This window comes from Myxocyprinus asiaticus, chromosome 44, assembly GCF_019703515.2.
Source record: "Myxocyprinus asiaticus isolate MX2 ecotype Aquarium Trade chromosome 44, UBuf_Myxa_2, whole genome shotgun sequence".
Taxonomy (NCBI): Eukaryota; Metazoa; Chordata; class Actinopteri; order Cypriniformes; family Catostomidae; genus Myxocyprinus; species Myxocyprinus asiaticus.
Genome location: NC_059387.1, coordinates 11473974 through 11930910, shown reverse-complemented (window position 1 = coordinate 11930910; position 456937 = coordinate 11473974). Strand labels below are relative to the sequence as shown.

General features: G+C 38.4%; 8 protein-coding genes and 2 pseudogenes across 12 annotated transcripts; 5 read left to right on the top strand and 5 right to left on the bottom strand.

Annotated features, from left to right (window-relative positions):
• The first annotated feature begins 702 nt into the window (after positions 1-702).
• On the top strand, positions 703-59888 carry LOC127434739 (serine/threonine-protein kinase 17A-like). Its single transcript, XM_051687684.1, has 7 exons — positions 703-1133; positions 29713-29925; positions 54264-54408; positions 55920-56046; positions 56183-56231; positions 56652-56831; positions 58714-59888. The coding sequence occupies exons 1-7, from the start codon at positions 976-978 to the stop codon at positions 59030-59032; spliced, it is 1191 nt and encodes a 396-aa protein (XP_051543644.1). The 5' UTR covers positions 703-975; the 3' UTR covers positions 59033-59888.
• Positions 59889-61624: 1736 nt separating this feature from the next.
• LOC127434745 (inositol monophosphatase 2-like) lies at positions 61625-87207 on the top strand. The gene is made up of 9 exons (XM_051687698.1): positions 61625-61713; positions 61804-62111; positions 66924-67057; positions 74314-74418; positions 74513-74558; positions 74732-74840; positions 82179-82287; positions 82495-82646; positions 85276-87207. Exons 2-9 carry the CDS (start codon positions 62052-62054, stop codon positions 85404-85406), a joined length of 846 nt encoding a protein of 281 aa, XP_051543658.1. The 5' UTR covers positions 61625-61713; positions 61804-62051; the 3' UTR covers positions 85407-87207.
• Positions 87208-90440: 3233 nt separating this feature from the next.
• LOC127434712 (piezo-type mechanosensitive ion channel component 2-like) lies at positions 90441-275893 on the top strand. 5 transcript variants are annotated; one of them, XM_051687610.1, is made up of 53 exons: positions 90441-91142; positions 122271-122366; positions 144991-145116; positions 161738-161780; positions 184272-184431; positions 200229-200511; positions 200729-200942; positions 213912-214080; positions 214489-214620; positions 214854-214889; positions 215048-215174; positions 217088-217245; positions 217986-218216; positions 218348-218462; positions 218626-218819; positions 219657-219805; positions 219946-220119; positions 220896-221116; positions 227667-227827; positions 229603-229779; positions 229880-230002; positions 231670-231870; positions 232905-233109; positions 233395-233496; positions 233633-233798; positions 234219-234462; positions 234907-235003; positions 237720-237885; positions 239580-239669; positions 240231-240352; positions 247105-247176; positions 247967-248070; positions 250763-250883; positions 253387-253455; positions 253570-253736; positions 254254-254441; positions 256084-256254; positions 259780-260199; positions 260574-260832; positions 261356-261538; positions 262228-262477; positions 263335-263467; positions 264849-264996; positions 265151-265365; positions 265609-265767; positions 269759-269906; positions 270074-270262; positions 270757-270849; positions 271538-271707; positions 271838-271954; positions 272049-272128; positions 272301-272514; positions 274951-275893. In XM_051687610.1, the coding sequence occupies exons 1-53, from the start codon at positions 91079-91081 to the stop codon at positions 275201-275203; spliced, it is 8469 nt and encodes a 2822-aa protein (XP_051543570.1). In that variant the 5' UTR covers positions 90441-91078; the 3' UTR covers positions 275204-275893. The 5 variants fall into 5 exon arrangements, with proteins under 5 accessions (XP_051543570.1, XP_051543569.1, XP_051543574.1 ...); XM_051687609.1 differs by having other exon boundaries at positions 214486-214620; XM_051687614.1 differs by lacking the exons at positions 90441-91142; positions 122271-122366; positions 144991-145116; ... (2 more) ...; positions 200229-200511; positions 200729-200942 and having other exon boundaries at positions 213948-214080; positions 215014-215174.
• Positions 208022-211147, bottom strand: LOC127434749 (uncharacterized). Its single transcript, XM_051687702.1, has one exon. The coding sequence runs from the start codon at positions 209353-209355 to the stop codon at positions 208654-208656; it is 702 nt and encodes a 233-aa protein (XP_051543662.1). The 5' UTR covers positions 209356-211147; the 3' UTR covers positions 208022-208653.
• A 165-nt stretch (positions 275894-276058) lies between the features above and the next one.
• LOC127434757 (gamma-soluble NSF attachment protein-like) lies at positions 276059-281333 on the bottom strand (annotated as a pseudogene).
• A 2163-nt stretch (positions 281334-283496) lies between these two features.
• LOC127434718 (cyclin-dependent kinase 13-like) lies at positions 283497-310237 on the bottom strand. Its single transcript, XM_051687639.1, is given in 15 exon segments — positions 283497-284933; positions 289082-289400; positions 289402-289604; positions 290581-290780; positions 292456-292587; positions 292793-292909; positions 292989-293066; positions 293178-293279; positions 293399-293455; positions 293611-293800; positions 293926-294096; positions 294293-294432; positions 296916-297083; positions 298105-298668; positions 308695-310237. Coding segments are annotated over 15 exon segments (4056 nt in total). The 5' UTR covers positions 309729-310237; the 3' UTR covers positions 283497-284352.
• Positions 310238-314812: 4575 nt separating this feature from the next.
• On the bottom strand, positions 314813-328519 carry LOC127434752 (ras-related protein Ral-A). The gene is made up of 5 exons (XM_051687705.1): positions 328287-328519; positions 323519-323806; positions 322099-322307; positions 321667-321841; positions 314813-318225 (listed from the first exon to the last, which is right to left on the bottom strand). The coding sequence occupies exons 2-5, from the start codon at positions 323630-323632 to the stop codon at positions 318103-318105; spliced, it is 621 nt and encodes a 206-aa protein (XP_051543665.1). The 5' UTR covers positions 323633-323806; positions 328287-328519; the 3' UTR covers positions 314813-318102.
• LOC127434218 (mediator of RNA polymerase II transcription subunit 1-like) lies at positions 327969-343517 on the top strand (annotated as a pseudogene).
• Positions 343518-347944: 4427 nt separating this feature from the next.
• On the top strand, positions 347945-396946 carry LOC127434735 (F-box/LRR-repeat protein 7-like). The gene is made up of 4 exons (XM_051687680.1): positions 347945-348221; positions 360846-360935; positions 390817-391413; positions 394452-396946. The coding sequence occupies exons 1-4, from the start codon at positions 348185-348187 to the stop codon at positions 395186-395188; spliced, it is 1461 nt and encodes a 486-aa protein (XP_051543640.1). The 5' UTR covers positions 347945-348184; the 3' UTR covers positions 395189-396946.
• Positions 396947-399260: 2314 nt separating this feature from the next.
• itgb1a (integrin, beta 1a) lies at positions 399261-447177 on the bottom strand. Its single transcript, XM_051687671.1, has 16 exons — positions 446898-447177; positions 417146-417212; positions 416657-416742; positions 415500-415719; positions 415188-415358; positions 411393-411631; positions 410922-411077; positions 410715-410810; positions 410073-410162; positions 409844-409984; positions 408497-408699; positions 407824-408062; positions 407434-407656; positions 406014-406246; positions 404509-404675; positions 399261-400562 (listed from the first exon to the last, which is right to left on the bottom strand). The coding sequence occupies exons 2-16, from the start codon at positions 417210-417212 to the stop codon at positions 400497-400499; spliced, it is 2397 nt and encodes a 798-aa protein (XP_051543631.1). The 5' UTR covers positions 446898-447177; the 3' UTR covers positions 399261-400496.
• Positions 447178-456937: the final 9760 nt, after the last annotated feature.

Below are 456937 nucleotides of genomic sequence, written 5' to 3'. Positions count from 1 at the left end.
GCTCTTCAGCTTCAGTATGTGTGCATATATGTTTTACATACATACATATAAGAATGTATTTTTAACATTTGTATTTTGTCTTACTGTACTGGCAGAGTTTTTATGGTCAAAAGAAGTGAAAACATCTACTAGTGCTGAAGAAGTAATCCAAAGTATTTAGAACATGTTACTGACCTTGAATAATCTAACGGAATTTTAAAAGTAACCCTCCCAACCCTTATATATATATATATATATATATATATATATATATATATATATATATATATATATATGGTAAGGGTGCTGAAATTCAAATGACCCTATACTGAGAACAATGGAGTAAATTTAGGGGATAGGTTGTAATAATTATAATCTGCCTAATTAACAACAAATGTCATTGGAAGTTCCACACTGTTTAAAACATTTAGGCTCTGCAGAGAGCGCAGGATCCCGTGGACATTCAGTGGTTTCAGTATCCTCAAGCCTCGAAATAAACGCATTGTCGTCAGTCTGTTTGTATCGCTTCAGAGTTATTTTAATTAATTAATTAATTGATCAGCTCCTATTGGCCCGATGTCATGCAAGAGACACCTTCTTCCGCCCACCGGGTAAATGCACGATCGTTATTGGTGAAGTGGCCTGTCAATCACATCCCTCACCACGGCAACCGAAGTCCGAGCAGCAGCTTGGCTTCGGTTGAGTCATTTGAGCAAAGTAGTTGTTGAGGAGAGCAGTCATCATCATAGCCTGGAGCTTAAACTGAAGCATTTCTGGTCACTTTGGATTCATTTTAATCGAAGATGAAAGTATCAGTAATTTCCATTTTAGACACGTTTCCATGTTCTTATTTTTAGGTGAAAATACAATCAGGGAGACCGTTTTATTAAGTAAGGGTAGACTGATAGTATTCGTTTGTCACCTGTTGGACTTGGCTTGCGCGTAAATAGAGGAATAAGTACAATAATTAAACGGAGTAACGTTTAAAAAGCCGTTATGATTCCTGAATGTCCACGAACGACCGCGTCCAGAAGCCGAATTCGGTGTGAATCCGTTCAGAACCGCTCCGGGTTACTGCTCGAGACGAGAACCGCCATCAGGAGCGAGCAGTTCACCGAGCACTATGACATCATCCCGGGCAAAGAGCTGGGCAGGTATGATACACACTCATGCACTTCATCATAACTTTCAGTCTGTCTGTGTGTGTTTGTGTCACTTGTCATAAGTTATCATCTCATTTTTCATTTCATTTGCCTAGTGACTGTACTTATCAACCAGTCAGGTCAATAGTATCTGTCTTTAAATAAGTGATGCGGTCAGTAAATACCAAGTAGCCTAAATGTGTATTTCAAGTGTATTACAACCAGTCTGAAATATGTGCCCATTTCAATTTGTTACATTCTTGATGCAACTTATGAGAAATCCTGAGCATTTTCTTAATTAATCTATGCCAATGCATGCATTTATTTGCCTATACTAAAAGTACTGCACTTTGCACAATGATCAAGTTCATTTCAGAACCATATGAAGGCTTGCATTTTTAATGCATGATTTGAGTTTGAGTTTGTGGTGTTAAACACAAATGTTCACTTTGAGATCTGCAATATCTCAACTCACTCAGAATTATCTGATAGCCTACTTTCTTATATTAATCACAAGCATGATTCAACATGAAATATCAGCTGGCTATCTGATCCATTTGTTTGCAAAACACATCAAGAGCAATGGACTGAGATTTAAAAGTGCAACTGTTTGGAGACCAGCCACCACCAAGCCTGCATTTGAAGCCAAGCCATTTCACCAGAGTATAATCCATCAAGATGAATGTTTTATGTCCAGGAGTGAACTCTTTAAGTCTATTTCCCAAAAGGTAAACTTGAATAGCTCAGGATCCCAGTGAATGTGATTGGATGCTCCAGCTGTTTTTATTTTGATGGCTGTGTATATGTGGAGACAAGCCATTTTCATAGGCCAACATTTCTTCCAGGGTATGCAAACTTTTGAGCACAACTGTATGTCCATGCGCTTATTGTTAGTGTTTCGTTTCAGTTTCTTCAGCGATCTGCATGGAATAAATGCAGAAAACAACGAACATTCTCTTACAACGAACATTCGTTTCTTATTTTGTTCTAATTTATTGTGCAATTCGAGCCCTATGCAAATACTCCGTAGCAGCTGTTATGTTTCACATTTTCCCTAGCTTAGCGCTATTTGGGCAGAGAAAATTCACATGTGTGGCTTGAACAGCCAGATGCAGGGCCGTTTCTAGGCATAGGCGAACTAGGTGGTCGCCTAGGGCACCACCTGCTGGGGGGGGCCCCAAAGAGGAGGCCGTCGCAACGCACCCCAAACACCCCATTTTTCCTTATCGGATAGCAATCTGATCAGTTAAAGTGCATGAAGTGACCAAGTGTAAATACTAGGGGTGTGCGAGACTAGTCGACCAAACAATAATGATGCTGTTAGTTTACACTGGAATTACCAGTCGGTCAAAACTTTTTCCAATTAAACTAACATTTTTACACATTTATGTTTGGCTTTATATATTTTTTATTTATTTATTTTTTTTTTTACAAAGGATGCCCTTAAGTTACTTTCATGATAATGTTACATAATGTTAAATATAATTAATAATACAATTAAATGATTAAAAAAGAGGATATCTGTAGCAGATGTATACAGACTTTAATTTCAAGTTTCATTCCTCCCTCACTCGCGGCACACAAATGTCCTCTCGCATGATGAGCCAACTCAAACTATGGAAATCACTTCAGTGGTGGTGCGGGAAGCAGATTTCTGAAACACTGACATTCAGGTTGTTATAGATGTTTTCACATTTGTGTCGTCTTTAGGTGCGTGCTTGCAAGTTATTTTCCCGCCAAGTGTGCTCTTTCATGTCTCTGGTGAGTCAGGTCCCGTTTTTCACTGGACCATGTTTACAGTGTAGGCCTATGCTCTAAGTAGCCTAGAAAATCACTATATTAGGCTAGGTATGCCAATTTTTATTATTATTTTTACCTTGCTGATCAAGAACGCTATTTTCAACGATGTGCCGACTGCATAACTGGTTAAACTACCTTTTATTCTGTGTGCACGTCATGTTTAGAATTAGGTTTAGTGTACATTTCTCGCAGGCCTTTTTTTAAAAAAATCATTACCTTTATAGGTTAAGGTTCAGCTATCACATTAGATCATTGGCTAATGCACGTTGTGAATTACATGCAACTTTTCAGCGCTTTTTTCTCTCTCATAGATTTAGCTGACCTGTTAATTATTTTCTACAATGTCCTGCCTGATTTATGTTGTAACTTTCACTTGATGAGTTCAATTTTAGAACAGGCTATTAGGGTTTCTCTATTGTAGTGTTGGGTTCAAGTCCACCTTAGTTGAGTCTGAGTCAAGTCCGAGTCTTTAAACAATCGAGTCAGACTCGACCGAGTCCAAATGAATCCATTCCTGAATCTGAATTGAAATGTAACTGTAAACTCAACATCAATATTTTAAGCTTATTTTAAACTTCACAACTAAGAAAAACAGTTTGACAATATAAATGCAACAAAAACATCTCTGTTGCATTTCATATATACATTTTATGATTAGTATCCTGCTGAACAGACTTCAAAGTGGTTTCAGAATGAAAGCATTTGATTTAGGTGTATGAAGACAAAACTGTCCTTCAACACAATTCTTATTGCGTTCTGTTGACATTTCAATGATATATCGCTTTTCCCCCTCCACTCAAACATAGATTAAAGAAAGTGAAAGCTGCGTTAGTCATTACAACCAAGGTAATTATATTTCGAATTTTATACTACATTTTCAATTTGTCAATTTAATTTAGTTTTATTTAACATTATCCCTATCTAAAGAAATAAGTCTATACTGAGATTTCTTTCTGAATCCTTTTTCTCTATCTGCCAACTGATTTGGGAAAATACAGTACATACAAATGAGTCAACACAGTAGTAATTAGCACTCACTGAGAAGTTATGTCTCACGATTTGACTGCAAATGCTACATCCAAAAACACTGGATAAGCCCACTGATAATATAAGGGCCATGTCGTCATGGACATGATTTTCAATCAAATCAAATCACTTTGTCACACAGCCATATACACAAGTGCAATGGTGTGTGAAATTCTTGGGTGCAGTTCCGATCAACATAGCAGTCGTGACAGTGATGAGACATATACCAATTTACAATAACATCAAATTAACACAGCACAATTAAACATCTGTTATACACATACACTCAACAGTATACAAATAATAACATACACTGTACAGTATACAATACGCACTATATAGATACACATTAATCAATCAATAAAAATAAAAAATAAAAATATATAAAAAAGTGTGTGTATGTATGTGTATGTATGTATATATATATAATGTGTGTGTGTGTGTGTGTGTATATGTGTGTGTGTGTGTGTGTATATATATATATATATATATATATATATATATATATATATATATATATATATTAGAATGTACAGTATTGTACTGTATTGACATTCAGGCTGTCGGTTGATAGTCAGTTGTTAAGAGAGAATATAATAATATAATTTATGACAGTCCGGTGTGAGATATAAGAGTAAGGGTAATAAAGTGCAGTGCTGATGTATTTGATTGTGGGAGATCAAGAGTTCAGAAGTCTGATTGCTTGGGGGAAGAAGCTATCATGGAGTCAGCTGGTGTGGGTCCTGATGCTGTGATACCGCCTACCTGATGGTAGCAGTGAGAACAGCCCATGGCTCGGGTGGCTTGAGTCTCTGATCCTCCGAGCTTTTTTCACACACCGCCTTGTATATATTTCCTGGAGGGAGGGAAGCTCACCTCCGATGATGTGTCTGGCAGTTCGCACCACCCTTTGCAGTGCTTTGCGGTTGTGGGCGGTGCTATTGCCGTACCAGGCGGAGATGCAGCCAGTCAGGATGCTCTCCACAGTGCAGGTGTAGAACCGTGTGAGGATGTGGCGGTTCATTCCAAACTTCCTTAGCCGTCTCAGGAAGAAGAGGCGCTGATGAGCCTTCTTCACAACGACTTCAGTGTGGATGGACCATGTGAGTTCCTCAGTGATGTGGACACCCAGGAACTTGAAGCTGCTGACTCTCTCCACTGGTGCTCCATTGATGGTGATGGGGCTGTGTTCTCTGTCATTTCTTCTGAAGTCCACCACAAGCTCCTTTGTCTTACTGACGTTGAGGGAGAGGTTGTGCTCCTGACACCAGTGTGTCAGAGTGTGCACCTCCTCTCTGTGGGCTGTTTCATCATTGTCAGTGATCAGACCTACCACCGTTGTATCATCAGCAAACTTAATGATGGCATTGGAGCTATGTGTTGCCACACAGTCATGTGTGTACAGGGAATACAGGAGTGGGCTGAGAACACAGCCCTGCGGGGCTCCAGTGTTGAGGGTCAGTGATGAGGAAATGTTGCTGCCTATTTTAACCACCTGGCGTCTGCTTGACAGGAAGTCCAGGATCCAGCTGCACAGCGAGCTGTTTAAGCCCAGAGCCCGGAGTTTCTCATCTAGCTTGGAGGGCACTATGGTGTTGAATGCTGAGCTGTAGTCTACAAACAGCATTCTCACATAAGTGTTCCTTTTTTCCAGGTGGGAGAGAGAGCAGTGTGTATTGTAGATGCAATGGCATCATCAGTGGAGCGGTTGTTGCGGTAAGCAAACTGCAGCGGGTCAAGAGAGAGTGGCAATACAGAGCAGATGTAATCTCTGATTAGTCTCTCAAAGCATTTGCTGATGATGGGGGTCAGAGCAACAGGACGCCAGTCATTTAAGCAAGTTATTTTTGATTGTTTTGGAACAGGCACAATGGTGGATGTTTTAAAGCATGTGGGGACTACAGACAAAGCGAGGGAAAGGTTGAAAATGTCCGTAAAAACACCAGCCAGCTGGTTCGTGCACGCTCTGATGACACGGCCCAGAATGCCGTCTGGGCACGTGGCTTTTCGGATATTCACCTGTCGGAAGGATCGGGTTACATCCGCTACAGAGACGGAGAGTGAACTAACCTCTATAGCTTCAGCCGTGAGAGCTCTCTCCGCGAGGGTGGTGTTATTTCCCTCGAAACGAGCATAAGTATTTAGCTCATCCGGTAGAGAGGCAGCGGTGTTCATGGCGGAGTTTTTATTCCCTTTAAAGTCCGTGATGATGTTAATTCCCTGCCACATGCTTCTAGAGTTGGTGGTGTTAAACTGTCCTTCAATCTTGCTCCTGTACTGGCGTTTTGCAGAGGGCATAACTGGCTTGTTTATGCTGCTCCGCGTTCCCGGAATTAAAAGCGGAGGTCCGCACATTAAGTGCCGCGCGAACATCGCTATTAATCCATGGTTTCTGATTCGGATAGATCCGTGTTGTTCTGGTCGGAACGACGTCCTCTACGCACGTTCTGATGAAACATATTGCGCTATCAGCGTAAAGCTCGATGTCGTCATCAGAGGCGGACCGGAACATCTACCAGTCCGTGTGATCAAAACAGTCTTGTAGCGTAGAATCTGATTGGTCCGACCAGCACTGGATCGTTCTGAGGGTGAGTGCTTCCTGTTTCAATTTCTGCCTGTAAGTGGGCAGAAGCAGAATGGAAGAGAACCCCGCGGGTTCAATGGCTGAGTCTGGAATCTCCGCAGACATCCAAGTTTCCGTAAGGCAGATAATGCAGCAGTCCCTTGTATCTCGTTGGAAAGAGATCCGCGCTTTCAGCTCGCAGAGCTTGTTATCCAGAGACTGAAAATTTGCCAGTAGAATAGTGGGTAGCGGGGGTCGATTTGCGCGGCGTCTTGCTCTGATGAGAACGCCGGCTCTGTTTCCCCTTTTCCTCCTGCGTTTCCGCTTCCGTGTTTGTAAACAGCGGGTTGGCATTGAGGAATGTGAAGTCCGGTTTACGGTGTGAGATTGCTGAACCAATGTCCAAAAGTGTTTGTCTGTCGTAGACAATAAGGCAGACAACATCCAAGACAAAAAACATAAGAATTGTGAACAAAACAAACAAAACACTACTATGTTGTGTCGGAGCTCGCAACGCAGCAGCCATACTCAGCACCACTTTGAGTCCCACTCAAGATTTTCTAGTTAATTTGCGGGAAACCGCACAATGTAGGGCAGTTCTGCGCACTGCTTGTGTACCTGAATCCCTGATGCATCCGTGTGCATCTCGCAGCTGCTGCCGCAGAAGATAAAAAAATAAAAATAATAATAATTGATATTTAATGTCCGTGACAAGTCCAAGTACAGTCTGCAATCAGTCTGAAAACATGCAGACTAAGTTACTCTGGTGGTTCTGCACTAAAAATTCATTCAACTGTTTACAATAAATATGTCTATAACCAACTAACATTGATCTCGTAACATGACGTTTAGCTTCATACGTAAAACTCTGTCTTTGAATGATGCATTTATTTTATAGTCTATAATTAAACTATAAGCAAGACATGTCGCTGCCCATAAATACTCCTAATTTCAGTGGACATGGTTGAATGTTGTGAATTGTGGACAAATGCTGTAGAAGAATAGTATTTTAAGTAGCTCGTCAATGCTTTGAAAATGGGTCGGTCAATAATACACATAGGTGTTTTTTCATCTGTTTGGAGTTGCTGTCTACTTTAGCAATAACACTTTAAATAGTCAGGGGAAAAAAAGTTACACAGTTAATTCATCAAGCTGTTATGGACCAATTCAAGCTGACAACACTGCGTGAACCACAAGAGACCACAAGCCTACATGTGTAGATAAATTATGCCTAAAATGACTTAATATTAATACTATTTTTATGTATTTTTGTTTCAATATGCTGTTTTTAGTAAACTGTGAGAGACATGATGTGGGTGATTTGACTCAATGAAGTTCTTGATTTTAAGTTTTTAACCATGATGAAACCGCAATGCGAGCACCGTCTTGGCTGCACAAATGCCACATGCAATTTTACCAGTTGTCAGGTCCAGCGTCAGGTGAAACTGCCTTGTTTAGTTTCTATTACACTGGATACATAACCATCTTTATGTTTTTGTCGTGCCAGCCACCTCGGTAGTCAATGTTATACAGTAGTCCCTGTAGTAACATTCAAGAGTATTTGTTGACTGATGAGTGTGCCTGTGCACGTGCATATGTGTGTGCATGTGTTTGCTTAGACACAGTGAAACAACTCTGGCTACATCTACGACTTCAGGGGCTAATACAGCTGCATGCAGACAGAGATGTGTTCATTAATTTAATGTCCGTGACAAGTCCAAGTACATTAAAATTGTCTGAGTCCCAACTCTACTCTGTTGGTCCTGCACTATTCATTCAACTGTTTACAATAAATATGCCTGTATTCGCTAACACTGATTGTGAATGTGTGTCATGTTCTGTATTTAATGTACAATGATCATAATGCAAAGCAAGCATGTGTCAGATAAATGCTCCTTTTCAGTGGAATTTAGTGTCAGATTTGGCTGTTGGAATAGATTAAGTAGCCTATTTTAAATGGGTGGCATAAACACACAATGTTTTTTCACTGTTTTCTGACAGTTATTTTTTTTACTTTTTAGACTAGTTGACTCAAATTTGTTTAAACGTCAGTGAAAGTCATTTCGCACATCCCTAAATACCCCCATAGTCACTTATCAGGCCATGATGGCACTGATTCTTGTTTTTGAAAAGCTCCTGCTCTGTCATGATGGGTCTCAGTACTGATCATGAAGTGAAATTTTAGCAGTCCTGTGGTTTCTAGATGCTCTAACGTGGATAATTGCAGGGCCGCCACACTGCATTCCTTTGCCACTGTGCTTTGGGAACCAGTCTTGACGGATCAGAACCAGTACTTTGCTATTGTGTGTGGACACAGGTCAAGCTCTTTAGATCAACAAATGGCTTTGCTTTGCGTGTATGAGATATTTGATGGGAAGAGTTCCATGTAAAATGAGAAGTGTAGTTTTGTGTTCAAACATTTGGACGACACTTTAACTCTTTCGCATCTAACATGCAAAGTTTTTTTTAACACTGTGTAACAGATTTGTATATGGCAGCGTGCTATTTACAGTTTGTTGCTGTTTGAAATTAAACTATGTTGGCTAATTTAAGATCCTATGTATTTGACCTTTACATTGTGCTTTACAACAAGGTTTTTAAAAGCTAGAAGCAGTGCAACTAATCTAACATAATCGAGGTGTCTCGAAGCGTTTTTAAAAGTTGACGTTTTTTTCAACTTGATACGCAGTCTAAAAATGCCTTGCTCTTGCACGAGATGCTGAAGAACAGCAAAACACAGTGCGACAGTCAATGGCGTCTGGCTAGTACGTTTACATAGTGAAACAATTAAAAGAAAGTTCAGACAGAACCAAAAAATACATTATTTTAAATCGTAAATGCAGCTACTGGGATTTTTTTTTTTGATGATCGCCTAGGTGGTTTTAAATGTTTTTCACTTTTATTTTTATTTTTTTTTATTTATTTTCTTATGGCTTTAAAGATGCAGAAAGCTGACAGCTGTGCCAAAAAAATCCTCTACACATTTTGCCTTAGGTCAGCTTATTCAGTATTGAACTTTGAGTCTGTTATCTTTTAATTAAGGTGGTACACTCCAAGTACATTTGGGAGAGATGGATGACACCACAATCTCACTAATGTCTAAAACAGCATGTCATCAGCTGAAAATTTCTCACCCTTCTCTCATAATTCTCGGGGCCTTTCAGTGGTGTTTCATCTCCAGTTCAGTTCTGCTTGATTGCCGGATATGTGCAGTGTGATTTCTCTCCCCCCCAGTCTTTCCCATCGCTTCTTTTAGTAAGCCCAGTCTTTCCCAAAGAATCTCTGTACCAGTACTGACAGCTGAGTGGGACACCATGACATCATCGCTGTGCCATTCATGTTGTATAGGTCTGAGGTCCCAGTGGCAACATCTGCTGTGCACCATGGAAACAGGGCGAGGGTGGCGGTGGGGGGTGGCGGCAATGTCATGTGAAAGCCAAGTTTGGTAATGAACCCCTGTTTGTGCTTGAGTGTCAATGCTGATCTGGGGCATAGTGCCAGTGCAAATTTCCTGTTCCTCAATCTCAATGTTGGTTTAGCCAACCACAGCCATTACACACATCAAAAAGACTTTAAACATTTCATTCAAAATTCACATTTCATGCCATAATTTTGATTACAATAAAAAAATAATTTAGACTCATTCCTCTTTTTTTTTTGTTCTTTTTTTAAGAAAAGCAGTTAACGAGGCACTTGCATTGAAAGAGAATGGGGCTAATTTTGGAGGGTTTAAAGGCAGAAACGTTCTGCTCATAATTTTATAAAAGCACTTGTGTGAATTCTTCTGTTTAAACTTGTGAATTATTTGAGTTGTAAAGTTTTTTTTAAATTGTCGTTTTTATGGTCAGTGTACAGTGTTAAATAGTCATGGCAATGAAGTTGTAAAATTTTATATAACTTTACAGAGAAAAGGTTAGTAAGCAATTTAAACATGTTAACATGTATATTGTTTGTCTTGTGGCTATACTTTTGAAACAGTGTGTATTTAAAGTTTATGGATTGGCCCCATTTCCATTGTAAGTGCCTCACTGTAACCCAGATTTTTGCTTTTTTAAGAGAGGGACGAGTTAAAATGAATTTTTGTGGTGATCAGCACATTATGAAGGGATCCAGACTGCTACTAAATGGTCGCATTTTATGACCATTTTTCCTAACAGTGCGATTGAAACTTTGCAAGAGGTCACACTGGTGTGACTACAAAGTTGACTGACTTATTTCATGTTGTTAAAAAAAAAACACTTATGTATCTTGTATTTTCTTTAAAATGTATATGTAAAGCACTTTGCATTGCCATTGTGTATAAAATGTGCTATATAAATAAACTTGCCTTAAAAACTTAATCAAGAACTTCATTCAGTCTTTTTTTTTGTTGCGCATGAGAAATATCAAACAGCAAATGTTTAAATCGCGAAGGAAACGGCTCTACCCGGATCAGCACGGCTCAAGGCTCAATGGACGGAAATTGCATTTACACGTGGATCGGTCACTAACGCTCTGCCGCGCAGATCATCATAAACAGCGCTGTGAGAAGCGTGGGCTGGGTTGCGGATTCGGCATGAATTGTTTAAAACCTCTATAAAAACCCATAATGTGTTGTTGATTAAACTAGTTTAAAATTGTATTAAATGTCCCCAACATTCTAAACGGCATTGAAAAGGAATAAAGAAGAAATCTGTACCATGAACAGACGGAAATTGTAGCTTAGGCTTTCAATCCACACATCACAGATATTAAAAAATATTTACCATGAGCTTATATCAATATATCGGGGTAGTGAGAGAATACAATATAATTTCAGGATGAGTTTTTCTTATGAAAAATGGCATAATTTGTTTTATGGTTACTGTCCATGTTATCATGGTTTTACTTTTACCTTTGGTTACTATGATCTTATAGGAATTACCACATCCTGAAGAAAAGAAATCGTTAAAGAATACGTCCTAATCAGACGTGACGTGACGCGACGCTGTGACACGCAATCCTTCTCAGTACAGTGTATTAAAGCCAGGGTGACACTAGCCGGTTCAAAACAACTTTTTCACAGAAGATGTCACAGACATTCGGAATGTTGTGTTGAGCCCCCCCCCCCCCCCACCATCTGTAGAACTTGGAGGCACCAGTGCTACCATTCTCAAATGTTAGTCTGGAGCCCTGTTATGCCACAAATGTTGTCGATTGAGCTTAACTTGTATTGAACCCTGAATAGTCATTTTACAGCCTAGCATGTTGCATTGTGTTTTGCGCAGAATCAAGTTATCTTAATTTTAAGAATCGTTTTGCATATCTTCACTCTGTCAACCCATTGAATTTTCCATGTTTTTAAACTACAGCTCAAAAGGGAATAAAGTTTGTCAGAGTACGTCATTGATTTGTCTCCATGAAGGCATGTCAAGCAAACCAGATCAGTTTTCTGCATAATTACCGCTGTGTAACAAAGATCGAGGTGCTGAAAGAATGCAGTCAGGTCTGAAAAGCGTAGAGGCTTACAGATGAGGTAATGCCCTTTCCCAAGATGTACAGAAATTATGTTGCTCTACACGCAGACCATGTGAACAGGTGCCCCTCGCTCTGTGCTGAGGTCACGCCGGAGTTCATTATTTCCCCATGTCACAGACACAAAGTAAACAGGCCTCGCTTTCAATCAAGGAGATTTTTCACCCTACCGTGAATGTGTGTGTGCTGATGGGAGTTTTTAGTCATACCTTGTTTTTGTTCCCCACCTTTAAGAGCTTTTGCTCTTGGCAAATGGGCTGCAGCTAACTAATTGACCAGTGCTCTTTCTAGATGCTTGTTGCTGATTAATGCTATCGACAGAAAACCAGCAAATTTCCCTGAGATGCCTGAGTAACAGTGAAACCCTAATTAGGGCTAGACAATATGGCAAAATGTACTTTTAAATGGACACCAACATGTTTCACATTGTATGTTCTTTATTAGAATGCAAGGCAACCTGGTTAGATCAATCCAAGTTCTTTTCATTATAGGAAACAAAGGTGTGCAAGAAAAATTTACAAATGCACCACAGGAGGAAGTTGTCAACAGAGTGTTAATGTAAAATAAATTACAATCTAATAAACCCAGATGTTCAGAAATAATATAATAAAATATGAAAACTGCAAAATACTTCTTAGCCAGTGTTGGTATTCATTTTATTTAAACCAAGCCTATCTAAAAAGTTATTTGGAAATCAATATCTATAAATTATCAAGTTTATCTAAGAAAGTGCTCATTGTATATAAAACAAATTGTATGTACAGTTGAAGTCAGAAGTTTACATATACCTTAGCCAAATACATTTAAACTCAGTTTTTCAGAATTCCTGACATTTAATCATACAAAACTGTTGAAAACTGATCCTAACTGTCTTAGGTCAGTTAGGATCACTTTTTTTTTTTTTTTTTAAGAATGTGAAATGTCAGAATAATAGTAGAGATAATTATTTCTTTCATCACATTCCCAGTGGGTCAGAAGTTTACATACACTTTGTTAGTATTTGGTACCATTGCCTTTTAAATTGTTTAACTTGGGTCAAATGTTTTGGGTAGCCTTCCACAAGCTTCTCACAATAAGTTGCTGGAATTTTGGCCCATTCGTCCTGACAGAACTGGTGTAACTGAGTCCGGTTTGTAAGCCTCCTTGCTCGCACACGCTTTTTCAGTTGTGCCCACAAATTTCCTATCAGATTGAGGTCAGGGCTTTGTGATGGCCACTCCAAAACCTTGACTTTGTTGTCCTTAAGCCATTTTGCCACAAATTTGAAGGTATGCTTGGGGTCATTGTCCATTTGGAAGGCCCATTTGCAGCCGAGCTTTAACTTCCTGGCTGATGTCTTGAGATGTTGCTTCAATATATCCACATAATTTTCCTTTTTCATGATGCCATCTATTTTGTGAAGTGCACCAGTCCCTCCTGCAGCAAAGCACCCCCACAACATGATGCTGCCGCCACCTTGCTTCACGGTTGGTATGGTGATCTTTTGGCTTGCAAGCCTAACCCTTTTTCCTCCATACATAACGATGGTCATTATGGCCAAATGGTCATCAGACCAGAGGACATTTCTCAAAAAAGATGTCCCCATGTGCACTTGCAAACTGTAGTCTGGCTTTTTTATGGCAGTTTTGGAGCATTGGCTTGTCCTTGCTGAGCAGCCTTTCAGGTTATGTCGATATAGGACTTGTTTTACTGTGGATATAGATACTTGTCTACCTGTTTCCTCCATCTTCACAAGGTCCTTTGCTGCTGTTCTGGGATTGATTTGCACTTTTCGCACCAAACTATGTTCATCTCTAGGAGACAGAATGTGTCTCTTTCCTGAGTGGTATGATGGCTGCATGGTCCCATGGTGTTTATACTTGCGTACTGTTGTTTGTACAGATGAATGTGGTACCTTCAGGTGTTTGGAAATTGCTCCCAAGGATGAACCAGACTTGTGGAGGTCCACATTTTGTTTTCTGAGGTCTTTGCTGATTTTTTCCCATGATGTCAAGCAAAGAGGCACTGAGTTTGAAGGTAGACCTTAAAATACATCCACAGGTACACCTCCAATTCAGTACTCCTCCTGTCAGAAGCTAATTGCCTAAAAGCTTGACATCATTTTCTGGAATTTTCCAAGCTGCTTAAAGGCACAGTTAACTTAGTGTATGTAAACTTCTGACCCACCTGAATTGTGATAGTCAATTAAAATTGAAACAATCTGTCTGTAAACAATTGTAGGAAAAAAATACTAGTCATACACAAATTAGATGTCCTAAATGACTTGCCAAATCTATAGTTTGCTAATATAATGCTGTGATATGTTACCCCACTCTTCCAACAAGGCACTTGCAAGTTCCCGGACATTTCTCGGGGGAATAGCCCTTGTCCTCACCCTCCGATCCAACAGGTCCCAGACGTGTTCAATGGGATTGCCATCCGGGCTCTTCGCTGGCCATGGCAGAACACTGACATTCCTGTCTTGCAGGTAATCACGCTCAGAACGAGCAGTATGGCTGGTGGCATTGTCATGCTGGAGGGTCATGTCAGGATGAGCCTGCAGGAAGGGTACCACGTGAGGGAGGAGGATATCTTCCCTGTAATGCACAGTGTTGAGATTGCCTGCAATGACAACAAGCTCAGTCCAATGATGCTGTGACACACCACCCCAGACCATGATGGTCCCTCCACCTCCAAATCGATCCCACTCCAGAGTGCAGGCCTCGGTGTAATACTCATTCCTTCGCTGATAAACGCGAGTCCGACCATCACCTCTGGTGAGACAAAACCTTGACTCGTCAGTGAAGAGCACTTTTTGCCAGTCCTGTCTGGTCCAGCGAAGGTGGGTTTGTGCCCATAGGCGACGTTGTTGCCGGTGATGTCTGGTAAGGACCTGCCTTACAACAGGCCTACAAGCCCTCAGTCCAGCCTCTCTCAGCCTATTGCAGACAGTCCGAGCACTGATGGAGGGATTGTGTGTTCCTGGTGTAACTCGGGCAGTTGTTGTTGCCATCTTGTACCTGTCCCGCAGGTGTAATATTCGGATGTACCGATCCTGTGCAGGTGTTGTGAAACATGGTCTGCCACTGCGAGGATGATCAGCTGTCCTTCCTGTCTCCCTGTAGGGCTGTCTTAGGCGTCTCGCAGTACGGACATTGCAATTTATTGCCCTGGCCACATCTTCAGTCCTCATGCCTCCATGCAGCATGCCCAAGGCACGATCACGCAGATGAGCAGGGACCCTGGGCATCTTTCTTTTGGTGTTTTTCAGTGTCAGTAGAAAGGTCTCTTTAGTGTCCTAAGTTTTTATAACTGTGACCTTAATTGCCTGCTGTCTGTAAGCTGTTAGTGTCTTTAATGACCGTTCCACAGGTGCATGTTCATTAATAGTTTATGGTTCATTGAACAAGCATGGAAAACTTTGTTTAAACCCTTTACAATAAAGATCTGTAAAGTTATTTGGATTTTTACAAAATTCTTTAAATACAGTCTCCTGAAAAAGGGAAATTTCTTTTAATATATATTACACACACACCGATCAGCCACAACATTAAAACCACCTGCCTTATATTGTGTAGGTCCCCTTCGTTTGCCAAAACAGCGCCAACCCGCATTCTGAGATTCTTCTCACCACACTTGTACAGAGTGTTTAACGCAGACCTTTCCAGTTCGAACCAGTCTGGCCATTCTCTTTTGATGTCTCTCATCAATAAGGCATTTCCGTCCACAGAACTACCGCTCATTGGATGTTTTTTTGTTTTTGGCACCATTCGGAGTAAATTCTAAAGACTGTTGTGTGTGAAAACAGTCCACAGTCCAACAAAAATGTCAACACATTTTTGTCGTCGAATATTTGTTTGATGTAATTTAACGTAACATGAGATCATATGAAACTCTAATGATGGCACGTGAGTGCAGCACTGCAGCTCGCGCCTGACTGAGGAGTGGAAGAAAACACAGCTCACAGTCCAGAGGCACTCAACTTCAGCTTCAGGTGGTGTAGATCGCAAAGTATGAGGGAGTTATAAAAAAATGCCAAATAAGTAAATACGGAAGCACTCTCGTTGTGGAATAAGCGGAGCCGGAGCTGCTGCTCCGCTTAAGCAAAACTTGCGTGTCGAGTAAGGCTGCAACTAACTATTATATTGGTGATCAACTAATTTAAGGATTAATAGAATGATTTTTTTTGTCTATTGGGGTGAAAAAAATACACTTTTACATGCAAATTACACTTATATTTAAGATGCATTCTCTTAAAGCAAGTCTAAATATCTTATGTTACTTCTCAAGTAAATGTATCTTGTTTTAAGGATTTTTAGACAATTTTAAATGGGGAAAACAAGACAAAAGCACTTGATGATAAATGGATTTTTTTCCTTTTCAATGAATGTCATTTAGAGGTATCTTTCCAAACACCTGAAGCTGTTTGGAAAGTTTAGAGTGCCTCTGGACTGTGAGCTGTTTTCTTCCACTCCTCAGTCAGGCGCGAGCTGCAGTGCTGCTCTCGCTTGCCATCATTATAGTTTCATATGATCTCATGTTATGTTAAATGACATCAAACGACTATCCGACAAAAAAATTTGTCTACATTTTTTTTTTTGTTGTCGATAACGTCGACTAATCGTTTCAGCCCTACCTACAAGATGATGAACTCAGGATAAAGACTATTATTATTGTCAGAATGGGCATGATAAATCACATTCACAGATCTTGTTTGTCAAGTCCAAGTATTATTTTAGCTCTACAGTCCTTTATGTTTTTGTCCTTTACTGTTAGCAAGCATGTTTAATACAACCTTTTAAGTTGGAGCACAAGCTGAATAGTTGTTTAAGAGCTAATGATTAATCATTGCAATTATTGCCTGAAAAGTCAAATAATCGTTATAATATTTAGATTTAGTCGATTATCAAAATAATCGTTAGTTGCAGCCCTACTGGTAGGTTTAAAAAGGGAGTGGTTTGGACCATACTTGTTGCATCTAGAAAAGTGGTTCCCAAACTTTTTTAAACTACAGCAAAATAAAACTACTTAAATTATTGACTATCTTTACTGTGTAATTATAAGATATACTTTAATACTGATTAATTTCATTCAGAGTTTGACTGAGGCAGACCTGTCATTGAAATGTATTGGGCATACAGCTACTGAAGTTTTTTTCTTGATAGTATTGTTGTTTGAGTAATATCAAAGTCTATGTAGCTGCATTTACACATCAGAAAGATTGAATATTTTAAGATTTTTATCCTGTCTGCTTACACTCACAAATACATTAACAGCTGTTTTTACATTAATAATATTCCCTCAAGTGGGGCATTTTGACCAAGAAGCGCATTTCACTGTTGATTCTGTTGCAAATTGCAACTTGAGACAAACGATTTAAAATAGTCTCCCTGATGAAAAAATATTTAAAAAAAAATTAAATTACGCGTTTATCAGAATGCTAATACAATGATTGATAGGTAAATATAGGAAGCTACAGTATATTTGTGCAGAATTCCACATGAGCAGGTTTTCTCTGAGGAGTTTCGTCTTTTTAATTCTTTACATTTAGTCCTTTTAATGCCCTGCTGCTACAGCCATCAAAGCGGTGCTTGTTAACTGTTGTACATCAAATCCTCTGCTGTGGGTAATGTCCCTGTTATTATGCATAATCCACAGGCTTATTTTTTGAGGAGTCAGGAGCAATTCTGCAGATTCTGTGTGACACTGCTTTAAATGATAGTTTAGCTTTAAAAAAGCTTATCAATCTGTTGGATGCCGGTGAACTACATGTCGCACCCCACAATATTTATAATCTGTGCACTTCTGAATGCGGAGCCAATGACTTAACGGTTACTTGAAGTGCATCATCTGTGTCCAGGATAGGCAAAAGCGCGTTGAAGGCAAGGTAATGTATTTATAAAGCACAATTAAAAACAACAGTTAGTTGACCAATGTGCTGTACAATTCTTATATGCAAAAAGCAAAACATACTGTACACACCAAAATTATACAACACAGACATCTAACTACTCAACATAAAACAACAAGATTTCAACATGTCATTAAAAAAGCCAGGGAAAAAAGATGAGTTTTTAATAGAGATTTAAATGACACCAGTGTGGAGGCAATTCTAATGTGCAAAGGCAAACTGTTCCAGAGCTTCGGGGCCAACAGTGCAAAGACGCGTTGCCCCCATAATTTACGTCTAGACCTAGGAACAATCAAGAGTTTCTGGTCAGAGGACCTAAGTGATCTGGACGGTGAGTCAGTAAGCGACCTTGGACGGTAAAATTGTAGCAAATCTGAAATATAAGATGGTGCAAAGCCATTTAAAGATTTAAAAACAATCAATAAAATCTTAAACAATCCTATAAAGGACTAATGTAAAGAAAACAAAATGGGAGTAATATGGTCTCAATTCCACAAACCTGTCAACAATCTAGCAGCAGCGTTCTGGACAATTTGCAGTTGTGATAACTTGGATTGACTAATCCCTACATACGGGGAATTACAGGAGTCCAGGCATGAAGACACAATGGCATGCATCACTCTCTCAAAATCAGAAAAGGACAAAAATGGCTTGACCTTTGCAAGTGTTCTTAACTGAAAAAAGCCTGATCTGACAACGGCATTAATCTGTTTGTCAAATTTTAATGAGTCATCAAAAAATACCCCTACATTTTTTACCATGGATTTACAATAAATAGATAAAGGGCCTAAATCAATATTAGGGGACCCAGATGCATTAGAGGGTGCAAACACAATAGTCTCTGTTTTACATTCATTTTGATGCAAGAAGTTCACGGCCAGTCATGTTTCCAATTCCTTCAAACATGCAAGAAGAGGTCCTAAAGAGTTACTTTCCTTCCTTACAGGCACATATATTTGAGTATCGTCAGCATAGCAGTGAAATGATACTCCTTGTTTTTTAAAAATAGTCCCATTTGGAAGCATACATAATGAAAGCAAAATGGGTCCCAAAATGGATCCTTGTGGAATCCCACATGTAAGAGGGGCCAAAGATGTGAACTCACCTAAGGAAACTGAAAAACGTCTATTAGTTAAATAGGACTTAAACCAGTTTAAAACAGTACCTCGAATCCCTACCAATTGCTCAAGCCGTGCAATAAGAATTTCATGGTCTATGGTGTCAAATGCTGCACTAAGGTCTATTAACACCAGAATTGCAGCATCCCCTGTGTCCAGAGTTACCAAAACATCATTAAGAACCTTTAAAAGTGCAGATTCTGTACTATGATGCTCCCTAAACCCAGACTGAAATACCTCAAAGAGAGAATTACTAGTCAAATAAGACCACAGCTGAATAAAAACAGCTTTCTCCAACACTTTTGAGAGAAAAGGTAATTTTGAAATAGGTCTATAGTTCGAATAAACTGCAGGATCCAATTGAATATTTTTAATTAAAGGCTGCACCATAGCATGTTTAAAAAAAAATGCTGGAGCAGACCCTGATACAAGGCAGCTATTTATTATAGCTAAAACACTAGGCCCAACTGTATCAAAAGCCTGTTTTTATCAGTTTTGACGGGACACTATTAAGTGGGGATTCCGATGGCCTCAGCCGGTCTACTATTATAGCCAAACTAGAGAGATGGAGAAGTTCAAAGTGATCAAACACCACAGGGCAACACGGAGGGACAGACAGATCACAAACAGCAGGTGTTATTTGAGATCTAATATTTTCAATAAATAAAATGTTCAAGTATCTACTGAGATATCAGGCCCAATCACATTAGGTGGATTGATAACAGATTTTATTTTAAATATTACTCTAGGTTTGTGACAGTTTTTCTCAATAATATCAGAGAAATACTTTGCCTTAGCTGCTTTAATAGCACTTTGATAGGTATGCAAGGAGTCCCTTAAAATTTCATAAGACACCTGGAGCCTGTCCTTCTGCCATTTACGCTCTGCTATTCTGCAACTCTAAGTGCTCGCATAGTATCATTTAATCCAAGGCTCTGCCTTGGTTTTTACATGCCTCACCTTCAAGGGTGCAATGGAATCTAATATGGTTGAACATACAGCATTAAAAGAACAAAGCAGAGACTTCTGGGTTCAAATATGATGAAGGGATTTCAAAACCAGAAACACTGATTATTCACAAATGCGGTAGAAAACTCACGAATAATACTTGAATTCATCATACGACACAGACGTGAAGGTGGATGAGATTTAGCAGTCTGACAAGCCCCAAAAATGACTGGTTTGTGGTCAGAGAAAGTTGCATCACAAACATCAGCATAACACAGAGAAATGCCATAAGATAAAATTAAACCCAAAGTATGTCCATGATCATGTGTTGGACCCTTTACAGATTGCACCATATTAAAAGGGTCGGCTGGACAGCAAACCTGAATATTAAAATCCCCCACAATTAAAAACTTGTCAAATTTCAATAAAATTCCCCCTAAGAATTCAGAAAAATCCTGAATAAAGTCTTTATTAAATTTGGGTGGCCGATATACCACAACACAGGCTCAGCTAAATCTAGTTGAAAGACTTGCAGTTCAAAACTAGAGAAGAATTCAGTCTCTACAAGTCGACAGCGAAAACGACTGTTTTTAAAAACAGAAGCCAAACCTCCACCTCTGCCAGAAGCTCGAGGAGAGTTAACAAATTTACAGTCCGAGGGAGCGAGGTCAGCAAAAGGGCTTAAATCACCGGTAGATAGCCAAGTCTCAGTCACAAATAGAACATCCAATAATTTAGAGGTGAAGAAATCCCTCAGGATAAACATTTTGTTACAAAGTGATCTTGCATTAACCAGTGCCATATTGATTAACGGAGTCGCCTAGTAACAGTGATGCACGACACAGCGGTCGAAGATTTTGTAGATTTACATCCCCACCTTTACGGAGATATGGCATCCGACGTATGGGATGTTCTATGAAGATTTCCGAAGTAATCGGACGAATCCACGTATATGCTGGCTCCAGAGAGCGCCGATAAACTAATCGATGACATTTCCAGTTATAATTGAAACCACGATGGTTAAAATTGGTCCTAGACGGCAGCCACAATTTAGCCTTGAGTTTGACAGGATACCCGCCTCGTTTCCCACGTCGTCTTCGCTTATTTGGCTGAAGGGTGCAGGGAAGCCAGCACAGGGCCGGCGGCACACCAGACAGGAATGGAGGAAAGTATGAACGTAGTCCTCCAAATTCTTGCTCAAACAGTATATTAACAGTGTTTCTGATGTTAATGAGCATAAGATCATCATAAACCAAAATAGCAGTGACATCCTGGACTGGGAGTGAGACAAACAAAATAAAAACGAACAGACCAGATAGCAGACGGCCAGCCCCACACACAGGCGCCATCTTGCCATTTTAAAGTTGAAGCGCATCATTCAGCGTCCGAGATGTGCATAAGCGGTTTTGTGGTCCTCTGTATTTGAGCTTTCCGTTGTCTTTTCTTTAATAGTTTTGTGGGATAAGAAGTTATGGTTATTTGTTGAATATCCGTTATTTACCCTGTTAAAGGGCTGTGCTTATCGTCCATAAATCCCTATGAAACCCATCTGATTGAGTAACATGGACGTAATGCAGTCTAATTAGACATCTTTAACAGACTAGTTGATTAGTAGCTCAGACAATACACGAACTGGTTGAGGTAGTTTTGCACAACATTAACTTTTACATACAAATTCTCTATTAGAGAGTGAAACAATTGTCATTTCAGACACAACTGTTCTTTTAATACACATTTCTTTCTGAGAAAAGGGAGCAAACAGCTAAATACAGGTGCATCTCAATAAATTAGAATGTTGTGGAAAAGTTCATTTATTTCAGTAATTCAACTCAAATTGTGAAACTCGTGTATTAAGTAAATTCAATGCACACAGACTGAAGTAGTTTAAGTCTTTGGTTCTTTTAATTGTGATGATTTTTGCTCACATTTAACAAAAACCCACCAATTCACTATCTCAAAAAATTAGAATACATCATAAGACCAATAAAAAAAACATTTTTGTGAAATGTTGGCCTTCTGGAAAGTATGTTCATTTACTGTATATGTACTCAATACTTGGTAGGGGCTCCTTTTGCTTTAATTACTGCCTCAATTTGGCGTGGCATGGAGGTGATCAGTTTGTGGCACTGCTGAGGTGGTATGGAAGCCCAGGTTTCTTTGACAGTGGCCTTCAGCTCATCTGCATTTTTTGGTCTCTTTCTCATTTTCCTCTTGACAATACCCCATAGATTCTCTATGGGGTTCAGGTCTGGTGAGTTTGCTGGACAGTCAAGCACACCAACACCATGGTCATTTAACCAACTTTTGGTGCTTTTGGCAGTGTGGGCAGGTGCCAAATCCTGCTGGAAAATGAAATCAGCATCTTTAAAAAGCTGGTCAGCAGAAGGAAGCCTGAAATGCTCCAAAATTTCTTGGTAAACAGGTGCAGTGACTTTGGTTTTCAAAAAACACAATGGACCAACACCAGCAGATGACATTGCACCCCAAATCATCACAGACTGTGGAAACTTAACACTGGACTTCAAGCATCTTGGGCTATGAGCTTCTCCACCCTTCCTCCAGACTCTAGGACCTTGGTTTCCAAATGAAATACAAAACTTGCTCTCATCTGAAAAGAGGACTTTGGAACACTGGGCAACAGTCCAGTTCTTCTTCTCCTTAGCCCAGGTAAGACGCCTCTGACGTTGTCTGTGGTTCAGGAGTGGCTTAACAAGAGGAATACGACAACTGTAGCCAAAATCCTTGACATGTCTGTGTGTGGTGGCTCTTGATGCCTTGACCCCAGCCTCAGTCCATTCCTTGTGAAGTTCACCCAAATTCTTGAATCGATTTTGCTTGACAATCCTCATAAGGCTGCGGTTCTCTCGGTTGGTTGTGCATCTTTTTCTTCCACACTTTTTCCTTCCACTCAACTTTCTGTTAACATGCTTGGATACAGCACTCTGTGAACAGCCAGCTTCTTTGGCAATGAATGTTTGTGGCTTACCCTCCTTGTGAAGGGTGTCAATGATTGTCTTCTGGACAACTGTCAGATCAGCAGTCTTCCCCATGATTGTGTAGCCTAGTGAACCAAACTGAGAGACCATTTTGAAGGCTCAGGAAACCTTTGCAGGTGTTTTGAGTTGATTAGCTGATTGGCATGTCACCATATTCTAATTTTTTGAGATAGTGAATTGGTGGGTTTTTGTTAAATGTGAGCCAAAATCATCACAATTAAAAGAACCAAAGACTTAAACTACTTCAGTCTGTGTGCATTGAATTTATTTAATACACGAGTTTCACAATTTGAGTTGAATTACTGAAATAAATGAACTTTTCCATGACATTCTAATTTATTGAGATGCACCTGTATATCAAAACACCAAAGTTCAGTACTTTAAAAATCACAATGCATATCGAATCGGCAAGTAAATATTGTTGTAAAATCAAATCGGGAGGTCTGTGGCAATTCCCAGCCCTACTTCATGTGTTCAGCTGCATTCACCATGAGATACGAAACAGCGTGCGGGTACCGAATTGAGTCAGTACTCAGTACTGCCGGTACTTTTAGCATTGGTGGGTTTTAAAATATTGATCTGAGCAGAGAATCCGAGGCAACCCTAGCCAGTCATGGCGGCACCCAGTTTGGGAACCACTGATCTAGATCCAGCCTGGACTATCTCAAATGTTCAGAATAACTTTTTAACTAACCTGCAAGTTGGCCAATTTCTAACCAAACACTTAACCCAAACAGAGAGACCATCTGCTCGAGATATATGGCTGGTATTTCACATAAACTGTAAACCTACCATCAACCCTAGTCTTGCACTCATGAAAGCCATTGCACTCAGGGTGTTATCTGTATGAGGCCACAGGCTCTAGAAATGTGCTGACATGGCTGCAGAGAAAGCCTGCAGCTCGTTTTTATAAGGCACCAAAGTCCACGGTACCAAATCACAGTCTGTCTTTCCAGCTGCTTCAGAGCTCAGTCAAAGGCCCTCAAAGTTGGTTAACCACAGATAACTGAGTTATATTTGACAAAACATCTGCACCACATCATGGCATATGTGAACTACAAGTTGATCGTTAGTAACTTCATGTGAAAATCATGTGATCTCATTGTCAACTGTTGTCACGATTCATTATGGGCTCTTGTGACATCCGTTGATGTTCACAAAAACAGAAGTATTTAAAGCATTCCACCTCAAAATGGCATTACTCCCAGTGGGGGAATGATAGACTCTCCAAAGCTGCTGCCATGCTTTGATTGGATGACCGTAGACCTCTGGAGTGGCAGGTATTATGTGAAGAGATTAGAGCTACTCCTTCCATCGCATTCCCTCGTGGCATTTGTGTTTTCAAGAAGCCAGTCTTGAGCAGCGGGAACCAGATTAACGCAACACTATGGAAATGAAGGTATGCCAAAGCCGTGCAGTCAAGAGCAGTAAAAGCCTATTAGGTTTTCAAAGGAGCGGAAGGTTCTTTAGTGTTTCTGAATCAGTCTCAATCAGAATGATTACGAACTGTTGGGATTTTATGAATGCTGGCTTTTATTGAGTCACGAGGCGCACCCACCAGCAATTTCACTGTCATGCATTGTTTGAGAGTTGCATTCTTAGTTCAAATACTTAACTGCATGTCCAAGTTCTTACTTCTAACATTAGGAGTCATCTATATTCCTCAAAATGATGAACTGTTTTCTTGAGAACTTGGAAGTGATACTAGTGCTTTTCTTCATTTTCTCTTCACCAAAAAAACAAAACATTTCACTTTAGATTCTGAGATTCATTATGATTGGATTTTGGGTGGTACTTTGTGGTCTGATTGGCTAGATTTGGACCAAGCAAGTGGCGGCTTTAAACATATTCAAACATGTTCAAAAATGGCTGGATTGAACATGATTGATGCAGTGAAATGGAATAAAATGGCAGGATCTTGAATATAGAGAAATTGCATAATAAACATTCTATCTGTGATGTGGCATGGCGCTTCTTGTCCGGTGTGCAACCAGCTTGATATTCGATGCAATGGTCAGACATTATCTGTCTGATGCATACGTGTACAAACCAACAATTTAAAAATAGTGTAAACAGACATCACCTCCAGTTCCACCCCACTAATAGGCTACTCTAGTAATTGAGCCATGTAACACCCTGTCTACACCAGATGCGAGCGGCACGTTGCATCGTATCAAAAGCAATAGAACCCCATTATAATCAATGATGCTGTCTACACTGGAAGCATCCGTTGCAGTGTGTCCCTCGCGCCGACATTAAATGGGTGTCACATTCCATTTTACGCTGCATGTGCTGGTGCTACTACACAAATTAAATGGTTTAGAATGTTTGTATCGACGTGTCCAGTTTAGACAGCCTCAAGCCGCTGTGGCGCGTCGCGTCAGTGGACGTGCCCGGTGTAGACAGTGTGTTGGTGCGCAAGGTGAAGGTTTCTACATCCAATGGAAGTTAGGCAAGTTACATCTCAGTTAGATTCTGCATTTGAAGTTGAATCAATCACTGGTCCCTCTCTGCACCTTCACATGGCTAACTGGCATGAAAGCAACTTCACTGAATTTCCGTGGGTCATGTATTTAATGGCTCCGTTTAGCCACATCATATGATCAAATAAAATCCAATTCAAAGGCAAAGAATTTTGTTCCTGTCTTGAAGAAAACCCTTACAAAGATGTTTAACTTTACACCCACATTTTAATGGGCCAGCTCAAAATGAGAATTTTTTTTCTGTTCACCCCCGTTAATCTCCACATTTTTTGAAGAAAGGAGGAAGGCAGTCCCAGCTGTGTGTAGTAAATCTGTGGAGTTCTGGACAGAATGGGGTTGGAAATAAGGGAAGTTTCCTTTTTGATGCTTGAAACCCATTCCAAGCCCATGACTTTCACATGAGCTCTGTCTGCACAGCAACTATGACCTGTAGGTATACCTACAGACCCGAGTTTAGGTTTGAGTTTAGCTAAATACAAACAAAAGAACTCAGTTTTTCCCGCTAGGATTTTTTTCAGCAGCGGTGCTGTTGTGCGCGTGTATCCACAAGCCCGCAATGCCGGACCCGTATTAATGTGTTGGTCAAAGAATAGATTAAAACGGGTGTCAAACACAATTTCAGCCTGGGCTACATCAGGGTTTATTTGTGCCCTCAAAGGGCCCTTTGAAAATGTGGCACCAGAACCTGCTTTGGTAGCACCCATGCAAATAGAGTGTGTGTGTGTGTGTGTGTGTGTGGTGGGGTCCTTCGCAGTCTAGATAGTGCACAGCTGACTGGGGCTGGCCAGCGTTATGTTGCGTCAAGAATATTAAATTAACCATGTGAAATCCCAACAGCGGTGCCCATAATTCAGCAGTGGCGCAGCTGCAAAATGCATATAAGGGAAATAGTGGAACTGATATTTTGGCCCATCTACTTCAACTATCCATTGAGATTTTTTTCTTCAGTTGCCTTGCTTCAGACAACTAAACCAACCATGAACTTTTATGCAAGATTCTTTTTCCCTTGATCTGCTTTCTCAAAGATTACAGGAAGTCTTCTACCAAATTTCATTTTCCTGCATGGATTCATGACCATTTAAATGACCACAAATGCTTTAAGCAGATGACAGGTGAGCTAGTTCCACCTTGCCTTCACTGAGGGGTAGAATCAAAACATGCAACTAATCTTGTCACTGCTCCAGTGTCATTCAATGAGGATATGCTGGAATGCACTTCAATTGTTTCTTGTCTGAGGCACTTCTAGTCAGACATCTTATAGTTTTAACCTTCCAGACAGTTTGAGCTGTAAAACAAGACATTTTCCAAACGCCTACAAGCATCTCTAAGGAAGTGCATCAATCATTATACCCTGAGAATGTAACAAATATGTGTAACACTGCAAATTATTTGAAACATACGTGTGGGTGTCTGTGGTCCAGGGCCAGAGAGAGCAGATGGACTGAGAAGGCTAGTTCAGGATATCATGGCTTGATTCGGGATGCCCCCTCACAGTAACGTTTATGTAAATTTCACATGGTGCAAGGCTCAGGCGTTGTTAATAGCACGTTTGGGACCATCTGCATTTTAAATCACTCATGGTCCTGTAACCAAGGATTTGTCTGGTGCCTGCTTGCGTCAGAGCCACTTTTCAGTTCAAATGAAGTCTTTTTGTGGAACAAAACTTTCAGATTATCACCCAGGAAGAAAAGGATGACCTTTTTCAATGTTTCATGAGTGGTTTGATAGACTGTGCATCAGACTGTGACTCCCAAAAGGTTGTGCTTAAAGGAATAGTTTACTCAAAAATGACCTGAAATCCAAGTTATTTTTCTTTAAAATCTTTGTCTATTGCACATTCATGAGTGCTATGTCATGGGTTTGAAACAACATTAGTCAGTTAAAAGCCTAACCAATGTTGCAGGATTTAATTCTATGGATTTACATTTAAAGGAACCATATGTAAGAACCAGAATATCATAGAGACTGGGGTGGGCTCTTTTGAGTCAGTAAGCAACCACCTAGCAATAATCTAGCAACCACCCAGAACACCCTAGAAAATGCATGGGCAGGCACCACTCAGATTTTCTTCAGAAAGTGTAAATCTGTGCAAGACATTTAACAGCTGCACCTGAAATTGAAACGGACATGAATGAGGACAACACTGCCTGTGTGGCACAAATCTTATCTCACTGGGCTGTAGGGAATGTGGGAGATGGCTCAGCAGGAGGTTGTCATCTCAATAAACCACTTTCCTCAAGAATTCTCCCAGGCGACATGCGTCCTTTCTTTCTGTGTGTATTTTTGTCGCCCCCCCCCCCCATTTGTGTGCCCCTGCATCTTCAAGTTCAGTGCTAAAAGTGGGCCACCGACCATGAAGCGGCCACTTGTATGGGTGAAAAGAAGGACAGTTTGGGATGATTTCATCCTGCAAATATGCCACGGGGACAAAGACACGTTCAGCCCTGGTGATAAGTGTGCCATCTTTAGACACACAACACCCCCTTCCCTGCTGCACCTTTTCTCCACCCTCCAATATCCCAGCTTTATGCCTTTCACTGAACCAAATGAAAAGGGGCCCTGAACAAAGTTTTTTTTTTTTTTTTTTTTTTGTTTGTGTGCATATGTGACCCACACTTTTTAATGAGATGCATAGAAATGCGAGCCCTATTACTGTGTCTAAGACAGATTGGTGGTGTAAAACCAAAGATATGAGGAGATCTCCTTACTTTTATTGTTGTTTATGCATGTTTTTTACCACCGTGATTGTAGTCTCATTCTCAGACGGCATTCAGAAAGACCAGTTCTGGACAGTCTGGTACCTATGTCCCACAAAAATGGCTAGAGCTTTCTCAAATGGCAAGCCACAATCTGATTGACTGGCTTTACACAATTTCCCAGAGTCATGCTGCTTGGGTTTCTATCATTTCACTGTGAAACAAGGTCATGTTTAGAAGTTCCTTGGCTGCTGTATTGACTACCATTCCAGGTTGGTTCGCTGATTTGGCCAAAGTTTGTATGGTGCATGTTATCCAATTTTTGAAAGATATTCAAAAGTTTTGGTTGAGTAGCAAGTAAAAGAGATCCTTGGTCAAGTAAACAAGATTCTGCCTTGCTCTCAGATGGCTTGTTCCTGTGTAAGTGGGTGCTTGGCCAGAATTACAGTGTCCTAACCAGACACGATCCAATAAGAATTGTTTATGTTCACATAGTACTCCTGTTGGCAAGCTCCATGTGACTGAATCTGAGAGAAAATTGGAGGCAGTCAGCATGTCTGTTACCTCTCCTCCATTCTGAATCGGTTTGTGACCGAAGATGGAGATTTCAGCACAACAGTCGGTAGGTGTGACACCCCTGTTCTTTTAGCACGTTATAACTCCGGCTCTGAATATCTCCAGTCATGATCACACACAGGCAAAGCTGTTGTTGCGGTCAGGGAAACGCTTCCGCTCCCTGATGACCAAAACGGAGAGAATGAGAAGGAGCTTCTTTCCCCAGGCCATCCGTGTCCTGAATCAAGGACAACACCAGGACTAGGTTCATTATTCAACACCACACACTTGAAGCAATATTACACTCTGCATTATCATATTATTATTATTATTATTATTATTATTATTATTATTATACATGTACAACATCACCTCTATAACATTAGCCTGTTGCAGGTCAGCATTACTGCACAATTGCACTTTACCTTGCACAATGTACATATTGCCAGTCAAACTGTTGCTGCTACCACCTCTACATCTGTCATTATGCACTATTTCATATTCATATGCATACTTTGTACATACAGTACATTCTATTTTATTGTTTTAAATTGTGTTTTTTAATTGTTTTTTACTTCTATTTCTACTCCTTATCTATCTATAATTTTATCGTAAACTGTGGGGAGAAAAGTTGTACCAAGAATTTCACTACGTGTCGTACTGTGTATGGTTATGTATGTGACCAATAAAACTTGAAACTTCAAACTCAAATCATGAGATTCATCCACCAGAAGAGCAGTTCTGAAACATGAAACATGTTTAGTGTTTTTCTGCAAATTGCTTGCAATTTTAAGTTTCAACCACAGATGTTGCTAGAGAGCACATCGTTACGTATTGCAGCTTTAACATAGAAAAGATACCTTTTGTTTCGCAGTGTTATGCTGCATCTGATATGGACACGGCATTAGGCTGCAATGTGAAGCAGACATTATACTGATGGAAAAAGTCTGGCCATGCAAGACTTCAATGAAACACTAACAACATACAAACCAACAAACATTCTTCTCATTCTCTGTCTTTCAGAGGCAAGTTTGCTGTGGTGAGAAAATGCGTGGAGAAAAGCACAGGGAAAGAATATGCAGCAAAGTACATGAGGAAGAGGAGGAAGGGCCAAGACTGCAGAACAGAGATCATTCATGAGATTGCAGTGCTGGAGCTGGCAGCAGCCTGTCCACGAGTGGTCAACCTCCATGAGGTCTACGAGATGGCGAGCGAGATGGTGCTTGTTCTGGAATAGTGAGTATCACACATTCAGTCTTCACATTTATTAATTTCCCTGCCTAGCACAAACATTTATGTCAATGTCTATATACACTCACTGGCCACTTTATTAGGTACACCTGTACATCTACTTATTCATTTGAGTATCTAATCAGCCAATCATGTGGCAGCAGTGTAATGTGTAAATCAGACAGATATGGGTCAGGAGCTTCAGTTAATGTTCACATCCACCATTAGAACGCGTTACAACAGTGCTATGCAGAAAAGCATTTCTGAACATGCAACATGTCGAACATTGAGGCGGATGGGCTACAGCAGCAAAAGACCCCTCCGGGCACCACTACTGTCAGTTTAGACAGGAAACTGAGGCTGCAGTGGGCACAGGCTCACCAAATCTGGATGGTAGATGATTGAAAATACATCGCCTGGTCTGACAAATCTGGATTTCTGCTGAGGTACACAAATGGTAGTCCCACTGCAGCCTCAGTTTTCTGTTCATGGCTGACAGAAGTGGAACCCAACGTGGTCTTCTACTGTTGTAGCCCATCCGCGTCAAGGTTCAACATGTGCATTCGAAGATGCTATTCTGCTCACTGCAATTGTACAGAGGGGTTACCTGAGTTACTGTAGCCTTCCTGTCAGCTTGAACCAGTTTGGCCATTCTCCGTTGAACTTTGTCATTAACAATGCATTTTCGTCCTCAGAACTGCCGCTCATTGGTGGTTTTTTTTTTTTTTTTTTTCGCACCAATCTCTATACACTAGAGACTGTTGCATGTGAAAATCCCAGGAGATCAGCAGTTACAGAAATAGTATAACCAGCCCATCTGGAACCAACATTCATGCCACGGTCTAAATCACTGAGGTTTTTTCCCCATTCTGATGGTAGAGGTGAACATTTAACTGAAGCTCCTGACCCATATCTGCATGATTTTATACATTACACTGCTGCCACATGATTGGCTGATTAGATAATCACATGAATAAAAATGTACAGGTGTACCTAATAAAGTGGCCGTTGAGTGTGTATATATTGCACTTAAAAGGTCAGTTCACCTACATTTTTTAATTCTGCCATTATTTACTAATCATCATTTATGCTGTTCCAAACAGACATTTTTTTTCTACCCGGTAAACACTGGAGATATTTAGCAAAATATCTGAGCTGACAAGTATCTCCCCTTTCAATGTAGCTCTCAAATTTCTTTTGTGCATATGCACATTTAAACATGATGCCTTTAAGTGTTGCATCAGGTTTGACATCAGTGACATCATACATCATTGTTTCTTATGTGTGTAGTGACTGATCGTGATGTGATGCGTATGCTTGTTCTGAATTTTACAAGTAAGAATGAGATTTGCGAGCTGTGGCAGAGCTTATATGGAGAAGATAATTAACATAATGGTAAATAACTTAAATTTCGGTCTGTTTCACACACAAAGCTATTGTATTACCTCAAAACAACTTGGAATATAGGGAACAGGTTGTATGGACTGCTTTTTCTTTGGGGGGTTTGAAACTTTGAATAAGTTTAGTTTAGTTTATTTGTCCTCAAGGATTAAATTCTTTCCACAGTGAGTGCAAACATAACACAAGCAAATAAGACATACAGACTTATACAGAGTTGCACAAAAATACAAGGTTTTCAGGGAGACTTGATTACAGGGATCACGCAACAGAGATAAGGACCTGGATTGACACTTCCACATCGCAGGCTGGATTTCTTATAGTTTAAGAGGGGGTTACTTATTTAACCCTCTGGGGTCCAAGGGTGTTTTGGGCCCTGGAGAAGTTTTGACATGCCTTGACATTTGTGTTTTTTGCAGTTGCTTAAAAACATATTAATGGCTAAAGTCTGATAACACTGTATTCAGCACAAACTGGGCTACAATAATATGTGAACAACATGTATGTACATGTTTGTATTTTTGATGAAATAATGTTTATGTGTGGATCATGAATATTGATATGACTCGCACCTGAGGAGACAAAGACCCCTCCCCTGAGAGAGAATGAATGTGAGACTTAATGATTGAATGTATTGTTTGTAGCTTATTCACAAAATCAAGTTTAAGTTAAAAGTAATCTGACTATACATTTTCTTTACATAAAGACTACTTAAAAACTTTAGGCCTACACTACCGTTTAAAAGTTTTAGATCTGTAAGATTTTTTTTGTTTTTAAAAGAAGTCTCTTCTGCTCACCAAGGCTGCATTTATTTGATCCAAAATAAAGCAAAAACAGTGATATTGTGAAATATTTTTACAATTTAAAATAACTTTTCTATTTGAATATATTGTAAAACGCTATTTATTCCTGTGATCAAAGCTGAATTTTCAGCATCATTACTGCAGTCTTCAGTGTCACATGATCCTTCAGAAATCATTCTAATATGCTGATTTTCTAATATGGGCATATTTACAGCACATTTTACACATTTACACCCAAACAGATATTTGCAAGCACAAGCTTTGTTGATGATAGAGGCAGCATAAACACTAGTTAAAATATAATCTAAACATTCATATTATTTTATCATATTACATATCATATTTATATCATACAGCATACAATTTAAATACCTCTTTAGCCAAAACATTTAAATGTAACTAAAACTTGCCTATTAGGACATATTTCAAATTTCAGTACTCTGAATCCTGGCTGGCAGGTCTGGAAATAGTCCAACTAGTAAAATATGTACATGTTTATATAAAATAGCATGCCAACTAATATAAGTAAAGACTTACTCATCCGAAATTGTATCCTCGGCTGGATCAAGTCGCTCTTCAAAATGCAAACGTTCGTCGGATTCCCGCTCTTCTTCTGAGGAAAATGTGAACTCTTCGTCACTATCCAGGAGCTTCCTCACCTGTGTAGCATGCCATCTTCCAAACGCACAGAAAAGTGAATTAACTTGATGTTTTTTAAGGCACTGTTGGGGGCGTTTACTATTTGCATTGATCGCCTCAGAACATTACCGTATGAATAGCGCTCTCTGCTGGTGGGTGTGATCACATTAGCGATAATTAGCTGAGCCAGGAGAAACTGTAAATCGCTGTGTTTCATACAGATTACATTGCAGGGGAATATTTGTTTTAAATTTGAATAGTTTTATTTAAAAGTAGACATTTTAAGCTTTCTTTAGACATATGTTTCATGTTTGTGTGATAAGAATTCGCTGGGTTTCATTTTTGTGATGTGTTTCAGAAAGATGCTCGCGGAGACAGAGGCGGCTGAAAGCGCATCCTGTTTATGTTCTTTATTTTACATAAGCACAAGGTTTTGTTGTTATTGTGAGTGTACACAAATTAAAGTAGACCCTTTTATAGTTTCTGATGATGTCTTATCTATGCCCAAAAATGACAGAGTATTTTAAGTTGTTTCCACTGTTATGAGGTAAAAATCCAGCAGGATGCGCTGGGGCGTCCGTCGACCCCAGAGGGTTAAAGCTTGTATGGCTGTAGGAACAAAACTCTTGCTAAAACTGGCCTTTCTGCACATGGGTAGTCTATACCTATGGCCAGGAGGAAGGGGGATGAAGTGCTGGTAGAGTGGGTGGTGTGGGTCATGTATGATTGAGAGTGCTTTGCGAATCAGAGATGAGGTGACACAATCAGATAAGTTGGGTGTGGGAATACCAATGAGTTTGCTAGCTAAATGTGTTATCTTTAAGAGTTTGTTCTTATTGGTGACTGTAAACATATGGAAAAAAACAGCTGGCACCATACAGAAGAACTGGCTTAATAATGCTACGGTACAGGAGAAGATGATGCGGTTGAACAGACAGGTGCTTTAGTTTACGGATGGCTGTAAGTCTCTTTTGACAATGCTTGTAAATGTCCATTGTGTGCTGACTGAACCTGAGTTTATTGTCCAGTGTAATGCCAAGATATATGAAGTACTCCCACTTCTACCTTCTCTCCTTTTGATGGTGAGACTGTGGGAATGAATCAGTGTTTTGGGGGGGCTAAAGAGCAGTTCTTTAGTTTGAGATGTTAAGGTGGAGAAAGTTATCGTCGTACCATGTGCTAAAATGGGATATGGAGTGTTGATAGGCAGAGAGAGAATGATTGTTGTTATTGAGCAGTGCAAGGATGGCTGTGTCATCTGCATATTTAAAGTAGAGGGTGGTGTTGGATGGACTTTGACAGTCGTTTGTATAGCGGGTGTAGAGAAATAGACTGAGTACGCACCCCTGTGGGGTGCTGGTGTTGAGAATTATGGTAGGTGACAGTGTCAACCCTTACTGCTTGTGGTCTGTTGGAGAGGAAGTTATGGGTCCAGTGGATTAGTGGTGATGAAACTTGTAGTTGCTGTAGTTTCTTTATTACCTGATGGCGCTGGATTGTGTTTAAAGCGGAACTAAAGTCAATAAAAGAGAAGTCTGGCATAGTTTCCGGGGGTGTCCAGGTTTTGTAGCAGACAGTGCAGGAAACAGGACACTGCATCATCTGTACCTCTCCTCTGCTTATATGCAAATTGGAGGGGATCCAAAAATGGTAAGACATATGGAAGGATGATGTTTTGAACCAGTTTCTCAAAGCATTTCATTATAACAGAGGTTAGCGATACAGGCCTGTAGTGGTGTAGATCTGATGGGGTTTTTTTTTTTTTTTTTTTTTAGGAACAGGGATGACAATTGATGTTTTCCATATAACTGGGATTGTTGAAATACAGAATGATCTAAGGAAGAGAGAGTGAAGGATGGGTGTTAGTTCCAGGGCGCAGTTTTTCAGGATCCGACCTGAGAGTCCGTCTGGCCCGGGAGCCTTATTTGGTTTACACCTGATAAGTTGGAGATAGACATCCTGCCTGGTTAGGAGGGACTCATAATCCAACTCATAGAAGGGCAAAGAGTCCAAGAGGCTCTCACACTCTACTGAGAAATCAGAGGTTTCAAATCAGGAGTAGAAATTGTTGAGATCATTGGCAAAGGTGATTGGGTCTGATGCACAGGTGGTCTGCTTGGTGGCTTGTCCAGTGAGAGTCCTGAGTGTTCATATTTGCAAATTCCTGTTCCGGTTTATTTTTATAGTTCATTTTGGCCTTAATTTCATTTTTTAATGTCCCAGTTTAGTTTTAAGACCTGCAAAGTCCTTCTGCCTAAAGGCATGTTTTTCTTGTTAAAAAGATGTTTAATTTGTCGGTGATGCAGGGTTTTAAGTTTGGATCTGTTCTAATAGTCCTTACTGGTATCAAAGTATCCATACAGAATTTGATGTAGTCAGTGATGACCAAGATCTGCTCATCCAGCTCTCCATGAAAGACTTCCCAGTCCGTGCACGCACTGCAGCCTTGAAGGCATGCAGTAGCATCCTCCGACCATTGGGGGCGCTATTGTTTCAGCTGTTGCTTGTAAACAGGAAGCAGGTTGATGACGTTGTGGTCTGCTAGTCCTAGCGGTGGAAGAGATCTGGCTGTGTAGGCTCCAGAAATATTGCCGTAGCACTAATCTATTGTTTTGTTAAATCTTGTTGGTACATCTACATATTGGCTGAAGGCTGGCAGAGCATGATCAAGCCGACAGCTGTTAAAATCACCAAGAAGGAATTTGCATAACCTGTGTGTTGTACGCTATATGCTCAGCAGCTGCCTTGACATTGGTGCTTGGTAGAATATATATACACAGCTGAGCACAACAGTCGAGAACTCCCTCGGGAGGTATAAGACTCGGGCGGACAGGGTGAGCAACTCCAGGTCCGGATTACAGATCTTCCCGTGTACCTTGATGTTAGTACACCAGTGGGAGTTGATGTACATGCACACCCCACCACCACGCACTTTCCCCGAGTTGTTGGTTCTCTCTGCCTGTATGATCCTAAAGCCATCAAGGCTAACCTCAGTGTCTGGGACAGACTCATCCAGCCAAAACTCAGTTAAAGCAAAAACACATGCCTCCCTGAATGATGCATCCATAAGACATTTAGCACGTAGCAAGTCCAGTTTATTTTTCAATAGAATAATTGAGGGTAGTGGAGGTTTAAAAGGAGGCTGTCTGATTCTACAATGCACTCTCCCTCGCCTACCTCTTTTCCTCTTTGGACTGGGTTTTATATCAGATGGGATATGGATGGATGGATTCAGTTGACAGTGGATGGAGTTCCGTAGGAGTAGAAGGTTATCCCGGGAATAGGCGAGTCCATGCTCCGCCTTAGTTTGAGTACTTCAAACAGCAAAATCACTGACAATCCATATGATGATGAAAATAACCCGTCCAGTTTCTCATGATGTTAAGTGTACCACGGCTGAAACTTTACAGAAAAAAAAAAGAGAAGTTTCACACACACACACACGCACACAACCACACCGACCGTGACGTCGCAGCTAGCGCTTGCGCTGTATACCAAACAGATAGCTAATAACAGAAGCACAGGCATTCTGAAAAATGTTATTTTGTGTTCCACAGAAGAAATTCATGCTGCATGAGGGTGAGTAGACAGTTTTTGCAGGATTGTCCATATAAACTGTGCAGTAGCATCAATTAATAAGTAATCAACAACCAGAATCATGATGGGCTGTATATTAAATATTAAAAATATACAGATGAAATCCCATCCTATCCAATTAAGTACAGAGAGACTGAGTGAGCTCAGACTGCAGACTGAAGGATCAGGGGTTGTAAATGAGCAGTAGACTGAAATAAGAGATGGAATTGAGTACATGGAGAGAAAGAATGAGTGAAAATGAGAGAGCTCTAAGCCAACGCTAAACCCTAAAAGTGATTCTGAGCATGCCTCAGTAAGCAGTCGCTATTCCAGCAACGTTCAACATCCTCCCCTAACACACACACACACACCAGCGCTCTCCTATGCTACTGCTCTGCCCTTTCAGTGTGGTAATGTATGCGTGATGAGTGGTGTGTTTTCCCTTGCAGCCAAATGCTGACATTGACATTGAACTTCAGGCTGTGGGACAAAGCATTTCTGGGCTTGTCGGATCTCGAGTGGTGCTCATCGTCTTTACTGTACAGCTGTTGTTGTAATGTCAAGTCCTTCACTTTATTGTACTCGGGAGAATTCACTCAATATCTGTTTGTGAGCTCCAGTCCTCCATTTAGCTCATTTTTTTTATCCCTTTGGTGATCATATGAATCAAATTTGATGTTCTTGAAAGTTCACATCGAGAATTTATTTCATTTGGCATGAAGTGGGTCACACATTTCTGGCATCCTGTCAACCATATCTTTGTCCCCAGCCCTGAATGCCCTAGACAAAAAGTGCAGATTGGATTTAGCTGTGAAATCACATCAATTTGTCTCAATTGACATTTGTTGTGGTTTGGAGTTTGATGGATTCATCGACTAATAAAATTTGAGCTCACAAAGAGCAGATGATTTGCATTATTTCATTACTGCACTTCACTCATATCTTTCAAAAGACTAAGCAACAACTAATGCTTGGGATTTATTGTGAATGCGAATAAAATCACAAAGTATGTCAAAGCATTTGTCCTTTGGCATCCGGATATAATGCAAATCCTCCAACATAAAGCGAGTGGTTGATCAGCCCATGGTCACCATTGACCATGTTGGTCTGTTAGCGTGCAGCTGCCTCTGTCCTGGTTGACCTGGTTCCCAGTGTCCGGTGCGAATGGACTGACCCTTGCAGTGGGGGGACGTGTCAGCACAGAAATTTTAATCTGCCCCTCCAAACACACAGAGCCCATAGATTCTTCCCAACCATGGAAACTGATGAGACTCCACTGTTTACAAAGAAACATTTTGGGGAAAGAAAGAGTCTAAAATGAGCAAGAGAGGAAAGAGTTACAACACAGGAGCAGTGGATTATTTTGCAGCACGTGTGACCATATTGACTGGTTCGTTGGTGTAAACGGATTCCATTTTCTCGCATGACTCTGTACAGTCACATCTCCCCATCCCTGCTCTTTTGAGTGATGGGCTCTCTGCACTCAGAGCAAGGTCAATCTCATTTCCTCTCACCCACCAGTGAATGGCATGTACTCAGCTGGATTGAGTCCAAATCACTCATCATCTGCCCACACGGCGGTCCTTCACAAGCAGCTGTCTCCTGTGAGTGCTGTGTCCAAACATACAATCCATAATCTAATTGAAAGAGAAGGGGAATTTTCTGAATGCTTCCTAGCGTTGACAAAAGTTTCAACAGAGTGTCTGTATAGATGACTTTTTTTTTCTTTTATCATTTCTGCTTCAGGAAACAAGACAGATGTTTTTCTACTTAATAAAATGGACAAAACATCTGTGATAATCGTAATTCTTTTGTTGACGTTTCTCTGCATAATAACGCATAGCCCACTAGGTAGTGAGGGCACACAGCACTCCACACATAAATGATTCCCTTTACACTGCTTTAAAATTTAATTAGACCTGGTTGCATTTAAACCGTAAAAGATCTTTGTATGTAAAAACTGTATGCTAAGTGCAGATGTTGCTCATGCTGTCACGTGATTTATTTGAAGTTTCTACTAGGGTTGTCACAATACAAAAATTTCAGTAGTCAAAACCACCAGTGAAATTGCATGATTATCATGATAAATTTTTGATAAAAACAAATTTGTTGTTAAATTTAATTTAGCATGCTCCTTTATTTACTTGTGTATTTATTTTTCGGCGCACAGACACAAATACATACAGTATGTGAGCTAAAGATGTGCAAAACTACATATTTTCAAAATCGACTGGTCTGTAGGTTGCCAAAAGGGTTTTACTGCGCTGTCTATCTCTTTAACCCGTTAAAAGCATTTGCGCTAAAATATATTAAAACGTTTATAGGATTTGTGATTTTCAAAACCTGTTTTTGACCAAAAACAAATTGAGCATGCACCTTTATCTATTCATTTTATTGATTTTTAGGAGCACACACTGAAATACATATGTGAGCTAAAGATACTACATACTTTCAAAATTGACTGGCCTGTAGATTCCCAAAGGGTTTTAATGTGCAAACTGTCTAACAGCTATTTTGGTCTCGTCACTCCAAATTACAGTGTGCCAGAAGCTGTGAGGCGTGTCGAGGTGTTGTCAGGCATATTGTAACCGGGCTTTTTTGTGGCATTGGCGCCGTAAAAGCTTCTTTCTGGCAACTCGATCGTGCAGCTCATTTTTGTTCAAGTATCGTCGTATTGTGCTCCTTGAAACAACCACACCGTCTTTTTCCAGAACAGCCTGTATTTCTCCTAAGGTTACCTGTGGGTTTTTCTTTGTATCCTGAACAATTCTTCTGGCAGTTGTGGCTGAAATCTTTCTTGGTCTACCTGACCTTGGCTTGGTATCAAGAGATCCCTGAATTTTCCACTTCTTAATAAGTGATTGAACAATACTGACTGGCATTTTCAAGGCTTTGGATATCTTTTTATATCCTTTTCCATTTTTATAAAGTTCCATTACCTTGTTTCACAGGTCTTTTGACAGTTCTTTTCTGCTCCCCATGGCTCAGTATCTAGCCTGCCAGTGCATCCATGTGAGAGCTAACAAACTCATTGACTATTTATACACAGACATTAATTGTAATTTAAAAAGCCACAGGTGTGGGAAATTAATCTTTAATTGCCATTTAAACCTGTGTGTGTCAACCTTGTGTGTCTGTAACAAGGCCAAACATTCAAGGGTATGTAAAATTTTGATCAGGGCCATTTGGGTGATTTCTGTTATGATTTAAAAAGGAGCCAAACTACTATGTGATTAATAAATGGCTTCATTTGATAACTATCCTTAAAAGACAGGTTTTTTTTTTTTTTTTTTTTTTTTGCATGATCAGTCCTGTTTTCAAAATCAATTAAAACATTTCTGCCAGGGTATGCAAACTTTTGAGCACAACTATATATATAGATTCTTGTGATTTCAAAACCAATCGGCCTCAATCATGAAACTTTCGTAAATATGTGTAAAATGGTCCTTCCTGAAAACTTTCTGCCAGATTCACAAACGCTTCGTACTCAGATTTGTTTGTAAAATGTGCGTATGTTAGTGAATGTTAGTCCAAACATTCGTAAATTTGGGGCATGTGCACGTTCATTCACAATTATCGTAATCCACGCCCATGGAAACACCATATAAGGAAGGCACCAGACTCACTAGTAAATGCTGTTAACATCTATGCGGAACAGTAATGAAATCGTTTTTTATGAATGAAGGGCGTTCACATCGTAAAATGTTGATTTTGCAAGCACAATAGCTTCTCAAAGAATGTTTGGACTTACTGTCATTGCATGTTTTTGCTGACAGTTCAAGAAGTAAAAAAAAATAATGGTTTGACGTGTAAAAAAATTTCCGTTCAGGATGGATATCCACCACAATTAACCTTCTCTGGTTCAGTTTGCAGTGCATCACCAGGATCATTCGTGAACTTCGTAGAAACCATGATTGTTGCAACTGGACGAATCTTCAGAGAATTAATAGAATGCCTAAAAACTTTGACCGAAACGCTGTAAGATATTACAGATTTGCAAGCTCTACTATAGTGTGCGGGCTTTTTCAGTTTTATTTTTTTTCCCCTGTTGCACTTTTGTGTACACACCTTCCCGCAATGTGTTAATTTATGGGTTTAACAGCATTGACATTGACCATACATTAATAACTGAATGCAATTTACCGATGCCTATACTTATGAAACCTATATTATAGCGCTTGTATCAAATAATAATTAACTGTCCAGCCAGTCACGTTAGAGGGCATTAATTTTTTGGAGAAAATCAAATCAAATATTATTTTTTTTTACCAATTTAAGTCATTTTTAAAGGTTAATTTTACTCAATTTAATTAGTTAAATTTTTCATTACTTAATTGTACTTATCAAAAATATAGTCATGTCAGTTTGCCTAAAAGAACACAACACGTTTGGATATCTTACGCACAATTTACATGTGGTCGGGAGCAGGTGTAAATTTTGTTCGTACCAACAAACCATTTGAAAATACATCAGTTTTCATGAATCCAAAAATTTACATCAGAACGGCTTTGCGAACGATTAACACAATTAATTCTGCTCATGTTTCATGAATGAGGCCCAATTTCACTGAAAGCTATTTTTTTTTCCGACCAAAAGCAAATATGCTGTTGAGCACATCCTTTTTATTTATAAAATTCTTCACAGAGCACACATATGTTTGTAAGCTAGAGATGTCCAAGACTACATACACTCTATTGTCAAAAGTATTCGCTCACCCATCCAAATAATTGAATTCAGGTGTTCCAATCACTTCCATGGCCACAAGTGTATAAAATGAAGCACCTAGGCATGCAGACTGCTTCTACAAACATTTGTGAAAGAATGGGCCGCTCTCAGGAGCTCAATGAATTCCAGCGTGGTACTGTGATAGGATGCCACCTGTGCAACAAGTCCAGTTGTGAAATTTCCTCGCTACTAAATATTCCACAGTCAACTGTCAGTGGTATTATAACAAAGTGGAAGTGATTGGGAATGACAGCAACTCAGCCACGAAGTGGTAGGCCACGTAAAATGACAGCGGATGCTGAGGCGCATAGTGCGCAGAGGTCGCCAACTTTCTGCAGAGTCAATCGCTACAGACCTCCAAAGTTCATGTGGCCTTCAGATTAGCTCAAGAACCGTGCGTAGAGAGCTTCATGGAATGGGTTTCCATGGCCGAGCAGCTGCATCCAAGCCATACATCACCAAGTGCAATGCAAAGCGTCAGATGCAGTGGTGTAAAGCATGCCGCCACTGGACTCTAGAGCAGTAGAGACGCGTTCTCTGGAGTGACGAATCGTGCTTCTCCATCTGACATTCTGATGGACGAGTCTGGGTTTGGCGGTTGCCAGGAGAACGGTACTTGTCTGACTGCATTGTGCCAACTGTGAAGTTTGGTGGAGGGGGGGATTATGGTGTGGGGTTGTTTTTCAGGAGCTGGGCTTGGCCCCTTAGTTCCAGTGAAAGGAACTCTGAATGCTTCAGCATACCAAGAGATTTTGGACAATTCCATGCTCCCAACTTTGTGGGAACAGTTTGGGGATGGCCCCTTCCTGTTCCAACATGACTGCGCACCAGTGCACAAAGCAAGGTCCATAAAGACATGGATGAGCGAGTTTGGTGTGGAAGAACTTGACTGGCCTGCACAGAGTCCTGACCTCAACCTGATAGAGCACCTTTGGGATGAATTAGAGCGAAGACTGCGAGCCAGGCCTTCTCGTCCAACATCAGTGTCTGACCTCACAAATGCGCTTCTGGAAGAATGGTCAAAAATTCCCATAAACACACTCCTAAACCTTGTGGAAAGCCTTCCCAGAAGAGTTGAAGCTGTTATAGCTGCAAAGGGTGGGCTGACGTCATATTAAACCCTATGGATTAAGAATGGGATGTCACTTAAGTTCATATGCGTCTAAAGGCAGATGAGCGAATACTTTTGGCAATATAGTGTATTTTCAAAATCTATTAAGTTTTTGCTATGCAAACTAACAGCTACAGCACAGCACATGGTCATCATGCTAGTTAAAGCATGTGCACTAAAATAATTGTGGCCAATTTCACAATTTTTTTTCAACCACAGATGATTATGCTGTTGAGCACACTTTTGTAAATTCTTCAGAGCATGAACTCAAACACTGTACATTAGGAATGTGCGCTACGACTAATTTGACTGTCGTTTAAACGGAAGTTTTGTAACCGACTAGTCTAAAGAGAACCCAACCTTCAGAAAACGGTAATAAAAAAGTGTTTATGCAACCCATTTAAAATACTTAATCTATTCCAAATCCGATGCTAAATTCCACTGAAAAGGGGCATTTATCTGCGACGTCCTCGCCTTGAATTATGATCATTGTACTTTAAATATAGAACATGACACGCATTCACTGAATCAACATTAGTGAATATTTAATAGACATATTTATTGAAAACAATTGAATGAATAGCGCAGGATCAATGGAACAACCATTAAAAGCCTGTTCTAAACGGAAATCACCAAGTAAAAGTTACTTTACAGTAACTAAAACAGTCAGGACATTGTTGAAAATAATTAACAGTTAGACTAAGCCAAATCTATGAGAGAGAAAAAATGTGCTGAAAAGTCACGCGTATTTCACGACGTGCAGTCGTGCATTAACCATTGATCTAATATGACAGCTGTTCGGTAAATGTCAAACAACAGTTACGATGTAAAAAAAAAAAAAAGTAGCTATAGGATAGAAAACAAATAGGCCTGTGATGTAGCCTACAATAAACCTAATGACTTGTACACAGAATAAAATATAGTTTAACCCATTCAGCAGTCGGCTCCTTGTTGAAAATAGCCGCCTTAATCAGCAGATTAAAAAATGGCATACCTAGCCTAAAACAGTTATTTTCTAGGCTACTTAAAACATAATATTTTGGATGAGCAAAATTAACCCGTCGAATTGGTCCGGTGAAAGACGGGACTTGACTCACCTGAGGCGTCTGTCCTGCGCTTGAAAAAGCCTGCTCAGTGGAAAAATAACGTACAAGCATGCACAGATTTAAAGAAGACTCAAATGTGAAAACATCAATAGGGACTTTCAAACATTTGGAAAGCCGATTCCCGCACCACCGAAGTGATTTCATAACCACTTTGCTGAGTTTGCTTGTCTAGCGAGAGGACATTTTCCTGCGCGTGCCGCGAGTGAGAGAGGGAAGAAGCAGACATAACTACTTTGTTAATCAACAGCCATTAATATGTTTCAGATGTGTTGGTCAGCTGAGACCACACACTTTAAATGGCTTTGATTTGCTGGGTGGTAAAGTAGTACAGGTGTCTTGGACTACTCTTCAATTCTGTGATTTATAGCTGTTCACCATAGTGCATGAAAAGTCTGAAAGTACAAGGTTGGTGGTGCTTGGTCTGCTCTTGCTAAAGACTCTGTTTCAAAGCCACACGATGTCATGATTGTACACTGCAATGAAAGATTATCAGCCATCAATGTTATTTAATAACTTTGTCAGGCTAGCACAGCCACGTTCGGGACAACTCTTCACTCTCAGTCATTCTGATTGTCTTCGTATGGTGCAGTAAATCTGTTTTTGACTGAGGCTTTGCAAGACTCTAGGGTGGTCGGAGGGGCCATTAGACAGATAATAGATTACATTGGCAGATTAGCATTCTAAGACTTTGACCCCATTAACAAGGAAAACAATTGTTTCCAAATGAATTCACCTGGACCCTATAAACCTGTCCGAATCGGGCAGATAAAGACATCTTGAGCAAGGCAAGATGGATACAGAATTAAAGATTGGTGTTAAAGCTAACAGAGATAATACAAAAGGTCCAGTTATAAAAGTAATATACATCTAGAAAGGCTAAAAGGGCAGTCACAAGATTCAAAGGATGCAAAATTAGTTCAGACCCTGCAACAAATATGGGCTACAGGAAGTAGTCACACTGCAGGGTTTTTGATTTGAAGAAATTATAAATAAAAAAAACTCAATGTTAATACATTCCATATATTTCAGTTTACTGCAGTGCTTTGAGCGTTCTTTTACACTTGTATTAATGCTAAACCGCCAAAATGAGCTACCTTCATATTTGATTTTCAGACAAAAAAGTCGATCTGTGGCACCTTCATCTGTTCGTCTAACTTGAACACACTGAGAGGTGAAAATGTTTGGCATATGCTTGTGCACCCCCTCTCCCGTGTTTTATGGGTATGTATGGAAGTAAATGGAACACAAAATAGTGTAGCTACCTCTTTAGTCTGCAGTTCCAGTAACTATACAGTGGATCAGCAATGTAGAAAGAGATCTGTTGTGTTTGTGTTGGATGGATTGGATTGTGTTTAGGTCATGCATTTGTTTTTATCTCTTTTAAAATGCCCCATAATAGCTGTTTGCTTCCCTAGTCTTATCTCCAAGCCCATTGTTGAGCTGCTTTTTTGGAGTCAGATTTGCAAGACATGATATGAAATGCAACAAAAGTAGAGGCTGATCCGAGTAAAATGCTTGAAATTATCCTTATTTCCCGGTCAGCCATTTATAATAGTATTTATTTTTATTTTATTTTTTAAACCTCTATCGCAGGGAAGTAGAGCGAGAACTCTTTCATGAACATCCACAACGGGAAATCCTGAAAGCCTGTTGTAACCGACAGATTTTTCCTTTCTTTCGATCTTCCCTTTTTTCCCTCGGGTGATTGATATTTTGGGGCACTGGGACAGTTTCAAGGAGGGAATGTGGCTTTGGAAAGGGGTCAGGCTTAAACGATAGAGACCTATTCATGCTTTGCAATGTCCTGCCGGCTGTTTGCGGCGAGTCTGCGGGCTCCCATGTGCTTCATCAGGCTGGGCTCAGAAATGTGGCCTCATTGCTCTGTGAGCTCCGCTGGGAGTTCATTCTGTCAGTGCACTCGGAACCAGCACGTGAGCAGCCGGACCATGGCCGGCAGCCCAGAGAGAGAGGGAGCGATCGAGCAAGCTAAGAGGTGGAGAGAGGGAGGGGTGGTCGGCTACTCTATGGATTTAATCTCCAGAGCGATGGTTGGGATAGCCCTGCCTTGCAGTGCCTGTTTTTGTTTTTTGTTTTTTTTTTTCTTGCCGTTTACATATTCGTCAGTGAACACAAATCAGCCCTGTAGCATTACAGGGATTGACAGCTCACTGCACCTGCTACTGGACAACGTATTTTTGGCATCCATTTTGGACATTTCCCAAATATGTTTTTAGAGAACAGATCCAACACTGACTTTATTCACCAATACATGAAAGTGAGTGGTTTTTGTTTGAGCCTGTTTTCATATTGAAATGAGGTCACTCACTCTTTGCAAGTCCCTCATTCTTTTCTGGTGGGTGAAAATGGGCAACAAATCAAAGACCAATCAATTCTGTAATTTCACTGCCATTGATTTATGAAGATATGGCATGATGGGACCTATATTTTATCTTCTTGCTTGGAAATGCCATAGGTTTTACTGCCGACTTCTTCTGTAAAGTTCTACAGTTAAAGAACCAGTAAACAAGGTTATTAGTGGTGCTTGCCAATGCAAATATCATTATTAATGTTGCTCATACTTGGGGCCCTATTTTAAAAGCGCTAAGCGCAGCACTATGCCATAAGTCATACACGTAAAGTCAGTTGTCATGGCCATGAAGTTTTGGTATTTTCATGCAAGCATGCGTTAAGTCTAGGAGCAAGTGGGTTTGGCGAAATTGCCCGCGCAACCCGCTAATGGGCTAGGTAATCATAGAGAATGTAGGTCATAGTTAAATCATGGAGAATGTAAGCATTATTAATTGTTGTCATCTACTGACACAAGTCATGGCTAGTATTAAAAGTGATTGTATTGGCATGCACTTAACTTGTACCAGTCAATTTTGAAGTTGAAAAATTTAATTCATTTATTGAAACATGAAAAAATTAAACCAAACATATTTCTAAATTCAAATTACACTTCAAATGAAACGAAAATATAATCCAAATAATGAAGTGGTCAAAACAATCATACCAAATCCAAACATTTTACCCTCTCCAACTTCTTCCACCAGCTCCTTTTGCGGTGCCTTAAAAATCACTCTAAAAATAAAAGATATCCACATTTGATATGTTATTAATTTATGAATGCAATAAAATAATTATTATTGTTGCAGTAATTAACCACCCAATAGAAATCAGCTTGGAACCATGAAGCAACACCCTAGCAACCACCCTCAACACCCTTGCATCATGGCATTGAAGTTAACATGGGCAAACACCTCAAATGTTGGCCATGGGAAAAACAACATCTGAAGAAATTCAGTTTAATAAATTCCATGGCTTCCACCTACCCTAAAAATTAAAATGTGTCTGCGGTGACTTATTTTTACACAGACCATAACCAAAATCTTCTACCAGCACATGGTGAAGGTATTGGTAGTCAGGTACACAGAGTTCTGTTGATATTTGTTAGTTGTCACACATTTCAGCAGTTTCTTCCTACAACAGTGGGAAAATTCAGCGACTGCAGTTCTCATCATGTGATATCTGAGCCTAAATGGAGACTGATGCCTTGCCTTAAGAATGTTGTGGGTGCGTAGTGAAGTACTTTCAGCTGTGTGGGGAATACCCAACCATGGACCCCAACCAGAAACTGCTATTCTTTGTTTAGATTCAGCTGAATACATTTTGTTCTGGGCTTTAAAGTTTACTAGCTTTCCCATCACCATAAAAGTGATCTATGATTTTAAGTATTAGTCTTGACCACACGGTGTGTCCATACTGATGTTGAAGCATTATGTTGCTCTTGCTGTAATCTGCATCCATGTTTTTATATTATTATTATTATTTGTCATTATGTCGCTGAATTTGTAACCCTTTCTGTATTGCACTATTCAATTTATTAACAGCTTTGGGTGGTATTTGTCTTTCCACTGCTGTACATGGAAAGACAAATACAGTATCAGTCTTTCCATGGCCTTTTTATACAAATGAGAAGCTCAATAATACAGAGTAATTTATTATTAAAATTTTTTCTGGAATAGTTGATTCAGATTAATACATTACTCTGTATTATTGATCAAATGCAGCATGCTGTGGTCAAATATTTTTGTATATTGACCACTAAACTGTTTGTTTGACTGTTACCACAGCCAGGTGACAGTTTTCTCTCGAAGTCACTTTGTAACTTCCTGATTTCAGTAGATGTAAGTGCGATAATGTACAGTCAGCCAGTCCTTATCCATTCTGGCTAGGGTATACTACTTTTTGCCGTGCGTCGTTCCATCTCTTGCATGGTCGAGCATTCAGCCTTCCAAAGTAAACTGTACTCTATTAAACCACAAGCCCAAACGGACACGTTTGACGCATGGGTTAATGGCATGCAAAGATGTGGGCTTTTCGCATGTCTAGAAAAACTAGGCTGCACTCACTGCCACATGCACTGTGCAAGTCGTACCGGCATTCGGAAAACTGAAGTATATTTTGGCCTTATACATAGCGTTGTTAAATTCTTGATTCTGATTGGTTGACTTGTGTTCCAAGGAAAATGTAAAATTTTCAATAACTGCACAGTTATGAATTAGCTATGAAACTCAATGTTATTTGATCTCAGTATAGTTGCATATTAATGTGCCACAATATTTCTAAATGAACACTTCTAAACCAGTAAAGGCAGCTTGGTCTGTTTCTAAGCAAGATGCATAATCGGTGATGTAAGAAAGCAGTTCTTAGAGAAAAAAAGGCTGAAAATTGTCTTGAGATAAATGTGGCATAAGTGGAAACATTTACTTTGGGCTGCAATCACTGAAAATGAATGCACACCCAAGCTGTACTAGATTTAAAACAACCCTCAATTAAACCACTTAATATCCTATAATAACGTATTTCCAATTTTCCAGCTGTACACATTTTAGTCCTTCATTCTTTCTCCTGCATATTCTGCCAGAGAGGCCTTTCATGGAAGCCAAATTAATTACTCTGACCAGCTCAGTGTGCTTTTGTCATTTGACAGTAAAAAAGCTTCTGGAAATAGATGGTTAAAGGCTCATCCCTCTGTTTGATCTCTAATGGGAAGTCCATCTCCGAGGAACAGAGCTGACATTTAAAGGAAAACAGTGAGGCCTCAGAGGAAGTATAAGTGTGTGTGTTTGCTTGTGTCTGGTATCTGTGTGTGCCCGTGGATTAGTGCAGGCTAACCTTACACTGCATTAGTGATGTGACCGCCCCAACGTACCCTCATCCAGCCCGAAAAACATGACCTAGTTATAAATTGTCTAGATGTCAGTTTTTCCTCTCCCTCCCTTACACTCTCTCTCTCTCTCTCTCTCTCCGTATATTTCTGTTTAGACTATAAGAACAGGGTTTGGCACGGGTGGACGTTAATTACAGCAGCCACACAGAGGAGCCTTTGGCTTTTCCACATCTTTAGAGGGCGGGACACAGGAGTGCCTCTAAAAGCCGTCACAAACTACAGAGATGTTTTACAGTTGTGCGGGTGTTAAAGACTTTGCCCTGCCAGACAGTCTCGTCCAGGTTATGAGGGTTCATAATGGGGTCCTGCTATAGTGTTTTAAAAAATATACCCTGCAAGGCAGCTTTGATTGCACATGTAAATGCTTGGTGCACACATAATTGAGTTTGATTCTGAGAGTGAATATTTATATATGTTTAATTTACTGCTTTGGAAACTTTTCAACATGATCGCAAGGAAAGTTGGAATGTTGTTTCCGAGAGTTCCAGTATCCTACCATCGCCTACATTATGCCGACTCGCTGACGTGTCATCTCCCATCAGACATTTTTGCATCAGCTCATGAGTTTACCTTCATTTAAGGCACGACCAGAAGCACATTGTGTTAGACCTGGGAGACCTGGGTTCAGATCCTGTGTGAATACCAGGAAGTAATTGCGTTTGCAAAATCGGTGACGAGCACGATTCAGAGGTTGCATTTTTCCCTCTAACATTACATTTTTACTCCACTGATGTTTAGGTTTGAGGTTTGGATTGGGGAGTGCAGTTGAAAAAATATGCGTTCCTCACCGTATTACAGCCTGTACAGCTGAAAACAACTCGCTTCACAACTCTATTTTTGTGCCCCTCCGTGGACATTTCACCTGGAAAATGGAGCTCACACGTGCCCATTCACTCAACAACACTTATCGCTTTGGCCACTGGGGGCAGTGTTTAGAATTTCGGTCAGCACAGACCGATTTCAGAGCCCTTCTAAGGGGAGCCTACAAGCTTGGCATCAAATAGCGTAACACGGCGCTCCCATAGACATTCTATGGCGGTGCACTGGCAAGGAGACAAGAGGCCGTTCTTTTTGAATGGATGTCTATGGAGGAGATGCTTCAGTGTGCTGAATAAACCGCTTTTGTAAGGAAACAGCTCATCACTTAATGAACTGACCACCTGCCTGCTAATCTTCAACATGTTTTACACTAAATCCTTTTAAAGTGAACTGTGTAGAGTTTACTACATTAAAATTTGTTTGATAAGAGAAAACGCGGACAATTTTGCGACCGGTAGGTCTCAGTTTACGGCTCTCCCCATTGGTTTGTATGGTATCCGCAATCCATGACATTACTGTCATAGTGCGCTAGTTGACCGTTACACTCTCTCCTATGATAGAACTGCAGAGGTTGTTATCTCAGTAATTAAAAGAATCTCTGCCGATTTTAGCTAAAGTAAATTCAACCTACTGTTTCTGATTTTACTGTGAGATCAGTCTGAACTGGTCTGTATTTTTTTCTTAAAAAAATTGGTTGTAATTTGGCCACAGCTTCACTGTGACACCCATTGGTAGAAATTGCATAAAACCCCAAAAAAGATGCTACTCTTTTAGCAAACTGCAACTGCTTAATAAAATCCAGTCTTGACTGTTTAACAAAAAATAATAATAGTTTATGTAATATAGTTCATTATGTTTATGGTAGCCAAGCAGCATAGCAAAAAATTTGCCTGCCAGATTTTTCAGCCATCTTGGTTCTGGAAGTACTTTTTTTTTTTTTTTTTTTTCATATGGATTTCATAAATCCTGAACTAAACCAACCAGCTGAGATAAGTCGCATCAGAACATTATAAACATTGATTCGAACCAAAAAAGCATTCACATTGTGAATGGCATAATTGAATTAAAACTAAGGGGAAAAAAACTATTGATTTAATGTTGTTGAGAATCAGTAAAGAAACAATGTAAAAGTTTATTGTAAAATATTCCAAAATATACAAATATAAGTTGTTTTACAGTGTAGGAACATCGACTTGATTACTTTCACAATATGTCATGGAATTGGTTGATCCATGCAGAGATCTTTTGCTGCAGTTTGTTTGCCGTGACTAATTGGTGGATTTATATATTTATTTATTTTATTTTTTTATTTTATGAAGTTGAAATAATGCAAACTGATGGCTTCAGCATAAGCATATACCATCTTTTAACGAACTCCGAGCTCACAGTAGGCTTGAATTTAAAGGTTTATAAGATATCGTTAAAAATACATTGGTCTACGGGATTTTTACTTCACTGTATTTACTGTGTTTTTACTTCCTTAGCTGGACTGTTGCGCTCTATTGGTGCCTTATCAGAATGTAGAGTCAGAACTTTCCATATTATAACGTGGACTTTGATAAGTTAAAGTGAACTGTAGGTTTTCTCATTTGGTACATAATGGCCTGACACAACCTTATTGTATGTGCACTGCAGTATAATATATTATTCTTGGCTTTTTTCTAACAGAAGTGAAGTTGATCATCATCTGCAAAATCAGATTTTAACTGTCAAAATCATCCTATAAAAATAATCCCAGATACAGTTTCTACTCTATTCTGTTTGTTGTGGCAGAGTGAGTCCACTAATCACCACTCTCTCGAACTGAGAGCCTCAGACTACAGAATAGGATTACAGACAGCACAGGGAGACATCACGCACACAGGCTTATCGTTCGGATGCTTGAGGACATACAGTAAGTTGCTTAATCCCACATAAATGCATATATACAGTCAAACACAGTGCTGTCAAAAGTTCCATCAGTCACTTAAGCACTACAGCTAGTGTCCATTGTTGCTGACAGTATGAATATAGGTTTTGAAAAATTATATTAATCTCTTGAAGTGATAACAGCCAGTTAAACCTCATATTTAGTCCTGTGGGCGAAGCAACCATGTTTTCGGGCCAGTAAGCAACCACCGAGCAATCACTCAGAACACCCTAGCAACCACTTAGTGCACCTTAGCAACCACACAGCAGCACCTTGGCAATGAAAATGGTGGTGAGGTGTTTTTTTTTTTTTTTTTTTTTGCATAGGCAAGCACCACATTACACCTACATTTTTTTTTTTCTTCTGAAAAATCAAATGTAATTTGACTGTTTCTATTTTGGTTGCTCTTATCCTGTCCTTGAAAGCCAAATTGCATCCTCACATTAACTCGGTCTGTCCAGAACACATGCAGCCCTCGGCCTGCAGGCACTGTCTTTTCCCCTGTCTGTATCTAATCGAATTCATCACGCTGTCTGATCCGGAATGCAGGAAATTGGGAATCATCTGCCAACATGTGAAAGGGTGCATGTTGAGGACATGTGTCTATGTTATTAGCCAGTGCCACTACCTGTGCCGAAATTAAGTGAAGCTTAAGGCTCTTGGATTAAGGTTTTTTCCAGCCCTGTGGGACTTTGACCTCTCCCCTATTTAAAACGCTCTACCCCACTGGAAAAAAACAAAAAACAATCTTAAACCAAAGCTGGTTTGCTGGTCTTACTTAGGTGGTCTGTTGACTGGTTTTAGAGGGTTTTGGGGCACTTTTCAGCTGGTCAGGCTGAAGGACCAGCTGGCTGATCAACTAAACCAGCCAAGACCAGCAAACCAGTTAAGGCTGCACACTGTTCGGTGGGTGAATTTGAGAGGAAATGTATTACTTTTAATGAAGACAAAGTAGATATGGATTTGATTTGGATTATGGGTTATTAAATTTAAACATAATTTGGAAGTTATGTTTAGCAAATATCAAGTTTATCATGCTCTTACGTTTTATTTTGGTTCAAGGCATGTTCTGTACACAAGCACACCGTCCATAGCTGGGACAAGAGAGAGTGCTTCCATTGTTCTAAATGTGCTGTAGTTAAAATCACATGGTTGTACAAACATTAATTTGGTCAGCTCTTTGCCTTATTGTCGCATGGGTAAACCAGCTCTGCTCTGTTTAAAATATCCCATTGGAAGATGGACAGATACACAGTCATGTCCAACATTGCCTTGGCTGGAACATGCAATGATTTCTCCTGATTAAACTTATTATAATTAAAGCTGAAGATGATATTTACAAGGGTGTGTCACTGAACAACATGCATATTTATAGGCAAAAGCATGAGGTCAAAGAAGGAAAATTGGCCAGTGTTATTTGTAAAGGTGTCACTGAAGTCTGTTACCATACACTGTGTGCCCAATTATTAGGCAAGTGAGTATTCTGGTCTTATTATTTCCATGCACATTTTCCAACTCCAAACCATATAAACTTGAACGCTTATTGGATTCAGTCATTTTCAGGTGGTATGTATTTGTGTAATGAGGGAGGGTGTGGTGAAAGTGACTAACACCTTATATCAAGGTGTGCATAATTATTTGGCAGCTTCATTATCACAGGTAAAATGGGCCAAAAAAGAGATTTAACTGACACTGAAAAGTCAAATATTGTAAAATGCCTTTCAAATGGATGCAACACTCTTGAAATGGCTAAACTATTGAGGCATGACCACCGGACAATCAAACGTTTTGTTGCAAATAGTCAACTGGGGCGCAAAAAACGCATGGAGAAGGCGCAAATTAACTGCAAAAGACTTGAAGAATTAAACTTGAAGCTACCAGAAACCCATTATCCTCCAATGCTACCATATTCCAGAACTGCAACCTACCTGGAGTGTCCAGAAGTACAAGGTGTCAAGTGCTCAGAGACATGGCCACGGTCAGTTAGGCTGAAACACGACCACCACTGAATATATTCACAAGTTGAAGCCTCAAGATTGGGCAAAGAAATATCTGAAGACAGATTTTTCAAAGGTTTTATGGACCGATAAAATGAGTGACTCTTGATGGACCAGATGGATGGGCCCTTGGCTGGATCACTAATGGACACAGGGCACCACTTCGAGTCAGGTGCCAGCGAGGTGGAGGAGGGGTACTGGTATGGGCTGCTATCATTAAGGATGAGGTAGTTGGACCTTTTCGAGTTGAAGATGGACTGAAACTCAATTCTCAAACCTACTGCCAGTTTCTGGAAAGTACTTTCTTCAAGCAGTGGTACAGGAAGAAGTCCTCAGCATTCAAGAAGGCCATGATCTTTATGCAGGACAATGCTCCATCACATGCATCCAAGTACTCCACTGCTTGGCTAGCCATCAAGATGCCCAAATAATGACTTGGCCCCCTTCCTCACCTGACTTAAATCCTACTGAGAACTTGTGGGCCCTTCTCAAACGTGAGATTTACAGTGAGGGAAGACAATACACCTCTTTGAACAGGTGGGAGGCTTTGGTTGCTGCTCCACGAAAGTTGATCGTGAACAGATCAAGAAACTGACAGACTCCATGGATGGAAGGCTCAATAGAAGGGTGGCTATATTGGTCACTGAATATTTTTGAAAGGTCAAAAATGTTATTTAATTGTCATTTTGTGTTACTTATTTGTTGCATCTACTCTAAAAATTGAGAATAAACAATTGAGTTGGGAGAAATTCTTTTTCAATTTAGTTGCCTAATAATTGTGCAAACTAATAGTTGCCTAATAATTGTGCACACTTATGTATTCCCCTGAGAAAGACAAAACTAACTTTTTCTTTGTTAAACAGGTTTGAGGTTCAATAACATTTTAGATTGACTGAGAGCATTGTTTGTTCAACAATAAAATTAATCCTGAGGAATACAGTTTGCCTAATAATTGGGCACGCAGTGTATATATTTGAAGATCTGAGTTGTACATCTTAACGAGCATTTGTTATTATGTGCTTGTCCAGTGCCGCAGGTGGGGAGCTTTTTAACCAGTGTGTGGCTGAGCGAGACGAGGCCTTCAAAGATGAGGATGTGAAGAGACTGATGAGACAGATTCTGGAGGGCGTGGCCTTTTTTCACAGAAACAATGTGGTACACCTGGACCTCAAAGTAAGTCGAGCTAAAGGGACGTTAAGGTGCACAATCATTAAAGTTTGGTAAACTCTGACCTATGAATCTGTATAGCGATAAGGCATTTGACCAATATAGGCTATAAACATAACAGATTGACCTCTTGGCTTAAAATCCAGAAATGTCTGAATTTAGCAGTTTTGTATTTAATACAAGTAAAAACATTGCAAACTTCAATTAATAAGAGCATGGTTTGCTCATTTTTAGCAGTGCCAAAAAGCAGTAAATGGTTTTATTTGAATATTTTGTATTTATTATTATTTATGAATATTTGTTCAAAACAAAAGCTGTGGAGTGCAACATCATATGCTGTTACATGTTCATTATGAAGTCCGAAGTACTTTCACATTCAAATCTAGTGTGACCACCCCTTATTCAGCATGTCACGACACTGGTATCGGAATAGGGTCCGATACCGCGTTCATGTATAGTACTTGTACTCATGCTTATAAAAATGTTTTGATACCAAAAACCATTCAATCTGTCATACGAATTTCATTATGTAAACATTTAGTGCACAAATTAAAATCATGTTATGTCCTAGTGTAAATATTTAACCGCAAAGGCTGCGATTTAATGAGATGAAAAATAGTTTGCATGTGCTGCGTGCTTCAACTGTGAGCGCTCATGAATGTGTGGAGCCAGTTTTGTGCCGACGCCAACTGCTGCTCATCCTTTTAGAGCTCCTTGACTCATACATGGAAAACACCATCATGAGCATTGCACGCTCTGTTTGTAGCAGATGACAGCGAGCAGAGCACTAATTCACTTTGTAGCACAAGGCACATAGAGACCACGTATTTATTTAATTAAATAGCAGCCTTTTGTGGTTTAATAATTACACTGGGTCAGGTAGAGGCCTGCTTTTCCGGTGGTGAGAAGCCACCCTCAAAAACGCACAGAAACGGAAAGGGCTTCACTCCAAAATAAAAGCTTCCACCAAAATAAAAGCTAAATTTCAATGGAAAAAAGTATGACAGAAGTATATCACTACTGTATAGTTATGTAATATTCACTGTAATACTGCTACTACTATTAATAATACTACTACTGTACATCAATACTAATTGTATTATATTTAAGCAGTATCTCACAAATGTTATGCTCTGTTATGCAGTATTTTATTTGACATAACTCCTAATGTTGTATTTTGGACTGTGCTTTGAGGTTCTTTTAAAAAAAAAAAAAAAACTTCATTTGATAAATATAATACAATATTATGTTGAAGATTAATTGTTCTATTTTCAGTTGATTCAAGTTTAAATGAATTCATTTATTAAGATACCATTTTAATAGCTGAACATATAAAGGTATCAGAGAAGTGTCTAGTGAAATGAGCAAAGTTCCTGTGGGCAAAATAGATTTGCTTTATACGTCTAATCTACAATTAAATGGTTAAACCACCATTAAAATTATATACTTTTAAGTATATTCTTTAACCAATATACTGTTTTGTTTGGCAGTTTTACTTAGGTATTTTTATGTTTCAGCCTCAGAATATCCTCCTCACCAGCGTGTCTCCTCTCGGGGACATAAAGATTGTGGATTTTGGCCTGTCAAGGTTGGTAAGCAGCAGTCAGGAGATCAGAGAGATCATGGGCACACCTGAGTATGTGGGTAAGCACCAGTCCCTTACTATATATATTTACATCAATATGTACTTGGCTAGTTGATGCATCAGTACATGCATCATAAAAAGGCTTCTGCAGGACCTTCTATGTTATAGATAATTGATTTGTTTTTATCATTGTAGCACCAGAAGTCCTGAATTATGAGCCCATAACCACAGCGACTGATATGTGGTGAGTTGTTTTTCCTCATCACCAGATTCACAAGCCTGAACAATTCATGTGATGAACCTCAAATGTTCTCTTGGAAGCTGTTCTCTACATAAATACTTTTTCTGGTGTTTTCTGATCAGTTTTATCATGTTTATGATCGAGCCCCTAAACAAACACTTCATTCACAGTTGACTCTAACACCAACACTGGTTCACTGTGTTGATTGTTTTTCCCCTGCTGTTTAGCTCTAGGATATATAATGCAAGAAAATTTGTACCATTCTCTTGTAACTCTAAAGTCCTTTATTAACAATATTGCTTGGACAAAAGTCCCTTTTTATTACCCAAAAATAGTCATGTTGCATAAGCTGCAATAGTGGCTTATCCTCAAGGAAGCGGTATCGGTACATGATCCACTCTCGTTCTACTTTCTTTCTGATAGGAGTATCGGTGTCCTCGCCTATGTGATGCTGACAGGCATCTCTCCGTTCCTAGGCGATGATAAGCAGGAGACCTTCCTCAACATCTCTCAGATCAATGTGAGCTACACAGAGGAAGAGCTTGAGCACCTGGACAGAGCTGCCATCCACTTCATAAAGTCCCTGCTCATCAAAGAACCAGAGTAAGAGAAACACAACGCCACATCCTCCTCTCTAAACGGCCTGGGTCATGCCTGTTATTCTGTACCTGCTTCAGTATATGGTTGTGTTTTAATTTAGCCCTGGTGTTGTGTTTGTTTTGTGCTAACATGCTCCAACAAATGTACAGATTTACTTTATCCTCGTCACAGACCTTCAATTTCAAACTTTCAAAAAATCCTTAAATACATGTCTAAACCTATGATAACACTATGTAACACAATTTTTGTTCCTGGGTAGTAAGTGTTATTTCCTAATTGCATATGCCTCAAAAGTATAGAAAATGGCTATTATTCCCCACAAACTTTGCTTTTGTGACCAGGACAGTGATATTTTGAAATGTACCTATTTCCAATGAGAAAACGGGCGAATTTGTGTCTTTTCATTCACATAAAGTCAGAAAAAAACAATGTATGAATCCAAAATTCTTCTTTATCTGTGGTATGACGAAGACACCAGCTTTGACCTTTGCCTCAGACAGCTTAGGGAAGAAGTCTTGAAGCTACTTGAAGGCTGCCGACTCCTTATCTAGAGCTCTGACAAATTGTTTCATGAGGCTCAATTTGATGGGCATTGGTGGCATCAGCACCTTCCGAGGGTCCACCAGTGGCTCCCACTTGATGTTTTTCCTCTCCAAAGAGAACTCTGTCCGCTGTGGCCAGTCCTGCCTGTGGTAGTGCGCCTTGGTGTCCCTGCTGTCCCAAAGGCAAAGATAGCAGGGAAACTTGGTAAAACCACCTTGGAGACCCATCAGGAATGCCACCATTTTGAAGTCTCCTATGACCTCCCAGCTGTACTCATCATACTTCAAGGCGTCCAGCAAGGTCTTGATGCTGTTGTAATCCTCTTTGAGGTGCACCCAGGGGAAGAGCCGGGTACTTGTTACCATTATGGACCAGCACGGCTTTGAATATTACTTTAGTATAAATACATGTTAATTTGGATTCATATGTTGTTTTTTTCTGACTTTATGTAAACTAAAAGAGACACATTTGCCCGTTTTCTCACTGGAAATAGGTACATTTCAAAATATCACTGTCCTGGTCACAAAAGCAAAGTTTGTGGCGAATAATAGCCATTTTCTATACTTTTGAGGCATAAGCAATTAGGAAATAACACTTACTACCCAGGAACAAAAAAACAATAATTTGTTACACAGTGTAATATAAAAACAAAGAGTTAAATAAACACAAACCACTTCAATAAGTATTGTGTGAATTATATCCATTTTTTAAAATTACTACTGTCCCACAGTTGTGCTGTCATTTCTATTTCGCCAAACAATTTGGCCCTAAACTTTTTTTTTTTCTTCAAAAGTCAACAAAAGTGTCAGTGAAGAGCATGCTTGAGACAAGTGATGTTTGAGAAAGAAAAAAAAAGAAGGAAAAATCAAGGGTAATATGCAAAATTTTGCCACGCTCTCTGCTTTTGACTGACCTGCTCTCTACTTGCCATCTCACTGGGCAGAGCTACAGAAGTGATGAGATAAGTGCTGATGTGTTGTCGGTCAGATGAAAATGAATACCACAGTGTGACATCACAATGTGGAGGAAGTAAGAGAACGAGTTGTTTTGGCAGCTTGGTTTCAACAAATGCTGTTTTTACAGTGATGAGGAAGTTTTGAGTTCTGAAACTTACAGAATGTTTTTTATAGTACAATGAACTCTTACATGTGAAAAGATCAAGGGAAATGTATTTCCTTATATCATGACCCCTTCAACAACACTTTGCTGTCCAGAACTCCACAGTGCTTAAAGTGCCCAAAGTTGAAGAAACATCCAAATATTGTGAACATGAAAATGTACTGCATTGTAAGAATTACCCATCTAACTAAAGACATTCATTATATTGACTTTGTGTCCACAGGAACCGTGCCACTGCAGAAAACTGCCTCAAACACCATTGGCTGCAGATGAAAGAGGAGGAAGTCAAGGAGGAGAACACTTCCGAGTGCGTCTTGGAGCCTGTTAGCCCCGGGACCTCCAGCCACGATGAAGATGCAGAGGAGGAAAACGGTCAGGTGACGGAGGAGCTCATTGTAATGGCAGCCTACACCCTGGGTCAGTGCCGCCAGTCCTCTGATAAAGAGAGCCTGACTCCAGATCAGAAGGCCATCTCCAAACGCTTCAAGTTTGAGGAACCATTCTCAGCCCTCCAGGAAGTTCCTGGAGAATTCATCTACTGATATAAAACCCAGCCAGCTTGCTGCTACGCTCCAACTAATGTCACACTTCAGACAAAAACCTTTGTTTTGGTCTTTTCACCCACCTCATGATTTGAACTTGTAAGCCAAACAATTTTTATTTGTTTTGTTGTCTCACTGGTTGCTCTTGTTTATTTGTTATTTCTCTAATGTTTGTGCTGCTTTATATTTACATGGTTAAGTTCCTCTTAATTTCCTTTGGTGCCATGATTAAATCTTTGACTATATGGGTCATAAATTAAACTGCATCATATTATTTTATTCTTTTGATTATAACAATTCCTTTTGTTTTCTTCTGGATGCGTTTGCCATCTTTGTACAAAAGAATGTTTGTTTTTGTCTTTATGGGTTGCGGGGGGAAATAGAATTACATGTAAATGAATCAAATTTTGTTTTAAGAGTATTTCAATGTAATGTTTAAAAAGCCATTTTGTATGTTCGGCTCCTGACTGGCCCTTTCAGGTCAACAATTCCAGAGTAATAACACTTCCATTTACACATACAGTATGTGTCTTTATATATATATATAAAGAAAAAGAAAATGTGTCCGTTTATTTTTTAACTCATGTTAGAGTTATAACTGTAAATTGATTTGTCACTATAAACAATATTTTTAATGGTAACACATTTCAAAGTGACTGTCTCAATGCTGTAAATAAAAGTTTGTCTTGATGGCCAGTCTCTGTCTGATCATTATTTTGGCATCTAATCATTGAATGCTCAGTTTAAATGTCAGTTCACTGCAGTAACAACACATGGGAATTGTCAGTAAAAGTGGGTTTTGTATTTGTAAGCCAATGATGATTTTTTGTCATACAACAGTGTTATTCAGGAGTAATTTTGGTTTAAGAATCACACACTATTTTCCTGTCACTTATACTTTAATAGTTTTGGGTGTTAATGATTGGCATGCAAAAGTTTGGGCACCCCTGGTCAAAATGTATGTTGCTGTGAATAGTTTGAGTAGAAGACGAACTGATCTCCAAAAGGAATAAAGATGAAACATTCTTTTCAACATTTTAAGCAATATTAGTGTATTTTTATTTTGTACAATGTTAGAGTTTAAAAAAGGAAAGGAGCACCATGCAAAAGTTTGGGCACCCCAAGAGATTTGAACTCTCAGATAAGTTTTACCAAGGTCTCGGACCATAATTGGCTTGTTAGGGCTATGGCTTGTTCACAGTCATCGTTTGGAAAGGCCATGTGATGCAAATTTCAAAGCTTTATACATACTCTGATTCCTCAAATCTTGTCCCAACAATCAGCAGCCATGGGCTCCTCTAAGCAGCTGCCTACACTCTGAAAATTTAAATAATTGATGCCCACAAAGCAGGAGAAGACTATAAGAAGATAGCAAAGCGTTTTCAGGTAGCCGTTTCTGTAGTTCGTAATGTAATTAAGAAATGGCAGTTAACAGGAATGGTGGAGTTCAAGTTGAGGTCTGGAAGACCAAGAAATCTTTCAGAGAGAACTGCTTGTAGGACTGCTAGAAAGCCAAATCAAAACCCCTGTTTGACTGCAAAAGACCTTAAGGAAGATTTAGCAGACTCTGGAGTAGTGGTGCACTGTTCTAGTGTGCAGTGACACCTGCACAAATATGACCTCTATGGAAGAGTCATGAGAAGAAAACCTTTTCCTGCATCCTCACCACAAATTTCAGTGTCAAAAGTCTGCAAATGAACATCCTGATGCATTTTGGAAACAAGTCCTGCGGACTGATGAAGTTAAAATATAACTTTCTGGCTGCAATGAGCAAAGGTATGTTTGGAGAAAAAAGGGTCCAGAATTTCATGAAAAGAACACCTCTCCAACTATTAAGCACGGGGGTGGATCGATCATACTTTGGGCTTGTGTTGATGCCAGTGGCACAGGGGAACATTTCACTGGTAGAGGAAAGAATGGATTAAATTTAATACCAGCAAATTCTGGAAGCAAACATCACACCATCTGTAAAAAAGCTGAAGATGAAAAGAGGATTGCTTCACAACAGGATAATGATCCTAAATACACCTCAAAATCCACAATGGATGACCTCAAGAGGCGCAAGCTGAAGGTTTTGCCAAGGCCCTCACAGTCCCCTGACCTAAACATCATTGAAAATCTGTGGATAGACCTCAGAAGAGCAGTGCATTCAAGACGGCCCAAGAATCTCACAAAACTAGAAGCCTTTTGCAAGGAAGAATGGCCAAAAATCCCCCAAACAAAAATTGAAAGACACTTAGCTGGCTACAAAAAGCTTTTACAAGCTGTGATACTTGCCAGGGGGTGCTACTAAGTACTGACCATGCAGAGTGCCCAAACCTTTGGAAATCAGGCCATCTTTTGCTCGCTTAGTTATTCACAGCAACAGAAATTTTTATCAGGGGTGCCCAAATTTTGCATGCCACTGTGTGTGTGTGTGTGTGTATCACCTCGGACAACCTTATTTGTCAGTAACCCAGATGCATATTAGATACATAAAAATAAACAAGCGCTCAACATAGAAATGTCTTTTGCTTTGGCGCCCTCTGCTGGATGACTATGTAATTGTTTAGGTAGCGTGCATTGCGAACTGATCTTATTTGTTGACACACAACATATCTGATATAACGTGGTGACAAAACAACAACAATACTATCTGAACATCAGAAAACTAAGATACAAAAAACAAACAAACAAAAAAGGTATTTGTATTCAGTTACCATATCTGCTAAATTAAGTGCATAAGGGTACTGCTTGTGTTGTTGTTTCATGCAGTTCTATTATAATGTCAGGGTGCCCTTTGGAGCCCTTGGGAGATCGCTGGACGGGTTCACTCGTTCATCGATTTGATTGGTTTGATCAATCACGGGTCATCATGTGTGGTGTAGGCCGCGGCTGTCGGCTCCGCTCACCGTAAACAAGCACCGGCCATTACACGAGGACTGAACGGAAAACCGGACATCACACAGCAGGCGAGACAGAATGAGCGTATCCGACGTTTGTGCATCAAACGCGCTTTAAGAGTGGCGCGAGTCTCGTGATGGAGGACTGGAGCGAGTGTTTGGATGTGGCTGTGCAGATCGCGCGCAGAGCCGGACAGGTAACGCAATGACACGCTATGATTGCAACATGTTATTCATTCATAACCTCCAGCATACTAATATATAACAGGATGAGCTGAACTGCAGATTGATGCACAGAGAGATTATAAATAAACATATATGATGATCTATTTTACATCCTTCATAGACAGTGTCATCACTTTATGTTGTATCTACATGTTGACATCAGACACACCACAGTTAATCTTAAAGTGCATGTCTGGACGGTGTTACTCTACAGGGGGATATATATGAAGCAGTATTGATATTGACATGAGATGAAGTTGTACCATTGACATTTTCCATGTTGCCACTGTTATAAATAGATTGTCCTGATAAAAGCCACATATCTAGACCAGGATTGGCTACACTGGAGCCTGTGAATAAGTATTAAGAGTAAATACATTCATTTGAAAGGCTCAGATTGTTTTGTTGAAACATTGTTATGATTATTTAAAGACAAAAGGGCTATAATAAAGCTACATTATGCTTCAGTTAATAGCATTATACACTATTTCATTTAAAGTTTAATGTTTCTTTTTATAATACAATTTCAATGCCACACTAACAAACTGTGCCAAAATATTACCATATTTTTGGACATGTATCATGGTATTCTTTGAAGTGGAATACTTCTACTATGGGATATAACTCCTTATCTAAGAGTTGTACAGTGATGTTTTCAGTTGGGAATACCATGGTACTTTGGTATACACTCAAAAAATAATTTGAAGATTTAAATACACTTCAGTTTTAAAACAAAATTCAATCCAGTTGTACAGATTTTGCTCTTATGGAAAGAAATTGGTACTTTTATTTACCAAAGTGGTATTCAACTGATCACAATGTATAGTCAGCACATTAATAATGTGAAACATTACTATTATAATTTGAAAAAAAAAAAAAAATCAGAACTTCTAAAACTACTTCAAAGAGTTCTCATCAAAAAATCCTCCACATGCAGCAATGACAGCTTTGCAGATCCTTGACATTCTAGCTGTCAGTTTGTCCAGATACTCAGGTGACATTTCACCCCACACTTCCTGTAGCACTTGCCATAGATGTGGCTGTCTTGTCGGGCACTTCTCACACACCTTACAGTCTAGCTGATCCTACAAAAGCTCAATGGGGTTAAGATCCATAACACTCTTTTCCAATTATCTGTTGTCCAATGTCTGTGTTTCTTTGCCCAATCTAACCTTTTCTTTTTGTTTTTCTGTTTCAAAAGTGGCTTTTTCTTTGCAATTCTCCCCATAATGCCTGCACCCCTGAGTCTTCTCTTTACTGTTGTACATGAAACTGGTGTTGAGCGGGTAGAATTCAATGAAGCTGTCAGCTGAGGACATGTGAGGTGTCTATTTCTCAAACTAGAGACTCTGATGTACTTATCCTCTTGTTTAGTTTTACATCTGGCCTTCCACAACTCTTTCTGTCCTTGTTAGAGCCAGTTGTCCTTTGTCTTTGAAGACTGTAGTGTACACCTTTGTATGAAATCTTCAGTTTTTTGGCAATTTCAAGCATTGTATAGCCTTCATTCCTCAAAATAATGATTGACTGATGAATTTCTAGAGCAGGTGCCAGCACTGGCACGCAGAGGGGTAATCACTGGCACACCAGCAATGGCGAGAGAGGAGTAGACTATTTTATTTATATCAATTCGCACCTGCATTCCAATCTACATCTTAATGTAATCCTTCCTCTTGATCACACAGCGTGTTTTCATGAGCTGAATGGGAGACTAAACAAAAAGTTAAAATGTGGCGAGACTGCAGTATACCCAACAGACTCGTGCAGCGTGTGCAAGCCATTCGCGCATCACAAGCCGGCAGAGGTTAATCACGCGAGTAAATGTGCCTGCTTTGCTTCGATCAGGCTGCGCGGATGACAGCCTACATTCTATGTTTCATTTATTTCTTTTTGCTTTCAGAACAACACGTGATGTAATAGGGAAAACACCACTATTAATCCTTGAGATTTCTAACCCAACATGCAGGTACACCCTCTTTAAACCATGGTCACACTCATAATTACATTAAATGATAAAAGAGAAAACATAAAGGCGGGGTGTTGGCACAGCCATTGACCAGGAAAATAAAAAATGTCAAAAAGGTTGCCGACCCCTGTTCTAGAGAAAGCTGTTTCTTTTTTGCCATTTTTGACCTAATATTGACCTTAAGACATGCCAGTCTATTGCATACTGTGGCAACTCAAAAACAAACACAAAGACAATGTTAATCTTCATTTAACAAACCAAATAGCTTTCAACTGTGTTTGATATAATGGCAAGTGATTTTTCTAGTACCAAATTAGCAATTTAGCATGATTACTCAAGGATAAGGTGTTGGAGTGATGGCTGCTAGAAATGGGGCCTGTCTAGATTTGATCAACAATGACTGTTTTCAAATAGTGATTGTGCTGTTTTTTTACATCAGTAATGTCCTGACTATACTTTGTGATCAGTTGAATGCCACTTTGGTGAATTAAAGTACCAATTTCCTTCCGAAACCGCAAAATCTGTTCATTATTCCAAACTTTTAGCTGCCTGTGTGTGTGTGTGTGTGTGTGTGTGTGTGTGTGTGTGTGTGTGTGTGTGTATATATATATATATATATATATGTTATTTTTTATTTTTATTTTTTTAAAGCACTTTGATGTCACCATGGTACAGTGATGGTTTCAAGATAGTAGTACCATGGTACTTTGATATACACTCAAAAACATAATTGAAAGATTTATGCCCTGAATTATTTTTTTTAAATTATATTTTATATATTGTTTATATATTATTTTAGAATATTATAATAATTTATAATTATATTTTTATAATTTTATATTATAACATGTTAAATCTATTATTTCTGTTATTAAAATGAATTTTATTTTATTTAACATTTATTACACAATTCAATTTGTTATGAAATTGAAATGTGTAAATTTTTAAAATAGGCAAAAATATTTTTTGGAGGGTATAATGTTTAATATTTATGTAATGTTTGATAATGCAATTCCTATGCCACTCACCTAAGCCAAATTATTACCATTTATTACAATAATTTTGGACATGTATTATGGTATTCTTTGAAGTAACTTGCAATACTTCTACTATAGAATATAAACCCTTTTAAAAAGTGCTTTGTTGTAATGGCACAGTAATGGTTTCATATGTTAATACCATGGTACTTTCATATATAATGTTTTACCATGTGTTATCATACAGTATATTGATGGACATGTAGCATGGTAATTCCATGATATCCCTTACTTTTATTGTGGGATGTTAACCCTAAGAAAAAAGGCCTGTGGTGGTACCATATAGAAATACCATTCTGAATGATTAACATATTCATATACCATTGTATTTACATGGTAACAAAGGTGATGAATATCATGGTATATCATTTAAAAAAAAAAAATATATATATATATATATATATATATACACTATATTGCCAAAAGTATTCGCTCATCTGCCTTTAGACGCATATGAACTTAAGTGACATCCCATTCTTAATCCATAGGGTTTAATATGACGTAGGCCCACTCTTTGCAGCTATAACAGCTTCAACTCTTCTGGGAAGGCTTTCCACAAGGTTTAGGAGTGTGTTTATGGGAATTTCTGACCATTCTTCCAGAAGCGCATCTGTGAGGTCAGACACTGATGTTGGACGAGAAGGCCTGGCTCGCAGTCTTCGCTCTAATTCATCCCAAAGGTGCTCTATCAGGTTGAGGTCAGGACTCTGTTCAGGCCAGTCAAGTTCTTCCACACCAAACTCGCTCATCCATGTCTTTATGGACCTTGCTTTGTGCACTGGTGCGCAGTCATGTTGGAACAGGAAGGGGCCATCCCCAAACTGTTCCCACAAAGTTGGGAGCATGGAATTGTCCAAAATCTCTTGGTATGCTGAAGCATTCAGAGTTCCTTTCACTGAAACTAAGGGGCCAAGCCCAGCTCCTGAAAAACAACCCCACACCATAATCCCCCCTCCACCAAACTTCACAGTTGGCACAATGCAGTCAGACAAGTACCGTTCTCCTGGCAACTGCCAAACCCAGACTCGTCCATCAGATTGCCAGATGGAGAAGCATGATTCGTCACTCCAGAGAACGCGTCTCCACTGCTCTAGAGTCCAGTGGCGGCATGCTTTACACCACTGCATCTGACGCTTTGCATTGCACCTGGTGATGTATGGCTTGGATGCAGCTGCTCGGCCATGGAAACCCATTCCATGAAGCTCTCTATGCACTGTTCTTGAGCTAATCTGAAGGCCACATGAACTTTGGAGGTCTGTAGCAATTGACTCTGCAGAAAGTTGGCGACCTCTGCGCACTATGCGCCTCAGCATCCGCTGACCCCGCTCTGTCATTTTATGTGGCCTACCACTTCGTGGCTGAGTTGCTGTCATTCCCAATCGCTTCCAGTTTGTTATAATACCACTGACAGTTGACTGTGGAATATTTAGTAGCGAGGAAATTTCACAACTGGACTTGTTGCACAGGTGGCATCCTATCACAGTACCATGCTGGAATTCACTGAGCTCCTGAGAGCGGCCCATTCTTTCATAAATGTTTGTAGAAGCAGTCTGCATGCCTAGGTGCTTCATTTTATACACCTGTGGCCATGGAAGTGATTGGAACACCTGAATTCAATTATTTAGATGGGTGAGCGAATACTTTTGGCAATATAGTGTATATATATGATATCACCATGGTGCCACGTCCAAGAAACCACAGTCCTTTTTTTGCTGGTGTAAATATAGATTTTTCATTGTTGTGTAGAGAACGGTGGATCTGTATTGTGGTGTTTCTGTTAGGTAGTTCAGGCAGCAGTGAAGCAGGAGAAGCGTGTGAGCAGCAAGAGCACGCCCACAGACCTGGTGACAGAAACAGACCATCAGGTGGAAGAGCTCATAATCTCCACACTCAGGGAGAGATACCCCTCACACAGGTACACCTGCTGCTCTTTCACCCAAACACACCTGAGTATGCTTACTGGTCTGTACCAGTAATCTTGTCTGTACAAGATTAGTGCCTTCAGAATATCTGCTTTACTTGTTTGTAAACAACTCTTACCCCGTCCAACCCACTACGTCTCCTTCAGTCAGGCTATCCTCTTGTGACCGAGTAGACCTCTGAATGTTTGAAAGCACTGGTCACTAACAAAAAAGTATTGTGGCAGTATCATGGTACAGTGATGGTATCAGGTAGTAATACAATATTACTTATATACCCTGGTACTGAAATTGATGTGCAAATGTATTTACATGGTATTTCATGGAACTTCCAAGAATACAATGGTACTTTTTGGTGCTTTTTTGTAATTGATTGTAATACCATGTTTTTGGACATGTACCATAGTCATACTATGATTTTTCAGACTGTACTGTGCAGGGTCAGGAATTAAAGGGGGCTTGGGCAAAAATGCCACCAAAAAATGAAAAGATAAAATGAATGAATAAAAGCCCCAGAAATTCAGAATGTAGGGGCAAAAGATGTCCTAATAATGAATTATTCTGTTTTATATTTGTAACATCTGATCCAGTTCTTGTTATTCTCTTATAATCCTAGTTACACATATTATGGTAAAAAAAAAAAAATGAAATTATGTTGAATTTTGATTGAATTTTTTAAATGATTGAGAATGTATTAAAGATTTAACTTGAAGTCAACAGATGAGACACAGTTTGTTTTAAATGGTTAGAAAGAAAAAATGCCATCATAAAAGTAAAAAACAAAAGCCCCTGAAAATCAAATCTAGGGGCAAATATTGGGAATGTTTGACACTGGTACTATGGTAATATCATGGTATTGTTTGAAATGCCTTGGGAGTACATGTAAATACCATGGTACATTAATTTCAGTACTATGCAGTGTTGGGTGTAATTTGATCACAAAGTAATTAGTTACTGTAATCTAATTACTCTTTACTGAAAAAAGTGCAGTGCATCACATTTTATTATCTTGTAATCAGATTACAGTTACTGACTTTCAGTGAAATTACTGTAATTACTTGGTAACACTGCAAAAAAATAAAGGAGCTCGCTTTGCGCCATCGAGTTATATTTTCTGCATGAAGGAACGAGCCTATGCAGCTGCTTGAGAGTACGGCCAGTTTACGCAGCATCTCGTTCCCACTCAGGGACCCTGGGTTACACTTCACATAACCAAGACGTTCCCCTTCGTAGGAATTCGAGCTGTGTAGTCATATACATTCACGCCATGTGAACAGTAGCTGCCAACTGTCTAAGCCTATGTGGCAAGCATATAGCGGCGCACAAGCGAGCTAAAGCGTCTGAATAAAACAAGGAATTATGAGTTTATTCCTGTTCCAACAGCAAGAACCTGGGAAGCAGGAGCAAACCCTTGTCCAGATTATAAAATCTAACAAATGTATGCGAAAAGGACCATCCTGCCGCCATACAAATGTCCTCCAAGGACGCATCTCCAGCCAAAGTCCATGAAGATGCCATGCTCCTCGTAGAATGAGCTCGAATACCCAAAGGAGAAGGTAAACCGTGCGCTTCACTAGCACTTGAAATTGCATCAACTAGCCAATGAGACACCAAAATACCCCTATTGTGGCCCCCAAAGCACACAAACAACTGCTCTGACTTATGCCACTGGCTAGTACGGTCAACATAAACTTGCAGCGCCCAAACTGGGCAAAGCATATGCAGTCTTTCATGCTCCTCCGTCTCAAATGGGGAAGATAGAAAGCCTGAAAATGAATAGTCTGCAAGCGAAATTATGTAGAAATGACCTTGGACAATTAGCCCAAACGAGGTCTTAACACCATCATTGAACACCCTGGCAAAAGATCCATGCATAAGGGATTAACCGACAGGGCATATAAATCACTTACCCTTTTAAACGACGCCAGTGCCACCAGCAGGGCCATTTTAAGAGTCAGAAACGTATCAGCGACTGTTGCCAAGGGCTTAATCGGAACACCCGAGAGCGCATCCAAAACAACAGATAAATCCCATAAAGGAACGTGGGCATGACGAAAGGTCTAATCCTGCATACCCCACACATAAAATGGGAGACAAGAGAATGTCTACCGACAGTCTGCGAGACTTGATAATTGATAAGTGCTTGCTCAGCCGCTATAGCGGCGACATAGACTTTAAGTGTTGCCAGGGCAACCCTGGCCCCAAAACGCTCTTGCAAAATCCAGCACTGAACCGACAAGGCAGTGAACTGGATCTTCACCTCGCGCTGTACACCAAGAAGCAAAAATACGTCACTTGAACGTATAAAGCCTCCTAGTTGATGGAGCTCTATCATTCAGAATGGTATCAACCACATAAAGGGATAACCCATCATTCAAAAGAGCGCCCCGTTGAGGGGCCATACCCATAACTTCCACAAGTCTGGCCGGGGGTGCCAAATGCTGCCCCAAGCCTAAGACAACATGTCTGTTCTGACTGGAATCTCCCAAGGCACTTTCTCCAGGAGAGAGACCATAGTCGAAAACCATACTTGAGATGGCTAAAACGGTGCCATTAACAGAAGCTGAACCCGATCCCCCAGAACTCTCTGCAGAACTGCATGCTGCAGACTGATCGGTGGAAACAAGTAAAGATGCGTTGTCGGCCACTGATGCACCAACGCATAGAAGCCCAGCAGTGCCGGGGGCAAGAGGGAAAACCAGAGGGGACAGTGTGACATTTCGTTCAAAGCGAATAGTTCCACTTCCGCTCTGCCGAACCATCTCCAGATTTTTTCTTAATCTGAGGATGTAATGTCCACGGGCATCAAGCCATGTCTGGACAGGAGATCCGCCCCCAAATTCAACTGGCCCGGAACATGCACAGCTCGTAGAGACTGCACATTGTCCCGTGCCCACAGAAGAATGCACCATGCTAGCCTCAGCATGGTATGAGAATGCACTCCTCCCTGGCAATTGATATAGGACACCACCGTCCTGTTGTCTGGCCGGAAAAGGACATGGCTGCCCTGAATCTCCAGGAGGAAAAATTTTAAAACCAACAACACTGTGAACATCCAGACAGTTTATGTGCCAATATTTCGGCTGGCCCGTCCAGACCACATAGGCCTCGTATGACCCTCGTATACATCGCCCCAACCCGTGGAGGAGGCGTCTGTCATTATAACTTTGCGGAGACACACCTGTCCCAACGGAATGGCCGACATCAGAAGGCGGCTCATTTCCATGGTTACAGAGTTCGGTAGCACCCACGTGTCACTTTGAAAAGATGGAAAACCTGCGTCAGTGGTTGAAGTCCCTTTGTGGATTTTCATCCAGCAATGAAAAGGTCTCATATGCAACATGTCCAGGGGAATGACAGCGGAAGTCATGATCATGAGCCCCAAAAGCCTGTGAAATGTTCTCGCAGAGGGAATACTTCCCACTCTGAACATCACTAGACACCAGTGGAATGACAGAACGCGAGCTGGAGACAGACACGCCTGCATCACCCGCGAATCTAGCTCCACCCCGAGAGTCTGCTCCCTTGGCAACAGGACACTCTTGTCTCGGTTACACACAGCCCTAGATTGCTCAGATGGCTGAGAATAACATCTTGATGTTGGGCAGCCAAAGTCTCTGAGTGGGCTAGCACCAACCAATCGTCAAGATAATTCAAAACGCGGATGCCCTGAAGCCTCAAGGGTGTCAAAGCTGCATCCATGCATTTTGTGAAAATGCGTGGTGCCATTGCAAGTCCGAACGGACACAAAATTGATACCCTTTGCCCCCAACAGTGAATCTGAGAAAGCATCTGTGCTTTGGCTCAATCTGAATATGGAAATAAGCGTCCTTCAAATCTTTTGTCACAAACCAGTCCCCCGGCTGCACTTGTGATATTACTTGCTTCTGCATCAGCATTCTGAATTGACATTTCATTCGTTTGAAATTCAGACATCTCAAATCCAGAATGGGATGCAAGCCGGCATCTTTTTTTGGGACCAGAAATTAATGGGTGTAAAAACTGCACTATCTCTGAGAAGGGGGAATCTCCTATCTTGCCCCTTTTTCTAAGAGAGAATAAATTTCCTGAATCAAAAATGGGGCTTCTTGAACAGAAACATCTGTTGGAAAGACCCCGTTGAACACTGAGAGAGTTCGCCTGAATTGAATTACATAACCATGCTTTATCATTCGAAGTACCAGTTCGAAATGCCCTTCAGCTGCTGCCAAGTTGGCAGGCAAAAAAGAGGGATTAATGCATGGCTTTTGCTTGCAGCGTGACCTGTAACCACTAGATGGTGGCACAGCGGAGGGAAGCCTTCGCTCCTCTACTACTGAGGCTGATTTAAGGGAAGTTGATAACGTTTTTACCTTTATTGTATTTAGGCATAAAAGATGAGCGCCCTGAGATGCCTTTGCAGCAGGGATGCTGACAGAATAAACCTTTTCCCTGGTATTTTGAACTGGGGAAAATGTACGAACATTGGGGAAATGTTTATTGGGGAAATGTTTATTTGGGAAAACTGGTTCGCCATAATGGCCCCAGCATTCTTTATGGGGGGACAACTTGTGGTGCTTATGTTCACTGTGTGGCTTGTGTACACTTGTGTTTGATGAACATTGAATTGTGTTATGCATGACTTGAGACCCTTGGTCATGGAGACAGAGGCTGAATTTGGAATGTGAGTTTCTAATGTTCACTTCCTAGCGCAAGCTGCAGGGGGAAACTGAACTATTATTTGGCATGTTCGAAGCGTGAACAACGGCGAACTCATCTCAATACTGTCCGAAGGTCAAACAGGAACGACACCGATGCGTTTGTACGGTCCGGTTTCGTTCACCGAATGGGGGCTCACCCTTTAACTGCAAGTCCGTCAGGCTCTCTTCTGGTGTCCTGCTGGCTGTTTAAAAGAGGCCGGTCCAAAATCCAAACGCCTATACGGACACACCCATGATGGCAGGAATGAACGAGGACCCCAGTCCTTCTGAAGGGGTGCAAAACCCGTGGCCGGTGCCTTATGCGGCTCTCTGGTGGGACGTTGTGAAGATACTGAGCGTGAACACACCGGAGCTTTGGTGGGCTTATTTCTCTCTCTACGAGGAAGCATCTGAAGGAACACGGTAGTGTGCTGTTTCACAGCGCTGAATTTTTCCACCACTGACTGGACTGCTTTACTGAACAGTCCGAATTGTGACACAGGGGCATTCATTAGAAAGTCCTTGACACAAATATCTGTGAGCATAAGCCACAGATGGCATTCCACTGCCACGAGGCCCACCATATTCTGACCGACATTTCAAGCAATATTGGTTTGGTAGCCCTTAGCTCCAAATCAGAAGCTCTGTGCAGTTCGACTGCTAGGAGGCAAGATTTCAGCCTGGCCACTGGCGAGATCCTCAGAATCCGATGTCGCCATAGATATAGCGTCCTCAACGCCGAAGGAAACCGCAGTGCGGGTCTCAGGGCTAGGACGCAAATTCCCACATGTAAATTCCGTGGGAGAATGTCAAGCTGAATCCGGGGAGAGTGACAGAGAGAACCGTAGGTCGGCCTGTTGCTCAACTCCCATCTACTCGCCGTACGTGCCGGCCTCCCACGAGTCAAATGGCCGCTTGGCTCTGGCAGACATGCGGTCTGCATCAGCACGCAGCTTGTCCAAATTTCCAAAGGAAGCAAGCCTCTCAAGGAGCATCCTGACATACATTAAATCACACTGTGGGAAATCCGAACCCTCCAACGCAGGGTTGGAGGGAATGTTCACCGACGATGAACCGTGTGCACGGAGGTAAGCACTTCCTAAATTCCATCCTGTGTTATCACTCAAAAGGGAGAATAGTAATGATCCTCACTTCGATGTGAGTCGTTGGTACAACACAGGCCAGATGAGATTGTGCACTGAAGAACAGAAAATTAAACGCTTTAGCTCGCTTGTGCGCAGCTATATGCTTGCCACACGGTCGTAGACAGTTGAAGCATAACCCAGGTTCCCTGTGTGGAAATGAGATTCTGTGTAAGCTGGCCATACTCTCTAGCAGCTGCACAGGCTCGTGCCTTCATGCCTTCGATGGCATGAAGCAAGCGCCTTTATGGAGCCCGTGACGTAGCTCCCTATGGGTGTTGCTTAAGCTGATTGTATAAGGACTTCAGATAATGTGACTACGCAGCTTCAGTTCCTATAAAGGGGAAATACTATTGTTCATTGTTAGTTCATGTTTGTTCATAGTGCATTAACTGATGTTAACAAATGCAACTTTTGATATTAAAAATGTATATGTTAATTTCAACATTAACTAAGGTTAATAAATGCTTAAGTATTATTCATTGTCAGTTCATGTTAACTAATGTTGTTCACTAATGTTAACAAATACAACCTTATTGTAAAGTGTTTACAATTACTTTTAAGTAGATTACTTGGGTCACAAATGTTTCTAAAATAATATTACTTATGTAGAATACATATACAACGTATGAATTATGTTCATGTTCCAGGGGCAGTGCTAGGATACAATCTTACAGACGTACTGCATATAGACATTATTATATTAATATAGACATAATTTTTTATTATTTGGGTGAAAAAACAAAAACTTTTCTGCGTGTTTGTTATTTCTAAAATCTGTTTTTGAAAGTAACTTAAAATAAGTAATATAATTGCTATTTCCATTAAATAATCAGTAAAGTATTCTGATTACAAATTTAGAGACATAATTAGTCATTTGTTGTGAATTACAGTTAATAACTTCCCTAACACTGGTACTATGGTATCTATAAAAGCACCATTGTATTATTATCTGGATTGCACTTTATTTTACAGTATGTGTACTTTCAGTATACTTACACTGTACTTACCCAAGAAGGTATTGAGTAATATCAGGTAACTGCATGTGCTTAATATGGGTTAGGGTTGGGGTTAGGTTTACAGTTAGTACCTAGTAATTAATGTAGTTGTTGTAATTATATAGTACATAAATGTAGAAGTCTTTTTACCATCAATGTATACATTGTATTCAGTTAGTAAAATGGTACATAAAGTACCATGAAATTACCATCTGTTACTTTTATTGTATCATGGTATCAAGCCATAGTATGCTTTTGTAAGTGTTGATATCCCAAAGTAGATTTTTTAGATTTCCATAAAAGGGCACTGCAAAAAACTTGTTTAAAGTTTTAACATTCTTTTGTAATAACAGTTGTTATTATCAGTATTTAACATTCTTTTGCACCATTTTGACATAATGTTAATAAAAGGAAATGATCCATTTTGTGTTAGGTTTATCGGAGAGGAGTCATCTGCAGCCGGGGAGAAGTGTGAACTAACACTCAGCCCAACATGGATAATAGATCCCATTGATGGGACATGTAACTTTGTGCACAGGTACGTTAAGCATCTTTGCTTAATTACATATGTTGTGTTTTAATCATCCAGGAATATATTCTTCCATTCCCAACACACAATGCTTCATTTTCAGTTTCCCAATGGTGGCAGTAAGCATTGGCTTTGCAGTGAGGAAAGAGGTAAAGCACTAACAAGTCTCTACAAGAATCTAATAACTGGCAAAAAAAATAAAAATCAGAGGTGATAAACTGATAAACATTGTAATCAGTCTGTTGGTCATGACTTTTATCAGGTCTCACAGTGTGTTCTCTTGATGTAATGTTAAATTAATGACAATAATTGTTGCCCTCAGCTTGAGTTTGGGGTCATCTTCCACTGCTTTGATGGGACACTGTATACAGGCAGGAAAGGTCATGAAGCGTATTGTAATGGGGTTCGGCTACAGGTTTCAAAAGAAAAAGGTCAGTTTTATTTTAGTGTTTAAGAATAATTATTTTTATGCACATATTCCTTTCTTTTTTCAATGGATACCAATCAACTTGTGGCAAAACTATGACTGATTTGTATTATAAAATGGATAGTTCCGGTTAGGGCTGTCAAATTAAAATTTGAATATTCATCGAATGTAAGATAAAAAATGCACATTTGAATGCGAAAATGATCATTCGAATATTGGATGTGTGCCAAGCAATGACAATGACTTACATTCTTGGACTAAAACAGATGCAGTGCAACAAATAGATCCGAACACGGGTGTCTCACGACACGTTTTAAATGCTGAATTTCCTTTTAAATTGACACAGTATCTGAAAAAATGCATTGTTTCTTTATGAGATGCTGTAAAAACAGCGAGACATGGCACAACTGTCAAAGACGTCCATCTAGCACATGCGTACAAAGACGGACACGTTTGGAGTGAATGGCCCCCCTGAGAAGGTCTTTGGCGATTGTTTGTTGACTATGCCTTGCTCTCTTATCAGTGTCTCGCTGCATAAGCATTAGGTACATACTGTACATTCAACTGTATTTAATGAAAAACACTCTGGTACTGCAGGTATTATAAGGCTTGAGTCTGTGGTGTAAATCGGGGGTAAAAAAAACAAACTATTTGTTCTGATGTCAGACTCCAATAGAATGGCCCCTTGAAGGTCTCTGCTTTGTTCTGTCTTTTCTGAGTGCTGAAGTAAAGCAATTATTGTTAATTTACACTTTACAAATTGATTCCGTTATTCATTTTATCTGACTCCAATTTTATATTAATCTGACTCCAATTTAAGTTGACCTCTAATTTAGATTACAGCTCTAATTAACTTCTGATCATTCTTTTAATTTGATCTTTTTAAGTTTTGATTACTCTGAATCATCCTAAATTTCATTATCCTTTCATCCGGGTCCCGATTGTCGCTTAGAGTCATATGCCAGCCGATTAATTGCATAGATCTCATGGACACAAAATCGCCAGCCCGTTCATAGTCATAGTGGTTCGGCCGCCTACTGCTTGCTCATAACCAGATGATAGTTTTATTTAGTCACATTTCATACAACTTGCTAAGATGGTGATAAGCAGTGACTGGTAGTCTTACGTGGTTTCCTCCTATTCATAAGCTCCAGTAATGATCATTATCCTGGACATGAGTTTGCGGTAACAAAAGGCGTCCCTCGAATGTACCGGTGATACATTCGGTGGTACCGGTGATTTAAATTATTACTTGGGGAATCTGCTTACAGATTCCCCAAGCTTCTTGCCAACTTTCCTTAAACACCCAGCCAGAATAAACATTGTGTACCAAATGGTATTATCCTTTGAACAATGAGAATTTGGGGGTGAATGTGTTCTTGACTTTCTGGGGTTTAACCTTGTTAACATACAGGAGATCATTTAAATTGTAGGTCAAGGAGGGGGATAGACCTCCAGAATTATGCAGTGTTTGGCAAAGACCTTATAACTTTGTTACCATTAGTTTTATCAACATGGGAAAGAGACCACTATACCAGTCGCACAGAGACCTCTTAAATGATATCAAACACATACAGTTGCATTCTTTGTTTTCATGGTATTTGTTATATTTTTACATATAAATCTTGTGTCTTTGTATTGGTCCTGAGCTGTTGAAGGGGAGAAGGGGGAGAGAGAAGAGGTGGCAGCAAGGTGATTTGCAATTTATCACACTGTGGTGATATTCAGGTGAAGATTTCAGCTTTGTAAAACAATGCAAAGGCGATTTGCAATTTATCACACGTGGTGATATTCAGGTGTAGATTTCAGCTTTTTTGAGAGAGTTCTATGACGTTGATTCTCGCAGAGTTCTTTGACTTTTACCGGAAATGGCACCTTTTGGGTGTAGACATCCTGGTGCCAGCCTTACAGTGGTAATACTTTGGCACTGGTATAGGTACTGCGTGCAACACTCGTCTTTTGAAACATTTCTTTTCTTATTTTATATTTGTAGAATACAAATTATAATTGTAGTATTATTATTACTTTAAAGGCATTTGCCAAACAGTTCCATTCCTTTCAAATTTTGCTAAATTTAATGTTATTAAAAGTGCTAAATGATCCATCAGAGATGTTATGGGAATAAATCAGCCCAGAACATTGCAGTGGTGACACCAAATGAAAATATTAGCTAATAATTCTGCTTACTGAAAATCCGGAATTATGTTAGAAACAACGTCACTGATTGCATACATTTAAAATATTTAAATTAACATTTTATTTTTCTAAAATAATATTGTCTCTGATTACATCTAAATATTATTTTCAAAAATACACACAATATTTAATGGAAGTGCATGCTTATCCAGTTATACATGGCTTATCCACTTAAAGGGATTGTTCACCCAAAAATGATAAATTCTCATCATTATTTACTCACCCTCATAATATCCCAGGTGTGTATGACTTTCTTTCTTTACCAGAACACATTTGAAGAAAAATAGAAAAATTTCTCAGCTCAGTAGGTCCTTAAAATACAAGTGAATGGAGATTTCTCTTTTGAAGCTCCAAAAATCACAGACAGTCAGCATAAACGTCATCGATACGACTCCAGTGGTTAAATTAAAGGTGCAATATGTAACATTTTTCATGTAATATGCCAATATTTTGCCAATGTGTGAACGGCTTGTAACGCAACTTAAAAAATGAGCCCTTCCCGGACTTCCTAGGTTGCCTATTAAAGCCTGTAGACTGATTTTCATGTGAAGGGAGCGGGTCGGTTTTACCGGGAAAATCCAAAGGATGTGACGTTTATGCGCGCTCCCGAGAGCCTGGCCTCAGTGCTTCTCTTCCGCTATTCAACAGCGACAACAGTCTGCAACACTAGGTAATGTTATCTTAGAGGTGGAATCCAGCAAACGTCCGGCTCCCAGCACAACATCGACTCCTACACAAACTCAGAGTAAGCCAAAAAAAAAAAAAAAAAACATTTATCTACTGAATCCCATCTGGCAAAGCGGGAACTTGATCGTGGTCGAGTGAAAACAAGAGTGGACATCGGCAGGGCATTTGATTTCTGGAGGGACCTTCGTTCGGTTTTGGGAATCAAAACTGACCCTGAATTGGCGTTCTTCTTATTGGACAGGTAAGCTTACATAACTGCAAAGCATGTGAAATATAGTGCCATAAGGATTGATCTGTGTCATTTTAGCTAACTTGATCTTGCCTGCTAACGCTGATGAATTGCAAGCTACCTTACTTCGTAACTTTCAAATAATTTCAATGATCTTCTCTTTATACTAAAAGTCAGATTAATGTCAATGTTAATCTGTAATTATTCAGCAAGGTAAACTACAATAATACATGAAATGAATGCTAGACAATGTTCAAGATAATGCAAAAAGCTCCATTCATTAGTGTAACATAACTTGGGTATACAGAAAATATATACAATCTATTATTATAAAACAATAGCACATGGATATATCAAAATGACAGTTGTGATGGAATCACATCAATACTGAATTGTGTCAACATATTTGTAATGTACAGTCTATTTTATAAACCGCTACTGTCATCATCCACCAAATTTAGCTAACAGCTATTGATAAAGCTGGCTAGCTAGCTAACGCCGACATTGGCTGTCGTATAAATGCAGTCAACGTGTCATGCAAAGAAAAGTGATTAATTCAAACTGCAGTCTCGCATAGCCAGACCTATATCTACACTTTGTTTTAGCCCTGTTCCAGCACTGGAGAGTCAAATATAATATACAGTCTCAAAGTTTATAGTAAAACAATCATAACTGTGTAATTTTAATTATGCTACCTCATCTGTCAGCATGATGCCGGTGAATCACGTTCAGCCTCTTTGTACGTTATGTCATTGTTTTGGTCGATGCTCGCTTCCCTGTGGAGTGTGTGCGCGCGGTCACGAGCAACAGGTAGATTGCTGCAGTTCACTTAACGGCCACAGGTGTCATTAATAACAAGGGTTTCTGAATCTTACATACTGCACCTTTAATGTCTTCTAAAGCGATATGATGGCTTTTGGTGCAAAAAAAGATCTATATTTGAGTACTGTTTTTAACTGTAAATCATGCTTTCGTTCTGCAGCGGTATGCGCATGATATAATCGCATTGGCATTTAAAACACGCGAGAACTGATGCATGTGCATCACAGCCGGAAGAGCAGCGCTGTTTACAAGTGAAAAGGAGGAACGCTGTACAGTATCTTGGTTGGTTTTGGTTTAGAAATGTCATTATCTGTTTCTTTACTCACAATGGTGCATTTGTGTGCTTATCCTGGATGTATCAACCGAGTGGAGAACGTGAAATTACGTCGGCATCATGGCAATGCGAATACGTCACACGAGAGACCGCTTGGACTCCACCCTCTTGTGAGCTTTACCCTCACGTTGGATTATAGTTAAAAAGTATTTAAATAATTGTCTTTTTTCACACCAAAATGATCGAATCGCTTTAGAAGACATTAATTTAACCGCTGGAGTCATATCTGTGATTTTTAGAGCTTCAGAAATCACCATCCACTTGCATTTTAAGGACCTACTGAGTTAAGATAGTTTTCTATTTTTCTTCAAATGTGTTCTGGTGAAGAAAGAAAGTCATACACACCTGTCATATCATGAGGGTGAGTAAATAATGAGAACATTTTCATTTTTGGGTGAACTATCCCTTAAAATGGTTTTGGTTTCAGTTTTCGCAGTTTCAGCAGAACTCATTGTACAACACCTGTGGCTGCTAGTGTGCAATCGTATTTTAGAGCTCCTTGTGTGCTATGAAGCGATTTCCATTTGTATGCCCGCATTACGTAGGCGTAGGACAGGGGTATTCAATTAAAGTTCCAAAAGTTCCAGCCTCAACATTTCCATCCCACCAAAGGTCCGGAAAATAATAACTTGTATCATTTCGTAGCCATTCTGATGTGTAAGAAATGCACATTTTTTGGAATAGTTACTGTAAAGTTGGCAGCAAAAGTACTTTGTAAAATAAGATAGAAGTAAGGTAAAAAAATATATATAAATCATAACAGTCAAAAAGTCTATTGTCACGTTTAAATGTGTTTTGTGTTCATGCCTTTTATTTTTGAAGTTTAGTTCCTGTTTTGTTGTCATGTGATTTCTTGTTCGCTCATGTAATCTTGTCATGTGTTTCCCCTGTTCATGTGTCTTGTTTTCATTGGTTCATTGTTTGAGTATCTTGTTTATTAGTATTGCCTTTTCATTGGTTTTAGTTTATTAGTCGTTATCTCGTTTACAGTTCTGTCTGTTGATTAGTTGTCATGTTACCCTTGTCCATGTATTTAAACCCTCATGTTTGCCATTGTCTTTTGTCAGGTATTGTTGGTGTAATGTCGTGTCTTTGTTCTTTCAAGTCAAGTCGTTTAAGTTTGTTTTTGTTCTAGTTTATGTTGGATATTCACTTTGTAAATAAACTGCACTTGGGTTCTCACTTCATCATCGTCTTCGTCTGCTCCTGTGTCCTGCCTGTCATTGCTAACAACGTTACATCTATTAACTGTGCAAGAATGAGGACACCGTGGCCCAAAGACAACCAAAGTAGTGGACTATGGGGAATCTTCTACCGTTTATGTATACATAGGAAAGATACTGTATGAGGGTTCAGGGGTAACTCCTTAGAGAAAATGTAGGTAAAGTAAAAGTCTTAATGAACCATTTTTATATTTTCCTTAAAATGTGTATTTACCAAAAACAACCAAACAATGTACATTTAAATAGTGCAGTTTGAGTTTTGGGGCCTGGGTAGCTCAGCGAGTAAAGACGCTGACTACCACCCCTTGAGTCGCAAGTTCGAAGCCAGGGCATGCTGAGTTTTGCCCGGTTGCTAGGAAGGGTAGAGTTACATGAGGTAACCTCCTCCTGGTCGCTATAATGTGGTTCTCGCTCTCGGTGGGGCGCGTAGTGAGTTGTGCGTGGATGCTGCGGAGAATAGCGTGAAGCTTCCACATGCACTATGTCTCCGTGGTAACGCAGTCAAAAAGCCACGTGACAAGATGCGCAGATTGACGGTCTCAGACGCAGAGGCAACTGAGAATCGTCCTCCGCCACCCGGATTGAGGCGAGTCACTAAGCCACCACGAGGACTTAGAGCACATTGGGAATTCCAAATTGGGGAGAAGAAAAAATAGAATAAATAAAATAAAATAAAATAGTGCAGTTTTAAAATATTGTTTCCTATAGTTAAGTATAAATGGTCTGACTATCAAATAATGGACATTTTTTAAATTATAAGCAGAGAACTTGTAATTTCAAAGTTTGGTTGTCTTTTTTGCCATAGATGATGTTATTGGCTCGAAACATGTTGATTAATAAAGCTAATTTTAGATGAAAAAAAAAATAGTTTCTAGTCTAAGGCCTTCTGGAACCACAATAAATTGTCCTGTCACAAACCTTGTTTAGCTGAATCGTTGGAGTCACATCAGACACATGAAGATTGTTTCATTTTGCTTCATTTTCATTTTCTGCTGTGTGTTTTAGCGAAAGATGCCAGTATCCATCTATATTGCTGCTCACTGCATTTCTACCTAAACCTGAAGTGTAGAAACTGTGAGATTGGGCAACCGTTGTCATGATGTTTCACGGGCCATATTAAACTAATCCAGACCTGGACCGCAGTCCGCTAATTGGTGACTACTGGCGTAGGATGTCACGCATATTGGATCGAATAAAAGCTAAAAAAATTTAAATAAAAAAGGCCAATCTCCACGATGCGCTTAGTCACATTTTTGAACCATGATGTATCGTGCCACAGTAAACCATTACACCCCTAGTGTTCACATAAACAGTGTTGAGCGTGATTTGTAAGTTGTATTTTCACCTAGGTTTAGGGTTGGGTTTTGGGTTAGGAGGTGGAGTAAAAAAAAGATGCATTCCTGTTGACTGTATTACATCATTTACAACTAAAAGTACAGCTAGCTTTCGGCGCCACTCTGTGGACTTTTCACCAGGAAACTCGAGCTCACACTTACGTTCAACAACACTTCCAACTTTGACCACCGGGGGCAATGGTTTAAATTTCGGTATGCACAGACCGATTTCAGCAGCCGAAATTTTGACCTACTGTCGCCAAATTTACAGTACGATCAGTCTGCATGTTCAGCATCTCACTGCACAGAAGATTTTTGTCTTTAATATTTTTTATAGTGTAGTAATTGTTTTATTAAAGCAATACAGCACTCAGTGCTACTGCTAAAGGCGTTACAGGCACTCTACTGTGCATCGTGTCTAACAGCACCCTTTAGCTGTGCACGTATTCCCAATATAGCACTGCCTATCATACCATATTGATTAAATAATGTGATGCATTTTCTTTTTTGGTGTCAGATGTGTCCAAGGCCCTCATTTTGACAGAGATTGGGGCAAAGAGAGATCCTGCCACACTGGATATCTTTTTAGGAAATATGAAGAAACTATTAAGTGCACCTACTCATGGGTAAGACGAGCACAATCGTGGCTTCATTAGGGAGAACGCGATTGTATTCCTATTCAGAACATGTTACTTTGTGTGTAGCAGTGAATATGGTGTGATAAACAGCACTTGTGACATTCTTATTGTCAGGACGTCCTAGAGAAGTGTACTATTTTAATTCTAATATCCAAACTGTGATATAAAGGTCATGAATTCACCCTTCACCCACAGAGTGCGGATCATTGGCAGCTCTACACTAGCACTTTGTCATATAGCCAGTGGGGCGGCAGAGGCCTATTACCAGTACGGCCTGCACTGCTGGGACATTGCAGCGGCCGCAATCATCATCAGGGAGGCAGGAGGCTGTGTCATCGACACCACAGGTCAGTCCCATGCTAACCATTTACAGCTAAATATGTGTATGGATGTCCAGAATACGTCTCTGGATCATGGTAAAATGCTCTAAGAACCATATTTGGTCGCTATTGATATGATTGTTATCAGGAATGTATGTAATTGTTAATCTAGGATTTTAAACAATGAGGCCTTTGTTTAGTTTATGGGAGTTGATGCTTGATAAACAAGAAGACAACAAATCTTTATTATTTGAACTAATCATAAATAAAAATTATTAGAGGGGTGCATGGCGAAAATCTAAATATTGACACAATATTTCATGGATAGTTTAGTAATTTTATGAAGTGTTACTAAAATCCCAGTCACATAAAGGTTTTGTATATGTTTGGTAACAAAATCGCTATGGTTACCTTTTATAGTAACATTGACTGTATTATGTTAATATAGCAGAGCACATGCTCAATGCTTGGATGCCAAAAAATATCTTATATTACAAATATATTACCATTTTTTGTAATTATTGGTTGGAAAATATGACCTAAATATCTTAATTCATGTCAATAGGACAAAGATCTGTAAGTTAGAAACACTAGGGCATTGCTAGGTGGTTGCTAGGGTGTTCGATAGACATGAATGATGTTCTCTAAAAAGAGCCCACCCCGAAGTCTCTTCAATTTGCCTGTTTAATAAAAAATCACAAGTTCAATCACTTTCATGTACCATTCATTTCCAGTCATAATCATTCATTCAAGTTTACTACGAAGAATTAGAGGCTTGTTCAGATCCCTAACTGTAATCATATTAGATCAGTGTGTTATCTTATTTTCTAATACTCTTTATTTCTGATCTAAATATCTCAGGTTGGTGCTGAATTTTTTTGTGAAGCATATGTCAATAAGTGTTTGTGCAAAAGTGTGAGTTTTGTGGTGGGACAGTTTTATGGCATGCCTGTGAGTGAGTCTACATAAAGAGGCTTTGTTGGGGAGGCCAGTGAGGTCATGATCATGTGGTCAGACAGAGGGAGATGTAGTGTTGATGAGGGGACCCAGCCTGGGAGAAATATCAGTGCCAGGTAAAAACTGTTAATAAAGCCAAAGACTTCCTCATTGCCTTGGATTTTTTGTGTTATCCAACTCATCTAGTGTCGTACACAGTGGTGTTATTGTAATCATGCCCAGATTGTCATCATACATGCGTTTGAGGATTGTACTGGCTCAAACAATATAATTATGACATAAACAACCTGGATATACAGGAAGCTTTGCCAGAAAGAAAAGTCAAATAAAAGTGATTTGAATTAGAAATGGAGGAATAGGGCAATATCTCACAAACATTGTCATTGCTGGATGGCTGAACCTTTTAACTGTTATTAAATAATACATGATGAAATTAAAGTTCATTTTGACCAGTAGGAAGAAATGAATGTCACAGGGCAGGGAACCCAGTCGTACTCAGGATATGGTGACATTTGTGTGCTGTGTTTGTCCCCATTACTTACTACTGAAATAATTAACAGGATACTGAACTTAGGGACATTATTTGATAGATTTAACTCTGTTTAATGTGTATTGATAACCCTAACTCTAACTGTAATTTATTTATTTATTTAGTTTTATTATTATTGATTTATTGTCTTATTTATTTATTATTATTGTTTTTCATTGGAATACTAGCCAGTTTGTATGTTGCCATTCCCTCTTTAAAAAATAATGTTTTATATTGTTGTATTATGTTTCCACTTATGTTGTACTGTATATAGTATATACTGTATGTATGTGTATATATATATATATATATATATATATATATATATATATATATATATATATATATATATATATATATATACACACACACACACACACACACACACACACACACACACACATATAGATAGATAGATAGATAGATATACACACACACACATACACATTCTGTGGAAACAAACAAGTAAAGCACTTTAAAGCGGCTTTAAAGGAATAGTTCTCCCAAAACTTTACTCGCTCTCAGGCCATCCCAGATGTGACTTTCTCTATTCTTCTGGACACAAAGATTTTTAGAAGAATATCTCTGCTCTGTAGGTCCATACAATGCAAGTAAATGGTAACCAGAACTCTGAATCTCAAAAAGCACATAAATGCAGCATAAAAGTAATCCATATGACTCCAGTGGTTAAATCCATATCTTCAGATGTGATATGAAAGGTGTGGGTGAGAAACAGATCAATATTTAAGTAGGTAGGGATATGCATGAAGAATGCAAATCGCCTAAAACAAAAGAAGAATGTGAAAGTGGAGATTTAGAGTAAAAAAGGACTTAAATATTAATCTGTTTCTCACCCACACTTATCATATCACTTCTGAAGACATGTCAAAATATTGTTTGTTTTATTCTCATATTATTGAAAATAACCCTATTATTAGCCTACTTCCATCTGTGCTATTTTGAATATTTTGTTGGTCTATGTCAGATGGACACTTTCTTAACATCTCACTTTGTTTACAAATATATATATATATATATATATATATATATATATATATATATATATATATATATATATTTGATCACACATTTTTCAATATGTATCAGTACGTGTACAGTATCTGTGTATTTTGCCTTCCAAAAATGTTAATAGCTTCTTTTGTGCCCTAGGGGGCCCCCTCGATCTCATGTCCAGACGAGTTGTGGCTGCTGGGACCAGAGAGATAGCAGACTATGTCATAAAGCAGCTGCAGCCTATAAACTACGGCCGTGATGACAGTGACCCAAATGCCCTGGCCTGATCACTCCCTTGACCTCTGACCCCATCCTAAGCCTTTTACCTCAGAACACAGAATCCTGCCATGTTACATCTGCAGCATCTTTTTAATGCAACATTCACATATTTATAGTTTTTCTTTTATGGTTTAGCATGAAACAGTTTGTATGTTTTCCAGTCACTGGACACATCCAAAACTCATGGCATCCTTTTGAGTAATTAATTTTTGGGTAAACATAAAAATAAGTTGTAATCACTGTATCCACAACCATATATTTATATATTTTAATTGTAGTTTATTAAACATAGAAGGCAGATTTTCATCATGTTAAATGGATTTTCAATATGCTATTCATAATTTATGTTTTAAGGTGCCTTGAAATGGCAGGATACTGATAATGCCAAATAATAATAAAATAAATAAACAAATCCATACGAATATAACAAACAACTTGGATTTCACACTACAACAAGGGAGAAACATAAATTTAATGTATATCAATTTATGGTCTAAGAAAAGCAGCAGGTTATGGACTGAAACAGGTCTTTAAATAGCGTATATTTAATTTAGGTTATCAATTTAAAGAAGTGGTTGCTAAGTATGCCGTATGGTCAGTGAATTAAAATAACGTAGGAATATTATGGTAGTGAAATACATGTAGCTAATTAGATCATTACTCTGGAAGTTCACCAAACAATTTACTCACCCTTATATTGTTCCAAACCATATGACTTTCTTTCTAAATGCTAGTCAGGCCATGTGTTGCTCTCAGTCACCATTCTCTTTCATTGTTTCTTTTTTCATACTATGAATGTGAATGGTGACTAAGGCTAAAATTCTGCTTAACATCTCATTTTGTGCTCCACAGAAGTAAGTCAGATGGGTTTGGAACAACACGAGGGTGAGTAAATGATGACAGAATTTTCATTTTTGTGTGAACTATCCTATAGTTGTAAACACTTCGTTTTAAAAATTGATGCTTTAGTTAAGATACTATTGGCCATTAACTAGCTAAAGAAGAAAAAAAAAAAAGATACAAAACCATACAGCAGTAGGCATATTCAATGTTACTTTGGTAAGTTCTCAGTGAATAACTACATCTGACCAAATGCACTTAATCAACTAATATATATATGTGTGTATATATATATATATATATATATATATATATATATACACACACACACACACAGTTCTAATAATTACAGGCACACACTGCAGTTTTAACATGTTTTCCTTTATGTTTTTCTAATAATGGATGATTACAGTACAAACCACAGTACAGTACAACAGCTGAAATACAAATACATGAAGATTTGACTATATATATATATATATATATATTATTAGTTTTACTGATGTGAAATTCTCTGTGTATCAGGGCAACATTTATCAGTCTGGTATGAAAAATTAAAAGCACACATCAAAATGAATGATGTCCTGTAATTATTTAGTCATTCATAACTAACCATGATCAGTCATCTATTGATTGTCTTTGGATAAAATATTACTATGCATAAATAATAAATTGTGCATTATTTAGTTGCAAGCTTTCCAAATTTGGGAGCAAAATAAAAGGGAACAGTTTCTCCGAAAACAATCTTACATTTTAAAGCAATTCTGACTAATAAATCTGATTTCTCCATTATTTGTTATGAGTATCTCAAATTAAACTAATAGTTGGATACACATTTTTTCTTTGCTTCAGCATTTGCCTTAAACTTGATATTTGGTTTCCAATGGATAAAACTGAATTCAGTAGGCCTATTTCTTTCAAGTCTTAAAGGTTTATACTAAAACTGTTAGGTTATTTAATTAACACAAAACAAAGACGTTCTTACATTGAAGCATACTGACACACTAGCATAAATAATAGTGCAGTGCATTAGAAGAAACGTAAGTAATCAAATTAAAAACCAATAGAAGAGTTAATCTTATATGCTGAAATATAGTCTTTGCTACTCGACTGTTTAACGGGCAGCAGGTGGCGCTGCAGCCACTAAATATATATTAATAAACTAGTATTCAATAAAAAATGCTTGCTACCATAAAACGTGCTTGTTTTATATATATTATATATATATAAAAAGACAAATTGATCTCACACACACACACACACAAATCCATCCAGGGATAACATGTTTTCAACTTTAGTTTTAGAACATTTTAAATATTTAAGAATAGGCTGTAATATAATACTATTATTGAAAATTACTTTCATCACTACCTGATATTCTGAATGACCAGATTTACAGTCCTGGATGCTAATTGGACAATCCTCTTCACCGAGCACATTTTGTTACTGTTAAATGTGTACTTGCCAGAGAGGTCTTCTGAACATTTTATATAACTCTTTATATATATACAGTACTGTGCAAAAGTCTTAGGCACATAAGATGTTTCATAAAAGCATTTGTCTTAAGATGGTTATTTCTTTCTTCAATTTTAGTGTGTCAATAGGAAATATAAATTTTAGACTCTCAACCATTCCTTTTGCTAATTCATTACAGTGCATCCGGAAAGTATTCACAGCGCTTCACTTTTTCCGCATTTTGTTATGTTACAGCCTTATTCCAAAATGGATTAAATTCATTATTTTCCTCAAAATTCTACAAACAATACCCCATAATGACAACGTGAAAGAAGTTTTTGAAATCTTTGCAAATGTATAAAAAAAAAAAAAAAATCAAATAAAAAAAAAAAAATCAAATGTACATAAGTATTCACAGCCTTTGCTCAATACTTTGTTGAAGCACCTTTGGCACCAATTACAGCCTCAAGTCTTTTTGAGTATGATGCTACAAGCTTGGCACACCTATTTTTGGGCAGTTTCTCCCATTCTTCTTTGCAGGACCTCTCAAGCTCCATCAGGTTGGATGGGGAGCGTCGGTGCACAGCCATTTTCAGATCTCTCCAGAGATGCTCAATCGGGTTCAAGTCTGGGCTCTGGCTGGAACACTCAAGGACATTCACAGAGTTGTCCCGGAGCCACTCCTTTGTTATCTTGGCTGTGTGCTTAGGGTCGTTGTCCTGTTGGAAGATGAACCTTCACCCCAGTCTGAGGTCCAGAGTGCTCTGGAGCAGATTTTCATCAAGGATGTCTCTGTACATTGCTGCATTCATCTTTCCCTCGATCCTGACTAGTCTCCCAGTTCCTGCCGCTGAAAAACATCCCCACAGCATGATGCTGCCACCACCATGCTTCACTGTAGGGATGGTATTGGCCAGGTGATGAGCGGTGCCTGGTTTCCTCCAGACATGACGCTTGCCATTCAGGCCAAAGAGTTCAATCTTTGTTTCTCATGGTCTGAGAGTCCTTCAGGTGCCTTTTGGCAAACTCCAGGCGGGCTGTCATGTGCCTTTTACTGAGGAGTGGCTTCCGTCTGGCCACTCTACCATACAGGCCTGATTGGTGGAGTGCTGCAGAGATGGTTGTTCTTCTGGAAGTTTCTCCTCTTTCCACAGAGAAATGCTGGAGCTCTGTCAGAGTGACCATCGGGTTCTTGGTCACCTCCCTGACTAAGGCCCTTCTTCCCCGTTCGCTCACTTTGGCCGTGTGGCCAGCTCTAGGAAGAGTCCTAGTGGTTCCAAACTTCTTCCATTTACAGATGATGGAGGCCACTGTGCTCACTGGGACCTTCAGTGCTGCAGAAATTTTTCTGTACCCTTCCCCAGATCTGTGCCTCAATACAATCCTGTCTCGGAGGTCTACAGACAATTCCTTGGACTTCATGGCTTGGTTTGTGCTCTGACATGCACTGTTAACTGTGGGACCTTATATAGACAGGTGTGTGCCTTTCCAAATCATGTCCAATCAACTGAATTTACCACAGGTGGACTCCAATCAAGTTGTAGAAACATCTCAAGGATGATCAGTGGAAACAGGATGCACCTGAGCTCAATTTTGAGTGTCATGGCAAAGGCTGTGAATACTTATGTACATGTGATTTTCTTTCTTTTTTTTTTTTTTTTCATTTTTTACATTTAATACATTTGCAAGATTTCAAACAAACTTCTTTCACATTGTCATTATGGGGTATTGTTTGTAGAATTTTGAGGAAAATAATTAATTTAATCCATTTTGGAATAAGGCTGTAACATAACAAAATGTGGAAAAAGTGAAGCGCTGTGAATACTTTCCGGATGCACTGTAGATCAGAAGAACAGGGAGCCCTGCAACAGGTGTCATGGCCCCCACAAAGCCCCCACTGAACATCGTGTCAGTCTGGGATTACATGAAGAGACAGAAGCAATTGAGACAGCCTAAATAGATAGAAGAACTGTGGTGAATTCTCCACGAAGCTTGGAACATCCTTTCTGCCAACAACCAAGAAAAACTGTGTCCAGGTGTACCTAGGAGAATTGGGGCTGTTTTAAAGGCAAAGGTGGTCACACCAAATATTGATTTTTTTATTATTATTTTTTTTTTTTTTATGTTTACTGGACTTTGTATGATGTTAATTGATAAATGAAAACTATTTATGGCATTATTTTTGAAAACATCCTCACTATGCAACATTTTTCACAAGTGCCTAAAACTTTTGCACAGTACTGTATGTGTGTGTATATATATATATATATATATATATATATATATGATGGAATTTTATTACATCTAAATGCGTTTATCTTAAATATAGGCTCAAATATTTTTGAGTGAAAGATGACATTTAGGATTTTAATTAGAAATATCATTTTAAAAAATGTGGTTACATTTTTAGAAAAGCAATAACGCACTGGAGGCCGTGCCATATTTGAGAATAGCCACGACTTTTTGACGGGTTGCAGGCACTCTGGGAAAGGATATTATGAAACGGCAAGTATCATGTTATATCAAAAAAAACATTTCTAGTTTAATTTCTTACATTGATAACAACACAAGGGTTGTTCAAGTTGCTCAGAGAGTTCCTCCTTTCATTCCCAGCCCCTGTATGTTCATATGAGAGAGATATTTCATTTTGACTTTATGGAGAGCAGCACCTGACCCAGAAGAGCACACCGTACGCGGCCGGAGGAGGTGCAGCTTCCGCCCCTTTCTCCTCCTCACCGTGACCAAACACCAGCCCTCCATGTGCGCTAGACACCGGAATGGTGGAGTCATTTGGCAGTTTTGCAGGGTGGTCCTTCAGCCTGTTCATTGTGGAGGAGAAAATGTGAGTCCAGATGCGAGTACGCTCACAGCTGGCGCGGTGTAAAAGTGTGAGTAAACTGACCCAAAACGGAGAAAAACACCATCTGCTTTCTGTCTGCGCAACTATTCCTGGACTTTGCGAAAGATAAGGATTGAGATATGTCTTTCCACACCGTTTTGAGGAATTTCAGCAAACTTGGGACGCGTGAATTTGCAGCTTGTTGATGTTATGTAGCTGTTAACTTCTCCAAGCAGCAGCATGATCTCTCCTGTCAACAGGTAAGAAGAGGAACCTGGCACGCAAATTCCTTCTTGGCATGAAACTTTACCAGGACGTGTGAGAGAGGAACCGAGGAACCTGTGCAACAGATCACTGGGATTATCTGGACTTTAAAGTTCTCCTTATCATGAGGACTCAGGACTGAACTTTCCCCCTGAAATAAAGATCTGTAGGGCCGGAGAGGACCATGCCCTGTGCTCACACTCTCGGGAAAGACTGGACTTGAAGAGCATTGACAGCATATATCTGAATTCAGCGGTCTGATCTCAGTTCTAGTGTGATATAATGGCCTCGGAGGTGGTGTGCGGACTCGTATTCAGATTGCTTCTGCCAGTTTGTCTTGCTGCAGGTAAGTGTTGGTTTCTTCGAGCATGACATTAAATAGACATAACTGTAAAATGTTAAAGTAGGCCTAATATATGCAAAAGTTATCGTTATATAATATTAAATAAAAACAACAATAACCAAATAATAATAAAAATAATATTCATTATTATTATTATTATTATTATTGTTTAAACATAATATAATACAATATTTATTTACAATGAATATGTGAATAATACAATATTTATTTTATATTATATCAATAATAATAATAATAATATAATTATTATTATTATTAAACAGTAATGCTGATTATTATAATTAATATTAATAATAATACAATATTTTATATTATATAAATGTTAATAATAATAATAATAATGATACTCAAGAATTAATTTTAATAGCATACTTTTTAATAATAATAATAATAATCAAGAATTATTGTGTCATTCTCTATAATGGGTTGATGTGTTCACTGATAAATGAACACATCAAGTGGAATGAGGTGAAACGATCCTAAATCATTTGGGAACTGATTTAGTGGTTTTTGTCTTATGACAGTAATTTAGTCTATTTAGTTGAATTTATTATTATTATATATATATATAAATAATAATAATAACCAAATGTTTTTATCTAAATCATTCCCTTGACAACAGCTTCTACAACTTTTAAAGCTTAAAAATGCAGTCACCATTAGTTTTACTCAACACATGATCCTGCACTTTTTGGGCTGTAAATGACTGAATATATTAGCATCACAGAACAGAATAATTTACAGTGAGAGCAGTAAGAAATGTATACACAGAAAAAAATTGTGCTTCATGTTGTAGTTTTTGTTTTAATAAAAAAATGGATTAAACGCCACTGAATCAACCTTAAGTTACACCAACAAAACTAATGCTTTAAGGGTTGATCGAGTAGTAATAGCTCCTTAAGGTAACAATTTCAGTGCAAGTCGCCACTTTTTACAGTGTAGCAGTCTTGCGGTATGACTTGCAGACTGTTGTATAATCACTAAATAAAAGCACTTAACACCTTCAGATCAGTTATACAGAGCTTATGGTGAAGGACGATCTTAGGAAAACCTGAGAGGTTCATAGAGGTTTTAATGGTGTACAAAATGTAGTTCAATGCTCCATTCATATTTGGAGTGATAAATGAGCTAAGTAATCAGGTCTTGAGTTAAGGTCTTAAGGTTAAGAAGTCTGTTAGAGTCTTGAGAAAGACATACCACAGTACAGGCCATAAACAGCCCCCTGTTGTTGTTCTTTTAATTATGATTGATTGATTGATTGATTTATTGGTTGATTTATGGTGCATGTTTGCAAAGCCTTCTTGCCAAGGAGCCCCTTATCCAAATGGCTGCAAATGGTGCAGAAATGGCCCATCCTCATTATTACTTGAAATGTACATGTTAAAAGTACAATGATAGATCTTTAAACTTCATGCAAATTGAACACACTAAAAGAGCATATTTATAGATTATTTAATTTTACGTCCACACATAAAACTTAAGTTTCACAAGTGAAGTTTGCTTTTACACGAACATCGGGTCAAAATATTATTATTTAATTGTTTGTAATTTTTTATATTTGGGTGAAATTGTGGATGCAGTCAGACATTTTTTTGTTGTTTTTGTAGTTGCAAGGAAAAGCTAGTTTCTCAACAAGTGTGTGAGCATATAAAACGTGTAAAATACTGTAGAGTGGATTCATACAGGTATTCAATATTTTGTTGCTTTTCACCCAATATTTTAAATTCAGCAGTCCTTCCATCAATAATTCAAACTCTTTTGAGAGTTTTAGTTTGAATTAGTTACGATGATCTCTGTTTGTTTGCTTCCTCTGAAAATTAATTTGACGTCAAAACAGCCTTTCTGGTTAACACAAGCTTGTGCTATGTGTGCAGTATCAGAGACAGACAACAGAGCTTCTGTCTATCACCACCGACCAACTCTTCCTGTCTCTCCCTCTCTCCACTCTGGTTTTCCCCTCCACTGTGTTGTTCTCAGTAAGATCAAATGCAGAATCTTTTTATGTGCATTCCCAGTTGTCTTTTCTCTTCTTCTTTTTTCCCCTTCTTTTGGAACTTGAATCTTCTCTGCTCCTCTGTGTCCAGATAGTGTTAATTGTCTTTCAGACATCAGTCACATATGACTCATGCACTATCTGTAAGTCTTGTTTTTACAGATAGTGAAGACTTGAACTCCTTAAACCTCCTCACAGATCTCTAACAATCAAGATCTCTAATTTCCCACAACCCAAACCCAATGGTACACCCAATTCTCCAATAACAGAGTGTTTATTTTTGATAAAACGCCCAGTATGGACAACTTTATTTCATTCTCAAGGATGTTAGTTGTCAAATAAAATCAACCTGCTCATTGTTGAACACTAATTTTAAAAGAAGCTCACATAGTCCAAAGTAAGCACTGTTTCCCCTCCTTTTTCTAATCTAAAGGATGATTTTTTTTTAATGTCAGTATCCGGTCAAGAACGTATGCATCATAAACATGACTTTAAGTGATTTCTGTAAACACTTGACCTTCTACACTGTTAAGCAGTAATTATTCACTTTTAGGGGGCTGTGTCATACATGAAAGCATGATTCTACAGTGAGCACCAAATTTGGTACTTGAGGTGAAATTACCAAGTAACTTCAGTTTGGGCAAATATTTGTGTCTGTTGCCTTAAACCATGCTTGTTTGCTTGATGCATTGTAAGCGTCTGGTCCAATTGTACACTCTTAATATGCGTTTTTGCATTACTGTAAAAAACCTCAGTACTCAATGTGGCAATAGAGTTACCTTCAAATGTAGTGCCATTTACAAACTGTGAATTTGGTGACAGTAGGTCGAAAGTTTTGCTGCTGAAATCAGTCTGTGCTTATCGAAATTCAAATCACTGCACCCTGAAGCTGGAAGTGTTGTTCGTGCATATGGGCACATGAGAGCTCTATTTACTGGATGAAATGTCCACAGTGTGGTGCCAAAAGTGAATTTAGTTGTAAATGATGAAATGTAAAGGATGTAAAGTCAACAGGAATGCATATTTTATTAACTCAACCCCCAAACTCATGTACTGGTACTCGTACTCGTAAAACTGCTCTGATACCAAAAACCGATACCATCTGACGTACGAATGTCATTACATACACATTCAGCCCACAAATTAAAATCACGTTATGTCCTAGTGAGAGTATTTACCTGCAAAAGCTGCGATTTAATTAGATAAATATATAGTTTGCATGTAATTCAAATGTGAGTGCTTGTGAATGTGTGGAGACAGTGTTTTGCTGACGCCGGCTGCTCATACCTTTTAAGGCTCCTCCTGGCAGCGAGTATTGACACTGACTACCACCCCTGGAGTCACGAGTTCGACTCCAGGGTGTGCTGAGTGACTCCAGCCAGGTCTGCTAAGCAACCAAATTGGCCCGGTTGCTAGGGACGATAGAGTCACATGGGGTAACCTTCTCGTGGTCGCGATTAGTGGTTCTTGCTCTCAATGGGGCACGTGGTAAGTTGTGCGTGGATCGCGGAGAGTAGCATGAGCCTCCACATGCTGTGAGTCTTCACGGTGTCATGCACAGTGAGCCACGTGATAAGATGCGCGGATTGACGGTCTCAGAAGAGGAGGCAACTGAGACTTGTCCTCAGCCACCTGGATTGAGGTGAGTAACCGCGCCACCAAGAGGACCTACTAAGTAGAGGGAATTGGGCATTCCAAATTGGGGAGAAAAGGGGATGTAAAAAAAAAAAAAGGCTCCTCCTGGCTCATACAGTGAAAATACCGTCATGAGCATCGTGCACTCTGTTTGTAGCAGATGACAGTAAACAGAGTGCAAATTCAAATTTTAGTGCGAGGCACATACAGACTACATATTTATTTAATTAAATAGTAGCCTTTTGCGGTTTAATAATCACATTGATTTACGTAGCGGCCGGTTTTTCCAGAGTGGGAAGCTGGCGTCATGACATCAGAGCTCCTTGGTTGTCAAAATTAAAGGTAAATTTATTGGAAAAAAGTATGACAGAAATATATCACTACTGTAAAGTTATGTAATATTTACTACTGCTACTACTACCAGGGAAGCATTAACACATGGGCTTATATGGGTTGAAGCCCAGGGGCCTACAACTCCCATGGGGCCCAGCGGGAGGAGTGCATTTATACGCTTTCAGCAGGAGACGCAGTTGTTGACACGGTAACAGTGTGCAACAGTTAAAGGCGTTCGTGTAGTGCTTGTTCAATCAGGCAGCGTCTTTCTTCTTCTTCTTTTGTAACGGCAGATCACAAACTAAAATACTGTATTACTGCCATCTACTGTTTAATCAGACACTTCAGGGCTCACTTGGATAAGAAGAGGCTGTCTGATGGAGATGTAGAGTGACCAACCACACTTTGTTTACTTTTGGATGACATACAGGGGAGGGTAAATCTGAAAATGATGAAAGGAACACCAAGAAGCTTACCTTTTAATTTTTTAAATAAACTAATATAAGTTATTATTGCCTTTTGAGTGATTTATTTTCTGTTCTGAATATGTTTATTTCCTTTCTCATTATCTGTACATTATTAGGAGCAGTGAGATAAATAATTCCTATAATGCAACTATTTGATAACACATTTTCTCTGTATCTTAGCATTTAATTAACTATTATTTTTATGTCAAATAAATAAAATGTCTGGTGAAATAAATTATTTATTATGCCATATATTATTATGCTACTATCTATTACAGGGTGACTATGTGTAATTTCTTTCCCAGAAATGTCCTCTTTTTTTTGGACCTGAAAAAAGCGTCCAGCCGCGATTTTAAAATTGCCCCAAAACAAGCTCCGAGTCTCTATTCATATATTGTCCATACTAAATATTATGTGATGAGCACAAAACGTCAGGCCAAGGAGAGTTTGTAAAAAAAAATTGATCTTTAGGGATCTGGGCACAGCAGGAGGACTGAAAATTGTGAAGTAGCCTATACCTGTAGAATATATATATATACATATATATGTTTTAATGATTTTGTTCTGTTTTTATTTTATGTTGTTGTATTTTATTTTATGGCCATTATTAAATGTATTAATGTTTCTATTCATTAAATGTATTAAATACATTAAATTCATTAAAAACATTGAATGTATTTCATTAAATACATTTTATTTTATTAAAACATTTATTAATTCATAAATGTTATAAGTGTACATTTTGTTGTTGTTGTTATTATTATTGGTTTGATAGTAACATTGTAAAAAAAAAAAGCCTTATTAAGTAGCTTCAATGTAGCTAGCTACTTTTTGAAAATAGCTAGTAGTGTAGCTTGCTACTTTTTCAAAAGAGCAGCTTGACTGTAGTTTAACTACTTTAAATTATGAGTAGCTTGTAGCTTGTCAAACTACAGTTTCAAAGTAGCTTCCCCAACACTGGACGCTTGTCAGTAATTCAGTTGAATGCAGTTAATTAGAGGGTACTTGAACTTACAGAAGTTGGCCATTTTACCAGATGTGTTATTTTTCATGTAGTGAGCTATCAACATGTTGACAATTTAACTTGAAAGTGTAATTGACCCTATTTATTTTCTTTCATGCACACTGTCTTTCATCAAAATATAATAAAGTGTTCTGCCTCTGAAACAACTTTAGTAGAATATGTGGACAATGTAGATGCTCTTATACGTACGTTCTTAAACAAGTCCATGGGTCTATTCCAAAACCTTTCGAGCTCCCTCCATAGGAAGCACTTTAAGGTATCATAGACGTGCTCCCAATGTGAAGGCTGTTCCAAAAGGTAGGGATCTTAATTATGCTGCCTCCTAAGATATCTCCTTTTGGCTAAATTCTGAAGGAGCATCATATGTATCCTTCCATGTGTAGGCAGTCCCAGAATGCACTGTGACAAGCTTAAAAAAAATAAATCCAATATGGAAGACAAAGCCAGATACATTTTTATTATATACTTATAATTAATTCTAGAAAGTATATATATATATATATATATATATATTTAAATGATAGCAAACTGAGTACCACGTATATTTATGCTCTTTAGACTATTGCATCTTTCCTCTATTGAAATCAGTTGCGAGTCGAGTCTCCAGAGCGTTCCAAATTGGTCTCTTATGAGGCTCTATTACTGTAGAAGCTGACTATGAAGGCAGGAGACAGCATGGCAGCTCACTATGTTCTGGAACAGACCTCATATCTTCTCTTTTTGTACTTGATTTAAACTGAAACATTGGATGTGGTTGAACTTCACATAGTGTTTTGTTGGACAGCTGCTTCATCGAGTGGCTTTGTAGAGTCAAAAAGGCTTTTGATATAGTTTGGAACATCAAGGATGTTGTTCATGTATACAACTGACAAACTGCAGAGAGTCACGCTCTTATTGCATGAGTTCCTTTTTCCTTTAAACGGCCCACTATGAAGTCGCAGAAGGCTTGTACACTCACCTGACCCAGTGCCCTTTACTGTAGTTCAACTGCAACTTTAGTAAATCTAAAGCATCTACTTTTAGGGGTTTTGACCCAAATGCCTGGTTTGAGTTGGTTTAAAGGAAACCACATTTGCTTTTTAAAAGTATGCCAACCTCAGACAACAAAAAAGTACTTAAGTGGTGTACTCCGGCGCACAAGAAAACACTCACTGATTCCATCTTCAACACCTCCGCTACAGTGTACTGCAATCTGTCAGTCACCAACTTTTAAGGTGCTATAGTTGCTGATGATGACACAAAATTTTTGAGTCATGCTCCATTTAGTCAGGGCTTATTCAGACTCTACGGCTACACTGGCGCTTTGTCTTGTGTCTCCGTGGCCCTTTGTGTCTCATTCTAGGCAGGGTGCCACCCTAGACTGCATACAAAAGCTCTCTAGATTAGAGAAACCAGTGGATGAACACAAGAAGCCATGAAGAATTCTCAAAATGTCATATCTGGCATGATTTTTGCAGCTAAAATTGAATTGATATGTAGTACAGTTGGAACACTACTTAATCTTCCATTGAGATGTTTTAGTTCTGCTCGAACTAGCCCTGATAGTTAAAAGAATGGTTCACTCAACATTTAAATTATATCTCTATTTACTCACCCACTTGTCGTGAATGAGGACTAGGGCTGTCAAGCAAAAAAAAATTACAACAAAACCACTGTAAAATTATTACAAAATGCTCCATCATATGGAAAGCTACTTTATATTCCAAGTCTTCTGAAGACAAACAATAGTTATTCTGTGATTAACAGACCAAAATTAGTTGTAATTAATTGATAATTCACTAAAATGTCACATATGAAAATGGAGCCAGGCAGTTCAAATAACACAAATTGATAAATCACACGCACTAAGACAAGGAACACGTATTCAGAAAGTAAATAGGGTTCGTTTTGATTTCATGTTGACTTAAATGATGTCTCTGAGTTCGAAAAAGACAGTGAAAATTAGAATTGACATCCTGCATTTAACAGATTTACTCTTTATGTTGTGATGTGTTTAGTGGTTCGTATGTCACAATGATCTACAGTATAATATATGATCACATATCAAAGCAGTTGATAGAGTAATTGTTTTAAAGCTTTCCACATTACAGTCAAGACTGGATCGCTCACATGGTTGCATTTATTCAGGTTCTACATCATATTTACGATGCCATATTTAATTTCCAAAGAGAGTCATCATATACAGGGTGGTTTGAAATGGTCCGAAGCCAGTTTTATATTAAATAAGTTTTGATCACCCATGTGTTCCTTGTGGGTGTTGCTTTTTTCTTCTCATGCTATAGTACGACTATTCATACAGTTTTATCTGAACCTTTTCCTGTCTGTAATCTGACAGCTCAACTTTTGAAATACATTAGGCTACTTGAAAGGACCCTTTGTGCACCACAGGCCAACCAAAAACTAAGTTCAGAGTTTTTCTCAGTCCGGCAATTAAAGAGAGGCTGCCAGAAACAGTCTTGCAGTACATCACATCTCAAAGTGCTGCTGTTCATGAAGTATAAAGAGGACACCATCATTGCTCAAGCCAAGTTCATTCATATATTTCTCATTTAATTTGAAGCTGGGACTATTTTTAATTTTTGATGGCTAAACAGTTCTGGACACAAAATTATTATATTATATATTTTGATACAGTTCTATATTGACAAAGTTTCTTTTTTAATGCAACATATTTATTATGTATTGGGGATTCCTTTTAAATAATGCATGATGTAACTAATAATTCATCTAATGACATTTGTACATGGACAGTGAGACATGATATACTTCATCTAAAGGGATTTCATGAGCTGACTGGTTCAATATATTCCTGGAGAGCATAAAGGTAAACGGATTTGGCGTGCTGTACATAACGGAGGGGCTTGAGCACAGGTATGGGCTTGAGCTTTGAGATCCCCCAAACCCCTGGACTATCTGACTAAATTGAGAAATAGAAAGACAATTTTTATATAATATTTGGTATAGGCATTATAAATATAAAGGCGGAGATAGGGAGGTACAGGGATGCCGGAAGAATCGTCACCAGTGTGAGGGAAGCATCTGCCTATATATCCTCGGGATATGACTGGCAGGCCTAGATGAACAAGCTCCTCACAAATTTACATTCAGAACTTCATTTTAAAAATGAAATGAAGGGGGATTAGAAGAATTGGTGAAAAGTTAACATATCTAAAAATACATATATATATATATATATGTATACACTGTATATACCTACTTATTCATGCGATTATCTAATCAGCCAATCGGCAGCAGTGTAATGTATAAAATCATGCAGATACGGGTCAGGAGCTTCAGTTAATGTTCACATCAACCATCAGAATAGGGAAAAAATGTGATCTCAGCGATTTCGACCGTGGCATAATTTTTGGTGCCAAATGGGCTGGTTTGAGTGTTTCTGTAACTGCTGATCTCCTGGAATTTTTACCCACAAAAGTCTCTAGAATTTACACTTAATCACATGAATAAGTAAGTATACAGGTGTACCTTATTAAATGGTCAGGGTGTAACGATTCACTCATCTTACGATTCGGTTCGGTTCATGACAATGTATTCATGATTTGGTTCTGTTCACAATACTTTAAACAAAGCCTGAATCAAAAAAGTTAAGAGTGATTTTTTATTATTAATATTACTTTTAAGACTTTTGCAAAACAGTTCCTTCCTTCACTGTAAAATGTAACTAAAAGTACTGTTCAGCCAAGCACAGGGCAATGGTGACACAAAATGAACATATTAATAATTCTGCTCAGCTGAAAATACAGTATTATGTTAGATATACAGTGCATCTGGAAAGTATTCACAGCGCTTCACTTTTTTCACATTTTGTTATGTTACAGCCTTATTCCAAAATGGATTAAATTAATTATTTTCCTCAAAATTCTACAAACAATACCCCATAATGACAACATGAAAGAAGTTTGTTTGAAATATTTGCAAATTTATTTAAAAAAAAAAAATGAAAAAAAAAAAAACACATGTACATAAGTATTCACAGCCTTTGCCATGACACTCAAAATTGAGCTCAGGTGCATACTGTTTCCACTGATCATCCTTGAGATGTTTCTACAACTTGATTGGAGTCCACCAGTGGTAAATTCAGTTGATTGGACATGATTTGGAAAGGCACACACCTGTCTATATAAGGTCCCACAGTTAACAGTGCATGTCAGAGCACAAACCAAGCCATGAAGTCCAAGGAATTGTCTGTAGACCTCCGAGACAGGATTGTATTGAGGCACAGATCTGGGGAAGGGTACAGAAAAATTTCTGCAGGATTGAAGGTCCCAATGAGCACAGTGGCCTCCATCATCCGTAAATGGAAGAAGTTTGGAACCACCAGGACTCTTCCTAGAGCTGGCTGCCTGGCCAAACTGAGCGATCGGGAGAGAAGGGCCTTAGTCAGGGAGGTGACCAAGAACCTGATGGTCACTCTGACAGAGCTCCAGCGTGTCTCTGTGGAGAGAGGAGAACCTTCCAGAAGAACAACCATCTCTGCAGCGCGCCACCAATCAGGCTTGTATGGTAGAGTGGCCAGACAGAAGCCACTCCTCAGTAAAAGGCACATGACAGCCCACCTGGAGTTTTCCAAAAGGCACCTGAAGGACTCTCAGACCATGAGAAACAAAATTCTCTGGTCTGATGAAACAAAGATTGAACTCTTTGGCCTGAATGGCTAGCGTCATGTCTGGAGGAAACCAGGCACCGCTCATCACCTGGCCAATACCATCCCTACAGTGAAGCATGGTGGTGGCAGCATCGTGCTGTGGGGATGTTTTTCAGCGGCAGGAACTGGGAGACTAGTCAGGATCGAGGGAAAGATGAATGCAGCAATGTACAGAGACATCCTTGATGAAAACCTGCTCCAGAGCACTCTGGACCTCAGACTGGGGTGAAGGTTCAACAGGACAACGACCCTAAGCACACAGCCAAGATAACAAAGGAGTGGCTCCGGGACAACTCTGTGAATGTCCTTGAGTCACCCAGCCAGAGCCCAGACTTGAACCCGATTGAACATCTCTGGAGAGATCTGAAAATGGCTGTGCACCGACGCTTCCCATCCAACCTGATGGAGCTTGAGAGGTCCTGCAAAGAAGAATGGGAGAAACTGCCCAAAAATAGGTGTGCCAAGCTTGTAGCATCATACTCAAAAAGACTTGAGGCTGTAATTGGTGCCAAAGGTGCTTCAACAAAGTATTGAGCAAAGGCTGTGAATACTTATGTACATTTGATATTTTTTTGTTATTTGATTTTTTTTTTTTTTTTATACATTTGCAAAGATTTCAAAAACTTCTTTCACGTTGTCATTATGGGGTATTGTTTGTAGAATTTTGAGGAAAATAATTAATTTAATCCATTTTGGAATAAGGCTGTAACGTAACAAAATATGGAAAAAGTGAAGCGCTGTGAATACTTTCCGGATGCACTGTATGCTTTCACATGATTACATGCTTTTAAAATATTCAGAATTAATATTGTATTTTTTTTAAATAGTGCTGTCACTGGTTTCACCTTAAATATTCTGATGTACGCTCTAAAATATAATCAGTTCAGACATCAAATTTGATATTAGGATTAGGCTACACTTAAAGGAATGTTCTGGGTTCATTACAAGTTAGGCTCAGTCGACAGCATTTGTGGCATAATGTTGATTACCACAATTTATTTGGTCCTTCGTTTTCTTAAAAAAAAAAATAAAAAAAGCAAAAATTGAGGTTACAGTGAGGCACTTACAAATGGAAGTGAATGGGGCCAATTTTTGGAGGGTTTAAACACAGAAATGTAATGCTTATAATATTACAAAAGCACTTACATTAATTTTTCTGTTAAAACTCTTTTTACAGTCAGTGTAGGATTTTAGGTTTGTTGACATTACATCGTCATGGCAACGACGATGTAAAATTGGCTTTACACAGAAAAAGTTAGTAAGTGATTTTATCTCACTAAAATCATGTTTACATGCATATTCATTATGTCTTCTGGCTATAATTTTGAAACAGTGAGTATTTTAACGTAAAAAAAATTGGCCACATTCACTTCCATAGTAAGTGCTTCACCCTCGATTTTTGCATTTTTTAAAGAAAAGGAGGGACAAGTCAAAATTATGTTTTGTGGTAATCAACATTATGCTACAAATGCTGTCAACTGAGCTAAACTTATATTGAACCCGGAATATTACTTTAAGTTTCTCTTGACAATAAAGTTTGATATGAATTGAACCTGCCCATTTGATCCTATTATTTTGCCCAAATTGTAAATACAACATATAAAATATAAAAGTAATTCTCTCAACAAATTTCATGTCAATAATATTCAACCCCCAAAGTCAATCATTTGTGGAGCATCCTTTATCTTTAATAACAGCAAATAAATGTTTCAGGTAAGTGTTCTCAGGCTTAGGACACCTCTCTATTAGAATTTGTACACATTTCTCATGAGCAAAGGCTTCCAGCTCATTGACATTCTTTGGTTTCTGTGCTGCCACTGCTTCCTTGAAATCCCAACAAAGGTTTGCAATGGGATTTTAATGATGGACTGAAAGGGCCATTTAAGGTCATTTCACGACCTATCCCTGAAACAGATATTGGACAACTTGGATGTATCCTTGGTGTTATTGTCTTGCTGGAAAGTCCAGTGATCACCGAGCTTCAATTTACACACTGAAGGCATCACATTTTTCATGCCAAAATGGCCTGATACCTGAAAGAATCCATGGTGTCAGTCACATAGTCAGGATAGCCGTTTCCTGCAGCCACAAAACATCCCCATAACAGGACTGACCCACCTCCATGCTTGACTGTGGGGATGGTGTCGTTCTTGTCATCACCTTGTCATCTTACTCCAGACGTACTGCTGACCCATGGGTCTAAAACTCATTTTCAGTTTAGTGTCATACATCTATAAACCCTTCTTCCAGGACTCCATAGGTCTTTCCTACTTCTTTCCTATTACTTCTTGAATATTCAAGTCAACATTTCCCTTGGTGAAGTTCTTCCACACCCCAAGAAGGTTGCTGTTGTACCATATTTAAAAAATGTATGAATGGTGCTGTCAACTTTGTCTATTGGAAACTGAAGTGCTTTGGAAATGTACTTTTAGCCATGACCTTTCTTATGTAATGAAATAATCTCCTCTATTAGCTTTTGAGACAGCTTATTTTTAAATTGCATTTTTTGCATAGAAATAAATTTTTACTTACAATGTTAAACTTCAATTTTAAAACTTAAATAAGTGCCAATAAGTTGCAGATTAATGACTTAATTTTGTTTTAAAACAATTACTTGTGTAGCCTTACATATTTAAGTAACAGCTACATGCAATAGGGGTTGAATAATTATGACATGGCTGTATTTTTTAAAAATCCTGCTATTTACATATATTAGGTTATATATTCACACTATGACTTTGAATGTGTCACTCAACTGATATAGAATTCTGGGTCATCAGAAAAGCTTACCTTTGTACATCCTTACTGTCTTGGGGTGGTTGAATAATTTCGATCGCAACTGTATATATGTGTGTTTGTATGTGTGTGTATGTATTAAATACTGCTGGAACTTAAGAAACGGAATACATCAGATGCTCATTTCACCTAGTTTACCTGACCGATATGTCATCCGCTCTGTTGGTTGGAGGAGGTGGGACAGCTGACAGCAGCTGTGTACCTGCTTTGTTTGTGGGTGGTGTGAAGTGACAAGTGGACACTGAAGGTTAACAGTTCAGCTCTCTGCAGCCTGACCTGTACTGAATGATGCGTGAAACCTTTGGTTGCAGAGTGTTCGTTTGCAGACTAAACAAACATTCCTGATGGAACCTTCGCTGTTCTTGTGAATGCTGTTGTTTTATGAATGGTAGAGCCCCTTTAAAAGATGGAGACAACTGTTGCTAAATTGTAGCTGTTGCAATTACTTCTAAGAGTTTTCATTATACATACTGAATTTTTAAACATGCCAAGATATTTTTTTAGCATAAAATGCAACTAACTATTTAGATTAAATTATTATATTCCAATTTTAAAATCTCATTAAATTAAAATTACTCCATGTCTATTAGCTATTTTTTAAGGCTATTTATATGCCATTTAAAATATCTCAACCAAACAAAATCCATCAATGCGGGAAAGCCCTTTCATGGGGTCTTTAAATGCACAATTATTTTTATTTAAGTGTTTTTATTATTTTTGTCTGAACATACGCCCTGATATTTTTGGCCTAAAATCCAAAAGTTAACTACTTAGGCAACTATTTAGAGTCAGTTACCTTCAAATCGGATGCTAATTCACTGTCAGTATGCTTAAATGTTATTCTGAGAGTTCTTGAATCGGTGGTTATAATCTACTCACACTCTCATTATGGTTTCTCATAAATATGCTGAGTCAGGCTATTAAATTAGCCTTTTGCACTGTTCTGACTCATACGCAGAATGATATGAAATTACAAGCGAGACCTATCCTGCATTGCCAGTAAGTTTCAAAAGCGATTGAGCTTCCAGTGAGCGACTGGCCAAGAAAGTGACAGATATGTTATTTGTGGCAGGATAGCAAAGAGAGTTTACTTAACATATCAAAAGGCTTTAAGATTTTAGTTGTACACCACACTATATGCCCTACTGAATCACCTTCAATAAAGATGGAACCAATGTTACTTGACCCAGTACTGGTAAAACATTATATCCAGATTACTCAAAAGTAATTAGGCTAGTGCAATAGAGATGTGGTATTGGCTTTAGTGTATTAGAATTAGGTTAATGTAACATAACCTATGATAAAGGACATTATTTCAAAAGTGAAACTGCATATGCATTACACTCTTACACTAAATATCACAATATAAGATGTTAAAGAGTTATAAGATGACGTATATGGGTCATGACCAGGCCCATATGAATCCGTATCCACAGAACTCCTCAGAACATTTCTCAGCAAATATTGGTATGATTCATTTTATTAATTAATCGTCATATTTTGATTGACATCCCTAAATCCATTCTGCAGAATTACAGAGTTCCCCCCAAATTCAGTGTAGAATGTGCAGGAAAAAGTTCACAGATTCTGTCTAGTTCTACTCGTGACTCAATTGTCTCACAGAGCAGTTTAACACATTATGAAAGCAGTGGCCTTAAACTGTAAATGTAATTTGTTGAGGCTGGACTTTGTTGAAACATACAGATTGGCTGAAGTAAATACTAGGTCTGACTAAACAGATTTTTAAAAACTTTTTTGAGCGATACACTCAAGGTTTTCAGGCCGATGAGTGAAAAGTGGACATCTTTTACTTTTGCAGTCCAAGTGTAAACAGAGCTTAAAAAACAACATATTCAGTTACTGGTGTAAAAGGAGCCAAGAAAGTGTGTGAGAGGATGTGTGTACATGTGTGTAGTAAAGAGAACCAACAAGGGAACATGGATTCAATACGCACACAAACACTTGCACTGTTTTGCCTGTGGTTTCTGTCTGCTCAGTCTCCTATAAATTCCTCAGCATCAATGAACTGACACATTTACGTTTGACATTAAGGTTTAGTTCTTATATAAAATTTGGTATTTTGGGTATTTTAAATGTTTGGTATTATTTCAATGTCAACATCAGTGTCATTTAGGTTGGGTGTAAAAGTCCTTGCCAGGAATGCTGGGACCTTTAATTCAAAAAGCTAACCAAATAAAAACTTTTGCCTTTGGGCCAAATCTCAGTATGTATTCACATTTTCAGTACGCCAATTTCAGTGTCTTACTTACAAAATGCATAGTAACATTTGACGTAAAGCCTGTATACTGTATATACTGCATTTTTAACATGCTCTTCAAGCATTATAAAGGTTTTCATAATGCATTATAATGCAGAATGCATAATTCATTACACAAATAAAAAAAATGTATGTGTTTTCCGAATGAATACCTTTACAAAGCATTATATATACAGTAGATACTTTCAGTAAAGTTATATTTTTTCCTCATTAAATAAAAAAAATAAAAAAAATTAAAACAAAAGTACATTTTCTGATGCCTTTTTATTGCCACATCAAATAGTCATTGCAGTTAATTAAATAAAAAAAATAACAACAACAAAACTGTACATTTATTCCCTGATCTGCAGAGTTTTCATTAAAGGTTCTGTTAGCGTTGTTAGTCATTGAATATGACGCGCCCCTTCTTCCCAAAACCCTACCCTCCAAAGATAATGTTGCGTAGTTGAGACCGTTGTTATCACTTGGAGCAGAAATGAAACATCATGTTATCTCATAGTGTTGTCAAAGCTTTCAAAAGCAACACTAGTGTCCACACACTGCTCATGAAGGTGAATAACCACTTCAACTATCATGCTCACAGCTTCCTGCTTCCCATATATGGGCTACCCTGTGACCACGCAAGGACAGACTGGAAAGAAATGCATAAAAGTATTCTGATTGGCTAAACAATCAGCCCGCAGTCCCATTTTATTTTATTTTATATAATTTTTTGCTGTTTTCTGGACTGTCACAGAGACAGGTGTTATATTTCAGGAAACCTACAGTATTTCAGTGATATCTGTCTTTTAAAAGGGACATGTTCTCAGTGCAACAAACTCTTATTACCATACGTTCCTATAGGGACTTTTTGCCTGCATCACCAAAACGTCACCCTTTGTCCGTACTTTAAATGTCACTCTTATACTGTTGTGGTGGAACGACCCGTCCCTCCCACTCGTTATCATTGCCCTGCCTCTGAGGGTTCACGATGGGAGTTGGGCAGGAGAAGAGAAGAGGCGCATAATTAATATGCCACGTTTGGGCAGTGGGGGAATGAGACACACCAGATTTGTGTTTAGCATCATCATGCTGCCAAATAAACGCAGAGAGCACCTCTTCTCAGGGAGCCGGCTTCTATTTTCCATGTGTGCACACATTGGCATCCTCGCAGGCCCAAAAGCAGTGCAGGGAGGGTTCGGCCGAGTTAGATACATCGCCTGGGAGGACAGCAGGCGTTGCATCCGACGGGCCAGAGGCCGGGCTGCCTTCCCCTCTCACCTGCCGCGGGCCTGGGAAGACAGGCCACCAAGGACGCCAGCACCCCATGTGCCTCGGACCAAGGAGGGGAACGCGTGCAGCCGTCGGACTCCGCTCACGACTGTGCCATTCCATGGGCACTTCCCCAACCTTCACAGAGCCTCATTTCACAGCGAGAATACCAGATTCCTGTTTTGTAGTATTTGAGATCGGTCTTGGTCTCGAGATCGGACTTGAGACCACTTTTTGAAGGTCTCATCTCGGAATCGACCGCGTCTTGTCTTGGTCTCAGACAAAGAGGTCTCTGGATTTTATTTCAAGACCGGTCAAGACCACAACTGCGGGGATATCACTAAATTGCCTGTGCATTGTCTGATTTATTTGTTAACATCATTACTGTGATTGGATGTAAAACTTCCTGCTTCAAATGCAAGCAATAACTTGACTCATTTCTAATTTGAAATTTTTGTTACTGCTGACGGCTGTCACCCCCTCCCCGCCCCCCTTCACACACACTCCAAGAAAGTGAATGTGGGAGACAGGAGAAGAAACTGTGGCTGTCTGAGAGATGTCAGCCAAATCTTCTGTAATATAATTTGGCTACCTAAACCAGTGTTTCCCAACCACTGTGCCCACTAGTGTGCCATAAAAGATTGTCAGGTGTGCCATGGAAAATTATCAAATTCCTCCAAATAAATAAATACAGTTTTTTTCTCTGGTATTTTAGTGAAGGCATAGAGACCGTAGAAGAGTTTTAAAGTTGACAATTCAGTACATTTTCCATTACAAAGTATTTTATGCAACCAGTTTAAATATTTTGTCCATCATAACATTATTGTTCTAACAAACTCTAGTCTGCTGTCAAACGCAACTCCTCACATGCACACAAAATGATGCTACATCATCACACTTGTAGTAAAATCATTCAGTCAGTGAACCAAATGAATGAATAGAATACAGCAGGTGTATTGTTTTACTCAAAGACTAAAAGCTGTTTATTTGTGCACAGCATAGTTACAGATGTTATGAACAGATGTGGCTTACTTGTCGCGTTTCTCTCATGAAACAAAAAGAATATGAGAAACTGTTACATACGATTACTAAAAGCAAATTCTCCTGTTTTAAACGAGTCTAAAAACACTGTGACATGATGTGTAGATTCTGAGGTACTGTAATCTTCACGGAGCAATTTTGACATCTGAACCGGTGAATGGAGGCTGAGCGGCTGCTCCCAGGACCTAGTGCCTGCCAGATCCAACATCTGTCAGTGCGACTTATGTATTTTTTTTTCTCTCAATCAACAACGCGATTTTGAGCCAGTGCGACTTATAGTCAGGTGTGACTTTATTTCTGGAAAATACAGTAAATAAATACAAATTTACAAAAATTCTTTGCTGTGCCGTTGCAAGAATTAATTTGCAAGAATAAATCTACAAATTTGAAAAGACACAAATTTGTTGGTTTTTCATTATCCAGTTAGCGCTCTTGGCACCTGTGACCTCATTATACAGCGCACCTATGTTACTTGAATTTTTTGCATAGCTGAATTTCAAACATTACGAGTTCACGCTACTAAGACAGACAGAAAACATGGACAAGATCTTGAAAAGGAAAACTATCGAAGGTGGTTATGTGGGATAGTAGTGTGCCATGGGATTTTTTAATCGTAAAAAGTGTGCTGTGGCAGAAAAAAGGTTTGGAAACACTGACCTAAACCACAAAGAGTTCATCTGCAAAAAAGCATCCAAAAGAAAACACACAGCAGTATGTAAATACTGCAAAGCAACGCTTACCGAGACGGCTGGGACCAGGTCAAACTTTTATCGGCACTTAGAAAGGAAGCATAAAGAAGTGTAAGTGATGCTAGCAAAGCTAGCTAGCTAACATTAGCAATCTGCCTCTTGCTGCATTCCATTCAACTTGGAAAGTCAGATTTTCCAGCTTCCTACTGGGAAAAGTGCAATGAAAAATGCCACTTGAAGTCTTAATTACAACTTGAAAAGTCATGCGGAAATTTTAAACTCAGATTTCGCCGAGATGCAGGTGCGTGACGTCACACAATCTTGTCGGCACCCAGGAAGATGTACAAAATAAGTGATAAACATTAGTCAATTTATCAATATTTTTGGTAAAATTAGTAAATTAGATAAATTAAGTAGTTCCTACATTACATGATATTAAAGCTTGTTTAACAAACATTAGCAGAGTGGCAGGTGTTCAAAACATGGTAAATTATACTCTCTTTGGATATTCGTACACCTGTTGCACAAATGCTAGCATTGCAGACTGGTTCTTAATTGGGTTGCTAGGAGACGTCTCTGGAAACAGTCAAACACCTGCTAAGCTAACCATAGCTAATGTCAGCTCTGACATAATCGCTACACGCCGTGGTAATGCTCCTCACTTGGGTGAGAGAGCTAGAGATGTGACAGCAGAGAGTGGAGACAGAGTAATACTTTGTTCTATTTTCTAGATTTAGCTATGTGGTTAACAAATTGCACACAATTATACAAGACTTGTTGTTTCAAAAACAACAAAAAACGTACTATATTGTTTAAGAAAAGACAAAGAAAAGTGAAGACAGAAGTATTTAAAAATTGTTTGATATATTCTGTACTTAATGATGGTTTCAAGGGGAAGAGTCATCCAGAAAACCTGATGCGATGCTTGCACACAAATGTATTGTTTTAGGTGGATGGTAAAACTTGGAAAAGGAGTGTTGAATAAATATGGTTAAGTTGATTTCAGCTCCTTGGTGCTTGTTTGTATTTGTTTGCTCATAGAAAACAAAAGAAAATTCACACATAAAATTCACCTCTGCAATGCTTTTTGATTATTTTATCAAGACATTTCTCATGGTACACTGATACACACACACACACACACACACACACACATATATATATATATATATATGTGTGTGTGTGTGTGTGTGTGTGTGTGGCAATAAAAGACGTGAATGAAGAGGAATCTTCATTTGTTTTCTGTGGGTGTTTTTATGGGAATGTGGATCTTTCAGATCAATTTGAAAAGTGCCTATGGTTTGCATGTTCCACATTTTATCGTAAGTGTGTCATGCACTGTGGGACTCGCACTGGTCTGGTCTTGGTCTTGAATTGGTCTCAACCCCTCAAAGTCTTGGTGTTGTCTCGGTCTCGATACACTCTAGTCTTGATCTTGACTTGGTCTCGGTGGTCTTGATTACAACACTGCCAGATTCCCCTTTATTTTGATCACCATTCCCCCTGGACAATATTTTCCCCATTTTTGGAAATGTTATGGTTTTTTATTTTATTTAATTTTTTTATTTATTTATCCCCTTTTCTCACCAATTGGACGTGCCCAATTCCCACTACTTACTAGGTCCTCGTGGTGACGCGGTTACTCACCTCAGTCCGGGTGGTGGAGGACAAGACTCAGTTGCCTCCTCTTCTGAGACAGTCAATCCACGCATCTTATCACGTGGCTCGCTGTGCATGACACCGCAGAGACTCATAGCATGTGGAGGCTCATGCTATTCTCCGTGATCCACGCACAGCTTACCACGTGCCCCATTGAGAGCGAGAACCACTAATCACGACCACGAGGAGGTTACCCCATGTGACTCTACCCTCCCTAGCAACCGGGCCAATTTGGTTGCTTAGCAGACCTGGCTGGAGTCACTCAGCACACCCTGGATTCGAACTCGCGACTCCAGGTGTGGTAGTCAGCATTAATACTCGCTGAGCTACCCAGGCCCCAATTTTATGTTTTTTATTATTTTCAATAAACACCTCTCCGAGGCTTGACGCCACTCCCACTGTGTCTGTCTCTTGCTCACCCCGCCACAGTGGTGGAGAATGCGGGTACCTAATGTTAGCAGGACATATTGCAGTTGGGCACCATCGATAACATCATGCACTCTCCCACTCGCCGGTCTACTGAGAAATCAAGATTGGGACAGAGAATTCACAGGGACACCCACGACTGCCTAAGGGTAAGTTTTGCATCTATATTTGCAAATTTACCCTGCAGTTGGTTGAGGCTATCATCTTTAACCTGTGTTTCTCTGTCCCTATCCTGGTGCGATTGGGAGAGCTGGCACAGTGAGGCATCCCGACACACCCACCTCGACCGTAGGGCCTAGTTGAGGAAGTAGAATTCCTGGGTGGACGGCAGAAGAGGGAGCATCTCTGGCTCTGTACGCAGGCATGGAGGAGCGTGGGAGAAGGTGCCGCTAAGGGGAGGAGGAAATGTGATGAACACGCCCTTCCCGTGGATCATCGTTGCCCTGCCTCTTCAGAGTGCACCTTTCTTCGGGAGACCGGTTTCTAACTGTTGGCATCTTCGTAGGTCCAGTGGGGAGGGTTCGGTGCGAATTAGAGGCTCTTCATTATGTTCAGGTGAACCCCATAATGCACCGCCAAATGGGGAAATGTCACTGCGCCACTCCTCCCTCTCCTCTGCCCACTCCAATTGTAAGCCTGGCTGAAGAACGGCCCTCTGAATAGGAGGGGCGATGATGATCTACGGGAGGAGCTTGTCATTCCGTCACTGTTTTTATATAATTTCAGATGATTTCTAGCCTGTACTGTACCAAAGTCTACATTTTAAAATTAAATGAATTGAAAATTCTATCATCATTTACTCATTGCTTTATTTATGAAATGCTTATTTGCTCATTTTGCAAATTTAGTTTACTGTTGGATACAAAGGGATTTTTTTAAATGTTTTTCTCAGTTGTGACTCAAAGAAATGAGAAAAGCACCATAAAAATGATCATTAAAATAATCCATTCTGTTTTTGAACTGTACTCCTAATACTTCTGATGCCGTGTGATTGTTTTGTGTGAGGAACAGATCCAAATTTGAGCCTTTATGCAACATTGTCCCTATCCGCCGTAACAGTAAAATCTCGCTCTCCTCTTATTGAAACATTCAAAATTGCTGCCTCAACAAGCGTTACGACAGCATTAATGTCAGTGATGTCAATTATTATTATTTATTTTTTTTAATCTTCATTTTCACACACAAAGTATCTCATGAAAATTAGGTGACTGTGGTAGCATTTTTGCAAAAGGAAACTAAAAGAAAGTGAAATGTTCTCCTAAAAAAGATAAGGTTTTTAAGGTTAAAAACAAAACCTATTTTCTTTGCCTAAACCTTTAAACTAAAACCTAATAGTGTCAGAAAAAGCAAATGTGAGATGATAGAGTATTAACCTTAAAAACTCGATCTGTTTTTCTAGTTTTATTTGTTAATGGGATAAATTTGGGTGGAACTGTCTGATACAACATTTTGGCATCTAGGCACAGTGTTCTGGCACCTCTGATTTATACAAAAAAAAAAAAAAAAAAAAAGGTCTGTGTCATTCAGTCAAAGTCCAGTCTGTGTCGCTTCAGAAACCTTTTCCACTATAATTCGCCTCGCTCTGCTTCCTGCTTAAAGCCCCCCCGACACCCCGACACCACTCAGAGGGTTCCACCTCCTCACAAATCCCAATTCAACCCCTGCCTGTAAATCAACAAAGCCTACCTCCCTACCCTACACCTTAAACCTTAAAATGACCGATAGTGTCATAAAAGCAAACGGGAGATGAAAAATGCATAACTGAAGCAACCACGTTATTTTGTGGCGCTTATATGAAACTTTCGGCTCACGTGTCGACTTTGCCGTTTTACTCATGATTTGCATGAAAGTGAATAAAAACATACTGTTGTTGAATCACCTCTAGTATTTATTTCACCAGACCAAACTGCTGTGTTACATAGAACGAGGTACGTAAAAGTCATTTTGCAAAAAATTTGTTGTAGTAATGTGATTTTATGAGACCAGGTTGCTATCGTCTGACTTCAGAGGACTTTGAATGCAGCATGAGTTGTTTGGAATACTTGTATAGTGCTTTTTCTTGTCATTTGTTGGAATAAATTATTGTGACTGTACTTGTTTCTACTTGTTATGTCTTTTATAGGTTTAGGCGTAGGGATGGGGTTAGGTGTTCTAAATATATATTTTACAGTGTAGTGTAAAGAAAATGATTGTGGCTTCATTTGTCTGATTGCTACATGTTTTATATTGTTTATAAGTGGATTAGTTTAGTGATGGGGTTGGGTTAGGGAATCTAAAATATCGATATGATTGCATAATGTAATGAAACTAATATATTTCTAAGTATAATGAAAAATATTTGTGGTTAAATGCCCAATAAATCTGACTCGGTTTCGAGACCATATTTTAATGTCTTGTCATGGACTCGACCCACTCCGTTCTTGCTATCTTGACTCAGACTCAAACTAGAGTGAAATCAGATTTGCATCACCAATTTGCACTAGGTGTTAATAGCACCTGCCACACAGCACAGCTATTTGGACTCCAATAGTCTGGTGTTAACAAAGACATTAAAGACAATCTTAGTGCAAATAGCTTCTGCCTAGAAATAATTGTCACTCTCAACCGATTTTTTTTTTTTTAAGTCTACAGTCATCATAGCTTGCACTTGTATATCTCGTGATATTTGCATCCTACATGAACTGAACGTTCCAAACAAAAAGATCTAAACTTGGACAGGCCTGGACCCCATTATCAAATGGTTTGTGGTTTGTCTGCTGTTCGTGATTTTTTTCATTTCTGGCTTTAACCTTGGGTGAGTGACTCATTAAATCAAAGGTCTTAGTGGTCTGTTTGGCTGCCAGAGGTTTGAGATTTTCTCAAACATTGTTTAAACACAGAACCCCACAGCATACGAGCGCCATGGCGACTCTGACTCACACATTCACTAAAGGGCACTATTGAAAACTGAAAGCAGAGACCAAAAATCAGTCAGCTGGCTTCAAAAGTGTCTGCAACACCATTTGAGTATGTCTGACATCCAAAACATTTGAAAGGATTTATTAGGATATTTTTTGGCCAATAATTTGATGAATTTGACGCATTTAAAATCAAATGCACGTGTTCCTCATGATGACTCACTTGCATAGTAACTGGCATAGTCACTCTGTTATTTTAACCCCTAACCCAAACATAAACCTACTTTTTGTAATATTGCTGTATTGTGTCAAATAAGTCAAATAAATCAAATAAGTGGAACCAAATAATCCCTTAATGACAAATCACCTACAGAAGTATACATTTTTGCCATTCTATCTATCTATTTTTTTTAGAGGATTTTATTTTTGTTTTACCTTGAGAGGAAGATTAAGCTATAGTAATACCTATTGTTTGCTTTACTTATAATACAGGTGTAGTTTAGATATTCACATCTAAATTATGGGTTGTTAGTTAAACTAACAAGACAAGTGCACTTGGAGATAAAATAATGGAACTTGATTAGAGGCATTTGCTTGAAGAGAATTTCCAAAAATTATGTGCAGTTTATTTGAAGTGCAGTCAAACATTTTCTGAAAAGTTCCATCAAACCCAACACGTAAAAGATGAAAGTGTTGCTCAGTTTAACAGGCATGATTTGTACATTTGAACAGTCACAGTTTTAAGTTGCAAATTTGATGAAATTTCTGTTCTATTATGATTAAGCAGTTTTCCCAAATTATTGCTACATCAGCAGTGCTAAAACAAACAGTTTTTTAGTGTTTTGCAATTTAATTGTGATGTATTGGTTCAGTAATTGTCATGTGCATAATATTTTTAGATATTTTAGATTCTATTGCCTGAGATTGCAGTTGTTTGCAAGGATCAAAAGGCAAAACTTATAGTATTTTACATGCATAACTGTTGTTTGTTTATTTTTTAATTAATTCTGTTTTATCCATAATATCTCAATGACAGTTTTGATGAAAATCCTCAAACAAGCCTTATTTTCAGTAGTGTTACACACTTTGGATAAAGCCAAAGTAACAGGTATGTATACTGTGTGTGTGTGTGTGTGTGTGTGTGTTATATATATATATATATATATATATATATATATATATATATATATATATATATATATATATATATATATATATATACATATATTAATCAAAATTATGCTACGTTCTTAAATAACTTTTTTGCAGATTAAAAAAAATAGTTCTGTCTGATTTAAAATGTACTATTTTTAATAATTGTACAGTAAGTTTATCTTTATATAATGTTGAATGTTTACAGTATATTTACCATTACTTGCGCTTTGCTGAATTTAGTCAATCAGCGGTGCTCATTTATGTATTCCTAAATGGTTATCCAGTTAATGAAACCCAGAGAATATTACAGCTGTAGCACATGTGATATTGTCCTAATACTTTTATAAATAAGGTTTAATTATCTGTCAGAAATTATCAACCTAAAATCCTGTTCACAAACAAACTGTACTAGTCTTAGCATTGTTTCAATCCCAGAATGCCCCTGTGAGATACTTACAAGGCTTAACCTCAACCCCATCAGGCAGGTGGCGGCCCACATAAGCGTGCACCCAAAAATACGCCTAACCCCAGATTTCATACAATAGCGCCGCTCATGCTAGCTTAAACCTGCATAACATGTACACAGCTAATGAGTGGCAGTTTTTGCAGGGCGGCAAGGAAAATAAACCGAAGATAATTCAGGGGTGGTGTATTTGTAATGGCTAGCAGCTCATCGGTTTCGCTCTAAACACTCAGTGTGTCCCAAAGACACAGTTGATTAAATGGTCTGCACCTCGCGTCGCTGCCAATATCAAGTTGCCATATGTTAATGGACAGCTAATCCTGTTAATACCACAAACAGTCTCCCTTATGAGACTCCTATTCAAAATCCCTGCGATGAAACAATAGGGCAATGGCCGATAATATGAAACTGACTAAATATTTTTGCCCAAAATGCCCCACCCTTGAAACACAAGCAGCATGCTGAGAGGATGTTAGCTTACCCACAAACAGTCCAGCTTTAAAAACAGTTCCCTTTCGTGGAACTCGAGCTGCATATGATCGCTATGGGACACCATCCGATTGTCACGTGGTCTGAAGCCCTTACACAATCACGGCAATTTATTGGCTGATGGCATTTAAGCAATGCCTCCTAGGGAGCTACGTCACAGGCTCCATAAATGTGCTTGCTTTTGCACCATCGTGTCAGATTTTCTGTTCTTCAGTGCATGAATTGTCTAAGCTCGCGTTTGTTTCTAGCAAATCACGTCGAAGCAAGGAGTATTTTGCTCCCTTTTGAGTGGCAAACACATAAGGACGACGTTGCCACAGCGTAAATTTCAGAGCAATTTCAATGTGTTTTTTTTTTCCAAACACTTTTTGGAACAATGGCGCTTCGTTGGGACTCGCAATTTCTCACCACAAGGCGTTATCCCCACTTATTCCAGTTCTATGGCCTCCAGATTTGGGATTTTGGCTTTGTGTCTGAGAAGACAGCAGTGTGAACGGACACCGGAATCCTCCTCGAGATTGTCGCCCTACCCCTGAGCAAAAGCTTGAGTCTCGTCGGACATGCTCTAAGGCCTAGCTCGGCGGCCATTTTCTGATGAACAACACGTGTGAGAGACCATGTACGTCATGAGCCGTCGCCATTAAAAAACGCTGTATGAGAGAATTCGTCGTTGGACGGTAAGGAAACAAAATGGGCCCCTTTGGTCACTATGGTCTTTTTCTGTGTCATTCTGGGAGAATGCACATGAATAAGGCAATGGAGGAGCGGCCTCGGCCTCTCTCTCCCCTCCCCGTTCGAAGCGCTGCTCGTGGTGGAGCCCGGGTGCAGAAACACACAGTGAACGTAAGCACCACACACTGTCCCCCCATAATGAATGCTGGGGCCATTGTGGCGAACCAGTTTTCTCAAATAAGCATTCCCCCCCAATATTCACACACTCTTCCCCATTTAAAATACCAGGGAAAACGTTTGCTGTAAATGCATTTCAGGGCATTCACCATTTATGCCTGAATACAATAAAGGCAGAAACATAATTAAATCCCATTCAACCAACCATAGTAGTAGAGTGCAAAGGTCCCCCTCTGCTGTGCAGCTGTGCAGCCAAGCGTGCCATCTAGTGGATACAAGTCACGCTACAGGCGAGAGTCATGCATTAATTCTTTTGTCTGCCCACCTAGCGGCTTGGCAGCAGTTGCAGGGCGTTTCGAACTGGTTGCTTCGAATGATAGAGCATGGTTATTTCATTCAATTCAGGCGGGCTCTGCTAGTATTCAATGGTGTTGTTCCAACAGACGTCTCTGTTTGGGAAGCCTCGTTTTTAATTCAGGAAATTCGCTCTCTCTTAGAAAAAGGGACAATAGAGGAGATTCCCCCTTCTCAGAGAGAATGTGGCTTTTCAACTATTATTTTCTGGTCCTGAAAAAAGTTGGTCACTTGCATCCCATTCTGGATTTGAGATGTTTGAATTTCACCCTAATGAAATGTCAATTCAGAATGCTGATGCAGAAACAAATCATGTCACAAGTACAACCGGGGGAGTGGTTTGTGACAATAAATTTGAAGGACACTTATTTCCATATTCAGATTATGCCGAAACAAAATAGGTGTTTTCTCAGATTCACTTTTGGGGGCAAAGCATATCAATTTGGACTTGCACTGGCACCACGCATTTTCACAAACTGCATGAAGGCAGCTCTGACACCCTTGAGGCTTCAAGGCATCCGTGTTTTGAATTATCTTGATGATTGGTTGGTGTTAGCTCACTCAGTGACTTTGGCTGCCTAACATCGAGATTTCACAGGCTTTTGGGGCTCATGATCGTGGCGTCCGCTGTCATTCCCCTGAGCATGTTATATTTCGAGACCTTTTCAGTGCTGGATGAACTCCACAAAGGGACTTCAACAACTGAACGCATATGCTTCATCCCTTCAGAGTGATGCGTGGGTGCTACCAAACTCTGCTGCCATGGAAATGGACCCATCTACTGATGTCGGGCGTTCCGTTGGGACAGGTGTGTCGCCGCAAGGTGATAACGACAGATGCCTCCTCCACGGGTTGGGGCGCTGTACACGAAGGTTGTCCAGCCTATGGAATCTGGATGGGCCAGCGGCAATATTGGCACATAAACTGACTGGAGATGCTCATGGTGCTGCTGGCGTTAAAGTTTTTCCTTCCGGAGATTCAGGACAATCATGCCCTCATCTGGTCAGACAACAGGACGGTGGTGTCCTACATCAATTGCCAGAGAGGGGTGCGCTCTCATGCCATGCTAAGGCTGGCACGTCGCATTCTTCTATGGGCATGGGACAATGTACTGTCTCTACGATCCATACATGTTCCCGGCTGGTTGAACTTGGGGGCAGATCTCCTGTCCAGACAGGGTCTGACACCTGGAGAATGGATATTACATCCTCAGATAATGGAACAAATCTGGAGGAGGTTCGGCAGAGCGGAAGTGGACCTGTTCGCTTCAAACGAGATATCGCACTGTCCCCTCTGGTTTTCTCTCTCGCCCCCCGGCACCAGGAGCATTTTTGCAGGAGCATTTCGGGGCCGGGGTTGCCCCGGCAATGCTTAAAGTATATGTTGCCGCTAAAGCACTTATCTATGGAGTCTCTATTGGTAGACATTCTCTTGTCTCTCACTTTATGCGCAGGGTATGCTGGCTTAGACATTTTCGTCCCGTCCGTGTTTCTTTATGGGATTTATCTGTTGTTTTAGAGGTGCTTTAGGGTGCTCCGTACAAGCCCTTGACAACAATTACTGATAAGTTTTTGACACTCAAAACAGCACTGCTAGTGAAACGGAACGTCTCGGTTACGTACATAACCTTGGTTCCCTGAGGAGAACGAGATGATGCATAGCTGGACATACTCTCTGGCAGCTGCATAGGCTCGTGCCTTTTGCAGAAAATTTGACACGATGAAGAGGAAGCGAGTGCCTTTATGGAGCCTGTGGTATGGCACCGTAGGGGGCATCTCTTAAGCGGCATCAGCCAATAAATTGCTGTGATTGTATAAGGGCTTCAGACCATGTGACACACAAACGGTGTCCCATATCGATCATACGCATCATCTCGTTCCCCTCAGGGAACCAAGGTTATGTACCTAACCGAGACACAAAATTGGCCTTAGCCAAAATTTATGGTTTTCATTTCTGCAAGCAGTCTGATTGTAATGTTCAGAAACAATGTGGGTTTTTTTTTTTTTTTTAATATGCATAAGTCATACACATACAGGATGTAGATATGTGAACATATCATACCCATATTTAACCCCAAAATGGAATAAGACATTTTATGTTTGGAAAAGAAAGATTTTTTACATGAAATGTTTCATCATGGTGTGTTTGTCATACTGCCTTTAATTAATTAACCTATTTATTTATTTATTTAAATAAAGTCATTGTATTATGATAACTGTATTACAGAATGAATTGGAACTACCAATGAACAAATTAAGAAAAAACTGCTATATGCGCTTAAATAATGCATTGTAAAGAAAAATGTGCTTTATTGTCTTAAAATAGTAGTCACAAGGCAAAAAACAAACAAAATGGCATCATTTTCTTTATCCTTTATTTTCCCTTTGAATTTTGGACCCAGACATGTTTTCAATAAATTCACCCAGTTATTTGGGTTTTATAAGTATTTTGATAATTTCTATCAAATGTTTATATCATGCAGCCTTAAAAAAATATTATGAATCCTCAAAGTGCTGAATCCCTTATTTTTTTTTATTTTTTTTTTTTATGCTGGAGACACAACATTTTTCTTGTGGTCAGGTTTAGTCCACAAAGAGAATGTTGCCCTTTACAGTTAAACCATATTTAATTTCCAGATTTGGAAAAGCCAGGATGTGGCTTCAAATGAGTCAAACCAAAGCAAAATCTCCTTTCCTTGCTTCTCTTTGCACAGAGTTAACATTGCACAATTTGTCAGGGAAAACAAGGCTTATGTCTTCATCTTTGAAGAAACTCAATGGTTCACAACGCACAGTCCTTCAAAGAGACCAAAAAATCTCATGTTTTTGCTCCTTCGGACCAGTCCAATGCTCCCTCATTTCCTGTTTGTGCTCTTGTGGTCGTACTCACAAGAAATGGCGCCATAAAGGCACATAAACGGCCTCACCGTTAAGCGATAAGTTTCAATGAATTAAGATTCATTTAGAGTTTCTACTGTGCCAGCCCTACACAGTTAATAAGTCAAGGACAAGTTTGGCTCTTTCAGTCTACTCTTTCTTCAAAAACAAGCCTTGTACATTGAACATTTCCCAGTAATGCTATTTATCACTAATCTGAAGTTTAATCCTCTTGCTTTGCCATAAACTAAACCTCAACAATAGCTGACAGAAGAGCTTAGTGTCGATTGACCTGACAAACTCTCAAGAGCATAAAGGAGCCTCTGCTTCTTCAGACGTAAACATTTCCTTTTCTTTCTGCACATAATTATTATATGGTGTCACGTTAAATAGGTGTATTGTTCTCGAAAATGAGTGTTACAAAGGTGGTTTGGTTGGGTAAACACTAAAGCCCCATTCATACCGCCAGCAACTTTGAAGTTGCTAGTGTGCGTTCCTACTGCTGTTGCTTTGTTAATTGTGGACTGCACATCTGGCCATAGCTTTAGAAAATCTCATCACAAATGTACTGCTGGGCAAACTAAGATTCCATTCTAATTTGAACGAAACAATCTATCAATTCATGAATTATACTCACTCTGCCATTGGTAGTTGATCCCAAATGTTGCTCGTCATTTGCATGAAGTTAAACTTTTCTTAACTTTGTTGCAGCTTGCCACACCCACATCTTGTCGCTAACGGTCTCTGTTGTTCATGTCGCCGGAAGTCCCTGTGCTTTCATTGAAAATTAATGAGATCCTCTCGCTTTGTCGCTGTGTGTCGCTGGCATGTGAACGGGGCTTTAAACCACACTTGTAAAGGTTATTTAGACAGTATCAATATATCTGCAAACAAAAGATGCTTGACCTTTTCTCAGAACTAACAGGGATGTGTCACAAAGTTTGTCGTTCCTAAATTTGACTCACCTGAGAATATGGAACAGCCAATTAATTCATCTCAAATGGGACAAATTACATATATGTAGACATTTTATGCTGGCTAGATTGTAAGACCCATAGGTATGTTTATAGAGATAATTGATTGATGGGTGCTTGGGATAAATTCCTGACTAAAATTGCTTCACTCAAGATTATCTTAACATGATCTGTACAATTTCTGGCACAGGCAGAAAGGTGATGCTCTGCTTTTGGCGAAGCCACAAGTCTGCATTTCTGTTGGAATGTAGAATGTGTGGCGGAATGATCCGCCCCTCCGGCTCGTCATCGACGCCCCGCCTCTTAGGGCCACCCTTCAGCCATCTCCATGGAGATTTGAAGCCGGATCCCTGAGAAGAGGTGCGCTCTATGTTTTAAAGACAGCGGTGATGAAGCATTACTCACATCAGGTGTGCTTCATCCACCGCTGTCAGAACGACGCTTATCAATTATGTACCTCTTCCTGACTGAAGGGCGGCCCTAAGAGGCGGGGTGACGATGACGAGCCGGAGGGGCGGATCGTGCCAAAAATGCCACGAGTTTGGATTAAAAAGCCAGTGACTGAAAGCTTTTGATATTCATTCACACTCATACACCCAAAAACCCTGTGGGAATTTTGATATACAGTACTCTGCCTGTGCGTTAACTCAGTCCTATAAGGTATGACGAGTAGCCCCTCTAATTAAAGACTTTACTATAACAAGCGTCTGATTTATTGTGGTGTTATCACAATCTAGAGGAAAAGACAAACATATTGTACTCATCAATTTTTTCCTTTTTTTATTTATTTTGCAGCATGTTTGTTCCGGTACAACTGCCTATCCTTCATCTACCTCATCTACCTCTTACTCATTCCACTCTTTGCCGAGCCGACAAAGACAACAATGCAAGGTGAGGCTAATGCTCCCATGTTCAGCCTTTTACAGTGTTTTGGTGCTCTGTGGTCTAAATTCCACCTAGACTTTAATATTGCCCATGTGATGATTTGAATTGCACTTTTCATGAGCTCCAAATGGAACTGCACAAATAATAGCTGTTTTCTAACATCTGACATTATTCAGACAAACAGTACAGATAGTACCCAAAGTCATGGCACTGATTGAGACAGAAGTTGACATGTCGGACCACTCAAACAAACAGCGATGTTTTGAAAGTGCCACAGAGGCACAGTGTTTACACTCTAGTCTATGGGAAGTCAGTGCACTCTACAAATGGCAGTCTTTGGGTTATACTCAGTAAATGGTGCCATTTATGCTAATGCTATGCAAAAAATTTGTAGTTTCTGATTATTTATTTTTTTTTATCCTTAAGTAGAGTACTGCTGAACTATATATATATATATATATAAATTCTGATAGTGGCACTAGAACCCTTTTTTTTTTTTTCTCAACTCAGGCCCAAAGGGCCATAACCACCATAGCTATTAGGGCACCACTGTGGGGAATGTGGTCTGTAGAGTGTACTTTGTCAATAAAAGCAAAACTATAAATAAAAAAAATAAAAAAATAAAAATACGTAAATAAATAAAATAAAATACTGTATTTAAAATAAGCTAATATTTTTCTTTATTATACATTACAAAAATAAATATTATATAAATTAATATTTAGTAATATTTAAAAATATTTGTATTCATTAAAAAACATGAAAACTAATTATATTTGCATTTTATTTCATATATACTGTATGTATACACACACACACACACACACACACACACAAACTCATTATTATGTAATGTGATTAATGGGAACATGAAAATTGGCTTATATTCAAATGAAAAAAATAAAGTTTAGTAATAACCTTAAAATTTTACACACTATAAAGGGAAAACATAACAAGTTCACTAATTACATCAATAGAGATTCACGGGGACACAAATGTCACAGTTGTCTTAGAACTACATCAAACGTAGATGGGAAAAAATATTTTAACATTGACAAAATATTTTAAAGTACTTGCCAATCTTTTGATTATGTGACTCCCAGTGATTATAATACACCTTCAAGGCTTAAGGCTGATTGTCTTCAGTAATATATGATGTGTTTCAAGGCAAGTGATTGTGCAGCACATGGTCGTGACATCTGTGTGTCATTCTGACCTGTGATTCTTCTAAAATGAGTCCTCCCATAACCAAAATAACCAGAATCTTCTAGTTCAACTCCCTACATCAAGTACATTGTGCATTTATAACAATGTACCGTTACTATGTTTCTAATAATATCAGCGGTACAACACGTTCGGCCTAAAAACAAGAAACTAGACTGTTAAAGAGTTTGTTTTTGGTTCATGCAGAAACTTGGTGGAGTTTGAAGGTCTGGATAGATTGGGAGATTAAGGAATGCTGTCTCCTCTCTTTTCCCAGCATTCCTCAATGTGTCATCAGTTCACAAGTTCAGCTATTACCTCATCACATTCACCGTATTACCCTCTAACTTGACAAGTAGGCTGTGAACTAGATTAACTGTGAGCAAAGCTCACATTTTACCACTTTTTTCTTCAAATTAGACACATGACCCTCCTGTTGCACAAGTCAGCCCATTTGAAAGACAAATCAAAATCAGATCTAGACAGCAAATGGAGGGCAGTTCTCATGTTTCTGACATTTCTCTCCTGAGGGAAAAACCCCAGTAATCTCAAAATGTGTCTCTGAGTTTAAGAAGCGATCTCAAAAATGTCACAAACTGTGCTCAGATTTGCATAAGCACCAAAGTTTCCTCTGAGCAATAAACATCCTCTGGGAAGAGTGTTTCACTGTTTGGTTAAAGAGTGTTGCTCAAAAAGCAAAACACTAAATCACTGGATCATTGTGCTCAAAATGTCTTATCCCAAGTATGAAAGCAGAAGTCAGGGGCTGTGATGTTGAAAGACATACAATCTTCACAATCAAAACATGTTAAATGTCAGAGCTTATGCTCATCTCAGTGACAGTCCTTGCACATATAGTGGAAGACTTATATGACAACCCAAGGTTTATTCTCAGTATTCTAAACATGAAAACGATGCAAGATTGAAGATTTGTTCCCACAAAGTCCTGCTTTTGGATAAATCATCCTGAGCATTCCTTCCGGGGTACTGTGTCCACCTAAACCAGGGAATGAGATCATGTCTAAGTCTAGTCTGATCACCTTCACGAACAGCCAATGGCACAGACTGACTAATGGACAGATGATAATGCCATGGAATTATCCATTTACAGATGTTCTTTCGTCGTAATACTCAATCACATGCCATAAAAAGGGATACTTTTGTGACAGGCCTTTAGAAAACTCATAAACATGATATATGATGTTTGTTTATACAGAGGCAGTGACTAAAACACCACCGGAGGTGCTAGTGAATACACTGGGTGTTTCTACCCTATTATGTATTTATTTTATATTTTTATCTATGAGACCCATTTTTAAGGCTCGCAGGGACTTGTAGCATGTGCTCATCTGCTCTGTCTAAATGAGGAGATTCCAGCCTTAGGCAATGAGGTTTAACAGCTGTAAAAAAGTGGGCTCTTCACTTCAACTCTGAGACTGATGGCAGGCTGACCTGTGTGATCTTTGCAGACTACTTTGTTTTTTTATTAGTGATGCTTGCTAAGGAAGGCTATTGCCTGTGTGTTTTATTCTTCTGCACCAAAATACAATTCTGCATAGTGATACCTCAAATACCTCAAACCCACCTTGTGCAGGTTCAACCCACTAAAACTGAAAAAAGTATAATTCCTGCCTTCAATTAATTTTTAAGTAAAATAAAAGTCATGCCAAAGTTACAACCTGTAGTGATAAGTTCATTAACTTGTTCATTTACAAGGCTTGTTTGCACAGAATATAGTATCTTGAATTAAGTAATTTTTCTTACCCCACTGGCAGTTTTGTTCTTTTTTTAATTATAAACCTCACAATATATACAGTATATACAGCTCTGGAAAAAAATTTCTCTGGATTTACTATGTATAGGTATGTGTTTGAGTAAAATGAACATTTTTGTTTTATTCTATAAAGTACTGACAACATTTCTCCCAAATTCCAAATAAAAATATGGTCATTTAGAGCATTTATTTGCAGAAAATGACAACTGGTGGAGGATCGGTGAAATCAATATTTGGTGGAATAACCCTGATTTTCAATCACAGCTTTCATGCTTGTTTTGTTATGCTCTCTACCATTCTTTCACATAGCTATTGGGTGAGTTTATGCCACTCCTGGTGCAAAAATTCAAGCAGCTCTGTTTCTTGGCTTGTAACCATCCATCTTCCACTTGATCACATTCTAGAGGTTTTCAGTGGGGTTCAGGTCTGGAGATTGGGCTGGCCATGATTCATACGTCCTTCACAAAGACAAATCTGCCCTATTCCAGCTTTGCTGAAGCAACCCCAGATCATCACTGATCCTCCACCTGGTCATCTAATGGTTAGATGAAGACCTGGTGAGGCCTTCAAGCCACAGTGTCTCACACTCACTGTGAAATTTGGTGGAGGATCGGTGATGATCTGGGGGTGCTTCAGCAAGGCTGGAATCGGGCAGATTAGTCTTTAAGAATGCATGAATCAAGCCATGTACAAAGTTATCCTGGAAGAAAACTTGCTTCCTTCTGCTCTGACAATCTTCCCCAACTCTGAGGATTGTTTTTTTTCCAGCAGGACAATGCTCCATGCCACACAGCCAGGTCAATCATGGTGTGGATGGAGGACCACTGGATCAAGACCCTGTCATGGCCAGCCCAATCTCCAGACCTGAACCCCATTAAAAACCTCTGGAATGTGATCAAGAGGAAGATGAATGGCCACAAGCCATCAAACAAAGACGAGCTGCTTGAATTTGTGTGCCAGGAGTGGCATAAAGTCACTCAACAGCAATGTGAAAGACGCATGAAATCAGGATTATTCCACCAAATATTGATTTCTGAACTCTTCCTAAGTTAAAACATTAGTTTTGTGTTGTTTAAAAACGAATATGAACTTGTTTTCTTTGCATTATTCGAGGTCTAAAACACTGCATCTTTTTTGTAATTTTGACCATTTGTCATTTTCTGCAAATAAATGCTCTAAATGACAATAATTTTATTTGGAATTTGGGAGAAATGTTGTCAGTACTTTATAGAATAAAACAAAAATGTTCATTTTACTCAAACACATACCTATAAATAGTAAATCCAGAGAAACTGATAATTTTGCAGTGGTCTCTTAATTTTTTCCAGAGCTGTATATATATATATATCTTAAACCATACAATAAATCAATAATACGGGTTTGCCGAAGGGGTGAGAAAAATAAACTTAAAGGTTTACCCAGAAATGAAAATTCTCATGCCATTCCAGATGTTTATGACTTTCTTCTGCTGAACACAAATGAAAATTGTTAGAAGAATATTTCAGCTCTGTAGGTCCATACAATGTAAGTGAATGGTGACCAGAACTTTGAATCCATACAACTCCGGTGGTTAAATCCATGTCTTCTATAGGTGTGGGTGAGAAACAGTTAAATATTTAAGTCTTTTTTTAATTTATTTTTTTACTATAAATCTCCACTTTCACTTCCACATTTTTCTTCTTTTGCTCTTTGGCAATTCACATTCTTCATGCATATCGCCACTTACTGGTCGAGGCTGGTCAAAAGTAGAGATTTATAGTAAAAAACAGAGCCACCGCTGGTGCCCTATGCAGAGTTCAGCAATAATCTTACATGGTGCACGCTGCGAGGCAATTGTCTGTGCAATCAGGTCCTTGAATAATGTTTAACGTGCGAGGAAGGGCAGCCAGTGGAGTTTCTGGTGCCTCCCTGGGGTAAGATGGTGGCCCTCTAGGGAGTTAGTGCCATACGCAGACTGCCTATAGGGAGCAGCGGTACTGGTAAAAAAGGACTTATATTTATATTAATATTGATGTGTTTCTCACCCACACTCATCATATTGCTTTAGAAGACAAGAATTAAACCACTGGATTATGGATTACTTTTATGCTGACTTTATGTGATTTTTGGAGTTTCAAAGTTCTGACCACCATTCACTTGCATTGTATGGACCTACAGAGCTGAGATATTTTGGGTGAACTATCTCTTTAATATATTCTCTGAAAAAAAGTCTTAATATTGAATGCAATTTTGCTTTGCAAAAATGTATCTTGTTTTAAGGGTGTTTAGATATTTTTAATGATAAACAGACATAAATACTTATTAGGAATAGTATTATATACAAAACATCATTTATTCTAAAAATAGATAACGAGAGAATGCATTATTTAATGAGTGAACAGCTGTGTTAAAGGAAAACATTTTCAGATTCACACTAAATTGAAATGAGATCTGTGAGTATCATATGACATTAAAAGTTTCACAGAATTTCAAGTTTGCCATTTTACTTATTTTCTGCTTAAAGTCTCACAAAAAGTCTGTAGGCGGAGCATTTGAGCCATCACCTTGTCACACATGGATCTCATTCAAAGACAGCTGTTTACTGGGAATAGCAGTGATCTTTTACACAAGTTGCTCAGTGGCTGCAGAATCAGCCTACACTGAGAGAGGCCAGTGACTGAAGGTCAAGAGTTCACCCTGTAAACTGACTGCCCCGCGGCTGCACAGATTAAGACATTTCTGTCTCTGCAGCTGCTTTCCTGTCACTAACCCCCTTTACTCCTCGGCACATCTCCAGCATAGGACGTCATAGTGTTCTTTTAAAATTATTCAAAATATAGGGTTAGATTAGGCCTGGGCGATATGATTGTATATCGTCACTGTCTCATGAAAGGCAGGTATCCAAAAAAACGTTTTTTTTCAAGAGCATGGAAAAACTCTTTTTCTCAAAAACAATCTTACAAAATCAATTGAAAATACCATAATTAGTCACCTTTAGCACCATAAATAGAATTCTATCATTACACATCTGTTAGTGAACTGTTCAATATTTTAATTGAACGTGGACATACACGGTTTTCTTATCATGGGTTCTAGTGGCACTTGTTTAGTTACTGACTCGAGTCTTAACTGTTCGTGTTCCCAGAACTCAGTTTGTAGATTATCGATTGCTTTCATTTTTGAATATAACCTGAGCTTTCACTTAATATTTTAGATCAAAATCAGTTTTATGACTAGGGTTTCTACTCTGGTTGTTGAGTGGACAGTTTTGTTTCGAGACGCATTTTCCGGTTCCAACACATAAAGAATTAGCTTTTACTCGCAGTTTCGCGAAGATGGTAATTTGGCAACCATATATGGCTGGTAAAGTCTACTTTTTAAAGCCACCTGACATTGTGCGTGCATGAATGGCTTTGGTTGTCAGGGAAATCACAGAGCCAGCGCAATGTAGGCAATCTCTTCACTACACTTCAGCCGGACAGCTGAGGTAAATTAGTTGTCACTCTTCAAAACATAAGGGTGGGACATACACGGTTTTGATGAACACTTCTCATGGCCAATGGAGATAATTGTTAAACAGATAGCCCGATTAAACATCTTTACGTTGGTCATTTCAATGCACAAGTCAAACAGTAGGAAGAGGTCATTCCGCGCATTCCGTCTATGGTAAGTCAAAATTGCCAAAAGTGGAGATACCTATTTTTCATCGGACAGTGACGATATAGAGATTGTGTGACAGTAGAAATGTGTAAACTGTTTGAGATTTTGTTATACCGTTATAATACATATATTACATATATTAATATAGTAGAGACAGTGGGCTCTTGAAGTCAGAGACTACATTGAAAAAATTGTGATTCAAAATATATTAACAGAAAGTTTGAGGATTTTGAAAAAAAGTTAAATAAAGAAACAAATGGGAAATATTTAAAATGTGCACTATTTCTAGGTCACTAATGAAATGACATTGACCATGTTTAAAGGGATAGTTCACCCAAAAATGAAGGTTCTATCATCATTTACTCAATTGAAAGCTTGAAAGTGGAGTAACTACAGACATTGCATTGAAAAAGGGACTGGGACCGGGAAATAACCACATGGTTATTTAATATGCAATCATTTTTTCACAATGTATATTTTTGTCTAATTTGCAGCCAAAATAACTATATAGTGATATACAGTATATCGTGACCATGATATAAAATTACTCATACAGTGATAGAAGATTTTTTATTATTATTATTAGATACCCTATTAGATAGTTTATTCAGGAAAATGACACTTGCAAACCTTTCATGCTTTTACAAACTACAACATTCAGACTTTCATGACATCATATACTCCTCCAAATTGTACTTCTCAGTGAAGTTGAGTATATAACGTTTCACAACTCTTGATCCTATATTTGAATAGTTCAAGCTATCCACTAAGATCCCTACAACCTGAATGGTGTGGGGCTTTGCGGGACTGTAGAACGAAAGAGTCCTTGTCTTTGTTCAGTTCATAGTCTTGCAGTGAGCATGTTTGTTTTGTTTAGGCCATCCACATAAGGGGTGAGTCAGACCCTGCCAGAGTACCTCAGTTGGCCTTTGCGTCATCACAACCAGATGTGGCCTATTAATTACAGCGCCTTTACTTCTCTTTAGCCAGGATTGTTCTAGGTGTTGATATGCAATTGGGTTGATCTCAGCTGTGGATTATCAAGGGAGATATGAAGCTGAAGTTGGATTTCGAAATATCTGACAGCTTTAATAGCACATCAGGTGTTTTATTACAGCTCACATATTGTCTACAGTTCTTGATTTAGGCTACACATTATAATCAGGCCATGCTGGGATCGTAATAAATTGAGTTACAAAGCAAATAGAGTCTTAAAAAATTTTTTTTTTTTTTTGAGTTCACCCAAAAATTATGTAATAATTTAGCCACCCTTATCTTTTTCCAAACTCTATGAATTTCTTTGTTCTGGGAATGGTGACTGAGGCGGTTATTCTGCTTAACATTTCCTTTTATGTTCCGTAAGGGGGGTGGGGATTCATACATGTATTATAACATCGAAAAAATGACACCTCGGCTTTAAGTTCTGATTATGAGTTAAACATGGTTAAGGATTGAGAACATAGCAACCCGATTTATCCCAAGAGAAAGAGAAGTATAAGTTCAGTCCCGCAGGACAAAGTACAAACGGACAATTTGTCCTCTTGATGGGACGCAGGAGGCGAGATGGTTTCCTGAGGAAACAGAGCTGAATGGAGAGGTCATCAGAGCGGGACCCCGACCCACACGGCCCTCCGAAGCCCAGCCTCACCTCGCTTCCTCAGGAAGTTTGGTGGTCATTGACTCACAGTTTCTTACAAGGGGCAGTTACAGTAAATACCAACGAAATTTGGATTTTGAAACTAGTTGACTTTTTGTATCAGTGTCGATGATCTACTAGGCATTTTTAAATTGGATAGTTCCGATTTGAAATTCTGACTGGATAAGTCATGTTTGAAGCTTTTGTAAAATAGATGATGTAGGCATGTGACCACACATCAGTTGAATTCTATATTATTGCGCAAAGCTGCAACATTGCAGATGGATCACACTGTGAATTCAGCAACAGTAGGTTGAAAGTTCTGAAGCTGAAATCGTCTTGTGCTTACCAAAATTCAAAACACTTCCCCAGTGGCCGAAGCTGGAACTGTTGTTAATGCAAAGCGACTAGTATGTTTAGCTGTAAATTATGAAATGCAGTCAACAGGAACTAACATTTTATTAACTCTACCCCTTAACTTAAACCCCAACCCTAACCATCATTGTAGTAAAAATTTAATTTTAAAGTGAAAATGCAGCCTCTGAATGACACTCACCATTGTTTATGTAAGCCTAGTTTTAATGGGACCAAAACCTGTGACTGTGATTTGAAGCACCACATGGAAATGTTAGCATGTTTGAATTGATGCAAAAATGTCTGCTGGGGTATGGCGCTTGTCAGTTATTTGGCAGAATGGGGTTGATTTCAGGGTACATGAACAATCGGAAGCAGTGGTGGATTTAGACATGGGCGACATGGGCAGTTGCCCAGGGCGGCATCTTGTGGGGTGGGGTGCCTATCCCCCCCGGTCAACAACTTCGAGGGCGTTCTCATTTACAATCACCGCCACCACTTAATTTTTCAAATTAAGTAACCTTATAAAAAAACATTTTATTCTTCATGGAGAGGGTCCGCACATGGGGGCTGCCATGTTAGAATCACTTGACCAGCCGAATACTACTCGCTTAATCTCAGTAACCATCCTCTTATTTGACACGTTCACTCGTTGATTAAAGTAATCATGGCTGACTGTGAATACTTAATTTCTGCAATGGCATCTGAAACTGAAAACTATTGATTTTAAATGATGCATCATCCAAGCCACTAGGTGTCAGTGTAAGTCCAAGATGACACAAAGACAAAAGTTACTGAGTGCACCTTTAATGCTTTTATAAAGTGGCAACAATAATTTAATAAAAAACACCAATGTCTTATTTTTAATTTTTTTAAAAAATTTTTTTTTACACATTATATAAAACTCAAAACAGGTTTAAGCACCGCAATAAGAAATTCCTTTAGGGAAATGTAAATAAAATGTAGAAAAATGTTTGGAAGCTCAAGAATGTTAAGCATCCACCATATCTCTACTACTTTCAAATGTCCCTCCAGGCAACAGTCCCGCTAGTTCTGGCACTGTGAACATCTTTGTTCATTGATGACCAAGTGAGTTTAAGACCCGTTCTATCTCACAAACTCACTCTCTGACTGAACAAACTTTCTCTGTTGGGAGTCTTTCAATCCCACTCATAAACACAGCTGTACTGCAACACAAATCTCAGTTGTGACATGATTCTAAATTGTTAATGACAAGCTGTTTTTTTCTCTCTCTCTCTTTCTTTTGCTGGCTAAAGCTTCTGTATAAAAATCACCTTAAAATGACATCATAAATGAGTGATTGGAATCCTAGGACAAGAGGAAGAACAGCTGTTTTTGATGTAGAATTGATGTACTTATAAGATTACCTGCTGTCCTTTTCATTTCGGCTGTGCTAGTTCCACATTTTTGCAATCTTTCCACCTGTGGCCAAAAAGTGAGCTGTAGTACACTGTTGTAAAACAGAGCTTGATAAGTTCATGGCACCAAACCGGAGTATATGTAACCTTGAAGAACTGACAGTGTAATATATCTAGCATGTTTTAAGAAGGAAATGTTCATGCATTAGACATGTAGTCCAATTAATGGCTCTTACACTACTACAGGAAATTGAGTCTGCAGTCTATACAGAGTTGATTAGTTTTTAATTCTTTTTACATTGTTTTATGTTTTCTTATTTCTTTTTTTCTTTTTTTTTTCAGTCTCATTTATATAAATGGCAGCCGTTTGTATTCAGCATTCATAATGACTCCCATCAAAAATGGGTTGGATCCTGATTGTGTATGCCAGTAAAAGGTCAGACTAGAGTTTTGTAATTTTGTAAAAATAAATCACAATTCAGTCTCTCGATATGTAAACTTGGAAACCAAATGCTGAACTAAACAGTAACTGATACATCCGGGAAAAATAAACATCTTTTATAAAAATATATTTTGTTTTAAATTATTCTAAGTGTCGAATAAATCTCTCAGAATTGTTTTGTCTAAATGTAGACTTTTGTAAGAGGATTGTTGTCTTTGCCTTCAGTCTTAAAATAGTTCTGAAATGCCAGTTTTGGTTGGTGAAATTAAAGATCTCACACTCAAATGACACTATGCACAGATTAAACACATATTTAGTGGTGTTTGTTAAGTGTCATTGTTACTATTCCTTATACATATGGTTAGGGATTTGAACAAACCCATGCACTGTAAACCCTTATATGACATCCAGTCATTTCCATTACTGGAAAAATCAAGTTCTCACATCTTTGATCTTATTTTTCTTAAAAATTTATAGACTTAAGATTTTAAGTGTTTACAACTCAAACTATTGAGTACAAAACTGAGGCTATGGGGAACACCCACAATGCCTTGTGCTTGAATTATTTAATTATTTCCTTGGTCAAAGGGGACATATGGGGGCATTTAAATAGTTGTTATTAAGAATTCATAGTGGCTGTAGCTTTTTTGTTGTATTATTTATGTTGCTTTGTTGCAAATAGTTGTTTCGTGTGATGTCACCATTAAGTTGATCTGTGTCCCCTTTGGGCAAGTTGGAAAACGTTTAGCTCAATTTTAGTTCTCCTTATACATGTACAACTTAAGTACATGTATGTATGCATTTCTGTTGAGAAATAAGTCTGGTGATAGACCTAGAAGCAGTTATAATCTTCATTATTTAAGCTGTTATTGTATAAGCTAAATTTGAGTCCATTCAATTAAGATGATTAAGTTGAAATAACATTTAAATATCAAATCTGAACTAAGTCTACATGCATCTAGTTATGTTAACTTGAAAAGTTAAATTCATCCTATGTGAACCTCAAGCTAAGTGTACTTAATAACACAAGTTTTAGAGATGTCATTACTCAATTTAATTGGTAGATTGATTTTACTCAATCAGTTGAGTAGAGTCAACTTATTAGGGTTTTCAGGTTAACGCTAAGTATTAAACTAAATGTGTAACTCGTCCCTCACTGTTTGTGCTACAGACAAAAATTATACATAAAATCAGGCTTGTTTTTCTAACGTATGATTTACGTATGATGGACTATAAAATGAGCTCTAGTGCTTTAGAACCTTGAAATCAATACACTGATGTAAAGAACCTCTAATGTAACATCAATAACTTTTTTATCCTCCAAAGAACCGACTCAAAAGCCATCAAATGATTCTTCATAAGAAGAGAGTTATTTGCTGTACCAAAGAACCAATGAAGAACCTTTATTTTTAAGAGAACACTGAACGAATAATAGACATTAAATTATACCTTTAGAATCTAGACTGGTTTATTTGCTTCCTGACTTAAAGTAATTGCAGTCTAAGAATGAATCGATTCAAATCAATTATGTCAATTACAACAGGAGATGAACTCCCATAGGAGTAACATTTTATATCTCATCTGATTGAGGCTCTGTCCTGCTCAGTGTTCTCTGTCCTGAATATCAGATATATTTTTTTCTATCTGTCTTAGTCTCTAAAAGCTTTTTGGGGATATGATAGGATTACCAGGCAACTGACTGAGGTTCCATTGCCGTCATTGCTGATGCATTGTCTGTAAGCTGTGGTTAAAAGATCAATGATCATATCGATGGATAGTTCCTTTGTAAATGCTTTTAAAACCTTCCTAACTTATGTTCACAAAAAGGAGCCAACTTGCAATTCTAATATCTCTCATCCTATGGAGCCAAGGGGCTTTTTGAATGAGCAAACCAGCTCAACCTTTCAATTTGGCAGACAAGACTGCCTTCAAATACAATTAAGGTGATGAAATTTAAGAATTCAGGACAACAGCAAGCATTTGGGATCTGGCTCGAGCAATGGTCTGAGTTGGATATGGATTCTCTTTTTTCGGACCTTTCAAATAATAAAGATCCGCCCAATGTTTTTGCTATTAAATACCGCATACAAACTCTAAAACCCATTCAGTCTGTCTGAAATGGATGAAGTGGCTCATTGGGGAAAAGAAAATAATAAGAAACTGTTGCCCAAACGGCATGCTGACGCGACCATGCCAACAGAACAGCCTTCCGTCCTCCACCACTAAATAACAAACACATCTGGTCCATATTTGCATCAGGGTTGTGAAGGGAAGAGGCGAGAGAGTGAGGATCCAAACGCAAAACTTTAATTATAAACAAAATAAGGGGATACAAAGATGAAGGAATCGTATGAAGAAGACAGTAACACAAACACAACAGCAGTATGCTGGCTAATAAGGCATTACATACAAACAAGAACCAACCAAGGTACAAAGAACATGAGGGTACATATATACACAGACTAACAGGGTAAACGAGACACACCTGGGAAGCAGTCAGGGAAGGAATCAGGAACAGAGACACAAGGAAGGAAAACGCAGATCTTCAAAATAAGAGTCCATGGGAGGAAAACACAAAAATGACTTGACAATTTGCGCTTCCTGTGCCAGTATTGCCTTACTCAGAGCTTATACTCAGTTCTGCTTAAAAAAATTCCTGCTACACGTCATAATGGTTTCAAAGCATGGCCGTTTCTTCAACTATGGGCACTGTTGATCATGTGTAGAAATTAAACTCCCTTAAATCGCACTTTACAAACTTACAAATTCTGTTATCTTTGTTTTTCCCCCTGAACTGTCATAAATAATTGTCATTTCCGCCACATCTCAAATCACCTTTCATTCTGTGGTGGAAATGACATTTTGAAAAAAAATTTAATAAAATGCTGGCTCCTTTGTCTTGCTAAGGCTAGTTTTTTGCTAAGGCATTTTTGCATACTTTTGCTGCCTTCATGTGCTATCCGAATTATCCTATTTCCCACTTCTGAAGTGGTAATTACAAGTATGTCGTATTCAAGTGCTTTGTTGTCAGAAAGAACAGGAAACATGGACAACGCCAAGTTCATTCATATATGTTTCTTGAGGAACTTTTATTTTGACACCATAATACATATTACTCAACTCTGTTAGCTTGCTGACGATAATGGAATTTGGTCAAATACAAGATATTTTCATGGTGTAAAATGTACAACATGCATAGAATGGTTGCTGAAATACATAAATGAATATGACCAAAACGGTAAGCGCTAACAATTAGCTGTATTTAGAAAAATTAACAAGACCTGTCATGCAAATCAGAAACTGTATTATCCTCCGCCATGTTGAAAGTTTAGAACTCCTCCCATCTCGGAAACTCGGGTATCAAAATTATCTCAGAGTTTCCCAGTCGTAATGACGACTTGAGGGGTCATTCATGAGCAAATTCCAATAATTTACAATGATTCCGATAGCACATGAAGGCAGCATTAATACACACAATTACAGCTTGATTAAAAAATGACACAAAATAAAAATATTCTATTAACAAGTGATATTTACCTTGACTTTTCCTTATTTACTTTACATATTACATGTCTGGTATTTCATGTCTTGGAATTTTTGAAAAAATGAAATAATTAGAAGGTTTATAATGGATTTTCATATTGTAAGATTGAAAGTCTTGGTAACTGACAATGAGCCAGGTTCAGAAATTAAGGGGGGCTCGAATTTTGCCACCAAAAGGGACAAAAATGTCCCTGAAGTTAAAAAATGTGATATATAGTTCTTAATATTCTATTCTAACCTAGGTTACATATTATTACGTAAAATATGATTTGATGTTGATTTAATTTTATGGGTAGGAGGTAATATTGAGAACAATGTTTACGAAGTGATTAGTTAAAGTATTTCAATAAAATGATGACAGTATACTTTAGATGAAAATGCCCTCATAAAAAAAAAAAAAAAAACATGTAAAAAAAAAACGCTCCTGAAAATCAAATCCACAGTGTAATTATTGCACCCCTATGGAAAAGTTAATTTATGACACTGCAATGAGCCCATTTACATGTGCAGCAATTCGCTGATTACTCAGAAAAATCTGCTTATTTAAAAAAATCAGACAAAGCAAGAAATTCACATTTGTATGGCATTTCAAATAATCGCGTCATTCTCTGTTTTTGACTCTCTGATTATCTGTTTAAACCATAAAGAGGCATGCACACAACATGTGTGCACATTGGATAAGCCGGTAAGAATGCTGGTTAAGGTTTTTTCATGCAACACGAAATCGGGGTAATGGGCAAAAATCAACTTGTGTCGATCGGTTTATTTTTAAGCTGTTTATGGCAATAAACCGATAAAGGAAAGCTGTTTAATGCATTTACATGACCACACACGTTGTCTGCTTATTAAGCATAATTGGTGTAATAATGTGCATGTAAACATGTTTAATGGTAAACCAATAAAAATATATTCATAAAAGGTATTGGAAAAGTAGCAAAAATAAAAGATTTCAAGATTTTTGAGTATTCATGTGACCTTCATATAACAAAAAGAAAAGGTTAAAATCTATTAATTTTTATAAAAATCAACTCCTGGGATATTAAAGTTCCTGAAGTTGAAAAAAAAATAATAAAAATGATCCCAGGCCTCCATTTGCTTAAACTCACCTACCAAATTATTAAGCAATGTGATTTTTCTTCACTCTACACTAATATGGGAATAGATAACTTAAATTATTAAAAAAATAAATAAATAAATAAATTATTTTTGTTGAAGATTTGGAACCAAATGTCATTTGATTTGCCCATTTGGGTGCTGCTAGAACGTCCTCTATATAGGCTAACTGCCTGAACACAGTAAAAATAGTGTGGCATGAGCAGACCTGTAAAACATTTTCATAACAGTAAACCATTGTAATGATCATAAAACCCTGGCAGACTTTGCTTGGCAGCAACAGCTGTTTAGAGTTTAGATTTCTCAGGTGATTTGGTTATGATTATCAGTAGGTGTTAATGCATTAATGGAGGCAAGTGATCCAATGGTGTGAAATTAATGTTTAGTCTTCACAATATATCTTTCTTCACAGCATTTTATATGGGTGATTATGGATGATCTCTTTCTTACCTTTAAAAACACAACGAAAGGGTTTTTACTAATGCAGGAAGTTGGGGTGGAACATTACCAAATCTTGTCCGTATGATTTGTTAGATGCTATTGCTTGTTGAAGGCAGGTTTTTGGACAGGTAATTGGACATTTTATACACCCATATGATCAATATTTTGGGTAATTTTTGCCAGGAAGAGAAAGACTAAATTTAAAGGAAGGGATCATGTACAGTCAGCCAGATGTTATCGCATGCAATAAACCCTGACAGAGTGATCAGGACTCCGACTCATAGCAGAAAGGGTCTTATATTAGCCTGAAGGGGTTTATTTTGCCACAACAACCAGCTGACTGTACATTATCCCACTTATTACACAGCTACTAACCAAATTAATAAATAAATGGACATAAAATATTGATTTGCATTAAAATTATGTAGTAATGTGACAAGAAATCACTGAACAGTTTACAGTGGTGTGAAAAAGTGTTTGCCCCCTTCCTGATTTCTTATTTTTTTGCATGTTTGTCACACTTAAATGTTTCAGATCATCAAACAAGTTTAAATATTAGTCAAAGATAACACAAGTAAACACAAAATGCAGTTTTTAAATGAAGGGTGTTATTATTAAGTGAAAACAAAATCCAAACTTACATGGCCCTGTGTGAAAAAGTGTTTGCCCCACCTGTTAAAACATAACTTAACTGTGGTTTATCACACCTGAGTTCAGTTTCTCTAACCACACCCAGGCCTGATTACTGCCACACCTGTTCTCAATCATGAAATCACTTAAATAGGACCTGCCTGACAAAGTGAAGTAGACCAAAAGATCTTCAAAAGCTAGACATCATGCAGAGATCCAAAGAAATTCAGCAACAAATGAGAAAGAAAGTAATTGAGATCTATCAGTCTGGAAAAGGTTATAAAGCCATTTCTAAAGCTTTGGGACTCCAGAGAACCACAGTGAGAGCCATTATCCACAAATGGCAAAAACATGGAACAGTGGTGAACCTTCCCAGGAGTGGCCGGCCGACCAAAATTACCCCAAGAGCGCAGCGACGACTCATCCAAGAGGTCACAAAAGACCCCACAACAACATCCAAAGAACTGCAGGCCTCACTTGCCTCAGTTACGGTCAGTGTTCATGACTCCACCATAAGAAAGAGACTGGGCAAAAATGGCCTGCATGGCAGAGTTCCAAGACGAAAACCACTGCTGAGCAAAAAGAACATTAAGGCTCGTCTCATTTTTGCCAGAAAACATCTTGATGATCCCCAAGACTTTTGGGAAAATACTCTGTGGACTGACGAGACAAAAGTTTAACTTTTTGGAAGGTGTGTGTCCCATTACATCTGGCGTAAAAGTAACACCGCATTTCAGAAAAAGAACATCATACCAACAGTAAAATATGGTGGTGGTAGTGTGATGGTCTGGGGCTGTTTTGCTGCTTCAGGACCTGGAAGACTTGCTGTGATAAATGGAACCATGAATTCTGCTGTCTACCAAAAAATCCTGAAGGAGAATGTCCGGCCATCTGTTCGTGACCTCAAGCTGAAGCGAACTTGGGTTCTGCAGCAGGACAATGATCCAAAACACACCAGCAAGTCCACCTCTGAATGGCTGAAGAAAAACAAAATGAAGACTTTGGAGTGGCCTAGTCAAAGTCCTGACCTGAATCCTATTGAGATGCTGTGGCATGACCTTAAAAAGGCAGTTCATGCTCAAAAACCCTCCAATGTGGCTGAATTACAACAATTCTGCAAAGATGAGTGGGCCAAAATTCCTCCACAGTGCTGTAAAAGACCCACTGCAAGTTATTGTAAACGCTTGATTGCAGTTGTTGCTGCTAAGGGTGGCCCAACCAGTTATTAGGTTTAGGGGGCAATCATTTTTTCACACAGGGCCATGTAGGTTTGGATTTTGTTTTCCCTTAATAATAACAACCTTCATTTAAAAACTGCATTTTGTGTTTACTTGTGTTATCTTTGACTAATATTTAAACTTGTTTGATGATCTGAAACATTTAAGTGTGACAAACATGCAAAAAAATAAGAAATCAGGAAGGGGGCAAAAACTTTTTCACACCACTGTACATCTTTGTGTTTATTTTGTAGTTAATAAACGTCTGACTCTTCATTATCCATCTTATTACAAGACTACTTGCCAACTAAATAAATAAATGCACATGAAGCATGTGTTGACATTATGTAAATAAGTGAGTTTAAATAATTTGCTGAACAGCTGAAATTCACCTCCGCTTTGTGTTTGAGTTCTGTTGGTGTTTATTTTGTTATTAATGACTGTCTGGCTGCTTACTGTGTATCTTATTACAAGACTACTTGCCAAATAAACAAATAAATAAATACACATGAAACATTGATTTGCATTGAAATTATTTTATAAGCTGATATGTAAGGATTGCACAGTGATCCGAGAAGCAGGAGAGATGGCTCGCAGAACCCAGATGAGTGGTCTGATACGTGGATGTGCGGTTGCTACTGAGCAATACCAGACTGCTAGATGGCGCCATTAACCAATCATAATGGAGTATTCCAGAGAGCCGTATAATAAATGTGTATAACTGATAAATGTATTCATATATCATCCATTTGTCATAATAACGATTGCTTAAAGAAGGGGTATTGTAACTAACCATACTTTACATTCTATAAGGAAGACTCGCAGACTTGAGTGAAATTTAAGATGACATTTATTTGATGAATATAAAACAGAGATGTAATGTCACTCTTTGGCGTAAGCCCCGTCTGGCGGTCCGAAGAAGTTGTACTCAGAACTGTCATATCCTGCCGGAGATAGGAGGCAGGGGCGAGGAGCCTACACCCGTGCAGGACGGTACTCAACTGGTGGTGGTGGGGTGGTGGAGGTTGCCGTGTTAGCACACTGAAACAGCAATGTGATAGATTGTGAGCAGACTTATAAAGCAATGGCTTACATGTGATTGGCTAGGAGTTACCTAGCTAATGGTGTGATGATGTACAGCTGCTAGTCTTCCCACTAGAACTACGCTGCGCTTACATTTCTCACAAAAAACAATGATGTAGATTTAACATGACATTTAATGTTCTGTTTGAACACATGCTCATTAATCTCCTTACCACTTTAGCTTGTTTGGTACACATCAAGGGTCTCCTTGAATTGCAGTGCTTGATGTATGAGTCATGGTACTATTATTTATGAGCCTGCGGTCTTAATAGTCATCGTGAATGTGTTTTGTGTGACTGCATGTTAACCTTAAGAACATAACAGTGGCAGATAAATGGACGTGTTCACTTGAGTGTTTAGAGGCCTGCTAGCCTGTGCTGTGTTTGTGGTGGTCTGACATCTCATTTCACCGTGCTCTACGTAAACTCTTACGTTTGTACAACGTTCACCCTTCTGAAAAACGTCTTTTCATTTATTTTTGTTCATTTACTAATTTACAGCAACTACGAGGTGAAAATTCATGTTAGTTGTGACATGTTTTTCTCCGTTGACAATGGAGGGTCATGTATTCATTGCTCACCCTGCTTACAACATATTAGGGTTAAGTGTCAATTCATAATTAAATTGAGAATGCTTTTTAAATTACAATTCAATTCATAAATTGCATTTTAATTTAGGGAGCAAACCAGTATTATAATAAAAACATTTATTTGTACGAAGTAAGATTAAAATGATAACAACATATGGTTACAACATATTTTTTAGAATAAATAGATGATATAAAAAATAAATGTTTGAAGTGCCACCTGTACTATATAGCCTACTTACTATGTACTTATGCTGTTTATTACTTAAAGGAATATTCCAGGTCCAATGTGAATTAAGCTCAGTCGACAGCATTTGTGGTATAAGATTGATTACCACAAAAATTTAGTTTGACTCGTCCCTCCTTTTCTTTAAAAAAAGCTAAAATCTGGGTTACAGTGAGGCACTTACAATGGAAGTGAATGAGGCAAATCTGTAAACGTTAAAATACTCACTGTTTCAAAAGAATAGCCACAAGACATAAACAATATACATGTTAACGTGATTTTAGTGTCGCTTATTAAGCTTTTCTGTTTAAAGTTATATACAAGTTTACGAATTTGTTGCCATGAATATAATGCCGTAAATCCTAAAACCCTAAAATGACTGTAAAAACAACAATTTAAACAACTTTACAGTTCAAATAACATGCAAGTTTTAACAGAAAAATTAATGTAAGTGCTTTTGTAAAATTATAAGCTTCACATTTCTGCCTTTAAACCCTCTGAAAAAAAATGGGTCCATAAGTGACTCACTGTAACCCAGATTTTTGCATTTTTTAAAGAAAAGGAGGGACTGTTTTTCTTGTCCATTCTAAATGGTTTGTTCTGCAAAGCTTTTAGCCTTGATTCTGTTCCCTAACATTTTAAGAAATTGAGTTATAGTGTGCTACAGAAACAGCCTGTGTGCGAGGACTGATACATAATATTTCATTGAAATCCAGGGGGAGCTGAAATGATCCACTCTCATTACCTCTGATATTTTGAATATGACTGTAGATCTGCTCTTGTGAATTAATGAGGTCTGCGTTTAATCAAAAAGAGACGTGACTCATTTGAAAAGAGACTCATTTGACTGTGATTTTAGACTTGCTCTTGTTATGGACACAATTTTCTGTATTGTTTTAGACCTCATTTTCTACTTCAGTCATTTCCACAGTCACTTTAAACAGGGGGCATTTTTTCCAAAGTTAGCAAAAGTGAACTTCTAACAAATTCATTTTTTGTGTCTTTACCCATGTGACTTAACTTTAAAAGTAATGCTTATCATTTTTGCCTGTGTTAAAATCTGTTGTAATATCTCAGTTTAATATGCAGAAATAGCATAACTAAGCCTAACCGATCTTAGACTCTTCTCACTTTCCAACTGTACCATAATGCCGTTGTGTCTTTAATAAAGAACCAACATCCTTCATCCACTCCTGAATCCTTCCTCTTTAAAAAAATAAAAAATAAAAATGTTTATGCAGCATTATAAATAAATCAAAAACCTTTTCGACCCCTTTATGGCCTATAACTTGCATTACTAACAGAGCTGTTTCATTTGGAGTTTTCTGAAAATGGCCATGCTTCTGAACTCACACTGAGCCCAGTGATCCTAAATGATGAAGGGCCCATACGCTGCCAAAAATATCAATGGTAAATGACTGGAGAGAGAGAGAGAGAGAGAGAGAGAGAGAGAGAGAGAGAGAGAGAGAGAGAGAGAGAGAGAGAGAGAGAGAGAGAGAGAGAGAGAGAGAGAGAGCGAGAGAGAGAGAGAGAGAGAGAGACTTGTAATACAAGGGTGTATTTCCTCTAAAAGCACTGGATTATGGCAGCCCTTTCCTATTAACGGTAGACACACAGGTTCAACTCAATAAACTTTCACCCTGACACGAGGAGTGCTTGAAGTCTCCATGGTCGCTGCTGGACTCAACTGTAAAAATCTGGAGTTACTGAGGTCTTATTGCTCCATAACAACTTTATTGACACAACGGATTAAAAACGGTTCAAGGAACGAAAACCAAAAACAGACAATTTGTTTTGCTGAATGTAACCGAAAACTGGAACAAATTGATTTTCAATCATTCTGGAGTGAAAACGTTTTTTTTTTTAATGCTGGTAACCGCGGTTAATTTTGTTCCAATAATTATTTCATGAAACTAAAGGCCAAAGGGTTTATCAAAGTAAATGTTTAGAACTACACCACTTCATGTTACCCGAAAAATGAAACATGTTCTTTGATACTGAAGGAAACTGCTACGTCACACATTTCTTTGCCTAATTTCCCATTGTGGATGTCGCATTCTGTGAATGAAGACCTTTTTAACAACTGTGTATAATTATTACATATACATGCACATCTAATCTAGATACAAGGAAAACATTATTATTATTCTCAGTTGTTTCCAAGTCTTCACTGAATTATTGTTTGATATGATGCATTAATACAGATTTGATGCTGCCAGGTTTTGACTGAGAAGCAGATCTGTAAATAAAATTATACTTAACTGTTAATTAATTGCTTGTTATGATTTCTATGCTGATAAATCCACCACACAGGAAAAAATGTAATTGTTTATTTTCACTTATTTTGGTAAGGCAAGGGGCTTATTTTGGGCTTGTTTTTCCAGACCAGGTGTCTTGTTTCTCTTGTGAGATCTGGCAACACTGCAATTGGTATTTCACCCACCCCTTAGTGCAAAGTACTGTCATTTTTAAAAGAACATTATTAACCTTTCTTTTATTTTGTAGGGTTAGGGCTAGGGTTTATTTTGTTCTAACCAGTTACCATTTGGAAAGGAGGCTGCAGAACTTCTGAACTAGTAAAAAAATAAGTTTGAGTTTTTGCTCAGAATGAACCAAAATGAAAAACATTAAGTTTTTCTAACCCTGATTGACACAATATTTGTTATGACCAGACCTGAACCGAATCTGCGCCAGAATTCTGCAAAAAGCTCTATAGATTTACTCAGAATTTGAAATTATGCCTTATTGCAGACACATACCTGTTTTACAGATTTTTACAGAGCTTTTCCCTAACCCTAAGTATTACATTTCTGAAATTAATTTAGTTTGAACCATTTAACAAACAGCAACTTTATACAACCTCACACACACACAAATAAAATATTTTTTATTTAAATTTTGACAGTGATCGTGTAACTGTGATATTCGCATACTGAATTTTGATTGGTTTTCTTTCTCACATTTATTTTCATACTGAATTTTGATTGTATTTTTTTCTTTCTTGTATCTATTTAAAATGCTGTCTTGACACTGCAGTGTCGCCAATGAAAGTCAAAGATTCTGTCATCATTTACTCACCTTCATATTATTTTAAACCCATATGACTTTCTTCAGTGGAACACAAAAAGAAATATTATGCAATATATAAGTCTCTTGTCACCCTTCTCTTTCATTGCATTTATTTTCCATACGGTGAAAGTGAATGGTGATTGAGGTTTTAATTCTGCCTAACATCTTTTGGGTTCCATGCAGTAAAAAAAAAAAGTCTTATGGTGAGTAAATGAAGAAAGAATTTTCATTTTTAGGGTGAATTATCCCTTTAAGTCTTCATTTGGTAAATCTAAAAACACTTCTGTTTCTACAGGCCACACAGGGCGCTTGCTGAAATCCCTGTGTTTCACCAGTATGACCTTCCTGCTGCTGCATATCATCTACCAAATCACAATCAACAGTCTATTAGCAGGAGACAACAATTTGTCCAACTTTACCTGTGAGTATCAACTGGATCAAACTTTTAATTATACTTCTTTAAAACCAGACCATTACATTGCTGTCATACAAATACCACAAATAAAAGAAAACCTATATAAATGTTTTTAAAAAATGCATCATGTGCAACATTTAATGGTTGATTTCAATCCTGGACTTTACTCATATGGTGTGTGTGCCAAGCAAAGGAAAAAAAGAACTCTATGTTATCAAATAATTGCCTAATATATGCAGAATCCACAGTATTTATGAAGCATTAAGCGAGTAATGACCTACTATTTCCGGCGAGATTCTGAAGTGCGGATTGACTGGACACTTAATGATCCAATAATCCCTCAGGAGTTGAGGCGACGTCATGTTCAAAATGCTGGATTTACAAAAACGGCTGTGCACCGCGATTCGGATGGCTCTTCTCAACTGTATATGATATATATAATAAGATAATTGTTCCTTGTGCTTAAATGGTGCTTGTTTAACAGAACCAGAGCAGATAATTTTCGTGGCTGTTGTTCTTACGTCATATATTTGGGTCATGTGACAATGCCTATGTCCCCGAATTAAGCATGTCCGAATTCTATTCATACTACTCGCATGCATACCTAAAGGATCGTAATGTTTTGGCGGCAGATAAGTGCATCCCTCATCTAATATGGTACATACTCAGACAGTATGCGGTTTTGTATGCAGCACATAAATGAATTAACGTTAAGTTATTAGCTTTAATTTACCTTGAAGCAAATGTAGGTGCGCTTGCTGTTACACATTTTCATTTAGGAATGAGGGCTGACACAGTTTAATCCATAGCCTGCTCTTCTTGAGATTTATTGAAAGATTTAATAAAAATAAAAAAAAGCGTGTATTCTCTTTAGGCACCTCATGTCACTATTACAAGTGACCCAGCAACAAAGTTTTTAATTTATTTGAGGTCATTTCTATAACATTCCGCCAAACAAACTTTATTCCCTTAGACTCTCATTGGAAAAAAAGCAAGCACTTGTCAGAAACATGGTGGACGACAACAGTTGCAGCATAAGGAAACTATCCTAATTGCATCAGCATTAAACATAGTGTTGGAAGGTCATTGGTGCGCTCAGGGTTGAGGGTAGGTGGTAGAAGAAACTAATTTTATTTTCAAAGGAATTATCTGAAAGTTCAAACAATGACATTGAGCATTTAACATGCTATTTGCCTGTTCTGTCATCATCCATATGTTGCAATATTTAGGTGCATACCAAACCACGCACTTCTGCACTATTCTATGTAATTTTTTAGTGTAAGTAGTGTGACTAGTATGTTTACATTGAAAATGCAACAAAATGTAGTGTACTATGAGTACCCGGATGATGCACTTTGCCGTCAAAACGAAGTCTGGAATGTTGGACACTTCATGCACTCAGCGCTCGTGGCTTGCCCTATGTAGCGGAAGGGGCGGAGTTACCTGGCTACATTGCTGGTCTGACAATCACTTGTAAATAATGGAGAATGTGGCAACTTCAGTAAACACAGCACCTTACAAATGTAAGCTGAATGCGTTACCATCACCCCACGCTGTGTGAATATGTTATTTGAGTCTTTTTAGCAAGCTTCCACTCGGCAGCCATCTTTGGAACACTCTCGGGCAGGCTGGGCAGCTATTTTTCTGTGTAAACAAGTACTGCTCCTATCTACTTGAATGGGAAAAGACCGAAATCTCCAAAATGGTTGGTCAAGATTACGATCAAAGAACATATTTCAAATCAGCAGTAAAATCTGACAACAGTGGTATCATAAATTGTGCTTCTTTACCTCAGATTATGCAACAAAAAAAACCCCGCAATTTTCTTGGCTTGTCTAGCTAATGTGCATGCGCGTTCTCGAGTTGATTGACAGGAGATGTCTCTATCTAAAAGGAGATTGGCTCTTTTACTTGTAAAGCGGGACTTCCTTTTCTACATCTGTTAACCTTTGGGCATTCCAGTTTCTCCCATTCATTCTAACAGAAGTGGCCCATCTCTGCTAAATAGTCTCTGGATATACTTAAATGTCAGGGGGTGAGGGGAGGCAAAGGACCCAAAGGCAGAGGGAAACAATCAATGAGTTTATTAACAACAATGTTTGTAAACAAGGATAGGCACACTCGGCACTGGCTGCAGTGATGAGCAGAGTCAAAAGCTATAGCTGCTCAGCGGGCTAAGAAATGAGTGTGTTAGTATGATGAGTGCATGTGTTGTGGAAGTCAGGAGCAATCCGAAGAGAGTCTTTGAAGCTGGTGTGGTGTGAAGCAATGCCCAGGCAAGTTTCTCCCCCAACTCGCAGTCAGAGACTGAGGAATCCTCGTCCAAGGGAACTGGGCGACAATACAGGCGAAGGCAACTGCGAACAGGAAGGTAACCACACCTCTAGAGACAGGCAACCAACAGACACACGAGCAATCTCCAACTAAACAAGAGAGCACGGTTAAAACTTGACAGCAAAGAAAGAGGGAAAACACAAGGAATAAGTAGGGAGTGCAATCAGTGAGAAACAGGTGGAACGGGAGAGTAAATCATTGCCATGATCAGTGCCTCCCGGGAACGATCAGCCAGCTCCACCTGTGAGACATAAGGGAGAGAGAAAAATAAACAACAGTATGAGCCGGCACAAATTCCGGAACCGTGACACTTAAGTGTTGAACTGAGATTGGCTAATGTGCTAAATTGGTGCCAATGGTCTCTACGATCTACTCAGGCTTACGATGCTTTTGGAAAACGCATCCCAGGCCACTTTGCAACTATGTTTGGTAGTGGCATTTACTCATCACAGATTAGTTGCAGATTTAGGATGAAAGCTTTCTCTGTTCACAAAATTCATTAGCCACTTAAGCTGCTAAAATGCAAAACCAGTAAAAAATGTGTGTACACATGGCCGAAAGTTTGTGATTGTACACACATTCTCAAGTATGTATTTTATTAATATCATCGTGAGTGCAGGAAATTTTGTGCATTTTAAGGCTGCTGAGCTGAACAAAGGTGACCTGAGGTCAAAATACATGTCTGGATCATGTTTCCACCAACACAAAAGCACTAACAGAACCCCAGACTATAACTGGGCCTTGGCCCAGCCAGGCCTGCACAAAACTGGCACACAGCGTTAGCCACTTTCTGCAAGCGTGTAAGCCACAACATCTGTGTTCAAGATGGAGATAAACTTATTAGGAACAGTGAAGGACCAATGCCTGATGAGCATGCTCGTCTTTCTTGTACCTCTTCGCAATTAGGGATGGGTCACAAAGGTTGACTAGTCGTCCAACACCCGACTAGCTGATTAGTGAGTACAAGTAGATATTTACCTGAAGGATTTTTTTATATAAAATTTTCAGCAAAGGCGCTTGAGTTAGCGTGTTGACAGTGTGCTGTGCTTTAGCTGTTAGATAGTTTTTAAAGTAAATTCCTCTCAGAAAAGTTGCATCTTTAAAGTCATTTACGTTCAGATATACCACTACAGCCATACACATTCAGATTGTATGTGTCTTTGGCCATTGCATCGTTCTCTCACACACTTTTTTGAGCATTCTGTCAAAAATTGGAAGAGTTGCATTTTTAAAATGTTGTGTCGAGTCAAAAATAGCCCAGCTTTTTAAAATGTGTCTTTAGACCAGCATTCTGTTCAATTTTTTTGCACACTGACTAGCTGTTTTTGAATGCAAGTGCTTGTTTTATGTCAACACATTTGCAGCTCTTGCCTGGTTGCCCACTAAAGCTAAGCAGGGTTGAGCCTGGTCAGTACCTGGATGGGAGACCTCCTGGGGAAAACAAGGTTGCTGCTGGAAGAGGCCAGCAGGGGCTGCTCACCCTATGGTATGTGTGGGTCCTAATACCCCAGTATAGTGATGGGGACACTATACTGTAAAAAGGCACCATCCTTCAGATGAGACTTTAAACTGAGGTCTTGACTCTCTGTGGTCATTAAAAATCCCAGGGCACTTCTTGTAAAGGGGTAGTGGTGTACCCTGGTGTCCTGGCCAAATTCCCCCCATTGGCCCTTATCTATCATGGCCTCCTAATAATCCCCATTCCTGAATTGGCTACATTACTCTACTCTTCTCTCCATCAATAGCTGGTGTGTGGTGAGTGTACTGGTGCTCTTTGGCTGCTGTTGCATCATCCAGGTGGATGCTGCATACTGGTAGTGGTTGAGGAGATTCCCCCTATACTATGTAAAGCGCTTTGAGTGTCTATATAAATGTAAGGAATTATTATTACTAACACACTCTTTGCAATAAGTCACCAGCTTAATAAGAAACCAGCTTAATTATACAAGGCTTCCTTAAGACCGATTTATCAACAAGTCTTTCGGGCAACTCACGACTAGCTGGTTTTGAAAGTAGTTTTTCACATCCCTATTTGCAATCATAAAACATATTGACAGATAGAAACAGCGAAACAAGACATTCAAAAAAAAATAAAAATAATAATTGGATTGGATTGTAAAAAGTGGATGTTATGTACTAGAATGGGTGGATTTGGTGATGGTAACCTAAAAAAGAAAGAGTATTCAGAGACAGGGCAAGTTATGACATTTTGATGAAAGATTACGAAGCCAGACCTTGTCTTCTTTGGAATGAAGTGCACCAGTGAATTGTGCACAATAAGTTCAGGAATGTGTATTAAGCAAATAAAGTTTAGACTACTAAATATTAATACTGCTGGACTGATTCTGTCTCGATTGTTTTAAGGAAACACCAGACCATTTCATTAAAATAATCTAAGTAAAATATCTGAGAAAAAGTGCGCAAAACAGATAAACAGATAGTCCCACCCCAAACTCAAACCACTAGTTGACCCACACCATGTTACTTGGTCAGGCTGGACGGGACTGCTCAAACAAACAGAGCAATGATTTTGATAATGTCACAGAGGCACAGTGTTTACATTTTTGTGGAAATCAACTTGGGATTGGGTTACTTATATGTATAGTTGTCTGCTTATTAAACTTGGAATAGGAGAAAGTTTTTTAAAATTGAAAAAAAAAAAAAACAACATACTTCACCTTTTAAAGGATGTGAAAGTTTTTGTCCCATTTTGGGAGTACAGAAGTAAAGGTAATTTAATGGCTTACTCTCTGCTTTTAAACAAAGGACCCCAATGGGCTAGTAGATATGGTTTTAATAAACTGAATATCTGCTATTCATTATTCCTACCAAGAAACTTTATTTTATCTTCTCCAGCTTTTTTTTAAAAAAGTATTTAGGGTAAAAAGAAAATAATTGCCTTTTCTTTCTGGGTTAGCACATTTTCACTGAAGCCCACCCTCTTGGCTTTCAAGTGCCAAAAACAACAGTTGGAACAGCTTTTTTGACATAAGCTTGCGAAAGTATATAATTACTTAATAATTTGATATTAAATAACTCTTGGCTGATTTATATCAGACACCAGGAGCTGCAGAGGGAACAATGATTAAGTGCTGAAGAATATGAAAACCGATCTCAAGTTTTTCTGTTAAAACAAGTTTATATGTGTTTAGATGTTTGGCAGTGCCTTAAATGTGCATCTCTTTTGGTCAGCTTAGAGTTCTAGCCTTAGATACTATTTAATTTTTGTAATTTTTAACTTTAATGATTTTTAAGAAATTCCCATTGAATTAACTGATTGAACACTAATAAAAAGTTAACCTAAAAATATGCTTCATGCGGCAACATCTAAATTAGCTGATTTGGTTCAAGTCTAAAATATTATTTAACAACACTGAACCAACCTGAATACATTAGATCACATCAACAAAACTCATTTTAAGGGTTATCAGGTAGAAATAGCATCTTAATGTAGCAGGTTACCATTTTTTAAAGTTAATGTTCAGCTTATAAAATGTAATTGACAGTGATTATATTTGTAATATTTGCAGACTGAATTCTGAATGGTTGGCAAAGCAGTTCTGAGGCAGCATTTCATTTACACAAAACCAAATCATAAAACGAAACTTGCTGAAAATGTTAACACTATTCTGTTGCGGCCTTGCACGCACTTATATTACAGGAAATACAATTCTAGTTAGTAATCAAATTCTTTCATTTCAGTCGCATTTGATACAAACTTTAAGGGATTTTTTTCCTCAAATGTGCGAAGGTTAAGCAATTAAATGTGGTATATTACATACCCATACTTTTTCCCCCCTCAAATGCACTGAGCAATTGAATGTGGTATATCACATACATATGTTTTCCCACAGTATTTTCCCCATAAATCTATGCCATTAGAATTACACTTTACAGTATTGTAATGTGGTAATTTGTAAAATTGCATTGGCAACAGTGCAGTAAAATCATAAAACCTTAATATGTCTAATTGGTAACACTTTGCAATAAAGTTACTGTGTTAGCATTTGTTGAACTTACAAGAAGTAGTAAATTTTCAGCAATTATTAATCTTGGTTAATGTTAATATTAATACATTTTTAACATTAAATGTACACAGTATGTTAACATTAGTTATTGCATTATGAACTAACATGAACAAGCAAAGAGCAATTGTATGTTTAGAAATTAACTTTAACCAAGATTAATAATATGATTGTTTATTTTTTAGTTCATGGTACCTAACGTGTTAACAAATGTTAACAAATACAACCTTGTTGTGAAGTGTTACTGTTTAATTACATTGCTTTAAATGTATATTCTAGCAGCATTTACCATCATATGAACCAAACATGAGTTCACCACATTACAATAAAAACACATAAGACATATTCAGAGTTTTATAACAAGCCACATTATTTTACATTATAGTTTCATCTCTGGTGGCAGAGCTGTTTTAAATCAAGCTAAGACATGTGGCCAGAGCAGTGACATACAAGCATGATCTTTACGTATTTTCTTTACAACCCTGTAATAAGAACCGGCAACTAGTGCAAGTTGCATTCCAACATGTCTGTTGTTGGTGAATCTTTTGCAGAACTGTTTCTAATGTCATGCATAGACATTATGTAATTTTTACATATTTGTTGCATGTTTGCAGAGAGCTAATTCTTCCCCTTGTGAAGCCAAATGGTTTGATCCTCCTCCATGTATTTCTCACCAGCACTTTACTATTTAAAAGTCAACATTCTTCCTTTATGTCTTTATGATGCAACTTTATTATTCTATAGTAAATATTAGTATTTTTGTCCCTTAGTTACCTAAGTCATAATCCCCTCTGTCTTGAAAGGAACTGTTGACCTCAAAATACAAATTATGTCATTACATAATCACCCTCATGTAGTTTTATACTCATATGCTGCTAGTTTTTCCTAGGAACACTGAAGTAGAAATTTTGAAGAATATTTACACAGCTCTTGGAATATGACAACAGTTCATAGTAACCATGGCTGTCAAGCCCCCAAAAATACTAATGAATTAATTTGTATTTTTGGGGGGCATGACAGTCATGGTTACTTTGAACTATTGTCGTATTCCTAGATTCCTAATTAATAAATTAATTAATTAATTAAAAGAATAAAAGTAATAAAAAAGAACATTTAAATAACTAAAATAACATAACATAACATAAAATAACAAATGTAAAACATTTAAAAATTTTAATGCGTGCTTTTATGGATTCTATTACACTGGTGATGATTCAAACATTATATAGTGGAAATTACTTTCCAATCTTTGCTGGTCTATTGCCATAGTGCTTCAGGAAGCTAACACACAAATATGTCCTCATTCATGCACTCATGCTTTTATATGATCATTCAACGTTCAACACCTTTTCCAGTGCTTTTTATATCAGTCACCCAAGGCTTCAGTTTGGTGTTCATATAGAAGTCTGCTGTTGTCAGCATGGCCATTGCCTGACCTATGTCCTTAAAATATGCATTGTTTAGTAACATCTGATCTGAGATTTCACTGTAAAGTCAGCAGGGGAGTGAGAAGTCTTGCTGTTGAGTTGAGTTTAAAGATGAAAGAACTTGATAAATGACAAAAAGTGTCTTAAGACTTCTATGAAAGAGCTTCAAATTGATCAATGAGCAAAATGTTTATTTTTTTTTATATTTAGGTTCCGCACACAAACAATGGCATAGATACAGTCGATGCAGCATGAAGCACTTACATGTTTCCATTGATAATGGTATAAATATTGGGGGGTTGTACTTGCTTGTTTTGATTATTAGGGGGGTTACCTCCCCCCATCCCCCTGGAATCTACGCCCCTGAGTAAATGGGATTTCTGGTAAAGTTGCTGTGAATTGTCAAATTTGAGATATTTTAAGTGTACAGTCATTTCATTAATCATCAATCGAATTACAGGGAAGAAATAAAAATGTGTTAAGATACAAATCGAATGACAAAATAATAACGTGACAGTCATAAACGTAAACCTCTGTCTTGGGGTGGCCTGGCGCTGCTAAGACACTACTTTATGGCTCAACAGCTTGCAGCCGCATTGCTCTTCTTTGGGCTTATATTTCTGTAAGCTGGCGGGCAATAAAAAAATCAGTTCGTTTTTTTTTTTTTTTTTTTTTTTTGGCATTGTTTGAAGTGCAAAAAATGACACAACAGCTTTTCATCATGTTTGTCGTTGTTGAAATCTATCGGATATTTCTCCCCGTTTTCCTCATAGGAATGTATGAGTAACTACGGTAACAGCACTTTGCTTTCCCTCACGAGTGGGTGAGGCCTCCTTGCCGACTGGGTCTATTGGTTTCATTTGAATTAAGAAAGCAACACATTATGGCTCCAAAGCAGGAAATAATCATTAGAAGGTTGTCACTTTCTAACCTGAAGTCTCCATTTAAAGGAATATTGCCAAGACACGATTAGCTGTTAACTAATTGGTGCGTTCCTCAGCATAATTAAATCACTCAATAGCTGAAACCAATGGCAGCAGCATAGCTATCCAATCAGTCACTTTACAGACTGGGCGATGATAGAAATGTGTCAACTGATTTTGCTATACTGTTAATACTGCTGTAAATACTGTATGTTTGTATGGCTATCAGTGGGATTGTACATTGGGGAACTGTACACTAAATATCACTATACTAGAAAAAAAATGGGTAAAGCGTTTTGATCAGTTCCAGACTGATGGTTAGTTTTCCCAAACATTCCTCTACCTTATTCATTTATTTTAAACTTGAATGCCAGTTACATGAGCCCAACTATTAGTCATAATTACCGCGGTAAAGATAGTTTACGGTTTGAAATTTAGACTTTGATTGGCTATAAACCCGCTATGTGCTGTCGTAGACATGTAAATAATGTGGCATTTTATTCTTCATGATTTGTGAATTCAGATGACATCATCCTCCAACTGGTTGTTTAAATTTTATGTCTCTTCATTTTCTGATGCAAATAGCTCCAAAATTTGAACATTTAGAAGACTGAATCTTTACCAGCCTGATTTGTGGATCAGCAATTTTTTTTTCACAGCAGTTTGTTTACCTATCAACCCTTTTTAAGTCCTTGAGTCAGGACGGTGCAAATAAGCGTTCTTCACTTTTCACTCTTCACTTTCAAATTTCCAGCAAACATGCAGTCTGGGTTCATGCAAATTTACTTGTTTTATATTGAGCCTGATTTGTGAAAACTTTCACAATCACATTTGTTTGCGTTTGATTGCGTCTTACTGCTCTATCCACATTGCCTTGAGTAATAATAGGAAATCAGCTTATAATTCTAAAAACTGGCCATCTTCACAGGTCACAGTATGCTCAAAAAGACCTTGATGATTTGTGAAATTTTTCACAGATCAGTTTTTGTCTCTTAACCATTTTCTGAGTTCTGGAGTCAACAGTTTACCTAAAAAAATTGTGTTATAGGATTTGAGAGGTCTCATTCTTGAAGCATGATAATTATGGTGGAAAAACACTAGTTTCACACAAAACTGGATCACAGATTGATTGTAGTCATTTTGATGGCTTTGGTTTGTTGTTGACAAATTAAAATTTGATATGGATGATACGTCAACTAGCTAGTCATTTTATTTAACCATTGTGCGGGGTTAGGGTCATTTTTGACCTATTTTGATTTAGTTTCTTTATCACATTTTTGGGGGCCAAGGCTTGGTTACATATGCCATCTGAACACACAAAAAATTGGACTGTATTCAATGAGCTTAGGCCATGTGACAAAAAAAGTAACAGTCGTGGTGTTCCAGGTCATTTTTGACCCACCATAGGAAATGAATGGGAAAGACTAAAACACAGTGCAATTATAACACTAAGCCTGTAACTCTGATTTTTCAGGTAAACTGTTGACTCAAGGATTCAAAAAAGGGTTAAATGACAATAACTGATCTGTGAAAAAAATGCACAAATTAGGATGGTCTATTTAAGCCTAGTGTGACCCGTCTAGGTGGTCATTTTGTAGAATTGTGAGAAGTTTATTGGTTTTATGGCTTAGTTTATGAATGATTCAAAATGCCAATATGCATGAAGCCATCAAACTGGTTAAAAAAAACAAAAAAACATTGGTTAAATGACAAAAACTGATCTGTGAAAAAATTCACAAATCACGATGGTCTGTTTAAGCAAGTGACACGTCAAGTTGCTCATTCTGTAAAATTATAAGACGTTTATTGGTTTTATGGCATAGAAAATTCCTTTTTCATAATGCCACTATGCATGAAGCCATCAAACTGAGTAAAATCAATCTATGAAAGTTTTCACAAATCCAGTTTTGTGTGAAACTAGTGTTTTTCTATCATAATTATCACGTGTTTCAAGAATGTGACTTCTCAAAGACTATAACACAGATTTTTCAGGTAAACTGTTGACTCCAGAACTCAAAAAAATGGTTGAGACAAAAACTGATCTGTGAAAAAATTCACAAATCATGAAGGTCAATTTGAGCCTACTATGATCCATCTAGATTGTCAGTTTTTAGATTTTTAGACCTTTTATTATTTTTATGGCATATATCCTTAATTTTCACAATGCCAATATGCATGAAGCCATTAAAATGACAAAAAACAATCTGTGAAAGTTTTCGTGAAACTAGTGTTTTTCCACCATAATTATAGTTTCAAGAATGAGACCTCTCAAATCCTATAACACAATTTATTTAGGTAAACTGTTGACTCCAGAATTAAAAAAATGGTTAAGAGACAAAAACTGATCTGTGAAAAAATTCACAAATCATCAAGGTCTTTTTGAGCATACTGTGACCTGTGAAGATGGCCAGTTTTTAGAATTATAAGCTGATTTCCTATTATTATTCAAGGCAATGTGGATAGAGCAGTAAGACGCAATCAAACACAAACAAATGTGATTGTGAAAGTTTTCACAAATCAGGCTCAATATAAAACAAGTAAATTTGCATGAACCCAGACTGCGTGTTTGCTGGAAATGTGAAAGTGAAGAGTGAAAAGTGAAGAGCGCTTATTTGTCACCATCCCAACTCATGGACTTAAAAAGGGTTGATAGGAAAACAAACTGCTGTGAAAAAATTCACAAATCAGACTGGTCAAGATGAGAGTGGTTTCAGTCTTCTAGGTGTTCAAATTTTGGAGCTATTTGCATCAGATAATGAAGAGTCGTAAAATTTAAAACGACCAATTGCAGAGCGGAGGATGATGTCATCTGAATTCACAAATCATGAAGAATAAAATGCCACATTATTTACATGTCGACGACAGTGCATAAAGGGTTTATAGCCAATCAAAGTCTGAATTTCAAACTGTAAACTATCTTTAAAGCGGTGGCATAATTCTCTTTCCACTTCCCGCTGTGGCCTCATTGTGAGAATTAATAAGCCATTGTTTTCCTCAATGCCATATGCATGAGCTCTAGCAACCCTGTGTGAGTGCCAGCCTTTTCATCTGTCACCATACTGTACAGCTGCCAGCAATAAGAACAAACGGCTGAACACACTTCGTTGTGTATGTGCGTCAATATTTTTTGGCCGATAACAATCAACTTCCTCAGGACGTGTAGCTCGCTGCTTTCTAAAAATACTCACATTTGTCCCACATTTACCTTCTAACAAAGGCTAGATGTAACTCTCTGTTTCCTTAAGGTCACTGACAATGAATTTGTTGGATTTTATGGGAGGTGGGGGGGGGGGGGGGTGCAGTGAACTTAAAGTCAACATGAAACAGCATTCACATTTTACTTCTGCAAATGTGATGTACTTCAGAGTGAAACAGGATTTCAATGAAAACAAATGTAGGGCAGGACTTGATTTTATTCATTTGGAATGAACTGGTTTGTGAAAAGTGGGCGTTCCATTAAAAAAAATGGAGCCTCAACGTTTGCCAATGAAAACGCATTGCATTTTCAAAACTAAAGTTCTGTGCTATCATTGTTGTAACCTTTACTACATTAAAGTTAACCAACATTAAAGGGATAGCTCACCAGAAAATGAAAATTCTCTCATCATTTACTGTATAAAGAGGTGTGGCTGAAAACAGATCAAAATTTAATCCTTTTTAACTCTAAATCTCCACTTTCACTTTCACTTTTATATCTGAAAGTGAAAGTTAAAGTGGAAATTTATAGTAAAACACGGACTTAAATATTTATCTGTTTCTCACCCAAACCTATAATATCGCTTCAGAAGATATGGATTTAAAATCTGCATATGGATTATTTTTGGAGCTACAAAGGTCTGATCACCATTCACTTGCATTGCATGGACCTACAGAGCTGAGATATTCTTCTAAAAATCTTTGTTTGTGTTCTTCTGAATAAAGAAAGACAGACATATCTGGGTTGGCATGAGAGAGAGAGAGTAAATGATGAGAGAATTTTCATTTTTGGATGAACCATCCCTATAAATTACAATTGGCAAGATTTTAGAAAAGAATTACCTACAGCAGTAGACTAAAACAATACCTTTTATATGCCTATATACTTCTTTGTCAGAGCAAGTTGTCACATTTTTAAGCAAGACTATATTATCAGTCTATATTAAATGTGTGATGCTATTTGAAGTAATGAAAAAAGAAAATATGAAAGATAATTTGCAATTAATATAAATTGCTGTTGCATTCCTTTAATGAGAGTTACTGTCCTCCTTCACATGCTTTGAAGAAATTAATTATTCTGGATCTTCTCTGCATAAGCTAGCCTTTTCCCCTTTAACGGTATGAAAAAAATTGTGCTTTTTTTTTTTTTTTTTTTTTAACCATGCAGTAAAACTACATATGGACACCCTTGAGGATGACTGCATTTAAAATAAATAAATAAATAAAATAAAAAGTATTTGATGGATGGCTTTTTTTTTTTTTTTTGAATGAATTTTTTTAGCCTCAGGTTCTTTTGTGAAAATAATTTGGCAATTAAAATGACAACCACATCTAAAAACATCTAAATCTAATCTAGCCATGTAAACAGATTTCCCACAGATTTATTTTGCATTCTTCATTTATGTCACTTCGCATGGAGTTTTAGAACACCAGAAGCTCTTTTATTTCCCTGCTGAGTTGCTAAATTTTCAGATAGTCTGAAATGAATACTAGCTGTTTCAGCAGGATCTACATCTGAATGTATCTTTTGTGTTCCCACAAAGAAATATTAAGAAGTCAAACTTTCAGTTGAGCAGTCTTTGTTTAGAAGACCACCCCTCTACCTCATCCTGAATGGTTTCCTGAGTGCATTGGCAGTTATTCATTATGAAGGCCTTGAGATGTCCACCTGTGGCAACAGGAGCCAGTCTGGGGAAGAAATTGATTATAAAGGCACTTTCCAACTCTTGGAAAAAGTAGCATTTATGTTCTTTTTCAACAATATGTTAGTGAAAGGAGGTGCTTTCCTTCAGGAAAAGTTGTTCGTCCACCTCATGGAGTCAAACAAATCAATCAAACAAAAGTTTTTCAACCCTGTGACCAAAATTTGAGACATGTCTGAATACAGTTAAAACTGAGTTGTGTGATTTTGCTAGCAATATATATAGATATAGATATAGATATAAATTAAAAATAAAAATAATAATAATAGTAATGAAATCCTAATTTAAAGGTTGCATTAAAAAATGGGTAATAGAGTGTGGCAGAACAACCCGTCCCTCCCTCATGTCATCGTCGCCCCGCCTCTTCTTAAGGCCATCATTCAGCCATGTTCAAAACAGGAGTGGGTAGGAAGGAGGAGAGGCGCAATTTAATAAGCCTCGTTTGGCAGCAGATGATGAGGTGAATAGAGCCTCAGTACCGCTGCCTTTAAAATGCAGAGCACACCTTTCCTCAGGGGACCCGTCTCTAACTCCCATGCATGCACCCTGGTATCCTTGCAAGTCCAGGAGCGGAGCAGGGATGGTACCCCGGCACGGGTTATGTGTGTCGCCAGGGATGAGAGCACATGCCACACCCGATGGGCCAGGATGCTATTCCCCTTAAGTGCCGTGGCACAGGTAAGATTAGGCTGATTTAGATGCTGACGCCCCTTGACCCCGGACCCAAGAGGGGGGTGCGTGCAACCACCGGACCCCGCACCTTATTCCTGGGCCAGACCTCCACTAAGCCACTTTTCACCACGAAGACTCCAGATGTCCCCTTTGTTTTGGACACTTTTCCCCAATAAACACTTTAATTCCCTTTTTTGTTTGTTATTTAAAATAAACGCCTCTCTGAGGCCTGACATTACACCCATTGTGTCTGTCTCTTGTTCACCCCGCCACAGTTGCAAGTTAAAAGGTTGCAGATTTAGCCAAAATTAAGCAAAAAATCTCTCAAATTTGGCCTAAATTAGGCCTGAATCACTCAAGGGTTAGTTTGTAGTTATAGAGACTTTAGTAACAGGGCTGATCCTGATGAATTCAGTCAACACAAATCACTAATTCTGTATGTGCAAAATGGAAGGAGAGTATTAACTTTTCTTCCCAACTTGCTGTAAATGGGGGGGAATGCTGAATCTTTTTTTTTTTTAATTTTTTTAATTATTTTTTTTATATATATAGGGGCTCTGTGCCAAAGGTACTGTACATATGGCCTCAGTAGAAAAAAATACTGCCTGTATGGCACTCTGACATTTTCCCATCCGCTCACATAAAGCTATACTGGTAACTTTGTATTAATTATGAGGGAAAACTGGTGGCATCACAGTTAGATGTAGCATGTAGCGGCATTTATATTTTATATGTTGTCATAAGAAACTGCATGGTGTAAATCTTGAAGACATATTTAAAAAATCACTGAGTAGAGTTACATATCATGTGCTTGCATGTGTGTGAGATGAGTGTACCTAAGTTAAACTGTCTGTGAACTTCAGGTACTACATGTGTGCTTTCTACAGTAGATATTATTACAGTGAAGGTAACAGCCAAAGGACAATATACAATAGAAATTCAGGAGATGTCTTTCTGGCCAACATCAACAAATCACAGTGTGTGTTGCAATGTCATAGGTGTCCACAATAAGAGAATAAAGTAAATTCAGCCTGACATGTTGTTCTTGGCATGCACTGATGGTGAACTAAGAACGGATGCCCTGAAATACAAAACCAGTGGTCTGAAAATGTACTTGTAAACACATTATAGCCCCAAAAAGGATGCAGAATCTAATTCGGTTTCAAATACATGTTGGAGGTTGTCACATGACATCATAGCGGGTAGCAGTAATATACGAGTGGTTTGGTTCCCAGCATTTTCCTGGTTGGTATGAAGGTTTAGTGGTTTGCCAGATGCTCCTAATAATCACTTACAATGTTTCAGGTGAGGGGGATATGCTACATTTGCCAAGCAATCCACAGCCTAGTTGCATCACTTATAATTTGTCAAAAGCTTAGATCTCGGAGAATCAACCGAAAAAGGCGGTGTATTGCGCTTGGCAAGCACTCGAAATTCCCCTTCCTTGCCCTTGGAATGGCTGAGAATACCTGGAAGTGTCCCTGTAAATAGACGTCCATGAGTACAAATCTGACTGAAGTTTAGGACTCTGGAGGGACATCGTATGAATCACCGATCCAAGCGAACATGTTGTTTTGTTTGCACTTTATCTGAAATATGGCTACAATGATTATTTAGCCCTTGCCAAATGTTCTTTGTAAGGTTTGTGCATCAAGGCTTGTGCAATGAGTGGGACTGCTTCTGTGGTCGCTATGTGTGGTTTTACAACATATGGTTTAAATCTATGGCGCAATGTCAATGAGGTGTCTATAGCATGCGAGCACACCAGGTTCAGCATATGTCATGTTGCCTTTTCTAGAAGTCATTTCCTGGCTCTGATGACGTAAATGGTTAATATGTTTTGTTCTCTGTTCAACACATCATCTCTCTGAATCTAATAAAAGACAGACTAACAAACAAACAGTGCCACGTGCATTAAGCTAGACTGATCACACTGTGAATTCAGCAAAAGTAGGTCAAAAGTCCTGCTGAAATTGGTCTGTGCTTTCTGGAATTTGAACTACTGCCCCCAGTGGCTGAAGCTGGAAGTGTTGTTGAACGTATGAGCACTTGTGAGCTCCAGTTTCTGGGTAAAATGTCCACAGATTGGCACTAAAAGCAAGCTGTATTTTTAGTTGTAAATGATGGAATACAGTTAACCAAAATTTACTATATTCTATTAACCATACTCCCAAACCCTAACCCTAAACCTAACGTCAGTGGGGTGAAAATGTAATTTTAGAGTGAAAATGCAACTTAAAGCGCTACACCGACTATATATCTGATTTTATGCTTTGGAAGCATCCTCTCTGATGCCACTTCCTCCTTGTGTACTAGGTTTTTAGTCCCTTTCTTGTGTTGTTTTTCAGGTTCATCATGGAAGAGATCAATGCAGCAGTTGGGCTTTGAAAGGTAAGAGAAATCTTTCAAATTAGAGATCTGGAAGCTTCAGTGTGAATGCTGGAAACAGAGAAAGAATTGTATGCTTGCAGAGTGTGCAGTGTTTTGGTTGGACGCTTGAAACGCCAGCCTGGGCGTGGGTCAGACGGATGATCCATCAGAACTTAGGGAAAACTGAATATTACAAATACAGTGCAATTGAATCTAGCCTAATATAAATTATAACATGATCACGGCAGGTCCATCTGTTATGGCTCACATATTATATTATGACAGAAAGATGAAAGATACAGATAAATATTTTTTATGAAAGGTTTAAAGAAGGAAAACAAAATCTTGGTATTGTCATCCAACTGTAAAGTAATGATGCAATTTATCAACTGAACTGTCAAAGTATCCCTTTGAGAGTTTGGAGATTCAAAACAACACAAACTGCAGCATCTGAATTCAGCTCATTGTTTAGTTTTGCACACAAACGACTGCCACAGAGGATTAACTTAATAGACCTCCTTTGAAGCTAAAATGCTTATTTTTAAAGCATGATGAGATGGGGTTTAGTAGAATACTTTTCTCTTTCTAAATGTTGGGCCTTTTTTGCCATTTATGGACAGAGAAAGTCAGAGAGGAGATAGAAAATGTTAGGGAGCAGGGTGGGGGTGGAATCGGGACTAGGGTTAGGGTTAGGTTATGGTGGCACAAGTCGTATTTGCCCAGGTCGCCCACAAAAGCACCACCATGCAGTGTTTTTTGTCATGAGTCCAAATCATGTCTCAAGTCTTTCAAGGCCAAGTCTAAATCAAGTCTCATGTCTTAAGCCCAAAGTATACTTCGGTCAGACAAGGATGGACAGGACAGGATGCGTGATGCTAATCTAGTCATCAGTAGAGTGCTCAAGCACTGAACACTCGCAGCCTGATTTTTCTAACCGCGCGTCTTTGAACGTGCAGAATGCGCATGCGCCTGGAAATATTTGCACAAATTAGTGTGTACAATAGGTGACAATGCTCACATTTGAGCCTTTGCTGTCACAAAGAAATGTTAGAAGAAGATGTAATTGCCGGTAAATAACAGGAGATGAAGGTAAAAACAACAACAGTGGATGTGCACATCAAGAACATGTGTGTGAGGAGGTCTAGAGATACCTGCATTTGTATAACTCGATTCTGAAGGACTATAAAGACATCTTTATGTGCCAACCGTCTGTGTATGCATGCACATCAAATGGAGTATACTTTGACAGGCTCATGTTCACCTGTACGCAGACACTGAGCATTCGCATCAAAATCGAAGTGTACTTTGGGCTTTAGTCTTTCATCGTGAGTCCAAATAAAGTCTAATATAGGATTTTTTTTTTTTTTACATCAATCAAAAGATGATTTCATCTTCAATACCATTATTTTGCCATTAAACTCACTAGAATTGTTTGGCTGTCGATTGGCATTATCAAGTTGTTTGGACTAACCACATGGTTCCTGTTGTTGAGAGTTCTTCGCAGTGTTGGTCAAATGACTAGATGTTGACTCTTCTTTCACCAGCAATAATTACATACAGACTCTGTGTGATTGGCTTGTTGATGGTTTGTTGTTTCATTTTAACCATTCACACACCTAAAAGTGAGTATCTTTGCCCTTTGTGATCAGTCTTTTTGCTGGTATAAATCAAACCACTGGATCAAGTTAATGTTGTACTTCAAATCCAAAATCACTTCTTGAACAATAAATCAATCTTACCCCTAGATGCATTGGGTAATTTGTATAGACCCATTGACAGGTTGGCACTGAACCAAGGCACCAGCCTAAATTTGACTTGTTTGATTGAGTTAGTCATTAGGCAGTAGTGGGTGGCACCATTTTTACAAGTCCCTCTTTTCTTTTTCATCTTTATAATCGTATTTACAGTACTTGTATACACATTTTGTCTTCTTTGTAAGCAACTGTTATCACTGGGCCGCAATGGCTGGTGTCGCTCCCTGAGGTCTCTTGGCTGTAAACCCTGCTGTCTGGGTGCTTCCTGTTGAGTGGTTGGAGTCTGGAAAGCAGGTGGCTGACACTGATGAATGCTAATCAGACAGCAGCGACAGCGCTGCACGAATAAAGATGGCGTCAGTTTGCATGTAGCGCACTACAGGTCAGACTCTGGCAGTGGTCCAGCCGAAGACAGGCTGTAAACAAACTGTGAAAGGAAGGCATTTGGTTATGATCTCTCATGCATGTGTGCATGTAGACATGCTAATGTGTGGTGAACCTGGCAGACTGTGTAATGGCTTTTTTTTTTTTTTTTACTGCGGGCACTAGTACAGTATGTACTAGGGGTTGATTTTTATTAAAAATAACAGATATAAACAACTTTTTTAGTTGTATAGTGGTTGCATTAAAATGTCTTGGAAACTTTTTGACCATGTCTTCAGGATTTTGAAAGTTGCAATTGTTTACAAAGAAGACAAGACTGTTATTGAAGACCATGCTTAAGATAAAATGTGAGACGTGTAACATGCTAAAAAAAAAATCAAGTCTAGGCAAATATTACTTACCTTGACTTACCCAGAACAAAATCTTTAGTAACACTTTACACAAGTTAACGCAATAGTTTACATGAACTAACAATGAATAAATTGTTTGCACTATTTATAAATGTTGGTTAATGTTTATTTCTACACATACTGTACTATCAAATGTTTTTTAAGATTAAAATAATAATAATAATATATATATATATATATACACACACACACACACACACACACACACACACACACACATAAAAATCATTTTAAAATTTACACATTTTAATTTTGTTTCAAAATTCCATTAAATTGAATTGAGTAATATTTAATAAAAAATAAAAAATAAAGAAATATATTACATTTAATTTTGTGAAACATTACACAAATCAGTTTGATGGATTTTTTTTTAATGAAATGTAAATGCATACATCTTAAAAATAGATTAAAATATTGTTTTGAGTGTATAAAACTAAGATTTATTAATTCTGTGAATTATCATTGTTTATTGCTAGTTTATGATAAATTTATTAATGTTGACAAATAGAATCTCATTGTAAAGTTTTTGAATATTTTTATAGTGACATTGTGAATTTAGGATAATTAAAATGCTAGCTATTAAATTAGCCTTAGCCAGTAAAATAAGTCTGACATTTTATTTTAAAAATGTTTAAAATGTCCAAATTTCCACCACAAAATGATATTGAAAACAATACCTAATCTGAGATATGAGAGAAATTACATTTGGATGAAAATGTTCATGATGTTACCGAAAAAAGATATAAAAAGTCCCTGTGATGCATGTATTTACTGTCAGAAATTGTTGGTGGATGAATTAATTAAAACAGAAATTGTAAAAAGTGTTTAAGGGAGTTCAATTTTGTGCACATTGAAGTTGAAGAAACACCCGTACATGCATGCAGACATGCATGTGTGGTAAGACTGTTTGGCTATCTATTAGGAACAGTAAGTCTTTTAAATACAAAGTGATTGTTTTAGGCCCTGCAGTTGCATTTCATTGGCAGAAGTGAGGAGGCTTGTGACAGAAAACACATCTCATTTGTGAAGACAGCTGGAAATGGTAACAACATGCGTGTCAGATCTGTATGATGTTAGTGAAAAACATGTGTAATTTACCTGACTGTAGAGGAAAAGCAGTGTCTGGAAGTCTAGCACAAACCATATGTGTGATGATGAAATACCCAGAGCAAGATTACATAATAATTCCTTATGCAGCTCTTGTGATGTATGCATTGCAATTCGATAATGTCTGCAAATGGTTTTGCCTAAACAACTGATGGTTTAGCAGATTGTGTGTGTTTCGAGAGCCTGGTCAACTTTTAATTTACCTATCAAAACGGTCTGTATAAGCTCATGTTGACCTAAGTATGAAGCGTCAGTGTGTATGTCGCCCCGCACACTTGTGCTATGGATATAAATTATACCTCATATTGTGTGGATAGGAGAGGTGTGGTTCTACTTTTCTAACTGATCTGACTTACGGTACGTTATTCACCTGGTGGATGATAAAACAGGTAAAAAACAATTCCATAGACTGACATTGAAAGATGGACCCGAGCCTTATTTAGAGACCAGAATATCATAGAGACTTGGGGAGGGCTCTTTTGATGTGGGCCAGTAAACCCACCTAACAACCACCCAGAACCTCCTAGTAACCACCTAGCATTGCCATGGCAACTTATCCATAATACTGTCCTGAGACACAAATTTAAAATCCTGGCACCCTCAATAGAAAAAATCTTTAATTTGGCTCCTATAATAAAACTTACAAATAAAAATCAGGGCTTGACATTAAGCATTGTCACATGCTTGTCCTTAAAAAACATTACTTGTTCGGAGAGAAAAATAAGTTAAAAAAAAAAGTCAATTGTTGTGTAAATGTAATTTATGCAGAAGCAATATTCTCATCAATATTCTCGTTCAGTCACTCATTTCCCAGCAAGACATGATGCAATTGTGTTACATTTATATTGTTGTTCTTGGCAAATATCTTTAACAAATACTTAAACAGTTAAAATGATAGTTCACCCAAAAATTTACATTTTGTCATGATTACCCAACCTCATGTAGTTCCAAGCCCATAGATGAGAGAAATTAAAATGAAACGCAGTGTTAGGCAGAATGTTAGTCCCAGTCACCATTCCCTTTCATTCACCTTTTTCCCCATTAAATGAAAGTGAATGGTAACATCTCCTTTTGTGGTCCACGGATGAAAGAAAGTCATAAGGGCTTGCAAAACATTAGGTGAGTAATTTTTGGGGATTTTGGGGTCAACTGTCCCTTTAAGAGTTCAAGTCAACGCTCACTAGATTAGAAGTTGATAAAATGCACTGAAAATTAACAGATGAAATCCTAAAAGAGGGGACTTTTCTGCTAAATCAATTATGATGTTTATGTAAAAAAAAAAAAAAAAGTTATTAAAGAAATAATAGGATGATATTTTAAACATGTATAGTATGTACATTATTAACATATTATTTATATTACATAAATCGGTACATATGCCTACTTATATTATTAAAGTAGACTGATTCACAAGGCAGAGAAACCTGTATACGTCAGATGGAGCGTTAGAGAGATGGAGATGAGAAATGTAACAGGTGTATATAAGGATGATGAAATTGTCTGTTTTAAGCATTTCTCTTCACCTATGCAACGTTTTACACAAAGCATTTTTGCTATTTCTGCCTTTCTTGTCAAAGGCGTTGTAATATGAGCTGCACGATGTGATGCAGCAAAACTAGACTGCTCCAAAATCATGCGCATGCACTATTGTCTGCATCGTTGTTCGTAAACTGAAGCGAAAGTTTCACAGCGTTGCTCGCTAGCAGAGACGCAGTATAACGCCATTTGTATGTCAAATCAACAGATTTATACATAAGTTCAGTAAATATACGACAGCTCGCTGCTCACTGTGCGATTACACTAAACTCGACACGTGTCCAGTGAGCTGCGGAATACTGAGAGAAAGAGAGACAGAGAGAGAGAGAGAGAGAGAAAGAGAGACAGAGAGAGCGAGAGAGAAAGAGAGAAAGAGAGAGAGAGAGAAAGAAAGAGAGACAGAGAGAAAGAGAAAGAGAGACAGAGAGAGACTCAGTAGCACTAATTATTTGCACTGATTGTTTTGATCTATGTTGTTTCGTTTACAAATTCTTAACTACTGTACTTGTTAACGTGAATAAATGTGTGTGGGAATTGCATTATGAACATGGAACTTAAAATTGTGTGCAACACCCGCAATCCCATGGCGAATGTCATGCTCTGCTTGTAATAAGTGGCACAAGACAAGGCTATATCACAAAAATAGCCGGTTATTTATCCGTTCTTGACGTTTTAATCAGGCTACTTGTCTGATCGGGTAAGTTTCATTAGCCCCTTCAAAAATCCAAGCCCTGAGAATTCTGGAATATACCCAAATATTTAAAAATGAAAGGTTTGTAGACCACACTACTGTAATAGCTACTTCTATACAAGATTTTGACTCAAACCCTAAGGAATGTTTAATGAATTTTTCATGGAGATTTAATAAAATTACATTATTTCCATTTTTATGTGCGTTTAAGTTGGCCATGCTTTTATGAAAGTCATTTCTGAGCATTTGTTTTCTTTATCATATCAACATTTCATGTCGTGTACCGTAGTCTGTATTTTTTAAATTTGATCAGTTTCAATTTTAAAGTCATATTTTTGCAAACAGGTTTTCTCACCCAAACAAAGTTTTATTTAGTCTAGCATTTGCGATTTCTGAGAAACACTCACAAATTATAGCATAACCAACACACTCTCATGGCGAAATCGTCAGGATTCGTACGACTTTTCTAAATTTGGCTAATTCGTATGATATCGTGCCACTGCACTCGTTTGAATTCCTATGACTTTCACTACAGCCAATGACGTCGCTGGACAACGTTTCCATCTAATACGCGACAATTTCTGTCACACACAACAGCTTCCTTTCATAAAGGGTTTGGGTAAGGGCATAATATTGATAAGTATGTCCTTAACGCCTCGTGCGCAGAACTCTCGCTTCCGCATTAGACATCCGGGAATTTCTAATGGAGTCGTACGAGTTTATGCGAACAACATCGTGCGAGACCATACGAAATAGCCAACTTGTAAATTATTTAAGAATTTTCATGAGATCGGGTTGACATAACTGAGGCTTCGACAAAGGTTTCCTCATTTAGGAATGCCTGATCTGATTAATTATTTATCAATATGAAATACCGCAAGCATTCTTCAAATCATTGTTAATGTGACATGTTCTGTTACGCTATATCAAAATGTACTTCCTACATCACTTGCTAAAATAATTGGTCACAAATGGGGCCTATGAGCCGAAAAATGTACAGTACGAACTTACAGTAGACATGTCAAAATAACCCTTTTTGTGTTTCTGTTTAAATTGGGCTCAAACAGAATAAATCATAAGTGTTCATCTTGAATCTGTGATTAAACCAGACCATTAAAACACAAGGGAGATTGCAACAGGCAGTTCCTTATAAGCAATGCCATGTGAACCCTGAATCGCGCCACTGTACACCGTGTTGCTCTTGGATAGAAGTGAGTCAAACGCATCTTTGGATGCTGCCCTCTCAGCATGCACTGTACATTTGGACTCACTGTTATTTTCTGTACAAATAATTAGGGTATAATTACTCTCTGCGATGTGTAGAGATGTTAATTTGGGTTTGTTTGTGCTGAAATCCAAACTTGCAGTCACTAAAGTGTGATTTAGCAAAAGGCTAGTTATCAAAGAAGGAAGCCCCTTTATTCGTCATGTAGACTAAACTTGCTTGAATCTTATTAGCCAACAACAAGTCATTTATAGGAACAAATTAGCATGTCTCAGACAGGTTGAGAATGAAGTGTACACATGATTCGTGGCATCCACTCAACTTGTGGCTGGCCGTTGTGTAGGCCTGTAGAGTGGAGTTTTTCATTGACTCACTTTGCAAACATTAAGGTTCAATGATTCATCCTCACAGCCAGCTGGTCCTCCATTTTGAAAGGGGCTAAACAGGCAGCTCCAAAATTATACTCATGAGTCCTGATGAGCATGCGAGTCTGACTAAAGGAGTTTTGCATGTTTTAATATTTACTCAGTAATACTGATTAAGTACAATCTTTTAAGTTTCTAATAACTACAGCTTATTTAAATGAAAAAAAAAAAAAAACATTTAAAAGTAAAATTGAAAGTCAGTAAATGATGATCATCAAAGTCTGAGGCTGTGATTTTTCAACCCTTTGTTTAATTGTGTTTTAAATGAATAACTCAAAGAAATACACAAAACAGAAGCTGTAGGCTTTAATATTTACATTGGTTTTCTCGATATGCAAAAACGTAATTAATCTTAATTCACAGCTAGAAAAAGTTAAGAAAAGCTAAAAGTTAATGTGGAAGCTGATGTTTCTAGGTTGCTTTTTATTGAGCAATTCATACAATAAATAGCAGCGTTATTTTGAAATTCAATACAGTGTTGTTACCTCCATTGTTATGTAACAGTGGCCAGCTGGTACGTGCTGTGCAGTGTGTGTAAACCTTACTACCCTGGCCTCAAGAGGCGCACTAGCTATTGATGCTAGAGGCTATAGCCTTTAGCCTCCTCATTAGCACGCCTGCCTCCCATGCTAGAGTTGTTGGTTCAAATCCCGTGTGGAGCGGGTTGAGCAGGACCGGTTACAGTTACTAATGACTTACTTTAATTACTTAATGTTTTTGTTGCCCACATAGGATGATCTACCTCACAAACAAAGGAAAAGTGTATAAAAATAGCATAAAAATGTAAATACTGTCGTCATTGAGCATGTTTACATGCACGTTCTTACACCAGTTATGCTTAATAAGCCAGGGATGTGATTCTTCCAGATTAATCCGGAATTCTGTTTTTTTTTCCAACCTAAAAATGTGACCCGCATGAATTGTGTAAATCTATTAAGAAAATTAACAATTAAAATGTATATGTTATCGTTTATATGTTTATATGTTATCGACAATGTCCTGTCCGGTGCATTCTCGATAAGCATTTTTCACCCAAAAAAGTGTCATTCAATCTTCCCTCGGAACTTCATTCAAATTTCACAGCTGCTTCTGCGTCACGCACACACTTTGATGAAAAAGCGCAAGACGGAGGCTCCTGATTCTCGCTGCCAGGACTTCGTTCAAGTAAGACAGGTTTATTTTAATTCATCAAGACAAGTAAAATGGTTGGATATAAAACAGGTTTGAACCATTGCCACTGTTGCTGACAGGTTAAAAATCGCTAGCTGCAATTCCAGCTTTACTGACGTGATATTTGCAGTGAAATCATGAAATGTATCTTCACATATAAGTGGTCATTGCCAGTATATCAAACCATTGCATGTATAATCATAAAACCCTGCAGATACAGTGCAGATATTTGAAAATGTTCTGTCTAAAGTAATTTTGGACACGAGCTTTTGAGAGAACGCTCTCTGTAAAAACGTTGTGAATTTAAATGTACAATTCAGAAGTAATACTAGCCACACAATAAAGAGGGGTCGACACTCCTAATAACATGTAATATTAAATTTTTATTTATTGCCATTTTCACATTGATGTGGAAAAATCAGCGTGACCGTTGTAAAAGCAGCAAAGGAACAGTACATGTTGAGGGACATCTCTTTAAATTCTGCAAACATTGACCTCTGAGACATTGGCTAATGACGCTATAGCGGCTGTGTGCGGGAAAACACTGAGATGACAGCATCAATATGAGACGACCCAATGTTTATCATATTTCAAGCTTGTGATATGATCCCTTCCCAAATGTTGGCTATAGATTTATAACTTCTGCACTCTGTTTGGGTGGTTTTGTGCTGATCAACAATAGCTATGTGTTTGTCAAGAATTACTGGTAACACTTTACAATAAGGTTTTTTTGTTAATGCATTAGGTATCATGAACTAACAATTAACAACATTTTACAGCATTTATTAATCTTTGTTAACGTTGGTTAATAAATATACAAATTTTCATTGTTAGTTCTTAGTGCATTAACTAATGTTAACATACATTATGTTAACAGTGACCCTGCACTCTGACCCCAGCCTAGCTGGGATATGTGAAAAAGAAGAATTTCACTGTATATGTACAAATGTATAATGTGTGATAAATAAAGAAAATTATTATTATTATTATATTAATTATAATTATTATTAATTATTGATTTAAAACATTTTTTTATTATGTACGTATGTTGAAATTAACATTAACCAAGATTAATAATTACTGTAGAAGTGGTTTTAATTGTTAGTTCATGTTAACTAATGTTGATAACTGATGATGGCCGTCTTCGCTGTCCCCCACTTTGCTTGGTACATTTTCCTGCTTTTTTGTGCTAAGCCGATCACATGTCTGTAAACCGACAATGTGTGTGGTCATGTAAACGTCTTAAATGGCTTTCCTTTATTGTTGTAAAGTCATAAACTCCTTATGATATAAAATAAATATACAGAAAAAACAATCAACACTGGTAGATTTTTGCCTGATTTTGCTTTGCATGTAAACACCTTTATCTTTACTTCTTACCGACTTATCTAATGTACGCAAGTGTTGTGTGCGTGCCTCTTCACGGTATGACGTTAAAGCAGAGAATAACTTGATTATTTCAAATGCGGTTTTCTTGCTTTGTCTTTGTCTTACTTTGTTTATATATATATATATATATATATATATATATATACACACCAATCAGCCACAACATTAAAACCACCTGCCTGATATTGTATAGGTCCCCCTCTTGCCGCCAAAACAGCGCAAACCCGCATCTCAGAATAGCATTCTGAGATGCTATTCTTCTCACCACAGTTGTACAGAGCGGTTATCTGAGTTACCATAGATTTTGTCAGTTCGAACCAGTCTGGCTATTTACCACTGACCCCTCTCATTAACAAGGCGTTTCCATCCACAGAACTGCCCCTCACTGGATGTTTTTTGTTTTTGGCGACATTCTGAGTAAATTCTAGGGACTGTTGTGTGTGAAAATCCCAGGAGATCAGCAGTTACAGAAATACTCAAACCAGCCTGTCTGGCACCAATAATCATCCATGCGATTATCTAATCAGCCAATCATGTGGCAGCAGTGTAGTGCATAAAATCATGCAGGTACAGGTCAGGAGCTTCAGTTAATGTTCACATCAACCATCAGAATGGTGGAAAAATGTGATCTCAGTTACAGTTTGGACCGTGGCATGATTGCTGGTGCCAGATGGGCTGGTTTGAGTATTTCAGTAACTGCTGATCTCCTGGGATTTTCACGCACAACAGATTCTCTAGAATTTACTCAGAATGGTGCCAAAAATTAAAACCTCCAGTGAGTGGCAGTTCTGTGGATGGAAAAGCCTTGTTGATGAGAGAGGTCAATGGTGAATTGCCAGACTGGTTCGAACTGACAAAGTCTATGATAACTCAGATAACCACTCTGTATAATTGTGGCAGAATGCTATTCTGAGATGCAGGTTTGCACGGTTTTGGCGGCACGAGGGGGACCTACACAATATTAGGCAGGTGGTTTAATGTTGTGGCTGATCGGTGTGTGTAAATATATATATATATATATATATATATATATATATATATATATATATATATATATATATATATATATATATATAGCTTGCAACCTTAAGGTTGCAAAGTAGCTTGCAACCTTAAGCCCTGAAATCAAAGACTTATTGCAGTTTAATTTTGTATCAATATTTGCACACACCATTTGCCATATCTAATGCATCAAAAAGAAGTCTCGTCTCAGCAGGAATTTTCTTGAATCACTGATGGCTCTGTTTAGTTTGTTTTCTAAAGGCTCCTTTGCCTCAGTTTGTTTGGACAGTTTCTTTTTGGCTGCAGTATAAGCAGCTGATCTTTGCTCCATTTCACTGGTATTTAAGCATTGGAGTCTTGCCGCTCACCCTGGGAAGGCGAAGGTAACGTCTACCATTTGGCTTCGTTGCGGTCTCTCGGATCCATCAGCCTGCTTGCTGACTCCCACTGAGACACCTGGTGTAACACCAGCAAGCATCAACTCACATTCCTTTTCTGTGTTCACTGACGGTCATTAAAACAAAACTCTATTTTTCCCCAAGCAAAAATATTCTTTGCTTCTCTAGACTTACCACTAATCCATGAATATCAACATCTCAGTATGTTTTTGAATCTAACTCAATCACTTAATTGCTGATTCAGTGTCCAAATTTATAAGTAGAAGTTTAGTGCTTCCCATAATTCATTGCTTTTACCCAAATCAGTGCCATCTGTCAACCTCCTTTTTCTAGTTGCGTCTGCTCACAGTTTTCGCGTGGTGAGCGTGGTGAGATGAAAAGCGACTCTTTTCGAACACTGTAAACTGTTTAGATACAGTGAGATGTCATTACAAAGTGCATCTGTGTTGTGAGCCAATCGTATTGCACACATTTGTTTTTTTTAGCATGTTAAGCATAACGTCTGCCACTTCTTAAGTTTTATTAATCAAATATTGCACACTTCAAAGCAATTACATTGAAGCTAGTCAAAGACTCTTTGCTTTGAACGCAGGGATTGCGCCCCAATCGTACTGAAACATTTGTTCAACAATCAACAATGAGGCAAAAGAAGCTTGCGAAATCTCAGTTTCCTACTGACATTTTGGCAGTCAATCGTAAGGATACAACATTGGTTATATTCTCCACTTACTCTCAGTAGATAATATTGAAGAGCATGCAATGTTTTTTAGTGAACATTGGTGCCAACATTGTTAGGCCACCTACACTTGAGAGGTGAAACTGCATTACATTTCACAATTTGAACTTTTGCTGCAACACACTCTAGCGTATGAAATACGAATTTCAGAAAAAAAAAGGTTCCAGTTATACTTTTAGAAATTCAATTGGCTGTATTCCCAACATGAACACATGGGAAATTACTATTGATTAATGTTCCGATATTCTGAAATCGACGCCATTCTGCCGAGTTACTTGCAAATGGCATCTCCCATCAGACATTTTTGCATCAATTCAAATAAAATTTATATTTTCCTCTGGTGCTTTTGATAGTGTTGCATGAGCAGGCTCAGAGACACAGGTTCTGTTCCCATGGAAACCAGGAAGTGTTTTTTTTTTAACTCTAAATCATGCTTCCAGTCAGCAGCAGTGTGCGCGTCTTATGTAATTGCATTGGCATTTGAAACACACGAGAACTGATGCACTTGAGACACAGCCAGAAGAGCACCATTGTTTAGTGAGGAGGAATGTTGTACAGTAGCTTGGTTGATTTTGGTTTAGATATGTTATTATCTGTTCCCTATCTGTCACTCACTCGAAGTTGTGTCGATGTTGTGACACTAGGGGTCGCCCTTGGGAGCCCCGAACACCTCTGATCTTTGAAAAAGGCCAATGAGAATTGGCGAGTGGAATTTGCATGCCACTCCTCCGGACATACTGGTATAAAAGGAGCTGGCTCGCAACCACTCATTCAGATTTTCTCTTTGGAGCCGAGCGGTTGTGTTCAGCGAGCTGAATTACTCTGCCGATCCATTCACCTTTAAAAGCTGTTGGATTTACGGCGCATTACAGTGGCTTCTCCCCATCTTGCACTGGTGAAGTGCAGAGTATGCCCCTGGGCGCTTCAGCAGCTAAAAGAGTATATTCTTCCTTCTGAAAGAGTATATTTTCCCTTCTAAAAGAGTGGCATTAACGGAGAGCGTCTTTTTAAAGATGCCTCTCCATTTGTGTGTATTTCCTGGTTGCGGTCGTTACCTCTCCGCTTCCGATGGCCACGATCACGGTCTTATGTGCTTGGGCGCTGCCCACGCGGAGACAGCATTCGTGGACGGGTCACGTTCTCACTGCGAGAGTGTGACCATGGCAACGTTGCGGTTGCGGTTTTTCCTTCGTTGGAGGGAAAGACCACCCTAGCGGCTCCCCGCCTCGGTCCTTCTACCTACAGGTTTGAGGCCACGTCGGTTAGCACTGGGGGCGATTTGGGGATCCCAATGGGAGCCACTCCGCCGGGTAACTCCCCACGGACCTCCCATTCCCCAGTACGCTCATTTGCCCCGCTGGGATGAGACCGCCGACTCATCTCAGCGTGAGTTTGCGATCTCGTATCGCCGCTTGCGAAGTGGATGATTGCAGCATCGGAGAGCGGGCTGTCCAGTCTGACGCTGAGGACTCGACTCGACTCAGTCGCCCAGTCGCAGCCTGACGTGCAGCTGGTAGCCATGCTTGCCCTGGCGGCTGCGTGTGTCGGGCTGGAGTGGAACCCTCCACCCCCCCGAACCCTCGCAGCCTGATGATTGGTTCCTGGGCCCGGAGCTCCGCTCACGGCCGCGCCCTGCCCCGGTCCCTTTTTTCCCGGAGGTGCATGAGGAGCTCACGAGGTCGTGGTGGGCACCTTTCACTGCCCGGACCCGGTCTCTGAGCTCTTCTGCTCTCACTATCCTCGATGGTGGGGCTGCCAGGGGGTACTTGGTGATTCCCCAGGTGGATAAGGCAGTTGCAGTGCACCTGTGCCCACGGCACACACCACGTGCTCATCACGCCAGTCTGCCGCCATCTGTTCAGCCCTTGGACCGACCTGGCGTTTCTACGGGCAGGGGTTCCCCTAGGTCTCCAGGCACGTCGTGGTTACAATGGATGCCTCCAAGTGTTGCTGGGGCGCCATGTACAATGTGCACGCAGTTGCCGGTCCTTGGACTGGCCCGCGACTGCGTTGGCACATCAACTGCCTCGAGTTGCTAGCAGTATTGCTTGCCCTGCGGAGGCTTTTGCCATTGATCCAGGGCAAGCACGTGTTGGTCTGGACGGACAACACGGCAATGGTAGCATACATCAACCGCCAAGGCGGTGTGTGCTCTCATCGCCCGCCGTCTCCTCCTCTGGATTCACCAGCGACTCAAGTCATTGCAAGTCACTCACATTCCAGGCAACCTCAACAGCACAGCGGACACGCTGTCGTGGCAGGTCACGCTCGGGGGAGAGTGGAGACTCCACCCTCAGGTGGTCCAGCTGCTCTGGAGTCGATTCGGTCAAGCGCAGGTGGACCTGTTTGCTTCCCGGGAATCCTCCCACTGCCCGCTCTGGTATTTCCTGACCGAGGCTCCCCTCGGCACAAATGCGCTGGCACACAGCTGGCCCCTGGGGCAATGCAAGTATGCGTTACCCCCAGTGAGCCTACTTGCACAGACGTTGTGCAAGGTCAGTGAGGACAAGGAGCAGGTCGACCTAGTAGCGCCCTACTGGCTTATCCAGACCAGCTCCTCGCGACAGCCCCCCCCCTGGCAAATTGCCCTGAGGAAGGACCTTCTTTCTCAGGGACAGGGCATCATCTGGCACCCGCGACCACGTCTGGCCCTTGGACGGGACGCGGAAGACCTAAGTCGCCTATCACTGGCGGTGGTAGACACGATCACTCAGGCCAGGGCTCCCTCTACGAGGGAGGCTTGAAGGTGTATGTAGCCACTATATCGGCACATCACGATGCAGTAGACGGTAAGTATTTGGGAAGCACGAATTGATCATCAGGTTCCTGAGAGGCGCTAGGAGGTTAAACCCCCCCAGATCGCATCTCATCCCCTCGTGGGACCTCTCCGTGGTCCTTCGGGGCCTATGGAGAGCTCCATTTGAGCCCCTAGAGTCAGCTTAGCTAAAGGCATTCTCTTTGAAAACTGCCCTCCTGATGGCGCTCACCTCCATCAAGAGGGTAGGGGACCTGCAGGCGTTCTCTGTTAGTGAAATGTGCCTTAATGTTCTTATGCGATCCTGAGACCCCGACCGGGCTATGTGCCCAAGGTTCCCAAGACACCGTTTAAGGATCAGGTGGTGAACCTGCAAGCGAATCTGCCTTGGGAGGAGGCAGAACCAGCCTTATCATTGCTGTGTCCGATGCATGCTTTGCACATCTATTGGGATCGCACGCAGAGCTTTAGATGCTCTGAGCAGCTCTTTGTCTGCTTTGGCGGACAGTGGAAAGGGAGCGCTGTCTCCAAACAGAGGATCGCCCACTGGGTCAGTGACACCAACGATATGGCATATCAAGCCCAGGACGTGCTGCCCCCCTTGGGGCTACGAGCCCACTGTACTAGGAGTGTGGCGGCCTCCTGAGCTCTGACCAATGGCGCCTCTTTAGTAGACATCTGCAGAGCGGCGGGCTGGGCAACACCCAACACCTTTGCCCCGTGTGTTTTCAGGTACAAACAAGTAAGTTCTGGAACAGCTGGCCGGGTGTACCGCCTGCGCATAGCGCCTTTCCCCTCCCCCAGGTGAAGACGTGACATACTTCTGACAAAACTCGGTAAGACCATGTGACGTATTTCCACTCATATACTCCCCCCCCCCCCCCGGGCGGGGTGTGGTCTCCACGGTGTCTTCCCCTTGGGAGTGACACCCCCCTGATGCGGACACTTATGGCCCCCAGTCGGTAAACAATTTCCACTCTTTTTGGGGAGGAAAAAAGAGGAGAAGAGGCCACGGCTGGGCTAGCCTGTCACCATTTTTTGGGCAGTTGACTTATCCCCGAAGTACAGGGGACTGTTAGATGCTCGTAGGTGCATCGAGGGAGGTTATGTGACGGTCTGGTGCACTGGCCACGAGGCACACAGTGGTCTGCCCGTCTCGCACTGCCAGTCCACATAACACAGTTCAGTCGTTGTGGTATTTTGTATAGGTACCCCTAGTGTCACTACATCGACACAATATCGAGTGAGTGACAGATAGGGAATGTCCTGGTTACTTTCGTAACCTCTGTACCCTGATGGAGGGGACGAGACGTTGTGTCCCTCTTGTCAAAACACTGAACTACCCACTGAAATGGCTGGGTCCTTGTCTCGGCTCCTCAGCACAAAACCTGAATGAGTGGTTGCGAGCCAGCTCCTTTTATACCTGTATGTCCGGGGGAGTGGCATGCAAATTCCACTCACCAATTCCCATTGGCCTTTTTTCAAAGATCAGAGGTGTTCGGGGCTCCCATGGGTGACCCCTAGTGTCAATAGGGTGGAACAATAGGGTTCAAAAGAGTGTTACAATGAATGCAAACTTTAATGCAGTGAAAAAGACACTCTATTAGCATAACATAAATATATATAAATAAATAAATATGTCCAACATTCATTCGAATGTCCATGTACTAAAATAAAATATTTGATGCCATGAGTGTACCTTCATTTAATATTACTATTATTTTGAATGGCCATGGAAAATGAAGCAATGTGATAGATTTACTTGGGCGCAAAAAGTAGTCCGTTAATTTACCTGATGAACTTTCAGCTTTTGCTGACCCTTTATGCTTCGCAGAGCTAATGTGTGCTTCTAAATCACTTGCACCTTTATTAGCAACTGACACATAAGTGCCAGCTTTACATGTCATACATTCTGCTTCCCACGGATCTCGACCTGGACGAAAGCTTGGGAATTTTTTGTGAAAATCTTCTGTAAATCTGCACTTTCATTTTGGCATTATTTCCACTCAGCTGTCATTTGCTGCTACTGTCAAGCAACTGTTTAATGCCGAACACAACAGCGCTTTGCGCGTTCGCGGAGAGATTGACAGGCAGGAATTTAGCCAATAGTTGCTGCAAGCCTCTTGTAATCGACCAATTGATATGCGAGAAAGTAGGACTTACAAAGAGGGGTTAAAGCAATGCAAATATGCGCGCACACACAATGAAGTATTAGACCAGATGCTCATCATAATGCAACTAAAGCCGAATCCCGGACATTTTTGCAAATGTAGAAATCCTGGCTGGACGCTTTTTTAAGGTCCAAAAAAGAGGACATGTCCGGTAAAAGAGGACGTATGGTCACCCTAGTTTGTGTGCTTATCCTGGATGTTTCAGCCGAGTGACATTACCTCTGTATCCATGACAATGCGAATACATCACACGAGAGACTGCTTGGACTCCACCCTCTCGTGAAGCGTTGGATTATAGTTAAAAAGTACTTAAATATTGATCTTTTTCACAGCAAATGTGATCGTGTCGCTTTAGAAGACATGAATTCAACAGCTGGAGTCGTGTCAATGATGTTTATGCTGACTGTCTGTGATTTTTGGAGCTTCAAAAGAGAAATCTCCATTCACTTGCATTTTAAGGACCTACTGAGCTAAGATAATTTTTTTATTTTTCTTCAAATGTGTTCTGGTGAAGAAAGAAAGTCATACACACCTGGGATATCATAAGGGTGAGTATATAATGAGAGAATTTTCGTTTTGGGGTGAACTATCCTTTTAATGAAATGCATTTCTTTTCCAACTGTATTATATCAATTACAACTAAAAACTGCTTGCTTTACTTTTTAGCGCCACTCTGTGGACATTTCACATGGAAAATGGAGCTCATATGTGCCTGTATGTTTATCAACACTTCTAGCTTTGAACATTGGGAGCACTGGTTCAAATTTCAATAAGCATAGACAGATTTCCGCTATAGAGCTATAGACCTACTGTCATTGAATTCATTGTGTGACCAGTCTGGAGATCCTGCTTGATTTCAAACTGACCTGGCTATTTCCACACCCTAAACATGTCTTTAAAGGAATAGTTCACCCAAAAATGACAATGTGCTGATAATTTACTCACCCTCAGGCCATCCATGAGTATCTTTCTTCATCAAAACAAAATTTAAGATTTTTAGGATTTCATTTCAGGCCTCCTCCTTTAAATAATGCAAGTGAATGTACTCACTTTTTTATGACGGTCCAAAATTCATATTTAGGGTGCATCAAAATCATCCACACGACTCCAGTCGACAAATAAAGTTCTTCTGAACCCAAACGATGTTGTAGATTTGTATTTGTATAAGTGTATTGTTCAAAATGGTCGTTTTGTGTGTGTATCCTGGATGCTTCAACCTTCAGAGACCCCAAAGAAAATGCATGCTGGGAAAAATGTGAACTTTTCATCGATTGCCTATACATGATCATGATCGACTGAAGCTCTGGCTTATCGCACTGAACCTGGATATCAGTACACCCCTACATTCTCTCAAATATTGGAGGGTGTGCAGTGAACATTTTACCCCTGAGGATTTCAGACCATCAAAAGAAACAAAGGGTCGATATCTGAATTCATCGGCTGTGCCCGTGCTGTTTTTCCATGAGCTCAGGTATGTGTGAAAACTTTGTCATTGTCACGCCTCCCTCGGGTTCTGCACCTCCCTCAGCGCTCTGCTCCTCATCACCTGATTTCTAATTCACCGCACCTACGCTCAATTCACTCGCTCATCTTTGCCTGCATAAATAAGTTTGTGAAGCTTCTCTTCTGTGTGATATCACCTGTACCACTGATCTCACTGTGTAAACACTGTAAATCCTGTGAATCTCAGTAAACGCTCTTGCACTTGGTTTCACTAACTACAACTTGTGTGGCTTGAATTCCTGACAGTCATATAACCAATATATTTCTGCTAAAGAAAAAGCACAAGTAGATAACGCAATGGCATTGCTTCGAAAAAAAGGATAGTTATTACTGCAGTAATGTTTTTTATTATTATTTGGAAATTATTTTTTACATTTATTTTATATTGTTTTGAAATTGTTTTGGACTGTCTTGGTTTGTGAATGGCGCTTGGTCTGTTGTCTGTGCAAGTTTCTCTTGTAAACAATGACGCGCTTCCTGCCTCCTCCTCCATGTGACGCGTGACCTTACAAACGAGCTTACGTCATCCCTCTCATGAGCGCGTGTCACAGAGATGTGTCGAAGCGAACATTTGTAGTTAAAAAGTATATAAATATTGTTTTGTTTCTAAAAATAGTCAATCATTTGGGTTCAGAAGAACTTTATTTGTCGACTGGAGTCATGCAGATTATTTTGATGCACCCCAAATATGCATTTTGGACTGTCAAAAAATGGAGGACATTCACTTGCATTGTTTAAAGGAGGAGGCCTGAAATGAAATCCTAAAAGTCTTAAATTCTTTTTTGATGAAGAAAGAAACTCAGATACATCTTGGATGGCCTGATGGTGAGTAAAATATCAGCAAATTTTCATTTTGGGGGGAACTATTCCTTTAAGTTTCTTATCTGATGTGGTGAAGGTTTGAATGGTTATCATTGAGCAGTGAGTCCCTATTAGTATTTAGGTAGCTCTTAGAAGAACTGAGCAGGGTTGGATTAGGACACTACAATTTAAAGGGAATTTCAGGACTCAGGGTTCACTGGACATAGTTTTTATCATAGATATCTATTATATTTTATAATTTTATATTTTTTGTTTATTTAATTGTAATTTTTTATTTATTATTATTATTTATTATTATTGATTTATAAATGGTTTTCATAGGCCACGTTGTGCATAAATAGAACAGATTAGTCTGTGCACCATGACACAGTGATTGATGCAATTGACGACTCATTGAAATTGGAAAGTTACACAATACACAACACAACCTAATTTACTCTCGGGTGTTTATTTTTATGTTAGAGTTGGATGGCTTTAGGCTAATAGCAACAACGAAAATGCATTTATTTAGTAAACAAAAATGTATATGATTGGCAACATTGTAAAAAAAAAAAAAATTTACTTCAGTTGTGAAAAACGCATCTCGAGACACCTGCGTTTTGGTCTATTCATTGCACTGCATCTAGCTTTTATTTTTAAAGAAAGGATGTGTTTAGGGGGCCTGGGTAGCTCAGTGAGTATTGACGCTGACTGCCACTCCTGGAGTCACGAGGTCAAATCCAGGGTGTGCTGAGTGACTCCAGCCAGGTCTCCTAAGCAACCAAATTGACCCGGTTGCTAGGGAGGGTAGAGTCACATGGGGTAACCTCCTCGTGGTCATGATTAGGGGTTCTCGCTCTCAATGGGGCATGTAGTAAGTTGTGCGTGGATCGTGGAGAGTAGCATGAGCCTCCACATGCTATGAGTCTCTGCGGTGTCATGCACAGCAAGCCACATGGTAAGATGCGCGGATCGACTGTCTCAGAAGCGGAGGCAACTGAGACTTGTCCTCCACCACCCGGATTGAGGTGAGTAAACTTACCACCACGAGGACCTACTAAGTAGTGGGAATTGGGCATTCCAAATTGGACGAAAAGGGGATCAAATAAAAATTTTAAAAAAGAAAGAAAGGATGTGTTTGTTTTGAACGGCCCCTATGTCTATGACGACACAGCTGGGCGTGTGAAACATTCAGAAATAAATTCGCGTGGGGGACAATGTTGTTTTTTCAAAATTAAATATATTAGTAGTACCATATATTAAATGGGTTATATTCGTTTAATTGCCTATTTTGTATTTTATTTTAAATCATTGTAATTATTTATCATATTTTATATCACAATGTTAGCAGCCCACCGGCCCGCCAGGAAAAGTTCCACCTCTTCCAATGGCCAGTCTGACCCTGAATCTGAGGACAAAAAACATTCAAAAGGAGCCGTGTATTTAAATATATATATATATATATATATATATATATATATATATATATATGTGTGTGTTTTTTGCAAACAACAAATGAAATACAAGTTTGCCATTATATTATAATAGATGCTTTTCAATTCCTGATTTTTGCACCAGCTGGGCAACTGCCATTGAGATGAATGAGAATTCTAATGGATAGTTTTCTTCAAGTAATATAGACCTTGTTCCTTTCAGTCAAATACTGCATCAAAGCATTCTCTAGTGTGTGGGCACCCTTACTCTGCTTCTGTTCCATCAGCCTTTAAACTCTCTCATTTAGATCACCTTTGCACAACTGGGACAGGATGCAAATCATAATAATAATTATAATTTATAATTCTATTTATCACACATTATACATTTGCACATATACAGTGAAATTCTTTTTTTTCACATATCCCAGCTAAGCTGGTGTCAGAGTGCAGGGTCAGCCATGATACAGTGCCCCTGGAGCAGTTAGGGTCAAGGGCCTTGCTCAGGGGCCCAACAGTGGCATCTTGGTGGTGCTGGGGCTTGAACCCCCAACCTTCTGATTAGTAACCCAGAGCCTTAACCGCTGAGCCACCACTGCCCTGTGGCTTGGATATAACTGTCTAGCTGTGACCCAAACACCGTGCATGCAGTTTGCAGGGCATCAGCTTTCATGCTTATTTTAATACTTAGCACAGCTAACACAAGGCTTGCTTTAGGTTTTTATGATTGTCCTGGCCTACCCTGCTATTTGTGTTCTGAGATGAACTCTGTTACAGCTATCATCCTTTGTTAGTCCAATCGGACACAGCTGAACCATATCAACAGTTCACTGATGCACACTCCAGTTTTTAAAAAGAGTTTCCAAACTCGCGCAAATGTAAATTAACCTCTGCTGTGTAAACCTTTAAAGATCTGAAAATGAGGGTTTTTACAGCCAAAAAGTGTCGTTATGGATGTGCAAGTATGAAAAACTTCGCGTTTCAGTTTTCAGTTGGGAAAACCGCTCTCTGAAGTGATATTGTCGTGAGGACTGAATTGGTTGGTTTCATTAAAAGTCACCCTAGAGTCTAGACTGAGCTCTCAACTCAGGCTGACTGCAAAGAGCTGCGGCTCGTTGGAGCACAGAAATTAGATCCAGACACCCTCGCACATTAAGTGAGGACACTGGGAATCGCAGGCTTTATTGCAGAACAGCGTGCAGAACAGGGCTTTATTGCCATTTTATCTTAAATATTAGTTTTGCTCAAGGAGTTGTGCAGTTCTAAATCTGTAAATCTGTTTATAATTTTCTCTTTGTCTTAAAGGTGAAGTAATTTTGATGTAAGAACAGTTTGTACCCTATATGAATATGCAGAGACAACTAAGTAAGGCATTCATTGGTTGACTTCCCGAACAGAGTAAACACTGTGGCTCTGTGGCCCTTACAAAACATTTCTCTGTTTGTTTGAGCAGTCCAACATGTCAACTTCTGGCTTAGCCAATAGTGTGAGTTAGTGTTGCATACAGGAAAGATACATATTTTTGGATATATATATTTTTTTTTTTTTTTTTTTTTTTGGAAACTATTCCATAGATTGATCAGCATATGCATTTAGAATTACATGTGTTTATTTTGTTGCAGTGTCCGAGGTGCCGATGCCGGCAACGGCATCCGAGTGTTCATACCAGATATCGGCATGTTTGTGGTGGGTCTGGTAACATGGCTCCTGTGTCGCAGTCTGGAGAAGCCACCGCTGAAGGATGTGTCCCAACACAACAGTGACTTTGACGTGGACAATCAGGTGAGACTGAATACATCCTTTTATACCAAAGCAACTTAATAAACAGTACATAAATTATATTACTGGCAAATAACTGGACAAGCAGCTGAGAACACAAGGCTTGCGAAGTATAATAAATAATAATAATAATAATAATAATAATAATAATAATTAAAAAAATACAAGGGCTGTCAATTTAATGTGTTAATTCAGTGTCATTAATTTTATATAAAGTAATTCATCATGCCCCCTGACCATAATAAGGAAGGTTCACCTAGTTTTTACAAATCTCTGTCTGCAAGGGGCAGTAAGCGCAACTCCAGCTGAACAGAGAACAGGCATCAGTAAAGACAACAAACTGACAGCAGACAGCACAAGGTGAGGACACGTTCTTACATTTAATTACAGCTGAACAGACAGCAACTCCAAATGCAGAGTTCTCAAGATGCATTTTTCTAAATTTCAAACTACGCTTACTTGACAAAGCGTCCTAAAAATGCTTTGATTTCGATGTGACACAACCAAATAGAAATACTCCAAAAGTGTCCGTATGACTTGTGCACATTGACTCCTACCTAGAAAAGCCCTCGGACAGATTAATGAGTTTCATTGCAAAATGGATTGCTGTGAACCTTAGGCCAATGATAAGCTTATGTTCAATAATAAAAAAAATTATTGTATTTTAAAGCCATTTTTTATTGCCGTATCATTGCTTCACTTTACTGTCACAATAATGTAATTTATTTTAATTATCTAAATTATTATATTTATTATATATTGTATTTAAAATAATGTAAATATAATTATCATTATTTGATCATTTCTTGAATTATTTTTTATTTGGGGGCCTTTCTCTGCAAATATTAATAAATGCAATTTAATGTGATTAATTTGATTTGATTAATTAATCAGCACATGATGTAATTAATTCCTTAATTAAAATCCTTAATCGATTGACAGCCTTAAAAAAAACAACAACAAAAAACAGGTTTGGTTTGATAAAGAATGAAAACTGAAACCATAAATGTGCACTATAATACAAATGAAAACTAAATAAACAAAAATAATAATAATAAATTTCAAAAGATACAAAAGTTGTAAAAAAAAATGTTTAATTATTTATTTATTTTTTTTACTAAGACAAGTACAGCTGTGTTCCTGTAGCTCAACAGTGACTTTAGATCATTGAACTACTAGGTCAATTTAGATAAAAGTGTCTTCCAAATGCATTAAAGTAAATGTTCTTGTTTAATATAGTGAAATTATATTATTTTGTGGAGGACAACCTGATGACTATTTTGAGCCTTGAAGCTTAAATTTCATTGAGAGTTCTTTCACATTTTGCAACCCAATCACTCAAATGTTGGCTCTATTATTCACACACCATGTAACTTTCATTGAGCAGCTCTCTACCTGAACACACAGCCAGCAACTCGTTGTCCGTCTTCCTCCTTCGCTGCAGGAGACTTTTCCCTTCCAGGTGAACCTAACGACTGTTTCGGCTGTAAAAGCACTGTGGTTTTAAGGAGGATAATAATGCAAACCCATTACTGTCTGGACAAATACCAGCCAGAGATCATTTGTGCAAGTGTGATATCTCCCAAGACTGTCGTACTTTCCCATGTGATGGTGGGAACATACCAGAGTTTTATTGCGTAGGAAATCTTCCTTGGTGAAAAGAGTCAGATGCTAAGCTTGATTAATAAATGCACTGATGTAATGATCGGTTCTTTAACAAAGAGCTTTTGTATCAATGGGATTCTGTGAGTGAATCAGTGGTGACCCATGAATGAATGTCTTTGCATTAAATAACAAAATATCAAACCAAGTGGCATCTGTACACAAATGATGCTAGACCTTTTCTCAAAAGTAATGACACTTTTATGAACCAATTTTGTAACCAACTGGTGTCAAGGTAATTTTAGTGGATATATAATGTCAGTTCCCCTCAAGTTCATACAGGTGTCCTAGCAGAGGAACCACAGGTGTAGTTCATCATATGGATATGTTACCCTAAGTTTGCCATCCAGAAAGTGTCTAAAGTCCTAAATATGTATTTAAGTCCACAAGTATCCTTAGCCCCCCTGCCCATTTAAATCCATGGATTTGATGAGCTATCGAGAAGTGTCAATAAGTCAATCCTATTGGATGTTTCTCAAAGCAAAAACGTTATTCATTCTCAAGAGAAATAATCATTTCCTCACTTGCTTTGTCTAAAAAAAAGATGAAATGTATTTTTTATATAATTTTTGTGACCAGTAAACTGATGCAGAAAGAATGAACATATTTAAGAGTATTGATTCCCACTAAGTGCTTGCTTTGAATTTGATCTTCTGGAATATAAGATCCTCTATTTCCTATGAAAACATCTTTGAAAAAACATCTCCATCTCCGCTCCAACTGCTATTGTCTTTTGCAACATATTTAGCTATATAATTTGTGCTTATAGACAATAAGTGTAAAAAAAAAAAAAAAAAAAGATGCATAACATAGCTAAACACTAGCTAAAAATGCAAACAAAAATGAAAAGCCACACACAAAAATAAATGACCAAACCATCAACAACAAGATGCCCCATTTTCTCATCATTTCCACTTCTCATAATTTCCTTATGGAATTAAAATGTGCCATTGCTCTTTTGGGTTTTAAGGAAAGGCCTGAACATCACATATGTGCCCAGTACACACAGCTCATAACCTGCCAACAAAGTCACATAGAGACATCTGTGTTGTTCTGGTTAATTTGCCCGCTTCTTCTTGCCTCACACTGGCATCTTCACCTCTCCAAGCAACAACGGCAGCATTTTCCTGTTCTACTTTCCCTTTCCACTTGGCACGAAAGCTGTTTATTTTCGATGGCTCCTCTCAACTTACTTTGTAATCAGGGTCATTGTTTACCCTGGTAAATATTCCTGTTTGATGTGAGGTCTGATGTATGGGCAACTCAAAGGCCACATAGGTCCTGACAAATGGCACTTGCAGATTTAAATACTTTTTTGAGCTGGAGGCTTAAATGATGTCAGGACCATGTTCAATTTCTTTAGTAGGTTTAATATTCTTCCTAGACCCTATTTGTGGGTTATTTTGACTCCTATTTCTTTTAAAGGTGCGCTCACAAATTTTTTCCTTGTTTAAAATGTTTCACTCCCAAAGAAATGAATAGTAATTCCAAAATAAATGTATAAAATCATGACCATTCACAGTTATATCAGTAACCTTATAAAAGCTTCTTTATTCTACATGGAAATGGTCCCCTCATGGGGGCGGCCATGTTAGAATCGCATGACCAGCCAAATCCTGGCTTACTCTCAGTATCCGCCCTGTTGCTCTTTTTCATGCAAAAAGTATCTCATATTTTCCAACAAAAGCATCTCAAATGTAATTTGCAGTTTCCCGTATTACAACTTGTACATATTAGTTTCAAAATACATGAGAAACAATGACTATTGGTGTCACTGACGCCAAACCTGTACATAATGCAAATTAATTTAAGTTACAGTGGAGAATTTTAGTGGATAACAACTCAAATTGTAGTCTGTTCCTCTATCAATGTTATTATATGATTTCAGAAACTAATTTATATAGTCTTGTTTTCAGTGGCGGGCCGTGCATTAAAAGTCTAGGCCTTCAGTGTGATTCATGCCATTAAGAAAACACAGTTTCACAATGAATAAGACACCCTATGCCTTTGGACATCATACATTATGTCACAGCTAATTAATAGTACCAATTGACATTTTGAAATGACACTTAATGCTCAAGCAAGCCTAATTTTAACTGCAGCATGACTGTTTTGTGAAATGAATGCCTCCCAAACAGACATTCAAAAATCATAATTTTTCATATGAATCTACCAAGGAGATCTGTAATACCTGGAAAAATCTATCTAATAATATTTGCAATTTAAATGTTGCTTGCAATAAATTTCGTTTCGTCAGGGTACACGGTTATGCTGCATTCCATTGAAGTTGGATATGGAATGTTCCTACTTGATATCTCCGACCATAAATGCATTCCATTCCCCGATATTCGGAAGATGACGTTTAAGGAAACAAAACTGCAACACTCCCGTTAGCTTAGCAGGGGTTTGAATCTCATTAGAGATGTCTCCTAGCAACCCAACTGATAAACAATGCAGCAGCGCTAGCATTTGTGCTTCAGGGTAGTGTTGCACCAGCTGTGCGTAAGTTCTCATGTAAGTTTGGACATAAAGTTCACACTAAGGGCTTAGTAACTACTAGTTAGTTTGTAACTAAGTCAGTGCTTAATTTGGTTGCACCACCTGTTCTTAAGGCAAGACTTAACTAGTAGGTTGTAAGCTCTCCTTAAAGTAATGCGTAGTTGCATATTATGACGTTTACCTTAATTGATCCAATAAGCAGCCTTCAAATTTGTTCACAGATGTATTAAAAAGTCGTGAATTTCAGTTTTATATTGTTACGGTTGATGTTCAAACCTTGTTTGCTCACATAACTGTCAGCTGTAATAATTTATATCCCCATTAAAATACGATATGTAATAAAAGTTGATTTGATAAATAGTATATTTGTCCTGTGTAAATAACAATAAATAGGAACTGTATCTAAAATAAATAAGGGGTGATAAATAAATATTAATACAACAGGCTGGAAAAATAGACATTTATTCATTTTAATATCATATATATATTTTGAATGTGTTGAAACTTGACACCGGGCAACACACCCTGAAAACAGCACCGTTAGATCAGTTTCATGCTGAAGAGCCACTTAAAAGTAAGTTTTTTTCTCTCTGGTAAATGTAAATGAGTGTAAATGTCAACATCATGTATGTCGAAATGATTGATGCCAAACATGAGCTCATTGATGTCATAAAATATCAGTCTGCTTTGTTATTCGAACCATTATTTCTGGTCAGAGGCTTTCGTAAATATTTAGTTTATACGTAGGGTTAGGTTCTACCTAAGTTTAATGGTGCAATGCTCAAATATTTAGTAGTGCGTAAATTGTGACTTAGTGCCCATTTACACCACAACTATGCTGAGTTGTAACTTACGTATAGCTGGTGCAACCGGCCCCTGGTGTACGATTATCATAAGAGATTATAATGTTTTTTACACCTGTTTCTGCTTTAATATCATGTAATGTGGAAACGAACTCATTTATCGATATTACTTAATAAAGTGAATGTTTATCACTTTGTATATCTCCCTGTGTGTCGACATGTTTGTGTGACATCATGCCCCTGCATCTCGGCGAAATCGGAGTAGGCACAAGCCTACAAGTTGTAATTCTGATTTAAAGATGCATTAAATTGCACTTTTCCTAGTAGGAAGTTGTAAAATCCGACTTTCCGAGTTGAATGTTCCAAGCACTACTTTTCAAAACTGACACTGAATGCTCAAGCAGCTTAATTTACACTTAGAAAACTCCTGATGTTGCTATAACAATGCAAAAAAGCACTTACCAATTTGCTTGAAGTGAAAATCAGTCCTCCTTTCCTGATTAATAAATGAAGCAATCACACGGTCATGCAGAACAGCTTGTGTTTTTAAATCCATAAGGATGTTTCTCAATGGTGATAGCGGCAGTAACAGCCGACTCGTCAGCAAGATCTCGCGCTCTTCGCTTTCAAATTACGTATATCACTTAAAGCGTGATTGCGTCACTCAAGGTCAGCTAGAAGGCCTCGACCGGGACATATCCTAAAGATTACACCCACCAAGAACAAATAAATCAATCTGATTTGCTGTTGAATCTGACAATCTGACTTTAGTTGCTCATTCATTTGCACTGTTGAGGGATTCTGTGGAAATTCTGAAGGCCTGACGGGGTTGAGCTCAGACTCATGCGCTGCTTCGGGCATGCGATTTGTGAAACAGTTGTCACGCTTCACTTGTAAGCATCATGGAATAAATTCTGACTGGATAAACTTTTCGTTTTCCCTATTTGTTTGTAGATTAATTAAGAGTGGAAAGTGATTAAAAACACAAAGGCAAAAAGGTGATTGAGAATGAAAGGATGAAACATATTTATTTATTTGGCATGTTAGACCAGCAGAGAAGGCTTTGCTGGCCCTGAGAATTCGCCACTGCTTGTTTTATTATACTTTTGTGGTGTTTTTTTTATTTATTTTTTTATTTTTATTTGTGGAGCTTGACTTAGAAGAGCATCTTAGAAAATGTCTTGTGAAATATCTCCTTTGATGGTGAATAAATGATAGCAGGCTTTTCATTTGGGGTAAACTATCCCTTTAATACATTATCCTGATATATCTTAGTTTCTCCATACATTGTTGTAACATATACAAGCCAGACTCACGTCACCCTACATGAGTGCCAATGCACAACATGTTGAAGCATGTGCTCTAACCACTAGTCTACATCTTCAGCAGTCTTGCTCTACAATCATGCAATGCTGTGATTTATATGATGTCAGCTTAGATGTGAAAAAAGGGGTCTATCAGGAAGGAGTGTGATATGTTTTGAATATAATATTGTATAGCTTGAATTTGTATAATAAAGCATGGCAGACAATAAAACTGACTTTGCATAAACCAGGCATATATTTAGCACATGAAACATTAATCGTTAGTTCAATATTTGCATTGCAACTTTGCATAAAGCATATACATTTCCTGATCTCACACTTTTTTTACTGCCATTAACAATGCATTTACATTCCAACAATTAAGGTGGGTGGAAGTATTGTGTGTGTGTCTGTGTACAGAAGTTTCACATCTGGAATACATTTGCTGGTGTTGTTTTTTCGGTGGCGGTGCTTAAATTACCAACCCCAACCTTCCTCTTTCCTTCGTTCTCCGTTACCTTTTTTTTTCCCTCTCTCTCTGCTCTACAGTATATTCTCACAAGTCTCATCCTTTGCTGAACAGATACCCAGCTGGACAGCATGGGCCAGGTGATGGTTCCGCATTGATATGTAAACAAGCACATATGGTTAGATGGGGCAGGAGGTGTTCTGGTGAAGTTTGCTGGCAGTTTAAGGGTGATAAAACATTGGAATGCTCTCCCACATGCTCAGAACTTTATGGTTCGTGACACACAGATAATTAAGACCATGTTGGAAGTGTTTAAAGGTGTGTATATCAAGTCTAGTAGTTTTGTCTTTATTCTTATTACAAAATCCAAGAAAAACAAAAAGAAATAGTTCTAAGAAAAAGCTTGCATGAAATACAAGGACAGTGGCAGCTGATAACATTGGAAGCTGATCATAAGACACCACAGTAAGCAAAACCTAAAATAAAAGGAGAATGACCAATGCTTGACCAATATGGTTTTGCAATGGCCAGTGCTGAAATCTTAAGAGCAGGGTGGCTGATTCAATGCAAACATTATGTATATACACATACTATATGCATTAATGTATGTGTATTAGTTTGCATATAATGTCTTCAGATGAGAAATTTGCTGACATTAAATTTAGTTTATGCAATATTTAATATGAATACTACTAAGAAGAATAGCAATAAATTAATAAACAGTGCATATGTTGCTATTATTACCATTGCGTTTATTAACATTAATAATGAAAATAAGAAATTAACAAATCTGCTGGTAGATTATAGAACTGACAAAAGGGGAACTATAACTTTGAGCCCGTAATCTCAAAATGACCAAATGTTGGCCTGATCGATAAATTTGTCACCAAGTATTATACAAATCTATACACTAACATACAAAGTAGGTGTTTAGTCTTATAAAGGTTGGAATATTACATTACTGGGAAGGACAAGACGAGGGAGGATCCAATTGCAAGAACTATTTATTAAAGAACTAAGATGAAACTTAAACACTGGAGCAAATGGGAAAACAAACAGACTGCTGGCTAAAATAAAACTAACAAGAACCAACAAAGACTAAAGGGAAACATGAGGGCTAATTTTTATTTTATATATATATATATATATATATATATATATATATATATATATATATATATATATATATATATATATATAAAAAAATGCACGCACCACCTGTGAACAAAGATGGGGAACAGACAAATGTTATCAAACAGGTGCATCATGGGAAGTGTGGTCAAACTAGATAAGTCCAAACATAAAGGGAAGGTGATGGGACAAACACCTTATCCCCTCCCTTAAATGGGTGGCTCCTGACACCTAAAGATGGATGGGAAGGGAGGCAGGGCCAAGCAGACCAGGAAGGATCCAGAAGATGATTCTGAGGCAAAGGAGGAGTTGGTGGACAATCAGGAGGCAGCCACAGGGCCGGGACTGGGTCAGGAGGAGCAGAGAATGGTGTTCCAGGAGGGGGATCCTGAGGTGGAGCGGGTGGAAATGCAGGGATTTGAATCCCAAATAGAGTGGGAGGAGACCCTTTAGGTGTCGATGGAACCACTGGAGGGGTCTCGGGCAGAGCCACCATGGTCAGGGACGCTGGCAGTGATAGGGGAACAACCTCCGTTATTGTGAGAACTGGCAGTGACTGGGGAGTAGGAGACCTTCTCTTCCGGACGGCCGTGAGCACAGCTGTGGGAGACTCAGAAGGCAGAGCCGTGGGAGGCTCAAGGGGCGGAGCCGGGATCACCGGGGCTGGAGCAGGCTTGCAACGCTGGCTCTGGGACAGGCGAGGCTTGCAATGCTGACATGGACATGGAAATTACCTTAAAGGAATGTTCCGGGTTTAATACAGGTAAAGCTCAATCGACAGCATTTGTGGCATAATGTTGATTACCACAAAAAAATATGTTTTAATCGTTCCTCCTTTAAAAACAAAGCACAAATCAAGGTTACAGTGAGACACTTACGATAGAAGTGAATGGGGTCAATTTTTGGAGGGTTTAAACACAGAAATGTAAAGCTTATAATTTTATAAAAGCACTTGCATTAATTATTCTGTTAAAACTCATGCATTATTTGAGCTGTAAAGTTGTTTAAAACATCATTTTTACAGTCATTTTAGAGTTTGTTGACATTACATCGTCATGGCAGTGAAGTTGTAAAATTGGGTATAACTTTACACTGAAAAGGTTAGTAAGTAATTTTATCTCACTAAAATCATGTTTACACACATGTCCTTTATGTCGTGTGGCTATACATTTGAAACAGTGAGTATTTTAACATTTAAAAATTGGCCCTGTTCACTTTCATTGTAAGTGCCTCACTGTAACCAAGATTTTTGCTTTTTTAAAGAAAAGGAGGGACAAGTCAAAATGTGGTTTTGTGGTAATCAGTATTATGCCACAAATGCTGTCGATTGACTTTTATTGAACCTGGAATATTCCTTTAATTGAGAAATTGGATGAATATGAATTAAATCAATAATTATTTCCAACAATTGATTTCAGCATCACAAACAGCATATTTGATCACCTTTAACATCTGGAACCTTAATAAGTCCTTAGTTAATCACTTCGATGGCCTTATACTTTGGCATTCCTGAAATGAATGCAGTGTTTTCATGTAGTTTTCCAGGGATTGTTCTTGTCTACATTTTGATTACCATTCTGCTTACCAATAAATTACAAATTGCACCAAATTACACCAGTATCCCAGTCTTTTCATTGCCTCTTATTCATGTTTAAGGTTATCAACATTTCTGTGAATAGAACTTTTAATTAATATGCCCTGTGCTGGACTTGATAGTAATTAAGTAATTATTGGCTTAATAGTAAATGTCATTATGTAAATTGCCATTAAGTGTTTATTTCACACAGCAATACATTTGATTGCCATAGTTTTAGCTTTCAGTAATGTCCTGGGTTGAATACTTCAGTTAAAATGTAATGCTTGGCATTGGTTACAAGTCAGGTGAGAGAGACAATGTAAGTTGTTATTCAAATTTAGTTCAAGTGACTATATCTGACTATGCATCAATACTGTAATTAGTGGTGTCTTCAAAATGATCAGATGTTTTGCCTGGTGAACAACTAAATGTGAAAAATCTTATAGACTTACACTGAAGGAGGAACCCGATCCATATCTAGGGACCAAAATATCATAGAGACATGGGGATGGACTCTTTTGACTTGAGTTAGTAATCAAACCCTAGCAACCACACAGAAACACATTAAAACCACTCTGAACATCTTGGGAATCTTAGAAAATTTAAAAATCTACTGTTGATTTTAATGCAAAACAAACTCTGGAAGGAAAAACAAACTATGTGAAGTCTTTTAGTTTGACGAATGGAACATTTGATCCCGTTTCGGAAACCAGACGTGGGAACATGAATTAACAGTCTTCATGTCATCACTTGTTCTATCAGTTAGGACGCTCAGATATTGAACAGGTCACATGGTTTTTGTCCTACCTGAAGCTTTATCAAAGGTTTTTTTGTGAGACTTGCCCATTAAGATGACCTCTTTGACAGAACTGCACAGAGCTCTCATTCATTGTGGCAATACGGTAAATATAGTTGAGGGGAACAGTGTCAATTTTCATTTTTCACAGAGAAGCAAGGTTCATGCAAATAAACAACTGATTTAGCCCAACAGTGCTCATATTATTTTAATCTGGGTATATTTAACATAGCACAGAGGGCAGCCCAGTGTTTAGAGAATTTGACTGTTTCTAAGACACTCAAAATCATGCAAAGTAAAACCTTCCTACCTTCCTAAAAAAAATCCTACCTTTGCGAGCTCTAGAGATCAACAAGTAAATCTCTTTGTGATCTGTTGGCTGGCCGGTTACGTATCAGTGTGAAAGACTACAGAATGTCCATTTGAGGAAATAACACTTAATAACTTTAAGATTGAATTCCTCTTATGCAGCCAACTTTAGATTATGTGAAGTTATGTTAATCCTTCACCACTCAAGCCTGAGGCTGTTTATTTTTTTCTGTGATGGAAATCTTCAGGAGGCATCACTTTGAATGCCAATCTTTCGCCATCTTTTCTTCACATTTTGCGTAGCTTTCAGTATCCAAAACAAGGCCCCACTGAATTTTTGGTTTTGTCGGGTATCGCTCACCAAACTGACCTAAGAAAAATGTTTTTCTGAATCTGACGGATGTTGCCTTTGTAATAGAAGTTTATTCTATTCTAGGTCTATTATACAGTAAAAATTCAGTTTTGATTTTGATTAAATAATCTGTTTTGGAAGACTGGAGGCTTACTTTAGCTCTGCTTACCTTCCACAGGGAGACTAGATTTGCCTTTGAAGAGATTAATTTTCACAAAAAGCAGGACTGTGCATTGTTTGGTAGTACACGGAACAGTGTTTTTAAAAATATGTATCCTGTCATCAGTCTCCTTTCTGTAGAGAAGAAAGTTAAACTTCTTTAAATCGTAACACATTTGACTTTGGCAGCACATCTTTCAGCGTTTGTGGTACAAAGGTGTATAATATCTCAAATAGTTTGGCCTTTTGTGTTAAAAATAATCAAAGGACTGAGCAACCATTCACAACATCACATTGTAGCAACAGGTTTTGCACAGGCACATGCCACTCACATTTTCTTCAGAAAATGACATTATTCTGTATTGTGCAGAAGCACATAGCATTCTTCTGAAGGACAATAGAAAAGACCTTTCACTCATATTTGCTTTCATATTCACATTTTACATTCAACAGTGATTCTTAGACAGTGTTGCCTCTCCAAGCCAACAGGATTTATTCAAGCCAGCAGATGCTCATCCTGTTATAGTCCTTGTGGGCTCATTTGTCTTAACTTCATTATGAAGGGATAAAAAGTCATACTCTAATAGTTTTTTAGAGTAGTTTGATGCTTAATGTATCTAACTGTGACAAAATAAAGAGATTGCTCCCCCAATAATGAGGATTCTCTCGTTATTTACTCACCCTTATGCCATCTGAAACTTAGATTACTTGCTTTCTTCTGCAGAACACAAATAGAGATATTTTGAAGGATGTGTGATGTGTTTTTGTCCATACAATGTAAGTCAATGTGGTTCAAAACTTCCAAACTTTAAAAAGGACATAAAGGCAGCATAAAGGTAAGCCATATGACTCGAGTGGTTTAATCCATGTCTTCTAAAGTGATATGATTGGCTTGAGTGTGAAAGAGACCAAAAATGAAGTCCTTATTTACTATAAATCTTGTCATTAGGCCAGAATGGAACACAGTGCAAGCTTCAAGACGGTGATTCTTTGACGCTGCATGCGGTTTCAAGGTACTCAATCCTGGTATCATTATACATCAATAAGACGTTGCATTGTGCTTTTCTAGAGTTTATTATCAAACTTTTGGTGACCATGGTACATTTATAAAATAATAAAAAAAATAATTAAAAAAATAGAAAAACCCAATCCGCGACGCTCCTTTTTTCAACTGGTTGTGAAAAACAGAAACGTGGCAACACTGTGTCTGGTTTGTGTACAGCATTCTGTGCATGTGTCAAACATGTGGAAGTCTGTGAACAAGCCTCTCTCATGAATGCACCAAGGAGACTGTGAATGTCAATATTTATAGTAAATTTATTGTGCAGGACTTGAATTTGGTCAATTTCTCACCCAAACCGATCGTATCGCTTCAGACGACATGAATTAAACCTTGAGTCATTTTAATTACCTTTATGCTGTCTTTATGTCCTTTCTGGAGATTGAAAGTTTTGGATCCCATTGACTTTATTGTATGGACAAAAACACCTCATACATCTTTCAAACTATTTTTGTGTTCCGCAGAGAGAAAGTCATACAAGACGGAATGAGGGTAAGTAAATGATTATAGAATTAAATTTTTTGGGTGAACTATCCTTTTCATACTTATGAACTTGTTATATTTGTGTATTTGGTAGACACTTTTATTTTAAGCCACTTACAGTGCATCTAAGCTATACATTTTACTATTATGAGCTTTCCCTGAGAATTGAAACTTTGACCTTTCTGATGCTCTACCAGTTCAGTTACAGGAATATTTTTTCCTTGTTTTCTTTTCCTTACACATACTACAACAACATTGTGAATGGAGTGGTGATGTAATATTAAATCACTAGAGAGATAACAGTGGAAATCTGGGTAAACCGAGGAATGGTATTCTCAGTGGACTGGTCCATATCACAGACTGGTACAACAATATCTTGTACAATCCCAATTCCGAAAAAGTTGGGACAGTATGAAAAATGCTAATAAAAACAAAAAGGAGTGATTTGTAAATTATATTCACCCTTTTCTATATTGAAAGCACTACAATTACACATTATATGATGTTTTTCCTTGTGAATTTCATTGTTTTTTGGAAATGTACAGTAACTTCAAATCAGATGATTGCAACACGCTCCAAAAAATTTGGAACAGTCGAGTGTTTACCACTGTGAAACATCACCATTTCTTCTAATAACACTTATTAAGTATTTGGGCACTGAAGACACAAGTTTGTTAAGTTTAGAAAGTGGAAATTTCCCCCATTCATCCATTATGTAAGTCTTTAGCTGCACAGTTGTACAGGGTCTTCGTTGCCGTATGGTGTGCTTCATAATGCGCCACACATTCTCAATTGGAGATGGTCAGGACTGCAGGCAAGCCAGTCTAGCACCCACGCTCTCTGCTTACACTGCCATGCACTTGTAATCCAGGCAGTATGTGATTTGAAGTTGTCCTGCTGGAAAATGCAAGGATGTCCCTGGAAAAGACAGTGCTGGATGGCAGTATATGTTGCTCCAAAATTTTTACATATCTGTCTGCATCATGGTGTTCTCACAGATGTGCGAGTTACCCATGCCATGGGCACTGACACACACCCCTGGCCCATATAGACACTGGCTTTTGGACCTGATGCTGATAACAGCTTGGATTGTCCTTTTCCTCTTTGGCCCGATAACATGACAGCTTTGTTTTTCAAAAACTTTTTGAAATGTGAACTCTTCGGACCACAAAACACAGTTCCACTGTTCTATTTCCATCTAAGATGAGACCGAGTCCAGAGAAGTCGGCAGCGCTTCTGGACAGTGTTGATGTATGGCTTCTGCTTTGCATAGTAAAGTCTTAACTTGCATCTGTGGATGCAGCAGCGAGTGGTGTTGACTAGCAAAGGTTTACTAAAGTAATCCCAAGCCCATGTTCATGGTATCCATTACAGACGAATGACATTTTTTAAGACAGCGACGTCTGAGGGATCAGAGATCACGCGCATTCAGAAGTGATTTTCGTCTTGCCCTTTACTCACCGAGATTTGACAAGATTCCTTGAATCTTTTAACTATATTGCACACTGTAGAGGGTGAAATGCCCAAAATTCTTCCAATTAGCCTTTGGGGAATATTGTTCTCAAAGTGCTGGATTATTTGCTGAAGCATCTGTTGGCAAATTGACAAATCTCGAATGATCCTTGCTCTTGAAGGACTAGGCTGTTTTTGGAGGCTCCTTATACAGTATACAGTATTATGACACGATTGCCTGACCTGTTTAACATCTGTTTCACATCACCTTGTTATTTCAACTTGTCAAATTGTTATTAGTCTTAAATTGCCCCGTCTCAACTTTTTTGGAGCGTATTGCAATCCTCTGATTTGAAATTACTGTACATAAAAAAACCAATGACATTCACAAGGTAAAACATCATATAATGTGCAGTTGTGGTGCTTTCTATATATAAAAGGGTGAATATAATTTACAAATCACTCCATTTTGTTTTTATTAGCATTTTTCATACTGTCCCAACTTTTTCGGAATTGGGGTTGTATTAATATGGCACTTGAACTGTTCAGACTGATACCAGGAATTAATTTTTGTTTATCACACTGTAGATATGAATGCTAAAATGCATAAAGGCCAAAACATATTATGTAACCAGGTCTAAGAGCACCAGAAGAATTTCTGTATGGAACAATATCTTACTTTCAAACTTACAAAAATATGTGACATTAATAAGATATCCATATCTACATTATATCTGTCATAATATCACCATTATTATCTATAATAATAACTTTCATTTACATACCTCATATATGTTTTATAACTTATAAAGTGAGTCAGTTAGTCAGACAGGCATGCAGGCACTTTTATTCAAAGCAACTTATAGGCCCTGATTTACTAAAGGTTTGCATGTATAAAAACATGTGCAAACTTGATAGCAGGCACAAAAAAGGTCTGAGCTGATCTACTAAAGTAGTCTTTAATGTAGTCGTTTAAGGATTGGATCTTTCTGATCCGCAAAAGAGCACTTCTTGGCAATTTTTGTATGTTTCCCCGAAATGAATATGCAAGTTAGAGGCGTGCCTCCAAATGCGCATAATAAAGGTCGGTGTCGATGTAAATGAATCAAACTGCACCTGCAAAATGATATCAAGCCTGAAAGTCAGTTCAGAAATGGAAACTGCAAGAGAAAATTAATACGAATGAAATGCAGGTATTAATCTTATTCGTGTTTTGCATCATGTTGTCACTGCAGCAAAAAAACAAAAAACAGAGAATACATAGAACACCCAATGATGACACACATTAATGTAAAATGAAATTATTTTTCATGGAAAACTGTTTTAATCGGTTATTTTAAAACTCATTATCATTACTGAATGCATACTGATGATCATATAACTCCTACTGAAAAGGGCTACTAACAATTTATTCCTTAAATTATGTAATCATTTAATGTTTTAAACATTGTGAATTATTGTGCAATATTTTAAGTGGATTCTATCCAGTGCTAAATCACCCGCAATATGCCCACGATGTGCACATACAAATATATAGATTGCACAAGCAAATTAGCACTCATTATTTGGGCTCTTAGTAAATCAGGACCATAGTGCATTCAGTGTATGCATTTTATCTGGGAATTAGTTGGTTAGGTAGTTAGTTAGGTAATCAGATGTTTAGTTAACTTAATTTGGCACATTTTTAAATTATAGTGCATTTAATTTATACATTTTATGAATATGTATGTCTTCTGTCTTTTCAGGAAAAAGAGGATGAAGAGGAAGAGAAAAAAGTTGAAAAACTGGAGCTGGAGGATGAGCTGCTGTTTGATGACTTTGAGCTGGGCAATGAAGACTGTGAACTTCCTGAAGAGGAGGAAGTGGACGTGGAGGAGGGAGAACTTGAGGAGGCTGACGTTGAAGAAAGCACCAAAATGAAGATCCTACGGCAAATAGCAGACGTGGCGTCCAAACTCAAAGAGATCGTTGGCAATCTGATTACCACTGCAGGAAAAGTAGTCGTAACCACATTATTGGGCCTCACAGGTTGGTAGTGTTGAGATAGACATCATTCACCACATAGAATCGATTGCTGTAATAGCATTCATTTACAAGCTGAAGTTGAAAGGGACAAGCTTATATGTATTGTTATATTTAAATAGAAAATACAGAGATGTTTGGCAATGTTAAAAACAGCACTAACAGCACCTTTTTTGGAGGCTGACATTTCCTTTAACCTCTCTCAATACATTTCTTGTTCCAGGTATAATGTTGCCCTCTCTGACCTCCACTGTGTATTTCTTCACCTTCCTGGGCCTGTGCACCTGGTGGTCTTTCTGTCGTACCTTCGACCCTCTCCTCTTTAGCTGTCTGTGCGTTCTCATGGCCATCTTCAGTGCTGGTCATATCATCATGCTGTACCTCTACCAGTTCCAATTCTTCCAGGAAGCCGTTCCACCAGGAAACAGTTATGCCAGGTGGGGATGGGCCATAATAGTTGGCTACAGATGGATGTATGGATGGGGGGGTGGGTGGGGATGGATGGATGGATGGATGGATGGATAGATAGATAGATAGATAATATATACATATTGAATTTATTCATTTTTTTCTCACTTAAGTTTTTTGGATAAAAAAAAAAACATCTTTTCAAGGCCACTTTACTGGGCAACAATGCTTAAATTGTTCGGATTTGCTGGAATATGTAGAACTTTGTTTCATGCCAAGCTGACGTTGAGCCAGGTTAATGCCATGATTTATGCTGCTGCTCATTTTTCACATAAAAGGTTTACATCACAACCACAAGCTTAAACCAATCCAGTGCGAGCCGCCCGCACATGGGCACTGCCCGAATCCAGCCGGATCCCCTTACTGTGACCAGTGAGATTACAGTGCTGTTTGAAAATGGAAAAGAATAGGAGAATTCAATTAGAATGATCAGGCGAACGGGAATCGTACATGTGAATGCGGGTGTCTGGTGACCGATGGACTAGCCAAGTTTGTTATGTGGCATTACAAGAGGCATTTTGAGAACATGTGTACTGATCTGTTGTCAATATGTCATGATTAAAGGCTGAAAACAAATACCGGTTCTGGATGCTGTTTGGTTAATACAGCACTCAAGCCATGCAAAATTACACAATATACTAATAGCTAGGATGCGAAACAACAGTTCAAGGTCTTTTTATGTAGTAACTGTTTTATAAAAGCAAAAAGTTGCTTGAGGCTGTGCTATACTGTGAATATAAACAGGGCTCAAGGATTTGCAGGTCCTAACAGTGGTGGTTATTCTTAAAAGTGGAGAAAAGTTGTTCTGAACAATGGAGAGATTCCTGTCTATTTTATTTATATTGCAAGTCTATTTGACATGTTTAGAGTTTGTGTCTGAATTGGCCATTTAAAAACTCTGAGGCCTGTTTAGCTCATCATTTAAATAATTTCTGAACTTGGCAGTGTTGCCCTGTTTGATTTCTGGGAGTCTCAAACCTACAAGCAGACACTGTCAGGCTCTGTTTTGAGAAGTTTGATTTGAAGAGTCGATATATTTACGTTGCTTCAAGCAATCTCTTTTTAGTTATTTGCATCTGCCCAACTTTAAACTCCAGGAAGGTCCTTGCAATTGGGTAAAGTGCAAGGGGCATCAAATCTCAAAAGTTTTTGGGATAGTATAGTAAGCTGTAAATTCTTGCATGAGGATGCAGATGACTGTATGCTGTTAGATCTTCTGGAGGAGGTTTGCTTACACTCAATGTTCAAGCCATTCAAGGTTCTCTGAATTGAGATAGAGATTGTATATATATATAATGTATTTAAAAAAAGCAACTAATATAGTCATGACTATATGGTGGACATCCTCATCTTTAATAAACATTTTAGAAATCAATATGATGGCTCATGGGCCTTTAATATCACCATCCCAGAGTAGATTTGGACTATGATGCTCTGTAAAGACTGCCAGTATCAATAATCAATTCCCCCACCACCTGATTCTTTAAGTTAGATGGTGAAATAGACAAAGAGAGAAGCCACTAAGATGCTGATTTTGGTGGTGACGGCAGCCTCATAGTCCAGGTGGTTCTCATTTGGGCAGGACCGCTCTTGGCCTCTGCTTAAATTACACAGCTGGTTTCAGGGAGCACTACACGAATTGCTGAGCTGAGAGATGGAGAGAAAGAGAAAAAAAATATCAAAGGTGAATCAAAAGAGCCTGTGAGTAACGTAGAAGCAATTCTTCTAAATTAAGTCTCAATTAGAGTCTCTTGTGTACCGCTCAGTGGCTGGCCTGTATTACGCTGACAGTTCGCAAGGCCTATGTAACGCCAGCAGCAAGGTTTCAAAAGGGCCCATTATTGACAGATGCAAGACTAATTGAGCAAATGTTGTGTCTTGTTAAAATGTGTTGCGAACGTCACCCCGAAATCTGTAGCTGACAACAAAACACAAACACTACAGAACAGCTGTCTCAAAAGTTCTAAAAACCTGTTTCTGGTATTTTTTGAGTTTTCTCTATTACACTAGATTAGTAACTGCGCACCAAGACTTCAAAATGCCAAAACCATACCATGACCTAACACTGCAAATTAACATGGCTATGTTAGAAATGGAATATTAGGTTACTATTTACTGAATGCTGCCCTTATTGGATGTTTTTATTGGAACTTCAATCTTTTATGTTAAAATTAATATGAATGTGAGAAATTGTACATCTTAGGTCTTGCAACTTTAATCGCTTTTTTCCTTTTACTAGATTATTATAAATTGTTTGGTGGTGTGATTAATGAATTCTTTAAAGTTTAAATATTCAATCCAATATAATATTGAGGCATTAGTCTACAAACATTTCAAACAGTAGTATGCTACTATGTCATGTTTCATGTGAGTAGCGTCCAGTTATCATCTCAGAAAATAAAACAGTTATTTTGCCTTTAATTTAATTTTGTGTAAATTATTTTTAACTTTTAGCAGTCAGATCAAATCAGTGGTGTAGCCAAGGATGGGCTGGGGTGGACCCACCCATCCAAATTAGACCCAGGCCCACCTAGAATATTACTTAAAACATATATTTTTTTAAATAGTATAAAAAAATGCATAAATTCTGATTTCTGAAGGTGTGAAAGAACTGTTTGAATGCGCCGCCTTTCTGTTGTTAAGGAGAAATTAGTAAAAAAAAAAAAAAAAAACATTTGGGCGAAAATTTGGCCCATGCATTTTTATTGAGGCCCACCCAAAAGTAATTTCCTGGCTACACCCTTGGATCAGATAATGATTAATGAAAGAAATGTTAAAAATCAAGGCTGTTATTACCAACATAATTGAACAGGAAATCGGCATGTTGCTTCCAAATGTTCATGTACCCTGAAATCGACCCCATTCTGCCAAATTACTGACGCATGAATCCCGTATCAGACATTTTTTGCATAATTCAAATATGTTAAAATTTTCCTTTGGCACTGAAAGTGAGTTGCGCAAACAATCTCGATGCAGTTTCTGGTCCCATGGAAACCAGGTAGTAATTGAGTTCACATAAACAATGGTAAACGTGATTTAGAGATTGCATTTTCGCTACAAAATTACAGTACATTTTTGACGATTTGGTTTAGGGATTGGGGGTATGGTTAATAAAATATGCATTCCTGTTGACTGTATTTCATCTGTATTACAACTCACTTCTGGTGCCACTTTGTGGACATATTACTCAGAAATTGGTCAACAACATTTCCAGCTTTGGCCACTGGGGACAGTGGTTTGAATTTCGTTAAGCCCAAACCGATTTCAGCAGCAGAATTTTCAACCTACTGATTCGCATCACAGTGCGATTAGTCTGTAATTACTTCCAGTTCATTTGTGACACTGGAGTTGGATGGTCAAGTTATGCACACATCATGACATTCATTCCATGCATATACTATACTGTATATACTGCAGGAATAGTAAGATTGTTATAGTAGTATGCTATTACAAACAGAGTAATCATTTTAACCTTTCAGTGAGTCCAATTTTAACATCGTCGCTTCACTCACTTGGGTTGCAATCCACATCCTGAAACCTCATATGCATTCAAAGACTTCATAAAAGACACAGATACTTCACATAGACTCCATAAAAAACACAGATACTTCACATATGTGAGATGAGGTTTGAACCAATCTCAGAAAATGCAGTGTAGTGAATATGAAACAGGCCAAGCAAATTTAACACACATGCAAAGAAATTCTGTTACCTTTAAGAAATACAATGTGTGGCAGAGGAATAATAGAGTGAAACGTGCAAAGAAAGTGATAACTGGGCATTATAAGGAAATAAATATGCTTAACTAAACCCTTTATTCAGCCACATATAATTAAGTGGTTTTTACAGGGTTTAGCAGTTTCTTTTTCAAACAAAACCTGAGAAACATCTTAGACTACGCTCTTGCCACTATTAGAAAAAAAAAAAAAAAACATTAGGCAATTTTGCTAGCTGGTGCCTCTGGGACTAAAACAAAGAACCTCTCTCTGCCAGTCACAAAAACAGCACAATCAGTACCAGCTTTGTAATGTAGCATTTGTGGCAAGGACACAGTTTTGATTACACCCTAACTAAAATGCCAGAGACAAGTCTATTTTGGGTAGAAAAAAAAGGTAATTTAGAAAACCCAGAGATTAGAACCAAATGGTTGTATGCTGGTTGTCTGTTCTGTGCAACCAATATAGAAAGAACCATGTGTGTTTATGTGAATGTCATTTTCTTTGTACTAAACATTCATGCAGTTCAAACAGAGGTGTGCCCATTAGAAAAATGTATTGCTCAGAGGTTGCTCTTTCAAAGCTTATATAACTTCATGGAGATCTTCGTTATGTTTAATTTAAGTATTAACTTTGTCTCTTAGGAGGAATAAAAATAGACACAATATGTCAATTGTTGACATACAGTAGGAGTACGGAGTGCAACAGTAGATGTCCAAAAGTAAAAATCCCATTTATTTTCTCCACAGAAAAAAATATTTTTTATAACCATGTAAAAATATACTATATACCTATATATTCTGTATATACCTATAAACCTTTCAAAACAGACCTAAGCTCGGAGGTAGATAAAAATGCTACTGAAAAAGTGATCTAGGAAGAATTTGAGTTCATATTGAGATCTCTGATGTTTGATTGCAGACTTTGGCATCTTGGCAATTCTGAGCACAATGTATGTCTGCATTCTTAACTTAATCCCATTGCAGTGAGAAACAATTTTAGATATTAAAGAGATCTCTGTGATTTTTGTTTTCTGTGGTTTTGTGTGTACTTATTGCACCTTTTTCTACTTTATCTGTTTATTATGACTTGGCCACATAATAATAGCAACTCTATTCAGCGATATTTCTGCATGCAGACTCGTTATTTTCAGATGGTATTAGGACTTGGATGTCACGCTTTGGCATTAGATGATAGGGCGAAATATTCCCACTTCATATTTTCTCAGTTTCGCTACAGATGCCTTGAGGTAGCTGCAAAATTAACCTTTGGCGAACCACAATTTTACTTACAGTACAAAAACGATAAAAATCGAGAAGCACGTGTTGGTCACCTAATCCATTCTCAGTAGGGTTTTGGCGGTGAGAAGTTTGATTTTTTTTATCAGACAACATGAAAATACCTCTAGTCATGATACAATTTTCTTTTTTTTTTTTACTTGTATCTCTTTTACACTTTTAGTTTTATACACTGTTAAATAGGCATCTGCTGTGTTATTTTCAGGCATCCAATTCTGGCTTCAACAAATGAGAAAAAAATAAGGAAAAATAAACACAAGCAAATGTAATTTTTTTTTCTGGATTTTTCCCCTTTTTCTCCCAATTTGGAATGCCCAATTCCCAATGTGCTTTTAAGTCCTCGTGGTCACGTAGTGATTCGCCTCAATCCGGGTGGCGGAGGACGAATCTCAGCTGCCTCCACGTCTGAGACCATCAACCCGCGCATCTTATCACGTGGCTTGTTGAGCTCGTTGCCACGGAGACATAGACATAGGCTTCACGCCATTCACCGTGGCATCCACACTCAACTCACCACACGCCCCACCGAGAACGAACCATATTATAGCGACCACGAGGAGGTTACTCCATGTGACTCTACCCTCCCTAGCAACCGGGCCAATTTGGTTTCTAGGAGACCTGGCTGGAGTCACTCAGCACGCCCTGGGATTCGAACTAGCGAACTCCAGGGTGTTACGAAGCCGAGACAAGGAGTTGAACCCAGATGCAGTTTATTACAAACTCAGGAGTAAACAGAGAGAAAACAGGGAAAACCACAGATTAAATCAGGATATAAAGTAACTAGGCAGACCGAAGACTAACTGGTAAATTACTCACGAAAACTAGGATTCAAGAGAGAGTTGTACACACTAGTAGCAGGTCCAAACGAGACTAGACAATGACTGAGGGAAAGTGGTGAGACTTTATACTGTTCTGGTTGATTGTTTGATGGGGAGCAGGTGGAAGTAATTTATAATTAGGGGAGTGAGAGGAGTTTGGAGGAGCAGAGGCTGATGAGGATATTACAGTACCCCCACCCCCCCCCACGGGCAGCTCCCGCGATCCGGAACACTCGACGTCTTGGGCGGCCTCGACCACGAGCAGCTGGACGATTAGGATGCTGACTGTGGAAGTGGGTGAGAAGTGATGGGTCCAGGATGTCATGACGGGGATCCCAGGATCGCTCCTCTGGACCGTAGCCCTCCCAGTCAACGAGGTATTCCAGTTGACCCAAGTGACGCCGAGAGTCCAAGATGGCCCTGACCATGTAAGCTGGGCCATCTTCCAGGAGCAGCGGCAGAGGTGGGTCACCCTCATCAGGCTCTGTGGAGGGAGAATGGGGAGAACATATGTGAGGTTTTAGAAGGGATACATGAAAAGGAGAGATAAGGGAATGTGAAGGCAGTGCTAGATGATATGTGACAGGGTTAACTTGTTTTATGATGGTGAATGGGCCAATGAAACGAGGACTTAACTTTCAACAGGGGAGTTTGAGATGAATGTCCCTGGTGGAAAGCCAGACTTTCTGCCCTGGATGGTACTTTGGTGTCATAGAGCGTCTGGTGTCATCTTGGATCTTCTGGCGGCGAACAGCACGCTGAAGGTGGACGTGAGCAGCATTCCAGATCCGTTCACTGTTGCGGAACCTGTGATCCACAGCTGGCACTTCGGAGGGTTCTCCTGACCAGGGAAACAGGGGTGGTTGGTAACCAAGGACACATTGAAATGAAGTGAGACCAGTGGAAGGGTGACGGAGTTCTATGCATATTCCGCCCAGGGCAGGTAGCGGCTCCACTCCTGCTGGTTGGTATGGCAGTAGGTACGGAGGAACCGTCCTATCTCCTGGATCTTTCTCTCCGTCTGACCATTGGACTGAGGATGATAACCTGAGGAGAAGACTAATTGAGACACCCAGATGGTTCAAGGAGGCCTTCCATACCCTTGAGATGAACTGAGGTCCCCTGTCTGATACTATATCCTCAGGCAGTCCAAAGTTCCAGAATACATGTTGGAAAAGTACCTCAGAGCTTTCCATGGCCGTGGGTAGACCTTTGAGGGGCACCAGCCGGCAAGATTTAGAAAACCGGTCTACTGCCACAAGGATATAAGTAAACCCTTGGGAAGGAGGAAGGTCAGTAACAAAGTTTACACCAATGTGGGACCAATGACAGTGTGGAATGGGGAGAGGTACGAGCTTACACACCGGGAGATGTCGAGGTGCCTTAGCCATGGCACAGTCAGAGCAGGAGCGGACAAAATTGGTAACGTCCCAGACTAGATGAGGCCACCAGTACTTGTTTCTGAGTAGGTTAAGAGTATGGGAGATTCCAAGGTGTCCAGATCCAGGAGAAGAGTGGAGCCACTTAAGGAGTGCTGTGCAGAGGGAACGTAGGTTAACCCGGGTGGACAGGCTGCTTGTACTGGTTCCGAGGAAGCTGCCTGGGTGATTTGTTGGTCCATGTCCCACTGTAGAGGGTTGACAAAGAGTGAAGGAGGTAGTATGGGTTCTGGTGATGATGTGGACTAGTCAGAGGAGTGCAACCAGGAAAGGGCGTCGGCTTTAATATGTTTGGAACCAGGGTGATAGGTAACTGTAAAGTGAAAACGTGTGAAGAACAGTACCCATCTTGCTTGGCGTGGGTTTAGGCGTTTAGCGGATTGAAGATATTCAAGGTTACGGTGGTCGGTTATAACAGTAAAAGGGTGCTAAGCGCCTCCAGCCAATGGCGCCATTCCTCGAGCGCCAGTTTAATGGCCAGTAGTTCTCGGTTCCCAACATCATAGTTTGTCTCGGCTGGAGAAAGTTTCTTGGAATAGAAGGCGCAAGGGAACAGTTTGGGAGGGTTACCTTGACGCTGGGAGAGTATGGCCCCCACCCCTGAGATTGAAGCGTCTACCTCGACGACAAAGGGAAGGTCTGGGTTTGGATGTCTGAGAATGAGCGCTATAGTAAAGGAAGTCTTTAACAGCTGGAAGGCTTTAGTGGCTTGTGGGGACCAAGAGAGAGTTTTGGGTTTACCTCTTAGAAGACTGGTGAGAGGGGCGACCACAGTGTTGAAGTTCCGGATAAATCTCCGGTAAAAGTTGGCAAAACCAAGGAACCTCTGTAACTCCTTAACGGTTGTAGGTTGGGGCCAGGTAGTTACGGCCTGCACCTTGGACGTGTCCATCTGAACTCCGCTGGAACTGATGATGTAACCCAGAAATTGAATGGAAGACTGGTGGAAGAGGCATTTTTCGGCCTTCAGGTACAAATTGTGCTCCTGTAGACATTGAAGCACCAGTCTTACATAGTGGATGTGTTCACTTAGAGAGGTAGAATAGATGAGTATATCATCAATATAAACCAGGACAAAATGGTGGAGCATGTCACGGAAGATCTCATTCATGTAAGACTGGAAAACGGATAGGGATTCCTACTTGGATGGTGAGTGGCATAGTTTGGTGAGTGATTAAGTCTGAGCCAATAGGTTTGCCAACGACAGAGTGGATGGATAAGTGCTTAGTTACAGGTTCTGTCTGGAGGTTGAGTTGTTTGACTAGTGAGGGGGCAATGAAGTTGCCTGCCGACCCGGAGTCTAGAAGGGCATGTACAAGAATTGAGGAAGTGGAAGTTGAAACCGTGATGTCTATACAAAAGGGTTTCCCACATACAGGCTCACAGGAAACAGAGCTTACCAGCAGTCTGGGAGGATGAATAGGACAGGAGGATATGTGATGATAGGCAGCTCCACGATAGAGGCAGAGGTTGTTGATATTCCACCTCCTATGCTCAGCCGGTGTCAGGTGGGTTGTGCCTAGTTGCATTGGCTCCTCCTCCTCAGACTTGGTCTTGGGAAGTGGCAGGGCTGAATAGTCGCGGTCAGTCGAGCTCTGTTTTAGTCGACGATCCACACAAAGCGAGAATTGAATGAGGAATTCCAATCCTCGGGAGTCATCCACACCAGCTAGGTGCATTTGAAGGGACTTGTTTAGACCCTGTCGTTAATGAGTAATCAGCGCTGGCTCATTCCAATGACTGGTGGATGCCATCGAGCGGAAGCGCAGGGCGTATTCAGCGACCGATAGCTTGCCTTGATGGAAACGGCTTAATTGTTCACTGGCAAAGGAGGTTCCAGTAGTGGACTCAAAAACCTCACGGAAATGGGTTGTGAATGCATTGATGGACTGCATCACGGGACCTCCCTGATTCCAGATGGCATTTCCCCATTGTAGTGCCTTCCCAGAGAGGTGAATATAATGTACATTATCTTGGAGCAATCTGTGGAGAAGTGTTGGAGTTGTAACTCAAAAGCCAGTGAACAGTGAAGGAAGCCGCTGCACATCTCCGCATTGCCAGAGAAACTCTTAGGTGGAGCCAGAGGGCAGAAGTTTCCAGGAAACAGAACGAACGGAGGAGGAGAGTCAGAGACTGGCGCTGCCAGAGTAGAAGCGAAGTCTGGGGCAGAAGGACATGCTGCAGCAGTTGGGGTAAGTGATAGCTTCTCTAGTCGACGTTGCATATCATGAAGCGCCTCTTCGTGTTGGATTAGTTGTTGCTCATGCTCAAGAAAATGCTCCATGGCTGACGCCGTTCCTGCTGGGTTCATGTTTAGTGGTCTAGTCTTCTGTTACGAAGCCGAGACAAGGAGTTGAACCCAGATGCAGTTTATTACAAACTCAGGAGTAAACAGAGAGAAAACAGGGAAAACCACAGATTAAATCAGGATATAAAGTAACTAGGCAGACCGAAGACTAACTGGTAAATTACTCACGAAAACTAGGATTCAAGAGAGAGTTGTACACACTAGTAGTAGGTCCAAACGAGACTAGACAATGACTGAGGGAAAGTGGTGAGACTTTATACTGTTCTGGTTGATTGTTTGATGGGGAGCAGGTGGAAGTAACTAATAATCAGGGGAGTAAGAGGAGTTTGGAGGAGCAGAGGCTGACGAGGATATGACACAAAGGTGGTAGCCAGCATCTTTTACCACTGAGCTACCCAGGCCCCAAACGAACTTAATCTTGAGAAATCTGCAGTGAATTAGCAGCTGCTCTCTTTAAACTGTAGGCTGTGTAGTAGAATATTTAGTCAGGTCTTTTTTGATTGGGTGATAATCTTATTTCTGCTTTGTTTTGTATTTTTATTATTTTTATTATCGGTAAGGTTTGTACTGAAGAAGGACAGAAATTAATCGGGTTTCAGGGCAAAAATACTTCCAAAAGTGACAGAAATTCCAAGGGGACAATGTTGCTGAAATACTTTTATTTTTATGTTTTAGGTTATAACATCTGATATACTGTATATATATATATATATATATATATATATATATATATGAATTCTGAGGTTTTCTCTGGTTATTATTCCACCATATGTGTCCTATTATATAGTTCATTCCCTCAAGCATCAGCGATATAAACCAAGACAGCACATTCTTAAGACGTTGGTAGTGTAAGTGGACTGTATGCAATAAATTAGAAGAGTTGAAAATTACTTTCTTTTGTGCATAAATTGCAGCCTTGATGATTGTCGGGCATATTTCTGGTAACACACTCCTTTTTTACGCATGGAAAATGTGATTCTCGTCAGAATTTGGATGTAGGCTCCATTAAATTACAGAGAATGTAAGTATTATTATTCCTTTTCATCTACTGACACATAAATTATGGCTAGTGTTAACAGTGATTGTCAGCATGCACTTCACTTCTACCAATCGATTTTGAAAAATTAAATACATTTATTGAAACACGAAAAAATGAATCATATTTCTAAACTGAAATTACACTTTAAATTAAACCAAAATATAATCAAAATAATGAAGTCGTCAAAAAATCATAGCCTACAAATTTCAAACATTTTCCTTTCTCCAACTTCTTCCACCGGCCCGTATGACAACAGGTGGAAAATACCTTTAGGCCTACAAATTAGACCATAAGATGGCTACAGCTCTGATTGTCAGGGACATAATTTGATGTTCCACTATATTTTCAGAGTTTGGACATGAAATTTAATTACCACCTGCTGGTGGAATCTCCAAACTGCAAATGCAGGAACTGAGTTTAAACTTTGCACTGAGTTAAGATGTGGTTTTCAACCATGTCTTAGCGGAACTAACTATTTCTCAGGAAAATAGCAAATTGCACTTTGCACCACTTCATTTACATACAATACACCCACAGTTTGCGCATACACCCACAATAGTGCAAACACTCCCACCCACGCCCAATTGCTCTTTGCACTGGCATGAAAATAGAGCCCAAAAAATTATAGTATTTTTAATGTTAATGTAGATTAACATTAACCAAGATTAATAAATGCTGTTTCATTGTAAGTTTATGATACCTAATGCATTAAGTAATGTTAACAAATACAACTTATAGTAAAGTGTTACAATATACACTATATTGCCAAAAGTATTCGCTCACCCATCCAAATAATTGAATTCAGGTGTTCCAATCACTTCCATGGCCACAGGTGTATAAAATGAAGCACCTAGGCATGCAGACTGCTTCTACAAACATTTGTGAAAGAATGGGCCGCTCTCAGGAGCTCAGTGAATTCCAGCGTGGTACTGTGATAGGATGCCACCTGTGCAACAAGTCCAGTCGTGAAATTTCCTCGCTACTAAATATTCCACAGTCAACTGTCAGTGGTATTATAACAAAGTGGAAGCGATTGGGAATGACAGCAACTCAGCCATGAAGTGGTAGGCCACGTAAAATGACAGAGCGGGGTCAGCGGATGCTGAGGTGCATAGTGCGCAGAGGTCGCCAACTTTCTGCAGAGTCAATCACTACAGACCTCCAAAGTTCATGTGGCCTTCAGATTAGCTCAAGAACAGTGCGTAGAGAGCTTCATGGAATGGGTTTCCATGGCCAAGCAGCTGCATCCAAGCCATACATCACCAAGTGCAATGCAAAGCGTCGGATGCAGTGGTGTAAAGCACGCCGCCACTGGACTCTAGAGCAGTGGAGACGCGTTCTCTGGAGTGACGAATCACGCTTCTCCATCTGGCAATCTGATGGACGACTCTGGGTTTGGCGGTTGCCAGGAGAACGGTACTTGTCTGACTGCACTGTGCCAACTGTGAAGTTTGGTGGAGGGGGGATTATGGTGTGGGGTTGTTTTTCAGGAGCTGGGCTTGGCCCCTTAGTTCCAGTGAAAGGAACTCTGAATGCTTCAGCATACCAAGAGATTTTGGACAATTCCATGCTCCCAACTTTGTGGGAACAGTTTGGGGATGGCCCCTTCCTGTTCCAACATAACTGCGCACCAGTGCACAAAGCAAGGTCCATAAAGACATGGATGAGCGAGTTTGGTGTGGAAGAACTTGACTGGCCTGCACAGAGTCCTGACCTCAACCCGATAGAGCACCTTTAGAGCGAATTAGAGCAAAGACTGCGAGCCAGGCCTTCTCGTCCAACATCAGTGTCTGACCTCACAAATGCGCTTCTGGAAGAATGGTCAAAAATTCCCATAAACACACTCCTAAACCTTGTGGAAAGCCTTCCCAGAAGAGTTGAAGCTGTTATAGCTGCAAAGGATGGGCCGACGTCATATTAAACCCTATGGATTAAGAATGGGATGTCACTTAAGTTCATATGCGTCTAAAGGCAGATGAGCGAATACTTTTGGCAATATAGTGTATATTAAACTAAATTCCAGGGGAAATTAATTTCTGACACTTGCATTGGCCTTTACAAAAAGTACCATGGTATTAACATTTTCCTGTATCATCGTGATATCTTCATTGAATAATTTTACCATGTAAATACCATGACATATCAATACTTCAATATGACAACCATGCAGGTCCAGGGCATACAGTATATATTAAAATACCATGGTATTACAAGCTGATACTTTCACTTCACCATGGGACTGTCACAGGATGTTTTCTCAAATGTCCAGTGTACCTGATGAAATAATAATTTCCCCCTCTTGTTCTTTTCTTCTCCACAGTCTGTTTGGCATATCTCCAGTGGTCCAGACTGACTGTTTACACACATGGATGTTCAAAGTGAATCCTGATCTGGAGTGGCACCACTTTGTCAATCCCATCATGTTGTTAGTTCTGTATTACACTCTGGCCACACTCATCCGCCTTTGGCTGCAGGAATCAGAGGACGTGGTCAGATTGCAGTTTAATTTATGACCATTATCACAAAATCAAACCCTGACAGCTAAATATTGTTAATGTTGCTGTGTGAAACTTCTGTGCAACTAGTGGCACCAAACGGAACTGCAATCAGTTTGTTTCAGCAGTGCGACTTTGGCTCAACCAATAGCATGAGTTGTGGTGGGACATCCAGTTTCATCGAACAATGGCAGATGGGGGAGTATTTGAGAAACATTTATGGAATTATAATTTTTGCAATTTTGTATGGTGTGACTAGTGCCACAGAAATACATTGTCATACAAGATCTATTCTGTTTGAGGCAATCTTCTTCTCAAGTAGCCAAATTATGAAATATCGAATTTATAGTTGCTAATGTATCATGGGTCATTCATGTAACAAGTCTTTTAACTGGTCAGCAGGTAAAAGAGAATGAGGGAGAAGGAGAGGGAAAAGAGGAACCAGAATCTCCTGAAAGCAATTTTGGCTTATATACCGCAGAAAAGAAAAGACAGCTGTGGAGAATGGCTCACTACCGCACAGATGAGAGAAATGTAGGAGTCTGACAAACATTCATAGTCTCTTATAATCATTTAATTTCCATGATCACAGACAGTACTTCTGTTTATATTAATATTACTCTTTTAAAATCATTTTTCACGTTCACTATTAAGTTCTGCCAGCATTTACACTTTTTGGAGTAGATGTTTGTGTAGCAAAACACATGTATATCAAGTATAGTGAAGTATAGATATATTCCTCATGAGATGAACATGATATTTTTCAGCTGCTCTCCAAACAAGATGGCTACAGCACACCAGAGGTTTGTGTTTCAGTTTGACTTTAATTAATGAGCGTCATTCACTGAATTTAGCGAATTGAATAACCATAGATAAATTCTTGAGCCTGTCACTATTGAACTCAATATAAACTCTGTTATGTTACAGTGCTTCTGATGAATCAGTGAACTCTCTCACTCAGGTATTGATTGTAACATCCAATGGAGCTTCACTGGACTTCACATCAGTTCCTCTTGAAAATGGCCCAAAGTCTCTGGAGCTTTACTCAACCTCTCAATATAAACCAGACCAGGCAGAGACTGATCCACGTAAGTCAGCCTCTTCCCCGATCCTATGACTAAACAGATTCTCTGAAGTCCAAAATAGTTGGCTAAGAGTTTATGGGATGAAAGTTCAGCCAACTGGTTTGTAATAAATGGTATAGTCTTATTTACTGACAATGACTATTTTCCTTTTTAGTATTCCAAGTATGAAGATTCAATACCCTGTAAAACTATTCTAAGCAGAATTCCTTTTTAATTATTATGCATGCCACTTTTATGACCTCAAATGGAATATTTTTACTTTTAAAACTCATTTGTCACACTGCAGGATCATTTAAAATGAACTAGTAAAGTCAAAAGGCTGTTAGAAATTGTGAAATTCTTAAAGGGTTAGTTCACCCAAAAATGAAAATTCTCTCATCATTTACTCACCCTCATTCCATCCCAGATGTGTATGACTTTCTTTCTTCAGCAGATCACAAACCGAGATTTTTAGAAAAATATCTGAGCTCTGTAGGTCCATACAATGCAATTGAAAGGTGATCAGACCTCTGTAACTCCAAAAATCACATAGAGTAAACATAAAAGTAATCCATCAGACTCCGGTGTTTAAATCCATATATTCAGAATTGTTATGATGGTATGGGTGAGAAACAGAACAATATTTAAGTCCTTTTTTACACCAAATCTCCACTTTAACTTTCACTTTCAGATGTAAAAGTGAAACTAAACAGGCACCACATGAGACTTTCAGATGTAAAAGTGAGAGTGAAAGTGGAGGTTTAGAGTAAAAAAAGGACTTAAATTTTTATCTGTTTCTCACCCACACATATCATATAGCTTCTGAAGATATGGATTTAAACACTGGATTCTGATGGATTACTTTTATGCTGCCTTTATGTGATTTTTGGACCTACAAAGGTCTGATCACCATTCACTTGCATTGTATGGACCTACTGAGCTGAAATATTCTTCTAAAAATCTTTGTTTGTGTTCTGCTGAAGAAAGAAAGCCATACACATCTGGGATGGCATGAGGGTGAGTATATGATGAGAGAATTTTTATTTTTGGGTGAACTATCCCTTTAATATTTCCTTTAATATTACTTATAGTAATAAATACAAAATAATATAAAGGTTGATTTCCTTGCAGTGATTTGGTCACATTGAAGGTCGAGGAGTTGAGAGAAAGGTTTGATCCGGGTAAAACTAACCATGGTTTTACTGTAGTAATATTGTAAATATTAAAATAGTAAATATTTTATAATAATATTGTACTATAGTAATATTATAATAATATTGTAATATAAAAAACAATAGTTTTTTGGCAGAAGCCATAGTTTAATGAAATTTACCATGGTGTTACTACAGTAATATGGTGTTCATTTAGTAACCATGTTTTAATTTTGTGGTTACCATGATTTTACAACAAAATAGCATGATGTTACTATGGTTACTGTAGTAAAACCATGGTTAATATTTGTAAGGAAAGGTTAGGGTAAGGTTTAGGGGTTAATGTAGTGTGTCTTTAGGACTTTAAACATGCTGCAGTGATGCCCCTATACTGTGTGTTAATATTTAATTAGGGGTGCAAATAGTATCTGACACTATTTACACTTTGTGCAAAGAAGAGGCTTTTGGTTGCTATTTACAACCTCTGCCTTTTAAAATAATAGTAGACGGTATACAGTGTATACTGTGCAGTATTCACAAAGTAGTAAGCTAGTATTTGAAGCCTCATCCTTTTCCCACAAATAACTGCACCATATTCCCAAATATTTCCATTCGTTTTTTCAGTTCTTGGAAATGCAGTTCCTGAAATGTTCAGGTTTACGGAAACAGCTCAGGCCTCCATTCATTTTCAAGGGCAAAGACATTAGATGATTCACAGGATCCAACAGCAGCGTTTGTGGACTTCCATCCCATTTGTCTTTCTTGAAAAAAAAAATTCTTTTTCAGAGAAAATGGACGGCAGCGTGTATCAGATGGACTCTGCGTATGTGGAGCTTTCCGATGGTCCCCACTCATTTGTGAAGGTGGTTCGTGTGAACTCTGCGGTGAAGGCCTTCAGGTTTATTATGAAACAGAGCTACATCTGCGCTCTCATTGCAATGATGGTGAGTCCAGTATGACAGTAGCCCCTTTCAGAAGTCACTTCAGACCCCCTTTTGCAGGGGTCGTCCACCTGCGCCTGATTTCCTTAGGTGGCCAATTTAGTCATTACCCATGACAGATCAATATGGACAAGGAAAAATGTGTACCATGTGCAGAAACTTTCTGGTTGGGTTCATGCTGAATGGAGGTCACCCATTGGTGACCCACAATCCATGTGATGTACCAACAAGCATGTGACATAGTGAGTGAAGTCTCTGCTAAGGCCAGTTTTGATTGCCATAATGAGGGCTTTTTTGACATGTTCCTTTAGTAATTTGTGAGGAACAATACTGCAAGGGTTTGGATTTTGAAATTTGCAGTTTGGTTCAAAGTGAGACCTGAGTTGTCAGTTGAACTTGGAAGCTTGATAAATACCCTTACAGAGATTACTTTTGCTGTACCATGGTTCAGTGATGGCATAAGATGCTAATACAATGGTATATTAATATATATTGTGGTAATGAATGATTATCAAATTCATATACCATGGTATTTACAAGGGATTTCAAGGAACAATAAAGAATACCATGGTATTAGAATGGTACATGTCCACAAAACTATGGTGTTACCTTGGTACTTTTTTGTTTGTGTACGCACAACTTTGAACATCCAAGCATAATGTTAACAAAAAAGACTGTATGTATTTTTCTCTGTATGAATCCTTTAGTCATTCTGGCTCCATTTCTTCTGCTCTTCCTTTAAGGCGTGGAGTATTACTTATGTGAGTTGGCTAACCTTTGTCTTCCTCATCTGGTCGTGCACTCTGTGGATGGTGAGGGACCGAAGGAAGTACTCAATGATCACCTCTCCATTCATGGTGTTCTATGGGAATTTGCTCATCATCCTGCAATACATCTGGAGCTTTGAGTCACTGGAACCAGTGCCTGGACTCTTCCTGAAGAAAGATGTGCCCTTCCGGGAACTGGGCTCTAAAGTAAGACCAGTATATGCATCCGGATTGTGTGTATCAGAGTATTGTGTAATTTAGATAAAGTTTACAGTATGTTCTGATTGCAAGATCTGTTTTTTTTATGTATGTTTGTTTGTGTGTGTGTGTGTGTGTAGATCCTGTGCCTCCTCAGTTTCTGGCTGTTGCTGAGACAGGCTTTGACAGAGAGAAGAGAGAGACAGACCGATGAATCCCACCTGTCTGATATCAAAGTGGAGAGACACATACACGGTGAGAGAAACAGTCTTAACACATGATCCATGTACAGAAACATGACATTTTCCTCTTTTTGCTAATTGCTGCCACAGAAAGTCCCAATTTTTACTGTTTCTTAAAAGTCCTTTCTTACCTGCCAATGTGTTTCTACACACGTGTGTGTGTGTGTGTGTTATAGAGGAGTTGGATGGTGAGGCAGGGGGACACAGAGAGATGATGGACATTCTGGCCAGTACAGTCATGGCCATGCTCAACAAGTACTGGATCTACATCTGTGGTGGCATGTTCTTTTTCGTGAGCTTCGAGGGACAGATTGTCATGTACAAGATCATTTACATGATGATGTTTCTTTTTTGCGTGGCACTTTATCAGGTTTGTGCTGATCTCTTGTTGACTTAGCATGTGGCATTACATCTAAACTAAACTAAACTTGCTTGAACTTTGACAAATAAAACATTTAAATTAGTTTAAATATTGTATTCATAGGTTTAGTATTAAAGTAAGAAACAGTGACATTTGACCTATTATTTATTATAAAGAAATATTTAGACTGTAATAAGTTTAGAATTTCTTTGACTGTTTTATTGGTTTGTCTACTGTTGTTTGTTTTTTGTTTAACTACCATCTGATTGTTTGTGTTTTTGTTTGTTTATTTTATTGTGTTTTTTTGTGTCTACTATGTTGTTTTTGTTTTCTCTGCCATTTGTCTGTTTGTTTGTTTGTTTTTCTACTCTGTTTGTTTGTTTGTTTGTTTTTATTATTGTTTTTTGTTTCTCTATCATTTTGTTTGTTACTTGTTTGTCATCTTTATGTTTGTTTTTGGTTTGTCGATTGTCTATTTACTTGTTTGTTTGTTTTTTTATTTGTCTACCATCTCTTTGTTTGTTTGCTCTGTCTACTCTGTTTGTTTTTTTTTTCATAATTTTGTTTGTCTGTTTTTTGGTTTGTCTGTCATCTGGTTTTTGCTTTTGGTTTGTCGACTGTCTGTTTGTTTGTTTTTCTTATGTCTATTATCTCTTTGTATGTTTTTTGTCTTGTCTTGTTTTGTTTGATTTTTTTTATTTGGTTTGTCTGTCATATGTCTTTTTTTTTTGTCTCTTTATTTGTTTCTGTTTTTGGGTTGTCTGCTGTTTGATTTGTGAGTGAGCAGATATCATAATGCTTTGGCTTCTTTTTCGTAATTTATGTGAGGTATGACTCTTGTTTCAGTTGCACTATGAGAGGTGGCGGTGGATGTTGAAGTATTTCTGGATGTCAGTGGTGGTGTACACCATGCTGGTACTTATTCTGGTCTACACCTTTCAGTTTGAGTCCTCCATACACGTGTGGTCCAACATGACTGGAATGAGCAGAGAGAAGTAAGAATACATTTCAGATATCCTTGATCATAAATTGAAGCATGTTGTAATATTTATGTATAGTTTGGTTGTCTGTGCATTCCTGTGTATTTACAATATTCAAGATTGTGCCATCACTATCTGAACTATCATTTGTGCAGGCTGGTTGATCTTGGTCTGGAGAAGTTCTCAGTTCCTGCTCTGTTTACACGGATCTTTATTCCCACTTCTTTCCTGCTAGTCTGTATCCTGCACCTGCACTACTTTCATGAGCGCTTCCTACAGCTCACCGACATCAAGTCTGTGGCTGACAAACAGAAAAGCACTATCTCCAGGTACAGTGAATGTTTTGGTCACAATCTCATGATGTCAAACTTTCACTACATTGAATGATTTTTTCCCATTTTTTTCACCGTTAGCTTGTTATCGCTTTGGTATCATTATTTTGTTGGTTGATTGTGACTTAAGCTACTGTATTTTCAGTAATGTTATAAGTCTCTATTACTAGTTTCTATTCTTCTATGACAATAATGGGATTTGTTAACATTACTGTAGGGGCCATTGGTCTTATGATAGATAAAGAATGACTCTTACACTTTGTGATTGCAGTTAACCATAAATTATCAATACATAATTGACTAAAGGAACTTCTTAATTACAGTATAGATTTTCTAAGAAAGGCTTTCTATCCAACGCACAATAGATGTATCAAATACAGTGGCTTCAAAACATATTTGGGCACTTATGCAACACTCAAAAGTAGGAAATGAATTGCATTAGATAACAAAAGTGGCATCTTGAAATAAATTATGCTAAATCTTTTCTCAAGTCTAACTAATTTCAGTCTTCTTATCCATTTAAGCAGTTCCTTTGTATTGCTTAGTAGTTACTAAGTAAATTAACATTAGCCCAATATCAACCAATTATATACTCTTTATTAACAAAAACAATTTCATGTTCCTTGAAATATAAAGATATGACTACTTTTTCTGTTTTTGTTTGAACTTTTATTTTAGACTGATTTTATTGTGAAATATAAATGTTCTATTTTCTAAAACATCAGTAATGTCATCGTTAATATCCACTTCACGTGTTTTCCTTGTTTTGTCAGGCTTGTACATCTTGATGGCAGTTTGGTGGATATCTCCATGGTCAAACCCACATTCAACTCCACCATGAACGAGGAGGAGGTGGAGGAGAGAACAGACCTGGGGAAAGAGGAGGAGGATGTGAAACAAAGGGAGAAGACGTTGCCTGAATTTGAGCCTCACTTCATGTCTGAAAGCTACATCAGCCAGATGGCACCAGAACCAGTACCAGACCAGGGATCAGGTGCTTTTGACTTTCAGATTTCTCCCATTTCTCTCTTTCTTCATTTTCCTTGCAGTTCCAATCATCCTTCCTTGACTGGCACTGCAAAACAATGTGAGGTTTTCCATCAAACACAAATGAAATGTGTCATATTGGTACCACAGATTTGGTATTCAGTTACCGATCTCTGCTAAGATGTGAACTAAGAGGGAAATGTAACCATATTTTTCCCATTTTTTCCAGTTAACATTTTTTATTGACTCAAACATATAACATATATACACTGAGTCAACATTTAACCCCCACTCTTACTCCTCCCCAATCACAAACCCCACCCCAACGAACACCCCTGTGGTCACAAGTAGAATACACACAAAAAAATAAAGGCATATGCTTGAGGCAACATTTAAATACATGTCCGAACTAAACACTCTGGACACTTTTGTCCATACCGAGTGCAAATGCGAGATAACGGAGTGTAACTTAACCTTTCCGTTTAGTTTGATAGAAAGGCTTTGCAATGGCGAAATATGGGCAAGAACTTCCTGTTCACTACAAAACCAGGGAAGGGGCTCTCTCAGGTGGAAGCGATCAATGAGCCAAATGTCTGAGACAGAATGCATAATAATAAAACAAAATCTTGGGAAGGCCTAGCCCACCTTTGTCAATTGGCCTATGTAATTTACTGAAGTGTAATCTGTGATGTTTACCATTCCAAATGAAGGACTTCGCTATGCTATCAAATTGCTTGAAATAAGAGAGGGGAACATCTACAGGGAGAGATTGTAGCAGTTAATTAAATTCATTTTAATAACATTAACCTTCCCAATCATAGATAAATGTAATGAAGCCCACATGTCCACATCACTCGAAAATCTTTTTATTAAGGGGTCAAAATTAACTCTAACTAAATCAGACAAATTAGCTGGGAATAAAATGCCCAAATACTTAATGCTGTTTGGGCCACTGGAAGGTGCCCATCTGGAAAGCCGTTACTGGGCAGTATGCTGTCAGAGCCAAAGCTTTGAATTTACACCAATTACTTTGTATCCTGAGAACTTAGAAAAGGAATTAATAATTCTGTGGAGGCAAGGCATAGATCTAGTAGGGTCGGAGACAAATAATAAAATATAATCTGCGTGAAACAAAAGCTTATGCGCCATACCTCCCGCCACCACCTCTGGAAAATCAACCTCCTTTCTTATCGCAGCTGCTAATGGTTCCAGGGCCAGACAGAGCAATAAGGGGCAAAGAGGGCTGCCGGGTGCCCCTATCCAGAGTAAAATAGTCTGAAATTAATCAATTTGTTTGTACCGCCACTACCGGGTGTCTATAAAGTAACTTAATCCATCCAATAAAAGTTTTCCCGAACCCGTATATTTCCAAAATCTTAAAAAGATAATCCCATTCTACCATATCAAACACCTTTTCAGCATCAAGTGAGATGGCAGTGACCGGAGTCTGATCATTCGCCACTGACCACGTGATATTGATGAAACGCCTAATGTTATCAGAAGAGCTGCTGCCCCGAATAAACCCCACCTGATCTGTATGTATAAGAGATGTCATAACTTTACTTAATCGGTTAGCCAGAATTTTTGACAATATTTTTATGTCTAGCTGGATCAGGGAAATTGGACAGTAACTCTTACACTCGCTTGGATCTTTTTCCTTTTTAAGAATCAGACTGATCCAGGCTTGTGTTTTGGTTGGTGGAAGCTTTCCATTCTTTAATGCTTCCATATAAACTTCTAACAAAAGTGGAGCCAGTTCTGTAGCATAAGATCTAAACAATTCAGCGGCAAAGTCATCTGGCCCGGGAGTCTTTCCTGTAGGCAAGGCCTTAATTACCTCTCCAAGCTCCTCCAAGGTTATTTCAGAATCAAGAGCATTTTTTTTTAGGGACTGAAAAGTTTAGGGAGTTCTAATGGTTCCACAAAGTTCCTAATATCTTCATCAGTAGACAAAGACGTGGAACTATAAAGATCAAGATAAAATTCTTTAAAAGCATTATTAATATAAATGGCCATGGTAAATATTTCCCCACCAGCAGATTTCACTGAGGGAATGGTAGAAAAAGACTCTCTCTGCTTTATGTATCTAGCCAAAAGCTTCCCTGCTTTGTCCCCCAACTCAAAGTATGACTGTCTTTCCCTGAATTGCCAAAACTCCACCTTCCGTGACAAAATAGTATTATATCTGGATTTCAATATGGTCAATTCTCTGAGGCCATCAGACGACATTCGGCGCTTCAGCTCTGCCTCGGCACTTTTAATATTCCCTTCCAACTCCACGAGTTCTCGTGCTTTGGATTTTTTGGTGAATGATGCGTACTGTATGATCCGGCCCCTAAGAACCTCCTTAAGTGCCTCCCAAGCCACGCCCACAGAGGATACTGAGGACCAGTTGGTCTCCATACAAACATTAATTTCAGCCTTTAACATTTGTTGAAATTCAGGATTTTGCAAAAGGGATACATTAAAGCACCAACTATATGATTTCTTTTTCTCCGTATGTGGCAACACCTCTAAACTCACCAGGGCATGATCTGAGACTAAGACGTTTCCAATTAAGCAGTCAACAACAGATGAAATAAGGGACTTAGATATAAAAAACAAAACAAAAAATCTATTCTATAATAAATCTTGTGAACTGATGGAAAAATGTATAGTCCTTACCAGCTGGGTTCAAAAGTCTCCAAATATCTGTAAGGCCAAGATTTTGACACATCCTGAGAAGCGTCAATGTTGCTCTAGGGGGCTTGCACAGTTTTGCTTCACTATGATCAAGGACTGAGTCCATCAAAAGTCTCCTCCCAATATTATATCTCGAGGGGTGCCAGTGGCTTGCAACATCTCTTCAAGATCTATTAAAAAGCCCTAATCAGAGTTAGGTGTGTAAATATTAGCCAAAATCAATCTTTGCCCCTGAATTTCTGCTAAAACAATAATGACACTTCCTAATTTATCTTTAATCTGAGACATTTGAATTGTAGATGTTTACTTATCAGTGTAATGACTCCCCTGCTTTTACTCGAGCCAGCACTAAAGAAAATATGCTCACCCCATATCTTCCCAAATTTTTCAGCTTCCTGCGGGGAAAGATGCGTTTCTTGAAGAAACACTATATTATATTTCTTACGTCTAAAAAAATAAATAACCTTCCTTCTTTTAATGGGGTGCCCCAGCCCATTCACATTCCACGTGGAGAGAGATAATCCACTCATATTAACATTTGTCATTTGACATATTAGAAAAAATAGACTGTGTGTTAAAAACAATATTATAAATACCACATTCCAACATTAGTGTAAAAATCAAACCCCAAACTTCCCCCCGGACCAAACAAACAAAAATAAGAAAAACATGCGCATTAACCCCACGCACGACAACGCCAACCGGCATCCATCCCTCTAAACTCAAACAGTCCATGTACGCCTACGAGAGTCCCCGCAACAACTTTGCCGTCGGATTGCTCAAGTCCAGTGCTTCTATACAAATTTTGTGAGACAGAATTACACAGCAAAAAATAGTCTATAAAACAAACTCCAGCCAATAAGCGGAATAAACACAAAAAACGTGTAGATTCATCCACATAACTGTCCTGAAGGTGTGTTCCTCCACAGAACAAGCTCCAGCCACTAGCAGCACCAGCACCAAAAAAAAAGTGACGTTCTTTGGGAAGTCAAACAAATGTTCAGTAAGCCGGCCCATTCGGCCGATACATGAGTGCAACAAAAGACCCAATCACTCCAATGTCCTGCAAGAGATATTCCACAAAACAAACTCCAGGCCACAGGAGGCATAAGCACCACAAACGTGCAGATTCATCCACAAGCTGTCCCGAAAGAATGATATTACACAAAACAAACTCCAGCCGCTAGGCGGTATCAGCACAAAAAGAAACGAAAATGTACCCAGCTTCCTCGGGCAGTCAAGTGTATGTTCAGTGAGTCAGGTCCACTAGGCAGCAACATGAAAATCACCAAATGGCTTACTCACTCCAATGTCTTTATAAAGGATAATACTTGCTGTGGTTATGTAAATTCTCTACGGCCATCCTTAGTATCTATTCTCAATTTAGCCAGGAACATCAGTGCAAAAGCGAACTTCCGTTGATGAAAGAGATTCTTGCATTCCTTGAATCGATCAAGTTTCACTCTTGTCAAATTCACAAAGTCTGGGAACTAGAAAATGCTGTGGTTCTTCCAAGAAAGCTTTCCTTTACTCCTCGCGTAACATGAGATCTTTATCGAATGATCTCAGAAATTTGGCCAGAATTGATTGGGGCCTGTCTCCCTCAGCGGATCTCCGAACCGGGACCCTGTGAGCTCGCTCGATTTCCAGCTTATGGCCTGTTATGTCAAGCAGACTCGGGAAGAGCTCGTCTAGGAATTTTACCATATCTGTGCCTTCCTCATGCTTAGGAATTCCAACAATTCAGACGTTGTTTCGTCGATTACGATTCTCCAAATTCTCCAGTTTTTCCCAAATGCTCTGCAAGTCTGTCTTGGTCGCTAGCAGGTTAGCAGCTAATTCCCTCTCCGATGACTCCAGATAATCGATCCATTTTTCGACGTCCCCAATTCTTGTAACAAACTCAGTGAATTTCGTCTCCATGGAAGTGATCAATCGACGTATTACAGCCAGATCCTCCAAGTCCGCCACAAACTTCACCAGCATTGCAGACATACTCGACAGCTGATGTTGAATTTCTCCCGCCACACCATCCAAACTGAGTCCCCGGTCTGCGGCCCTGTCTGGGGTATCAGATTGAGCACGTAAGTGTTTTTAATTTCTCCAGAGCCCGAGGATTTTGAATTCTTTGACATATTGTCTTCATAAAACAGTTAAGAATCAGGGTGTATCTAATCTCACCGGTTTATGACATAAAAAGTATTAAAAACTAGCAATGTGCGCAGAGCTCGCCGTTCACACATCCAAACCTCACATGGCATCACGTGACCTTTATTTTTCCCATTTTTAACATCCTAAAGAAAAGAAAACACCTGGTTCCTACCCTTATTCAGAGTAATAAAGTAAAGCCAGACCAGATCACTGTACATGGTACATAGGATAATTGCATTGATTTGAATTAAAAACAGACTAGGTAAAAAATAGAAGAATTTCTGAATTCATATCAGTTACTCTCATTGGAGCAATACAACTGGAAGAGGCATTTATTGGCCTCATGGGGCAGAACAGGGCCAGCAAGGTAAACAGACCAGAATAAAACTGTCTAGACTTGTTTAATGTGTAAACACTTTTACAGGCAGACCTGGGGAAGAGCAAGTATTCTGTCTTTAACACTGTTGTATTGAATCGCTAAATAAACTGCAGAAAGACATTATAATTTTAACATCACACTGTCTTTTAGGAAAGGAAAGGGGCAGCTTCTTTTTGTTTGATATTATAAAGTGCTTTTTACTGCAGAAAGTGGGAATCTGCAATTGTTAAAGTACCTTAAGGAGCTATTTCTACCTCATATAACCCTTAAAATTTGTTTTGTTGGTGAAACCTAATGTATTCAGGTTCATTCAGGGTTGTTCAGTGATATTTTTGTTCATTTAGATGTCTCTGCATGAAGCATAAGTTACATTTTTTTTTTAGCTTATAGCGTGTGAGAGAACAGCTGTGATTTGGTCTTCAGAGTTACCATAACAGATCAGACTTTGGTTTTCTAAACTGACGTTACACAACCATTTGTACTTTATGAATATCATAAAAATTTAACAAACATGTCACTTTGTTTCATCTGTGACTGTCAGTATTTTATGACTATTTATGAATATTTTAACCATTATTGGCTGGTTTTGTAGAGCACCTCAGAAGATGTTTTGACACTGTTCCTGAATCGTAAATGTGACAAATGGGTTTTTAAGTGTCGTTGTGTACAGTGCCCTTTTGCTGTTAGTCCTATTTCTGGCAACTGTTTCAAAACCTCCATTGCATTCTCTGGTTTGCCAAACTTTAGTGGTGAATGTGATGTTTTCGGCATGTATTGTAGAGATGACTCATTGGTTGTGTACAGACAGGGGCTGTGGTGTGTTAGTTTCAGACAATGAAGGCTCAGTGTTAAGGGAAGAGATTTTGAATCTTAATCTTTGTGAGAGTCACTCCTGTTAACTACATGTCAATTTACAGCACTGTTGCATTGTAATTACAAAACTCCTGCTATCTCTGTTACACACAAGATTTATCGTCCCATAACAAGCATACATGCATACTATTACAATTTGGCAAATTCTATTGACAGATTTAGAGGACTTGACTGTGCCATTGTTACACCTCACAAAAATGGTACAGTGATGGTTCAGTAATACCATATTACTTTAATATGTACCATATACCATGAATGATTGCCATATTCATGTACCGTGGTATTTACATGGTGTTCCAAGGCACTTCAAAGAATACTTTGGTATTGCCATGGTACATGCCCATAAAACTTTTTATTACCATGATATGACATGATATGACCAACATGATAATGAAACATGTTTTAAAAGGTGCTTATTTTGTCTCGTACTATGCATAATCTTCTGAAACATTGTATTTTATTTCTTCTGAAGAGCTGAAGAATAAATGGCACCTGGTGGTGGAGCGTCTGACAGTGCTGTTCCTGAAGTTCTTGGAGTACATACAGAAGCTGCAACTCCTTATCTGGTGGCTGCTGGAGCTTCACATTATCAAGATCATCTCCTCCTACATCATCTGGGTCTCAGTCAAAGAGGTGAGAGAGGAAGAAAAGACGTGATCTTCTAAGGTGATCTTCTGGGATGAAAGTTAACATATGCTCTGCTGGAAAATCCAACTAAAACCAGCTAAAGAAATAAGCTGGTTTTACATGGTTTCTAGCTGGTCATTCATGGACATTGGCTGGTCTAGACGGTCAATCTGCTGGACTATCAGCCGTTAGACCTGATTTCAGCCTGGTAGATCATACTGGACCATTAAAAAACCTGCTACCATAAAGCCTTTGCATTCCAAAAGCCAAAAGCCCAACCATAAACTGATATGACCTGTTTTGTTCCCACCAATAGAAAGTTCTAGATTAACGTCCGTAGTCACACCATAGAGAGATGCTTTTTGTGTTGAAGACTTGCATACTTGGCATCACAATTGTTTTTGTTGGATTGTGGCATTTTCACCTGTTTCTAACAGGCTATAGTGTGATCCCTCAATTTTGGAACCACCCAATTTACCAAATGTGGGTAACACTTTATAATAACTACACGCCAGTATAAAGTATTTGTAAAGCATTAGTTTATTGTTAATTCATTATTTATAACGCATTGTTCTTAGTTTGTTAATACAGTAGTAGAGTACATATAAATTGCGTTATTCATTTACATTTACTGTAGCAAACAATTTATTATTAATACAGTTAAAATAAGTTAATACACTGTACAGTCAGACTGATAGGGCTTTTTCATGATTAATAAACAACTTTTAAGAGTAATGAATCATAGAATGTATTCATTTCAATATAATTACTGTATAATTATTATACAGCATAATATTTCCAGTTTGGAATTATAAAAAAAAAAGAAAAAAAAAAAAGTAGTAAAGATTGAAAGCGGAAGGCATTAAATTTGCATGTTTAGTGAACAATTTAGGCATACATAGTTCTTGCTTTAGATTAGGACATGCAAAGTACTTAGCTAGCAATTAGTTAGTGCTTTATAACAACCTTTATTAAGAATTAATATTGTAATAGTAAGTGTTCCTACAGCAGTAAGTAATGCATTAAGCATAAATGTATATCCGTTTCATAACATATATTTATGTATGTATATCAGATTTTCTTTATTAACTACTGTATGAATTTATGCCTTCTTAATGTTCTCATAAACACATCTTTCCCACTGGGTTGCATCAACTGAAATACACAAGCTAGCTATGGCTAATAAGCTGTTTACTAAGGATGAATAAACATTGTCAAACTGCATCTATATTAACTTATTAAACAATAATCAATTGTTTTCTACAGTGAATATTAATGAATAACAAACATTTATAAGTAGCTTATTAATGCATTACCAGTTTCAGAACAATAATTTGTAAATGATCAATTAACAATAAACGGATGCTATACAAATACTGTGGTAGCATTTTACAATAATTGTCTATTCAGTAACATTAGTAAATGCATTAGGTATCATGAACAAACAATTAACAATACTTTTTTACAGCATTTATTAATCTTTGTTAATGTTAGTTAATAAAAATACAATTGTTCATGTTAGTTCATAGTGCATTCATTAATGTTAACAAATACAACTTTATATTTTAAAAATGTAGTATAAATGTTGAAATTAACATTAAGATTAATAAATTCTGTAAAAGTATTGTTCATTGTTAATTCATGTTAACTAATATTGTTAACTAAAATTCATAAATGAAACTTTATTGTAAAGTGTTACCAATACTGTATGCTGTGAAGTTATTAGACAGTGTTACCAAGATGTTTCCCGTCCTCAGAAACATGTTCTCTGTCATTCTCAGGTGTCTCTGTTTAATTATGTCTTCCTGGTGAGCTGGGCGTTCGCTCTGCCATTCAGTCAGTTCAGACCGCTGGCGTCCAGTGTGTGCACAGTCTGGACCTGTGTTATCATCATCTGCAAAATGCTCTACCAGCTCACCTCCATTAACCCTGCCACATACTCCAAAACCTGCACGATGGTGAGACACTTGGCCATCCAACAAGTGGTCATCCGAACACACGAAGACATGATTAAATGGTAATTTCCATTCACACTATATCTTTCTTTGTCATCTCCAGCCCGATAACTACACAGATGCTCAGAGGTTGGAGATGGAAAAGTCTCTGCTGTACAGTGGCCCAGTGGATCCAGCTAACTGGGTCGGTCTCAGGAAGTTCTCTCCTTTACTGGAGAACCTGAGGGTGAGATATGCTTTTGTATACACTCACAAATACACAAACACATATGAGCCAGTCTCTGTCGCTTTATCAAACTGCGCTTGTCACAAATACGTGATTTTATTGCTCATGTTTTGTTCACAGTTGTGTGGTCATGTAGAGTGGCTAAATTTCCAGAAGATACTCCAGTCACAATATTAATTTTCTTTAGTAGATGGTTTGATTTGAATTGACACATCACTTACACTGGTGGCCAAAAGTTTGGAATAATGTACAGATTTTGCTCTTATGGAAAGAAATTGGTACTTTTATTCACCAAAGTGGATTTAAACTGATCACAATGTGTAGTCAGGACATTAATAACATGAAAAATTATTATTACAATTAAAAATAAAAAAAAATAAAAAAAACAATTAAAAACTACTTCAAAGAGTTCTCATCCAAAAATCCTCCACATGCAGCAATGACAGCTTTGCAGATCCTTGACATTCTAGCTGTCAGTTTGTCCAGATACTCAGGTGACATTTCACCCCACACTTCCTGTAGCACTTGCCATAGATGTGGCTGTCTTGTCGGGCACTTCTCACGCACCTTACAGTCTAGCTGATCCCACAAAAGCTCAATGGGGTTAAGATCCATAACACTCTTTTCCAATTATCTGTTGTCCAATGTCTGTGTTTCTTTGCCCACTCTAACCTTTTCTTTTTGTTTTTCTGTTTCAAAAGTGGCTTTTTCTTTGCAATTCTCCCCATAATGCCTGCACCCCTGAGTCTTCTCTTTACTGTTGTACATGAAACTGGTGTTGAGCGGGTAGAATTCAATGAAGCTGTCAGCTGAGGACATGTGAGGTGTCTATTTCTCAAACTAGAGACTGTGATGTACTTATCCTCTTGTTTAGTTGTACATCTGGCCTTCCACATCTCTTTCTGTCCTTGTTAGAGCCAGTTGTCCTTTGTCTTTGAAGACTGTAATGTACAACTTTGTATGAAATCTTACATTTTTTGGCAATTTCAAGCATTGTATAGCCTTCATTCCTCAAAATAATGACTGACTGACGAGTTTCTAGAGAAAGCTGTTTCTTTTTTGCCATTTTTGACCTAATATTGACCTTATGACATGCCAGTCTATTGCATACTGTGGCAACTCAAAAACAAACACAAAGACAATGTTAAGCTTCATTTAATGAACCAAATAGTTTTCAACTGTGTTTGATATAATGGCAAGTGATTTTCTAGGATCAAATTAGCAATTTAACATGATTACTCAAGGATAAGGTGTTGGAGTGATGGCTGCTGGAAATGGGGCCTGTCTAGATTTGATCAAAAATGACTTATTTCAAATAGTGATGGTGCTGTTTATTTTACATCAGTAATGTCCTGACTATACTTTTTGATCAGTTGAATGCCACTTTGGTGAATTAAAGTACCAATTTCCTTCCGAAACAGCAAAATCTGAACATTATTCCAAACATTTGGCCACCAGTGTATATCAGCAAAGATCAGACAATCATTCTTACAATGGGATTTGAACCATAGGCTATTATGTTCATTTTGTAATAAAGTTACTGTCCAACTTTAATTTACCCACCAAAGCCAGTTTTTCCTCACATGTGGTGCTTCGTGGTAATTTTGGACCCTACAGATGCTCTTTATTCGAATTTCATGCATATCTATTTTCTTTTTTCTCCACAGAATAACTTGGTGATGCTGGCCCTCTTGGCCTTTGAAGTGACAATTTACCGTCACCAGGATTTCTACCGTATGAAAAACAACCTTACTCCTCCAGTTACAAGAACGATTTTTCACAATATCACACGCCAGCATCTGGACGATGGCATGCTCAACTGTGGCAAATATTTCATCAACTACTTTTTCTACAAGTTTGGCCTTGAGGTAACACCTTTAATATCCATCAAATGTATTCCTGGATCAACATTCTTGTTGGTCGTGCAGCAACATACCTACCAACCAATCAGATTTTAGGGTTAGGGGTTGTACATTAGTCTTAACGTATTTCACTCTGATTTTAAGGGGTTTTATGGTTCGGTTAAGGCTACAGTATGTTTTTAGACTGAAAAGTTCCAGCACTAACAAAAGATGTTGATATGGAACACTTTCTATCATTTTTAAAGGAATAGTTTACCCACAAATGAAAATTCTCTCATCATTTACTCACCCTCATGTCATCTCAGATGTGTATGACTTTCTTTCTTCTGCAGAACACAAATGAAGATTTTTAGAAGAATATTTTAGCTCTGTATGTCCATACAATGCAAGGGAATGGTGACCAGAACTTTGAAGCTCCAAAAAGCACATAAAGGCAGCATAAAAGTAAAGCATATAATTCCAGTGGGACATCCATGTTTTAATAAGCGATATGATAGGTGTGGGTGATTAACAGATCAATATTTAAGTCCTTTTTTACTATAAATCTCCACTTTCACTCACTTTAATTCTTCGTCTTTTGTTTTTGGTGATTCACATTCTATATGTGCATATCGACACCTACTGGGCAGGGCAGAGAATTTATAGTAAAAAAGGACATAAATATTGATCTGTTTCTTACCCACACCTATAATATTGCTTCTGAAGACATGGATTAAAACACTGGAGTCTTATGGATTACTTTTATGCTGCCTTTGTGTGATTTCAGAGCTTCAAAATGTTGGTAGCCTTTCACTTGCATAGTAGTTAGATAATTGTATTGCAATGCATTATCTGTCACTGAGACCAGTCCCACTTAGCTCAGATTGCAAACACATAGTAATAAGGCATATAAACTACAAGTGTGTATAGTGAATTATAAGGTAAAAAATCAGGGTTGGGTGATGGATATTGAATTGTATTTATTTTGTAGTGATTAGATCAAATGCAGCCGTCATCATCCTTATTGGAAGTTCATGTCTGTGTGTCGCTCTCTCCTCTAGACGTGTTTTCTGTTATCGGTGAACGTGATTGGCCAGCGGATGGATTTCTATGCCATGCTGCATGCATTCGGTCTAGTTGCAGTGATGTATCAGCGCAGGAGAAAAGCCATCGCCCACATCTGGCCCAAATACTGCTGTTTTCTGGCATGCATGCTCGCCTTCCAGTACCTAATGTGCATTGGCATCCCACCTGCAGCCTGTACAGGTGAGTGTTCAATAACAGTCTACAAAATGCTGTAGGCCAGACGCCATAGCCTACCAACAGACAGAACTAGCCTAAATGACAGAACACTAGTGAGATGAACATCAAATATTAAAGCACAGAAAAGGACCTTATACAGTAGAGATAAAATTATTGAAGAGGCTAAATTGCCCAAACAGTCACCTTCAAGATGGCTGTTGTTATGGGACTGTAAACATAAACTTCTTAACAGTGCAAGATGCATCGCCAAATGCAAAAGTAAAGTTATTCTCTGTCCCTGTGGTCCAGACTATCCTTGGAGACACCCTTCCTCCAGCATGGACTCCAACGTCATCAAGTGGCTCTACTTTCCCGACTTCCACACCAGACCAAACCCCCTCTTCCTCCTGTGTGAGTAACGATGTTCACAGAACCTGCACAGCATGTTGTCAGAGCTCTAGCGAACAGTCAAATAGGTGTTAATCAAATGCAAACACAAAAGTGTTTTGAATTCATCAACTCTCCTTCCATGTCTCTCTCCCTGTAGATGACTTCATGTTGTTGCTGTGCGCGTCACTGCAGAGGCGTGTGTTTGAGGAGGAGAATGTGGCAGCCATACAGCTGTTGGCGGGTGATAACGTGGAGATCTGTAGAGATCTGGACGCCGCCTCCTTCAGCCAGCACAACCCTGTTCCTGACTTTATCCACTGCAGGTCAGCCCTGGACATATGACCTTTATCTTATAAATACAATCCAAACTAGTGTATATAGAATTTTGATGGGCCAATATGCTATCCAGGCTAGTTAATCAGAAGATATTTGGCCTTTTTTTAGATTTTGTGCAAACCCTGTTACATTCAAAAGCCTTATTCATGAATAGCAGAACAAATGTGTGTGTTAATAGTTCATCAATCTATTAATACATCAGTTGTCCCATTAAATTTAATGTGTCGAGTTACATAAGAATGATTTTATGTAATTTACCCTGAATTTTTTTTTTTTTTTTTTTTTTTTTTGCTCTTTCTTGGTTCAATAAATAAGTTCCAAAATGTTTTGGCGTTGAAGGTAAAAGCAAAACATAATATTGAATTAGAAGAGGAAACCTAGTCTTATTTTTCTGTGTCATTCTACAGGTCATATCTGGATATATTAAAGGTGATCATGTTCAGCTATCTCTTCTGGTTCGTCCTCACCATCATCTTCATCACGGGTACCACACGCATTAGCATCTTCTGTATGGGCTACCTGGTCGCCTGTTTCTACTTCCTGCTTTTTGGGGGCGAACTGTTACTGAAGCCAATTAAAAGCATCCTCCACTTCTGGGACTTCCTGATAGCATACAACATTTTTGTAATCACCATGAAAAATATCCTCTCAGTAAGTATCTCCTAAAACAGCACAGTAGTTCAGAAATAATATAAATATAAATAATGATACAAAAAACTCATTTCAAACTTTTAATTTAAAAGTGTTGCCTGTGTGGGTAAATTAGCCTCTTAAATATTGCCAAGACAGCCACAGGCTGACATGAATGAAAACATCTGGGGCCCTTCTGTGTTTAGAGAACTTTGCATTTTTGTGGGTCTGAATTCAGAGAGTGTGAAGTGAAGTGAAGTGAGTGTGTGTGAGTTTAGGATCTCACTCACATACGCACAAACACAAACATATACTCTACATCACCTGTATTGAAATATGTCTATATGACAAAGATATTCTTATAAATTTTAAAGAGGTTAATCCAAAAAATGAGATATCTAAGAAATGGGAATGAGAATTTTTTGTTCTGAATGTCATTGTGGTTTCTGTTTTCTTGCCTCTCAGATAGCTGCCTGTGGATATATAAAAGCATTGGTGATCAATCACTGCTGGCTGATCCAGTTGTTCAGTCTGGCTTGCACTATAAAGGGATATTCAAAACGTAAGTACTGGTTCAAAGAATTGGAAGAAGAAAAAAAAGTAATTTGACAATTGGGTCCAAATGTCTGAGACCACATTGGAAATCTAGCATTCAAAATTGAATTTAAACTTGGAAAAAACAACATTTTGGGATTTTGAAAAATGTAAAACAGAAGACATGTTTTGATGTAAAATAAATAAGATTCTACACTATTCCAAAGAAACCAATCAAGCAAAATTGTGACATCGACCACGTTAAAGGAATAGTTCCCCCCAAAAATAATAATTCTCATCACGATTTACTCACCCTCATGCCATCTCAGATGTGTATGCCTTTTTTCTTTTGCAGAACACAAATGAAGATTTTTAGAGGAATATTTCAGTTCTGTATGTCCTTACTTGCATTGTATGGACCTACAGAGCTGAGATATTTTTCTAAAGATCTTTATTTGTGTTCTGCAGAAGAAAGAAAGTCAGACACATCTGGGATGGCATGAGGGTGAGTTAATGATTGAAATTTCATTTTCGGCTGAACTATCTTTTCCTATCACCTTTATACAAAAGGTAAAATTTTCTTGCTTCCACTAATGCACGCAGGATGCCCTTTGAAACATTCTCAAATCCAGTGGCGGGTCGTGCATTTTAAGTCTAGGCTTTCAGTGTGATTCATGCCATTAAGAAAACACAGTTTCACAATGAATAAGACACCCTGTGCCTTTGGGCATTAGTAATACCAATTGACATTTTAAAAACACATCCACACATGAAAGCCATAACTTGAAATGACACTTAATGCTCAAGCAAGCCTAATTTTAACTGCAGCATGACTGTTTTGTGAAATGAACGTATTCTGAAAAAACATTCAAAAATCATAATTTTTCATATGAATCTACCAAGGAGGTCTATAATACCTGGAAAAATCGATCTAATAATATTTGCGATTTAAATGTTGCTTGCAATAAATTTCGTTTCGTCAGGGTACACATTTATGCTGCGTTCCATTCAAGTTGGATATGGGATGTTCCTACTTGATATCTCCGACCATAAATGCATTCCATTCCCCGATATTCGGAAGATGACGTTTAAGGAAACAAAACTGCAACACTCCCGTTAGCTTAGCAGGGGTTTGACTCTCATTAGAGATGTCTCCTAGCAACACAACTGATAAACAATGCTGCAGCACTAGCATTTGTGCTTCAGGTGTACGATTATCAAAAGAGATTATAATGTTTTATACACCTGTTTCTTCAAGCATTTGTTAAACTAGCTTTAAAATCATGTAATGTGGAAATGAACTCATTTATCGATATTACTTAATAAAAGTAAATGTTTATCACTTTGTATATCTCCCTGAATGTCGACATGTTTGTGTGACATCATGCCCCTGCATCTCGGCGACATCGGAGTAGGCACAAGCCTACAGGTATTAATTCTGATTTAAAGATGCATTCAGTTGCACTTTTCCTAGTAGGAAGTTGTAAAATCCGACTTTCCGAGTTGAATGGAACGCAGCACTACTTTTCAAAACTGACACTGAATGCTCAAGCAGCTTAATTTACACTTAGAAAACTTCTGATGTTGCTATAACAATGCAAAAAGCACTTTACCAATTTGCTTGAAGTGAAAATCAGTCCTCCTTCCGTGATTAATAAATGAAGCAATCACACGGTCATGCAGAACAGCTTGTGTTTTTAAATCCATAAGGATGTTTCTCAATGGTGATAGCGGCAGTAACAGCCGACTCATCAGCAAGATCTCATGCTCTTCGCTTTCAAATTACGTATATCACTTAAAGCGTGATTGCGTCACTCAAGGTCAGCTAGAAGGCCTCGACCGGGACATATCCTAAAGATCACACCCACCAAGAACAAATAAATCAATCTGATAGGCTGATGAATCTGACAATATGACTTTAGTTGCTCATTCATTTGCACTGTTGAGGGATTCTGTGGAAATTCTGAAGGACTGAGGGGGTGGAGCTCAGACTCATGCGCTGCTTCAGGCATGCGATTTGTGAAACAGTTGTCACACAGTCGTTTTTCTCTATTTGTTTGTAGATGAATTAGGAGTGGAAAACAATTAAAAACATGTAGGCAAAAAGGTGATTGAGAATGAAAGGATGAAAAATATGTATTTATTTGGCATGTTAGGCCAGCAGAGAAGGCTTTGCTGGCCCTGAGAAATCACCACTGCTCAAATCATGCTGGATAACATGGATCATCAGGTTTTGCATTAACTTGTGTGAAGTTTAAGTACAAGAAATATGCTGATAATACAACTTGTTATGAAAAAAAAATTAATAAATTGTCATTGAATTAGACTAATGCTAAATAAAAACTTTTTAACAAGTGGTCTCAGTCTTTTGGCCCCCAAAGTTGCACTAAATATCTGTTTCTCCACCTAAAGATATGTTTTACACCTATAAAATTAATTCATTTCTGACAAGTACAGTAAGTACCCCTGTAAATAAAGTATTTTTATAACATCATTAGTAGCTAAAACTTACATTTGTGTGTTGCTGCATCTTCGCCAACTGTCAGTATAAAGCCCAAGGCCACTGTTTAACACAATACACATATATTACTTGTGCATCATTAACTTCTTGCTGAGGCTAATATAACTCCTGTATTTTTACAGTGTATGAATGTAGAAATCTATCATATATGTTTACTTCAATAGATCTGGATTAGCGTGTGAATTCTTTTAATGTCTCTCACCTCCTGTATGTGTGTGAGCAGCGGAGCAGCAAGCGAACAAACAGTGTGAGCTGCCGAGTGATGAGGCAGGTATAATCTGGGACAGCATCTGTTTCGCCTCTCTCCTGCTGCAAAGGCGAGTCTTCATGAGCTACTACTTCCTACACGTTGTAGCTGACATCCGCTCTTCACAGGTCCTTGCCTCCAGGTACTCACACACACACACACACACACGCGCACACACACACATTATCTGTGTAATTAGTGTTTGTCTGTGGATATAGTCACTTACTGTAACGGAATATTCAGGGTTATTTTCATCTTACTTTCTGTTGACAGCATCTGGACATACACGATTACCACACGGACAATGATTTCAAGAATCTGTTATTGTACTATAATACACTTACTGGAAGAATAGTATGCATGTTGACCAGATAATATAAAAGCTGTAATATTGAGCTTTAGGAAAAATAAAAAATAGAAAATAATAAAGCATTTAAATTAATTCTTCAGTTAAAGGATTGTTTTAGTGTGAAAGTTGTGTAAAGTTGTCTAAATCATCTGCAATACTGCAATATTTGTCTACTACCAATGCCCAACATTGTATTTACATGCATCACAAGGAATTTGTGTAAAAAAAAAAAAAAAAAATCCTGAAAGTCTTAAAAATTCCCACCACAGTGTGATTTCCAGCATATCTTAAATTCTGTAATGTGTTTAATAGAATTCTGTGCTGGAAATGGCGCTGATGGAAATGACACTTGTAACATTTCTAAATATATGGCAGACTCCTTTGTTATGTTAAGAATAATTTAATAGCAAACATTTCATGTATCCTAAATAGACAATTAAATATTTCACTTTTCTTTTTCTTTTTTTTTTTTTTTGCATTACTTGGCAAAATTACAGCTTGATTGGAAATGACGGCCAGTAAAAATATTCTGCTCGGAGGTGATTTTACCTTGATTTTTTTCAGTTTTTTCAGTTTTGTCTCATATTTCCTCTCTTTTCTGACACTTTTGTCACCTTGGTTAACAAGTACACACATTTTTGAGAGAACTTTTTCAGGTGCAAAACTGTTTCTAAAAAACAGAAATAATTTTCGTAAATATATTGAAATAATAACAGATATTGAAGTAATTTGTTTATTTCACTCTTTGATTAGATTATTATTGTTTTAAAGTTGTAATAATGTGTATTTTTATAATGGATTTTCACAGTTTGATATTAAAAGTCTTTTTTTCTTTTTTTTTTGGCAAGGCTACAACAATAAAATCTGTACATAAAAGGCATTTGAAAGTACCAAAAATAAACAATTACGGCATGGTAAAAAGTTTCCAAGCATTTTCATGTGACCTTTATATAACAAAAAGAAAGAAGTTGAAATCTGTTCGTTATGATTGAAATCAACCAATGGGACATGAATTTGCCCGAAGTTGAGGAAAACACCTTTATTATTAAACAAATAAAAAAACAATAAATAAATAAATATAATAATAATAAATAAATTAAAAAAAACTGTTGCAAATTATTGTCTGTGGTAATCAACATCATGCAACAGATCCATAAGCAAATAAATAGACATTGAGAAAATATTCATTTAACTTAGCTCTGAATCATTTAGCAAATTGCAGTTCACAAAATATTATAACCCATTTGCTTTTCAGAGGCGTTACAGCATTCATACTCACAAATTCACTCATATTCATACAAATTTTAATCTCGATTTGAATCTGTAGTATTTTGTTTGTGCAGGCGTTGCTACCAAACAGCTAAGTTTGAGCTCAACTCGTTCTGGCGTGCCCATTTTACAAAACGTAATAATTTTATTGTGAGAGGATCCCAGACGTATCAATCAGAACTTGGGTTGTTTGTTCCCTTTCTCTGTTTATCTGTCAGAGGAGCTGAGTTGTTCCAGGCGACAATTGTGAAGGCAGTTAAAGCCAGAATAGAAGAGGAGAAGAAGTCCATGGACCTACTGAAGAGACAGTGAGTTCATTAAACACAATGAGAACAGTGTGGGACTCACAATGTTTCATTGTTTGCTGCCAGCTACAGTGCTCCCTTTTCATACAGTCTCATAAAATCATGTGATGCATAAATACAAAAAATCAAAACACATACAGTAGATTTACATACAGCTGCTTATTGGTTCCAATTGGAAAAGTCACTCTTATTCCTGGTCAAGTTTTTCAATGATAAAATACTTTCTCCTTTCCCAGCTCCTTTACCATTCACAGAGACACTTAGTTTAAACAGTAGTTGTCTTAAGTGCTGTACTGCGGTAACAGTGTGTTAGTAGGTCAAATCGGTGGTGTGTGTGTGTGAGAGAAAGGCAGGATGTCTCAGCATTGCCAAGCTCTAGCCTGTTTTCCTCTTAATCTGCACACACACACGTCACAACATGAAGATCACGCAAAAGCTCCCCCTCATTATCTACAATTGTACTTGAATTGTGCTCATGCAAGAACCCAAATTAGCTCAGCTCAACCATAGTTTTAAATCATGTCTCCCCTTCTCTCTTTCTGTCTCTTTCTCTGCTTCTCTCAGGATGGACTGCATCAAAAGCCGACAGAAGAAGTTTAAGAGAGGTAAAGAGAGGATGTTGTCTTTGGCTCAGGAAAGCGGGGAGAGCCACTCAGTGGTTAAGGAAGAAGAGGATGATGATGAAGGTATGTTTAGATGAGAGATTATATACAGCCCATTCAGAAGAGACTGTACCATTTGTGCCTGAAAATTTCAGGATTTAAATATTTTGTTTTTAATAGTTTCAATTCTTAAAGGAATAGTTCACCCAAAAATGAAGATTCTCTCATCATTTACTCTCTCTTATGCCATCCCAGATGTGTATGACTTTCTATCTTCTGCAGAACACATATTAAGATATTTAGAAGAATATTTCAGCTCTGTTGGTCCTCACAATGCAAGTGAATGGTGACCAAAACTTTGAAACTCCAAAAATCACAGAAAGACAGCATAAAAGTAATCCATGAGAATCCAGTGGTTAAATCCATGTCTTCTGAAGCAATATGATAGGTGTGAGTGAGAAACAGATCAATATTTAAGTCCTTTTTTACTATTAATCTCCACTTTCACATTCTTCTTTTGTTTTTGGTGAATCAAATTGTCATGCATATCGGCTCCTACTGGGCAGGGAGGGGAATTTGTATAAAAAAAGGACTTAAATATTGAACATTTTCTCATCCATACTTATAATACTGCTTGGAAGACATGGATTAACGACTGAAATGGTATGGATTACTTTTATACTGTCTTTATGTGCATTTTGGAGCTTCGAATGTTTGGTAACCATTCGCTTGCATTGTATGGACCTCCAGAGCTGAGATATTCTTCTAAAAATCTCTGTTTGTGTTCTGCTGAAGAAAGAAATCATATACATCTGGGATGGCATGAGGGTGAGTAAATGATGAGAGAATTGTCATTTTTGGGTGAACTATCCCTTTAAAGTACAAGCCATTGACACACACACACACACACACACACACACACAGTATGTGTGTGTATATACAGTGGTGTGAAAAAGTGTTTGCCCCCTTCCTGATTTCTTATTTTTTTGCATGTTTGTCACACTTAAATGTTTCAGATCATCAAACAAGTTTAAATATTAGTCAAAGATAACACAAGTAAACACAAAATGCAGTTTTTTAAATGAAGGTTGTTATTATTAAGGGAAAACAAAATCCAAACCTACATGGCCCTGTGTGAAAAAGTGTTTGCCCCACCTGTTAAAACATAACTTAACTGTGGTTTATCACACCTGAGTTCAATTTCTCTAGCCACACCCAGGCCTGATTACTGCCATACCTGTTCTCAATCAAGAAATCACTTAAATAGGACAAAGTGAAGTAGACCAAAAGATCTTCAAAAGCTAGACATCATGCCGAGATCCAAAGAAATTCAGGAACAAATGAGAAAGAAAGTAATTGAGATCTATCAGTCTGGAAAAGGTTATAAAGCCATTTCTAAAGCTTTGGGACTCCAGAGAACCACAGTGAGAGCCATTATCCACAAATGGCGAAAACATGGAACAGTGGTGAACCTTCCCAGGAGTGGCTGGCCGACCAAAATTACCCCAAGAGCGCAGCGACGACTCATCCAAGAGGTCACAAAAGACCCCACAACAACATCCAAAGAACTGCAGGCCTCACTTGCCTCAGTTAAGGTCAGTGTTCATGACTCCACCATAAGAAAGAGACTGGGCAAAAATGGACTCCAAGACGAAAACCACTGCTGAGCAAAAAGAACATTAAGGCTCGTCTCATTTTTGCCAGAAAACATCTTGATGATCCCCAAGACTTTTGGGAAAATACTCTGTGGACTGACGAGACAAAAGTTGAACTTTTTGGAAGGTGTGTGTCCCATTACATCTGGTGTAAAAGTAACACTGCATTTCAGAAAAAGAACATCATACCAACAGTAAAATATGGTGGTGGTAGTGTGATGGTCTGGGGCTGTTTTGCTGCTTCAGGACCTGGAAGACTTGCTGTGATAAATGGAACCATGAACTCTGCTGTCTACCAAAAATCCTGAAGGAGAATGTCCGGCCATCTGTTCGTGACCTCAAGCTGAAGCGAACTTGGGTTCTGCAGCAGGACAATGATCCAAAACACACCAGCAAGTCCACCTCTGGCTGAAGAAAAACAAAATGAAGACTTTGGAGTGGCCTAGTCAAAGTCCTGACCTGAATCCTATTGAGATGCTGTGGCATGACCTTAAAAAGGCAGTTCATGCTCGAAAACCCTCCAATGTGGCTGAATTACAACAATTCTGCAAAGATGAGTGGGCCAAAATTCCTCCACAGCGCCGTAAAAGACTCATTGCAAGTTATCGCAAACGCTTGATTGCAGTTGTTGCTGCTAAGGGTGGCCCAACCAGTTATTAGGTTTAGGGGGCAATCACTTTTTCACACAGGGCCATGTAGGTTTGGATTTTGTTTTCCCTTAATAATAACAACCTTCATTTAAAAACTGCATTTTGTGTTTACTTGTGTTGTCTTTGACTAATATTTAAACTTGTTTGATGATCTGAAACATTTAAGTGTGACAAACATGCAAAATATAAGAAATCAGGAAGGGGGCAAACACTTTTTCACACCACTGTATATATATATATATATATATATATATATATATATATAATACATTTGAAGTCAAAAGTCTACATACACTTTAGCCAATTACATTTAAATACATTTAAACTCGGTTTTTCACAATTCCTGAAATTTTATCTTAAAAAGCATTCCCTGTCTTAAATCAGTTAGGATCACTACTTTATTTTAAGAATGTGAAATGTCAGAATAATAGTAGAGAGAATTCTTTTTTCAGCTTTTATTTCTTTCATCACATTCCCAGTGGGTCAGAAGTTTACATACACTTTGTTAGTTTGGTAGCATTGCCTTTAATTTTTTTTTACTTGGGTCAAATGTTTTGGGTAGCCTTCTACAAGCTTCTCACAATAAATTGCTGGAATTTTGGCCCGTTCCTCCAGACAGAACTGGTGTAACTGAGTCAAGTTTGTAGGCCTACTTGCTCGCACATGCTTTTTCAGTTCTGCCCACAAATGTTCTATCGGATTGATGTCAGGGCTTTGTGATGTCCACTCCAATACCTTGACTTTGTTGTCCTTAAGACATTTTGCCTCAACTAATGCTGGGGTGTTTCTCCTGAAGTCCACAATCATCTCCACTGTTTTGAGCGTGTTCAGCTCCAGGTTGTTTTGGCTGCACCAGACAGCCAGCTGTTCAACCTCCCTTCAGTATGCAGACCCATCGGCATCTTGGATGAGGCCGATGACAGTAGTGTCGTCTGCAAACTTCAGGAACTTGACTGAGGGGTTCTTGGCAATGCAATCATTGGTGAACAGGGAGAAGAGTAGTGGGGAGAGCAAACATCCCTGGGGGGCGCCAGTGCAGATCATACAGGTGCTGGAAATTAATTTTCCCAGTCTCACTAGCTGCTGCTTGTCCATCAGAAAGCTGGTGGTCCACTGACAGATAGAGGTAGGGACAGAGAGTTGGTTTGATTTAGTCCGTAGAATAGCTGTGATGATGGTGTTGAAAGCCGAACTAAAGTCCACAAAAAGGATCCTTGGCTATGTCCCTGGTCTGTCCAGATGTTGCAGGATATGATGCAATCCCATGTTGACTGCATCATCCACAGACCTGTTTGCTCGATAATCAAATTGAAAGGGGTCCAGAAAGGGTCCATTGATGTTCTTCAGGTGGGCCAACACCAGTGTCTCAAATGACTTCATGACCATAGATGTCAGATCGACGGGTCTGTAGTCATTATGTCCTTTGATCTTGGATTTCTTTGGGACGGGGATGATGGTGGAGCATTTGAAGCAGCAGGGAACTTCACACTGCTCTAGTGATCTGTGTGAAGATGGGGGCCAGCTGGTCAGCACAGGCTTTTAAACAGATGGGTGAAACGGCATCGGGGCCTGATGCTTTCTTGGTCTTCTGTTTCCGGAAGACCCAGCACACATCCTCTTCATAGATCTTAAGTCTAGGTTGAGTAGCAAGAGGGGGAGGAGGGGGGTCGCAGGGGGTGTTGATGTTTGTGTGAAGGTCAGATTGGGTGTTGGGTGTGAATTTTCAAATCTACAGTAAAACGCATTCAGGTCATCAGCCAGTTGTTGTCCCTACAGAGTTGGGGGGTGGTGTCTTGTAGTTAGTAATGTCCTTTAGGACTCTCCACACTGACTTCTCAGAGTAGCTTCTCTTAGCCACTCTAATCTCCTTTGTCAGTGTGTTTTTGGCCTGATTGCACAAGATTTTATCCCCACTTCTGTAAGCATCCTCTTTGGCCTGATGAAGCTGCCTGAGTTTTGCTGTAACCATGGATTTTCATTGTTGAACGTTAAATAAGTCCTAGTAGAAATGCACATATCCTCACAGAAACTGATATATGATGTCACAGTATCTCTGAGCTCATCCAGATTGGTGTCTGCAGCCTCAAAAACACTCCAATCAGTGCAGTCAAAGCAGGCTTGTAGTTCCAGCTCTGCTTCATTGGTCCATCTCTTTACAGTCCTTACTACAAGTTTAGCTGATTTTAGATTCTGCTTGTAGGTTGGAAGAAGATAAACCAGACAGTGATCATAGTGTCCCAAAGCTGCTCTATGGACAGAGCAATATGCATCTTTTAATGTTGTGTGGCAGTGATCCATTATATTTCTGTCTCTGGTGGGGCATGTAATGTGCTGTCTGTATTTTGGCAGTTCACGGGTGAGTCCGGGTATTGTTGTTCTGTGTGATCTGATCAGCAAGCTGTTGCAGTGCTGCACTCACACACGCTTGTGGAGGAACATAAACACTCACCAGAATAAACAAGTCAAACTCCCGCGATAGAAAGGCTTACAGTTAATAAAGAGTGTTTCCAAATTAGGACACCACATCTTCTTTAACGTTGTTACATTTGTACACCAACTTTCATTGATGTAAAAGCATGTTCCACCGCCTCTCGTTTTCCGCGATGCAATCCGCTCTGAACAGCTGAAAGCCCGGCAGATGTAATGCGTTGTTCAGAATGGCTTCACTCAGCCAGGTTTCTGTGAAGCACAAGGTAGCAGAGTTTGAAAATACCTTGTTTGTACGGGTGAGGAGAAGTAGATTGTCCGTTTTGTTAGGAAGAGAGTGGAGATTTGATAGATGAATACTCGGCAGTGCTGTTCGAAATCCGCACTGTCGGAGCTTGACCAACGCGCCGGCTCGCTTCCCTCGCTTGCATCTCTTAGCGCACTTGAACAACACCGCTGCTCCTCCAACTAAAATCCAAAATGTCTGAATAGTCAAAAAATGAGAAAAGATTGTCTGGTATGTGCTGCCAAATGTTCAGCAGTTCGTCCCTGGTAAAACTGATTGAAAAAAAAGACTAAACACAGGACAAACGAACAAAAACAGCAAAAGAATTGGAGAGCTCCACACCGAGGCGGCCATTCGTGGCGGGTACATAAAGCAGGTTATAGAGTTGTCAAAAGTTATTATGAGCATTTTAAAGTATTCAGGGGATGTCATAGCAACGGAAAGCAGAGCAGGGAGAATTTAAAACAAGAGTAATGAATTCATAAATACACAAGATCCTACCTTTACGCTGTGAAAATACTGATATGCCTTTGTGCACATGAAACTCCAAGAGTCAACACAGAGTCATTACAAATATTCTGTATGACACCTGTGGCCATCTTCTCATGTCATTCACCCATCTTGTTATAGTTCAGGTGAGCAAAGTTTTTGCGTGTTAATCCGGGACGGGGTGATACTATATTTTTACACACACACACACATACACACACACACACACACACACACACACACACACATATATGTAAAGTGTCATTTTATTTTATATTGCATTTACGACTATTTTAATCACATTTAAGCCTCGTAAAAAAGTGGGGTGAAAATAAATTTTTAAAAGTACAAATAATTTCCTTTAGTGTCATGTTCTGTTTGAAATTTCATGTCAACTACACATTTTAACACAAAATATTAACAAGTTGAAACCTAAAAATTAAGCAGAATTACATGTATAACAATTAAATGCTTGTATCATTAAAAAGTACAGTGTGTCATAGCTGTCTGAATGTGATCTGCCAGGTCAAATTTACCTCCCCGGGTGTTGGAAAAAACAAACATTTTCAGTGACAGAAAAAACACCTCACGAGCATTTTCACGTAGTAAAGAGGTTGTAATTGTCACACCATCAACTCTTGGTGAAAAATACTTTCTGTGCTCCCACACACTATCCATTTTGATCGACTCTTCTCAGTAGCTTCAATACAAATGTAAGAGTGGAGCGCGGAAAAGGGGCGGGGCTGAATAAGGTGAATATAATGTGTACAAATATTTTACTAACCCTAAAGCAAGCTCTAAAGCACTACATTATTTCAACCCTGTCACAAGAAGTTTGGAATTCATATATTCAGTTCTGGTAGTATGATTCAGTTTGGGTGTGTCTTGTAATGAATCACATATTATAACTGACAAAAGAATAATAATCCAAGACTTTTCTCTCCCAAAAATGTTTTTTTTTTTACACTGTTTTAAACACTGCTACGTTCAAATTGTTTCGGTGTTGAATGTTGCTGTGTTTTAGGTCATTGCACAAATGGCTTAATAACAGATTTTACCAGGCAAATATCTTGTTTGAGTGTTTTTTTTTTCTTTCTTTAAATAACACACTTTATTCCAGCATCATTGTCAGAATATTTAAAGTTGAACAACAGTTCGTAAATTCCATGAGTGCCTGCGCTTAACAGCAGCATTAAATGCATTGCAATCAAATCTAAAACACATGAAAGGTGCATACCAGGTCTCACAGTAAATGTCTGATCTTTGAAATGGTTTTAATGTTTCTTAGAGCCTTTGTGTGTTCATGAAACAATGTTTTCTACTTTACAGAGGAGGCCAGCAAAGAGAAGAAAAATAGCAAAAGGAAACAGTGGTGGAAGCCTTGGGTTGATCATGCATCCAGTTAGTGTCATCTTTTGATCTTTGAATGTTCATGATTTCATTTCACACTGATTTCATTACTGTTTAAGCATTGCTTTATTATAATATTGAAAGTTTAAAATAATTCATTCAACAAGACAATATTCTTACAAATTGCACATTTATGGTAATGTCAGAAGACCGATTGCCTTCCTTCACTCAGCTTTTTTCACATTTTGTTTTTAGCACATTTCTTTTTGCCACAGTTGCCTTTTCTTGCTTACTGAAGGCATGTTTTGCAGCTGCTTTGAAACAATATGTATTGTGAAAAGCGCTAAACATGTCAAATTGACTTGACATAAAGTTAAAGTTGTGACAAAATCCCAGTGTTAATGAAAAGGGAAAAAAAAGATCAATTAGATTTCACAAGTTCACTTGTTCATATCATCCTAGAGCACATTAAGGTAAATGGATTTGGCATGTTGTCCATGACAGAGGGGTTCGAGTACAGGACTGGGCTTGAGCTCTGAGATCCCCCTGGACTGTCTGACTAAAGCAAGAAATAGAAAGACAATTTTGAAATGATAATTCTTAAAGGCATAAAATAGAAATGTGGAGATGAGGAGGTGGAGGGATGAATCGTCACCGGTGTGAGGGAGGCAGCCGCCTATATTTCCTTTTGAAATGATAACATCCATTTCTTTGTATTCCAAAAATTCTACCAAAAATACATTATAATTTTTCTTGTTAATCTCAAGAAATATATTTTTGTGTATTTTTGTCTATTTTAATGTAAGTTGTGCATACAGATACAGTATGATGTTTCTTTTAGTGGTCCGAAGTGGGAATTATTACTTATTTGAGACGGACAGTGAGGAAGAGGAGGAAGATGATGACAAAAAGGATGAGGAACCTCCCAAGAAATCAGCATTCCAGGTAAATAGTCTGGACACTTCCATGCTGTACTGCATGTGCACCAATAACCACCCTTTTTTAAGTTACGTCTTGTAACATTTTGCTCAAGTGCATTGTTCACAAACCAAAACCTGTGTAACCTCAATTGATGGTGGTATGAAAGTGTCTCACTGTATTTTTTTGTTCCCCCAGCATTTAACAATGTTTCGTTATTTGCCAGACCACTAACTGCTAGCTTCCTGCATGGAAGAGCGGTAACAGCAATAGCACAGACCCTCACTCGCTGACTAACTCCATCTCATCTTTTGTAGAGAGCTATCCAAAAGTTTGCCTCTGCTTTGCTGGCTTTACCAAAGTCTGTCATTAAACTGCCCAAAACTATACTGCAGTATGTAATCAGGGCAGCCAAGGTACTTTACAATGCCTGATATATCTCTCTCTCTCTCTCTCTCTCTCTCTCTCTCTGTATGCTATAGTATGTGTCAGCTCTATCCTATTTGAGCACTGCATTACTTGCCCCCCAGTTGCACAATATATGTATGTGTAGCACTGACTTTAACTTCTATCCACGCATCTTATGCATTTGTGAAACTGGAGAGCCACTTGAGCCAAAATGGCTTAATGTTACTGAACAGTTGTACGTCAGTCAGCGTGCTGCTAAGTAAACAGAGCCGGTATGGTGCATGCCAAGTAAATGCAGTGTATTATGCAGTACTGCAATAGATGCATGCAAGAGAGCTTTTTCTTTCCTGGGAGATTTTTCATGGGTTTGGTTGTGCCAGTTAAAAAAAGGCTGTGTTTTTCTCCTTTGTGAACAGTGGAATCATTCCTTTCTTTCTTTCTTTCTTTCTTTCTCTTTCTTTCTTTCTTTCTTTCTTTCCATTTCTGTTACTTGTTGTAAAACATCCCCTAAAGCTCATTTTCTGTGTTGATTGACAGGGATTGCTTTTACAAATGTCCTATTTTGCTATCTTAGCTAAAAGCTACAGTAGTTTTAATTTTGTTTTGTAATGTTTTACAAATGTATACCCTGCATGCACAGTGAGATAAAAATTCTGAGACCACACTGAAAATCTGAGATTTTAACCTGCTAGTAAACAAAATTTCTGGAATTTTATGTGTCTCGTACATATCGCGGCAGTTTCCCGGTGAAATTAACACTAGAGACGCAACAACAGCAATTAGTTTTGATTCCCTTTCACACTTATCATAAGTAAAACAGCAGATGATCTGTTTATAAACACTTTTTCACTCTTTATCTCGCACAGTGCTATCTTATGACATCAAAACACTATTACTGTAGAACATGACTCGTAAAACCCAAAGTACACTTCGATTTTGACCTGAATGCTTAGTGTCTACGTACAGTGGAACGCTCACCTTTCAAAGTATACTTCATTTGACTGTGTGTACATACTTGGCGCATGTGCGCTACAACTGCTATGAGATACTGGACTATTTCTCTTCAGGAGTTTAGACCCATAAAGATGTCTTTTGTGCTCAATTGTGAGTGTTGCCACCTTGTGAACACACTAATTAGTGCAAATAATTGCAGGCTTGTGCACATACTGTGAGTTCAGAGTATGTGCGATTAAAAAAATTGGGCCGCACTCGTTAGATTAAGAGAGGGATAAGTGATTTCTACCAGGAATAAGAGAAAATGATCTGCTGATGATGAAATTTGCATCACGCGCCCTGTGTGCAAGTATACTTTGGGCTTAAGGCGATACAGTTTAAAGTTTGCATTACATAATCAACTACATTTACAAGCTTGTTCATGTATGATCAAATTGCACGTTAAGTGCATAGAGCATTTCAATTGCATTTTTCGTGTCGCATTTGCTTTTTATGACTATCTGTTAGGTTTAGGTGTAAGGTTTAGGGTAGGTTGATTTGTTGATATAAAACTCGATAGAGCATTACCCTTAAAAACCTCATCTGTTTGAGAGACATTTTAACTCGCTTTTATCGCCACACAGTGGACATTTCACCTTAGAGCTGCCATGATACGTGTAAGGAGCCATATTACATAATTTTGCAAAAATGTTGCCACACTTGCATAATTTTCATGAGTTTAGGCTGAAGAAAAGTTATGTTGAAAATTAATAAAAGATTCTGCATTCTGATTGGAACATTCTAAAGTCATGCTGGATAACATGAATCATACATTTTTGTACAAAATCTGAGGTCATGCCAGAGAATGACCTAATGAGAAGTATGTATATGGACATACCAAATACTACAATATTCTGAAATTCATGTCAGCTTTTCACTAGAATTGTCAAAAATGCAAAATATAAGCATTTTCATTAGTGGTATCAGACTTTTGCACCCCACTGTTTGTAAGAGTCTTTGCTTTTTAGTATATGAGAAATGAAAGTTGATTCAAAATACACTGTAAAAAAAAAAATAAAAAAAATAATGGTTAACTAGTTTTATTCAAGTCAAAATACTCAATCAACCTGACTATAGGCCTATTAGGTTACACCAACGAAAGTCATTTTTAAATGTTAAATGAAGTAGAAATAGATCCTTATTATTATTTAGAAATAATTGCACGTTACCACATTTTACAGTGTACCCATTTCATTAGAAATACCACTCTGTAGAATCAAAACAAATTACTTATAGAATAAAAAATAAAAAAATCACTGTACAATGTAAATTCCTACATTGTCCCTATTTTTGAATGATGTAACCCTTTGCTTCTCAGTTTGTGTACCATGCCTGGATAACTGACTCTAAAACTGCCATGAAAGAGCGGAGTAAGGAAAGACGTCGCATCTGGCAAAGATACACAGAATGTCGCACGAGCAGGAAAGACCCGAAAGAAGGTATGCTCAAATATCTCAATGTTTCACCAACATGGACTTTGTCCATGACCGTAGTTTCAACGTTGATAATGTTTTCATTTGTCTCGCCTGCCGTGTTCTTACGTCTCTCCGCTCTGTAGCTCTCTGTTGGGATGGCATGCATGGGTCATTAATAGGCACGTTGTGCGTGCGAACACGACTCGGGGAACTTCAAGCACTTAATTAAAGCCCCTTTGCTGCAGCCTGTAAAGAAGCCTTGCAGTGTCCACTCGGAAACTCTGCCAGCTCCCTCCTGGTGGGCGGCTTCCAGGCCTCTGCATTCTTGAGACTGTGAGATGAAGAGTGCCGTGTTGCATTCGCTACGGTCAATTCATCCCATATGATGGCTAGACGGGGTTTCAACATCTCACCAGCAAACAGACTCAGATCCAGCCCTGAGGCCGCCAGCTAGAGCCAATAAAACATTCAGTTAACATACTGAAAATACTTCATCCAGCAGAAGTATATTCACATTTTTCAAATTTATCCCACTGAAAAAGTAATACATTACTGTAATGAGTCAAAGGGAAACCATGTAGCTGATACTGAACAAGGGAAATTCTTTTGCAGCTGGGTAAAGAAATTTTTTTTTATTTTCCCTGTTACATGGGATCAGGCCCTTTTGCTGTATTTTCAGAAGTATGCCATCTTGTTATTGTGGACTAGTTTTATGTATTTTTATTCTAGGAAATTGCCTTTTTTCTCCAAGTACTACTTTAAAAAAATGTACCATGAAATTACCATGATTTGTTGGGTGGTATATGAATTTGGTCATCATTCAGTATCATGGTATATATCAAAGTACGATGATATTACCATCTGATATGATCACTGTACAAGGATACAACAACAGTGCTAAATGAAATGTAACATTCAGTGATTCGGCCAATAAAACTGTAATTAATACTATAACATACATTAGTACAACATGCATACAGTATATTTGACATTGCAGACAATGCAAAAGAGTGAAGAAGTGTAATCCTAATTGTTAAAGTGGGGTTGTTATTATTATTGTATTGTTATTTGAAAAATATGTTGCCTCTTGCTCATACAGTAATTGCTGTCATTTTAAATTGTAGTAATTTTAATTGCTATATGTTTAAATTAGATTTTGAATCCTAGCTATACACTCACCGACCATTTTATTAGCAACATCTGTACACCTACTTATTCATGCGATTATCTAATCAACCAATCGTGTGGCAGCAGTGTAATGTATAAAATCATGCAGATATGGGTCAGGATCTTCAGTTAATGTTCACATCAACCATCAGAATGGGAAAAAAATTTGATCTCAGTGATTTAGACCGTGGCATGATTGTTGGTGCCAGATGGGCTGGTTTGAGTATTTCTGTAACTGCTGATCTCCTGGGATTTTCATGCACAACAGTCACTAGAGTGTAAAGAGAATGGTGCGAAAAACGAAAAACATCCAGTGAGTGGCAGTTCTGTGGACAAAAATGCTTTGTTTATGTCAGAGGTCAACAGAGAATGGCCAGACTGGTTCAATCTGACAGGAAGGCTACAGTAACTCAGATAACCCCTTTGTACAATTGTAGTGAGCAGAATAGCATCTCAGAATGCACAACATGTTGAACCTTGAGGCGGATGGACTACAACAGCAGAAGACCACGTCGGATTCCACTTCTGTCAGCCAACAAAATAAAGCTGAGGCTGCAGTGGGCACAGGCTCACCAAAACTGGACAGTTAAAGACTTGAAAAACAGCCTGGTCTGATGAAACTTTTTTGCTGTGATACACAGATAGTTGACCCAGTGTGGCCTCAGCTTTCTGTTCTTGGTTGACAGAAGTGGAACCCAACATGGTCTTCTATTTTTGTAGCCCATCCGCTTCAAGGTTGGATGTGTTGGGCATTCTGAGATGCTATTCTTCTCACTACAATTGTTCAGAGCAGTTATCTGAGTTACCGCAGCCTTTCTGTCAGCTCGAACCAGTCTGGCCATTCTCCTCTGACCTCTGTCATCAACAAGGCATTTCCGTCCACAGAAATTTCCGTCCACGTTTGGCACCATTCTGAGTAAACTTTAGAGACTGTTGTACGTGAAAATCCCAGGAGATCAGCAGTTACAGAAATACTCAAACCATCCCATCTGGCACCAACAATCATGCCACGGTCAAAATCACTAAGTCACATTTTTTCTCATTCTGATGGTTGATGTGAACATTAACTGAAGCTTCTGACCTGTATCTGCATGATTTTATGCATTGCACTGCTGCCACATGATTGACTGGTTAGATAATCGTTATAGTAGGTAATAATGAATAAGTAGCTGTACATGTGTTTCTAATAAAGTTCTCGATGAGTGTATATACTGTACGTATAACATTGAATGCACTTGGTACTCTTGTTTGAATTCCTTGTAACAGTCTCACTAAATTACATTATTTAAGAATGACTTACCATATTGACTTGTATGCATATATTATTTTGTTGATGTTGTTGGTTTTTTATTATTTACAGTGCACATTTCCATTGAGGATGGAGACCAGGAGGACGGTGTTAAGGAGGAGGACATGTCTGATGGTCCTGGTAAGACCCCACACTTCAATCATTAACTCATTAAAATCTCACAAAGACATATATTGTCGCCATATCCATTCTTCCAGCTCTACTGAAGCTCTACAACTGCTCTCTCTGCTCTAGATAACATCCTGAAAAGAGTGTTTAACATAGTGAAGTTCTCCTGGGTGCTCTTCCTGGCCCTGTTGGACAGTTTCACCGCCTGGCTCAACTCTATCTGCCAGGAACACATTGATATCTCCACTGTCCTGCGCATTGAACGCTGCATGCTCACTCATGAGGTCAAAAAGGTAGTAATGTCATGATGATTCTTTGCTTCCATATGACAGAGCAATCAAAGTGGCACTGCGCATTATTAGGGATCGGTCTGCATATATATTTTATCAATTGATATTGCACATTGCAGATATTAATCTTTATTTCTGAGTGAAAGTGTATATATTATTTTTCAATATATTTTAATCTGAATATCTGTATTATTATATTTATTTGATGCCCTGCATATTAAATTAGTTAATTGGCATGTCATGTATTTTAATCGATTGAAAGCCTTAGGTTTTTGTTCTGTATTCACAAATGACTTGAAAAGTCAAATGAAGGTGTGGGAGCCCTGTATATACATATTTAGGAAGGTTATAACAAAGCATAACCAAATATTTAGGCTCAAAATATGATTTATTACTTGCAGAAGCTTACACGATCAATATTACCATCACTGCTGCGATGAAAGCACAAATTAATGAGCAACATAAACAGAATAGACAGACTGTAAATATTGAGGTTAACACCTCATCCGTTTTCCTGTAGGGGAACATTCCATCAAGAGAGAGCATCCACATATACTACCAGAGGCAGATGTGCAAGCCAGCATCCACTGAATCCAGTCAGGACAGAACTGAAGATGTGTATTCAGACTTCAGCCTTCAACAGACCCATCTTCCTCGGCAAGGTTACAGGATGAATGAGTCTGATCTCTCTAGAGACAATCTGTCCAGGTGAAAAAAACAAAACATGAACACTAATAAAAACATTAATGGAACATGTCCATAGTTAATGTGAAGAACTACACTTGTGATTACTCTGCTGTGGGAACTTGAGCAAAACTTTCCTTTTTTTAAAACTAAAAAAATCATCAAGAAAACGGATATCTAATGCAATGAAATTCATACATTGTTAATGGCTTAAGTGTCCAAATACTTTTCGGGGCCATTGTATATTCTTATAAAATCCACAAGAAACTAAATCAAGTTTAAATTATATTTAAAAATAAATGTAAACATAGCTGTATGTCTTCTTGATATATTTGGGACTTTTCTGAAAATGTTTGCTGGAAAAAGACATTTATGCTCATGTTATTCAATTATATCTGAAAGTATTATTTTCATTGTTTTGAAATGTATATACAGTACGCCAATACTCTGTATGTCTACTGACAAACTATTCCAAAAAGTCCCACTTATTTTAGTGTTGATTTTCCTCCAAGGAAACCACTCAAATATTTTCTTAAACAAGAAGAAAAGGCCTTCACACAAAAGCTTTCTGTAGAAATGAAACATATCGAGTGATAAAGTGGAGCAGAGATTTTTGCTTTTAAAGGCTCAGCAGTCTATATTAGTCTAAGTGTTTGAAGATCAGGAGTGGCTTGAAGAAGATTCTCAGAACAAAGACGGTTTGCATAAGAACAAGTCAAGGCAAGATGTCTACCAGTAAAAAAAAAAAAAAAAAAAAGTATATACTGTATACTTTTGGAACTAGGTAACACGTAAGGCACTTTTAAAACGTACCATTTTTTGTCCACTTTAAGTCAAATGTATGGACATGCCTACTGATTCTTGACTATTACTGTTTTCCACATTTTAGAACAATACTAAAGTCATTTTTTCAAAATTTTGAAATAACACAAATGGAAGGATGGGAACTGTCGAGTGAATAAAAAGAGTACACTACAAATCAAAACTCCTGGGATGCTTCTCTGTCACTATCTGCTCCATTTAAAAAAATATGTTATTTTGTAGTATGACTTACGGTATGTTAATCATTGCATATTTACTCCCGTTGCACCCTGTGTAGGGTACACACTCCAGATAAGGTATTTGCTAAGAGTCTAGCGTGCCAAATTTCAACAACAACCTTCTGTCTCACTGAGATTTCGCTGTAGCCATGGACATGCTATTCCCTTTACCTCACCATGACAGTAATGCCAAATTATCACTGCTAATACATTCCTCTACCAATGTACAAATATGTTGACTAAATATTGATTGGAAAATGGTTTATTTTTGTATTCTCTGCCAGACCAGCAATAGAACAACAGTTGCTACAGATTATAAGCCATGATTTTATACATTGGTAATGATAACTTTCACATCTTGTACTGCTTAACAAACAGAGCAATGTTTTAATGTTTTGAAAGGCCACAAAACAGGAAAATATATTTTATCAAAATGAAATAACTTGATGTTCCTCTGAAATTAATTTTCTTTTCAGATGACATCTAATTGCAATGACGTGATTGATCCCTGTTTTAAAGAACTCATTTTGTATGTGTGTGTTTGTGTGTAAAATCAAATTAAATGCTGATCTATAGTGAAAGTGTTAATATTTTTTGTTAACCTATCTCTGTTTTGTTTTATTTAGTGCATACACAGAATCCACTTTGCAATATAATGAGTCAACCCTTGAACAGCCTGAGGAGGCAACCGACTGTGTACTCAAAACAAGCCAGCGAACCCGACCCAAACTCTGGCGACTACCTAGTGTAGATCTACAGTCCTCATCTGCAGACAGTGCAGCCACTGCCACCTCAAGGTATGTATGTATGTATGTATGTATGTATGTATCCCCTTCCCCCTCTTTCTTTCTTTCTTTCTTTCTTTCTTTCTTTTTGTTTTCAAATTGTTACCAATACATCTAAGGAGCATTGTATGTTTCTGTGTAATTACTGCGGTACTGCTTGGGGGGGGGGGTTCTGTCATTACCACTTATGAGGCAGGTGACTCTATTATGCTTGTAAGCTAATCTGTCCAGGATGTTAAAACACATACATACACAGCTGTGGGTGGTTACTGTAACCCTGTGGTGACAGACAGATGGTCTTTTCCAGAGCCTTCTGCTCAGTGCAAATCACACACAGGCAAAGCACCATCAACAGCAAATGCAACGCTTCAAAGACCATTCCTTTTTGTCTCTTTACCCAAATAGTCAGACTGAATTTAGTCGTAACACCATACAAATTACTTTAGTAGTATATGGTGGATCAGTCATTTGTTATTTGCTAAGGCAAGCATCTCTGTTACAGTTGCTCATACAAAGGGTTATGGATTAAAAAAAAACCTTAACCTTAAGTATTAAACTTCGGCGCATAACTCATCCTGCACCACTGCTATGGATATGAATGACACTTCTAATCCTCGCACTTGGAGGTGTGCCATTAGTTTTCTAAGCAGTCAGACTTAAAGTGTTCTCCCAAAAATGACCATTCTCTCATCATTAACTCACCCTCATGCCATCCCTATTGTGTATGACTTTCTTTCCTCAACAGATTACAAACAAAGATTTTTAGAAGAATATTTCAGCCCTGTTGGTCCATACAATGCAAGTGAATGGTGACCAAAATTTTGATGCTCCAAAGATCACATAAAGGCAGCATAAAGCTAATCCATACAACTCCAGTGGTTTAATCCATGTCTTCAGAAAATATATGATAGGTGTGGGTGAGAAACAGATTCATATTTAAGTATTTTTTTTTACTATAAATCTCCACATTCACTTCCACATTCTTCTTCTTTAGTTTTTTGGTGATTCGCATTCTTTGTGCATATTGCCACCTACTGGTCGAGGCTGGTCAAAAGTGGGGATTCATAGTGAAATAGGACTTTGAATACTGATCTGTTTCTCACCCACACGATCATAACACTTCAGAAGATATGGATTTAACCACTGGAGTCATATGGATTACTTTTGTGCTTGCTTTATGTGATTTTTGGAGCTTCAAAGGTCTGATCAACAATCATTTGCATTGTATGGACATACAGAGCTGAATTATTCTTCTAAAAATCTTCATTTGTGTTCTGCAGAAGAAAGAAAGTCATACACATCTGGGATGGCATGAGGGTGAGTAAATGATGAGAGAATTTTCATTTTTGGATAAACTATTCCTTTTACATGGCAGACAATGAAACAGGTGAAAAGATCTGTTACTCTTATAATGGAGGGACCTGAGCCATATCTAATTTATTTGGATATGGTTGGAATTACATCCTACCATACTACTCAAACTATTTTTTGTAGTATGTAGTATGCCATCATTTCATGTATGCATGGAACATTCGAATGACCTACAGCATTTTGCCAATGTGCAGTAAACAACAGGGCACACTTCACGCAATACGATATCCCAAAATGCAGTTTATTCAAGATTGCCTTTCAGTTCCAGTGTGATGAATGAACAAAGTAATTTCAGCCAATTTTGAGCTATTTCAGTTCAAATTAAATTTCGAAGTTCTTTATTGGCAAAAATTGGTTATGTTTAAATACTATATTTCCAAAGTGTCCATACTCACAATAAAAGCTAATAAGAAAAATAAATAATATTAATAGTGATAAGTAATAAGTAATAGCGATAAAGATAAAATAATAGTAGTAATAACAATACACAATATAAAATTTAATAAACAGTCAACAAGATATTAATGAACATAAAGAAGATTTTTACAAATGTACATAGACAACACTTTATTAAATTGAGCATCTATTTTTTAACTCATTATGTGTTAGTATTAACAAATTGAGTAGCAAGTTTTAATTTGAATTTTTAAATCATTTTTTAAATAAAAATACATAAAAATGCAATTTAACCATATTTATTTCTGAAATGATAATTGGAAACCATTTGCTGGATTAAAGATGCAACTTATGAGGTCATGTGACAACAATGTAGCATACTACTATGTGAAATGTGTATTGTTGCATATAGCTTACTGTTTCACATACAGTGTTTATAGTGTTATGTATTTCAAACATTTGTAACTATGTACAGTATATTGTGCATAGAATGAAGTGAGCAGTTTCCTAGCATTCCATTCTTAACATACCATTGGACTGGGAACATTTTGTATTAATACATTTATAATGTAATGTATTAGTGCATATAAATAAACAGCAAGGCACAATAGCAAACTGAAAAAAAAAAAAAAAAAAAAAAACACAAAGAGTGTTCTTTTTATTAATCTTCTTCAAGGATGAAAGATAGTTCAAATTAAACCTCTGGTTTGAAATAAAAAAATCTTAGTGACTATTTGCTTTAGGTGTAATTAGCACTTGCCACACAGTGAGGCTATTTGCACTCTAATAGTCTGGTGGAAAATAATAATAATTAAGACAAACTTCATGCCTTGTGTCACTTTCATGCTGTCGAACCGGGTTCAGTTCCGCCTTTTGTCCCACTTTTTCCCATTCTGTTTCCTGCCTCCACTATTAATATTTCCTTTAATACATCTTATAATACATTAAAATGAATACAATTAAAATCAATACAAAGGTTGATTTCCTCGCAGTGATTTGGTCACAGTGAAGGTCATGAGTTTAGAGAAAGGATAAAACTAACCATAGTTTTACTATAGTAATATTGTAGTAACCATGTTTTTTGGTGGAGGCCATTGTTTTAATGCAATTAATCATGGTGTTACTACAGTAATGTGGTGTTAATATAGTAACCATGTTTTAATTTTGTGGTTGCTATAATTTTACTACAAAATACCATGGTGATGCTATGGTTACTGTAGTAAAACCATGGCTAATTTTTGTAAGGGAAGGTTAGGGATAGGTTTAGGGAAAGGGTTTGGTGTAGGGTGTTTGTGTTCTAAATAAACACAATAAACAAACTGCAGTGATGCCCCTATACTGTATGTTAGTATTTAATTAGGAGAGCAAATAGTATCTGACACTATTTGCACCTAGTGCAAAAAAAATGCTTTTTGTTGCAATTTACACTTAGTGCAAATAGCATCTATTCCCGAGAACCAACATTACATTATTGAACAATTCTGCCTTCTTGTCATCCAACAACATTCCAAATACAATATGGTTTCTAGAAAATGTAGGTAGTGATTGGACCTTTTGTTTCCAGCCAATAAAGCATATCTTCCCAGATAATATTTGAGTGCATACAGTTAAAGAAAAGGATAAGGAACTTTACAGCACTTTTTGATATTAGTAAAGGAGACTTGCGGAAAGTGGGATGACAGTTCTCTCTTGTGGTTAAACACATAAATTACAACCATCTGTCTTCTTCGGTATCTATTCATTAACCTCATCTGTTTCCTCTTCTGCCAGTGAGCACACCCAGTGCACTGAGCTCTACTCCCGACAGGGCACCAATGACACCATCGAGGAGGGTGTGAGTGAACGGGAGCAAAGAGACCGTCCTGACAAACTCTGGACCACCACTTCAGATCTACACTCAGCAGACTGCCACTTTGCCAGCGAGGGCCAGACGCCTCAGGGAGCCACAGCCAGTGCAGACTGGGACAGTGTACTCGCTGCCGAGCAAGCGGGGTTGCTTCAGGGAGGTGCAGATATTCCCCCATCGTACAGTAAAGCCACAGGGCTGGATTCAGTGTGTGAAGCGACAGGTAGCACTGAGGAGAGGAGATTGAGGATCGCCACACCTGACGAGAGGTCAGGCTGTCACAGCACTGGAACTCTGCTCTCAATGAGCCAACAACTGACAGCCAGCGAGCTGCTGCGGAGCAGGTAAGGTCATGGTCATGTGTAAATGGCAAGGTATACCAAATACTGAAATCCATGCAAATTTTCCAATTCAAACTTACACTCAAATTGTTATGCTGAGTATATAATTTTTAATGAAAGTAATGGCCTTAGTCTTTTGAACCCCACTGTAAATCAAAGTTTATGACAAAATACTTAACCGCAGAATGCCACATTTGACCAATCAGAATCAAGCATTCCAAAAAGTCATATAATAATGAAAGTTATTAGAAATTGTTAACAAAATTGATTAATAAATCATGAGTAAGGATAATATGCATTAGCGTATTTCACAGAACCAAATGCCAACTTGCGTTCTTTCATAATGCTGTTATGTTCTTTCATAATCTCTACATCAGGATGTTCTATGACGAGGAGCTTGAGGAATCAGAACATTTCTACAGGTCTCAACCGCAGTTCCTCCAGCTCTGCTATGCCCTCTATAATATGTTGGTGGCTCATTCTGAGATGGTGTGCTATCTGGTCATCATCCTCAATCATATGATCTCAGCGTCTGTGGCCACGTTGGTGCTGCCCATCCTCATATTCCTCTGGGCCATGCTGTCTGTGCCTCGACCCAGCAAACGCTTTTGGATGACGGCCATTGTCTATACCGAGGTATCACATCTGTGATCCAGTCTACTATGAGCTAAAAAGAAAAACTTTATTATATTTTATAATTAAACTGGCTGCTTTTGCTACTTGACCTTTAAGACTTTGGTTTGTGAATGACTTTCTGTTATGATGGGCTAACGTCTGCATACAAGCAAAGTTCACACCATTGTTTATCAGAAAGCAAAGTCTCTAAATACTGAATAGGCATTGATGTATAAAAATTGTTAGTCATATGTTGCTGCACTCATTGTTGTGAAGTCTGTTTTTGTTAATGTGACCTTTAACATGTTGATTATTAAGTACTCAGTTGATTAGATCACATTCACCACCTACAAATATCCTATAACGATTAATCTAAATAAAATGCCACTGAGTGAAAAAAGTGGTTAGCTGCTTCAGTCTACAATAAAGTCACTCATATTTGATTTGCAGTGTTGATACATTTTCCACCAATATAATGTGTGCTAAAGGAAGTCACTTTGTTCTTACTCAAAACAATCTGTTTATAATTTTTTACTACATACAGGTCACCATTGTGATCAAATACTTCTTCCAGTTTGGCTTCTTCCCATTCAACCAGAACATAGAACTAGACAAAACCAAACCGTTCCACCCACCCAACATAATCGGTGTGGAGAAGAAAGAGGGCTACGTCCATTACGATCTGGTTCAGCTCCTCGCTCTGTTCTTCCATCGATCCATTCTGAAGGTAGATGATACAGAGTGAATAGCTTATTGTGTCTTCAAAAATATGAATGTATATTTGAGTAGTGACAGCAATGTCCTGCAGTGTGACATGCTATACTTTAACTCAAACTATTTGAACATTTACTATTTCTCTATTTCTTTGTTAATTGTTATACAGTATATGCAGTTAATATAACTTCATGTTACTTGAGAGACCGCGTAGAGTATTATATATACAGTACGTATATGGAATATATAATGGTACTTTAAAAAAATAAATATTTGTCACACTGCAGCAGTATTTTACTAAAGTGTAATATGTGATTAAAACTGCTGGAATATGGAATCTAAAATATTTGCTTCCCCTTATATAGGAAATATAAGATTTTTTTTTCTTCATAATTTGTCAACTCATATCCCATAGCCATATCTCACTAAATGTTGTGTATCTTATTGTGGATTCCTTATTACTAAAAATTGTATTGCAGCTGAAAGACTTCTATATTATTATAACGAATATTTATAGCAAATATTCAGTTTTTATTCAGTGAATATTTCGTTTTCATGCGAAAAAAGAAAACATGCACAACACTAAACTACACTGACTATGGGTTCTATAACGTCCTGCAGTTGTATTATACCTTGTGTATTAATCAATTATAATTTTAGTCACATTCTTTTCCTTGTCTTACTTATCCACTTCCTCCTCAGTGCTACGGTCTGTGGGATGATGACCAGCCCAGGTCAGGTGGTAAAACCGCAAGCTCTCCCCACATTGATTCAGACAATGAAGAAAAAGCACATCCCCACTCGGAGAAGAGTCCTGTTGTCCCTGATTCATCACCTGTGTCCCCACACGTACGGCTGCTCAGAAAACACCTGAACACAAACTCTGCTGTCAGACGTCACAGCTCCAGTGCAGGATCCAACGTTTCTCAACGCTCTGGCTGCTCTAAAGCAGGTAAAATACCACACAACACCTTCCAAACATGCAAAGTAAGTTCTGTTTCTCACTTAATAACAAAACTGGTCCAAGTCTAAACCCCTAATAGAACCATCTTGCTTGTACGCTAAAGCCTCATACACACATGCATTGACTTTATTGCTTGATGTTTCTAGTCTCTGTACTGTGAAGTCTCCAGTGGGCGTTTCTACTGCTGTCGCTCTAACGTTATTGGTAGGCTGCATGTCTGGCCATGTCTTTTGAAAATATGATCACAGATGAGATGTAATGTCACTAAAACTAAGATTTATTTCTAATTTGACAATGAATCAGTTTTCTTTTCCCTAAAATGCACATTCTGCAGGGGAGAGTGTTTTATATGAACTGAAGCAGTGCTCATTACATCATATCATTAATAAAAGATGAACGGTCTATCAATGTACAAATCAAACTCACTCAGACTGCCTACAGTTTCTTTCCCATACTTCATTTTTTATTATATCTATGTATGTGGTTACAGATGAATCATATAGAACAGTAAAATCGCTCACAAAACCATCCCAATGCTGCTTCGTCTAGTCTGCACATCTCAAAGGAGACGGTGACGTGAGCTCCGACACAGTCTTCCCTCCTATTGGTTGTTATTCCCGAAATTCGCTCTTCATTTGCATGAAGTTAAACTTTTCTCAACTTTGTCAGGTCGCTCTCCAGGCCCACATCTAGTCGCCAGAGGTCGCTGTCGCTCTTGTCGCCAGAAGTCACCAGCTGTCATTGACAATGAATGAGAGGAGGTCGCTTTGTCACTGGAAGTCACTGCATGTGTGTACGCTGCTTTAGATGTTTAACTGTTTGTCTGTGCTCATGTCTCTCCACAGGCGGTACGGGCACCAGGGCGAGTGTGCGTTGTGGCAGCAGCTCACTGAGTGTTCAACAGAAAAGTCGCAAGGAACTTGTTTTGGAAAAGTTGATAGAACAGCTCATCAAAGCGAAGCGATTTGCTGTCAGAATGTAAGACTCCTGTTGAGGCCACTCAAGTATAACAACCTTTCTCTTTTCATATCATTTACTCACCCTCATGTTGTTGGAAACCTGTATGATTTTCTTTATTTCGTGGAACACTAAAAAATATATTCTTTTAAAAATGTCTTGGCTGCTTTTTCCCATCCTCAATAAAGGAAACTCCAAACAGAACATAACAAGCACCACAAAAGTATTCCATACCTCTTGTTAGCTATATTCTTGCTTGCTCTATGAGTTTGCTCAAATATGCAGACCTGGCGGCTTTTAGAGCCTGTCTGTAGCTACGTAGAGACACTATCCTTTCATGCACTGCGAAACACCTCTAATTTTGTACTCTTCCACTTGTGCACCATTTTCTGAGCTGCTCTCTTAAGAACATGAGTGTGATCATTGTACCATGGTGTGGGGCTTTTCTCTCTAACTTTCTTTAATCAAAGGGGAGCGACACTATCTAGAGTGCTAGAGAAGACTATATCCATATTTTATGTGACTACATCAAGTTCTTCTGAACTTTGAGTATGGAGTGCCACAGGGATCAGTTTTAGGGCCTCTGCTTTTCTTCTTACATATCAGGTATTAGATCACAAAATTAATCATTTTAATAATACCTAGAATAGTATTAATAATACCAAGATAATGCCTGTCCACAAATGTCAACATAATTCTCAAGCCTATCCAAGAGAATGTCGTGATCTATGGATACCAGAGCCTGCTAGATCCAGCTCCAGTCCTGCCCGATGTCCTACTCCCACCCCTATATGATGTGTTGCTGAGTGATGACTAATTACTGCAGCCTATGCCAGCCAGACATCACTTCAGTCTACTACAGTGGACTTCACAGTGGATTAACTGCTACTAACTGCAACCAGAAGACATGAGATACTTCATTGGCCACTGCCTGTACCTTGGACTAAGGATAGACTTCACCAGAAATTATCTGCCACAAGCTTCCAGCCAGACTGCGATGCACCTCACGGACCTCTGCCTGCATCACCTTGGTCATAGGCTACACTCTCTTAAAATGGAATACATAAACAACAGATTAATGCAAACTAAAGCCTTCATCAGCCAAATAAAAATGGACACTGCATATTTGTGCACTTGCGCAGTTATTTTAGGATGGACTTCAAAGACATTTAGTCATTAATCTAACAGTTCACAGAAAATGCTGAGTTTAAACATTGTCCACTAACATCTACTCAGTTTACTGATTTAAATCATGACTAGTATTACACATAGATAACTAATAATGGCATTATATTCTTGCTGTTTAGCCAGAGGGAAACTTAGATCAGGATATCAGGGGGAAAAAACAAAACATGTCAGCAGATGCTGGATAGTTTGATCACGTGTTTTTCTATTTTTACAGGATTCTAGAGATCTACATTCCGATTCGCCAGTTCTTCTACAACCTGATCCATCCAGAGTACAGTGCTGTGACTGACGTCTACGTGCTCATGTTTCTGGCCGACACTGTCGACTTCATCATCATTGTCTTCGGATTCTGGGCCTTTGGGGTTTGTCGTTTTTTAGTTTGTTATGTCTCAAGCACATGGCAGATTGCAACATTGTTTGTTTTGAAATAAGAAGCAGTTAAAATCATTTGTAGAACCTAAATATAATAATACAATTTTATGTATTTAATTTTTGTTTTGTGCTCTTTCCATATAGAAACACTCTGCTGCTGCTGACATCACTTCCTCCCTGTCAGAAGACCAGGTGCCTGAGGCATTTCTAGTGATGGTATTGATCCAGTTTGGTACCATGGTAGTAGACCGTGCACTCTACCTGAGGAAAACAGTTATGGGAAAAGTCATCTTTCAGGTCATCCTGGTCTTCGGCATTCACTTTTGGATGTTCTTCATTCTACCAGGGGTTACTGAGAGGTATAAACTCTATATAACAACATTATGTGAATAAGTCTACTGTTATTTATCTGATTATATACAGTGGGGTCCAAACAGTCTGAGACCACTGGTAAAACAGCTTCTTGTGTGCTACAATGAAGGCAAGGAATCTCAAAACTTTGGACACCATTGTATCTAATGACTTTCTGAAAAGTTTGTCATCTGACTTTTTCTTTTTTTATTATTATTATTATTATTATTCTTTTTCACTTTCTTTACAAGGCGTTTCAGCCAGAACACTGTTGCCCAGCTCTGGTATTTTGTGAAGTGTATCTACTTCGGCCTGTCAGCCTATCAGATCCGCTGTGGCTACCCCACCCGTGTGCTTGGCAACTTCCTGACCAAAAGCTATAATTACGTAAATCTCTTCCTCTTCCAAGGGTAAGGAACAAAGCTAAATTCCACATTAAAATCTGTTCCCCCACATTACATCTGAACAGCTATCATCACAGAGCTTTTAGAAGATATTAAAATCACACTTCCAATAAATAGTAACAATTACAGACCACAAATCCTTAATTTTCATTTCTGTGATTCAGAGAGGGATATCAAGGATCGTTGTGTATCTAAAATGCTAAGTCGTGATAATGTGTGTAATCAGTGATTACTGGAATAGCTCCACTTGATCCAGAGAAAATAGCTTTGTGTTGGTAAAATTTGACTAGTTGATCTAACGAAAATGGCTGTTAGCTGTGGTGTGCTTTTATTAAACAAAGAACTTCTGGATCTAAAATCTGATTGGATGAACCACATCCTGTTTTACAAGCTGTTGTGAAAATAGATGATATATCAATTGTACATTGCACAATGTTGCTAAACAGCCTGTAGTTAGGCTAATTAGGCCAGCATACTGTTATACTACAGACTTTGTTTAGTGTTTTTTCAAAATCCCTCAATCAAGACCATAATTATCAATTGTAACTCCTCCTACAGCTTTCAAACTACATCCACCAAACTTGGTACAGAAATTCAGACTGTTCTGACTTAATGTGCTATGCCTTTTGTAACTGATTGACTTAGTGTTCCTGTAGTGGACAATCCAAAATTCCATGAGTTTTGTTGAAATGTTCAAACAGGCAGTCTAGCTAGAATACCATAGCAATGCCTAGCAACAAGACAGAAAAGCCAAGCAACCAGCCAGAAACCCTACCAACAAGCCAAAACAGCCTAGGAACCAACCAGAACACCCTAGCCATAGCTAGTAATCAGCAAGAACACACTATAAATGCCAAGAGACCTGCCAAAATACCCTAGCAATGCCTTTCAGCAAGCTAACACAGCCTAGCAATGCCTAGCAACAAGCTAACACAGCCTAGCAACAAGCCAGAACACCTTAGTAATAGAAACCATCTAAAAGACCCTAGCAATGACCTAGCAACCACTTAGTAATGCACTGTCTGTCTGTCTAAAGCCTTTATAACCTTCAAACTTTTAAAACTATTTAAAACTTTCAGACAAGGCTTTGTCAAGCCAACATCAAACTTTGTCATGACAAACTTTACCTATCTAGTTAATTATTTATTGTGATTATTAATAAACATATTTATTGAACATAGGTATCTTTTATCATATTGTAGTTGCCTCCATTTATAAAAGCATTTTGCTAATTGTACCACTGTTAAGCGGTAAATGTCACTTTTAACCTTCTTAGGCTGTTCGGTCATTTTTGGCCGATTTCATGTTTATATACACTGCCGGCCAAAAGTTTGGAATAATGTACAGATTTTGCTGTTTCGGAAGGAAATTGGTACTTTAATTCACCAAAGTGGCATTCAGTTGATCACAAAGTATAATCAGGACATTACTGATGTAAAAAACAGCACCATCACTATTGGAAAAAAGTCATTTTTGATCAAATCTAGACAAGCCCCATTTCCAGCAGCCATCACTCCAACACCTTATACTTGAGTAATCATGCTAAATTGCTAATTTGGTACTAGAAAATCACTAGCCATTATATCAAACACAGTTGAAAGCTATTTGGTTCGTTAAATGAAGCTTAACATTGTCTTTGTGTTTGTTTTTGAGTTGCCACAGTGTGTAATAGTCTGGCATGTCTTAAGGACAATATTAGGTCAAAAATTGCAAAAAAGAAACAGCCTTCTCTAGAAACTCGTCAGTCAATCATTGTTTGAGGAATGAAGGCTATACAATGCTTGAAATTGCCAAAAAAAATAAAAACTGAAGATTTTATACAAAGGTGTACACTACAGTCTTAAAAGACAAAGGACAACTGGCTCTAACAAGGACAGAAAAAGATGTGGAAGGCCAGATGTACAACTAAACAAGAGGATAAGTACATCAGAGTCTCTAGTTTGAGAAATAGACAACTCACATGTCCTCAGCTGACAGCTTCATTGAATTCTACCCGCTCAACACCAGTTTCATGTACAACAGTAAGGAGAAGACTCAGGGGTGCAGGCATTATGGGAAGAATTGCAAAGAAAAAGCCACTTCTGAAACAGAAAAACAAAAAGAAAAGGTTAGAGTGGGCAAAGAAACACAGACATTGGACAACAGATAACTGGAAAAGAGTGTTATGGATCTTAACCCCATTGAGCTTTTGTGGGATCAGCTAGACTGTAAGGTGTGTGAGAAGTGCCCGACAAGACACATCTATGGCAAGTGCTACAGGAAGCGTGGGGTGAATTGTCACCTGAGTATCTGGACAAACTGACAGTTAGAATGCCAATGATCTGCAAAGCTGTCATTGCTGCATGTGGAGGATTTTTTTATGAAAACTCTTTGAAGTAGTTTGAGAAGTTCAGAACATTTTTTTCAAATTATAATAGTAATTTTTCACGTTATTAATGTCCTGACTATACATTATGATCAGTTGAATGCCACTTTGGTGAATAAAAGTACCAATTTCTTTCCATAAGAGCAAAATCAGTACATTATTCCAAACTTTTGGTGCCAGTGTATATATACTGTATGGTTTACTTAATCTGAGCTGTACAAGACTTTGTAACTTTTTCTACTGTAGGTTTGCAATCTGAACATACAAAAAATATTAATTTGGACTTGATTTAATGAGTCTAATTGGTTGTAAAAAAAAAAAAAAACACCTTTGCTGTTCGTGGTCAAAAATTGACCGAACATAGGAAATGAATATGAGAAACCCTGACACAGAGCATTTTTTTTTATTATTATTTGTAGAATACAATTAATAAATAAGCCGCCATGCAGAACACACACACGCAGAAATGAAGAGGTGGGACTATGAAACATCCAGAGTACAAAACATATACTGTATATACACACATACACACACACACAATTTAATTGATGAGACTATAACACAGAGCAACTTTGTCAGTTAAAATCACTAAATCAGCCACAATGCAAAACACACACACACACACACACACACACAGAAATGACGGGGTGAGACCATAATACACCTACAATGCAAAACACGACCACACAAACCCACACATACAAATGAGTGAGATCAAAGAATGAAAAAACAAAGTCTGAGTCTGACCCCAAAGAATATGCTTAGATGTGGGAACCGCACCTTCCAGACAAAACACTGCATATTTATGTTATGGAAACAAAGAAACTTACATTTATTTATTTTGAGATATTGTATTTTGATATTTGAAATAAATTATTGATAACTAAATGCTTATTCTATGTCTTCTCTTTGTAACACCATGGTCAGGTTTGACTGTAAACATAATTTTACATTACAAGGGGAAAAAAAGGTAAACTTTGACAAATAATAGTTTGATGGCTAAATGTATATCCAAATGCATAACTTTTGATGATCTAATGTAAATTTAAAATAAGATAATCTAAAATTAAGTTACAACAGGAAATCAGAACACACAGTCTCTGCAGCCATCTACTGGTTATTTTTGTTATGACATGATTTTCAAGTCATGTAATTGTTTTTTTGTTTCCAACTTATGTCAGCAATCTGCCCCAAAACATGACAAATTCTCATATTTTTTTTTTTTTTTTTTTCATGTTTAAACTTATAGAAGTGTTGGTTTTTACTGAAGTGAAGTTAACATAAATTTGCTTATTTGCATATGCCAATGAATGGAGTAATTGAGAAAATGTATAGGTAAATAAGAAAAGTGCATAATTTTATTGTTATTAATTCAGGAAAGAAGGAACGTTATAATGTCTTTTAAAAAAAAATAAAAGATTACACCTTTACTGTTTCAGGTCAAAAATTGCTGCAAACAGCCATAGTGTCAACCTTTATTAAACAGCCCTGGAGGGTTAAATCAGTGAATGTCTGATTGTTTTGTTCTGGTTCTGGTAATAGCGAAATGCATATTGGTAATTAACAGAATGAATTTGTTCTGGTTTCTCAGAAGTACTCAACTGAATGTTGCATTTTTTAATCATTTTGCAGATTCCGGTTGGTTCCATTCCTGACAGAGCTGCGAGCGGTGATGGACTGGGTGTGGACAGACACGACCCTCAGTCTGTCCAGCTGGATCTGTGTGGAGGACATCTACGCTCACATCTTTGTGCTCAAGTGCTGGAGGGAGTCTGAGAAAGTGAGACTTCTTTCTCCTCTTTATTAGTTTACTGTATGATAACTCAGCACTTTATACAAATCTAATTTTAGAGTTATTATTTTGGAAAACGTTGCTTATAGCATGGTGAGTCTTAAATTTGAGGGAATAATAAAATATGTTTGATTGTTCTGTGTATGTGTTATCAGAGGTATCCTCAGCCACGAGGGCAGAAGAAGAAGAAGGTTGTGAAGTACGGAATGGGTGGTATGATCGTGATGCTTCTCATCTGTATCGTCTGGTTCCCTCTGCTCTTCATGTCTCTGGTCAAATCGGTGGCTGGTGTCATCAACAAACCCCTGGACGTGTCTGTTACCATCACACTGGGCGGCTTTCAGGTAATGTTAATATTAACCCTTGGGGGCCTGGGTAGCTCAGCGAATAAAGACGCTGAATGAGTGACTCCAGCCAGGTCTCCTAAGCAACCAAATTGGCCCGGTTGCTAGGGAGGGTAGAGTCACATGGGGTAACCTCCTCGTGGTTGCTATAATGTGGTTCTCGCTCTCGGTGGGGCGTGTGGTGAGTTGTGTGTGGATGCCGCGGAGAATAGTGTGAAGCCTCCACACTCGCTATGTCTCTGCGGTAATGCGCTCAACAAGCCATGTGATAAGACGCAGAGGTAACTGAGATTCGTCCTCCACCACCCGGATAGAGGCGAGTCACTACACCACCACGAGGACTTAGAGCGCATTGAGAATTGGGCATTCCAAATTGGGGAGAAAAGGGGAGAAAAACAAAATATATATATTAACCCTTAAGTGTAAAGTGAAAAGTGTGGTTGATCTGTGTTTCAGTTCAGATGTTTCTAATTGTCATATCGTTTGCTTTTCAGCCCATCTTCACTATGAGTGCACAGCAGAATCAATTGCAAGACATCACTGAAGCAGATTTCCTGGCGTTTATGAATTCATACAATTACATACCTGTGAGTCCCATCTCAATATAGATATAACCATATGTACAGTGGTATTGATATTGTATTGATATATTCATATCCATATCTAGTATCAGGGATCCACTTTATATTGTATAGGTGTATTTAATTACTATGTACTTAACATTTAATACAATGTTTTTATTATGTACTTATGTGTTGTTGCATTGTACTTACATTTATTGTACCTGCATTTAATTACATTTGTAGTTACACTGTTAACCTTAACCCTTACCCTAAAACCTAACTCAAACCCCTAACCTTAACCCTTACCCTACCCCTACTCCTACACTTACCTGTACTTCAACCTCAGTAGCAGCAAATGTGAATATTGTGAGAATTGTTCTGAACAACATATAGTTAGACAATAAATACATTTTATTGTATGTATTTTAATGTTAGTACACAGTAGTTAAAGACACCTAATATAAAGTGGGACCAGGTATATCAATGTTTTTGTAATTTTTTGCTGCTATTTTTTACCATGGTTAAGGTGGTTTCAGTACCATTACAGTAAAATCACTGTAACACACAGCCTATCATGGCTTATTGCTGTATTACATTTAACCTATGGGTCTTCCAATTTCAACATGGTTTACTTGTAGGAACATCTTATTTACGAGACAGCACACTTTATAGTTGTTTTGCGGTGTAAAGCATAGTACAATCTCTCTCACAGAGTGCAATGCAGTTTCTGGAGGCGTACACAGCAGAAGATGTGACTATGGCAGTGCTAGAAGGCAGCTCAAACTCTCTATGGACAATTAGCCCTCCCAGCAGAAAAAATCTAATGAATGTTCTGAGCAAAGAGGACCAGTTTCCTGTAACTATGTCCTGGAGCATCCAAAGGTACAGTTATGGCATATAGCACCCATTACCAGTTACCTGGACTTGGGACATTTCACATCTATTTATTGAATTCAAAACATTGAATCACCAAAGATTGTTATTATACCTAATATTTTTCTCCCTTCTGTAGGAATCTGAGTCTAGGGGCAAAGGCTGAATTTGCAATGGACAAACATGTCACATATCTGGACATGAATACTAGACAAGAGCTAATAGCATTGCTCAATGGAACCAGAAATAAAGCTGTGTAAGTAAATAGTAGAAATTATGGTTTAAATAATACATTTTGGATACTTCAGTAACTACATATTTATTGTCTTTGGCTCTTTTCCCATTTACAGGATAATAGAGCAAGTATTTCCCTGCTTCATTCGAGCACCAAGTGACTCAAATGCCAAACCAATAGATCAGCTTTACAGAGGTAATGTAGAATCAAGATGGTTTTTCTTCCACGATATTGCTAATCATATCACATTAAACCTAAAAACCATAAATATAAGCAAAAATATAAGCATACATAATCAAGTTGCGCCAAAAAAAACAAAAAACAAATACTGAACATGTTAAAAGTCCAACTCTGTCCTTCATTACAGTGGACGGCTACAAGAGCATTTTGCTTGATTTGGAGAGGTCTCAAAACGGCAGTGAGGAGATCCAGGAGTGGTGGATTGTGGACCAGCCATCGGCAGGGAAGATCCAGATGAGATCAGTGGCAAAGTCAGAGAAGAAGAGAGAAGCTGGACTGCAGCTTTATGTATTCAGTGATAAAGTCAGTCCTCCCAGTCTGGGCTTCCTGGCAGGTTATGGGTAAGTAACAAGAATTTTGGCAGCTGTAGGTGGAGAACTACCATAAATTGGTAGCCAGAAAGCACTGAGCCCCTTAGAGAACAGGGAAGGATTATTTTATTCTGAAATAGTTTTGCTAACTCCCACAATGAGTTTTACATTCCTTTGCAATAATATTATCCATCCCTTACCAGATTAACCATGGTTTTACTACAGTAACCATAGTTGAACTGTGTTTTAGGCCAGCACAAAGTGGTGTAACATTTTACATTTATATATATATATATATATTTATTTTTATCGGCAACTACCGCCATAGATTTTGGCTGATAGATTTATTTTGAATTCTCCTCAACTTTGTTGCATCAGCCGTGGTCTTTGTCACTCATGTCACTTCAAATAACCAACTCTCATTAACTACGTTTCCATCCAAGGATTTTTTTCGAAAAAGGTTTTATCGCATCAAAATAAAGCTGATGGAAACGCAAATTATCGCTAAAATTTCACAAATGTCGACATAATATTTTTCCCTTTTAACTCTAGCGCATAAACTCTATGTCGATACTTCAAATGTCGCGGAAAACGGGTTTGGAAACACTTTTTGTCGAGAAAATTGGCATTAACGCACAAATGTAGTGTCAAATGATGGAATTTACCCCAATCTTTAGCCTGAAAACAATTTATTGTACGTGATTATGGATTGATCTTAACGTCATACAGATCCGATCTGCAAACATGACACTTCCAGGAGTGCTAACACAAACATCTCGTATCATGCACATCGACAAGTGCACGGAGATCAAATGAATGGCCACTGATTTTGATTAATTTAATCACGGTAGCCATCCGTTTATTCATTAAAGTTGCTTTTCCACACCATTCAAAATAATAGACGGCAGTCATGGAATTAGCCCACAATACAAAAAACATATCATTTCTGTGCACAAAGATGTTTTAAATTAAAAATAAACACACAATGCTAGGAGAAAAGCATCAGTGTGCTTTTTTGGAACACTATCAGCCCAATTCTGTAAAATTATTCTTTAGCTTACTTTTCAAAAAATGCCAGCAACATTCCCTGTATTAAATTAAATAAATTACCAAATGAAAAAAGCATTAAATTAAAAAAATAAATTACCAAATGAAAAAATACATATTTTTAGACCTACATATGCCTTTTCTTTACACAAACTTAAATTGGCCTTACCCTGTTCTGTAGAAGAAACAAGTCAGCTGAATGACATTCAGAATGTTCTACAAGACTATAAACTATCAGAACTATTTGTCCAGTGCGGAGTTCACTTTCATGAAACGAGCTTTTGAACATTTTAAAACTTTTAAATATTTTAAATCTAACCCTCTTTACCTCGGATCGCATTTGCTGAGCTTCTTCAGAAAATGTAAATTGCATTATGACACTAAAATTTATTTTAGATGACAATCAAGTTCAGTTATCATTAAAAGTTGTTGAAAAATAGCGGGACATAATGCAGTTGTGATGGCAATGCTTTAGATAAGATGATTGTTCAAAATAGCCTATTGAATATCAGGAATGTATCGTATGTAAACCCTGATATTTACACCGCATCGATTTTTCTTTAATATCTGTGCACACAGCATATACACATCGATGGATGGTCCTTATTCTAAGACTGAAAGTTTGCCCCATTGCTTGGTGCAGGTTGCCAGCTTGAACAGGGCCATGACGATTCACTTTCGGGTCAGAACCGGTGGCAAACTGCGATAGGTGCAACATCAGGACCAATATTACAGTCCTATCAGAAGGGCAACTGCTCCCTTTTGATTGCAATTCCTCCTCTTCTGATTACATTTATTTGTGAAATTAAAATGACAGTAAGCTGGCTAATTTCAATTAATTGTCTCAATACTCTCCCCATTTTACCAAAACTTTGGAGGAAATTTTTTTAGGGACATCTGGGAGGCGAAAGGTGCACAATTAGCGATAAACACACATTTCTGTATGGAAACGGCTTAAGGGCAGATTTATTTCTTATGCGACAAAATGTTTTTTTAGGCATGACGTCATCACGCACACCATTTTTATCGATAAAAGGCCATTTGAATGGAAACAGGCAGAAGACAAATTTCCCAAACTTTTTTTTTTACGCATTTTCACTTTGTCGATAACAAAATAGTGCGAAAAGTGGATGGAAACTAGGTTACTGACAATAAATGACTGACTGCAAGGTTTAAATTAACATGCTTTCGGTTACAAGCTAATATCTTTCACCACTATGCCACACTACCATCAGTTTGAGATCCTCTATTGAGCCATTGAGCAAGGCACTGAACCTCAACTTACCCTAGAAGAACCAGTCTGTCAGTTTATCTACTTGTTGGATACTTAACATTAAGTTTTCAAAACTGTTTACCAGACTGGACCACATGAGTGGATGTAGATGTAAGTTTTACATCATATTGTTGTTTCTTTTGCAGAATAATGGGCCTATATGCATCTGTGGTTCTGGTAATTGGAAAATTCGTCCGGGAGTTCTTCAGCGGCATTTCGCACTCCATAATGTTCGAAGAACTTCCTTGCGTGGACCGCATCCTCAAACTCTGCACCGACATCTTTCTTGTGCGGGAGACAGGCGAGCTGGAGCTTGAAGAAGACCTGTATGCCAAACTGATTTTCCTTTACCGTTCACCAGAGACCATGATCAAATGGACGAGGGAAAAGACCAAATGAGCTTCTTGAGATTGCTGGAAAACCAGTGTAAGAGATCCTAATGAAGGACACTCCTCATGTAGTGCTTCCAGGAGGGAGTGTCCACAACATTAGTGCTCTTTTAAGACTGTGACAACAACCTCATTGCAAGAGGACCTACTGCCTACTACAATGTGACCTACAGGAGAACTAGCTGTTGTACAGTACCAAAGTGTCCTGTTCTTACCTGAATCTGATGTTGAGAAGCTGCCAGGAAGATGCAACTGATGGGATTAGCTAACAAGGCTTTAATGTGCTTTAGCACCACCTATCTGTTGGGAGGCTCAAATGGGAGATTTGTTAATCATGCGTTGTGCAATATACTGTCCTTGTAGCTGGCCGTAAACTTGAACAAAGAAGACAGTGACTGAAAGACACTTGCTACTTTTTCTTTAGAGAAAACTGGACCCAGTGCTTGGGTTCTATAAGACTATATAACATTAAAATTGGAGTTATGATCTAATCTAGCCTGATTTTTTGCTTGAGGACTAAAGGAATCTCAGAAAAAAGACTATACTCGTATCTGGACATTTAAAGTTGCCTCTCGCTCATGGGGTAAAGAGCAGCTCAGCAGAGTAAATCTTTACTGTTAAGTCAATTCTCTGTGTTGAGGGCTATGTGGTGTAATTGTGGATCAATATCATGAGCATAAAGCACATTTTGGAAACCTCCTCTCTTTGTTGTCTTTGTGTGTAAAGACATATATTGAACTTTATATAAACTTAAAAAACATTTAAACTCTTTTGGAAAATACCACTTTTAAAAACAGAAAAATAATAGAATAATTGTCTAGTATGCATATTTAGAAATACATCTAAGTCCAAAGAAGTTGATTTTTATATCCAAATTATTTTCAGTACAAAAGTATTTTAAATATTTAGTGCACACCATCAAGTCAACTCCGAGCATAAAATTAATTTACAAAATCAAAACTGACCCCTTATATTCAGTCTTGTTTGAAATTCTCAGCCAATGCAATCACAAACATAATTTCAAGATTCCCATCCATAACATGGGAATTGTTCCCTGCAATTTCAAAGCACACTTTCTAAACTTCAAGTAAACTAAGATGACATAAAATTATTTAATTATTCAGACAATATTAATGCAAAGTCAAACAATACTGATATTACAAACAAAATGTATTAACACATTGCCTTTTTTTTAAGGTTGGGCAGGCACTGTTTTTCAATTTCCAGCATAAAGAAATAAATTACCACCATATATTTAAAAATTATAACTAGTAGTGTAATTATAACTAGTTTTTTCTTTTTTTTTCTTAGTTTGACATTTTTCTCTCCTTAATGGTTCTGAAAACATCCGAAAACACAAGTATCTCCAGTCCAGGAATATAATATTTCGAGATCATGAGCATACAACAGAACCATGGTTACACCTTCATGAAAGAGTCACAGGCATTAGATATATGGAATACGTTTAAGATGCAAAGTATTTGGTAGAGCAGCTCTGAGCTTCAGAATCGGTCCTCCTGTAAGCGTCCTGGATTCGACATTTAACAAAGTCCTCCAGCGTACTCATCCTCCTCTTCCTCTGGCTGAGCGGCTCCAGCATTCACAGCTGCGTCTCCACTGGCGGCAGCAGCAGCAGATTTCTTCTTCCCTCCTCCAGGCACTTTCAGGCTGATTGCGAGCTTTGCATACTGAAGAACAGGTGAGAAAAACAAATGGGAAATGGTCATGCAAAACTATATTACAACAGTTTATGGTAAAAAAAATAAATAAATAAAAAATAAAAACAATTAAACAAATTTTCTTTATAGAATTTTCATCCCTATAAACACTGAGGGATGGACAACCAGCAAAGGTCCTGGAGGTGACTGGAGGTCTCTGCACTACTGCAATATGGAAATGGTTTTGTTGGTAATGTCATACCTGCCACATTCTTAAAAGTGTGAGTGAAAGAAATGGGATACAAATAAAAGGTTAGACAGACAGACCTAAACTCTGACAAAATATCTAATCTAACTGAAGCCAGCTAAGGTGAAAGCGAAAAATGACACTTTCCATGTCTGAATACATTTTAAACATGAATTAAACATTTAAAACTAAATGCCAGAATGGCTGACAGGTTTAAAGTAGGGATGTCCCTGTCCATTTTTTGAGAACGAGTACGAATACCGATACTTCCTTTTTGGTACTCACCAGTATCAGGTTTTTTTGTTTTACTCTTTCTGAATTCCATTTCAGTTTATTTCAATTTTATCATCAAAATTGTGTTTAAATAAATTATTTCATTAAAACTTTAATCAACTAAAAATAGAACAACTAATTTTCAACATAATATTGTATTATATTCATCAAATTAAGTACTTTTATACAGAGCCTCACAGCACAGTCCAAAATACAATATTGGACTTATATTTTGTCAAATAAAGTGCTGCATAACAGAGCATCACAGATGTGAGATATCTATGAGATTATTATTACAGTGAATATTACATAATTATAAAGTAGTGATCTATTTCTGTCCAACTTTTTTCCATTTAAATTTCCATTTTGGCAGAAGCTTTTATTTTGAAGTCTTTCTGTGTTGTTATGAAGGTAGCTTATTTTTATTTTTATTTTTTTTCTAATTTGGAATGCCCAATTCCCAATGCACTTTTAAGTCCTTGTGGTGGTGTAGTGATTCACCTCAATCCGGGTGGCGGAGGACAAATCCCAGCTGCCTCTGCGTCTGAGACCCATGCATCTTATCACGTGGCCTGTAAACGCATTGCCATGGAGACATAGAGCATGTGGAGGCTTCACGCCATCCACCGCAGCATCCGTGCTCAACTCACCACACGCCCCACCGAGAACTAACCACATTATAGCGACCACAAGGAGGTTACCCATGTGACTTTACCCTCCCTAGCAACCGGGCCAATTTGATTGCTTAGGAGACCTGGCTGGAGACACACAGCACGCCCTGGGATTCGAACTAGCGAACTAGCAAACTCCAGGGGTGGTAGCCAGTGTCTTTACCACTGAGCTACCCAGGCCCCATGAAGGTAGCTTCTTAATCCGGAAAAGCCGGTCGATATGTGACTCAATGATTTTTAAAACGCAAAAGGCTGCATGATCCTATGAAAATTATGTGACTATGGCAACAATTTAGCAAAATGATATTAAGTGTTTCCTTTCACTTACTGCGGCAGTTCCAAGGTGAAATGTCCACTTTGTGGCGCTAAAAGCGTATTACATTTTCTCTGAAACAGATGAGGTTTTTAAGGTTAATAATGCTCTGAGTTTTAAATCAACAAAACTGACCTCCGAACCCTAAACCTTAAACTTAACAGATAGCCTCATGAAAGCAAATGTGAGATGAAAAACATGATTGCTTTTGACTCGCATATCGATTCACATACTCTTCAGGACTCGTACCCCTGTTGTTTACATCACAAGTGCAACGCTCTATCAGTTGAGCTACCGAGCAATTTGATTGGGCTTAAATAAGCTTGTAAATGTAGTTGGTTATGCAATACAAATGTTAAACTTTATCGCCTTACAAGTTATGCACTATTGTAAAAGTGTTTAGATGTCATAAGATATCATTGCGTAAGAAAACAGGGCAAAAAGTAAGCATTTCTGAACTTTATAGATTATATAGTTTATCTAACATTTCTAATAGTTCTTACCCCAAAGTATATGGTATCTGTGCCATTATTGCTGTAAAAAAACAAAGTAACAGAACACACATTTGTACCGATCTGTGGAACATTTCACATTCAATGGAAGACTCACATTACTGTCCATATACTTCATCAGTGGTGAATTACACACACGAAACACTTGATCTTCATGCTCATCGTAACCCTGCAGAAGCTGCTCCATCGCAACAGTCTTCACTTCCACTGAAGCCTGGGATACTGTAGCTCTCTCGCACACATTTCTCTGCCGCCACATAGTCTCCTCTGTGCAGATGGACCAGCACATGTGCGATTGTTTTCTGACAGCAAAAAGAGGACGCAATTGCAACACATCTGTCATTGTGAATGCTTTAAAGCTCAATATGTTAAATAATCTGCAATACTGTGACACACCTTAAAACAAGTTGGATAATTGTTTATTTCTTTATACATGTTGTTCTCCTTTTGAAGTGATACTGCTGCTTCGTCAAACCTGAAATCAGTAAAAGCCATGAGGAAAGCACCGACTCAGAGAAATATAGAAATTGAAACATAAATTCAATATAATGTACGTATCTAAACAATTAACAATCAACAATTAATTCTGTTGTCTAACAAGAAGTCTCGATGCTTTGCCCACAAGTTCCACCGCTTGCCTTAGTCGTTCCTCATTCTGAGAAAAGAAAAATGTGACAAATTTCAAATTGCTAGCCTGATTAAATTTAAGCTGCATTTGGTCAAAATGACTATGTTCCTTTAAATGAAGTTTCTGATGGAACTCCTACTGGATGCAACAGATTATTTGTAAACATCAGCTCACCTCAGACACTGATGCAGATTTTTGGTACAAGTGAACTGCTATAGATAAATCCAGCGGTTCTATCAACCTGCAAATGAGAGAACATATTAGAAGTGCACGATCTATCGGTCTTACTGATTAATCAGTGCCGATAGTTGCTTTTTGGAACTATCGTTATTGGCAAAAATCTATGGCGTTAGTTGCCGATAGTTTTTACGTCATTTAAAAATAAGAGTCCCCAGTGTGTTTCAGGCTTGTATATATATAAAAGTCCCAAGTTATGCACCAAATCTTAATGTTTTCTGGTTACTTTTGGGATTTTGGTTGAACAATAAACTGCATCTAGGATTTTATTTATTCAGGATTCTTTGCCTATGCCCATCATAGTAAGTAAAAATAAGAATGTTTTTTGACATTCTATGAATTAATCTTTAAAACTATCAGCCGATTAATTGGTTATCACCTTTCCCACCACCTTAGTTATCATATCGGCAAAATCCACTATCGGTCGACCTCTAATAAAAACAATCACTGACACCTTGTGGGTATTTGCTGTACTTAAATCTTTCAGTATTGACAAAATTCATCCATATTTTTAAACTCACTTCAATGCATATTTTATTATTTTGATTAGATAAACCATGTGTTTTAAATTAAAGCGCGAGAATGCAAAGAAAAATACGACTATACGGAAACGAGCCTGTCATCATATGCATCATGTCTCCAACTTCATATCCTGAGAATAATAATAAACCTTATTACTCATTAAACCTCATCTAGTGATATATATATATATATATACACACACACAAAACCCTTAATCTGGTAAATATGTAGGCTATTAAAAGCTTAACATGGCAAATAGTTATACAGTATTGTAACAAAGCCAAGTCTCCATCATTTCAAAATAAGAGTCCCCGGTTTGAGGCTTGTTTATATTTAAAAGACTCGTTTTACGCACCATATCATAATTTTTTCTGGTAATTATTGGGATTTTGAATGCACAATAAACTGCATTGGTGATTTTATATATTTTGGGCTCTTGTAGCCTCCGTGTCTGTGTCTGTCATTAAAAGGAAAGAATAATAATTTTTAAATAAAATAATCTGTAAATTTAAATAAATTAAAATTAAATTAGTCAATTATCGGCCTTTACAACCACCTTAGTTATCGTATCGACAAAATCCACTTGACCCCTATGAATATATGTCAGGTTTTGTTGCTAATCACAGCCTAATTGGTGCTGAGCACGATTTACAGGAACCTTAGTGCCAAAATGACTCTTAAAATACCTGAAAATCTTGTCTAAAGAAAAAACAAATACTGTATAAACAAATAAAAAAACTGGCTGTAGATAGAAGTTTCAAGCACGTACTTTCCTGCTCTGTCGAGGGCCATGGCTGCAGTATCTGATGTGCCGTTTTCAACATACATCATACTTGCTTTCTCTATGTACTGCACTCCCTCAGGTAGTCTCTGCATATCCTGTAAAACATAAAAAGGCAAAAATAACGATAATGATTTTAATGTTGACCTGTTTCTTACACAAAGCTATCAGCTTTAGAAAAATTTAAATATATTACATATTACCGTAGTCATATGGACTACATTTATGGCATTTTTGGAGCTTGACAGGCCTAGGTGCCATTCACTAATTGTATGAAAAAGAGCAGCTTGGGCATTCTGTCTAACATCTGCTTTATTGGTTTATAAAAATACAAAAAAAATACAAAAAAAACGATATAAAGGTTAGTAAATGATAACAGAATTTACATTTCTTTTATTGTTTAAAAAAAAAAAAAAAAAGAAAAGAAATTACAATTTTAAATAATAAAAATCAGTCATAGCATTTTGCCCAGTTCTTTCCCTGGTAAAGCCAAAGTTCCTTATGTGAGGAAAACGTTCGAAAAACCATTCACAAGCATATAAAAAGAAGCTTTCCAGCAAATTATCACTAACGACTGTGATTGGCCCATTCTACCCAGCGCAGAGAAAAGTATCAGGTACCATGTGACTCCACAGTCTGCGTTGTTGCAGCAGCGGTCCGGGCAATATATTTTACACCTGAATAATGACACTAAGAAACTCCATTAGCCACTGAATTGAAAGAACACTACAGAATGTAAACTAGAATTATTATTTAGACCCACTGGAACTCACCAACTGAGCTACGATGGTTGGGAACAAATATCTCCGCGTTTTTACCATAGGAAAGAGCGTAACGGTCAACTAGCGTGTTACGACAGTAAGCCACCGTTTGCGGATACCATACAAATGAATGGGGAAACACACATAAGCTGTGTGCAAAATGACACACTATACACTGTGCACTTACAAAATATACTATGCACTTATCCGTGTAGTGTATGAATTTTCAAAGTGTAGTATTGTCCCAAATGGAACACTTGACGGTTTGATACTAAACGGAAGCGTTCGCCGCTTAACAGCTGACGGAAGTGACGTTTCAAGCGCACGTGAGGTGTTGGTGCTAGCTTTAACGCATTAGCGGACCTCAGTTTAACACTTATGTATCTCAAACAACATACATACTCGCACAGCATGGTGTGATCATAAAACATTCAGCCTGCATATGCAAGGTGCTGCATCCACTGAAGTCTTGCTATCTGCTACATTCTTCATTATTTACAACTGTTTTGTCAGACCAGCAACGCAGCCAGGTAACCGCTATGTACGGCAAGCCACGAGCTCTGAGCGCACGAAGTGTCCAACATTCCACACTCCATTTTGACGGTTGAAAAAGTGCATCATCAGGGTACTTAATGTACACTTCTTTTTGTTGCATTTTTCAGTGTTAACATACTACTCACACTACAAAATGATGCAGAATAGTGCAGAAATGTGTGGTTTGGAACACCTATAATTCACTCTAAAAGGATTGTTTAGTGTAAAACGTTGAAAATTAGCAGACAGGTGGTCAGTTAATTAAAGTGATGAGCTGTTTTCTCTTTGTGTGCCCCTCGTACTTATTGTGTGTTGCTATATGCAAACAGTTAATAAATAAAATAAATAAAAAGAGCTGTTTCCTCACAAAAGCAGTTTATTTAGCACACTGTAGCATCAAAAAATGTCTGCTCATCTGCTCGTCAGTGTATCGCACATAGAACAGTGGTAGCCAAGGATGGGCTGTGGCATCCAAATTAGAATCAGGCACACCCAGAATATTAGAGATTATTCTTTGACTTCAAATATATATTTATAAAATAGTAAAAAAATAACAACAAAAAAATGCATAAACTCCACTTCTCTGTTAAGAAAAATTTGGTTAAAAGTTTGGCAAAATGTTGGCCCATCCATTTTTATTGAAGCCCACCCAAAAGTAATTTCCAGGCTACGCCCTTGCCATAAAATGTCTATGGGACCACCACGTTATGCTACTTTATGCTAAACTTGGTGGCTCCTCTTGATAGAAGGTTTCTGGGTGTAGCATACAAAGCTTTTTAATAATAAGAGGAAATCATGGAGAAATAAATATCCTGAGGTAAACCAACCTTACAAATTTAGTGAAATTTCCTCTATACTTTAGTAATGACAAAGGGAGTTAATGTATACATCACTGAAAAGCTTGCTTGGATTCAATCTTCAAATGAATTAATTTGTCTAAGAATTACAGAAAAACTGATCTTACAATTTTCTCCCATGAATTATTTTAAATATTAATGGTGTTAATACACCTTTTGGATAGCACTGTTTCTTAAAAGCCAGTGATGATTGTTTACTTCCAAAGTTTGACATTTGTAAACATTCCCTAAACAAAAGGTGGTGCACATGTGTATTGATTATATGTACATGTTTAAATATTAATGCACAATTAAAAATACCAGTACATATTACATTGGCTTTTCTTTAATAAACATTTGCCAAAGGGGGGTTGGGCATCTTGATACAAAAAAAAAAAAAAGAAAAGTTGCTTATCTCCTGGAAACTGGTTAAATGTCTCTTTCCTTTCATTTTACAATGGCTATAGACAAGAACTGGTGGGGAACTGAAGAGAAAACATCTTTGATCCGATCACTTATTCAGTAGATACACCAGCTCAAACAAGGCTAATCACACAAGTGCTATAAGTCTCTCTATAGTCCTTTAAGAGCCCCTCCAGTGAATTTAAACCTTGTGACAAGAGCCCATAATCGTTGAATCATTAGGAGAAAAGAAAATGACCAAAAACAGGAAAAAAAGAGGAAAAAAACACCTTACATTACTGGTCATTTGTAATGTGTGCAGATACAGCACATTATTTCACACCTTTGTTTGTTTCCACCTACTTTATTCAGTAGTGCAAAACATTGTAATACTAGTCTGTCCTTAGGCAATTAAAGGAAACACTAAGGTACAGGTAATAAAAACACTTACCCTGGCATGGTAAATGCACACTCAAAAAAGGTACAATTTTAATTTAAAAGACAGCAGTAGAATAGATTACAAAATCATTTGGAGGGAAAACTAAAAACATTTCTCGAAATGGTATGAGCGGGAAGCGCAAAATTCCCCTCCTAAACAGTTCGTCCCTCCAGTTGTAACCTGAAGCTGTTACTCGAGTGCCCTCGGATACCTTATTATTAGAAATATTACAAATCAAGTGAGTTTTTAGTCCACTTAGTGCTGGCTTGAGGGCAACTGCATCTGTCTTTTAAAGTCTTCCTTCTCTGAGGCATTAGTAAGTTCATTGTGTATCTTCTGAGCCAGTCAAAAAGGGAGTCCTCTGCCCCTCAGTGCCGCTGTGTTCACATGGGAAACGTACCCGAGCGGGAGGGGTGGCGCCCCTGACTGGGATGGTGAAGTCCAGGCTTGGCCTGGAGGGGGCGGGAGTATGGAAGGAGGTGGGGGCCTGGGGCCCACAGGAAGCGGGCTGTGGTTGTACTCAAAGCGATGGTCCTTGTCTCCGCTGAACACCATACAGCCACCTCCAGCGCCTCCGCCGGCACCAGCCGCACCTCCATGAGGAAAGGTCTCTGGGGCGAGAGGTGTGTGGGGCGGCATTCCTCCCCCCATCATGTGGCCGAGGTAGCTATCTGTAAAGCCGGAAAAGGGCGGAGGTGGCCGGCTGTAGTCTGTGGGTCGAGGTGGGGGTGGATAGTCAGGTTCTGGAGGTCTAGGAGCTTCTCCTGGGGCAGTGGAAGAAGGCAGACTTGGCTTGGGCTCAGGGGCCTGTCTGTAGTCCAGGTCTGCACAAGGAGGGGGTTCTGGGGGTTCGGGTGGTCTCTGGTCTGGTGGGAGAATGGACATTGGCTCCAGACCTCTGGAGGACAAGCTGCCACCTTCAGTCACTGCAAAACAGCAGACATGCTTTTAACTTATGTACACTGCAGAGATCTGTCATATAGGAGTAGTTCACTCAAAGAAAATGTTGTCATTATTAAAGTGATTGACTTTATTGAATTATTGAAGTTTCTTTTGTGGAACACAAAGGGAGAGGCTTGTCAGAATATTCAGAAAATCCTACAGTACTTCAGGACTGCAATGCTCCAAAAAGGAAACAAAAACACTAGTGGCCGAACAATATATCGGCGAGAAAGATAAATCGGCTGATATGTGCTATTTCTCAATTATCAGCATTAGCCGATTAGTTTTGCAAGCAGCAACGGCACTGAGAAAAGCCTGTTTGCTTGTGTAGGAGCTGTCTGAGACATGTAAACGAACAATCACAGTGCGTTTTGTTGTTACATGTGATGGTGTTACCATATTCGTAGTTCGGCATGCATTTCAGTCTCTTTAAACAGTACCACAGATGTGCATGATGTGTAATGATGTGCACGGTTACCGTTTCACAAATGGTTAATAGTGTTCTCGTATGGACACAGGAGTAAAGAATGTTTATTGCAATGCAGTTTCCTCAAAAACGTATTAAAATAGCAGCAAATAAAGTCCACAGTGAGCAATGAGCCTAAATAGCACAATACATAGAGTTGAAGTCAGAAGTTTATATAGACCTTAGCCAAATACATTTAAAATCAGTTTTTCACAATTCCTGACATTTAATCATAGAAAACGTTCTTTGTCTTAGGTCAGTTAGAATCACTACTTTATTTTAAGAATGTGAAATGTCAGAATAATAGTAGAGAGAATGATTTATTTCAGCTTTTATTTCTTTCATCACATTCCCAGTGGGTCAGAAGTTTAAATACACTTTGTTAGTATTTGGTAGCATTGCATTTAAATTGTTTAACTTGGGTCAAACGTTTTGGGTAGCCTTCCACAAGCTTCTCACAATAAGTTGCTGGAATTTTGGCCCATTCCTCCAGACAGAACTGGTGTAACTGTTTCAGGTTTGTAGGTGTCCTTGCTCGCACATGCTTTTTCAGTTCTGCCCGCAAATTTCTATCATATTGAGGGCTTTGTGATGGCCACTCCAACACCTTAACTTTGTTGTCCTTAAGCCATTTTGCCACAACTTTGAAGGTATGCTTGGGGTCATTGTCCATTTGGAAGACCCATTTGCAACTGAGCTTTAACTTCCTGGCTGATGTCTTGAGATAATGCTTTAATATAGCCACATCATTTTCCTTCCTCATGATGCCATCTATTTTGTGAAGTGCACCAGTCCCTCCTGCAGTAAAGCACCCACACAACATGATGCTGCCACCCCCATGCGTCACAGCTGGGATGGTGTTCTTCGGCTTGCAAGCCTCACCCTTTTTCCTCCAAACATAACGATGGTCATTATGGTCAAACAGTTCAATTTTTGTTTCATCAGACCAGAGAACATTTCTCCAAAAAGTAAGATCTTTGTCCCCATGTTCACTTGCAAACTGTAGTCTGGCTTTTTTATGGCGGTTCTGGAGCAGTGGCTTCTTCCTTGCTGAGCAGCCTTTCAGGTTATGTCGATATAGGACTCGTTTTACTGTGGATATAGATATTTGCCTACCTGTTTCACAAGGTCCTTTGCTGTTGTTCTGGGATTGATTTGCTCTTTTCGCACCAAACTACGTTCATCTCTTGAACACAGAATGTGTCTCTTTCCTGAGCGGTATGATGGCTAAGTGGTCCCATGGTGTTTATACTTGCGTACTATTGTTTGTACAGATGAATGTGGTTCCTTGAGGCATTTGGAAATTGCTCTCAAGGATGAACCAGACATGTGGAGGTCCATATTTTTTTGTTCTGAGGTCTTGGCTGATTTATTTCGATTTTCCCATGATGTCAAGCAAAGAGGCACTGAGTTTGAAGGTAGGCCTTAAAATACGTCCACAGGTACACCTCCAATTGACTCCAATTAGCCTATCAGAAGCTAATTGGCTAATTGCCTCAAGGCTTGACATCATTTTCTGGAATTTTCCAAGCTGCTTAAAGGCACAGTTAACTTAGTGTATGTAAACTTCTGACCCATTGTGATAGTCAATTAAAATTGAAACAATCTGTCTGTAAACAATTGTTGGAAAAATTACTCATCATGCTCAAAGTAGATGTCCTAAATGACTGGCCAAAACTATAGTTTGCTAATATGAAATCAGTGGAGTGGTTATATAAAAAAAAAAAAAGTTTTAATGACTTCAACCTAAGTGTATGTAAACCTCTGACTTCAACTGTAGATCTTCAAATGATAAAATCTCACTTTAAAGTCAAACAAAAATAAACGGTCATTGCCTGTATGCGCTTTGACCGGGCAAGTTCACATTTCCGTGAGGCAGCAAATGCAAGTATTGTCATGTGAGTGGAGTTTCACTGTTGCGGTTAAATAGCCTCTTCGGGGTGCTTTGATTTTTAAATGGTTTAAAATTAAATGACATTGAACTTGTCTAATTATTGTACATAAATATGCACACCAGAGCAAAAGGGACAAAACACTCTTACCATTTATCAAGTGCTGAAACTTTGCTCAGTGAAAAACCACCAGGAATCATGTTTAATGGTGAAGCATTCACATGAAGTCTCTTATTGAAACCTGAACTTTTTCAGAATGCAGCACAACAAATCAAACCACGCACGTTATAAAAAGTAAAGTTCTTTTTAACTTTACTTGGTGTTTAAAAATGCAGCGATCCTGCATGTGACGCTGAAAGAAAAAAACAGTAGTAATTTTTTTTGTATAGCGCTTTTCACATCACACATCTTTTCAAAGCAGCTTTAAAGACATCCGTCCAGCACATGTTAGAAGTATATAGAAAAACAGCGCAGATGCACACAAAAGCATGTTTAAACAGGCTCTAACTTTGCCCTATACTTGAAAAACTGACCCAAATCCATCCGAAAAACCAGACAGTTTGTCGGAACTTGACAAGTTTGGGTCAGGTAGAAGATGTCTATTGCACATCTAGAATAACCGAATAGTGATTTTGGTATTTCAAAAAGTGGCGTGTCGAACGGTTAAACAAATGTCAACTATCCTTGCACATCCTTAGTTTAAAGCACTCTCTTGTTTCATTCTCTCCCTCTCTCTCTCTCTCTCTCAAAAGTTGCCTTTAACTTTTAACTGACTTGTCTAGTGATAAATAGGCTAATAGTAATAAAACGTAATCATATATCATCTCCAAATATGCAGATTGTAAATCTTTTAAAGATTTAATTCACAAGCCTCACAAAACTTGCACAATTCCAGCGATTTCTTCCAGTGACACACATATTTCTGTGGAGCACTTACAGATCTTCCTCTGAAGCCTGTATTACATCAGCCTATATCAAAACTGTGTCCCTCTGACTCACGAATTTAGCGAGACAGTCAGTCCAAGACTAAAGCAGGCGGTGACCCTGAGGTCAGGAGATTGCTGCTCTCACTGGATCCGCACAAGAGGGTGACTTTAAACCAAAGTGCATCAAGTGTACTATATGTAATCAGCCGCTATTTATGGCATAATTACTGTATAGTGTACAATTTATATATATATATATATATATATATAGGCTACCCTTCTCTCTAGTTATCGGCATCAGCCAGTAAAAAAAAAAAAAAAAAAAAACACCTTTCGGTCGTTCACTAAAAGTCACCATGACAGTACTGCCTAAGACTTGTGTGTTATATTAAGTCTTACGTATATTCAAATTTGGCGCGCTGCAAGCAGTCGCGAAACACGTAAACCAAACTTGTAACTTTTCAATCTGAACATAAATGAGATTTGAGAGCTCAAACGGATTATTGTAAATAATGACTTAATATCGGTTACGTTTTCATACAAAGCGTTAGCATATGGCTTCAGAATACTTGGAATATGGCGCACGAGTCGTATGGATTTTTATGGTGTTTTTTACCTGTATGGAGTTTGACAGCCCACAAGTCACTGTTAGCTTACGTTATATGGAAAACAGCACCTGAGCACACCATCCTGCTGACATTATCCTTTTGTGCTCCATAGAACAAAGTTATATGGCTTTGGCATGACATGAGGGTGAGTAAATGATACATTGCTTTTTGTTTGTTTGTTTTTTTGTCATGTTTGGCTGAACTATACCTTTAAGGAGAAAAGATGGAATCATTGGTTACCTGGAGATACAGGGCTGGGCTCAGGTGGTGGTTTTACCTCCGGTGGCAATGGGGGTGCAGTGCTCCCACCCGCCGTCTTTGCGGTGGTGCTCTCTCCCCCCTCGAACCCGATGACCTCTCCTGCCGCGCCTTGTTGGACTTTGAGAAGTTGTGCGAGGAGCATGGTGACAGCGGTCTGCGTGGCTGCAGCCGAAGCCTCTCCATCAGTCTTGCCTTGCTGCTGAGGGATTGGTGGTGAAGGGGGCTTCAGCATGGGTGGGGTACGGGGTGCTCCGCCCCCTGATGGAGGCGGCTGAGGTGGTTTGGAGACTTTCATGAAGTGGAGGTGGTTCCGGGGGTCTTTCAGACTCTAATGGACCAGGGGGCAAAGCCTTGGTAAGCTGCTGTAGCGTCTCTGGGTTCATTTTAGAGCCCATTGTCTGGGCAAACTGGGCTGATCCCACTGGAGCGCTCTTGGACTGGAAGAGGTTCAAAAGCACAGCCAGCTGTTCTTGAGTCAGTTGTGAGTTGGGACCTTTAGGGTCTAGAGGGTAAAAGGAGAGTGAAACTTTACATGAATACAAGATACTTAATACGGAGTTGGTTTAGTTTTACATTTATATTTTCAACTTGTCCTTTCAATTTGGACACACACTCCAAGAAATGTTAGGAAGGAAGGTTGTAAAAATTTCACATTTTTTAATATACTGTGCATCAAAAACTAAAACTAATTTGTGATCATTATAACATTAGTTTAGTTAGTTGTGAAGTTATGGAAATTGATTGTAGTTTCAGTTTTTCCAGTTATTTTATTCATGAATCTTTATTGTTTGTTTTCATAAATGGTAATAAGTTTCTTGTTCCAAAAGGACACTTGATATTTTGTTCCAAGACTTGTTGCTTCAGCTTTGAAGCAAAGAGAAATAGGTGGGGGTGCCATTAACCAATCAATAAACAATTTACTGCAACAAGTTAAGTCCAAGGGTCCATTTCTGTGTCAGCAAACTTTGTCAAATACTAGCTACTGAATGCTATGAGACATCATGGCTTTATGCATGCTTTTTTAGAAGAAAATGTGAGTGGTGCTTGCCTTTGCATTGCCATGTGGTTGCTAAGGTGTTCTTAGTGTTTTAGTGCATTGCTATGTGGTTGCTAATCTTTGTTAGGTGGCTGCTTACTAGCACAAGACAAAAGAGCCTACATTTCTATTAAATTCTGGTCCCTTAATAAATATGGCTTGATAATAGCACAACTTAATTTTAATACTTACATTTAGGGGTTAGGAAAAATCCCTATTCCCCATTATAAACAAATAATATTAGTGATGCTTGAAGCAAGAATGTCAAACTAACCCAAGACATGTTAAACAGAAGGGTTATAAAAATAAAACCAGGATACATTCTGGTTGAAAACAACTGGTGTATGTCTAGGGTATGTGTGCATAAGGTTAAACTGAAACACAATGATTGACAATAGGTGGATTTCTAGCAGATTATGCAGGTTCCTCGACTGTAACTTACCCAACAGGGCTGCAGTGGCAGCAGCACTTTGCCCTTTGTGTCCTCCAGCAGCAGGGAAGCCCTGTGGGGTGTTGCTGCGGCTGTCGTCCAGACCCAGCTCTTTCCGCGGGGCTTTGGGTGCAGTTAGCTCTTCGGGCATCTGCTTTTGTCGGCGCCGTTTCTTACTCCACAATTCATGGCAGTCCTGCCACAAAGGGAGACTAAAAACAGAGAGAGAAATTGAAACAGGAACAGTACCAGATTAAGCCACAGAAACAGTGTAGTGATCGACTGATATAAGGTTTATTTTCAAAGAACAATGCTGATATCTACACTAAGCGTTTTTAAACTGCAGGTCCCCAAAAAAGGTTTTGAAGATTTTTTACATTTTTATTACTGATTTTTTGTTTTTGTTTACTAAATTTTTTTTTTTTATGTTTGTTGGTTATATGTTTTCATGTCTAAAGACCTATTTATACTGTGAGAAAAGCATGACAGTATAAAGACATATTATTTAAAAATATATGTAATTGAATTTAATATTGTCACTGTCCTAAAAGCAAAAGTAATTATTGAAATATTTTCTTGATTATTTTTTACTTTGTATTAACTTGACAACTTAGAAAGCAGAATAAAACCATAATAATTGTCAAATCTGGATAATGTTTACATTGTTTTTCCTTTTTTTTTCACTTTTTTTTTTTTTCCTTCTCTAAACTTTTCCCCAGACCTCAAGTTTAAAAAAACCTGGTTGTAGGCTAGTTGTCGGATGCATTTTTGCGCCCCCTTAAGCGGTCTTGACCATTGGCTGTTCTAAATTATCAGTCTTTGGCCAATATTCATCTGTGCATCTCTGATATTTACAAACATTTACTCAAAGAAGGTGTTTTCCATTAAAGGGGTCATGTCACGAGTTATTAAATTTTCCTTGATATTTGGATATACAAGAGGTCATTCTACTTTAAAAACACACTGTAAATTTCAGAACTCAAAACTTAATCCTCAAATGCAATAAAAGCATTTTTTTAAACTAAGCAGCAAAAACACCCCATTCTCTACTTCCACGACTTCCCTACATCACTAGGGGGCTCATTCATTCATGATCTCCTCTACAGCAACAACATCAACACCTACTTTAAATCATCACACCCTTGGCCTTGCCCGCTGGCGCTCAGTTCTAAACAGAGAGAGAGCAGGATGAACAGGCCTATTGTGGCCTACTAACTATTCCTGAACACCAAAGGGTCTATACTACTCTGAAATATTTTTGTATATAAACATGCACTAGACAGACATCTTTGACCGATGTCATGTATTTCACACTGCTTTTAAAAGACGCAGTGTCAACTCTGAAAATGAGACTCCATTCTGTTTCATCAGCTGCTCTGCATCTTGCTGTTTTGAGCACAAATGCATCCAGGATGTGCTCTTACCCCCATTTGCGCCATTTTATAATTGTTGGTGTATGTAAACATGCACTAGATGGACATCTTTCAGCGCTTTGATGCGTTTCTGGCGACGTACGCTTCTGTGCAGTGCGTATTTCAGAGTGGATTGTGTTTTTTCGGCTCATATTAACATGGATTGCTTGTGAACTAGTCATAATACGATTCAAGCTTTGCAAAGAACTGTTATTGAAGGATGGGGAAGTTAAAAACACTATTGGACCCGATCACAAAACCGTGAGTAAACGGTTTCATACATGAATATTTCAAATGTTATGACTGTTTGATAGTTTATGGTGCGGCTCTGCTTGAGTGAACAGTTTAATATATTCAGATGAAATGTGTTGGATGTGAGTTGTGTGAAAACCCTGAAATTTAGTTTTATAATGTTGTGGAGCTGGTTCATTCTCTTCTGATTAAGTTTCAAATATATATGGCAAAAAGCTCATACTCCGGTGGGGGCATCTTTTCTGGATCTACATCTTTGAGGAAGTCACTGTTGAGAGCTTGTTCTGCAGTACAGCGCTTGCTCGGGTCCAGCGCCAACATGTGGTCAAACAAATCCAGGGCCATGAGAGGAATACTGAAACATACAAATCAATAGTCACTGTAACATTGGAAGTGATCTCTCAAAATGTCAAACACCCCACACAAAAGCATCTACATATATACCCTGTATTAGTTTCACCCTTGAAGTCATCATCTATCACCTTCCAGAAAGATTTAACTAGAAACTTCAAGCCTTTTAAAACAGACTAAACAGGTTTCATTCATTTCTGAATACTCACAAAGCAAACTCTTCTCTTAGCCTCCGCCGATACTGTTTCTTTGGTTTCATGGTGTTGAAGTAGGGAAGCTTGATGACATCTGGCCACACGGCGGGGCATGGGCTGCCACAAATACGGCTGGATTGCACAGTCATACAGTATCAGTATGCAACATTTTGTCTAAATATGAATGCAGAAAACTCTGTAAGTGTGTTACCTTATCAGTTCTAGTTGCGCTAGCTCCTGGTTGGCCTGAAAAATTGGCTTCTTTGTGAAGAGCTCTCCCAGAATGCATCTGTGTGACATGAAGGGTTTAAAACCTTCAACCACACCTTAACCATCTCAACCACAACCAAACCGCACCTTACACTTTGAATAGAACTGCATTTTTAAACTGCTTTCTTACCCACAGCTCCACACGTCGATGGCGGGCGTGTACCTCTCTTCTCCTAGTAGCAGCTCAGGTGGGCGGTACCACAGTGTTATCACTTTATTGGTGTAGGGCCGGCTGGTGAATGCACAAGACAAGTCAGAGTTTGCTCAGTTTACACAACTCATAACAGCTGGTTAACTTGCAGAATCAAGTAAGATGTTCCTCATGGTGACTTGTTAAATCAGGGTACGTACCTCTCTTCAGAGTTGTAGAGTCTAGCCAATCCAAAATCTGCCAGCTTTATCTGACCCCTGGTGGGTGGCACAAATGGTGAAACAAATCCGATGTTAGATTTAGTAAAGTATAAAGTTATGACTAAAAGTTTCGATTTAGAGTTATGGCCTGTTAATGCTTGTGAAATGCTTAAACATGTCCTCATTTGTATCTAAATATATTGTGCACTAACTTGTTATTGAGCAGGATGTTAGAGCACTTGATGTCCCTGTGCAGGAAGTTCTTCTTGTGGCAGTAATCCAGTCCCTCAAGCAGCTGCCTCATAAAAGATTTGATGTGGCTTTCGTTAAAGTGGACAAGACCAGACTCCAGGAGCCCCATCAGGTCATGGTCCATGTACTCAAACACCAGGTAAAATGCCCCTTTTAGATTAAAATTCAATCATTAGGGAATGGAATAACCTTCAAGAGCTCATATCAACAATAACTTGCCTCCAGACATAACATTTGTTTTTTTTAAACCACACAAAAGGCCATTTCTGTGATACCTTTGTCATTCTTGAAGTCCAAAGCGTCCTCTTTATCTGTGACTATCTCCTTCATGTTGATGATGCTCTTGTGGTTGAGCTGCCGCAAGATCTTGATCTCCCTGATGGCTGTGATGGGAAAGCCTTCCTTCTCGTTGTCCAAACGGACCTTCTTTAGGGCGACCAACTCGGCTGAATAAGCAAGATGAAAAAGACGTATAAGCATTGCTATGGAATCAATAGTCTCAAAATGGATTGGCATACATAAGCATTACTTAGAATTGTAATAATACAATATGAAACTGGTTAACGTCTGTAACCTTGAGTAAAGACAGATGAAACTGCAATATCAGTCATGCTATTAAGAAAGAATTGTGAACAATCTTACCAGTATCTTTGTCCTTGGCTTTGTACACCTGTCCGTAAGTACCTTCTCCTGTGATTCCAATGATTTCAAACTTGTCAACACACCGTTTGCCCCAGTCTATCTCTGTCTCCTTGATCTCCCCAAAGCGTGGACCACAAATTCTGAAATGCAACCATAAACTACATTTGAATATTTAATACTATAATATTAACTAGATAGGTAACATTTTTCCAAGACAAACTTTGATGTTGGCTTGACAAAGCCGTGCCTGAAAGTTTAAACTAGTTTTAAAAGTTTGAAGATTGATAATTTTTCGCACATTACAGTAAGCTAGTTATTTAGCTAGATAGTCAGACAGATCATCACATAGATAGTCACATAAACCATCAGATAGGCCTTTTCACATTTCTGCGTTTCTCGCTTCCAGTGGTGGCCCGCGCAGGGTAAACTTACATCCAGTATCAACAACGGCCACTGAAACATGTCTGCTGAAATCAAGTCTTAATACAAATTAAACAGCGTGTAAATGTTTGATCTAACTTTATGCTTTGTTGGCTAGTTTGGCTACTCTACAGAGCTCTTAAGATCTTAATTATGGGACAAGAACATTCTGACAACTTTGAGGAAGGAATACCGTGACTAAATCCAGCACAATCACTGAGATATTCGAGCTGCTACTAGTCCTAGACTACACCGGTAATAAATAACTTGTAAATTCTCTGTCATTTCATTGTCTGTTTGGGTCGGCTTTGCATTATCGCAAGTGAAAACAGCACGTTGTGTGATGTGAAGAAAATAATCGACAGCCAGCTCCCCTCCCTCACATACCTGCACAGCTCCAGTCCATAATGAGAAGCGGGATAGGGAAAATCATGTCTGATTGCTCGCACCATGGACACTTTCATAAACACGGACACTTCTGTCTTCTCTCCGATATTTTCTCATTCACATGCTTCTGATATCATCATAACACGGAGTGTGGTAAAGTTTCACATTCTGGATAATATTGATTAAACTGTATTTTTAATGTATTTTACACCATGAAGCCAAACCAACTCAGATTTACATCTATCTTTTACATAGAACACGGCTTAAATTTAACTATAAATATTTCATAGTAATTTTAATATCCCAATAAATAAAAGGAACCATGGCTGTGAAATCTTTAGAAAAACATCCCTTTCGTAAGACAAGACTGTTTTGTGAGAAAGAAATTTATTTCGCTAATATTATCACTCTGTTAAAATGTAACAGTCATCTGCTCATAATCAACTTAAAGTCTGTAAATCTGCGCTGGAAGATCTAATGTAGTGCCAACGCCATTTTACACGTGAATATTGTTATGATTGGTATTAAATGCCTTGTTTATTGCACAGTTCCTTATTGCTTTCTGCTGCTCTGTTACGGTGATAGTGGGGTACATTGTGACAATGTAAATAATTTATGAAAATTGATATTTACACGAGGCATGACGACTTGGTTTAATTAATTTGATTATCCATTTAAAGTGCATTTAACAGTTTTGGGAGTTTCATACGAGGTTCAGTGAAACATACTAAAACTAATGAACCTAAATGTATCTAAAACTAATTTAAGATTCTTGTGAAAAAGGCTAAGAGAGAGATTTTTTTTTTTTTTTTTTTTTTTTTTTTAATAATGGTCATTGCTTTGGCAATATTGTACAACAGTTCAATAAAGCTTGTTTGAATTTGAATTTGAGAGAGAGAGAGAGAGAGAGAGCAACTTAAAGCAGATCAAAGGCCTGTTGTGGGTTTGTTTATATTAGAATTTTTGACAGTTGGAGTTTGAATTAACGAGCATTCCGTTAGCCTGTTTGAATATTCTGTCAATGTAAACTGATGGTATTTTTCCACTGATATATATATATAACTGGATCACTGACGCATCGGTAAACTGTCAGTAGAAAGTGAAGCCACTGGAAGTGTTCCAGCGGCCATCTTGTATAAAATATACATAACTCGTTCAGGCTTTCAAGAAACAGGAAAAATTCCCGACTTTATATAAATAATTACATGTGTAGGACATTTGCGTTGTAGGGATATACAGGCAGATTTCAGACATAAAATCTGTGATTGATTAATGTTTACTCACTGAAATTAGATGATTTTCTATTAAATCAATAGGGACATTGGAATGTTTGGGCATAGCAATATGGTGGTGCAGTGGCTTCACTGTTATGACAGCAATACAGTTCTATATTATATCAGTGGATTTTTCCCATTTTTGATCGTTTGCTGTGCGGAAACCATAAGTCCAATCAGTTAGAAAAGACAAAGCACAATATTCCAGAACAGTCTGAAGTCTGTGCCGAGTTTGGTGGTTGTAGCTTGAAAGTTCTAAGAGGAGTTATTGTTTGAATGTTTAGTCTTGGTTTAGGGAATTTGGTAAGACCCTAAACCACATCTGTAGAATATCAGTTATTAGGAGTGATGCTTTCCTCACCAAACACCACTAATAATTCTTTGGTGATTCAATCATGTAGTACTGTGTGTATGTGTGTATATATATATATATATATATATATATATATATATATATATATAAAGGTTGGGAAATGCATCAAATTTTTTGGAAAATTTAGAAATTAAGATGGTTTAACAGAAGAGATTTTTTGACAACATACTTTGGTCTCTTGCGTGGGGTGTGGACCTTTTTTTCATCTGGCGGGCTGGGGGGTGAACACGATGTGATGCCAGGGAGCTCTGGAGGAAGAGGGAGGTCAGTGAGAAGGTGACGGGCTTTCCTCTCTGGTTTCTTCTTTCCTGTGAGAGCTGGTGAAGAGTTCTTCAAGCTTCTGATAAAAATGTAAAAAAAAATAAAAAAAATAAAAAAAAAAAGGCAGACAAAGAAACATCAGTGGGATTATCAAAATATGTAAGATCCAACAAAATGTTCAAGTAGAAAAAACACACGACGTTACAAAGAAGGGTTTCAGAATGAACCGTTTTTGAAGCTTAGTTTCTATAAATTATCTTTTTGGACTGGTGAGAGAGTTCTGAAAGTATATTTTTATAGTACATAAACTGTCATCACAAAGAATGCAAGAAAATGTTATTCCTTATGATACGATCCCTTTAAATAAATATTCAGATGCACTCTTCACTACATGTCTAAACTAGGGATGCACGGATACTCAATTTGTGTGCCAATACACAGATATCCGATTTTTTAATCTGCCAATACTACAGATAATTCTGCTGATACTGATATTTTGGTGGTTTAGCTTTTATGTGCTACCTTGTTTCAAATCACTGATAATTACAGAAATGTTTTTTATTCTGTATGTCTCTACATGTCTTCCATGTTTCAGAGTAACTGGTCTCAGTTATAAACAAAACACTGAAACATTAACATTCTTAACTCATATTAACTGAATTCTGAATGATGAAGCTCATCCCTTTTTAGCTGAAGCAGCCTGCACTTTAGCATTAAAAAACTCATTATATTCCTTCTTGTGTTAAGCTTTAGGATGGGTAATCAAATTAGTTTTGTTAAAAGTTTTAACGATAGTTCCACCTCAGGAAATTCTAGCAATGCAAATTGCAACTCTGCTGCCATTGTCACCCAATTCAAAGTAATTCCACACAAGAGACATTTCCTTTCACACAGCATTAGTTGAAGATTAATTGTCTGACAAGTTTTTCCACCCCCTTCTGACAGGAAATAATCAGCCTTGATCATTGGCTGTTTTTAAACAATCAGCCAATGTCCAAAAGTGCAGATAATTGCTTATTTCAGCCGATACCAATGACTGGCTGATACATTTTTGCATCTCTAGTCAGAACCTCTCTTTTAAAAACAATGAGCCTCACCTGTCGCTTCCATCCAGATGATCCAGGTTGTTGGGTGCCGGAGGGAGAGAGCTCAGGGAGGTGACCGCAGGACCAGCTGCTTTCTCCTTGTCCTTCTCTTTTACCTGTGTGGACTGGCCTCCTTTCTTCTTCTCCTCCTTTACCTTGCTTTCTCTACTGGACTGCGAGGTGTCCAAGATCCTTTTGGCAGGTCTATCCACAGGGGATTGTGGCTGACTAGTCACAGGAGTTCTAGGGCCTTTCTCAGACACAGGTGGTGGTGAGGGAGGTCTAGTGTTCTTGGCTGAGTGGTTTGTGATGGGGCTGGGCTGTGGGGCGCTGGAGGTGGATGAGGAGCACTTTGTGGGGGTTGAGGCGTTGCTGGAGTTTTTGACGCGGGCAGCCTCAGCGGCTTTAGCTTTCTTCTGCTTGCTGAGTTCAGCGGCCAGGCTGCTCTTCAGGGTCAGTGTGCTGGGGGAGAGGCTGGATGGGCGGCTGCGGGAACGCGAGTGGCGGTGGCGACTGCGTGAGCGAGAACGACGCGACGACTGGTATGGGCTCCGGCTACGTGATTTTCCTGTCCGTCTAAGAGAGAGATACGACATCAGATGAGATAAATATCAGAACATATGAATTTGTGTGCATGACTTTCTCTCTTCCATGCCACACAATACAATAAAAGCAGCAGACTTGTGCTGATATGACCATATATTGCAAAATATTGTGAGCAAAGGTATCAATACTTTAGATCTCTGTATCGATATTTTATTGATCTACTTGTGTATTCATATCATGACCAAGACTATAATAATGAGGTTGTCTAAAAAGCGCAAACTCTGAGATTGGTGATTCTCAGTGTGGTCAAATCCGCTTCTATGGGACATGGGAGATTGAAAAAAAAAAAAAAAAATCTTGTTTCAACTTAGTATTCATGCTGCCTTCAAATTTTAAGCAATGTCAATTTAAGAGGGAAAGTTGTTAAAACAGAACAAAGTTGAAAAAATATTACTTGTTAAATGAGCTTAAAGTAGTAAACTTGACTTTCTTAAGCTGGCTCTACACTAGCTGATTTTTCCAATGATTTTCAGCTGTTAGCTTCATTAACAATCAGTGGCCAGGCAGAGGGAGACAGAGCACCAATTAGCACCTCTCAGTGGGAGGTGTTAATCACTTGACTGTCTGGACTCCCAGCTGAGTTAATAGTTTGAAACACTGAAAATACACATCCGGCTTGCTTGAAATTATCACTGGCTGTGGGGTGGGTGGAAACACACCACCAAGACAGTGACCAATGAGTGCAATTCATGTATACAGTGTTTTTTTTACCGGAGGACAGAAGCGATTTTAAACTGCAGAAAAAGCATGCCATCTGGATAACGTCCGTGGACAGAGCATTTGGAGAAGTTTATTGCTCTTTGGAGTCAGCATGTATGTTTGTATGTCATATCTCATGTCATATCATGATAAATAAAATAAATAAAAGTGGTCGGAGATTGCTGCCGAACTCAACGTACATGGTAAGGAACCGTTTAAATATACAATAACGATTATGAGTAGCCAGGTTGTAATTAATATTTATACTACTGCTGTAGTGATGAGGCACAGAACAAAGTCAAAGGCAGTCGTTAAGTGTGACACCTTCCCTCTGTTTTTAATCTGTAAATGTGATGGGCTCACTGACTAGGAGGGCAAGATTAGTGAAAACCACCATTAAGTGTGACACCCCCCACCCAATTTGAGTTGTTCCAAGTCTGCTAGTGTAGAGCCAGCTTTAGTGCAATCTACTTTATTCTAATTTAATTCAAATTGAATACAGAAGTTAAATTACTTATATTAACATTTAATACAATTGATAATCATAGAAGTACTTAGGCCCATTCCAGTGTCCGAGGTAAAATAAACTGCCATTTGATGCTAAATGGCCAGTTAATGTTTAGAGACTAACATCCGATCACTCTATATCACTTTTCACCTATCAGGCCAGTGCGAGCCAGGGCTATCAACTGGCTAGCCGGAGCCAATAGCCTCAGACATCGAGCCCAAAATCGATCTGCGTTCCCACCATCGGGTCAAAAGCCCCACAGCGCTTCACTAAAACCCGCCCTCAATACGCCACCCTTTTGTCAAACACCCCACCTATTCCACAAGCAAAAGGGAAGCTCAAGCTGAGGTATCATGTTATCTTGAATATTGGGTTTATATCTTTTGTAAACATTAGCTAGCTAGCAAGATAAGTTAGCGCAAACAACTCACCGAGTGTAACTGCCATAGTGTCCCGAGTGGTCTCTCCACTAACAGCGGGACAATGTCCCAGCACCCCGTCCATGATCTTGAACCATGGAAAGTTCTTTCTTTGGGCACCGCTTTGTCCATAGTGCATTTTGACAGATTTGTACTGTGCCACAATTTTTTTTATTTTTCCAGAATCTGTTATGTTGCGCACGGTGTACGCAATCTGGAAAGTTCGGCGAAACACACCTTTGACATTGAAGGCGCCTCAATCCCCAATTGGCCATGTTTGACCTAAGGGTTATCAGTGAGCCAAAGGCCATTGGCAGTGAGAACGCAACTGGCCCTGGCACGGACTAGCACGCCCTCATTTGGCCCGATAGTGGAAACGTGGCTTATCATATTCAGACTTAAGTCCCCAGCACACTTACGGAGAAGTTATTCGTTTAGAGGTAAAAAGAAGTTCTAAAAAGCTGAGCAACTACATAGTGTTTGCGAAAATTCAGACACCCACCAAACCACTGGGGGAGGCGTTTAGAGTAGCATTTAAATACGAGGAAGCTTAAGACCACATTTAAAACAAACTTATATGACATTAAAATGTGTTAATGACTTCATGCCTAATTGTATTAGGAATGCACAGTATATCATGGACAATATATTATATAACCATGAAAATCAAAATATGATTAATTATCGCCCCATCAATGGAATTACCACTGATATTTTGACCGATAATTAATTACGGTTTATTTGCTTGTGGCTGAGATTCTCTGACTGCCCGTGGCTTCTTTCCTTCAGGCAGAGTCTCAAGCTACAGTGCCCATGTGCACGCGTGTGCATGTGCAAGTGAGAACCAAAACTCATGTCATTCTGTGAGGATTATTTCAACATCTCTGCACCTTGTTACATTGTTATGGGGCTGGTTTTAGTCATCTGCTGTTAGTAACGACATGCTATTTCCCATATTCTGTTTGTTTCATGAGGCGATAAATGAGAAACATTATTTGGGGCAATCATTTTCGTGAATTAATTAATAAAACAAACAGAATGTGGGAAATACCATATCGTTATTTACAGCACAGCATTGTGATTAAAACAAGTCCAAACACAACCTAACACAGTTCATTTATCTTGAAATAATTCTCACAGAGTGACTCGAGATGGCTAACACACTAGTTTGTGAGTGAAATGAAAGTGCTTGTATTTTATGAGTTTAGACTTTTCAAACGTTATGACTCATGACTGTTACCTATTCCCCTTATGATTGTTGCGTTCACATTTCATAAGTTATACAGTGGAACTGTCAAAGATGAGCTCTGTACTAAGCGTCTGTGAATGACACGTGCATAAGAGCAATGCCACACACACACCTAACACAAACACAATCACCGCTGTTCTCGCAGTCTGGCTGCTGTCTTAAATATCACACTATGTATCCAGAGATTAGGGTTTGTATTGTGTGTTTTGTTGTATGTTCGTTACATGCTGTCTATCGTCTCATTTTTGTTTAAAGCATTATTGCAGCTGTTTGAAGTTCATTATTCTCTCCGTTAGTGAGTCATCAGGATTACCGTAAACACTCATATAAATGGGCACCATATAATTTATGCAATTGTGTTGTCATTTATTTGTCATTTAAATCAGCATACATCTGTAATATAGGCACATTTCTGGTTCATGTTACATCCGCAAAACTTTAAATAGCAGCAAGTCCAAATTCCACGCTTTTAAATAACACATTTTTGAATGAGAAGCTTTTAATGAATTAGCTAGCAGTTCCAGGTTAAAGGATTAAAAAAAAAAAAAAAAAAACATATATATATATAATTATCGGTATCTGCAACAATGAGCTGCAAATTAACGGTTATTGTATCGGTCCAGAAATTCCATATCGGTGCATCCCTAAATTCTATGAGTAGAATTCACACAAGATCAGTGAAAGAAGCTGATTTAACACTTTATGATGAAGTAATATAAAGTATATGCAGGGTTTTTTCTGCATTGAAAATTTTTCGGAGGTCGCCAAAGTTACATTTCCGAAGTTTCGGTCTCTGCAGAACAATAATGGCCGTTTCTCAATCTGTGGGTGTTTTCAAATTGGGAAGGGCATTTTTCAGCTATCCATTACAAGTAGGAAATCTCAATGTAGTAATCAGTGGGCGTTTCCAAACCAGGATGGGCATTTCTGAACTATCCAATGAAATTAGGTAATCTCAATATAGTAGGCAAATCGTGTAAAGCGGTTGAAAAACACCCATGCCTTTTTGAAAATGCCCACTGATTGGAAAATGCCTATTTTTGTTCTGCAGAGCCACAAGTCTCAAATTTTGGACCGCCGAAGCAAATTTTATTATATGCATCTTGCTTTCTGAGGTTTATAAGCACTAAATATGCTTCTCATGTGGAATGCGATTGCGCACGGGGTGATTTAGGACTGGTTTCACACACGTGTTGCGAAATCAACCCGAGAATCACTCGTGCAGGTGATGCACACTGCTCTATCCTCATGTATCTCTGGAGCACGCAGATGCGTGCAAGCGTGTCAACCAGGCTTCCCTCACTATGCGGGCTCCAGTGACAGGATAGCACAGAGTGGATCACATGGCTTCCCTCGATATGCGAGCTCCGGTGACAGGATGGCACAGAGCGGATCACACACGATTAAACTGGGCTTCCATCGATATCATGGCGCAGACAACAAAACGTAGGTGACCCATTTGAATTTTACATGAAAATTCCCTATTTTAAAGCGCTGTGGAGCAATTCAACCATTTAAAATGCCTTGACTGCTCCGACCTTCTGAACAGCACTTACGAGGGAAAGAGAAAACAACTGCCCTGCACCAGCATCAATTACAAGACTTTTCACATCTACACTAACATTTTTCAGTAAACTGTAACAGAATTTTTCATTACAACTGTGTCAGTTGTATTAGAAAAAAAATACATTTTTAAATGTGTTTAGGCCATTATTGTTTTCATACCAAATAAACTGTTTCTACCTAACCACTGTAATGAGGAGCCAGCCATGGTCTTTCCTGTGATTATGGAGCTACAAATGCAACTGTTAAACAATGAAAGAACTATGGTAAACATAAGGGCAAGTACAATGTAGAATAAAATTCTGGATCTTTCTACATTTTGAACAAAGTCATGTGTAATATTGTAATATATTTCTTGATTATGTTTGAGATTAGGAAACAAACTGGTCTGGTTTTGGCTTCAGATGTTCCCAGAATCAAAATTATTCCCAACTCATTAAGAGTCTGAAAAGAGGAAAACAATATCTGTTATGGAGTAGGAAACAAACATTTCCTGTATAGAAGAACAATCCCAAATCAGTAAAGTGGTTTACTCATGAATATTATATTTAGGCCTAGGTGTTAAGTTAGTTTGATTTCCCGCAGCACACTGAATTACAAAAGCAGTATGTAAATGTAATCTAGATGCTCAAATGATCAAAAATAAATAATATTCATTACAAACATGGAATGCAACTAAATATCTTATATGCCAGATGGGCTGGTTTGAGTATTTCTGTAACTGCTGATCTCCTGGGATTTTCACGCACAACAGTCTCTAGAATTTACTCAGAATGGTGCCAAAAACAAAAAACATCCAGTGAGTGGCAGTTCTGCAGATAGAAATGCCTTGTTGATGAGAGAGATCAACAGAGAATGGCCAGACTGGTTTGAACTGACAGAGTCTACGATAACTCAGATAACCGCTCTGTACAATTGTGGTGAGAAGAATATCATCTCAGAATGCTATTCTGAGATGCGGGTTGGCGCTGTTTTGGCACGAGGGGGACCTACACAATATTCGGCAGGTGGTTTTAATGTTGTGGTGTATATCATTACTGTGACATAAAATTATTAATATCCTTCAATAAATTTCAACAAATTATCACAAGTTCAGCCAACAAACACTTGGATAATCGAGTTCTCAACATGATTCACCCAGGGCAGTTATTCTAACTCTACATTTTACGTTATGATAACTGAAAGGCAATATATTTGTTTACAGTGTAATAGTGTGCTGCTTCAAACATCAGGTTATTTTCCCCACTATTATACAGTATGAAAGCATGAAATTAGACATTCATTAAGCACACTTTTCTTTTTTTAAAGCAAATTTGAAGGGATAGTTTACCCAAAAATGAAAATGTTCTCATTATTTACTCACCCTCATGATATGACAGGTGTGTATGACTTTCTTTCTTTACCAGAACACATTTGAAGAAAAACAGAAAAATATCTCAGCTCAGTAGGTCCTTAAAATGCAAGTGAATGGAGATTTCTCTTTTGAAGCTCCAAAAATCAGTCAGCATAAACATCATCGATACGACTCCAGTGGTTAAATTAATGTCTTCTAAAGTGATATGATTGCTTTTGGTTCGAAAATAAGATCAATAGTGAAGTACTTTTTTTTTTAAACTCTAAATCGGTCTCTCATATGGCGTACTCTCATTGCCATGATACCGAGGTAATCTCACGTACTCCACTCGGTTGAGACACCATTGTAAGTAAAGAAACAGATAAATACAGACCTAAACCAACCAAGCTACTGTACAATGTTCCTCCTCCTTTGTAAACAGCGCTGCTCTTCCAGCTGTGATGCACACATGTCAGTTCTCGTGCGTTTCAAATGCCAATGCGATTGTCACATGCGTACACAGTGTTTCCCACAGGATTTTGTGAGACTGTGGTGGGTGGACCTTGCACCCTCTAGGGGGGTCTGAGGGTGCTTGCTCCCCCGTAAGAAAATGTTGTACATTTTAAAGTTAAATGCATCAATCTGGTGCACTTTGAGAGCAAAATTAAGAGGCTAGATCTATGAAGAACTGTGCTCTTGTAAACAATTTTGTGCTCTAGTATTAATTTAATCATAAACACATTGGTTGTATAGATATGAATTGTGATGACATGGCAAAAATAAAAAAAATAAAAATAAAATAAATATCACACCCACAAAGCACAAATTCAAAGGGTCAAAACACAATATCGACTACAGCATACATTTGAGCCGGGGCTCGACATTAAGCATTGTCATGTGCTTGTCTTCCGGACAAATAAATTGTTCATTCACTTGTCTGAGCAAAAAAGTTACTTGTCCGGAGAGAAAAAAGGACATTTAAGTTACATGCTCGAGTAACATCAAAGTGTGTGTTGTATATTTTACTAATATTATGACCGATGCCCAAGCTACTAGTGTACCAATGCAATCAACTAAATTATCTGCGACAGAAATGTAAACTGCACTGGGTAGAGGAGAAGGCTATTGTCATATGATAAATATTTTATATTAGGTATGGTAGTCAATTAAAGAAAAGCCTCCATTGCCATCATTTACAGCAGGGATGTTCATAGTTCTATGGAATGAGATCTACTTTTTCATCATGTTATTGCAGTAAGATCTATCATGTACAATAAAGGCAATACATTATTACAATACCAAAATTTCAGTAGTCGGTAGTGAAATTTGACGATTCTCAATTCCAGCTTCAAAATCAAAACCACACTAAATAATAACACTAATATGTTAATTATGGAAGAATGGTTTCAAGTTCTTAAGTAATCATTCAAGACTAGTAAACATTCAGTAATAAAATAACAATAAACCAGCAAACACAACATTAGAGATCTTTTGTTATTATGAGAAGTGTAAAAATATTTTCGGTTCATTATGAAACTGTGGCGAATTAGACTGCCACAGTCTAGGTAATTAATGGGAAACACTGCCTACCGCTGCAGAACGGAAGCATGATTTAGATTAAAAAAAAAAAAAAAAAAAGTCCTTCAATATTTATCTTTTTTCGCACCAAAAGCAATCGTGTTGCTTTAGAAGACATTAATTAAACAGCTGATGTCGTATCGATGATGTTTATGCTGACTGTCTGTGATATATGGAGCTTCAAAAATGGATCACCATCCACTTGCATTTTAAGGACCTACTGAGCTAAGATATTTTTCTTCAAATGTGTTCTGGTGAAAAAAGAAAGTCATCTGGGATATCATGAGGGTGAGAAAATGAGAGAATTTTCATTTTGGGGTGAACTATCACTTTAAAATGTAGAGATCAGACATAGGCTACTACATACATTTCTTGTACTTATTAAACCATATATGAATTCGGTTACCATGATACGTTGCAAGTTGCGTTTTGAAGTGATCTGACAATCTTTATATCCTTAAAACTTATGAATCTGCATTTTTTTTTTTTTTTTAATGGCTGCTCACACACCATTTGGCATGTTTGTTATTATGAATTGAGCATTTGCAAAGGAATGAGAAACTTCCTATGGCCTTCATCCTAAAACTCAGTTTACACTGAACTCTTGCTGAATTCACTATCATAAGCAGCAATAGGGAAACGAACCACATTTATCTGTTTGCCTGAAGGTGAGTTTGTGAACACTGCCTCTGCTGTTTGATAGTCTAATCATCTTATGGCAAGGTAGAAGAAGCCATATAATAATTAAAAAAAATGAATCATCCTATGAAAATGCAGCTGTGGGACACAGCCCTATTTACACCCACAGAAAAAAAACAGGTGGGTAATGTGGGAAAATGTGTCCTTTAAACTTCACTTTTGACAAATGTTTTCAGTTTCTTAATACGTGGGGTTGAAAGGCTTGTCACTCAAGACAACACCCAACATGTTTGATGCTTCAATCTTCAGTGTTGCTCAAGGCCTGGTGTTGATCACTATCTGATTCACGTGAGCAGAGCCAATTGGCGCCACGTGTGCTGGTCATTCTTGTTACATGTCGTAAGAGCCAACCGTGGGTGGAGAGCCAATTTTAAAGTAAAGAAAAAAGGGAAGAAACAGGAAAACAAAAAACAACAACTAAACGTTCATTGTACAGTTTCATCACGATCATTTTAAATAGTTTGAGCACACTGTTAAGTGTTCGAAGTGAGGTCAAGTTAGTTCCTCAATCACATAAATCACAACTGAGCAACGTGACAGACTACCGCCATGTGCGTCCACAACCGTTACAAAATAACAGCACAAGCAGACTGCGTTCTCATTTCGATTGTATCTCATATCTAAATTGAAGTAAAAGACATTTGAGTTAATTCTGTACATGAACACAAGACTGGAGTTTTACTTTCGCAGGCCCTCGTGTTTTACCTCCCACAACTTAAGTTATAAAAAGTCCAAATTACACCAGTGAAACTAAATGTACTGTTTCAGACCCTTGCAAACAACTCCATTTGTATTTGTTAGCAAAAAGCAACTTGCCCTCGACGCCAAACTGTTCCAAACGCATTGTTTTGCTTCTCACATAAGTCAATTTTATAAAATAAATAAATATATATTTTCCCATATAAAGGCTTACTACTGTAAAATCAATAAAATCTGTGGGATTGCTTAAAACAGTGTAAGCTTTCTGTCATGTCACGTTTAAATGACAGTGGTGGGGTGTTTCTCAAAAAAACCCGTCAAGAAAATGTCGTGGTCCTGTATTACATAGGCCAAAATCCAAAGAAACAAGTTATAGTTTGCCTATTTTTACGGCCATTGTGATTTTTTACACTGTGGCATTATTTTTATTTTACCCCCGAATTCTCATTACCGCAACGTGAAAAAAACTATGCATTATTAGTCTTTACACATCACCCTCAGAACTTCCTACATTTTCGCTGATTTTAATTGTAAATAATAATAATAATAATAATAATAATAATAATAATAACAACAACAAGAATTGTACAACACTATCTTCTCTCTTTTTTTTTTACTCTAAAACAGTTATAAAAATAAAAAAATAAAAAAACCATTAATGTTATGGTAATGACAACCATCGTTGAATACACTAAAAATATTTTAAATTTTTTGCAATTTATTACATTTTTTTTTTCGCATTTCAAATTTGTAACCAAATTCCATCGAATTGAATTGCGTAATCTTAAACAAAATTAATATTTATCAAAATTAAATGAATAAAGTTTAAATTAATTCGAGTTTTATTAATTTAATTTAGTTAAAGATTAATTTTGTTAAAGATTACGCAATTCAATTTGATGGAATTTTGTAATAAAACTCATAGGAATAGGCGAAAATATTTTTTAATGTACAATGTGAAAAGTAAATCGTCGGGACGAGTTACGGTAATGTGAAAAGATAGATAAAATGTCCTGAAAATGTCACAATGCAATAAATAAATAAATCTGTATGGACCCAATTGTATACTTAATATTTTATGCAATTATATCATATATAAATCACCCGGTGGCTAACACCACGATACCACGCTAAAAAGTTACCATAGCGGATTTTTGTTGGATAAAGGTTGACCCTGGCCCTCGCAAACAAATAAAAATAGCTGTCCTCAAAAACAAAACAAGTACCACCGATAGCCCTGTTGTCTTACCTGACGTCCGGGCTAGGGCTCCTGGAGCGTCTCCGCTGGCCGTACGGGCTGGAGGTGAACTCGCCCTGCTCGAAGGGACTGTGTCGGCCGTAGCTCGGAGACCTGCGCCAATACGGGCTGGACGGCGAGCGCTTCCTCTTATTACTCAAGAACGAATTACTCGGCGACTTTGAAACGTTATAGGCACCGTACAACTCTGACTCCCGACCGTAGTAGGTCGAGTTAGGAGACTGTCTCCTGGGGCTTTTCCTGGATATAAATGGGAAGTTTGTATTAGGGGACTGGTATCCATAGGAGTACGAGGTCCCGTAGGGACTATCCGCCGCTTTGAAGCTCGGACTGCTTCTCCTGTAGGCCCTGAGTTCTTCCCGGTCGTCCCTGTAGGCTTGTGGCGTTTCCCTATACGCAGAAGGGGGGTCTTTCTCAGACTTGGACCTGCTTTTGTGTTGTTTGGACTCCCTTTTGTCTGTTTGGGACGAGGCTGATGAAGGCTTCCTCCCGTTACTGTCGTGATTTCTCACGCCGCTGCGGGATTTGAACGCCACGTCCCGCTCCTTCCTCTTCATCTCCCTCTCCGGTCTACCTCTCTCTGCCGATCCGCCGCTTTCTTCCCTCTTCGGGTGAGAGGAATTGTGCCCTCTCCTGCTCCTCTTGTCCGGCGTGGAAGCTCCGCCGAAGCTGGACTCCTGGAGCTCGGCTTCGCTCAGCCGGTCCACAGGCGGCGTGTCGGTTCTGGGTGACGGGCTGCCGGAGAAGCGCTCGGACTGCGAGCTCACATCATCATACTCCACCAGAGTCCGTACATCCCCGTCATCGCGATCATAAACCACCTCTTGCTGTTGCCACAGCTGCTGCTGTCTCTCCCGGGCGTGCTTGTGTCTCTTCCTCCGGGAGGAGGAGGACGATGATCGTCCCTTCACCCGATGCCTCTCCCGGTGGCCCCCGGTCTTACTCCGTCGCTCCTCTCTCTGGCTCCTTTGTGCCGGCGGGCTTCTTCCCCGGCCTTCGCGGGGAACGATCTCCGGGTTAGGCATTTAATATTCCACTTTGATCGATCTGAAATGCGTGTGTTTCAGTCCCCGGCTAACAAAGCACAACATTTGAAAGCCACTTTTAGCACTACTGTAGCACAGTTAGCTCAAATAGCACCACTTTCTCTTTCTGTGTGCTCACACACCGACCAATCCCATCCAGATCACACCGAATCCAACGCATTTAACCACCCCGACGCACATCGACCGAAAATAAATCCTTGAAAGGTCAGAAAAGTCAATAAAATGCTCGGCGATGCCGGTCATAATCCAGTTGCGCGCATATGAAGAAAAGATTTTGTTAGCCAGCCTCTGCTAACTTAAGGAATCATCCGCACAACAGCCTTTAAATCAGCCTCCATGGCTCGGATAGCGATGTCCCCCCGGTGACGAGTTAAAAGCGACTTGTTTTCAGCGCCTAAAGAGGTTTCCCGAAAGAAAATCCTATCGAAAACGACAGATTAATCCACACATACTTGTGCGGGGCTCAAACTTCTTGACGCCCTCTCACACCGACTCACTAACAAGGAAGTAGCACGCAGGCTAGATCAGTGTGGAGTTCACTTCTGCAGATTCCACAAAATGTAAATCCAACGTAGCCCAACATTTTAATTAATGCATCCTTTTTTAGTCTAAATATCATCTAAATTAAAAACAATTAATAAATCAACGGGTTATGACAGTAAATTCAGTTGTTGTCATTCAATATAATCAATAAAAGTATCGAATCAAGCATTAGTAACCGATCGCCACCGTTTCTGCCGCCTGTAGGCCTTTGCTCTTCGAGGCCTTCAATCAATGTGCTCCAGCTGTCTAAAGATTGCAAACAGATGCCGCTGGCAGCAGAGGGCGCCACCACGTGTCTCTGTCCATGTGAAAATGGATCCCTGTAACAGTTAGAATTCTTAGTTGTTTTACAGGCCTTGGTGGCTTTAGTGATTGTAACTGTGCAAATAACTATATACATGTTCTGTGATATCAAAAAGAATGTATATTCCAAAAGATGTTTAAACCTCTCGAGCAATGTCTTATCTATAGACTGACCTTTGGTATAGCAGATCAGCAGTGTACTGTATAAACAGTGTTGGGTTGTAACCTGAGACTATTTAACAGAGACGGGTCACTTCTATTAAAATTAATGGGGGAAATTGGAGCGCCGAACGGTCAACAGATGTAGATAGGAAGTCCCGCCTTACATGTAAAAGAGCCAATCACCTTTTAGATACAGACAGCACCTGTCAATCAACTCGAGAAGATGCACGCGCATTAGCTCGACAAGCGCTTATTAAAGCTAGCACCATCTTTGATTTTTAACGGGAATGACAACGAGGCTGTGTGGATGTACAGTTTCTTTAATGGCACGAACAGCATAAAGCTGTATAAAGCTCCTAGATCACATCTGATTTTCCACAGCTATGTTGTCTGGAGTTCTTTGTCTACTTAATGTTCTTGGAAAGATAATTTATCATTTTGTCCAAGTAACGATCCAAAAACACTTTAAACTGCAGAACAGCCCATTGAGGAGACTGTACACCTATCCCTCACAGCCTTGTTGTCATTTCCATTAAAGATGGCTTTCGGCGCTAGCGCGAAAGGTTTATATATATATATTTTTTTTTTTTTTTTTTTTTTTTTTTTAGCTTAATCTGAGGTAAAGAAGCACAATTTATGATTCCAGTGTTGTCAGAGTTTACTGATGATTTGAAATACTTTCTTTGATTGTAATCTTGACCAACTGTTTTGGAGATTTCGGTGTTCCCTGATTCAAGTAGATAGGAGCTGTACTTTCATGACTGGAAATAGCTGCCCGGGAGCGTTCCAAAAATGGCTGTGAAGTGACCTGACTTGCCTAAAGGCACTTTGGTTGTAAGGGATGGGATTTGGATTGTGTAATCAGATTACAAAACCCAAGTAGCTAACTTGTAATAACATTGCATTTTAAAATGTATGTAATCAGATTACTTTTTATTTTTATGGATTACATTATTACATTTTGATTACTTTATCTATTAGCCAATAGTAATAACTAGTGCATAATTTATTGATTATGCTCCTAAAAAAAAAAACGGTCTAAGAGAGAACCTGAAATATGTGTGATAGACAAGTAGCTCTGTTTAAAGTAAAACAATTCATTTTAATTGATTTAATTCATGTTGCAGAAGTGTTTCAATAAATCATTACACTTTTCTCCAAGCGTTCTCTGTTTATTTATTTATTTATTTTATAAAAAATAAAAACAATAAAGCTTTACAGTTTTGCAGTGAGCTTCACACAGTGAGCGGGGAGCAAGCAGAGCAAGAATTTGAGTGGAGAGGAGAAATCTCTGAAAATGTACCTTGGATAGTGAATTAATAATAATAATCAAAAAAAGTAATTTACAGTAAACACACATTTGCACTATTGGACTTTTGACTCCAAATCTTATAGTTACTCAAATATACCCCTTGTGACAATGTCCCCGTGTGACAACTAGCTCCTGGTCTCTCCTGTTTTGTATTGCCTCGAAGCCAGCAAAGCACAGATGATGATGTTGGGTCCTTGCTGAACAGTGACACTGATTGTGGCATGTTGACCAGTGATATTCCCAGGGGTGGACTTAGCACTAGGCGAAGTAAGACGACTGCTTATGGCCCCCTGAAACAAAGGGCCGCATAACAATACAAATGCGGGCGGCCCCGGGTGGCAAAAACGTTCAAGAGGAACCCACCATCACCACTGCATTTCCTTTGCTGTGTGCCTTACCAATCGTTTTGAAAGTATGAGCCTTGGAGATGTGTATAGTGTTTCAAGAATATTTTTTAAATCACGAAACATGTCTGCTTAGGAAAATTAAGTATTATTCAAATGGTTGTGTTAATTGTTCTGAGAATATTGACCTTAGTTTGGAGAAATGTGAAAAATCTGTAAACATATTCCTCTACTTCCATCTAGTAGTCAGTAAGTAGGCCTGTTGAAGTATGGAAGTATGCAATTCATACTACCGAGTAAGTGAATGTTACCTGAACTCACACTCATGTGCGAGACTGCAAGTGACAAATGCTGCACGGACAGATTAGACTCCACTGGCTGTGTGTTTTGACACCCCTGATGTAGAGGGTGAAGTGGAATTCAGATAGATAGGAATTTGACATATAATAACCAGAAACATTATTCATTTGAAAAGGTTATGTGCTGCTTAGAGTTTTTGCCGAATTGGAGGTGTCAGAACAAACACTTTGGTAATGGTATACTACCATACTACTCTTATGTCTGCTATAGACTGACAGCAGAAGTAGTATGAGCAGTATGTGAAGTATGCCATTGAGAACTCAGCCCATGAAAAACATGTCACCGTTGTCACATTGTGAACAACTAAATCACATTGTTAACCCAACTGGTCATTTCACATGTGCAGTCCAATTTATTTTTATTTTATTTTATTTTTTTATGGCAAAGATTTGCAAATTATAATTTTTTTAATGCAATTGATACAATTTTAATTTTTCAGCTTCACAATGTGATTTGTCTTTATTCCTTGCTTTAAAAACATATAATTTTAAAGGTGCACTCAGTAATTTTGTATGCATGTCATCTTGGACACTGACACCTAGTGGTGTGGATGCAGCATCATTCAAAATTAGTAGTTTTCAGTTACAGATTGTAGAAATTCACTATTCACAGTAAGGCATGATTAATTTAATCCATGAGTGAAAGTGTCCAGTAACAGGGTGGTTATTGAGATTAAGCGAGTAGTATTCAGCAGGTCATGTGATCCTAAAATGACAGCCCCCATGAGGGTGCCCCTCCCCCATGTAGGTTAAAACTGATGTGATTCAAGTCTTCATCTCATGTAAGTGCTCATGATTTTATACACATTTCAAAATTACTATTAATTTCTTTAGAAGTAAAACGCTTTTATTGAGAACAAAATTACAGAGTGCACCTTTAAGCCTGAGTTGCAAATAAATGAAAAAAAAAAACTTTTTGATAATTTTTCATACAGTAACACTGGCAACAACAGGGTTGAATTATTGACTTTAAAGTATGCAGTCAACAAATGTGTGTAAAATGTGAGAAAATGGATTGAGATTATTTACTTCTCTTCCCGCAATGTGGTAGAAATAGTTCAGATTCTTGGGTGTCACAATTTTAAGCAATGCTATTTATTTGTAATTTTTTAAAATAGGAATTTCATACGATAACAGAGTTGCTCTCAAAATGTGGAATAAAATAAACATATATACTTTTAAATAGTTTTGACATTTTTCCTACAATAAACTGAATACCAGTTCAATAGCTTAAGGCAAAATTATGAGTTGTGATCTTAATTTTTGCTAAAAGTCAAAACAGGCCAAAATCACAGTTTTAAGAGGGAGAAATAGATATTTGATGTTTGAAACAGACTACTTCTCATGCTGCGTAAATCTTATGTTAGATTACAGTTGATCTTACATATAATATATAACATGTAACATATATCACAAAAAAATAAATAAATAAAAAATTAAAAACATAAAAAAAATGTGTGCTAATGATTAAAAAAAAAAGAAAAGTAATGGGACACAAAAGTGTACTCTATTCATGAAAAATTACTTCTATTAATTTGAAAAATACTGTTTTAGAAGAAAAATGTACTGTGAGCACACAAAAAATCTCAAAGCCTAAGATTTACACATTTTAATTTCATAATTAAATTCCATCAAATTGAACTGTGTAAAGTTGTCTAAATTAAATGAATAAAAATTAAAATATTATTTTATTTTTTGCTATATATTTCTCAATTCAATTTGACTTAAAATTGTTATTATTTATTATTTGAGTGTGCAATACTTTCATATTTCATTTCCAGATGTGATATAGCTGCTGCTTGAAGTCTGTAGTGTCCCCTGGAGATAGTTACTTCTCCACTAGATACTTGTGGGCAATCTGATAAGAGAAAATACACAGTGCAGGCAAAGGCCACACCTTTACACCTTATGAATAATTATGAGGATTCAACATATCGATAGACATTCACTCATTATTGTTCTCAAATTTAATGTGACCATTTAAGCGCCTTTGTTTTACTCGGCTAACAAATAGCAAGTTGGTTTTAATAAAAGGATGGTTAATTGGTTAATACATTTCACATTTAGATGACCTAAAATGTTTAATATAAAAAATACATTACTGATTACAATTTTGGTCGTAGAGTTTGTAATTATACCAGATTACATTTCGTAAGTCTACCCAACACGAAGGGTGAATGAATGCTTGTGCAGTCAGTTCTTTTGATAGGCTGCAATTGAAAAAAAAAAAACAAAAAGGGTAAATTATCAATAAGCACTGACATGTTCTTTACATATAACACGATCCAAAAGTTGATGTCACCATGTGGAAAACCATAGAATTACATTCATAATGCAATAGAGATGTGTATTTTCTTTTCTATTTTTTTAATTAACAAATAAAATTTGCAATAACAAGAATTGGATCATTTCAGGCAGTCAGGGCATTGATGCTATAGCAATAAGTATTTCTTTTCCAGTACAGTCAAAGCATAACAACAATATATGATTTTAATAGAAATACTTTAGCATAACCATAATGTAAGAGTATACATAATCTGTATAGATATGTGGTTAAAAGAGAAAAGAAAAACATTTGAGAAAACATACCTTTCAAAGCAAATGCCAAGGTAAATAAGAAAACTTTAGAAACACATTTAATTCAGAAAGAAATTTGTATAAATTAAATCAATTAAATTAGTAAATTACATTTTCCTTGCTTCGAAAGCAAAATGTTACTGTTACAGTGGGAAATGGCACACATAAGGAATGGCCGGTCCTTAAAGAAAAATAATGAACTTGAGCAGTTAGTCTGAATATTTTACACATAACGTTCAACTAGAAATTCTACCTACTACTGAAAACTAGCAATACATTTTGTATATTTTACACTGAAATCATATTTTTACTTGCTGCGCACTAAAAACATTTTTAACAGAATACCCTTCCCCTTTAAAATACACATCCATTCTCGACACACACTTCCATGCTTCAGACATACACAGACAAGTACACATACATACGAAGGACAAAGTCTTTTTAAATAAGCAAAAATAGCACCATGAAAGAAATGATTAATCAAAACAGGCAAGAACACAGCTGCTATTGCTACAAAAGCCTTTGCATACATTAAACTTCAGCAGAGATATAATCCACCATGCAATAATACCCCACTGGCCTTTGGTGTGACATCTTTAGATTCATATATTCAATAACAGGAGGTTCTTGTGTTAGTAGTTCATACTTAAGACCACTGCTCACGTTATGTTGGTTCCCAAGCAAACATTTTGCTCTTGACACCTTTGCATGAAGTGATGCACGTTCATTATTCTCACATGTCAACACAGAGCCATTGTGCAATGACAAATGGGAGAACTAGTCACTTATCCAATGAAAATGTTACAGTTGATTTAGAGAAGGACTTAAAGTACTGTGCAAAAGTTTTAGGCACTTGTGAAAAATGTTGCATAGTGAGGATGTCTTCAAAAATAATGCCATAAATAGTTTTCATTAATCAATTAACATCATACAAAGTCCAGTAAACATAAAAAAGCTAAATCAATATTCGGTGTGACCACCTTTGTCTTTAAAACAGCCCCAATTCTCCTAGGTACACCTGGATACAGTTTTTCTTGGTTGTTGGCAGAAAGGATGTTCCAAGCTTCTTGGAGAATTCACCACAGTTCTATCTATCTATTTCGGCTGTCTCAATTGCTTCTGTCTCTTTATGTAATCACAGACTGACTCGATGATGTTGAGATCCAGGCTCTGTGGGGGCCATGACATCTGTTGTAGAGCTCCTTGTTTTAATTCTATTCAATTCTATTTGCAAAGGGAATGTTGAAATCTAAAATGGATATTTCCTATTGATACACTAAAAGCAGAATATATAAATATAATGCACCTAAGACTTTTGCACAGCACTGTATATTATTTTCCTGCATGTTGCCAGAAGTGCCTTGAAAACAATAGCTAAAACAGTAAGGCCACATTTACACAAATCCATTTCCGTTTAAAGACTAGAACTGCATTTTCCTCCACCTAAAATGCTCTCCATTACCACATCATTTAGAAAATGATGACATTTGGGAACTGAAAATGGATTAGTGTGGATGTGGCCTCAGTTTTTACATTCAAAGAACTAGTCATGATAAACCAGAAATCTGGGATGTATCATCTTTTTCTTTCTTCTAAAAAGCAATCGAGGTATGGCCACAATACAGAAAATTAGAACTCCATATAAATCCATTTGAATAATAAAGCACATTTAAATTAGAAAAAAAATATATATTTTTGAAGTGGCTGAAATAAACACCAGCAATACATGTATAAATACGCAGAAAAGCAAACTAAGAAAAAAAAGTTACTGGACTGATACACATTACATATTTTCAAGATGACAATAGAAACATGTATTTTTCTGGTTATGACTCGAACAGTGGGCATGAGTACACAAGCTGTCCAAAAGGACACATTTTGGATTTACATATCCCATATGAAAAGCATAAGATTGTCATTGTACATACTTTGGCCACATGCAATGTTGCTGTGGCATTTTGACCTTCCATTAGCAAGACGGAGAGCAAATGTCAAAGTGTCATTTCTCTAACTTGCTGCTCACATAAGCAATACAATGTAGGGTCTCTTTCCCATCTTGCTAGCCGCCTCTCTAATTCCAAAATGATCAGACACAAATGGGATCAGTGGAGCTCTGCCAGTATGGGTGATAAGTGCAAGTCACATTCACAACTGGACATCCAGGCATCAAGAACTGAAGTACACAAAATGGCTGCAGCCAAAATAACTTCCTGTTTACGTATCATTTAGTCCACTGATGCTGCCAAGTAGCTGGGTAAAGTTAGGGAACATTAAGTCTCTAAACAAAATAAAATAAATAAACAATAATAACAACTCGGGTACAACTGTCACTAACTGGAGTAACAAAAGCCCAATCGTCACTGTACTTATTATTACATTATTATGTTAAAACTAATAATGGACACCATTCTTTTATTTTTATTTATTTTTTGCTGTTTTTAAGAAAGCATCCAAAATTAGGTTTAGTTTATGATGTGCTGGGTTCATTTTTTTTCTAAAACCAATGAATGAAGCAATAGTGTCCTGTGCTTCAACAGACACACAGGAGATTTCAGCCTAAAGTAGACAATACAGCATGTGGCATAGCCTAAGAAATCAACCATAACAGACATTCCTGATCCTTATTCTAGCAACAACCCCACATCTGACGCACAAACACAAGGAAATATCGCAGATGGGGATTAGTTGGCAATAGGGCAAAATATAGACATCCAGATACATATGTAAAACCTAAGAGAATATCATCAGAGAGACTATAAAATGCAACATCTTTCACGGATCCGTTTGGCCAGACTTTTCCTCTTCTTCTTGCCGTTTTTCTCCTTGCTGTCCTCCATCTTCCTGGCACGAATTTCCCTCATAAGGTCAAAGAAAACCTGCAACAAAGACAGTACAGTTTTCTGGAAAATGCTTCACTAATTTTGTTTCCAGTACTAAATATTTAACTTCTCAATAAAAACACACTTAAAACGATTTAAAAGGTTTTCTGAGAAGCAAAATTGCCATGGTTAGATTCATGTCTGCAAAAATAAAAACATTTTGCCAAGGGATATTCAAGATATATTCTTTGAAAACAAGTTCATATCTTAATAACTAATGTTTCTTCATGGTGCAGCATCTAACCTTTGGGCACGTGACATTTACAGTCTTCTCTCTTATAATACAGTTTCTCGTACCGTTAAACGCAGTAATCACGTGTCTGGATGGTGAAAAGTATATGGTAATTGTATGCAGATGAGGATAAGCATAGTAAAAACAGGCATTGTATGCTCCATATATGTTTATTTTGGGGAGGAGACGGGGTGGGGAATGAATCACGTGCATGTACGCACAATCTTCCGCTAGCTGGGATTTATTAAGGGAACTATGCGCTGGTTCTGGCATACGTTCGGTTTAATAAATCAGAATTTTTTGTGCGTACGCAAAATCTGACTTGTGCTTACGCACACTTTTAGGGAGAAATCTAAGCAGAGTTTTATACATGAGGCCCCAGGTCTCGTGGAACAGACGCATGTAGAGTTATCACTCTTTTTCTCCGTTTCAATCATCTGAAAACTGTTTCCAAGAATAATGTCGTCTACGAGAATGATGCAAATGATCTCCGTTCATCTCACTGTGAGTTAAGTTCGCTTTATTTCCGCACGGTTGGCATGCATTGTGAATGCAACTCTGCAGGTTCAGTAATATATATCTTTGTATTAAAGAAACAAAGACGAAAGTGATTAAATCAAAGTAATACAAAACACGTTCGCCTTAAACCTAAAATTGAGTTCTATTTTATTTTCTTTAGGCAGCATTAACTGTATTACCAACACGCAATACAAACAAATACAAAATTCGATAAGAACACACATTTGGCACAAGGGAATTTATTAGACTTATTTTTTTAATTATTATTGTATTTACATTTATAATTGTCTTCAGTTCTTAATCTGTAGGCTATTCGTAATTTTTCACCTGTTGTCGTTGACTGTGTGATGGCAAATGGGCCGTTGGAGACGGTAAGTGTTTGGATTTGGGGAGGCGGTTAAATAAGATTTTTTGATCACTTCGTTATTTTAATTGCTTTTTTAGTTTAGTTTAAAATGTAATCTGAATTTAGAAATGTCTTTTGTTTATGTTTTTCCATGTTTCAATAAATGAATAACATTTTTAAAGCAAAATCAATAAAGCAAAAAAATTCACCGACCCTTGGCAGGGGGGGCTGACGATGTAATCTGATAATCGCAATTATCGCTAAAATATTTTTTTACATATTGCCCAGCCCTAGTAGAATACAGATAAAAGAATGATGATAAGAGAGGCATATCTTACTATGGGCAGACGTGTGAATGGCTTTCGGCTGCAGATGGCACATGACTGAATGGGCACTTAAAAGTATTTGAGTAGAATTGATTCCTTTTGTAGAATAATCTTTTTTTTTTTTTTTTTTTTTTAAATCAAATGACATGTTCTTGATAAATACCTCTACGTGGACGATAGTACAGATGTAGATACATTTTCACCAGCTCGGTAATATAACTCTACATGTCAGTGTGTATCTTGACTGATCTTAACTGACTGAACAGGAATTAGCTGTCATCCTCTAAGTAGATGTAGCTCCAGGTCACACCTACCGATGAAGTGGACCAATGGCAGTAAGGTGTTTAGTAAGACATTTTCCTGAAGGTTTGCACTGGCGACCTGTTACAAACCACCGAAACGAACTCAAAAACGTATGAAGTGTACCGGGGCCTTTAGACAGTTTACACAATAGTTAGTTGACTTGAACTAACAATGAGCAGCACTTGTACAGCATTTACTCATTGTAGAGCCGAGGAGGGCGGGGCCGGGCTGGAATGACGCATGCCCGGTCCCCAATCAGCCTGATGGGGCGTGCGAGGGATAAAGGCGGCCGGGGACGACAGTTCGAGAGAGAGAGAATGACAGGCAGCTGTACTGTGTGTTTATAGTTGTGTGTTTTTGTTTAAGTTGTTTATTAAATTATTATTTAAATTGTCAAGCCGGTTCTCGCCTCCTCCTTTCCACTGAACCCCCTTACGCTGGTGCCGAAACCCGGGAAGGAGGAGGGATTCCCGTCGCAGAGTCCTCGACACTGCCGTCCACCCAGGGGAGCGCCGCTGCCATCCGACGGGGGACAGAGTAGCCCGACCACCCGGACGCGGGGAACGGCCGCCGTCCGCGAGGCGAGTGGGGACGGGACTCCCCGACCGCCTGGAGCGAGGGAGCCTCTGCCGGGGGCAGAGGAGTGCCCTGCCGTCCCCCGGGAACGCGGAGGGGTCGAGAGAAGACCGCCGTCCGCGGGGGGAGGAGGGAAGCGACTCCCTGACCGCCTGGAGTGGTAGGGCCGCTGCCAGGGGCGGAGGAGTGTCCCCACGGGATGCCGGGAACGCGGAGGGGCGTTCTGTCCGCTGGGGGTCAGAGGTCTGACTCCGGTCCGCCCAGGGAGGAGCGGCTGCCGTCCGCCTGAGAGGGTGGAGTAGTGATCGAGGACCACGCGACGGCGCATCAGAGAACCGGTGAGTTTCTTTTTCTCTCTCTCCTCTCTCTCTCTCTCTCTGTCGCTCCGTGTTGGCCTTTCCCTCGCCATTTTGTTTTGTTGTTTTTCCCCTCCTGTCTCCTCCCAGGTCAAGGAAGGCGGGGATGACCCGCCGGCAGTCGGGGCGCAAGGCACGCCCCCCCCGGAGAGGAAGGGGGGGATGTACGTCATGCCGGGGGCTCCCCGGCCTGAGGCAACGCCGGGAGGAGTGTAGAGCCGAGGAGGGCGGGGCTGGGCTGGAATGACGCACGCCCGGTCCCCAATCAGCCTGATGGGGCACGCAAGGGATAAAGTCGGCCGGGGACGACAGTTCGAGAGAGAGAGAGAATGACAGGCAGCTGTACTGTGTGTTTATAGTTGTGCATTTTTGTTTAAGTTGTTTATTAAATTATTATTTAAATTGTCAAGCCGGTTCTCGCCTCCTCCTTTCCACTGAACCCCCTTACACTCATCTTGCCAAATGTTCATTACTACATATACTAAAACATTTTCTTGAAACTAAAAGTTGTATAATTTAATAGTTACAGCATTACAACCCAACAATAAACAATACTTTATTTGTAAATTGACCACAATTAATAAATGCTGTAAAAATACTACCCATTACACAAACTAATGTTAACAAAGAGAGCCTTAAATGTTAAGTGTTGCCATAGCAATTTTAGTCTGACGTTAAAAGTAAAAAAGGCAGGTTAAGCAGATAAAGAATTCATCTTAGGGGTTCACAGCTGTTTAACTTTACTCTGAGTTTACAGTTTGTTATTTCAGTAATACTGACCTTGTCTACGTTGGCTCGGGTCTTTGCAGACGTCTCCACGTAGCACACCCCCCACTGATCAGCTCTGGCTTTGGCCTCATCAGTGCTAACCTGCCTCCTGTCTTCCAGATCTGACTTATTCCCCACTAACAAAAAGGGGACATTCTCGTCTTCTTTCACCCGCAGAATCTGCTCTCTGAGTGAACAAGGTAACCTTTAAACAACTTGCTCCAACTACGTAAATGCTAAGAACACCTTTGCTAGTCTATTGTGTCAAAAGTGCTCCAAAATGCAAAATGTGCAAAAACAAATCTGGCTTTGTAGGTTTACAAAAATAAAGAGTTCAGGGCATTTACAAGTTCGTCATTCATTGAAGAGGGACATTTAAAATCGATACAGCTCTTTTAATCAACTTCGGAAGCATCTGCTCTCATCAGGAGAACAATAAATTACCTGAAATCAGCAGTCGCTGCAAAAGATTCTAGTTCAGTAATGGAGAAGACACAGAGGAATCCTTCCCCGCTGCGGAAGTAGTTATCCCTGATGGCTGCATAATCCTCCTGACCTGCTGTGTCCAAAATATCTATCTGGACTTCCTCTCCATCCAGAACCACCTTCTTCCTGTAACTATCAGCTTTTGTGGGCTCATAGTCTTCCACAAACTGAGGGAAAGAAGAGAACAACGTTATCTCAAAGAGAAGAGCAGCCACGTACTATCTTCAAACTAACACAAAGGAAAAAGCTCCAACTACCTAATACAAAGAAACAGTTTATAAACACCACCTGCAGATGACAAGTGACCAACTGGCCATTTGATTGGCTTGGGTTCCCTACTGGGAAAAAAACACAAAAAAAAAAAACAGGCCATACCTGAAAGGTAGTCAAGCTGTTTTTTGGGATATGGTTTTTGGTTTGTTTCTAGCCCAAGGTGGTCTACCAGCTCTAACTAACTTGGTGAGCCAACAAAGTTAAAATCAGTTCCACCACCTGATCAACCATCTAGACCAGCTTAAACCAGCTATCATACATGACCAATTTCAACAAGCAAGAAATGTAAAATCAGCTACCATCAGAAGCTGGTTTTAGCTGGATTTTCCAGAACTTTCACGATCGTCAGGTTTACTCAATCCTTCCATGTTCACATTACTCAAACAACTCATGTAACCAAGGAAACTTAAATTAACTGAGTTAATTCAACTAAAACAATTGTATTGTCAGCTTTACTTAATACATTTGCTTTGGGACAACATGAATATTTTTTGGTTTGATTAACTGAAACTTGGCAGAGTATTTCTAGTCTTAGCATTCTTTCCATGGGACTCGACAGGGAGATTAAATGTTAAACGTAAGTGTTATTTTATTTGTCACTGTGCAAGATGAATAAAAAGGGGAAGACTTGTTAGGGTTTAATGTTATGCTGTAGTTTGAGGTTACCATCATGGTGAAGAGTGGAGCTTGAGCCTAAGTTGAGGACCAATACATTTTAAACATTCTACATTTTGCTTAATCCGTTGAGCAATAGCTGGGCTAACTAAAGCATAGTGACCAAGTAGCATGCAGTAGCATTTCCAACATTTTCTGTCACTAGCTAATATATCACTACAAGAGTTTCATTTGAGTTATTTTGACATAAATTTTATTGGGTTTACTTGATTCAATTAGGTTCCCTCTAGTTTAAGTATTTAAATTGAAATTACATGGTAATTTAATTTAAGAAAACTCATTTAAAACATGTGGAACCACTGTCCATGACTAAATCAAGTTCAGCCAGACAGTTAATTTTCTGTGTACTGTCTATTTGTCTGTTATGTCTTATTTAAACTCCAAACCAAAAACACATCTCATTAAAGCTATAACTATATATTTTCCTCACCTCGTCATACATGAACTGCAAAGTTAGAGCCGACTTTCCCACACCGCCGCTTCCGACCATGATCACCTTGTGAAGAGCCAGCGAGTTCTGCCCTTTTGGCTTGGCTGCTGCCATGGTAACTGTTGCTATGGGGTGGGGTTGAGAGGGAAGTTGTGGGTTTTGTAGAAGATCGGCTTCTGCCCGGCAGAGTTTGGGTCAGGGAGGTCAAGAAGATGCTGAAGGTTACAGGAGTGACCGGTCAGGGTGGGAGATAGTTCGAGAGAGGACCAAGTACCACCCAGTATGTACCTGGAGGAAGCAAAATCAAACCTGTTGGTTATGTTCTACTTGGAGTTCATTCCAGTAACTTTTAATATCTCATTTAAAACAAGACAACCAAGATCCAGCTTCTCAACCAAACACTGTATTAATGTTACAGGCTTGTTCAGCTAAAGCATTTGAATGTGAATTACATTTACTTACATCTCTGGTACAGCAATGTGCCACACTGAACAAGGCCATATGAAGTTATGAACCAAAGAACCAAGTAGGGAGTTGTTTATTCCCCTACCTGAAAGTTGGAAAGCATGCAAGGTGATTCTAATCTGAAAAGGGATTATGTCCAATAGCTTTCTGCTTTTATCACAAGAAATAAAAATACGAAAAAGGCAGCTTGTTGCATTGTCCACAGACTTCTACTCTAAACAACTTGCTTATGAACTTAAAGCAGTGCGGAGTCGACTGATTTAAGAGTCCTCACAAGTATTAGCTGTGACAGAAAAAATCCCTGTGCATTTGCAAACAGCTCTAATGGTCCATAAGTCTTTTCAGTCAATGTAATTACATCACCGTTTTTACTTCAAGCCACCAGTGTATTTAAAAGGTTAACCATTTAATTTCTGTGCAACTTGTAGCACCAAATGGAACAGAGTCTAGATCTGGAAGTAAAAAGCCAAAAAAAAAAAATTTCCCTTTAGGGGCATAGATTATTAACAATAATTTGCAAACCTATAAAGTCAGACCTATACTGTGAGCTACGAGGATGTTAACTGATGGTATATGCTTCTGTTGAAGCCATAAGTCCGCATTGTTGCTTTTATTTTATTTTTTTCATTTTTTTATAGCGGAATTCCTGGTGAAGAACTAAAGGCTCACAAAAGTGCTCAGCACCGACCGCCCACTCCCATGACGCACTGTGAATGACGTAATTTAATCTCTCTAAACTCTCAAACTACCTCTATATTTGTTATCTGGGCCCATATTCACAAAGATTTTTAACTTACCACTAGGAATTCTCTAAAGAGTTCCTAGCTAAGAGTTTTTGCTTAAAAGCTATTCACATACCTACTAAGAGCAAGCTTTACTAAGGAAATCTTAATGTAAGGGTAAGGCAGAGTTGACGTCGTTGCTATGGATGATGCCACATTTTATTAGCACACTCTTTTAAATCGGCCAAAGTGATTGGTAGACAGGGAAGTGTTAATTGTCAGCAAATTCCACATATATATATATATATTATACACACACACACACACACACACACAGTTGAAGGCAGGAGTTTACATACACTTAGGCTGAAGTCATTAAAACTCATTTTTTAACCACTCCACAGAAGTCGTTTAGGACATCTAATTTGTGCATGACACAAGTAATTTTTCCAACAATTGTGTACAGACAGATTGTTTCACTATTAATTGACTATATCACAATTCCAGTGTTTACATACACCAAGTTAACTGTGCCTTTAAGCAGCTTGGAAAATTCCAGAAAATGATAGCCTTTAGGCAATACTTCTGATAGGCTAATTGGAGTCAACTGGAGGTGTACCTGTGGAGGTATTTTAAGGCCTACCTTCAAACTCAGTGTCTCTTTGCTTGATATTATGTGAAAATCAAAAGATATCAGCATAGACCTTTACACAAACAATTCGGTTTAAAAGACATGAATTGATCGACTATTGTGGATTACTTGTATACTGCCTAAATATGCCTTTTGGACTGTCAAACAGCCAGTAGCCTTATGGCACCCTGATGATTTTGATTCTATTTACCAAAAAGATTTGTTCATTAATTTGTTCATTGACCATTTCTTTAAGGTACACCTTTGTGCCTGTGGATGGTGCCAAATGACTGTCTTTCAAGTAATTGCATTGAACCAAAAGCATTCATTCACATCCAGAACAAGTCTAATATCCTTTATTAAAATTTGCATGTCTACAACTCAACTAGAGACTTCAGCATTGCAGAGTGTTTAAGTATCATAAGCATTTCCCCACAAATGACAACAAAGCAAATCTGCCTATCATGTTCTGAACTGCTGAACACGACTTCTTATCAAGCTATGCTAAAAATTACAACAGTATTAGCCTTAAAAATAATGAGTTTCAATAATGTCCATATGTCACTGTAATCTGTGGTCATCACTCACTTTTATTCATAATTAATCCGGCCCCTTTTCTTGTTGAGCTAGATTGACTAACTGAATGAACTACATGCAGCTCCTTTTGTTCATCCGGTCAGCAGATCATTCATGTACGAGACGACTGATTCATTTCATTCGTTTGCGAAAGAGTTTAACAGTACATTCAGTTCATTCACAAACGACATGACCAACTAGTTCAGAAAAGGGGCGTATTCGTCAGTGGGTGATATGCTCCTTCACAGCCCGCTCTCAAATGCTGTTGGCTGACACTTAAGTCTGTTTTAAAAAGTATTTTCCAACATAAATGGAATTTGTATGTCTACAAATGTATGAAGACACTTCAAAATAGAGTTTAAACACCATAACAGTTTTCACCACAAATGGCTGGTCTTAATGTTTACCAAGACAGAGGAAAAGTTCAAGAAAAGCCTGATAATGTCTTACACTGTGCATTAAAGCACAACATTAACATCTGTAATTATTGTAATTTTAAATGTATGGTCTTCAGTCATTTTTACACATTCATAAATTGGGGATTTTTTGTGTGTGTGTGTACCTATAAACTTGTCTAAGTGCATTTCACCCCTTTCTCTACTTGTTGAATGCCATTAACTCACATATCGAACTGAATGAATGACAAGCCTCCTCTCGTTCAGTCAGTCAGCAGATCTTCATTCACAAGCGAGAAGTTGTTCATTTCGTTCACGAACGAGTTTACCAGCACAATCAATTCGTTCATGAACATCACCTCTCATCTTGTTCAGGCTCAAAAGACCAACAAGTACTAGTTCAGTGAAATGGCATATTCGTTCAGTGGGTGAAACCAATGACATGTTCCTTCACAGTCCGCACTCGAATGCTATTGGCTCATGCTATAATCAGTTTTTACAGGCATGAAATGCCAACAACGCAGTCTCGCGCTTCAAACTAGAGCTCAATGGCTTCGAAAGGGAAAGATGTCAGTGAACGAGAAATATGAGGCCGTGTACGGAGGCGTACAAGAATGATACGTTCACTTAAAGATTCGTTCAAAAAGATCGGTTCATTCACTAACTAAGCATCACTACCAGCCTGTTCGGAATGCTCAAACGAACGAGCAATGTTTTGATAGAAAATTGTGAAAAAACTATTGCACTGTGAAATCAATCTACGAAAGGCTTTATATATATATATATATATATATATATATATATATATATATATATATATATATATATATATATTTCATTGCATATTGACTTGTGGTAGGAAAATTTAACATTGAAAAATTACAAACATAACCTTTGAAAGTCCTTGGTACCAATTTAGTTGACAGCAGCAAATAAATATGTATTACTGCATGTCATGTCACATTGTGATGAGGCAGATCTACAAAACAGTAAGCAATAGTTAGGCTCAATCAATCTAAAGCATGAATCTGGAACTGCCCAACCAAGAGAAATCTATAACACATCATACACATTTGTGGTGACTGTCAGATGAACTATAACTGATCGAAGTATAGGGAATAATTATTCATAACACATCTAAGAACTAAGCCAGGTGTAATGTATTCATTATAAGTGCATGTGTGCTTGTGTGTACTAATAATGCATACATTATCTACATCAGATGCATGTGTCAAGGCTGGGTCTGCTAAACACGACAACAGCATCCACATTTAGAAAGAAACTGTCTGTAAGTTTCAACCCATCACAAATGTTAAAGGCATAAGGTACTTATGACCTGATCAGTAATCATGTCAAGTCATGTTTTCACTTGCTCCGGTTTCCCCAACAGGTCCAAAAACATGCAGGTTAAGTGAATTGGAGACTTTAAATTGCCCAGTAGGTGTGAGTGAGAGTCCCCCAGCCACTGGGGGTTGCGTCAGGAAGGGCATCCAGCGTAAAACCTGTGCCAAGTCAAATATGTGGATCACGGATGGTCCGCTGTGGTGATCCCTAATGGGAGCAGCTGAAAGAAGTCATGTTTTCACTAATAGTTACCATGGTTTTGGGACGTGTACCATGGTAGTTCCATAACTGTGCCATGTTAATACCATTGTGTAAGGATGACAGTCATTCAGTACCATGGTATATATCAAAATACAATGGAATTTCCATGTTACCATCACAGTACCATGGTACCGCCCAAGTACTTTCAGATTTAGTGTCAGATGTACTGTCTGCCCTCCCACAGACGAACACAAACTAGCTGGACGGCGGCTAGCCATCATCACACTCACTGCATGGGTAATGTTCATTAGCTTGTATGTACTAGCAGACAGTCTGACTGTTACAATACAGTCCCAGCAGACATTAATACGCTAGAAATGTATTAAATATCTCTCCCGATCCTTCATATACCTTCATATAGAGCTGGATCTTACCTGTGTATCTGCTCGTTCAGCTAAAGGTAATCTGGAGACACAAGGACTCTAGGGAAAGGGGGAAATTCCTCTTCCCTACTCTTTCCCTCTCTGTTACAGCAGCCACCACATTTCGTGTAATGTCATCAGATCAAACGTGCTCTCAAACTTCACTTCCGACAGTATTTACAGCGGGTATGAGCCGGTTGCTCAGGTCTTTGGTATGGCAGTCAGTGTCCATGGGCGTATAGAGCCGATGATGATCCCAATAGGCGGGTCACATGGATCCGCTTCAGTTTTCCATGTAGGGAAGCGCACGGCAGCTGTCTGCGCATGCGCTTAAAACTCCCGTCCTTCTCCCGCCTCAAGATTCATGTAGCGCGCTGATTAGAGGCACCCGACGCCACAGTTTATGACGCGAAATTAATTGAAACGCGCCAATTAAGCGGGAGAATTTCTTTGTGTTGTAGAAAGAACAGTTTTGAACAGGTATAGGTCTATGTAAAAGCTTCTCTTGAAATGTTTTTTTGTTTTGTTTTTTTGTTGTTGTTGTTGTTGTTGTGGTGGTGTCTGGTTTTCTCGATGATTTTTAGTAAAATCTTCTGAATAACTTCATGAATGAACCCTGAATTATTTAATTATTTGTCAAAATGGAGTCCCAGAGAGAAAGTGGTAATCAAATCAAACCAATGCACAAATATACAGCAATTATTCACAATGAAGTTCAGTTAAATACATGTTAAATACTGTTTTTTATCTTTCTTTTTTGTCTGTCCTAAAGTCCAAATATGCTGATAAGTCTTGACCCTTCAACTGGTGCGAAGATGTTTGGTAAGCATACTGCCTTCAAAGAATACCAAAAAATGTTGAAGTTCTACATTTACTGAACCTTGTCACCTGTGATTGTCTTTCTTCAGTGGAAAACAAAGAAGACACTGAAATTTCTCAATGTTCTTTTCCATAAAATCAAAGCGAAGTGTAGGGTGACTTTCAAGGTCCAAAAAGTACCAGAAAAGTAGTCATATGACTTGTAAACTGTATTACAAGTGTTCTGAAGCCATACCATAGCTAGGCACACTGAAATGAGTTGTTCGTTATTCACTAATAATCATACATTTCACTATAGCTCTCAAATTTCATTAGTGTTTGTGTGTTTTAAAAAAAATATCACACCAGGATTAATGTCAATGACAGCAATGGAGCGTTGTCCCCCTGAAACTTCTGACACCTCCCTCCCAGTCTTATGAAGAGACAACCACGTGCCCACCCTAAAAATCTAAATGCCCCCCATCAAAACTAACATACAGTAGGTCACACAGAGCTCACCCTCAGATTTCTGCAGTTCGCTCCCCATTATGTGTATGCACAACTTTCTAAATACATTCCAGATGTGGAGCTTGAGCAAGACTGTTGTGGTCTGAATAGAACCATGCCAAAATAATAGGCAAACAACTGGTACCTGTGCAGCGAAATGAAAGATGATAAAATGTGTGTTCTTTATGAGCAGCTGTAAGGTGCATAATGGTCTTTGTTAGTTTGAAAGTCAATGCAGGTTACATTTCATGTTACTTTGGGGAATATGTTTTGCTGTGGGGAAACAAGCAGGTGCAGAAATTGTTTCTTAGGACAAAACAAAAGCAGACAGCAAAGTTTGTCAGCCAATCACAAAGTGTCTTCAGAAGATCAATGAGTCACTCAGTGGTAAGAATGCCTTTTATTTGAAGTACTCTACAACTCTAACATTGCAATTACGTGTGTGTGTGTATTTTTGTCTGTAGTGTCCTCCCTGAAATCCATGGTGTCCAGACTGGAGATGATTGCCAAACAAAGAGGGTTTGAACTTTTCACACACAAAGTACTCTGATATTGCACACAGATTACAACACATTCAGTAATATTTATGCATTAACGTCATAGTAGAATTCAGGAAAAAGTGTTCAATGACCATGAGTCACCATGCTGATGTCCTGGGTGAAGAGTTACTCTTTACACTGATCAGTATTAAAATTAATCCATATTATAACTCAGTGATTGTTCATAGTTTCAGTATTTCTTTACCTTTCAGACCTTATTGTCATTGTCTTATTTTCTCTCTCTCTCTCTCTCTCTCTCTCTCTCTCTCTCTCTCTCTGACACACACATACAGGTATACTGTATATATACGGTCAGACCTATGTACTTCCATTGAGGACAATGGCCCATATTTTTTATTTTATTTTTGTAGGTTGGGGTCACACTTGAGCCCCACAGAGACTGTGTGTTATCTGACAGCAGACCTGTTTTACACTGAGGTGGTGCTATTGCCATGGGGCAGAGTGGAAGATGTGAGGGTGGCCCTTCTCGGTGAAGCAACTGTGGTGAGATAAAGCGTTCATGAGTTAGTGGAAAACATTCTGAAAACTCTGTTCAAATGTGTTTTATTTGTTTTATAGTCAAGCGTATCACTTCTTCACTTGCTAAGGTAAGACCGTTCTTCTGTAATCTAAGGAGCAACTTCCACACCATAAAATCGCTTTTAGAGTTGCGAAGTGTTAGGCCTGTATGATTTATTCTGTCCACACAGGTTGAAGAAATTTCAAGACTTTTCTCTGAAGTTGGAGGGCCTTGTCTCTTTTTTACAATATACCAGGAGACTGGTATTGCCTTGGCCTTTTTGATTATGGATTGACCATGATTATTATGTCTCGAATATTTCTCAAATGAAGAGTAATTTGTTGCAGTAATGCAAAGATCTACAAAAAATCTACACCTCCCTTTGGCACCTGGAAAGCGATCTCTTCAAAATATCCCATTTACCAAGGTGTGGGCAACTTAAAGAGTAAAGTTACACCAGTTTCAGGATGAAAAGATGATCTATGGTCATATGGAGCAATGAGCGCATATGACCATCTACTTTCTCTGTAATTCAGATATTTGAAAGAAAGTGATCTACCTGTTGACCTCATTCTGAATGGCAGGATTGGGAACGTCCAGCCAGACACAGAGGGTATGCAAAGGAAAAACGGTGTCGATAACAGGATTGGCACATTATAGGTGAAATATTTACTCATTATTTCTCGTCACAGGACACCAATGAGAATCGAGTACTATATACAGTAAGTCCATCAGATGTTCTGATGGGGCTGTCAAGCACAGGTATTAAAAAGCAGTCTGAAGTCTCAAAAGCAATTCTAACAACTCTTTTAATGTTGTTTTTATTAAAGGTGCACTCAGTAACGTTTTGCTCGTGTCATCTTGGACTTACAGTGACACCAAGTGGAGTGGATGCAGCATCATTTAAAATTAATAGTTTTCAGTTACAGGTGCCTTTGTAGAAATTAACTATTCACAATCAGCCATGATTAATTTAATCCAAGAGTGAAAGTGTCAAATAATAAAATGGTAACTGAGATTAAGCGAGTAGTATTCAGATTCTCAAATGGCAGAATATGTAGAAAATGTAGAATAAAACAGCTTTTATAAGTTACTGATATGACTACAGTCCTCATCTCATGTGAGTGGTCATGCTTTTATACATATGTTTCAAAATTACAATTAATTAAAGAGTAAAACAAATTTAATGGGGGAAAAATTACTAAGTGCAACTTTTAATGTATATTATGACTCAGATTTCATTTTCTGCATTACATAAGTACATGATAATGTTATGATACGATTTGACTTTACTAGTGCAGAAGTCTTATTTTTACAAGGCTATTTCAGTTCCATATTGGAGGTTAGTCACGGCCAGGTTGCCTTGGTAACAGTTGGGAGCAGTGACACCTCACATAGGCTGCAGATGGAATCACTGATCCCTTGTCTGCCCCAGGTCTACTCATTTGGGTGAGTACTGAGAGTATTTTATGCAGCTTATTCCTTGAGCTTCTTTGTTTCATATTGATGTTTAAGTCAAGGTGGCCTTAATTATGGTGTCATTGTTTTAGTTCAGAATTTAGAAATTATTGGGGAGGGGATACAATATTATTAATAAAATTTTTGATCACAGTGGAAAGCAATTCACTGATTCATTCACATTCACTGTGACATCCCTTAGGTTGCACAAGTCTATTTATTATATCTTCAAAGTTAGGGGGATTTGTGCTCAACACATTGGATGCAGGTTCAACTGTTGACAACAAAGGAAATGGGAAGGTAAAGTCACCACTGGCCCTTCAGAGAGCCTCTTTACCCTGTCTAGCTCCATGGGGAAGAATGAATGTATTGTAGAGCACTCTGAATAGGAAAGGACCCTTGATTTTTGTTAAGTCTTGTGCCATGAAACCATCTCCAATCAATAACATCATGTGCCTTTTGATATTAGTTAACACACACTGCTCAGATAGTGTTCTATCCAAGACACACCTGCAGGTGGAGCCTCTACCTCAGCTTCTCAGCTTGAAGTATTCCAAGATATCCTGGGCAGAGGGGGTTCAGTTTGTTGTGGTCTGTTTATATATTTTTTAAAATGTTATCTTCAACCTAAAGAACTGTTTGCTGTGATAGCTTTTAAATTGTAGAGAGCATATGGCATAGCTAGAACTGAAGTTGTGTCTATTACTGGCTGCTGTTTGCCTAGAGTCATGGGAGTCATTTTGTTTTAAAAAGATGAATAATGAAGTGGAGAAACTCATTAATATTAATTAGGTTATGTGCAGATGTCAAATAATCTAATTTACTGTTTTAATAAATAGTCATTCTTGATTAACCAATTCAAGCACTCCAATAAATGTTTAGCTTAAGTTGATAACTTGAATCTCACATTTAACACTGTCAGTATTATAATTTTGTCAGTCGGTGGATAATGGATCAAAGTATTAGCCAGAATTAGGTATTTTGGAAAAGTTTTTACCTCTAGTACAAGGAGTTCCTGGTTGTAATCTGCCCTAATATAACTTTTTAATTTAATAAAGACTTATTATTGTTTATTGTTATTTACACAGAGGCCAGTACTCACTGATCATCATTTTAACAAATTAAAGACATTCTCCATGCGCACACACGCATCGATCGTACGTATAAGATGTAAGTGTCCGCAAATTACATGTTTATTCTTGATCAAACTTTAATAAGTGAGTCATTGAACATGGAATAAAATTAAACCCTTTGGAAAATATCACAAAATACAAAACGGCAATAACACGATACAAAATGTAAAAATAGTTTCCATTGGTTTTAAAATGTCATTCTGTTATTGAACCAGGCCTTTCTTTTACATCGGTAACATGCATCAACTGTTAAAAATATTCCAGAATGTCAAAACCTGTTAATTTAGCTAAACTCAAATGAAATGCGACTAAATATCAATAAACAGCGAAACAATTAAATTTTTCAGTCCTACCTTGACTGAAGCTTTATCAATTGTCAGATACTTTTTTTCAACAGGAAAATAACAACATTGTCCGGTTAGAGAGGGCCTCACTGGGGTTATGATGTTTCAGCCGCAACATGTTCTCTCACCGAACTTACAGACAAACATGTAGGCTATAAGGTGTTTTTTTAATTTATTTATTTATTATGTGAACAAAGACAACATGGAAAAGATACACATCATGAAGATAATTAAACATTTCTACTTAAAACTGTAACGTTTGCAGGAAAGAGGCGAGAGGAGGATCAGTGTGCAGGCTTTTTAATTAAAACTCAGAAATAAACAAAAGAACTCAAAACACGACAACAGAACAAACAGTTACATCCATGAAAGAGGGATGGAAGAACTAACAAGGGTAGTAACAAGACACAGCTGGGATGGCAATCAAGGAAGGAACCAGGAACAGAGACACAATAAGGAAAACACAGAACTTCAAACTAAAAGTCTTGGTCCTCCTAGCAACCTCTTGTGGCCACTAGGGCAAATGTCCCAAGTCTTACAGAGACCCCATCTAAGGAGCAGCTCAATAGTTCATAGGAGGAGTTTGAAGGGCGGAATCATGTAAGACTCGAGGGGTAAAGCCATGGAAGGCTCAAGGGGCCAGAGCCATGGAAGACTCGAGGGGCGGAGCCGCAGGAGGCAGAGCTGCTGGACAGGGATCAGCAGACTGGACGGTGGTTTCTGGAAGTGGGTGGCCGCTGGACACTGAACAGACTGGTAGCTTGTGTCTGACAGATGCTGACCATTGGATTGAGCAACAGATTGGTCGACCTCTGTTTCTCAGCTTCACTGTTGCTCGAGGCCCCCCTTTGATGGTGTTACACTCTTCAGGAAGTCAAACTACCAATGGAGTCCTGATAGTGACTGAATAGAGGTGAACATCACTGGACTTCCTATTGCTGATGACACGCTGCACGAGTGTTTGTAGCCTGCTTAGCATTGCTTATTCTTAATCTCATACGTTCCTCGTTTTATCCTTTAAACGAAAACACGTGTTTCGTGTTTTTCCGCTTTTCTACTGTTTCATCTGTGTGTATTTTACCTGTTGCTGCTGGTGCCTAACTTGAGTCTGTGTTTGTAGCCTGCTAGCTTTTTTAGCATCGCTTATCTATCTGTTTTCAGCTTTTAATCCTTAACATCTGCCATTTTTCAGCATGCATCGGGTTTTCCCCCGCAATATTCTCTTATCGAGATTCAACTACGTGCATTTTCCGCGTGCATCCGCTTTCTGTTTTTATCGCGATTAAACTGCGTGCATTTTACAGCACACACCCATTTTTCTGCTCTGTGTTACACAGATTATTGCATCGATCTCAAAGCACCGCTTATCAAGAACAACCATAACAACAAACAACTGCATGAGGGATTCACATCGATCTTAAACCCTCACGGCTCAGAAACAACAACAACAATCAATTGCGGTAAGTCATGGCATCCGCTCATGTTATTTCTTCCTGCATTGCACGTCACATGTTTACAATAGCTTCTTCCATCAGCAGTGAGGGATTCACATGTGATAAATGTAAGGAATTAGTAAGGCTGACGGAGAAGGTTAATGAGTTAGACACACATCCGAACGCTAGTGGAGGTCAGTGAGAGAAGCCGGTAGATACTGTTTCGGATGCTGGCAGTACAGAGAGCAACACACACTTTGGTTCTGGCTGTAGAGCCCCCGCAGCAGGGCTTTGGGTAATATCTCGGTGGCATACTCGCTCAGCAAAGCGACACCACTCTCCCGTTCCTGTTAGAGTTTCCAGTCGATTCTCCCCACTCAGTGATGCATCCACTGAGAATCATGTTGAAAAAGCTCTTGTTATTGGTGATTCTATTGTAAGGAACGTGGAAATAGAGACTCCAGCCACTATTGTTAAATGCATTTCGGGTGCCAGATCGTCTGACATCAGATCAAATTTACAAGTGCTGGCTAATGCTAAACGTAGATTTTCTAAAATTTTTGTTCATGTTGGCACTAATGATGTCCGGCTTCACCAGTCAGAAATCACTAGAGATAATGTTAAAGAGGTGTGTGAATTTGCAAAAACGATGTCAGACACTGTAATATGCTCTGGCCACCTCCCTGCTCATTGTGGTGACGAGATTTATAGTAGATTAGTGTCACTGAATGGCTGGATGTCTGAGTGGTGTCTGGAGAATAGAATATGATTTATAGACAATTGGAAGTGTTTTTGGGGTAGACCTGACCTCCCAAAGAGAGACTGACTCCATCCCTCCAGGGAAGGTGCTGCTCTCCTCTCTAGTAATTTGGCCCATAGTCTTAATAATGATAATAGTTGACTAACTGGGGCCCGGGTCAGGAAGCAGACAAACTGGTTAATCTGAACATCTGCTAGCTGCCTTGAGACATCACACAGGTCACATAAACTACAACACATAGAGACTGTATCACCTAGATATCACATAGAGACTGTGTCTGTTCCCCGAACTACCAAACACAAAACTCTCACTAAATCATTTAGAAAAAATTTGATTAAGGTCAAACTTGGAAAAAAAATAAACAAATTAAAGATAAACATCATATGAAGGTAGGGCTACTAAACATTAGATCTCTTTCTACCAAAGCACTAATTGTAAATGAAATTAATACAGATCATAGTTTGGATGTGCTCTGTTTGGCTTAAACCAGATGAATATATTAGTTTAAATGAATCTACTCCCCCAGGTTATTGTTATAAACATGAGCCTTGTCTGAAGGGTTGAGGAGGTGGTGTTGCTACAATTTACAGTGAAGTTTTTGGTGTTACTCAGAGGACAGGATATAAGTTTAAGTCTTTTGAACTAATAATGCTTAATGTGACACCATCAGATATAAATAAAAAAAACTCTGTCATCTTTTACCCTTGCTACAGTATATAGATCACCCGGACCTTATTCTGATTTCCTTGGTGAATTTGCAAATGTTTAATCAGATCTTGTAGTTACTGTAGATAGAGCTTTAATTGTTGGTGACTTCATTCACATAGATAATGAAAATGACACATTGGGATTAACATTTATCGATATTCTCAACTCTCTTGGAGTCAGACAAAATGTAACGGGACAAACTCATCGCCATAATCATACGCTAGATTTAATTCTGTCATATGGAGTTGATGTTGATACTATAGAAATTCTGCCGCAGAGCGATGACATCTCATATCATTACCTTGTCTCTTGTATGCTGCGATCAGCTAATGTTACTCAATCTACATCACGCTATCATTCAGGTAGAACTTTTCTTTCGACCACTAAAGATATATCTGGAAGATTATTAGTGAAGCTATCTCATACATTCAGTAAACCGCAAAGCCTAGAAGAACTTGATGAAATAACAAAAAAATATAAATACAGTCATCTCTAGCACTCTTGATAGTGTCGTCCCCCTTCGATTAAAGAAAATTAAAGAAAAAAGCCCTGCACCATGGTACAATGATCACATTCATGCTCTCAAGAGAGCAGCTCGGAAAATAGAGCGCAAGTGGAAGAATACAAAATTAGAGGTATTTCGTGGTGCATGGAAGGATAGTTTCTGTAGCTACAGACAAGCACTAAAAGCTGCCAGATCAGCATATTTGAGCAAACTCATAGAAAGTAACCACAACAATCCTAGGTGTTTAGTCAGTACTGTGACTAAATTGGTTAGGAATAAAGCCTCAACAGATCCAGATATTCCGTCGCAGCACAAGAGTAATGACTTCGTGAATTTCTTTACTGATAAAATTGAAATAATCAGAAATAAAATTGGAATTATGCAATCATCTTTTACAGTAACTCAGAAAACAGTGTCTCATAATTTTCCTCGCATGCAACTTCAATCCTTCACTGTCATAGGTCATGAAGAGCTAACAAAACTTATCGAAACATCAAAAGCCACAACATGTTTGTTAGATCCATTAACAACCACACTCTTAAAAGAGGTATTCCCTGTAATCTCTGAACCTCTTCTTAATATTATTAACTCCTCGCTATCCTTAGGACATGTCCCAAGAAACTTTAAAATGGCAGTTATCAAACCACTTATTAAGAAGCCACAACTTGATCCTGGAGAACTGGCTAATTATAGACCTATTTCAAATCTCCCGTTTATGTCGAAAATACTAGAAAAGGTAGTATCCTCCCAAATATGTTCATTTCTACAGAGAAATAGTATATATGAACAATTTCAGTCAGGATTTAGGCCTCATCACAGTACAGAGACTGCACTTATCAGAGTTACAAATGACTTGCTCTTATCATCTGATCGCGGCTGCATTTCACTTCTAGTGCTTTTAGATCTTAGTGCTGCATTCAACACGATAGATCACGACATTCTCTTGAATAGGCTAGAGAATTATGTTGGCATTTGTGGAGTTGCATTAGCATGGTTTAGGTCCTATTTAGCAGACCACTACCACTTTGTTTATGTAAATGAGGAATTGTCAAACCAAACAAAAGTAAAGTATGGAGTGCCACAAGGATCAGTTTTAGGGCCTCTGCTTTTCTCCTTGTTTATGCTTCCCCTGGGGGAGATTATCAGGAATCGTGGAATAAGTTTCCACTGTTATGCGGACGATACCCAACTTTATATTTCTTCAAAACCTGATGAGATTTCACAATTCTCGAAATTAGCAGAGTGTATCAATGAAGTAAAAGAATGGATGGCCAGAAATTTCCTTCTACTCAGTTCCAACAAAACAGAGGTACTAATTATTGGACCAAAAACCTCTTAAAAACAAGCCGCTAAAAAATCATTTGACTCTCGATGAATGTATTGTTAATAGTCTTCAACAGCGAAGAACTTGGGTGTTATATTTGATACCAATATGTCCTTTGAAAATCAAATTACCAATGTTTGTAGAACAGCATTCTTCCACCTAAGAAATATTGCTAAATTACGACACATGCTCTCTGTTGCTGATGCCAAAAGACTAATTCATGCATTCATGACCTCAAGGCTAGATTATTGTAATGCATTACTGGGAGGATGTCCAACAAGATCAATAAATAAACTTCAATTGGCTCAAAATGCAGCAGCCAGAGTGCTGACTAGAACCAAAAATATAGACAGGCAGAAACATTGATCATGATCTATAACTATGCAATAAATTGAATGGCATCTATGCAAATATTATTCTATTTGTTTCCCTGTCTCAACCTTGGGACTCCTATCCTGAGGTCCCCAGAACCGGCTAGATCCAGCTCCATTCCTTCTTCGTGTTGGACTCCACTGCTACGTGTCGCTGAGTGATGATGACTAATAGCAGCTGGTGCCAGCCAAACATCACTTCAGTCTATTACGATTGACTTCAGAGGATGAACTGATGCCAACACCAACCATAAGACATGCGATACTTCATATGCTATTGCCTGAACCTTGGATTTAGGATAGACCTCACCAAAATTACTGGCCAGGTTGAACTGCGATGCACCTAACTGATTTCTGCCTACATCACCTCGGTCTAATGATGGACTACACTCTTGAAATGGAATACATAGACTATCAATTAATTGCCAACAAAACCCTTCATCAGCCAACTAACAAGGACAATTGCATCTATGTGAACTACTGCAGTTAATCCAGGATGGACTTCAAAGACATTAGTCATTAATCTTACAGTTCATACAAAATCTTTGTTTAAACACTGACCCTTAACATCTTATGGAGTTTTGTGTTCCTTGCCACAGTCGCCTTCGGCTTGCTCACTGGGGTTATAAATACAATTATTATTTAATTACTTATTTTTAAACACAATTCACAATTGTATTTTATCAAACTACACAATGATCACTAGACATTATAGATATTACAGTTTCATTTTCTGTTAATGCATGATCTTCTGTAAAGCTGCTTTGAAATGTGTGTTGTGAAAAGTGCAATACAAGTATAAATGACTTGATGGCTGCTGGGGACTGGACAGGATTGTCGAGGGTCACAGGGGACCAAACAGGCTCAAGTCACCGGGGGCTGGATGGACTCGTTGACTGCTTCAGGGAACTGGACAGGCAGCCTCGGGGAACTGGACAGGCTCGCTGACAGCCTCTGGGAAAAGAACAAGCTCGCCGACAGCCTCAGTGGTCCCGACAGCCTCCGTGGCTGGCAGCGACTGGGGAGCAGCCTCCGTGGCTGGCAGCGACTGGGGAGCAGCCTCCGTGGCTGGCAGCGACTGGGGAGCAGCCTCCGTGGCTGGCAGCGACTGGGGAGCAGCCTCCGTGGCCGGGAGCGCTGGGAGTGCTGGCAGCGACTGGGGAACAGCCTCTGTGGCCGAGAACGCTGGCAGCAACTGTGGAGCGGCCTCCGTGGTCGGGAGCGCTGGCAGCGACTGGGTTAGGGTTAGGCCCTTCTCTCCTGGAAGGCCGGGAGCACCACTATGGGAACGGTCTCTATGGCCGAGAACGCTGGCACTGGGATGGCCGAGGCTTCAGGCACTGGCTCTGGGACGGACGAGGCTCGTTGATCATGGCAGGCATGGGTACTGGCAGTGGCACGGGATTACTGCCATACCTCACAGTGTAAGGGGAGAATGTGAGCCTCAAAGCATAGTCAATGAATTCGACCAAGGAAAGTTCACATCTGCCACCTGGCAGACAGGATTTCACAGGCTCATTAATTCCGAACCGATTGCAGTCCTTGAGACAAATATCTCCCCAATTGAACTGATCTGTATATTGCTCGATGGTATCACCTCCTTGTCTGAGAGACCACAATTGCCAAGCCGCTAGATCTATGGTCTGGTCAGTTGTTCTGTAATGTTTGCAGGAAAGAGGAGGAGGAGGAGGATCTATGTGCAGGCTTTTTAATTAAAACTCAGAGAAATATACATAAAAGAACTCAAAACACAACAACATAAACCATTACATCCATGAAAGATTAACAACTGACAAAGACAGAGAACAGGAGGGCAATATATATACACAAGAACTAACAAGGGTAACAAGACACCGCTGGGATGGCAATCAAGGAAGGAACCAGGAACAAAGACACAAGAAGGAATACACAGAACTTCAAACTAAAAGTCTTAGTCCTCCTAGCTACCTCTAGTGGCCGCTAGGGCAAAAATGTCCCAAGTGTTACAAAAACATAGGCTATTGCTGACGAAAATATGATGAGAAATAAATAACATTGCAAAGTAATGCACTAACAATGTTTTAGAAGAAGAAAAACCTTGATAAATAAAACCTTGTCAAATGATCTAGTCTTTTGAGGATCGCCCCATCTGAACTGCAGGAGCAGTAAGAGCTGAACACAATAAACTGAAGTGCTTAGCGGGTCAATCACCTTTTTCAAACACATCTGATATATGACAGTCAGATATATCAACAACATTAATATTATATTACCACTTACATCTGCACATACAATAAAGCGAATGCACAGGAACTGCCGCAAACAAGCACTCATTATAATAATCTTCCGTGCTGGATTGCCACTTATTATAACACACAAACAAAATAGAAACTCCTGCTCAAGAACTGGAGATGTTTCTCCTGCATTATACACTTACCTGATGAAAGCTATTTCAAAAATTAGTGGGGACAAAATTGACAAAGGCAAAAATTGGTAGGGACAGGTCCCATCTGTCCCACCTGTAAATGACGCCTGTGCCTAGAGTTGTTTGCATTGAGTTGTACTTGTCCTTCTTTACTGCTAGCACAGTGTTTCTTTTGGTACAGCAGAAGCAACCATTCATCGACTACAGTGGTCTGTTCCATCTTATTTATCTTGGTTGATTACTTTCACGTTTCTCAGCCGTTGCCGGCCTCCGAGTACCACAGTTATGTGTTCTATGGGGCCGAATGGGACAGTGAGTCATGGAAAGGAGCCCTAATTCACACAGTGCCCTTCTCTCATCCTTGCCACGTCCCTGCTTTACTGGATATCCTTCGCCATCAGTCTGCCATCAGTGAACACAAGCACAATATAGTTTGTTAATATGACTTCTTAATGTGTTCAGCTGGCAATAGACTAGCAGCACATTCTCTTGGCTTTCTCATAGTCATTTGCTGTAATTTAAGATGGTTATTTCCCTCTCACTTTTAATATAGACTTACTGGATGACCTGAGATTTGAGGTCCTTCCAGAATCAAACCATTGCCTTTCTATTACCTTCAGTCTTCAGGATGGCAACCACCTGGCTGTTCGTGAGGACTTTGCATATCCGTCTGTATTTAAGCAATAAGATATGAAAGGCATGTGATATTGTGAATACAGTCACGGCTATGGGGCGTTGTTAGGCACAACATGCAGCAGATTCAAAATGTAACAGCCTAAAGTTACTACTATAACTACGTAATGCAAATATAAAGAACAACATTTTCATTAAGTTTTGATCAAGTTCAATATTCCAGTTTCAATACAAGTTGGGCTCAGTCGACAGCATTTGTGACAATGTTGATTACCACAAAAATGTATTTATACTCATTGGTCCTTTTCTTTAAAAAAAAAAAAAAAAAGAATAGAGGTTACAGTGAGGCACATACAAGTGAGTGGGGGCAATTTTTGGAGGTTTTAAAGGCAGAAATGTGAAGCTTATAATTTTATAAAAGCACTTACATTAATTCTTTTTTTAAAACTTGTGTATTATTTGAGATGTAAATTGTTTAAATTGTCATTTACTGGCATTACTTCGTCATCGCAACATAGTAGTAATATTGGATATAACTTTACAAAGAAGTTGTTAGTAAGCGATTTTATCACACTTAAATCATGTTAACATGCATATTTTTATGTATTGTGGCTATACATTTGAAACAATGAGTATTTTAATGTTTAAAGGACACTTTATTGACCAATCAGCATCCAGGACCATAAAGAACTATCCATTTTATAAAGCTTATTTGACAAATGTCAGGTTTTTGTGCAAAGTCCTTCCTGAAGGCATTTTATTTAGTGAAGTTAACTGGTATTAATGCAAACATTTGCTTTGTAACAATAGTTAAAACAGGGAAATATTTTCAGTGTTAATGTCTTGCATTGCTCTCTTCACTAGTTCTGGTGATGGTGGTAGATTCTCATCAGGTGAGCTGCAGACTTCTGATGCCTGATTTCATGGGTCATAAACTACATGACTACATATCCAGAGTCCTAATGCAGTACTTCCAACACTTACATCACCATCACTTGTTTCTCATCAAAACAAATGTGACGAGTCTGTTTACATGGAGTGATAATGGATGGCAAACAAACGTAATATTTACCACAAAAACGGACTGATTTCCTGAACAAAGATCATGGACTTGAATAAAGACTGTATGAAGTACTTTCAACTGAAGAATCACTATTGAGAATAAGCCTTATTTCATTTAAAATTTTCTTTCTTTCCAGGTGTATGTCTATTCCCATAACAATGAGGGCCACACGCATGAAAGTAGCCAGTCTGATGACTCCTCCCTACCTGCAGCTGACCAAGAGCCCACTGCAGAAATGTAGGTCACCTCTTCAACAATTCCTCCCCATCCTGATGCATCTGTTCCTGATATCATCAACGCTGTTTACCCGTCTGCCTCAATCTCCCATGAGGCCGTTAAGGAGGAGAGTCTCCCCTCTCCTCCAGGCTAATATGTTTTGTCTGTTGCTAATGTCCCAGTGGCTGATCATGCAAATACAGATGCTGTTGCTAACCCTTCCCACTGTGCTTCTCTGTGTGTCTATTCACACTGGGTGACCAGTGGTCTTCCTGCAGGATTTCTATAGAGTTGGGAGTGCTTTTACTCCAGAGTATATTTGAAGCAAATTCTTATCTGCTTTTAGAACAATATTAAATAAAGTTAACATACAAAAATGTATATAGTATACAGATTTATCCCTTGAATTTAGTCCTGTTTATGTCTTCCTTTCAATGTACATCTATAGACAGACTCTCAAAGGTCTAACCTGATTTTATGCTTTACATTTGGTTACGTTGGCTCATTTTAAAGTGTGAAAACCTTTATGGAAGGAACAAAGATTTCATGTAGCTGTTATGAAGAAACCTTTTAAGCACTGCACTTTAAAAAAACTTGTTTGTAAAATAAAAAAAAGAAAACTTGTCAAATTCATGTTCTCTTCAGATCTTTTTACTAGTTGAGTTGTCATTTAAAACCACATTTTATGCAGTTGGCTCAAGGTTATTTCTGTTTTGTTATTTCATCTCAACATGTGTGCCAGCCTGCGTCAGTAGAGCCCTAAGACAGGAAGTAGATAGTGTTTTGGGTTTGCATACTGCCGAAACTGAGCATTTGGCTGTAAAGTATTTCTGGGGCTTGGCATTTGACCACGGTCCAGACAGCCAACACACCACTGATTGGTACCATGCAAGCCAAATAAACCAATCCAAGCGGACGCTGAAAGTTTTCTCAAACTTACTTCCAAGAAAAATAACTTTTCTGAGATTTGACATGTTTTACAGACTCTGCTCAGGTCTGTGTTTGATAAATGGACAATATATTTATATACCACAAACAGCAGTCATTGAGATTTATAAAATAAATTTAGGTTTGGGCATTTTGGAAATGTTTATTTTTGTGCCTGGTCACTTATCCAAGAACAAAATTTTGTTCCAATTAAGAACTTATTTTATGTGGATGATTTTTGTCAGAATAAGAATTTGATAAAATGATAGATGTTCACTTCTAAAACAAATGTCCACCCAGTCAGGGTCACCACAGTACAAACAATCATAATGTCAGCATTTTCAAACAATAAGGAACTTTTGTGTTGTCACTACAGCATGAAGGTCGATGGGCCTTTACTAATTGATTGGAGTATGAAGTAATCCCTTGACAAAAACACCCTTGTGTATGATTCCTGTTTTGTTCAGAGTAAAAGACTTTGGTAATAGTCCCAAATAGCTTTATTCTACTCAGGAAGTTTCTAACTAACAATAGAACAGACAGTAAGGAGGCAGACTAGTTTGGTTCATAGATCAGGAAACAATTCATGGGAAATCTGTTCTGCTGCCTCTGATCAAAAACTATTATTGGCCCCTTTCATAATTAACAGATTACAGAATTCTGAAATACACTGTATAGTGTAATGATGTTCGCTGGCAATGACGAAGATGATGACGTAAAGAGAACCCAAGTGCAGTTTATTTACAATGTGCAGTATTCAAACGTGAGTATAAAACAAAACATAAACAACTTGATTATGAAGCACAAAACACATCCACATTCAACAGTACTTGACAATGGACTATGGAAAACATGAGGGTTAAATATATGACATGGAAGAATATAAACCAATTAACAAACAGAACTCTAAACAAGATAATTAAACAAACCAATGAAAACAAGACACATGAACATAGAGGGAAAACAGGACATCACATGACTAGGGAACAGGAACTAGAATTACAAAATAAAAGACATGGAAAACATGGATCAACAAAATATACATGACATATCCCCCCACTAAGGGGTGGCTCCCGACGCCTCAACACATGAACAAACACAAAAAAACATGGATCAACACAAAGTTCTGTAGGGAGCTGGGGGGGGGTGTCTTAAGGCATGGCTTGGCATGGAGCATGGGACCAGGGTGGAGCCAGTGGAGGGTGGAGCCATGGAAGGAGGAGCCATGAGAGACTTGAGGGGCGGCGCCATGGAGAACTGGATACCCGAAGGGTAGCCGAAGCCTCGAAGGGCCAGGGTGGAGCCGATGGCAGGGAGGACCAAGGTGGCACTGGAGGCTCAGAGGAGCAAGGTGGAGCTGGGGGATCGGAAGACTGAGGCGGAGCCGGTGGGACTGAGGACCAAGGTGGAGCCGTAGGGAAGGAGATCCCCAGTGGAGCTGACAGATCGGAGGGACGAGTCGCAGCCAGAGGATTGGAGAGCCAAGGCGGAGACAGGTGACTGACAGACCAAGGAGGAGCCGGAGGGACGAGGGACCCCGGCAAAACCGACAGGCTGAAGGACCACAATGGAGCAGAGGGAACGCAGAGCCGAGGCGATGTTGAGGGACCAATAGGCCAAGGCGGAGTCCAGGGCTCGGAGGGTCCAGGCGGGGTCGGAGGGTTGAAAGTTCCTCTTGCCTGCTCAGGAGAACTAAGGGTGGGTACAAGGGTGGGAACCATCTCCAGGTCCAACTGCTCAGATGTGGCCATGACATGGCATGGAGCAGACTCAGGCGTGGCTGTGACATGGCATGGAGCAGGCTGAGGCGTGGCTGTGACATGGCGTGGAGCAGGCTGAGGCGTGGCTGTGACACGGCATGGAGCAGGCTGTGGCGTGGCTGTGACACGGCATGGAGCCAAAGATGGCGCTAGCTCAGCGACCATGACTAGGAACGTGGAACTCAGGCTCGGCGGTGGCCAAGACGTGGAACTCAGGCTCGGTGGCGGCCGTGACGTGGAACTCAGGCTCGGCGGCGGCCTCCCCCACTGTGAACGTGCAACCAATGATCTACAGGGCGAGGTCGATATATTGAGCCAGGCTGAGGGAACTGCGACAGTGAGGCATCAAGGAGGAGATCGGCTCACTTAATCCCATCCTAAAAATGTCCTTGAGGGCGACCACATTAAAATCCACCTGGCTGGCCAGAGTGCAAAAGTCCTCTATGTAACCCTCCGGAGGACGATTCCCCTGACATAGCCGTATGAGCTTAACTACTGGGTTTATAGTTGGTCATGTATTCTGTAACGATGTGCGCTGGCAATGGCGAAGACGTAAAGAGAACCCAAGTGCAATTTATTTACAAGGTGCAGTATCCAAACGTGAGAATAAAACAAAACATAAACGACTTGACTTGACTTGACTTGACTATGAAGCACAAAACACATCTACATTCAACAGTACTTGAAAATGGACTATGGAAAACATGAAGGTTAAACACATGACATGGGAGAACATAAACCAATTAACAAACAGAACTCTAAACAAGATAATTAAACAATAAATCAATGGAAACAAGACACACGAACATAGAGGGAAAACAGGACATCACATGACTAGGGAACAGGAACAAGAATTTCAAAATAAAAGACATGAAAAACATGGATCAACAAAATACACGACATATAGTGCCATCATTACTCAGTTAATTTGTTAAAATTAATCTTAAAAGGCTTACTTGATTATTTGCAGCTTTTATAAGGTGAAGAATATGTTAACTGATGTATCTGCATAGCAGCCCAGTGTCAAATGGACAGTTTTTTCCCATCCCATATTAAGCCATCTGGTTCATCAGTTCCAACCCCCTGAGACTCTGCAATTCAATTTTGTCCAGTGCACTTTTTACACTGTGCAATAAAAAAAATAAAAATTAAATACAAATTAAATAAATAAATAATGCAAATGCAAACATCTTGCATTTTTTGCAAGATGTTTTTAGTCTACATACTGTAGTTCACATTTTTCATTAAATGTGTTGACAGAAATTTTTAAAGGTGCACTCAGTAATTTTTTTCCTCATTTAAAAAGTTTTACTTATAAAGAAATGAATAGTAATTTTGAAACATATGTATAAATTCATGACCACTCATGAGAGATGAAGAGTTCAGTCATATCAGGAACTTTATAAATGCTGTATTATTCTACATGGTGTAGGGGCACCTCATGGGGCCAGCCATGTTAGCATCACATGACCATCTGAATACTACTCGCTTAATCTCAGTAACTGCCCTGTTATTGGACACTTTAATTAATAGATTAAATTAATTATGGTTTACTGTACTTAGTGAATTTCTACAATGGCATTAGTAACTGAAAATAACTGTGTTTGAATTATGCAGCATCCAGGCCACTAGGTGTCATTGTAAGCCACTGTAAGCCACTTTGATATACTTGAAAATTACCGAGTGCACCTTTAATAAGTTTTTATTTATTTATTAATGTATTATTCGGCTCCACGCACCTGAAGTAACACAAGCTTGCCTGAATGCCCAAAAAAAAAATAATAAAAAAAAAAATATATATATATATATATATATATATATATATATATATATATATATATATATATATATATATATATATATATATTGTCCACGGTGGTGGTCTGGTGGAAATAAGTTGTTTGTTTGTTAATATCTCTTAATATCTAGAGACCATCTTCTGCTTTTTTTTTTTTTATTACAGATGTTTGGGGGTGTAGCCAGTATGATCATAATATTCACTTAATATATATTGGCCCAAAGTAGTATTTTGACACTTAAAACTTAAAAACATGTGTATTTAATATAATGATCATTTTAATTTGTTTTCCTCCATGCACCAAAAATTATAATGACGTTTAAAAATGTCTATAAAGAAAAAAAAGATGGGTCTTAGTAGGGCATTTGAAATTGAGGGTCTCTTTAAAGTTGATCCTGCCCCTGCTCATCATACACTCGCAGTGGAAATGAGCTCATGTGGTGGTTAGTTTCTCTTCACGCACATCTGTCGCAACTGCCCGTCCAACACCAGCGCAACTTTTATTGTACACTTACTCTAACAGAAGGGGAGTTTGTTGTCAACGTTTGTCCGCACTGCTAGTTAAAATGTCCCGTCTGAACGTTGCCTTATAAAGAAAACATTCACTTTTCGCATAATGGAGGAACATTTAGTCTGTTCGATGACTTTTCGCGTGTAATCTCACAGCTGTAAAGATGTTTTTCTGAGTAGAGACTATGCATTCTTCAGGATGGGTGCGAACAATGGCAAACAGTGTGGAAGTGAAGGTATGTGATCACAAAGAACTGAAACACACAACTTTTCAACGATGCTTTTTGCTTTCTGAACGTTTAATGCGATGCATGCAGAAGGTCTGTAGTAATTCACGAATTAGTCTTTAGTTGTTCGGAGATCTTCATGAAGAATTCAGAAATGCTTCTGGAGAAAAAGAATGCACATTAGTTGTAATAATATATTAAGAACATATGATTGATGAGTTTGTATAGTGGTAAAAACATGTTTGTCAACTAGTAAGCAAGATTTATTTATTTATTTATGTTTATATTATGTGCATAAGGAAAGTATCATATTAATTATTCAATACATCAAAATTATATAATAGTATGTATAGAATTATATATACACAGTATATATATATATATACAGTGCATTTTTTTTCACATTTTAAGTTGCAGCCTTATGCTAAAATGCTTTAAAATATTATTTTTTTCACATCAATCTACACTCCATACCCCATAATGACAAAGCAAAAACCAGATTTTTGATAACTGCAAATTTATAAAAAATAATAATAATAAAAAAAAATGAAATATCACATTGACATAAGTATTCAGACCCTTAACTCTGTACTTAGTTGAAGCACCTTTGGCAGCGATTACAGCCTCAAGTCTTTATGGGTATGATGTGACTAGCTTTGCACACCTGGATGTGGGGATTTTCTGCCATTCTTCACTGCAGATCCTCTCAAGCTCTGTCAGGTTGGATGGGGACCATCGTTAGACAGCCATTTTCAGACCTCTCAAGGGATGTTTGACTGGGTTCAAGTCTGGGCTCTGGCTGGGCCACTCATGGACATTCACAGAGTTGTCTCTAAGCCACTCTTGCGTTGTCTTTGCTGTGTGCTTAGAGTCATTGTCCTGTTGGAAGGTGAACCTTCGGGCCAGTCTGAGGTCCTGAGAGCTCTGGACCAGGTTTTCAGTAAGGATATTTCTGTATTTTGGTGCGTTCAGCTTTCCTTCAACCCTGACCAGTCCCCCAGTCCTTGCTGCTGAAAAACACCCCACAGCATGATGCTACCACCACCATGCTTCTCCGTTGGGATGGTATTGCACAGGTGATGAGCGGTGCCTGGTTTTTTCCAGACATGACGCTTGGAATTGAGGTCAAACAGTTCAATCTTCGTATCATCAGACCAGAGAATCTGGTTTCTCACAGTCTGAGAGTCCTTTAGGTGCTTTTTTTCCAAGCGGGCTTTCATGTGTCTTGCACTGAGGAGAGGTTTCCGTCTGGCCACTCTGCCATAAAACCCAGATAGGTGGAGTGTTGCAGTGATGTTTGTCCTACTGCAAGTTTCTCCCATCTACACACATAATCCCTGGAGCTCAACCAGAGTGACCAACGGGTTCTTGGTCACCTCTCTTACCAAGGCCCTTCTCCTCCGATTGCTTAGTTTGGCCAGATAGCCAGTTCTAGGAAGAGTCCTAGTTGTTCCAAATGTCTTCTATTTAAGAATTATGGAGGCCAATGTGCTCTTGGGAAGCATCAATGCAGCCATTATTTATTTTTTATTTTTTTTGTAGCCTTTCTGTGCCTCGACACAATCCTGTCTCTGAGCTCTGCAGGCAGTTTCTTTGACCTCATGGCTTAGTTTTTGCTCTGATATGCATTTTCAGCTCTGAGACCTTATATAGACAGGTGTGTGCCTTTCCAAATCATGTCCAATCAATTGAATTTGCCACAGGTGGACTTCAATCAAAGTGTAGAAGCATCTAAAAAATGATCCAGAGAAATGGGATGCAGCTGAGCTAAATTTCAAGTTTCATAGCAAAGTTATCATAAATCTGGTTTTTGCTTTGTCATTATGGGGTATGGAATGTAGACTGATGTGAAAAAAAAAAAAAATGTAAAGCACTTTAGCATAAGGCTGCAATTTAACAAAACGTGAAAAAATGAAGGGGTCTGAATACTTTATGCATGCACTGTGTATAATTCTAGTAATTCTAGTAAAGTTTTTATCATTAATATTTTACTATTGGTACTATTTTTTATTTACTTATTTATTTACTTATTTTGCACTATAGAGGTCCAAAATAATGAATTAAATACATGAAAAAAAAAATAAAATAATTAAAACAGTTAGTTATTTGTTTATGGGCTGAAGTAGTCTAGTGATGTAAGAACTTGACTGGTAACCAAAAGTTTGTGGGCTGAAGTCCTGCAAGATGTGATCCAAGAACATCATCTTCACTGTACACTTGAGCAAGACACTCAAATGCAGGTTGTTCCAGGGGGATTGTCTCTGTAATAAATGTACTCCAGTTCACTGTAAAGGTGTCATCTTAATGACAATTTACTAGTTTGTTCAGCTGGAGCTGTTGTTTGGATTGAAGTGTATTTTGTGCAGTTCTGATCCCAGAATTGGCAGCTGATATTTACAAACAGTAAAATTCTTGAGTTCCTCCACCCCTGTATAATGGTGTCCTCACAGACGTACAGCCATAACTCCAGCTGTCTGTTTGTGCTCTAGATTCCCAGACGAGATACTGATGTGGTAAATGAATCAAGTGGAAACTTCAGTTGTGTATACTCGATGCAGCTTTGGTCAGGCCTCAATCTCCTTCTATGTGAATGTATTTTTGTAATTTTATTTTTGCTCTTATTCTTGAAAGTAACATATATTGAATATTTACATTTAGTCATTTAGCAGACACTTTTATCCAAAGCGACTTACAAATGAGACACATAGCAAGCAATTTGTCATAAAAAGTTTAACAACATTTGCAGTATAAGACTGCCAAGTTCTCACAGTGGCTGGAGTAGTAAAGATGCTAGCACAGAAGAAAGAGACAGACAAGGAATATATTTATTTATTTATTTTTATACATCTCTACAGTTTCAAACTACAAAGTTTGAAACTGTCTCAAAAAGTGAAAAAAAAAAAAAAATGTCTCTACAGTTTTTTTGTTTTGTTTGTTTTTTTCTGTAACATTCAATAGAGATGGACATGCAGTGTGCCATTAGGTCAAACAGGGCATCTAACAAACTGAATATAGAGAGATGGCTTTTATCAATGAATAAATGTCTAACCAATGCTTTCCAACTCCAACATACCTCATATGAAATTCATAAATATGTAATGTTAAGACTCAGTGCTTGAGGTTGACCCTGATTTTGAATTTCTATTTAGGTCTGGCAAAACTTCTTGCACTTTGTATAACCACAGGGCAGGAAACATTTGAAAGCTTTTTTGTTTTGCAGACCAGAAAACAATTATGTCTCTGCTCAGCCTTGGCTCTTTTGATAACTCAATTTCTTCTACTGTATGAGTCAACAACCCATGGTGATTTCAGATCAGTGGGAGGGTCTAGGGGTCTTTTTTAAAACTCATACTCCATTTTAAAAAGTCCCTGACCACCACAGCACCTTTCTCTCTGTGGAATCTACAAGTGAATGTATATTCCTGTCATTTACAGATGGACAAGGAAAAATATCCTGGAGAAATTGATAAATGATAGGGGAAGGTGGTAAGGTTGCACTGAAATAAGCCCTGAACTTTGACCACAGAAAAGCACCCCACTGTGCTGCTGGGAACACACAACAGGAGAAGACAAATTAAATAGGACAACTGTAAAATTGGACCCAATTTCCCCCCAATTAAAACCATTAGCAACAAGATCTTGTATTGTAAAACAGTAAAAACAAGCATGGAAATATCAAATCTTTCATTGATAAATCTTTAATATTTTTTTTTTCATTGACATCAACCCTAACATACAGAGTGAGCTAGAACAAAGCAAGAGCTTTCTGAATTTGTAGTGTGCCTCTCACTGTTTAAAAGACTCATGCAAGTGTAGTGAAAAGTAGTGTAGCTGTCAACAGCACAATGGCTGTGATTAATGGAACTGGATTTGTTGCATTGCTTGAAAGACCTAGCACTGGCTACACCGGACTGCAAGAAAAATTGATACAGTGTCCCCCTAAAGTTTTTGGACATTCAAAATATCAAACCAAGTGGACTTTATTTTACAAAAATATAGCACAAGCACACTTTTCAGCCCCCCCCCCCCCATAAGTATACAAAGTCAGAACTATTTGCTCACTTTCTGGTTGTAAAATGTTAGTGTAAAATGTCCATAGTTAATGTGATTAACTACACCTTTGGTTACTCTGCAGGAGCACCTGTGTGAACTTGAGAGTAACTGACTTTATACATCTTAAGGCCTTTTAACACCAAACACGAACCTTTGCCGCGATTTCTTGCCACGATTAACATTTTTTATGGAAACAATGGATTTCTATGGAGCCCTACACACCTAAAACGAATGTTCGCACCAAATCGTGAATTTTTTTTTTAACGCAGAGTGTGTCGAATTTGTTTTCTTCGCTCGGCTAAGAAATGCCCGACCTATAAAATTTGAGCTGTGAATTATGTGTCAGGAGCCGCTGCTGTTCCCAAACCAGCGTAACATGTGGCACTAAAGAACAGAAAGCTGTTTTGACCACCGAAACTAAACGCTAAAGAACTCCTGAGAAAATCTTGAAATGGCCTTTAAAACGGAAACAGTTTTTTTTCCAGCGACAGTAGGTCGAATGTTTTGCTGATGAAATCGGCCTGTGCTTACCAAAATGAAAATCACTGCCCTCAGTGGCCAAAGCTGGAAATGTTATTGAATGTATGGGCATGTGTGAGCAGTTTCCTGGTGAAATGTCCACAGAGTGGCACCAAAAGTGAGTTTTTTTTTTTTTTTTTTTTTTTTTATAACGTAATACAGTCAACAGGAATGCATATTTTATTAACTCTACCCACTAACCCAAACCTCAACCCTAAACTTAACCGTCAATTGTATAAAATGAAATTTTAGAGGAAAAATGCAACCTATGAATCACGCTTACTATTGTTAATGCGAATGCAATTGCGTCCTGGTTCCCATGGGACTAGTAGGGCTAGAGGGTAAGGTGGTGGTGGTTGAAATAATGCAAAAATATCTGATGGGGGATGGCGTTTGTCAGTAATTTGGCAGCATGGGGTTCATTTCAGGGCACATGAACTTTCAAAAGAAACATGTTGATTTCCCATGTGATAATGTTGGAAATGTATAAATGTTTAAAAGTTGTGAGTCCAATTTACCTATACTAGATTGTGAATCGGGTAAAAACCAAGGCAAAAATGAGAATGTGTGCCTGGGCTAGTCCTGTTCAATTAGTCTCCATCTGGAATACTTGGACGTATTTGAAATTTCCCAGGAGGAAAAAGGTCTTATATGACTTATGGATTAGGGTCATTGGATCAAAAGTAGGGCTGGCCATGAGTGATAGACCATTCATGAAAAGTTAAAGGAAATCTCCTTCAGACTGTAATTTCTCCATTCATGTGATGGGAAATGGCTGTGCTTGGGATGGCAAAGGACCGACAGCTAAACGATTAGAATTTATTTTCTGAGTGGAGCACTTGGTTTTCAGTTTAGTCTGAGAGAGTGGAACCTTTTGGATTTTTTTCAGCCATAATTTCTACAGGTGAGAGTTCATTAAAAGTTCAGTGCCAGTTTGAGAGCAACGTAGACACTTAAACCAATGATCTTTTAAGGTAAAAGATTGTTTTTGATGGTAGAGTTTGTACATTATACATGTACTTGAATCCAATATGTAATGGAGGGTCCCAACAGAATCTCTGGAAAAGCACAGTGGCCCTTGAACTTCCATTCTTTTTTCATGATCACATATGAAGTAGTAGTGCAAAACATTGTGGAGGGCCCCATCCTCCAGCAAAGGGTCCATAAACATCCACTGTTGTTAACATCACCCTCAACCAAGGTGTAAATCCTGTGATGGACCAATTCATTGCACAACAGTTAGATGTTTGGGTTTGGGGGGCCTTGTAACATTTGGTTCTTTGATCCAGCCCTGGTTGACAATGACACTGATTAAAGCGAGGGCGTGCACCAAATCGCTTTACTGTTAGTGGAACGTGAGAACTTCACTGTCTGCATTCCCATTGGTAGTTGTCATATCGCAACACCAGACTTATCTCACTGTAAATATGGCAACAGGATAGGTCGGCAGTTCATGACCTAAACTCAAAATTCAAAACACTGCCCCCAGTGGCCAATGCGGGAAGTGTTTTATTTAAAGTATAGGCATGACCTTCAGTTTCCTGGTGAAATATCCACAGAGTGGCACCAAAAGTGAGTTGTTTTTAGTTGCAAATTATGTAATACAGTGAATGCTTATCCAGAGGCATACAGAATATAGAGGAATGCATATTTTATTTACTGCCCCCTAACCCAAATACCAACCCTAAATCTAACCGTCAGAGGAGTAAGAATTGTACCTTAATAGAAAAATTCAACCTGCGAATCACGCTCGTCACTGATTATGCGAACACAAGTACTTCCTAGTTTCAACGCGGGACAAGAACCCAGGTTCCTCAGACCTCAGTCCCACCACGGGAACAGGCAAACATACTTGAACTGATGCAAAAATGTCTGAAGGGAGATGGGGCTTGTCAGCAACTTGACAGAAAGGGGTCAGTGTCAGGATGCTGGAACATTCTGTTGCAACATGTCAACTTCCCGCGTGATCATGTTGGTGTCGATGCTCATTTACGGCAAATTGTAAACTCTCATTGAAAATGAATCACACTGTTCACTTTGTTAGTGCAAATCACTGTTAGTCTGAACACCCCTTTAAAAATAAGTTGTTGAACTGTAGTTGTCCACTAACCTTTTATTGCATACATATTGTCACCATTGTACAATACTTCATACCCTTTATGCCGCATTTGGTTGCCATACATCATTATTTGGTATTAGGTAGAGAAAATTAGCTATAAAAGAGTATGAAAGTAGATTATTCGCCAGACATTTGTGGTTTTACTTCTTGATTCTGACTAAGAACAGTGCTGCGTATCCTTTAGCAACAAAGTAATACAGTTTGATTAAGTTCAGGACTTTAAGCTTCTAGAAGCCTTTGCCTAGCAACATAATAACAGCACTCATATTTGGTCATAATTCAAGGCATGCAAAGCACATGGTGTCCACTTGCCTGGTGAGTCTGCGGACTCAAATAGGAGCTGAAGCAGATGTGCTGGCTCAGTGATGTCACCACAATGTGTCGTCAGGCTGGTAACAATGTGTTCAATGTGGGCCACATTATTCTGGTTTAGAAGGACCAGTAAAATCGATTTGGTCAGTAAATGCATTTTGTGTATTCATTAACTTAGAACCGAAGTCATATGTGTTCCGGTATTCTGACAGTTTGTTTTACACAACAAATTTCCTTCGGCACCAGGGTGGACATTTGTTTGCCACATTTTTTCGGAGACATATAAGTGTGTTATATGTGTTTATTTTTGCATCTATGTGTGTTGTGCTCAGTTAAGAGCATGAGAAGTAGGAACATGTTTACAGAGAGAGCAGTGTACGTGGGATGAAGGCTTTGCTGTACTCGCATTAAGCCACTTGTGGTTTAAGTTTATGACCTGACTGAGGACGAACTGCCATAAACCAACCTGTACGTATTAACACAGGGGCGCATACACAAACTCCCATCCTCCCACACAGAAACTAAGGCCTTTCTAGAGGGCCTTGGCTTAGTTATGGTTTGTTTTATCTTTGGCAGATGCTATTTGCACCCTGGTGCAAATAATGGTATTTGCTATTTACATCCCAGTGTAAATAGTGGCATATATTATTTGCACCCCAACCCTAGTGCAAATAATGGTGGATACTAATTGCACCCTGGTGCAAAAAGTGTCAGATACTATTTGCACCCATATTTAAATACTAACATATAGTATATAGGCATCACTGCAGTGTGTTTATTGTATTTATTTAGAGTCCCACAGACACACTACAGCGATGCAATCTACACACAAGCGATGCCAAGCTGCGGGAACAAGTGTGATCGACAGACCCCACCTCCAGATCAAACCCTTCTCTGCACTCCCCGACATTCACCGTGACCAAATCACTGTGATTATATCAACATTTATATTCCTTTTTATCTATTCATTTAAGTAGTATTAAAAGAAATATTAAGAGTGGAAACAGGAAATCGGATGGAAAAAAAGAGTGGGGACAAAAGGTGGAGTTGAACCAGGGTCGCTAGGACAATACTACACATTCACACTGTCTTTACACCCCACGCCACTGCAGCGACACTTATTGTATATTCTGTCATATACAGTATTTGTGTGGTTTCACGAGACTATTAGGGTGCAAATAGCTGCACTGTGTAGCAGATGCTTTTTACACTGGGGTGCAAATAGTCACTCCATTTATCTTTTCACATGTAATATGCTGTTGGTAAAACAGCTAATAATATTATATTATAACAGCTAAATCTCTCCATTCTCTATTTGTAAATCTTTACCTATATCAACCATATCGGAACCTATTTGTTTTTTAGCAGAAGGTTTAAATATGTGGATAGGAAACATAAGAGGTCAAAAACCAATTAAAGAATTCAAAGACACTTTTATCCAAAGTCACTTACAGTACACTTTAAGGGGACCTTGCTCAAGGGCACAATGATGATCATGTTCACTCAAACTAGCCACCTTTTAGTTATCAGTCTTATGTTTTAGCCACTTCACCTTGAAAGGTTTCCTCTTGTATAAATACAATTTCACGTATAGGACCTACATTTCAGTTTCTTGTAACATGTACATCATAACATACGTAAGAGCTCAGCTCTTCGAGAGGGTAATCCATTTTGGGCTGAAGTGGGAAATTTCATGTTTTATGCCAAGAATGAAAATACAAAATACAGCAACTAAAAAGGAATGCATGTACAGTCATTTTCTGTTTTGAAATTTATTTCAAAATTCAAAACATCAAACAATTTGCTTGATTTAAAAAAATATATTTTTTATTGCTCATGCATTAAAAAAAATTAGATGCAGCTTGGATATTATATTTGCATGTGTGGGTGGACCTGGAATGTGATTGGTGAGTGTTTGGTACACCAGCTAGACCTTCAAATACAAGTATAAACCAGTCTTTACCAACATGGAAATTCATGCTGGTCTAAGAGGGTCTTTTCAGCAGGATAAGGCACTTAATATGGGCTTGTCCCTGCAACTGGGAAACAATGATCTTATAGTTGGTGGAAGTGTTGTGATGTCTGCAAGTGATTTTAGTTTTGTATTGATTTATGTCTCGACACTCAACCTCTGTTCTAGGCTGTGAATGACCACACTTTTTATTACAACACCAGTCCAAGATTCTGATAATTACTTGAAGGTTGAACTCATTCACCCTCTTAAAAAATGATTGACCTAAGTAAATGCAAGGAACAAGCCATCATGAATGATGTCTTCTCTTTTTTGCACAGTGGTCAATTATGTCCAAATGTATCATAAATATATCTGTCATAGAGGATCATAGCATAACTAGACACTCTGCAATGGAGAATCAAAGTAATTTCTTCCAACTATTGTTCCAGTTACAGATATTGTCTTTTTTTCACTTGGCAGGAATCATAAACCAAATGGTTTCGATACATTCCTGATGAGAACTGAGTAATGAGTTCCGCTCAAAATCTTTAATCATGGAAACCTCAGAGCTCACTTTTGATTAGGAACAAGAGGACTTTTCTTGCCTTCAGTAATGTCAGATTGCACTTTTATTTAATCTGTTATAATATTGATTTACAGTGGGAATCGTTGCACCCCACCCTTCAGTGAAACTGCACACCAGTGTTCCCACAGCTGGCCAGTAGGGATGCTTGAGGAGATTATAAATGCATGCAGTCAAGTGTGATACTCACAAGTGTTGGGGAGTAAGGATGACTACACACTAGAGTTTACGACAAGGGTGTAGGTTTGGTTTGAAAGTTGGTAGGGACATTGCAAAGAGGATAATATTCAAAATGTTGGTATTAAGAAAATGCAAGAAAGTCAGTCTGGCTGTATAGGCAAAATAACATCATTTCCTCATATAACTCTCATTTACCATTTCTCTGGCCCACCACATGATTTTTTATTTTATTTGGATTATTTCTGAAGAACAAACATGTTTAGAACTGACCACAAGGGCTGCACGAGATGGAGGAAAAAATGCCTTATGTGGAAAAACTTATTGGATTATGCTACAACAATTTGATAAATGATAAATCTAAGATAACTATAATGTGTCAAAATCAAATGTAATTGTTTTCAAGTACAAAATAGATCTACTTAAAGAAAACAATGATATCCAAGGGACATAAAGTGACATTCTGTAAAATGTTTTATCCATCATTAAATAAATGGATTTCTACACAATTGGAGAGCAAATTAACAAATTACATGTGCAGAAATCTCTAGGTAGAAATTAGACATGATAGATTACCTGGAAAGTTGTTCAAATTTTGGGTTTCTTCCTCAAGAGGGTGCTTATTGGCCATAAAAGCTAAATCCATTACCACCGAATCCAAACTTAGTATGTTTTTTTTTTTACTTAGAAGACATTCCTATACGAAAAGTATGCTTATTTAAACATTTATTAATTTTAAGGGTTGGACCTAAGATACAAATGGAAATCTGCCCATGTAATCTCCAGAAAAAAATCATAATGATTTAATCACAAATGACTGCGATTTGGTGCAACCTGAACAGCGCTGAGAAAAGTAACTGGTACCACGTGACAATGCCATTTATGTGTCGCTTCAGAAGTGGACGGACAATAATTTACACATGTATAATGAAACTGGAATACTTTAATAGTCATTAAAATAAAAACAAAAACATAGTATAAAGCTAAAGTATTTTCTATTTGGTAAAATTGTCCAAATGTTTGTCGGAACATTTCCAATTTTCTCAAGCTTGGTTGGGACATATCTATATCATCCCTACCTAAATCTATGCCTTTGGTTTACGCTGTGTCAGAGAACTTTGCAAATCCATTTACATTTCCACACAAATTTTGATTTCAATGGGGATGGTGCTTCGGAAGAATGTGATGCAAAAACGCAAGGGTTTATGAACATTACACTCCATCATGTGACCAGAAAATTGAAAACATTTCAAGAGGCTGGTCCAGAGGTTGTGCTATTGGACATGGAGCTTTCGACATTCCTATCAGGCAAAAATTATGTCAACGTTTTTTTTGTTTTTGTGTGTGTGTGTGTGTATGTACTCCAACTTACTAAACGTAGTAATACAACTAATGTAAAGCTTTTTTTGTAAAATAACGGTGCACCTGAATATAAGTTGCATCTGTTCAAAATTGCATTGTTGAAAGAAATAAGTCGCATCTGTGTAGAAGTCGCACTGATAGCCTGACAGAGGCTCCGTGAAGATTACCTCAAGATCTGTGCATCGGAACACGTTGTATTTTGGCACGTTTTAATCGGGAGCATCTGCTTTAAGTAATCGTGTGTAACAATTTTTTTTGGATGTTTCATAAAAAAAAGACAAATAAGCCACATCTGCTTATAGTACTGGTATGGTGGTGTCATAGTGGACTAAAGCACAGAACTAGTAAGCAGAAGGTTGCCAGTTCAATCCCCACAGCCACCATCATTGTGTCCTTGAGCAAGGCACTTAACTCCAGGTTGCTGTGGGGGGATTGTCCCTGTAAAAAGTGCACTGTAAGTTGCTTTGGATAAAAGCATCTGCCAAATGCATAAATGTACAGTATATGTATTTCTGTGTTTTTTTTTTTTTTTTTTTTTTCACCTGTTTGTGTGTAAGCCTATATATTTGGGTGTGCAGTGTTTTTGACCATCCAACAACAAATACATTACATAAGGTGCTTTGGACAATTCTGATGACAAAAAAGTCTTATATTCCAGAAAATATGGTAATTACATTTTCAGAAGAATGACAGTAGCTCAGTTGTTTTCAAGACAGTGCTGCTTTTCAGTAATGCAAATTTGTGGTATTGCATGAAAAGCACTACATTGCATATTTTTAATTTCACATTGTATTATGTTCAAGCAAACTGAGGCAGTAATGTAACACGTTTTCCTAACATGTCCTCTTTCTCTCAAGTAGTGTTGGGAAGTCCAAATTATTTCAGTGAATCAGTTCATTCGGGTGGTTTGCTTTAATGAATTAGTTCATTCAGAACTGGCAAACTTGCTGCAAACTTGCAGTAACTTTGCTGCAAATTGGCCTCTAATTATTTTCACAAACAAATGAGCTTTGCGACAAACTGATCATTGTCGCCAAATGTTTGCTGCAGGTTCACCACTACCGGTAGAGAGCTGCAAACTTCTGGCAAGCGTTTTCGACGGATCACAAGCTCATTTGCATATGAATGTAATGAGTGGCAAATTTGCGACAAGTTTGCAGGAAGTTTGTGGCAAGTTTGTCAGAATTTCACATTTTTTGGTAGGGGTATGCATGCCATTTTACTTGTTCTTTTGTGTAGTGAAATAAATGTTTAGTTAAATTCTGCTGCTTATCACTGATATCGATTCAGTGTTTTTAGTTGTATTAGTTTATTTAAAGTAAATGTATGTATTCTCTCTGTTTGAGATCCTCATTGTTTTTGTACAAAAAAATACACCTCTATTTTTAATATGATAGTTATCTTAAAGATTTTGTCCCATTAAATAGCTTCAGTGCAGTTTTTGTTAGTAGCTTGTAGTGTTGCTAACTACTTTTTCAAAAAGATTCGTTGCTTGACTATATGTGTGTGTGTATGTCCTAACAAATGTTGTTTCCTTCTTTTATGTTGGCCTAGGAAAGGGTAGTTCCAGTATCTCCTCCGACGTGAGCTCGAGCACTGATCACACACCCACCAAAGCTCCCAAGAATGTGGCTATCAGTGAAGGTATAGCATCTGGTCCTTATTATAAGCCAAACTGACTGCTTGACTCTCATTCTCTCCCTTTTCCTTTTCTCTCCTTCTCTCTCTCTCTCTCTCTCTCTCTCTCTCTCTTATGAAATGCTTAACATTTTGGAGAGAACCGATGTGCTCCTAGGATAACCTGGATATTGAAAACAAACTCAACAGTCCCATAAGAACTAACCTGTGGGCCATTTGTCTTGTGAGTGTGCTAAGAAGAAAAATCCCCAGAGCTGGTTAATATCTGGATATTAGCTTCAAGACCACAGTATGTGTGGCTGTTTTTGCTAGATGTTCTCGTGAAATTAGGAAAACATCATCAATATGTTTTTTAATTAGAGTGGTGTGGACATTACCTATTGCATCCCCATGCTGTACTATATAAACAGCCAATAAAAAAGACAGCAAATCTGTTAATCCCCGTGTGAGTTTTTCTTGGCTTATGCATCATAGATTTTCATGCGATCTGTATAGGACCTCCCCAGCAGACATATCCCACTTATAAGACCAGTCCAGAGTTTTTTTGTAAAATGATATATGCATAAGCATTGTGGTTTTACATGATTTGACCCATCGCAGTTACATTTAAAGCCTTAAGATTTTATGTTTATCAGTACATGTTCAAACAAACTCATTTATTGGTTACATAGTCTTTTTAGACTCATTCCCATAAATCTTGGCTACAAAACGCTTGTAATTTTTTTACTATGTATTTGGCATGGGTTCTTGGTCTGTTGGGTACTGTGCAGAGCTCATTACACTATCTCATATAGCATACATACATCATTGAAACATCTATGTGATGTGCTCATTTTCATTTGGAATACAACTCTTTGAGTGTTTTTTAATCATCTGCATGATATGTTGTCACAACATCCCATGTCAGAAGTTTGTAGGGGATGTGTGAAGTGTGTCTTATTTATCAACTCATATAAGAAGGCTGTCTAAGGACTGCATAGAGATGTGTGTTTGCTGGATGTTTTCAGTTTGTCAGTATGTGGTTGGGCACTAGCACAGCTCTGGAAAGTGGTTTTCCAAGCTGGCACTGTTCTCGTTACACTATTGTACGCACCCCACTCAGGCTTCATGCCAGTGAAATCAGGTCCAACCTCGCATTGTCCCCAAAATGGTGCATCTGGTGTGTGTGAAAATGTATGAATATGTGTAAAAGACTGAGCCAGGTGCTAATAGAGTGTGACCTGTGATTGTGGTCATAGTATTTTCAGAGTTTTCTTGGCTCAAACAGGTGGGATATGGAATATCAACACGTAAACACGTTTAACTAAGCAACGTCCAGCATTATTGAGGGGAGCACAGTGTATGTGAAGCAGCCAATTGTTCTTATGGTTCATTAGGGAAATGAAAATGAGGTTAAAGTCAATATTTAGGGCTATGATTAGGTACTTAGACCGTGTTAAAAACATGGAAAATCTGGCACCCTAAACTTAACTAAGAAATAATGTGATCACATAAAAAAGTTGAAATGTTAAGTACGCAACACTTGCCAGAGGGGAGGGAGCCAGAAGCAAAAGCACATTGAAAATGGATATCCTGCATGTGAACTTCTGAATAATTTCATTTAGCATTCAGATCTTACAGTCAAAGTTGAGTTTTTTTTGTCTTTGGTGATTCTGCTGTGACTCATTCTTGTTTATCTTTTATGACCTTAGATAATGGTCAGAGTGATTTATGTTTATGAACAATATTCAGACATGTGTACACAGGCAAACACACAATGCAAAGACCTTGAATCCCTCTATATTTATGCCTTCAAGGAAGGATGAAATCCACTTGTGTGGGTCGAAGCTTCCCACAGGATAAAAAACACATGCTCTATGCGAGTGTGTGTAAACCACCAGGTCAGTATATTTCATACTGTCAGTCAGGAGACTGTTTGACCACAGTCATGTGTACTTCCTCCAAGTATGGATAGGCCACAAACACGCATGATGCCTGGAGGACTGACAAAGGAATTGTTAAAGTCCAACTCTTTCTCTGAGAAATCATCTGTACGTGTTAATGATGGTACTTCGTATGATCGTGTGATGGATGCTTATCATTGCATGTAGAGCAGTTTTTTCAAAAAAAATGTCCTAAACACTTGGCACACTACTTGAATTAAATTACATGAATGCTACACTAAGGTAAAGCATTCACTTCATGAATTACTTACTCCTCGGTTTTCCTACAAAATACATAAATATATGACATGCTATTTTCATGTGAATATTATGTTATCAACACTCTTAATAATATTTTAATATGATTATTCAAGTGTTTTATCCACTACACAATACACATTAATGTTTGTATTGCTCTACACATATCAATTTGATGGTTTGGTGAAATGGCTGATATTAGTTAAATTCAAGACTCTACATTTTTATATTACAATCTACAGCGCAGTGGACAATGCAAGTGAACTGTAATACTACAATAGTAGATCTACGCACTGCACACAATAAGACCAATATAAAAAAAACAAAATTAGGATTTAAAAATTATGTAATATACGGTATTGTAACGTATCAGGCTGGTATCCCTTCAGCTGACCACCAGAGGGAGCCCTCTCCCGAATACTGACACTGAACCGTTTCTTCTATGGTGACTTCCTGTTTGTGTTATATAAATAGCCATGCCTTGCCATTGTTACCTTGCGAAGTGTTACCAGTTTCACTGCCTTACCAAGCGTTATTCTCATTGTCTGTTTCTTTGCCTACTTGTTATAACCATTGTGCCTGCTTTATTAGATTACCGATTTTGGATTAATGTTTTGCTCTGTTTGCGTGGTTGGACTGGTTACCTGTTAACAACTACTTTGCCTCCTTCATGACTACGTCTCTGCCTTGTGTTTTGGATTTGTATGCTGATTGTAAATAAACTTCCTGCATTTGGATTCTACCTTCGCCTCCATGTTGAGTCCCTTACAGGGATATTTATTGAACATGAAAATAATATGCAGAAATATGCAATATAACAATTGCTGTAATAAATGTTTAAACCTTTTCTTTGGAAGTTAAATTATAATAGAGAGATGGTTACTGATTAACAAACCTAACTGAGCTATGAAATCAGTACATTATAATAACTTGAGATGAGCATACCTTCATGGGGATCTACCTTGTACCTATAGTGGCTTTTAGATCCGTTAAACAGGCTATCTGCTAAAAGAACAATGGAAAGTGACAACTTGTGCATTTACAGTATGTGACTAAGGTAAAAAAAAAGGCCTATGGAAACAGCAGCACACTTTTTAAATCTCGAAAATGCAGCAATGTTATAAAATACTCAGTCATGAAAATTAGACAACATGTTACAGTAACTTCACCAGACAAACGAAACTCAAACACATCTCGATTGGTACTGTAGGAGCCAAATTAAGAGTAATGGCCATGGGAGGAAACGGATATTAGCGACACCGTTTGATGGTGTCACCCGCCTTGCCAGTGTTAGACACAGGTGTACGCAACCTGAGGACGCCAAGCCAATTCAGTTTTTTAACAGGGAAAGTTTGGTCAAAGTGTTGCTTTTTATTTAATAAATTGTACTTGGAATACCATGGTATATCATTTGTTCTTTATATCTCAGTTGATAATTTGACTGTTTTTAATATAAACTCACAAGTTAATCATTCAAATGGCACACAAACTCATCACATCCATCAAAAAGGTAAAACAATATGAAGAATCAACAGAATCAACAACACTGTAATTAAACCCACCAGATATATCTCACAAGCTTGGCAGATAGAACACGTCAAATATAAGACAAATGGAATGTCATGACAGGAACACATGAGTATTGTTCAATTCATTAAAGCATGATAAACAATATAAGCTTCAACAACCCTACCAGAAAACATATCCTAGCATTATAGCAGGTAAACAGGTTCGCCAAACAGTTAAAAATCCATTAGGAGAATGATTTCACACCGCTGCTGTCCTGAATCCTGAAACCGCGACTGACTGAACAGCTTACGGCTTTTTGAGCTTATGGACATGACGTAAACACGCAAGGACAAATGTCGTATGCCTGTGATTTCATGCCAGATCTGACCTGAAAGCTCTAAAATAATTATAATTATTGTAGGCTTACTGTATTGAATCGGGGTAAGACAAGGACAGGGTTTTGAGCATGTTTTTTTATGTACTCACTCAATAGTTAACTTTTGTTAATTGTAACCAAAAAAATCTTACGTAGTGCAGCTTTAAACATCTGATTACCTTACACAAAAGTACTATAGTGGAACCATGGTAAGTCATAATAAAAATGTCAATGTGTTTACATGATTGTACTCCAAGGTGCTTCAAAAAATGCCATGGCATTACTTTGGTTATGTCCCAAAACCGTAGTATTACCATGGCATCATGTCCAAAAACCATGGGAATACCATTGTGCTTCATGCAATTTGTATTGGACCCTTGTAATATGTTCTTCAATAAATTTTTGGAAAGTGTCTCAACTCAAAGCCCAATGTTTATTGAACTTGTTCATTGGACTTTGGATGCCTTCTGCCAACCATTTTCCCCTGCTGTATAGATAGTTCTGAATTGAAAATACATCAATCACATTTTTGGCCAATTCAGCGAATGGAAAGAGACTAGAGACAAATGGCAGATGTAGTTCCTTTATGGTATGTTAAACAGCATTAGTGGTTGATTCTGAAAGTCTCTGCACATCTTAGATGGAACACTGTACAGGTTTGGAAGTTATCTCAGCCAGCCGAGCACACATTATAAGCACTTGCAGTCTTTGTCTGTTTTCCAAAATGTTTTGCGGCATCTGGTTGTTCAGCTGGTAGATAGACCAGTAGATAGACCATCCTGCTTCATCATAAACTTCAGGGGATATTTGAGGATTTATATAAAAGAATACCATAAAGCTAATAAATGTTCTTTAAGCCTAAAAAAGATATATGAAATCAAAACAATTTTCTAAAGTAGAGAGCTTTTTTTAAAAATAGAACTACTTTGACATCTTAAAATGAATGTCCTGTTCTTTGTTTCTAGACAGAGACTGTAACAGTTCAAGGTCGGGCAAGGAGGAGGCAGGAACCGGCTGAACAGTAAACATAAAGTTTTAATGTCTAACTCAACTTAATCAAACAGAAACAAACACAGACACACAGAACGCGACCATGTGCATCTCTCTCTCTCTCGAACTGGTATCTCCAGCTCCCCTTTATCTCGCTTTCCCGCTGATCAGCTGATTCAGTGCCGGCAATGCACTCTCACAGCCTGGCCATGCTCTCCTCCTTGTCACAGAGACATTTCTAGCTTCTAAATAACCAAATGTATCAGAACTTTATCCTTACAAATGGTCATACATTATGAGAGACAATTTCAAGAGGTGCTTAGCTGAAGTGGTTGAAATGCTCACAGTCTCTGAATTCCACATTCCTTATTTGGGACTTGGTTCAACATATACAACAGAAGTTCATGCCTGGCTCAGGAATGGTTGTCCCTAGTTTTCTTTGGCTTGGCCCTTGTGTTTGAGATGTGGTTTCACTACAGATTTCAAGGTCAAACTGCTAATTATGAGACCAGAGCTGTTAGCTCAGAATGATTATTAGCCCTGTTTGTGGTACCAGTTTGTCAGTTCCATCAGGGGGGAGGGTGGGGGGTGGGGGGTGTAGCCAAGCCGACATATGCATATCCCACGTGCACGTTCACCATTGTTTATGTGAACATGCAATCAGCCATGCTACAGGTAAAGTTAAACACATTTGAATTGATGCAGAAATGTCTAATGGGAGAGGGCGCTTGTCAGTAATTCAGAAGAATGGGGTCGATTTCAGGGTATTGGAATATTGGTAGCAACATGTAATTTTCTGTGTGATCATGTTGGTTCAGAAACTTGGCCTGCCCAGTCCCAGTAATAAGGAGGAAGTAGGATTGATAATGTTATTCCAAAAGACCAGAAGATAAAGATGCTATTATTCCAGGCACATATTACTAATGCTGAGAGTAAGATGGGGAAAGTTCCCAGCATTAAAAATGACTGGATGTGAAGAGTGCTGTTAAATAAGATTCTTAAAAGTACAACAACATAAAAAGGCTTGTTTAACTCTAAAGGTCAAAGAGAGGGTAGGAAATGGTCAGGTAAAACTAAATTACAATGATATTTGGTTCAAGAAATCTCAGGGGGAAAATGAAATGAAAAAAAAAAACATATGATGCTTTCAAAGCTTATCATTCTAAGTGTATTTCCCATCAATGAAGGTCATGGTGAAAAACAAATGGACAAAACTTAATGAAGCAAGATTACTATTAAAAAATGTACAAAATTTAGAAGACAAAAGAATTATGTATAGAATTACACTCCAATTCCAAGTTTCTATAGTGATTATAGTCTCCCAAGTCATGAACATTCATATAATCACCATTACACAGAGAGTAATGTCTGCATTTTCCCTTAGGAATTTTTCCTTAGCACAAGAGTTTTTCTCCAACTAAATAAACAGCCTTTCCCTTGCTTAGACATATGCCTAGGAGAATTCCCATCGGGAGTCATTTAACCCATCCTACTGTGTAGCTTCAGCATGAGTGATATGTGAACCTGTATCTTTGTCTCCCTGCCCACGCTGTGAGGTCAGTGGAGGTGAACTTTAACTGTCCAAATACTGCAGTTTCAGCCTCTGCTGTATTCACACTTTCTCTATCTGCATAGGCAGCCAAGTGCTCCGGATATTATCAGTTGTTGGTAGACTTCTAGATTACAAACATTTAATTTTCTAATTTTCTCATCATGTAGATTTGCAAAGTCTGTGAAGTGTCAGTGTCGATTTTCTCTTTTGCAGATACAGTAATAGAGGTATGAGTGGATATATGTTATACAGGGCCTATGAGACCTGCACTGAGAAGTAATGGGATTTTAAGTAGTGCCATGTGACCGTACAGATTACTGATGGTAAGCACTAAATAAAAGCAGATTGTATAACCCAGCCCAAGTGAAACCTATTAAACAACATCTCCCGATTCAAACTGATTGTATTGTCAAAGACTTTCAGCTTTAGTAAATATTGTATAAAGAGAGAAGTGGGAGAGTATGGCAGATTTATTTGGCCATGGATTAAACTGTACAATACCAAAGTCAGACGTCATAAAGCTGCCATGCCAATGTGTGTGGTATAAGAGCACAATATGCGGTTTTGGTATTTTTATTTCTCAGAGTCGTTTTCTGCTAGTTTCATTTTTTTTTAAAACAAACAACTGGTACTATAGAATCTAAACTGATGGTTTACTGCTTTTCTTTCAAACACTGATGAATGATTACTAAGGTCAGAGCAGACTGTGGCCTAACTGCCATTTGTATGCACCCTACTGGGCGGCAGTTAGGCAGGAATGCTGTTCTTACAGTTGGAAAACCTGCCCACACTGTTTGGGAGTATTTTGGTTCCTCAATGACTCCTGGTCCAGAATCCCACATTCAGTTCTGGCCAAAAATATTCAAACTTATTTTCCCCAAATAATGTTACTTTTCTTTATGTTCTTTTGGTATCTACATATGTATTTCTTTGGTTTGCATTCGTCAAAAAAAAAAAGGAAGAAGAAAAAAGGAAAAACATATTTCTCCTCTCAAAACCTTTTGGTACCCTCAGGAGATCTGGGGAATTTGGGGGCCTGGGCAACACCTTGAACTCTTCATCATGTTCCTCAAACCATTCCCGAACAATGTGTGCAGTGTGGCAGGGTGCATTATCCTGATAAAAGAGGCCACTGCATCAGGGAATACCCTTGCCATGAAGGGGTGTACCTAGTCTGCAACAATGTTTAGGTAGGTGGCACGTGTCAAATTGACATCCACATGTATGGCCAGACCCAGGGTTTCCCAGCAGAACATTGCCCAGAGCATCACACTCCCTCCACCGGCTTGTCGTCTTCCCACAGTGCATCCTGGTGCCATCACTTCCTCAGGTAAACGACACACGCGTGCATGGCTGTCCACGTGATGTAAAAGAAAACAGGACTCTTTGGACCAGACAACCTTCTTCACTGCTCCAAGGTCCAGTTCCGATGCTAGTGTGCCCATTGTAGGCACTTTCGACAGTGTCCAGGGGTCATCATGGGCACTCTGACCGGTCTGCGGCTACGCAGCCCCATACGCAGTAGGGTGCTATGCACTGTGTGTTGTGACACATTCCTCCTGTAACCATCATTAAAATTTTCTGTGACTTGTGCCACAGTAGACCTTCTGTCATTTCGGACCAGACGGGATAGCCTTCGTTGCCCTCTTGCATCGATGAGCCCTGGGCGCCCAACACCCTGTCGCTAGTTTGTGGTTTGTCCCTCTTCAAACCACTGTCAGAAGGTACTCACCACTGCTGACCGGGAGCACCCCACAAGCCTTGCCGTTTCAGAGATGCTTTGACCCAGTCATCTGGCCATAACAATTTGGCCCTTGTCAAAGTCACTCAGGTCTTTACTGCTGCCCATTTCTCCTGCATCCAACATGTTGAATACAAGAACTGATTGTTCGCTTACCATCGAATCTACCCAGACCTTAATATGTGGCATTGTTAGGAGATGATCAACGTTATTAAAGGAATCAATCCAGGTTCAATACAAGTTAAGCTCAATCCACAGCATTTGTGGCATAATGTTGATCACAAAAAATAATTTTGACTCATCCCTCCTTTTTTTAAAAAAAAAGCACAAATCGAGTGCTTTTTCATGGATGTGAATGGGGCCAATTTTTAAACATTAAAATACTCACTGTTTCAAAAGTATAGCCACAATACATAAAGGATATACGTGTAAACATGGTTTAAGTGTGACAAAATCACTTACTAACCTTCTCTGTGTAAAGTCATAGCCAATTTTACAACTTTGTTATCATGACGATGTAATGTCAACAAACCCTAAAACCCTAAAATCACTGTTAAAATGATGATTATACAACTTTACAGCTCAAAAAATACATAGTTTTAACAGAAGAATTAATGCAAGTGCTTTTATAAAATTATAAATGTCACATTTCTGCCTTTAAACCCTCCAAAAATTGGCCACATTCACTTTCATTGTAAGTGCCTCACTGTAACCTCGATTTTTGCTTTTTTTAAAGAAAAGAAGCCACGAGTCAAAATGTATTTTTGTGGCAATCAACATTATGCTACAAATGCTGTCGACTGAGATTAACTTGTATTGAACCCGGAATATTTCTTTAACTTCACCTGTGAGTAGTCATAATGTTTTGGCTCATCAGTATATATATATATATATATGAACTTACTGGTTGGCAGTAATTTTATATATAATAATATTATACTGTAAATTTGTAATTTTCCTACTGGAAGACCCAGGGCCTTCGGTGGGGGCACTGCTCCAAAATGCATTTTCCTAATTTCATGATGCCTTGCACAGATTCAAGGCACCCTGTGTGCTGTGCGAGTTTATGCTGTGGTATGCAGTTGTTTGTGGAATAAATGCACCAAAATTATTGACCCTAGCAAACTCCATACCATAATTCAGACATGTTCACTGAAGTTCATGGAAAACAGATATTGAGGTTTCAGTTGTGTTTATAAAAACCAGTGAAAGATTCAAATGCATTCATGTACAAGGATTAATGTGTTTTGGTTTGTGGCGGAAGAATGAGATGCAAACTGGAAAATTCAGTTACAATTTTCCCTAGCAGGAAATGGTTTTTTATTTACTGGTAAGAAGTGCTTGAAGATGAGGTGAGTGAGACTTGGTGCTTCCATGAAGGTGGCGTGCAGCTGTTGCTGTTGGGTGTTGTGAACAGTGGTGGCTATGTTTAATGGTTATATGGATCTCAGATACATTTAGGCCCTCAATCTAATACTGCAATGGAGTGGAGAGTCTTTGACCCCATATACATGAATACAATATTTCAGAAAACAGAGAGTTTTCTCTGTATTTTGGTCTCCCATACACGTCAACAGCATTTTAGGTAACTGAAACATTACTGAAAGGTTTTTGAAAATGACTGTCAAAGTGAAGATTTTTCAAAACCCTGTTTGTTTTCCATGATACTTGTGGACAAGTGAAACAGAGATTTTGGAATACGGTAACATCATAAACACAATTTGCGCATGGCAACAGTTGTTTCTAAATATTGGGCATGCACTGGAATTTGACAGGCAGGAATTTGACAGCGATTGCAAAACGCTGACATATGCATATACTCCTATCCTGTTGTTGTTTGATGCTATGAAAAATGGAACTTCAACATGAATGCCCATAATGTTCTTATGTGGTTTTAAATATAAAGGCTTTACGGCACAATATCTCATTTTAAATTGTTTTTGCGTTGCCGTTTGCACCCATTACGGCCCCTGCACACTTCATACGAAATCGAAGAATGAAAGGTTGTGACGCCATTTCGAACGAAATCTGGCGAAAACAAAGGTGTTTTTGAGTTTGTTTCAGTGGTTTGTAACAGCTTGCCAGCCCGAACTTTCAGAAAAACTTTGTACTGGCTGCTTAACACCTTGCTACTGCCACTGGTTCACATAATCAGAAAGTGTGACCTGGAGCTGCACCTACTTTGAGGCTGACAGCTAGTTCCCATTCAGTCAGTTAAGACCAGTCAACATGAACACATCGGTGTGCAGAGATATTAGCTGTTGCAAATTTACCTACATCTGTACGATCGCTCGTGTAGAGACCGGTGTCTGAATGTTCGCATACAGTATGACATAGCTATTTCGAACTTCTTTTTGGCTCTGAGCGAAGAACGAAGAAGCACTTTGCTGTGAGTGTGCTGGGACCTTTATGGAGTGAACTATCCCTTAAATGCATTTCCATTGCCCTCGGTGTTGCTGTTTTTTTGTATGCAAGGACGCTTCCTGTGTGAATACCCACCTTAGCCAGACTAAGCCACTAAATTAGACCACTCCCACTCCCCAGGATCCTGTCCTTCAAATATATATCAGCAAACCCAGTACTTTCAGAATGACTGACCAGCAGAAAGTGCCTCAAATTCTTCTGATTGGCTAAACAATAATATCCTGAGGACAGACTCTTTTTTTATTTTTATTTTTTTATTTTTGCGGTTTACAGGGCCAAGGACTGCCATGGTGACAGGTTTTATTGCTCAGGACACCAATTTCAGTGATATCTGTCAGGTAGTAAGGACATTTCTCTCAGAGAACTCGATAGTATGGAATAACATGAGTTAGTGCTAAATTAGTTTCCCTTGGCGTAAGCCCTGTCCTTCGGTTCAGCGTCAGGATTCTCACTCAAACCATCAGAACCAGGGTTGGTTTAAGGTACTCTGGGCCCCTGGGCTTACACTTTAATTGGGCCCATCAAGTCGTTAGGGGGAGGGGGTTGTGAAACGTTTGGAGCGGAATGTTACCCTATGACCATGCGCTAAATGGATGGATTTTGCTTAATAATTTTTTTTTGCACACCGTCTCCGTGTTTACATCTGCTTGATTTTTTGCTCGCGTGGGACCCCTAGTGGCCTGGCCCACTGGGCACCCATAAAATCCATTGGATGATCCGCCCCTGATCAGAACCTGATGGAAGGTAATGAGGGCAGGGGAGAGGAGCTTACCCCCCACCCACAGCAAGACGGGACCTACACTGGTGGTGTTGGGGTGGCGGTGGGTGAAAGCAACACAGCGTGATGAGCAATAAGACAGGCTGTGGGACCTTATCAAATCAAATCAAATCAAATCCCTTTATTGTCACTCAACCATATACACAAGTGCAACAGTGAGTGAAAGTCTTGGGTGCAGTTCCGAGCAACATAGCAGTCATGACAGTTATGAGACACAATTTACATATCTAATATACACATAATTACAACACAATATACAAATAATAATAAACAATGTACAGTATAAAATATACTCAATATAGAACACACATACACAATAAAAATAGAATAATATATATACAATAAAAATAGTATATATCAGGGGTTGGCAACCAATGGCACGCGTGCCAGCATTGACACGAAGGGGTAATCACTGGCACGCCAGCAACAGCGAGAGAGGAGTAGACTATTTTATTTATATAAATTCCATACCTACATTCCAATCTACATCTTAATGTAATCCTTCCTCATGATCACGCGGCGTGTTTTTATGAGCTGAATGGGAGGCTAAACAAAAAGTTAAAATGTGATGAGACTTCAATATACCCAACAGACTCGTGCGGCATGTGCAAGCCATTCACACATCACAAGCCGGCAGCGCTTCACTTTCGGTTAATCACGCGAGTAAACGCAAGTAAACGCGTCCACTTTGCTTTGGTCAGGCTGCGCGGATGACAGCCTACATTCCGTGTTTCATTTGTTTCTTTTTGCTTTCAGAATAACACGTGATGTAATAAGGAAAACACCACTATTAATCCTTGAGGTTCCCAACCCAGCATACAGGTACACCCTCCTTAAACCATGGTCATACTCAAAATTACGTTAAACGATTAAAAGAGAAAACATAAACCCACATCGTAGGTTCAAAATCTGAGTCTATTCAAAATGTAAATTAAACCTGGAAATAAAGTTTTAGTATTTTGCAGGTGCGATTCATCGAAAATTGTTAAATAGTTGATCAGCTTGCACGTGCAGCACGAGTCTCGTCACACTCCCATTCAGCTGATGAAAACACTGCGTGATCATGAGGAAGGATTACATCAAGATGTAGATTGGAATACAGGTCAGGTGACAAAACTTTGTATAAATAAAATAGACTGCTCCTCTCTCGCTGTTGCTTGCGTGCTAGTGATTACCCCCTCTATGATTTTGAAAAATGTATAACATGACATAATATAAGAAATATTTAAGATTCCACACAATTTCGTGATCAGTAATCAAATAAGCAAATTTGTGACATTAACTGTGTTAACTCGTTTTGTGCAAAAGGACAGGTTTTCTTTCATTAAAGCACTTTCACATGATGCTCTGAAAATTCACATGCAAGGTTTATCACACATTTTTCACTCAAACTGTTATGCTGATAATATCATTTGTAATGAAAAATAAGCTGTTAAAATAGAAAAATGCAAAATAGAAACATTTTCACAAGTGGTCTCAAACTTTTTTTTGGGGGGGGGGGGGTTTAGCCATTGACCAGAAAAAAAAAATGGCACTCCATGTCAAAAAGGTTGCCGACCTCTGGTATATATAAAATATACAGTAGGTTGTATTGTGCTGTATTGACATTCAGGATGTCGGTTGATAGTCAGTTGCCAGTGTGTTGTTAAGAGAGAATATAATTTATGACAGTCCAGTGTAGGATTAATAAAGTGCAGTGCTGATGTAGTTTGATTGTGAGAGATCAAGTGTTCAGAAGTCTGATTGCTTGGGGAAAGAAGCTGTCATGGAGTCGGTTGGCGCGGGTCCTGATGCTGCGATATATACACACACCGCCTGATATATATGTCCTGGAGGGAGGGAAGCTCACCTCCGATGATGTGTCTGGCAGTCCGTACCACCCTTTGCAGGGCTTTGCAGTTGAGGGAAGTGCTGTTGCCGTACCAGGCGGAGATGCAGCCAGTCAGGATGCTCTCTACAGTGCTGGTGTAGAACCATGTGAGGATGTGGCGGTTCATTCCAAACTTCCTCAGCCGTCTCAGGAAGAAGAGGCGCTGATGAGCCTTCTTCACAATGACTTCAGTGTGGACGGACCATGTGAGTTCCTCAGTGATGTGGACACTGAGGAAGTTGAAGCTGCTGACTCTCTCCACCGGTGCTCCATTCATGGTGATGGGACTGTGTTCTCTGTCTTTTCTCCTGAAGTCCACCACAAGCTCCTTGGTCTTGCTGACATTGAGGGAGAGGTTGTGCTCCTTACACCATCATGTCAGAGTGTGTACCTCCTCTCTGTAGGCTGTTTCATCATTGTCAGTGATCAGACCTACCACCATCGTGTCATCAGCAAACTTAATGATGGCATTGGAGCTATGTGTTGCCACACAGTCATGTGTGTACAGGGAATACAGGAGTGGGCTGAGAACACAGCCTTGCGGGGCTCCAGTGTTGAGGGTCAGGGATGAGGAGATGTTGCTGCCCATTCTAACCACTTGGCGTCTGCTTGACAGGAAGTCCAGGATCCAGCTGCACAGCGAGCTGTTTAAGCCCAGAGCCCGGAGTTTCTCATCTAGCTTGGAGGGCATTATGGTGTTGAATGCTGAGCTGTAGTCTACAAACAGAATTCTCACATATGTGTTCCTTTTTTCCAGGTGGGAGAGAGCAGTGTGTAGTGTAGATGCAATGGCATCATCAGTGGAGCGATTGTTGTGATATGCAAACTGCAGTGAGCAGTTTATAAGGCATAGGCTAGATAATGATTGAATGAGATGCCGGAATTGAATGAATGAATGAATGACATGATGCTACCATGAGTCCAATGCGAGAATTATAGCTTAGGCTTCTGTTTTCAGTGTGCTATTCCATAAAAAATTATTCGTATTTGAATTAGGTTATAAGCTTATTGGGCTAAAAGTCAAGACTTCATTTAGTCAGAATATGAGAGAACAGCAGGACTGTGTGGTTTGGCTCTCGTGCACCTGGTTCAGTTAAGTACCATCACCTTTTGTGACATCAATATGTTCTCAGTGTTTAGCTCTTACCCCAGACCTGCATTGGTCTTGTTAAGTAGAGTTGTGTTTGGGCTCCTACAGTATATTATCTCCTATATTTTAAGGCGCTAAGTGATACTGCAGTGCCATTGTGGATATCGGATATGGGATGATGATTGAACTGTTAATCCAATGATTAGATGTTACAGTAACAGATCTGATTGGTTTATGACTCGTGAAATCCAGATTGTGAGGAAAATAAGCCACAATAGTGGTTCTTTTGATTGTGTGTAGCATTGTGTTTGCCCTTATATCGCTGCGCCTCTGCAGTATGTAAAGATCTATGAGCTGTGGAGAGGTGAAGGTGACAGATCGAATGTCCTTTCAGCAGACATTGTGGGTCTTGGAGGAGGCCCTTGGGGCATTTTTGGTTTTCTTGCTGAACCCTTCTGAAGGGCGGCAAGGGACAAGCCCTGGCAACACATGCTCAGTTAAGACCCACTTCCCCTACATTCTCCAGTGCATGATGTGAAAGAAGTGGATGGGAGAGTTGTATTTTAGTGTGGCCCTGTGATTTGATCATTTTCTTTACTGAAAACCTGGGCTGTTGGCAAACTGTCTTACAATCTAAATCGCTGAACTTCCAATTGTTAGTGGTGATTGTTAAAGGGGTAGTTCACCCAAAAATCATTTACTCACCCAGTGCTATCCCAAACTTGGATGACTTTCTTTCTTCTGCTGAACACAAATATTTTTTTGAAGAATGTATGAGTTGTTGAGTTTTTTTTTTTTTTTTGTACTGTTCATAGAATAGAAGTGAGTCAATGAGCTCCAAAGCTCCAAAAGGGCATAAAAGCAGCATAAAAATAATCCATACATTTTGAGTGGTTTAATCCCTGTCTTCTGAAGTGATACAGTTGCTTTTGGTGAGAAACAGCCCAATTTTAAGTTATTGTTCACTGTAAATCTTGACATCCGGTCCAATTTTAAAAGCATGCGAAAAAACAACAACCTGCGACTCCATAATTAAAACTCGCATCTACATTTTCAAAATAGGCCAACTGGCCGTGAAAACCAAAACTCTGTCAACAATATGTGCAGCGCTCTGCGCATGCGACATGAAAGTTGATTTATACGATTGCCTTCTGGACCACAAAACAGGTGAAAAACACTTTGTACATTGAAGGAGGGACCCGAGCTATATCTAGGAACAAGAATATCTAACCTGGTCTCATAGAATCGCATTACTATACCCTCATTTTTGCAAAAGGATTTTTATCTGGCTTGTTGTACGTAACGCAGCAGTTTTCTGGTGAAATGAACAATAGAGGCACTACAACAATAATGACTTTTACACAAATCATGACAAATTCCAAGTAAAATGGCAGATTATCCCTTTATAAACACTTTTCACCCTGTTCCTTACACAATGCTATCTAATGACATCTAAACACTTTTACTATAGTGCATGCCTTTAAAGGCGATACATTTTAATGTTTGCATTACATAACCAAATACATTAACAAGCTTGTTCACATGTGATTAAATTGCGCAGTAGCTCAACTGATAGAGTGTTGCACTTGCGATGCAAAGGACTGGCGTACGAGTCCTGAAGAGCTTGCAAATCGACACATGGATCAAAAGTGTCTTAGAAGCACCACAAAATTATGTGGTTTCTTCAGTCATTGTGTTTTTCACCTCACATTTGCTTTTTATGTCACTATCGGTTAGGTTTAGGTTTAATGTTTAGGGTAGGTAGGTCACCTATTTCACGAATTTAAATCTCGACAGAACATTAACCTTAAAAACCTCATCTGTTTGGAAGAAAATTTTACTCGCTTTTAGCGTAAAAAAATGTAATTTTCATGAGATCAGACTGAGGCTTGAGGGTGGGTTCTTTTGACTTGGGCCGGTAAGCAACCACATATCAACCACACAGAACACCCTAGCAACCACCTAGCAATGCCTTGCCAACCACCCAGAACAGCCTCACAACTGCATAGCAATGTGCTAAAAATGACTCAGAACATCCTAGCAACTGCATAACAGTACTCAGGGCTCGAGTTGAGGGGGGGATGCGAGGGGATGCCATCCCCCTTGTTACAAGAAATATCAAAAAGCATGGGGCCTGGGTAGCTCAGTGGTAAAATACGCTGGCTACCACCCCTGGAATTCACTAGCTCGCTAGTTTGAATCCCAGGGCATGCTGAGTGACTCCAGCCAGGTCTCCTAAGCAACCAAATTGGCCTGGTTGCTAGGGAGGGTAGAGTCACATGGGGTAAACTCCTCGTGGTTGCTATAATGTGGTTTGTTCTCGGTGGGGCGCGTGGTGAGTTGAGCTTGGTTGCTGTGGTGGGTGGCGTGAAGCCTCCACATGTGCTATGTCTCTGTGGCAATGCGCTCAACTAGCCACGTGATAAGATGCGCAGGTTGACGGTCTCAGACGCGGAGGCAACTGGGATTCGTCCTCTGCTACCCAAAAAAAAAAAAAGAAATACCAAAAAAGCATCCTCCTTGTAAAACCACCATCCCCCCTTACCATCCCCTTAGAACTAATCAGGCATGTAAAATATTTAATTCTCTACGTTTGATAAATAACACACTTTAAATAATGGCAATTAGTCGGTCAGAATTAGATTTCGATTGCCATATTTCTGTAGGTGAAATCCCTCAGTTAAATCTTGACATTTGTACAGTTTGGAAACATTCTGCCAGAGTAACGCTTTAGTCAAGCAATCAGGCAACCTTGAGCACGCGAGCTCCCTCTCCACTGCAAAAGGTGCCGGTTTTCTGAAAACACCAGCAAACAGGTATGTCGGACTTGGACTTTAGCAATGGGTTGACGTGTCCTTCCTAGTGTTCACATGAAACTTGAAAAGTTTTCAAAAGTTTCAAGCACTTTCAAAAATGGCCAAGAGAACAGTTCAAATAATGATTTTGTCTTTCTTTAAAAATATATATATATATAAGAGAACAGAAGGTAAGATGTTGCTATGACAAGTGTACATGTTTTTAACTCAAACAATTTTCAGGGTTTCGCCCATAAAATGCTTTTGAATGTAGAACAACTTCTTTACACCACTGTTAAAGCATCCTTCATAGAAACAGCCCAAAACTTCCTTTACTAGTTTGGTTATTGTAGTAGAAAAAATATGTGTATGTGACAGTGGGCAAGCAATCTAGAGAAAAACATTTTTCATGATCTTAACGTGGATTCTTTACACAAGATTCATCATAAAGTACAATAACAGGGGGTAACAGGTGCATATTATGTCCACGTGTAAGGGTCAATGAAGTGACTCATTTTTGTCCAGATCTATTACATTAAAAAAACATAAAACAATCAATTCACACAAACCATTTACTTGAATACACCTCTTCTATGATGAGCATATTTTCAATTTCTGAGTTTAAAGTAATATTTATATTTTTTTTTCTGAAGCTTAAAGAAAAAAATGCCATGTGGTGTCCAGAGGCATGACTAGTGCAGAATAATCTTTTATTGTTATTTCTTAAAAAACACAACAAAAAACAATTAAGTTTTAAAATATGATTCATATTTAAAAAACACTTTTGTCCACCAAATCAAAGCCATGTGGTGTAACCAACATGTATAGCAATTTTGTTGTTTATGTTGACCATAAAAACCATAAAATAGAGCAGACATCTTTAGACCCTCAAGACTAAGTATGAAGTAAAAAAAAAAAAAAAAAAAAAAAAGAAAAAAAAAAGAAAGAAAAAAACATCTGCATTTTTATGAAAAGGCACCTTTTTCCAGTCATGTGGTGTAACCCTGAGAAAACTTGACTCAAAAATTCATAACATACAGTATATTAAAAAATGTTTTTTTACCTTGGACAATTTGTTTGAAAACATTCTTGAAATTAATTAATCTCAAATGTACAATTTAAATTAATTTAAGTTGTTTGTACTCTCATGTATTCAAGGTGTAAAGAAAGTATTATAACACTTTTTACTTGATGGTTACACCACATGACAATTTTAAAGTTACATTTTTTATTATTAATATTATTATTAATATTTTTGTAGAAAATGCTAAGGTTTTTTTTTATTTAAACCAATTTGGACACAAAGATTACATTTCTAAGAACTTGACACAAGTCTTTGACAACATCATCCCTCTTGAAATGTTTTTACAAATCGACCACGGACAGTACCAGATAAGTGGCAGCTATTTGCAAATGAAGGTTGAGTAAAAAGTAGTAGAAAGTTTCTCACACTTCACCAACACTTTGTATTTTGCAGCACAGAACTTTGCTCATGCTTTGGACGATACAGCCAAGCATCGCTGCATTATGCTACTGGCAGGAGTAGTACCAGTTGCCCTTCACACACTTGAGTCATCTTGGCTCGATAGGCTTAACTCATCACTAGACTCCAAGTCCCTGAAGAATACTTTAACTGATTTTTACTGCTTCCTGGATCTAGAGAAAATTTGTCTTACAGTGCCAAAATAGTCCTCCCCTACTCTCTCTCTCTCCTTCATCTCTGAGTTTCTTTGTAATTACCATTGACTTATTCTCTTCCCTGTTATGCCATTCAATTCTGCCCTCGCTATATTTCCTCAGAGCTTGTACAGGTGATAAATTTCACAGAAAGTATTACTATTATAATTACATTACTATTACTATTGCTCATACACAGGGTTAGTGGTTTGTTCTAAACCCCAAAACCAAAGTATTAAACTTTGGCACATAACTTATGCTGCACCGTTTGTGCTGTAAGGACATGAATGTCGTGCTTTTACTTTTCTAAGTGATCAGACTTACAATTTTTGTCTGGAAAATATCCAATAGACTTACATTCTAGTCCTTTCAGTGAAATTGCTTGACATTACAGCAGTATTTTATTTTTTAACAGCTAGTCTATGCAATTAGACAATGTATATTGTAATGAGCATGCATTCTTGACTTGTTCTTGACTCAACGGCCAAATATCCCAAGGTGAGGTGTAGTCCATATTTTATTCTCATTGCTCCTAAATTTTTCAGCTCTGTTTTCATGCAACTGGAAATACAAATGCCCTTTCCCCAACACTTTCAAGGACATTGAGATACATTTGGTCTGTAAGGCACATGTCAAATAACTTAATTGTGGCCAATGATTAGATAATGACTGATCACTCCTTTTGAACTTTTAATCAGTCCTGTTCATTGCCTCAGCCAAAAGTTCTCACTGTGGTTTCCCACTTGAAATGCTCAAGTTTGCTTTCATTTGTATTTTCCCCTTCAATGCTGTGCTTTGTGCAAGTTGAAGACCAGATGGTTAACCTGTTTCTCTGATATCTCAATCTGTGGATTCCTCCTCCATATGCAGCCATTGAAAGTTCATTTCAAGGTCAGGCAGCTGGAAGACAAACAGGTCTAATTATACTCATTGAACTTAAAATTGGATAAATTTGCCAAAAATCCACCCTTACAAAAAATAGAAAATTCTGGCAAACTAGCTGCAAACTTACCAGAAATTTGCCTCTCATTATTTTCACATGCAAATGAGCTTGTGAGTCGCCGCAAATGTTTGCCAGAAGTTTGCAGCTCTTCACCGGTAGTGATGAACCTGCAGCAAATATTTGGCAAGAATGGACAATTATCCGTAAGTTTGCAGCAAAGCTCATTTGCATTTGAAAATAATCAGTGGTGAATTTGCGACAAGTTTGCCTTGTTCATATTAGGCTATGAACTCTTGATTTTTGTAAGGGCAACCATGAAACATCATATAGGCTTCTGAAAACTCACCTACAGGTGAGCACACTTTGTAGAGAGATTGGTAGCATGCTACCAACTTGCCTACCATAATATTTTGACTTCGAGAATCTTTCTTTAAATACATACTGTACTTTTTCCATGCCTGAAAATTGTTTTGTCTAAACTGTTTTGGCTGTTACTCTGTGTTTTGTCTGTCGACTGTACATTTGTTTTAGTTTGAAATTTAGTCTACGGTTCACAATATGAACTGAGTAGATACTCTATGTTTGATTAAGAATCCAAATCCAACATTGCATGAGCCCACAAGTAAAGTTGAGCTTCCATTTCTGGCCCAAGAGTCTCAAATCAAACAGGCAAGAGAACGAAAGGGCAGCCACACTTCAGTGACTTGAAAAATGGAAGCAAATTAACTCTGATTTACTTTATATCAAATATTCCCTTGATCAGTGACACATGTAATTACAGCTTTTGGAAATTGCTTCTTGGCTTTCAACAGCTTACAGTGGATCTTTCATCCAAATGCATTGTATTCATTATGGAACAGTGAGAACTGAGCTCTAGTGCATCTCTCCTATCCTGTCCTAGCCTATGCTTTACAGCAGCACACCACCATTAGTGTGATTTTATATAGTGTACTGGACACCGCTATATTTTATACCAAGAATAAACCTAACCTCAACCATCTAATGGTTTAGATATTCTAACTTAAATGCTGCCCTCTAAAGCAAAAAAAAAAAAAAAAAAACTTTTATTGCAAGCACTTTTGGCATTTAATCACATGCAGGATATGAATTACAGATATCAACAATCCAATTTTCACTAGTTATTACCCCAAAGTCTATAGTTATTAGAATTATTCACTAAAAGCAGCAATGGAATTACTACTAGTGAAAATGTTAATTTTTGATATCTGTAATTTTGTTTTCACTCGTGGCAAGGTTAATTTCAGATATGTGACTGTAACTAGTAAGAAAGCCTTTATATATTGTAATTGTTTTCCAATTTATTGAATTTCTGAAATCCATCTCCAGGGATCTGAAATACCAAATCTAACATGTTGAAGTACATTTACAGATATCAAAAATCATTTTTCAATCAATTCAGTTGTTGATATCAGGAATGGATATTTGTGCTAGTAACAATGTAATTATTGATTTTAAATGTTTTAATTTTTACTAGGAAGAAGTATATTGCTGATATGTGAAATTGGAATTTCAACTATTCTAGATATCTTATTGCATTTTGAATCAGAGTGAATGGCCGATAATTGTGAAATTCTACTAGTGAAAATGCCATAACAGATATCAAGAAGTATGTTATTTTAATTAGATGAAATTCCATTTTTGCAATCAAGAATGTGTATTTCTACGAGTAATGACATAATTGTTTTATATCAAGAATTAGTATTTTAATTAGTTTAAAATGTAATTGTTAATATCTATAATTTATATCCCGCGCATGATTAAATGTTGAAAAGGCTTGCAACAATACTTGTGATTTTTTTTTTTTTTTTTTAAGATTGTTCATTACTGTTTCCATTAAACTGAACATTTAATCATATACAAAACCAAAAATCTAAAAATTATTTAAAGCTCGTTCTGGCATTTCATTGACAGCCTTGGGTTGAATTGCCCAAAGTCTATAGCATAAGACCACTGGAATGCTGTGCATTATGTTTTGAAGGAAGTGGTTTATTTAGGATTGACAGTCCATGATCAGCCTGAATAAGCTGGAGGTCAGTGCATTGCCTAAACACAGGGCCAATCTATAAACACTGGAAATTAGCCAAGATGGTCCGTTATTTATGGGGTGCTAGAATAAACACATGGGTCTCTGGGACCAATCATCATCGAGTGTTTTGAAAAGGAATCTCAAGTATGGAACCCAATCGTTTTGTTCTGCGACTTGCTGAGTCAAGCAAGTCCCTGGAGTGGTAGTGATATTTGATGGGCAGTTTGGTAATGACCCATTACACCATAGTGGAACGAAGACCTCCCGGGACTCATTCCAGCTGTGTACACCAAATCCACAGATACTGAATGTAGTGTTGCACGCTACATATCCCTAGGGAACCACAATGTGGGATGGACCACCCAGAACCGATGATTTGGTTGCAGAGGCTATAGCTATAGCGCAAAGCATGGATCTAAAAAAATCCCTCACTGCCGTTCTAGAGTCCTTAATCTTTCATGTTGTTTTCTTCTTTAAGTCTAAAACTGATTGAATCTGTGAGCCACTCAGGGTTGAAGCAGTTCACAAAGTCTGTAATGCAGTCAAGTAATGCAGAACCCCTTCTGTAAAATTGGTTTACTCGGTCTGTCAACTTGTCCTGCAGTGGATAGTTAGAACAGTTAGACAGTCACACAGTTGCACAATCAAAACAGGCCATGTTGTAATATACTGACTGATTAGTTTGATATTATGCAAACAGTTGAGGTCTGAGTGTATGTATAGTGCAAAAGTGGGAATCTATTCACAAATACCACAAATGTCACAGGCTCATGACTGCGTACTGGAATAATAATCATAAAAACGAATGCATCAACATCATTGTGCCAGCTGTTATTGTCACCAGTTATTGTGCTGTTCCAAAAAAACAAGCTTATGGGAGCTAATGGAGGAGACAGAGATTTCTGCTGGACTGGAAGTAGTCATTGCACTAAAACAGGCACCAGATTAAAAATGTTTATTATGTGTTTAATAGAATTCTGTAGTGGAAACGTCTTGACATAACATTTTTGAAATAAAATGGCTGATTCCTTTGACTTGACAAGGCTTATTTCAAAGCTAACATTTTATGTATTCCAAATACTTTTTTCATAAATGTATCATATTTCATATCAAGCATGCTCTTCACTGGTAAACAAGTACACACACAAAAAAAAAAAAAAAAAAAAAAAAAAAAAAAAATATATATATATATATATATATATATATATATATATATATATATATATATATATATATATATATGTGTGTGTGTGTGTGTATAATAATACATTTAAAAAAACATTAGGTGCCAAATATTTTTGGTGTGGTGAAAATGATGCCACGACTGTGGGATAGTTGTGATTTGGGAAATATTGGTAACAAAATAATTTTCACACAATAAATATTGAAATGGTTTATGTATATTTCACTCTTTGTTTAGATTATAATTGTTTTAAACATGTAATAATTTGTATTTTTTAATGGATTTTCATAGTTTAATATTGAACATCTGGGTCTGGTACAAGGATAAAACAGTAATCTAATACATAAAAGACATTTAAAAAGCACCAAAAATAAGTGATGAAGGACTGACAAAATGTTTCCAATTCAGTTTTAATGAGACCCTCATATACTGTAACAATAATATATATATAAAAAGACCTGTTCATTTGATGAAAATCAACCCCACATATGACCGGTAAACGTGCATGGTATTTCCTTGCACTGTCTGCTATTTACTATAGGAATTATACAGATCTGGCAATGGTGCAAATGCACCCACAAAGTCACTGCTGAACACAATTTGCACACGCATTTCCAATCCTGCGAGCCAATTTTGAGCGCTATATAGTGGAGGATGCAGCAGACCACCATGATCTGACACACTCTGCCAGGACTGAATCATCTCTTATCAGATATACTGTACGTCAGGATATAATGCTCTTCTCCATCATTTGATCATTATTTGATCAATTACTACCGATACGATTGATAGAAAATTTACAACATCATCTCTTTTTAATAAAATTAATTTTACCGCCTTCTTTCATCTGGCAGTAATTGCACGATGTAAAATGTGCAGGGCAAACTGAGAGAGAAGTTTTGTGAATAATCATCATAATCCTTCTCGATTTGGTTGCTAGGAGATGTCTCTGGTGACAATTGAATATTTGCTAAGCTAATGGGAGTGTTGCAGTTTTGTTTCCTTGTATGTCATCTTCTGAGCATCAGGCAATGAAACACCTTTATGGTCGGAGATCAAAGATATAAAATAGGAATATCACACATCCGACTCTGAATGGAACGCAGCATAACACATCCGGGTTAATGGCACAACATTTGAAGGTAACAAATGGCAAAGATGGCAGTATCCAGGTGGCATACATCCAGGGTTGCATGCACCAGCTTAGTAACTGCCACTGAGATTCATTGAAATATTAACAGATAGCTAGCTCCAGGTGTATTAGAAATCCTTGTTTACCACCACAGTAATGAAGAATGCAGATTAAGTATGTACAACATGACAGCATGCTTGCAATGCATTGACCAAGAATTCGCATCTGTGTTTGCGTACTTGTAAAAAGTATTTTTAATGTACTAAATGACCATGTTTGACTTGGAGCGAACAACTTGGACAACAAATAATGGATTGATTCTATTACTTTTGTCTTGGATTACCCTCTTGATAGCATGCAACCTGGCCCCAGCTGAGCTTGAATCTCTGTGAAAGGTCTGGAGGGGACTCATGTAGCTGTCTTCTGTCATGTCCAAGACATTTTGCTCCCTTGAGAGGGAGTGTCTGTATATGTCATTATGACCTGGCGATTAGTCAAACTGGTCTTAGATCAGGTCTGGAATACAAATCTTTTTGACTTACTGTTTGCACATGTAGGTATACACACACATTAAAACACACTGATGCTCTACATAGCAAAGTGTTATCCATTCTCCCAAGGAAAGGAAGGGAATCAGCCTTTCTGTTCGTTTTCTGTGCTGTAAATCATGATGGTATGACAGTCATGTGGATGGCCACTGTCTCACTGTCTGGGCTAAGAGCATATAGGCCAAATTACATCCGAAATGTAATTGATCTAAAGACCAGCCATAGGAATGCTAAACTCACTTTTTATAAAGCAGATGGTTCAGACTCTGAAATCTGATTGGATGAGCCACGTTTGAAGCCATTGTAAACTAATAGATATATGCACACCTGTAACCAATATTAATGCTTCAAGACCCTATCTATTTTATTACCTACCTAATAGAAATTCTGCCATTTCAAAATTTCTTCAAAACATTTATATTTATTTTTATTTTTTTATCCGATTCGCACGAAATTTGATGTGTATCTAAAAACCCTCCTGGCAAAAAAATGTCAAAAGAACCTGTGAGGTCAGCAGAGGTATGTAAGATTGTTGTATGTGGAGATAATCCAATGAACTCATCATCAAAGTGCTTAAATTGAGTAAATATATTGAATTATTCTTTCAGTGCTTCATCTGGAATGAAAAAATATACACTGAAGACTATCAAATGTAGCACATTTGTAAATGTGATCTTGCATGCAAAAAGTGGCTTGGAAACAAAATCTCTGCCTAAATTTATACATCAAGCTGAAGTTCTCTAGTAAAGTAATTTCCTGTACAGAAAGCATCATTGCACATAAACCCTAACTTCCTCAACACTTCCTATCCAGAGTTTATCAAGAGTTTATTTATCCAGAAAAAGATAAATAAAAAATAAAAAAACGGTACTTTAATTCACCAAAGTGGCATTCAACATAATTAGGACATTACTGATGTGAAAAAAACAGCACCATCACTATTTGAAAAAAGTCATTTTTGATCAAATCTAGACAGGCCCCATTTCCAGCAGCCATCACTCCAACACCTTAACCTTGAGTAATCATGCTAAGTTGCTAATTTGGTACTAGAAAAGCACTTGCCATTATATCAAACACAGCTGAAAGATATTTGGTTCGTTAAATGAAGCTTAACATTGTCTTTGTGTTTGTGTTTGTTTTTGAGTTGCCACAGTATGCAATAGACTGGCATGTCTTAAGGTCAATATTAGGTAAAAAATGGCAAAAAAGAAACAGCTTTCTCTAGAAACTCGTCAGTCAATCATTGTTTTGAGGAATGAAGGCTATACAATGCTTGAAATTGCCAAAAAACTGAAGATTTCATACAAAGGTGTACACTACAGTCTTCAAAGACAAAGGACAACTGGCTCTAACAAGGACAGAAACAGATGTGGAAGGCCAGATGTACAACTAAACAAGAGGATACGTACATCAGAGTCTCTAGTTTGAGAAATAGACACATCACATGTCCTCAGCTGACAACTTCATTGAATTCTACCCGCTCAACACCAGTTTCATGTACAACAGTAAAGAGAAGACTCAGGGGTGCAGGCATTATGGGAAGAATTGCAAAGAAAGACACTTTTGAAACAGAAAAACAAAAAGAAAAGGTTAGAGTGGGCAAAGAAACACAGACATTGGACAACAGATAATTGGAAAAGAGTGTTATGGATCTTAACCCCATTGAGCTTTTGTAGGATCAGCTAGACTGTAAGGTTCGTGAGAAGTGCCCGACAAGACAGCCACATCTATGGCAAGTGCTACAGGAAGTGTGGGGTGAAATGTCACCTGAGTATCTGGACAAACTGACAGCTAGAATGTCAAGGATCTGCAAAGCTGTCATTGCTGCATGTGGAGGATTTTTTGATGAGAACTCTTTGAAGTAGTTTTGAATTTTTTTTTAATTTTTTTTTTCAAATTGTAATAATAATTGTTCATGATATTAATGTCCTGAATAGACATTGTGATCAGTTAAATACCACTTTGGTGAATAAATGTACCAATTTCTTTCCATAAGAGCAAAATCTGTACATACATATATACATATATACATATATATATATAGTTGTATGTGTATTATGACAGGACATATTTGCTTTCTTTTATGGTGTTTTAACAGACATAATGTTTAGAGGAGCACAGTGGAATTAAATAGCTCTGGTCATGTGACTATTTGCACAACTTATGCGGGAAAAAAAAAAAGTCTGAACTGTCATTTACAGTTGACAACTCTGTGTAAAATACATTAACAACTCCTTTTAGACCTCTTTCACCCCGTTTGGTGGGATTAAATGGGCTAATGACAGTGTAGATTACCTGCAGGGTTCCAGCATCTTCTGCTGTTCTACAGTGGCTAGTGCACTATCAATTGTGCAGAGACACTGTGACAGAACCTTGGAGACTATGCGCAGCAGGGTTTCCGTTAGCTGGAAATGTCCGACAAATTCAAAAATTGTTTGCGCTGCACTGCCATGAAGGACTTTCCTGACAGTTTGCGAAGTTCAAAAGCAGCCTGCGTTATTCCTGTCTCGTGTGCCAGTTTAAAACTCATCCTTTAGTGCATCGGTTGATTAACAGATGAGTTGTTCCTGAAATTCATGCACAAACTCAACGGGAGATTTAATTCATTATAACATGTAAACAAACAATATAAAAGAACGGCTCGCATCTGTTTGGGGTGATTCAGTCAGAAGTGGACAAGCGTGACACATCACCGTTATAACTGGTCATATTATGCTTCTTTTTTTGACCACTTGTGTGTGGATTTTTCTGGAGATACATAATGTGTTATGACACATTAATCATTAGGCCGATATCAGTGTATTATTGCATGATATAGCGCAAAAAGTAAAAGAAGAAAAAGAAAGCACTTAAAACGCACACCGTTTCTCTTAATTATAGCCTACTTGCATTTAATCTAAGCACAAGCATGATATTACAAGCAGAATTTGAAGTAATTTAGTCTAATACCTGAATTAACAGACCTTCAAATGTGCGTGCTTAGAGATGAGATGAGCGTATTTTTTCCAATTTACCCTGCAAACTTTATCATTCCTGGACAAGTTGGCCAGCACTAAACCTCTGGTTCGCAGTGCAAGGCAGGTGTTCAAATGGCAGCTGCAGTCATGTTGTGAGCACTATCTAACTGTGTTTTTGTGTGCTTACTTCATTCTAAATGTTCCCCTGCTTTGCTAAATTTGTTAAAATGCTTGGCACAGGTCTCAGCATAATGTCTCCCACCATCTGCTTTCACGACGGTCAATGCATGGTTTATTAAAAGGGTCATATAAGGACGTGCGTTAACGGCGTTAAACAAATAGTGGCGTTAAAGGAATATTGCGTTATTAATAATGCGTTAACTTCGACAGCTCTAATAAATATATACACATATTATGTACAGTATTCTCAAAAAAATGTCTAAACAACTCATGCAAGTCTTCTGAATGCATATGACAGCTCTGTGTGAGGAACAGAATGAAACTCAAGGTTTTAATTGCTGAAAATCTTCCTCTCCGTAAAGGCAGTTGCATCTCATTCAAAAATATACATCCAAACATTAGAATGTCACAATCGGTCGCATGACATGTGAGAGCCAATTATATTTAACGTTCACTGACGTCAAAGCCATCGTGACGCTTGTTGAGGCAACAAATTGGAATGTCTAAATGAGCGTGGATCAGGCTCTGACTGTTACGGCGGATGGGAACGCTGATTGTTGCTGAAAGACTTAATAAATAAAGCAATGAGTGAATGATTACATAATTTTAAAATCATTTATTATTACAATTTAGCATTGGGTAAGGCAATGGAATGCTCCGAAATGTGTTGAATACAGCATAGTGACATTTTATTTGGACCAATAGTGATATTTTAGTGGTGCAGGCAAAAAAGTCTCCCCAGCAATGTTCCATCATGAGAGTGTGTTGGATAAATAACATTAAAACAGGAAGGGGGCCTAGTGGCAGGTCATGATTATGACTAGCAAAGAACTCTCAAGCTATCTACTACCTAGTTTCCCTCTTGATCTTTTCCAGATCAGTGAAACATCTACAAAGAATGAAAGCTTCACCAGTAATGTGGTGTCAAATATGCCAACCACAAGTGCACAAAGTACATTTGAGATACATGTAATCAACTTTTATCAGCTTCAAATAACATGATATAAGAAACATATCCTTGTAGCATATTAACATGATTTTAATGTGATAAAATCACTTACAAACCTTTTCTGTGTAAAGTTATATCCAATTTTACAACTTTGATGCCATAATGACGTAATGCAGTAAACACTAAAACCCCCAAAACGACTTTAAAATCATTGATTTTATTTCACTTACAGCTCACATTATACACAGTTCTAACAAAAGAATTAATATAAGTGCTTTTATAAAATTTTAAGCCTTACATTTCTGCCTTTAAACCCTCCAAAATTTGGCCCCATTCACTTCCACTGTAACCTCAATTTGTTCTTCTTTTTTTTTCTTTTTTTTTTTTTAAAGATTTTTTTTTTTTTTTTTTGTGGTAATCAACATTACGCCACAAATGCTGTTAATTGAGCTTAACTGCTGAACCCAGAATATTAATTTAACGTGCAGTATAACAAGACAGGATTCAGTTGCTCAAAAGTCGGTCTTTCGTTGCTAACGAAACTTTATCGTTGCTTTAACTTTACCTTGTCTCAGAGAGAAAAAAAAATGACAAGTTTTGAAAACAATTTGTTGGCCCTGGAACAACATTCCTGTCAACATAGTCCTAACCCTTAACCCTAACCCTAACTACAAACTATCCCTAAAATCATACAGCAGCATACTGCCCTACAAAGGCAAAACACAGGAACCCTGTGTGTATACCAGACATTATTGAGATCTCTTCTGAAATTCAAGCGTAAACATGTTAAATTATTGACTCATAATTATACGAGACATTTTCTTCTAAGAAACTTCTGAGAAACAAAGACTTAACCAAAAGTTTTGATTTGCTCTCCATTTAATCGCATTGGTGTCTAGGATAAACAACATGGATTTTAAAGAGAATAGTAAACTAATTCTCTCTCTCTCTTTCTCTTATCTTCAGATTCGGACCTGAGCATGAGGACACTTAGCACACCCAGTCCCGCTCTCATTCTGAACCCAAACCCATCCTCTCAAACAGTCCCCAGTGGCCATGAAATGTCTTCCTCTCCTTTTAATGTCCCTGGGGAAACAGTTGCCATGGTGCACCCGCCCCCTGGGACACGCTTAAGGCCTTCCAAAGCTCCTCACACCACCCTCATTGATGTCCTTCCCGATCCCATTCTCCTGCACATCCTCTCGTTCCTGTCCACCCCTCAGCTGTGCCGCTGTGCTCGAGTCTGCCGTCGGTGGTATAACCTCGCCTGGGATCCACGGCTCTGGAGTAGCATCCGTCTAACTGGAGAGCTGCTACTCGCTGACAAGGCCCTGAAAGTGCTCACCCATCGGTTATGTCAGGACACTCCCAGTGTTTGTCTGACCCTTGAGACGGTGGTGGCCAGCGGCTGCCGGAGGCTTTCTGATCGTGGGCTTCGTGTTATAGCTCAGTGCTGTCCAGAGCTGCAGCGTCTGGAAGTCGCTGGCTGCTATAATCTGTCCAACGATGCTGTATTTGACGTGGTATCCCAATGTCCCAATCTGGAGCACTTGGACGTATCAGGTAAAATTGGCAGTCACTGCAATAGCTGTGTTAAACATGCATTGACACCAAACAATTGAGGGAATCTCACGAAACGGGAGAGAACACAGTAAACATGTCTGGGTCAAATTTCAAATGAAAACCCCAGGAAAAAAATGTAAAATAAAAATTGAAGATTAGAAGAGAAAAACAGAAGAGTGACAATTACTCATTACTTTAATCTGAAGAAATCTCATTCTCTACTTTAATGGGAGAAATAACTATTTATAGTTGTAATTATATTATTTTATATACAGTATACTATTATAGAAGTTGTAAAGTATTTGGACATCATGAAAATGTAATATAAATTATGCTGACTTTAATAAAAAAAATAATCAAAGGATGGTTTTCATTACTGTATTACAAAAATGAAAATTATACAAATTTGTCACATTAAATAATTATAATTATTATTTATAATATAATATATAATCATCATTATTATTATTATATAATATATAAATATAATATGTAGTCAATATTAGGTCAAAAATGGCAAAAAAGAAATGTTGTCAATCAATCGTTGTTTGAGGAATGAAGGCTATAAAGTGCCTGAAATTACCAAAAAACTGAAGATTTCATACAAAGGTGTACACTACAGTCTTCAAAGACAAAGGACAACTGGCTCTAACAAGGACAGAAAGAGATGTGGAAGGCCAGATGTACAAGTTTAATAGTTCGGAAGATTTTCTAAATTCAAAATGTTGCAGTACAGGTGGGCTATGGGCTGCAAAGATTTGTTTTCGTGTGGCACATCCATTACAAACATCCATTCATCCATTATGAAGCCATGGTCTACTAGCAAAACAGATTATCTCTTGATTAATTTAAAGAGTTCTTGTGATGAATGAGTTATCATTATGCATCAGAATTCCATGTTTCCCATAATTCATTGCACTAAAGCTTTTCAGTGAAAGCTGGGGAAAGCATTATTGAATCTAAGAAATTGCTGCCAGTCTCGCAATTCTTTCTGGGGGATGTTGAGGTCTGCTCGCTTTTGAAAGATGGACTTCTAACCTGAATGAAAGTGTAAGAGTCTGTAAGAGTTCATTGTAAGAGTCAAACTGTAAAGTTATTTATCATGCAGAGGGCACAACAGGCAATCTGCTATTCACAAGCAATGACCCCTTTGTTGCAGAGGTAGCCTAGATTTTCTGTGGTTGAATTTGCTTTTAAAGGCAGCTAGTACGACTTAAAAATGATATTGTTCAGTTTTCTTTCCAAATCAGGTTCCTGGCTTTTTATTAAATGTTTTTTCTCATTTTTTATTTTCCTCTGGCCTTTATTCTTCCCTTTTTTTATGCATTTACCTTGATTTGAAAACCTGATGTAATTTAACTGTGACTGCTTCCCTGATTCCTATGTGGCATTCTTAGCAACATGGTTCCACTGCAGGATTCTGATTTCCCGCTCAACAGAATCAAGAAAACATGAACTGATTGTCCTGTGCATTTCATGAGGTAAAGGGACCTTCACATGACTCACATCGGGGTGTCAACACATCTCTTAAGCATTAAAGGAATAGTTCACCAAAAAATGAAAATTCACTTACTCTGATGCCATCCCAGATGTGTATGACTGTCTTTCTTCAACAGAGCACAAATTAAGATTTTTGGAAAAATTTAAGCCCTGTAGGTCCTTATAATGTAAGTAAACAGGTGCCATCAGGCTGATGGCTGTTTGATGGTCCAAAAGGCATATTTAGGCAGCATAAAAGTAATCCACAGGACTCCAGATGATCAATTAATATCTTCTGAAGCAAATCAATAATTAAAAAGTTTTTAACTTCTTTCCCCTGTTGTATACAAAGCGCGTGCTTCCGACTTCTCGTGTAAACGCGTGTTGCGCTAATGTCACTGATGCATCGACTGCTGGCAGGAAGCGATTTAATAAGTTAATAAAAAATTTATTATCGATTTGCTTCAGAAGACATTAATTGATCGACTGGAGTTGTGTGGATTACTTTTATGATGCCTAAATATGCCTTTTGGACCATCAAATAGCCAGCAGCCTGATGGCACCCGTTTCCTTATATTATAAGGACCTACAGAGCTTCAATATTTTTCTAAAAATCATAATTTGTGTTCTGCTGAAGAAAAAAAGTCATTCACATCTGGGATGGCATCAGGGTAAGTGAATAATGAGAGGATTTTCATTTTGGGTGAACTTACCCTTTAAGCGCTGATAGCATCACGGTATGGTGATTTTCTTTTCTTTTTTGGCGAAAAAATGGAGGTCTGCACGGTAAACATTGAAACATGTATTTGGGCTTAGAGCAGAAAACTGAATCGAGTCATGTGTAAGCCCCTTAAGGAATTCCAAAATAACAAGAAATAGTGTGATGCTTTTTCTATAACGAGACAGGAAGTTTAAACTTACATATAAGTTTAAAATGTGCACCCTATATTGAAAGGTCACAAATGTTGGGTGACTGAACATAGGCTAAAACATTTTTCATACAGATTTTTTATCATGTGTGTCTATGACATTTTAAGCTGGCACAATCCTTCAGGATGTTATGATCACCCTAGCAATTTCCTAGAAACCACCCAGATCATCCTAGCAACCACCCAGAACACTTCAGACACTGCCTAGCAACTACTTAGAACACTTTAGCAGTGCCCCCTAGCAACCACTCAGAACACCTTAACAATGCCCTCACAATAACCCAGAAAACACTACCAACTGCTTAGCATCCTAGTATCTGCTTAGTAACACCCTAACAACCACTCAGAACTCCTTAGAAACAGTAATACAATTACACAAGGCAAAGCATTCAAACTACAAATATCTGTTCAAATGGTTAAAGTATTCAAGTATTCTACATGAGGCCTACTTACCCTTCAAACTTCAAATATCTTTTCAAACTGCTCAAGGATTCATCAGGCCTTATAATCTTTAAACTTTTTAAACTTTCAGGCAAGACTCTGTCAAGCCAACATTCAGAGTTTGTCTTGACAAACTTTCCTTTTCTAGTTATACATTTTAATAATTGACATTCCCTTCATCTCCTAAAGGCTGCCCTAAGGTGACCTGTATCAGCCTGACGCAGGAGGCCTCTCTCCAGCTCACCCCGCTATACTGTCAACAGATCAGCCTGCGTTACCTGGACATGACAGACTGTGTGTCCCTGGAGGATGAAGGCTTAAGGACCATCGCCTTTCACTGCCCGCGTCTCACGCACCTCTTCTTGCGACGCTGCAGCCGGCTAACGGACGAGTCCCTACGACAGTTATCACTGCACTGCACCGCTTTACGTGAGCTCAGCCTCAGCGACTGCCATCTAGTGGGAGACTTTGGCTTGCGTGAAGTTGCCCGCCTGGAGGGCCGCCTACGCTACCTAAGTGTAGCGCATTGTATGCGCATTACAGACGTTGGACTGCGCTACGTAGCACGCTACTGTCCACGGCTACGTTACCTGAATGCGAGGGGCTGCGAGGGGCTAACAGACCAGGGCTTGAGCCACTTAGCTCACGGCTGCCTCAGACTGCGGTCTCTTGATGTTGGCCGTTGCCCGCTGGTGTCGGACGCCGGGCTGGAAATGTTGGCCCGCTCCTGCGTGGGGCTTCGACGGTTAAGTCTGAGGGGTTGCGAGAGTGTGACAGGGAGAGGGCTAACGACACTAGCGGCAGGATGCCCCGAGTTGCAGTTACTGAATGTACAGGAGTGCGAGGTGCCGCCTGAGGCACTTCGACTAGTCAAAAAGCACTGCAGGCGTTGTGTAATAGAACACACTATACCTGCTTTCTACTGAATGGACAGGTTGGGATGCCAGGGATGTGGACCCCTGACAAGTGGATGTTTATATTTTCTGCCTTTCTATGATTGTATATTGAAATGCAACATGTGTGTGTCTCAAAACCTTGTGTACTGACTCGCTGTGTACAGCCTATATGGACAGCTGTCAACATAGACCAAATTTCAACTGAAATGGACTTTTATAAGAAACCGATTTAAGATATCCTTCATTTGTAACATAATTATTCACCTTTTTCCTGGGGGTCTTACTGGAGAAACGAATATGGGTGGAACTTCCGCCGCAAGTCATTCTATAACATACGCTAGCTCCGGCTGCAGTCATTTTAGACACAGTTTACAGCTGGTATTAAGACACGTTTTGGATGAGCCAATCACGTTTTGGATGAGCCAATCACAAATGGTCAGTGCTAGATATAGTTGCAAAACAATTTTTGTGATTGGATCACAAAAAAACACATACAGAGGTAGTCAAAAACACATGTGGCCACATCGCATTTGAGGTTTAAACAGCAGTGAAGCACCACCTCCCACCTGTCAATTACCCGCAAAACAAAAGTTTAAACTTACGTGCAGATTTAATAGGAAATACCCCTCCGATCGGACAACTTGAAAAAGCTACATTACATACCCACGCACGAGAACTTCCCAGCTCTTCCTCAGTGTGTCGGAAATAAACATGCAGGGTGACAAGCACACACATCTGAAGCTGACTAACACAGGTACTCCACTAAAACAATGGATCATTTTGCTTGAAATATTGCATTTGTGCTTAGGTTAAATTTCAATTGCATCTGTGAGAAACAGCATGAGAATGAATAGACGTATGCTGTAACAACAACTGTTTAATTGATAACGGAAGTAACGCCCACATAATCGTCACGGGACTTAGGATAAAGGTGGATAGGTCACTCACTAATGCCATGCAGATAACACATCTCATCGTGTAACATTCACAGTTAATTCTGAATTTAGCATGAAGCTAAGCTAAGCTACATGCTAATGTGCTAATGTCAACACCCAAGATATGTAGCCCAGACAAAACTGGGTGAATAAATTTTGAACTACATGGAATTATTGCCAATATTGCCAATTTTAAGAACTGAATACAAATATATTTATAATCAACATTGATATTGCCAGTGATGCCCACAAATGTTGTCCATTTAGGCAGCTTCCTTGGTTTTAAGACACAGTCAGCATATGTAGCTTCTTCACTAACAAAATACCAGGTAATAACAGGATATTTACAATATAAATGAGTACAAATGAAGTACTTTGGCATACCATGTAAATACTATGGTACATTTATATGATGACCCTTCAGTACTATGGTATTGCAGTCTGATACCATCACTGTACCATGCTACCACCACAATGTTTTTGTAAGATTGTGCCATTGAATGAACTACATTATGTAAATAATAGTATTTATCACATGAAAGACATGCATTATTGTCACTGTACAACAATAAGCTGTTATTGGTCTGACTAATGTTTTTTTTTCTAATTCCAAGTCTAATTGAGAACAAGCTTTTAAGTGTGTTGAACCATTAAGTATATCATTTTTTCCCTGTCTCCTTTTGAAAAGAGATATCCAATTCCAAGAGACCACATTTGTTCAAGTAAAATGAGTAAAAATGTGGGTATTTGCACTTTAAAAGGCATGTATCACAAATGTTGTTTCAAGATCTAAATCTTTTATTTTATATTTTAGATCACAGAAAACGATGTCTTGCTGCTAAAAGACACAATAAAGGGATTCTTATTTAAAATAATTGAAATTATGTTCTTTTAATTGCCTTTTTTTTTTTTTTTTCATCCAACATCAAGATTTCAGGTTCAGATATATATGAATGAATACATGAACGTATGTATCTTAGGTCCTATTACTGGTCTGCACTGGTTTCAAGTGTGAAAAAAATCACAGTCAGAAATTCAACTCAGAGTTCATCTATGTATTTCTGCCAACCATGAAGGTGAAGGGCCTGTGGCAAGTATCCTGATATAAGTTAAGACTTCCTTTGCACTTCTTTTGAGAGGTAACCTACATTAGAATGATGAATGATTAGAGGGTTAAGGAATACACCACCAAGACTTGGGCCTAACAACATTTTCAGTGAAGATATTTTCAACATGAATCAGGCATGCATGACCATCATGATAATCATAATCATAAACTGTTTCCAGTTGTTACGGAATGAATCATAACTGTACAACCAAATGGATCATGAAATGTTGAGTGTGGCTTCAGCTAAACTGTACACAAGGTCACATAAGATCCCCCCCTGCACATGTTTTGCCAGTGAGGTTAAAGGTGCACTCAGTAACATTTTGCTTGTGTCACCTTGGACTTACAGTGACACCTAGGGGTGTGGATGCAGCATCATTTAAAATCAATAATTTTCAGTTACAGATGCCATTGTGGATATTCACTATTCACAATCAGGCATGATTAATTTAATCCAAGAGTGAAAGTGTCCAATAATAAAACGGTTACTGAGATTAAAAGTGCACTCAGTAATTCTAATCCAATTCACTTTTTGTCAAATTCTGCAAATATATACTCACAGTCTGTTAACTGTCCGTTCTGTGGGTGGTCTGAAAAAAAAAAAAGAATCTAGTATTTGTACACAGCCCGGGCTCTGTAAATGGGACAAAAACAAAGTGGAACAGACTGATCCACACAACACTACTCCAGCCAATCAGCAACACGGGGTGCACAGAATGGGGGGTGGGGGCAGAGCGAGAGGGAAATTTATTAGAAGACCGACGGCAAATTTGGCTGATGCAAACTTTCTAAACTCCAAGGAGGACAAATGGCTGAGAAACAGACCAAGAGAAAAAGGACAGACGAATATGAACTAAAAAAGAAGGATTATGATAAATCCAGGGCTAGCAGCTGCATCAACATTCAGTGGTGGAGTAACTTCCGAGAGGTAAAAGGCTTGAAGACGGATGCAGAAGTTGCTCTTTTAATGGGAGGAAAAATTACTGAGTGCACCTTCAATAATCAATAGGCTGCTTAGAGTATAAATCTAATGAATTTGATATCATGTGTTTCCAGGCCACCAAACAGGGTATGGCTGATGGAATAGCTTCCACAGCATTATCTGTCAATGAACAGAGGATCCTGAGCAGGGCTCATTTCCTGGACTAGTTTGGTGTGTTGTTGGACAATAGCTGTCTATCACTATTCTCTGAGTGCTCATGGTGGTTTGGTATACAGTTGGTCACTCAATGTCTCTCAAAAGACCAACTCTCAGAGATACTTCGAGTGAATGATGTTTAAACACTGGATTGTAGACGTGAGAGTGTTGAAAACATCGCAACGTTTACTTTCACCTTCTCAACTGTACTTGATTATTTCCAAATCCATTCAAGCAAGGATACTGTGCTCATGAACTTTTAAAGACAGAATATATGGCATTGAAGCAGACTTCTCACTAAAATCTGTTTTAATTTCTTTCTATTTGGGTTAGTTGAGTGCATTGTGTCCAAGGGTGCTGTATTTGTTAACTGCTATTGCCCTCTGTTGGCTCAAGTATGTTCCTACACTCTCTTAAATCTGCTACCAGCACTGTACTATGGGAAGAATATACTTTAATTTTATAGATAGCCAAGTAGCATAATCACTAATATATATATATATATATATATATATATATATATATATATATATATATATATATATATATATATATATATATATATATATGTTTTTTTTTTTTTCATAAATTTGATTTGATTTGATTTATTTTAGGAGTGCACTAAACAATTTTGTGTAATGTTTCAATACAACAGCAGTCTCGGACATTATACTGACACCTATAGCTATGGATGCAGCATCAGCTGGTCATGTGATACCAACATGGTGGCCTTTATTAAAAAAAAAAAAAAAAAAAAAAAAAAGTGGAAGTGCTCCCATAAATTTGTCAAAATAAAATATAAAAATCCATGATATTTTTAGTCATTCGCACCTCAAATCAGTTATCCAATAATGCTAAAATAAACTGTTTTAATATCTATGTACATAGGCTATTTAGTTTGAAAGAAAGTCATTACCACAATCTTTTTTATTTTGTTTTAATAAATAAATTCAAAAATGGCAATACTGAAAATACCAGAAAAAGGCACTTTAAACCAAACCACTAACTAACACATGGGGTGTTTTGGCTGGCTGTCCACTTTTGTCATTTCTTTGTAATGTTTGTTATTTTGTTTATTTTTTTCAAAATTCATGTATATTTTGTTACATCCCAATAAAATAGATTAAAAACAGGGTTCTTGTACCTTGAGCATATCAACTGCACACAAAACTACTCCCTAATTCTTCATTTTCACCAGATAAATTAATTTCTAAACAATTGAAAACGTTTTTTTTTTTTTTTTTTTTTAGCTTATAGCATCTCTAACATCTGTGAATGGTTACAACTAATATTTTGCATGTTTTTAATTATACATACAGAGACAAGATTTGAAACTTCATTTATAGTTATCCATAATTGTACTCATGACTAATGAGCAATTTTAGGGCATTTGGCTTTCTATACTGCTTGACTACATACTTCAGGACATCACCTGAATACATTGAGCCATATAATAATTAAACACATAACCCTTTCATAACATATATAACGGACAGACATTTTCAGCTCAAAATTTTGACCACAAGACATGTGCCATTATGATTTTCTAAGAGCAAAAATAAGTGAGAAATAACCTCGTGTGTTTTGCATCATCTTACAGACATTTTTGGCATGAAATGCAAGGGTGTCTATAAAAGTAAAAAAAATAAAAATAAAAAAATGGATAGATTATCATCATAAAATGCCAAACTTTCCTAGTTAACTTATATGATTAATAGCACTCTTGGATTAATGCAGTTACTGAACAACAACAACTAAAGTAAATATGATTTTAAAAATGGCATCTGATGATTTCTTTTCTTTTTTTCTTCTTCTTTTTTTTTGCCATATTTTAGGGGATTTGTGGATCCATTTGCACAGAAACATAAACTGAAATGCTTTAACACTTGTGAAAAGGCACAAATATCTGTTCTGTGTGAAAAGTTATCAAAGAATGTACACAGCTGTTTAAAAGAAGAGATACAGATGTAAATAAAAAGACTATACAAATTGTACATGTTTAGCATGGGACGAGAGGCAGTCAGTCCTTCATAAAATACTGCTTCCTAAAACAGTGCTACAATACTGTTTCTAAAAGAATGAAATCGGAAAATAAACATTTAAAAAGAAACATCAGGATAACCCCGCATCCATTTCTGCGTGTGATATGGATGTCCATTATTTGCCTTCATATTTAGGGTTGATCACAGTTGTGACAGCACTCTTGTAGATTGGATTCTCTCCCTGTATTACAAACAAACAAAAATATGTTTTAAGAATAATAAACCATTTTATACATTGTCACTCCAAAATTATCTCATTGCATTTCTACCCATTAACACAATTCTTTACATTTTAAACACTAAAACTACAACACATGCAGCTATGAGAATTATCCAGCATAGTTCCATATCATACTGATATCCAATGCAGTGAACAACATGATTAAGTTAAACAATGATTAAAGTTTTGCAGAGCACTGCCAGATGCCCATGCTGTAGTTGATTAGTAATTTTCACCAAATATATAACCCTTTAATACTTGCTTTCCGAAATCTAAAAATATTCTATAAAAATATCTAAAAATGGTCGAAAATGATGGAAAAAGGGGACCACAGGCACAGAAACACATCCACACAGAAAAAGGCCATGCAGAAAGAATGGAGAATTATACAAACTTAGAGAGCCACAGCTTTACGCCCATAGTTTGGATTCCTGAATTTATTAATAGGGCTCTTGTAAATTGGATTTTCTGTCTGAGAGTGAAAAAAGGGGACAGATAAACAGATCAAGAACAAATGAAGAAACAGAAGAGCTGAAATGATAAAACACAAATGAAGAACAAAAAGGACAGTAATGATGAAGAGTTGAGGAAGAGATGATCAGAAGTCATGTATGGAGGACCTAATGTGACAACATTAAAACTACAGTATATTTGCAAAGTAATGTAAAAAAAAATAAAAAAAGTGTACATATAAATACATTTTCAAATCTGACATGAATACAGTTGTGCTCAAAAGTTTGCATACCCTTAGAGAATTGGTAAAATATGTACCATTTTTAAAGAAAAAAATGAGTGAGCAGGCAAAACACATTTCTTTTATTTCTTATGGGATTCATATTCAACTGTAGGTTATAACAGAATGGCACAATCATAAAACAAAACATGGCAACAAAGAAAAAAATGAAATGTCCCCTGTTCAAAAGTCTGCATACCCTTAGTTCTTAATACTGTGTATTGCCCCCTTTAGCATCAATGACAGCGTGCAGTCTTTTGTAATAGTTGTCTATGAGGCCCCGAATTCTTGCAGGTGGTATAGCTGCCCATCCGTTTTGGCAAAATGCCTCCAGGTCATGCAAAGTCTTTGGTCGTCTTGCATGAACCGCACATTTGTAATCTTCCCAGAGTGGCTCGATGATATTAAGGTCAAGAGACTGTGATGGCCACTCCAGAACCTTCACCTTTTTCTGCTGTAACCACTGGAGGGTCAACTTGGCCTGGTGCTTAGGGTCACTGTCATGCTGGAAAGTCCAAGAGCGTCCCATGCGCCGCTTTCGTACAGAAGAATGCAAATTGTCTGCCAGTATTTTCTGATAATATGCTGCATTCATCTTGCCATCAATTTTCACAAGATTCCCCGTGCCTTTAGAGCACCCCCCCCCCCCCAAAACATCAGTGAGCCACCACCAGGCTTCACATTGGGGATGGTATTCTTTTCACTATAGGCCTTGTTGACCCCTCTCCAAACATAGCGCTTATGGTTGTGACCATAAAGCTCTATTTTGGTCTCGTCACTCCAAATTACAGTGTGCCAGAAGCTGTGAGGCATGTCAAGGTGCTGTCAGGCATATTGTAACCGGGCTTTTTTGTGGCATTGCTGCAGTAAAGGCTTCTTTCTGGCAACTCGACCATGCAGCTCATTTTGATTCAAGTATCGTCGTATTGTGCTCCTTGAAACAACCACACTGTCTTTTTCCACAGCAGCCTGTATTTCTCCTGAGGTTACCTGTGGGTTTTTCTTTGTATCCTGAACAATTCTTCTGGCAGTTGTGGCTGAAATCTTTCTTGGTCTACCTGACCTTGGCTTGGTATCAAGAGATCCCTGAATTTTCCACTTCTTAATAAGTGATTGAACAATACTGACTGGCATTTTCAAGGCTTTGGATATCTTTTTATATCCTTTTCCATCTTTATAAAGTTCCATTACCTTGTTACGCAGGTCTTTTGACAGTTCTTTTCTGCACCCCATGGCTCAGTATCTAGCCTGCTCAGTGCATCCACATGAGAGCTAACAAATTCATTGACTATATATACACAGACACTAATTGCAATTTTAAAAGCCACAGGTGTGGGAAATTAATCTTTAATTGCCATTTACACCTGTGTGTGTCACCTTGTGTGTCTGTAAGAAGGCCAAACATTCAAGGGTATGTAAACTTTTGATCAGGGCCATTTGGGTGATTTCTGTTATCATTATGATTTAAAAAGTAGCCAAACAACTATGTGATAATAAATGGCTTCATATGATCACTATCCTTAATAAAAGACATTTTTGCATGATCAGTCATATTTTCAAAATCAATGCCAAAATTTCACAATTTCTGCCAGCATATGCAAACTTTTGATCACAACTGTAAGTATTTATACCTTTATTTCCTTATTTATGTATTATTGTATTTATTTCCACATGTATTTATTTCCTCATTTATGTTCACATGGATTGATATCTACATTTCAATGTCGGTATGGTGCTTCAGACATAGCAATCAAGATAGGAGTGAAGGTTAGTGGCCACAGTGACATCTTGTTGTTGACAAAACTAAATGCGTGGCTACAGACTTGAAATATAGCCACAGATTGGTGTTATTTATTGGCTATTTATTTATTTTTTATATCGTCACATTAGGTCCTCCATAGTCATGAGCATAAAGGGGAAAAAAGGGGGCCCTCTCTCAGCATGCTGAACATATGATCTCTGCATCTGTTCAGATTCAGAAAAACCATACTTTAAGCACAACAATATAACAGAGTATATGTAAGGAAATGAACATTTAAACATTTTAAAAGGTGGAAAAAACCATGCTAAACCCAGAGAAATACAATTAATAAGAGCATCCTTCTTTATAAACACATGGTCTTTGAATATGTCTTAATCAGAGTCATTATAACATAACAGGCCCAATGTACCTGATTATCCACCCATGCAGTGTGGGAGAGCATAGGTTCCCTTACTTTAATTTTATATTAGACTTATCAATCTATTAACTGTTCATTAATATGAAAAAAAAAAAAAAGTTTGGGACTATGTTACATTTAAAAATGGCTTAATCTGATCATTCTGATTTACCAGTAAACAAAGCTGACATGCAATTTAGGTTGTTTATCTTGTAGAATAACAGCAATTGGCCTACATCAACATGAAGTACAATAAAGGTCTGGAATTATTGAAAGAGCAACAACACCGGGCATGTTTACCTGCACACCGAATACACTGAAAACAACCAAAAATCAGTTTATTTAAAACATCCGGCAATGCAAGAAAACTGTGTTTACATGAGACCTGAAACCTTTGGGTTTTTCCTCTGCTTTTGACGTCAAACCATAAACAGGCATGCATACAACACTTGCGCACATTGGTAAGAACGGCGGTTAAGGTATTTACTTGACTTTACATGTTGTCGGCTTTTGAAGCTTAAGATCGTGCATGCAAACGTGCTCATTAAGTATCATATTGTGATCTAAAATGTCATTATATTCTATTTCCCTTTTGCAAGTACATTTTGAACTGTGCTCGCTTAAGACTACAAAAAGAATGCAGGTAATCACATCTCCTTATAATCTAAAGTGAATGTTTCAAACAGCAGATGGCAGCAGTGAACCATCCACACAGAAAACAACTGTCCAAGCCACACCCTGAAAATCCAAAAGCCTTTCCTCCTGATTTCACAGCTGCCTTAAAAATGCTCTGAGGGCTCTTCAACACAAAAACAACAGTTCTTTTGAAATAGTTTATGAATTATGGAAAGGTTAAAAAACAACTTTATCAATTTGAAGCATGGGACGACAAAACATATCTTGACCACGCCAAATATTTCACTCAATGCTGTTTGCTTTCAAGAGTAAAAGTGAATCTGTAATTTTTAACTCTTTAAGCTAGAGTTAGGTTTGAACACAAAACTCTTTGTCGTACCGTGTCCCACTTGGCATTCATCTTCTCTTTCTCAAACTTGGCGAACTCGCGTCGGTCGTGAATGATCATAAGCAGCTTCCAGATCAGTAGCAGAGCTAAACCAATCAGAACGATGCCTGCGACCACACCCGCCACAATGGGGATGATGTCAGGACCCGCTGGGCACTCTGTTGGAAACCCCACCCCCCCCAAACAAACATTTAAAAAATATTCAAACCAAAATTTGGCATTGCATTCTGCTTCAAATGGTATTGATGTTGAATGATTTCCACATAGTAACTGTATGTCGTTTATTACTGTTACATTTAAAAAAAAAACTCATAAAACTCAAAAAAACATTTTCACTGCTTTTTTTCTAAGTTAACTCTTTAGTCCCCCCATAAATGTCACGGTCTTGTCACTCTGTCAGTCTGGGTTTTGGTCTGACAGGACCGTGGCATCATCGTCCCATGTCTGTCTTGTGTTTTCGGTCGGTCTTGTTTTATGTCTGGAGCGTGGTGTCAGGATCCTGACCCTTCTGTCTGGTTCGGTTTTGGTTTTGGCATCTTGTCCTGTATTAACGTGAGTGCACTGCGCTTGTCATCTTGTTGGCATGCACTCAATAACCTATGTCCGTCTCTTGCGGACGCACGTTGCGCTCACTTTGCACTGCGAGCTGTCTTGACGTTGTGCTGAGGTTCGGTAACTTCAGTCTGAGGTTTCGGGTTTGTGTGTGGCCGAACTCTAGCACAGTGTCCTATCTTGTTTTTGTCGCCTGTTGCGTGCATTACGTGGCGTTTGTCTCACGATGTACACTAAAGTTTCATTTAGTGTGAGAATGCGTGGCATCGCTTTGTTTGGCGTTGCTACGCATTCTCTCATCTTGTTTGTCGGTTGGCATGGGCGTATATTGCCTTATTGTCTTGGCGATGTGCGCTCATGCCATTCGGGTGTTTTGTTGTCTTGTGAGAGCAAGTGGCTTTGTTTTGTTTCTGTATCGCCGCATGTCTCTCTGTCTTACGTCATACCCCGCCTCCTTGTTTGCCCATTTTTAGTTTATTAGTCACACCTGCCCTGTCTTTTTAACCTGTTGATTTCTCTCCCTATTTTAGTCTCCTCGTGTTTGCTGTCCAGTGCCAGTTTGTCTTGTTTCCAGTCGGTCCTGTGTATTTTTGTTTGTTTATTTTAGTCAGTCAGTCTGTCGGTCGGTCTAGTTTCCTATCCTGTTCATCCCTACCCGGTCCGGTCAGTCCTGTTCCCTGCTGCCTTCTGCCCCAGCCCTGGATTATATTTCCTTTGCTTTTCCCCTTCGGGGTAGTTTATGTTTATTGTTTTTCCCCCTTGTGGGAGTTTTATGTTGGATTTTTGTGTTTTATTTTGTATTAAATAAACCATTACTTTTCACTCTGCGTTTGGGTCCTGAGCCTCTCTTATTCCTGATAATACAGGTTTGATAATAGGTTAAATTTGTTTTTAAAAATGGAGACTTTTGAAGGCAGGAAACGCCCTTTTGACCATACTCCCACCTAAAGATTCCACCACATGGACTTCCTTCTCGGTGTTGTTGTTGACGGCGTAGGTGTAATAGAACCAGCAGTCGTTGGTGTCTCTCTCCTTACAGTGCATGAGGGGGAAAGCCTGCACAGGCTGAGGGAGTTTATCTCTGTGCTTCACCTTGATGAGGTTAAAGTAGCTACAGTCCCTCTCACAAGTGTCCTTCTTCTCTCCTGTGCCAAACGCCCGGCACTGCACACACTCCCTGTCACAGGAAAGGAGTCATTAACACATTTAGCCAGTATGAAACTCACTGGGAACAATGGCTTCCTGAGTTCGGAGATAGAAAAGATAATGGCAGGAATATTTACTTCGTTGTGTGGATAAGATGGGGTAAATTATAAGATTGAAGAGTACAACAAAATAGCATAACAAAATTTGCTCTACTTGTAGAAGGGGTAAAAGTTCAAATAGTGCATTTTGGAGATGAATGAAAATGCTTCAGAGTGTGATTCGGTTTCATCAACTTTTCTGGGGTGTCTATTTATTTAATAGCAAAAAATGCCATATTAGGGTGCAATATTCAGGGCTCCCACAATTTTTGACCAATGAATTTCCATGCCCTTTCCAGTCTTCTGATTACTAGACGAAGATTTTTTAAAAACCATTTTGATACAGACCGATTAACTGAGTAATTTAGACTAATTTGCTAACCAATTTGACCAGTTCTTTGAAATGCAGTGACTCAAGAAAACAATTCCTTCACACATTACACAACACTATGGCTTGCGAGCATGTTTTACTCCACACAAGAGCAATATTAAGCAAACAAAATATTTTTACAGCAGAGCATTACCAGAAAAATGTATATATTCACTATAGAAATGTCCATTACTTTTAACATTTTAATAATTTACATATTTACATAAATATGGTTCAGTTTCTCACCCACACCTATTAAATCACTTCTGAAGACATGGATTAAAACTCTGGAGTCTTATGGATTACTTTTATGTTTGCTTTATTTGATTTTTGGAGCTATAAAGTTTTGCTCACCATTCACTTGCATTGTATGGACCTACAGAGCTGAAATATTCTTCTAAAAATCTTTGTTTGTGTTCAGCAGAAGAAAGAAAGTCATACACATCTGGGATGGCATGAGGGTGAGTAAATGATAAGAGAACTTTCATTTTTGGTTGAACTATCCTTTTAAGGCAATATCACACCCATAGTTAATACCCATAGAGGTATCTGTTAATACTGTACATTCATATTTATTCATACTTGCAAATAACTATTTTACAGCAGTTTACCAATAGCTCTGTAATAAAGTATTCAATGAACTCATCAGGCATAATTGCTACATTTAGTTTTGTATGTAAGAGTTACTGTGCACAAATCGACTTTTTACATAGATCATTATGCATATTCTTTTTCTCATTTTACACTTACTTGTGCTCAGTACAGACTCCAGGGCAGGTGGGGCAGATCTCACAGGTGGGTCCCTGGAATTTGGGATCCGTACACCTGCAGGTGCCACACTCACAAATCCCTCTGCCATTACAGATCTGTTTGTTGGAGGCTAAGCAGGTGGAGGTGTCCAGAGAGCAGTCACACGCACTTCCAGTGTAGTTAGCATCACAGATACACACCCTACACTCACAGTGGCCGTGTCCTACAGGAAACAGATTAGATTGACCAAAAAGCTTTATCTGCTGATTACACAAACAGAATTGATCTATGCACTACAGTCTGTTGTTTTTTCCTCTTTTATGGCATGTTGAGTAATGCAGTGGTAACAAACATGGTCTTACGGAGATAAAAACGTCCACTTTTCAGTACCTCCGCAGAGTTTGTTGTTGGAGCGGTCGCAGTTAAAGTTGTCGCAATCGCAGAACTTGCCGCTGTAGCGTTCTTCGGGATTGTCCCTCTTCTTGCACTCGCAGGTCCCGCACACACACTCGCCGTTATTGCTGCAGATGTCCGTGCCGTTGTCCTTGCGGCAGTTCTTGTCCAGGTCTTCGGTGGACACCTCGTCTTTTCGACATTCACACTGTCTGCCAACACGTCCCTTATTGCACCTGAAACAACACAATAATCACTGTTTATGGTTCACAGACCACAGATACACTTTGCGTGTGTATTAAATGTTGTAAAGCAGAGCTTCCTAGGCGTTCTTGTCAGTGGACAAAATGACATACATTATTTACTTAACCCCATGATATTTAACCCATGACCTTTCAAAATATTATGAATTTTACATGATTTGCAAGTAATTTTGGGGGGTTCACTCCAGTATTTAATATAGTTGTCACTCCCAATATGAAATTTGCTGGCTGTGCATTAAATTGACCACAACAAAAACTTTTTTCTATACTGCAGAGGTGACTCACTCCACCTATATTCTTTAAAATTAAAGCTAATTTCATAAGTTCATATGGTCATAATGCAGAAACTACACATTTAGATGTCCTTTTGGTAATGGAAAATGCAGGACTTTTGAGGCCAGACTCACCTGCAGGCTCCACACTCAAATGTTCCATTGCCATTATGGCATTTGTCACTGTTCTTGACGCCATGCTTGTGGCATTCACACTCACAGATGAAGCTGAGCGTGATCTCCACTTCCTCTGTAAAGCCCAGTGGCTTGATCTTAATGGTTTCAGACTTGCCTTGTTTGGGACAGCTCTGAGCTGTGATATTAATGTTGAAGGATACCTGGAAAAATTAAAATAAAAATAAAATAAATAAATAAAAAAAGGGGGAAAAAATTATTTGCATTTCATTTATACGGTATAGTGGTCCCAAAAAAGTATTTTGATAATGAATTTACTCATTTACTCACCCTTATGTTGTCTCAAACTCATAAGACTTTCTTGTGCGGAACACAAGCAAATATTTTGTTAAGGAGATATGAGGTGTTTATATCCATACAATGCAAGTCAATAGGGTCCAAAACATCCAAGCTCCAAAAAGAACATTAAGGCAGCATAAAGGTGATCCATACGACTCAAGTGACGAGTGCCCTGTACACGTGCTTTGCGCATGCGTCAAGCGCGAGGAAGCTAAATCGAGCTTCAAATCATGATCATGCCAAAGAGACTGCAGATGTCAAGATTTACAGTGAAAAAGGAGTTACATTTTGGTCTGTTTCTCACCCAAAACCGATCACATCGCTTCAGAAGACATGGATTAAACCACTTGAATGATATGGATTAGCTTTATGCTGCCTTTTTGGAGCTTAATGGATTTGGACCCCAGTGACTTGCATTGTACAGATATAAACACCTTTTGTTTGTGTGTTCCAAAGAAGAAAATCAGACGAGTTTGCACATATATTGTTTATGCCTTGAGGTTATACTTTTGAAACAGTGAGTATTTTAACGTTTACAAATTGGCCACTTCCATATTAAGTGCCTCACTGCAACCCAGATTTTTGCTTTTTTTAAAGAAAAGGAGGGACAAGTCTAAATAAATTTTTGTGATAATCAAAATTATGCCACAAATGCTGTTGATTGAGCTTAACTTGTATTTAACCCGTAATATTCCTTTAATGTTGAACAATATATCTATTGTTGATTGTTAATTATCATTTGAAAACTACTTTTTGGGAATTGTCACTCATGTTTCTTTTTTAACTATCTGTCTTTAAAATATATGTAATCAGGTTCAAATTTTGTTATGTAATGCAGTGACATTCATACATTTTTTAGTGTGACTTAAGTGTCCAAATACTTTTTGGAGCAGTGTGCATACATAACTTGCCACACAGAGTAATGCTGCTTTCTGCAATGGATGATAGAGGACATGTTTCTATGCCAAAGGTTATGTAGCAAACATGAGCAATTGAACTTGGTTTCACCTCGTCTCCGATAGAGATGTTGGAGCATTTTCTTCCATTTTCTCCATCATTCACTATTCCGTTTTTACAATGTGACTGATAGGTGATGGTCACTCCCTCAGGAAGCTTACTGTTTTCAAGAATGACCTCTGAGGATAGAGACTGAGAAACAGAGAGACAGAGAGAACACAAGTTAGGAAGAGCCTCTATATGGTAAAATTCCTTCAAAGACGAAACTTGATCTACTCACATTGTAAGCATCAATAATAAGATTGATAACATTGCTGGAGTTTGCTGACAGTGTGCCCACTGCAGATTTTGGAATGAGGTTTTTAAGTTCCTGTGGAGAGGGAAAAAAAAACTTAGAAAAACATTCATGAATGTTAGGCACAGAGACCAAGTGTTTGTTTTACAACAGTCCCTTTTAACTTTAGACAGGACCTCTAAATTATGACTTGAGTGTTTGGATCATTCCAAGTCGTGAAACTATTTTGGGTATTGTAGCTTTCCAAATACAAAGAGAATTTGGATTCAAACACGTGAGATGTGTCTCAGATTATTGTTCTGTGCTTCCAGTACTGAAATATATGATATGCATGTTTCCATTTCATTAGTTAATCCATCTGAAGTGTCTCTAGCTTAGCAAGCACCAATAGCAACTAAAAGTTTCACAAGTTTTGATCAGTGTGGAAAAAGAAGACTACAAGCCAGGTGGAAACTTCTACAAATCAAAAGGTTGGCATCATTTCAGCCATTTGTGAAGAAGACAAAATCTTGCTGTGGGGGAAAAATACAGGCCACAGACAGACAGAAAAGACAGATTATATGAGTGACCTTGCTCAGGCAGACACAGTTCCAAACACATCATTAAGATAATAATCTATGGACTTACTTTGTAAACAGGCTGAAACTCCTCTGTGACTGCAAAAATGGTCTGAATGTTGTTTTCACTCAGTTTCTGAACCAGATGGGCGATGGAGGGGTAATCCTAGCAGAAAGGAAAAGGAAGAAATTAAAGTTCTGTTCAACCTGTCAAACATCCAATAGTTTAATCTGAAAATCTTACAAGGGATAAGGGATACACCAGCAATTTACATACGTAATAATGGCTCATTGTGTACATGTTGTTTTCCAGGTGGCATTTCCCATCATTGGGAAGCACGATTCCACCAAGTTTGCCATCTCCAGCAAAATGGAAACCTGCGTCAGTGGAGAACACCAACAAACGGGTGACGTTTCTCCAGCCAATGTGGTCCTGAGAGAGGAAAACAGGAAGAGACAAAAAAAAAAAAAAAAAAAAATGAGGCCAAGGAATATAGAGTGAGCGGAAAGTACAAACACAGATTGGGCTCAAATGAATTAAAGGGGCCATATTCTTGTACGATTAGATTTCCCCCAGATTTCAATTTATAATGTTAATCAAGGCTTCTTGCACCAAAAACATTTAGTTTTCACTTTCAAAATGTACCAAAAAGTACCATGGTTTTATACTGCATGGAAATGGTACAAATGATCAATTATACAAATGGATAAAATAGTCAAAATCCTCATCAAGTTGTTTTTCACTCACCCCACAGACAGCCACCTGCATGATGGCATCAAATCCCCCCTCAGGTGAGTCGAGGTTTCCCGATATCTGCTGCTGACCGACCAGAGTGTTGAACTGCTGCCCGTTGCTGGTGAGTTTTAGCACATTTTTGTAGCTGAAGGGGCTGGTGCAGTTTTGGTCCCCTGTGCAGGGGTTCAGAAGCTTTGCTGGTGTGGTGCTGATATACGGCATAACAGTTTTCTCCACAAAAGAGCCAAAACCTGTGAGGAAGAGAGGCATCTTAGCTTTAAAGTCATTCCTACTCATGTCTCAAATGACTAAGGCAATGTAATGCTAGTTTTGATTAGGGCTTATTAGTGTGTCTTTACACAACTGAGTTAAGCCTGCTCTGTGCTTGCTCAAAATTCTGTGTAAAGATGCAAAAGCCTGACTAAATTATGCCTGCTCTGACCCACCTCAGCCCCTGGTATCAAAGGCAGTTCTGATGCTGCTTTGGTTCTGTGTAAATGAAATGCAGCATCAAAGTTAAACTTTGTTGTTGTCATGATAGAGCATATATTTCATAATTTAGTTTCAGAATTAAACTTCATATTTTCATTAATTTCACATTTCTATATTCATAATTTTATATGTTAAATATTAATCTCATAACATTATTTATTCATTTGTAACTGCTGTGTAAATGCATTTATGCCTGTTCTGAGCAACATTAAATACTTTACAACTAAATGCCACTTCAGATGCAGCTTCTGTGCCACCTTTGCAGTGTAAAGATGGCTTTAGATAATAATTTGCATTTTATCTCAAGTGGTATTGGTTACTGTGGACAAGGACAATTTAATGGAAAGATGTACTGAAACTGATCAACTTTATGTAAATGTACTACATTTACTGAGAGACAAATATAGTGAGAGTTATAGGTGTAAGCAGATCAGTAATAGGGTTACATTCATTAACATTATTTAATGCATTAGGCATTATGAACACGCAATTAACAATATATTTTTATAGCATTAATTAGTCTCTGTTAATGTTAATGAAAATACAATTGTTCATTGTTAGTTCATAGTGCATTAACTAATGTTAAAATGTACAAATTTTGATTTAAAAAAATTCATTAGTATATGTTTTTTTTTCTCCCCTTTTTCTCCCCAATTTGGAATGCTCAATTCCCAATGCACTATAAGTCCTCGTGGTAGCGTAATGAGTTGCCTCAATCCGGTTGGCGGAGGATGAATCTCAGTTGCCTCTGTGTCTGAGACCGTCAATCCGCGCATCTTATCACTTGGCTTGTTGAGCGCGTTACCGCGCAGACGTAGTGCGTGTGGAGGCTTCACACTATTCTCCACGGCATCACCACACAGCATACCAAGCGCCACACCGAGAGCGAGAACCACATTATAGCGACCACAAAGAGGTTACCCCATGTGACTCTACCCTCCCTAGCAACCGGGCCAATTTGGTTGCTTAGGAGACCTGACTGGAGCCACTCCACACGCCCTGGATTCGAACTCGCGACTCCAGGGGTGGTAGTGTATTAGTATATGTTGAAATTAACATTAAGATTAATAAATGCTGTAAAAGTATTGTTCATTGTTAGTTCATGTTAACTAATGTAACTACTGGAACCTTATTGTAAAATGTAAATATATGTTTGTGAGATATTATATCAATGTTATATTATTATAACACATATATTACATGTTGTTTTTAGAATGACTGTTATTACATCTTTAGAACAAGTGCATAATAGAGCTGTTCAGGTTGTGGTCCTAAAAAAAACAGAGATAATTTGCAGTTTCGAAACATGGGTTCCCTCAGGAATTTTTTATTTTTAGACTTTTTGACCAGCGGCTTTCGATTTGAGTAAAATAAGGTCTGTGGTTAATATTACTTGTTTAGTTACTTGTATATTACTTGTTTATAATTAGTTCTACAACATGAATTACACACAGTCATTCCTCAAATGTGAAGCTGCTGTGTTTTTAGTAGCTAACAAGTAGCTAAACAAGGACTACAATCACCACAAGGATCTGAGTGTACATGCTTGATGAATTGGACATCGGTTGTAGTCCTTAATAGGGATGCACTGACCATTTTTTTCCTCTTCTGATCTGATTCTGATACCTGAAATCTCAGTAACGGCCAATACCGATCCCGATCCGATACCAGAGTTGTTGTTTTTCATAATCAGTTTAGAACATCTATAAACAGTTGTGCTCAAAAATGTGCATACCCTGGCAGAAATTGTGAAATTTTGGCATTGATTTTGAAAATATGACTGATCTTGCAAAAATGTCTTCTATTTAAGGATAGTGATCATATGAAGCCATTTATTATCACATAGTTGTTTGGCTCATTTTTAAATCATAATGATAACAGAAATCACCTAAATGGCCCTGATCAAAAGTTTACATACCCTTGAATGTTTGGCCTTGTTACAGACACACAAGGTGACACACACAGGTTTAAATGGCAATTAAAGCTTAATTTCCCACACCTGTGGCTTTTAAAATTGCAATTAGTGTCTGTGTATAAATAGTCAATGAGTTTGTTAGCTCTCACGTGGATGCACTGAGCAGGCTAGATACTGAGCCATGGGGAGCAGAAAAGAACTGTCAAAAGACCTGTGTTACAAGGTAATGGAACTTTATAAAGATGGAAAATGAAATAAAAAGATATCCAAAGCCTTGAAAATGCCAGTCAGTACTTTTCAATCACTTATTAAGAAGTGGAAAATTCAGGGATCTCTTGATACCAAGCCAAGGTCAGGTAGACCAAGAAAGATTTCAGCCACAACTGCCAGAAGAATTGTTCGGTATACAAAGAAAAACCCACAGGTAACCTCAGGAGAAATACAGGCTGCTCTGGAAAAGAACTGTGTGGTTGTTTCAAGGAGCACAATACGACGATACTTGAACAAAAATTAGCTGCATGGTCGAGTTGTCAGAAAGAAGCCTTTACTGCGCCAATGCCACAAAAAAGCCCGGTTACAATATGCCCAACAACACCTTGACATGCCTCACAGCTTCTGGCACACTGTAATTTGGAGTGACAAGAGCAAAATAGAGCTTTACGGTCACAACCATAAGCGCTATGTTTGGATAGGGGTCAACAAAGCATGGTGGTGGCTCACTGATGTTTTTGGGGGGGGGGGGGGGGGTGAGCTCTAAAGGCACGGGGAATCTTGTGAAAATTGATGGCAAGATGAATTCTTATGTTATAAGAAAATACTGGCAGACAATTTGCATTCTTCTGCACGAAAGCTGCGCATGGGACGCTCTTGGACTTTCCAGCACGACAATGACCATGAGCACAATGCCAAGTTGACCCTCCAGTGGTTACAGCAGAAAAAGGTGAAGGTTCTGGAGTGGCCATCATGGTCTAATGACCTTAATATCATCGAGCCACTCTGGGGAGATCTCAAACGTGCGGTTCATGCAAGACGACCAAAGACTCTGCATGACCTGGAGGCCTAACATACCAGTTCGGGTTTGGATCGGGCTCGTCGGACCGATACCTGATCCATCTAAAAATGTCAGTATCGGTACATCCCTAGTCCTTAAAACACAGTGACTTCAAATTTCATGTTTGAGGTATGACTATTGGTAACTAATTTTGTAGAACAAAATGTAAAAAGTCTCTTTTAAGTACTATTTGAAAAATACATTATTTTACTCTAAAAACCGATATTCTAAAAACCCATTGGAAATTACAGAGGAAACGCATGGTCACTTTCCCAGTAAACTGGCCAACAAATGAACGTCAACGGTAAAGGAAAGTAACATTTTTGGCATTACTTTATTAGGCTCTCACCAATTCTGAAATCTGAAGTGATCTTGGACATCTCCAACATCAAACTAGTCCCAAGGTTTTTGACGTTCTCCAGGTCATCCTTCATGGAGAAGGACAGGTCCATAAGGTAGTACAGGTCTATGGGATAGTCTTCAGCCCTCTTGAATTTCAGTTTAATGTTCTGAGGCTCCCCTGCAAGAATAACAAGCCATAGACCAGTGGGACCAAGAACGGTGTTGTAACTGTAATCATGTTCCCAGCATTGCTTGCACAGATCAATACAAATCTAATGAATGAATCAAACGTTTACGATCAAAGAAAATTTGCACGTACCAGATCTAAGGTTGAGGCTGAGTTTCTGTGGCTGGATCTGTGTGATATCTTCGGGTCGGAGTTTCTCTGCGCCTTTCTTGCGGTTGGTCACTGCCTTGTTCTTAAGGATGCGTTGGTTCCCACGAGGGTTCTCGATCTTGGCGTCTTCACAACCTCTCTTCCTGAGGGACTCCAGCTCATCACAGCGGGCTGATGTCGGTTCGCCCTGTTTTAGGAACTCCTGTTGGGAATATAGAGTAACGTACATGTGGTTGGTGATGTCAATCAGATGTCACATTCTTTTATGTCAACTAAGCAGTGCATAACTGCACAACTATGAAATACAGTATTGCAGTACTCATCATCTATGAGACAAAAATGAGGGCTGTCAATTTAACATGTAAATTTAGTTAATTTAGTTAAAATAACACATAATGTGTACATAGACCAATGGAATGTGTCCTGTGTGAATGGCTCCCTGAATATTCCTTGAACAGATCAACAAACCTGATTATAAAATGGATTGCTGTGGACTGTAGGCCTGTGATAGGATTATGTTCAATGATATTGGTAAGAGACAACATATGGACTTCTAAAGCCACTTTTTGTAAACTCTACACAGTATAATGCTTTTATCTGCCACAATAATTTATTGTCTTTAAATTATCTTTATTTGTGGGGGTTTTCTCTGCAAATATTTATATATGTGATTAAATATGATTAATCTGATTAATTATTTCTGCATTTCATGTTATTAATTTGATTAAATGTTTTTAATCAGTTGACAGGCCTACAAAAAATCCTTATAATAGGATCCCAAACCTGTCACTCATAATGTGCTCATCAACATAATAGTGTAGTATTTTATATTGCCATACATGTGTCAACACTGTCAATGTCCCCATTTGATACTAAAATTACAGTATGGTAGAGTTTTAAATTATCTACTGAGTGCGAGAGTCCTTACATGGAGTTTTTCCACATCAAGTATGTACGTTTCTGTTCCAGTGTAGATGCAGAAGGGAATTTTCATTCTGACTATCAATCCATCAACTTATCCATCCATCAGTCAGTCAATTAAATTGCTTACAAAATAAGTCATTTATTGGGGCATTATATTTGTTTCAACTTTAAATAAAGGACTGAAAAGGAGATTATGGTGTTAGAACAGTACTTACTTGATCAGTGCACCATCCACATTTAGCCCCGACTTGTATGCACTCACCACATGATAAAGCATTGGCTTTGATGCACTCATTGCCCTCTGAAAAGAAAAACAAGAAACTTTTTCACATCCTTTCATGCACTGCAAAGAAGAAAAAAAAAAAGAGCTGCCAGCGTACAGTGCTCTAACAAGTGGATTCATTTACATCACTCTGGCTCACTGTAATTGGAGCCAGAGATAACTGCTCTATGTTTTCCATCATGGATAATGCTCAACCAGACTGGGTGGAGCGACCTCTGAGTAATGACATAACTTTTAACTGCCAAATGAGAGCTTTGCTCACTCTGAAGACAAAGCAGTTAGTTATTATTAATAGAAACCCTCCTCTTATTAATTCTGACGTAGCCGGACAGAATTAAGCTGAACGAGAGTGCACCAATAGCAATAGTATTTTAGGCTCAGTGATCTGAATCAACTGAAACAAAAATAGCAATTACACTACCTTGCTGGGCACTGCTGCAACAAAGGAATCCTAAAAATGTTGATATGAAAAGCAGCTTCAGGTCCATCTGAAACAAAAAGATATAAAAAGAAAATAGGATATCATGAACATAATGGATTCACTTTTCAATATTATAGGGGAGACCCTAAAATTAAAACATACAAAGCACATGTGACAACATGTCTGTTATAAAACAATCTGCCCCAACCAGACATTTATGCAAAATATCTGCCTTTATCATATAGTTGACCTCTGTGTTAACATACCGTATGCCAGCGTGGGTTTTATTGTATTTGCTTCGCTTGTTTACCCAACAGCTTTTACAAAAATATGAAGATATTGGAATTTTCAACCTGGTCTCAAAGAATGAACGTTACTATAACTAAATTATTTTTACGTGCCGCACTCATTGATTTGCTGCAGTTTCCTGGTGAAATTAACAACTGTGCATTTTATTCACTGTCACACAAAATCATGAGTACAACAGCTGATTATGACTTTATAAACACTTATTTGTTTATGATAACGAAACACTTTTACAATACAATACAATACACTTCATTTGAAACATTTGATTAAAGACCTACCGACATTTACACACTTATTCCAATGTGATTAGTTTCTGTGGTAGTTCACGTGAGTTCAGAGTGTTGGACTTTAGATATGGAAGACCGAGGCTCGAGTCCAGCCAAGCACGCAAGCTGACACATGAAGCAAACTTGTCATAGAAGCGCCACGAAATGACATGGTTGCTTCAGAAAATGTGCTTCTCATCTTGCATTTGCTTCAAGGACACTATCGGTTAGGTTTAGGTGTTGGTTTAGGGTAAGGATGTCTGTTTTGTTTACCTCTCATTCGCTTTTAGGATACTACTGGTTAGGTTTAGGTTACAGTTTATGGTGATAAAGTACGTTTTACTCATTGAAACCTCCATCTAATTTTCACCTTAAATACCTTGTATGATTACAACACCACTTCGCTCGCTTTTGGCGCCCCCCGCTGGACATTTCACTAGGAAACTGCAGCCAAACGTGTAATGGCATTGGTCATGTAATTTTCATGAGATCAGGCTGGGAATTTTAGTTTGGAGGATGTATTTCATTAAACAATTCTAATTTAAGAGGGTTTTGAACAAGGTATTTTGAAAACAACATACAAAACCACTGCAAGAGAAAACACATTTGTGTATTTGGACTTTTGTCTCCAAACCTTATAGTTACTGTTATACAGCCCTTGTGGCAACTTCCCCAAGTGACATCTGGCCTTTATGAAATATATCACTTCTCTTTGGAAATCCTGATGAATTCACCTTTCTAAATTGATGGCTGAGCAGCCTTGCTGACTTTAAACCAATCTACACAGTAAACCTGAAAACATTTTACTGCCCATATTTTCTGAGGGATGACCCTGAATACACTGAGGTCAACATTCCTGAGGGGTTTACTATTCTCAGCCCATGCAAGAGGAACCGCTGGGTTAATTTAAATACTGCCTCTCAGATGCCATTTCCGGGTAAGAGTAACTCATTCACCAGCCATACAATTTCCTATTAGCTCTTTCCTCTGTCAGAAATAGACTCGATTTGGCAAGGGGTGTTATTCGAACATTTTTATATTTCCGTAAGCTTTTTACTGGAAAATCTAACAGAAAATTCAAACAACTTTTATTTGGTATTTGTGTCACAATTTATGTACTTGTAAGAATGTACATTATTATCTAAAGTTATTTTGACCTTATTGTATTTTGTGAGCTCGTGGTATCAGACCATGCTGACCACACACTGACTCATAATGGGATTTTTTCTTTTTCTTTTACATCAATCATGATTATAAAAAATTCAGGGCCAATTGGGCCAGAGACATCTCTTCAATAACCCCTTTGAAATTGGCTCATATGGATCTCTCAATTGATTCAGGGCACTTTTGCCTGCTGAGAGCGCAAATAGCTGTTCTGCAGGTAAAGCATTATTGATTGTGCGTCCCATGAGACTTTATGTTGTGTCGGGTTAATAAATGATCCCTCTGTTTGGCTCCACATGTTAGTGAGGGGATCACAAGCACTTTGGGCAGATTAGCTGAGACAGCAGTGTCTTTAAGTGAATTCTATTTATATTTAGAAGCAGCTAACATTATCACTGGCAGTACCAGTATTCCAAAAAATTTTCTGTATTCTTTTTAAAGGGTTAGTTCACCAAAAATGAAAATTCTCTCTCAACATTTACTCACCCTCATGCCATCCCAGATGTGTACGACTTTCTTTCATCTGCTAAACTCAAATGAAGATTTAAATAAAAAAAAATGTCTCAACACTTTTGGTCCATACAAGGCAAGTGAATGGGTGAAACATTTTTGAAGCTCAAAAAAAAATAAAAAAAATAAAAAATAAAAATCACACAAGTCAGCATATAAGTAATCCATACGACGCAAGTGGTTAAATCCATATCACCAGAAGCGATATGATAGGTGTGGGTGAGAAACAGATCAATATTTAAGTCCTTTTTTACAATAAAATTCTCCTACCTGCTCAATCTCCACTTTAACTTACATGTTCTTCTTCTTGTGGTTGTGGTGATTCACATTCTTCATGCATACCGCCCCCTACTGGGCATACAACTTGCATTGTATGGACCTACAGAGCTGAGATTTTGTATTTTGTATTTTTTTAAATAATAATTTGTGTTTTGCAGAAGAATGTCATACACATCTGGGATGGCATGAGGGTGAGTAAATGATGAGGGTGAGTTCCTTGAACCTACAATACTTTTTTCTCTCTTCAAATTACTGCCCTGTCAAAATGCAACATTGTCCGTTACCTATCCCATGTTTAATGATTAAGTGAAATTAGATTTTTCTGTCTGAAAATTCTAAACACGCCCAGATTACTTATTTCACATAAAACATTAAGTAAAATCATATTTAATGATTACCTCATGGGAAAAGTAATCACATCATTAATTACTTAAAATACAAACATGACACTCATTTCACGCTCTTTCAGTACTTTAATATTGACTGAAAACAATAACAAAATTACAACATGACAAAGTCAGCAACTTGACTAAAGAAAGTTCCAATGCATTTCTAAAAATGCAACTTAACGTTCTTATCTCAAACATGCCTAACAATGAAAACTGTAGTATCTTAAGATGTGTATGTGGCCGCTATCTAAAACCTTCTTTGCTGTGTGTGGCATGTATGTGTATGCTTGTTTACCTGTGTTTGTGTTCATGTGAAAGACACAAAAGAACACTAATAAACTGAAAACACATTTGCAAACAGCTTTGATAGTAAAACCATTGTGTATTTGAATGCTTGTAGTTTCTTTTTGGTGTGCATTTACATGTTTGCTTTTGTGTTACACATGTGTATATGTGTACATGAACAGCATGTGTCAAGTCAAATTTATCTGTATAGCGCTTTTCACAACAGGCATTGTTTCAAAGCAGCTGTTCATGAAATTATGCTATAACCGAAAATGAATGAATATAATGCCAATATAAGTTTTTTATGTTTAGAACTACTAGTGGTTAAAATTAGTACACTAAGTAAGTGTTGAGGGTCATTGATTAAACAAAATGATTTTATAAGTCCTTGAAGTCACCCGTGTGTGTTTACTCTCTTTACAGAGAGTGATTACTTCTATCTCCCTGGTTGTGCTCCGACAAATTGAATATCCTTTATCCTTTTGCAATGCTATTGCATTGTGATTGTCTTTTATTGTGCACAGAAAGCACATAAAAGAGCCGTTTGCTTTGTGACGTCTTTCGCAAATGTTTCCACCTTGTGAGCGATATATCCATCTGTCTGATGGGTACGAGCATTGTTTTCCATAAACTGGTCTCGTTGAGACTGACTGCGTTCACTGAAGTGCGTAAAAACTCAAGACGCTTGCTCTCAGCTCGCTTTAGTTCTGAAAGCTGAAGCCGATCTCCTCTCCTCCCTCTATAATCCTGCAGCTCCCGAAGGAGGTGCGCTAGGTCGGGGAATAGAGTGTGGTGATTTGAGAAGGATTTGTTGCCGGCCCAGTCTTGCATGTCTCCTCTCCTCCAGCTTGGGCTAAGCCCACACTTACACAGTGCACAGCGTTTATTCAATCTGCTGTTGCATTTCTCATTAGCTGACACAACAACGCGAATAGAAATACGAACGTAGGAATGTAATTCATTTTAAAATCCATTCTACTAATTATTATTGTCTTAGCAATACATTTGTAATCCAAGTAATGCCATTTTATTAATGTAGTGTCTCATTATCTAAAAGTGTTGACGAATACTAAAAAAAGTGATACTGACTTGATGCAAGAAATGTGAAATGCTAGAGCATTACCCCCAAATTATATGGCACATTTACGGCAATTCAAAAGAAATCGCAAATATAACTACTGCAGTGGTGTTATGGCTTGGCTGGAAACAAAAACACTCTTATCCAATGTGGAGCACATAGGGTGAGTCTGAAAAATCTGGTTACTCCCCCACTGAATGTAATGCATGTGGTTTCCATTAAACTCAATGGGCAGAGATGAGGTGGCTTTAGAAGAATTCCATTCTTTTAAACACTAAAGCAAGCCACTGTGGGAACTGCAGCAGAGCAGATTAAATCATAAGTAATGTTATAACACCTCTGGAAGTCATTATACTGTGAGTCTTTTCCACTGGTAAAGTAAACAAAGTATTGTAATTCAGTCAGTGTGAGTGTGTGTGTGCAGACAGTGTGTCGGACAGAGTGACCAGATTAGACTGTGTCACTAAGAGTTTAGCTCTGTGAGGTCACACTACAGTTAAACTCAGAAACTGTTTGGTCTCAGAGCTTCTAGTTACATTGAAAATCTGACTGCAAATGTGAACTTTTCAGTTGTCTTGTCATATATATATATATATATATATATATATATATATATATATATATATATATATATATATATATATATAGCTTTGGAAAAAATTAAGAGACCACTGCAAAATTATCAGTTTCTCTGGATTTACTATTTATAGGTATGAGTAAAATGAAAATTATTGTATTTTTTTTTATTTTTTTATATATATATATATATATATATATATATATTTTTTTTATTTTTATCCCCTTTTCTCCCAGTTTGGAATGCCCAATACCCACTACTTAGTAGGTCCTCGTGGTGGCACGGTCACTCACCTCCATGCGCCCCATTGAGTGCGAGAACCACTAATCGCGACTAGGAGGAGGTTACTAGGGATGCACCGATCCGATACCTGGATCGGTATCGGCTCCGATACTGAAGATTTAGATGGATCAGGTATCGGTCTGACGAGCCCGATCCAAATCCGATACTGTGTGTTAGTCATGTTCGATCCTGTCAAGCTCCAAAAATGACTTAAAAGAACCATAAAAACACCACTGAAGTAGTTCATATGACTCATAGCTCTGTGAATCACAAAAGGCTGTGTAAGTAATATATAGTATGCACGTGCAGCGCCAGCATGTTAGTGAATGGCGCTGCTCTGTTGACACACACACACACACACACACACACAGCACGCAAACCGCTAGCACTCGCAGCCATTTTTAGCCTTCACACGTGTGCAATACTTGAGTGCTACTCATGAACAACATCTCAGATGTAGATGCTCAATAGCTCTGTTCACTTATAATATGCATTTAGAATGGCACCGGAGGTGCATTTTACCAGAATTTGAAGAAGCAGCGAATTAAACAACTGTGAACTTGCCTACAAACAGACACATACAGGACTTCCTGGAGAGTTCAGAATGTTAAAAGATGGTATTAAAGTTAAAGGTGCACGACTGAGATATATTACTATATATTACTATTATAATATATTATTATTATAATATGTTTACAAATTATAACAATATTTAAGTTGAATGGGTTCCAAAAAATAACTGTGAATGAAAAGGGAGCTGATATCTTACAACTAAATTGAACAAAAAGTCCAGATACAACATTTAAAAAAAAAAGAAAAAAAAGGCTTCTTTTCTACTGATGACTTATACTGGAATTATTGTTAATTTTGCTGCTACATTATTCAGTAGACTAGTTAATTATTAAGTGTTTCTTAATAAGCTATACATTTATATTGAAATAATGTGTAGTTAGAGGTTTGTGTTTCTTTACATATTAAAGAGCACACCCAATTAGTTCCACACAATAATGTAAAGATATTCTTAACTGATTATGCAAAAATACAACACTGGTATCGGATCGGTATTGGCCAATACTGACATTTCCGATTTCGGAATTGGATCGGAAGAGAAAAAGTGGTATCGGTGCATCCCTAGAGGTTACCCCATGTGACTCTATCCTCCCTAGCAACCGGGCCAATTTGGTTGCTAAGGAGACCTGGCTGGAGTCACTCAGCACACCCTGGATTCGAACTCACGACTCCAGGGGTGGTAGCCAGTGTCAATCCCCCCCCCCCCCCGAATAAAATGAAAATAGTTTTTTTCTTCTATAAAGTGCTGACAACATTTCTCCCAAATTCCAAATAAAAATATTGTCATTTAGAGCATTTATTTGCAGAAAATGACAACTGGTCCAAATAACCCCCCAGATCATCACCGATTCAGCAAGGCTGGAATCAGGCAGATTCGTCTTTGTGAAGGACGCATGAATCAAGCCACGTACAAGGTTATCCTGGAGGAAAATTTGCTTCCTTCTGCTCTGACAATGTTCCCCAACTCTCAGGATTGCTTTTTAAAAAAGGACAATGCTCTATGCCACACAGCCAGATCAATCAAGATGTGGATGAAGCTACAGCCAGGTCTCCTAAGCAACCAAATTGGCCTGGTTGCTAGGGAGGGTAGAGTCACATGGGGTAACCTCCTCGTGGTCGCCACGGTGGGTGGCGTGGCGTGAAGCCTCCACACGTGCTATGTCTCCGCAGTAACGTGCTCAACAAGCCACGTTATAAGATGCGCAGATTGACAGTCTCAGACGCGGAGGCAACTGAGATTCGTCCTCCGCCATCCAGATTGAGGCAAGTCACTACGCCACCACGAGGACTTAGGGTGCATTGGGAATTGGGCATTCCAAATTGGGGAGGAGAAAAAGATGTGGATGGAGGACCACCGGATCAAGACCCTGTCATGGCCAGCCCAATCTCCAGACCTGAACCCCATTGAAAACCTCTGGAATGTGATCAAGAGGAAGATGGATGGCCACAAGCCATCAAACAAAGCCGAGCTGCTTGCATTTTTACGTCAAGAGTGGCATAAAGTCACCCAACAGCAATGTTAAAGACTGGTAGAGAGCATACCAAGACGCATGAAAGCTTTGATTGAAAATCAGGGTTATTCCACCAAATATTGATTTCTGAACTCTTCCTAAGTTAAAACATTAGTATTGTGTTGTTTAAAAAGGAATATGAACTTGTTTTCTTTGCATTATTTGAGGTCTGAAAACACTGCATCTTTTTTTTTGTTATTTTGACCAGTTGTCATTTTCTGCAAATAAATGCTCTAAATGACAATATTTTTATTTGGAATTTGGGAGGAATGTTGTCAGTAAATTTTTTTGTGACACCTCTCTCTCCACTGCCCCTCCCCGAGAGCCCTCCAAAAACACCAGATATATGCCCCATTTCCCCACAAACAAGTCAAAATTCCCCAGTCTTCTAGATGACCCTTCTTCAAAAGTCGCCACCCTCCCCATCTCCGAGCACCACTCCTGAAATGGGGGTGTTCCAGCCGACTCCCATCCCCTTAACTATTTGTCTGGCGATCATGATGCTGGTTAGGACCCAATTTTTTATGTGCTTATTCTGTATATTGATGACCGCCCTATCGTCTAAAATACAGAGTCTGGGGCAAAATGAAATTTGAGTGCCCAATACATCACACATAAAACTCTGAACCTTCAACCAAAATTTTTGGATCTTAACACACCACCAAAAGACATGGTTTGTGTCTCCATCTTCTGATTGACATCACCAGCAGGTGGGTGTGTCTTTAAGACCAAGCCTATACAATCTAGAGGGGGTCCAATAGAATCGATGTAAAATCTTGAATTGCATAAGGTGCACCCTTGCATCTCTAGATGCAGACTTGAAGTTTTTTAAAATCCTAGCTCACACTCCCTCATCCAATACCAAGTTTAAATCTTTCTCCCATAATCTTTTGATAGAAGTTAAAGCTCCATCCCCCAGACTCTGAATAAGCAGGGAGTAATACACTGATGCCTCATGACCTTTTCCAAAAGCAGTAATCACCACTCCCAGAGTGTCTGCCACTTTATGGGGGTGTATGCTACTCCCAAAAATAGTACAGAGCAGGTGGTGCAGCTGTAAATACCTAAAAAACTGAGATCTGGGAATCTCAAAATGTTGAACCAAATTTTCAAAAGATCTCAACACTCCACTCTCATATAGGTCACTGAGTGTAGTAACCCCCTCATAATCCACTCTGACCAGCAGAAAGGGGACTTATTAATACATAATTTTGGGTTCAGCCATATGCCCAAGGCAACATTTAAATAAATGTCCGAATTAAACACTCGACACTTTTGTCCATACCGAGTGCAAATGTGAGATAACGGGGTGTAACTTAACTTCTCAGGTTGGTTTGATAGAAAGGCTTTGCAATGGCAAAATAGGGGCAAGAACTTCCTGTTCACTACAAAACCAGGGAGGGGCTCTCTCAAGTGGAAGCGACCAATGAGCCAAATGTCTGAGACCGAATGCATAATAATAAAACAAAATCTTGGGTAGGCCTAGCCCACCTTTGTAAATCGGCCTATGTAACTTACTGAAATTTAACCTGGGACGCTTACTATTTCAAATAAAGGACTTTGCTATGCTATCAAATTGCTTGAAATAAGAGAGGGGAACATCTACAGGGAGAGATTGTAGCAGTTAATTAAATTCATTTTAATAACATTAACCGTCCCAATCATAGATAAATGTAATGAAGCCCACCTGTCCATATCGCTCGAAAACCTTTTTATTAAGGGGTCAAAATTAACTAACTAAATCAGACAAATTAGCTGGGAATAAAATGCCCAAATACTTAACTCTGTTTGGGCCACTGGAAGGTGCCCATCTGGAAAGCCATTACTGGGCAGTATGCTGTCAGAGCCAAAGCTTCGGATTTACACGAATTGACTTTGTATCCTGAGAACTTAGAAAAGGAATTAATAATTCTGTGGAAGCAAGGCATAGGGTACGAATAATAAAATATCATCTGCGTAAAGCAAAAGCTTATTCACCCTACCTCCCGCCACCACCCCTGGAAAATCATCTTCCTTTCTTATCGCGGCTGCTAATGGTTTCAGGGCCAGACAGAACAATAATGGGGAAAGAGGGCAGCCCTGCCGGGTGCCCCTATCCAGAGTAAAATAATCTGAAATTAATCCATGTGTTTGTGCGCCGCTACCTGGTGTTTATAAACAGGGTTGGGATGGTTACTTTTGAAATGTATTCCACTACAGATTACAGAATACATGCTGTAAAATGTAATTTGTAACATATTCCGTTAGATTACTCAAGGTCAGTAACATATTTTAAATACTTTGGATTACTTCTTCAGCACTGGTAGATTTTTTCACTTGTTTTGACTATAAAAACTCTGCCAGTACAGTAAAACAAAATACACATGTTAAAAATACATTCTCTGAAAAACCTAAATATCTTATGCAGTGTTGTTTCTAAAACAAGATAAATCAAATTTATCTTGTTTTAAGGATTTTTAGATATTTTTACAGGAAAACAATTAAAAAAATTATTATCAAGAATACGATTTTTGCCCTAATATCAAAGGTCTTACTAGAAATTTTTTTTTTAAATCCAACGTGAATTTTCTTGATAAAAAAATATGATCATTCCTGGTAACGTGCATGTAAAATGGCTAGAAATAGCATTTTAGCTTAGCGTAAAACTGACAATTTACACAAGGTTTATTTCTATTTCTTCTGCTCCAAACTTACTTCAAACTTCTCTGTCTGCTCATATGAATGTAACACATCATAAAAGTGTTTCAGCGCTGTTCAAATGCACTTTGGATCGCATCATTTTTATGTATAAATGTTTTCCATCTGAAAGGACTAAATATTAAATGAAACAAATGACAATAAAATGCAAAGTAATCTCTTCAGTAATCAAAATACTTTTTGAATGTAACTGTATTCGAATTACCAATGATTTAAATTGTAACTGTAGTGGAATACAGTTACTAATATTTTGTATTTTAAATACGTAATCCCGTTACATGTATTCCGTTACTCCCCAACCCTGTCTATAAAGTAACTTAATCCATCCAATAAAAGTATTCCCGAACCTGCATATTTCCAAAATCTTAAAAAGATAATCCCATTCTACCATATCAATGCCTTTTCGGTGTCAAGTGAGATGGGAGTGACTGGAGTCTGATCATTTGCCACTGACCACGTGATATTGATGAAACGCCTAATGTTATCAGAAGAGCTGCGGCCCCGAATAAACCCCACCTGATCTATATGTATAAGAGATGTCATAACTTTACCTAATCGGTTAGTCAAAATTTTTGACAATATTTTTACATCTAGTTGGATCAGGGAAATTGGACAGTAACTCTTACACTCGCTTGGATCTTTGTCCTTTTTCAGAATCAGACTGATCTGGGCTTGTGCCATGGTTGGCGGAAGATTTCCATTCTTTGTTTCTTTGTCCATCTCCATATAAACATTGATTTCAGGCTTTAACATTTGTTGAAATTCAGGATTTTGCAAAAGGGATACATTAAAGTGGCAACTATATGATTTCTTTTTCTCCATATGTGGCAACACCTCTAAACTCACCAGGGCGTGATCTGAGACTAAGATGTTTCTAATTGATCAATCCACAACAGATGAAATGAGGGACATGATGAAAAAAAATTTATAGTCCCTACCAGATGGGTTCAAAAGTCTCCAAATATCTGTAAGACCAAGATTTTTATACATCCTGTGAAGCATCAATGTTGCTCTAGGGGGCTATGATCAAGGACTGAGTCCATCAAAATATTAAAGTCTCCTCCCAATATTATGTCATGAGGGGTGCCAGCGGCTTGCAACATCCCTTCAAGATCTACAAAAAAGCCCTGATTATCAACATTAGGTGCATAAATATTAGCCAAAATAAGACTTTGCCCCTGAATTTTTGCTAAAACAATAAATGACGCTTCCTAATTTATCTTTAATCTGTTTGAGACATTTGAATTGTAGATGTTTACTTATCAGCGTAATGACTCCCCTACTCTTACTTGAGCCAGCACTAAAGAAAACCTGTCCACCCCATATATTCCCAAATTTTTCAGCTTCCTGAGGAGAAAGATGCGTTTCTTGAAGAAACACTATATCATATTTCTTACGCTTAAGAGAAATAACCTTCCTACTTTTTATGGGGTGCCCCAACCCTTTCACATTCCACGTGGAGAGAGACAATCCACTCATATTAACATTTGACATTTTGACATATGAGAAAAAATAGGCTGTGTCAAAAACAAAATTATAATGACCACATTCCAACATTAGAGCAACAATCAAACCCCGAACTTCCCCCAGAACCAAACAAACAGAAAAAAGAAAAACGCGCGCACGACATATAAAGATACAGATAATCTATAAAAACAAACTCCAGCCAATGGGCAGAATAAACACAAAGAGCATGTAGATTCATCCACATAACTGTCCCGAAGGTGTTTCTCCACAAAACAAACTGCAGCCGCTAGGCGGAACCAGCACTAAATGTAACAAAAAAAAATGTAAATAAAAAATTTAAATAAAAAAAATAAAGCCGCTCATTTTCCTCAGACAGTCAAACGAATGTTCAATGAGCCGGCCCATTCAACTGCTACATGTGTGCAACAAATGACCTAATCACTCCAATGTCCTGCAAGAAATACTCCACAAAATAAACTCCAGCCAATAGGAGGCATATGCACTAAGAACATGCAGATTCATCCCCAACACTGTCCTGAAGGTGTGTTATTCCACAAAACAAACTCCAGCTGCTAGGCGGAACCAGCACAAAAAGAAACAAAAAAGGCGCTCAGTTCTTCGAACAGTCAAGTGAATGTTCACGAGTCAGGCCCACTTGTCTGCAATGTGAGTACCACAAAATAACTTACTCCATTGACTTTATGAAGGACAATGCTTGATGTGGGCATGTGAATGTTTTATGGCCATCCTTAGCATCTATTCTCAATTTGGCATGGAACATCAATGCAAAAGTGACCTTCCATTGATGTAAGAGTTTCTTGCATTCCTTGAATCGATCAAGTTTATTTCGTCGAATTCGCAAAGTCTGGGAACAAGAAAATGCTGTGGTTTTCCAAGAAAGCCTTCCTTTACACCTAGCCTTGCGTAACACAAGATCTTTATCACATGATCTCAGAAATTTGGCCAGAATTGATCGGGGCCTGTCTCCCTCAGCGGATCGCCAAGCCGGAACCCTGTGAGATCGCTTGATTTCCAGCTTATGGCCTGTTATGTCGAGCAGACTCGGAAAGAGCCCGTCCAGGAATTCCACCATATTCTGACCCTCTGCTCCCTCAGGAATTCCAACAATATGAACGTTATTTCGCCTGCTATGATTCTCCATATCCTCCAGCTTCTCCCAGACGCACTCCAAATCCACCTTGGTTCTGCGGTTAGCAGATTCCCTCTCCGATGACTCCAGATAATCAAGCCGTTTCTCGACGTCCCCCACCCTTGTAACCACCTCAGTGAATTTCGTCTTCATGGCAGTGATCGATCGATGTATTACAGCAAGATCCTCCAAGTCAGCAACGACCTTCGTCAGCATTGCTGACAAGTTCAACAATTCTCTCAGAATTTCCCGCACTTCACCCGCCAAAATTTGCTCCCACATTCTTGTCAGGGGCATCAGCTTGAGCACGTAAGTGTCTTTTAATGTCTCTAGAGCCCAAAGATTTTGAATTCTTTGACATATTGTCTTCCTAGAACAGTTATGGAACAGAGTGTATCGAATCTCACCGGTTTATGACAATAATAGTGTTAATACTAGCAAAGTGCGCAGAGCTCGCCGTTCAACAAGTGTTGTATAAAGTATCCATTTGTCAACGTGAGTAAAAGTAAAGATACCTTCATGGAAATTATCTCAATTTAAAGTATCTCATGAGAAAACAACTTAAGTAAATGTATTAAAGTAACTGATATTAAATTTCCATAAATTACGGAACAGTTCATTAAACCCATGGCAACTTATTTGACTGGTGGTGCTCATCATTTACTCACCCTCATGCCATCCCAGATGTGTATAACTTTCTTTCATCTGCAGAATGCATACAAAGATTTTTAGAAGAATATTTCAGCTCTATAGGTCAGTTCAATGCAAGTGAATGGTGGCCAGACATTTCAAGCTACAAAAAGCACATTAAGGGAGCAAAAAGTTATCCAAACTACTACAGTGGTTAAATCCATGTCCTCTGAAGTGATTCAGTTGGTTTTGGGTGAGAACAAACCAAATTGTAACTGTATATCTTGCCATTGCAATCTCTAGGCAAGATCATGATTTCAAGCTTGGTTTCACTTTCTAGTACTTGACGCATGCGCAAAGCCCTAGATGGCGCTATAGGAAGTGTAATCAGGCTTGAAATCCTGATTGCCAAGGAGACTGCTAATGTCTAATGATTTATAGTCGAAAAAGGAGTTACATTTTGGTCTATTCTCACCCAAAACCAATTGTATCCTTTTAGAAGACATTGGTGAAACCACTGGAGTCTTAAGGTTTACTCTTATGCTGCATTTATGTGCTTTTTGGAGCTTCAGTGGTCTGGCCACCCTTCATTTACATTGAATGACCTACATAACAGCGATATTCTTCCAGATTTTTATTTTATTTTTATTTTTTTGAGTGTTCTGCAGAAAAAAGAAAGTCGTACACATCTTGGATCGAATGAGGGTAAAAAAATTATGAGTTTTTTTTTTTTTTAAATGAACTATCCCTTTAATGGCGCATTCAAGTCACATCAGAATGATCATATATATGGATTGAGTGTAAATGAACACCACAGTCCATAAAACTTGGAACATTGAAGGAGGGACTTGAGTCATATTAGTGACTAGAACAGATAATTGTGAGGGTGGGCTCTTTTCATTTGGGTCAATAAGCAACAACCCAGAACACCCTGGCAACTGCACAGCAATGTGCTGAAACACAGCTTAAACAACTTAACAGCAAAGCAACAACCTGACAACCACCTAGAACACCCTATCAACTGCAGTACAATGAGCAAAAAACACAGAAAACAACTTAGCAACAGCATAGTAACAACCTGGCAACCACATATTGTAGCAATGTGACAAAACACACAGCAGAGATCACCTTGTAAAAAATTAAATGTAAAATATAAATGCATGTGATTGACTTTTATATGAAAAGGTCTCCTGGAAAGGCGGGAGGCTGATCGCACATAACTTAATTATTTAACAGCTTTCATAATGTTTAAGCCTAAACTTATCAAATTAATTAGTCAAAAAAACAAATTAAAAAAAATATTTTACTCAAATGGAGCAGTTTCTTGTCTTCCCCAGTGGAGACAGACAATGGAACATGTAATTTGGCGCGCACTTCGCTTGTGATTTTGATTCAGATTCGTGATTTCCAAAAACTAATCATTCAAGATTTTGAATCGTTTTCTTCAGTTCAAATGAATCAAATTTAAAAGATTCTACTGAATTGATTCTTTCAACTAATCACACATCACTATCGCCGACCTGCATGCATTTTTGCACGTACAGCTGTTATTTTTATGCGGTGTTCAGTCGCAAAAGTAATGAAAGGGTCTGGAGAAATTTATCTGAGTAAAAGTATCAATTTTCTCTTCAAAATGTTGTGAAGTGAAAGTAAAAGTCCAAAGAAATATTTATACTCAAGTACAAATATTAAAAACTGTACTTAAGTACAGTAACAAAGTATTTGTACTTCGTTACTATACACCTCAGAATATATAAATACACTGCCTGTCCAAAAAAGTTGCATACTCTAATATTTTGTTGGACCGCCTATAGCTTTGATTACGGCATGCATTCGTCATGGCATTGTTTCGACAACATTATGCAACGTCACATTTATTTCCGTACAGAGTTGGGAGAGTCGAACCACTCCATAAAGTCTTCTTCAGCACATCCCAATGACTTTCAATGGGGTTAAGGTCAGGACTCTGTGGTGGCCAATTCATGTGTGAAAATGATTCATTATGCACCCTGAACCACTCTTTCACAATTTGAGCCCGATGAATCTTGGCATTGTTGTCCTGGAATATGCCCATGCCGTCAGGGAGAGGGGAAGCAGTAAGGATTCATCCCTGGGTGACAATTAGGTCTAACAGCTGATTCTTGTTGCAGTAATCCGGAAAGAGTGATAAGAGGAGCCCAAGCCAGAGCCCAGAGAGAGAGTGATGCACAGAAGAGCGGCATGTTAGTGTGTTTGAAGAAAGCTACCTATGAGTCATTATTGTGTGTGAATAAAGAGTTAAAATTATTGAACCTTGCTTCCTCCTTCCCATACTGACCAGTTCTACTAAACCTGGTCATTCAGTACATTCAGGTAGTCAGCTGACCTTATTTTATTGCCGCATAATGTTTCTGAGCCTAGACCTGACCAACTGAAGCAAACTCAGATCATAACACTGTCTCCAGAGGCTTGTACAATGGGCACTATGCATGATGGGTGCATCGCTTAATGCGTTTCCCTTCTTTCGTTAACGTGCCCATCACTTTGGAATAGGGTAAATCTGGACTCATCAGACCACATGACCTTTTTCCATTGCTCCACAGTCCAATCTTTATGCTCCCTAGCAAACTGAAGTTGTTTATTTTTTTTTTCCATTTAGCCTAACTAACAAGTGGCTTTCTTGTGGCCTCACAGCTGTTTAGTCCCAATCCTGTAATTTCTCGTTACACTGTGTGTGGAAATGCTCTTACTTTCACTATTAAACATAGCCATGAGTTCTACTGTCGATTTTTTACGATGTGACTTCAAGCATTTTAGTGATCTCCTATCACGATCATTCAAGATTTTTTTCCGACCAAATTTCTTCTGCGAAGCTGACGGTTCACCACTATCCTTCGAGGTTTTAATAATGTGTTGGACAGTTCTTAACTGAATTCCAGTGATTTCAGCAATCTCCTTATTTGTTTTCTTTGCTTGATGCAGGCCAATAATTTGCCCCTTCTGAAACACAGTAACATCTTTTCCACGACCACAGGATATATGTCATACTCACTCAGCAAAACGACACCACGATCCCATTCCTGTTAGGGTTTGCAATCGATTCTCCCCACTCAGTGATGCACCCACCGAGAATCATGTTGAAAGAGCCTTAATAATTGGTGATTCTATTGTAAGGAACGTGGAAATAGAGACTCAAGCCACTATTGTTCAATGCATTTCGCGGGCTCGGGCATCTGACATCAGATCAAATTTAATAGTGCTGGCTAATTCTAAACATAGAATTCCTAAAATAGTTATTCATGTCGACACTAACGATGTCTGGCTTCGCCATCCGGAGATCACTAAAGATAATGTTAAAGAGGTGCAAAAATGATGTCAGACACTGTAATATGCTCTGGCCCCCTCCCTGCTCATTGTGGTGATGAGATTTATAGTAGATTAGTGTCACTGAATGGCTGGATGTCTGAATGGTGTCTGCAGAATTGCATAGGATTTATAGACAAATGGAAGATTTTTTGGGGTAGACCTGACCTGCTAAAGAGAGACGGACTCCATCCCTCCAAGGAAGGTGCCACTCTCCTCTCTAGTAATTTGGCTCATAGTCTTAATAGTGATAGTATTTGACTAACTGGGGTCCAGGTCAGGAAGCAGACAAACTGGTTAATCCGAACGTCTGCTAGCTGCCTTGAGACATCACACAGGTCACATAAACTACAACACAGAGACTGTACCACCTAGGTATTATATAGAGACTGTGTCTGTTCCCCAAAATACCAAACACAGACCCTTGATTAAGGTCATACTTGAAAAAAACAAAAACAATTAAGATAAACATCATATAAAAAGGTAGGGCTACTAAACATAAGACCTCTTTCTACCAAAGCACTAATTGTAAATGAATTTATTACAGATCAGAGTTTGGATGTGCTCTGTTTGAATGAAACCTGGGTTAAACCGGATGTATATATTAGTTTAAATGAATCTACTCCCCCAGGTTATTGTTATAAATATGAGCCTCGTCTGAAGGGTCGAGGAGGAGGTATTGCTACAATTTACAGTGAAGTTTTTTTGTGTTACTCAGAGGATGTGAACCGTCAGATATAAATAAAAACTCTGTCTTCTTTTGCAATAAAAAAATAAAAAACATCCCCAGGAATCCCTGAGATGTGTTTTCGCTATAACCAGAACAAAGGCTTTGACACCCTATTCCCAGCACCACTTGTATCAATGAATCTGTTCCAAACTAAATTAATCAAGTTGAAGGCTGGGTGAGAGTTAGTCCCCTATAAAAACTACCATAAATATAATGCATAGAATACACTGGGCATGATGTATTATGTTTCTGAGGTCTGAGGCTGATGTTAGAGGGTTCATGATCGCCCAACTGCTTCTGCCTGACTAGTCCTTTTTAACCGTTGGGTTGGCTTTCTTTCTCACGTGCTGCTGTAATCTCCCCCTGTCACACAGGAAACCAGAATGCAGTCTGGCCAGCTGCCAAATGTACCCCTCTCTGTGAAGCCCTGGCCATAAAAACAAGGCATCACCAGTCACACCAAGCTATATCCTACAATACAAAAACCTTGATCCAAAAGGAGCTGCTAAAATACCTCTACATTACATTAATAAAGGTACCTTTTACCAGTCTACAAGGTACCAGATTTTAAGAATGCATCTGACCCCTAAGTCTACCTTGGACAGATTGAAAAAAACTTGATTGCAAAATGGAATGTTGTGAATTGTTGGCCAGTGATAGGATTATGTACAATTATATGTCAATAAAACTGACAAGTAATGCCGCTTTTAAAAAAAAAAATCATAATGTCTTTGAATTATCTATACATTTGAGGACTTTGCTCAGCAAATATAGATGTAGGAGACCAAATTAATCAGCATATAATGGGATCAATCAATTGCCAGCCCTAATTTGAGCATTTTTATAAGACTAAAAACAAGCTCAGACATAGCAAATGACCATTCTGTAGGCTACAACTGACCAATATCCTATTCAAACACTGTTGAGGCATTACAAATAGGGATGCACTGATCTGATACCTGGATCGGTATCGGCTCCGATACTGGCGTTTTTAGATGGATCGGGTATCGGTCCGACGAGCCCGATCCAAATCCGATACTGTGTGTTAGTCATGTTCGTTCCTGTCAAGCTCCAAAAATGATATAAAAGAATCATAAAAACACCACTGAAGTAGTTCATGACTCGTGCATTTTATTCAAAGCCATTTGAAGACGATAGCTCTGTGAATCACAAAAGGCTGTGTTTAATAAGTAAATATATAATATGCACGTGCAGCGCCAGCGCGTTATTGAATAACGCTGCTCTGTTGACACACACACTCGCGGCTATTTTTAGGCTTCACGCGTTGCGCAACATTTGAGCCCTACTCACAAACATCATCTCAGATGTAGATGCTCAATAGTTCAGTTCACTTATAATATTTATAAGAATGGCACCAGAGGTGCATTTTACCAGAATTTGAATAAGAAGCGAATTAAACAACTGTGAACTTGCCTACAAACAGACACATACAGGACTTCCTGGAGAGTTCAGAATAATTTAAAATTCTAAAAGTCAATAATAATAAAAATAATAATGTATTATTATTATTATTATTATTTTTTTTACAAATTATAACAATATTTAAGTTTAATGGGTTCCAAAAAATAATGGTAAATGAAAAGTGAACTGATATCTTACAACTAAATTGAACAAAAAAAGAGATCTGAATCCAGATACAAGTTTAACGATTTTAGCAAAAAAAAAAAAAAAAAAACTTTACTGTTAATTTTGCTGCAGCATTATCCAGTATACTAGTTAACAATACAGTTTTTCTTAATAGTTTGTACATTTATATTGAAATAATGTGTACTTAAAGGTTTGTGTTTCTTTACATATAATTAGCATCACTCAGTGAGGTATAGATATTCTAAACTGATTATGAAAAAACAACACTGGTATCGGATCGGTATCGGCCGATACTGAGATTTCAGATATCGGAATCTGAAGAGAAAAAGTGGTATTGGTGCATCCCTAATTACAAATTATTTAAGATCCAGGAAAATAATGAATCACATGCTCATCTATCATTTCTATTATAGATCTCACTGATTCAGATCACTGTAATGGATGGGTTGACTCAGAGGAAGATCTCCCTGTTCTTAAAGAGGTAAATCCAACCAGCCCAATGCCAGGCTAGCTGGGCAGTCAATCATGCATATGACCAAGCAGCAGAGGGTGCTTGGGATTTAGAGCTTTATCATGGCTTTTACTGTCTGCATTGGTCTTAGTGGGCCCTCAAATTGGGCATTAAAATAAGGTTCAATTTTATTATGAAAAGTGTCAAAAGTCGTGTGTCAAAACGTAAAATAAAATGCATCGAAGGCCACAATGACCACGTTTACATGGACACCAGAAAGCTGTTTATTGTGAGAAAGCTGCTTAAAGGTGCAATATGTAACAATTTTCATGTAATACTCGCCTTTTTTTTGCCAATGTGTGACCGGCTTGTAACGCAACTTAAAAAATGAGCCCTTCCTGGACTTCCTAGGTTGCCTATTAAAGCCTGTAGACTGATTTTCATGCGAAGGGAGCGGGTCGGTTTTGCCGGGAAAATCCAAAGGATGTGCCGTTTATGCACGCTCCCGAGAGCCTGGCCTCAGTGCTTCTCTTCCACTATTCAACAGCGACAACAAACTGCAACACTAGGTAACGTTATCTTAGAGGTGGAATCCAGCAAACGTCCGGCTCCCAGCACAACATCGACTCCTACACAAACTCAGAGTAAGCCAAAAAAAAACATTTATCTACTGAATCCTGTCTGGCTAAGCAGGACGTGATCGTGGTCGAGTGAAAACAAGAGTGGACATTGGCAGGGCATTTGATATCTGGAGGGACCTTCGTTCGGTTTTGGGAATCAAAACTGACCCTGAATTGGCGTTCTTCTTATTGGACAGGTAAGCTTACATAACTGCAAAGCATGTGAAATATAGTGCCATAAGGATTGATGTGTGTAATTTTAGCTAACTTGATCTTGCCTGCTAACGCTGATGAATTGCAAGCTACCTTACTTCGTAACTTTCAAACAATTTCAACGATCATCTCTTTATACTAAATGTCAGGTATACAGGATCAATTTAAGCAAATACACTGGTTTCTTGATCGTAGTACAACATATGACATACAAAACATACAATAGTGCAATATAACAGTGCAGTGCTACAGTAAACTGTCTGGTATAGTTTGGTAGTATGTAGCTGTATGTGTGTATCAGTATGCTATGTTAGCTGAAAAGTAGTTTTATTTTAGTCTCAGTTTATAGTAAAACAATCATAACTGTGTAATTTTAATTATGCTACCTCATCTGTCAGCATGATGCCGGTGAATCACGTTCAGTCTCTTTGTACGTTACGTCATTGTTTTGGTCGATGCTCGCTTCCCTGTGGAGTGTGTGCGCGCGGTCACGAGCAACAGGTAGATGGCTGCAGTTCACTTAATGGCCATAGGTGTCATTAATAACAAGGGTTTCTGAAACTTACTGCACCTTTAAGGCTCGAAATCGTAGTACGTGTTTACATGAGCTGTATGCAGCTTTCTCTTTACTCTTGTATACATGCGGCTCAGTCAGTAATAGGGATGTGCGAGATGTGACTAAACAGTACTGAAGCTGCTAGTCGAATGGAATTATTAGTCGGTCAATATTTCTCCCCATTAATCTGTTCAACATTTTTTGCACATTTACGTTTGGCTTCATATATTTTACAAAGGATGAATTACTGTCATGATGTTACATTTGAAATATTATTAATTAATAATACAATTATTTAAAAAGAGGATATCTGGAGCAGATTTATACAAAGTTTCATTTATTTGTTTCTTCCCTCTATCACTAGCGCCACCCGCAGGAAAATGTCCTCTCAAAAGGCGAGCAAAGTAGCTATGGAATTCAATTCAGTTGTGATGTGGGAAGCGGATTTCCAAAATGTTGGCTTGCAAGTCGCTATGGATGTTTTCACATTTGAGTCTTCTTTAAATTTTGTGTGCGAGAGGGCTTTTCAAGTGCAGGATAATCACCTCAGGTTAGTCAAGTATTTATTTATTTTTTTAACGTCAAAAATGTATGCTCTGAGTAAGTAGCCTAGAAAATCACTGTTTTAGGCTAGGCTTTTTATTAGTTTTTACCTTACTGATCAAGATTGCTTAACTGGTTAAACTATCCTTTATTCTGTGTGCATGTCATGTTTAGAACAATACATTAGGTTTATTGTACATTTCTCACAGGCCTACTTTTTTCTATCCTAGCTATTTATTTATTTATCGTAACTTTTATTGGTTAATGTTCTTTAACGAACATCTGTCATATTAGATGATGCACGTCGTGAAATACGCAAAACTTTTCAGTAAACAAATTTCTTTCATAGATTTGGTTTACCTGATAATTATTTTCAACAATGTCCTGACTGTTTTAATATGTTAAGTATCTTTCACTTGGTGAATTCTGTTTAGAACAGGCTATTAGGGTTGCTCTATTGGTCCTGCACTATTCATTCAACTGTTTTCAATAAATATGCCTGTATTCGCTAACACTGATTCAGTGAATGTGTGTCATATTCTATTTTTAATGTACAATGATCATAATGCAAAGCAAGTGCATTTCAGATAAATGCCCCTTTTCAGTGGAATTAAGTGTCGGATTTGGCTGTTGGAAGATAAAGTATTTTAAATGGGTTGCAGACACACAATGTTTTTTGACTGTTTTCTGAGAGTTTCTTCCTTTTAAGACTAGTCGACTTCAAAATGTACATTTTAGCATCAGTGAAACTAGTCATACCGCACATCCCTAGTTAGTCAGTAAGCGGCTTTCTCCACAGCTACGTAATTTCCCCGCAACGCTTGTGTAAATAACAAACATTGGATCCGAGGAAGACTTCGCTATTTTATTCTCCGTTGCTTCACTTCATTTACAGATATTCCAGAGTTGTTGCTTTGATTCCTTAACTTTCTATAACGACCTGCAGGGAAACTGCACTGCAATAGTGGGGTTTTAGAATTGGGAATACTTTATAATGTATGTGCTTTTCCCACTGTACTCCCAGAAATGCTGAATTATTTCTGCTGTGTTGACTTGTTGTTGGGCTCCATCCTATGATGTTTGTTTCCAGGTCTGTTAGTGCACATGCACACTCTTCTAAAACCTGTAACAATGCTGCTTACACGTTTACATGGCCACATAAGCCACGTTCTCAAGGGGGAAACCTAGGTGTGTTAAACCTACATTTCACGTCCTACATTCCCTTAATACCTTAAACGGCGTACAGAAATCTGTGTTCTTGTTTATATGACATATCAGAATGTTGCTTCCTGCAAAAACCCTGTAATAAACAGTTTTCTTAAATGCATATATACATGGCCAATAATTCTACAGAGCATTGCATTTTACTGGAAACCTCCTACTATCTTTGACTATTGGTCACAACGTGCAGTGAAAAAGAGTGGGATGGTTACAAAATAACAAATCCACTGTTTATAGTACATGTTTAATAGAGTTTCACTACCATCTCAACCTCAGGCCATTGGCTGTGATATTTTGGAAGTATGCCAGGATACAGATGGAACTTTTGAAATGCAATGCAGCAATCAGGTTTAAACCTTCATAAAAATGACAGGAACTGATTTGGAATACATTTGTACTACTTCTCCCAAGTATACATGTCCTATCTGTTGTTGGTCTGAGATTTCTTTCCAAACCAGTTAAGTTTAAATTGGACATCAATGACTTACTTCCAGCTACTTCAAACTGAACTGAACATAGTTTACGTGGGGCCAACTGCCTCAAGCATATCTTCATGCAACCATTTGACAGATGGGTCAGAGTGTCATTTTAAATGGGTTCTTCATTTCCTTCCCACAGCTGTATAACAGCAGCTGTTGACACCCTTCACTCTATTCTGTGCAGAATATAATCAAACCTATGCCAAACAAATGGCACTCTGGATCATCTATTTACCCAAAACACTTCAACAGAGTCAAATGATTCACCCTCATTTGAAAAGTATAATTAAGACTAATGATACAGTCCTTAAAGTGACAAATGTACAGCTTTACTGTTTTGTAGGAAAATTTCATTAGGAAAATTTCACTATATATTAGTGCAACACTGGAAAAACAATTACTTGCTTTTACTAATCAGATTCAATATAGGGCTGGGCGATTAATCAGATTGTATTTTCAATTACGATCTTGGCTTCCTGTCTAGACATGCTGTCTAGTATGGCATTATAATAATCAAACAACCTTAACAAGAAAACGAAAAAACTCACTACTCTTGACTGAGTAACTTTAGTAGCTTTAAAAAGTATTAATGTATTATAATCATACAGTGAAGACCACTAGTAGTTTTATGTTGCATTTCATTCTGAATGTTTACTTGAATAAATGATAGCCTACTGCTTTTAAAAACTTTTAAAGCTGTTAAAAAAAAAGCACAGAATTTTCTTAATTTGCATTTTTTGTTCTATTTTGTTTTTAATCTATTTCTGTTCATTGCTGTTTTTTAATGTTATTTTATTACTGAATGTTTACTAGTCTTGAATGATTACTTAAGAACTTGAAACCATTCTTCCATAATTAACATATTAGTTAGTGTTATTATTTAGTGTGGTTTTGATTTTGAAGCTGGTAATGAGAATTGTCAAATTTCACTACCGACTACTGAAATTTTGGTATTGTAATAATGTATTGCCTTTATTGTACATGGTAGATCTTGCTGCAATAACATGATGAAAAAGTAGATCTCATTCCATAGAACTATGAACATCCCTGCTGTAAATGATGGCAATGGAGGCTTTTCTTTAATTGACTACCATACCTAATATAAAATATTTATCATATGACAATAGCCTTCAAGTTCAAGGAAATCCACTGTTAAAAAGAATAAATAAAAGTTCAATAAATGCTTGATGTTTCCATACAATGAGTAATTGTGTTAAATAATCGTGATCTCAATATCGATCAAAATAACCGTGATTATGATTTTTGCCATAATTGAGCAGCCCTAACTCTATTTGCTACAGAGTGACAATGAACAACTTCCAGTACTTAGAAGTATAGGTCTCTGTGGAACAATAATGGGCGTTTCCCAATCTGTGGGTGCTTTCAAACTGGGATGGGCATTTCTGAACTATCCAATGAAACTAGGAAACAAGTAGGGAATCTCAATGTAGAAGGCAAATCATGTAAAGCATTTGAAAAACGCCCATCCCGGTTTGAAAACGCCCACTGATTGGAAAATGCCCATTTTTGCTCTGCAGAGACACAAATCTCTGTACTTAAGGCATTTTCTCTAATGAAGGTTCTTGTATGACAGATTGGCAAGACGATCGTTTTAAACAACAGAGGGACTAGCTACACAATACTGCATTGATCACATGCCATTGCAGGTCAGTTTCAAGCTAATTTACTGTGTGACCTCTACTGGTGCACATAAATACAGCTCACGTTGTACACTGCTGAAAAAAGGTTCTTTCTTATTGGCTGGACAGTAAAGAGCAATGAGAACCAAGATCAGACAAGAGCAGCCTGTTCAAAGGAAACAGGGAAGGGACAAGCAAGAAGATCAGATTAGATGGGCTCGTGTTTTCCAGACCAACAATTCAACAGGAAATATTAGCTGTACAACAGAGATACATTCACATATTGTGAATCTGAGCTTTGTAGTAATACATTAAGAAATAGGCCTACATGAAAAAGTACAATGGTTTTTAAATCTAAAATGTATTTGTCACTTTAAACTTGAATGAAAAAGAGCAAAGGTCAAGAGAAATGTTGCCACATTTACAAAGACTGATCCTTCCTAAGCTAAAACGGTGGTACTTAAATAGTGGGTCATGACCCAAAAATAGGTTGCATGTCTGTTCAGGTTGACAGCAGGGAAAACAATGCTAAATGCAATCGATAATGTAACTAATCATTTAATTGTGCAGGCTAACAAAATAAACAGGCTTATCAACATTTAAAAGAAAGAAGCAAATGCCCCCCATTTCTTTTGATGTTTATGTCAAAGGCTCAGTGTTCAATCAAACTCATCTGAAGGAAGCTAATAATACATTAAAATACAGGTTCACTTGCAAAAAGGACAAACATGGTCCAGCCAAAATGTGTTTGTAGTATGGTGAATTATCAGCTGGCAAGACTATGAAACTATCAAAATTCAAAAGACGTTAGAAACCTAAAACCTAACACAACATGTTTGTCCCATCTGTTAGTAGCTAGTTAATCACACGCTGCTGTAATTCAAATAACTGTGTACAGCGGCAAATGTGAACCTCAATATAGCAAGGTTACCATTTGTGGCATATGGGCTATGGTTTTATCAAATACTTGCAGATGTAGCAAGGCTGTTATGATTTTTTTGCACTACTCTATATATAGTATGTATGCATATATGTATAGACATACAGTATATGTTTCAGCCGACAGTCCTCAGTCAAGATTACTGGATGCAGAATCAAAGCTCAGTTTAGAATGACTTCCAAATAAGGTGTATGCTTTCGCTGATCTGTAATGTGGCCTGCCTGGAAAACAATGCTTGGATCAGTTCCTAAATATTTCTGCTGAGAGTTCAATAGCTGTATGAGACATAGCTTGAAAGGATTTCCAGAAAATCATGATTACCTCTGTTATACAGAATAAACATGTACAATACCAGTCAAATATTTAAACACACTTCAATGTATTAATGTCTCTAATGATCTTAAAAAAACCTTTGATCTTGTCTAAAAGTTTACGCCTAAATGCTTTAAATTAGTTTTGTAGACAAATATAAGTTGTGCCAATGTAGACATTTCTTTCATAAATATGTTTTAGATGGGATAGTGAAGGAAAAGCAGCCAACAAGTGCCCAAGGAAATCCCTCAATACTGTTTAAAAAGAATGTGAGTGTGCTGTGCTGTTATCAAGGCAAGTTGCTACTTTGAAAAAGTTAACAATATAAGAAAGTTTTTAATTAACATTTCCTGGTCACTAAATTATGACATTTCTTCCTTTTTGTGTTACTTCATAGTTTTGATGACTTTACTATTATTCTAAAATGTGGGAATTACCATTAATGAAGACTGAATACGTGTGTCCAAAAAGTGAAAGGCACTTAATAATAATTTTTAACTTCACTTAACTATTAATCTCACTCGCAACACTTTAAAGCGAAGTTGAATTTAAACCCTGGAGTATGTTGTGCATTTCCTTTGCACCATCACATCAACAAACTTCACAAGAGCCACAAGAAAAAACAAACAACTAATTTCAAATCACAAACACTTGAGTTTGTTGTGAATTTCCTTTGCACCATCACATAAACAAACTTCACAAGAGCCACAAGAGAAAACAAACAACTAATTTCAAATCGCAAACACTTGAGTTTGTTGTGAATTTCCTATGCACTATCACATAAACAAACTTCAAAAGAGCTGGAAGAGGAAAAAAAAACAACTTATTTCAAGTCACAAACCCTGGAGTTTGTTTTGAATTTCCTTTGCACCATCACATCAACAAGGTTAGAGGTCATGTACAGACAGCTAACAGATGCAAATGACCACACACAAACACACACTTCATTTATTCTACCTAATGGACTCCTATCTCCATTTACTTGATTAAAAAGCTCCTCTGCACTCAGACACAAGGTTGTTCTAAAGGACAGAGGAGTCAGACGTCCTGTTTAGATTAAAATGGGTACAAGGGTATCACTAAATTCAATTAATCAATACAGCTTGTGCCATAAGTTTGTTTCCAGACTTACTGACATTACAAAGTATATTGGAAAGAGAATCATGCAAATTTTAAGGAGACAAACACATCAGTCTCAGACCTGATTTGCTCTTATTTGAGAAAGTGATTGCAAAAAGAAACCATGAAAGATCAGGGCATTTCATCTGTGAAAAACATAGTCAATAATTATATTTTTATTGTTTATTTTTTAGTTCCGTGGCACTTGCAGATTCAAAATTATGGGTTTGATTTCCAGGGAACACATACTGATAAAGTGTATACTACAGCTAGATTAAATGAAATGTACTCTCTCTGGATAAAAGCGTCAGCCAATTTGAGTTTTTCTTAGATTTTCCACTCTTGTCCAGTATGTACTGAATTCTGTTACTCATCCAGAAAGGTAGCCTAGATCCTACTCTTGTAAATGTAGATAGTTCACCATTTACTGTTTGAACAATTACTGATAAGAAAGATGTTTAGTAGTGCTAATAGGAACATCTCTGTCTCCAAAAATCCCTGATCACATGGTGTGTTTAACAGACTGAATAGCAGTTAGATGCAATTCTCTAGGACAACAGATGAGCAAATTCATTAAGCAGCCATGGAAGCCTCAGGCTGGTGTGATTTAACTTTCATTCCTTCTTTCTAAATTTATATCTAATGAATCAGGTTTGGGGTGACTAAGCAATATGATTTTCAGCGCTATAATACAAAGAATTACTCGAGATTGGAAACCTGCAGCTTGACATAAGCACTAGTTTTGGACACATAAAATGACATCATACAGTTTAAAGTGGTATGGCTAAATGCCATAGTCACATGGTCATTTCCTATTAGGTTTAAAGAGTGTTGTTCTGTAATATAGGCCATACCTTCAGGTCTATTAATGTTAAAGAAATGTTATATGCAATTTCTTAATGTTTGTAAATCTGAACCTCTACTTCACATCAATAGTTTGGATATTATAGTAAGAATTGTACAAATAATAATATTAGAAGGTTTTTATTTTATTTTTATTAATTTTTTTTTACAGTAAAAGGTCTATTAAACCTTGAGCAAAATCATTTTGGAACTCCAGCTTCCCAGAGTTTACATGAAAAATTATAATAATAATAAAATAATAATATATTTATTTATTAGGGGTGTACATATAGGTACATGTATTCGTCCCGAACCATCACGGTACTGACGTCACGGTTTGGTGCATGCAGTCAGACGAAGAATACATCAGTCAGTCACAGGTGATCCACTCCAATTATATTTATATATATGTTGTGCATTTTATATAAACATTCCAGCAAACTTTTAGTTGTGTTTTATCATTGAATTGGTGAAATTATAGAGTATTTTTCTTTGTAATCATTCATTTGAATTTAACCTGTGAGCGATGTCATTCCTAATTGACCGGTCGCGTCCTGCTCTCTCAGAACGGCCTGTGATTAGAGAGAGAGTCAGGTATTTGTTTTGGAGCTCTCTGTGTCAATGAGTAAAAATGTGTTATATTATGCACACATTTGGTTTAATACTGATTACAGAGGTGTTTGAAAGCTGGATTGAGTTCATGTATGTGCTTTTTTGACAATAGTTTTAACAGATATTCCGAGTTTTATAAACGAAAACGTTTACACTGAAATGTTTTCGTTTGATGTTGCCACCTGCACGCCAATTTAAAGCGTGGATTGAGTTCACAAAAGTGTAATGCAGTGTATTGAACTAGCGTAGCTTTCGGTTTGACCTCCAAATGTATGTTTATAGCCATATTTGTGGCCCAGACAGTTGATGAACTTGCAGTTACTGTATTAATGGGGGGGCAGGGCTTAATGTGTTTTCTCTCATACATCCTTCAGCCAAGAGACCACTGATCTGAGGGGGGTGGGGGGCTGTTTCCTGCCCTGTTTCTAATAAACTGCAGATGTGATCCGCCATAGAGCTGGGGTCGGTGGTTCATTTGTGGTGCTGGGTGAAATCCACTAGGCACACACAATATATATATATATATATGAAAATTTAGTAAATTCCACATTCCACAAAATTGGTAAATCTAAACCATTTTTTAAGATTGTTATAGTTGAATTTTGTTTGAGTCTCTTAAATGTATTAATAAGAAAAAAGTTGATTATAATTGAAGTGTCTTTTTTTCCTTTCTCACTGTAACCCATAACAAAAATATACTACACACACAGTATGTGTATATATATATATATATATATATATATATATATATATATATATACTGTATAATGGCATAGTCACTTTTTTCCTTTTTGCCTGCTTCAAAAATCAAAATAAAAACTGTGAGAATGTTAATAAGTATTTAAAATAATTATTCATATTATAATCAATTACAGTGATCTATTATAATAACATTATTACAAACAAATAGGTTGTAAATAATATAAAATAGTCGCATTAAAAAAAACCAAAATCCTTATGTAGTTAAATGAACATGGGAAGGATCCACATAATAAGATTATTCTCCCTAGCAACAAGTGTAGATGTGCTGGACTCATACTGAAAGAAAAAACAGATGGATCATGATAAAACAAGAAAGAAAGGAAAAGAAAAAAAAAACTTTGCGAACTCGAAATTTCAGAAAAACAAGTAGAACTGCAAAAGAGTTGTTGGTGAGAGACGACAGAGAAAATAGAACATCTTTTTATAAACACCCAAAAATATCTGACTGTGAGACAGACCGTTATTTAACACACATTTCCATCTTTACATCATTACATAAACATGTCATTTAAGAACCACATCTGCCTTTTCTTTGAACAAATTAACATAAACCCGCAAAGAAAAAGGTGTCTTTCGTTAGACATAATGCAACTTTACCTTTTGGCTTTTATGTTTGTTCTCTTCACTTTCGGAGCCTCATAGGCGTCTTTCGTCAACGTGTCCCCTTTTTCTCTTTAACCCTAAAACCGCATAAATCCTTCAGACGAAACAAATCATGGGAAACATTCCATTCTGGGTCCGTCCGCTATAAAGTCAAGTATTCCGCGAAGTCGACGGGCCGCGTTTATCGTCTACGTGTATGCATTGGAAAAGAGGAGTTGATGAACGTTCGCTGGAGTGAAAAGTGTGGTATCAGCAGAGAAACAGGACCTCTCCAGAGACCACGCCCCTACAGGAAATACCACCAGACGTCATCACCTCGGTCTTACGACGTCATGTGTCAACCTCTAAATAAAAAATAAATAAATAAATAAATAAATAAATACCATTTAAATATTGTGTGTCCAATAAAATCAAAGAAGTTCACTTTAACATTTTTGCACAGAATTTTCCCTTGTAATGCATCACTATGAAGACAAGGGTAAAAGCCTTGAGCACCTTTGTGTGTGTGTGTGAATTGAGTCAGCACTGTTTCTCCCATTTAAAGTTATGTAATAGTTTCATTCTTAAGGGCATTTTTGTTATTATGAAAACAAAGCATGGTCAGTTTTTTCAATTCTCGCAGAAAATGTTTATATTCACAAGCAAAAATTCCCCCAAAAATTGCCTAGATTTGCAGAATACTTGTTTGAATTTGATAACTTAAGAAATACACTTTTAGAGCTATTAAATATCAACATGTAATAATAATAATAATTAATAGAGAAAAAACACTGGCCACCCAATCCACCATGATCATTATGATAGTTTAAATTTAACTCAGAATAATATTCTATTTATATAATATTCTATATATATTCAGAATAATGTCTATATCAGACATTAAATATATATATATATATATATTTAGAAAAGTATTAAGAATGAGCTTTTCTACTTTTTGTTGTCAGTCAGTGAGTCTGTCCCTGAATGACTGTTAATTTTAAATTGCAAGAGGGAGAATTTCTGTGGCAGAATGAAGCACGTGCAGATCAAATGCGCGTTCATATACAGTATATCTATCAGACAGCGACTAATGTAATTAGATATTACCAGTGCTGGGCGGATTACTTGTGCTGAGCAGATTACTTGTGAATTGTAATCCGGTACTGATTACAAATTACATGATAAAAAATACAATCAGTAATGTAATATTGTAGATTACATTTTGGAGAGTAATCTAATTCGATTACTTTTGGATTATTTTTGGATTACTTTCAACCTAATTCTATTTTATTTTATGTCACATGTGTTTGAGTAGGATAATCATTTTAACATAAAAGTACAAAGAGGAAGAAAATGTATTTCGTTCTTTATTTCTAACTAAAAGGGCTCTTATGACATTTTTAAAAAGTGCATTAAACGTTACATGAATGAAACAAACACTGAATCTAACAGCAATGGCCAAAGTTTATCATTCAAAACACTGAGACATCAAGTTCATTTTAAGTGAATAAAACAATATCAACATTACAAACATTAGTGATCATAAAACCAACAGCAACATTGCTAGATCAAAGCTTTCATCTTAAAAGACTGAAAAACTTTTAACCCATACAGCTTACTGATAGTCCATCACCTCTTCCAAAGCCGAGGCGCAATATATTATCTTTTGAACAGTAAGAATATTCTAAAAGAGCAGAATATTTTAAAACAGCAGAGTTCCACCAAGTCACACAAGGAACAATTGTGTCAAGTTTCATGCAGTGGAATCACTGCATCAGCAGCAACAGTAGAGTGATGGGCTTTGTTCCATATTGCTGCACATTTTACAGCTGAACTATTGTGTACCCTGTGGGCAGGACCCTTAGAGATGGCATCCACTAGATCCTCTGAAGCAATGAAATTCAAAGTGTGAGCTGCACACCATTGGTGTAATTTCATTCTTAAAAAAATGAAATTATCTCTATAGATTAAGTGGCTAAATGCTGCGGTAGTAGCAAGTATCAGTCCTGAGTGCAATACACACAACCCTCCCCCTCTCTTTCAAAAACACTCGAAGACTTACCGAACATATATTAGCAGTGTGCTGATTGGGAATGAAAAATGTAAAAGATAAAAAAAAAAAGAGAATGATTACGACGATCAATAAATTATCAACAATTTACAGCTGTTGCCTTGTTAATGTGTAATCATGTAATCTCTAAAAAAGTAACTGTAGTCCGATTATGAGTATTTAAAAATGTAATGTAATCCAATTACAAGTACTTGCTTTTTAAATACGATTACGTAATACAGATTACATGTTATCCATTACTACCCAGCACTGGATATTACAATAGCATATTAAGGTAGGAAGGTAATGTTTTCTCATTTGTTCATTATAATGCGTTCAAACGGCATTTACTGTTAGCCTATCTATTTCTGCATTTAATTAAACGCTAGCCTACTTCACTATTTTCATTCGTTGTTGTCTGTCATCCTCAAATAATGAAATATGATGATGAAAGATGTGAAGTCCTTCTATGGAAAAATAAATGCTCCAGATTCAGATGTAAAGATCTAAAATCTGCAGTGAAGACTTCTTTACATTCTCTGGCCCTTTCTAACATCACAGTCCTCTTCTGAAGATGATGATGAATTTATACAGTGGTCTGAAAAGTTTTTGGATACTTTAACCTATGATTTTGTTTCATTATATAACAAAATATAAAATCTATGTGGCATCTGCCAATAAATGCCAAGGTTATTTTTAGTGGATACATGAAGTCAGTTCCCCTCAAGTGCCCTAACAGTGTAACCACATGTGTAGTTCATCACATTAACTATGAACAAGTTCCACTAATCTTTCACTACCACAGAAAGTCCAAATGCTTCCAGACTTCATTTTGAACAGCATATCTATTGTTTTGTCATTTAAAACTTCAACTTTATGTTACTTGAAAAATGTACTTGCTATCTTTCTTAAAAGTAAAGAAAATAAAGACAAGTGAAAGACTAGGAGAGAGAACTGATAGAAAGATGCTAAAAAAAAAGATCAACACCAGACTTAATCGCTAATTCTGAAAGAGAATATGATGGAAAAAGATCCTGTATTATATGCAAAAACAGAAACAGAAAAACAAAGTTGCTATGATTACATAAGCAGAAGTAACAGAGACACCCTTAAAACAAATTCCTTCCTGAATACAGACATACTTTGCAGTGTTTAAACTTGATGTCTTGATTTTGTAGGACCAAATAAGCACATATACAAGAACCTCATATTCAATGCGTTTTGGGTCAAATTGTCAGGCAGAGTAAAGTAAATGAATAATGTTGAAGATTTTAAGGCCAATGGGATCTTCCATTCAAGTTTAGTTAAATTAAGATCTTTTATTCCTCTCTTTCATAAATAACACATTCAAAAAGCGATGAAAAGCTGACCATTTAACATAGTTCAAACAGCTTTAAAGTATAACATATGTCCATTATGATTCAGTAACAGAGGATTTTAAAAGTTTAGTATCTCCTAAATAAATTCCTGGCATTGTAAATATATTTGAGAATACTACACTGCCCTCTTGTGTTCATTAATGTTATTTTCTAGAAAAGTGGCTTGCTGACAACATTAAGTTGAAAATGATTGATGAATTGTTGCTGCAGTTTTTATAATACAATCTAAAAATTATTTATTTATTTATTAAAAATGATTAAGGTTAAATATAAATAAAAATGCTATTATAAAATTTATAAATAAATGTATTAATATTTTTTTTAATTGCCTCTAAATAAAATATTTAGCATATGGTTTTCAAACACACAAAAAAAGAATAAAATAAATTAAAACAAGCAAAAGGACTATATTTGTGCATTGGAAACTGCTCCTGTATCAAGGAAGAGGCTAAATATTTTTATTTGTTTGGGATTTGCCACATATTGTATCTATTTAGCTAAACATAATTTCTATTAACAGAAATTTTGGACAAGTGAAAGACTAGGAGAGAGAACTGATAGAAAGATGCTAAAAAAAGGTCAACACCAGACTTAATCACTAATTCTGAAAGAGAATATGATGGAAAAAGATCCTGTATTATATGCAAAAACAGAAACAGAAAAAAAAAAGTTGCTATGATTACATAAGCAGAAGTAACAGAGACACCCTTAAAACAAATTCCTTCCTGAATACAGACATACTTTGCAGTGTTTAAACTTGATGTTTGTACATCACATATTGTATCTATTTAGCTAAACATAGTTTTTATTAACAGAAATTTTCTACCTGATTTAAAAGTTTTAGCTAAAGGGATAGTCATCATTTTCTCACCCTCATGCCATCCAAGTTGTGTATGACTTTCTTTCTTCTGCAGAACATAAATTAAGATTTTTAGGAGAATATCTCATCTCTGTTGGTCCATACAATACAAGTGAATGGTGGCCAGAACTTTGAAGCTCCAAAAAGCACATAAACACAGCATAAAATTAATTCATATGACTCCAGTGTTTGAATCCAATCCATGTCATCTGAAGCAATTTAATAGATTTTGGATGATAACAGACCAAAATATAACTCTTTTTCGCTATAAATCTTGACATCCGTTTCCTTGGTGATCATGATTTCAAGCTCGATTACACTTCCTATTGCACCATCTAGCACTCTTTGTATGCATCAAACACTAGGAAGTGTAATCGAGCTTGAAATCATGATCGCTCATTGAGACTGCAGTGGAAAGATGGTCAGTGAAAAAAGGAGTTATATATTGGCCTGTTCTCACCCAAAATCTATTAGGATAGCTTCAGATGACATGGATTAAAACCCTGGAGTTTTATGGATTACTTTTATGCTGCCTTTACGTGATTTTTGGAGCTTTAAAGTTTTAGCCACCATTCACTTGCATTGTATGGACCTACAGAGCTGAGATATTCTCCTAAAATTTTTCATTTGTGTTCTGCAGAAGAAAGAAGGCCATACAGATCTGGGATGACATGAGGGTGAGGAAATGATTGAGAGATTTATTTATTTTTGTTGTTGTTATTTTTGGGTGAACTATCCCTTTAAAAGTTGAGGATCCTCTACCTTTCTCAGCATAATTCCTATACTGTATATTTCCCATCTATGTGTCAAGGTGTTTGTTTGTTTGTTGCCTCTGGGCAGAGAACTAATAGATTTTAAAGAAATGCATGTGCAACCAGTCCTTTGGGGGAGGTGCGTACATGTTTCTGTTGATTAAAGCTGTTTTAACAAAGATTGCATCGATTTGCAACTCAACCCTCTTCATGTTGTTTATCCTGGCAATTGGTTTTGTTTTTATCAATAAATTCAAGCCTTGAGGAACTCTGTTGTGTGGTGAAATAAAGCTTGCTGGATCTTTGTGCTATTCAGTTAACACATTTTCAACATAAACTGATAAAGAAGACCTGAATTAACAAGAGCGGTCTAGAAAAAAGTGTAATTACCAAAAAGTGGCTCATTTTCCTTGACCTAGCAGGATTTCACACTGCAGAACAGTCCTGACAATGCTTGTATGCTTGAAATTTCATGTCAGCTACTAGGCTACGTGAAGATTTTTATTTTAGTGCAACAAAAGTGGGGCAAAAATACGTGCAAAAGTCACAATCAGGTACAGCAATTTAAGAAAGAAAAAAATTTAATCATTTAATTTGGGCCAACACATACAACACCTTGAATTACTGTAAAAAAACAAATGTAAATACAATACTATAGCCACAATGTAATCTTCTTCATGTTCTGGATTAAGTCAAACAAAAGCATTTTCCACAAGGTGGAAAACTAGTTCTTGTTTGCTGATTATTATGCACGCACCCACTTATGGCATCATAGTTGTCATGGAATTTGGAATTTGTGCACCTTTGAGATTTCATAAAGCCTGTAATTTGTGGTGGAACGTCTGTCGGTTATATAAAGCCTGTGTTGCTCCAGGTTTTCATGTGTCCGGGCGAAGACCCGCTCAAGACCACTGTCTGGGATGAAAATTCTGCGAAGTAAATGAGGTGAAAAGGTTTGCGCTTTACAGGGTGGGGTGGAGTGGAGTGTGGTAGTTTGACAATTGACATTATATTGCCTCATGTTATATAGATACACAGACAGACAGACAGAGTTGATTTGTTGCTAGTGTGTGTTGTTTTAAAATGAATAAATTGTAATAAATAGATTTATTTAGATTAATCACTCATGACACAATTGTTCCACAGTTCCATCTGGTGGTGCCACAGTCAATTACAGTGTTGATCACAGTAAGGTTAACCACAGGGGACCTCAAGTGCGACAAACATGCAACATTATCGATCTTTGTTATCGATAATGGTCGATAATCGAAAGACACATCACAGAAAAAAAAAATTATATATAAAAAAAGAGAATTATAGGACCTTTGTGATTTTCTATTTATTTTCTTGTTTAAAGCTACACTATAATTTTTTTGGTTAAAAAAATAACAAAATATTATTAATAGAGAGTACAACAAAAATCCATCTTCCAAACCATGTCTTTACCAAAATACACATTGAAAAACCTATAATAATGATATTATATTATAAATATTTTAGACGGATTTTGCAGGAAATTCATACATATGCCATTCACCCGTGCTTGTTGACGTCATATCCATACACAGAGAAAATAAGATCCGGCTACTGTAGCGCGCGTGTGGGATTAGCCAAAGCTGAAAGTTTGTTGTCACAACGAACAAGAAAAATTGACCATGGATCATTCAAAATGGCAAACCTCCAGGGAATCACTTTGTAAAAACAAAGAAACCCCAAACAGATCAGAGTCTGCAAGCAAAAAGGGAAAGCGACAGAGTTCGTAATAAAACCTCTTTTTTCTTACTCTACAGGTAAGATATTTTATTGATATGGTTTATGTATAGTTGTGTAATCACACACACACACACACACACACACACACACACACAGTAGTGAATTACAATAATTTTACTGTAATCGGTGCAGAACTTTTCACTTGCTAGCACACGTGTATTTTTATAAATAAATCCTTTAGTCCTATAGGCTTGCCAAGGACATGCGAGTTTTGAAACGATGTTGACCACTGGTTGGTAACAATGACAATCTATAAATGAATTACTACCGTGGTCTAAATAGACTGAAATGGCAGAATATACTGCAGATATAAAAACTTTACAACGTTTGACCTTATCAGACTAGCAATCATTGTGTCTAATGTTAACAAACGTTGCCCAACATCAATGTTTCCAATAAGTCAAAACAACAGGATAAGATATGGCAATTACCTGCTCAGATGGCATGTTTTCAGATATCCATCTTTTTATTTCTTTTGTTATTTCTTTTTCAATTCACTCTGATAAGATGTCCTGTATCCTTGTGTACACCGGTGCCTCGAACCACATTCATCTGCGCAAAGGAGCAGAGCCAAACCACAACCAAAACAAAGTCTTTCAGCAAGACGCATACAGTTTTATTTTTTTAACCGCTAGAGGGCCAGAAGTTACATAGTGTACCTTTAAAGGAATTGTTCATCCAAAAATGAAAATTGGCTGATAATTTACTCACTCTCAGGCCATCCAAGATGTATATGACCTTCTTTCTTCATCAGAACAGGATTTAAGATTTTTAGGAAAGTATCCCAGGTTTTTAGCTTCATCCAATGCAAGTGAATGGACACCAATTTTTGATGGTCTAAAAAGCACACTTAATCAGCATCAAAGTAATCCACACGACTCCAGCCAATCAAGTAATGTCTTCTGAAGTGAATCGATACACTTGTGTGAAAAACGAGTCGCTAATTAAAAGGTATTCCACCCTGGACCTTGCAAGCGGCTATTGGCAGGTTGAAGTAGATGCACAAGTCCAAGAAAAGCCTTTACTACTCGCATGGGCCTCATTGAGTTTGAGTGTATGCCGTTTGCTCATGCAACACTGCCTGCAAGGGTTGGCCAATGAGTCTCTCTTAATCTACCTTGATGAAGTTGTTGTCTTTTCTCCAGACTTTGAAAGTCACCTGAAAGATCTTGAGCAAGTGTTCAGAAGGCTGTCCCATCATGGTCTAAATTTACAACCTCGTAAATGCAAGCTGTTTCAGCCGAAGCTAACTTACTTGGGCCATGTTATTAGTCATGGAGGGGTGGCAACGGATCCCAAGAAAGTCGCTGTTGTGCAGGATTGGAGGGCCCCGCAAACCATTAAGCAGGTGCGTTCTTCCCTTTGCTTTGTGGGGTATTATAAATGATTCATTGCTGACTTTGCCAAGATCACAGGCCCGCTTCATCACCTTCTGCAGGGTACAACAATAACAAGAAAGATGCCTCAGTGATGTGGACTGAGGAGTGTGAACTCTTCTTTCAGAGGTTGAAAGATTCCCTGGTGAGTGCCCCAATTCTCTCTTTTGCTGACTTTACTCTGCCTTTCTGTTTGTATACAAATGCAAGTCTAGAGGGGCTAGGAGCTGTGTTGGCCCAAGTCCAGGAAGGGAAGGAGCAGGTCATCACATATGCCAGCCACAGCCTTCATCCTACTGAATGGAAAGATCAGAATTACAGTTCTTTTAAATTGGAGCTATTGGCCTTAAAGTGGGCCATGACAGAGAAATTCAAAGATTACCTTTGGGGCATGGAGGTGGAAGTGTACACTGACAATAACCAAAGAGTGCATTTGGAGACTGACAAGCTTAGTGCAGTGGAGCAGCATTGAGCAGCACAGCTGGCAAATGTCAGGTATACTATTAAGTATCGACCTGATTCTTCAAATCAAAATGCTGATGTGCTCTCTAGCTTGTCAGGAGAACAACATGAAGTGGGCGTAAGGACTGCACAGGAGGAGGAAATTGAAGCAGATGGTACTGTGCAGGAGGAAGACATGAAAGCTGGAAATGATAATGAGTGTTTGGAATGGCAGAGGACACAGCAACATGATCCTGATTTTACACAATTGTGGAAGTGGAAAGATCAAGGTTTCCTGCCACCAACACTGGTCATATCTCCCCCTGGTTAAAGAGGCTTTTGGGAGAATGGAAAAGGATTGAGGTGGTGGATGGAGCATTGAGACAACTGTTTGTAGAGAGAGCCACCGGGGAGATCCGCTACCAGCTGTTGGTACCCCAAACTGAAATGAGCTATTTGGGAAGAGTATTATCAACATGCTGGCCATCTGTGCCCTGAAAAAACATTATCCACCTTGAAGCTGAGGTTCTTTTGGCCAACAATGAGACGCCAATGTGTTGAGTGGGCAGCTAGCTGTAGCCAGTACTTGTTGGGAAATGCTGGAGCTGAGGTAAGGGCCCCTCTGGTACCTATAATTACATCATACCCATTCCAATTAGTTGACATGGTTTTCCTGTCTTTGGGTCACCCAGCAGATACTTACCCCTACATATTGATAATGACTGATTTGTTCTCAAAGCATGCCAATGCAGTACCTACCATGGACCAAACCGCAGCCACCACAGCAAAAGCAGTATGGCAGAATCTTTTTAAAGTGTTTGGCCGCCCAGAACTGATTCTTACAGATCGAGGGGGAGCCTTTGAGTCATCCTTTTTAAGGAATTATACCAAGTTTCTGGGTGTCTGTGAAGTCGGACCACCGCGTATCACACACAAGTTGGGGACATTGACCACTGTATCCCAGTCCCAATGGCCAAGCAAATTGCCAGTGCTGGTACAGGCCTACAATAACACAGTCCACAGTACAACGGGCTTCACTCCACATTTTGTAGTCTTCAGGCAACACGCCCGACTTCCAGCTGACTGGTTCCAGGGGCTTTTCCCCCAGCTCGTATGTGTACATTAAATGGATGGGTGCAGTGCCATCATAAGACCTTGAATCAAGCCTTGAGTGTGGTTAGACAGAACTGTAGCAGTCAACAAGGGCAGGACCAAAACAGATTTGGTCGGTGAACAAAGTTGAGCCTCTTCCTGGGGAGCTTGTGCTGCTCCGCCACTTCCGACGTAGAGCACACGGTAGGTTGGCCCCACGATGGTTGCCAGTTCCATTTGTGGTGGTCGCTCAGTTACACCCCAATCATCCTGTGTATGTAATTCAACTAGAAGGCAAAGATGGCCCCACCCGTACAGCTCACAGAAATA

What these genes read in the sequence shown, in the direction of transcription:
- LOC127434735 (XM_051687680.1), top strand. Translation starts at nt 348,185, where the DNA reads ATGGGTGCGAACAATGGCAAACAGTGTGGAAGTGAAG. An exon ending in GAATGTGGCTATCAGTGAAG is followed by an intron (nt 360,936 to 390,816) that starts GTATAGCATCTG and finishes TCTTATCTTCAG; the next exon opens with ATTCGGACCTGAGCATGAGG. An exon ending in GGAGCACTTGGACGTATCAG is followed by an intron (nt 391,414 to 394,451) that starts GTAAAATTGGCA and finishes CATCTCCTAAAG; the next exon opens with GCTGCCCTAAGGTGACCTGT.
- LOC127434739 (XM_051687684.1), top strand. Translation starts at nt 976, where the DNA reads ATGATTCCTGAATGTCCACGAACGACCGCGTCCAGAAGCCGAATTCGG. An exon ending in ATGGTGCTTGTTCTGGAATA is followed by an intron (nt 29,926 to 54,263) that starts GTGAGTATCACA and finishes GTGCTTGTCCAG; the next exon opens with TGCCGCAGGTGGGGAGCTTT. An exon ending in ACCACAGCGACTGATATGTG is followed by an intron (nt 56,232 to 56,651) that starts GTGAGTTGTTTT and finishes TCTTTCTGATAG; the next exon opens with GAGTATCGGTGTCCTCGCCT.
- LOC127434712 (XM_051687609.1), top strand. Translation starts at nt 91,079, where the DNA reads ATGGCCTCGGAGGTGGTGTGCGGACTCGTATTCAGATTGCTTCTGCCA. An exon ending in AGCGAGCTGCTGCGGAGCAG is followed by an intron (nt 260,200 to 260,573) that starts GTAAGGTCATGG and finishes TCTCTACATCAG; the next exon opens with GATGTTCTATGACGAGGAGC. An exon ending in CGGCCATTGTCTATACCGAG is followed by an intron (nt 260,833 to 261,355) that starts GTATCACATCTG and finishes TACTACATACAG; the next exon opens with GTCACCATTGTGATCAAATA.
- LOC127434749 (XM_051687702.1), bottom strand. Translation starts at nt 209,355, where the DNA reads ATGAATGAGATCTTCCGTGACATGCTCCACCATTTTGTCCTGGTTTAT.
- LOC127434752 (XM_051687705.1), bottom strand. Translation starts at nt 323,632, where the DNA reads ATGGCAGCAGCCAAGCCAAAAGGGCAGAACTCGCTGGCTCTTCACAAG. An exon ending in GCAGCGACTGCTGATTTCAG is followed by an intron (nt 321,842 to 322,098) that starts GTAATTTATTGT and finishes TTGTTCACTCAG; the next exon opens with AGAGCAGATTCTGCGGGTGA. An exon ending in CCCGAGCCAACGTAGACAAG is followed by an intron (nt 318,226 to 321,666) that starts GTCAGTATTACT and finishes TCTTTGTTGCAG; the next exon opens with GTTTTCTTTGACCTTATGAG.
- itgb1a (XM_051687671.1), bottom strand. Translation starts at nt 417,212, where the DNA reads ATGGACCTGAAGCTGCTTTTCATATCAACATTTTTAGGATTCCTTTGT. An exon ending in CAGCCTCAACCTTAGATCTG is followed by an intron (nt 415,359 to 415,499) that starts GTACGTGCAAAT and finishes TTATTCTTGCAG; the next exon opens with GGGAGCCTCAGAACATTAAA. An exon ending in GGAGTCTGTACTGAGCACAA is followed by an intron (nt 406,247 to 407,433) that starts GTAAGTGTAAAA and finishes TTCCTGTGACAG; the next exon opens with GGAGTGTGTGCAGTGCCGGG.
- LOC127434745 (XM_051687698.1), top strand. Translation starts at nt 62,052, where the DNA reads ATGGAGGACTGGAGCGAGTGTTTGGATGTGGCTGTGCAGATCGCGCGC. An exon ending in TCGCGCGCAGAGCCGGACAG is followed by an intron (nt 62,112 to 66,923) that starts GTAACGCAATGA and finishes TGTTTCTGTTAG; the next exon opens with GTAGTTCAGGCAGCAGTGAA. An exon ending in ACAGGTTTCAAAAGAAAAAG is followed by an intron (nt 74,841 to 82,178) that starts GTCAGTTTTATT and finishes TTTTGGTGTCAG; the next exon opens with ATGTGTCCAAGGCCCTCATT.